The sequence below is a fragment of the Dendrobates tinctorius genome, unplaced genomic scaffold (assembly GCF_039654945.1).
Source record: "Dendrobates tinctorius isolate UK_male_01 unplaced genomic scaffold, ASM3965494v1 ptg000251l, whole genome shotgun sequence".
Taxonomy (NCBI): Eukaryota; Metazoa; Chordata; class Amphibia; order Anura; family Dendrobatidae; genus Dendrobates; species Dendrobates tinctorius.
In genome coordinates this window covers 221,958-798,673 of record NW_027361918.1, presented here as the reverse complement: position 1 = coordinate 798,673, position 576,716 = coordinate 221,958, and the positions used below count along the sequence as shown (strand labels likewise).

At 46.8% G+C, this 576,716-nt stretch overlaps 2 protein-coding genes across 5 annotated transcripts; one reads left to right on the top strand and one right to left on the bottom strand.

Annotated features, from left to right (window-relative positions):
- Positions 1-142,457: 142,457 nt before the first annotated feature.
- On the bottom strand, positions 142,458-213,248 carry LOC141065414 (uncharacterized). Its single transcript, XM_073557888.1, has 7 exons — positions 213,116-213,248; positions 193,776-193,923; positions 164,372-164,548; positions 147,957-148,148; positions 147,693-147,857; positions 146,515-146,638; positions 142,458-145,987 (listed from the first exon to the last, which is right to left on the bottom strand). Exons 2-7 carry the CDS (start codon positions 193,851-193,853, stop codon positions 143,565-143,567), a joined length of 3,159 nt encoding a protein of 1,052 aa, XP_073413989.1. The 5' UTR covers positions 193,854-193,923; positions 213,116-213,248; the 3' UTR covers positions 142,458-143,564.
- On the top strand, positions 213,230-502,399 carry LOC141065418 (uncharacterized). Of its 4 annotated transcripts, none has more exons than XM_073557896.1 (7): positions 213,230-213,354; positions 252,068-252,189; positions 301,143-301,319; positions 469,186-469,377; positions 469,477-469,641; positions 475,113-475,236; positions 500,381-502,399. In XM_073557896.1, exons 2-7 carry the CDS (start codon positions 252,112-252,114, stop codon positions 502,300-502,302), a joined length of 2,658 nt encoding a protein of 885 aa, XP_073413997.1. In that variant the 5' UTR covers positions 213,230-213,354; positions 252,068-252,111; the 3' UTR covers positions 502,303-502,399. The 4 variants fall into 4 exon arrangements, with proteins under 4 accessions (XP_073413997.1, XP_073413999.1, XP_073414000.1 ...); XM_073557897.1 differs by having other exon boundaries at positions 213,235-213,354; positions 252,073-252,189; XM_073557898.1 differs by lacking the exon at positions 301,143-301,319.
- The last annotated feature ends 74,317 nt before the right edge of the window (positions 502,400-576,716 follow it).

The following is a 576,716-nucleotide window of genomic DNA, read 5'->3' as shown; positions in this document are numbered from 1 at the left end:
TGTCGCCATATACGGCATTCTAGAATGCTGTATATATAGTACGACCACTACCTGTATACCCTCTACATACAGCATTTTATAAAGCACGTCCACTATCTGAATGCCCTTATATAGACAACATTCTAGAATGCCAATCTGCATAACTTTTTTCTTTAATTAGATTTGCCTGCGGGGCAGCCCCATCCAATGGCCTTCGCTAGTCTTAATCCGGTGCCTCCTCCTATCCTTCTTTGAGTCGACGACGCGTCCTAAGTCCATCCACACAGTGTCTTCCATCGCGCTCCGGTGCAGGCTCGCTTATCTCTGCGCTTTGCAATACTTTGCATTGTGATTGGCAGAGACGTGTTCCTGCACAGAAGCGTCATGGAGGAGGTTGTGTGGATGATGTAGGACGCATCATCCATGGGAAGGAGGACTACTGGAAGAAGAACAGTGACAAACATAATACCAGTAGGTGAGTATAAGATGACCACACGCGAGGACGGCTCCGAGACCGCGCCTCGGACCACACGCGAGGACGGCTCCGAGACCGCGCCTCGGACCACACGCGAGGACGGCTCCGAGACCGCGCCTCGGACCACACGCGAGGACGGCTCCGAGACCGCGCCTCGGACGGCTCCGAGACCGCGCCTCAAAGTGGCACAGAAAGCAGAGTAGAAAGTTGGTCATTGTATATTAACCCCTTCATGACCAAGCCTATTTTGACCTTAATGACCAGACCATTTTTTGCAATTCTGACCAGTGTCCCTTTATGAGGTAATAACTCAGGAACGCTTCCAACAGATCGTAGCAATTCTGAGATTATTTTTTTGAGATACATTGGGCTTCATGTTAGTGGTAAATGCAAAAATTATCGACCTAAATTTATTTGTGATAAAATCAGAAATTTGGTGAAAATTTTGCAATTTTCAAATTTTGAATTTTTATTCTGTTAAACCAGAGAGTTATGTGACACAAAATAGTTACTAAATAACATTTCCCACATGTTTACTTTACATCAGCACAAGTTTGGAAACAACATTTTTTTTATTAAGAAGTTATAAGGGTTAAAAGTTGACCAGAGATTTCTCATTTTTACAGCAAAATATATACCTGACAGGAGCCCGTACAGTCTATCTACAATAATATATACCTGACAGGAGCCCGTACAGTCTATCTACAATAATATATACCTGACAGGAGCCCGTACAGTCTGTATCTACAATAATATACACCTGATAGGAGCCAGTACAGTCTATATCTACAATAATATATACCTGACAGGAGCCCGTACAGTCTATATCTACAATAATATATACCTGTCAGGAGCCCATACAGTCTATCTACAATAATATACACCTGATAGGAGCCAGTACAGTCTATATCTACAATAATATATACCTGACAGGAGCCCGTACAGTCTGTATCTACAATAATATATACCTGACAGGAGCCCGTACAGTCTGTATCTACAATAATATACACCTGATAGGAGCCCGTACAGTCTATATCTACAATAATATATACCTGACAGGAGCCCATACAGTCTATCTACAATAATATACACCTGATAGGAGCCCGTACAGTCTATATCTACAATAATATATACCTGACAGGAGCCCATACAGTCTATCTACAATAATATACACCTGATAGGAGCCCATACAGTCTGTATCTACAATAATATATACCTGACAGGAGCCCGTACAGTCTATATCCACAATAATATATACCTGACAGGAGCCCGTACAGTCTGTATCTACAATAATATATACCTGACAGGAGCCCGTACAGTCTATATCCACAATAATATATACCTGACAGGAGCCCGTACAGTCTATATCTACAATAATATATACCTGACAGGACCCCGTACAGTCTATATCTACAATAATATATACCTGACAGGAGCCTGTACAGTCTATATCTACAATAATATATACCTGACAGGAGCCCGTACAGTCTATATCTACAATAATATATACCTGACAGGAGCCCATACAGTCTATATCTACAATAATATACACCTGATAGGAGCCCGTACAGTCTATATCTACAATAATATATACCTGACAGGAGCCCGTACAGTCTATATCTACAATAATATATACCTGACAGGAGACCGTACAGTCTATATCTACAATAATATATACCTGACAGGAGCCCATACAGTCTGTATCTACAATAATATATACCTGACAGGAGCCCGTACAGTCTATATCTACAATAATATATACCTGACAGGAGCCCGTACAGTCTATATCTACAATAATATATACCTGACAGGAGCCCGTACAGTCTATATCTACAATAATATATACCTGACAGGAGCCCGTACAGTCTATATCTACAATAATATATACCTGACAGGAGCCCGTACAGTCTATATCTACAATAATATATACCTGACAGGAGCCCGTACAGTCTATATCTACAATAATATATACCTGACAGGAGACCGTACAGTCTGTATCTACAATAATATATACCTGACAGGAGCCCGTACAGTCTGTATCTACAATAATATACACCTGATAGGAGCCCGTACAGTCTATATCTACAATAATATACACCTGATAGGAGCCCGTACAGTCTATATCTACAATAATATATACCTGACAGGAGCCCGTACAGTCTATATCTACAATAATATATACCTGACAGGAGCCTGTACAGTCTATATCTACAATAATATATACCTGACAGGAGACCGTACAGTCTATATCTACAATAATATATACCTGACAGGAGCCCATACAGTCTGTATCTACAATAATATATACCTGACAGGAGCCCGTACAGTCTATATCTACAATAATATATACCTGACAGGAGCCCGTACAGTCTATATCTACAATAATATATACCTGACAGGAGCCCGTACAGTCTATATCTACAATAATATATATCTGACAGGAGCCCGTACAGTCTATATCTACAATAATATATACCTGACAGGAGCCAGTACAGTCTATATCTACAATAACATATACCTGACAGGAGCCCGTACAGTCTATATCTACAATAATATATACCTGACAGGAGACCGTACAGTCTATATCTACAATAATATGTACCTGACAGGAGCCCGTACAGTCTATATCTACAATAATATATACCTGACAGGAGCCAGTACAGTCTATATCTACAATAACATATACCTGACAGGAGCCCGTACAGTCTATATCTACAATAATATATACCTGACAGGAGCCAGTACAGTCTATATCTACAATAATATATACCTGACAGGAGCCCGTACAGTCTATATCTACAATAATATATACCTGACAGGAGCCAGTACAGTCTATATCTACAATAACATATACCTGACAGGAGCCCATACAGTCTATATCTACAATAATATATACCTGACAGGAGCCAGTACAGTCTATATCTACAATAATATATACCTGACAGGAGCCCATACAGTCTATATCTACAATAATATATACCTGACAGGAGCCCGTACAGTCTATATCTACAATAATATATACCTGACAGGAGCCCGTACAGTCTATATCTACAGTAATATATACCTGACAGGAGCCCATACAGTCTATAACTACAATAATATATACCTGACAGGAGCCCATACAGTCTATCTACAATAATATACACCTGATAGGAGCCCATACAGTCTGTATCTACAATAATATATACCTGACAGGAGCCTGTACAGTCTGTATCTACAATAATATATACCTGACAGGAGCCATACAGTCTGTATCTACAATAATATATACCTGACAGGAGCCCGTACAGTCTATATCTACAATAATATATACCTGACAGGAGCCATACAGTCTGTATCTACAATAATATATACCTGACAGGAGCCCGTACAGTCTATATCTACAATAATATATACCTGACAGGAGCCATACAGTCTGTATCTACAATAATATATACCTGACAGGAGCCATACAGTCTGTATCTACAATAATATATACCTAACAGCAGCCCATACAGTCTATATCTACAGTAATATATACCTGACAGGAGCCCGTACAGTCTATATCTACAATAATATATACCTGACAGGAGCCCGTACAGTCTATATCTACAATAATATATACCTGACAGGACCCCGTACAGTCTATATCTACAATAATATATACCTGACAGGAGCCCGTACAGTCTATATCTACAATAATATATACCTGACAGGAGCCTGTACAGTCTATATCTACAATAATATACACCTGATAGGAGCCCGTACAGTCTGTATCTACAATAATATACACCTGATAGGAGCCCGTACAGTCTATATCTACAATAATATATACCTGACAGGAGCCCGTACAGTCTATATCTACAATAATATATACCTGACAGGAGCCCGTACAGTCTATATCTACAATAATATATACCTGACAGGAGCCCATACAGTCTATATCTACAATAATATATACCTGACAGGAGACCGTACAGTCTGTATCTACAATAATATATACCTGACAGGAGCCCATACAGTCTATATCTACAATAATATATACCTGACAGGAGACCGTACAGTCTGTATCTACAATAATATATACCTGACAGGAGCCCATACAGTCTATATCTACAATAATATATACCTGACAGGAGACCGTACAGTCTGTATCTACAATAATATATACCTGACAGGAGCCATACAGTCTGTATCTACAATAATATATACCTGACAGGAGCCTGTACAGTCTATATCTACAGTAATATATACCTGACAGGAGCCCATACAGTCTATATCTACAATAATATATACCTGACAGGAGCCATACAGTCTGTATCTACAATAATATATACCTGACAGGAGCCATACAGTCTGTATCTACAATAATATATACCTAACAGCAGCCCATACAGTCTATATCTACAGTAATATATACCTGACAGGAGCCCGTACAGTCTATATCTACAATAATATATACCTGACAGGAGCCCGTACAGTCTATATCTACAATAATATATACCTGACAGGACCCTGTACAGTCTATATCTACAATAATATATACCTGACAGGAGCCTGTACAGTCTATATCTACAATAATATATACCTGACAGGAGGCCGTACAGTCTATATCTACAATAATATATACCTAACAGCAGCCCATACAGTCTATATCTACAGTAATATATACCTGACAGGAGCCCGTACAGTCTATATCTACAATAATATATACCTGACAGGAGCCCGTACAGTCTATATCTACAATAATATATACCTGACAGGACCCCGTACAGTCTATATCTACAATAATATATACCTGACAGGACCCCGTACAGTCTATATCTACAATAATATATACCTGACAGGAGCCTGTACAGTCTATATCTACAATAATATACACCTGATAGGAGCCCGTACAGTCTATATCTACAATAATATATACCTGACAGGAACCCGTACAGTCTATATCTACAATAATATATACCTGATAGGAGCCCGTACAGTCTGTATCTACAATAATATACACCTGATAGGAGCCCGTACAGTCTATATCTACAATAATATACACCTGATAGGAGCCCGTACAGTCTATATCTACAATAATATATACCTGACAGGAGCCCGTACAGTCTATATCTACAATAATATATACCTGACAGGAGCCTGTACAGTCTATATCTACAATAATATATACCTGACAGGAGACCGTACAGTCTATATCTACAATAATATATACCTGACAGGAACCCGTACAGTCTATATCTACAATAATATATACCTGACAGGAGCCCGTACAGTCTATATCTACAATAATATATACCTGACAGGAGCCCGTACAGTCTATATCTACAATAATATATATCTGACAGGAGCCCGTGCAGTCTATATCTACAATAATATATACCTGACAGGAGCCAGTACAGTCTATATCTACAATAATATATATCTGACAGGAGCCCGTACAGTCTATATCTACAATAATATATACCTGACAGGAGCCCGTACAGTCTATATCTACAATAATATATACCTGACAGGAGCCATACAGTCTATATCTACAATAATATATACCTGACAGGAGCCCGTACAGTCTATATCTACAATAATATATACCTGACAGGAGCCCATACAGTCTATATCTACAATAATAAATACCTGACAGGAGCCCGTACAGTCTATATCTACAATAATATATACCTGACAGGAGCCCATACAGTCTATATCTACAATAATAAATACCTGACAGGAGCCCGTACAGTCTGTACCTACAATAATATATACCTGACAGGAGCCCGTACAGTCTGTATCTACAATAATATATACCTGACAGGAGCCCGTACAGTCTATATCTACAATAATATATACCTGACAGGAGCCCGTACAGTCTATATCTACAGTAATATATACCTGACAGGAGCCCATACAGTCTATATCTACAATAATAAATACCTGACAGGAGCCCGTACAGTCTATATCTACAATAATATATACCTGACAGGAGCCCGTACAGTCTGTACCTACAATAATATACACCTGACAGGAGCCCGTACAGTCTGTATCTACAATAATATATACCTGACAGGAGCCCGTACAGTCTGTACCTACAATAATATATACCTGACAGGAGCCCGTACAGTCTGTACCTACAATAATATATACCTGACAGGAGCCCGTACAGTCTATATCTACAATAATATATACCTGACAGGAGCCCATACAGTCTATATCTACAATAATATATACCTGACAGGAGCCCGTACAGTCTATATCTACAGTAATATATACCTGACAGGAGCCCATACAGTCTATATCTACAATAATAAATACCTGACAGGAGCCCGTACAGTCTATATCTACAATAATATATACCTGACAGGAGCCCGTACAGTCTGTACCTACAATAATATATACCTGACAGGAGCCCGTACAGTCTGTATCTACAATAATATATACCTGACAGGAGCCCGTACAGTCTGTATCTACAATAATATATACCTGACAGGGGCCCATACAGTCTATATCTACAATAATATATACCTGACAGGAGCCCGTACAGTCTATATCTACAATAATATATACCTGACAGGAGCCCGTACAGTCTATATCTACAATAATATATACCTGACAGGAGCCCATACAGTCTATATCTACAATAATATATACCTGACAGGAGCCCGTACAGTCTATATCTACAATAATATATACCTGACAGGAGCCGGTACAGTCTGTATCTACAATAATATATACCTGACAGGAGCCCATACAGTCTATATCTACAATAATATATACCTGACAGGAGCCCGTACAGTCTATATCTACAATAATATATACCTGACAGGAGCCCATACAGTCTGTACCTACAATAATATATACCTGACAGGAGCCCATACAGTCTGTATCTACAATAATATGTACCTGACAGGAGCCCGTACAGTCTATATCTACAATAATATATACCTGACAGGAGCCCATACAGTCTGTATCTACAATAATATATACCTGACAGGAGCCCGCACAGTCTATATATACAATAATATATACCTGACAGGAGCCCATACAGTCTGTATCTACAATAATATATACCTGACAGGAGCCAGTACAGTCTATATCTACAATAATATATACCTGACAGGAGCCCGTACAGTCTATATCTACAATAATATATACCTGACAGGAGCCCATACAGTCTGTACCTACAATAATATATACCTGACAGGAGCCCATACAGTCTATATCTACAATAATATATACCTGACAGGAGCCCGTACAGTCTATATCTACAATAATATATACCTGACAGGAACCCGTACAGTCTATATCTACAATAATATGTACCTGACAGGAGCCCGTACAGTCTATATCTACAATAATATATACCTGACAGGAGCCCGTACAGTCTGTATCTACAATAATATATACCTGACAGGAGCCCGTACAGTCTGTATCTACAATAATATATACCTGACAGGAGCCCGTACAGTCTATATCTACAATAATATATACCTGACAGGAGCCCATACAGTCTGTATCTACAATAATATATACCTGACAGGAGCCAGTACAGTCTATATCTACAATAATATATACCTGACAGGAGCCCGTACAGTCTGTATCTACAATAATATGTACCTGACAGGAGCCCGTACAGTCTATATCTACAATAATATATACCTGACAGGAGCCCATACAGTCTGTATCTACAATAATATATACCTGACAGGAGCCTGTACAGTCTATATCTACAATAATATATACCTGACAGGAGCCCGTACAGTCTATATCTACAATAATATATACTTGACAGGAGCCCATACAGTCTGTATCTACAATAATATATACCTGACAGGAGCCCGTACAGTCTGTATCTACAATAATATATACCTGACAGGACCCCTTACAGTCTATATCTACAATAATATATACATGACAGGAGCCCATACAGTCTATATCTACAATAATATATACCTGACAGGAACCCGTACAGTCTATATCTACAATAATATATACCTGACAGGAGCCCGTACAGTCTGTATCTACAATAATATATACCTGACAGGAGCCCGTACAGTCTATATCTACAATAATATACACCTGACAGGAGCCCATACAGTCTATATCTACAATAATATATACCTGACAGGAGCCCGTACAGTCTGTACCTACAATAATATATACCTGACAGGAGCCCGTACAGTCTGTATCTACAATAATATATACCTGACAGGAGCCCGTACAGTCTATATCTACAATAATAAACACCTGACAGGAGCCCGTACAGTCTATATCTACAATAATATATACCTGACAGGAGCCCATACAGTCTGTATCTACAATAATATATACCTGACAGGAGCCCGTACAGTCTGTATCTACAATAATATATACCTGACAGGAGCCCGTACAGTCTATATCTACAATAATATATACCTGACAGGAGCCCGTACAGTCTATATCTACAATAATATATACCTGACAGGAGCCCGTACAGTCTATATCTACAATAATATATACTTGACAGGAGCCCATACAGTCTGTATCTACAATAATATATACCTGACAGGAACCCGTATAGTCTGTATCTACAATAATATGTACCTGACAGGAGCCCGTACAGTCTGTATCTACAATAATATGTACCTGACAGGAGCCCGTACAGTCTATATCTACAATAATATATACCTGACAGGAGCCCATACAGTTTATATCTACAATAATATATACATGACAGGAGCCCATACAGTCTATATCTACAATAATATATACCTGACAGGAGCCCGTACAGTCTATATCTACAGTAATATATACCTGACAGGAGCCCATACAGTCTATATCTACAATAATATATACCTGACAGGAGCCCATACAGTCTATATCTACAATACTATATACCTGACAGGAGCCCGTACAGTCTATATCTACAATAATATATACCTGACAGGAGCCCGTACAGTCCATATCTACAATAATATATACCTGACAGGAGCCCGTACAGTCTATATCTACAATAATATATACCTGACAGGAGCCCGTACAGTCTATATCTACAATAATATATACCTGACAGGAGCCCGTACAGTCTATATCTACAATAATATATACCTGACAGGACCCCTTACAGTCTATATCTACAATAATATATACCTGACAGGAGCCTGTACAGTCTGTATCTACAATAATATATACCTGACAGGACCCCTTACAGTCTATATCTACAATAATATATACCTGACAGGAGCCGGTACAGTCTGTATCTACAATAATATATACCTGACAGGAGCCGGTACAGTCTGTATCTACAATAATATATACCTGACAGGAGCCCGTACAGTCTATATCTACAATAATATATACCTGACAGGAGCCCGTACAGTCTGTATCTACAATAATATATACCTGACAGGAACCCGTACAGTCTGTATCTACAATAATATATACCTGACAGGAGCCCGTACAGTCTATATCTACAATAATATATACCTGACAGGAGCCCGTACAGTCTGTATCTACAATAATATATACCTGACAGGAGCCTGTACAGTCTATATCTACAATAATATATACCTGACAGGAGCCCATACAGTCTGTATCTACAATAATATATACCTGACAGGAGCCCGTACAGTCTATATCTACAATAATATATACCTGACAGGAACCCGTACAGTCTGTATCTACAATAATATATACCTGACAGGAGCCCGTACAGTCTATATCTACAATAATATATACCTGACAGGAGCCCGTACAGTCTGTATCTACAATAATATATACCTGACAGGAGCCCGTACAGTCTATATCTACAATAATATATACCTGACAGGAGCCCGTACAGTCTGTATCTACAATAATATATACCTGACAGGAGCCTGTACAGTCTGTATCTACAATAATATATACCTGACAGGACCCCTTACAGTCTATATCTACAATAATATATACCTGACAGGAGCCGGTACAGTCTGTATCTACAATAATATATACCTGACAGGAGCCGGTACAGTCTGTATCTACAATAATATATACCTGACAGGAGCCCGTACAGTCTATATCTACAATAATATATACCTGACAGGAGCCCATACAGTCTGTATCTATAATAATATATACCTGACAGGACCCCTTACAGTCTATATCTACAATAATATATACATGACAGGAGCCCATACAGTCTATATCTACAATAATATATACCTGACAGGAGCCCGTACAGTCTGTACCTACAATAATATATACCTGACAGGAGCCCATACAGTCTATATCTACAATAATATATACATGACAGGAGCCCGTACAGTCTATATCTACAATAATATATACATGACAGGAGCCCATACAGTCTATATCTACAATAATATATACATGACAGGAGCCCATACAGTCTATATCTACAATAATATATACCTGACAGGAGCCCGTACAGTCTGTACCTACAATAATATATACCTGACAGGAGCCCGTACAGTCTATATCTACAATAATATATACCTGACAGGAGCCCGTACAGTCTATATCTACAATAATATATACATGACAGGAGCCCGTACAGTCTATATCTACAATAATATATACCTGACAGGAGCCCGTACATTCTATATCTACAATAATATACACCTGACAGGAGCCCGTACAGCCTATATCTACAATAATATATACCTGACAGGAGCCCGTACAGTCTATTTCTACAATAATATATACCTGACAGGAGCCCATACAGTCTATATCTACAATAATATATACCTGACAGGAGCCCGTACAGTCTGTATCTACAATAATATATACCTGACAGGAGCCCGTACAGTCTATATCTACAATAATATATACATGACAGGAGCCCATACAGTCTATATCTACAATAATATATACCTGACAGGAGCCCGTACAGTCTATATCTACAATAATATATACCTGACAGGAGCCCGTACAGTCTGTATCTACAATAATATATACCTGACAGGAACCCGTACAGTCTGTATCTACAATAATATATACCTGACAGGAGCCCGTACAGTCTATAGATTCAAGATTCAAAGAAGCTTTATTGGCAGGACTAAATACACATTAGTTTTGCCAAAGCAGGTGTACAGAAGGGAATAGGGATAGGGACTGTAGGGATGTTGGGAAGGGGCTGTAGGAAAGGTGGATGGGGCAGAGTCTATATCTACAAAAATATATACCTGACAGGAGCCCGTACAGTCTGTATCTACAATAATATGTACCTGACAGGAGCCCGTACAGTCTATATCTACAATAATATATACCTGACAGGAGCCCGTACAGTCTATATCTACAATAATATATACCTGACAGGAGCCCATACAGTCTATATCTACAATAATATATACCTGACAGGAGCCCATACAGTCTATATCTACAATAATATATACCTGACAGGAGCCCGTACAGTCTATATCTACAGTAATATATACCTGACAGGAGCCCGTACAGTCTATATCTACAATAATATATACCTGACAGGAGCCCGTACAGTCTATATCTACAGTAATATATACCTGACAGGAGCCCATACAGTCTATATCTACAGTAATATATACCTGACAGGACCCCTTACAGTCTGTATCTACAATAATATATACCTGACAGGAGCCCATACAGTCTATATATACAATAATATATACCTGACAGGAGCCCATACAGTCTATGTCTACAATAATATATACCTGACAGGAGCCCATACAGTCTGTATCTACAATAATATATACCTGACAGGAGCCCGTACAGTCTGTATCTACAATAATATATACTTGACAGGAGCCCGTACAGTCTATATCTACAATAATATATACCTGACAGGAGCCCATACAGTCTATATCTACAATAATAGATACCTGACAGGAGCCCATACAGTCTATATCTACAATAATATATACCTGACAGGAGCCCATACAGTCTATATCTACAATAATATATACCTGACAGGAGCCCGTACAGTCTATATCTACAGTAATATATACCTGACAGGAGCCCATACAGTCTATATCTACAATAATATATACCTGACAGGAGCCCATACAGTCTATATCTACAATAATATATACCTGACAGGAGCCCATACAGTCCATATCTACAATAATATATACCTGACAGGAGCCCGTACAGTCTATATCTACAATAATATATACCTGACAGGAGCCCGTACAGTCTATATCTACAATAATATATACCTGACAGGAGCCCGTACAGTCTATATCTACAGTAATATATACCTGACAGGAGCCCATACAGTCTGTATCTACAATAATATATACCTGACAGGAGCCCGTACAGTCTATAGATTCAAGATTCAAAGAAGCTTTATTGGCAGGACTAAATACACATTAGTTTTGCCAAAGCAGGTGTACAGAAGGGAATAGGGATAGGGACTGTAGGGATGTTGGGAAGGGGCTGTAGGAAAGGTGGATGGGGCAGAGTCTATATCTACAAAAATATATACCTGACAGGAGCCCGTACAGTCTGTATCTACAATAATATGTACCTGACAGGAGCCCGTACAGTCTATATCTACAATAATATATACCTGACAGGAGCCCGTACAGTCTATATCTACAATAATATATACCTGACAGGAGCCCATACAGTCTATATCTACAATAATATATACCTGACAGGAGCCCATACAGTCTATATCTACAATAATATATACCTGACAGGAGCCCGTACAGTCTATATCTACAGTAATATATACCTGACAGGAGCCCGTACAGTCTACACTCACTGGCCACTTTATTAGGTACACCTGTCCAACTGTGTGTTAAGACTTAATTTCTAATCTGCCAATCACATGGCAGCAACTCAGTGCATTTAGGCATGTAGACATGGTCAAGACAATCTCCTGCAGTTCAAACCGAGCATCAGTATGGGGAAGAAAGGTGATTTGAGTGCCTTTGAACGTGGCATGATTGTTGGTGCCAGAAGGGCTGGTCTGAGTATTTCAGAAACTGCTGATCTACTGGGATTTTCACGCACAACCATCTCTAGGGTTTACAGAGAATGGTCCGAAAAAGAAAAAAAATCCAGTGAGCGGCAGTTCTGTGGCCGGAAATGCCTTGTTGATGCCAGAGGTCAGAGGAGAATGGGCAGACTGGTTCGAGCTGATAGAAAGGCAACAGTGACTCAAATTGCCACCCGTTACAACCAAGGTAGGCAGAAGAGCATCTCTGAACGCACAGTGCGTCGAACTTTGAGGCAGATGGGCTACAGCAGCAGAAGACCACACCGGGTACCACTCCTCTCAGCTAAGAACAGGAAACTGAGGCTACAATTTGCACAAGCTCATCGAAATTGGACAGTAGAAGATTGGAAAAACGTTGCCTGGTCTGATGAGTCTCGATTTCTGCTGCGACATTCGGATGGTAGGGTCAGAATTTGGCGTAAACAACATGAAAGCATGGATCCATCCTGCCTTGTATCAACGGTTCAGGCTGGTGGTGGTGGTGTCATGGTGTGGGGAATTTTTTCTTGGCACTCTTTGGGCCCCTTGGTACCAATTGAGCATCGTTGTAACGCCACAGCCTACCTGAGTATTGTTGCTGACCATGTCCATCCCTTTATGACCACAATGTACCCAACATCTGATGGCTACTTTCAGCAGGATAATGCGCCATGTCATAAAGCTCGAATCATCTCAGATTGGTTTCTTGAACATGACAATGAGTTCACTGTACTCAAATGGCCTCCTCAGTCACCAGATCTCAATCCAATAGAGCATCTTTGGGATGTGGTGGAACGGGAGATTCGCATCAGGGATGTGCAGCCGACAAATCTGCGCCAACTGTGTGATGCCATCATGTCAATATGGTCCAAAATCTCTGAGGAATGCTTCCAGCACCTTGTTGAATCTCTGCCACGAAGAATTAAGGCAGTTCTGAAGGCAAAAGGGGGTCCAACCCGTTACCAGCATGGTGTACCTAATAAAGTGGCCAGTGAGTGTATATCTACAATAATATATACCTGACAGGAGCCCGTACAGTCTATATCTACAGTAATATATACCTGACAGGAGCCCATACAGTCTATATCTACAGTAATATATACCTGACAGGACCCCTTACAGTCTGTATCTACAATAATATATACCTGACAGGAGCCCATACAGTCTATATATACAATAATATATACCTGACAGGAGCCCATACAGTCTATGTCTACAATAATATATACCTGACAGGAGCCCATACAGTCTGTATCTACAATAATATATACCTGACAGGAGCCCGTACAGTCTGTATCTACAATAATATATACTTGACAGGAGCCCGTACAGTCTATATCTACAATAATATATACCTGACAGGAGCCCATACAGTCTATATCTACAATAATAGATACCTGACAGGAGCCCATACAGTCTATATCTACAATAATATATACCTGACAGGAGCCCATACAGTCTATATCTACAATAATATATACCTGACAGGAGCCCGTACAGTCTATATCTACAGTAATATATACCTGACAGGAGCCCATACAGTCTATATCTACAATAATATATACCTGACAGGAGCCCATACAGTCTATATCTACAATAATATATACCTGACAGGAGCCCATACAGTCCATATCTACAATAATATATACCTGACAGGAGCCCGTACAGTCTATATCTACAATAATATATACCTGACAGGAGCCCGTACAGTCTATATCTACAATAATATATACCTGACAGGAGCCCGTACAGTCTATATCTACAGTAATATATACCTGACAGGAGCCCATACAGTCTATATCTACAATAATATATACCTGACAGGAGCCCGTACAGTCTATATCTACAATAATATATACCTGACAGGAGCCCATACAGTCTATATCTACAATAATATATACCTGACAGGAGCCCGTACAGTCTGTATCTACAGTAATATATACCTGACAGGAGCCCATACAGTCTATATCTACAATAATATATACCTGACAGGAGCCCATACAGTCTATATCTACAATAATATATACCTGACAGGAGCCCATACAGTCCATATCTACAATAATATATACCTGACAGGAGCCCGTACAGTCTATATCTACAATAATATATACCTGACAGGAGCCCGTACAGTCTATATCTACAATAATATATACCTGACAGGAGCCCGTACAGTCTATATCTACAGTAATATATACCTGACAGGAGCCCGTACAGTCTGTATCTACAATAATATATACATGACAGGAGCCCGTACAGTCTATATCTACAATAATATATACCTGACAGGAACCCGTACAGTCTATATCTACAATAATATATACCTGACAGGAGCCCGTACAGTCTATATCTACAATAATATACACCTGACAGGAGCCCGTACAGTCTATATCTACAGTAATATATACCTGACAGGAGCCCGTACAGTCTATATCTACAATAATATACACCTGACAGGAGCCCGTACAGTCTATATCTACAATAATATATACATGACAGGAGCCCATACAGTCTATATCTACAATAATATATACCTGACAGGAACCCGTACAGTCTGTATCTACAATAATATATACCTGACAGGAGCCCGTACAGTCTATATCTACAATAATATACACCTGACAGGAGCCCGTACAGTCTATATCTACAGTAATATATACCTGACAGGAGCCCGTACAGTCTATATCTACAATAATATATACCTGACAGGAGCCCGTACAGTCTATATCTACAGTAATATATACCTGACAGGAGCCCGTACAGTCTGTATCTACAATAATATATACCTGACAGGACCCCTTACAGTCTATATCTACAATAATATATACATGACAGGAGCCCATACAGTCTATATCTACAATAATATATACCTGACAGGAACCCGTACAGTCTATATCTACAATAATATATACCTGACAGGAGCCCGTACAGTCTATATCTACAACAATATATACCTGACAGGAGCCCGTACAGTCTATATCTACAGTAATATATACCTGACAGGAGCCCGTACAGTCTGTATCTACAATAATATATACGTGACAGGATCCCGTACAGTCTATATCTACAATAATATACACCTGACAGGAGCCCGTACAGTCTAAATCTACAACAATATATACCTGACAGGAGCCCATACAGTCTATATCTACAGTTATATATACCTGACAGGAGGCCGTACAGTCTATATCTACAATAATATATACCTGACAGGAACCCGTACAGTCTATATCTACAATAATATATACCTGACAGGAGCCCGTACAGTCTATATCTACAATAATATACACCTGACAGGAGCCCGTACAGTCTATATCTACAGTAATATATACCTGACAGGAGCCCGTACAGTCTATATCTACAATAATATACACCTGACAGGAGCCCGTACAGTCTATATCTACAATAATATATACATGACAGGAGCCCATACAGTCTATATCTACAATAATATATACCTGACAGGAACCCGTACAGTCTGTATCTACAATAATATATACCTGACAGGAGCCCGTACAGTCTATATCTACAATAATATACACCTGACAGGAGCCCGTACAGTCTATATCTACAGTAATATATACCTGACAGGAGCCCGTACAGTCTATATCTACAATAATATATACCTGACAGGAGCCCGTACAGTCTATATCTACAGTAATATATACCTGACAGGAGCCCGTACAGTCTGTATCTACAATAATATATACCTGACAGGACCCCTTACAGTCTATATCTACAATAATATATACATGACAGGAGCCCATACAGTCTATATCTACAATAATATATACCTGACAGGAACCCGTACAGTCTATATCTACAATAATATATACCTGACAGGAGCCCGTACAGTCTATATCTACAACAATATATACCTGACAGGAGCCCGTACAGTCTATATCTACAGTAATATATACCTGACAGGAGCCCGTACAGTCTGTATCTACAATAATATATACGTGACAGGATCCCGTACAGTCTATATCTACAATAATATACACCTGACAGGAGCCCGTACAGTCTAAATCTACAACAATATATACCTGACAGGAGCCCATACAGTCTATATCTACAGTTATATATACCTGACAGGAGCCCGTACAGTCTGTATCTACAATAATATATACCTAACAGGAGCCCGTACAGTCTATAGATTCAAGATTCAAGATTCAAAGAAGCTTTATTGGCAGGACTAAATACACATTAGTTTTGCCAAAGCAGGTGTACAGAAGGGAATAGGGATAGGGACTGTAGGGATGTTGGGAAGGGGCTGTGTGATGTACAATGTCTGCAAGATATGTTTTCTGTTGCAATGTGCTAACCAACCCTCCATTTTCTTTGAGAAGCTGCCTGCCAGTGTCTCAGTTACATTGCACACTACAGCAGCTTCCCTTCCCCTGAGTGCCATAAACCAATTTCCTGTCACCCCATTTGGCTTCTCATGTGCCTCGGCTGAAAGAGAAGAAAAAAAAGTGCGGGAAAAACTTCTTTGTTTGAAACGAATAAAACTATGAGAGACTATACCATAAGAACCAAATACCCTAGAGATATGAAAATCATATTTTTGTAACCTGAGCGGTCCCAGCTTCGAGACCGCGTATGTTTCGAAGTTCTACCCTGTCCAGAACATGAGATAGGATTTGCGCCCAAATGGACGGTCATATCGCATAGATGTTTGATGTTTTCTTGATGGGCTCATTACGCTGGGAAACATGATACCACTGATGAGTCCATACCAGCTTCTCCCATAAAGTTATAGCTAATCTAAGTTTTGTAGCCAAAACATAACTTGGATAAGAGAGGTGGGATCAACCCAGAATGCACCTCTCTGTGATGTCACATAGGAAAGTCTATAAGGCATTTCCTGGGCAAAGCAGCTCAGAACAGCTGCAGAGTCCGTGCTGACAAGAACTCAGATGAGCGGAGAAGTGCAGCTCCGCCTCCACCCACCTTAAAGCCACATGGTCTGCCTAAGGAACAATATGGAACTGTGAGTGTAATCTCTTTGTTTTCTCCACTTTTATTTTATACCTGTACTGTACATATTTTATGTCTCAATTTTATAGCAACTTTTATCTGTAATCACTGTCCTCTTTCGGAAAATAAATGAAATAATTATTTAGATCTGTCTCTATGCTCTAAGACTCGAACTATACGCCTTTGTTAGATAATCGCTACTAATTCAAGGGGTTTGCCACGGACCCTCTTAATTTAACACTGTGAATTAAGTAACCGTGACTGGTGGCAGCGCGTTGTGCACGGCTATTGCGGCTTGCTGGCAGTCTAGAAGGGTCTTATATTGCTGAATAAGGGTCTGCGGCCACAGCATTGATAATTCCCTTACTGCAGAAGCCTAATTGCCGGTTCACAACAGGCAGCCCGTCCGGCGACTAATTATCCTAGGTGCAGTTCCCTGACTGACCTGAGGGTAAGGGGGGCGCCGGAGAGCTGCGAGTTCCAAAGTGGAACTGAGAAAGTGGGATATACATAAATCCCCGCAGTACTTGGAAGATTGATAGCAGTGGTGGGGCATCCAAATTAAACTCCCCCTGCGGCAAATTGTAGAGCGAGATTAGCTTGCTGGATATTTTTGTCACATGGTGCCGGTGGTGGGATAACTAAGATAAGCCCCAATGGTGCCTGTGATAGCCGTGTGCCGGCATTGTGTCACGTCCCTCCGTCCGCTGATACACCCGTGTCAGTGGTGGGATTGTGACATAGTGGTGACACAGGGTCCGCTGTCCGTCGCGTTTTGGAGGCAGCGGGACCCCCGTTAGTGTCGCCCGTAAGTAGACGAACGGCGGTGGGCTGTTCGTCACATATTGGTGGCAGAGCGGTGGGATAATCCTAGAGCATTAGTGATTTGGTTTGAGCAATCATTCCTCTCACTAAAAACCTGCACGGTTCCTGCGGGAATCCTGCATCATAGGTTTTGGAGAACAGACTCAGTGGTTACTAGTCCTGAGACATTAGTGTGTACTTGCAAGTATCCCCCTCCCGTTTCTTCGTTTTTCTTTTTCTATCTTTTATTTGGCAACCATGGCGGCAAAAGGAGAACCTTGGTACAACCGGCAGACAAAGGAAGTTCTTGCTGCGTTATGCACGTACCAAGGCCTTGACGCCACGAACAAAAACAGAGCTCAAATGATCGCGGCTCTAGTGCAGCTGGACAACGACCAGAATCCAGCGAGCGCAGAAGTTGGCCCAAGTTGCAATGGGGCTGCAGCAGAGGCTCCACTCCTGAGCGCTGGCCCCACATTCAACCAGAACGGGGTGGACCCCTATCTGCAAATGGCCTTGGACGAACTCCCCGCCGAAGACAGGGATGGGCGGGTGAGGCTGATCCAGCAATATCGGCAGGAGGCCCTTGCCGAACGTGAGCGCCAAGCTGAGGCTGAGAGGGTCAAGCGTCAAGCCCAGGCTGAGAGAGCTGAGCGCCATGCAGAAGCTCAGAGGGCCCATGAGCTGGAGATGCTCCAGCGGGGGTGGAATGCCCCCACAGCCCGAAGCCGTGAGCCCAGCAGCGTCCAGACTCCTAAACCCCGGCCAGAGCATTTTCCCGTGATGGAAAAGGATGGGGACTTGGACACGTTTCTGCGAGCCTTTGAGAAAGCCTGCAGACAGTACCGACTGCCCGAAGACCAATGGGCCAGGTACTTGACCCCAGGGCTAAAGGGCAAAGCTCTGGAGGCGTTTGCTTCTCTTCCGCAAGCGCATGATGATGACTATGACGCCATAAAGCAGGCGCTGATCGCCAAATACCGTCTGACACCTGAGGTATACCGAAAGAAGTTCCGGCACCTCCAACGTGGCCCACATGATAGCTACAGTGATGTGGTGCAAGGACTCAGGACCCACTTTGACCAGTGGATCCATGGACTGTCCGTTGAAACCTTTGAGCAGCTACGGGACCTGATGATCAAAGACCAGTTCCTGCATCTCTGCCCAGCTGAGGTCCGACAGTTCATCCTGGACCGCGAACCAACGAACTCGGACAAAGCGGCGCAGATTGCCGACAACTACGAGGCCAACCGGAAGCCAGAGACGCGGAGGCCAGTCACCACCAGCTGGAGAGGGGGTAAGCCTGCACCCAACCCCAATGCCCCAGCTAGCCGTCCCTCCGGAGGCCCTGTCCCTGTTGCCAACAACAGGCCGGCTGCTGACAGTCGCCTGTGTCACCACTGCAAGCGGCCTGGTCACTTCTCTTACACCTGTCCGGATAGGCCGAAGAACCCCCCAGCCAAGGCCCCCGGGCCCAACGCCTCTGTTCTTTTGGTGGGAGGTGTGGTTGGGAGGGCTGACGACAACGTTCAACCTGTTCAGGTGGGGGCCCGTCTTGCTACAGGCCTCAAGGACACCGGGGCTGAACGAACCCTCATCCGTCCTGGACTGGCGGCCCCTGAAGGGTTTGTTGAGGGGAAAACCCTGACTGTCACCGGGATTGGAGGCACCCGTTGTCCCTTGCCAGTGGCACGAGTTTATCTCGATTGGGGTGCTGGGAGCGGGTTGAGGGAGGTGGGAGTGTCTGAAAATTTGCCCACTGATGTTTTATTGGGGACTGACTTGGGGAGGATGGTTGCATACTATGTCCCTGACACCCTTCCCCAAACTGATAATAAGGGTAACGTTAACCCTGATGATGTTGATGATGGGAAACTGAATGTGTTACCTGCTAATGCCTTGATGAGTAATGATGCAACTAACAACCATTCTTTCCCAAGGTATGATGCTGATGCTGATGTGAATGTGCCAAAGCAAACCGATAACCATTCTTCCCCTAGGAAGGATGATGATGAGGTTGATGTATCTGTGCCGACTGAACCCGTTAACCCTTTCTTTGAAGCGGTAGATGTGTCCACAGGTACCGAAGTGCTCAGCCCCGTCACTCTGCGGAGTGAGACGGCTGAGGAACCCCTGGCAGGAGTAAGCAACGGTGCTCAAGAGAATGGGGAGGTGCATGGGGACCATGAGGAAGGTAATGCCATGCAGCTGACCAGTGCCACCGAGGAAGGTAACTGGCCCATAAGTAGCACTGCTCCTAAAGTGTTGGGGGTGGATGGGGAGGGAGAGCCCAGGGCAGCACCGGCTGGTGGGTCTGTAGAAATCCCCAGGGAGACAGCATACATAGCAGCTGTCACACGCAGTCAGAGTGCCCAGATCGCAGGTAACGCACTGTCTTCTGGACCCTCTGCTGCTACAGGAGAGACTGAACCAGAGGTGAACCCAGAGCCGGTTCCAGAGGGTCCCAGTAAAGGAGGTACCCTGACGTCACTTCTGGCAGCCTCCAGCATGGAGTTCCAGGCTGCTCTGCACTCAGATGCCAGCCTGGAGAAATTGAGAGGTCTCGCCGAGACGCCCACCTCCAAGCCTGATAAGGAGAGGGTGTTCTGGGAACGAGGAAGGTTGTACCGGGAGACAGTACCCGGAGATCCTAAAAAGGAGTGGTTGAGGGAAAGACAGCTGGTTGTCCCCTATCAGTTCAGAACCGAGTTGTTGCGGATTGCCCATGAGATTCCACTCGCTGGACACTTGGGGATCAGCAAAACAAAGGCACGGCTGTCTCAACACTTCTATTGGCCCAAGATGGGGACAGATGTAACACACTACTGCCGCTCCTGCGCCACCTGTCAAAAAGTGGGTAAGGCGGGGCCTGCTCTTAAGGCTCCCCTTATTCCTTTGCCGGTGATAGAGGAGCCTTTCCAGAGAATCGCGGTGGACATTGTAGGACCGCTGTCCGTCCCCAGCAGCTCCGGAAAGCGATACATTCTCACCGTGGTAGACTACGCTACCCGGTACCCAGAGGCAGTAGCTCTGTCTTCAACCAGGGCAGATAAGGTGGCTGACGCACTGGTGACCATCTTTTCAAGGGTGGGATTTCCCAGGGAGATGCTTACCGATCAAGGGCCCCAATTCCTGTCTCGCCTAATGGAGGCTCTCTGTGAGAAAATGCAGGTGACGCACCTGGTATCGAGTCCGTATCACCCACAGACTAATGGTTTGTGTGAACGTTTCAACGGTACCCTCAAACAGATGCTCCGCATACTGGTTGAGACCCAAGGGCGCGACTGGGAGCGGTACCTCCCACACCTGCTGTTCGCTTACAGAGAAGTTCCGCAGGCCTCGACCGGGTTCTCCCCCTTCGAGCTCCTGTATGGCAGGCGAGTCCGGGGACCCCTTGGGTTGATAAGAGAATCCTGGGAAGATGAGCCAAACCCCACAGAAGTGTCCATCGTGGATTATGTCATGCGCTTCCGTGACAAGATGCAGACCTTGACGCAGTTGGTGCATGACAACATGACGCAGGCTCAGGCTGACCAGAAGCACTGGTACGACCAGAACGCCCGGGAGCGGACCTACCAGGTGGGCCAAAAGGTGTGGGCGCTGGTCCCTGTACCAACGGATAAGCTTCAGGCAGCCTGGGAAGGCCCGTACGTCGTCCACCAACAGCTCAACCCGGTCACCTACGTGGTCACGCTTGACCATGCTCGGGGTAGGCGCAAGGCCTTTCACGTCAACATGCTGAAGGCGCACTACGAACGTGAAGCTTGCATCCTACCGGTCTGCAATCTGCCAGAGGATGGGGAGGAAGATTCCCTCCTGGACATGCTGGCCCAGGCCAAGGCCAATGGGTCCATTGAGGACATGGAGATAAGTGGTTCGCTCACCGTGTCCCAGCGGTTGCAGTTGATGGCCACCCTGGAACTCTTCCGGCCCGTGTTCACCAACCGTCCTGGGAGGACGGAGTTAGCGGTTCATGAGGTGGACACCGGGAATCATGCCCCATTACGGCGAACACCTTATCGGATCTCTGAAACGGTGCAACAAGTCATGCGCCAAGAGGTCAATGAGATGTTAAGGCTGGGAGTGATTCGACGGTCAAAAAGTGCGTGGGCTTCACCTGTAGTCCTCGTGCCTAAAAAGGATCGAACCACCCGGTTCTGCGTGGACTACAGGGGGCTCAACGCCATCACAACCTCTGATGCCCACCCAATGCCGCGCATCGAGGATCTGCTCGAGCGGTTGACAAACGCCAACTACATATCCATCATGGATTTGAGTCGGGGATACTGGCAGATTCCCCTGAGCCCTGAGGCGCAGGAGAAATCCGCCTTTATCACCCCCTTTGGACTGTACGAGTCCACGGTCATGCCCTTCGGCATGAAGAATGCCCCTGCCACTTTCCAGCGGATGGTCAACCACCTGCTTCGGGGACTGGAGGAGTACGCGGTGGCGTACTTAGACGATATTGCCGTCTTCAGTTCCACCTGGGAGGAACACCTTCAGCACCTCCAGGAGGTGCTCAAGCGTCTTCACCAGGCAGGCCTGACCATCAAGCCGGGGAAGTGCCAGATAGGCATGCGCGAGGTCCACTACCTGGGGCACCGGGTAGGCGGGGGTTCCATGAGCCCGGAGCCAGAAAAAGTGGACGCAATCGTGTCCTGGCCCACCCCCAGGACCAAGAAACAGGTGAAGTCCTTCTTGGGCACTGCAGGGTACTATAGGCGGTTCGTACAGGACTATAGCGCCCTTGCCAAACCCTTGACTGACCTCACCAAGCAGAGGCTACCCCAAACAGTCAACTGGACAGATGACTGTGAGGCGGCTTTCCAAGCTTTGAAAGCAGCCCTGTGCAACTCTCCAGTGTTGAGAGCAGTCGACAGCAGTCGCCCGTTTCTGGTACAGACCGACGCCAGCGAGTTTGGCCTCGGTGCTGTGCTTAGCCAGGTCGACTCGGGGGACCAAGAGCACCCCGTGTTGTACCTGAGCCGGAAACTTTTGCCGAGGGAAGTGGCATACTCGACCATCGAGAAGGAGTGTCTGGCCATGGTGTGGGCACTGCAGCGTTTGCAGCCCTACCTGTACGGGCGCGCCTTCACGGTGGTAACTGACCACAACCCTCTGAGCTGGTTGCACACAGTGTCCGGAACCAATGGAAGATTGCTCCGCTGGAGCCTTGCCCTTCAACAGTACGATTTTACTGTAAAACACAGGAAGGGCAGTGAAAACGGCAATGCCGATGGGTTGTCCCGCCGGGGCGAACCCGCTGAGGTGCGCATGGCCGATTACCGAGAGGTAATGCCTCGTTAGCGCCCTCTTAAGGGGGGGAAGTGTGATGTACAATGTCTGCAAGATATGTTTTCTGTTGCAATGTGCTAACCAACCCTCCATTTTCTTTGAGAAGCTGCCTGCCAGTGTCTCAGTTACATTGCACACTACAGCAGCTTCCCTTCCCCCGAGTGCCATAAACCAATTTCCTGTCACCCCATTTGGCTTCTCATGTGCCTCGGCTGAAAGAGAAGAAAAAAAAGTGCGGGAAAAACTTCTTTGTTTGAAACGAATAAAACTATGAGAGACTATACCATAAGAACCAAATACCCTAGAGATATGAAAATCATATTTTTGTAACCTGAGCGGTCCCAGCTTCGAGACCGCGTATGTTTCGAAGTTCTACCCTGTCCAGAACATGAGATAGGATTTGCGCCCAAATGGACGGTCATATCGCATAGATGTTTGATGTTTTCTTGATGGGCTCATTACGCTGGGAAACATGATACCACTGATGAGTCCATACCAGCTTCTCCCATAAAGTTATAGCTAATCTAAGTTTTGTAGCCAAAACATAACTTGGATAAGAGAGGTGGGATCAACCCAGAATGCACCTCTCTGTGATGTCACATAGGAAAGTCTATAAGGCATTTCCTGGGCAAACCAGCTCAGAACAGCTGCAGAGTCCGTGCTGACAAGAACTCAGATGAGCGGAGAAGTGCAGCTCCGCCTCCACCCACCTTAAAGCCACATGGTCTGCCTAAGGAACAATATGGAACTGTGAGTGTAATCTCTTTGTTTTCTCCACTTTTATTTTATACCTGTACTGTACATATTTTATGTCTCAATTTTATAGCAACTTTTATCTGTAATCACTGTCCTCTTTCGGAAAATAAATGAAATAATTATTTAGATCTGTCTCTATGCTCTAAGACTCGAACTATACGCCTTTGTTAGATAATCGCTACTAATTCAAGGGGTTTGCCACGGACCCTCTTAATTTAACACTGTGAATTAAGTAACCGTGACTGGTGGCAGCGCGTTGTGTACGGCTATTGCGGCTTGCTGGCAGTCTAGAAGGGTCTTATATTGCTGAATAAGGGTCTGCGGCCACAGCATTGATAATTCCCTTACTGCAGAAGCCTAATTGCCGGTTCACAACAGGCAGCCCGTCCGGCGACTAATTATCCTAGGTGCAGTTCCCTGACTGACCTGAGGGTAAGGGGGGCGCCGGAGAGCTGCGAGTTCCAAAGTGGAACTGAGAAAGTGGGATATACATAAATCCCCGCAGTACTTGGAAGATTGATAGCAGTGGTGGGGCATCCAAATTAAACTCCCCCTGCGGCAAATTGTAGAGCGAGATTAGCTTGCTGGATATTTTTGTCACATGGTGCCGGTGGTGGGATAACTAAGATAAGCCCCAACGGTGCCTGTGATAGCCGTGTGCCGGCATTGTGTCACGTCCCTCCGTCCGCTGATACACCCGTGTCAGTGGTGGGATTGTGACATAGTGGTGACACAGGGTCCGCTGTCCGTCGCGTTTTGGTGGCAGCGGGACCCCAGTGAGTGTCGCCCGTAAGTAGACGAACGGCGGTGGGCTGTTCGTCACAGGCTGTAGGAAAGGTGGATGGGGCAGAGTCTATATCTACAATAATATATACCTGACAGGAGCCCGTACAGTCTGTATCTACAATAATATATACTTGACAGGAGCCCGTACAGTCTATATCTACAATAATATATACCTGACAGGAGCCCATACAGTCTGTACCTACAATAATATATACCTGACAGGAGCCCGTACAGTCTGTACCTACAATAATATATACCTGACAGGAGCCCGTACAGTCTGTATCTACAATAATATATACCTGACAGGAGCCCGTACAGTCTGTATCTACAATAATATATACCTGACAGGAGCCCGTACAGTCTGTATCTACAATAATATATACCTGACAGGAGCTCATACAGACTATATCTACAATAATATATACCTGACAGGAGCCCGTACAGTCTATATCTACAATAATATATACCTGACAGGAGCCCGTACAGTCTATATCTGCAATAATATATACCTGACAGGATCCCGTACAGTCTGTATCTACAATAATATATACCTGACAGGAGCCCGTACAGTCTGTATCTACAATAATATATACCTGACAGGATCCCGTACAGTCTGTATCTACAATAATATATACCTGACAGGAGCCCGTACAGTCTGTATCTACAATAATATACACCTGACAGGAGCCCATACAGTCTGTATCTACAATAATATATACCTGACAGGAGCCCGTACAGTCTGTATCTACAATAATATATACCTGACAGGAGCCCGTACAGTCTATATCTACAATAATATATACCTGACAGGAGCCCGTACAGTCTATATCTACAATAATATATACCTGACAGGAGCCCGTACAGTCTATATCTACAATAATATATACCTGACAGGAGCCCGTACAGTCTATATCTACAATAATATATACCTGACAGGAGCCCGTACAGTCTGTATCTACAATAATATATACTTGACAGGAGCCCATACAGTCTATATCTACAATAATATATACCTGACAGGAGCCCGTACAGTCTATATCTACAATAATATCTACCTGACAGGAGCCCGTACAGTCTGTATATACAATAATATATACCTGACAGGAGCCATACAGTCTGTATCTACAATAATATATACCTGACAGGAGCCTGTACAGTCTATATCTACAATAATATATACCTGACAGGAGCCCCGTACAGTCTATATCTACAATAATATATACCTGACAGGAGCCCGTACAGTCTATATCTACAATAATATATACCTGACAGGATCCCGTACAGTCTGTATCTACAATAATATATACCTGACAGGAGCCCGTACAGTCTGTATCTACAATAATATATACCTGACAGGAGCCCGTACAGTCTGTATCTACAATAATATATACCTGAAAGGAGCCTGTACAGTCTATATCTACAATAATATATACCTGACAGGAGCCCGTACAGTCTATATCTACAATAATATATACCTGACAGGAGCCCGTACAGTCTATATCTGCAATAATATATACCTGACAGGATCCCGTACAGTCTGTATCTACAATAATATATACCTGACAGGAGCCCGTACAGTCTATATCTACAATAATATATACCTGACAGGAGCCCGTACAGTCTATATCTACAATAATATATACCTGACAGGAGCCCGTACAGTCTATATCTACAATAATATATACCTGATAGGATCCCGTACAGTCTATATCTACAATAATATACACCTGACAGGAGCCCATACAGTCTGTATCTACAATAATATATACCTGACAGGACCCCGTACAGTCTGTATCTACAATAATATATACCTGACAGGAGCCCGTACAGTCTGTATCTACAATAATATATACCTGACAGGAGCCCGTACAGTCTGTATCTACAATAATATATACCTGACAGGAGCCCGTACAGTCTATATCTACAATAATATATATACCTGACAGGAGCCCGTACATTCTATATCTACAATAATATATACCTGACAGGAGCCCATACAGTCTGTATCTACAATAATATATACCTGACAGGAGCCCGTACAGTCTGTATCTACAATAATATATACCCGACAGGAGCCCGTACAGTCTATATCTACAATAATATATACCCGACAGGAGCCCGTACAGTCTATATTTACAATAATATATACCTGACAGGATCCCGTACAGTCTGTATCTACAATAATATATACCTGACAGGAGCCCGTACAGTCTGTATCTACAATAATATATACCTGACAGGAGCCCGTACAGTCTGTATCTACAATAATATATACCTGACAGGAGCCCGTACAGTCTATATCTACAATAATATATACCTGACAGGAGCCCGTACAGTCTATATCTACAATAATATATACCTGACAGGAGCCCGTACAGTCTGTATCTACAATAATATATACCTGACAGGAGCCCGTACAGTCTGTATCTACAATAATATATACCTGACAGGAGCCTGTACAGTCTATATCTACAATAATATATACCTGACAGGAGCCCGTACAGTCTATATCTACAATAATATATACCTGACAGGAGCCCGTACAGTCTATATCTACAATAATATATACCTGACAGGAGCCTGTACAGTCTTTATCTACAATAATATATACCTGACAGGAGCCCGTACAGTCCATATCTACAATAATATATACCTGACAGGAGCCCGTACAGTCTATATCTACAATAATATATACCTGACAGGAGCCCGTACAGTCTATATCTACAATAATATATACCTGACAGGAGCCCATACAGTCTATATCTACAATAATATATACCTGACAGGAGCCCATACAGTCTATATCTACAATAATATATACCTGACAGGATCCCGTACAGTCTGTATCTACAATAATATATACCTGACAGGAGCCCGTACAGTCTGTATCTACAATAATATATACCTGACAGGAGCCCGTACAGTCTGTATCTACAATAATATATACCTGACAGGAGCCTGTACAGTCTATATCTACAATAATATATACCTGACAGGAGCCCGTACAGTCTATATCTACAATAATATATACCTGACAGGAGCCCGTACAGTCTATATCTGCAATAATATATACCTGACAGGATCCCGTACAGTCTGTATCTACAATAATATATCTGACAGGAGCCCGTACAGTCTGTATCTACAATAATATATACCTGACAGGAGCCCGTACAGTCTATATCTACAATAATATATACCTGACAGGAGCCCGTACAGTCTATATCTACAATAATATATACCTGACAGGAGCCCATACAGTCTGTATCTACAATAATATATACCTGACAGGAGCCCGTACAGTCTGTATCTACAATAATATATACCTGACAGGAGCCCGTACAGTCTGTATCTACAATAATATATACCTGACAGGAGCCCGTACAGTCTATATCTGCAATAATATATACCTGACAGGATCCCGTACAGTCTGTATCTACAATAATATATACCTGACAGGAGCCCGTACAGTCTATATCTACAATAATATATACCTGACAGGAGCCCGTACAGTCTATATCTACAATAATATATACCTGACAGGAGCCCATACAGTCTATATCTACAATAATATATACCTGACAGGAGCCCGTACAGTCTATATCTACAATAATATATACCTGACAGGAGCCCATACAGTCTGTATCTACAATAATATATACCTGACAGGATCCCGTACAGTCTGTATCTACAATAATATATACCTGACAGGAGCCCGTACAGTCTGTATCTACAATAATATATACCTGACAGGAGCCCGTACAGTCTATATCTACAATAATATATACCTGACAGGAGCCCGTACAGTCTATATCTACAATAATATATACCTGACAGGAGCCCATACAGTCTGTATCTACAATAATATATACCTGACAGGATCCCGTACAGTCTGTATCTACAATAATATATACCTGACAGGAGCCCGTACAGTCTGTATCTACAATAATATATACCTGACAGGAGCCCGTACAGTCTATATCTGCAATAATATATACCTGACAGGATCCCGTACAGTCTGTATCTACAATAATATATACCTGACAGGAGCCCGTACAGTCTGTATCTACAATAATATATACCTGACAGGAGCCCGTACAGTCTATATCTACAATAATATATACCTGACAGGAGCCCGTACAGTCTATATCTACAATAATATATACCTGACAGGAGCCCGTACAGTCTGTATCTACAATAATATATACCTGACAGGAGCCCGTACAGTCTGTATCTACAATAATATATACCTGACAGTAGCCCGTACAGTCTATATCTACAATAATATATATACCTGACAGGAGCCCGTACATTCTATATCTACAATAATATATACCTGACAGGAGCCCATACAGTCTGTATCTACAATAATATATACCTGACAGGAGCCCGTACAGTCTGTATCTACAATAATATATACCCGACAGGAGCCCGTACAGTCTATATCTACAATAATATATACCCGACAGGAGCCCGTACAGTCTATATTTACAATAATATATACCTGACAGGATCCCGTACAGTCAGTATCTACAATAATATATACCTGACAGGAGCCCGTACAGTCTGTATCTACAATAATATATACCTGACAGGAGCCCGTACAGTCTATATCTACAATAATATATACCTGACAGGAGCCCGTACAGTCTATATCTACAATAATATATACCTGACAGGAGCCCGTACAGTCTATATCTACAATAATATATACCTGACAGGAGCCCGTACAGTCTATATCTACAATAATATATACCTGACAGGAGCCTGTACAGTCTTTATCTACAATAATATATACCTGACAGGAGCCCGTACAGTCCATATCTACAATAATATATACCTGACAGGAGCCCATACAGTCTGTATCTACAATAATATATACCTGACAGGAGCCCATACAGTCTGTATCTACAATTATATATACCTGACAGGAGCCTGTACAGTCTTTATCTACAATAATATATACCTGACAGGAGCCCGTACAGTCTGTATCTACAATAATATATACCTGACAGGAGCCCGTACAGTCTGTATCTACAATAATATATACCTGACAGGAGCCCGTACAGTCTGTATCTACAATAATATATACCTGACAGGAGCCCGTACAGTCTATATCTACAATAATATATACCTGACAGGAGCCCGTACAGTCTATATCTACAATAATATATACCTGACAGGAGCCCGTACAGTCTATATCTACAATAATATATACCTGACAGGATCCCGTACAGTCTGTATCTACAATAATATATGCCTGACAGGAGCCCGTACAGTCTATATCTACAATAATATATACCTGACAGGAGCCCATACAGTCTATATCTACAATAATATATACCTGACAGGAGCCCGTACAGTCTGTATCTACAATAATATATACCTGATAGGAGCCCATACAGTCCATATCTACAATAATATATACCTGACAGGAGCCCGTACAGTCTATATCTACAATAATATATACCTGACAGGAGCCCGTACAGTCTGTATCTACAATAATATATACCTGACAGGAGCCCCTACAGTCTGTATCTACAATAATATATACCTGACAGGAGCCCGTACAGTCTATATCTACAATAATATATACCTGACAGGATCCCGTACAGTCTGTATCTACAATAATATATACCTGACAGGAGCCCGTACAGTCTATATCTACAATAATATATACCTGACAGGAGCCCATACAGTCTATATCTACAATAATATATACCTGACAGGAGCCCGTACAGTCTGTATCTACAATAATATATACCTGATAGGAGCTCATACAGTCTATATCTACAATAATATATACCTGATAGGAGCCCGTACAGTCAATATCCACAATAATATATACTTGACAGGAGCCCGTACAGTCTATATCCACAATAATATATACCTGACAGGAGCCCGTACAGTCTGTATCTACAATAATATATACCTGACAGGAGCCCGTACAGTCTGTATCTACAATAATATATACCTGACAGGAGCCCGTACAGTCTATATCTACAATAATATATACCTGATAGGAGCCCATACAGACTATATCCACAATAATATATACCTGACAGGAGCCCGTACAGTCTATATCCACAATAATATATACCTGACAGGAGCCCGTACAGTCTATATCCACAATAATATATACCTGACAGGAGCCCGTACAGTCTGTATCTACAATAATATATACCTGACAGGAGCCCGTACAGTCTGTATCTACAATAATATATACCTGACAGGAGCCCATACAGACTTTATCTACAATAATATATACCTGACAGGAGCCTGTACAGTCTATATCCACAATAATATATACCTGACAGATTCAAGATTCAAGATTCAAAGAAGCTTTATTGGCAGGACTAAATATACATTAGTTTTGCCAAAGCAGGTGTACAGAAGGGGATAGGGACTGTAGGGATGTTGGGAAGGGGCTGTAGGAAAGGTGGATGGGGCAGATCCAGGATGGGGCTATAGAAGTCCATGGCATAGGGTAGGTGGATGGGGGCATGGGGGCAGATCCAGGATGAGGCTATAGAAGTCCATGGCATAGTGAAGGTGGATGGGGGATTGGGGCATATCCAGGGTGGGTGCCATAGAAGTCCATGGCAGGAGCCCGTACAGTCTATATCCACAATAATATATACCTGACAGGAGCCCGTACAGTCTGTATCTACAATAATATATACCTGACAGGAGCCCGTACAGTCTGTATCTACAATAAAATATACCTGACAGGAGCCCGTACAGTCTATATCTACAATAATATATACCTGACAGGAGCCCATACAGTCTGTATCTACAATAATATATACCTGACTGGAGCCCATACAGTCTATATCCACAATAATATATACCTGACAGGAGCCCGTACAGTCTATATCCACAATAATATATACCTGACAGGAGCCCGTACAGTCTGTATCTACAATAATATATACCTGACAGGAGCCCGTACAGTCTGTATCTACAATAAAATATACCTGACAGGAGCCCGTACAGTCTATATCTACAATAATATATACCTGACAGGAGCCCGTACAGTCTGTATCTCCAATAATATATACCTGACAGGAGCCCGTACAGTCTATATCTACAATAATATATACCTGACAGGAGCCCATACAGTCTGTACCTACAATAATATATACCTGACAGGAGCCCGTACAGTCTGTACCTACAATAATATATACCTGACAGGAGCCCGTACAGTCTGTATCTACAATAATATATACCTGACAGGAGCCCGTACAGTCCATATCTACAATAATATATATCTGACAGGAGCCCATGCAGTCCGTATCTACAATAATATATACCTGACAGGAGCCCGTACAGTCTATATCTACAATAATATATACCTGACAGGAGCCCGTACAGTCTATATCTACAATAATATATACCTGACAGGAGCCCATACAGTCTGTACCTACAATAATATATACCTGACAGGAGCCCGTACAGTCTGTACCTACAATAATATATACCTGACAGGAGCCCGTACAGTCTGTATCTACAATAATATATACCTGACAGGAGCCCGTACAGTCTATATCTACAATAATATATACCTGACAGGAGCCCGTACAGTCTATATCTACAATAATATATACCTGACAGGAGCCCGTACAGTCTATATCTACAATAATATATACCTGACAGGACCCCGTACAGTCTGTATCTACAATAATATATACCTGACAGGAGCCCGTACAGTCCGTATCTATAATAATATATACCTGACAGGACCCCGTACAGTCTGTATCTACAATAATATATACCTGACAGGAGCCCGTACAGTCTATATCTACAATAATATATACCTGACAGGACCCCGTACAGTCTGTATCTACAATAATATATACCTGACAGGAGCCCGTACAGTCTGTATCTACAATAATATATACCTGACAGGAGCCCGTACAGTCTGTATCTACAATAATGTATACCTGACAGGAGCCCGTACAGTCTGTATCTACAATAATGTATACCTGACAGGAGCCCGTACAGTCTATATCTACAATAATATATACCTGACAGGAGCCCGTACAGTCTATATCTACAATAATATATACCTGACAGGAGCCCGTACAGTCCATATCTACAATAATATATACCTGACAGGAGCCCGTACAGTCCGTATCTACAATAATATATACCTGACAGGAGCCCGTAGAGTCTATATCTACAATAATATATACCTGACAGGAGCCCGTACAGTCTTTATCTACAATAATATATACCTGACAGGAGCCCGTACAGTCCGTATCTACAATAATATATACCTGACAGGAGCCCGTAGAGTCTATATCTACAATAATATATACCTGACAGGAGCCCGTACAGTCTGTATCTACAATAATATATACCTGACAGGAGCCCGTACAGTCTATATCTACAATAATATATACCTGACAGGAGCCTGTACAGTCTTTATCTACAATAATATATACCTGACAGGAGCCCGTACAGTCTATATCTACAATAATATATACCTGACAGGAGCCCGTACAGTCTATATCTACAATATTATATACCTGACAGGAGCCCGTACAGTCTGTATCTACAATAATATATACCTGACAGGAGCCCGTACAGTCTATATCTACAATAATATTGTAATGTAAAATGTCTATAAAGTATGATGTTTCTAGAACCTTTTAGAAATCTCCCATTTCACACTACTGAGGACATTGTCCACTGTCAGCTGGCAGTACTTCCCCCTCCCTTACAGCCCCCTCCTTTTGCCCCCCTTAGGCCTCTTTTACACTTCCGTTTTTTACAGTCAATCAAAATCCGCCAAGTTTTGAAGAAAACGGATCCGCAATTTTTTTTTTTGCGGATCCGTTTTTTTCCCCATTGACTTCCATTATTGGCGGATTTTGACGGATTGCGTCCGTTGCATCCATTTTTGCGAGGATCCGCCATAATGTTGCTGTCTGTTAACATCCTCAAAGATTTACAAACGGAGCTTGCTCTCTCTCTTTCTCTCATATTCCCGGCCAGCGGTTCCTTTAAATTTCCTCATTTTGCGGATCCGTCAAAAAACGGATCCTGTGGCATCCGTTCACATCAGTTAAGAACGGATCCGCTTCTCCACCTTTTTGGCGGATTGTACCTGACACAAAAAACTGAAGAGGCCTTAGCAGCTGTCTGTGTGTGTGTGTGCTTTCTGCTGGCTTCTGAAACCTGATACCGGGCATTTCCTCTCGAAGCACAGCTAGGGGGAAAAGATCTCTTTGTTCTGGCAGAGGCTGGATGCCAGTATATGGGAAGTATTAAAACAAGTCATATTGCAAAAACCATACAACTCAGAGATATAATAACCATATCACTGCGTAGGCAACGAAACCAGTTTACCAATCTCTAATTTTCATAATACTAATCCCTCCAGAAACTAAGATATGTATTGCTCCCAAATGGAGGGTCTTAATTTTGACATGCTTGGTGTCTTCGGATTCTATTCGGTAAATCACAAGCAATGATGCCCTATGTGTGTTGGTATGGGCTTTTCTTGTTTAGATATAGTTATTCTAAGTTTTGTAGCCAAATCATAACTTGGAGAAAGGGAGGTTGGACCTCTCCAGACCGCCCATTTCGTGAGGTCTCAGACCCTAGGCTATAGGTATTCCCTACCAAATTCCAGTCAGTTCAGCTGGAGTCCTCCTGCCAGAGAGACATGCCGATGAGTGGGGACGTTTGGTTAAGCGCCCCTCCCCCAGCCACATGGTCTGTCTAATACCAACTACGCACATGTGAGTGTTACTTTCTGTTCTTTCATCCAATTTGTTTTATATTTGTATTTGTACATATGTAATGTCTCAATTTATTACAACTTTTGTTTTTGTAATCACTGCCCGACTTTGGGGAATAAATCGCAAAATTATCAGTTTGACTCCATGCTCTAAGAAACAAACTATGTGCCTTTTTTAGATAATCGCTACTAATTTGGGGTTTGTGACGGATCCTCTTAATTAACTCTTTGATTAAGTAAAACATGGCTGGTGGCAGCGTGGTCTGCACGGCTGGCTAGGCTAGCTGGCAGTACGGACAGGGCTTACATGCTGAATGAGGGGCTGCGGCCACAGCATTGATAATTCCCTTACTGCAGTAGTCTAGTGGCCCATGCACAACAAGCAGCCCGTCCGGCGACTAATTATCCTAGGTGCAGTTCCCTGACTGACCTGAGGGTAAGGGGTGCGCCGGAGAGCTGCGAGTCCCAAAGTGGAACTGAGAAAGTGGGATATACATAAATGCCCGCAGTTCTTGGAAGGTTGTTAGCAGTGGTGGGGCATCCAAAATACCCCCTGCGGTAAATTGTTAGAGCAAGATTAGCTTGCTGTATTTTTGTCACGTGGTGCCGGTGGTGGGATAACTAAGATAAGCCCCCACTGTGCCTGTGATAGCTGTGTGCCGGCAGTGCGTCACGTCCCTCCGTCCGCTGACAAACCCGTGTCGGTGGTGGGATCGTGACGTTTTGGTGGCACCGGCCTCGCCGTTTGTCACAATTTGGTGGCAACGGCATGCCTCCTGCTTGTGTTCCTCACATATTGGAGGCAGAGCGGTGGGATAATCCTAGAGCATTAGTGATTTGGTTTGAGCAATCATGCCTCTCACTAAAAACCTGCACGGTTCCTGCGGGAATCCTGCATCATAGGTTTTGGAGAACAGACTCACTGGTTACTAGTCCTGAGACATTTTTGTGTACTTGCAAGTATTCCCTCCCTTTCTCTTCGTTTTTCTTTTCTATCTTTTATTTGGCAACCATGGCGGCAAAAGGAGAACACTGGTACAGACAGCAGAAAAAGGAAAACCTTGCTGCAGTATTCACGTACTGAGGCATTGACGCCACAAGCAAAACCAGAGACCAACTGATCGCGGCTCTGGTGCAACTGGACAACGACCAGAGCCCAGCGGGTGCAGAAGCTGGCCCAAGTGACAATGGTGCTGCAGCAGAGGCTCCACTCCTGAGCCTTGGCCTCACATTCAACCAGAGCGGGCTGGACTCCTACCTGCAAGCGACTTTGGATGCACTCCCCCCAAAGACAGTGAAGGACGGGTGAGGCTGATCCAGCAATATCAGCAAGAGGCCCAAGCCGAAAGAGAGGCTGAGAGAGCCGAGCGCCAGGCGCAGAGGGCCCATGAAGTGGAGGTGCTCCAGCGGGGGGTGGAATGCCCCCACAGCCCGAAGCAGTGAGCCCAGCAGCATCCAGACTCCTAAACCCCGGCCAGAGCATTTTCCCGTGATGGAAAAGGACGGGGACTTGGACATGTTTCTGCGAGCCTTTGAGAAAGCCTGCCAACAGTACCGGCTGGATAAGGTCCAATGGGCCAGGTACTTGACCCCAGGGCTAAAAGGCAAAGCTCTGGAGGCGTTTGCTTCTCTGCCGTCAGAAGACGACGATGACTATGATGCCATCAAGCAGGGTCTGATCGTCAAATAGCGGCTGAGGTATACCGAAAGAAGTTCCGGAACTTCCAACGTGGCCCACATGATAGCTACAGTGATGTGCAAGGACTCAGGACCCACTTTGACCAGTGGATCCATGGACTGTCAGTGAATACCTTTGAGCTGCTACGGGACCTGATGATTAAAGACCAGTTCCTGCATCTCTGCCCAGCCGAGGTCCGACAGTTCATCCTGGACCGCGAACCAACGAATGCGGACAAAGCGGCGCAGATCGCAGACAACTATGAGGCCAACCGGATGCCAGAGACGCGGAGGCCAGTCACCACCAGCTGGAGAGGGGGGTAAGCCTGCAACCAACCCCAGTGCCCCAGCTAGCCGTCTCTCCGGTGGCCCTGTCCCTGTTGCCAACGCCAGGCCTATTACTGACAGTCGCAAGTGTTACAACTGCAAGCGGCCTGGTCACCTCAGTTACACCTGTGCGGAAAAGCCGAAGAACCCCCCAGCCAAGGCCTCTGGGCCCAACGCCTCTGTTCTTTTGGTGGGAGGTGTGGTTGGGAGGATTGATGACAACGTTCAACCTGTCCAGGTGGGGGCCCCATCTTGCTACAGGCCTCAAGGACACTGGGGCTGAACGAACCCTCATCCGTCCTGGACTGGCGGCCCCTGAAGGGTTTGTTGAGGGGAAAACCATGACTGTCACCGGGATTGGAGGCACCCGTTGTCCCTTGCCAGTGGCCCGGGAATTTCTTGATTGGGGTGCTGGGAGCGGGGTGAGGGAAGTGGGAGTGTCTGAAAACCTTCCCACTGATGTTTTATTGGGGACTGACTTGAGGAGGATGGTTGCATACTATGTCCCTGACACCCTTCCCCAATCTGATAATAAGGGTAACGTTAACCCTGGTGTTGATGATGATGATGGGAAACTGAATGTGTTACCTGCTAATGCCTTGATGAGTAATGATGCAACTAACAACCATTCTTTCCCCAGGAATGATGCTGATGGTGATGTAACTGTATCAAAGAAATCTGATAACCATTCTTTCCCTAGTAATGATGATGTATCTGTGCCGACTGAACCTGTTAACCATTTCTTTGAAACAGTAGATGTGTCCACAGGTACCGAAGTGCTCAGCCCCATCACTCTGCGGAGTGAGACGGCTGAGGAACCCCTGGCAGGAGCAAGCAACGGTGCTCAAGGAAATGGGGAGGTGCATGGGAACCATGAGGAAGGTAATGCCATGCAATTGACCAGTGTTACCGACGAAGGTAACTGGCCCATAAGTAGCACTGCTCCTGGAGTGTTGGGATTGGATGGGGAGGTAGGGTCCATAGCAGCGCCGATTGGTGGGTCTGTAGAAATACCCCAGGGAGACAGCATACATAGCTGCTGTCACACGCAGTCAGAGTGCCCAGATCGCAGGTAGCGCCCTGCCTCCTGGACCCTCTTCTTCTACAGGAGAGACTGAACCAGAGGTGAACCCAGAGCCGGTTCCAGAGGGTCCCAGTAAGGAAGGGACCCTGACGTCACTTCTGGCAGCCTCCAGCAAGGAGTTCCAGGCTGCTCTGCACTCAGATGCCAGCCTGGGGAAATTGAGACACCTCGCCGAAATGCCCACCTCCGAGCCTGATAAGGAGAGGGTGTTCTGGGAACGAGGATGGTTGTACCGGGAGACAGTACCCGGAGATCCCCACAAGGAGTGGTTGAAGGAAAGACAGCTGGTCGTCCCCTTAGAGTTTAGAACTGAGTTGTTGCGGATTGCCCATGAGATTCCACTCGCTGGACACTTGGGGATCAGCAAAACAAAGGCACGGCTGTCTCAACACTTCTATTGGTCCAAGATGGGGACAGATGTCACGACCTACTGCTGCTCCTGTGCCACCTGTCAAAAAGTGGGTAAGGCGGGGCCTGCTCTTAAGGCTCCCCTTATTCCTTTGCCGTTGATAGAGGAGCCTTTCCAGAGAATCGCGGTGGACATTGTAGGCCCTCTGGCCGTCCCCAGCAGCTTCGGAACGCAATACATTCTCACCGTGGTAGACTACGCTACCCGGTACCCAGAGGCAGTAGCTCTGTCTTCAACCAGGGCCGATATGGTGGCTGACGCACTGGTGACCATCTTTTCAAGGGTAGGATTTCCCAGGGAGATGCTTACCGATCAAGGGACCAAATTCATGTCTCAGCTAATGGAGGCTCTCTGTGAGAAAATGCAGGTGAAGCACCTGGTATCGAGTGCGTATCACCCACAGAATAATGGTTTGTGTGAATGCTTCAACGGTACTCTCAAACAGATGCTCCGCATGCTGGTTGAGACCCAAGGGCGCGACTGGGAGCGGTACCTCCCACACCTGCTGTTCGCTTACAGAGAAGTTCCGCAGGCCTCGACCGGGTTTTCCCCCTTCGAGCTCCTGTATGGCAGGCGAGTCCGGGGACCCCTTGGGTTGATAAGAGAATCCTGGGAAGATGAGCCAAACCCCACAGAAGTGTCCATCGTGGATTATGCCATGCGCTTCCGTGACAAGATGCAGACCTTGACGCAGTTGGTGCATGACAACATGACGCAGGCTCAGGCTGACCAGAAGCACTGGTACGACCAGAACGCCTGGGAGCGGACCTACCAGGTGGGTCAAAAGGTGTGGGTGCTGGTCCCCGTACCAAAGGATAAGCTTCAGGCAGCCTGGGAAGGCCCATACGTCGTCCACCAACAGCTCAACCCAGTCACCTACGTGGTCACGCTTGACCATGCTCGGGGTAGGCGCAAGGCCTTTCACGTCAATATGCTGAAGGCGCACCACGAACGTGAAGCTTGCGTCCTACCAGTCTGCAACCTGCCCGAGGATGGGGAGGAAGATCCCCTACTGGACATGCAGGCCCAAGCCAAGGCCAATGGGTCCATTGAGGACATGGAAATAAGTGGTTTGCTAACCGTATCCCAGCGGTCGCAGTTGGTGGAAGCCCTGGAACCCTTCCGGGCTGTGTTCACCAACCGACCTGGGAGGACAGAGTTAGCGGTTCATGAGGTGGACACCGGGAATCACGCCCCACTACGGCGAACACCTTATCGGATCTCTGAGGAGGTGCAACAAGTCATGCGCCAAGAGATCAATGAGATGTTAAGGCTGGGGGTGATTCGATGGTCAAAAAGCACGTGGGCCTCACCTGTAGTCCTCGTGCCTAAAAAGGATCGAACCACCCGGTTCTGCGTGGACTACAGGGGGCTCAACGCCATCACAACCTCTGATGCTCACCCAATGCCGCGCATCAAGGATCTGCTTGAGCGGTTGGCGAAAGCAAGGTACATATCCATCATGGATTTGAGTCGGGGATACTGGCAGATTCCGCTGAGCCCTGAGGCGCAGGAGAAATCCGCCTTTATCATCCCCTTTGGACTGTACGAGTCCACGGTCATGCCCTTTGGCATGAAAAATGCCCCTGCCACTTTCCAGCGGATGGTCAACCACCTGCTTCAGGGACTGGAGGAGTACGTGGTGGCGTACTTGGACGACATTGTCATCTTCAGTTCCACCTGGGAGGAACTCCTTCAGCATCTCCAGGAGGTGCTCAAGCGTCTTCACCAGGCAGGCCTGATCATCAAGCCGGGAAAGTGCCAGATGGGCATGAGCGAGGTCCACTACCTGGGGCACCGGGTAGGCGGGGGTTCCATGAGTCCGGAGCCAGAAAAGGTGGACGCAATCGCATCCTGGCCCACCCCCTGGACCAAGAAACAGGTGAAACAGAAACAGGTCACTCCCGGTGAAAGTTTTTTCATATACTTCCCACATGGATTGAGTGTATGGGAATCCAAATGGCAACATATGTGGACCATTTTCTATACAGATAAAATCTTGAGAAAGGCTTAATAGCCGAAACGTCGATTAGATTATCTGTCTGTATTACATTGGTCTCACAACATTATATCATGCTTTTTTTGGATGAATAAACAATGAGTGAAGGTAAATCAGAGGAATAGACCTAGAATTGTGGATGTAATCTATGGTAGGATGAAAACACAGCGACCCCTGTAGTTTCTGGACTTGATGTAATACTTGCATCCTTTCCGACACCCCTGCCTTATGCAGGAACAGTAGTTTGAGACTGCAGATATTGTGGCCAACAGAATCCTCCGTGGGGTTAATCGCTGTGTCCTGTGGGTCCCCACGCCATGGACGCCCAAGGTGCCTCTGCTCCCCATGAGGAGCAGGAGTCTTCCACACTTTCTACCTCCTGGGATAGAGAATAACCTGCTGGTACATAATCGATCAATCGACAAAAGGCATAGCCAATATCATATCATTGGCCCTGGCCCCCAGTGGGCTCATCACTCTTGTTACCCAGATCCAGCACCCCTAACATTGAACATTATCATACCGCTTGGAAGAAGTGCAATAACGCGCGATCAAAAAGACGGATATGAATAACCATGGTACCGCTGAAAACGTCATCTTGTCCCACATAAAACGAGCCGCCACACAGCGTCCTAGGTGAATAAATAAAAAAGTTATAGCTCGCAGAATAAAGTGATGCAAAAATAATTATGTTTTCTATAAAAGGGTTTCAATTTTTATTGTGCATTAACACACCAGGCAGCCGCACCTCCATGTATTGATAGGCTGCGAGCGGCTGTCTCATCGGTATTCTTGCACCTGTGTAGCCGCCATCTTAATTATATGGGTCCACTGCATCCTGATAGCGCACTTGTCTGGAGGCCGGACGGGTGAACCTTTGAGCTCTTTTGCTGTTTTCTATTATTGGAGGATTTTTAAGTCCTCTTTCTGTGCTATTTCAGCATAAAAGGGTTTTAATTGTGTAAAAAACACCAAAACATAAAGAAACGCTATAAATGAGGTGTCGCTGTCATCGTAGTGACCCGAAGAACAAAGCTGCCATGCTAATTTTACCACATGCATAACGGAGGGGAAAAAAATCCTGAATTGCTGTTTTTTGTTCATTCTGCCTCCACAAAAATCAGAATAAAAAGCGATCAAAAAATGTCACGTGCCCGAACATGGTACCAATAAAAACGTCAGATCGTCCCGCAAAAAACACCTCACGTGACTCTGTGGGCATAGCGGGTGACGACGCTGTAAGGAGAATATAAGACAGGAGTTGGGGCGCTGTATGATCAGTGTCAGGATATCGGATCCGACCAGACACCAAGAGCATTAGGAGTCACTCCTGAGTCCAGTGTAACGAGCGCGGGCCGGTGCTGGGCTCAGTCCGCCAGGCCTGAGGTGCAGGAACACGGAAAAGCCTCATGTCACTTGCAAGAACTGAACAAAAAACAAAATCTGTAACCAAAGATTTCAATATAAGAGACTACTAACGACATCATATAAATGTCTAATAGGTGGAAATATTACCACAGTGCAGAGAGGGTTTTCATAAATAGCATCAATTTTATTGCACACTATTATAAAGCTATACAGGGTGTTTAGGATGAGGTAGATAGAAAATAGCAGATAAAAGATAATGGCATGATAAACAGATGACCATTATAAAGCCAGACAGAAAAAAAAGCAACTCAGGGCTGGAATCTGCAAAGAGCCAGGATAAGACTAGCAATCGCTCCAAAGCTGCTGCTGATAGGCTGAAACACAAAGGTCCAATACAATATAGAGGGTGAATAATTGTTACCGCATAGTATTATCTCAGCATGCTCGACATACTCAAATTGTATAATAGTAAAACCTATAAGAGGATAATATCTCGTCCAACCAACAGTATAATCTTAGCATGCTCAGATAGTGCAAAAATTAGAGCCCCTCTTCAGGTAAGAAACTGTCCAATCTAGTCAAATGACTATATAGATCGGATACAAGGCTAGAAAGTCAGTATATAAATGGATAGTCCGTCTGTACTAAGCAATATTAAACTTGATACGCACAAAATAAAGTTCTTATACTAAGCAGTATTATCTCAGCATGCTCAGAGAGCACAAAATGGGGCCAATGATGGAATAAGGATCTAAATTATCCAATTCAACCCGGCTTGTGACTAAATATATCTGATATAAGATAGAATATTAAATATTATCTTGGCATATTCAGAATAGATAATATAATTAAGCAGGAGTAAGTGCTATCAAAGATCTCCCAGACTAATGACTATGCATATTACAGTGCCCAACTCCAGGCAATATTGCCCGAGTGCCTGTGTTCATGGAGAGTTAGTTACCTTGTGACATAGTTCCGGATGATTGCAGAGACGCCCAGAGGAAGCAAAGAAGCCCCGACGTGCATTTCACCGTCCTCGGTTTTGTCAGGAGGTGTCATGCTACTTGGAAGCAGCCTCCTCAAGGGAAAGAGTCAGGACTGCCATTGACCAATCTGCACAAGACCAAGCACTTCTTCTGGAAACTACCCAACCAGGCAGAGTGCATCTTTTCAAGGTTTTGAGCAATAATGGAGTAATTCCAGGATATGTCCCAGAGAGTGACTAGGTCTGTGGAGTGTATTACTCAGGTGACAGGCCGTGCTACAGAACTCAGGTGAAGGCCTCAGTGTGGCAATGACCATGGTCCAATATGTGTAAGGCTGCGGCCTGAATAGGTCTGTGGAGTGTATTACTCAGGTGACAGGCCGTGCTACAGAACTCAGGTGAAGGCCTCAGTGTGGCAATGACCATGGTCCAATATGTGTAAGGCTGTGGCCTGAATAGGTCTGTGGAGTGTATTACTCAGGTGACAGGCCGTGCTACAGAGCTCAGGTAAAGGCCTCAGCGTGGCAATGACCATGGTCCATTATGTGTAAGGCTGCGGCCTGAATAGGTCTGTGGAGTGTATTACTCAGGTGACAGGCCGTGCTACAGAGCTCAGGTAAAGGCCTCAGCGTGGCAATAACCATGGTCCAATATGTGTAAGGCTGCAGCCTGAATAGGTCTGTGGAGTGTATTACTCAGGTGACAAGCCGTGCTACAGAGCTCAGGTAAAGGCCTCGGCGTGGCAATGACCATGGTCCAATATGAGTAAGGCTGCGGCCTGAATAGGTCCGTGGAGTGTATTACTCAGGTGACAGGCCGTGCTACAGAGCTCAGGTAAAGGCCTCAGAGTGGCAATGACCATGGTCCAATATGTGTAAGGCTGCGGCCTGAATAGGTCTGTGGAGTGTATTACTCAGGTGACAGGCCGTGCTACAGAGCTCAGGTAAAGGCCTCAGCGTGGCAATGACCATGGTCCAATATGAGTAAGGCTGCGGCCTGAATAGGTCCGTGGAGTGTATTACTCAGGTGACAGGCCGTGCTACAGAGCTCAGGTAAAGGCCTCAGCGTGGCAATGACCATGGTCCAATATGTGTAAGGCTGCGGCCTGAATAGGTCCGTGGAGTGTATTACTCAGGTGACAGGCCGTGCTACAGAGCTCAGGTAAAGGCCTCAGCGTGGCAATGACCATGGTCCAATATGTGTAAGGCTGCGGCCTGAATAGGTCTGTGGAGTGTTTTACTCAGGTGACAAGCCGTGCTACAGAGCTCAGGTAAAGGCCTCGGCGTGGCAATGACCATGGTCCAATATGAGTAAGGCTGCGGCCTGAATAGGTCCGTGGAGTGTATTACTCAGGTGACAGGCCGTGCTACAGAGCTCAGGTAAAGGCCTCAGCGTGGCAATGACCATGGTCCAATATGTGTAAGGCTGCGGCCTGAATAGGTCTGTGGAGTGTATTACTCAGGTGACAGGCCGTGCTACAGAGCTCAGGTAAAGGCCTCAGCGTGGCAATGACCATGGTCCAATATGAGTAAGGCTGCGGCCTGAATAGGTCCGTGGAGTGTATTACTCAGGTGACAGGCCGTGCTACAGAGCTCAGGTAAAGGCCTCAGCGTGGCAATGACCATGGTCCAATATGTGTAAGGCTGCGGCCTGAATAGGTCCGTGGAGTGTATTACTCAGGTGACAGGCCGTGCTACAGAGATCAGGTAAAGGCCTCAGCGTGGCAATGACCATGGTCCAATATGTGTAAGGCTGCGGCCTGAATAGGTCTGTGGAGTGTTTTACTCAGGTGACAGGCCGTGCTACAGAGCTCAGGTAAAGGCCTCAGCATGGCAATGACCATGGTCCAATATGTGTAAGGCTGCGGCCTGAATAGGTCTGTGGAGTGTATTACTCAGGTGACGGGCCGTGCTACAGAGATCAGGTAAAGGCCTCAGCGTGGCAATGACCATGGTCCAATATGTGTAAGGCTGCAGCCTGAATAGGTCTGTGGAGTGTATTCTCTTAGACCTGCTTGAAATATGCAGAAACTGGCCAATACCCCACCACCATTTTTTTTTTTTTTTTTTTTTTTAGTAAAGAGCCACACGTCTCATTTAGGAGCCTGGAAAAGTCAGCAATGGTCTTTATCCAGCACCGGACAATGTAAATTGTTAACAAATATGTATGTCCTATCTAACTAACAATTTGGGAAGAGACATATATGCTGACAAGAGACAACTGAACGCTGCGCTGGGACAATGAACCGGACGTGGTTACTGACTGTTGTGTCTGTGCAACTGCAGGTTGTGGGCAGGAGAACCTCAGCGCCTCCTTCGTGGACAGCAGAGTGGAAATGACATAACACAAGGGAAGGGCCAGTGGTTTCACCCTCAGGCACAGTGTCATGGTTAGGACATGGTTAATGTCCTGTTCTCACAGGGTTAACTTTTGCTGGCCTCTCTTTGGATCTGGGAGGGGAATTTATACTCACTCCAGAGTAGCATTCTCTGTCAGCTATACTGTTATTCTGGCTGTGTGTCTGACCCCCCTGGTGTGCGTGTATTCTGCATTGCTTGTTTGATTCCCGTGTATGACCCGGTCTATCCCCTCACTCTGAACTCCGTCTCTCGTTTTAGGTACTATTGTCTTCTCTGGTTCTGACCTCCTGGCTTGGCTATTGTTACTCTGCTACCGTTTGCCCCTACTGTACCGTCTATTGCCCGTTCTGGTTTTCTGATCTATTGCTACGTCCTGACTATCCACTCTGTCTAACCCTTTGCTACTGTCCTGCTATCTTGTGCATTGATCCCGGCTTGATCTGGTTTCCGCCCCTGTCTATGCCCCTTTGTAACTTGTCCCGTAGTTACCTTTCTAGGAGTTTCCCTGCAGCTCCTGGCTCTGTGGAGCTGAGGCCACGCCCCCAGCAGTCACGTGCTTCAGGTCCTGATAGTCTGAAGCACGCATCGTCACCGCTGCTGCCCGCTCCGCAGGTATCTTTGAGCACGGTTTTTGTACTCAGGACACCCGCACTGGCTCAGTGAGCAAGTGTAGTGCGGGGCTCCTGACATTATAGCTGACCATTTCAGTTCTTTTTTTTTTCTCTGAAGGGAAAAAAAAAAAAAAAGTGTGTGTTATCCTCATGGATCCCATACAAGCTTTGGCTGATCAGGTCAAGCACGTGACCCAAATGTTCCACAAACTTAATGTGGAACAGCGCACGATGGCCCATACCCAGCAATAGTTGGTGGTTACTGTGCAGGGGGCTGTCGATGCAGGGGCTTCTAGTTCTGGGGGTAGAGATGTGTCATTAGCGTCCCCCGAATCTCCAGTCAAATTGCCAGACCCTTTCTCAGGGGATAAAAAGGAGTTCAGGTCTTTCAGAGAAGGATGCAAGCTTTTTTTTTTCTCTAAGGCCCCGCTCCTCCGGGGATGAGTTCCAGAGGGTGGGGGTCGTCATTTCCCTACTTCGGGGGGGCTCCACAGGCATGGGCTTTCTCTCTCTCTTCCTCTGCTCCTGAACGCATGTCTGTGAATTTGTTCTTTGAGGCTCTGGGGCACATTTATGATGAGCCTGATAGAGTGCATCTGGCAGAGGATATGGTGATGAGTGTGACACAGGGGAGGCACTCTGCTGAATGGTTCTGCTCAGAGTTTAGACGTTGGACGTCCGAAGTATCCTGGAACGACGCCGCCCAGAGAGGGTTGTTTCGCAGGGGCCTGTCTGACCGTCTGCAGGACGCTCTGGCATTACATCCGCCTCCTGCTACCCTGGAGGACGCCATGATGCAGGCGATCCGTATGGACCGGAGACTCCGTGCTAGAGGAATGATGCAACAAGAGTCTCCCTTGTACCCCAAATTGTGTGACACTGCACCTGTATCTGAGCCCATGGAGGTTGGGTCAGTCACGGTTAAGGAGAAAGAGAGAAGGCACCGTAGAGACAACCTACTATGTTTTTACTGTGGAGTCTCAGGACATTGGAAAAGGAATTGCCCCTCCTGCCCTTCTTCAGAGAACCCATCAGAGAAACGACTGAGTCTGGGCAACATAGCAACTCGTTTTGAAGGCTGAAGGAAGACCTTATGTCCATCAAGTTCAGCCTATTTTTAGTGCAGCTGTTCTGCATTGTTGATCCTGGGGAAGTCAAAAAACCCACAGAGTAGAAGCCAAATTTCTCCATAGGGAAAAAAATTCCTTCCCCTCAGCTGGGTCAACCATCTACCTATAATATTATGTTATTCGTAACCTTCTATACTGCTACTCACAAGAAAAGCATCCATTCCTTTCTTAAATTCAATCAGTGAGTTGGCCATCACCACTTCCTCAGGAAGAGAATGGTATCCCTTAGAAACCCTTCAAAAATTTTACCCACAACAGATGTTAAGCTTACCGGCCTATAGTTTCCAGGTTCCCTTTTACACCTCTTTTTGAATATTGGTACCACATTTGCTTGCCGCCAATCAAAAGGAACAGACCCTGTTTCTATAGAGTCTTTAAATATAAGGAATAGAGGCCTGTCTATCACATTACTTAACTCCCTTAATACCCGAGGGTGAATGCCATCAGGGCCTGGTGATTTGTCCATTTTAATCTTACTAAGGCGGTTCTGCACTTCTTCCTGGGTTAGGCAGGTAATACTTAATGGGGAGTTTACATTATCACTCTGCATTTCCCCTGGCAAATCCTTTTCCTATGTGATCACTGTTGAGAAAAAAGTATTTAAAACATTTGCTTTTCCCACATCTCTCAATCGAGGAGGTTGTCCAGACTCCCAGGTACATTTTTTCTCACGTATAAAAATGGTGCTCCAGGTTGAATTGGAACTTGCTGGCGGTCCTGTTATGACCACCGCCTTTGTCGACTGTGGTTCCTCCATTAATCTGATTGATGCCCAAGTTGTGACTCTTAATAAGATAGGAACATTCAGGTTAAAAGACCCTGTTAAAATTGTGGCTGTGGATTCATGCCCTCTTACCCGGGATGGAATTTGTTTTATGTCTGAAGTTTTTTCTATGAAAGTGGGTTCCACTCATGTGGAAAATTTAAGTTGTTTCATTATGAATAATCTGTCTGCAGGACTGGTATTGGGAATGCCCTGGTTGCAACGCCACAATCCTCTTATTGATTGGGTGAAGGGGGAGATCACCCGATGGGGATGTAATGATATTGGTCTGTGTTGTAACCCAGTTCCTTTTGTCAATCCGATAAAATCTGTATCTGTGTCATCAGTCGGTCTGGAGGCTATTCCGGAGTACCTGAGAGACTTTAAAGATGTGTTTTCCGAAAGCGAGGCTGAGGTGCTCCCACCACATAGACCATATGATTGTGCTATCGATTTAGTACGTGGAGCCAAATTACCCAAGGCTCGTTTGTTTAATTTGTCCGGGCCTGAGCACCAAGCTATGAAAGAGTACATTAAAGAAAGCCTTCGCAAGGGGCATATTCGGCCCTCGGTCTCACCCGTGGCAGCGGGGTTTTTCTTTGTAAAGAAAAAAGATGGTGGGTTGCGACTGTGCCTCGACTTTCGAGAACTGAACAAAATTACTGTTAAGAACACGTACCCTCTCCCGTTGATTCCTGATCTATGCAATCAACTCACAGGGGCCAAATGGTTTTCTAAGCTTGATCTACGAGGGGCTTATAACCTTATAAAGATCCGGGAGGGGGACGAATGGAAAACAGCGTTCCTGACAACTGAGGGGCTGTTTGAAAACCTGGTTATGCCCTTCGGCCTCACTAACGCTCCTGCGGTTTTTCAGAATTTTATTAATGTTGTTTTTTCTGACTTGATTGGACGTTACGTAGTCATTTACCTGGATGACATCTTGATTTACTCTGAGGACAGTCAGTCACACTTGCACCATCTGCGTACGGTTCTTATGAGACTCCGGGAGAACCATTTGTATGCTAAGCTGGAGAAGTGCTCATTTTTTATGCAAGAACTATCTTTTCTGGGTGTAATTGTAGCCGGGGAGGGATTCCGCATGGATCCAGGGAAGGTTCAGGCCATTACAGATTGGGTGCAGCCTCATGACCTGAAAGGGTTGCAGCGATTTCTGGGCTTCGCTAATTATTATAGAAAGTTCATTAAAGGGGCAGATGTAAAAAATTGGTCCGTGGCCACAAAAAATTCCTTCCTGGCATTAAAGAATTGTTTTACTACAGCCCCTGTGTTGGTACAACCCGATCCGTCAAGACCTTTTAGCGTCGAGGTCGACGCTTTGGAGGTGGGGGTGGGGGCAGTATTGTCACAGGGCCCCTCTACCCTGACTAACCTCAAACCCTGTGCCTTTTTCTCTAAGAAGTTCTCTTCGGCCGAGAGAAACTATGATGTTGGTAACAGGGAATTGTTAGCAGTTAAATTGGCCTTCGAAGAATGGAGGCATTTTTTGGAGGGGGCCGCTCATCCCATTACAGTCATCACTGATCATAAAAACCTGGCCTATATCGAGTCTGCTAAGAGATTCACCCCCAGACAGGCTTGGTGGGCACTTTTTTTTTGTCGATTTCATTTTACCATCACGTTCCGACCAGGGTCTAAAAATGTAAAGGCGGATGCCTTATCCCGAAGTTTTGATTCTGTGTCCCCTCCAGAACCTCCTTCCTCCATTCTTCAACCGGGAGTGGTTGTAGCCGAAATCTCCTCTGAGTTACAGAGAGAGATTCTGGAAGCACAAGCTCCCAGGAATAAACCCCCAGGTAAATTGTTGGACCCGAACAATTCCGTCCCACACTCCTTCAAGAATTTCATGATTCTGTGTTAAGTGCACACCCTGGTATTGCAGCTACACGGGGGGCAGTAGCTAGGGATTTTTCGTGGCCCTCTATGGGTACTGATATAAAAAGGTTTGTGAATACTTGTGGGGTGTGCGCGCGCTCTAAAATCGCTCAGGTCCGGCTGGCCGGGGAATTGGTGCCTTTGCCAATTCCGGATAAACCATGGACACACCTGTCCATGAACTTTATCACTAATATTCTACCTTCCAAGGGCAACTCAGTGGTATGGGTAGTGGTTGATAGATTTTCTAAGCAAGCCCACTTTGTGCCATTACCTGCATTACCATCCGCTGAAACCTTGGCCCGCTTGTTTATACAGCACATTGTTCGACTGCATGGAGTTCCTGTGAATGTGGTGTCGGACAGGGGTGTGCAATTTGTGGCCAGGTTTTGGAGAGCGTTTTGTATGAAGTTGGGGGTCACGTTGTCATTCTCCTCTGCCTATCACCCGGAATCCAATGGACAAACTGAACGCACCAACCAGTCATTGGAGCAGATTCTGAGATGCCTGGCCTCCTCCAGACAGGAAGACTGGTGTGAGGTATTACCCATAGCAGAATTTGCATTCAACTGTCGGATTAATCAGTCTACCGGAAAGTCTCCCTTTCAGGTCAATTATGGTTTTGTTCCGCAGTTTGGGAAATTTTCCCGTATGGATTCGGATTGCCCCGATGCTGAGGGGATGGTACAACAATTAAAAACCCTCTGGAAGGAGGTGCAGGGGAACATCTCCAAAGCCCAGAAAAAGTTCAAACATTTTGCAGACAGGAGGAGGGGGGTGGTTCCTGCATTGACAGTGGGGGAAAAAGTCTGGTTGTCCACCCGTAACATCAAACTTAAGATACCCTCTATGAAGTTGGGCCCCAAATTTATTGGCCCATACAAGATTGTAGAGGTGATCAACCCGGTGGCATACAGATTACAGTTGCCCACCTCCTTCAAAATCTCTAACGTCTTCCACAGGTCCCTATTAAAACCTGTGGGGACAGTTAGAGAAGATCCCTCATCTGTGGCTCCACCAGTGTTGGTAGAGGGTCAACTGGAGTACGAGGTAGGGCGCATTGTTGATTCACGGTGGGTGCGCCGGAGACTTCAGTACCTTATCCATTGGAAGGGATATTCCGTTGAGGATCGGTCGTGGGTTCCGGCCAGTTCGATGCACGCTGATCAACTGGTGCGGGCTTTTCATGCCAGATACCCTGAGAAACCTGGGGGTCCAGTGGCCCCCCATTAAGAGGGGGGTACTGTCATGGTTAGGACATGGTTAATGTCCTGTTCTCACAGGGTTAACTATTGCCGGCCTATCTTTGGATCTGAGAGGGGTATTTATACTCACTCCAGACTAGCATTCTCTGTCAGCTATACTGTTATTCTGGCTGTGTGTCTGACCGACCCCCCTGGTGTGCGTGTACTGCATTGCTTGTTTGATTCCCGTGTATGACCCGGCCTGTCCCCTCACTCTGAACTCCATCTCACGTTTTAGGTACTATTGTCTTCTCTGGTTCTGACCTCCTGGCTTGGCTATTGTTACTCTGCTACCGTTTGCCCCTACTGTACCGTCTATTGCCTGTTCTGGTTTTCTGATCTATTGCTACGTCCTGACTATCCACTCTGTCTAACCCTTTGTTACTGTCCTGCTATCTTGTGCATTGATCCCGGCTTGATCTGGTTTCCGCCCCTGTCTATGCCCCTTTGTAACTTGTCCCGTAGTTACCTTTCTAGGAGTTTCCCTGCAGCTCCTAGCTCTGTGAAGCTTAGGCCACACCCCCAGCAGTCACATGCTTCAGGTCCTGATAGTTTGAAGCACGCATTGTCACCACTGCTGCCCTGCTCCACAGTTATCTTTGAGCATGGTTTTTGTACTCAGGACATGCGCACTGGCTCAGTGAGCGAGTGTAGTATGGTGTTCCTGACACACAGATTTTGTACACAGGCGTTCCACCCACCTACTGCGGTGCTACATATATAAGCAGTATATGACATATGCTAACAGAGGTATTATGTCCAATTTCCCTTCATAATGGGATGTGTAGGTAAGATTTTCGAACTAGCAGCAAATATATAGAGCATGCTTCATTACTCATATTATTATTTGGTGTAAGGCTGAAACCTGAAGAAGTGTGTGGAGCAGGGGCGGACATACCACATGTGTAGCCGGTGCAGCTGCATCCGGGACAAGAGGTGGAGGGGGGCCCCTGGAAGACGGTTAATAATGAGGGCAATCTAACCTGTTTATCCGGCCAAAAAAGGCTCCAGGGAACCCTGGCCAGATTGCCCTCATGTGCAGAGGGTAGGGAGAGATCCCTGCAGGTCCGCTGCCTGCAAGAGAAGATAGCAGTGGAACGGAGCTGCAGTGATCCGTCCTGCTCCCTGCCCACGCTTCGTGCCTCTCACACAGTCAGCAGCGCGGCTGAATGACATCATCATTAATCATTCAGCACTGCGGCTGTGCCAGAGATAGGAAGCTGCTGGCAACAGTGATGCTGCGGGAGAATGTGCGGAGAGGTGCTGTGTGTGTATGTGTTGCTGAGGAGGAACGTGCAGAGAGGAGAATGGTGCTCTGTGTGTAGGTTGAGGAGAGTGTGAGAGTGTGTTGCTGCAGGTGAATATGCAGAGAGGTGAATGGTGCTGTGTATGTAGGTGGAGGAAAGGGCAATGATGGGGTGACAGAGGACAATGATGGGGTGGTGGGGAAGTAGGCAATGATGGAGGTGGTGGGGGAGAAGGCAATGCTGGAGTGGTGGTGGAGAAGGCAATGATGGGGGTGATGGAGAGGGCAATGATGAGGGTGGTGGGGAGAAAGCAATGATGGAGGTAGTGGAATGGGCAATGAGGGGGGTGGTGGGGAAAAGGAAATGATGGTGGTGGTGGAAAGGACAATGATGGGAGCGGTGGGGGAGAAGGAAATGATGGAGGTAGTGGAATGGGCAATGATGGGGTAGTAGTGGAAAGGACAATGATGGTGGAAAGGGCAATGATGGGGTGGAGGGGGAGGAGGAAATGATGGAGGTGGTGAAGAGGGCAATGATTGGGATGGGGGAGTGGACAATAATGGGATGCAGGGGGAAGAGGAAAATGAGGGATGGGGATAGGGATGGGTGGAAAGGGGATTTATAATGGATTTAGGAACTGGGGAAGGTGGAGGAAGACATTATTATAGCTTATTATGTCTAACACAGTCCCTTAGTATATAGTGTTATAGTGTACTCGCTTATTATGTATAGCGCCATCCCTCAGTAGTGTTGTCACTTTTTATGATGCCGTCCCTTATTATATAGCTTCCTCTGCTGTTATGTACAGTGCTGTCTCTTACATAGTGTATTCTTGTTATTTTTTTTATTCACAGTGCCCTCTTTTATTACACAGTCCCCTATCTTGTTAGATGTAAAATGACTGCTGATCTAGGAGCCGGTGACCAGACTACCAGTCCATCAGCTCTTCCATTAGAAAAGAAGCTTTTCCATACTCCATCAGCAATCATTGCACTATACAGTTAACAAGACAGGACAGTATGTAATAAAAAACAGGGCTCTATATAATCCAATATGTAAGAGACAGTGCTGTATATAACAAGAGAAGGCACTGTATAATAAGGGACGGCAATCTAGATAATAAAGGAGACTATGTAATATATTGTAGTGTGAGTGTGACTAATGGTCGTATAATTAATGGGACGTATGTGTCACAAGGACGGAATATTTTGTCTTTAGTGCACATGAGCACTAAAGATGTCATTTAGTGCACCTGGGTCCGGGTTGCGGGTAGCTATGAGAGATGGGAGGGCCTGGCTACCCATATACCTCACCCCAAGGTGAGGGTGCTCACTGTACCCCTTTTTCTCTGCAGAAGCCTATGTGGTTGTGTGTTTGAGGATCTGCAGTGATATCATGGTCACGTGACCAGTGCATGTGATGTTACCTCACCTGTGGGTGTGGTTACAGGCTGCCTAATGGAGCCTGTGTGTTTGACACATGTTGTAGTGCTGGCTAATCTGAGCCAGAGGAAGGAGGTCTGTGAGATACCTTCGGAGTGGACGGTCTGACAACCGTGATTTATACTGATCGGGGTCAGTGAGAAGTGGTTATGGGATACCTCTGAAGATAAGAGGCATCCGGGAACCTGTGTGGCTGACACCAACAGGTACCGGCAGAAATCCAAGGTATGCTGACCGGGGTCAGTGAGGAACTGTGGAGACGCTGTAAACCTGATTGTTTCATGGACATTGCACTGGCGGCTGCATGTTACCAAGTTCCCGAGGAGCGGTTTATGCTGTACTTAATAAACCAAATGGACTTAACCCTAAGTGTCCCGGTATCTACCTCAAACGACCAGCCAGGTGAGTACTCCCCATCTACTCATAGTGTGCGACATTACAATTGGTGCTAGACTGCGGGCAACGGTCCAGGAACCACATGTGCAGGTGTTGCTGTGAATATGCGAGTCCATGAATTTTTTTTTTTTTTCAAATCAACTTATTGTGGCTCGGCGGGGCCACGAAGACTGAAAGCATCTGGTGGTAACTCGGCAGGGTTACTAAGGTGGTCAACATCCTCAACGCAGAGTCATCTGGAGGTCCACAAAGCCTTGCAGCAAGATGTTCTGTTGCAGCAGGAGCTGCAGTGGCAGCAGAGTTTTGTGATCGACAAGCTGTGGCAGTACCAGCAGGAGCTGGTGAAGGGTCAAAAGAGGACACCAGAGGTCCAGAGTGTTACAACTCTTAAAAGGCCAGTACAAGCCCAGAGAAACATAGGCTCCAGTTCGCACAGACACTTAAGAAGGCCGTGGAGGAGTCCACGAGGTGTACCCCAGAGAGGAGGTGGCGTCCCAAAGGGGGCGGTGACCCAAATAGGGGTGATGGCTCAAAAAGGGGTGGTGGCGAATGCGCCGATGGACTGTTGCCAGGTTCAGTGCTCGAACAGTGCATGTCCAGGATGTTGTACTGACTTTCCATCTGACAAGATGTCGCAGAGCTGTTCTGTACAAGTCAATGGAGAATGCGTGACTGGACTTCTAGACTCAGGGAGCCTGGTGAGTGCCACATTCCTTGTCTATCTGATTCCTGGAAGGAAGATGGAAGTCTACTGCGTTCATGGGGTCGCTAGGGATTATCCAGTGTCCAGGGTAATCATTGAGATGCACACTATTATTTCCTGCCATGATGTCCCTGTAATCCCAGACTTGCCATACCCTGTATTAATAGGCCAAGACTTTGAAAAGTTTTGGGATTTGTGGGAGGTAAGGGGAGTGTCTGATTGCTCAGGGGGGAGCCGATATGACCCTAAGGGAGCCCCACCACAGCAGGCGGCTGTAGTGGTTCCAGGCGGTGTTATGTATAAAAAGGAGGTAGCGACCCCTAAGGTCGATGTCCCAGAGTTAGGGGTGACCAGAAGAAAGTGTGGGTCTGACCAACTCGGGACTTAGCTGGGGTGACCAAACATGTGACCGTGGGAAACGGGGTAGCTCGAGGAAAAGGGTCCAACACATGTTTGAGTGGGGACTTGCTGTTCCAGGATGACAGGGTGAGTGGGGGTGACTCCATTTCAGATTGTGACTCGAACGCAAGGGAAAGAGAGTGCAGCAAGGTGGAGCCAAGTAAAAATGGCAGATCTTCCGCTCATTGCCAGGACCCGCAGAAAGGCGGGACAGGCTACACCCTCTCAGAAGGAGGATGAGGAAGAGACAGGTTCAGGTGTAGACCAGGTTATTGCCCTTGATAAGGAAGTCACTTTACCTCTGACAAACCCCAGAACAGAGGTAGTTGATGACGGGCTGGATTTAAAACAAACACATTTTGACGGTGGTGATCCATTAGTAAAGAACGCTGTAGGAGAAGGAATCTTCAGGAGCGCTGGTGGGCAAGAGAGCCCATCTGAAAATCTAATTAAAGGACTGATGGTGCGACACATGCTGGCCAAAAGAGAACAGGATCACGAAATAGAGCTGCTTAGGCCTGTTTCACACATCAGTTTTTTTCTTCAGTCAAAATGGCGGATAGCGGATCCGTTCCTGTACTGACCATAACGTTTGTCACCGGACCGTTATTTTAACGGATCCGTCAAAGGAAGAATTTTAAAGGAACCGCTGCCTGGGGAGGAGAGAGAGAGAGAGAGAGAAAATTTTTCAGCCGCCAGAACAGAGTTTAGGGTTAAATTTCCGGCTGGGTGAAATCTTTCAGGAATGCGCAGTGAGAAGTGCGGATCCTGCCACCCGAAAAAACATTGCATGGTCCGTTCGGGCATGTCGGCGGACTTCAAAATTTTGGCGGATCCGCAAAAAAACGGATCCAACGGATGGCCGGTAATGCAACTCAATGGGAAAAAAAACGGATCCGCCAAGAAAAATGGCAGATCCGTTTTTTTTCCAAAACGGCGGATTTTGACTGATGGACAAAAACGGTTGTGTGAAACAGGCCTTAAAGAGACAGTGAAAAAGCATGTCGAGCGAGAAAGGGTCTTGAGACAAGCGGGTTGAGCACAGAGTGGATGAGCTGGAGAAGGAAGTCCCTAAGCTCAGAGGTCACCTGTAAACATGTCAAACCATGAATAAGGCCTTATTTAAAGATATGGATGTGCTCAGAGAAGCCCAAGAGAAGCATCAGCAGGAGCTTCTCTGGAGAGAAGATCAGCGTCGTTGCCGAGCAGAGGAGCAGGATAAAGTTCTCAGAGAGCTCAAGATAGCGAAGGAGGCTTATGCCCAGCTCCAAAAACACACGAATGACCGGGAAATTGAACTGTCACGCTCTCTCGGTCTGATCACAACGAAGGAGAGTGAACTGGATAGGCTGACCAAAGAAGGAGCCTCCACGGAGGAAGAAACCCAGCAGGGAAAGTGCCACGCAAATGACCATACAAGGGAAGTCGATGTCTTGGAAAACTGCACTGACGCTCAGGAGGAGGAGGTCCAACACTATGGCCCAGACGGTGAGACTTCGGTTTTCAAGTGCATAACAGAGGTACCCGGAGACATGGAAGAAGCGTGTGCCAGTGAGGATGTGCATGAGGCCTTTAGAAAGGCAGTAGAAGCATGTAGTGTGAACTGGGCACCAGAGACACAACAGTTGGTAATACTGTCGACTAGAGAAGTCACAGTGAAGCGGGTGGCTGTCTTGAGGGATACAGTGCCTTACAAAAGTATTCGGCCCCCTGGAACTTTTCAACCTTTTCCCACATATCATGCTTCAAACATAAAGATATCAAATGTAAATTTTTGGTGAAGAATCAACAACAAGTGGGACACAATTGTGAAGTTAAACTAAATTTAATGGTTATTTTAATTATTTTTGGAAATTCAAAAACTGAAAAGTGGGGCGTGCAATATTATTCGGCCCCTTTAACTTAATACTTTGTTGCGCCACCTTTTGCTGTGATAACAGCTACAAGTCGCTTGGGGTATGTCTCTATCAGTTTTGTACATCGAGAGACTGAAATTCTTGCCAATTCTTCCTTGACAAACAGCTGGAGCTCAGTGAGGTTGGTTGGAGATCGTTTGTGAACAGCAGTTTTCAGCTCTTTCCACAGATTCTCAATTGGATTCAGGTCTGGACTGTGACTTGGCCATTCTAACATCTGGATGCGTTTATTTGTGAATCATTCCACTGTAGATTTTGCTTTATGTTTGGGATCATTGTCTTATTGGGAGACAAATCTCCGTCCCAGTCTTAGGTCTTTTGCAGACTCCAACAGGTTTTCTTCAAGAATGGTCCTGTATTTGGCTCCATCCAGGTTCCCATCAATTTTAACCATCTTCCCTGTCCCTGCTGAAGAAAAGCAAGCCCAAACCATGATGCTGCCACCACCATGTTTGACAGTGGGGATGGTGTATTCAGGGTGATGAGCTGTGTTGCCTTTACGCCAAACATATCGTTTGGCATTGTTGCCAAAAAGTTCGATTTTGGTTTCATCTGACCAGGGCAGCTTCTTTCACATGTTTGGTGTGTCTCCCAGGTGGCTTGTTGCAAACTTTAAACAACACTTTTTATGGATATCTTTGAGAAATGGCTTTCTTCTTGCCACTCTTCCATAAAGGCCAGATTTGTGCAGTGTATGACTGACTGTTGTCCTATGGACAGACTGTCCCACCTCAGCTGTAGATCTCTGCAGTTCATCCAGATTGATCGTTTGAGATGAAAGTTTAGAGAGACGGCCGGGTCTTGGTAGTGTAGGGATTCGCTCTGGTAGGTAATGGCAGGGCTGCAGTAACACACAGGCTTAAAGTCCAATTTCAGTGGCTTAATGTCACGTTGCAAACAGCTGGTTAACAGAAAGTAAGGAAAAACATAAATATACTCCAGCTTGGAGAACAACTGGTCCCAGACTCACCCCTTGACCAGGACGGGCTTATCTTAGCAGCTGCCAGGTCCTGCAGCATCTGCCAGGTGCCATTCCCAGGGTTGTAGAGAGTCTTGCTGCTATAATCCTGCAGCACGGGGATCCTGTATACAAGTTCAGGCTAAGTCCAGCCAAGTTCCTGTAACTTCCAGACACACTCACCATGTGCCAAACACCAACCTCCATTACATAGCCCATAACCCCTCCCACAAGTGAGGTAGACATCACATGGGCTGATCACGTGACCATGACATCATCGCAGGTCCTGTCTTTAGGGAAAAACCCAGCCAAACATTAATCTGCTGGGAGAAATGTATCTCCCATCCAGTAAAACAACCTTTACTGTACCACAGTAGATTTGCAGTGGTATGAAACTCCTTCCATATGATCGCTTGCACAGTGCTCCTTGGGATGTTTAAAGTTTTGGAAATCACTTTGTATCCAAATCCGGTTTTAAACTTCTCCACAACAGTATGACGGACCTGCCTGTTGTGTTCCTTGGTCTTCATGATGCTCTCTGTGCATCAAACGGAACCCTGAGACTATCACAGAGCAGGTGCATTTATACGGAGACTTGATTACACACAGGTGGATTATATTTATCATCATTAGTCATTTAGGACAACATTGGATCATTCAGGGATCCACAATGAACTTCTGGAGTGAGTTTGCTGCACGGAAAGTAAAGGGGCCGAATGATATTGCACGACCCACTTTTCAGTTTTTGAATTCCAATAAAATTTAAAATAACTAATAAATTTCATTCAACTTCACAATTGTGTCCCACTTGTTGTTGATTCTTCCCCAAAAATTTACATTTGGTATCTTTATGTTTGAAGCATGATGTGTGGGAAAAGGCTGAAAAGTTCCAGGGGGCCGAATACTTTCGCAAGGCACTGTATGCATCTACAATGCCTCCGCACGAAACAGATGATCATGTTGAGGAATAAAGAAGCTGCTCGACATCTGGAGCATGCGAGGAAAGCTCAAAGTCGATTGGGCATTGTAGAAGACATCGTTCAAGTGCTCAGAGGTCTGGTGAGGAAAGTCATCTGAAGATTTGGGAAAGTGATGCAGGAGATGGTGAAAAGATCTGGTGTGATGAGTGAGGATTCCGGCTGATGATGAAGCCCAGGTCATGGGTGAAGATGTCCATTCCTCTTGTCGGATCCATGGAGAGCCTTGGGAATATCCGTATGCTACTTGAGTATCGCGTGTCGTACGTGGCAGAGGTAGAGCAGCTAAGACTTGAGAAGGGGCAGATCAATAGAGAGCTGCAGGAAATGGGAAGAAGATGGCTGCCACCTTCAACTCGCGGTGTAGAGTGACAAAGAGGTTCTCTAAAAATTGGAAGTCCTCAAGCTGAAGCTAACAGAGGACATAGAGACAAATGGAAGGGCTGCTCTTCGGGCAATAAAGATCATAGTAGAAATGGCCAGCGGAGAGATAACAGAAGGTGGCCTGACGGAAGAGGTAGAAGTATTGACGCCTCAGTTAACTCAGGGCTGAGTAACCTAGGCGGGAGACTGTATCGGATGTGGTGACAAGGAGTCAGACCAGACAGGAGGTAAGGGTGTAAGGCAGGGGTCTCAAACTCGGCAGAGTAGATGGGCCGCACATAAAAAAAAAATTTAAGCTGGCGGGCCGCAATCCTTTCAAATTTAATACAGTCACAATTGATAGCGGTATCTAAGGGGTTAAACGGCAGCGATCGGTGCTAATACCGATCGTGGCCATTCAAATACGTTGTCAGCTGCGATGTACAGCTTACCTCAGCGGATGATAGTGTCGGCTCTGCATGTGAGCCAGCGCTATCATCTCGCTGTACACGCACAGCCACAGTCACCTGCAAAATCCAGCAATGGGGGGAAAGTCACGCCTCCGCTCTCTGCGCGCTGGCGTGATGTCATTACACAGCGCCAGAGGGATATTATTATTATTATTATTATTTATTTATATAGCGCCATTAATTCCATGGTGCTGTACATGAGACGGGGGTTACATACAAAGTTATAGATATCGTTAACAGTAAATAAGTTTCCACAACAAATTTACAATGACAAACTGGTACACAGGGGAGAGGACCCTGTCCTAGCAGATTTACATTCTACGGGATAGCGGGGAAAAGGTCGGGGGTGCAGCAGCTCTGGTGGTGATGAGGCGGCAGCTCAGGCGGTGGAGAGGTGGCAGAATGGTTATTGCAGTCTGTAAGCTTTCCTGAAAAGATGGGTTTTCAGGTTCCGTTTGAAGTATCCGAGGGTGGAGGATAATCGGACGTGTTGAGTCATGGAATTCCAGAGGATAGGGGATATTCGGGAGAAATCTTGGAGGCGGTTGTGTGAGGAACGAATAAGTGTGGAGGAGAGTAGGAGGTCTTGGGAGGATCGAAGAGTACGTGAGGGAAGATATTGTGAGATTAGTTCAGAGATATAGGGAGGGGACAGGTTGTGATGGCTTTGTAGGTCAGTGTTAGTAGTTTGAACTGGATTCGTTGGGGAATTGGGAGCCAATGGAGGGATTTGCAGAGGGGAGAGACAGGGGAGTAGCGAGGAGAGAGGTGGATTAGTTGGGCAGCAGAATTGAGGACAGACTGGAGTGGTGCAAGAGAGCTAGCAGGGAGGCCACAGAGGAGGGTGTTGCAGTAGTCAAGGTGGGAGATGATGAGGGCATGTACAAGAGTTTTAGTAGATTGAGGATTGAGGAAGGGACGGATTCTGGAAATTTTTTTGAGTTGGAGGCGACAGGAGGTGGCAGTTTGAAGGACAGGGCAGAGTCGAGAGTTACTCCAAGGCAGCGGATTTCAGGTGCGGGAGAGAGCATGATGCCATTTACCATAATAGATAGATCGGGTAGGGAAGATACGTGAGATGGAGGAAAGATAATGAGTTCAGTTTTGTCTACGTTGAGTTTTAGGAAGCGAGAGTTGAAAAAGGAGGATATGGCTGATAGACACTCCGGGATTCTGGACAGCAGAGAGGTGACATCTGGGCCAGAGAGGTAGATCTGAGTGTCATCTGCATACAGGTGGTACTGGAAGCCATGGGACTTTATGAGTTGTCCTAGGCCAAGAGTATAGATGGAAAAAAGTAGGGGCCCCAGGACAGCGCCTTGGGGGACTCCAACAGAGAGGGGGCAGGATGAGGAGGTAGTGTGGGAGTGGGAGACGCTGAATGTGCGGTCAGAAAGGTATGAGGAAATCCAGGATAGGGCAAAGTCTTTGATGCCAAGGGAAGAATCTGTAGCAGTAAGCAGTGGTCAACTGTGTCAAAGGCAGAGGACAGGTCTAGAAGGAGGAGGATGGAGAATTGTCTGTTAGCTTTGGCTGTGAATAAGTCATTAGTAATTTTGGTCAGGGCAGTTTCAGTGGAGTGGTGGGGGTGGAAGCCAGATTGCAGGATGTCAAGGAGGGAGTTACATGAGAGATGGGAGGAAAGTTGAGCATGGACATGCTGTTCAAGGAGTTTGGAAGCAAACAAGAGCAGTGATATGGGGCGATAGCTGGGCATAGCAGTTGGGTCAAGGTTAGATTTTTTGAGGATGGGTGTTATGGTGGCATGTTTGAAGGCAGAGGGGAAGGTGCCAGAAGTTAGGGATAGGTTGAAGAGATGGGTTAGGGCTGGGATGATCATGTTAGTGAGGTTGGGAGCAGGTGGGAAGGGATGGGGTTAAGTGCACAGGTGGTGAGGCGTATCATGTGTGGCCACAGCCACTACGGAGGAGCGCACTCCTCCTCTCTTCTAGCGTGAGCAGTGGCGTAACTACAAAGTTATGGGCCCTGGTGCGAACTTTAAAATGGGGCCCACCCCATGCCAATATACACACACATCTCCGCTCAGCACATCTCGTACACACGTGGCTCTGCTCCATACGCTTCATACACACACGACTCCGCTCCTTACACCTCAGTTTTTGTACACACACGACTCCGCTCCATACACCTCATACACACACGGCTCCGCACACCTTGTACACACACGGCTCCGCTCCGTACACCTTGTACACAGGCGGCTCTGCTCCGTACACCTTGTACACACGTGGCTCCGCTCCGTACACCTCATACACACACGGCTCCACTCCGTACACCTCGTACACACAGCTCTGCTACATCCACCCTGTAAACCCCTCCTGACCCCACACAGAAACTTATCCAGCACCATGACAACCAGTACAAAGACAGCAGCGTTCTGCATACACTGAGGCCCCTGATCATGTGACCCCCTGACTCCTCCCCCTCCTGTGACCTCATCACAGGTCCTGTGCACACAGAACACAGCCATGGCGTGCCTTCCCCCTTCTACCTGCCTCAGGGGGTGAGACATGTGGTGCACCGCGGGCTGCAGATGACTGCCTCAGGGGCCGCGTGTTTGAGACCTCTGGTGTAAGGGAATCGCAATATCGTACTGATCGCTGGCGATGCGGGTGGTCTGACAAGGGGGAATCCCTATCAAAGGACGTGACAGACCGTTTAACTGTCAGGGATGACTGAGAACAGTCTCTCGTGGGTTAATGGAAGGTGCCAAGCCCCACAGCTTTAGGCAGAGGGGGGGGGAAATGTTGTGTGACTAATGGTCGCATAATTAATGGGAGGTATGTGTCACAGGGATGGATGCTCCCTGCAATGCAACCCGGAGCATTTTGTCTTTTAGTGCACCTGGGCCAGGTTGCGGGTAGCTATAAGATGGGAGGGTATGTCTACCCATATACCTCACACCAAGGTGAGGGTGTGGATCGCCCGCTAGGGCCGTAGAGATACTCGGTACTGGGCCACTTCTTAAAGGGGCAGTGTCACGGCAGCAGTGACCCTGTCCGTGGCTCTGGGCATCCAATTAAAGGGATATTTACAAGGAAATAAAGTTTGTAATAAAGTGTTCGTGACGCCACCTGTGGTATTCGGTCAGGGGACTGACGCTGCTATGCAGATCCTCTGGGATGGTAACAGGGCAGCAGAGATGGTTGAGCTCTCCACAGGTAGAGCTGTATCCCAGGGCAGTTTGGACGTAGATGTTAAAGGTGAGGATGGTGAACATGGTGCAGGTCAGGTGATGCAGGAATGATCAGAGGACACAGCTGGGTGTAGTTTCCAAAGCTTTACTCATAGTTCTGGTGTACACGGATGCGGGGTCCAGCAAACTCCTAGGTAGATTGGGATGCACCTTCCCAGGACTCCTTTCTGTATGTACCTCTCCTAGCCCTCGCACTGTGCTGGCTTTTTCCCTTCCTGCCCAACACCTCAGTCAGTGTCCCGAGCCAGTAGCCGCGGACCTTGTCGACTGACGTCCTTTCTGCGTCCCCTTGCTCCTATATGGCTGCCTTTTCAGCGAAATAACTGTAGCTGAAGCACCTAGAGGTGCCCCTGCCTCCGGCTTTCTAGCTGAGTCTGGTGATTCTCCACTAGTCTCGGGGGCCGTTACCCTTACTGTGACCTGGTCCCTCCACTCTTGGATCGGGCCCCACGGATGGAATGCTATCAGTGCCCCTAGGACCCCTTCTCTCTTCTGGGAGCTTCCTTGTCTCTCCCTTTCAGCTTCCTCTCTGCAGCTCCTCCTGACAGGGAGCTGCCTCACAGCACGTCTGCTTACTTTCACTTTCTCCTGATGTCTGACTCACTCTCTCTGCACTGTTTTTTTTCCTTCTGTTAGCTCCTCCCCTTTCTTACCATCTCCACCCACTCCTCAATACCCTTTACTACCCAGCCTGGGATGAGCTCATCCTCCCTTAGGGTACGTCTAGGGTGCCCTGCTGCTATAGTCTGTGTTGGACCCAGGTGTTAGAATCCTGGGTATTGCTACCTCTTAACTGATAGTGGGGTACCACACCTCTGGATGAGGTGCAGTAACTCTGTGGAGACTGAACCCTCAGGGGCACCACAGGTGCTTACTGTACCCCTTTTTCCCTGCAGAAGACTGTGTGGTTGTGTGTTTGAGGACCTGCAGTGATGTCATGGTCACGTGACCAGTGTATGTGATGTTACCTCACCTGTGGGTGTGGTTACAGGCTGCCTAATGGAGCCTGTGTGTTTGGCACATGTTGCAGTGCTGGCCAGTCTGAGCCAGAGGAAGGAGGTCTGTGATATACCGTCGTAGTGGACGGTCTGACAACCGTGAGTGATACTGACCGGGGTCAGTGAGAACTGTTTATGGGGTCCCTCTGAGGATAAGAGGCATCCGGGAACCTGTGTGGCCGACACCAACAGGTAACGGGCAGGAATCCGTGGTATGCTGACCGGGGTCAGTGAGGGACTGTGGAGACGCTGTAGAGCTGATTGTTTTATAGACATTGTACTGGCGGCTGCATGTTACTAAGTTCCTGAGGAGCGGTTTATGCTGTACTTAATAGACTGATTTGACTTTTTTTTTAACCCTAAGTATCCCGGTATCTACCTCAAGCGACCAGCCAAGTCCGTACTCACCGTCCACTCATAGTGTGGGACACTACAATATAAACATGTATGTGGATATATATAAATATATACATCTCTGGCAAAAATTAAGAGCCCACTGCACAGCTTTATAAAAATCCGCTTCTCTCCATGTCTGACAGCCATTCCATTCCAGTGTCAGTTGAATTCCAAGCCAAGTCCACCTCATTCTACTTAATGTGCTTCTGATTAGTGATCACCTGAACCAAATTTTATTTAACGAAGGAAAGTGTAGAAACCCTGCTATGGTGTTCACAATCCTCCTGCAATAGGACAAGCTGGACGGCAAAACAAGTGCTAGTAATATCCCAAAAGTAATAGGAATGAAAAAATAACTTTTAACCATGCCAAAGAAGTTGAAAATTAAAGTCTTGAGTGAAGGGCTCAATTCTGGCTTTACTAGCAGAGGGATACAGTGAGCATCATGTTGCCTCCATCCTTAAAATTTCTAAGACGGCAGTCCATTACAACAAGGTCAAGCAGCAGACATTGGGGACAACAAAGCTACAGACCAGCAGAGAGCGAAAACGACTCTCCACTGACCGGGATGACCGCCATCTTATTCGAATGTCACTCAGCAACCGCAGCATGACAACAAATGACATACAAAAGGAATGGCAAATGGCAGCTGGGGTGAAGTGCATGGCAAGAATAGTTTGTAACAGGCTCCTAGAGGCAGGGCTCAAGTCATGTTAAGCTAGAAAAAAGCCTTTCATCAATGAGAAGCAAAGGAGAGCCAGGCTGAAGTTTGCCAAAGGCCATAAGGAATGGTGCATAGAGGGCTGGAGTAAGGTAATCTTGTCTGATGAGTCTAATTTTCAGCTTTGCCCAACACCTGGTCATCTAATGGTTAGATGGAGACCTGGAGTGGCGTACAAGCCACAGTGTCTTGCACCCACTGTGAAATTTGGTGGAGGATCGGTGATGATCTGGGGATGCTTCAGCACGGCTGGAATTGGGCAGGTTAATCTTTGTGAAGGATGTATGAATCGAGCCGCATACAAGGTTATCCTGGAGAAACAGTTGATTCCTTCTGCTCAGGCAATGTTCCCCAACTCTGAGGACAATGCGCCATGCCACACAGCTAGGTCATCAATGTGTGGATGAAGGACCACCACATCCAATCCCTGTCATGGCCGCCCAATCTCCAGACCTGAACCCCACTGAGAACCTCTGGAATGTAATCAGGAGGAAGATGGATCGTCACAAGCCATCATACAAAGAAGAACTGCTGACATGTGTGTACCAGGAGTGGGAGAAGGTCACCCAAAAGCCATGTGACAGACTGGTGGAAAGCAGCCAAGACGCAGGAAAGCTGTGATTAACAATCATGGGGATTCCACAGAATATTGATCTCTGAACTCTTCCTGAGGTAAAGCATACGGACTGTTGTGTCTAAATGATTCTGAACTTGTTTTCTTAGCATTATTTGAGTTCTGCGAGCACTCTGCATTTTTTTGTTATTTTGACCATTTCTCATTTTCTGCAAAACAATACAAAATTTATTGCTTGGAAATGCGGAGACATGATGTCAGAAGTTTATGGAATAAAAGAGCAATTTACATTTTACTCAAAAATATAAAGAGAAAAATCAGACAAACTGAACATTTTACAGTGGTCTCTTAATTTTTGTTAGAGCTGTATATACAGTTGTGCTCAATAGTTTACATACCTCAGCAGAATTTTTGCTTTCTTGGCCATTTGGCTTTCTTCTGGCGACTCAACCATGCAGCCCTTTTTTCTTCAAGTGCCTCCTTAGGCTGAGTGCAGACGTACTTTTTGGCCCTGCGGATTTTTCCGCGCAGAATTGAAGAAATCCGCAGGTCAAATGACCTGCATTTTTCCTGTGGATTTCTTCCATTTTTCCTGTGGTTTTATTGCGGTTTTTGTGCGGTTTTGGTGACAGGGGAGGTGGAAAACCGCACAAAAGTAACATGCTGCGGATTTTGTACCACGGGAAAATCCGCAGCGTCTGCACAGCGTTTTTTTTTTCCATTCATTTTAAGGCTACTGTACATCACAATGCGGATATGCAACGTTTCTGCACGGTAAAATCCGCTGCGGAACCGCTGCAAATCTGCATCGTGTGCACACAGCCTCATTGTGCATCTTGAAACAGCAACACCGCTAGTTTTCAGAGAGTCCAGTATTTCAACTGATGTTATTTTTGGGTTTTTCTTTGCATCCCCAACAATTTTCCTGGCTTTTCTCACAGGTGAGGATGTTACCTTTAGTAGTCCTTCAATCCCATTTGTGTCAACTTCTGTGCATGTTATCAGGCCAAAATCACCAGGGTATGTAAACTTTTGATCAGGGTCATTTGGATGTATTGGGCTGTCATTATGATTTAAAAATGAAAAAACACAGTAGTTTGACAATAAATGGCTTCACCCAACCACTAACCATGAGTGGAGAAAAAGTTTTGGTGTCATCACTCATATTCTCTGAAAAAAGGCCAAAACCCCCAAAATTGTGCCGGGGTATGTAAACTTTTGAGCACAACTGTATATAGCTTTGTCACCATAGAAGGATAGGGGCCTAGATACATTTCTTGCACAGGGGCCCCAAGCTGTCAGTGTCCACCCCTGGTAGGGAGCATATTAATGCATTAATTTTTGGTAAATGTAGACATACCCCATATGTGGCTGTACAGTACTACTTAGCCGTACGGTGAGTCTCGGGAGGAATGGAGCGCTATTTGCCTCCAGGAGCGCAGATTTTCCTAGACTAGTTTGCGGACTCCATAAACAGAGCCCCTAATTGCAAGAAGAGCAGAATCCGCCCTCAAGTGACCCCATTATGGAAATTATACCCCTTTGGGAATTTATCTACAGATGTAGTGACGATTTTGACTCCATGGGTGATTTCCAGAAACAAACTGAGTGAAAATTGCACACTGCCGTTGTAGTGACCAGAACATTATGCCCAGCTCACGCTTCTGGGGACACGCACCTGTAAATTAGGCGATCTCTCCTCACTACAGAAATGCCAAACATGCGGGCGCTAAATGTGGTTTAGGCACCCTGGGGCTCAGGAGGGAGGGGGGCATTTGTTGAATTACTTTTGGGGCAAGGAGCCATTTTGTTTTTACAGAGCCTTTGTACTACCAGTAACATCAGAGTACCCTATATTTGATGACAGACCTGAGCGGGGGCTTGCTTTTTTTGTGGATTGAGTTGACGCTTCTATTGGGAACATTTTACATAACGTTTGGGATCACATTTATCCGGCGCTCTACGCTGAGCACTTACATAGAATCATAGAATCGTAGAATCGTAGAGTTGGAAGGGACCTCCTGGGCCATCTGGTGGATTCGCTAAATCATCCCAGTCAGATGTCTGTCCAGCCTCTGTTTGAAGACTTCCATTGAAGGAGAACTCACCACTTCTCGTGGCAGCCTGTTCCACTCATTGATCACTCTAACTGTCAAAAAGTTTTTTCTAATATCTAATCTGTGTCTCCTCCCATTCAGTTTCATCCCATCGGGGTTTCCATCTAAATCTCTGAGTGACGTGAGAGATGAAACCCCTGAGGGATCCATTCACTATAATGAGGCAGCAGAGTTACCCCGGACTCTGTTCAGTGCTGTCCTTTTCAGAAATGCACAAAACTGTGGCCGACAGCACTTTTATGCAATCCTAAAATGTCCAGACACCGCCGGATCACAGGTCAGAAGGTGTCCATAGCACCTCCATCTGCCTCATTATAGGGAATCGTCCGCCAGAGGATCCATCTGAATCATGTGTTTCAGAGATTTACATGGAAAGGCTGGAGTCACACTAGCGATTTTAACCCCTTTACCCCCAAGCGTGGTTTGCATGTTAATGACCGGGCCAATTTTTACAATTCTGACCACTGTCCCTTTATGAGGTGATAACTCTGGAGCTTCCATGGATCCCGGTGATTCTGACAATGTTTTCTCGTGACATATTGTACTTCATGTTAGTGGTAAAATTTCTTAGCTATGACTTATATTTATTTGTGAAAAAAATGGAAATTTGGCGAAAATTTTGCAATTTTCCAAACTTGAATTTTCATGCCCTTAAATTATATAGATATGTTACACAAAATAGTTAATAACTAACATTTCCCTCATGTCTACTTTACATCAGCACACTTTTGGAACCAAAATTTTTTTTTTTATGAAGTTATAAGGGTTGAAAGTTGACCAGCGATTTCTCATTTTTACAACAAAATTTACAAAACCATTTTTTTTAGGGACCACCTCACATTTGAAGTCACTTTGAGGGGTCTATATGATAGAAAATACCCAAAAGTGACATCATTCTAAAAACTGCACCCCTCAAGGTGCTCTAGACCAGGGGTCCCCAACCGCCGGTCCGCGGCCCAGCACCGGGCCGCTGCAGTGCCCTTGCCGGTCCGCGGACACAAGGGGAGCCAGGGGCGGTCAGTGGCGTAGCGGGGGCTGGGGCGGCGTGTGTAGCGGCGGCAGGGAGCGATCCAAGCAGCTCCGCTGCCTGCAAGAGGGAATAGCAGGAGCGGAGCTGCAAGGACCCGTCCAGCTTCCTGCCCGCGCTTCCTGTCTCTGACACAGAGAGGAGCGCGGCCGCTGCTGTGTCAGAGCGAGGAAGCGCGGGCGGCGGGCAGGTGAGAGGAGAGAGGTGGTGTCTGTGTGTGTGTGTGTACGTATAATATGTGTGTGTTGGTCTGTGTTTGTGTAGCCTGGCCCTGGAGGAGATGGGGACATGAGGAGAAGGCCATGAGGGGAGTGATGGAGAGACAGCAGTGATGGGGTGAAGGCAATGATGGGGAGAGGGGAGTGATGGGGTGAAGGCAATGATGGGGAGAGGGGAGTGATGGGCTGAAGGCAATGATGGGGAGAGGGGAGTGATGGGCTGAAGGCAATGATGGGGAGAAGGGAGTGATGGGGTGAAGGCAATGATGGAGAGAAGGGAGTGATGGGGTGAAGGCAATGATGGGGAGAGGGGAGTGATGGGGTGAAGGCAATGATGGGGTGAAGGCAATGATGGGGAGAAGGGAGTGATGGGGTGAAGGCAATGATGGGGAGAGGGGAGTGATGGGGTGAAGGTAATGATGGGGAGAGGGGAGTGATGGGGTGAAGGCAATGATGGGGAGAGGGGAGTGATGGGGTGAAGGCAATGATGGGGAGAGGGGAGTGATGGGGTGAAGGCAATGATGGGGAGAGGGGAGTGATGGGGTGAAGGTAATGATGGGGAGAGGGGAGTGATGGGGTGAAGGCAATGATGGGGAGAGGGGAGTGATGGGGTGAAGGCAATGATGGGGAGAGGGGAGTGATGGGGTGAAGGCAATGATGGGGAGAGGGGAGTGATGGGGTGAAGGCAATGATGGGGAGAGGGGAGTGATGGGGTGAAGGTAATGATGGGGAGAGGGGAGTGATGGGGTGAAGGCAATGATGGGGAGAGGGGAGTGATGGGGTGAAGGCAATGATGGGAAGAGGGGAGTGATGGGGTGAAGGCAATGATGGGGAGAGGGGAGTGATGGGGAGAAGGGAGTGATGGGGTGAAGGGAGTGATGGGGTGAAGGCAATGATGGGGAGAAGGCAGTGATGGGGTGAAGGCAATGATGGAGAGAGGGGAGTGATGGGGTGAAGGCAATGATGGGGAGAGGGGAGTGATGGGGTGAAGGCAATGATGGGGAGACAGCAGTGATGGGGTGAAGGCAATGATGGGGAGAAGGGAGTGATGGGGTGAAGGGAGTGATGGGGTGAAGGGAGTGATGGGGTGAAGACAATGATGGAGAGAAGGGAGTGATGGGCTGAAGACAATGATGGGGAGAGGGGAGTGATGGGGAGAAGGGAGTGATGGGGAGAAGGGGGTGATGGGGTGAAGGCAGTGATGGGGTGAAGGCAATGATGGGGAGAGGGGAGTGATGGGGTGAAGGCAATGATGGGGAGAGGGGAGTGATGGGGTGAAGGCAATGATGGGGAGAGGGGAGTGATGGGGAGAAGGGAGTGATGGGGTGAAGGGAGTGATGGGGTGAAGGCAATGATGGGGAGAAGGGAGTGATAGGGTGAAGGCAATGATGGGGAGAAGGGAGTGATGGGGTGAAGGTAATGATGGGGAGAGGGGAGTGATGGGGAGAAGGGAGTGATGGGGAGACAGCAGTGATGGGGTGAAGGCAGTGATGGGGTGAAGGCAGTGATGGGGAGAGGGGAGTGATGGGGTGAAGGCAGTGATGGGGAGTGATGGGGTGAAGGCAATGATGGGGAGAGGGGAGTGATGGGGTGAAGGCAATGATGGGGAGAGGGGAGTGATGGGCTGAAGGCAATGATGGGGAGAAGGGAGTGATGGGGTGAAGGCAATGATGGGGAGAGGGGAGTGATGGGGTGAAGGTAATGATGGGGAGAGGGGAGTGATGGGGTGAAGGCAATGATGGGGAGAGGGGAGTGATGGGGTGAAGGCAATGATGGGGAGAGGGGAGTGATGGGGTGAAGGCAATGATGGGGAGAGGGGAGTGATGGGGTGAAGGTAATGATGGGGAGAGGGGAGTGATGGGGTGAAGGCAATGATGGGGAGAGGGGAGTGATGGGGTGAAGGCAATGATGGGGAGAGGGGAGTGATGGGGTGAAGGCAATGATGGGGAGAGGGGAGTGATGGGGTGAAGGCAATGATGGGGAGAGGGGAGTGATGGGGTGAAGGTAATGATGGGGAGAGGGGAGTGATGGGGTGAAGGCAATGATGGGGAGAGGGGAGTGATGGGGTGAAGGCAATGATGGGAAGAGGGGAGTGATGGGGTGAAGGCAATGATGGGGAGAGGGGAGTGATGGGGAGAAGGGAGTGATGGGGTGAAGGGAGTGATGGGGTGAAGGCAATGATGGGGAGAAGGCAGTGATGGGGTGAAGGCAATGATGGAGAGAGGGGAGTGATGGGGTGAAGGCAATGATGGGGAGAGGGGAGTGATGGGGTGAAGGCAATGATGGGGAGACAGCAGTGATGGGGTGAAGGCAATGATGGGGAGAAGGGAGTGATGGGGTGAAGGGAGTGATGGGGTGAAGGGAGTGATGGGGTGAAGACAATGATGGAGAGAAGGGAGTGATGGGCTGAAGACAATGATGGGGAGAGGGGAGTGATGGGGAGAAGGGAGTGATGGGGAGAAGGGGGTGATGGGGTGAAGGCAGTGATGGGGTGAAGGCAATGATGGGGAGAGGGGAGTGATGGGGTGAAGGCAATGATGGGGAGAGGGGAGTGATGGGGTGAAGGCAATGATGGGGAGAGGGGAGTGATGGGGAGAAGGGAGTGATGGGGTGAAGGGAGTGATGGGGTGAAGGCAATGATGGGGAGAAGGGAGTGATAGGGTGAAGGCAATGATGGGGAGAAGGGAGTGATGGGGTGAAGGTAATGATGGGGAGAGGGGAGTGATGGGGAGAAGGGAGTGATGGGGAGACAGCAGTGATGGGGTGAAGGCAGTGATGGGGTGAAGGCAGTGATGGGGAGAGGGGAGTGATGGGGTGAAGGCAGTGATGGGGAGTGATGGGGTGAAGGCAATGATGGGGAGAGGGGAGTGATGGGGTGAAGGCAATGATGGGGAGAGGGGAGTGATGGGGTGAAGGCAATGATGGGGAGAGGGGAGTGATGGGGTGAAGGCAATGATGGAGAGAAGGGAGTGATGGGCTGAAGACAATGATGGGGAGAAGGGAGTGATGGGGTGAAGGCAATGATGGGGAGAGGGGAGTGATGGGGTGAAGGCAATGATGGGGAGAGGGGAGTGATGGGGTGAAGGCAATGATGGAGAGAAGGGAGTGATGGGCTGAAGACAATGATGGGGAGAAGGGAGTGATGGGGTGAAGGCAATGATGGGGAGAAGGGAGTGATGGGGTGAAGGCAATGATGGGGAGAGGGGAGTGATGGGGTGAAGGCAATGATGGAGAGAAGGGAGTGATGGGCTGAAGACAATGATGGGGAGAAGGGAGTGATGGGGTGAAGGCAATGATGGGGAGAGGGGAGTGATGGGGTGAAGGCAGTGATGGGGAGAAGGGAGTGATGGGGTGAAGGCAATGATGGGGAGAGGGGAGTGATGGGGTGAAGGCAATGATGGAGAGAAGGGAGTGATGGGCTGAAGACAATGATGGGGAGAAGGGAGTGATGGGGTGAAGGCAATGATGGGGAGAAGGGAGTGATGGGGTGAAGGTAGTGATGGGGAGAAGGGAGTGATGGGGTGAAGGCAATGATGGGGAGAGGGGAGTGATGGGGTGAAGACAGTGATGGGGAGAGGGGAGTGATGGGGTGAAGGCAATGATGGGGAGAGGGGAGTGATGGGGTGAAGGCAATGATGGGGAGAGGGGAGTGATGGGGTGAAGGCAATGATGGAGAGAAGGGAGTGATGGGCTGAAGACAATGATGGGGAGAAGGGAGTGATGGGGTGAAGGCAATGATGGGGAGACGGGAGTGATGGGGTGAAGGTAGTGATGGGGAGAAGGGAGTGATGGGGTGAAGGCAATGATGGGGAGAGGGGAGTGATGGGCTGAAGGCAATGATGGGGAGAAGGGAGTGATGGGGTGAAGGCAATGATGGGGAGAGGGGAGTGATGGGCTGAAGGCAATGATGGGGAGAAGGGAGTGATGGGGTGAAGGCAATGATGGGGAGAGGGGAGTGATGGGGTGAAGGCAATGATGGGGAGAAGGGAGTGATGGGGTGAAGGCAATGATGGGGAGAAGGGAGTGATGGGGTGAAGGCAATGATGGGGAGAAGGGAGTGATGGGGTGAAGGCAATGATGGGGAGAGGGGAGTGATGGGGTGAAGGCAATGATGGGGAGAGGGGAGTGATGGGGTGAAGGCAATGATGGAGAGAAGGGAGTGATGGGCTGAAGACAATGATGGGGAGAAGGGAGTGATGGGGTGAAGGCAATGATGGGGAGAAGGGAGTGATGGGGTGAAGGCAATGATGGGGAGAGGGGAGTGATGGGGTGAAGGCAATGATGGAGAGAAGGGAGTGATGGGCTGAAGACAATGATGGGGAGAAGGGAGTGATGGGGTGAAGGCAGTGATGGGGTGAAGGCAGTGATGGGGAGAAGGGAGTGATGGGGTGAAGGCAATGATGGGGAGAGGGGAGTGATGGGGTGAAGGCAATGATGGAGAGAAGGGAGTGATGGGCTGAAGACAATGATGGGGAGAAGGGAGTGATGGGGTGAAGGCAATGATGGGGAGAGGGGAGTGATGGGGTGAAGGCAATGATGGGGAGAGGGGAGTGATGGGGTGAAGGCAATGATGGAGAGAAGGGAGTGATGGGCTGAAGACAATGATGGGGAGAAGGGAGTGATGGGGTGAAGGCAATGATGGGGAGAAGGGAGTGATGGGGTGAAGGTAGTGATGGGGAGAAGGGAGTGATGGGGTGAAGGCAATGATGGGGAGAGGGGAGTGATGGGGTGAAGACAGTGATGGGGAGAGGGGAGTGATGGGGTGAAGGCAATGATGGGGAGAGGGGAGTGATGGGGTGAAGGCAATGATGGGGAGAGGGGAGTGATGGGGTGAAGGCAATGATGGAGAGAAGGGAGTGATGGGGTGAAGGTAGTGATGGGGAGAAGGGAGTGATGGGGTGAAGGCAATGATGGGGAGAGGGGAGTGATGGGCTGAAGACAATGATGGGGAGAAGGGAGTGATGGGGTGAAGGTAGTGATGGGGAGAAGGGAGTGATGGGGTGAAGGCAATGATGGGGAGAGGGGAGTGATGGGCTGAAGGCAATGATGGGGAGAAGGGAGTGATGGGGTGAAGGCAATGATGGGGAGAAGGGAGTGATGGGGTGAAGGTAGTGATGGGGAGAAGGGAGTGATGGGGTGAAGGCAATGATGGGGAGAGGGGAGTGATGGGCTGAAGGCAATGATGGGGAGAAGGGAGTGATGGGGTGAAGGCAATGATGGGGAGAGGGGAGTGATGGGCTGAAGGCAATGATGGGGAGAAGGGAGTGATGGGGTGAAGGCAATGATGGGGAGAGGGGAGTGATGGGGTGAAGGCAATGATGGGGAGAAGGGAGTGATGGGGTGAAGGCAATGATGGGGAGAAGGGAGTGATGGGGTAAAGGCAATGATGGGGAGAGGGGAGTGATGGGGTGAAGGCAATGATGGGGAGACAGCAGTGATGGGGTGAAGGCAATGATGGGGAGAAGGGAGTGATGGGGTGAAGGGAGTGATGGGGTGAAGGGAGTGATGGGGTGAAGACAATGATGGAGAGAAGGGAGTGATGGGCTGAAGACAATGATGGGGAGAGGGGAGTGATGGGGAGAAGGGAGTGATGGGGAGAAGGGGGTGATGGGGTGAAGGCAGTGATGGGGAGACGGCAGTGATGGGGTGAAGGCAGTGATGGGGTGAAGGCAGTGATGGGGTGAAGGCAATGATGGGGAGAAGGGAGTGATAGGGTGAAGGCAATGATGGGGAGAAGGGAGTGATGGGGTGAAGGTAATGATGGGGAGAGGGGAGTGATGGGGAGAAGGGAGTGATGGGGAGACAGCAGTGATGGGGTGAAGGCAGTGATGGGGTGAAGGCAGTGATGGGGAGAGGGGAGTGATGGGGTGAAGGCAGTGATGGGGAGTGATGGGGTGAAGGCAATGATGGGGAGAGGGGAGTGATGGGGTGAAGGCAATGATGGGGAGAGGGGAGTGATGGGGTGAAGGCAATGATGGGGAGAGGGGAGTGATGGGGTGAAGGCAATGATGGAGAGAAGGGAGTGATGGGCTGAAGACAATGATGGGGAGAAGGGAGTGATGGGGTGAAGGCAATGATGGGGAGAGGGGAGTGATGGGGTGAAGGCAATGATGGGGAGAGGGGAGTGATGGGGTGAAGGCAATGATGGAGAGAAGGGAGTGATGGGCTGAAGACAATGATGGGGAGAAGGGAGTGATGGGGTGAAGGCAATGATGGGGAGAAGGGAGTGATGGGGTGAAGGTAGTGATGGGGAGAAGGGAGTGATGGGGTGAAGGCAATGATGGGGAGAGGGGAGTGATGGGGTGAAGACAGTGATGGGGAGAGGGGAGTGATGGGGTGAAGGCAATGATGGGGAGAGGGGAGTGATGGGGTGAAGGCAATGATGGGGAGAGGGGAGTGATGGGGTGAAGGCAATGATGGAGAGAAGGGAGTGATGGGCTGAAGACAATGATGGGGAGAAGGGAGTGATGGGGTGAAGGCAATGATGGGGAGAAGGGAGTGATGGGGTGAAGGTAGTGATGGGGAGAAGGGAGTGATGGGGTGAAGGCAATGATGGGGAGAGGGGAGTGATGGGCTGAAGGCAATGATGGGGAGAAGGGAGTGATGGGGTGAAGGCAATGATGGGGAGAGGGGAGTGATGGGCTGAAGGCAATGATGGGGAGAAGGGAGTGATGGGCTGAAGGCAATGATGGGGAGAGGGGAGTGATGGGGTGAAGGCAATGATGGGGAGAAGGGAGTGATGGGGTGAAGGCAATGATGGGGAGAAGGGAGTGATGGGGTGAAGGCAATGATGGGGAGAAGGGAGTGATGGGGTGAAGGCAATGATGGGGAGAGGGGAGTGATGGGGTGAAGGCAATGATGGGGAGAGGGGAGTGATGGGGTGAAGGCAATGATGGGGAGAAGGGGGTGATGGAGCACTCATTCAAAACCTATGGTGAGTTGAGTCACATTATAAATGTTATTTAATTCTAAGTATGCACTGCTACACTACAACCGTGTCCATAGCCCCGCCCCCTTATGGCCAAAGCCCCGCCCCTGCCACACCTCCATCCCCGCCCTGCCGGGCCATGGAAGAATGGTCTTGCTTGAAACCGGTCCCTGGTGCAAAAAAGGTTGGGGACCACTGCTCTAGACCACATTCAAGAAGTTTATTAACCCTTCAGGTGCTTTACAGAAATTTTTGGAATGTTTAAAAAAATTAACATTTAACTTTTTTTCACAAAAAATTACTTCAGATCCAATTTTTTTTTCTCCAAGGGTAACAGGAGAAATTTGACCCCAAAAGTTGTTGTGCAATTTGCCTGAGTACGCTGATGCCCTATATGTGGGGGTAAACCACTGTTTGGGCGCATGGCAGAGCTCGGAAGGGAAGGAGCACCTTTTGACTTTTTCAATGCAGAATTTACTGGAATTGAGATCAGACGCCATATTGCGTTTGCAGAGCCCCTGATGTGCCTAAACAGTGGAAAGACCCCAATTCTAACTCCAACGCTAACACACCCCTAACCCTAATCCCAACCCTAACCTTAATGAGAAAATGGAAATAAATACTTTTTTTATTTTATTATTTTTCCCTAACTAAGGGGGTGATAAAGAGGGTTTGATTCAGGGCTGTGGAGTCGGAGTCGTGGAGTCGGAGTCGGTGCTCATTTTGGTGGAGTCGGTATAAAATGGACCGACTCAGAGTCCTAAAGTATATAATAAATTGGGTACAGTAATTCAATGCAGAATGTGCTGAATATTTTTTCATAGGAATTTGGGAAAGTTATGAAATGTCCTATAAATGGCTGTTCTATTCCTGATCTAAGGCTACATTCACACACTGCGTTTTTGCTGCGTTTTTTGAGGACACGTTTTCAGCTGCAAAAGCAGATCAGCTTTTTAAAAAACTGCATCACCTGAAAGGTTTGAGCTCATAGATAATGTTTTCAATAGCAAAAGCAGATTAGAAAAGCGCCGCACAAACTGACATGCTCAAAACGATGTGTCTGAATGTCATATCTTGAAACCCACTGACTTTGTTGGGATGCCCAGAGTCATTGCATTTTGCTGCAAAAACGCTGTGTGTGAATCATGGCCGTAGCCAGCGAGGGGCAGGGGGGGCACCTGCCCCCCCCAGAAGCAGGGACACGCACCTGTCAAAACTCACTTGTATGCTGCAGTGCTCCCGTCCTGCACCGGCTCCAGACTGCAGGGGGCAATCTCCCCTCCTCTGTCCTGTCTTCTGCCGTCTTCACCAGAGAGAGGAGGGGGAGCCTGCCCTGCACAGGATCCGATTCCTGGGCCCCGAGCTGGAGAAAGTGAACGTACTACTGCTCCTCTCTGTCACAGGAAGGCCACTAATGCTCATATTGTAGGTGATTATTATGTGCTCTCTGTAAAAGGAAGATCTTAAAAAGACAATCAAAAGACGCTTCATGTTTCTTAACCCCTTAGCGACAGAGCCAGTTTGCAGCTTAATGCCCCGGCCAATTTATACAATTCTGACCACTGTCCCTTTATGAGGTTATAACTCTGGAACGCTTTAATGGATCCCGCTGATTCTGAGATAGCTTTTTCGTGACATATTGTACTTCATGTTAGTGATAAAATTTCTTCGATAAGTCTTGTGTTTATTTATGAAAAAACAGAAATATGGCAAAAATTTTGAAAATTTTGCAATTTTAAAACTTTAAATTTTTGTGCCCTTAAATCAGAGAGGTATATCACACAAATTTCTTAATAAATAACATTTCCCACATGTCTACTTTACATCAGCATAATTTTGGAAGCAAAAATTTTTTTTGTTAGGAAGTTATAAGGGTTAAAAGTTGGACAGCGATTTCTCATTTTTACAACAAAATTTACAAAACCATTTTTTTTAGGGAGCACATCATATTTAAAGTAATTTTGAGGGGTGTACATGACAGAAAATACCCAAAAGTGGCACCATTCTAAAAACTAGACCCCTCAAGGTGCTCAAAACCACATTCAAGAAGTTTATTAACCCTTTAAGTGCTTCACAGGAACTAAAGCACTGTGGAAGGAAAAAATTAACATTTAACTTTTTTTTTGCAAAAAATTTACTTCAGAACCAATTTTTTTATTTTCACAAGTGTTAAAAGAGAAAATCAACCACAAAATTTGTTGTACAATTTCTCCTGAATACGCTGATACCCCATATGTGGGGGTAAACCACTTTTTCAGCACATGGCAGAGCTCGCAAGGGATGGAGCGCCGTTTGACTTTTTCAATGCAGAATTGGCTGGAATTGAGATCGGACGCCATGTTGCGTTCGGAGAGCCCTTAATGTGCCTAAACAGTGGAAAACTCCAACAAGTGACCCCATTTTGGAAACTAGACCCATTAAGGAACTTATCTAGATGTGTGGTGAGCACTTTGAACCTTCAAGTGCTTCACAGAAGTTTATAACGTAGAGCCGTGAAAAGCCGGATTACTTACCGGTAATGCTCTTTTAATGAGTCCACGACAGCACCCACTGGAGGTATCGGATCCGCCCCATTTGGAACAGGAAACCCTACAGGAAAGATAAAAGGGGCGGTCCGCCTTTCCTCCTCAGTTTTGCATTTCAGAGTACCAGGAGGACCGCCAAGGATTAGGCAATGTCTTGTACTTGTAACTTTACTTATCCAACTTTAGCAGATATACTTTTAATATTGATATTTCTAGCAGGGAGGGAAGTGAGCGGGTGCTGTCGTGGACTCATTAAAAGAGCATTACCGGTAAGTAATCCGGCTTTTTACCCTTCGCCACGACAGCACCCACTGGAGAGATTCCAGAGACCATCACCTGGGTGGGACCACCGTGCTAAGGACAGTCCTGCCAAAGCTTAGGTCAGAAGTAGACGAAAGGTCAAGTCTATAGTGTCTATAGAAGGTAGAAGGGGATGACCAAATTGCCGCCTTACATATGGTTTCAATTGGAACGTCTCCCCTCTCCGCCCAGGAGGCCGCCATTGCTCTGGTGGAATGTGCTCTGATGTCTTCCGGAGGTTCTTCATTTCTTGCAGAGTAGGCTAAACGAATGGCATCCCTGATCCATCGGGAAATGGTGCTCTTTGTGACTCCATACCCTTTTTTACAGCCCTGAAAAGAAATGAAGAGAGCCCTACACTGCCTCCAGCTCTCGGACCTTTCAATATACTTTAGGACAGTTCTTCTGACGTCCAAAGTGGAGGGATCTTCAAAGAAGGTTGGGAGGAGTATCTCCTGAGACTTATGGTACCTTGTTGATACCTTAGGCAGGTATGAGGGGTCTGGCTTTAATATTAATCTATCCCGGTATACCTGCAAAAAGGGTGGATCTATGGACAGGGCCTGGATATCACCCACTCTCCTAGCGGATGTCAGTGCTACCAAGAGGGCCGTCTTAAATGATAAATATTTAAGGGATATCGTATCTATCGGTTCAAAAGGTTCTTCTGTCAGGGCGTCTAACACGAAGTTTAAGTCCCATGTAGGGATTGTGGGTATGTGAACCGGAGTTATTCTTTCACATACTGTAATGAATCGTGATATCCACTTATTCCCTGCTATATTATGGCCATACAGCGCCCCCAACGCAGACACCTGTACTTTCAGTGTGTTTACTGACAAGCCCAATTCCTTCCCCTTTTGTAGGAATTCTAAGATAGGGACTATCGGGACTTCTGCTGTATGAGATGCTGTATGAAACTGTAGGAATTTCTTCCATATTCTTTTATAAATTTGGGTTGTGGACTGCTTCCTGCTCTGTAGGAGCGTAGTAATTAATGTTTCCGAAAACCCTCTTGATCTTAATAGGTGCCTTTCAAGTTCCACGCCGTCAAGTCTAAGTTGTCCACTTGAGGGTGGAAGAAAGGGCCTTGGGAGAGTAGGTTGGGGTTTGAGGGGAGAACCCAAGGATCTGTCACTGACATAATTCGTAGCCACGAGAACCACGGTCTCTTGGGCCAGAATGGTGCTATCAGGATTACTCTCGCCTTTTCCTCTCTGATTTTCCGAATCACTTGTGGCAGGAGAATCAATGGAGGGAAGGCGTATGCCAGCTTGAATTTCCATGAGGCCTGGAGGGCATCCAGTATGTCTGGGTGATCTGCTGGAGACAGGGAAGCAAAGGTCTTTGTTTGTCTGTTTTCCCTTGTGGCGAAGAGGTCCACTTGAGGATGCCCCCATAGAGCTACTATGTTCTGGAAGATATGGCGATTGAGGCACCACTCCCCTTGCCGAAGTGTGTGTCGGCTTAAGAAATCTGCTTCTTGGTTGTCCTCTCCTCTGATATGAAGAGCTGAGAGGGACAACAAATTGCTTTCGGCAAAGCTTAAGATTCTTGCCGCAGAAGACATCAGAGTCTCTGATCGAGTACCTCCTTGTCTGTTTATGTAGGCCACTGTGGTGGTGTTGTCCGACAGGATCCTGACATGTTTCTGTTGGAGCTGTGGAAGGAAATGATGTAGAGCATAGTATACTGCTGTCAGTTCTTTTAAATTAGACGAGTATTCTCTTTCCTCTCTATTCCATTTTCCTTGACAAAAGCTATTCCCCATATGGGCTCCCCAGCCTTGGGGGCTAGCGTCGGTGGTTAGGATACCAGATGGTACTATGACCCATGGGACTCCTGAGGATAGATGGTCATCATCTAACCACCATTCCAGAGAAGTCAAGACCTCCTGAGTTAGAGTTATCTTGCTCTCGAGGTGACCACCATGTCGCCTCTCCTCCTGGAGGATCTGATGCTGAAGTGTGCGGACATGATAATGGGCCCACCGGACTGCAGGGGCACAGGAATCTAGCGACCCCAATAGCGACATTGCCCCTCTCAGAGACATGCGTGGTCTATCTATGGCTGCCTCTACTTTCTCTTTTGTTAGTGCAATCTTTACCTGAGGAAGTAGACATTTCTGGGTTATGGAGTTCAATTGGAACCCCAAAAACATCTGGAGGGATTGCGGAACGAGCCTGGACTTCTGTATATTGATGATCCAGCCTAGGTCCTGCAAAGATGAGATTGCATCAGCCACTCTTTCGGTACATTGGGTATCCGAGTTCCCGATTATTAGGAAGTCGTCTAAGTAAGGTACGATTAAAGTATCTTTTTTGACGAACATAGGCCATCACCTCTGCCATCACCTTGGTGAAGATTCTTGGCGCTGTAGAGAGGCCGAAAGGCATGGCTGTGTACTGAAAATGACGGACCTTGCCATCGAACACCACTGCGACCCTTAGATATTTTTGGTATCTATTATGGATAAGAAGATGATAATAAGCATCTTTTAAGTCAATTCCCGCCATCACTTCACTTCTTTTGCGGCCCATCTATTTGATCTTTCCGTTTGCCTCCTTCTTCCAAACGGTCGCCTCTTAAAGGTTCTCCTATAGAAAGGGATAGAAGGGTCAGGGAGGGCCGACTTCCCTTTTTTTTTTTTTTTTTTCTTCCTGCCGTCCCCCCGGAATTTGCTCCTCCTCCCTGGGATCACCGCGCGCATGCCCCGACGCGCTCTCAGCCATCCCGCCCCGGAAGTTCAACCATTACTTCCGGGGGGTCAGGAGACTCTGCGCCGGCCGGCTACCGCGCCACTTTGATGTGCGGCCCCCGCTCTCTATGCGGTCCCTCTCTCTATGCACCACCACCGTTGCTGGCGCTTTTTATTTAAAAAAAAAAAACCTCTTCTTTTTTTTTTTTCTTTGTTCTGCGCCACTGGCGCTCTTACCACTCCCAGTAGCGGTGCGTCCCGGTGCCTACCGGCGCTCTCCTGGGTGAGACGGGGTGGCCCTCCCCGGATCCCGTCATCACCCTTCGTTCACCAGACGAGGGGGGAGCCGTCTAGCGGAATCTCCCCCAACGCTGCCTCCGGACCGCAGCCCCTGCCGTTCACATGGAGACTGAACAGGCGGCATGCCTGGCCCAGGTATTCTTTCCTGAAGGATATCGTGGCTCCGTTTGGAACAGGAAACCAAAACTGAGGAGGAAAGGCGGACCGCCCCCTTTTATCTTTCCTGTAGGGTTTCTTGTTCCAAATGGGGCGGATCCGATACCTCCAGTGGGTGCTGTCGTGGCGAAGGGTAAAAATAAGAAATCCATTTTTTTTCCACAAAAATGATCTTTTCGCCCCCAAATTTTTATTTTTACAAGGGTAACAGGAGAAATCATACCCCCACAGTTGTTGTGCGATTTGTCCTGAGTACGCCGATACCCCTTATGTGGGGGGAACCACTGTTTGGGCGCATGGGAGAACTCGGAAGGGAAGGAGTGCCATTTTGGAATGCAGACTTTGATGGAATGGTTTGCGGGCATCATGTTGCGTTTGCAGAGCCCCTGATGGGCCTAAACAGTGGAAACCCCCCACAAGTGACCCCATTTTGGAAATTAGACCCCCTAAGGAACTTATCTAGATGTGTGGTGAGCACTTTGAACCCCCAAGCGCTTGACAGAAGTTTATAAACGCAGAGCTGTGAAAATAAAGTCTTTTTTATTTCCACAAAAGTGATTTTTAGACCCCAATTTTTAGACCCCCAAAGTTTGTAGATAGTGGAAACCCCTCAGTTCTTGCTCCAACCCTAACCCCAACACACCCCTAACCCTAATCCAAACCATAACCCTAATCCCAGCCCTAATCCTAATTCTAACCCTAATCCTAGTTCGCCCTAACCCTAATTCTAACCCTAGCCCTAACCCTAGCCCTAACCCTAGCCCAACCCTAACCCTAGCCCAACCCTAACCCTAACCCTAGCCCAACCCTACCCTAACCCAACCCTAACCCTAACCCTAGCCCTAACCCTAAAGGAAAACTGAAAAAAAAATATTTTCTTTATTTCATTATGTTTGCCTATATAAAGGGGTGATAAACGGGGGGTTATGTCCTATTTTTTTTATTTTGATCGCTATGATCGTTTATCATAGTGATCAAAATAATGAATGGAATCTGCCAGCCGGAGCCGGCAGGTTCCCGGCGGGCGCACTGCGCATGCGCCCGCCATTTTCACGATGGCGGCGCCCATCAGAGGACGCCGGTGGGACACGGGACCATCAGAGGAAGCCGGTGGGACACGGGACCACCGGGAGGGAAGTGAGAACCACGAAGAGGTACCGGGGGGGATCAGGGGGATCAGGGACCCTATTTCTCTCTCCTCTGATGTGCGATCACATCAGAGGAAAGAGAAATTTAATGCATAATCGGCTTTTTTTATTATTAACCCTATAACGGCGATCGCAAAAGCAGGGTCGGTAAAAACCGACCGATTCATGTTCTCTGGGGTCTCGGCTACCCCTGGCAGCCGAGACCCCGCAGAAAATCTGACACTGGGGGGCACTATGTACTTTCTCCACAGCGCCGTGAATTAACGGCGCTGTGGTTTTAGTACCCTTAATTACTGCCGTTAAAAGGCGTATCGGCGGTCGTTGAAGGGTTAAAATGGACGCCTGCCCACGTCACAGAGTGAACTATTTTGCCATCAATGTTCGATATGTTTGTGACAACAAAGAAATTGTTACCGAGACGCTGGCAGTAACAGATACTAAAGCTCATCACAGCAGCCAGTTTCTCCAGGCCTTAGTGGAAAAAGTGCTGCAAGATTACGAACTCAAAAAAGAACAGGTTCTTGCTATTGTCACGGACAATGCTTCAGACATGATAAGTACAATTACACTGATGAATGAGAGTAATGAACAACAGCTAGAGGAACATTTAGGATTCAGTGTGTTTGAGATGGAAGGCCACAGTGCTGTTCATGTAACTGAGGAACAAACAGATATTACAACAGAACAGCAAAATTATACTTTACAATTAGATGATCTTGTTGAAGCTGCTTCAAAACACTTTCATATTCATCACATGCGTTGTCTTGTGCACACGTTGCAGCTGGCAATAAGAGATAGTCTGCAAGAGGGACATGCTGGAAATCTGATTGGAAAAGTGAGGAAATTGGTTATTACCGCCAGAACCCCTAGAATTGATTCCATCTTGAAGAGACATGCTGGGAAAGGGGCAATTAACGATCAAGCCACACGGTGGGGCAGCACCTACTTAATGATTGAGCGATTGCTTGAACTAAAACTGTTTCTTATAGATATGGCGAACCCTCAGGTAACCCTAAATGAAGGTCAATGGACACAGGTGGCTGAATTGAAGGAATTGCTTAATCACCCATTTACACTGACTAAAAAATTACAAGCTGAGGATTTAACTCCTGGCATTTTCATAAGGGAATTGAAGAACTTGCTATTTTGCCTGTCCCAAAGAGGAGGTTTAATCGCAGATGGCATTTCTGCTTCAATGAAACGGAGAGAAACTCAGCAATTGGAAAATAAACATTTTCTGGCAGCTGTTTATGTGGACCCAAGTCATCGTATACTGCTTGATGATCAACAGCTTACTAAAGGAAAAGAAGCTCTGACTGAGGTAGTAGTTAGGATGAGTGGCCTACAGGAAGACTGCCAGATGCAAGAGGACTTGGGTCCTGACAGTGCTACTGCTGCCATTGTGAAGGGTTAAAACTAAAGTCTAAGCTGAAGTTTCGTTTTATCCATTCTCTGAAGGTTTCGTTTCTCCATTTTTGTTGCTGTAAGATAAATTTTTGTAATTGGCATGGGCTGTCATGAAACCAGACTGTTTCTATCAGGTGCAAGATAAGGGAACCGGCGATGTGCTACTCTGAAGAATATGCCACTATACTACTTTCTATGATGGACATATATGTAGTTTCCGGTTTTCTTGCAATATTGGCTTATAAAGTGAAATTATGTTATTGGTAGTTGAGAACTTTGCATAATTAAGCAAAATATTATAAAAGAAGTGACTACAATAAACGGGTTACCGATCTCTTTGAATCGTCCCATACAGAGACACATCTCCGTTTGGTCATTTGAGTTGCTAGCAACACTCTGTGGAATAATTTGGACATCACTGGCTCAACCGTGAAGGGTTAATTTAACTCTCTCCCTATCAGTTTGGCCGCCCAACGTGGGGCCCCCGAACAGGGACGCCTCTGCCCCCGGAGGACAACAAGACAAAGGACCCTCGGAGCGGACACAGGTGCTGGAAAATTGGGACTGATCATCCCCCATGACAACCACGGTAAGTTGGCAGTTATACTGTTCAAACTGACCGATGGTGTGGTTTTCCTGTGCTTGTTGCTGCAAAGAGGATCTGAGGCTTGTCCCCGTGGTGGGGTGATTCTTGGGTGGAATCATATAGAGGTGCAGTCCCGTTGGGGGCCCAGTGCTCGAACCGTACCTCATAAGGGACGGACACCCCGGATTGACCAGTGATTGTGACTCTCTATAGTAAAAAAATCCTGAAGTCCTAATCATTGTTAGCAATCAGGCGTGGTGAGGTGATCGAAGACTGAGTAGGATACATAACTCAGGTATATATAGAAATATATAACCAGAGGTGTCCGGAGGGATAGTCTGAGATGCCCTCCTCCTTTCACCGAGTACCGCGTTGAATTTTGGGCTTCCCGGGGGGGATTATTGACCCTGTGGAACAGACTGATACGGCCGCTGCAGATCTGTGCACAATTGAAGTAAGGATATTTAGCTCTAAAGGAGAGAATTATGTTTCTGTGGAAGAAAAAGAAAAGTTTGGAATTGTGTGAAGGATCAGATACTGTTAGTCTTATGATTCAAAGACGAGGAAAGAAATCTGTCAGGAATGCAGGAAAAATATTTTCGATTCTGGGATTTCCTAAGGGCGGGAGGCTACAGCCTACGCTATGGGACGAAGGAGTTAAAAAGAATAAAGGGAGGTTGACTGATGATGGATTTGAATGGCGCTGAGGAATTCCGTGGCTTGGCACATGAATTGTATAATGAAGGTTATGTGGAAATTGAACAGCAAGTGAATTCTGATTGTTTTTATTGCTATGTGGAAAAAGGAAAATTGTCTACCACTAAGAAAACGACTGGAAGTGTTGTGGTACAGGAAAGAAATGAGAATGTGATTAAAGAAGAAACTGATATCGAGACTAATGTGTCAGGCAGACAAATAGATAAGAATGATTTGAAACAAGAAGTTTCCCTGCTAGATGATAAGCCTCTCCTCCCAACTGTAAGCTCTGTGCCCCTTAACCCCAGGGCACCAATATATCCTGGACTACCGAAACTCAGTACGCCCCACCCTATGATCCTGCCGGGTGGATCTGTGCTGTATGCGGAGTTACTAATCCTCAGTGGAGAGAAGTCTGTTATAATTGTGGTACAAGGAGACCGGGAATAACAGCCCCCATTTTTCCTTTGTTGAACGCTGACGGTACCTATTATCATCCACCGGCAGCCTCAGTCCCCGTTATGCTTAATATTGATAGTGGTTATGAAGATCCACCCCCTCCTACTTTAGTTACCAGGTCAGAGACAGGATGCTCAGAGGAGATAGATTTCCAGGAAATGTATTCCAATATTATACCTGGACCCCAGTGTTATGATGTGCTCTTTAGGATAGGGACAGGGGATCTCACAAAGCAGCATGTTGGGGCCATAGTAAATGCCGCAAACAATCAACTTCGCCATGCTGGAGGACTGGCCGCAAAAATTTCACAGAAAGGCAGACCCATGATACAGGAAGAATCTGATTCGTATATACAAATGTATGGCCAGGTAGAAACAGGACAGGTTGCAGCAACCAGAGCAGGACAGCTGCCGTGTCAATATGTAATACATGCAGTGGGACCACGATATGACCCTATCAATATTCCTAGGTCCCAACAATTGCTTACTGAGGCTGTCCAGAACGCAATCCTGTATGCCTCCTCTGTCCCCCCCGGTACGATGCCTCAACGTACAGAGGCTATACCATTAATCTCTGCCGGTATTTTTCAATATCCCAGGAAGGATGCCGCCATGGTCATAGTATCAGCAATAGAGCGGTGTATACGGGAAAACCCCATAAAATTGGAGGAGGTCCGATTTGTCCTCGACAACCGCCTAACGGCCCATCAGGCAATACAATCTCTAACTGTAACAGAGCCTCCTGCCCCGCTCCCACAGCAGATACCTCTTGTGCCCGTACTGCCGCTACCTCCTCTCCCCGAGTTGTCAGTAATATCCAAATTTGAAGAAGATAATGTGGAAACGACTCCTGACAGGTCAAAGTATACTCCCTTCACCCATCACAAATAGACACTCTTTGCAATCAATTACCCGATCCAGAGACTTCCCCCACGGCTTTCTACAGGCAAATGGCATCAAATCGAGAGATTTATTCCACTCCCCGAAGAGATCTATTGCACATACTTCGAGTAAAAGCTGGGGAGGGGTATTTTCCAATTATTGAGGGTGGCATAATGTATAATGTGGATCTGGATGGGGGAACCTATGAGAGTGGTGTTGATTTCTGCAATGCTTTAAAGGTCTGTGCACAAGATAGATTTCCAGACCAAGCTTCCTCTCTCACAGATGTCACACAGGACAAGGGGGAGACTGCCGAGAAGTTCTATGGGCGTCTTATGGTAGTATTTAGAGATCTGGGATTCTCACTGTATAATAAAGCCCATACACATCTTTTTGTGGCAGCTTTGATGTCCGGCCTTAAACCCGAATTGCAAGAGGCGATAATCTCTGTTAGACCTGATGTTGAGAATTCCACCTCGGATGATGCTTTGAAAGTAATAAAAAGTTTTCAGAAGAATTTAACCCATTCTGCAGCAGCAGGGAAACAGAAAAATAAGCCAGCAGCTGCAGCTGTAGCAGCTCCAGTTCCTCCAATAACAGCAGCCCCCACCATTGTGCCCAGCGCGGCTGCGAGTACACAGCTGGTTCCTTATCACTGGAGCACACAGCAAACTCTGGCCTCCCCTCAGACTTCAGCTCCCTACTCCAATATCTCTCCTAATCCTATGAATAGGAACCTTCCTCCCAGATCCGCCGTGCCAATTCTCGTTTAAAATGCTGGCGCTGCGGCCGACTTGGTCACTTTCAGAGAGACTGTCACACTCCCGCTGATAGATGCTACCCTCAAGTTCTCTATTCCAATCGTAATCTAAATACTGGGAACCCTAGAGGATACCCTGGTTACGGACAGCCCCAAAATCCTGATAATTGTCCATACTGAAGGGGAGGCAAACCAGGGTCTGCCATCACAATGTCCTCCACCAAACCTGGGGCATGCTCATCCGTCACGCTCCCTGTAGGGGACACCCTTGTTAAGTTCATGGTAGACACTGGGGCGGCCAATTCTATAATCAAATCATCATACGTACCTACGGATATCCCTATTCAATTCTCAGATCAAGAGCTTGTTTTAATTGGAGTAGATGGCAGACCCAATAAACATACTCTTACAAAACCCATCCCTGTGGGACCCTTCCCCGAATTTACTGCTCAGTTCGTGATCTCTCCCACATGTCTAGTAAATTTACTGGGGGTAGATTTATTATCACAGTCCTGCTCCAGAACACAATTCCAAGATGATGGTCAGATGGTTCTTACGTTACATAACCCCTATGCAGATGAAGACAGTGAGGAAATCTGTATTTTGCATGTCCTCCCCACAGTTATGATGGCCCTGATAGGCCCAGATCCACCCCCAATATTGCCTGAGGATCAACGACTCACCCCATACCTCTCAGAGATACCATCTAAACTTTGGTCAAAAGGGCTAAATGATATAGGGAAAATGCCTGTAGAAACAGTAAAAGTGTTTCTCAAACCTGGTGCCCCTTTTCCCAAAGTCCATCAATATCCTATGAAACATGATCAGGAGCGGGGCCTTCAGGAACAAATACAAATGTTACTTGATAACGGTGCTCTGCTACCCTGTGTTTCTCCATGTAATACGCCCTTGTTTCCCGTTAAGAAAAAGACCCCACCTGGCCAGCCCTCTGTGTACCGGCTGGTACAAGATCTACGGGCAGTTAATGCAGCTAATGTTCTGGAAACTCCAGTGTTGCCTAATCCACATACTCTTTTGTCCCAAATGCCCCAGGATGTTGTTTGGTTTAGTCATCGACCTTACCAATGCCTTCTTTAGCATTCCGTTACACCCAGATTGCCAGTTTCTGTTTGCATTCACTTTTCAGGGACGACAGTTAACATGGACAGTTATGCCACAAGGGGCCCAAAACAGTCCCAACCAGTTTGCAAAAAACATGAGCGAGTGTCTCTTGCACTGGCAGTTAGATGACCCCCAGGTTACGCTGCTTCAGTATGTGGATGATCTTTTGTTGTGTGCACGGACGGAGCAGGAAGCCATTGCTGCCACTGTTAGCCTCCTCAAGCATCTGGCAGCACTGAACTGTCGGGTTTCGGCCTCGAAACTTCAGTTCTGCCTTGGTCAAGTGATATTCTTGGGTCACTGTCTCCTTCAGGGTGTCAGACACCTCGAAGAAGAAAGAAAAATAGCTGTCAGCTCCCTTCCTTTCCCAAAAGATGAAACTGAACTCCAGCGTTTTCTTGGACTGTGCATTTATTGTAGTCAGTGGATACCGGATGCATCCCGCATAATGCAACCCCTTTACAACGCCTTGAAAGACGGCATAATGAGCTACAAGGAAAGATCACCGGTTTGCATGGAAAGCCTTCATCATGCCTTCTCTGAGTTGAAGCGGCTTATTGCTTCCGCCCCTGCCTTGGGTATCCCGGACTATACTCGACCGTTCCATTTGTATGTGTCTGAGAATGAAGGACACGCAGCAGGGGTGCTTACACAGTCACATGGCAACAGGCAACGACCAGTGGGCTATTATTCGGCCCGCCTCGACCCAGTGGCCCGAGCATCACCAAGTTTCATGAGGGCAGTTCACGCCACTCACTCGTTGCTTGACAAGACTGCAGACATAATTCTTGGACATGAAACGCACATTTTTGCCCCACATGATATTGCAGCAATACTGAGCCTTCAGCAACCAAGACATTTGACTGTGCAACGACACTTACCGCTGCAATGTTCACTCCTTTTGCCTGATTATGTCAAGTTGCATCGCTGTACTACAATCAACCCCGCTACTTTACTGCCGGTCCCCAAGAAAGATGGCAGTGATGAGGATTTTCTCCAACATGGTTGTTCCCAACTTCTGACTGAAGAAACAGCTACTCCACCAAATGTCAGTGAGAATCCACTTTCAAATCCCGATCTGGTGTTGTATACGGATGGTTCAAGATATCAAGATATGCTGACGAGTTTGGTAGATTCCACACGGGATATGCTGTTACCACAGAGGACACTGTAGTGCACGCAGCTGCACTCCCGCCATCACAGTCAGCACAAGCAGAACTCCAGGCTCTGTCTACTGCATGTACTTTGGCCAAGTACAGACGGGCTAATATATACACGGACTCACGGTATGCATTTGGTATTGCTCACGATTTTGGGGCTCTATGGGCCAATCGAGGGTTTATTACTACTGCTGGAACTCCAGTAAAAAATGCTGAAGCTCTTAAAACCCTCATGGACTCGATCAAATTACCTACTCAGGTGGCCATTATCAAAGTTAAGGCGCACGGTCCTAGGAACAGTCCACAGACTGTTGGCAACGCATTTGCGGATATGCATTCAAAAGCTGCCGCTCTTTTACCCGTTGAACCAACCATACCAACTATGGTGACCACACGCTCTCAGTGTAAACAGTTACAAGAAGCATTGACCCTACAAGAACCTGATGATCTACAACAGACTGAAGTTTTCTGTCGGACCCCGCGAGACCGCTTAATGACGATGCAGAGAATGTCTCCAAAGGAAGAGGTGAAGCAATGGAAGACTGATGGGGCATGAATGGATAATGGTCTCTGGAAAAAGGACCAACTTGTGTGTCTGCCTAAGCGGATGTACCCTGCTATTGCCACATGGGCACATGGACCTACACATCGAGGAAAGAATCAGGCCCTCGCACTGGTGCAAAAATTTTACTGGGCCCTGGGAATTTCCAGTTTTGACAGCGCTCAACCGTGCCTGTAATATCTGTCAGACTTGCAATCCCGGTCAACTTCAGAGTGTACCCCCGAAGCATCTTGCTAAGCCCGACTATCCTTTCCGAAGGCTCCGGGTGGACCATATCACGTTACCTAAGTCTGGAAGGTATGAATACTGTTTGGTTGTTGTTGACATGTTCTCCAGTTGGCCGGAAGCATTCCCTGTTGCCAACATGACTGCAAAAACCACAGCGAAGAAACTGGTGATGGAAGTCATATGCAGATATGGGGTTCCAGAAGTTGTTGAAAGTGACCAAGGCCCGGCCTTTTTTTTCTCATGTGTACCAAGAAGTTCTGACAATGCTTGGATCCACTGTAGCCCTCCATACTCCGTACCACCCACAATCCAGTGGGGAAGTTGAGAGGCTGAACGGCACACTGAGGGGACAATTGACCAAAATGATGCAGGAGACTACGGCTCCATGGCCAGAGCTCCTGCCCATTGTGCTATACCACATTCGTACTACCCCTATTGTAAAATATGGCCTGTCCCCTTATGAGATATTGTTTGGTACTAGGCCCCCAGTTGCAAATTTCCAGCCTCAGCAGTTATCAGAAGAATCTGACCGTGCTGTTCAATATGTTATTCAGCTTAGTAAAAATCTTGCTAATACCTATGTTCTAGTTTTCTCTTCTTATCCAGATTCAGCAGAAACCGACACTTGTTATAACCTGATGCCTGGTGATTTGGTAGTCGTGAAAAGGCATGTCAGAAAGCACAGACTAGAACCCTTGTATGACGGTCCCTATCAAGTCCTCCTCATCACCCCTACATCAGTAAAACTAGAAGGAAGACCGACTTGGATTCACGCATCGCACTGCAAGCTGGTTAAACAAGCCAATAGCAAATAAGGGGGCATAATGTTCTGGTCTTTCGCATTTTCCATATCATTATTGGTAACCGCATGGGACAGCCTAAATTCCCCAATGTCCTTGAATAATAAGTTTATACAACATCATGAAAAATTACTGAGAGATTTGTTGGACAATTCCCAGTCTCGGGCAGACTGTTGGATCTGCACGTATTCACCAGTGTCAGACACAAGCATCCCCTTTTTGGCTATCCCTGTTCCACCTGAGGAGTTATTTGCTTGGACTGACTGTTCTGACACACTCGCTAATAATGCCACAGATAATGCAAAATTATGGAATTTAACTGTTGGTATACCTATTGTGGGATGGGTGGGATACCCCTGGTGACAAGGTAATCTTTCAGGAAGCAATACCCAACTTGAATATTTGGCCTACAAAGGAGGGGCTTGGGTCCCTAAGAATAAGACTAGTCTATCCAATCTAGGGCAAATTCCAACGTATGGTTTACAAGTCAGTTTCAATGTAACTTCAAACTCTACTGATGCCTTCAAACCAATGTTGCTAGAAAGGTTGCATGAAAATTTTCTAATTTGTTTCCCCAGGGTTCTAACGAAACCTGTGCCAGTATTCCTGGCAATATATATTGTAATGAGTCCTCTGAATATGTGCCAGGAACCCCCACTTGTGGAAATCCTGATGCAGGTGATTGTAGTCCTTTAGGACAATCTCCAGCTTGGTGTATGCTTCAGAATGCATCTGCATTCATAGACTTAGCTCATAGATTGGTACTGCAACATTCAGCCCTATGGGATTTACCTGATGATATGTTCTGGGTATGTGGAGACAATGCTTATAAATGGTTGCCAGTAGGGGTAAGAGGTACTTGTACTCTGGGTCGCTTGACCCCGGCCACCTTTGTTATTCCAAACAAACAGTTGGATACACAGGCTATACCCAAACATACATTATACAAAAGAGCTGCGGACAATTCACCCCGCCCTTCAGGGAGACCACATATAGTGCAGATGAGTGTGGCCAATAAAATTGTCAGTTCTATTTTCATTTACCCTATGATTACACAAATGTGGGATAAATTAGTTAGGGCCACAGACTAGATGATCAAATTTGGGATATATTGGATATACTTAACACTACTGTTGCTGTCCAAAATCAACTTATTATAGTCACTAATCAACATACTATAGTGCTGGACTACATAACAGCAGCACAAGGAGGTATGTGTCAGGTCATTGGACCCGCTTGCTGTCATTATATAGATCCTAACAGTACTATGAAGTTAAAGTTAGAAGATATGCAAAGACTCAGAGATCAATACGATAAAGACAATGATCGTACTAAGGACAGTTGGTGGTCAGACACCTTCTCCTTTCTCAATCCAGCCAATTGGTTTAAGGGATTTGGGGGCTGGATAGCTGGGATCTTACAGAGCTTGTTACACATTGCTGCCTGTATCCTTGTTGTATATGTGATACTAAAACTTGTTCTTTGGTGTATTTCTGTATGTATTAGGAAATTCTGCACTAAGCCAGCTAATGATGATACCAAAGGTGTCGTTGCCCCTGCTCTTCTCTACACCAATCTCAAAAGGCTACTTGATGCAGATGTTGAAGCCAAGCACATGGCTACCTACAAAAGATCCCCACCACCGTCATCAAAAATTGTTATTCGTAAATTGTAGTATAAAGGGGGACAGGTGCGCCGCGACAGCCATGACTGGTAACACGGCATCAGTCATGTGAAGACCAGTACCCCTCAAGCTGTTAGCTTGGGATAGCACCTCTGATGCTGCATGTGTGTTAAAAAAATGTATCTAGGGGGGATTGTGAAGGGTTAAAACGAAAGTCTAAGCTGAAGTTTCGTTTTATCCATTCTCTGAAGGTTTTGTTTCTCCATTTTTGTTGCTGTAAGATAAATTTTTGTAATTGGCATGGGCTGTCATGAAACCAGACTGTTTCAATCAGGTGCAAGATAAGGGAACCGGCGATGTGCTACTCTGAAGAATATGCCACTATAATACTTTCTATGATGGACATATATGTAGTTTCCGGTTTTCTTGCAATATTATTGGCTTATAAAGTAAAATGATGCTATTGGTAGTTGAGAACTTTGCATAATTAAGCGAAATATTATAAAAGAAGTGACTACAATAAACGGGTTACCAATCTCTTTGGATCGTCCCATACAGAGACACGTCTCCGTTTGGTCATTTGAGTTGCTAGCAACACTCTGTGGAATAATTTGGACATCACTGGCTCAACCGTGAAGGGTTAATTTAACTCTCTCCCTATCACCATATCTTCATCCTCATCAGATGAGGAGTTTGACTTTGAAAAGTATTTGGATGACATAGAGCAGGCAAAGCGTTGCTGCAAGGAAAAAGATTTCACTCCGTCTCCTATAGCAGCAGATTGACCAGATTTCAGTAAAATGTTTCACTTGCTCTCAAAGAAATAGAAAAATTCAACCGTTCATCAAAACTGACTGTGCATGAGGCAATTCCTTTATACCCGGAAATTGTTAGAGATGGTCCCATGTGGTTACGGCTTTGCCTCCAACCCAAGTTACTGTAGAGAGGTTGTTGTCTGGCCTTAAAATAATTAGGTCAGATGTGAGGTCATCTATGAAGGAGGATCTGATGGAGGCAATTCTATTTCTTAGAACAAATTCATAGACTGCACAAATGTTATTTAGTATGTTTTTGTTGAAAACTGTTTTTTGCCACTTTCACAGTTTATTACATAGTGTTATATATATACACTATATATTGTGATAAAACACTCCGGGATCGCGTTTGCTGGGGTCAAAGGTCACGTGCGTTCAGCGGGAAACTCAGGCGCAGAGCTGGGAGTCAAGTATAACTGACACTGGGTCAGGTTTATTAAAGGTGAAAGCAATGCAAAAAGGAAATAAAACATAAAACAAATCCTTGCCTGTCCGGCACTAACTAAACAAGGTACAACCTAACTACCAACTGGCGGGCTTCTCCCGTCCAGCCAAACCACAGTTGCAGTGGGCACTGCTTTCACTCACGTGTGTCTTTCACACAGACAGGCTCTCTGTGTTCCCAGGCTGAGACACTCACACAACCACCTGGCATCCTTTTATATTCACCTCCCATTATCCATTAGTAAGCAGGTGCGATACTGACCAGACTAGGCCACATAGGAAAGGAATCTGGGCGAGATATACCTGCCCTCATCCACTATTCCCACATGATTCTCACATATCCCCCCCTTCTGCTCAGACCACTCTGGTCGAGCAATGACACCCGCCAAACAGTGCACTCGGGACAGGGCATCTGCATTTCCCATCTGTACCCCTGGGCAGTGCTCCACCGTAAAAGTGTAGGCCTGCAGGGCAAGGAACCACCGGGTCACCCGGCTATTCCGTTCCTTGTTCAAGTGCATCCACTTGAGAGGGGCATGGTCAGTGATCATCCTGAACTTTCGGCCCACCAGGTAATATTTGAGGGCCTCTAGAGCCCACTTAATGGAGAGGCACTCTTTTTCTACGACTGCATACCTTTGCTCGTGTTTATTCAGCTTCCTGCTGAGATAGAGGACTGGGTGTTTCACTCCGTCCCTCACTTGTGAGAGTACGGCCCCGATACCGGTATCAGAGGCATCCGTTTGTACCACAAACTCGCTGCGGAAGTCCGGAGTCACCAGTACGGGCTGAGAGCAAAGTGCCCGTTTTAGGCTATGGAAGGCTTCTTCAGCCGCTAAACTCCATTTAATCATGACGGAGTCTTTCCCTTTTGTAAGATCCGTCAGGGGGGTAGCGATGGCTGCAAAATTGGGTATGAACCGGCGATAATAGCCGGCGATCCCCAGGAAGGCTTGCACCTGCTTCTTGTTGACAGGTTGTGGCCAGTCCTGAACCGCCTGAATCTTATCAACCTGGGGTTTAACAACACCCCTCCCAATTACATACCCCAAATACCGGGCTTCTTCTAGCCCGATGTGACATTTCTTGGGGTTCGCGGTTAGACCTGCCTCCCACAGGTCGTCAATCACAGCTTGTACTTTCTGGAGATGAGTCTCATAGTCCAAGCTGTAAATGACAATGTCGTCCAAATAGGCCGAAGCGTACTGCCTATGTGGCCTCAGGACTCGATCCATCAGTCTCTGGAAGGTCGCCGGTGCTCCGTGCAGTCCAAACGGCATATACACATACTGAAATAGACCTTCTGGGGTAGCAAATGCCATCTTTTCTCTGGCAGCCTCCGCCAGAGGGATCTGCCAATACCCCTTTGTTAGGTCTAGGGTCGTAATATACCGGGCTTTTCCTAACCGATCTATTAACTTGTCTACCCGGGGCATAGGGTAGGCATCAAATTTTGAGACCGCATTCAGTTTCCTGAAGTCATTGCAGAACCGGATGGTGCCGTCTGGTTTAGGAATTAGCACAATCGGGCTGGACCAAGCACTATGCGATTCCTCAATGACTTCTAACTCTAACATTGCCTTCACTTCTCGGGAAACGGCTTCACGGCGCGCTTCCGGGATTCGGTAGGGCTTTACGTGAACTGTGACACCAGGTTCCGTTATGATGTCATGTTTCATTAGCGTAGTCTGCCCGGGTTTTTCTGAGAAAAACTTTTGGTTGTGAAGTAGAAACTGCCTGACCTCAGTCTTTTGCCGCTCCGAGAGAGTCTCTGCAACCCGTACCTCCGGTACGGTATGCGAGCAGACGGGACGGGCCATCTCCGCTGACAAGGCAGACCGATCTTTCCAGGGTTTTATCAGATTTACATGATAAATCTGTTCAGGTTTCCGTTTATCTGCCTGGCATACTTTGTAGTTTACTTCACCAACTCTTTCCTTAATCTCAAAGGGGCCCTGCCACTTTGCCAGGAACTTACTGTCCACCGTGGGGACCAGGATCAACACCCTATCTCCGGGTGCAAACGTACGGATCTTGGCGCCCCATCATAGATTCTTTTTTGGGCTCCTTGAGCCTGTATCATGTGTTCTTTCACGATAGGCATAACAGCCGCAATACGGTCCTGCATTTGTGTGACGTGATCTATCACCGTTTTAAACGGAGTGACCTGACCCTCCCAGGTTTCTTTTGCAACGTCTAACAGTCCGCAAGGACGTCGGGCGTACAATAACTCGAAAGGCGAGAATCCCGTGGAAGACTGGGGTACTTCCCTGATGGCAAAAAGCAAATACGGAAGTCAATAGTCCCAGTTCTTCCCATCCTTGTCTATCACCTTTCTCAGCATCTGCTTCAGAGTTTTATTGAACCGTTCGACCAACCCATCTGTTTGAGGGTGATACACGGATGTGCGTAACGGTTCTTTTTGTAACAATCGGCAGAGCTCCTTCATTACCCTGGACATAAAGGGGGTCCCCTGGTCGGTGAGTATCTGTTTTGGTATACCGACCCGACTAAACACATGCATCAGTTCCTTGGCAATCGTCTTGGTGGCCGTGTTACGCAAAGGGATGGCCTCCGGGTAACGAGTGGCATAATCCAAGATGACCAGGATATGTTGGTGTCCACGTGCAGACCGTGGAAGGGGCCCAACTAAATCCATCCCAATCCTCTCAAACAGGACTTCAATAATAGGTAGGGGTACCAAAGGGCTACAGAACCGGGGCTTAGGTGCAGAGGCTTGGCAGTCAGGACAAGACTCACAATATACACGAATATCGTGATGCATGCCTGGCCAAACAAAACAGTGTAATATCCTTTCGGTGGTTTTCTGGACTCCCAGGTGACCTCCCATCACATGTCCGTGGGCCAGGTCCAGCACCTGCCGCCGGTAGGGTTTTGGCACGACTAATAGTTGCACCGTATCTTCCCCCTTTTTCTCTATCTGATAGAGTAAATCATTCTCCAGAACCATGTAAGGATATGCCAGCCTAGAGCCAGGTTCTACGGGTACCCCATTTATCACTTTTACATTTGTCCTAGCCTGAGAAAGGGTAGGATCCTTTATTTGCTCGCTTTGGAAGTCATCTTTCTGAACTTCTAAATCCGGCAAACAGGGAGGTGGACGGCTGTCGGCCTCCTCCTCTTCCCCGGTCTCCTCCGTATCACCCGCCATGACTGAAAACGGGAACTGCAGGTCATTTCCCGCAGACTCTTCCAGGGGTTCGGGACCCACACGCGCCCTGGGAGAAGAATCATGTACACTATTACCCGAGGGCATCAACTGATTCTCCCACAATTGCCAGAAGTGGGGAAAATCCCGGCCCAGGATAACATCATGCAATAACGCCGGGACGAGTCCCACTTTATGTTGCACAGACCCATAGGAAGTAGTAATGCATATGATCGTGGTGAGGTACAAACAGGTGTCTCCATGCACACACGTTACAGAAAATTTGTCTAATGGTCCAGTCGGGGCTGACACTAGACTGGCCTTCACCAGAGTCACCACACTTCCCGAGTCTAACAATGCTACCACATTTTTGCCATCAACAGTTAAATCACACAAGTGTTTTTCCACATCCTTTTGACCGGCATTCACTCTCACTACCCGTGCAACCATAGACATGCGGTTTTTAGAGTCTGTGACATCGCACTGTATGGGTTCAGTAGTGACCAGACAGTTTGCAGCAATATGTCCCATCTCTTGGCAGCGGAAACACCTAACGGGCCCCTTGCTTAGACCATAGTTCGTTACTCTCGGCCTCGCAGTGCGGGCAGTCCCGTTTTCCTCCCCCACTGTCTTAGGGATTTTTCCATCTCCCCTACTCCCTGGAACAGTCTTACCGGTTCCACGTGGAGATGATGAAGAACGAGGTGGGGTAGCGTCGTCTCGGAGTCCTTCCGCCACGGAGTAACGTTCAACCAGATCCACAAGTTGATCTGCCGTCGTAGGATTTCCATGGCTTACCCACTTCCTCAGGGCTGGCGGTAGAGCTCTCAGGTACTTGTCCATGACGACTCTCTGGATTATCTCTGGTGCTATCAACACCTTGGGTTGTAGCCACTTCTTCGTCACGTGGATCAGGTCGAACCTATGTGACTGCGGTGGTTTATCCGGCTGATAAGTCCATTGATGCACTCTCTGTGCACGGACAGCGGTCGTCACTCCCAGCCGGGCCAAGATCTCGGCTTTCAGTTTGTCAAAGTCCTGCGCGGCTTCAGGCTCTAAGTCATAATATGCCTTTTGGGCCTCACCGGAAAGAAACGGGGCAATCAGGCCGGCCCATCGTGCCTTCGGCCATTTTTCTCGCACCGCCGTCAGTTCAAACGTGGTCAGGTATGACTCGACGTCATCTTCGGTCGTCATCTTCTGCCAGTACCGACTCACGTGAATCACTCTCGACTCGGCTTCCAGATTAAGCTCAGGTAAGCTTGCCAAGCGCTGCGCCACCTGCTGGAGAAGCGAACGATCGGTAACTGTCATGTCCACCAACTCCTTCAGCTGGGCCATCATCACCCGATTAGCTTCTTGCTGGACGGCGGTGGACTGTACCAGCGCTTTCACCACGTCCTCCATGCTCATGCTTGCTACGTGATGCCCGCGTTCTCCACCACAATGTGATAAAACACTCCAGGACCGCCTTTGCTGGGGTCAAAGGTCACGTGCGTTCAGCGGGAAACTCAGGCGCCGAGCTGGGAGTCAAGTATAACTGACACTGGGTCAGGTTTATTAAAGGTGAAAGCAATGCAAAAAGGAAATAAAACATAAAACAAATCCTTGCCTGTCCGGCACTAACTAAACAATGGACAACCTAACTACCAACTGGCGGGCTTCTCCAGTCCAGCCAAACCACAGTTGCAGTGGGCACTGCTTCCACTCACGTGTGTGTCTCTCACACAGACAGGCTCTCTGTGTTCCCAGGCTGAGACACTCACACAACCACCTGGCATCCTTTTATATCCACCTCCCATTATTCATTAGTAAGCAGGTGCGATACTGACCAGACTAGGCCACATAGGAAAGGAATCTGGGCGAGATATACCTGCCCTCATCCACTATTCCCACATGATTCTCACAATACACAGTATATATATGCAATCGATATTACATAGTGTATTACATATTTACAATTTAATAGTTTTTTGTGTTCTAAAGTTGTATTCCAATAAATATTATGTTCTAAATATCTTGATTATTGTATCATAAAAATGATTTAATGTCTGATGTTCACATTGTACTACAATACATTTTTCACTTAAATATAAGCAATATATGAAGGCGTCGGAGTCGTGGAGTCGGAGTTGGAGTCGGTGTAAGGGAAATTGAGGAGCTGGAGTCGCAGGTTTGGCTTACCGACTCCACAGCCCTGGTTTGATTTCCTATTTATAGCGGGTCTTTATGTTTGGCAGCTGTCACACACTAAAATACGCTTTTTATTGTAAAAAATAGTTTTTGCATCACCACGTTTTGAGAGCTATAATTTTTCCATATTTTGACCAACCGAGTCATGTGAGGTCTTGTGTTTTTTTGAGGGACGAGTTGACATGTTCATTGGCACCATTTTCGGGCACATGATTTTTGGGAGTCAGAATGAACAAAAACCAGCAATTCATGATTTTTTTTTTTTGGGGGGGGGGGGGTTTATACCATTCCGCGTGTGTTAAAATTGATAAAGCAGTTTTATTCTTCGGGTAAGTACGATGACAGAGATACCTCATTTATATCTTTTTTATGTTTTGGCGCTTTTATACAATAAATTTTTTTTTTTACAGAAAAAATAATTATTTTTGCATCACTTTATTCTGAGAGCTAAAACTTTTTTATTCTGGTGATGGAGCTGTATGGTGGCTTGCTTTTTGTGGGACATGATGATTTCAGCGTGTCACGTAGACCCATCCTGTGTGACGCGACCCGCAGGCCCGTAACTAAAACAACAAGACGCGGCATGTGATACTGTCCTGTGTGACACGGCTCGCAGGCCGGTAACTAAAACAACAAGACACGGGAAAAGGCAAACGGTTACAACGGTGGGCCCTGCGATAGGGAAAGGGGACGTGGAGACCTCCTGCACTCCCCTGAGTCAGTGTCCCTAACGCTCCTAACGTTCCCTATGCCGGTTCCGCACCGGGCGCCAATCAGGAACCTGTCGCCCTAGCACACCCTACAACTATCCCTTGCTAGGGAGCTGGGTGGCGCAGGCACTGGCCCCACCGCTGTACTAATACACACTAAGGAAAAACACAAACGGGGAAACACAACTTAGCTTTACTCTGTTGCACTTGCTCCTGGCAACAGAGTCCACCACCAGAATGCAGCTCTACTCCTGAATCGCTGCCACCAAGCTCTGTCAGAGCTACAAGGAAATCCCCTATGACTCCTTCCACACCAGGGCTAAGACAGTGCTGCAAGGAACGCTCTCCAGCTCCTTCCCCCACCAAGGATGGTTGAAATGAACACTATCACCAACACTGATTGCAACACCTGTGACTCTTTTATAGCAGAGCCAGCAATCACACCTGCATTATAATCATGTGCACTTAACAATGACGCTCACCACCACCGGGGGCAAACAACACCACAGTCCAATAATCCTAAAGGCCACTGGGGGCAAAAACCAAACTTAAGCACAGCTTAGGAAAAAAAAAAAAGTTACCTGTGCTTTTTATCAGTCCTGATCCAGCATGGATCATGACAGTACCCTCCCCTTAATGAGGGGTCTCTGGACCCTCAAGACCACTCCCCATCAGGGAACCACCTACAGTGGGGATGCCCAGACCCAGTGTTCACCCCAGCAACTACCTGCATGTCAGGTTGATGAGAAATGAGACTGCTGGTATTGGCAACGTATGTTCTGGAGGTAACACACACCTCCGAAGCGCTGACCTGGGGAACAGGTTGTGTATATATGTTTGGTATGAGCTGGTAACACTCCACAACACACTTCAAATGGATGTTTTTTGGTGGCCACCCATACACGCTCGTTCACACACATGTCCGGACCTGAACATTTATCGCCACTCGTTCGTTTGTCACCACTTGGGGAACTCTTTCTGGGATTGACAACAGAGGCATCCCCCTTTGTCCCCACACTCACCCCCCCGCACCTCACCAAGGGGTACACCACCCTCCAACCCCTTCCACCACGAGGTCTGTGCCTCCCAGGGTTGACCAATGGCGAGGGTTGAGACTTGCCCCTACTCTCATGCAGCACATCTGCTGCCCTCACCGGAGAGGAAGGGGACCGTTGAAGAGAGATAGCAGAGACAGTAGTTCCTAGGCAGCAGCCCTCACACGAGTGCCCCCAGCTGACCACTTCCCTCGCCCGCCCATCTATTACCGGGTTGTGTCTCTTCAGCCAAGGGAGGCCTAAAACAATAGGTACTGGCATTCCCTCCAAGACATAGCATGACAAGGACTCCTCATGATGTCCTATACGCAGATGGGTATTCTCTACGACCTTGGTCAAACTTCCCTGGCTCAGTGGAACAGAGTTTATGGCCTGGACGCTTATAGGCTGGGCTAGCGTCCTACACCTTAGTCCATGAGTCTGGACAAAGCAAGCATCCACCAGACTGACTCTTGCTCCGCTGTCCACAAACACCGGTATCACCTCCGGTACCCCACCAGCCAAAACCTCTGCTGACATGGTACTTTGGGAGGGCAAAATGGAGGAAATGTATACTCCCTTGTTGCCTCCCTCCAAGCGACCAGGGGAATGCGGCTTCTCAGATGGCACAGATAATTTGGCGCACAATGGGCAAGCCTTCAGGACATGACTAGTCTGCCCACAGTACAAACATGCCGACACCACTCCCCGAACCGTAGGCAGCTCTGAAAACAAACTAGCTCCTCCTACTTGCATAGGTTCGACAGGAGACTTGGCATGAACTGGGCAGGCTCTCATAAAATGGCCAGGCTTTCCACAGGAAAAGCATACCCCCCACCACGATGAGCCGCAGACACCCCCTTTTTTGTATCAACAACACCGGGCTGTCTGGGTTCCTCCGTCCGCACTGGTGGGTCCCCCTCCCTAGCGAGGACATCAGGGGGCACTTTTTGTATATGTTTCCCTAAGGTGTCTATCCACCCGGATGGCAAGGGACATGGCGGCCTCCAGCGACCTGGGGGCGGCGTACTGCACCAGAGTATCCTGCAACTTTGGAGACAAACCCTGCTCAAATTGACTCCTAAGTGCAGGGTCATTCCACTGAGTATTAGTGGCCCATCTCCTAAACTCTGAGCAGTACTCCTCAGCGACCCGGGCTCCCTGTTTACACCTACGGATTTGGGATACCGCCAGGGAGATGCCATCAGGATCCCCATACACAAGTGCCAAAGCCGCAAAGAACTTGTCCACGGACTCTAAAGATGGTGAATCGTCCGGCAGGGAGAAGGCCCAGGATTGGGGATCCCCTTTAAGAAGGGACATAATGATTCCCACCAGTTGCTCTTCACTCCCTGATGAACGCGGGCACAGCCTGAAATACAATTTATAGGCTTGTTGAAAAACTAAGAATTGATCTCTCCCTCCAGAAAATCTGTCAGGGAGGGATATCTTGGGTTCTGGCTGAGCCTGTTCCTGAACCAAGCCCCCAGAGCCCACCAACAGCAGCAGCTGCTGCACCAACCCTCCGCACAGCCCCCTAATCTCATTAGTAAGGGTCTGCAGCAATTGGGCAACGGGCTGAACTGGGTCCATGGCTCAGCAGAAAAAAAAGTTGTCGGTTGGTGACAATGTCACGTAGACCCGTCCTGAGTGACACGGCTCGCAGGCCGGTAACTAAAACAACAAGACACGGGGAAAAGGGAAAACAGTTACAATGGTGGGCTCTGAGATAAGGAAAGGGGATGTGGAGACCTCCTGCACTCTGAGTCAGTGTCCCTAATGCTCCTAACGTTCCCTATGCCGGTTCCGCAACGGACGCTGATCAGGAACCTGTCGCCCTAGCACACCCTACACCTATCCCTTGCTAGGGAGCTGGATGGCGCAGGCACTGGCCCCACCGCTGTACTAATACACACTAAGGAAAAACACAAACGGGGAAACACCACTTAGCTTTACTCTGTTGCACTTGCTCCTGGCAACAAAGTACACCACCAGAATGCAGCTCTCCTCCAGAATCGCTGCCACCAAGCTCTGTCAGAGCTACAAGGAAATCCCCTATGACTCCTTCCACACCAGGGCTAAGACAGTGCTGCAAGAAATGCTCTCCAGCTCCTTCCTCCACCAAGGATGGTTGAAATGAACACTATCACCAACACTGATTGCAACACCTGTGACTCTTTTATAGCAGAGCCAGCAATCACACCTGCATTATAATCATGGCAACTTAACTAAAGAAATTAGAGTGCAATGACGCTCACCACCACCGGGGACAAACTTAGAACAAACGACACCACAGTGTAATAATCCTAATGGCCACCGGGGGCAAAAACCAAACTTAAGCACAGCTTAGGAAAAAAAAAGGTTACCTGTGCTTTTTATCATTCCTGATCCAGCATGGATCATGGCACAGCGGTACCACGCTTATTTATATCTGTCTTTTTGTTCGGTGGTATGATTATAAAGCAGTTTTTTTTTTACTTTTTTTTAATGGTGCTCACTAAAGGGGTTAAATAGAGTAACAGTTTTATAGGTCGGGTCGTTACGGATGCGGCGATACTAAATATGTGCATTTTTATAGTTTAGATTTTTTTAATTTAAATATTTATTTATTGGTGGAATAAATATTGATTTAAATATTGATCTGCATGCTATAGAAGCTGTCAGTGCTGCAGCTTCTATGCACTAACCTGAGAGACTTCCTGACCTGCACTGCGCATGACAGGAAGTCTCTCAGCTCTGGAGACCCAGATGTCATCATGATGACATAGGGTTTCCTTGGCAGTGATTAGGACCCCGTGTCATGCTGCGGGGTCTCCAATCCAAAGGCAGAGGGGTTGTCAGAGCTGGCTGCTCCCGGAACGCTGCAATCATGTTTGATCGCAGTTTTCCAGGGGTTAAAGTGCCAGGAGCGGTCCGTGACAGCTCCTGGCACTTAGTGCCGGGTGTCAGCTGTGAGAATCAGGTTAGTAATGAAGAGGTGTCAAGAAGACGCCTATCTATTACTAATCCTATATTTGTATGGTAAATAAAGACACAGCCAGAATAAAATCCTTTAATTGAAAGAAAGACTGACTCATTTAATATACTTAATTAAACCATACTTATGACCTCGCCTAATTCCCCCGATGCCCTCGATCTCCTGTAATAAAAGTGAAATAATAAAACAACAATATACCATACCTGTCCATCATTCTGTCCCACGCCATAATCCATGTCTGGGGGATAAACAGTTTTCAACCTGGATGGTGTCAATATGCGACCGTCCCGGCTGAAAACCACTGGTGAATGAGCTGCTTGCAGCGCAGCTTCAGTGACTAGCAGTGACGTCACTGAGGCTGCACTTCCAGCCGCCCTGAACTGAGGTGACCTCTGAACCGTGGAAAAATGCCAGAGATGAGGTCACCACAGTTCTGAGAGCTGATGTTTTTAACCAGGGGGGTCATTATCCATGGCCCCTTCCTAGCCTTTTAATATCAGCCCACAGATGTCTGCATAGCCTTTGCTGGTTATTAATTATAAGGCTACCCCACTGCTTTTTGGGGAGGTTCCCATTTTAATAGCCAGTAAAGGCTAAGTATACAGTTGTGAGCTGATATTAATAGCCTGGGAAGCTCCATGGGTATTACCCCCTTCCCAGGCTATAAACATCTGGCCCCAGTTGCCGGCTTTCCCTCTGCTGGTTATGAAAATTTTGCAGGAGCCCACACCATTTTTTGCCCCAAAAATAATGTTTTATTAATTAAATACATGTACAGTAACCTGCACACACTGTAAAAATTGTATTTATCACTGACATCTATATATCTACCTATTGTATTTGTATTTACTGTATGTAATCCATCTCTTCTATCCTGTTGGCTCCTACTGGGATTTTACACTACTGCGGTAGATGAATTACCGGCTTTTCTTCTGTCTATCTATCTATGTAATATAACTACATATACACTTCCATTCAAAAGTTTAGGGTCACTTAGAAATTTCCTTATTTTTGAAAGAAAAGCCCAGTTTTTTCCAATGAAGCTAACTTTAAATGATTCAGAAATACACTCTATACATTGTTAATGTGGTAAATGACTTCTAGCTGCAAACATCTGGCTTGTAATGCAATATGTTCATAGGTGTATCGAGGCCCAATTACAACAACCATTACTCCAGTGTTCTTATGGTACTTTATGTTTGCTAACTGGGTAAGAAGGCTAATGGATGGTTAGAATACCCTTGAAAACCCTTGTGCAAATACAGTATATTAGCACAGCTGAAAACAGTTTGGCTGATTACAGAAGCTATAAAGGTGACCTTCCTTTGAGCTAATTGAGAATCTGGAGCATTACATTTGTTGGTTCCATTAAACTCTCAAAATGGCCAGAAAAAAAAGAACTTTCATGTGAAACTCCACAGTCTATTCTTGTTCTTAGAAATGAAGGCTATTCCATGCGAGAAATTGCCAAGAAACTGAAGATTTCCTACAACGGTGTGTACTACTCCCTTCAGAGGAGAGCACAAACAGGCTCTAACCAGAGTAGAAAGAGAAGTGGGAGGCCCCGCTGCACAACTGAGCAACAAGACAAGTACATTAGAGTCTGTAGTTTGAGAAATCGACGCCGCACAAGTCCTCAACTGGCAGCTTCATTAAATAGTTGCATGCAAAATGCCAGTGTCAACATCTACAGTGAAGAGGCGACTCCGGGATGCTGGCCTTCAGGGCAGAGTGGCAAAGAAAAAGCCATATCTGAGACTCGCTAATAAAAGGAAAAGATTAATATGGGCAAAAGAACACAGACATTGGACAGAGGAAGATTGGAAAAAAGTGTTATGGACAGACGAATCCAAGTTTGAGGTGTCTGGATCACTCAGGAAAACATTTGTGAGACGTAGAACAACTGAAAAGATGCTGGAAAAGTCCCTGACGCCATCTGTCAAGCATGGTGGAGGTAATGTGATGGGGTAGCTTTGGTGCTGGTAAAGTAGGAGATTTGTACAAGGTAAAAGGGATTTTGAATTAGGAAGGCTAGCACTCCATTTTGCAACACCATGCCATACCCTGTGGACAGCACCTGATTGGAGCCAATTTCATCCTACAACAGGACAATGACCCAAAGCACACCTCCAAATTATGCAAGAACTATTTAGGGAAGAAGCAGGCAGCTAGTATTCTCTCTGTAATGGAGTGGCCGGCTGTTGTGAATTCTATGGATCTGACTTCTGAGTCGGGGCGCCCTCTGGTGGTTACTGTGGGTAGTGGAGCTTGCCGGGTTGACAGATGTCTGCCACCTGACTATGATGATTAGATATCAGAGGGTACTGATTGGAAGCATATAAGTGAGCAAGCTTCCCTCAGTTGTTGCCGGTGATCAGTTTCTTTCAGTGCATTTTGAGGTCTGCTGTCTCCTGCCTGATCCTGCATCTGCCAGTTAAGTTGTTCTTTTCTAATCCTTTGCATCTGATCTGGTTTTGCCTCTTTCTGCTTTGCTGTGATTGTTCAGCATGCTCCCTGCTGGGGCCATGCTGGACCCTGCTCCAAGTATTACAGCATGTGTCAGTTTGTTCAGTCCTGTTATATTAGTCTCTTTTGCTTTGCTGCCAGTTCACACCAGAATGCTGATATAGTGGCGGAGAGTGTTATGAATGGGTCACCGAGGAGGATAGCAGGCCAGGCTAAGCCACAGAAAACCAGAGAGGTTGGTAACTAAGCGTATGCAGACCCCTGATCCTGTCCACACAACTAGCAGTAGCCGTGGAGCGTACCTACGATGATCCTAGACGCCTGGGCACAGCTGGAGAGCTAACTAAGCCTAAAGCAAGAAAGGGGAAATCTAAACTGCCCTGGAGCAGACCCCCAAAAAATAGATAGCCCCCAAACAAATATTGTCAGTGAGACCAGATGAAAACACAAACGCAGGTTGAAAAATAGACTGAGCAAACGATGGGGCCCACACTGACTAGACAGGACAGGAAAGGAAAGACACTGTCTGCAATCACGCAAAAACCCTGCAAAAAGTCCAACACGTCTGATGCACAAAAACACTGAAGTTGCACGACTTCGCCCCCCACTATATCAGCACTCTGGTATATTCTGAAAGCAAAGCAAAAAGAGACCAATATAAAAGGGGACAAAACAAACTGGCACATGCAGTAACATGGGCGGTGATTCAGCACAGCCGCAGCCGGAGCTAGCTGACCCACACAAAGCAGAGATAAACAAAACCAGAGCAAATGCAAACAGAATAGCAAATGAACCACTTAGCTGAACATGCAGGGAAAGAGTAGCAGACATCAGACCTCAGGAGGCACAGGAAAAAAATCACCAGCAGAGACAGAGGGAGCCAGCCGTCCAAAATCCCAATCAGAAACCCCAGATCTCTAATCGTCTTCCTCATCACCAGGTGGCAAGCCTCCGTCAATCAGATCAGCTCCACCACCTCCAGCAACCACCAGAGGGAGCCCAGAAAGAGAACTCTCAATCTGACCAGCTCCACTATCCCCAACAACCACCAGAGGGAAGCCAGAGAGACAATTCACAACAGGAGAGGTCGTGTGACTTCAGTGTTTTTGTGTACATCAGACGTGTTGGATTTTTTTAGGGTTCTTGCGTGATCGCAGACAGTGTCTTTCCTTTCCTGTCCTATCTAGACAGTTTGGGCCCCACCATTTGCTCAGTCTATTTTCTGCCTGTGTTTGTGCCTCATCTTGTCTCACCGTCAATATATGTTTGGGGGCTATTTCTTCGGGGTTCTACTCCGGGGCAGTTTAGATTTCACCTTTCTTGCTTTAGGTTCAGTTAATTCTCCGGCTGTGCTGAGGCGTCTAGGGCAACGTAGGTATGCTCCACGGCTACTGTTAGTTGTGTTGTTAGGATTAGGGGTCTGCAATCCGCTAAGTGACCAACCTTTATGGTTTTCTGGCTGCTTGGTCTATTTTGCCATCCTCCTTGGTGACCCATTCATAACAGCCAGCGCAGTCACCAGATCTCAACCCCATTGAGCTGTTGTGGGAGCAGCTTGACCGTATGGTACGCAAAAAGTGCCCATCAAGCCAAACCAACTTGTGGGAGGGGCTTCTGGAAGCATGGGGTGAAGTTTCTCCTGATTACCTCAGTAAATTAACTGCTAAAATGCCAAATTATTGCAATGCTGGAATTGCTGCAAAGGAGCATTCTGTGACAAAAGCAAAGTTTGAAGGAGAAAATTATTATTTCAAATAAAAATCTTTTTTTTTTTAACCTTGTCAATGTCTGGACTGGATTTTAAATTAATTTGGCAACTCATTTGATTAATAAAAGTATTAGTTTTCATGGAAAACACAATATTGTCTGGGTGACCCTAAACTTTTGAACGGTATTGACACACACACACATATATATATTTATACATAGATACTGTACATGTATTCTATGTGTATATATCTTTTCTTTCCTTTCTATTATAACCTGTCAGTGTGATTTTACTGTACCCGCATATGAATTGCGGACTTTTCAAATGCGATCAGTGTGTAAAAATCAGACAACACTTGCATGGTCCGAGTGCGGTGTGACTTTTTTCTCGCACCCATTGACTTCCATTGCGGGATGAGATCCGAATTCTGATTACAATCGCAGCATGCTGCGATTTTTTTCCAGTCTGATTGTGATTCGATCCGAGCTGGAAACCCCCCCCCCCACAGGTGAACACACAATCATAGATTAACAATGGTTCAAATTCAATCTAATATTTTATCAGATTGCATTCGTCCGATTTCATTGCAAGTGGTAATGACCCCAAACCCCGGTGTAAGCGCTCACCGTAAAGTGCAGGATAAATGTGTGCCTAGCCTTACTGCGATGTTTGAGAGGCAGAATGAAAAAGTCAACAGCAGGTGAAGAATTGGTCTTATTTATTTTTAATGCCGTGCCTCGTGCTGTATAAGTGACTAGGTGACTTTATTTGGGTCGGTGCGATGACAGCGATACCAGATTTATATTGAGGTTTTATGTTTGGCTGCTGTAACACTAAAAGATGCTTTTTATTGTGAAAACTAGTTTTTGTATCACCACATTTTGAGAGCTAAAATGTTTCCATATTTCGGCCGACTGAGTCATGCTATGGCTTGTTTTTTGCGGGACGAGCTGTTTTTATTCATTCTCGGGTACATGACATTTTTGTATCACTTTCTATTTCGATTTTTCGGAGAGAGAATGAACAAAAACCAGCAATTCAGGAATTGCTTTTTGTTTGTTTTTTTATACCATTCTGTGTGTGGTAAAATTGATAAAGCGGTTTTATTCTTCGGGTCAGTACGATTACAGCGATACCTCATTTATGTCTTTTTTTATGTTTTGGCGCTTTTATACAAAACAATTCTATATAAAAATAATTCTTTTTGCATCGCTTTATTCTGAGAGCTGTAACTTTTTTATGTTTCTGCTGATGGAGCTTGTTTTTTGTTGGAAAAGATGATGTTTCAGCGGTACCATGTTTATTTATCTACTGGAACAGTTTTATAGAGCGGGTTGGTAAGGATGCAGCAATGCCAAATATAGTTGTGGCCAAAAGTATTGACACCCCTGCAATTCTGTCAGATAATACTCAGTTTCTTCCTGAAAATGATTGCAAACACAAATTCTTTGGTATTATCTTCATTTAATTTGTCTTAATTGAAAAAACACAAAAGAGAATGAAGCAAAAAGCAAAACATTGATCATTTCACACAAAACTCCAAAAATGGGCCAGACAAAAGTATAGGCACCCTCAGCCTAAAACTTGGTTGCACAACCTTTAGCCAAAATAACTGCAACCACCCGCTTCTGGTAACCATCAATAAGTTTCTTACAATGCTCTGCTGGAATTTTAGGCCATTCTTCTTTGGCAAAATGCTCTAGGTCCCTGATATTTGAAGGGTGCCTTCTCCAAACTGCCATTTTTAGATCTCTCCACAGGTGTTCTATGGGATTCAGGTCTGGACTCATTGCTGGCCACCTTAGAAGTCTCCAGTGCTTTCTCTCAAACCATTGTCGTGCTTTTTGAAGTGTGTTTTGGGTCATTGTCCTGCTGGAAGACCCATGACCTCTGAGGGAGACCCATCTTTCTCACACTGGGCCCTACATTATGCTGCAAAATTTGTTGGTAGTCTTCAGACTTCATAATGCCATGCACACGGTCAAGCAGTCCAATGCCAGAGGCAGCAAAGCAACCCCAAAACATCAGGGAACCTCCGCCATGTTTGACTGTAGGGACCGTGTTTTTTTCTTTGAATGCCTCTTTTTTCTCCTGTAAATTCTATGTTGATGCCTTTGCCCAAAAAGCTCTACTTTTGTCTTATCTGACCAGAGAACATTCTTCCAAAACGTTTTAGGCTTTTTCAGGTAAGTTTTGGCAAACTCCAGCCTGGCTTTTTTATGTCTCGGGGTAAGAAGTGGGGTCTTCCTGGGTCTCCTACCATACAGTCCCTTTTCATTCAGATGCCGACGGATAGTACGGGTTGACACTGTTGTACCCTCGGACTGCAGGGCAGCTTGAACTTGCTTGGATGTTAGTCAAGGTTCTTTATCCAACATCCGCACAATCTTGCGTTGAAATCTCTTGTCAATTTTTCTTTTCCGTCCACATCTAGGGAGGTTAGCCACAGTGCCATGGGCTTTACACTTCTTGATGACACTGCGCACGGTAGACACAGGAACATTCTGGTCTTTGGGGATGGACTTGTAGCGTTGAGATTGCTCATGCTTCCTCATAATTTGGTTTCTCAAGTCCTCAGACAGTTCTTTGGTCTTCTTTCTTTTCTCCATGCTCAATGTGGTACACACAAGGACACAGGACAGAGGTGGAGTCAACTTTAATCCATGTCAACTGGCTGCAAGTGTGATTTAGTTATTGCCAACACCTGTTAGGTGCCACAGGTAAGTTACAGGTGCTGCTAATTACACTAATTAGAGAAGCATCACATGATTTTTCGAACAGTGCCAATACTTTTGACCACCCTCTTTTTTATGTTTGGTGTGGAATTATATCCAATTTGGCTTTAGGACAATTCTTTTTGTGTTTTTTCATTTAAGACAAATTAAATGAAGATAATAATAACAAAGAATTTGTGTTTGCAATCATTTTCAGGAAGAAACTGAGTATTATCTGACAGAATTGCAGGCGTGTCAATACTTTTGGCCACAACTGTACGTGTACTTTGTTTTTTTACTTTCATAAATGTATTCATTGGAAAAATATTTTCTTCCTTTTTTTTCTTTATTTGGGGAATTTTAAAATATTTTTACTTATTAACCCCTTTTTCCCCGAGGGTGGTTTGCACGTTAATGACCGGGCCAATTTTTACAATTCTGACCACTGTCCCTTTATGAGGTAATAACTCTGGAGCTTCCATGGATCCCGGTGATTCTGACATTGTTTTCTCGTGACATATTGTACTTCATGTTAGTGGTAAAATTTCATTAATATAACTTGGGTTTATTTGTGAAAAAAAAGAAATTTGGCAAAAATTTAGAAAATTTCGCAATTTTCCAACTTTGAGTTTTCATGCCCTTAAATCACAGAGATACGGCACACAAAATAGTTAATAAATAACATTCCCCACATGTTTACTTTACATCAGTACAATTTTGGAACCAATTTTTTTTTGTTAGGAAGTTATAAGGGTTCAAAGTTGACCAGCGATTTCTCATTTTTACAACACCATTTTTCTTTTAGGGACCCCATCACATTTGAAGCCACTTTGAGGGGTCTATATGATAGAAGATACCCAAAAGTGACACCATTCTAAAAACTGCACCCCTGACGGTACTCAAAACCACATTCAAGAAGTTTATTAACCCTTCATATGCTTCACAGGAATTTTTCGAATGTGTTAAAAAAAATGAACATTTATCTTTTTTTCAGATCCAATTTGTTTTATTTTCCCAAGGGTAACAGGAGAAATTTGACCTCAAACGTTGTTGTACAATTTGTCCCGAGTACAATGATATGCCATAAATGCAGATACACCACTGGGCGCATGGCAGAGCTCGGAAGGGAAGGAGCGCCGTTTGACTTTTCATTGCAAAATTGGCTGGAATTGAGATTGACGCCATGTCGCGTTTGGAGAGCCCCTAATGTGCCTAAACAGTGGAAACCCCCCACAAGTGACCCCATTTTGGAAACTAGACCCCTAAGGAACATACCTAGATGTGTGTTGAGCACTTTTAACCCCCAAATGCTTCACAGAAGTTTATAACGTAGAGCCGTGAAAATAAAACATCATATTACTCCACAAAAATGATCTTTTTGCTCCCAATTTATTTTCCCAAGGGCAACAGGAGTAATTGGACCCCAAAAGTTGTTGTGCAATTTGTCCTGAGTAGGCTGATACCCTACATGTGTGGGGGGAACCACTGTTTGTATGGCAGAGCTTGGAAGGGAAGGAGCAACATTTGACTTTTTCAACTCAGAATTGGCTGGAATTGAGATCAGACGCCATGTTGCATTTGGAGAGCCCCTGATGTGCCCAAACAGTGGAAACCCCCAATTCTAACTCCAACCCGAACCCCAACACACCCCTAACCCTAATCTCAACCCTAACACAAACTCTAGCCCCAACCATAACTTTAGCCACAACCATAACACTGACCCTAACATTAGCCCTAACCCTAATGGGAAAATTGAAATAAATTATTTTTTTATTTTATTATTTTTCCCTAACTAAGAGGGTGATAAAGGGGGTTTGATTTACTATACTGCTCAAAGAAATAAATGGAACACAAACAGCTTGTTATTTGATTTTCTACTTTTATTTGGAGTATCATTCCAAATCCAAAACTCCATGGGATATTTATTTTGATTTACATTGATCATTTTTATGTTTTATTGTTCTCAATGCATTCCACTATGTAATGAATAGAAATTTGCAACTGGAATAGTGTTCACTTTATTTTTTTGAGCAGTATATTTATAGCGGGTTTTTATGTTTGGCAGCTGTCATACGCTAAAAGACGCCTTTTACTGCAAAAAATAGTTTTTGCATCACCACATTTTTAGAGCTATAATTTATTCATATTTTGACCCACAGAGTCAAGTGAGGTCTTATTCTTTGCGGGACGAGTTGACGTTTTTATTGGTACCACTTTTGGGAACATGACATTTTTGATCGCTTTTTATTCCGATTTTTGGGAGACAGAATGAGCAAAAACCAGCATTTCATGAATTTCTTTGGGGCGGCATTTATACTGTTCCATGTGTGGTAAAATTGATGAAGCAGTTTTATTCTTCGGGTCAGTAAGATTACAGGGATAGCTCATTTATATCATTTTTTATGTTTTGGTACTTTTATACCATAAAAACTATTTTATATAAAAAAAATTATTTTTGTATTGCTTTATTCTAAGAGCTATGGCTTTTTTTATTTTCCCATTGATGCAGCTACATGGTGGTTTGTTTTTTGCGGGATAAGATGACATTTTCAGCGGTACTATGTTTATATATTTGTTTTGATCGCGTATTATTCCACTTTTTGTTTGGCGGTATGATGATAAATAGAGTTGAGCGACTTTTGTTTTTTTTATGGTCGAGTTTCATTTCATGAAACCCGACTTTTCCAAAAGTCGGGTCGAGCAAGATCGGCCGATTATAGGGAAAAGTCGGGGTCGTCCCGAAACACGAAACCCAATGTAAGTCAATGGGGAATAAAAGTCGGCAGTGAGAGGAGGACAGGAAACACACCTACAGTGCCCATTTGAATGCCAAAAGCATCAAATTCTTCTTACTTAAGCTGGTCAACCTTAATTAACTTCATAATACAAGTTACGCACTGAAAAATGGGGGTTATTTGGCTAAAGTTGTGGGGGGGTAGGGCTGGCTCCAGGTTTTCATGTGCCCTGGGCGAAAGAGCGCCCCTTTAACACATAGTAGATGTAGATATACTGTAGATATAGTATATCTTGACTTCAGCAAAGCATTTGACAAAGTCTCTCATACAATCCTTATTGAAAAAATGACTAAGTATGGAATGGACAAGGGAACTGTTAGGTGGATTCATAACTGGCTTAGTGATCGGACCCAAAGAGTGGTCGTAAATGGCTGCACATCCAGTTGGAAGAATGTCTCAAGTGGGGTACCACAGGGCTCTGTCCTGGGCCCTGTATTGTTCAACATCTTTATCAACGATTTAGATGAAGGAATTGAGGGTAAACTGATTAAATTTGCTGATGACACAAAGCTAGGAGGGATAGCTAATACTAGAGAAGAGAGAGAGAGGATTCAAAAAGATTTAAATAAACTGGAGAAGTGGGCAGCAACTAACAGAATGGTTTTTAACAGGGAGAAATGCAAAGTACTACATCTGGGCAATAAAAATGAAAAAAGCATATATAGAATGGGAGGAATAGGGCTAAGTGACAGCACATGTGAAAAAGACTTGGGTATACTAATAGATCACAGACTGAATATGAGTCAACAGTGTGATGCAGCAGCAAAAAAGGCAAATGCAATTCTAGGATGTATTAACAGAAGCATACAGTCTAGATCACGTGAAGTCATTATTTCCCTCTACTCCTCTTTGGTCAGACCTCATCTGGAATATTGTGTCCAGTTTTGGGCACCACATTTTAAAAAAGACATCAACAAACTGGAGCAAGTTCAGAAAAGAGCGACCAGAATGGTGACCGGTCTGCAAACCCTGTCTTATGAGGAAAGGTTGCAGGATTTGGGAATGTTTAGTTTGCAAAAGAGAAGACTGAGAGGAGACTTAATAGCTGTCTACAAATATCTAAAGGGCTGTCACATTGTAGAAGGATCAACTTTATTCTCATTTGCACAAGGAAAGACGAAGCAATGGGATGAAACTGAATGGGAAGAGACACAGATTAGATATTAGAAAAAACTTTTTGACAGTTAGTGATCAATGAGTGGAACAGGCTGCCACGAGAAGTGGTGAGTTCTCCTTCAATGGAAGTCTTCAAACAGAGGCTGGACAGACATCTGACTGGGATGATTTAGCGAATCCTGCTTTGAGCAGGGGGTTGGACCAGATGGCCCAGGAGGTCCCTTCCAACTCTACGATTCTATGATTCTATTCTATGATTCTATGATTCTAGTACCACAACTCATCATGCTCCGATACGGCAGAGAAATAGCGGTATAGTACAATGAAAAATACTTCACTTTTTACATCTCATGACGAGGCCCATCTATTTCTCCATACAGAATCATTGCTCCCATATAATGTTTGAAACAGTATATGATGAGCTCCACATAATGCTACAGTATATGTTGGTCCCCATGGATGAAGCTCCACTGTCTTATGGGCCCAAATAATGCTCCAAACATAATGGGCCCCATTTCTAATGCTCTAGTGTATAATGGGCCCTGTAAATGCTGCTCCAGTGTCTGATGTCCACCTTTGGAATGTTCCAGTGTATGGTGGGCCCCATCTATCATTCTCCAGAGTATAGTGCTCCCCAAAAATTGCTGTCCCAACATTGAAAACAATCAAATAAGTCTCCTCACTAGGGAATCCCTGTACTAGTCTGGACTCCTCGTCGTCCCCATCTTCCATCTCACTGCACAGTATTTCAACCTTGCAAGTGCTGTGATCCTGAGCAAGCAGGGGTGCCCACTCGTTGGCGACGGCACTGGCACAGGGCCCCTGATAGTACGGTGGTGTGTCTGATGGCGGGTGGGCCGAACCTGCACTTTCATCTGCAGCTTCCTCTTTGTCACCGTGTAATATGGAACTGTATATGGGAAGGGTAACCTGAGTTTCATCAGGGTCAGATTCAGGCCGTGTAGCATGCGAGGGGAATGTAGTGGTCTGGGTCAATGTACCAGCAGATTCATCGAGCAGTGGCTGGGCATCAGTGCACTTGTGTCGCCCCCAGGAGTACGGTCGCCACAGTGGCATTACCTTCCTCCTAGGGAGTGTGATGTCATGCTTGGGAGCAACAAAGGATCTCTCTAGCAGGTTAACTGATTGGGCGGCGTTATTCCCACGAGTCATGACCCTCCAAACAGCGTTCATGAAGGCAAAGTGTTTGTTTTACGTGGGCAGTATGGTTGCAAAGCTGAACCTTAAAGGAATGTCCAGAAGGGCACCACCAGGAGTGGAGCCTATGGCGTAATTTGACTCAACACGGGCAACCTCAACCATGCCAGCTACAGAACAGATGCACACATTGCAAGCTTAATTCCGTTAACGAACGAGACTCCGTCATGCCCCGCGGTCCGAGTCTGGCTTACTAGAGGGACACGTGAGGCTCTGGCACATGAGATTGGCCAATAACTGGTGTGTCATGCCCTTACATGTCCGTGGCTGCATGTGCGCTACACTGAAAAGGCCAGCGTTTGTCGCTTACAGGTGCAGATAACCCGCTGAACAACGTTAGTGATGGGGATCACTGATTACAATTATTACTCGCGAACGATGATTTCCCAGTAAGTGCAGGTCAACCGCAGTTCCGGAATTACGCCTAACCGTCATTCCTGAAAAACTTACGTGTGCAAACCACAGGTGCTGTAGCTTGCTTAACAGCTCGCCAGCCGTTCTCACGCCCAGTATGGATTACACGTGATTGCACAAAGGTGAGAAAGGGTACCGTATCCCCAGATAACATGTATGGATAGCGTACACATTCAAAAGATATGTCTATACATCAGGAGGCAGGCTCAGACGGTGTTAGGCCCAGTATGGCTTGCAAGTGATTGCACAAAGGTGAGAAAGGGTACCGTATCCCCGGATAACATGTATGGATAGCGTACACATTCAAAAGATATGTCTATACATCAGGAGGCAGGCTCAGACGGTGTCAGGCACAGTATGGATTTGACGGCCCAGACTACACAGCGGAGGAGCATGGAGAGGTAAAGATTGCAAATGCCGGGGCCCTGCCCAAGCAAGGGGGGCCCACTCGTGGGCGTCGGTACTGGCACTGACCCCCTCATAGTACGGCGGTGTGTCTGCCAGTGCCCGCGCCCAAGAGTCGGCCTACCCACCTGTCCAGGGCAACGGCACTCGCATGGTGTCGTGCGCTATGTGGTGACCCCGGCCATGGGGGGGGGGAGGCAGCACAGTTAGGGAGTTTTAGAAAGTGGCATATGTTGATGTTGGACATTCAGCTGATGCAAAAGGCGAAATAGGTCAAGTCCCAGGAAGAGGTTGAGCAAAGCAAGCCATTTTTCTGTCACCCTATGTGTCATCAGGGGAAGGTGGGACAAAATCCTTGGAAACCCATGCATGGTTCATTTTAATGAAGGTTAGATCATCCACATTTTGGGTTGACAGACGGGTCCTTTTTTCTGTCAGGATTGATCCAGCTGCACTGAAGACTCTTTCCGATAGCACACTTGCTGCTGGGCAAGCGAGTTCCTGTAAGGCATATTGTGCCAATTCAGGCCAGGTGTCCAGTTTAGCGGCCCAATAGTCAAAGGGGAATGACCTGTGTGGGAGAACATCGATATGGGAGGAAAAGTAGTTTGTAACCATAGTTGACAACTGCTGTCTCCTGTCACTTTCCATCGATGCAGTATTACCAGTTGTGTGAGCGGTACTTGAAAAATCAGTCCACAACATTGTCATGAAACCCCCGTCTCCAACGCCACTTCTGCTGTGTGCACCATGAACACCTCTGCCAAGTTGCCCCCGGCCCGTACGGCTCGTGTGAGAACCATCACCGCTGCTGTGTGCTGGGAATGCCTCAAGCAACCGATTTACCAGAGTTGCTTGTTTATTAGCCAATATTAGGTCAAGGTTCTCCTGTGGCATGATGTTTTGTAATTTGCCTTTATAGCGTGGATCCAGGATGCTGGCCAACCAGTAGTCGTCATCGTTCATCATTTTGGCAATGCGGGGGTCCCTTTTTAGGATCCGCAAGGCATAATCTGACATGTGGGTCAATGTTCCCGGTGTCAATGATGCACTGCGAGTGCTGGTTGGAGGAGCACTTTCTGGCAAATCCACATCCCTCCAGTCACGCACAAACCCTGTACCAGACCTTGCCACGCCAACATTTTCACTTGCCCCACGAGATGCATCCTCCTCCCCTAAGTAATCATCCCCATCATCATCATCCTCCTCCTCCTCTTCTTCCTCCAACTCGTCCAGGAGAGGTCCCTGAGCAGACAATGGCTGAATGTCATCAAGGATTCCCTCCACCTCTTCCTCCTCGTCAACATTGGCTGCAGACGCCTGCTCCTTAAGGTGCGTCAAAGTTTGCATGAGCAGACGCATAAGTGGGATGCTCATGCTTAGGATGGCGTCGTCTGCGCTTACCAGCCGTGTGCATTCCTCAAAACACTGAAGGACTTTACAGAGGTCTTTCAGCTTCGACCACTGCACACCTGTCAACTCCATGTCTGCTCTCAAAGTGCCTGGCCGTGTATCCTCCCACAAATGCATTATGGCCTGCCTCTGCTCGCACAGCCGCTCCACCATGTGCAGGGTGGAGTTCCACCTTGTTGCAGTGTCGATAATGAGGCGGTGGTTGGGAAGGTGGAGCAATCGCTGCAGCTTCTGCATACGAACGGAGTGTACAGGCGACCGGCGGATGTGCGCGCACAGTCTTCGCACCTTATGGAGCAGGGCTGTTAACTCCGGATAATTTTTGAGGAAGCACTGCACCACCAGGTTCAAGGTGTGAGCCAAGCAAGGTATGTGGCTGAGTTTTGAAAGGGCTATGGCTGCCACAAAATTACGGCCGTTATCACTAACTACCTTGCCTGCCTCAAGATGTACACTGCCCAGCCATGACTCAGTTTGTCGCTACAAGTGCTCGGCCAGCACCTCGGCGGTGTGTCTGTCGCCCAAACACATCATCTGCAACACAGCCTGCTGACGCTTTCCACTAGCTGCTCGATAAGGGGACACCTCGTGTGCAACAGTGGCAGCTGCAGATGGAGTGCTCGTACGACTGCGCTCTGTGGACAAGCTTTCGCTTCTGGAGGAGGAGGAGGGTGGAACGCCTACAGCCAACTGTTTCCTATACCGTGGGCTAGGCAGCACTGTCCCACCACCGCTGTCCCCTGTGGACCCTGCATCCACCACATTAACCCAGTGCGCAGTGATGGACACGTAACGGCCCTGGCCATGCCGACTGTACCATGCATCAGTTGTGAGGTGCACCTTTCCACTCACTGACTGCTTGAGTGCATGGACAATGCGGTCTTTCACATGATGGTGGAGGGCTGGGATGGCTTTGCGAGAGAAGAAGTGGCGACTGGGTAGGTCATAGCGTGGTACTGCATAGGCCATGAGTTTGCGGAAAGCTGCGCTTTCCACCAACCGACAGGGCATCATCTCAAACGAGATTAGTTTGGCAATGTGGGCGTTCAAACCCAGCGTACGCGGATGAGAGACTGAGTACTTTCTTGACCTACTCTTAGTGTCTGGGAGGGTGAGCTGGACTTGAGAGCTGCATATGGTGGAAGTAGCGGTGGACAGGGCGGACTGAGAGAGGGTTGATGATGGCGATGGAGTTGGTGTTCTTTCTGATGGCCTAGATTCAGTATTTCGTTGATATAACAGTGGGATTCCCTGACTGCTGTGGCCTTGCAACGACACCTCAACATTTGCTGCTGTGCTAACCGGTGGGCTTACAGTGGGGGAAACAATGTAGCGTTGCTGACTACCTTCTTTGTGATCAGTTGCACATGTGGCACTTGAGGTTTGGTGTTGTGTCCACGCTTGCAAGTGCATGCTGGTTAAATGTCTAAGCATGCAACTGGTATTCAAATTTTTCAGATTTTTCCCTCGGCTAAAGGTCTTTGCGCACTTCTTACAGATAACCTTGGCCTGATCATGAGGATTTTGTTCAAAAAAGTGCCACACTGCACTCTTCCTACTTTGGCAGACATTTTGCGGCCTAGCACGCTGTGATGTTTTGACCCTCTGGACAAGCTGTCCAGCAACTCTTTTGATTTTTGGAACCTGTCTTTGGAGTGCTCCGGGCCTGCCAGATAACAGCTGTTGCGATGTTGATGTCTGCTGTGGATGCTCCTCATCTGAGCTATTGGAAGCAGCAACCTCTTCCCCCAATGGATGCCAATCTGGGTCAACAACTGGGTCATCCATCACCTCCTCTTCAATGTCATGTGCACCTTCCTCTGTGTCACCGTGTATGGTGGTATAGTGTGCGGGAAGGGGCACCTGAGTCTCATCAGGGTCAGAATCTGGCTCTGTACACTGCGAGGACAATGTAGTGCTCTGAGTGAATGTACCAGCAGAATCATCTATCAGCAGCTGTGCATCAGTGCACTCCATGTCAGATTCATCTTGGCCTGGGTAATTCACCATTTCACTTGATAATCCAGGCATGGTATGTGAAAACAGCTCCATGGAGTAATCAGTAGTATGGCCTGCATCATCCTTCAATCTTGGTTGTGGTGAAGGACACAAGGAAAGGTGTGGTTCATGAACATGAGCCTCCAATGACGACTCAGTGCTTTTACTTTTTACAACTTCAGAAGAGGAGGCGATAGAGCTGGAGGCTGAGTCAGCAATGTAAGACAAAACTTTTTCCTGATGCTCTGGCGTTAAAAGCAGTTTGCCAACTCCTAGAAAACTAAGCCTTCGAAGCCTTATGGAGCCAGACGATGACGCAGGCTCAACACCTCCTGCATTCGGTCCTATTTTGCTTTTGCCACTACCATCAGATCCACCACCAACACCATCATTACCAGCTGCCAACCCCCACCCAATTCCACGGCCTCTTCCACCAGCCTTCCTCATTTTTGGTAGAAATGTAGACAAATTCCTACAAACTATATAGTAATGTAAAACAAGGTACAAGGTGTCTATAGGACAGGGGAGATTTAGATTTTCTGCAGACACTTGTGGACACTGGACACTTGGATTGTGTGAGGCCCACTGAATATCACAGCGCTATGTCACAGGCTCGATGGCACAGGTGTGAAAAAAGTGACTACAGGATAAAGGAGATTTTGAATTTCTGGGAGATTCTGAATTTCTGCAGACACTTGTGGACACTGGACACTTGGATTGTGTGAGGCCCACTGAATATCACAGTGCTATGTCACAGGCTCGATGGCACAGGTGTGAAAAAAGTGACTACAGGATAAGGGAGATTTTGAATTTCTGGGAGATTTTGAATTTCTGCAGACACTTGTGGACACTGGACGCTTGGATTGTGTGAGGCCCACTGAATATCACAGCGCTATGTCACAGGCTCGATGGCACAGGTGTGAAAAAAGTGACTACAGGATAAGGGAGATTTTGAATTTCTGGGAGATTTTGAATTTCTGCAGACACTTGTGGACACTGGACACTTGGATTGTGTGAGGCCCACTGAATATCACAGCGCTATGTCACAGGCTCGATGGCACAGGTGTGAAAAAAGTGACTACAGGATAAAGGAGATTTTGAATTTCTGGGAGATTCTGAATTTCTGCAGACACTTGTGGACACTGGACACTTGGATTGTGTGAGGCCCACTGAATATCACAGTGCTATGTCACAGGCTCGATGGCACAGGTGTGAAAAAAGTGACTACAGGATAAGGGAGATTTTGAATTTCTGGGAGATTTTGAATTTCTGCAGACACTTGTGGACACTGGACGCTTGGATTGTGTGAGGCCCACTGAATATCACAGCGCTATGTCACAGGCTCGATGGCACAGGTGTGAAAAAAGTGACTACAGGATAAGGGAGATTTTGAATTTCTGCAGACACTTGTGGACACTGGACACTTGGATTGTGTGAGGCCCACTGAATATCACAGTGCTATGTCACAGGCTCGATGGCACAGGTGTGAAAAAAGTGACTACAGGATAAGGGAGATTTTGAATTTCTGGGAGATTTTGAATTTCTGCAGACACTTGTGGACACTGGACACTTGGATTGTGTGAGGCCCACTGAATATCACAGCGCTATGTCACAGGCTCGATGGCACAGGTGTGAAAACAGTGACTACAGGATAAGGGAGATTTTAAATTTCTGCAGACACTTGTGGACACTGGACACTTGGATTGTTTGAGGCCCACTGAATATCACAGCGCTATGTCACAGGCTCGATGGCACAGGTATGAAAAAAGTGACTACAGGATAAGGGAGATTTTGAATTTCTGCAGACACTTGTGGACACTGGACACTTTTGGATTGTGTGAGGCCCAATGAATATCAGAGCGCTATGTCACAGGCTCGATGCAGCAGGTGTGAAAAAAGTGACTACAGGATAAGGGAGATTTTGAATTTCTGCAGACACTGGACACTTTTGGATTGTGTGAGGCCCAATGAATATCAGAGCGTTATGTCACAGGCTCGATGCAGCAGGTGTGAAAAAAGTGACTACAGGATAAGGGAGATTTTGAATTTCTGCAGACACTGGACACTTTTGGATTGTGTGAGGCCCAATGAATATCAGAGCGCTATGTCACAGGCTCGATGCAGCAGGTGTGAAAAAAGTGACTACAGGATAAGGGAGATTTTGAATTTCTGCAGACACTGGACACTTTTGGATTGTGTGAGGCCCAATGAATATCAGAGCGTTATGTCACAGGCTCGATGCAGCAGGTGTGAAAAAAGTGACTACAGGATAAGGGAGATTTTGAATTTCTGCAGACACTGGACACTTTTGGATTGTGTGAGGCCCAATGAATATCAGAGCGCTATGTCACAGGCTCGATGCAGCAGGTGTGAAAAAAGTGACTACAGGATAAGGGAGATTTTGAATTTCTGCAGACACTGGACACTTGGATTGTGTGAGGCCCAATGAATATCACAGCGCTATGTCACAGGCTCGATGCAGCAGGTGTGAAAAAAGTGACTACAGGATAAGGGAGATTTTGAATTTCTGCAGACACTTGTGGACACTGGACACTTTTGGATTGTGTGAGGCCCACTGAATATCACAGTGCTATGTCACAGGCTCGATGGCACAGGTGTGAAAAAAGTGAATTGTAGAATTGGGCAGAATAGGAATCTCCTTAGAGTGTAGGTCTGTAAGAACGGAACAAGTCCTCCACTTATCCTTCCACAGTGACACACAGATAGCTTCACTGTGGCTGTGATAACAGCCGTTACACGGTACTGTGTGAGGAGCGTACACCGCTGTATGGTGTGAATAAATGCACACTCAGTACCTTAGCAGGACAAAAAAAAAAATTGGGATTGCTTTTAAAAAAGCAGTTTGCAGAGCAGTGGGTAAACAGCAATGCAGCTGTCAGGAAGCCTTAGAAGGCAGCCTAACAACCAACACCGCTGATCCACCACAATATAGCCTCCCCTTGCACTGCACACACAGTGACTGGTGTGTTGCACAGGCAAAATCGCTAGCAGCAGAAGCAGTTTTTTTGTCTTCTTCCCTGCCTAACGCTCTCCCTACAGAATCAGCAACCTCTCCCTATGCTAAGATCGGCAGAAGTAAGATGGCGGTGGGCGTGCACGCCCTTTTATACCCCCTGTGACGCCCACCAAAGCAAGCCAATCACTTGCATGCCCTTCTGAAAGATGGTGGCGACCCCTGCCTATGTCATCACGTTGCCCACAGTGTCCGTGGATCCTGATTGGCTGAAAAAGAGCGCTAAACAAACTTTTGAAACGCGACTTTGGCGCGTAAGTCGCCGACCTCGTGGCCGACCTCATCCTAGAGTCGGGTTTCGTTTCATGAAACCCGACTTTGCCAAAAGTCGGCGACTTTTGAAATTGTTCGACCCGTTTCGCTCAACTCTAATGATAAAGCAATGTTTTTTTTTGCTTTTTTATGGTGTTCACTAAAGGGGTTAACTAGTGGGACAGTTTTATAGGTCGGGTCTTTATGGACTTGGCGATACCAAATATGTGGACTTTAATTATTTTGATTTTTTTTAATTCAAATATTTATTTATTGATGGAATAAATATTGATTTTTTTTATTATTTTTAAAAAATATTTTTGCAATTTTAACTTTTTTTTTAATTTAGTTCTTACTTTTACACCTTGTCCCACTATGGGACCCTCATTTTGTGCAGGCTGATATTGCATGCAGATCTGCATACTACAGAAGCTGTCAGTGCTGCAGCTTCTATACACCAACCTGAGAGGCTTCCTGACCTGCACTGCGCATGACAGGAAGTCTCTCAGGCCTGGAGACCCGGATGTCATCATGACAACGTCGGGTCTCCATGGCAGCGATCGGGAACCTGCGTCATGCCGCGGGGTCTCCAATCCAAAGGCAGAGGAGCTTTCAGCCCCTCTGCTGGCTTTGGAACGCTGCGATCATGTTTGATCGCAGTGTTCCGGGGGTTAAAATGCCGGGAGCGGTCTGTGACCACTCCTGGCACTTACTGCCGGGTGTCAGCTGTGAGAACCAGCTGATACCCGGCCACGATCAGCCGTGCTCCCCCCATAAGCGTGGTTGATGGCACAATACGCACTATACTGTCCATGGGCATTAATGCGCAGGGCACATAGATGGGATAGTATTGTACGTCTAAGGTCAGAAAGGGGTTAATATATTTTTTTACATTGTCCCATCACTGTATGGTGTCAGATCACTTGTCTGATACTGTGCACAGCATAGTATCACATCAGCATCAGGGAAGGAGGCGTCTCAGGTCCTGCTCCCAGCAAACGCTCACAAGTCACATTCCCTGCAAGACCCCGCGGCCATCTTGAGGCCAGGGGTCTCCATGGAGACGATCAGGACATCCGCACCCGACGCTGAGCGTAAGTCTGCGTAATCGGTGCACCGTACATATAATGCTGTTTGTGGGAACGCAGCTCCCGCAGGGCAGTACAGGTACAGCGCATGTCGGGAAGGGTTTAACCAATGGCGGAGTATTTTTTTTTTAATATCGCCTTTATGACACACGCCAACAGCAGACTCAGGAAAATTACTGGGAAATAGTGACGTTTGCATATCTCAGCACGCTTTATGCCAGTTGCACAGCTGCTAGATAAATATACATTATTTCAGCAACAGGCGAGGAATATTAATTAGCTCTAAAAAATGGCGGTTTAGTATATGCTGATACTGAGGAATATTATTTTGCTCTAAGAAGAGCTGTTTTGTATATTATGGTAGTGGATATGATACCCTGCCTCTCTCCCTACTCCACAATCTGTTCCTGCACTATCCACAATGCAAACTAGCAGAGATCTGCAGCTTGTACTTGCAATGCGAACACCCTGCCTGCCTTTCCCTCTCCCTCCTATTAAATCTCTCCCTATGCCATCTCCACCTAGCAGAGAACTAATATTAACCCAAAAGAGAGAAGAAAGCTACTGACCAAAAAACTGGGATCACCACATAAATCACACAAAATTCATGTTATTAAATTTCAGACAGACCAAAAAACCATTTAAAAACATTAAAAAGCCACTCCATGACAATAGACCCATAGGGTTAAAAATGTAGCCCTCTAAGACTCCCCTATCACATAAATTATATAGATACATCCAACCAAATGATTATTAAGGATTGAAAAGCAAGATAACTTGGTGTCAGAAATACCATACAGATGTATTGCAATAAAACCCAAATGGGTAAGACAATCAAGCCCCAAGCCCCTGACGAAGCTACCTTGCGGTAGCGACACGCGTCGGGCATCTCCACAGGCTCCCCCTATCTGTGGTATTGTATCAGAGCGGTGCACTTAGCGCTTATGTTATGCGCTACCCTGGATGATGACTACCGGGTCTGAACCAGTTCAGCAGGGTCCTGAGGCATTGTCTCTGGTCCTTTTGCCTCATTATGTTATTTCTCTGACTATTAGGGGAAGTGGGTAATATGTGCATCTCCCTAGCACATGGCATTATACACTTGGGTCTTGATTGTCTTACCAATTTGGGTTTCATTGCAATACATCTGTACGGTATTTCTGACACCAAGTTATCTTGCTTTTCAATCCTTAATAATCATTTGGTTGGATGTATCTGTATATAATTAATGTGATAGGGGAGTCTTAGAGGGCTACATTTTTAACCCTATGGGTCTATTGTAATTGTCATGGAGTGGCTTTTTAATGTTTTTAAATGGTTTTTTGGTCTGTCTGAAATTTAATAACATGAATTTTGTGTGATTTATGTGGTGATCCCAGTTTTTAGGTCAGTAGCTTTCTTCTCTCTTTTGCATTATCTATTTATACTGACTACTGCTGTATCCCCTTATATATCTTGGTGGTGCCCTCCTTATCTTTATTATTGTAATTAGAACTAATATTAACCCTCATGAGCTCTTAAAAAAGGTTTTTGTAATCTCAAACTCTCCTTATATGCTGCTCTCACTCTCCCTCTGCTGTCACTAGGCTCTCACGCTGTTTCCGCATGTAATGTGCGCAAAATGGCACCGACAGGGCTTAAATATCCCCTATGACGCTGTAAGTCCAGCCAATCACAGTAATGTCACACCAAAGATGGCGACGGAATTCCTGTGATTGGCAAGCAAGCCCAGCATGTTTATTGGCTGCAAGTAAAGCACCAAACATGTGAGCGGGTCACTCAAATATACCTACTCACCGAGTAACAAATAGCCTGAATAGTGTACTAGTGCCGAATGTATTCGCCCATCAATAGTAAGCAACGGTTTCCTGGGGTTTACACGTAGAGGTGTTTAGGTGTCTGGCTCTGATGCAGCTTCTCAGACACTTGGAATGTGTAGGGGGATCTGTGTAGTGGATGTTATGTGACAGATTTTGAGTATATTATGGAGACAGATGACACAGTGAGGCCTGACTTCCCACAATACACACACGTCTGAACCAGACATCGGACAGGAGTAATGGCAGCTACAATCTTTATGAGAATCTGCCGTATGCACCGGCACACCGGCTCTTCATGGTGCACAGGAACAGCACCGGTACCTATAGAGCGCTCGTCTGAACGAGTCCTGGGGAAACTAGTCACGGAGCCGTCAGGAGGACGGACACTCGGCTTACTCTAACCCCTGCATTATGGCAATCACCGTAAACATACCAGTAGACCCACTAGTCAAAGGCTAAAGAAAAATGGAACAAAAAACCAAAGGAGCAAATCAAAGCTTTATTGTAAATCCCATAACGCTGCAGCGGGCGGATGTAAGACTTCCTGTGCAAGATGGGAAAGAAGGAAACAAAATCTCCCACAGACATAATTTGCACTTATTGATGCATATCTGGTCAATATCTTGAATTAGCATTTGGAAACCAACAGAAGAAATGAGACTTCAGTATAAGAACGTCTTTCATGTTTCGGATCTTCTCCCGGCTTTGGCGGCTTACAAATCATAATGCAGGATACTAAATATATTGCATGTTTCCATTTTATTTATTTTTTGTCCAATCCCATCACTTTTATCCTTAAATACATGTTGGCACCACTGACACGGCAAGGAAGGACCTACTGACAATTTGTAAGGACTTTGAAGAGTTGGGGAAGAAAGTAAAGGACCTGGATGCACAGTAGTTTTTTCTTCCATCCTTTCAGTAGACGGGCATGGCACTAGGAGATGGAAAAGGATCCTTGATGCGAACAACTGGTTAAGACGATGCTGCAGACAACAAGGATTCGGATTCCTGGACCATGGTGTGAATTACCAGTACAACGGACACCTCGCCAGAGACAGACTACACCTCAACAAACCTGGGAAATACACATTCGCCAGAAGACTCGCTACACTCCTCAGGAGAGCGTTACACTAGAAGAAGAGGGGACGGGAAGAAAAACGTTAGACGCAAACATGAAGCCAGAAAATATTCTGATGAAGGATATGAAGTGCGGCAAAGAAGATCCAAGACAACATACTCAGAAGGGAGGTAAGAAAATGTCTAAAACAATCCACAGGGAGGAGATTGGAACAAAGCAAAATCCTCTAACCTGCATGCTCGCAAACACCAGAAGCCTGACAACCAAGATGGAAGAACTAGAAGCAGAAACATCTACAGGTAACTATGACATGGTGGGAATAACCGAGACATGGTGAGATGAAAGCTATGACCGGGCAGTTACCTTACAGGGTGACAGTCTGTTTAGAAAGGATTGTAAAAATCGGAGAGGAGGAGGGGTTTGTCTTTATGTAAAGTCTTGTCTAAAGTCCACTTTAAGGGAAGATATTAGCGAAGGGAATGAGGATGTCGAGTCCATATGGGTCGAAATACATGGAGGAAAAAATAGTAACAAAATTCTCATTGGGGTCTGTTACACCCCCCAAAACAGAAATCATGGAAAGTCTACTAGTCTACTACTAAGGCAGATAGATGAAGCTGCAACCCATAATGAGGTCCTTGTTATGGGGAACTTTATCTACCCGGATATTAACTGGGAAACAGAGACCTGCGAAACCCATAAAGGCAACAGGTTTCTGCTCATAACCAAGAAGAATTATCTCTCACAATTGGTGCAGAATCCGACCAGAGGAGCAGCACTTTACACCTAATACTATCTAACAGACCGGACAGAATAACACATCTGCAGGTGGTCGGGCATTTAGGAAATAGCAACCACAATATTGTACAGTGTCACTTGTGTTTCGCTAGGGGGACTTGTCAGGGAGTCACAGAAACACTGAACTTTAGGAAGGCAAAATCTGAAAAGCTTAGATATGCCCTTAATCTGGGTGACTGGGACAATGTCCTCAGAAATAAGAATACAGATAATAAATGTTTAAGAACATCCTTAATAGGCGCTGTAAGCGGTTTATACCTTGTGGGAATAAAAGGACAAGAAATAGGAAAAACCCAATGTGGCTAAACAAAGAAGTAAGAGGGGTGATTACCAGTAACAAGAAAGCATTTACACTACTAAAGCAGGACGGCCCCGCTGAGGATCTAACAACTATAGGGAGAAAAATACTTTATCTAAAAAAATAATTAAAGCTGCCAAAAAGGAAACAGAGAAGCACAAAGGAGAGTAACACTGATCCCAAGCTGTTCTTCATCTATATCAATAGTAAAAGAATCAACAGTGAAAGTGTAGGTCCCTTAAAAAATTTTGAGTTAAGACTGGTTGTAGATGACAAGGAAAAGGCGAATATATTATACACCTTCTCCACGGTATTCACAGTGGAAAATGAGATGCCGAGAGACAAAGAAAACCCGATATTAAGGGTCACCAATCTAACCCAAGAAGAGGTGCAAATCTGGCTAAATAAGACTACAATAGATAAATCTCTGGGACCAGATGGCATACACCTATGAGTACTAAGAGAGCTGTAACAACCCTGCTGGCATCGCTGTAAAGCCTCCCATCTCCCACACACCAACTTACTCACTGCTCCAGGCCATGCTGTGATTTCTGTCTGCTGCCAGCTCCATGCTCTGTGCCGCTTGTCTCCAATCTGCTCTGTGTATGTTTTCTGGCTGTGTGCATAGGGGGCGGCGCCAGAACTCTCTGGTTCTTATGGAGTCAGGGTGCACCTGTCTAATGTGTCCCTGACCAATTACCTAGAGCCCTCTAGCATTTAGGGCAGCTCCACCCAGTGGAAAGTTTCCTGTGCAATGTGTTAACTCAGTTAGTGTCTTGCTACTGAGCTGCCAGGTCTTGCTCTGTATTCCTCCTTCTCTGGAGCCTGGTCTCTGTGTCTTTGTTCTAGCCTTGCTTTGTACCTGTGTATACTCTGGTCCCTGTGTCCTTGGCCCTGTCTTATACTGTTGCCCTGTCTGAAGTCTGTCCTACCTTTGTCTGTTTCCTCATTTTTTACTTCTTTCCCTGCAGTGTCTTTCCTTTTGTCCTCCCTGTCTGCTTGTGTTCCGCACCCTTGCGGCTCTGTTCGTGCTCCGCTCTCTTGCAACTCTGCCTGCTATGTACTCTTCAGGCTCTGCCTCTGCTCCGTACTCTTGCAGTTCTGCTTGGTTCTGGTTCTGCTGCTGAAGAACTTCTTGCTGCTCTACAACTCTTCTCTGCTGCCTTGCAGTTCTCCTGCTGTGTGAACAGGTCCAAACCTGTTCCGTCATACTCCACTCTTTCCTGTCAGTACCCGTACCTGCTCCTCCTATGTAAACAGGCCCAAACATATTGTCATACTCAACTCTTTCCTGTCAGTACCAGTACTAGCACCCACTGTGAGGTCTCTACCTGTTCCTTCATACACACCTGCCTGCCCCGTGCCTCAGCCGAGCCTGCTTATCCTGTCTCAGCTGTGCCAGCTTGCCGTCTCATCTTTGCCTACCTGCCCCAGGCCTCAGTCGTGCCTGCCCCGTGTCTCATCCTGCCAGCCTGCCCTGTGTCTCTGCCGTGCCAGCCTGCCCTGGGTCTCTGCCGTGCCAGCCTGCTCTGGGTCTCTGCCGTGCCTGCCAGTGTCTTTGCTGAGCCCGCCTGCCAGTGTCTCTGTCATGCCCGCCTGCCAGTGTCTCAGCCATGCCGTCTCCTCAAGTGGGATCAGCAGCATCAGCCAGACACCACCCTGGAGTGGCACCTGGCAGCTGCCTGTCACACAAGCCTGAGCTCACCATCAGAGGCTCCAGTGAAAAACCAAGGCAGCTCTCGTAGTCACGCCCCTTCCAGGGTAGTCTAGTTTGTGGCACAATGGGGCCATAACCCCCTGGCTCATGCCCACCAGTCAGGGCGTGAGCGTGACAGTTTGCACAGGCCATGGTCCCCACTGAGTCCCATGTCCTTGCGCTCTCTGAGCATCACAAACTTTTTTCTTGCCCGTATGAGCAGCCTGAAGTATTTATTCCACCAAGGGTGGTTCAGATTGATGAGACATCTGATCCAATCATAGCCTCTAAGGCTCTCTACGATCAACTCCTGGCTTATGAGGAGCACAACTCAGCAGACCCGCCTAGGTCCTATGGGAATCCTAATGAGTGCCAAGGTTTCCTGGAAAAGTGCTTGCACTACATCCTGCAGAATGCAGCTTGTTTCTCCTCTGACTGGGTCAAGGTGGGATACATCATGTCCTACCTAGCAGGAGATGATTTACTATGGATCTGTCCCCTCTGGGAAGCAGGGGATGCTATCGTCATGAACCTAGGGGCCTTCCTGGTGGCCTTCCGTAAAGTCTTTCACATGCCTCGTCCAGCTGCTCCTGCGAAGACTTCCGTGCCTAGATCCGAGAGGCACTCCAGATGGTCGAAACCTGTGAAGAAACTGCCACGCCAAACCACAACCATCTGTGACCCTCCAGTTTCTCTACCTGTTAAGGCAGCTACCCAAGTGAAACCTAAGAAGGTTGATGTGAGTGTGGTGTCAAAGCAGCTGCCCAAAACCCGCTGTAAGAAGGGCATACGGTGTCGCTGCGGTTGTGAGGAACACCCAGACGGCCTTTGTCCAGAGGATCTAAAGCTCCAGAACCTTGGGCCAGTAGGAGAGACTGCCCTTGGTGAGAGTACTTCCCTTCCACTAAAGTCTGTGACTGTTCCGGTGCCTTGTGGAAGCTTCGGCCCTGCAGATGTGTTAATGCTGCAAGTCAGACGGAGTCTGTGTGGGGTTCCTGTTCCACAGCTCCAAAATCCTGTGGTGTTTGGTGATGGCTGAGCCCTACTTATGAACAGTCCAATATTGAAGGGACAACTACAGCTCCAAATTGGAGCATAATATTTGGAGAAGTTTGTCTTCCACTTGTTGACTAGTGCGCCCGGTACTCTACTGACCATTCCGGTTTGAAGACCCAGTGTGGTGATGCATTGGGAACTATCAAGTCTCCAGAGGTGTCTAGTTCCTATACTACAAGGTCAATCTACAGTGATCTCCACCTGATCTGATGGCTGTGGAGTCATGGTGTGCTGACGTCACTGAAGAAAAGTAAGCAGTGGCGCCCTCTCCGCACACCTCCTGTGACAATACCAGTGAACAGGTTCATAGAAACATCCCTGTTGCTTGAAAGTTTTTCTCTGGACCATAGAAAGAAGATGGTTCCTGTGAGGATGCCTTCAGATTCCATGTGGCAGGTGGATGAAGACGTTGGACCAGAAGTCTATGTGTTTCTGTTTCTCACCAACCCAGAGGAAGAGATCAAATTTTCTTTTGACAACGGGCAGAAGATGGATCCTATGCAGCTACCCTCTGCTTCCATTTGGCCGGTTGGTGAAGATACCAAAACGGAGGTGCTTCCCTCTGATCCAAAGGAGGAAGTCCAATTTTCTTGAGATAATGACCTGAAGTTTGACCCAGAGAAAGTGTCTTCAGTTTCCAGGTGGCCGGTTGATGTTGAGGTCAAAACAGCTTCCAAGTCCTTGCTTTCTGTCAACCAGGTGAAAGAGGTCCTGGCCCTTGTATCTTCTGTGTGGGAAGCTGACCTTGCTAGATACAAAGAGACTTGGTAACCTGAGATCCCTAATGTCACACCTACCTCATCGTACCCGAGGAATGTCATGATGGCTCTGACTGTATGTCTGCCTATCCTTCTTCTACAAGTTATTCTGGCGGGCTTGAAGAATAGGGGCCGTAAAGGGCGGGTACAGTAACAACACTGCTGGCATCGCTGCATAGCCTCCCATCTCCCACACACCAACTTACTCACTGCTCCAGGCCATGCTGATTTCTGTCTGCTGCCAGCTCCATGCTCTGTGCTGCTTGTCTCCAATCTGCTCTGTGCATGTTTCCTGGCTGTTTGCATAGGGGGCAGCGCCAGAACTCTCTGGTTCTTATGGAGTCAGGGTGCACCTAATGTGTCACTGACCAATTACCTAGTATTTACAGTAGCTCCACCCAGTGGAACCTTGCCTGTGCAATGTGTTAACTCAGTTAGTGTCTTGCTCTGTGTTCCTACTTGTCTGGAGGCATTACTCCCAGCTTTGCTACTTCTGTCTGCCCTCCTGGGGGCAGAATATCCTGGTCTCTGTGTCTTTGTTATAGGCTTGCTTTGTACCTGGGTATAATCTGGTCCCTGTGTCCTTGGCCTTGTCTCATACTGTTGCCCTGTCCTACCTTTGTTTGTCTGTCTCCTTGTCTTTGACTTCTTTCCCTGCAGTGCCTTTCCTTGTGTCCTCCCTGTCTGCTTGTGTTCCGCACTCTTGCGGCTCTGTTCGTGCTCCGATCTATGGCAACTCTGCCTGCTCTGTACTCTTGCGGTTCTGCTGCTGAACCACTTGCTGCTCTACTACTCTTCTCCGCAGTCTTGCGGCTCTGCTCGTGCTCCGCTCTTTCGACTTTGCCTGTTCTGTACTCTTTAGGCTCTGCTTGTGCTCCGTACTCTCACCGGTTCTGCTTGGTTCTGGTTCCACTGCTGCAGAACCTCTTGCTACTCTACAACTCTTCTCCGCTGCCTTGCAGTTCGCCTGTGTGAACAGGTCCAAACTTGTTCCGTCATACTCTACTCTTTTCTGTCAATACCCGTACCTGCTCTTCCTGTGTAAACAGGCCCAAACCTGTTCCATCATACTCCATTTTCCTGTCAGTACCAGTACTAGCACCCACTGTGTGAACAGGTAGAGACCTGTTCATTCATACACCATACCAGCCTGCCCGTGCCTCAGCCATGCCTGCTTGCCCTGTCTCAGCCGTGCCTGCCTGCCCCAGCCGTGCCACGGTCTCAAGTGGGATCAGCAGCCACAGCCAGACACCACCCTGGAGTGGCTCTTGCCTGCAGCACAAGCCTGACCTCACCATCTGAGGCTTTAGTGAAAGCCAAGGCAGCTGTCCTAGTCACGACCCTTCCAGGGTAGTCTGGTTTGTGGCACAGTGGGGCCACCACCCCCCTGGCTCACGTCCACCAGTCAGGAACTAAGTAATGTTATAGACAAGCCATTATTTCTTATATTTAGGGACTCTACAGCAACAGGGTCTGTTCCACAGGACTGGCGCATAGCAAATGTGGTACCAATATTCAAAAAGGGCTCTAAAAGTGACCCTGGAAATTATAGGCCAGTAAGTCTAACCTCTATTGTTGTTATAATATGTGAAGGGTTTCTGAGGGATGTTATTCTGGATTATCTCAATGAGAATAAGGGCTCATACTCGCTTGCGAGAGACTCGCACAATTCTTCTGCGAGTCTCTCGCATGAAAACTTGGCACTGCTTACGGCACTCGGACCGGTGCGTGCGGCTACATGTATTTATATGCAGCCGCAAGCCGCACGTTCCGGTGCGAGTGCCGTCGGCAGAGCCAGGTTTTCATACAAGAGACTCGCACGAGAATCGTGCGAGTCTCTCGCAAGTGAGTATAAGCCCTAACTGTTTAACTCCATATCAGCATGGGTTTATGAGGAATCGCTCCTGTCGAACCAATTTAATCAGTTTTTATGGAGTTAAGCTATAGACTGGACCAAGGCGAGTCATTGGACATGGTATATTTTGATTTTTCCAAAGCGTTTAATACCATGCCACACAAGAGGTTGGTACACAAAATGAGAATGCCGGGTCTGGGGGAAAATATGGGTAAATGGGTAACTGGCTTAGTGATAGAAAGCACAGGGTTATTATAAATGGTATATTCTCTAACTGGGTCGCTGTGACCAGTGGGGACCGCAGGGGTCGGTGTTGGGACCTTGTCATGATCCCAGTGCAGGTTTTGACCTGCACGTCAGGGGTTAATGTCTTGAGCTCCGTGCAGGCTTTGACCTGCACACCTGTGGTTAATTATTGTGGCCTCTCCTTGGTTCAGGCAGAGCTTTTTATTGCCCTGAGATACTCCAATCCCTGTCAGTTATACTTTTGCCTTTGGCCGAGTGTTGTGACCCCTGTGTGCCTGTTGTCTTATAGCTTGCTTATATGGTTCTGATCCGGGTGAGTCAGTCCACCAACATGTCCCCATTCCTAATCAATTATGGGTTTAATCCTCATTTTGGGGAGTTTTCACGGGTGGATTCCGGTTGTCCAGGGGCAGAGGGGTCCGTCCAATGGTTAAAAAACCTCTGGGCTGAAGTCCAGCGCAATATCTCTCGGACCCAGGGGAGGTACAAATATTTTGCTGACAAAAAGAGGGCCCCCGAGACACGTTTCAGGTGGGGGAGGTTTGGCTTTCCACAAGTAGCATCAACTTGAAGGTACCGTCAGCTAAATTGGGACCAAAGTTCATTGGTCCATACAAGATTGTGGAGATAGTCAACCCAGTGGCATATAGGTTGCGTCTCCCCGCCTCCTTAAAGATATCCAATGTGTTCCATAAATCTCTGTTGAAACCCGTGGGGTCTGTCAAGGAGGACTCCGAGTCTGTTGTTCCTCCAGTGTTGGTGGAGGGTCACTTGGAGTATGAGGTTGGACATATTGTGGACTCTCGGCGGGTGCGCCGCTTTGCAGTACCTGGTCCACTGGAAGGGATATGGACCGGAGGATCGCTCGTGGGTCCCTGCTCACTCTGTACATGCAGATCGCCTGGTTCGGGCTTTCCATGCCAAGTACCTGGGGAAGTCTGGGGGTCCAGAGGCCCCCTGTTGAGAGGGGGTACGGTCATGATCCCAGTGCAGGTTTTGACCTGCACGTCAGGGGTTAATGTCTTGAGCTCAGTGCAGGCTTTGACCTGCACACCGGGTTAATTATTGTGGCCTCTTTTTGGTTCAGGCAGAGCTTTTTATTGCCCTGAGATACTCCAATCCCTGTCAGTTATACTTTTGCCTTTGGCCGAGTGTTGTGACCCCTGTGTGCCTGTTTGTTGTCTTATAGCTTGCTTATATGATTCTGATCCGGCTCTGTCCCCCGTTGTGAGTTTGCCTGTTGATTCTGTACTGTATATCTGCTTCTCTGGTTTCTGACTTCTTGGCTACATCTTGACTATCTGTTCTGTCTTGCCCTTTGGTAATTGTCATGCTATCTCGTGCATAACCCCGGCCTGATCTTTTTTATTTCCCTGTCTATGCCTATTAGTAACTTTGCTCCGTAGTTACCATTCTAGGAGTTTTCCTGCAGCTCCTAACTCTCGGGAGTTTAGGCCACGCCCCCAGCAGTCACATGCTTCAGGTCCTGTGGGTCTAAAGCACGCATCTTCTCTGCTGCTGCCCGCTCCACAGCTATCTCTGAGCACAGGTTGTCTTACTCAGGACACGCGCACTGGCTCAGTGAGCAAGTGCAGCGTGGTGTTCTTGACAGACCTATTCTCTTCAACATATTTATTAACGATCTGGTAGAAGGCTTACACAGTAAAATATCGATATTTGCAGATGATACAAAACTATGTAAAGCAGTCAATACAAGAGAAGATCGTATTCTACTACAGATGATCTGGATAAGTTGGGAACTTGGGCCGAAAGGTGGTAGATGCGGTCTAACAATGATAAATGTAAGGTTATACACATGGGAAGAAGAAATCAATATCACCATTGAACGGGAAACCACTGGGTAAATCTGACATGGAGGACTTGGGGATCCTAGTTAATGATAAACTTAAAACAGCGGCTGCCAAGGCAAACAGGATCATGGGGTGCATTAAAAGAGGTCTGGATACACACGATGAGAGCATTATACTGCCTCTGTACAAATCCCTGGTTACTCCGCACATGGAGTACTGTGTACAGTTTTGGGTACCGGTGCTCAGGAAGGATATAATGGAACTAGAGCGAGTACAAAGGAGAGCAACAAAATTAATAAAGGGGATGGGGGAACTACAATACCCAGAAAGATTAGCAAAATTAGATTTAGTCTAGAAAAAAGATGACTGAGGGGCGATCTAATAACCATGTATAGGTATATAAGGGGACAATGCAAATATCTCTCCGATGATCTATTTATACCAAGGAAGGTGACGGTCACAAGGGGGCATTCTCTGCGTCTGGAGGAGAGAAGGTTTCTCCACCAACATAGAAGAGGATTCTTTACTGTTAGGGCAGTGAGAATCTGGAATTCCCTGCCTGAGGAGGTGGTGATGGCGAACTCAGCTGAGGGGTTCAGGAGAGGCCTGGATGTCTTCCTGGAGCGTAACAATATTGTATCTTACAGTGATTAGGTTCTTTAGAAGGACGTAGATCTGGGGATTTATTCTGACGGAATATAGGCTGAACTGGATGGACTAATGTCTATTTGGCCTTGATAACTATGTTATGTTACAATTTGTATGAAGATCAAAACTGATACAAACATATACTTGTACAATCATTATGTTTCTGTTCTCCTTATGTCCTTAATTATTGCCCTCAAAGGATCCAGGTCACAGATGACCTCAGCTAAATGTATTTAGGTGTGTGGCAATTTTAGTGCATTCCAGAAAGAGATTGACCCCTTCACCCCCAGCCTGATTTCACCTTCCTTACCAGGCCAAATTTTACAATTCTGACCACTGTCCCTTTATGAAGTAATAACTCTGGAGCTTCCATGGATCCTGGTGATTCTGACATTGTTTTCTTGTGACATATTGTACTTCATGACAATGGTAACATTTCTTTGATGTTACTTGCGTTTATTTATGAGAAAATCAGAAATCTGGCAAAAATGTAAAATATTTAGCAATTTTTATTTTTTATGACCTTAAGTCAAAAAATCATAATCACACAAAATAGTTAATAAATAACATTTCCCACATGTTTACATCACATCAGCACAATTTTTGAAACATAATTATTTTGTTAGGAAGTTATAAGGGATAAAAAAAGCGGACCAGCGATTTCTAATTTTTACAACAAAATTTGCAAAACCATTTTTTTAGGGACCACCTCACATTTGAATTGAGTTTGAGAGTTCTATATGCCAGAAAATACCCAAAAGTGACACCATTCTAAAAACTGCACCCCTCAAGATACTCAAAACCACATTCCAGTTTATTAACCCTTCAGGTGCGTCACAGGAATTAATGGAAGGTGGAAGGAAAAAAATAAAAACATTTCCATATAAAGAGCCCAATACTAGGAAAGCAGAATCCCCCCTCAAGTGACTCCATTTTGGAAATTATACCCCTTTGGGAATTTATCTACAGATGCAATGATGATTTTGACTCCATGGGTGTTTTCTCAGAAATAAGCAGTATTGGATGTGGGGGAGTGGAAATTGTAAACTGCCGTTGAAGTGACCAGTATGTTATAGTGACCAGTACGTTATGCCCAGCCCGTGCTTCTGGAGACACGCACCTGTAAATTAGGCCTGCTACCATCACTACAGAAATGCCAAACATGGAGGCGCTAAATGTGGTTTAGGAAAACTGAGGCTCAGAAGTGAGAGGCGGAATTTGGATTTGGGAGTGGACAATATGCTGAACTTCTTTTGGGGGTCGAGGAACCATTTCGCTTTTTCAAATGCCTTTGCTCTACCAGTAACATGGAAGCCCCCTATATTTCCATTAACAGATGACAGACCTGAGCGGGGGCTTGCTTTTTTTGTGAACTGAAGCTTTTATTGGGAACATTTTACATAACGTTTAGGATCACATTTATCTGGCGCTCTACGCAGAGCACTTACTCTGGGGTCTTCATCTAAATCTCCATGTGACATGACAGATGAAACCCCTGAGGGATCCATTCACTATAGTAAGGCAGCAGTTACTTTGGACTCCGTCTGGCCTCTGTTCAGCACTGTCCTTTTCATAAGTGCGCAAAACTGTGGCTGATGGCACTTTTCTGTAATCCTAAAAACACGGACACCACTGGATCACAGGTCCTGTGGCATCCACAGTGCCTCCATCTGCCTCATTATAGGGAATCTTCCGCCAGAGGTTCCGTCTGAATCACGTAGTTCAGAGATTTACACTGAAACCCCGGTGTAAGTGCTCAGTGTAGAGTTCAGGATAAATTTGCGCCGAGACTTACTGCGATCTTTGGGAGACGGAATGAAAAAAAAAAAAAAATCAACAGCATGTGAAGATTGGTTTTATTTATTTTTTATGCCGTTCCTTGTGTGGTATAAGTGATTAGGTGACTTTATTCTTTGGGTCGGTGCGATTACAGCAATACCAGATTTATATCGAGGTTTTATATTTGGCTGCTGTCACACACTAAAAGAAGCTTTTTATTGCGATAACTAGTTTTTGCATCACCATATTGTGAGAGCCATAATGTTTCCATATTTTGGCCCACAGAGTCATGTAATGGCTGTTTTTTGCGGGACGAGCTGATGTTTTTATTGATACCATTTTTGGCCACACGACATTTTTTGATCGCTTTCTATTTTGACTTTTGGTAGAGAGAATGAACAAAAACCAGTAATTCAGGAACTTTTTTTTGTTTAACCCAATTTATATAGTTTATGTTTTGGCACTATTACACAATAAAAACTATTTTAGAGAAAAAAATATTTTTGCATTGCTTTATTCTGAGAGCTAAAACTTATTTTTCTTCTGATGGAGCTGTATGGCAGCTTGTTTTTTGCGGGACAAGATGCAGTTTTCAGCGGTACCATGTTTATTTATATCCGTCTTTTTGATCGCGTATTATTGCACTTTTTGTTCGGCAGTATGATGATAAAGCATTGCTTTTTGCCTTTAATTTTTACGGTGTTCACTGAAGGGGTTAACTAGTGGGACAGTTTTATAGATCGGGTCGTTAATGACGCGGCAATACCAAATATGTGTGCTTTTATTGTTTATTTACATAAATAAATGTATCTATTGGAATTTATTTTTTGTTCATTATTTGGGGAGTTTTTAAAACATATATTTTTACACTTTTTAATTTTTTTTTCTAACTTTTTTACATTGTCCCACTATGGGATATCATCCTTCCTGACAGATCGGTGATCTGATACTCTGCAACGCTTCTGCACTACAGAGCATCGGCGCAGTGTCTGACAGGCAGGGAAGGAGGTGTCAGGTGATGCTCTGAGCAGGAACTGCAGAGCCACCTTCCCTGAAGGACCCCGGGCCATGGGTCTCCATAGACACCATCAGGACATGATCTCATTGTGTTGTTCTGATGGAAGCGCACAACTCCCTGTGTAAAGATCCTCTTTGTCGCTGTCACTATTGACTGTGACATCAGAAGGGTTAACCGCACGCGATTGGTGCTACCACCAATTGTGGGCATTGTTGCAAGGTGTCAGTTCTCACATGTAGCTGACATCCGCACGATTGCTGCGGTGCTCAGCGTGAGGCTGCGTGATTGCGGCACCGTATATATACTACTCTTTGAGAGAAAGCAGTTCCTGCTGAGCAGTACATATACAACGCATGTTGGGAAGGGGTGAAAGGAGTTGTCCCTACTATTACAACCTCTTCTCAATCTGAATGTTTGCCCCTGTTAAATTAAACACATTTATACTCACCTCCTGTGCCAGTGCCATGTCAGCGGTGTTGGCACTCGATCTCCTGGGGCTCACGTGAGGTTGTCACATCAGCAATATTAAACAATAAAGGGCCTTATTTCAGTCTAACGGGGCACCTCCTCAGTATTACTAACACAACCAGCTTAGAGGATACTACTAAAAATTAACTGTTAATTAAACTATAGCTTAAAAATTCAGTAGAGCAGCAAGAACAAAAATGCAAACCTAACACCTACGATCAGGATGCTACAAACCACAGAAAAGCATTCCCAACCTTTAGTAATAACGCTAGCTAACGTATCGGACTAGTGATGCTAGAACTAAATGAGTAAAGTGTCAATGTGCAATAAAGTGAGTGAAAATGGAAAAAACATTGTGGATCTCACCCAACTGAAGTGCAGACTGTTCTCCGGATCACGTCCATACCTGTAGAAGCGGCCCTCACTCTGCCCTAACAAGGGCAGTACCCAAGTGGAGCCATTATCCCAAAAAGAGGTTCCATCCCAACACGTTTCTTTCTCCGTTAGGAGACATCAGGGGAGTGTACTTGCTATTGGAATGTACCAGCATGAAGACCCCGAAGTTATTGCAGTGTAGAAGAATAAAGTGTCTCTGTGCTTGAAAATATCTTAGGAAACCCACAGTGGTGGATATTCCATCAAGGCACAGAGTTCTGTCACCCTCATAAAACAGAGATCTTTGTTATCAGGGTAACAGCGCTTCAGGGTCTTCATGCTGGCGCCTTCCAATACCAAGTACACTTCCCTGATGACCTCTCCTAATGGGGAAAAAAACGCATGAGGAGGTAACCTCTTTTTGAGATAATGGCTCCACTTGGGTACTGCTCTTTTTGCATGACAGGGCGAGAGTGTGGGCCGCTTCTACCTGTATGGAAGTGACCCGGAGAACAGTCTTGCACTTCAATTGGGTGAGATCCACGATGTTTCTTTCTTTTTCATTCACTTTATTGCACGGTGACACTTTACTCATTTAGTCCTAGCATCACTTGTCAGATACGTTAGCTAGTGTTCTTACTAAAGGTTGGGAATGCTTTTCTGTGGTTTCTAGCATCCGGAGAGTAGGTGTTAAATTTGGATTTGGGCTCTTGCTGTTCTGTTGAATTTTGAAGCTATAATTTAATTAAAAGTTAATTTTTAATAGTATCCTCTAAGCTGGATGTGTGAGACTGTTACGTCACATGAGCCCTGCGCTCAATCAGCGCCGGCTTCACTGTCCTCGCCTTCAGACAGAGCTGCGGCTGGCCGCTCCCTGTCTGTTAATTATTTACGTGTCTGACTGCCTGAGGACAGTGAAGCTGACGCTGATTGAGCGCAGGGTTCATGTGATGTAACAACTTCATGTCAGCTCCGGGAGAGCGAGTGCAGACAGCGCTGAAATGGCACCGGAGGCGAGTATAAGTGTTATTATGTTAACTGGGAAAAACGTTTAGATTGAGAAGAGAATGTGCTAGTAGTGGACAAACCCTTTAACATTGACAAAAAACATTTTTTACTTTCACTACAAATAAAATTATTTATTCTTTGTAAAACTGGAAAAAAAAAAAACTTTGCAAATTCCGTATTTTGGGGAGAAAAATTCTAAGGAAAATGAAGGTGTGCATTATAATTTGAAGGAAGCTTACCGGGGGAGGGTGTGTGTGGAAGCTGCGGTGGAGCAGTCACAAAAGGCAGGGTCGCTGCATCAGGAGGCCAGTGATGCTGCGGGCTGTGTGTTCTCATTCACCATCAGCACCATTGAGCGAAGTCCCCTTCCCGTCGATTTCCCTGCAGTGATCTTTGGGAAAATGGCCACTGGTGGAGGCAGATGCACAGATTGAGATCTCTGGAAACAAGATCTTGTCTCCCGAGATCTCAATATGCGCATGTGCTGCCTCTGGCATCCATTTTTCTGAAGCGCACTGCAGGAAAATCAATGGGAATGAGACTGCTCACCGATGCCGAAATCTCAGGAGAGCCCAGGTGTCGCCTGGACGCTCCTTCCTCCAAAGCTCAGAACCAGCACCATTGCCCCACTCCTGCTGCCATTGGCCTCTAGAAGCAGCGACGCTGACTTCTGTGACCCTGCGCCACTTCCACCGCCTCCCACCGGTAAGCTACCAACCAAATGGACTATAAGAAACACATTTTGTTTAAAAAAAGGTTTATCCTATTTTCCACTCCAAAGTTTGGGGTGCATCTTATAGCTCGCAAATTAAAGTATTTGTAAAAATGTTTCATATTGAAACAGCAGAACAGCTCCCCCCTGTGTGTGACCTCTGATGACTATGAAGTTTGTCTTTGCTAATAAAGCTTTTTCCACATTCGGAGCATGAGTACGGCTTCTCTACTGTGTAACTTCTCTGATGTTTAACCTGAAAGGATTCGTTTAAAGAAACATTTTCCACGTTCTGAATATGAATTTTCTTATGTCTGAGAAGACTTGATTCATATATAAAACAGATCCCACATTCGCTACAAGTAACTGGATTCTCTCCAGTGTGATCTCTTTGATGAGAACTTAGCAGGGCCTCAGTATTAAAGCATTTCCCACATTCTGAGCATGAATACGGCTTTTCTTCTGTGTGCATTTTCACATGACTCATAAGATTTGATTTACTTATAAAGAATTTTCCACATTCTGAACAAGTATATGCATTTCCTGTGTGAATTCGCTCATGTGCAGTAAGACTTTGTTTATATTTAAAAACTTTATGACATTTTGAACATGAATACGGCTTCTCTCCTGTGTGAGTTATCTTATGCGCAACAATAGCTGATTTTTCGTTAAAACATTTCCCAGATTCTAAACATAAATCAGGCATCGATCTCGTGTGAATTTTCTCATGCGTAATAAGACTTGATTTATGTGTAAAACTTTTCTGACATACTGAACATGAATAAAACTTCTTATTTGTGTGAATTCGCTCATGTGTAACAAGACGTGTTTTCATAGTAAAACCTTTCCCACATTTCGAACATGAATACGGCTTCTCTCCTGTGTGAATTAAACTATGCGCAACAATATTTGCTTTCGTTTTATAACATTTCCCACATTCTGAACAAGAATACGGCTTCTCTCCTGTGTGAACACTCTTATGTGTATAAAGAGTTGACTTATGTACAAAACATTTCCCACATTCTGAACATGAATAAGGCTTTTGTCCTGTGTGAGTTTTCTCATGTGAAATAAGACTTGATTTATATGTATAACTTTTCTGACATACTGAACATGAATACAGCTTCTCTCCTGTGTGAATTCTCTCATGTGTAACAAGATATGATTTCATAGGAAAACATTTTCCACATTCTGAACATGAATATGGCTTCTCGCCTGTGTGACTTCTCTCATGGTTACTCAGGGATGCTTTATCTATAAAACATTTTCCACATTCTGAACATGAAAAAGGCTTCTTTCCTGTGTGAATTCTCTTATGTTTAACAAGATATGATTTACGTGTAAAACATTTTCCACATTCTGAACATGAATACGGCTTCTTTCCTGTGTGTATTATCTTATGTTTAACAAGATATGATTTAGATGTAAAACATTTTCCACATTCTGAACATGAATACGGCTTCTCTCCTGTGTGACTTCTCTGATGTCTAACAAGATCTGATTTACCTATAAAAGATTTCCCACATTCTGAACATGAAAAAGACCATTTTCCTTTGTGAATTCTAACATGATTAATAAGGTTAGATTTTTGGGAAAAACATTTCCCACATTCTGAACATGAATACGGCTTCTCTCCTTTATGTATCCTCCGATGTCTAATAAGATAATATTTGTGCGAAAAGCATTTCTTACATTCTGAACATGAATACGGTTTTTGTCCTGTGTGAGTTTTCTCATGTGAAATAAGACTTGATTTATATGTATAACTTTTATGACATACTGAACATGAATACAGATTCTCTCCTGTGTGAATTCTCTCATGTGTAACAAGATATGATTTTATAGGAAAACATTTTCCACATTCTGAACATGAATATGGCTTCTCGCCTGTGTGAGTTTTCTCATGTTTACTCAGGGCTGCTTTTTCTATGAAACATTTCCCACATTCTGAACATGAATATGGCTTCTTTCCTGTGTGAATTCTCTTATGTTTAGCAAGATATGATGTACATGTAAAACATTTTCCACATGCTGGACATGAATACGGCTTCTCTCCTGTGTGATTTCTCTGATGTTTAACTAGATCTGGTTTATCTATGAAACATTTCCCACATTCTGAACATGAATACGGCTTCTTTCCTGTGTGAATTCTCTTATGTTTAGCAAGATATGATTTACATGAAAATTTTTTTCCACATGCTGGACATGAATACGGCTTCTCTCCTGTGTGACTTCTCTGATGTCTAACAAGATCTGATTTACATATAAAACATTTCCCACATTCTGAACATGAATTCGGCTTCTCTCCTGTATGTATCCTCCGATGTCTAATAAGATGATATTTGTGTGAAAAGCATTTCTTACATTCTGAACATGAATACGGCTTCTCTCTTGTGTGACCTCTCTTATATTTGACAAGCTGTTCTCGATGTACATTAAAGGTAATGGGGTTTTCTCTTGGAGACTGATAGAGAATATTTTCATCTTTTACATTATATTTTAGCGATAACACATTTCCTCCAGAACAATCATTTGCATTTTCTGTAAGAAATAAAAAATATTACTTTTTTTTAAATTACAACTTTAAATGTAAAGGCCCAAACATGTCCCACCTTTTATCCAGGGTGGAGGATGTACAAAAAATGCAATCCAATCCAATGCAAATCCCCCGATCACAAGGGGAACAGGACGTGCAGAAAATAAGATCCTCCTATGGTTCTTGATTCCCCAATAACTATGTCTGAAATGTTATTAACAATCAGGGGTAGCACATAGGAGACCTCTGGACTCCCAGACCACAACCCAGAGAAAACCTGCTCCTCTTTCATGATTTTTAAACCAAAGATTCCTGCTCCTATCTTAAGACTGAGGCAGTCAATGTTTTAATGTAAGGATAATGTACAAACTACACATCAGTGCACAATCACACAAAGAACAATATAATAAATATACTAACTGGAAATTACAGACACGAGTATGTACAGCCTGGGACAGTAGTGAGGCTGTATTATATCTGCCAGTGCGACCACAGAAAAGGCCGGAAAAGAATGACTGAGGTCTCCTCTTACCTGGTGACACAAGAGGCCGGAGCTCCTCCTCCACAACGTCCTTATACTGATCCCAGTGTCCTTCTACATAATCCCACTCCTCCACGGAGAAATAGAGAGCGACGTCCTGACACCGGAGAGGAACCTGACAACCAACAAGAGCGACATCACCAAGAATCCTCCAGTGTATACTGTATAATCTCCCAGCAGTCTCCTCTCCTCTCATCACCCAGAATCCTCCAGTGTATACTGTATAATCTCCCAGCAGTCTCCTCTCCTCACCCAGAATCCTCCAGTGTATACTGCATAATCTCCCAGCAGTCTCCTCTCATCACCCAGAATCCTCCAGTGTATACTGTATAATCTCCCAGCAGTCTCCTCTCATCATCCAGAATCCTCCAGTGTATACTGTATAATCTCCCAGCAGTCTCCTCTCATCACCCAGAAGCCTCCAGTGTATACTGTATAATCTCCCAGCAGTCTCCTCTCCTCTCATCACCCAGAATCCTCCAGTGTATACTGTATAATCTCCCAGCAGTCTCCTCTCCTCACCCAGAATCCTCCAGTGTATACTGCATAATCTCCCAGCAGTCTCCTCTCATCACCCAGAATCCTCCAGTGTATACTGTATAATCTCCCAGCAGTCTCCTCTCATCATCCAGAATCCTCCAGTGTATACTGTATAATCTCCCAGCAGTCTCCTCTCCTCACCCAGAAGCCTCCAGTGTATACTGTATAATCTCCCAGCAGTCTCCTCTCCTCACCCAGAATCCTCCAGTGTATACTGTATAATCTCCCAGCAGTCTCCTCTCCTCTCCCAGAATCCTCTAGTGTATACTGTATAACCTCCCAGCAGTCTCCTCTCATCATCCAGAATCCTCCAGTGTACACTGTATAATCTCCCAGCAGTCTCCTCACCCAGAATCCTCCAGTGTATACTGTATAATCTCCCAGCAGTCTCCTCTCCTCTCCCAAATCCTGCAGTGTATACTGTGTAATCTCCCTGACTGCTCCTCTCCGCTCATCACCCAGAATCCCCCAGTGTAGTCTCCCAGCAGTGTCCTCTCCGCTCATCACCCAGAATCCTCCAGTGTAATCTCCCAGCAGTCTCTTCCCATCACCCGGAATCCACCAGTGTAGTCTCCCAGCAGTCTACTCTCGTCTCCCAGAATCCCCCAGTGTAGTCTCCCAGCAGTCACCTCTCCGGTCAGCAGCTCGGTGATCTTGTTGGCCAGTTCTAGGACCTTCTTCTCTGGTGTCGGGCATTGCAGGGGTTCTGTGATGGGGCTCTGGATCTTGCTCCGTCCTCCGGACATACAGGGGGTCACACGGTCCCCAGACGTCTTCTTCACCACCGTGTGCTCCTGTGTACAGTGACAGACGCTGATCACCACAGATTCTATCCATCTTTTCAGTCCTGTTATATTAATAGAGATCAGAGTGATCTCATGGGAGACTCTCACCTTTCCCTTTAACAAGTCGATTATCTCCAGGGCGAGGAGTAATATTCTTGCCGTCATGTTGCTTTTATCCTGGTCGATCCTCGTTGGGTCATTTTTCCTCCTGACGTCCTGGCACTGATCCTTCTGTACTTCTATGTACTCCCACTCCTCCATGGAGAAATAGATAGCGGCATCCTGACACCTGACAGGAACCTGACAAACATAGTTAGGTGCAGAAATCATTGGCCATTGAGAAATCCTCGTGATTTCAGCTCTGCTGGTCGCTAGTTTGCAATTTTGGATGTAAAATGAAACAAGTGAGAAGTAACTGAAGTGGAGAATTTCAAGTTTAATTAAAGGGGAGGAACAAAACTCTCCTGTAAAATGTTTAGGAATTGCAGCAGTTTTTCTATAAATCCCCATTTCAGGGTGTGATATGCTATGTGGATATCATTTTGTGTATATTTCTATTTCACTGATTTTCAGTGTTTTTCTTGTTGCCTTGTATGTATATAGCCTGACTGTGTCTCTTGATGATCCCCTGTAGTTCTTTAATCCCCAAGGCTCCATTGTCTCCTCTGGGAGGCCTGCAAACCACCCCAACCTGTCTGACTTCCCCCTGGACATAAGTAGGGGTCTGGGGAAGACAGGAGCGGGACACAAGGAGTGGGGGTGGGGAGGACAGGGGCTGGGCAAGTCAGTTCCTGTGTGGAGAGCTTCATGTGAAGACAGGACTTCTGAGAGAAAGAAGAGTAAATGGAACATGTTATCCACTGTCAGCTGGATTCTGGACTCTCATCTCCCTGGACATGTTATTCTGCTACTGAACTGCATGCAGACTCTGGACTATCTTATCCTTTGTGTGGTGGACTGAATATGGACCTTTCGTATTTTTGCCTAAATAAAGGTCTTGGAATTGTTCACTCTTCGCTTGCTCTGTTGATTGTGTGATACCAGAGAAGGACCCCGTGACAACTGGTGGCAGCAGTGGGATCAACAGAGCGTGACCCAATGGAGAACCACCCACAGAGTGAGTACAGAAATTGGACTGTATCCAGACTACAGGAGAGAGCCAGAGACCTGGGCCTGAACTACCAATGACTGACTAAAGAGGCCTTAATTAATCTACTGGTGGGCGCTAGCCCGGCCACCTCCACCCAGATGTCTGAAGGACGAGAACTAGAGACAGGTATCCCCATCCAGAAAACCCAGTGTTTGGTGTGGTATGAAGAGATGGCGGTTCTGGGCCCTGGCGTCTCTCAGGCGTACAAGGAGGAGGCTGCCCACCGGACGCAGCGGAGACAAGAAGCAATGGAGCTTGAAAGAGGGAGGAACGCAATGTGGAGTGTAAACCCCACGATCCGGGAGCCTGTACAGATCACTCGGACAGAGTTTAAGCCATTTCATGAGGCTTCTGGAGATGTGGAGGGGTTCTTCAAGGACTTTGAGCAGCAGTGTGCTGTGATGGAGGTGCCCCACTCTAGCTGGATGCGTTTGTTAGTGGGGCTCCTAAACGGAAGCATGGCGGAGGCTTACCGAACCATTGACGCACAGCGGAATCGGGCTTATAACATTGTAAAGCAGACTATCCTGGATTACCATGCTATCACCCCAGACTCATAGAGCCAAGTTCCGAGACCTCCCATGCACCACGGGGGGATCGTTTAGGATGTATGCACATAAGATGTCCCAGGCATGTCGGAGATGGCTGGAAGCAGAAAACACCTTTTCTGTGGAAGAGGTTATACAGGTGTTCCTTATAGAACAATTTCTTGCCAAGTTCCCCGAAGAGGTACGGGAATGGGTCCGGGAGCGCACGCCGTGTACCGTGGATAGAGCTGCAGCCCTGGTCGATGAAGCCCTTACTATCCGACCACAATGGAGGAGGCTTCTGGACAATGAGCCACGGCCTGCTCCCGCACGCCGTCCCCCACAGATTATATCTGCCCTTCCACCTAGTTGCAAGCCAATGACTATCACGCCTCCCAATCATGGGCCCCCAACACTTCCGACCACGACCTGGTGGTATCATAGAGAAGAGATGTTATGTGTGTGGTCAACCTGGACATTTCCAATTTGGATGTCCCTCAAGGATTCGGAGGGAGCCCCACCTCGTCCAGTGCATCTTGTGCACTCCATCCTGCCTGAGGAAGAGCTACCACCGAACACGGCACCATAGATACCCTTCCTGGAGTGTACGAACTCCGGCCTTTGTCCTTTAGCTACCCAGAGCAACGGCAACGCCACCTGCAGGATGTCTTAATTGATGGATACAAAGTGTCAGGATTTAGAGACACGGGGGCATTTCTGACTATCGCTGACCCCCGTGTGGTTCGACCCGAGGCAATTCACCAGGGTGCAGGAATTCCCATTGACTTGGCGGGGGGTGTCCGCAAATATATACAGCGAGTTTTGGTGCTTTTGGATTATGGTTTTGGAGAAAAACTGTGCTGGATTGGAGTTATGGGAGGACTTCCTGCAGATATCCTCCTTGGGAACGACATTGGGGAGTTACAGTGTCATTTTGTGGGAGCAGCCACTCAACTACAGGCCCTTCAAGCACCACGACATCCGGACCTCACTGGGAAGCAATCTGTTTGGCCAGAAGGTCCGTGGGCCTTTCCCTCTTCTGAAAGAACAATTGGAGGGAGATATCGCAGACATAGGAATGCCCATCATGCTCTACGTTCTACAGTCATGGCCAAAAGTTTTGAGAATGACACAAATATTATATTTTCACATGATCTGCTGGCCTCTGGTTTTTATGTGTGTTTGTCAGATGTTTTTATCACATACAGAAATATAATTGCAATCATATTATGAGTAGCAAAAGGTTATATTGACAGTTAGAATGAGTTAATGCAGCAAGTCAATATTTGCAGTGTTGACCCTTCTTCTTCAGGACCTCAGTAATTCTCCCTGGCATGCTCTCAATCAAATTCTGGATCAAATCCTGACTGATAGCAGTCCATTCTTGCACAATCAATGCTTTTATTTTGTCTGAATTTGAAGGTTTTTTTTTGTCCAACCGTCTCTTGATGATTGACCACAAGTTCTCAATGGGATTAAGATCTGGGGAGTTTCCAGGCCATGGTCCCAAAATCTCTATGTTTTGTTCCCTGAGCCATTTAGTTATGACCTTTGCTTTATGGCAAGGTGCTCCATCATGTTGAAAAAGGCATTGTTGATCGCCAAACTGCTCTTGGATGATTGGGAGAAGTTGCTCTTGGAGGACATTCTGGTACCATTCTTTATTCATGGCTGTGTTTTTAGGCAAGACTGAGAGAGCACCCATTCCCTTGGCTGAGAAGCAACCCCACACATGAATGGTTTCAGGATGCTTGACAGTTGGCATGAGACAAGACTGGTGGTAGCACTCACCTGGTCTTCTCCGAATAAGCCGTTTTCCAGATGTCCCAAACAATCGAAAAGGGGATTCATCAGAGAAAATGACTTTACCCCAGTCCTCAGCAGTCCACTCCCTGTACCTCTTGCAGAATATCAGTCTGTCCATGATGTTTTTCCTGGAGAGAAGTGGCTTCTTTGCTGCCCTCCTTGAGACCAGGCCTTGTACCAAGAGTCTCCGCCTCACAGTGCATGCAGATGCACTCACACCTGACTGCTGCCATTCCTGAGCAAGCTCTGCACTGCTGGTAGCCCGATCCCGCAGCTGAAACACTTTTAAGAGACGGTCCTGGCGCTTGCTGGTCTTTCTTGGGCGCCCTGGAGCCTTTTTGGCAACAAGGGAACCTCTCTCCTTGAAGTTCTTGATGATGCGATAGATTGCACCTCAGTCAACAATCTTTCTAGCTGCGATACTCTTCCCTGTTAGGCCATTTTTGTGCAGTGCAATGATGACTGCACGTGTTTCTTTAGAGATAACCATGGTTAACAGAAGAGAAACAATGATGCCAAGCACCAGCCTCCTTTTAAAGTGTCCAGTGGTGTCATTCTTACTTAATCATGACAGACTGATCTCCAGCCCTGTCCTCATCAACACCCACACCTGTGTTAGCTGGTCCTTTTAAGGCAGGGCTGCAATGATGTTGAAATGTGTTTTGGGGGATAAAGTTAATTTTCTAGGCAAACATTGACTTTGCAAGTAATTGCTGTTAAGCTGATCACTCTTTATAACATTCTGGAGTATATGCAAATTGCCATTAGAAAAAATGAAGCAGTAGACTTTGTAAAAATTAATATTTGTGTCATTCTCAAAACTTTTGGCCATGACTGTAGAGTTCAGAGACCATCTCGCCCAGCTAGCTACCTTGGCTAATGATCAACAGCAACTGGCCCAGTCCAGTCAAGAAGCCTGGTATGACCATAACGCCAGGACCCGGGAATTTATGGAAGGACAAGTGCTTATAATTATTGCAACCCCTGCCACTGTAAAGGAACTATAAATGACTGAGCAATGTGGACTAAAGTGAGCAGGCCAGAGGTCTGTGTAGACTTCATGGCGTGCTCACTTATGGAGGGGGGAGAGGTTGTGATGGTGTGATATGCTATGTGGATATCATTTTGTGTATATTTCTATTTCACCGATTTTCAGTGTTTTTCTTGTTGCCTTGTATGTCTATAGCCTGACTGTATCTGTCTCTTGATGACCCACTGTAGTTCTTTAATCCCCAAGACTCCATTGTCTCCTCTGGGAGGCCTGCAAACCGCCCCAACCTGTCTGACTCCCCCTGGACATAAGGAGGCGGCTGAGGAGTACAGGAGTGGGACACAAGGAGGGGGGTGGGGAGGACAGGGGCTGGGCAAGTCAGTTCCTGTGTGGAGAGCTTCGTGTGAAGACAGGACTTCTGAGAGAAAGAGTATATGGAACATGTTTTCCACTGTCAGCTGGATTCTGGACTCTGATCTCCCTGGACATGTTATCCTGCTACTGAACTGCATGCAGACTATGGACTATCTTATCCTTTGTGTGGTGAACTGCATATGGACCTTTCGTATTTTTGCCAAAAAAAGGTCTTGGAATTGTTCACTCTTCGCTTGCTCTGTTGATTGTGTGATACCAGAGAAGGACCCTTTGACACAGGGGCTGAGAATTGGAAAAATAAACTTTATCACAAAGAAAATGTTCTACTTTAATCCTTTGCAGAGAATCCTATGCATCAACGATGGCATGAAGTCTGGAGGCCATGGACGTCACCATCGCTGGTTTCCATCAGTGTGAGGCTTTAGAGCAGGGTCTTTGGGAATTTTATAATAGCGTTCGGGGGCCATATCAAATTATTAACTTAAACATTAGCCAACTAGATTTATTCAAATATTTAAATAACTCCCGCCTAACATGATGGTTGGAATGACTTCTCTTTGGTGAGGCGTGCGATGTTGGGAGGTACTAATGTTGCTTCTCGCAACTTGCTTTCAAAGTTTGCATCAGTCAGTCTTGAGTCAAGTCGACACTTTGCGATGGAAAGTTTTGAAAAGAACTGCTCACAGCAATAAGTTTTTCCGAACACAGTTGCATATTTCAATGCATGTCTCCTCACAGTGGGAAAATCTTCATTGTTCACATAACGTTTATAAAACTCCAGCAATGGGCGGTTATTGTCCCCAGCTTTCAGTTCATCATTTTGCAGCTGAATGATTTCGTGTTGTAGGTCATCAGGCACATCCGCTGGTTCCACATTGAATGATGGAGCAAAGATGTTTAATTCCATTTGTTTGCTTTTGATATCCTCGAATCTTTCATCAAATGCTTCAATTAGCTATCCACATTCAGCAGCATATTCAAGTGTCATGTAAGGCTATTGTCTTTCCAGAGTGGGGAGATGAACTGTGTGATTCCTTTCACGTTGCACTCTCCACAGCCTTAGTTTAGCTTCAAATGATTTCACGTTTGAAAGCAGAGAGCTATGAAGCCGATTGGGGCCTTGCAGCTTAACGTTCAGCTCCAAGTACCTACTTGGTAATGTCTACCATGAACACACGGCCACTTGCTATCATTGAGCTCACTTATAGGTTTCCCCTTCATCTCCATGAACTGCATGACTTCTTCCCGCAATTCGTAAAACCTCATGAGGATGTTCCCGCGACTCACCCACTGCACTTCACAGTGATAAACAAGATCACCATACTCAGATTCCAGATCCTTCAGTAACTCCTGAGACTGGCGACTGTTCAGTGCTCGGCTTCTGATATCGTTTGTGCAGGACACAACTGTTGACATCACATCTTTCCAGACTGCAGCATGTCAATTTATATAGCGGTTACTTACTATGCATGGGGTACTAATTTAAATAATGGTGAATCTTATGACACAGCCAGAAGTACGTGACACAGGAAGTGGAGTAAACCACATCGAGGGGGTCCCCTCCTTTTTTAATAAATAATTCCCCCCAAAAAAAATTAGCGTTGGGTCCCCCTATATTTGTTAACCAGCAAGAGTAAAGCAGACTACTGGGGCTGGTATTTCAGGCTGGTAAGGATCCAATATCTATGAATCTTACCAGCCTTGATAATAGCAAGCAGCAGCAGTGTGCTTACCTTGGATTGTTAGCAAAATTAGTGGGATCCCCTCCAAAAAAAAAACCAAAAAAAAATAAATAGCGTGGAGTCCCCCTCTTTTTGTTAACCAGACAAGGAAAAAGCAGACAGCTGCGGCCTGGTATTCTCAGGTTGGCGAAGCCCATGGATTTTGGCCCTCACCAGCCTAAAAATAGCAGCCCACAATTGGCACATCCAAAGATGCACCAATTGTGGCACTTTACCCAGCTCTTCCAACTTGCTCCGTAGCGGTGGCAAGTGGGGTTCATATTTGTGGGTTTGAGGTCATCTTTGTTTTGTCCGGTGACATCAAGCACACAGGTTAGTAATGGAGAGGTGTCTATAAGACACCTCTCCATTACTAATCCTATAGCTACATGATAAACACACAGGCACCCAGAAAAAAAGTATTTTAATTGAAACAATGACACAGACTCCTTTAACAGATCTTATTTAAACCATACTTACTGCATAGCCTATTCTACCGACACCCTTGTCTCCTGGAAGAGAATTAAAATAAAAAAGCAACAATATTCCTTACCTGTACGCCGATAAGCTATACATACTGTCACACGACGAGTCCAGCTCAGCTACATCTGGACGTTTTTGGCTAAACGGTGGCATTATGCCACCATTCAGCCAGAAATCCAGAACATAACTGAGCTTGAAGCTGATGACTGGAGATAACTCGGTCCTCGGCGGTCACGTGCACTGCAGTTCTTGCGATCAGCTGATCATGAGAACTTGGCTAGTGACCGGAGATAACCCAGTCTTTGGCGGTCATGTGCACTGCAGTTCTCGTGATCAGCTGATCGCGAGAACTGCAGTGTTCGTGTACTTCCGGCTAAAACAAGGTACACCATTACTTAAATTAGTACACTTGTAGTAAGCTGTGTTCCCACACTTAATACACATGTGACTAGGAAGATAATGCGTTTTTACTGCAGCTCAGGAAAGTATGGGTAATTTACGCAGCAGAGACTGAGCATCTCCGCTACATAAATTGACATGCTGGGTCTGGAAAATCACGCCGCATGTCCGCCTCCGCAGGTAAGCCAGAGGAGTCTGTGCACGCATAGTGGGCATGGAATTTCTTGAAATCCCTTCCACTATGCTGTAACATCTGACCGATGCGGGTTGGACGCTGCTTATGTACGCAGCGTCCAAATCGCAGAGTTTACTGACTGTGGGAATGTACCCTTAAAGGACCTGCAGCAAAAAAACAGGCAAAGTAAATGCGGGCCGCACCAGATGGTATCGAGGGCCGAATACAGCCCGCAAGCCAGACGTTCCCCACCCTTGCTTTACAGCAATGACGGCCTTTAGTCTGGAGGCCATGGACGTCACACTCGCTGGTTTTCTCCAGTGTGAAGCTTAGCAGCCTTTCCTGCAGGGACTTCAGTTGTCGCTTGTTTGTGGATCTTTCTGCCTTCATTTTTGTCTTCGGCCTGCAAAACGCAGCTCGATGGGGCTGAAATCTGGTAATGACTCGGCAACTGCAGAATATTCTACTTCTTTGCCCATCTTTCCTGTGAAGCACAGTCTAATCATCCTTGCTGCATTTGGTTGAATCTGAGCAGAACATATCGCACTGTACACACACAGAATTAGTACGGCTGTTTCTATCTTCAGTGACGTCACGATAATATGAATATGCTCATATCCTAAGTACACCTTGAGAACTTTCCACTGCACTTACTAGGACACACACACGCTTCTGATCTAGTGGGGGAGAGGTCGTGTGGCCTCAGCATTTTTGCATATCAGACGTTTTGGAATTTATCTTAGGGTTTTTTGCGTGATTGCAGACAGTATCCTTTCCTGACAGTTTGGGCCCCATCATTTGCTTACTCTATTTTCTGCCCGTGTTTTGTGCCTCATCTTGTCTCACCGGCAAAATATGTTCAGGTGCTATCTATTCTTTTGGGGTTCTACTCCGGGGCAGTTTAGCTTTCCCCTTTCTCTCTTTAGGCTTAATTCTTTGGCTGTGCCAAAGCATCTAGGGCATCGTAGGTACGTACCACGGCTAATTCTATTTGTGTTGTCAGTTTAGGGGTCTGCAATCCGCTAAGTTACCAACCTCTCTGGTTATCTGGTTGCCTAGCCTATTCCCCCTGCTATCTTCCACGGTTACCTAATCATAACAGAATCACCAGCCCAACTGTAGATGCTAAGGTACTCTAAAGAAGAAAAGAATAGTAAAAAAAAAAAAAAAAAAAAAAAAAAAAAGGGTGTGTCAGATTTTTTATATATTTTTTCTTTTTCTCTGGGGGCCGTAGGGGGATTTTTTCTGTTATGAAGACTAAGCAATTGTCCGATCGTGTTGAGCAACTCGCTGCTGAAGTTCGGGGAATTTCTGCCTAACTCACTCAATCGTCTGCTGTAGAACTAAAAGTCTCTATTCCTGATTTATTTTCTGGGGATCGGTCTAAATTTTTGAACTTTAAGAATAATTGTAAACTGTTTTTTGGCGGTGACCCTCAGGACTGGGCTTTTTCCCTGACACCTGGGGATCCTGTTCTGGCTAATGTGGATGCGTTTTTTCAGGCTCTGGGGTTGTTGTATGATGAACCTAATGCTATTGATCAAGCTTACAAAACCTTATTGGCATTGAACCAGGGTGAGGAAGCGGCAGAGTTATATTGTCAGAAATTCCGAAAGTGGGAAGGTCCTTACTAAATGGAACGATGATGCCCTAGCGACTCTTTTTCGGAAAGGTCTGGCAGAGACCGTAAAAAAGGTTATGGTGGCATTTCCTGTCCCCTCTGGTCTCAAAGACTCTATGTCACTAGCCATTCAAATTGAGCCCATACAGTGTGATAGGGTTTTTTCTAGGGCGCAACGTTAAAAATTTAGAAGGTGTAATAAGTTGTGCTTCTTTTGTGGGGACGCCTCTCATACTATTTCCACCTGCCCTAAGCGGGAAAAACGTTTTGCTCACTCATTTGTTTTGGGCAATGTACAGCCTAAATTCCTTTTGTCGGTTTCCTTGATCTGCTCCTTCCCTTCATTTTCTGCTAAGGCTTTTGTTGATTCAGGAGCAGCCCTGAACCTGATGGATTTTGACTTTGCCAAACGTTGTGGTTTTCCCATGGTACCCCTGCAGACTCCTATTCCCTTGAGGGGTATTGATGCTACCCCTTTGGCGGAGAATAAACCCCAGTTTTGGACCCAGGTGATAATGCGGATAGTCCCGGACCACCAAGAGAAATGTAAATTTTTGGTGTTGCATAATTTACATGACATTAATGTGCTGGGTTTTCCTTGGTTGCAGACCCATAATCCTGCTCTGGATTGGAAATCTGTGTATGTGGTTAGTTGGGGTTGTCAATGTGTTCTTAGTGAGACACTCCTGTTTTCTCTACCTCTCCCCAGTCTCATGATGTCCCTGACTATTTGGCTGATTTCTCTGATGTGTTTAGTGAGAGTAAGTCTGCATCCTTGCCTCCTCATAGGAGTTATGATTGTGCGATCGAGTTAGTGCCCGGTTGTAAATTTCCCAAGGGTCAGCTCTCTAATTTATCAGTACCTGAACATGATGCTATGCGATCTTATATCTTATATCAAAGAATCATTGGAGAAGGGTCATATCAGACCGTCGTCTTCATCTTTAGGTGCCGCCTTTTTCTTTGTGGCCAAAAAAGATGGCTCATTGAGGCCATGTATTGATTATCATCTCCTTAATAAAATCATTGTTAAATATCAGTATACGTTACCCCTGATATCCGATTTATTCTCCAGAGTTTAAGGTGCTAGTTGGTTTACCAAGCTTTACCTTAGGGGGGCGTATAATCTTATTCGCATCAAGCACGGTGATGAATGGAAGACGGCGTTTAATGCTCCTGAGGGGCATTTTGAGTACCTAGTGATGCCTTTTGGGCTCACTAATGCCCCTTTAGTCTTTCAATCTTTCATGAACGATATTTTCCGAGATTTTGTGGACAAGTTTTTGATCGTTTATTTGGATGATATTTTGATTTTTTCCAATGATTACGATGGGATTCTCATGTGGAACATGTTCGGATTGCATTCCAGATCTTGAGGGAAAATGCTCTGTATGTTAAGGGATCGAAATGTCTCTTTGGCGTACAAAAAATTTCATTTTTGGGATTCATTTTGTCCCCGTCTGCTATTGAAATGGATCCAGTCAAGGTGCAGGCCATTTATGATTGGGTTCAGCCCACTTCCTTGAAGTCTCTCCAGAAACTTTGGGGTTTTGCTAATTTTTACCGTAAATTCATAATTAATTTTTCTGGTATTGTTAAACCACTGACAGATTTGACCAAAAAGGGCGCTGATGTGGTCAATTGGTCGCCAGAGGCTGTCTCGGCGTTTCAGAAGCTTAAGTAGAGATTCACTTCTGCTCCTGTTCTACGGCAACCTGATGTTTCACTCCCATTTCAGGTGGAGATAGATGCTTTTGAGATTGGTGCAGGAGCCGTTTTGTCTCAAAGAGATCCGGTAACCTCTAAGATGAATCCTTGTGCCTTCTTTTCTCGAAAATTATCCCCATCTGAACGTAATTCTTTTGTGGGGAATCGGGAATTGTTGGCTATGAAGTGGACGTTTGAAGAGTGGAGACATTGGTTGGAGGGGGCCATACATCAAGTTGTAGTCCTCACCGACAACAACTTGATCTATCTCGAATCAGCCAAACGATTGAATCCTAGACAGGCTAGGTGGGCCTTGTTTTTCACGTGTTTTAATTTTGTGGTCTCCTTTCTTCCGGGCAGTAAGAATATTAAGGCGGATGCCCTCTCTAGGAGTTTCTTTGCGGATTCTCTTGATGTGACTGAGCCTACTACCATTCTAAATGAGGGTGTGGTTCTTTCCGCTATTCCACCCGATTTGAGACTTGCCCTGGAGGAATTTCAGGAGGACAAACCTGAACAATGCCCTATGGGGAAATTGTATGTCCCCGACCAGTGGAGGAGAAGAGTAATGTCTAAAATTCATTGCTCCGCGTTGGCTGGTCATCCTGGTATTTTTGGTACCAGAGACTTGGGGAGTCGGTCTTTTTGGTGGCCTGCTTTATCTCGTGATGTCAGGAGTTTTGTGCAGTCCTGTGGGACTTGTTCTCGGTCCAAACCCTGTTCTCGTTCTAGTGGATTGTTCGTGCCACTGCCGGTTCCCAGGAGGCCATGGACCCATATCTCAATGGATTTTATTTCCGACCTCCCTGTCCCTCAGAGAATGACTTATCTGGGTGATCTGTGATAGATTTTCCAAAATGGTCCATCATGTACCACTGCCGAAGATGCCATCCTCTTCTGAGTTGGTGCCCTTGTTTTTACAGCAGGTGGTTCGTTTGCACGGTATTCCGGAGAACATGGTGTCTGACAGAGGAGTCCAGTTTGTTTCCAGATTTTGGAGAGCTTTTTGTTCTAAACTGGAAATTCAGTTGTCCTTCTCTGCGTTTCACTCTCAGACCAATGGGCAGACAGAGAGAAAACCAGACCTTGGAAACCTATTTGAGATGTTTTGTGTCTGCTGATCAAGATGACTGGGTCTCTTTTTAGCCCTAGGTTGAATTTGCTCTAAATAATAGGGTTAGTTCTGCCACTTTGAGGTCTCCCTTTTTCTGCAACTTCGGGTTTCATCCTCGGTTTTCTTCAAGGCAGGTGGAGGCTTCGGCCTGTCCAGGTGTTGATTCTGTGGTAGAGAGAATGCAGCAGATTTGGGATCAAGTAGTGGATAAGTTGTCTCACTCTCAGGAGAAGGCCCAACGGTTTGCCAACCGGCATAGAACCATTGGTCCCCGATTTAAAGTGGGTGACAAGGTTTGGTTGTCCTCAAAAAATATTCCTATGAAAGTTGCGTCTCCAAAATACAAACCAAGGTTCATTGGACTTTATAAGATTTTGGAAATCCTTAATCCCGTTTCTTTCCGCTTGGCTCTTCCAGGAACGTTCAAGATTCACAACGTCTTTCATAAATCTTTGTTGAAAAGGGTTGTGGAGCCAGTAGTTCCCATGGCTGCGCCCCTTGATCCTGTATTGGTTAAGGGTAATCTGGTGTATGAAGTAGAGAAGGTATTGGATTCTTGACTGGCTAGATGGAGACTCCAGTACTTGGTCAAGTGGAAAGGTTATGGTCAAGAGGATAGTTCTTGGGTGTTTGCTTCTGACATTCATGCCGAGAGATTGATTTGCACCTTTCATCGGGCCCATACTGTTGGGCCTGGTGGCTTGGGTGAGGGTTCGGTGATCCCTCCTCAAGGAGGGGGGTACTGTTGTGAACACTTTTGATATGGCTTCTGAGTTTGGGCTCCCTCTGGTGGTTGCTGCTGGTAATGGAGCTGGTCTGGCTGACAGAAGTCAATCACCTGAGGAGGATGATTGGAGGTCAGGTGTTACAGACTGGAGAGATTTAAGTGAGCAACCTTCCCTTAGTTGTTGCCGGTGATTTGGTTTTCTTCTTGAGCATTTTGGATGTCTGCTTGCCTCCTGCGTCTTTCAGATAAGTTATTTGTCTGCTTGAATCTTTTTGCATTTGATCCATTTTTTGCTTTTCTCCAATTTCTGTCTTGCTGGTGTGAGTTCAGCCTTGTTCCCTGCAGGGACCTGTGCTGGACTCTGTTTAATTTGCCACAGCTAATGTCAGTCTTTTCAGTATTTGTAATCCCCTGTTATATCAGTATCTTTTGTTTTTTGTCCAGTTTACACCAGAGTTCTGATCTAGTGGGGGAGAGGTCGTGTGGCCTCAGTATTTTTGCATATCAGACGTGTTGGAATTTTTCTTAGGGTTTTGTGCGCGATTGCAGACAGCATCTTTCCTGTCCTGTTCTATCTAAACAGTTTGGGCCCCATCATTTGCTTACTCTATTTTCTGCCTGTGTTTTGTGCCTTATCTTGTCTCACCGCCAATATATGTTCGCGGGCTGTCTATTCCTTTGTGGTTCTTCTCCGGGGCAGTTTTGCTTTCCCCTTTCTTGCTTTAGGCTTAGTTAATTCTTTGTCTGTGCCGAGGCGTCTAGGGCATCGTAGGTACGTCCCACGGCTAATTCTAGTTGTGTTGTCAGTTTAGGGGTCTGCAATCCGCTAAGTTACCAACCTCTCTGGTTATCTGGTTGCCTAGCCTATTCCCCTGCTATCCTCCTCTCTTACCGAATCATAACAATTCCCTCTTCCGTGTCCACAGCGGTGAAGATGAGGCAGATCGTATCCGCAGATCAGAAATGCTCTTATTACTTGGCACAGGCAGTCTGGAGTGTTGCATCTCCTTAGCTGGGAGGCCAATGTCATGGAAGCCAGGACAGTCGCTCAGTTCTCTCTATTGCTGTAGTAATATCCAGTTTTGCCTCATAATTTACTTTTTGTGAATTTTTTTTGTATATTATTATTTTGTGTGCGGAAGACAAAAGAGGAAAATAGAGAGATTTGTAATTTTATCCTAGCTGTCCACTACAGATGGTGAGGCCCAGACATTATCTTGGTCTATCTGATTGGGCCCAGTAGAAAGGTTTGAGGAGCCCTGGTATAAGGCGTACAAGACTTTCTCTAATGACGATGCCATCTCTGCTTCATCCTTTACCCCGTAGATGGAACAGGTAAGGTCCTCCCTGGACATGGTGGGAGGAGGAAAACCGATGAAAACACAATTCTATTGGGGTGAAGAAATCACATCCAACATCCAAAGAACCTCGTGCTGATCAGGGCTGTGGAGTCTCTAATCCAAACTTCCAACTCCGACTCCTCAATTTCCATGACACCAACTCCACCAAAATGGGCTCTGAGTCCACAGCCCTGGTGCTGAGCTAGAGATATTTGGAGTGATGTTTTCAACATGTACAGTACATGGCACGCAGAACAACATCTCATCCTGTGCTCGAAAGCTGAGGCAGACCCCACTGCATAAAGAAAGACTGAAATTTGCCAAACGTTGTATTAAAAAAACACACTCCTTGTGGGAAAATATTCTATGGACAAATGAAAGCAAACTAGAGCTCTGTCACATGTTTACTGCAACAGAGAGGAGCTAGAGGACCGCAGCAACTGATTTTTCCTACTCCTGCACTGGTTAGACGCACTTCATCTTCCTATTAAATGGTGTAAGTTTCTTTGGGCATTTTAGGGTTAATCTGCTCAGTTGAGAACTCCTGTAAGCTTTCCTGCATTAAGGCTCTCAGCTGCGCACTGATAGCCACTCCCATCTCCTATATAATCTGGATCCTGGCTAGCACTCATTGTCAGAGTTAGCTTATGCTGCATGGCTGAAGGTTATTGGTGGTTATTATTGGAGAAGTCGTTTGGTGTATTTATCTGAGACTGTTGCTAGGTTTTGACTGTGTGATAATTCCCTTTCTTCTCCTACTTTCGTTTAACCCCATCCTCTACTTCCTGGTGCATTCCTCTGTTATATGCATGTGTATATTTGTTTGTTTGGTATTTATTGTTACCCCTGTTCGTATTACCTTGTTCGTCTGGTGTATTACGGTACACTGCTACTCCCCTCTTCCTTGGGTGGGGGAACGGTACAGACAGAGTGGTTTCAGGAGCTAAGCAAGGTAGGTGGCCCCGGTGTCTTCACCATCAGAAGTAATCGAGGGAACAGGGTGAGCTAGGGCACCTGCTAAGCATTACAGAGAAGGAGCCCCTGGTCCCTGGATACCCAACAACAGAGTCGTGACATTTGCTCTGACCAAAACCGTTTTTTTTTTAATCTATTATGGATCCTATCACTGCTCTGACAGGGCAACTGTAACTGCTCAGCCTGGAGGTGGCAGATCTAGGGACTGTCTTTTCCAGCACCCTAACACCTCAGGTGTGGTGACCATGACTCTCAGGCAACCCTTAGTGGAGCCCAAGGTCGCTTTGCCTGACAGGTTCTCTGTGTGTGTGTGGGGGGGGCGTGACAAGTTTGATGTTTTCAGGGAGGCCTGTAAATTATACTTCAGGTTACGACCCTGTTCCTCATGAACTGAGGAGCAACTGGTGGGTGTTATAATCTTGCTCCGTCAGGGTGACCCCCAAACCTATGCATTCTCTCTCCCGTCTGACTCCCGGTTGCTCCAGACAGTGTAGGAATTTTTTTCTGGCGCTGAGTAATATATATGACGACCCCGAACGTGTCCACACTACGTCCGCTTCAGCAGGGAGACCGTCCGTCGGAGGAGTATTGCTCCAGGTTTCGGAGGTGGTCCACTGGCACTAAGTGGAATGACTCCGCACTCCATAGCCAGTTCTGTGAAGAGCTATCAGTAATGGTGAAGGATGCCTTAGCCCTGTATTAGTCTCCACTTTCCCTTGCAGCGGCCATGCATCCTGCTGTCTGGGGGGGATCATCGTCTTCGTCAGAGACCTCACCACCCAGAATCCTCTAGTGTATACTGTATAATCTCACAGCAGTCTCCTCTCATCACCCAGAATCCTCCAGTGTATACTGTATAATCTCCCAGCAGTCTCCTCTCATCACCCAGAATCTTCCAGTGTATACTGTATAATCTCCCAGCAGTCTCCTCTCATCACCCAGAATCCTCCAGTGTACACTGTATAATCTCCCAGCAGTCTCCTCTCATCACCCAGAATCCTCCAGTGTATACTGTATAATCTCCCAGCAGTCTCCTCTCCTCACCCAGAATCCTCCAGTGTATACTGTATAATCTCCCAGCAGTCTCTCCTCTCATCACCCAGAATCCTCCAGTGTATACTGTATAATCTCCCAGCAGTCTCCTCTCCTCACCCAGAATCCTCCAGTGTATACTGTATAATCTCCCAGCAGTCTCCTCTCCTCTCATCACCCAGAATCCTCCAGTGTATACTGTATAATCTCCCAGCAGTCTCCTCTCATCACCCAGTATCCTCCAGTGTACACTGTATAATCTCCCAGCAGTCTCCTCTCATCACCCAGAATCCTCCAGTGTATACTGTATAACCTCCCAGCAGTCTCCTCTCCTCACCCAGAATCCCCCAGTGTACACTGTATAATCTCCCAGCAGTCACCTCTCCAGTCAGCAGCTCTGTGATCTCGGTGGTGAGATCTAGGATCTTCTTCTCAGGCATCGGGGAGTGTGGGGCTTCTGTGATGGGGCTCTCATTACTGCTCCCTCCTCCGGATACATGGAGATGGATGATGGGAGTCACACAGTCACCTGATGTCTTCTTCTCTATTGTGTTATCCTGTATAAGGAGAGATGATGATGAATATTACACATAAGGAAACATAAGACAGTTTGTGTGTTGTCTCTGCAGCTGCCCATCCATCTCAATAGTTGAGCTCATGTGGCCCTGACTACCTGGTTTACTCCTTGCTGTTTGGGAGGTCCGAGGACCCTGGTAGCTGGAGATCGAGAGTCAACACAAAGTTGCTGCCGGTGGTTTGGTGGTGGTGCTGTCTGGGCCGCTCTGTCAGCAGTGTGCTGGAGACAGCAGTGAGGGTGAAGATAGAAAGATGCAGGCAGACGGTGATACCGGAGACTCTTCTATGGAATCCACCCTGGATATAGAGGCCAAGGTGGAATCAGGACCAAAACCTGGTAACTTCTCAGAGAATAACCAGAATCCCTCTGAAAGACATCATTCTAGCTATACTAATAGGTGTCGTTTCCCATAAAGTCTTCTCCAGGTTCGTCACTGGGGGTTTATCAATAAGATCCATTAATAATAGTAAAGAGCATGAAGGGGATTGAGGAGGAATCTCTTATGTTAAAGACCAGGTTTCTTCTCTGCTAAAGGAATTTAGTTTTCTGTAGACCGACAAAGTGATCGATTTGTAAGATCAATGTACACATCTTCTTGAGGGCCCGGGAGGTCAGGACTATCTGATGTCAGGACTGTATGGGAGGAACACATTATCCCTGTCTATATGAATTACATGAAGGAGTGAGGAGGAGACATTACGTTGTTACTTGTGGTGGAGTTGGATTCTGCCGGTGGAGCACTCCGGATAGGGGGTGGATCCAGGAAAGTGATCAGTGGAGCGTTTTGTTTTATTTATGCTGAATTTAGGGGTAATAAACAGATCTTTTGGTATCCCAAATTGTTTTAACAGAAGCTAAAAAGAATGGAAATATTTTATAAACAAACAAAACCGAATTGACTACAGAAACTACTGAGGTCGCTCAGATCCTTGCAGTTTAGATGCAAAGATGCCAGCTCTGCCAGACGGTTAGAGAGGCAAGAGGCAAAATAAATCCAAGAAAATTTATATGACCCGGCGATGAAGAATCTGTTGCACCTTCACAGGTCTTCTATTTAAAACTTCAGTTTTATTGGAAACTAGCTGAAGAGCCCAACGCGGCCCGGGCATAGTAACTAACTGTGGTTAGTTATAGCAAATTATAATTATCCTCCATCCCATAGTCCCATGCTCATATACCCATCACACATCCTCCATCCCATAGTCCCATGCCCATATACCCATCACACATCCTCCATCCCATAGTCCCATGCCCATATACCCATCATACATATTCGCCATCCCATAGGCCCATGCCCATATACCCATCACACAGCATTTCATAGTCCCATGCCCATATACCCATCATACATCCTCCATCCCATAGTCCCGTGCCCATATACCCATCATACATATTCACCATCCCATAGTCGAGTGCCCATATACCCATCACACATCCTTCATCTCATAGTCCCATGCCCATATACCCATCATACATCCTCCATCCCATAGTCCCATGCCCATATACCCATCATACATCCTCCATCCCATAGTCCCGTGCCCATATACCCATCATACATATCCGCCATCCCATAGTCCCGTGCCCATATACCCATCACACATCCTCCATCCCATAGTCCCATGCCCATATACCCATCATACATATCCACCATCCCATAGGCCCGTACCCATATACCCATCATACATATCCTCCATCCCATAGTCCAGTGACCATATACCCCATCCTCCATCCCATAGGCCCGTGCCCATATAACCATCATACATATCCTCCATCCCATATACCCATCACACACCCTCCATCCCATAGTCCCATGCCCATATACCCATCACACATCCTCCATCCCATAGTCCCGTGCCCATATGCCCGTCATACATATCCTCCATTCCATAGTCCAGTGCCCATATGCCCATCACACATCCTCCATCCCATAGTCCCATGCCCGTCATACATATTCTCCATCCCATAGTCCAGTGCCCATATATCCATCACACATCCTTCGTCCGATGCCCATATACCCATCCTACATATCCTCCATCCCATAGTCAACCATTATGACATCATAATGAGCGGCGGGGCTTGATGACATCAGCGTCGCCATGGCAACCATTGTGACATCATAATGAGGGGCGGGGCTTGATGCGCACACACTTTTTCCCCAGTATGTAGATAGGGGCAAAATTGTTTGAATTGGAACGCGCGGGGTTAAAATTTCGCCTCACAACATAGCTTAGGACGCTCTCGGGGTCCAGACGTGTGACTGTGCCAAATTTTGTGGCTGTAGCTGCGACGGTGCGGATGCCTATCCCGGACATACACACTTTGAGCTTTATATATTAGATATATCAGGATAGAATGCCACCAGGAATACCATCTTCCAGAACAGCTAGTCCAACGTTATCAACGGTAGGGGCTCAAATAGTGGAAGCTTTAATCCTTTAAGGATGATATGAAGGTCCCAAGCGGACCTGGGTCAGAGTCCTTTTTTTTAACCATTCCTGCATAAAATCTAGGATCTAGGCGATATTGGCCTGTCGGGTTTCCAGCCGGTCCGGTGCTCACCATGACACAAACGTCTTCCAGGTTTTTTGGTATATGGCGTTTGTCACCGGCTTTATACTTTTCTGTAGCGTATTGGATCTCTCAGAGAGACCCTTGCCCCTCAGAATCAAAAACTCAGAAGCCAGGCCGCTAGATGCTCTATATCTGGGTGATAGACTGGCCCCTGGTGTAGGAGAGCCTTGATTGGTGTAAGGATTAGAGGCCGGTCTATACACAGACTGGTTATGGTACCGTACCAGCTTCTCTTCAGCCAGAAAGGTGCCACTAGAATGACTCTGGTCTGTTTGCATCTAATTTTCTGTAGAGTCCTTGCTAAGACCGGTATTGGAGAAAAGTCGTAAGCCAGATTGAATTGCCACTGGCGAGCGAAGGCATCTATGCCAAGACATGTGTAGTCTGGGTTTAGTGAGAAATAATGGGTCACTTTTGCATTCTGGTGTCCCGCAAATAGATAGTCCCATATGAAGAAACGGGGTCAGTGGGTGCCCTCGTCTGCTGGCCCAGCTGCTTTAGCAAGACTGCAAGGACCAGGGCTCATACCACTGAACACCCGCTATATCTCCCCGTGGGCAATACACTACACAGACAACACAGGGTTAGGGTAAACCAGTGCGGCGATACTTTATTGAACCACAACACCCAATAGCAAACAGAACAATCCCAGCAATTACCCCAAGATGGTGACGTTACAGGGTCTCACCCTTCCCTTCTGCTGACTCGCCTGGATAATGGTAGATGTTATGTCCGAGCTCTCATGGTCACTACTCCATCTGTGATACACACGCAGAGTAGGTAACGACAAGCGTAGGGATATAACTCAGAGCAGTCCTGTGTTCTTTCAGCTGGGTCCGAAGTACCCTGAGCTGAGATCATGAAGAGTGACGCCAACCAGAAGAAAAGAAGTCTCTTTTATACCCGAGGCAGTTGTCATGGGAGATTTCAACTATCCAGACCTTTGTTGGGAATCTCTCTCAGGCAAAACTAACAGGTCAAGGAAATTCTTATCCTCTCTTGCTGACAACTTTATCTTCCAAAAGGTAGGGGATAAAACAAGGGGAACTGCTACCTTGGATCTAATACTTATAAACAGGGAGGAAATGGCTGAGGAGGTAAAAGTGCCTGGGACCCTAGGATGTAGCGACTATGCTATTTTAGAATTTTGGATAACTAGAGGAGGAAGACCTGTGAAGACTCAGACGTCAAGGTTAGATTTCAGAAAGGCAGATTTTAAGGGATTCAGAAAGAGAATTGGAGGGATCCAAAGGCTGGATAGCCATAAAGACAAAAATGTCCAGGAAGGATGGGAAATCTTGAAAAATGAAATTCTCAAAGCACAATTGTTAATAATTCCGAAAAGAGGGAAGAATAGGAAGCATTTAAGGAAACCAGGATGTATGAACACAGAACTTAAGCACATGCTAAAAAGGAAGAAAGAAATGTTTATAAAATGGAAAGAGGGAGGCATATCTAAAGAAGAATATAATGCTGTCTACAGAACCTGCAGGGCACAAATCAGATTAACTAAAGCGGACAATGAATTGAGGCTTGCAAGAGATGTCAAAAGCAATAATAAAGGATTTTGGGAATATGTCAAAAGTAAAAGAAAAGTCAAAGATGCAATAGGATTTTTACAGGATGAAAATGATGAAATGGTAAGACAGGATGTTGAGAAGGCTGAACTTTTAAATTCCTATTTTGCATCTGTTTTCTCTCAGAAAGGAAATGTAACATCAACTGTTCTTCACTGTCCTATTAAGGGAATAGAAGAATCCAGGATATCTATAAACAGAAAGATAGTGAGGAAACACTTAGCTAACCTAAATGAATTCAAGTCTCCAGGTCCAGATGAATTACACCCCAGAGTACTGAAGGAGATAGCAGAAGAAATTTTTGAACCCCTCTCCATAATCTTTGAAAATTCTTGGAGAACAGAAGTCCCAGAAGACTGGAGAAGAGCAAATGTTGTTCCTATCTTCAAAAAGGGGAAGAAGGTGGACCCAGGCAACTATAGGCCGGTGAGTCTGACTTCTATACCAGGAAAGATCTTTGAACAAATTATTAAACAACATGTATGTCAGTACCTGGATAAGAATGAAGTGATTAAACAGAGTCAGCATGGGTTTGTAACTAATAAGTCATGTCAGACTAACTTAATTTCCTTCTATGACGGAATCACTGATTGGGTGGATCAAGGAAATGCTGTAGATATAGTATATCTTGACTTCAGCAAAGCATTTGACAAAGTATCTCATACAATCCTCATTGAAAAAATGACTAAGTATGGAATGGACAAGGCAACTGTTAGGTGGATTCATAACTGGCTTAGTGATCGGACCCAAAGAGTGGTCGTAAATGGCTGCACATCCAGTTCTAAGAATGTCTCAAGTGGGGTACCACAGGGCTCTGTCCTGGGCCCTGTATTGTTCAACATCTTTATCAACGATTTAGATGAAGGAATTGAGGGTAAACTGATTAAATTTGCTGATGACACAAAGCTAGGAGGGATAGCTAATACTAGAGAAGAGAGAGAGAGAGGATTCAAAAATATATAAATAAACTGGAGAAGTGGGCAGCAACTAACAGAATAGTGTTTAACAGGTAAAAATGCAAAGTACTACATCTGGGCAATAAAAATGAAAGTCTTAGTTACTCACCGGTTAACGGTATTTTTCGGAGTCCATGACAGCACCACCTGAGAGAGGGGATCCACCCCTTAGGAACAGGAAACCTACAGATACAAAAAGGGTGGCACCTCTCCCACGTATCAGTTGGATTACAGAGCACAAGAGGACTTCCAAGGTTAATGCATGATTTATGTACAGTATTCTTTACAATTATAAACTTTTACCACCAGTGAGCATATACAAGAAATAGACGTGCACACCCCAATCAACTATAAGGGAGGGAATATACGGGTGCTGTCATGGACTCCGAAAAATACCGTTAACCGGTGAGTAACTAAGACTTTATTCGGTCGTCCATGACAGCACCACCTGAGAGATTTACAGAGAGTAATATCAGCTTTAGGGAGGGACTACAGCCTGCAGCACCCTTATACCAAAAGAGAGGTCTGTGGAAGCACCCAGGTCTAGCCTATAATGACTATAAAAGGTGCTCGGAGAGGACCAAGTAGCCGCCTTACAAATCTGGTCAATGGAGACTTCTGATCTTTCGGCCCATGAGGTTGCCATGGCTCTGGTGGAATGCGCCCTCAGCTTCCCGGGTGGCGACCTGCCCTTTGAGGTGTATGCTATTGAAATCGCCTCTCTAATCCATCTGGCTAGAGTATTTTTTGATGCTCTACAACCTTTCCTGGGGCCTTGATAAGAGATAAATAGGGCATTATCTTTCTTCCAGGGATCGGTGACTGTCAGATATTCTATGAGGCTTCTCCTGACATCCAGGGTGTGTAGTTTCTTTTCCTTCTCGTTAGTTGGATTAGGGAGGAAGGATGGAAGAACTATTTCCTGTGTCCTATGGAAACTAGACACTACCTTCGGCAAGTACGCTGGGTCAGGTCTAAGTATTACCCTATCCTCTTTGAACTGTAAATAAGGAGGACACCTAGATAAAGCCTGGATATCGCTTATTCTGCGGGCTGATGTTAGAGCTACCAGGAAGGCTACCTTGAGGGACAGGTTTTTTAGGGAAGCCGACGAGATAGGTTCGAATGGGGTCTCTGTCATAGCAGTGAGGACTAGGTTTAAGTCCCACGGCATGAACCTATCCTTCATTATTGGCCTGGATCTACCTGCCGCCTTAATGAACCTGCTTATCCAATAATTACCAGTGATGTTACAGCTAAACAGAGCCCCCAAGGCTGACACTTGTACTTTAAGGGTACTGGTAGAGAGCCCCATGTCCAGACCTTTTTGTAGGAACTCTAATATCTGCATTATAGGCGCTGAATCCCCAGCGACTACTCCTGAGTTTTGAAGGAATTTCTTCCAAATTCTGACATAAATTTTTGTGGTAATGATTTTCCTACTCTTAAGTAGGGTGTTAACTAGGTCTGCGGAGAAGCCCTTCTCTTCTAATAATGACCGTTCAAACTCCACGCCGTCAGATGAAGGCCAGCTACCTGAGAATGGAAGACTGGGCCCTGGGACAGGAGATCCGGGATGTCCGGCAGAACCCAAGGATCGGATACCGACATGGTCCTGAGGCATGAGAACCATGCTCTCCTGGGCCAAAATGGAGCGATGACTATAACCCTTGCTCTGTCTTTCCTGATTTTCCTCATCACCAGGGGTAGAAGAGATAGGGGAGGGAAGGCGTAGGCTAGTTTGAAGTCCCACTTTATCAGGAAGGCATCTACCGCCAGAGGATTCTCTCTGGGATTTAGGGAGCAGAATTGTTTTAATTGTCTGTTGTCTCTGGTGGCGAAGAGGTCTACCTCTGGATATCCCCACTTTTGAACAATCAGATTGAATATGGAGGTGTTTAGGGACCATTCTCCTTGCTTTAGCTGATTGCGGCTTAAAAAGTCTGCCGTGATGTTGTCTCTTCCTTTTATATGCAACGCTGTTAACGATAGAAAGTATTGTTCTGCTAGATGGAACAACCGCTCTGCTACAATCATCAGGGGTCTGGAACGGGTCCCGCCTTGGTGATTGATATATGCCACGGTGACCTGATTGTCGGAGAACACTCGCACGTGATGGCCCTGTAGATACACAAGGAGCTTTTTAGCCGCCTGTTCTACTGCTGTCAATTCTTTTAGGTTAGATGACATTCCTAACTGATCATGTTGCCATTGGTCCTGGACTAATATTTCACCCATATGAGCTCCCCAACCGTAAGGACTAGCATCCGTGGTGACTATGCGGGTTACGTTATACTCCCAGGGCACCCCTTTAGACAAGTTATCCTTGTCTAACCACCACTCTAGGGACTCCCTTGTGTTATGGGACAAGGTTAGCTGACCCTCCAAGTAACCCCCAAGTACCTTTTGATGTAATAAGACCCCGCTCTGTAGTTTCCTTGCATGAAACTGGGCCCACTGGACTGCCGGGATACAGGCCGAAAGAGAGCCTAGAAGGGACATGGCTTTCCTGAGGGACATGGTGGGGTTATTGGAGGCATTCAGGATCTGATAACGGAGGCGAACAAGCTTCTCCGGGGGCAGACGGCATTCCTGTTTTTCAGAATCCAGGGTTAGGCCCAAGAATTGTTGGACTTTCATTGGTTGCAACCGAGACTTTTTGACATTCAGCAACCATCCTAACCGTTCTAGGGCAGACATTGCCTTTTGTAGCTGTTGTGAACAATGATTCGCCGTTTTACCTACAATAAGAAAATCGTCCAGGTAGGGGATCACCAGAATGTTCGATTCACGTAGATGGGCCATGACCTCCGCTATTACTTTAGTAAATACTCGGGGAGCGACAGCCACTCCAAAAGGGAGGGCCGCATATTGGAAATGTCGAATTGACCCATCCAACTGAACCGCCACTCTGAGAAACCGCTGATGGCCTGCATGGATGGGTATATGGTAGTATGCGTCTTTCAGATCTAACACCACCATAAAGCAGTTTTGGAACAGCAATTTTATTGCAGATTTAATTGTATCCATTTTAAAAGGACGTATGACCAAAAACTTGTTGAGGGCCTTAAGGTTTATTATTGTCCTAAAGGAGCTGTCTGGTTTGCGGACCAGGAACAGAGGGGAGTAGAATCCCTTCCCCCATTCTGTCTCTGGAACCTCTATCAGGACTTTTTTGGCGCACAGGTCATGAACCTCGGCCTCCAGGGCAGCTTGCTCTGAAGCAGACGACCTGAGTGGGGTGATTTTAAATTGATCAAGGGGTACCCTAGAAAACTCTAGTCGTAGTCCCACGGCTATTATCCCCAATATCCAGCTGCTATTAGAGATCAGAGACCAGGATGGGTAGAAGGCAGCTAGTCTCCCTCAAACCGGGGTAACTAGTCATTGGGGTGGCTTTTTCGTATCTCGAGCTGGACCTTCCTGGCGCCCCCCTCCAAACATGAATCCTGTACCTTTCCTTTTTTTCTCCTCCCATCTGCCCTGATCTCTGGACGGCCTTCTCCGGAAAAAACCTTTCCTTGTAAAAGGACGTCTGTACGAGGGGTTCGGGAGACTGGGAAATTTCTTTTTGTCATCTCCAGCTTTCTCCAACAATTCGTCCAAGACAGGGCCGTATAGGTACTCCCCCTCGCAGGGAATGGAACAGAGACGGGACCGGGCTTGAATATCTCCTGGCCAACATTTTAACCAGAGCGCTCTTCGCGCTGCATTAGATAGACCCGCGGCTTTAGCCGCCATTCTTACAGAGTCTGCAGACGCATCGGCTAAAAATGCCGCGGCATTCTGAATGATCGGCAAACTTTTCCGAATAGATGATCTTGAGGCTCCGTCTTTTAGCTGGGAATCCAGCTGATCTAGCCAGACCATCATCGATCTGGCTGTACAGGTGGCAGCTACCGCTGGTCTTAACGCGCCTGCTGACATCTCCCATGTCCCTTTAAGAAAAGAATCCGCTTTTTTATCTAGCGGATCTTTCAAGGAGGCCATATCGTCAAATGGTATGGCGGATTTTTTAGATGCTTTGGCTACTGCTGCGTCTAGTTTCGGGGCTTTATCCCATCTATTTACTACCGGGTTATCAAAGGGGTATCTCCGCTTAAAGGCTGGTGGCATGGAGCCCCTTTTTTCCGGTCTCTTCCATTCTCTGTCAATTAGGTTTTGAACCATATCGTTTAATGGAAAGGCTCTGCGTTTTTTGGGGTCTAGACCCCCGAACATTATGTCCTGTGCTGAGAGTTCCCGTTTTTTTGTCCGCTACCCCCATGGTGGACTGTATTGCTTTCACTAATCTGTCCATCTGGTCTAAGGGGAAGCAGAACCGGCTAGAGTCTTCATCCGAGGAAGACGACGAGGAGGCCGAGGAGTCCGAGGAATTGTCACCTTTCCTAGGGGCGACTTAGGTCTCCGAGCCTGAACCACTAGCCTCTCTTCTCCTAGAAGGTTCTCTTTGAGGTAAGACTTTCATTTCTGCCCTGATCATCTCTCTCAGGTTCGAAGTGAAGTCAGGTGTCTCTTCCGCTACCTGCATAAACGGGGGAGAGTATAAGGGCCTGACAATCTACCCCTGGACTCCCTGTCTTTAATAACCCCTACCGTTTGCCGAATGCATGGTTGGCATAATTTTTTAGGGTGGCCATCTGGTAGGGGGGAACTACAGAGGGCACATTCCCTGTGCTTCTGTTTTCCCATAGCCTTCTTCCCCTGAAAAAAAACATAAGGGAACACTGCATCAGGGTACATTCACGTCGATCTCTTACCCATGCAGATGAAGCAGGTACCGGATCACGGAGGGAGGCAGGGGGGTCCTTTCTGGAGGAACTTTTGCGGCTCTGGTCGCTAGTTCGTCTCTGTTTTTTCTGCTGGCCACTCGCAAGCGGTTTTGTCGTGGCCTGTTTTTGCGGGCGCTCCTGCGCCTCGTCCTGCCGGTCCAAGGGGGCTTCCGTTGAATCCATTGCTGGGGCCTTCAGAAGCACCCCAGCGGCATCCCCATCTGCCTTATATGGCCTCCTGGTGTCCGGGTCATCAGGTATCCTGCCATAGCACCACCCACCCGGCTTTCCGCACTCCCTCCCCCATGCTCCGGCCCCCTCGCCTTACCCGGGTCGACCCCGGATGGGCATGCACTCGCGGCGCGCGCCGGAGGCCGGCCGGCACCCGACTTCCGGTATCGGCGCTATCGCTCTGCCCCTTCCGCCGCGTCACTTCCGCCGCTCATCAGAGCCCTGCGGGAGCGCGCGCGAAGGAGCCGCGCAGCGCCTCCTGGCCGGAATGCCCCACTGCGCACGCCGCCATGAGCCCGCCAGGGGCCAGCACTGACCGGGAGGACCGGGCCTGGGGAAGCGCAGCCGGGGCATACGTACCAGGTGCTGGCGTTTTTTGGAGACGGCATCCACCGGACCCCTGCTCCACCTGCTCCGTCCACTGCCGTGGTGACCTACCCGGCCCCACCGTGGCGCTTCCAGGGACCCCGCACTGACCGAGGTAGGAGACCCCCTCGCTACCTGGGTCGGTCAGCCGGCCTGGGTACTCAACAACGACTCCATGACGGACGATCTGTAGAGAGTCCTGTCCTCTAGGAACAGGAAACCAACTGATGCGTGGGAGAGGTGCCACCCTTTTTGTATCTGTAGGTTTCCTGTTCCTAAGGGGTGGATCCCCTCTCTCAGGTGGTGCTGTCATGGACGACCGAATAAAAAAAGCATATACAGAATGGGAGGAATAGGGCTAAGCAACAGCACATGTGAAAAAGACTTGGGTATATTAATAGATCACAGACTGAATATGAGTCAACAGTGTGATGCAGCAGCAAAAAAGGCAAATGCAATTCTAGGATGTATTAACAGAAGCATACAGTCTAGATCACGTGAAGTCATTATTTCCCTCTACTCCTCTTTGGTCAGACGTCATCTGGAATATTGTGTCCAGTTTTGGGCACCACATTTTAAAAAAAAAACATCAACAAACTGGAGCAAGTTCAGAAAAGAGCGACCAGAATGGTGACCGGTCTGCAAACCCTGTCTTATGAGGAAAGGTTGCAGGATTTGGGAATGTTTAGCTTGCAAAAGAGAAGACTGAGAGGAGACTTAATAGCTGTCTACAAATATCTCAAGGGCTGTCACATTGTAGAAGGATCATCTTTATTCTCATTTGCATAAGGAAAGACTAGAAGCAATGGGATGAAACTGAATGGGAAAAGACACAGACTAGATATTAGAAAAAACCTTTTGACAGTTAGAGTGATCAATGAGTGGAACAGGCTACCACGAGAAGTGGTGAGTTCTCCTTCAATGGAAGTCTTCAGAGGCTGGACAGACATCTGACTGGGATGATTTAGCGAATCCTGCTTTGAGCAGGGGGTTGGACCAGATGGCCCAGGAGGTCCCTTCCAACTCTACGATTCTATGATTCTATTTTTAGATTTACCCACCCAGTGTCTTTCAGGCCACCCTCACAGCCTTTCTCTAACTTCGAAGTCAACAAACTGGTTATAGAATACAATACACAATTAGCATATCAGCACACAATAAACACAAATAAAACACACTATGTACAAGTCACTATTACAGACTTACACAGTATGTTAAATGGTATGCAAGTTGTCTTGACCCAAATTTTTTTCTTTTAAATTAGATGTGGTTTGCAATTTAATGTTTTTTTTTTGTTTATTTTTTTAACAACCTTCATAGCGTGCTCCCGATTCGTATGTTGAGGACGGTAGCCTGGACGTGGACCGCCTCATTGAAGAGGTACGAGAACAGGAGCCGCTGTGGAAAATAGCTGACTGCTGCCATGCTGATCAATATATCACCTGTCGGCTCTGGGACCTAATATATGTTATAGTTTTGGACAACTGGGAGGACCTCTAACCTCTGCAGCAGACTCAAGCACGTAAGTATTCACAGTTATGGATTTTAGGTTGCAGAACGGACTGTGTTGTAACCAATTTGTGTTTTCACTTTACAGGTGACAGAGTAATCTCAGAGATCGCTTCAAGAGGGAGTTCAACAAGGAGATGCGGGCCCCGAGTGGATCTGGAGGACGCAGAAGCCACTACAAATACTCAAGAGCCCTGTCGTTGGTGATGGTGAGCAGAAGGTAAATATTCCACAACCCATTTATGAAGTCACAATGTTTACATGTCTAACCTTATTGGGTTTCAGCCAGGGCTATGCAAGATCAATATAATTTTTTTTTTTTTTATTTCCTTTCACAGCACTGTTTGTAGCACCCGGGACCCTGCTGCAGCATTGGATCCCTCCAGAGCTATCCGATAGGCGTCCGCCACCGTGGGCCACGTCGAGCGAGCTGACCCCTCTGACCCTTTGTCTGCCCCTTCCCTCACTTCTGGTCCCTTTGCCCCATCCACCAGCGCTGGAGTATCTGGGCAGACGTTGTTACATGAAGCTGCTGGTGACGAGGTAGCTTTCCCTTTACCCCACCCCTCTGACACTGCCGCCACCTCAAGAACACCTTTGAGTTCTGGCCAGAAGCGCCTGAGGGGGTCAGGAAAGGAGCTATGCTCCCGTGTTCTTGCATCTGAATGCAGCCTTCCAGAACGCAATAAAACTTTTGGCTGAGCAAGTGACTGCTGGGTTCAACATGTTGAACACCAGCATTCTTGAACTAAGCAGTCATATGGATAGGATGCAATCAGATGCAAGTAAAGCGGCGAATCACCTATATTTTCAGTCGATCCTCGCGAGCATGGAAAATCTAACTCCTGACCAGCAGATGCATGTAATGCCGTTACCAGAATCCGTCCAGATTCCAGAGTCCGTCCCAGTATCAGATGCCTTCCCCACAGTTTCCTTCCCCGGCCCAGCATCCTGTACCATATCATTTCCCACCTACCCACCCAAGCAGTCCTCCCTGCTCAACCTCCTGTTTTCTCCCCACCTTCCACTTCTGATCAACCCCAACCCGGTCACCTTCCCCTCCCCATATCGACGTGGTCCACCCTTCCAGCCCCTCCGATACTATCTCCACCCCACAGTTTACAGATTTGTAAATTGTTTAGTTTGTGTTAGTTAAAACAAGTTTTTTGTTTAAATAAATCATTTATTGGCTGTCAATTGTATTTAATTTAACTTACAACAATTTGCATAAAAGGTACTAAACATATAACAATTTGGTAAGGCTAAAAAAAATTGTGGGTTTACAAAAAATGCCCCAACGTTGGGGAAGGAACAAAACTTGGTTTAATACAAAAAACATGTTATAATCACAAGTGTGCCTGGTACAAAACTTGGTACAATACACATGGTATAATCACAAGTGTGACTTAAGCAATAACTTTGGTACTCCCAACATACATTATCTCACAACACAAATCATACCATGTCATCCCGCCAATCAACTCTTCCTTCAGGTGACAAAGTAGTCAGCAAATTGGTCCCTCATTCTGGAAACTGCAACAGCACTCCGAAAAGTTATAGAATAATAATAATAAAATGTTATTTCTATAACGTCGACATATTCCGCAGCGCTTTACATTTCAGAGGGGACTCGTACAGACAATAGACATTACAGCATAACAATAATCACATAGATCATAACAGATACCAAGAGGAGTGAGGGCCCTGCTCGCAAGCTTACAGTCTATGAGGAAAAAGTGGAGACACGAAAGGTGGGTGGTAACACCTGCCCTGATTGTATGGACCAGCCATAATGTTAAGTGTGTAACAGTACAGACACAGAGGGCTAATGGATGCATAAAGCATGTGGGAACATGATGCGGGGAACCTGGTTATGGTAAAACTTTTGGCTGTGCCACACAGGGATAGATTAGGTTAATGTGTTGAGGCGGTAGGCCAGTCTGAATAAATGCGTTTTCAGGGCACGCTTAAAATTGTGGGGATTGGGGACTAATCGTATTGACCTGGGAAGTGCATTCCAAAGAATTGGCGCAGCACGTGTATAGTCTTGGAGACAGGAGTGGGAGGTTCTGATTATTGAGGATGCTAACCTCAGGTCATCAGCAGAACGGAGGGTGTGGGTAGGGTGGTATACTGAAACAAGGGAGGAGATGTAGGGTGGTGCTGAGCCATGGAGGGCTTTATGGGTGAGGGTAATAAGTTTATACTGAATTCTGGAGTGGATGGGTAGCCAGTGTAATGACTGGCACAAGGTAGAGGCATTGGTGTAATGATTGGTGAGGAATATGATCCTGGCTGCAGCATTCAAGACAGATTGGAGAGGGGAGAGTTTGGTAAGAGGGAGACCGATTAGAAGAGTTACAATAGTCTAGATGAGAATGAATAAGAGAAACAGTAAGTTTTTGCAGACTCAAAAGTAAGAAAAGGTCGAAGTTATATTTTCATAATCATGCAAAGTGGTTTCGGACACATTTGTGCAGGACCACACAAGCCTTCACCACCTCACCCACAGTCTCAGTTTGCAGTTTGATAGCGGTCAGCAAGACTCGCCATTTTGCTGTTAGAATCCCGAAGGTGCACTCCACCACTCTGCGTGCTCGTGTTAAACGATAGTTAAATACTCTATACTCTTTTCCTTTGGGTCAATCCACTACTTCCATATGGCTTGAGCAGGTGTGGTGAAAGTTAAAAAGCCTCATCGCCCAACACACAAAAATGGCAATGGTGGCCCAGAGATTCCAGGAAGTGGTCTGTGGAAATTCAAATGTGTCTCCGTATAAACGACGCCCCATTGGTGACATTTTAAAAACCTGCGAATCATTTGAGCGGCCATAGGCACCAATATCTACCGCAATGAATTTGCATTGGGCGCAGGCAATGGCCATCAGTACAATTGAGAAATACTTTTTATAGTTAAAATATTCTGAGCCCGATCCAACAGGTTTAACAATCCCTACGTACTTCCCATCAACTGCATCTAAGCAATTTGGAAACTGGCATGTCTCTTGAAAATTATCGCCAATCTCCAGCCACCTCTCCTTTGTTGGATGTAGGATGTACTCCTCCTGTAATCAATCCCAAAATGCCCGGCAGGTCTGTTTGACTATCCCTGAGATTGTAGAAATTCCAAGCCAGAATTGATAATGGAGGGAGGAAAAGGATTCTCCATTTGCAAGGAATCTGTTAAAAAGGCAAATACAATAATTAAAACTACCAGCAACAACATGACAGTTAGAAGTCTGCTGAATAAGAAAGCCGAAAAAAACAACAAAAAAGGCGTACCGGAGAGTCACCATCAGACGCTCCGCCAGTGATATGGAGAACCGGCAATAGGTGTCCTTTCTCCCGATTCGTTCTCCAACCCGTTCCAACAAAAATGTCAAAGTTTTCAGGTCTCATGCGTAAATATTTGAAGAACTTTTCAGGGTTTTGTCTCAACTCCATAAAGAGCTTTGAATAGACCCCACGTGTCATTCGCCTTGCATTAATCGGATAGATCCAAAGAAGTCTCTACAGCTGCTGACGCAGGATGCGCTTTCTTGCTTTCTCCTTGTCACGAACAATCACTGCCAACCGACTGGCCTCAAAAGCAAAATCTGCATATATGCCCACATTGTTCGCCAGAACTCGTTCCATCTTTGCCACTTGCTCTACAACCTTTCAAAGATGGGTTGTTCAAACAATCAAGATATGTTTCCAGTAATATCCAGTAGCCAATCACGTTTTGGGAGCCTCCCATCTGGCTTCTGAAAAAGGATCAGTCGAAAAAACGGAAGAAACGGATGAAAAAAACCGGACGAGACTGATTAAACGGATCCGTCAAAAAAACTGACCAGTTGCATCTGTTTTTCACTAATTCAACAGATTCGTCGTTCCGTCGCGACGACGGATTTTGACTGACGCTAGAAGACTGAAGTGTGAAACAGGCCTTACTTTGGCTGACCCCATCCCCTTCTGCTGGCATCTACTTCTATGGTGACTAGCGGGGTCTCGATACAAGGCACTCCATTGTTCAGTTTCCTTGGGTTGTTCCACCAAGACAATGATGTCCGTATTTGGGTAGTTATCGACACTTTCTTGTCCGGTGATCTGGGGGAACCGTCCCACTCTGCTAGCACATAACTCTGCAGGTCTCTGGTGTGCGCTTGATCCCAGGTGTAATGGTTGTGGACAGGGTTCCTTCCCTGTCCTCTCAGGGTTATTATTATTATAGCGCCATTTATTCCATGGCGCTTTACATGTGAGGAGGGGTATACATAATACATACAAGTACAGTAATCTTAAACAATACAAGTCACGACTGGTACAGGATGAGAGAGGACCCTGCCCGCGAGGGCTCACAATCTACAACGGGATGGGTGAGTATACAGTAGGCGAGGGTAGAGCTGGTCGTGCAGCGGTTTGGTGGATCGGTGGTTACTGCAAGTTGTAGGCTCGTCGGAAGAGGTAGGTCTTCAAGTTCTTTTTGAAGGTTTCCATGGTAGGCGAGAGTCTGGCGAGGCAAAAAGTACTTGAAGACCTACCTCTTCCGACAAGCCTACAACTTGCAGTAACCACCGATCCACCAAACCGCTGCACGACCAGCTCTACCCTCGCCTACTGTATCTTCACCCATCCCGTTGTAGATTGTGAGCCCTCGCGGGCAGGGTCCTGTCTCATCCTGTACCAGTCGTGACTTGTATTGTTTAAGATTACTGTACTTGTATGTATAATGTATACCCCTCCTCACATGTAAAGCGCCATCTGATATGTTGTGGTAGAGAGTTCCAGAGTAGAGGGGATGCGCGGGAGAAATCTTGTATGCGATTGTGGGAAGAGGAGATAAGAGGGGAGTACAGAAGGAGATCTTGAGAGGATCGGAGGTTTCATGCAGGTAAGTACCGGGAGACTAGGTCACAGATGTACAGAGGACTCAGGTTGTGGATGGCTTTGTATGTCATGGTTAGGGTTTTGAACTGGAGTCTTTGGGTAATGGGGAGCCAGTGCAGGGATTGACAGAGGGGAGAGGGTGGGGAATAGCGGGGGGACAGGTGGATTAGTCAGGCAGCAGAGTTAAGAATAGATTGGAGGGGTGCGAGAGTGTTGGAGGGGAGGCCACAGAGCAGGAGGTTGCAGTAGTCAAGGCGGGAGATGATGAGGGCATGGATTAGGGTTTTTGCAGATTCTTGATTGAGGAATGTACGGATCCGTGAAATATTTTTGAGTTGAAGTCGGCAGGAAACGGAAAGGTCTTGGATATGTGGTTTGAAAGAGAGATCAGTGTCAAGGATAACCCCGAGGCAGCGAGCTTGTGGGACTGGAGAGAGTTAGCAGCCGTTTACGTTAATGGATAGGTCTGTTGGGGGGGGGGGTGTCACGTGAGATGGGCGAAAGATGATTAATTCTGTTTTGTCCATATTAAGTTTTAGAAATCTAGCGGAGAAGAAGGATGAAATAGACAGACATTGAGGGATTCTGTTCAGTAGGGAGGTGATATCTGGTCCAGAGATGTAGATCTGTGTGTCATCAGCATAGAGATGATACTGAAAGCCATGAGATTCTATGAGCTGTCTGAGGCCGAAGGTGTAAACGGAGAAGAGCAGGGGCCCTAGGACTGAACCTTGCGGGACTCCGACGGATAGGGGGCGCGGTGAGGAGGTGGTGTGCGAAAGGGAGACGCTGAATGTCCGGTCTGCTAGGTATGATGCAATCCAAGATAGGGCCAAGTCTGTGATACCAAGAGATGAGAGGGTCTGTAGTAATAGGGAATAGTCCACGGTGTCAAAGGCAGAGGACAGGTCCAGGAGGAGGAGGACAGAGTAGTGTCGCTTGGCCTTGGTGGCTAGTAGGTCATTGGTGACCTTAGTTAGGGCAGTTTCAGTGGAGTGGTGTGGCCAGAAGCCGGATTGCAAGTGGTCAAGGAGGGAGCAAGAAGAGAGGTAGGAGGATAGTTCAAGATGGACGTGTTGTTCCAGTAGTTTTGAGGCATAGGGGAGAAGTGATATAGGGCGATAGCTAGATACAGAGGATGGGTCAAGAGAGGGCTTTTTGAGGATAGGTGTGATTGAGGCATGTTTAAAGCTTGAGGGAAAAACACCAGCTGTTAGTGATAGGTTGAAGAGATGGGTTAGGGTTGGGATGAAGACTGTGGTGAGGTTTGGGATGAAGTGGGATGGGATTGGGTCAAGTGCACAGGTAGTGAGATGTGATCTTGAGAGTAGAGTGGAGAGTCGATCTTCTGTAATGGTGGAGAAGTTGCTTTTGGGGGAGGAGGGCAAGGCAGGTAGGAGGAAGGTTAATTTTATATGGCCTCCTTTTGGTTTGGTGAGAGCTATATTTTCTCGCCTTCGTTTGGGGATTCTTGTCAGTGACACATCTGTCTTGGCTGTGTGTCTGACCTCCTGGTGTGCTTGCATACTGTTTAGTCCGATTGCTTTCTTGTGCATGACCTGGTCTGTTTCCTTGTTTTGTGCATGGCCTGGTCCGTTTCCTTGTTCTGTGCATGGCCTTGTGACTCGGTGCTTGTTGTCTGTTTCTGGCTCTGACCTTCAGCTTGGTATTCTCTAACTTCCCACCTGTCTGCCCCGTTTGTACTGCACCTCTATCTCTGGCTTCCCGACCTTTTTGCTACGTCCTGACCACTCTTAGCGTCTCACACTTTGGCACTTTATCGACCTCCTGGCTTGACTTCGGCATGTTCAGACTACTCTCTGACTTCGCCGGTCACTGCCGCTACTCGGCGTCTGGCTCCGCCTCCGTCCACTCCCCCGGTGGTCACGTGTCTCAGGTCCTGCACTCCGGCAGGTAAGCTCACCGCAGCGCTCCTCACACACTCTCTGCCATACTGTAATAAGTGCACAGACTCCTGCTGTAAGTCTGCAGCAGGGTTCTTGATATCACTGACCTGAACATTTAAACAAGATTTTGCACCTTTTTTTTCTCCTCTGGTCATGGATCCACTGCATGCTCTTTCTGAGCAAGTGGATAGCTTCACTCAAATGATGCAAAAACAATCTGTGGAGCAGCGAACGCTGGCTCAGTCGCATCAACAGATTCAAAGAGAGGTTGCTGGTCCGTGCGGGGTTCTTTTTCTTCTGGGGCTTGGGATGAGGGTGCCACAGATGTTTCCTTAGTTTCCCCTGAACCACCTATTAAGTTGCCTGACAACTTTTCTGGGGATAAAAAAATCATTCAGGGTGTTCACAGAGGGGTGTAAATTGTTTTTCTCTCTGCGTCCGCGCGCCTCTGGGAATGAAAGTCAGAGGGTGGGAATTATTATTTCTTTATTAAGGGGGACTCCACAGGCTTGGGCTTGTTCTCTATCTCTCTGCTCTGGAACTTATGTCTGTGGATCTGTTTTTTTGAGGCTCTTGGGCATATTTATGATGAGATGATGGGCCTGATAGAGTGCGTCTGGCTGAGGATATAGTGATGAGTGTGACACAGGGGAAGCATTCAGCTGAGTCGTTTTGTTCCAAGTTCAGATGCTGGATGGCTGAGATATCCTGGAATGATGCTGCCTTAAGAGGGCTGTTACGCAGAGGCCTGTCAAACAGTTTGTAGATGTTTGGGCCTTGCACCCTCCACGGAGTCCCTGGAGGAACCCATGACCCAGGCTGTCCGTATGGACCGTAGGCTCCGTGCCAGAGGGGTGATGCAGCAAGAAACCCCTTTATACTTCAACTCAGGGGACACCGTTTCACCTACAGAACCCATGGAGGTGGGAACCATCTCAGTCAAAGAGAGAGAGAGGAGATGTTGCAGAGATAACCAGCTGTGCTTTTACTGTGGAGCCTCAGGACACTGGTAAAAGGACTGTCCTTGTCCCTCCTCATCAAAGATATCGGGAAACGCCCAAGTCTGGAGAACAATCAAGGAGGTTGCCTAGACTTCCAGGTACAATTTTCCTCATTTGCTAAAATCCTTCTCCAGGTGGAGTTGGAGGTTGTTGGTGGCCCCGTTTTGACCAAACGCTTTTGTTGACTGTGGATCTACCATCAATTTAATAAATCACTTTAATAAATAATTATTTAATAAATCGTGTTGTGACTCTTTAAAAGATAGGGACAGTTAGGCTTGAATCCCTTGTCAAGGTGGTGGCCATTGACTCCTCTCCTCTCACCCAAGAGGGAATCTGTTTTGTGTCAGAGGTTCTCTCACTAAGAGTGGGTCCTGCTCATGTGGAAAACATAAGCTGTTTTGTCTTGAATAATTTGCCTGCGGGTCTGGTTTTAGGTATGCCTTGGCTTCAGCACCATAACACCATTTTTTGGGTTTATTTCCTGTGAAAGGTTTCGCATGGATCCCAAAAAAAAGGCCAGGCTATTATTGATTGTGTTTATCCTCATGATTTTAAGGGTTTTCTGGGCTTTGCAAACCACTATCAAAAATTCATTAAAAGGGGTTTTTGCAGGTGGTTAAGCCCCTGACTGTTCTCACATTCGAAGGGGCTGATGCGAAGAATTGGTCAACTTCTGCAAAAAATTATTTTCTGACTTTAAAAAAAGTGTTTTATTTCCGCCCCAGTGTTGGTCCAGCCAGACCCAGCTAGACCTTTTATCGTGGAGGTCGACGCTTCTGAGGTGGGAGTGGGGGCAGTGTTGTCTCAGGGTCCCGCTACTCTGACCAACCTCAAACCTTGTCCCTACTTTTCCAGAAAGTTCTCATCTGCTGAGAGAAATTGCGATGTCGGTAATAGAGAGCCTCTGGCGGTCAAATTGGCCTTTGAAGAATGGAGGCATTTTTTGGAGGGTTCTGTTCATCCAGTCACCGTGATCACCAATCACAAAAACTTAGATTATATCGAGTCTACCAAAAGACTGACCCCCAGGCAGGCCCGGTGGTCACTCACCCCCCCCCCCCCCCATTTCAATTTTCAATTTTCCATCACCTCCAGGGTCTAAAGGGGGTTTTACACATAGCGATATCGCTATAATGTCACCGATTTTGTGACGTTATAGCGATATCGCTATGTGTGATTCTTACCTCCGACCGGCTCCCCCGCTGTCCATCGCTGATCGCGCAAGATCGGCCGGCTCCACTTCTCGTCATCAGCTTCCTGCTGGGCTTCCTGTGGCGCCGACGAGCGACGTGTGGACGCGGGCGGGAGGACGTCTTCATCGCCGCGTCTGAAAGGTAAGTAACGACCGCTGCTGCGTCGCTGCATCGCTGTGAGATCTGCCTGTGTGGCAACTCACTAGCGATCATTTAGCGATGCACCAGCGATCCTGACCTCGTCATATCCCTGGTCGGGATCGCTGGTGCATCGCTAAATGTAAAAGGGCCTTAAGAATGGTAAGGCAGATGCACTGTCCCGCAGCTTTGATCCGGTGTCTCCTCCTGAACCCCCATCCTGCATTCTTCAGCCTGGAGTAGCGATGGCCGAAACCTTGTCTGAATTTTGTGACTGATTCAACGGACAACTCAAACTGCTCATTAGCCAAAATGTGGAGTCTCATGGGGGTCTGAGGGAAAAACCTGCAGCAGCTCCTCTTTGCCTACCGGAATGTGCAGCATGATTCTACCAGATTCTCAACCTTTGAATTGCTGTATGGCCGAAAAGTACAAGGGCCTTTGAAGCTGGTACGGGAGAAATGGGAGGGCACCTCCCCACAGAAGATGTTTCCATTACGAATTAAGTTCAAATGTTTGAGGGAAAAAAGAGAAGGTACCTCATGGCCCTAGCCCACAGGAATTTAGTAATACATCAGGAAAGGCAACAATGGTCTTACAACCATGCTGCCAGACTCCAAGAATCTGCCAGTGGACAGAAGGTTCTAGTACTAGTATGCAAAACAAGCTGCAAGCCACATGGGTGGATCCATTCAATAATACCAGGAAATGTGGGAGTATTGACTACACCTTGGCCCTGGATAGGTCTGTTCATGAACACCTGCTCTATCATGTCAACAAACTAAATGTTTGAGCAACATCAGGGACGAGCATCTTCTTCACGTGTCCCAGTTACTGCAGAGGGTTGCCAAAGAACAGCTCACCATCTGACCCGAAATGCGCCAGATGGGGATGGCTGAGGTGCTATACCTGCGACTAGAGTTGAGCAACTTTGGTCGGATCGGGTTTCATGAAACAATTTGTTTCAGATGAAACTGGTCCGACTAGGGCAAAAAAAAGTCAGTTTCGTCCAAAACCCGACCCCAATGCAAGTCAATGAGGAATAAAAGTCGGCATTGAGTGGATGAATGTCGTCCGCTCAACTCTACCTGCGACATCATGTGAAGAGTAGATGCATTTGTCCAGAATCTGCACAAGTGAAAGTAATTACCCAGTGGCCCCAAACAGTCAGTCAATTAAAAACAAATCCACTCATTCTTAGGGTCTGCACATTATTTTTGAAAGTTTATCCCCAATTACAGCACACTAGCAAAGTTCCTCACTAACCTCACTACCAAAAGGTACACCCGCAATCTCATCTGGACCCCAAAATGCGAGTCGACAAACCCCCCAGTAGAAAACCCAGCTATCCCAGATACCAGTCCCGACTGTTCCATATTTCTGCTGCTGGTTCATTGTTCAAATAGACATCAGATACCGGACAGGGAGCCATATTTAACCAAGTTGGGGTCGACTGCCGGAACACCCGATAGGCAAATGTCTCCTGGAAGCTGTTGGACCGGGGGAGAGCAAACGCTACAATAGAAAGAGAATGCCTGGCCATAGTCTGGGACCTGAAAATATTGCAGCCTTACCTCTACGGCAAGGGGATCATGGTCCCAACTGACAACAGTCCCTCAAGTTGGCCAAATCGGACTGCAAAGTACCAAGAACGTTTAATCAGATGGAGTTCTGGCCTTACAGCCATATAATTTTTTGGTCTCACATAACACGACCAAAGATCATAGAAATGCCAGCGGACTTTCCTGACAAGTGAAGAAGGATGATTGGAAGCCTATTACGTTTTGCAGCCCCAAAAACATCGACCAGCGACAGGATCTAGCAGTCTCAGACACTAATTAAAAAGGGGTAGGAATTTGACAACACAGCAACAATCTGGCCCCTGATTGTTGTATATTAATTTGTGGAATGCCTGCTGATTACGCATTAAATCAGTTCACTGCGGTGTGCTAGTCTTCAAAACTAATAAGCAGTCTAACTGAACAAACAAAAAATGAGGGATCACCTCCCCCCACCTTCCAATCCTGTGGGACAATGCAATGAAATGAGAGTTGTGGGATATAACATGGGCCTGCCTCCATCACCTTTTTTACAGCATGTCAGCCCAGGAACCAGGGTTCCAGCTGGTGGCAAATAGATCTGCTCCACTGCCCATGACTGAGCCCACGAAGTCATTTGGAGAACCCTGCTCCACTGCCCATCACTGAGCCCACAAAGTCATTTGGAGAACCCAGGTACGCTACGGTTTGGGCGCTCGGAAAGGAAGGAGCACCATTTCACTTTTTGAGTGTAAAATTAGCGGACTTCATGTCATGTTTGGAGAGCCCCTAATGTGCATAATCAGTGGAAACCCCCACAAGTGACACCATTTTGGAAACTAGACCCCGCTATGTGCACACGTTGCAGATTTGCTTGTGGAAATTTCTGCGTGGTTTCTGCCTCTTGTGGCAGAAAACACAATTGAAATTCTGTGCGAATTTTATGCGGATCTGTAAGATAGATAAAGCTATATTATTTAAAAAAAAAAAAAACGACTTGTGATGTAATTTCCTTGTTCAACCTCTTCTTTTCATATTCAAATATAATGTTTACACACACAAAACAAATATAAGTAATATATATCTATCTCTATATATCGGATCCAGGTTCTCTTGCTTCGTCCAAGGTGCAGACTATGCACAGAAATCTCAGAAACCGTCCAGCACAGTGGCAGGATGTAAAATGCAAGAACAGCGTATACTGAACACCACAACCAAGTAGCGGGAATTGTATATAGGAACATCTGCACAGCATATGGGCTAAGCCCCCCTAAGTCCAGGTGGGAGACCCCAGAGAAAATGGTAGAGAATGAAAGGGCTAAAATCCTGTGGGACTTCAAGATCCAGACAGATAAGCAGGTGTTGGCCGACCAACCAGACATTGTGATAGTAGACAAGGATCAGAAGACAGCAATGATGATAGATGTGGCAGTGCCAAGTGACAGCAACATCAGAAAGGAGTATGAGAAGCTGGAGAACTACCAGGGCCTCAAAAGAGAACTGGAGAAGATGTGGAAGGTGAAGGCCACAGTGATTCCAGTGGTGATAGGAGCACTTGGCGCAGTGACTCCTAAGTTGGAAGAATGGCTACAACAGATCCCAGGAGCAACATCTGAGCTCTGTCCAGAAAAGCGCAATGCTGGGAACAACCAAGATCCTGTGCAGAACCCTCAAACTCCCAGGGCTCTGGTAGAGGACCCGAGAATGAGAAAGCTAGAGACGTATTATAAGACATATCTAATATATAAAGCTCAATGTGTGTGTGTGTGTGTGTGTGTGTGTGTGTGTGTGTGTGTGTGTGTGTGTGTGTGTGTGTGTGTGTGTCCCCCCAAGATTGGCATCTGCACCGTCGTAGCTACAGCCACAAAATTTGGCACAGTCACACATCTGGACCCCGAGAGTGTCATAGGCTATGTTGTGAGGCGAAATTTTAACCCCGCGCGTTCCAATTCTCTTAACAATTTTGCCACTATCTACATAATGGGTAAAAAGTGAAAGGAAAAGTGTTGGAGGCAAATTGACAGCTGCCAGATGTGAACAAGGGGGACTGAAAGAATGAGAGCGATGGCGCCAAAGAGTATATACCGTACAGTTGCTAAGGTGGGGCCCTGACATGGGAGACTCACCACACACGGGGATATGAACACACACACAAAATGCGACACACACTACCACGTGCTCCAACACATACACCAACCTCGCCACATAAAAGTCGCCACTTAAAACGCGCCACGCCGTCCCAGAGCTGTTTACAAGATGAAAGCTGAGCTGTGATTGGCTGCTATCAGCAACAGTTTTCTTTGTAGACAGTTGTGGTAACTGAGGCCGATTATTCTTATCATTTCTATGGTGTTATCGTCCTTCTGTAAAGCTGGAAATAACACAATCTATTACCGTGCCAACACAGACCACCCTCTGACACAGACTGCAGGGGGAGCCCAGTATCACACAGGAGAGGATTAGATACACGGCTCAGCAGTCAGTATCACACAGGATAGGATTAGATACACGGCTCAGCAGTCAGTATCACAGGATAGGATTAGATACATGGCTCAGCATACAGTATCACACAGGATAGGATTAGATACACAGCTCAGCAGTCAGTATCACACAGGATAGGATTAGACACGGCTCAGCAGTCAGTATTACACAGGATAGGATTAGATACACGGCTCAGCAGTCAGTATTACACAGGATAGGATTAGATACACGGCTCAGCATACAGTATCACACAGGATAGGATTAGATACACAGCTCAGCAGACAGTATCACACAGAATAGTATTAGATACACAGCTCAGCAAACAGTATCACACAGGATAGGATTAGGTACACGGCTCAGCAGACAGTATCACACAGAATAGTATTAGATACACGGCTCAGCAGTCAGTATCACACAGGAAAGGATTAGATAAACGGTTTCTATGTGCAATATAATCATTAAAATTTGTTATAACTAACCAGTTGGTTACTATGCCCAGGCAATGCTGGGCTCTTCAGCTAATATATATTAGCACCTGAGTTCGGGTGGCAGATCGGCCCCTGACAAAGTAGATCTGGGTGCTCTGGTAGTCGCCATAGCACGTCGGCGAGCAGCTGCACTAGATCTGCGCACCACGCCCGACAAGGCCAGTCTGGGGCCAACAGAATCGCTGGCGCCCCTTCTGCCTTGATCTTCTTGATGATCCTCGGAAGTAGTGGCAGCGGGAGACATAGGTATGGGAGGCGAAACTGGTTCCATGGCAGAACCAGCGCATCCACGGCGATTGCCTGCGGGTCCCGGGATCGGGCAACAAATACGGACACCTTGGTGTTCACCCTGGAAGCCATAAGATCCACAACCGGTGTTCTCCACCATTGGCAAATCTGCTGAAAGACCTCGGGGTGTAATGACCATTCCCCGGACGCAAGCCCCTGTCGGCGGAGGAAGTCTGCCGCCCAGTTTTCTACACCCGGGATGTGGACCGCCGATATCACTGTGCGGTTCCTCTCGGCCCAGTGAAGAACGTGCCCTACCTCGCGCTTGGTTGCCCTGCTGCGGGTGCCCCCCTTGGTGATTTACGTAAGCCACCACCGTGGCGTTGTCCGACTGTGCGGCCTGCTAGAAGGTGATGAAAACATTGCAGAATAAGCTGGATCGCCCGTATCTCCAACAAGTTGATCGGGAGGAATGCCACCTGCGGCGACCACAGTCCCTGGGTAGTGTGGTGGCAAGAAACCGCTCCGCAGAAGAGGAGGCTGGCATCGGTTGTGACCACCAGCCACTGATGTGGGGGAACTGATTGTCCACCAGTCTAGTGACTGTCTGACCTGAGAGGACAACCGGCATCGGTGATCGAGCATGTACGGGTTCTTGTCCCAGGATGACAAGAGGGCGTGCTGCACGGGGCGAAGATGGAACTGGGTGAAAGGGATCGATTCCATCGCTGCCACCATTTTTCCTAGAATCCTCATGAAGAAACGGATGGTGTGAGGGACTGGTTGGCGCAGTATCCGCACTCCCTGCCGGAGGGATAGGGCCTTGTCTTGAGGGAGAATTACCAACCCTCGGAAAGTGTCGAAGATCATCCCTAAAAAAGAAATCCTCTGAGCTGGAACAAGGGATGACTTCTTTACATTTGACCAACCACCCTAAGTGGGCAAGAGTATCTAGCGTGATGCTGACACTTTCCTCGCATGCCCACCTTGAAGGGCCCTTGACCAAGAGGTCGTCTAAGTAGGGAAATACAACTATGCCCCGGGAGGGCAGGATGGCCATGGGGACTGCCATGACCTTTGTGAACACTCTGGGGGCAGTGGCTAGCCCGAAGGGCAGATCTAAAATAAGGAGTAAAATAAAATAAGCCTGAACTCAGACAGACGTGTGCCTCCAACAGACACTAAGCAAAAAACTGGTTTCCAACCGTAATCGGGGCGAGGGTGTATACGGCGGAGGAGGAGCTAACCTCTTTTTTTTCCCACTTAGTGTCAGCCTCCAGGCGGCAGTAGCATACACCCACGGTACCTGTGTCCCCCAATGAGGCGAAGGAGAAAATTATTTTTCAATCGCTTTATTCTGAGGATATAACTTTTATTTTTCTGGTGATGGTGGCTTGTTTTTTGCGGGACAAGATGACGTTTTCCGCGGTACCTTGTTTATTTCAGTCTTTTTGATCATGTTTCATTGCACTTTTGTTCGGCAGTATGATAAAGCATTGTTTCTTGCCTCGTTTTTTACTTTTTTTTACAGTGCTCACTAAAAACTAGTGGAATAGCAGTATAGAGCGGCTCGACACTAAACATGTGTACTTGAATTATTTATTTCCCTAAAGAAATATATTTATTAGAAAAACACTTTTATACTTTTACACATGCTATTTTTTTTTTTTTTACTTTTTCACATTATCCCAGTGTGGGACAATACTAAATGATGTCAGATCGCTGATCTGACACTTGACACTGCTTAGTATCAGATCAGCGATCTGACAGAATGGGAAGGAGGCATGCCAAGCCACCTCCCTGCACGACCCGGAAGGACCCCACGGTCATCTAACGTGACCGTCAGGCAATCGCATCGAATGCTAGCACTGATCATGAGCATTGCTGCGGGGTGTCAGCTGTCACATACAGATGATACCCGCACGCGATCGCCGGGGCGCTGAGCGTGAGGCAGTGCGATCAGTGTGCCAACTGCTGTTTGTGGGAGCGCACCACTCGCAGAGCAGTACCAGTACTGCCGTCAATCTCACAAACTCCAACATCTGTAAAATATTACACAGTCATGAAACTAAAACAGAACAAAGTAACAGCCATCTACATCACCTAATATACCACCATATCCAACCAGTGGGATCCAAGAGTTCACCTCTCCACTCAGCAGATAATAGAAATATAGAAGAGTTTACCTCTCCACTCAGCTGATAATAATAGAAATATAGAAGAGTTTACCTCTCCACTCAGCAGATAATAATAGAAATATAGAAGAGTTTACCTCTCCACTCAGCAGATAATAGAAATATAGAAGAGTTTACCTCTCCGCTCAGCAGATAATAGAAATATAGAAGAGTTTACCTCTCCACTCAGCAGATAATAATAGAAATATAGAAGAGTTTACCTCTCCACTCAACAGATAATAGAAATATAGAAGAGTTTACCTCTCCACTCAACAGATAATAATAGAAATATAGAAGAGTTTACCTCTCCACTCAACAGATAATAGAAATATAGAAGAGTTTACCTCTCCACTCAGCAGATAATAATAGAAATATAGAAGAGTTTACCTCTCCACTCAACAGATAATAGAAATATAGAAGAGTTTACCTCTCCACTCAGCAGATAGTGATAGAAATATAGAAGAGTTTACCTCTCCACTCAGCAGATAATAGAAATATAGAAGAGGTTACCTCTCCACTCAGCAGATAATAGAAATATAGAAGAGTTTACCTCTCCACTCAGCAGATAATAATAGAAATATAGAAGAGTTTACCTCTCCACTCAGCAGATAATAATAGAAATATAGAAGAGTTTACCTCTCCACTCAGCAGATAATAGAAATATAGAAGAGTTTACCTCCCCACTCAGCAGATAATGATAGAAATATAGAAGAGTTTACCTCTCCACTCAGCAGATAATGATAGAAATATAGAAGAGTTTACCTCTCCACTCAACAGATAATAGAAATATAGAAGAGTTTACCTCTCCGCTCAGCAGATAATAGAAATATAGAAGAGTTTACCTCTCCACTCAGCAGATAATAGAAATATAGAAGAGTTTACCTCTCCACTCAGCAGATAATAGAAATATAGAAGAGTTTACCTCTCCACTCAGCAGATAATAGAAATATAGAAGAGTTTACCTCTCCGCTCAGCAGATAATAGAAATATAGAAGAGTTTACCTCTCCACTCAGCAGATAATAGAAATATAGAAGAGTTTACCTCTCCGCTCAGCAGATAATAGAAATATAGAAGAGTTTACCTCTCCACTCAACAGATTACAGAAATATAGAAGAGTTTACCTCTCCACTCAGCAGATAATAATAGAAATATAGAAGAGTTTACCTCTCCACTCAACAGATAATAGAAATATAGAAGAGTTTACCTCTCCACTCAGAAGGGAAATGATCTCTAAGGCAAGGTTCGTGATTCTCCATGTAATTGTTTTCTTGTCCTCGTCCATTCTTGTTGGGTCACTCACTGGATGATTTTGCGGTTTAGTCCTGCTGCCGTCTTTATGATGGAGGAAGAGACTGGAGATGACAGGGTACATAATCATGCATATTCTCAGATCCCTCGTGATCAATACTTATACATGTAGTAGGTGTGCATAAGTCCTCGTTATGAATATGAAGGCAAGCTCCAGGATACACTATACACCGTCTATACAGGACCCGCACTCCTCCATTATCTGCACATACCCCACAGTCTCCTCCTGACAAGCTCCAGGATACACTATACACCGTCTATACAGGACCCGCACTCCTCCATTATCTGCACATACTCCACAGTCTCCTCCTGACAAGCTCCAGGATACACTATACACCGTCTATACAGGACCCGCACTCCTCCATTATCTGCACATACCCCACAGTCTCCTCCTGACAAGCTCCAGGATACACTATACACCGTCTATACAGGACCCGCACTCCTCCATTATCTGCACATACTCCACAGTCTCCTCCTGACAAGCTCCAGGATACACTATACACCGTCTATACAGGACCCGCACTCCTCCATTATCTGCACATACCCCACAGTCTCCTCCTGACAAGCTCCAGGATACACTATACACCGTCTATACAGGACCCGCACTCCTCCATTATCTGCACATACTCCACAGTCTCCTCCTGACAAGCTCCAGGATACACTATACACCGTCTATACAGGACCCGCACTCCTCCATTATCTGCACATACCCCACAGTCTCCTCCTGACAAGCTCCAGGATACACTATACACCGTCTATACAGGACCCGCACTCCTCCATTATCTGCACATACCCCACAGTCTCCTCCTGACAAGCTCCAGGATACACTATACACCGTCTATACAGGACCCGCACTCCTCCATTATCTGCACATACTCCACAGTCTCCTCCTGACAAGCTCCAGGATACACTATACACCGTCTATACAGGACCCGCACTCCTCCATTATCTGCACATACTCCACAGTCTCCTCCTGACAAGCTCCAGGATACACTATACACCGTCTATACAGGACCCGCACTCCTCCATTATCTGCACATACCCCACAGTCTCCTCCTGACAAGCTCCAGGATACACTATACACCGCCTATACAGGACCCGCACTCCTCCATTATCTGCACATACCCCACAGTCTCCTCCTGACAAGCTCCAGGATACACTATACACCGTCTATACAGGACCCGCACTCCTCCATTATCTGCACATACTCCACAGTCTCCTCCTGACAAGCTCCAGGATACACTATACACCGTCTATACAGGACCCGCACTCCTCCATTATCTGCACATACCCCACAGTCTCCTCCTGACAAGCTCCAGGATACACAATACACCGTCTATACAGGACCCGCACTCCTCCATTATCTGCACATACTCCACAGTCTTCTCCTGACAAGCTCCAGGATACACTATACACCGTCTATACAGGACCCGCACTCCTCCATTATCTGCACATACCCCACAGTCTTCTCCTGACAAGCTCCAGGATACACTATACACCGTCTATACAGGACCCGCACTCCCCCATTATCTGCACATACCCCACAGTCTCCTCCTGACAAGCTCCAGGATACACTATACACCGTCTATACAGGACCCGCACTCCTCCATTATCTGCACATACCCCACAGTCTCCTCCTGACAAGCTCCAGGATACACTATACACCGTCTATACAGGACCCGCACTTCTCCATTATCTGCACATACCCCACAGTCTCCTCCTGACAAGCTCCAGGATACACTATACATCGTCTATACAGGACCCGCACTCCTCCATTATCTGCACATACCCCACAGTCTCCTCCTGACAAGCTCCAGGATACACTATACACCGTCTATACAGGACCCGCACTCCCCCATTATCTGCACATACCCCACAGTCTCCTCCTGACAAGCTCCAGGATACACTATACATCGTCTATACAGGACCCGCACTCCCCCATTATCTGCACATACTCCACAGTCTCCTCCTGACAAGCTCCAGGATACACTATACATCGTCTATACAGGACCCGCACTCCTCCATTATCTGCACATACCCCACAGTCTCCTCCTGACAAGCTCCAGGATACACTATACACCGTCTATACAGGACCCGCACTCCTCCATTATCTGCACATACCCCACAGTCTCCTCCTGACAAGCTCCAGGACACACTATACACCGTCTATACAGGACCCGCACTCCCCCATTATCTGCACATACCCCACAGTCTCCTCCTGACAAGCTCCAGGATACACTATACACCGTCTATACAGGACCCGCACTCCTCCATTATCTGCACATACCCCACAGTCTCCTCCTGACAAGCTCCAGGATACACTATACACCGTCTATACAGGATCCGCACTCCTCCATTATCTGCACATACTCCACAGTCTCCTCCTGACAAGCTCCAGGATACACTATACACCGTCTATACAGGACCCGCACTCCCCCATTATCTGCACATACTCCACAGTCTCCTCCTGACAAGCTCCAGGATACACTATACACCGTCTATACAGGACCCGCACTCCTCCATTATCTGCACATACCCCACAGTCTCCTCCTGACAAGCTCCAGGATACACTATACACCGTCTATACAGGACCCGCACTCCTCCATTATCTGCACATACCCCACAGTCTCCTCCTGACAAGCTCCAGGATACACTATACACCGTCTATACAGGACCCGCACTCCTCCATTATCTGCACATACCCCACAGTCTCCTCCTGACAAGCTCCAGGATACACTATACACCGTCTATACAGGACCCGCACTCCTCCATTATCTGCACATACCCCACAGTCTCCTCCTGACAAGCTCCAGGATACACTATACACCGTCTATACAGGACCCGCACTCCTCCATTATCTGCACATACCCCACAGTCTCCTCCTGACAAGCTCCAGGATACACTATACACCGTCTATACAGGACCCGCACTCCTCCATTATCTGCACATACTCCACAGTCTCCTCCTGACAAACTCCAGGATACACTATACACCGTCTATACAGGACCCGCACTCCTCCATTATCTGCACATACCCCACAGTCTCCTCCTGACAAGCTCCAGGATACACTATACACCGTCTATACAGGACCCGCACTCCCCCATTATCTGCACATACTCCACAGTCTCCTCCTGACAAGCTCCAGGATACACTATACACCGTCTATACAGGACCCGCACTCCTCCATTATCTGCACATACTCCACAGTCTCCTCCTGACAAGCTCCAGGATACACTATACACCGTCTATACAGGACCCGCACTCCTCCATTATCTGCACATACCCCACAGTCTCCTCCTGACAAGCTCCAGGATACACTATACACCGTCTATACAGGATAGTCTATCCTTAATGCAGCAGCCAGGGTTGTCCATCTGGCTAATCGTTTCTCAGACGCGTCCGCTCTTCGCCAGTCGTTACACTGGCTGCCAATTCATTACAGGGTACAATTCAAAGTACTTGTTCTCACCCACAAAGCTCTCCACAGTGCGGCACCCCCTTACATCTCCTCCCTCATTTCTGTCTATCGGCCTAACCGACCGCTGCGCTCTGCAAATGACTTTCGACTAACCTCTGCCCTAATCCGTACCTCCCACTCCCGACTCCAAGACTTCTCCCGTGCTGCGCCAATCCTCTGGAATGCTCTACCCCAAAATATTAGGACCATCCACAATTTGCATAGTTTTAGGCGCTCGCTCAAAACACATTTGTTCAGAGCGGCCTATCACATTCAGTAATCAAAGTCATGTTTGTGTGTGTGTAGCCCATTCACTATCTCCATCTAACCCCCACCCCCTGAAGATGGCTGGACCGTCATTGTAAATACATCATTGCAAATACAAACCTGTGCTTTGTATCCCCCCCACCTCATTGTAGATTGTAAGCTCCACGAGCAGGGTCGTCTTATTTCGCTTTAATTATTGTATTGTTAACGTTGTTACTTATGACTGTTGTGTTTGAAACTGTTCAACTGTAAAGCGCTGCGGAATATGTTGGCGCTATATAAAGATTATTATTATTATTATTATTATACAGGACCCGCACTCCTCCATTATCTGCACATACTCCACAGTCTCCTCCTGACAAGCTCCAGGATACACTATACACCGTCTATACAGGACCCGCACTCCCCCATTATCTGCACATACCCCACAGTCTCCTCCTGACAAGCTCCAGGATACACTATACACCGTCTATACAGGACCCGCACTCCTCCATTATCTGCACATACTCCACAGTCTCCTCCTGACAAGCTCCAGGATACACTATACACCGTCTATACAGGACCCGCACTCCTCCATTATCTGCACATACTCCACAGTCTCCTCCTGACAAGCTCCAGGACACACTATACACCGTCTATACAGGACCCGCACTCCTCCATTAACTGCACATACTCCACAGTCTCCTCCTGACAAGCTCCAGGACACACTATACATCGTCTATACAGGACCCGCACTCCTCCATTATCTGCACATACCCCACAGTCTCCTCCTGACAAGCTCCAGGATACACTATACACCGTCTATACAGGACCCGCACTCCTCCATTATCTGCACATACACCACAGTCTCCTCCTGACAAGCTCCAGGATACACTATACACCGTCTATACAGGACCCGCACTCCTCCATTATCTGCACATACTCCACAGTCTCCTCCTGACAAGCTCCAGGACACACTATACACCGTCTATACAGGACCCGCACTCCTCCATTAACTGCACATACTCCACAGTCTCCTCCTGACAAGCTCCAGGATACACTATACACCGTCTATACAGGACCCGCACTCCCCCATTATCTGCACATACCCCACAGTCTCCTCCTGACAAGCTCCAGGATACACTATACACCGTCTATACAGGACCCGCACTCCTCCATTATCTGCACATACTCCACAGTCTCCTCCTGACAAGCTCCAGGATACACTATACACCGTCTATACAGGACCCGCACTCCTCCATTATCTGCACATACCCCACAGTCTCCTCCTGACAAGCTCCAGGATACACTATACACCGTCTATACAGGACCCGCACTCCTCCATTATCTGCACATACCCCACAGTCTCCTCCTGACAAGCTCCAGGATACACTATACACCGTCTATACAGGACCCGCACTCCTCCATTATCTGCACATACCCCACAGTCTCCTCCTGACAAGCTCCAGGATACACTATACACCGTCTATACAGGACCCGCACTCCTCCATTATCTGCACATACGCCACAGTCTCCTCCTGACAAGCTCCAGGATACACTATACACCGTCTATACAGGACCCGCACTCCTCCATTATCTGCACATACCCCACAGTCTCCTCCTGACAAGCTCCAGGATACACTATACACCGTCTATACAGGACCCGCACTCCTCCATTATCTGCACATACCCCACAGTCTCCTCCTGACAAGCTACAGGATACACTATACACCGTCTATACAGGACCCGCACTCCCCCATTATCTGCACATACTCCACAGTCTCCTCCTGACAAGCTCCAGGATACACTATACACCGTCTGTACAGGACCCGCACTCCTCCATTATCTGCACATACCCCACAGTCTCCTCCTGACAAGCTCCAGGATACACTATACACCGTCTATACAGGACCCGCACTCCCCCATTATCTGCACATACCCCACAGTCTCATCCTGACAAGCTCCAGGATACACTATACACCGTCTATACAGGACCCGCACTCCCCCATTATCTGCACATACTCCACAGTCTCCTCCTGACAAGCTCCAGGATACACTATACACCGTCTATACAGGACCCGCACTCACCCATTATCTGCACATACCCCACAGTCTCCTCCTGACAAGCTCCAGGATACACTATACACCGTCTATACAGGACCCGCACTCCCCCATTATCTGCACATACTCCACAGTCTCCTCCTGACAAGCTCCAGGATACACTATACACCGTCTATACAGGACCCGCACTCCTCCATTATCTGCACATACCCCACAGTCTCCTCCTGACAAGCTCCAGGATACACTATACACCGTCTATACAGGACCCGCACTCCCCCATTATCTGCACATACTCCACAGTCTCCTCCTGACAAGCTCCAGGATACACTATACACCGTCTATACAGGACCCGCACTCCTCCATTATCTGCACATACCCCACAGTCTCCTCCTGACAAGGTCCAGGATACACTATACACCGTCTATACAGGACCCGCACTCCTCCATTATCTGCACATACCCCACAGTCTCCTCCTGACAAGCTCCAGGATACACTATACATCGTCTATACAGGACTCGCACTCCTCCATTATCTGCACATACCCCACAGTCTCCTCCTGACAAGCTCCAGGATACACTATACACCGTCTATACAGGACTCGCACTCCTCCATTATCTGCACATACTCCACAGTCTCCTCCTGACAAGCTCCAGGATACACTATACACCGTCTATACAGGACCCGCACTCCTCCATTATCTGCACATACCCCACAGTCTCCTCCTGACAAGCTCCAGGATACACTATACACCGTCTATACAGGACCCGCACTCCTCCATTATCTGCACATACTCCACAGTCTCCTCCTGACAAGCTCCAGGATACACTATACACCGTCTATACAGGACCCGCACTCCTCCATTATCTGCACATACCCCACAGTCTCCTCCTGACAAGCTCCAGGATACACTATACACCGTCTATACAGGACCCGCACTCCTCCATTATCTGCACATACCCCACAGTCTCCTCCTGACAAGCTCCAGGATACACTATACACCGTCTATACAGGACTCGCACTCCTCCATTATCTGCACATACCCCACAGTCTCCTCCTGACAAGCTCCAGGATACACTATATACCGTCTATACAGGACCCGCACTCCTCCATTATCTGCACATACCCCACAGTCTCCTCCTGACAAGCTCCAGGATACACTATACACCGTATATACAGGACCCGCACTCCTCCATTATCTGCACATACCCCACAGTCTCCTCCTGACAAGCTCCAGGATACACTATACACCGTCTATACAGGACCCGCACTCCTCCATTATCTGCACATACCCCACAGTCTCCTCCTGACAAGCTCCAGGATACACTATACACCGTCTATACAGGACCCGCACTCCTCCATTATCTGCACATACCCCACAGTCTCCTCCTGACAAGCTCCAGGATACACTATACACCGTCTATACAGGACCCGCACTCCTCCATTATCTGCACATACCCCACAGTCTCCTCCTGACAAGCTCCAGGATACACTATACACCGTATATACAGGACCCGCACTCCTCCATTATCTGCACATACCCCACAGTCTCCTCCTGACAAGCTCCAGGATACACTATACACCGTCTATACAGGACCCGCACTCCTCCATTATCTGCACATACCCCACAGTCTCCTCCTGACAAGCTCCAGGATACACTATACACCGTCTATACAGGACCCGCACTCCTCCATTATCTGCACATACTCCACAGTCTCCTCCTGACAAGCTCCAGGATACACTATACACCGTCTATACAGGACCCGCACTCCTCCATTATCTGCACATACCCCACAGTCTCCTCCTGACAAGCTCCAGGATACACTATACACCGTCTATACAGGACCCGCACTCCCCCATTATCTGCACATACTCCACAGTCTCCTCCTGACAAGCTCCAGGATACACTATACACCGTCTATACAGGACCCGCACTCCCCCATTATCTGCACATACTCCACAGTCTCCTCCTGACAAGCTCCAGGATACACTATACACCGTCTATACAGGACCCGCACTCCTCCATTATCTGCACATACTCCACAGTCTCCTCCTGACAAGCTCCAGGATACACTATACACCGTCTATACAGGACCCGCACTCCTCCATTATCTGCACATACTCCACAGTCTCCTCCTGACAAGCTCCAGGATACACTATACACCGTCTATACAGGACCCGCACTCCCCCATTATCTGCACATACCCCACAGTCTCCTCCTGACAAGCTCCAGGATACACTATACACCGTCTATACAGGACCCGCACTCCTCCATTATCTGCACATACTCCACAGTCTCCTCCTGACAAGCTCCAGGATACACTATACACCGTCTATACAGGACCCGCACTCCTCCATTATCTGCACATACCCCACAGTCTCCTCCTGACAAGCTCCAGGATACACTATACACCGTCTATACAGGACCTGCACTCCTCCATTATCTGCACATACCCCACAGTCTCCTCCTGATAAGCTCCAGGATACACTATACACCGTCTATACAGGACCCGCACTCCTCCATTATCTGCACATACTCCACAGTCTCCTCCTGACAAGCTCCAGGATACACTATACACCGTCTATACAGGACCCGCACTCCTCCATTATCTGCACATACCCCACAGTCTCATCCTGACAAGCTCCAGGATACACTATACACCGTCTATACAGGACCCGCACTCCTCCATTATCTGCACATACCCCACAGTCTCCTCCTGACAAGCTCCAGGATACACTATACACCGTCTATACAGGATAGTCTATCCTTAATGCAGCAGCCAGGGTTGTCCATCTGGCTAATCGTTTCTCAGACGCGTCCGCTCTTCGCCAGTCGTTACACTGGCTGCCAATTCATTACAGGGTACAATTCAAAGTACTTGTTCTCACCCACAAAGCTCTCCACAGTGCGGCACCCCCTTACATCTCCTCCCTCATTTCTGTCTATCGGCCTAACCGACCGCTGCGCTCTGCAAATGACTTTGGACTAACCTCTGCCCTAATCCGTACCTCCCACTCCCGACTCCAAGACTTCTCCCGTGCTGCGCCAATCCTCTGGAATGCTCTACCCCAAAATATTAGGACCATCCACAATTTGCATAGTTTTAGGCGCTCGCTCAAAACACATTTGTTCAGAGCGGCCTATCACATTCAGTAATCAAAGTCATGTTTGTGTGTGTGTAGCCCATTCACTATCTCCATCTAACCCCCACCCCCTGAAGATGGCTGGACCGTCATTGTAAATACATCATTGTAAATACAAACCTGTGCTTTGTATCCCCCCCACCTCATTGTAGATTGTAAGCTCCACGAGCAGGGTCGTCTTATTTCGCTTTAATTATTGTATTGTTAACGTTGTTACTTATGACTGTTGTGTTTGAAACTGTTCAACTGTAAAGCGCTGCGGAATATGTTGGCGCTATATAAAGATTATTATTATTATTATTATTATTATTATTATTATTATTATTATTATTATTATACAGGACCCGCACTCCTCCATTATCTGCACATACTCCACAGTCTCCTCCTGACAAGCTCCAGGATACACTATACACCGTCTATACAGGACCCGCACTCCCCCATTATCTGCACATACCCCACAGTCTCCTCCTGACAAGCTCCAGGATACACTATACACCGTCTATACAGGACCCGCACTCCTCCATTATCTGCACATACCCCACAGTCTCCTCCTGACAAGCTCCAGGATACACTATACACCGTCTATACAGGACCCGCACTCCCCCATTATCTGCACATACCCCACAGTCTCCTCCTGACAAGCTCCAGGATAAACTATACACCGTCTATACAGGACCCGCACTCCCCCATTATCTGCACATACTCCACAGTCTCCTCCTGACAAGCTCCAGGATACACTATACACCGTCTATACAGGACCCGCACTCCCCCATTATCTGCACATACTCCACAGTCTCCTCCTGACAAGCTCCAGGACACACTATACACCGTCTATACAGGACCCGCACTCCTCCATTATCTGCACATACCCCACAGTCTCCTCCTGACAAGCTCCAGGATACACTATACACCGTCTATACAGGACCCGCACTCCTCCATTATCTGCACATACCCCACAGTCTCCTCCTGACAAGCTCCAGGTTACACTATACACCGTCTATACAGGACCCGCACTCCTCCATTATCTGCACATACTCCACAGTCTCCTCCTGACAAGCTCCAGGATACACTATACATCGTCTATACAGGACCCGCACTCCTCCATTATCTGCACATACCCCACAGTCTCCTCCTGACAAGCTCCAGGATACACTATACACCGTCTATACAGGACCCGCACTCCTCCATTATCTGCACATACCCCACAGTCTCCTCCTGACAAGCTCCAGGATACACTATACACCGTCTATACAGGACCCGCACTCCTCCATTATCTGCACATACTCCACAGTCTCCTCCTGACAAGCTCCAGGATACACTATACACCGTCTATACAGGACCCGCACTCCCCCATTATCTGCACATACTCCACAGTCTCCTCCTGACAAGCTCCAGGACACACTATACACCGTCTATACAGGACCCGCACTCCTCCATTATCTGCACATACCCCACAGTCTCCTCCTGACAAGCTCCAGGATACACTATACACCGTCTATACAGGACCCGCACTCCTCCATTATCTGCACATACCCCACAGTCTCCTCCTGACAAGCTCCAGGATACACTATACACCGTCTATACAGGACCCGCACTCCTCCATTATCTGCACATACTCCACAGTCTCCTCCTGACAAGCTCCAGGATACACTATACACAGTCTATACAGGACCCGCACTCCCCCATTATCTGCACATACTCCACAGTCTCCTCCTGACAAGCTCCAGGATACACTATACACCGTCTATACAGGACCCGCACTCCTCCATTATCTGCACATACCCCACAGTCTCCTCCTGACAAGCTCCAGGATACACTATACACCGTCTATACAGGACCCGCACTCCTCCATTATCTGCACATACCCCACAGTCTCCTCCTGACAAGCTCCAGGATACACTATACACCGTCTATACAGGACCCGCACTCCTCCATTATCTGCACATACCCCACAGTCTCCTCCTGACAAGCTCCAGGATACACTATACACCGTCTATACAGGACCCGCACTCCCCCATTATCTGCACATACCCCACAGTCTCCTCCTGACAAGCTCCAGGATACACTATACACCGTCTATACAGGACCCGCACTCCCCCATTATCTGCACATACCCCACAGTCTCCTCCTGACAAGCTCCAGGATACACTATACACCGTCTATACAGGACCCGCACTCCTCCATTATCTGCACATACCCCACAGTCTCCTCTTGACAAGCTCCAGGATACACTATACACCGTCTATACAGGACCCGCACTCCTCCATTATCTGCACATACTCCACAGTCTCCTCCTGACAAGCTCCAGGATACACTATACACCGTCTATACAGGACCCGCACTCCTCCATTATCTGCACATACCCCACAGTCTCCTCCTGACAAGCTCCAGGATACACTATACACCGTCTATACAGGACCCGCACTCCCCCATTATCTGCACATACTCCACAGTCTCCTCCTGACAAGCTCCAGGATACACTATACACCGTCTATACAGGACCCGCACTCCTCCATTATCTGCACATACTCCACAGTCTCCTCCTGACAAGCTCCAGGATACACTATACACCGTCTATACAGGACCCGCACTCCTCCATTATCTGCACATACTCCACAGTCTCCTCCTGACAAGCTCCAGGATACACTATACACCGTCTATACAGGACCCGCACTCCCCCATTATCTGCACATACCCCACAGTCTCCTCCTGACAAGCTCCAGGATACACTATACATCGTCTATACAGGACCCGCACTCCCCCATTATCTGCACATACTCCACAGTCTCCTCCTGACAAGCTCCAGGATACACTATACACCGTCTATACAGGACCCGCACTCCTCCATTATCTGCACATACTCCACAGTCTCCTCCTGACAAGCTCCAGGATACACTATACACCGTCTATACAGGACCCGCACTCCTCCATTATCTGCACATACTCCACAGTCTCCTCCTGACAAGCTCCAGGATACACTATACACCGTCTATACAGGACCCGCACTCCCCCATTATCTGCACATACCCCACAGTCTCCTCCTGACAAGCTCCAGGATACACTATACATCGTCTATACAGGACCCGCACTCCCCCATTATCTGCACATACTCCACAGTCTCCTCCTGACAAGCTCCAGGATACACTATACACCGTCTATACAGGACCCGCACTCCCCCATTATCTGCACATACCCCACAGTCTCCTCCTGACAAGCTCCAGGATACACTATACACCGTCTATACAGGACCCGCACTCCTCCATTATCTGCACATACCCCACAGTCTCCTCCTGACAAGCTCCAGGATACACTATACACCGTCTATACAGGACCCGCACTCCCCCATTATCTGCACATACTCCACAGTCTCCTCCTGACAAGCTCCAGGATACACTATACACCGTCTATACAGGACCCGCACTCCCCCATTATCTGCACATACTCCACAGTCTCCTCCTGACAAGCTCCAGGATACACTATACACCGTCTATACAGGACCCGCACTCCCCCATTATCTGCACATACTCCACAGTCTCCTCCTGACAAGCTCCAGGATACACTATACACCGTCTATACAGGACCCGCACTCCTCCATTATCTGCACATACCCCACAGTCTCCTCCTGACAAGCTCCAGGATACACTATACACCGTCTATACAGGACCCGCACTCCTCCATTATCTGCACATACCCCACAGTCTCCTCCTGACAAGCTCCAGGATACACTATACACCGTCTATACAGGACCCGCACTCCTCCATTATCTGCACATACTCCACAGTCTCCTCCTGACAAGCTCCAGGATACACTATACACAGTCTATACAGGACCCGCACTCCCCCATTATCTGCACATACTCCACAGTCTCCTCCTGACAAGCTCCAGGATACACTATACACCGTCTATACAGGACCCGCACTCCTCCATTATCTGCACATACCCCACAGTCTCCTCCTGACAAGCTCCAGGATACACTATACACCGTCTATACAGGACCCGCACTCCTCCATTATCTGCACATACCCCACAGTCTCCTCCTGACAAGCTCCAGGATACACTATACACCGTCTATACAGGACCCGCACTCCTCCATTATCTGCACATACTCCACAGTCTCCTCCTGACAAGCTCCAGGATACACTATACACCGTCTATACAGGACCCGCACTCCCCCATTATCTGCACATACCCCACAGTCTCCTCCTGACAAGCTCCAGGATACACTATACACCGTCTATACAGGACCCGCACTCCCCCATTATCTGCACATACCCCACAGTCTCCTCCTGACAAGCTCCAGGATACACTATACACCGTCTATACAGGACCCGCACTCCTCCATTATCTGCACATACTCCACAGTCTCCTCCTGACAAGCTCCAGGATACACTATACACCGTCTATACAGGACCCGCACTCCTCCATTATCTGCACATACCCCACAGTCTCCTCCTGACAAGCTCCAGGATACACTATACACCGTCTATACAGGACCCGCACTCCCCCATTATCTGCACATACTCCACAGTCTCCTCCTGACAAGCTCCAGGATACACTATACACCGTCTATACAGGACCCGCACTCCTCCATTATCTGCACATACCCCACAGTCTCCTCCTGACAAGCTCCAGGATACACTATACACCGTCTATACAGGACCCGCACTCCCCCATTATCTGCACATACCCCACAGTCTCCTCCTGACAAGCTCCAGGATACACTATACACCGTCTATACAGGACCCGCACTCCTCCATTATCTGCACATACTCCACAGTCTCCTCCTGACAAGCTCCAGGATACACTATACACCGTCTATACAGGACCCGCACTCCTCCATTATCTGCACATACCCCACAGTCTCCTCCTGACAAGCTCCAGGATACACTATACACCGTCTATACAGGACCCGCACTCCTCCATTATCTGCACATACCCCACAGTCTCCTCCTGACAAGCTCCAGGATACACTATACACCGTCTATACAGGACCCGCACTCCCCCATTATCTGCACATACCCCACAGTCTCCTCCTGACAAGCTCCAGGATACACTATACACCGTCTATACAGGACCCGCACTCCTCCATTATCTGCACATACCCCACAGTCTCCTCCTGACAAGCTCCAGGACACACTATACACCGTCTATACAGGACCCGCACTCCTCCATTATCTGCACATACCCCACAGTCTCCTCCTGACAAGCTCCAGGACACACTATACACCGTCTATACAGGACCCGCACTCCTCCATTATCTGCACATACCCCACAGTCTCCTCCTGACAAGCTCCAGGATACACTATACACCGTCTATACAGGACCCGCACTCCTCCATTATCTGCACATACCCCACAGTCTCCTCCTGACAAGCTCCAGGACACACTATACACCGTCTATACAGGACCCGCACTCCTCCATTATCTGCACATACCCCACAGTCTCCTCCTGACAAGCTCCAGGATACACTATACACCGTCTATACAGGACCCGCACTCCTCCATTATCTGCACATACCCCACAGTCTCCTCCTGACAAGCTCCAGGATACACTATACACCGTCTATACAGGACCCGCACTCCTCCATTATCTGCACATACCCCACAGTCTCCTCCTGACAAGCTCCAGGATACACTATACACCGTCTATACAGGACCCGCACTCCTCCATTATCTGCACATACCCCACAGTCTCCTCCTGACAAGCTCCAGGATACACTATACACCGTCTATACAGGACCCGCACTCCCCCATTATCTGCACATACTCCACAGTCTCCTCCTGACAAGCTCCAGGATACACTATACACCGTCTATACAGGACCCGCACTCCCCCATTATCTGCACATACTCCACAGTCTCCTCCTGACAAGCTCCAGGATACACTATACACCGTCTATACAGGACCCGCACTCCTCCATTATCTGCACATACTCCACAGTCTCCTCCTGACAAGCTCCAGGATACACTATACACCGTCTATACAGGACCCGCACTCCTCCATTATCTGCACATACTCCACAGTCTCCTCCTGACAAGCTCCAGGATACACTATACACCGTCTATACAGGACCCGCACTCCCCCATTATCTGCACATACCCCACAGTCTCCTCCTGACAAGCTCCAGGATACACTATACACCGTCTATACAGGACCCGCACTCCTCCATTATCTGCACATACTCCACAGTCTCCTCCTGACAAGCTCCAGGATACACTATACACCGTCTATACAGGACCCGCACTCCTCCATTATCTGCACATACCCCACAGTCTCCTCCTGACAAGCTCCAGGATACACTATACACCGTCTATACAGGACCCGCACTCCTCCATTATCTGCACATACCCCACAGTCTCCTCCTGACAAGCTCCAGGATACACTATACACCGTCTATACAGGACCCGCACTCCTCCATTATCTGCACATACCCCACAGTCTCCTCCTGACAAGCTCCAGGATACACTATACACCGTCTATACAGGACCCGCACTCCTCCATTATCTGCACATACCCCACAGTCTCCTCCTGACAAGCTCCAGGATACACTATACACCGTCTATACAGGACCCGCACTCCTCCATTATCTGCACATACTCCACAGTCTCCTCCTGACAAGCTCCAGGATACACTATACACCGTCTATACAGGACCCGCACTCCTCCATTATCTGCACATACTCCACAGTCTCCTCCTGACAAGCTCCAGGATACACTATACACCGTCTATACAGGACCCGCACTCCTCCATTATCTGCACATACTCCACAGTCTCCTCCTGACAAGCTCCAGGATACACTATACACCGTCTATACAGGACCCGCACTCCTCCATTATCTGCACATACTCCACAGTCTCCTCCTGACAAGCTCCAGGATACACTATACACCGTCTATACAGGACCCGCACTCCCCCATTATCTGCACATACTCCACAGTCTCCTCCTGACAAGCTCCAGGATACACTATACACCGTCTATACAGGACCCGCACTCCTCCATTATCTGCACATACCCCACAGTCTCCTCCTGACAAGCTCCAGGATACACTATACACCGTCTATACAGGACCCGCACTCCTCCATTATCTGCACATACTCCACAGTCTCCTCCTGACAAGCTCCAGGATACACTATACACCGTCTATACAGGACCCGCACTCCCCCATTATCTGCACATACTCCACAGTCTCCTCCTGACAAGCTCCAGGATACACTATACACCGTCTATACAGGACCCGCACTCCCCCATTATCTGCACATACTCCACAGTCTCCTCCTGACAAGCTCCAGGATACACTATACACCGTCTATACAGGACTCGCACTCCTCCATTATCTGCACATACTCCACAGTCTCCTCCTGACAAGCTCCAGGATACACTATACACCGTCTATACAGGACCCGCACTCCTCCATTATCTGCACATACTCCACAGTCTCCTCCTGACAAGCTCCAGGATACACTATACACCGTCTATACAGGACCCGCACTCCTCCATTATCTGCACATACTCCACAGTCTCCTCCTGACAAGCTCCAGGATACACTATACACCGTCTATACAGGACCCGCACTCCCCCATTATCTGCACATACTCCACAGTCTCCTCCTGACAAGCTCCAGGACACACTATACACCGTCTATACAGGACCCGCACTCCTCCATTATCTGCACATACCCCACAGTCTCCTCCTGACAAGCTCCAGGATACACTATACACCGTCTATACAGGACCCGCACTCCTCCATTATCTGCACATACTCCACAGTCTCCTCCTGACAAGCTCCAGGACACACTATACACCGTCTATACAGGACCCGCACTCCTCCATTATCTGCACATACCCCACAGTCTCCTCCTGACAAGCTCCAGGATACACTATACACCGTCTATACAGGACCCGCACTCCCCCATTATCTGCACATACTCCACAGTCTCCTCCTGACAAGCTCCAGGACACACTATACACCGTCTATACAGGACCCGCACTCCTCCATTATCTGCACATACCCCACAGTCTCCTCCTGACAAGCTCCAGGATACACTATACACCGTCTATACAGGACCCGCACTCCTCCATTATCTGCACATACCCCACAGTCTCCTCCTGACAAGCTCCAGGATACACTATACACCGTCTATACAGGACCCGCACTCCCCCATTATCTGCACATACTCCACAGTCTCCTCCTGACAAGCTCCAGGATACACTATACACCGTCTATACAGGACCCGCACTCCTCCATTATCTGCACATACCCCACAGTCTCCTCCTGACAAGCTCCAGGATACACTATACACCGTCTATACAGGACCCGCACTCCCCCATTATCTGCACATACTCCACAGTCTCCTCCTGACAAGCTCCAGGATACACTATACACCGTCTATACAGGACCCGCACTCCTCCATTATCTGCACATACCCCACAGTCTCCTCCTGACAAGCTCCAGGATACACTATACACCGTCTATACAGGACCCGCACTCCTCCATTATCTGCACATACTCCACAGTCTCCTCCTGACAAGCTCCAGGACACACTATACACCGTCTATACAGGACCCGCACTCCTCCATTATCTGCACATACCCCACAGTCTCCTCCTGACAAGCTCCAGGATACACTATACACCGTCTATACAGGACCCGCACTCCTCCATTATCTGCACATACTCCACAGTCTCCTCCTGACAAGCTCCAGGACACACTATACACCGTCTATACAGGACCCGCACTCCTCCATTATCTGCACATACCCCACAGTCTCCTCCTGACAAGCTCCAGGATACACTATACACCGTCTATACAGGACCCGCACTCCCCCATTATCTGCACATACTCCACAGTCTCCTCCTGACAAGCTCCAGGACACACTATACACCGTCTATACAGGACCCGCACTCCTCCATTATCTGCACATACCCCACAGTCTCCTCCTGACAAGCTCCAGGATACACTATACACCGTCTATACAGGACCCGCACTCCTCCATTATCTGCACATACCCCACAGTCTCCTCCTGACAAGCTCCAGGATACACTATACACCGTCTATACAGGACCCGCACTCCCCCATTATCTGCACATACTCCACAGTCTCCTCCTGACAAGCTCCAGGACACACTATACACCGTCTATACAGGACCCGCACTCCTCCATTATCTGCACATACCCCACAGTCTCCTCCTGACAAGCTCCAGGATACACTATACACCGTCTATACAGGACCCGCACTCCTCCATTATCTGCACATACCCCACAGTCTCCTCCTGACAAGCTCCAGGATACACTATACATCGTCTATACAGGACCTGCACTCCTCCATTATCTGCACATACTCCACAGTCTCCTCCTGACAAGCTCCAGGACACACTATACACCGTCTATACAGGACCCGCACTCCTCCATTATCTGCACATACCCCACAGTCTCCTCCTGACAAGCTCCAGGATACACTATACACCGTCTATACAGGACCCGCACTCCCCCATTATCTGCACATACCCCACAGTCTCCTCCTGACAAGCTCCAGGATACACTATACACCGTCTATACAGGACCCGCACTCCTCCATTATCTGCACATACCCCACAGTCTCCTCCTGACAAGCTCCAGGATACACTATACACCGTCTATACAGGACCCGCACTCCTCCATTATCTGCACATACCCCACAGTCTCCTCCTGACAAGCTCCAGGATACACTATACACCGTCTATACAGGACCCGCACTCCCCCATTATCTGCACATACCCCACAGTCTCCTCCTGACAAGCTCCAGGATAAACTATACACCGTCTATACAGGACCCGCACTCCCCCATTATCTGCACATACTCCACAGTCTCCTCCTGACAAGCTCCAGGATACACTATACACCGTCTATACAGGACCCGCACTCCCCCATTATCTGCACATACTCCACAGTCTCCTCCTGACAAGCTCCAGGACACACTATACACCGTCTATACAGGACCCGCACTCCTCCATTATCTGCACATACCCCACAGTCTCCTCCTGACAAGCTCCAGGATACACTATACACCGTCTATACAGGACTCGCACTCCTCCATTATCTGCACATACCCCACAGTCTCCTCCTGACAAGCTCCAGGATACACTATACACCGTCTATACAGGACCCGCACTCCTCCATTATCTGCACATACCCCACAGTCTCCTCCTGACAAGCTCCAGGATACACTATACACCGTCTATACAGGACTCGCACTCCTCCATTATCTGCACATACTCCACAGTCTCCTCCTGACAAGCTCCAGGATACACTATACACCGTCTATACAGGACCTATATCTGCCACACACACACACTCACCTCTCCGCAGCGTCTTCCCTGTCACTTCCTCACACACAGTGGGAGGCGCGGCCGGATGACGTCATCACTCAGCTCCGCTCACTCTGTGAGAAGCAGGAAGCTGCTAACCTATGAGAGAACTACAAGTCCCAGCATGCCAGAGGCTCACAGGTCCTTCACCGCTACTTCTATGCTGAGCTCCTCCCGTCCTGGGCACATGGCGCTGACGTCACCACAGGTCCTGTAGCTGCTGCAGTGCGGTAGGTGCCGGCTTTTGTCTCTGGTGTCAGCCGCTGTATGAGGAGCCGCGGCCCCCGTGTGTGATGAGGAGGAGGAGCCCCCCCCCCCGTGTGTGATGAGGAGGAGCCCCCTCCGTGTGTGTGATGAGGAGGAGGCCCCCCCGTGTGTGTGTTGGTGAGGGGGAGGCCCCCCCGTGTGTGTGATGAGGAGGAGGCCCCCCCCGTGTGTGTGATGAGGAGGAGGCCCCCCCTGTGTGTGTGTGATGAGGAGGAGGCCCCCCCGTGTGTGTGATGAGGAGGAGCCCCCTCCGTGTGTGTGATGAGGAGGAGGCCCCCCCGTGTGTGTGATGAGGAGGAGCCCCCTCCGTGTGTGTGATGAGGAGGAGGCCCCCCCGTGTGTGTGTTGGTGAGGGGGAGGCCCCCCCGTGTGTGTGATGAGGAGGAGGCCCCCCCCGTGTGTGGTGGTGAGGGGGAGGCCCCCCCCCCGTGTGTGTGTGATGAGGAGGAGGCCCCCCCGTGTGTGTGATGAGGATGGGGCCCCCCCGCGTGTGTGGTGGTGAGGGGGAGGCCCCCCCGTGTGTGTGATGAGGAGGAGGCCCCCCCCCGTGTGTGGTGGTGAGGGGGAGGCCCCCCCCCCGTGTGTGTGTGATGAGGAGGAGGCCCCCCCGTGTGTGTGATGAGGATGGGGCCCCCCCGCGTGTGTGGTGGTGAGGGGGAGGCCCCCCCGTGTGTGTGTGGTGAGGGGGAGGCCCCCCCGTGTGTGTGATGAGGAGGGGGCCCCCGTGTGTGTGATGAGGAGGGGGCCCCCCCCGTGTGTGTGTGATGAGGAGGAGGCCCCCCCGTGTGTGTGTGATGAGGAGGAGGCCCCCCCGTGTGTGTGATGAGGAGGGGGCCCCCCCATGTGTGTGGTGGTGAGGAGGAGGCCCCCCCCGTGTGTGGTGGTGAGGGGGAGGCCCCCCCCCCGTGTGTGTGTGATGAGGAGGAGGCCCCCCCGTGTGTGTGATGAGGATGGGGCCCCCCCGCGTGTGTGGTGGTGAGGGGGAGGCCCCCCCGTGTGTGTGTGGTGAGGGGGAGGCCCCCCCGTGTGTGTGTGGTGAGGGGGAGGCCCCCCCGTGTGTGTGATGAGGAGGGGGCCCCCGTGTGTGTGATGAGGAGGGGGCCCCCCCCCGTGTGTGTGTGATGAGGAGGGGGCCCCCCCGTGTGTGTGTGATGAGGAGGAGGCCCCCCCGTGTGTGTGATGAGGAGGGGGCCCCCCCATGTGTGTGGTGGTGAGGAGGAGGCCCCCCCCGTGTGTGTGATGAGCAGGGGGCCCCCCCGTGTGTGTGGTGATGAGGAGGGGGCCCCCCCGTGTGTGTGGTGATGAGGAGGAGGCCCCCCCGTGTGTGTGGTGGTGAGGAGGAGGCCCCCCCGTGTGTGTGGTGGTGAGGGGGAGGCCCCCCCGTGTGTGTGGTGGTGAGGAGGAGGCCCCCCCCGTGTGTGTGTGATGAGGAGGAGGCCCCCCCCGTGTGTGTGGTGGTGAGGGGGAGGCCCCCCCCCGTGTGTGTGTGATGAGGAGGAGGCCCCCCCCGTGTGTGTGGTGGTGAGGGGGAGGCCCCCCCGTGTGTGTGTGATGAGGAGGAGGCCCCCCCCGTGTGTGTGATGAGGAGGGGGCCCCCCCGTGTGTGTGGTGGTGAGGGGGAGGCCCCCCCGTGTGTGTGTGATGAGGAGGAGGCCCCCCCCCGTGTGTGTGATGAGGAGGGGGCCCCCCCGTGTGTGTGGTGGTGAGGAGGAGGCCCCCCCCCGTGTGTGTGATGAGGAGGGGGCCCCCCCGTGTGTGTGGTGGTGAGGAGGAGGCCCCCCCGTGTGTGTGGTGGTGAGGGGGAGGCCCCCCCGTGTGTGTGGTGGTGAGGAGGAGGCCCCCCCCGTGTGTGTGTGATGAGGAGGAGGCCCCCCCCGTGTGTGTGGTGGTGAGGAGGAGGCCCCCCCCGTGTGTGTGGTGGTGAGGAGGAGGCCCCCCCCGTGTGTGTGGTGGTGAGGAGGAGGCCCCCCCCCGTGTGTGTGGTGGTGAGGAGGAGGCCCCCCCCCGTGTGTGTGGTGGTGAGGAGGAGGCCCCCCCCCCGTGTGTGTGGTGGTGAGGAGGAGGCCCCCCCCCCGTGTGTGTGGTGGTGAGGAGGAGGCCCCCCCCCCGTGTGTGTGGTGGTGAGGAGGAGGCCCCCCCCCCCGTGTGTGTGGTGGTGAGGGGGAGGCCCCCCCGTGTGTGGTGGTGAGGAGGAGCCCCCCCCCGTGTGTGTGATGAGGAGGAGGCCCCCCCGTGTGTGTGGTGGTGAGGAGGAGGCCCCCCCCGTGTGTGTGTGATGAGGAGGAGGCCCCCCCCGTGTGTGTGTGATGAGGAGGAGGCCCCCCCCGTGTGTGTGATGAGGAGGAGGCCCCCCCCGTGTGTGTGTGTGATGAGGAGGAGGCCCCCCCGTGTGTGTGTGTGATGAGGAGGAGGCCCCCCCGTGTGTGTGTGTGATGAGGAGGAGCCCCCCCGTGTGTGTGATGAGGAGGAGGCCCCCCCGTGTGTGTGTGATGATAAGGAGGAGCCCCCCCGTGTGTGTGTGTGATGAGGAGGAGGCCCCCCCGTGTGTGTGTGTGATGAGGAGGAGGCCCCCCCGTGTGTGTGATGAGGAGGAGGCCCCCCCCGTGTGTGTGATGAGGAGGAGGCCCCCCCCGTGTGTGTGATGAGGAGGAGGCCCCCCCGTGTGTGTGTGATGATAAGGAGGAGCCCTCCCGTGTGTGTGTGTGATGAGGAGGAGGCCCCCCCCGTGTGTGTGTGTGTGATGAGGAGGAGGCCCCCCCGTGTGTGTGATGAGGAGGAGGCCCCCCCGTGTGTGTGTGTGATGAGGAGGAGGCCCCCCCCGTGTGTGTGTGATGAGGAGGAGGCCCCCCCCCCGTGTGTGTGTGATGATGAGGAGGAGGCCCCCCCCCGTGTGTGTGTGATGAGGAGGAGACCCCCCGTGTGTGTGTGATGAGGAGGAGGCCCCCCCCCGTGTGTGTGTGTGATGAGGAGGAGGCCCTCCCCGTGTGTGTGTGATGAGGAGGAGGCCCCCCCCGTGTGTGTGATGAGGAGGAGGCCCCCCCGTGTGTGTGTGTGTATGATAAGGAGGAGCCCCCCCCGTGTGTGTGTGTGTGATGAGGAGGAGGCCCCCCCGTGTGTGTGTGTGATGAGGAGGAGCCCCCCCGTGTGTGTGTGTGATGAGGAGGAGGCCCCCCCGTGTGTGTGTGATGAGGAGGAGGCCCCCCCCGTGTGTGTGTGATGAGGAGGAGGCCCCCCCCGTGTGTGTGTGTGTGTGATGATAAGGAGGAGCCCCCCCCCCGTGTGTGTGTGTGTGATGAGGAGGAGGCCCCCCCGTGTGTGTGTGATGAGGAGGAGGCCCCCCCCGTGTGTGTGTGATGATAAGGAGGAGCCCCCCCCGTGTGTGTGTGTGATGAGGAGGAGGCCCCCCGTGTGTGTGTGATGAGGAGGAGGCCCCCCCGTGTGTGTGTGATGAGGAGGAGGCCCCCCCGTGTGTGTGTGATGAGGAGGAGGCCCCCCCGTGTGTGTGTGATGAGGAGGAGGCCCCCCCGTGTGTGTGTGTGAGATGAGGAGGAGGCCCCCCCGTGTGTGTGTGTGTGTGATGAGGAGGGGGCGCCCCCCCCATGTGTGTGGTGAGGAGGAGCCCCCCGGTGTGTGTGTGTGTGTGGTGAGGAGGCTCCCCCCCCTCCCGGTGTGTGTGCGGTGAGGAGCAGGAGCCCCCCCGTGTGTGTGTGGTGCCCCCCCCGTGTGTGTGGTGAGGAGGAGACCTCCCCGTGTGTGTGGTGAGGAGGAGCCCCCCGGTGTGTGTGTGTGTGGTGAGGAGGCTCCCCCCCCCCGGTGTGTGTGCGGTGAGGAGGAGGAGACCCCCCTGTGTGTGTGTGGTGAGGAGGAGGCCCCCCCCGTGTGTGTGTGGTGAGGAGGGGCCCCCCCCGTGTGTGTCTGGTGAGGAGGAGGCCCCCCCTGTGTGTGTGGTGAGGAGGAGGCCCCCCCGTGTGTGTGGTGAGGAGGAGACCCCCCTGTGTGTGTGGTGAGGAGGAGACCCCCCCCGTGTGTGTGGTGAGGAGGAGGCCCCCCGTGTGTGTGTGGTGCCCCCCCCCCCCGTGTTTCGAGGCAAGAAATGTTATTTATTAACTGTTCTGTGCGATATGAGTCTCATTTAAGGGCATAAAAACTAACATTTGAAAAATTGTGATTTTTCACCAAATTTCCGTTTTTTTTTTCACAAAAAACGCAAATTATATCAGAAATTTTTCTGCTGTCATAAAGTACAAAAAATACAAAAACCCATCGGCAGAAAACATCCTGTCATGTAGTGGTGAGAAGATTGCCCAAACCACCAAATGGCATTAACCATAGGAAAACTCCACCAATACTTGTAAACATGAAAGTAGGAAAGCAGTCAGGACCAAACTACCAATCCTACGCGCTTCCCTCATCAGGGATCCTTGATGAAGGAAGTTTCCGAAACGCGTAGGATTGGTAGTTTGGTCCTGACCGCTTTCTTTAAGCCAATCACGTGATTAAATCACGTGACTGTGACGTGACGCAAGGTCCTGCACCTTGCCAGCTCAAGCCATATCTCCGGCGCATCTTCCGCTTTTGAGTGGTGGTGTAGCGGCTAGCAGGGCGATTGTTACCGGCCGGAACATCACCCGCTACCCTGGACTATATCAGAGGTGAACATTGTACCTGCCCCGTTTTTATTGACTCTTATCGATATCAGTGAAGGCACAACCACTGAGTGTATACAAGCGGAGCAGGAGAAGGATTATTCCTTGCTGCTCTTTGCATTACCGCGTATAGTGTGAACAGTGACTCAAACAAACTAAGGTAATTTTGGGTGGATGATTGTGACTCATCTGTATTAAAAGTCCTGCATGACTTTAAAAATCTAAGGGGGAGGTATTAATTATTTCTTTCGGCTAGTTCATAATTGGTTTTGCAGTGATTTATTTTTAGATGGGATATTATTAGCGCAAATATTTACATATTTTTAGTTTTTTTATTATTCAGACAAACAAGGTGGTGTTGTCTGTAGATTTGTGGCTGTTCTATCCTTCACGCAGCGCCACTGGTTGCATAACATTTTCATTTATGAGGTTAATCCCCTAGTGAGGAGTATCCAACAAAATAGTCCCTCGCTAATCAGTCATCAGGTCATAACCCCATACTTATTCCTTACCCATGGTTGTCAAGAGAACTGCACGTTACGCCCCGACGCGCGTTTCACGTGGGCTTCTTCTGGGGGCTGTTGCCGCGCAGCGTAGCGTGCTGTTCTCTTGACAGGCATAGATAAGGAATAAGTATGGGGTTATGACCTGATGACTGATTAGCGAGGGACTATTTTGTTGGTTACTCCTCACTAGGGGATTATTTAACCTCTGCTAATTTGTACTTTTGGGGCCTCTTGAATTTATTTGCACTGGCAATATACAGTGCCTTGCGAAAGTATTTGGCCCCCTGGAACTTTTCAGCCTTTTCCCACACATCATGCTTCAAACATAAAGATTCCAAAAGTAAATTTTTGGTGAAGAATCAACAACAAGTGGAACACAATTGTGAAGTTGAACGAAATTTATTGCTTATTTTAAATTTTTGTGGAAAGTCTAAAACTGAAAAGTGGGGCGTGCAATATTATTCATCCCCTTTACTTTCATTGCAGCAAACTCGCTCCAGGAGTTCATTGTGGATCTCTGAATGATCCAATGTTGTCCTAAATGACTAATGATGATAAATATAATCCACCTGTGTGTAATCAAGTCCCCGTATAAATGCACCTGCTCTGTGATAGTCTCAAGGTTCTGTTTGAAGCACAGACAGCATCATGAAGACCAAGGAACAAAACAGGCAGGTCCGTGATACTGTTGTGGAGAAGTTTAAAGCCGGATTTGGATACAAAATGATTTCCAAAGTAAAATCACATAGTGAGTTCTCTAGTAATAAAATAACTAATATATGAATAGACAAGATGATAATATGGCTGAGTGTCAGAAAGAGACCTAGGTGCAACAAAGGCGCAGCGCTAGTGACAGCAGGAATGAATAGTACAAATGTCATAAAGTACAATATGTCATGAGAAAACATTCTCAGAGTCACCCGGATCCCTTGAAGCGTTCCAGAGTTATTACCTCATAAAGGGACAGTAGTCAGAATTGTTAAGATTGGCCCGGTCAGGAAGGTGAAAACAGGCTGGGTCGCAAAGGGGTTAAAATATGGCACACTGTGAGAAAGAAGGGGTTCCCAGGTAGGAATACTAGCCCACTCAGAACAATGTTTTTCAGTCCATCCTTTCTCCCGGATACTGGCGTGGATCTTTTCTCGGTCGGAGGGCAGTGGAGGATACCCGCGTCTTTCAGGTGTCTTTATACAGGCTCAGATTCCAAATGAGAAAGTTAGGTGGTTTGAATACTTGCAATTACAATCCTTCTTAGTGGCACATAATTTTGATAACATTTTGATCTCAGGTTTCACCTTTTTTGAGAAATTGGTCATAGAAGAAAATAAGCCTCCACATGCTATACCAGTGATTTATGGGGGATGGAGCAGAGAGGGTGAAGCGGAGAAGTTAACATTTCAGCAGGCGTGGGAGAACGACTTGGGGATGAGCTTGTCTCCTCAGGAATGGGAAAGGGGGTTTCTCTTCACTCATAAACTTGCTAGCGCTGGGATTGCACAAGAGAAGAACTCTAAAATACTTAGGAGATGGAATCCAGGGCTGTGGAGTCAGAGGTGGAGCCCATTTTGGTGGAGTCAGAAACTGGAGTTGGTATAAAATGAACCGACTCCTAAAATATATAATAAATTGGGTACAATAGTCCAATGCAGTTTGTGGGGAATATTTTTTTCATAAGAATTTGGGAAAGTTATGAATTGTCCTCTAAATGTCTGTCCTATTCCTGATCTCAGGTGTAGACCTTTAGGGTACCGTTACACTTAACGATGCACCAGCGATCCTGACAACGATATGACGCGGTGAGGATCGCTGGTGCATCGCTAAGTGGTCGCTAGTGAGCTGCCACACAGGCAGATCTCACCAGCGACATCGCTGGGGACGGGGGTCGCTACTTACCCGTCAGACGCGGCGATCCTGACGTCCTCCTGCCCGCGTCGCTCGTCTCTCCACAGGAAGCGCCCGACGAGAAATGATCCAGGACCTTCTCGCGCGATCAGCGATAATCAGCGGGGGAGCCGGTCGGAGGTAAGTATCACATGTAGCAATATCGCTGCTACATCACAAAATCGGTGACTTTACAGCGATATTGCTAGCGATATCGCAGTGTGTAACGGGGGCTTTAGCTGAGGTGAATCTGTGCTGCAGTTTATGTTCATGATAAGTAGTGGACCTCCTCCTCTACAGATAAGGGGAAAAATAACAGAGACGGCTCCTCCAGCTTGTTGTGAAGGACGGTGTACCATTATCACTATTGGCACGACCGGCTTTTACAGCTCTTAATGGAGAAATGGCCGCAAACTTGGTGTTTCTCTGGAAAGAGAAAGTATTAGAAAATGAGTGATTGAAGAAGCCTTTAACCAAAAGGAAGATCTTAAAAAGACTCAAGAGACGCATCATGTTTCTTAAAACGGACGCCTGCACACGTCACAGAGTGAACTATTTTGCCATCAACATTCGATATGTTTGTGACAACAAAAAAGTTACTAAGAAGCTCACAGTAAAAGATACTAAAGCTCCTCACAGCAGCCAGTTTCTCCAGGCCTTAGTGGAAAAAGTCCCACAAGATTACGAACTCAAAAAAGAACAGGTTCTTGCTATTGTAACGGACAATGCTTCACACATGATAAGTGCAATTACACTGATGAATGGGAGTAAAGGGCCTGTCACACTAAGCGATATCGCTATAATGGCACTGGTTTTTGTGACGTTATAGCGATATCGCTATGTGTGACACTTACATCCGACCGCTCCCCGCTGGTTATCGTTGATCGCGCGAGAACGTCCTGGACCGTTTCTCGTCGGGCGCTTCCTGTGGAGAGACGAGAGTGGAGCCAGGCGGGAGGACGTCAGGATCGCCGCGTCTGACAGGTAAGTAGCGACCCCCGACCCCTGCTATGTCGCTGGTGAGATCTGCCTGTGTGGCAGCTCACTAGCGACCACTTAGCGATGTACCAGCGATCCTGACCGCGTCATATCGCTGGTCGGGATCGCTGGTACATCGCTAAGTGTCACAGTACCTTAATGAAGGTGAACAGCAGCTAGAAGAACATTTCACATTCGGTATGCTGGAGACGGAAGGCCACAGTCCTGTTCCCATAACGGAGGAACAACAGATATTACTACAGAAGAACAGCAAAATGATTCTTTACACTTTGATGATCTTGTTGAAGCTGCTTCACGCCTCTTTCCTATTCATCACATGGGTTGTGTTGTGCACACGCTGCAGCTGGCAATAAGAGATAGTCTGCAAGAGGGACATGCTGGAAATCTGATTAGCAAAGTGAGGAAATTAGCAATTGCTGCCAGAACCCCTAAAATTGATTCCATCTTGAAGAGACGTGCTGGAAAAGGGGCAATTGTGGATCAAGTCACTCGGTGGGGTAGCGCCAACTTAATGATTGAGAGATGGCGTGAGCTGAAACCCTTCCTTGTAGATATGGCCAACCCTCAGGTAATAGCAATAATGAATAAAGGAAGAAAGTTCCATCACCAGGCATCTATTCATTAAAATCTTCTATTGCTAATGAGTGGTATCCAGCCACTTGTTCCTGGCACCTGTGTTCATCTGGATTCCGGTGAGGCATCGCTGGTCCCCTTCCCTGCTCCTAATATGATGTTCAACCCTCTGGTAACACTACATGAAGGTTAATGGACACAGATGACTGAATTGAATGATTTGCTTCATCACCCATTTACAGTAACTAAAAAGTTACAAGCTGAGGATTTAAATCCTGGCATTTTTATAAAGGAGTCGAAGAACTTGTTTTGCTTGACCCAAAGAGGAGGTTTAATTGCAGATGGCATTGCTGCTTCAATGAAATGGAGAGAGACACAGCTATTGGAAAATAAAATTCTTCTGACAGCTGTTTATGTGGACCCGAGTCATCGTATACTGCTTGATGATCAACAGCTTACTAAAGGAAAAGAAGCTCTGACTGAGGTAGCGGTTAGGATGAGTGGCCAAGAGCAAGAGGACTCGGGTCCTGCCAGCGCTGCTACTGCTGTTCCTTCATCATCAAATGAGGAGTTTGATTTCGACAATGATCTAGAAGAGTTAATGGTTTGCCTTTATATCCCTTTAATTGCTTTAATTATTGATTTGCCTTTTGCCTTTCATTTATTCTTATGAAGCTGCAGTTTGCCTGTCTCCTCTTCATGTGGGAAAAATGCTTCTTATACAATTGTGGCCAAAAGTATTGACACCCCTGCAATTTTGTCAGATAATACTCCGTTTCTTCCTGAAAATGATTGCAAACACAAATTCTTTGGTATCATTATCTTCATTTAATTTGTCTTAATTGAAAAAGAACACAAAAGACAATGAAGCAAAAAGCAAAACATTGATCATTTCACACAAAACTCCAAAAATGGGCCAGACAAAAGTATTGGCACCATCAGCCTAATACTTGGTTGCACAACCTTTAACCAAAATAACTGCGACCACCCGCTTCCGGTAACCATCAATGAGTTTCTTACAATGCTCTGCTGGAATTTTAGACCATTCTTCTTTGGCAAACTGCTCCAGGTCCCTGATATTTGAAGGGTGCCTTCTCCAAACTGCCATTTTTAGATCTCTCCACAGGTGTTCTATGGGATTCAGGTCTGGACTCATTGCTGGCCACCTTAGAAGTCTCCAGTGCTTTCTCTCAAACCATTTTCTAGTGCTTTTTGAAGTGTGTTTTGGGTCATTGTCCTGCTGGAAGACCCATGACCTCTGAGGGAGACCCAGCTTTCTCACACTGGGCCCTACATTATGCTGCAAAATTTGTTGGTAGTCTTCTGACTTCATAATGCCATGCACACGGTCAAGCAGTCCAGTGCCAGAGGCAGCAAAGCAACCTCAAAACATCAGGGAACCTCCGCCATGTTTGACTGTAGGGACCGTGTTCTTTTCTTTGAATGCCTCTTTTTTTCTCCTGTAAACTCTGTGTTGATGCCTTTGCCCAAAAAGCTCTACTTTTGTCTCATCTGACCAGAGAACATTCTTCCAAAATGTTTTATGCTTTTTCAGGTAAGTTTTGGCAAACTCCAGCCTGGCTTTTTTATGTCTCGGGGTAAGAAGTGGGGTCTTCCTGGGTCTCCTACCATACAGTCCCTTTTCATTCAGACGCCGACAGATAGTACGGGTTGACACTGTTGTACCCTCGGACTGCAGGGCAGATTGAACTTGTTTGGATGTTAGTCGAGTTCTTTATCCAACATCCGCACAATCTTGCGTTGAAATAATTTTTCTTTTCCGTCCACATCTAGGGAGGTTAGCCACAGTGCCATGGGCTTTACACTTCTTGATGACACTGCGCACGGTAGACACAGGAACATTCAGGTCTTTGGAGATGGACTTGTAGCCTTGAGATTGCTCATGCTTCCTCACAATTTGGTTTCTCAAGTCCTCAGACAGTTCTTTGGTCTTCTTTCTTTTCTCCATGCTCAATGTGGTACACACAAGGACACAGGACAGAGGTTGAGTCAACTTTAATCCATGTCAACTGGCTGCAAGTGTGATTTAGTGATTGCCAACACCTGTTGGGTGCCACAGGTAAGTTACAGGTGCTGTTAATTACACAAATTAGAGAAGCATCACATTATTTTTCGAACAGTGCCAAAACTTTACTCCACCCTCTTTTTTATGTTTGCTGTGGAATTATATCCAATTTGGCTTTAGGACAATTCTTTTTGTGTTTTTTCATTTAAGACAAATTAAATGAAGATAATAATACCAAAGAATTTGTTTGCAATCATTTTCAGGAAGAAACTGAGTATTATCTGACAAAATTGCAGGGGTGTCAATACTTTTGGCCACAACTGTATGTTCTCAATAGTCAGCAACATGTTCTGGGTACATTGTAAACATGGTATGACCCTGAGGTGATGGTGGGTGATGGTGAGGGCCACATGAGCCCCATAGAATTACATATTGTTGTAAATGGTATAAAAGATTGCTGTTGTGAGTTCATTTTCCCCTTCACCTTTGATGTCTGATGAACTCCCTCTGCTGGTGAAGAGAGGTAGTGAAATTGATTGGGATGGGAAGAACCTGTTATCTGAACAGGCAGAGTGTGTTTGGACATCTGGAATTTCTGAGTGGATATAAGGCAGCCGACGCCCTGCAGGGTTTGCTGGTGATCCTTTCTGCTCTGAGCTCTGGCATCCAGTTTTAGTTCTTGTCTACTAAAAGCTAAGTTTTGCCCTGCTATTATTCCATGAGATTTTGTCTGGTTTCCTTAGTGTTTGTATTCAGCCAGTCCTGGTTAGGACTGGCTGAATTCCATTTTTGTCTCTGATCAGTTGATCTCTTTGCTCTGTTTTCAGAATATACCTGAGTGCTGATATAGTGATTTTGAAATCTAGCGACTTCAGGGCCTTTTTTCCTATCAGACGGTTGGGACATTTTTGTAGGGTTTTTTGCGGATTGCAGCCAGCATCTTTTCTGTCCTGTCCTATCTAGTTAGTTGGGCCCCATCGTTTGCTCAGCCTGTCTTTCTGTCTGTGTTTGTGTTTTCATCTGTTTTTCACCGACAATACATGTTGGGGGCTGTCTATTGCTTTGGGGTCTGCTCTGGGGCAGTTTAGATTTCCCCTTTCCTTCTATAGGCTTATGTAGTTCTCCGGCTGTGACGAGGGGTCTAGGGCACCATAGGAACCCCCCACGGCTACTGTTAGTTGTGGTGAATAGGAAGTTGTGGTGAATAGGATCAGGGGTCTGCAATCCGAGAGCTACCAACCTCTCCGGTTTTCTGGACTTAGCTTGTATTTTTTTTCTCCTCCGGTGACTCATTCATGACAGAAAACATCAAGTCGTGGTCCTTACTGACCACAAGAATTTGATTTACCTGGAGTCGGCCAAACGCTTGAGTCCTAGACAGGCTAGGTGGGCCTTGTTTTTCACACGTTTTGATTTTGTGGTCTCTTTTCTTCCAGGCACTAAGAATGTCAAGGCAGACGCCCTCTCTAGGAGTTTCTTTGCTGATTCTCCTATTGTGACCAAGCCTGCTACCATCTTAGGTGAGGGGGTAGTTCTTTCTGCCATGTCGCCCGATTTGAGATGTGCTCTGGAAGAGTTTCAGGAGGACAAACCTGAGCGTTGTCCCATTGGAAAATTGTATGTTCCTGATCAGTGGAGGAAGAGAGTGATGTCTGAGGTTCATTGCTCCGCATTGGCTGGTCATCCAGGTATTTTTGGTACTAGAGATTTGGTGAGTCGGTCTTTTTGGTGGCCCGCCTTGTCTCGTGATGTCAGGAATTTTGTGCAGTCCTGTGGGACTTGCTCCCGGTCTAAACCTTGTTCTCGCTATAGTGGGTTGTTGATGCCTTTGCCGGTGCCCAGGAGGCCATGGACCCATATTTCAATGGATTTTATCTCTGATATGCCTGTCTCTCAGAGAATGACTGTTATTTGGGTGATTTGTGATAGATTCTCTAAGATGGTCCATCTTGTACCACTCCCTAAGTTGCCTTCTTCCTCAGAGTTGGTGCCCTTGTTTTTGCAACAGGTGGTTCGCTTGCACGGGATTCCTGAGAACATTGTATCTGACAGAGGAGTTCAGTTTGTTTCTAGATTTTGGAGGACTTTCTGTTCCAAGCTGGGAATTCAGTTCTCCTCTGCGTTTCACCCTCAGACCAATGGGCAGACGGAGAGAACAAACCAGACTTTGGAGTCGTATTTGAGATGTTTTATTTCTGCTGATCAGGATGATTGGATTTCATTTTTGCCCTTGGCCGAATTTGCTTTAAATAATAGAGCTAGTTCTGCGACTTTGATGTCACCTTTGTTTTGTAACTTTGGGTTTCATCCTCGATTCTCTTAAGGGCAGGTGGAGTCTTCTGCCTGCCCAGGTGTTGACACTGTGGTGGAGAGAATGCACCAGATCTGGGTCTAAGTGGTGGATAAGTTGTCTCTCTCCCAGGAAAAGGCCCAGCGGTTTTCCAACCGGCATAGGACCATTGGTCCCCGGTTTAAGGTGGGTGATATGGTTTGGTTGTCATCAAAGAATATCTCTATGAAGGTGGCTTCTCCAAAGTTTAAACCTAGATTTATTGGACCTTACAAGATTTTGGAGATTCTTAATCCGGTCTCTTTTCGATTGGCTCTTCCTGTTACATTCAAGATCCATAACGTGTTTCATAAGTCTCTGTTAAAGAGGTTTGTTGAGCCAGTAGTTCCTGTGGTGGCACCTCCTGACCCTGTATTGGTTGAAGGTAATGTGGAATATGAGGTTGAGAAGATACTGGATTCTCGTCTGGTTACACTGAGACTCCAGTATTTGGTTAAATGGAAGGGTTATGGCCAGGAGGATAATTCTTGGGTCCTTGCATCCGATATTCATGCCGAAAGATTGGTTCGCGCTTTTCATCGGGCCCATCCTGATCGCCCTGGTGGCGTGGATGAGGGTTCGGTGACCCCTCCTCAAGGGCGAGGTACTGTTGTGAGTTCATTTTCCCCTTCACCTTTGATGTCTGATGAACTCCCTCTGCTGGTGAAGAGAGGTAGTGAAATTGATTGGGATGGGAAGAACCTGTTATCTGAACAGGCGGAGTGTGATTGGACATCTGGAATTTCTGAGTGGATATAAGGCAGCCGACGCCCTGCAGGGTTTGCTGGTGATCCTTTCTGCTCTGAGCTCTGGCATCCAGTTTTAGTTCTTGTCTACTAAAAGCTAAGTTTTGCCCTGGCTGCTATTCCATGAGATTTTGTCTGGTTTCCTTAGTGTTTGTATTCAGCCAGTCCTGGTTGGGACTGGCTGAATTCCATTTTTGTCTTTGATCAGTTGATCTCTGTGCACTGTTTTCAGAATATACCTGAGTGCTGATATAGTGATTTTGAAGTCTAGCGACATCAGGGCCTTTTTTTCCTATCAGACGGTTGGGACATTTTTGTAGGGTTTTTTGCGGATTGCAGCCAGCATCTTTTCTGTCCTGTCCTATCTAGTTAGTTGGGCCCCATCGTTTGCTCAGCCTGTCTTTCTGTCTGTGTTTGTGTTTTCATCTGTTTTTCACCGACAATACATGTTGGGGGCTGCCTATTGCTTTGGGGTCTGCTCTGGGGCAGTTTAGATTTCCCCTTTCCTTCTTTAGGCTTATGTAGTTCTCCGGCTGTGATGAGGGGTCTAGGGCACCGTAGGAACCCCCACGGCTACTGTTAGTTGTGGTGAATAGGATCAGGGGTCTGCAATCCGAGAGCTACCAACCTCTCCGGTTTTCTGGACTTAGCTTGTATTTTTTTCTCCTCCTCCGGTGACTCATTCATAACAGATTGCGTTGTGTTTCATTACGTCAGATAAAGTGATCTGCCCACGGCCCGTATGTGAGCAGTCTCTTTTGTCTCCAAGCGCTTGTAAATTAAGGGCGAAACTCCTAATCTGGACTCACTGGTGATCTAGCTTACCTGACTTTGGGTCAGAACGAAAAGCAACTACGACAACAAGTATTTGGATGACATGAAGCAGGCAAAGCATTGCTGCAGGGAAAAAGATTTCACTCTCATAGAAAACTGATTGACAGGATTTCAGCAACTTTTTTCACCTGCTCTTGAAGGAAAAGAAGAGTTCAATCATTCATCATGTGCCCAAGTGGCTACAGCTTTGCCACCAGCCCAAGTTACTGTAGAGAGGTTGTTCTCTGGCCTTAGAATAATGAGGTCAGAAGTGAGGTCATCTATGAAGGAGGATCTGATGGAGGCAATTCTATTTCCCAGAACAAGTTCATAGACTGCACAAATGTTAGTATAATTTAAATTCACCACACACTCATATGGATTTCATGCTAATTAGTATAAATTTTATTATACACAATTTTGTGGGAGCAAGCAAGAATATATAGGGGAAGCGATATAAACACTTGACGTTTCGGCTCTATCAGAGCCTTAATTACTTTATCGCTGCAAATATAAAAGAAATGTATCAGAAATAGAAAAACAAAGTACTGTTACAAGGAAACAAATAATCCCAATAACAAATCATAGAAAACACAGAAGTATGTACATAGCAAAAACATCCTGCATGCATGTACAGTGTTCTGGTATCTGAGCCATTCATGAGGATAGATTACCGAGATCCAAAGCCAAATTATAGATAAGGTGCAGAATCGAGGATGGAACTCCTCCCCGTAGTGCCCAGAAGCGGCTGCAAAGAACAGCAAGAAGTTGGAAAGTTTTTTCCATTTACTGCATAGTGTATAATAAATTGTAAATATACAAAAGTTTTTTGCTCTAAAGTTGTTTTCCAATAAATATATTTTATGTTCTATCTAAATGTCTTGATTATTCTATCATAATAATGATTAAAAGCCAGATGTCACCATTTTACTGCAGGAAATGTATCACTTAAGGGCCCGTTACACATAGCGATACCGCTATGGCGTCACTGATTTTGTGACGTAGCAGCGATATTGCTAGCGATACCGCTATGGCGTCACTGATTTTGTGACGTAGCAGCGATATTGCTAGCGATATCGCTATGTCTGATACTTACCTCTGACCGGCTCCCCCCGCTGGTTATCGCTGATCGCGCGAGAACGCCCTGGACCGTTTCTCGTTGGCCGCTTCCTGCTGTGGAGACGAGCGACGCGTGGACGCGGGCGGAGGACGTCAGGATCGCCGCGTCTGACAGGTAAGTAGCGACCCCCGACCGCTGCTATGTTGCTGGTGAGATCTGCCTGTGTGGCAGCTCACTAGCGACCACTTAGCGATGCACCAGCGATCCATATCGTTGTCGGGATCGCTGGTGCATCGCTTAGTGTAACGATACCCTTACACTTGATCCATGTATGAGGGAGTCGGAGCCATGGGAATTGAGGAGTCAGAGGATTGGCTTACCGACTCCACAGCCCTGATGGTATCATTACTAGTGTTGAGCGATATCGTGAAATATCGGATCGGATTGGATCGGACCGATACCAAAAAAGTATCAGGTATCGCCGATTCCGGTACCGGAAACCAATACAAGTCAATGGGACCGAAGTATCGGAATTAAAAAAAACCCTTTCTTTCCTTGTAGGTTAATTCTACATGAAGAAAAACAACTAAGAATAATGTAGAATGTATTGGGGGAGGTGGAGGAGACATTAAAGGCATAGAACTTTAGCCCAATCAAATGGAATAGCAGGAATTAATTTTTTTTTTTTTTTTTTTAAGACGTTCGGAGTTACAAAGATATTGACTGTTAACCTTTTTTATATTTTGTCAGGTATGTATGTTTCACTACTTCCATGCTCTTCACTTTTTTTTTTTTACTTCTTCCACACTTTCTCCTTCATGATCCTCAGCAGCAGCAGCATCTTTTTCATCAACTTCTTCACCTTATTCATCTTCTTCACCTTCTTCCTATTCTTTTTTTTTTTTACATTCTTCATATTCAACTATTATTCTTCATATTCTACTTCTTCATCTTCTTCCTATTCTTCATCATATTCTTATTTGTGACAGACATTCCTGTAGTTATCTATAAACGTTTGAAGATTACACCTTCCGTTCTGCCTGTCACAAAAGATTTACAACAGGATTTGTCCGCGTTCAGTTTGGCCTGCAGCAGCAGGCATTTTCCAGGGGCACCACGAGGAGGAACGGACTCACCCCCATACACTGCTTAGTCTTCTTCTGCTTATAATTTAGATATAGAATCATAGAATCGTAGAGTTGGAAGGGACCTCCTGGGCCATCTGGTCCAACCCCCTGCTCAAAGCAGGATTCGCTAAATCATCCCAGTCAGATGTCTGTCCAGCCTCTGTTTGAAGACTTCTATTGAAGGAGAACTCACCACTTCTCGTGGCAGTCTGTTCCACTCATTGATCACTCTAACTGTCAAAAAGTTTTTTCTAATATCTAATCTGTGTCTCCTCCCATTCAGTTTCATCCCATTGCTTCTAGTCTTTCCTTGTGCAAATGAGAATAAAGTTGATCCTTCTACAATGTGACAGCCCTTTAGATATTTGTAGACAGCTATTAAGTCTCCTCTCAGTCTTCTCTTTTGCAAACTAAACATTCCCAAATCCTGCAACCTTTCCTCATAAGACAGGGTTTGCAGACCGGTCACCATTCTGGTCGCTCTTTTCTGAACTTGCTCCAGTTTGTTGATGTCTTTTTTAAAATGTGGTGCCCAAAATTGGACACAATATTCCAGATGAGGTCTGACCAAAGAGGAGTAGAGGGAAATAATGACTTCACGTGATCTAGACTGTATGCTTCTGTTAATACATCCTAGAATTGCATTTGCCTTTTTTGCTGCTGCATCACACTGTTGACTCATGTTCAGTCTGTGATCTATTAGTATACCCAAGTCTTTTTCACATGTGCTGTCACTTAGCCCTATTCCTCCCATTCTATATATGCTTTTTTCATTTTTATTGCCCAGATGTAGTACTTTGCATTTCTCCCTGTTAAAAACCATTCTGTTAGTTGCTGCCCACTGCTCCAGTTTATTTAAATCTTTTTGAATCCTCTCTCTCTCTTCTCTAGTATTAGCTATCCCTCCTAGCTTTGTGTCATCAGCAAATTTAATCAGTTTACCCTCAATTCCTTCATCTAAATCGTTGATAAAGATGTTGAACAATACAGGGCCCAGGACAGAGCCCTGTGGTACCCCACTTGAGACATTCTTCCAACTGGATGTGCAGCCATTTACGACCACTCTTTGGGTCCGATCACTAAGCCAGTTATGAATCCACCTAACAGTTGCCTTGTCCATTCCATACTTAGTCATTTTTTCAATAAGGATTGTATGAGAGACTTTGTCAAATGCTTTGCTGAAGTCAAGATATACTATATCTACAGCATTTCCTTGATCCACCCAATCAGTAATACCGTCATAGAAGGAAATTAAATTAGTCTGACATGACTTATTAGTTACAAACCCATGCTGACTCTGTTTAATCACTTCATTCTTATCCAGGTATTGACATACATGTTGTTTAATAATTTGTTCAAAGATCTTTCCTGGTATAGAAGTCAGACTCACCGGCCTATAGTTGCCTGGGTCCACCTTCTTCCCCTTTTTGAAGATAGGAACAACATTTGCTCTTCTCCAGTCTTCTGGCACTTTTCCTGTTCTCCAAGAATTTTCAAAGATTATGGAGAGGGGTTCAAAAATTTCTTCTGCTATCTCCTTCAGTACTCTGGGGTGTAATTCATCTGGACCTGGAGACTTGAATTCATTTAGGTTAGCTAAGTGTTTCCTCACTATCTTTCTGTTTATAGATATCCTGGATTCTTCTATTCCCTTAATAGGACAGTGAATAACAGTTGATGTTACATTTCCTTTCTTAGAAAAAACAGATGCAAAATAGGAATTTAAAAGTTCAGCCTTCTCAACATCCTGTCTTAAAATTTCATCATTTTCATCCTGTAAAAATCCTATAGCATCTTTGACTTTTCTTTTACTTTTGACATATCCCCAAAATCCTTTATTATTGCTTTTGACATCTCTTGCAAGCCTCAATTCATTTTCAGCTTTAGATAATCTGATTTGTGCCCTGCAGGTTCTGCATTCAGCATTATATTCTTCTTTAGATATGCCTCCCTCTTTCCATTTTATAAACATTTTTTTCTTCTTTTTTAGCATGTGCTTAAGTTCTGTGTTCATCCATCCTGGTTTCCTTAAATGCTTCCTATTCTTCCCTCTTTTCGGAATTGTTAACAATTGCTCTGATTTTTAGTCTTATGCTTAATGTTCTGCTTTTTGTTCTTCTGCTTTTTGTTCTTCTGCTTTTTGTTCTTCTGCTTTTTGTTCTTCTGCTTCTTGGTCTTCTGCTTCTTGGTCTTCTGTCTCTTGTTGTTCTGTATCTTGGTGGTTGTCTTCATGTTCTTTGTCCTCTTGTTCATCTTCTTCAGGGTCATCTTTTTGGTCTTCTTCGGGTGGTCTTCCGGGTCGTTGTCTTCAGGGTCATCGTTTTCGTGGTCGTCGTCTTCTTCGGGGTGGTCTTCAGTGTCGTCGTCTTCAGGGTCGTCGTCAGGGAGATCCAGAGTGATAACCAAAAACCATTTCCAAAAGCTTGAACTTGGACATGTAGCAGGAGGTACAAGAAGGCTGAGGAACTACCGAGAACCAGCTGACGGTGCTGGAACCCGGATGGGTAGCAGAAGCTGCAAGAGCCATTGGAACTATCGAGGACCAACTGACGGTGCTGGAACCCAGAGGGGCAGCAGAAGGAACAAGAGCCAATGGCACTACCGAGGACCAGCTGACGGTGCTGGAACCCGGTTACTAAGCAGGAGGTACCTGTGCTAGAAAGCACTACCAAGGACCAGCAGACGTTGCTGGAACTCGGATACCGAGAAGGAGGCACCTAAGCCAAAGGCACTGCTGAGAACCAGCTGACGGTGCTGGAACCCGGATGGGTAGCAGAAGGTACCCATGAAAAACAAAGTTGCAAGGCCGCGAGCCGGCTGCAGTTAACGAAACCCACAGTCCTACAGGGGGTGCTTGTCCTATTGGCACTACGGAACCAGCCTTTGTTGCCAGATCCCGCAGCCCACATAGGAAGCCCATAAACTGCAGGCACCATAGACTCGGCTAACCCGATCGCAACACGACAGGACAATGTATTGGTGGCAAAGTGATGTTGACACTACCCGGAAACAGCAGGCGTGCTGGAACCAGGCTGGACAGGAGGGAGTACCCGTGCCAAAGATAATGCCGGGAAACAGCTGGCGGTGCTGGAACCCAGGGAAAAAAACACAGAGTGGAGACAGAGGCCTAATTGTAGCAAGTTTAAAATCTGTATTTGTGTGAGTGTGGACAGAGCAGGAGAAATTGCCGGACACACAGCTTGGGATCAGATGACATTTCTGAACCCCAATAACACTGGAGCATTTGTTGACTGTGCAGACGGCACTTCTGAGCAGCAACTGGCAGTGTTGGAGCCCAGGGTCAATCATGGAGCAGGCTGAGGCCTACTTGGAGCAAATTTTGTATCTGATGTTTGAATGTGGAGGCAGCAGGAGACTTTGCCGGACACACAGCAGGGGAGAAGCTGGCATTACTGAACCCCACTAACACTGGAGCATGTGTTTTTCTCTGTGCAGATGGCACTTCTGAGCAACTGGTGATGTTGGAGCCCAGGATCAATCATGGAGTAGGCTGAGGCCTATTTGGAGCAAGTTTAAAATCTGATGTAGTGTGATTCTGGAGGGAGCAGGAGATATTGCCGTGCACACAGCAGGGGAGCAGCTGGCGTTACTGAACCCCACTAACACAGGAGCTAGTGTTTTTTTCTGTGCAGATGGCACTTCTGAGCAACAACTGGCGGTGTTGAAGCCCAGGATCAATCATGCAGTAGGCTGAGGCCTATTTGGAGCAAGTTTAAAATCTGATGTAGTGTGATTTTGGAGGGAGCAGGAGATATTGCCGTGCACACAGCAGGGGAGCAGCTGGCGTTACTGAAGCCCACTAACACAGGAGCTAGTGTTTTTTTCTGTGCAGATGGCACTTCTGAGCAACAACTGGCGGTGTTGGAGCCCAGGATCAATCATGGAGTGGGCTGAGGCCTATTTGGAGCAAGTTTTATATCTGATGTAGTTTGAATGTGGAGGGAGCAGGAGATATTGCCGTGCACACAGCAGGGGAGCAGCTGGCGTTACTGAACCCCACTGGAGTTAGTTTTTTTTTCTGTGCAGACGACACTTCTGAGCAACAACTGGCGGTGTTGGAGCCCACGATCAATCATGGAGTAGGCCGAGGCCTATTTGGAGCAAGTTTAAAATCTGATGTAGTGTGATTTTGGAGGGAGCAGGAGATATTGCCATGCACACAGCAGGGGAGCAGCTGGCGTTACTGAACGCCACTAACACAGGAGCTAGTTTTTTTTTCTGTGCAGACGGCACTTCTGAGCCACAACTGGCGGTGTTGGAGCCCAGGATCAATCATGGAGTAGGCTGAGGCTTATTTGGAGCAAGTTTAAAATCTGATGTAGTGTGATTTTGGAGGGAGCAGGAGATATTGCCGTACACAAAGCAGGGGAGCAGCTGGCGTTACTGAACCCCACTAGCACAGGAGCTAGTGTTTTTTTCTGTGCAGATGGCACTTCTGAGCAACAACTGGCGGTGTTGGAGCCCAGGAATTACAGTTCAGGTGGTAGAAACATGAACACAACAGGAGACCTGGATACTATTGCCAACCAATTATTTCTTCTGGAAGAGGACTGGCATATTCCGGCGAGATCCAGGCCTTGTTCATTTTTAGAAAAGTAAGCCGGTCAACGTTATCGGAGGATAGTCGCGTGCGACGGTCTGTTAGTACACCACCTGCGGCACTAAAGATGCGTTCCGATAATACACTAGCAGCAGGGCAAGCCAGCACCTCCAATGCATACTGGCTAAGCTCTGGCCATGTATCCAGCTTAGAGACCCAAAACTTGAAGGGGGAAGAGCCGTCTGGGAGTACACTGACAGGGCAAGACATGTAGTATGTCACCATCTGACGGAAACGTTGCCTCCTGCTGACTGGAGCCGTCTGTGATGGTGTAGACATTTGTGGCGGGCACACAAAACTTTGCCACATTTGGGCCATACTGGTCTTGCCTTGTGCTGAGGTGCTGCCTCTGCTCACTCTTTTTGCAGAGCATCCTCCACTGCCTCGACGCACAGAGCTGCTTTGTAAAGCACTAGTAGCACTGCTCTCGGGTGGAATGGAGAACATGATGGAATGCACCAGTGTGTCTTAGTACTCCCGCATTTTACGCTCCCGGTTCAACGGTGTTATGAGGCTTTGTAAGTTGTCCCGGTAGCGAGGATCTAGGAGGGTGTACACTCAATAATCAGTCGTGTTGAGAACCGATGCGGCGGTCGTTTCTCAGGCACAGCAGCATGAAATCAACCATGTGCTGCAGACTCCCAACTGCCCAAGAAACGTTGTCCCCTGCTTGAGGTGTCATCTCCGCACGCTCGCTCTACATACTGACTACTAGAGCATTGTATACCTCCCTCCTCTGGAGAGATGTCTTCCTCCTCCATTGACTCCTCCTCATCCTCACAAAGTGTCCCCTTCCTAGGCCTTTGTGAGGAACCACGTTGCGCAGACTGTCCAGAAGCAGATGGCATTTGTGACTCCTCCACCTCTTCCAAAATCTCCTCCCTTAGTGCTTGCAGTGTTTTTTGAAGCAGGCAGATAAGGGGGACAGTTACGCCATCCGTGTGGAATCATCGAAGGCACGCAAAACGAGGCAGATATCCTTCATAGAGGCCCACTCAGTGGTGCTGAAGTGTGACCGGCGCACAGTGCGACTTGTTTGCGCCTGATGCAGCTGGTACTACATTACTGCTGCCTGCTGCTCACACAACTGCTCCAACAAATGTAACGTTGAATTCCACCTGGTGGGTTGGTCACATATGATGCGATGTTCCGGAAGGCGGAATCGGCGCTGCAGAGCTGCAATGCGCGATCTTGCCATGCTGGAACGCGGCAAGTGAGCACACTCTATGCGGTCCTTGTGCAGCGGTGCATCAAGATCCGGATAGTCCCTCAGAAAGCTCTGCACGACCAAGTTTAGCACATGTGCCAGACATGGGATGTGAGTGAGGTTGCCTAGGCCCCCAGCTGCCACCAGATTTCAGCCATTGTCACACACTACCAAGCCTGGCTGGAGATTTGCTGGCACAAACCACACGTAGCTCTCCTGCTTGATGGCATTCCAGAGCTCCTGCGCTATGTGGCTTCGATTCCCCAAAGAAATTAATTTCAGTACGGCCTTTTGACATGTGGCCATGGCTGTGCTCATATTGGTCGTAACAGGCTCCTGCTGCGCTGATTCTGAGGAACTTGAGTATGAGGAGGAGTCAATGTGTACAGACTGGATTCCTGCAATCCTTGGAGTTGGCAGAACATGTACAGTGCCACTCTCAAGATCGGTACCCGGCTCCACAACATTGACCCAATGGGCAGTGAGGGAAAGACATCGTCCCTGTCCATGGTTACTGGTCCACGCATCGGTGGTCAGGTGGACCTTGCTACTGACGACGTTTAGTAGCGCATGTTTAATTTTTCCCTCCACATGCTTTTGCAGGGCAGGGACGGCTTGCCTGATGAAATAAAAGCGGCTGGGCACTTTGTATTGTGGGACTGCCAATGCCATGAAGTTACGGAAGGTGTCAGTCTCCACCAGCCTGAATGAGAGCATTTCAAGGGCCAGTAGTTTGGCAATGCCAGCATTCAGAGTCTGTGCTCGGGGATGGTTTGCCGAGTATGGCCACCTTTTCTCCCATGCCTGTGCTACCGATGGCTGTAGAGTGGTCTGGGAGTGTGAGGATGACAGGGAACATGGTGCTGTGGGTGGAATTTCACTGGGTCTCTGGACAACCGTGCCAGAGGTTCTTCCATGGCGATCCTGTGAGGAAGCCGAACCAGCTGTGTGTGAGCTGGAGGAAGAGGCTACAACACAGCTGAAGAGGTGGTAGTTGGTGCTGTAGGTTGGCCTACGTCTTCAGTGTGTCTTTGTAACTCCACCACGTGCTTGGTCCGCACATGTTTCCACATATTTGTGGTATTGAGGTTGCTGACACTTTTCCCTCTTTTGACTTTCTGATTACACAGCTTGCATTTGACAAAGCAAATGTCATCTGCAACTGTGTCAAAAAAGGACCACGCACTGCAAGTCCTGGGAGCGCCCATTTGGGTTTTGGAAGAGGAATGCTCCTAACGGGTGCCGAAGTGGAGGCTACAGGCAACCAAGTCTGCCCCCTCCCTCTCCCTCCTGTTTTGGCCGTTCGGGGAATCTCTTCCTCAGAGCTGCTCCCACCACCTTCCTGTTCCTCACGCCATGATGGGTCAAGGACCTCATCATCTACACTCCCCTCTTCAAACACCTGCTTCTCCTGGGTTGTCTCGCCAGCACCGTACGCACCAGAAAGTGGCACCTGAGTCTCACCATCTGATGCGTACTGAGGTGTGCTGACCATAGGCACTGGCCCACCCGCCTCTTCAGATTCAGAGGGACTAAGCAGTTGCGCATCACTGCATACTCCCTCTTCTTCACATTCTAGAATGCTGCTTGGCTGGCCCCCTCTTTCCAAGCCAACAGATTCAGAGAACAGAAGTAGAGAATGAGATGGCTCCTGTCCAGGGCTCTGACTGCCTGGGCAATTTGGCAGGTGGTGAAGAGACAGATGGTTGCTCTTCATTGCTCTGGCCCTGAGAGGATGTGGAAGTCATTGAAGTCGATGCGTTAGCTGCCATCCATCTGACAACGGCTTCAATTTGTTCGTCCCGCAGCAGTGGGGTACAGCGAGGTCCTACAAAGCTGCGCATAAAGGACTGTGGCCTGGTAAAACTGGGGGATGCTGACTCGCTGGTGCCAGCAGCAAGCACAGAATCCCCACATCCTCTCCCTGCTGAAACTCCACGCCCACGAGCCTTACTCCCTGCCTTCTTCATCTTGGTAGACTGATAAAGATAGGCAGAAAAGTACAAAGGGGGGGCTTAGTGTGCTTATTCCTGAACAGCTGCTAACAGGTATAAGAAACACTAATTTTATGAAGTGTGTGGACTACACTTTAATATGAGCTAATGTGGCCTACACAACTGTAAAGTGGAGTGTTTGGTGAACTTTATTTACGTGGTTTTTTTTTTCAAAAAAACCAAAAAGGATGTGACCAAAGATGTGAAAGCGATAGTATCACAAACTTTCTGGAGCTATTACAATGCAGGAAGGTAACATACAATGCAATAGATGAGGCTCCAAAAAATAGGCTAATACTAATCTGGCTGCGGCTGCAGGGCACAAGCCAGCAAAAAGGCTCCTTTATCTACTCCTATATAGTGTTTGCAACCAACCAATGTAGATGGATACTGATGGATGCACACTAATAGGAGAATGAAAAATGAGCTGCTATAAAAGAAAAATGTGTGAGGCAGTGACGCACGCTGAGCGGCCTACAACCAGACATAGCTGCAGGACACCCTACTCAGCGTGAGCTGCACTCACACACAGTCAGAGACCTCTCAGACAGCCGTGAACAGTGCAGCTGAGTGGGCACTAGCACTGACAGGCTGCAGAAAGGCTCCGCTGTGTACTCCTAGAGTGTTTGCAACCACCGTATATGGATACGGATGGATGCACACTAATAGAAGGAAAAATGAGCTGCAATAAAAGAAAAATGTGTGAGGCAGTGACACGCTGAGCGGCCTACAACCAGACGTAGCTGCAGGACACACTACTCAGCGTGAGCTGCACTCACACACAGAGACCTCTCAGACAGCCGTGAACAGTGCAGATAAGTGGGCACTAGCACTGAAAGGCTGCAGAGAGGCTCCGCTGTCGACTCCTATAGTGTTTGCAACCAACGTATATGGATACGGATGGAAGCACACTAATAGGAGAAAAAAATTAGGAAAAATGAGCTGCAATAAAGCAAAAAAAGGACTATGCATGAGGCAGTGACGCACTCTGAGCGGCCTACAACCATAGGTGGTGCAGGACACACTACAGCGTGAGCTGCACTCACACAGACCTTGCAGACAGCTGTGAACAGCGCTGCAAGGCAAAAGAAAGCTACAGTGATTGATAATGTAGCCTGGGTAAAGCACAATATTGTTTTTAGAATCGCTATTTCTAACTGTCCCTCACAGTCTTCAACAGCAGCCTGTCCCTAACTGAATTCACAGCAGAGTGATCAGAAATGGCGGCGGCGGCTTTTATAGTGCATCATGACATCATTTCAGCAGCCAATCACAGCCATGCCATCAGTTAACATGCCTACATGCCTAACAGGATGTGCCCACACTTCTGAGGATTCCTCATTGGCTGAATCAAATCAAACTGGCTCATAGCATTATGGGAATTTCAGATTCCGGTATTCGATATGCAAAAAGTATCGGAACTCAGTATCGGAATTCCGATACCGCGAATATCGGCCGATACCCGATACTTGCGGTATCGGAATGCTCAACACTAATCATTACCCTTCTAAACTACACGCAATATATCCAGCAGTTTCAGGGGTTTGCTGGAGATGCGAGAGGGAGCTGGGCTCGATGAGTCACATTTGGTGGGAGTGCACGAAGGTCAAACCATTCTGGGAGAAAGTTTTTGCCAGTTATCAACGAATCATGGGAAACGGTGTAGCACGGTCCCTCAGATAGCGCTTCTGTCAATTTTACCTTCAATAGCAACTCAGAAAAGAGAGATTGTCTACCAGCAGCATGAATGGTAATGCCGCGGTTTTGGAAGCTTACAAACCCCCCTGACACATGGAGATGGACAATCTGTGTGGAATGGAGGAGCTGTCTGCAGTGGAACGGACGTGACACTTAGAAGGATTTGGAGTGGATTCATTTTATTTCAGGCCTCGCCTGATTTCCATGATTTGTTCCGCTGACTTTTACGGTTCCATAAGAATTTGCACATTAATACCTTGTTGGCGTTCGCCATATGGTTACTGTTATTGTCTACCATGGGATGTTTCACTTGCTGTTTAAAGTGGTATTCTCATTTTGAATACTAGATATTTTCTATGATTCTTTATATTATCGTTTTCATATATTTTTTTGTTTGAAAAATGTTTAATAAAATAGATTGAACATAAAATGCAATAACGGGCGATCAAAAGATAGTATCTGCACCCAAATGGTATCATTAAAAACGTCACCTCGGTGCGCAAAAAATAAGCCCTCACCCGACCCCAGATCACGAGAAATGGAGACGCTATGAATATTGCAAAATGGCACCATTTTTTTTTTTTTTTGTAGCAAAGTTTGGATTTTATTTTTTTACCTCTTAGATAAAAAGACCCTAGCCATGTCTGGTGTCTGTGAGCTCGGAATCACCTGGAGAATCACAATGGCCGGGCAGTGTTCGCATTTAATGAACATGGAGAAAAGAAAAAAAGAAGTGGATTGCACTTTTTTTCAATTTCACCGCATTTGTAATTTCCCGTTTTCAAGTACACGCCACAGTAAAGCCAATGCTGTCATTCAAAAGTACAACTCGTCCCGCAAAAACAAAAGCCCTCACATGGCCAATTTCACAAAATAAAGAAGTTATGGCTCTGGGAAGAAGGGGAGCGAAACATGAAACTGCAAAACCAAAAACAACCCTAGTCTGGTCACTGAATTTGCCATATTGGACCCCGATTTGTGCCGGATGTATGTTTGATGATGGGTTCTGAACATGTTGGCTAATTTCTACGCCCTTGGACTCTAATGACGTTCATCTGTGTTGGACGAATATTGCAAAAACAATATTCTATTCCGATCATGTTCGGAACTGAATCCAAACAAAAGTTCTCAACTCTAGTCATTAAGGGGTTAAAGAGCTGTAATTCCTGCACCCTTCCTCCAATTAGGATGTGACTACCTTCACATGAAAGCTGAGAGTGGGCTCCTATGGATTATACAACTGCATATTAAATATAGTTTGGTAAGCAGCTAAAATGCCAAAACTTGTCACTGTCCAAATATTTCTGGACCCAACCGCATGATACCTTTCACCCCAAAACTTGTTTTCACCTTCCTGATCAGGCCAAACTCTCCCATTTTGACCAGTGTCACTTTATGAGGCAATAACACTCTGACACATGTCACCGATTCTGAGGTTCTTGGAGCAATAAACACCCAGGACACCGATTCATCAGGTTCATTTTGCATTCCGCCGGTCAGTCACCGGTAGGATTCCTCCTGCTGTGTTCAGAGGGAGGCTACATTCTGCGCCCCTTGATCAGTTCAGAGGTGACTTTTCTACCTGTCTCGGAGGATTCCTCTGCTCTGGACAGGGCTCTGGAGCCAGTGTTCATTGTGGTGGAGTTGGAATTGGTATAAAATGAACCAACTCCTAAAATATAAAATAAATTGGGGCCCGTAGTACAATGCAGGAGGTGCCGTAACTGTTTTCATAAGAATTTGGGAAAGTTAGGAAATCTGTGTATCAGCCACGCCCACTTCACATTGCAACCAATCATTAAGCATCTTTCATTTCACCGGAGCTGTGACCGTTGTCTTTGTAGGCAGCTGTGGTGGCTGAGGCCGATTATCATTGCTATGGTGTTATCGTCCTTCTGGAATGCTGATGTAACGATATTGACCGTCACATCCAAGCATAAGCTAAGTGTGAACAGTCATCAGCTCATATGCAAACTTCTCCTGCAGCAATGCATATTTCACGTGGGCATGCTATGGCGCTACACGGCGCTTCCTTTTTGGTTTGAGTCTGTGTTTGAGACCACCCTCTGACACAGACTGCAGGGGGAGCCCAGTATCACACAGGAGAGGATTAGATACACGGCTCAGCAGACAGTATCACACAGGATAGGATTAGATACACGGCTCAGCAGTCAGTATCACACAGGAGAGGATTAGATGCACGGCGCAGCAGCCAGTATCACACAGGAGAAGATTAGATACACAACTCAGCAGACAGTATCACACAGGAGAGGATTAGATATACGGCTCAGCAGTCAGTATCACACAGGAGAGGATTAGATACATGGCTCAGCAGTCAGTATCACACAGGATAGGATTAAATACACGGCTCAGCAGTCAGTATCACACAGGATAGGATTAGATACACGGCTCAGCAGACAGTATCACACAGGGGAGGATTAGATACACGGCTCAGCAGTCAGTATCACACAGGAGGATTAGATACATGGCTCAGCAGTCAGTATCACACAGGATAGGATTAGATACACGGCTCAGCAGTCAGTATCACACAGGAGGATTAGATACATGGCTCAGCAGTCAGTATCACACAGGATAGGATTAGATACACAGCTCAGCAGTCAGTATCACACAGGATAGGATTAGATACACGGCTCAGCAGACAGTATCACACAGGAGAGGATTAGGTACACAGCTCAGCAGTCAGTATCACACAGGATAGGATTAGATACACAGCTCAGCAGTCAGTATCACAGGAGAGGATTAGATACACAGCTCAGCAGACAGTATCACACAGGAGAGGATTAGGTACACAGCTCAGCAGTCAGTATCACACAGGATAGGATTAGATACACGGCTCAGCAGACAGTATCACACAGGAGAGGATTAGATACACAGCTCAGCAGTCAGTATCACACAGGAGAGGATTAGATACACAGCTCAGCAGACACTATCACACAGGAGAGGATTAGGTACACAGCTCAGCAGTCAGTATCACACAGGATAGGATTAGATACACGGCTCAGCAGTCAGTATCACACAGGATAGTATTAGATACACGGCTCAGCAGACAGTATCACACAGGAGAGGATTAGATACACAGCTCAGCAGTCAGTATCACACAGGATAGGATTAGATACACTGCTCAGCAGACAGTATCACACAGGAGAGGATTAGATACACAGCTCAGCAGTCAGTATCACACAGGAGAGGATTAGATAAACATCTCAGCAACAGGATGTGAAATAAGAGAGGACATTTTCATTCCAAGAATTCCACTCATTCCATCTGATTTGTTTTTTGATTTTAAACGCCTCCTTTTCCAGTTCAACTGCTATTTGCAATGTCCATTAACAAGGCTCAGGGACAGTCCTTGAAAGTAGGAGGGATCGATTTGCAATCTCCATGCTTTTCTCATGGTCAACTTTACGTGATCTGTTCAAGAGTTGGAAGCGCCAAAAATCTGTTCATCTTTGCACCGAAAGGAAAAACCAAAAATGTTGTTTTTAAAAAGGTTCTTGAATGAGTTGAAATCCTATCAATACTCGGGTAATCGTTTAGTGAATTTGTGTTGCAGATCTGTAGTGTTGAATATATGATGTGAAATGTTTTTATGTGTAATATAATCATTATAATTAGCTATCACCCCAGTTGGTTATTAGGCCCGGGCAGCGCCGAGCTCTTCAGCTAGTGTCCTATAAAAGTCTGTTCTATTCCTGATCTCGGCTTTTAGTTGTGATGAATCTGTCCTGCACTATGTGTCCATTCTCAGTAGTGACCGGTGCTGTGGAGTCAGCGTTGTGGAGTAGAAATTGGAATCGGAAGTCAGAGAAATGGAGGAGTGGGAGGTTTGGCTTACCGACTCCACAGCCCTGGTAGACAGTCTCTCTCAGGAATCCTATTATGGTAGGACCAATTTTTCCTTCACCACATGTGAGGAAACACCCCTAATGGGATCCCTTATCAATCAGACACCATAGTCCCTTATTGGTCATTCAAAAATCATTCAGTCCCACATTCATTAATCCTCTTAGTTTGCAATAATATCGTTTCAGACGTAGCAGTCATATAGACAATGAGGACCTCATAAAACAATCTTCCCACTCTTGAAATATACAGAACTTATGAGGTTGCTGACCAAATTCGCTGCACAAGGTTGGTTACTCATCACTTCATTCAGTTGTGAGCTATACATCTAAAGACGCAATATATCATAAACACAAATTGTATCTCTCTAGTAACGCTGTTATATCAATGCTACACACAAATACAAACACGAGCAAATGTTCGATAGAAAGGCTTTTCAAGGAGCCCTATGTACAGTTGTGGCCAAAAGTATTGACACCCCTGCAATTCTGTCAGATAATGCTCAGTTTCTTCCTGAAAATGATTGCAGACACAAATTCTTTGGTATTATTATCTTCATTTAATTTGTCTTAAATGAAAAAAACACAAAAGAGAAAAAGCAAAAAGCAAAACATTGATCATTTCACACAAAACTCCAAAAATGGGCCAGACAAAAGTATTGACACCCTCAGCCTAATACTTGGTTGCACAACTTTTAGCCAAAATAACTGCGACCAACCGCTTCCGGTAACCATCAATGAGTTTCTTACAATGCTCTGCTGGAGTTTTAAACCATTCTTTTTTGGCAAACTGCTCCAGGTCCCTGATATTTGAAGGGTGCCTTCTCCAAACTGCCATTTTTAGATCTCTCCACAGGTGTTCTATGGGATTCAGGTCTGGACTCATTGCTGGCCACCTTAGAAGTCTCCAGTGCTTTCTCTCAAACCATTTTCTAGTGCTTTTTGAAGTGTGTTTTGGGTCATTGTCCTGCTGGAAGACCCATGACCTCTGAGGGAGACCCAGCTTTCTCACACTGGGCCCTACATTATGCTGCAAAATTTGTTGGTAGTCTTCAGACTTCATAATGCCCTGCACACAGTCGAGCAGTCCAGTGCCAGAGGCAGCAAAGCAACCCCAAAACATCAGGGAACCTCCGCCATGTTTGACTGTAGGGACCGTGTTCTTTTCTTTGAATGCCTCTTTTTTTCTCCTGTAAACTCTATGTTGATGCCTTTGCCCAAAAAGCTCTACTTTTGTCTCATCTGACCAGAGAACATTCTTCCAAAACGTTTTAGACTTTTTCAGGTAAGTTTTGGCAAACTCCAGCCTGGCTTTTTATGTCTCGGGGTAAGAAGTGGAGTCTTCCTGGGTCTCCTACCATACAGTCCCTTTTCATTCAGATGCCGACGGATAGTACGGGTTGACACTGTTGTACCCTCGGACTGCAGGGCAGCTTGAACTTGTTTGGATGTTAGTCGAGGTTCTTTATCCAACATCCGCACAATCTTGCGTTGAAATCTCTTGTCAATTTTTCTTTTCCGTCCACATCTAGGGAGGTTAGCCACAGTGCCATGGGCTTTACACTTCTTGATGACACTGCGCACGGTAGACACAGGAACATTCAGGTCTTTGGAGATGGACTTGTAGCCTTGAGATTGCTCATGCTTCCTCACAATTTGGTTTCTCAAGTCCTCAGACAGTTCTTTGGTCTTCTTTCTTTTCTCCATGCTTAATGTGGTACACACAAGGACACAGGACAGAGGTTGAGTCAACTTTAATCCATGTCAACTGGCTGCTGTCAGGAACACCGCACTGCACTTGCTCACTGTGCCAGTGCGGGTGTCCTGAGTACAAAGACAGTACTCACAGATACCTGTGGAGCAGGGCAGCAGCGGTGACGATGCGTGCTTCAGAGTATCAGGACCTGAAGCGCATGACTGCTGGGGGCGTGGCCTAAGCTCCACAGATCTAGGAGCTGCAGGGAAACTCCTAGAAAGGTAACTACGGGGCAATGTTACCAAGGGGCATAGACAGAGACAGAAACCAGACGAAGCCAGGGTCAAAGCACCAGATAGCAATACAGTACCACGGGGTTTAGGCAGAAAGGATAGTCAGGACGTAGCAATAGGTCAGAAAACCAGAACGGGCAATAGATGGTACAATAGGGACAAACTGTAATGGAGCAACGATAGCCAAGCCAGGAGGTCAGAACCGGAGAAGACAGTAGTACCAAAGCGAGAGATGGAGTACAGAGTGAGGGAACAGGCCGGGTCATACACGGGAAGCAAACAAGCAACGCAGCATACACGCACACCAGGGGTCAGACACACCAGAACAACAGTATAGCTGACAGAGAACCCTAGTAAAGAGTGAGTATAAATACCCCTCCCAGATCCAGAAAGAGGCCACGAACACTTAACCCTGTGAGTGCAGGGCAAGAACCCTGTTCAAACCATGACAGTACCCCCCTCTTAATGGGGGGCCACTGGACCCCCAGGCTTGTCTGGGTATCTGGCGTGGAAAGCCCGCACCAGACGATCGGCATGCACCGAACTGGCCGGAACCCATGACTGATCCTCCAGAGAGTACCCCTTCCAGTGTATCAGATACTGGAGTCTCCGGCGCACCCACCGGGAGTCAACAATGCGCCCTACTTCATACTCCAGCTGCCCCTCTACCAGCACTGGCGGAGCATTTGATGAGGGATCCTCTCTCACTGTCCCCACAGGCTTTAACAGGGACCTGTGGAAGACATTAGAAATTTTAAAGGAGGTGGGCAGCTGCAGTCGGTAGGCTACTGGGTTAACAACCTCCACAACTTTGTATGGGCCAATAAACTTGGGGCCCAGCTTTATAGAAGGTATCTTAAGCTTGATATTGCGGGTGGATAGCCACACCTCCCCTACTGCAAATGCTGGACCTGGCCCCCTCCTCCTGTCAGCAAACCGCTTATAGTTTTCCTGGGCCTTGGAAATATTCCTCTGAACCTCCCTCCAGAGAATTCTAAGACGTTGTGTCACATCCTCAGCACCAGGACAACCTGAATCCATACGGGAAAACTCTCCAAAATGTGGGTTAAAGCCATAGTTGACCTGAAAAGGAGACTTCCCAGTAGACTGACTCACACGACCGTTGAATGCAAACTCTGCCATGGGCAATACCTCACACCAGTCCTCCTGCCTGGAAGAGGCCAAGCATCTCAGAATCTGCTCCAACGATTGGTTCGTGCGCTCCGTCTGTCCATTAGACTCTGGGTGGTAGGCAGAGGAGAAGGACAACGAAATCCCCAGCTTTTTGCAAAAAGCCCTCCAGAACCTGGCTACAAACTGTACCCCTCTGTCTGATACCACATTCATAGGCACTCCATGTAACCTAATTATATGCTGCATAAAAAAGCGGGCCAGGGTTTCAGCAGATGGTAACGCGGGGAGAGGTACAAAGTGAGCTTGTTTTGAAAACCTATCCAACACCACCCATATCACCGAGTTGCCCCTGGAAGGAGGAAGATTTGTGATAAAATCCATGGACAAATGTGTCCATGGTCTATCCGGAATTGGCAAAGGCACCAATTCCCCGGCCGGCCGGACCTGAGAACTTTTGGAACGAGCGCACACCCCACATGCAGTCACAAACTTTTTAATATCTGTTACCATAGAGGGCCACCAGAAATCCCTTGCAATTGCCCCCCGGGTAGCTGCAATCCCAGGATGAGCACTCAACACAGAATCATGAAATTCCTGCATAAGTCCGAGACGGAAACGTTCCGGTACAAACAATTTACCCGGGGGTTTACCACCAGGAGCCCGAGTCTGGGCCTCCAAAATCCCTCTCTGTAACTCAGATGAGATTTCGGCCACCACTACTCCTGGCTGAAGAATGGAGGAGGGAGGTTCTGGAGGGGACACCGAATCAAAGCTTCGGGATAAGGCATCAGCCTTGATGTTTTTAGATCCCGGGCGGAATGTGATGGTAAACTGAAAACGAGAAAAAAAAAGCGCCCACCGAGCCTGTCTGGGGGTCAATCTCTTGGCAGACTCGATATAGGCCAAATTTTTGTGATCAGTGATGACTGTAATGGGATGAACAGACCCCTCCAGGAAATGCCTCCATTCTTCAAAAGCCAACTTTACCGCCAACAACTCTCTATTGCCGACATCGTAATTTCTCTCGGCAGAGGAAAATTTTTTAGAGAAGAAGGCGCAAGGCCTCAGGTTAGTAAGGGTAGGAGGGCCCTGAGACAAAACTGCCCCCACCCCCACTTCCGAGGCGTCAACCTCCACGACAAAAGGTCTTGACGGGTCGGGTTGTACCAATACAGGGGCTGAAGAAAAGCACTTTTTTAATGTCATGAAAGAGTTTTTTGAAGCTACAGACCAATTTTTTACATCAGCTCCCTTGAGAGTGAGGTCCGTTAGAGGCTTTACCACCTGCGAAAAGCCCTTAATAAATTTCCTATAAAAGTTGGCAAAGCCCAAAAATCGTTGCAACCCTTTCAAGTCATGAGGTTGCACCCACTCCGTAACAGCCTGGACTTTCTTAGGATCCATGCGGAACCCCTCCCCTGACACAATCAACCCCAGAAAGGATACTTCTTGCATGAAAAATGAGCATTTTTCCAGCTTGGCATACAAATGATTCTCCCTCAGTCTCATGAGAACCATCCGCAATTGGTGCAAGTGAGATTGACTGTCCATCGAGTACACCAGAATGTCATCCAAATAGATAACCACAAAACGACCGATTAAATCAGAGAAAATTACATTAATAAAATTCTGAAAAACAGCAGGAGCGTTGGTGAGACCAAAGAGCATGACCAAGTTTTCGAACAGCCCTTCAGTCGTCAGGAATGCTGTTTTCCATTCGTCCCCTTCACGGACTCTTATAAGGTTATATGCCCCACGTAAATCCAGTTTAGAGAACCACTTGGCCCTGGTGAGTTGGTTACATAGATCAGGAATTAGGGGGAGAGGGTATGTATTTTTCACAGTAATTTTGTTTAATTCCCGAAAGTCGAGGCACGGCCGCAAACCACCATCTTTTTTCTTAACAAAAAAGAAGCCCGCTGCCACAGGTGAAACAGAAGGCCTAATATGCCCTTTGCGGAGACTCTCAGTAATGTACTCCTTCATGGCTAGACGTTTGGGCCCGGACAAATTGAACAGGCGAGCCTTGGGTAACTTGGCTCCAGGGACTAGATTAATGGCACAATCAAAGGGTCTATGTGGTGGTAGCGCCTCAGCCTCACTTTCAGAAAATACGTCTTCAAAATCTTTCAGGCACTCCGGAATACCTTCCAGATCGACAGACGACACTGACACAGATTTTACTGGGGTGACAAGAGTTGTCAAGTTACAACATAGACCGTTAGCCATACAACCCCACTGAATGATCTCCCCTGTGACCCAGTCAATAGTAGGATTGTGACGTTGAAGCCAAGGCATACCCAGTATCAGTCCAGCCGGCAGATTATTTATGACAAAACATCTTAATTTTTCCACGTGAGTGGAACCCACTTTCAGAGAAAAGGTATCAGTCATGAAACAAATTCCCTCCTGGGTGATAGGAGAAGAATCAATTGCCACGATTTTAACAGGATCTTTTAACCTGACTGTCCCTATCTTATGAAAAGTCACAACTTTTGCATCGATCAGATTAATAGAAGAACCACAGTCAACAAAGGCGGTAGTCCCAACCGGACCGCCTGTAAGTTCCAGTTCCACCGGAAGCAGAATTTTAGTAAGCGAGTAAAAGGGTACCTGGGAGTCTGGGCAACCTCCTCGATTGTTACCCAGACTCAGTCGTTTTCCTGACGGCTTCACTGAAGAAGGGCAAGAAGGACAGTTCCTTCTCCAATGTCCAGCGGATCCACAGTAAAAGCACAATTGGTTGTTTCTTCGGTGTCGCCTCCAATGATGTGGCACCAACCTCCATGGGCTCAGGGCTACATGCAGAGTCTCTCAGATTGGAGAATAAAGGGGTCTCCTGTAGCATGACCCCTCTTGCCCGCAGCCTACGGTCCATGCGGACAGCCTGGATCATAGCGTCCTCCAAAGAATCCGGTGGAGGATGAAGGGCTAGGGCATCTTTCAAACGTTCGGACAGGCCTCTGCAGAACAAACCCCGGAGGGCAGCGTCATCCCAGGAGACCTCCGCTGCCCAGCGTCTGAACTCAGAGCAGAACCATTCAGCAGAGTTCCTTCCCTGTGTCACATTCATCACCATATCCTCTGCCAGACGCACTCTATCAGGCTCATCATAAATGTGCCCCAGAGCCTCAAAGAACAAATTCACAGACATGCGTTCAGGAGCAGAGGAAGAGAGAGAGAAAGCCCATGCCTGTGGAGCCCCCCGAAGTAGGGAAATGACGACCCCCACCCTCTGGAACTCATCCCCGGAAGAGCGGGATCTCAGAGAAAAAAAAAGCTTGCATCCTTCTCTGAACGACCTGAACTCCTTTTTATCCCCTGAGAAAAGGTCTGGCAATTTGACCGGAGATTCTGGGAATGCCAATGACACATCTCTATCCCCAGCACAAGAATCCCCTGTAGCGGCAGCCCCCTGTACCGTATCCACCAACTGTTGCTGGGTCTGGGCCATCGTGCGCTGTTCCACATTAAGTTTGTGGAACATTTGGGTCAGGTGCTTGACCTGATCAGCCAAAGCTTGTATGGGATCCATGAGGATAACACACTTTTTTTTTTTTTTTCCCTCAGAGGGGGAGAAAAAAAAACTGAAATGGTCAGCTATAATGTCAGGAACACCGCACTGCACTTGCTCACTGTGCAGTGCGGGTGTCCTGAGTACAAAGACAGTACTCACAGATACCTGTGGAGCAGGGCAGCAGCGGTGACGATGCGTGCTTCAGAGTATCAGGACCTGAAGCACATGACTGCTGGGGGCGTGGCCTAAGCTCCACAGATCTAGGAGCTGCAGGGAAACTCCTAGAAAGGTAACTACGGGGCAATGTTACCAAGGGGCATAGACAGAGACAGAAACCAGACAAAGCCAGGGTCAAAGCACCAGATAGCAATACAGTACCATGGGGTTTAGACAGAAAGGATAGTCAGGACGTAGCAATAGGTCAGAAAACCAAAACAGGCAATAGACGGTACAATAGGGACAAACTGTAATGGAGCAACGATAGCCAAGCCAGGAGGTCAGAACCGGAGAAGACAGTAGTACCAAAGCGAGAGATGGAGTACAGAGTGAGGGAACAGGCCGGGTCATACACGGGAAGCAAACAAGCAACGCAGCATACACGCACACCAGGGGTCAGACACACCAGGTCAACAGTATAGCTGACAGAGAACCCTAGTAAAGAGTGAGTATAAATACCCCTCCCAGATCCAGAAAGAGGCCACGAACACTTAACCCTGTGAGTGCAGGGCAAGAACCCTGTTCAAACCATGACAGCTGCAAGTGTGATTTAGTTATTGCCAACACCTGTTAGTTGCCATAGGTAAGTTACAGGTGCTGTTAATTACACAAATTAGAGAAGCATCACATGATTTTTCGAACAGTGCCAAAACTTTTGTCCACCCTCTTTTTTATGTTTGGTGTGGAATTATATCCAATTTGGCTTTAGAACAATTCTTTTTGTGTTTTTTCATTTAAGACAAATTAAATGAAGATAATAATAACAAAGAATTTGTGTTTGCAATCATTCTCAGGAAGAAACTGAGTATTATCTGACAGAATTGCAGGGGTGTCAATACTTTTGGCCACAACTGTACCTTTCTCAGACCTCAAGAAAAACACCGAAACTTCAGTAGCACAAGATGTTTCTCACCATGGTTTTTATTCAGTGGTTCCTGGGTAGCTCATCACTGTGGGGTCCCATTAACCATCCTGGGTTTCAGGCGACATGTACTGCCATGGAAACCCCTCTTTAAAGGGAATCTGTCACCTATTTTTCGCCTATCAGCTGCGGCCACCGCCACCAGGGGCTTATCTCCAGCATTCTCTAATGCATTCTGTAATGCTGTAGATAAGCCCCCGATGAAACCTGAAAGGTAAGAAAAACGAGTTAGATTATACTCACCGGGGGGGGCGGTGCGGTCTTGGTCCAATGGGTGTTGTGGTCCAGCGCCTCCCATCTTCTAACGGTGACGTCCTCTTTGCTGCCTGTTGTGGCTCCTGCGCAGGTGTACTTTACCTGTCCTGTTGAGGGCAGAGCAGAATACTGCAGTGCGCAGGCGCCGGACCTCTCCCGGCCAAGGGCCAAAAAATGTTTTATGGTTGAGGTTGCAGATGGTCATTATGTCTTTCTGCAGTTTATGAAAATAAATGTTTAAACAGTTTTTAGTGATAAAATCGTGGATGTGTGGTTTGTTTGGCTCTTTTCTTGCTGAAGGGAGCAAGTTTACCTTTCAAATGGTGTATCATGTGTGTGGGTGCAGTAAGAACGGGGATACAAAGGAATCACCGAAAAACAGGGTTTAGAAATAATAGAATAGATAATGATTAGAGTGATGCTCCAGGTAAATGGTGTCATGTTATGTTTCACTGTTCTCCACAACATTTCTAAGTCATCACCATAAATGTTCTGAAAATGTCAATCTCACCATGTCTAATGTACTAATAATGGTGCTCCTCTGTCACCTCCAGCCCAGATCGTCACACAGCGTTCTCTCCTGAATGGCCCAACAAAGATGGATGGAGACAAGAAAGAGATTACAAGAAGGGTAATTGACCTCACCTTACAGATCATCTCCCTGCTGAGCGGAGAGGTAAGCTCTTCTATATTATCACTATCTGCTGAGTGGAGAGGTAAACTCCTCTATATTATCACTATCTGCTGAGTGGAGAGGTAAACTCCTCTATATTATCACTATCTGCTGAGTGGAGAGGTAATCTCCTCTATATTATCACTATCTGCTGAGTGGAGAGGTAAACTCCTCTATATTATCATTATCTGCTGAGTGGAGAGGTAATCTCCTCTATATTATCACTATCTGCTGAGTGGAGAGGTAAACTCCTCTATATTATCACTATCTGCTGAGTGGAGAGGTAGACTCCTCTATATTATCACTATCTGCTGAGTGGAGAGGTAATCTCCTCTATATTATCACTATCTGCTGAGTGGAGAGGTAAACTCCTCTATATTATCATTATCTGCTGAGCGGAGAGGTAAACTCCTCTATATTATCACTATCTGCTGAGTGGAGAGGTAAACTCCTCTATATTATCATTATCTGCTGAGTGCAGAGGTAAACTCTTCTATATTATCACTATCTGCTGAGCGGAGAGGTAAACTCTTCTATATTATCACTATCTGCTGAGCGGAGAGGTAAACTCTTCTATATTATCATTATCTGCTGAGTGGAGAGGTAAACTCCTCTATATTATCACTATCTGCTGAGCGGAGAGGTAAACTCTTCTATATTATCACTATCTGCTGAGTGGAGAGGTAAACTCCTCTATATTATCACTATCTGCTGAGTGGAGAGGTAAACTCTTCTATATTATCATTATCTGCTGAGTGGAGAGGTAAACTCCTCTATATTATCACTATCTGCTGAGTGGAGAGGTAAACTCTTCTATATTATCACTATCTGCTGAGTGGAGAGGTAAACTCTTCTATATTATCACTATCTGCTGAGCGGAGAGGTAAACTCCTCTATATTTCTATCATTATCTGCTGAGTGGAGAGGTAATCTCCTCTATATTATCATTATCTGCTGAGTGGAGAGGTAAACTCTTCTATATTTCTATCATTATCTGCTGAGTGGAGAGGTAAACTCTTCTATATTTCTATTATCTGCTGAGTGGAGAGGTAAACTCTTCTATATTTCTATTATTATCTGCTGAGTGGAGAGGTAAACTCTTCTATATTTCTATCATTATCTGCTGAGCGGAGAGGTAAACTCTTCTATATTTCTATCATTATCTGCTGAGTGGAGAGGTAAACTCTTCTATATTTCTATTATCTGCTGAGTGGAGAGGTAAACTCTTCTATATTTCTATCATTATCTGCTGAGCGGAGAGGTAAACTCTTCTATATTTCTATTATCTGCTGAGTGGAGAGGTAAACTCTTCTATATTTCTATTATCTGCTGAGTGGAGAGGTAAACTCTTCTATATTTCTATCATTATCTGCTGAGCGGAGAGGTAAACTCTTCTATATTTCTATCATTATCTGCTGAGCGGAGAGGTAAACTCCTCTATATTTCTATCATTATCTGCTGAGCGGAGAGGTAAACTCTTCTATATTTCTATCATTATCTGCTGAGTGGAGAGGTAAACTCTTCTATATTTCTATCATTATCTGCTGAGCGGAGAGGTAAACTCCTCTATATTTCTATCATTATCTGCTGAGCGGAGAGGTAAACTCTTCTATATTTCTATCATTATCTGCTGAGTGGAGAGGTAAACTCTTCTATATTTCTATCATTATCTGCTGAGCGGAGAGGTAAACTCTTCTATATTTCTATTATCTGCTGAGCGGAGAGGTAAACTCTTCTATATTTCTATTATCTGCTGAGCGGAGAGGTAAACTCTTCTATATTTCTATCATTATCTGCTGAGTGGAGAGGTAAACTCTTCTATATTTCTATCATTATCTGCTGAGTGGAGAGGTAAACTCTTCTATATTTCTATCATTATCTGCTGAGCGGAGAGGTAAACTCTTCTATATTTCTATTATCTGCTGAGCGGAGAGGTAAACTCTTCTATATTTCTATTATCTGCTGAGCGGAGAGGTAAACTCCTCTATATTTCTATCATTATCTGCTGAGTGGAGAGGTAAACTCTTCTATATTTCTATCATTATCTGCTGAGCGGAGAGGTAAACTCTTCTATATTTCTATCATTATCTGCTGAGCGGAGAGGTAAACTCCTCTATATTTCTATCATTATCTGCTGAGCGGAGAGGTAAACTCTTCTATATTTCTATCATTATCTGCTGAGTGGAGAGGTAAACTCTTCTATATTTCTATCATTATCTGCTGAGCGGAGAGGTAAACTCCTCTATATTTCTATCATTATCTGCTGAGCGGAGAGGTAAACTCTTCTATATTTCTATCATTATCTGCTGAGTGGAGAGGTAAACTCTTCTATATTTCTATCATTATCTGCTGAGCGGAGAGGTAAACTCTTCTATATTTCTATTATCTGCTGAGCGGAGAGGTAAACTCTTCTATATTTCTATTATCTGCTGAGCGGAGAGGTAAACTCTTCTATATTTCTATTATCTGCTGAGCGGAGAGGTAAACTCCTCTATATTTCTATCATTATCTGCTGAGTGGAGAGGTAAACTCTTCTATATTTCTATCATTATCTGCTGAGCGGAGAGGTAAACTCTTCTATATTTCTATCATTATCTGCTGAGCGGAGAGGTAAACTCTTCTATATTTCTATCATTATCTGCTGAGCGGAGAGGTAAACTCTTCTATATTTCTATCATTATCTGCTGAGCGGAGAGGTAAACTCTTCTATATTTCTATCATTACCTGCTGAGTGGAGAGGTAAACTCTTCTATATTTCTATTATCTGCTGAGTGGAGAGGTAAACTCTTCTATATTTCTATTATCTGCTGAGCGGAGAGGTAAACTCTTCTATATTTCTATTATTATCTGCTGAGTGGAGAGGTAAACTCCTCTATATTTCTATCATTATCTGCTGAGTGGAGAGGTAAACTCTTCTATATTTCTATCATTATCTGCTGAGCGGAGAGGTAAACTCTTCTATATTTCTATCATTATCTGCTGAGCGGAGAGGTAAACTCTTCTATATTTCTATCATTATCTGCTGAGCGGAGAGGTAAACTCTTCTATATTTCTATCATTATCTGCTGAGCGGAGAGGTAAACTCTTCTATATTTCTATCATTATCTGCTGAGCGGAGAGGTAAACTCTTCTATATTTCTATCATTATCTGCTGAGTGGAGAGGTAAACTCTTCTATATTTCTATCATTATCTGCTGAGCGGAGAGGTAAACTCTTCTATATTTCTATTATTATCTGCTGAGTGGAGAGGTAAACTCCTCTATATTTCTATCATTATCTGCTGAGTGGAGAGGTAAACTCTTCTATATTTCTATCATTATCTGCTGAGTGGAGAGGTAAACTCTTCTATATTTCTATCATTATCTGCTGAGCGGAGAGGTAAACTCTTCTATATTTCTATTATTATCTGCTGAGTGGAGAGGTAAACTCTTCTATATTTCTATCATTATCTGCTGAGCGGAGAGGTAAACTCTTCTATATTTGTATCATTATCTGCTGAGTGGAGAGGTAAACTCTTCTATATTTCTATTATCTGCTGAGTGGAGAGGTAAACTCTTCTATATTTCTATCATTATCTGCTGAGTGGAGAGGTAAACTCTTCTATATTTCTATTATCTGCTGAGTGGAGAGGTAAACTCCTCTATATTTCTATCATTATCTGCTGAGTGGAGAGGTAAACTCTTCTTTATTCCTATTATTATGTGCTGAGTGGAGAGGTAAACTCTTCTATATTTCTATCATTATCTGCTGAGTGGAGAGGTAAACTCCTCTATATTTCTATCATTATCTGCTGAGCGGAGAGGTAAACTCTTCTATATTTCTATCATTATCTGCTGAGCGGAGAGGTAAACTCTTCTATATTTCTATTATTATCTGCTGAGTGGAGAGGTAAACTCTTCTATATTTCTATCATTATCTGCTGAGCGGAGAGGTAAACTCTTCTATATTTCTATCATTATCTGCTGAGTGGAGAGGTAAACTCTTCTATATTTCTATTATCTGCTGAGTGGAGAGGTAAACTCTTCTATATTTCTATCATTATCTGCTGAGTGGAGAGGTAAACTCTTCTATATTTCTATTATCTGCAGAGTGGAGAGGTAAACTCCTCTATATTTCTATCATTATCTGCTGAGTGGAGAGGTAAACTCTTCTATATTTCTATCATTATCTGCTGAGCGGAGAGGTAAACTCTTCTTTATTCCTATTATTATGTGCTGAGTGGAGAGGTAAACTCTTCTATATTTCTATCATTATCTGCTGAGCGGAGAGGTAAACTCTTCTTTATTCCTATTATTATGTGCTGAGAGGAGAGGTAAACTCTTCTATATTTCTATTATCTGCTGAGTGGAGAGGTAAACTCTTCTATATTTCTATCATTATCTGCCGAGCGGAGAGGTAAACTCTTCTATATTTCTATCATTATCTGCTGAGCGGAGAGGTAAACTCTTCTTTATTCCTATTATTATGTGCTGAGAGGAGAGGTAAACTCTTCTATATTTCTATTATCTGCTGAGTGGAGAGGTAAACTCTTCTATATTTCTATCATTATCTGCCGAGCGGAGAGGTAAACTCTTCTATATTTCTATCATTATCTGCTGAGCGGAGAGGTAAACTCTTCTTTATTCCTATTATTATGTGCTGAGTGGAGAGGTAAACTCTTCTATATTTCTATTATCTGCTGAGTGGAGAGGTAAACTCTTCTATATTTCTATCATTATCTGCCGAGCGGAGAGGTAAACTCTTCTATATTTCTATCATTATCTGCTGAGCGGAGAGGTAAACTCTTCTTTATTCCTATTATTATGTGCTGAGTGGAGAGGTAAACTCTTCTATATTTCTATCATTATCTGCTGAGCGGAGAGGTAAACTCTTCTATATTTCTATCATTATCTGCTGAGCGGAGAGGTAAACTCTTCTTTATTCCTATTATTATGTGCTGAGTGGAGAGGTAAACTCTTCTATATTTCTATCATTATCTGCCGAGCGGAGAGGTAAACTCTTCTATATTTCTATCATTATCTGCTGAGTGGAGAGGTAAACTCTTCTATATTTCTATCATTATCTGCTGAGCGGAGAGGTAAACTCTTCTTTATTCCTATTATTATGTGCTGAGTGGAGAGGTAAACTCTTCTATATTTCTATCATTATCTGCTGAGCGGAGAGGTAAACTCTTCTTTATTCCTATTATTATCAGCTGAGTGGAGAGGTAAACTCTTCTATATTTCTATTATCTGCTGAGTGGAGAGGTAAACTCTTCTATATTTCTATTATCTGCTGAGCAGAGAGGTAAACTCTTCTATATTTCTATCATTATCTGCCGAGCGGAGAGGTAAACTCTTCTATATTTCTATCATTATCTGCTGAGTGGAGAGGTAAACTCTTCTATATTTCTATCATTATCTGCTGAGCGGAGAGGTAAACTCTTCTATATTTCTATCATTATCTGCTGAGCGGAGAGGTAAACTCTTCTATATTCCTATTATTATGTGCTGAGCAGAGAGGTAAACTCTTCTATATTTCTATCATTATCTGCCGAGCGGAGAGGTAAACTCTTCTATATTTCTATCATTATCTGCTGAGTGGAGAGGTAAACTCTTCTATATTTCTATCATTATCTGCCGAGCGGAGAGGTAAACTCTTCTATATTTCTATCATTATCTGCTGAGCGGAGAGGTAAACTCTTCTTTATTCCTATTATTATGTGCTGAGTGGAGAGGTAAACTCTTCTATATTTCTATCATTATCTGCTGAGCGGAGAGGTAAACTCTTCTTTATTCCTATTATTATCAGCTGAGTGGAGAGGTAAACTCTTCTATATTTCTATTATCTGCTGAGTGGAGAGGTAAACTCTTCTATATTTCTATTATCTGCTGAGTGGAGAGGTAAACTCTTCTATATTCCTATTATTATGTGCTGAGCAGAGAGGTAAACTCTTCTATATTTCTATTATCTGCTGAGCGGAGAGGTAAACTCTTCTATATTATCACTATCTGCTGAGTGGAGAGGTAAACTCCTCTATATTATCATTATCTGCTGAGTGGAGAGGTAAACTCCTCTATATTATCATTATCTGCTGAGTGGAGAGGTAAACTCCTCTATATTATCACTATCTGCTGAGTGGAGAGGTAAACTCCTCTATATTATCACTATCTGCTGAGTGGAGAGGTAAACTCCTCTATATTATCATTATCTGCTGAGTGGAGAGGTAAACTCCTCTATATTATCATTATCTGCTGAGTGGAGAGGTAAACTCCTCTATATTATCATTATCTGCTGAGTGGAGAGGTAAACTCCTCTATATTATCACTATCTGCTGAGTGGAGAGGTAAACTCTTCTATATTTCTATTATTATCTGCTGAGTGGAGAGGTAAACTCTTCTATATTTCTATTATCTGCTGAGCGGAGAGGTAAACTCTTCTATATTTCTATTATCTGCTGAGTGGAGAGGTAAACTCTTCTATATTTCTATTATCTGCTGAGTGGAGAGGTAAACTCTTCTATATTTCTATTATCTGCTGAGTGGAGAGGTAAACTCTTCTATATTTCTATTATCTGCTGAGCGGAGAGGTAAACTCTTCTATATTTCTATTATTATCTGCTGAGTGGAGAGGTAAACTCTTCTATATTTCTATTATCTGCTGAGCGGAGAGGTAAACTCTTCTATATTTCTATTATTATCTGCTGAGTGGAGAGGTAAACTCTTCTATATTTCTATTATCTGCTGAGTGGAGAGGTAAACTCTTCTATATTTCTATTATCTGCTGAGCGGAGAGGTAAACTCTTCTATATTTCTATTATTATCTGCTGAGTGGAGAGGTAATCTCCTCTATATTATCACTATCTGCTGAGTGGAGAGGTAAACTCTTCTATATTTCTATTATCTGCTGAGCGGAGAGGTAAACTCTTCTATATTTCTATTATTATCTGCTGAGTGGAGAGGTAAACTCTTCTATATTTCTATTATCTGCTGAGCGGAGAGGTAAACTCTTCTATATTTCTATTATCTGCTGAGCGGAGAGGTAAACTCTTCTATATTTCTATTATCTGCTGAGCGGAGAGGTAAACTCTTCTATATTTCTATTATCTGCTGAGCGGAGAGGTAAACTCCTCTATATTTCTATTATCCGCTGAGTGGAGAGGTAAACTCCTCTATATTATCATTATCTGATGAGTGGAGAGGTAAACGCCTCTATATTATCATTATCTGCTGAGTGGAGAGGTAAACTCTTCTATATTTCTATTATCTGTTGAGTGGAGAGGTAAACTCTTCTATATTTCTATTATCTGCTGAGTGGAGAGGTAAACTCTTCTATATTTCTATTATCTGCTGAGTGGAGAGGTAAACTCTTCTATATTTCTATTATCTGCTGAGTGGAGAGGTAAACTCTTCTATATTTCTATTATCTGCTGAGTGAAGAGGTAAACTCTTCTATATTTCTATTATCTGCTGAGTGGAGAGGTAAACTCTTCTATATTTCTATTGTCGTAGCTGCTTTTGTTCTGACCAAGCGTCAGCTGTCCAGATCACCAGTGAGTCCGAATCGTGAGGTTTTTCCCCCTTTCTGTTCACAAGCGCTTGGAGACAAAGTGACACACACACTGATCGTGGTCAAATCACTTTATCTGACGTAATGAAATATAAGACATGTTTTTATACCATTTACAACAATATGTGACTCTGGAGCTCATTTGGCCCCCACCATCACCTCAGGGTCGTACCTTGTTTACAATATACCCAGAACACGTTGTTGAGAACAAATATGATAACAAGTATAGTTTCCTTGGAGACAGAGACTAGTAGTGTACATAAGAATAATTCTAGCAATAATAAGGCAAAAGGCAATTGAAGTCTTAAAGGTAATTAAAGGGATATAAAAGCAAACCATTAACTCTTCTATATCAATTTCCCCCTTTTGTAAATGTTATAACCTTTGCCACAGGGTCAGCTGATGTCCACAAAGGAGCTACTGTCTCATGGGTCTAGTACCCATAAGGGGGCTTCCTACCTGCTTCGCCCATCCACCCATAGTGTTGACACTCACCTTCCCCATCAGCAATGGCCACCTGGGGTCTATGATACACTACAGAAGGTTCAGCCTTAGATTCTTTTTTCACACATACATTATTCAGTAGCTTAAGTAATACATATATTAGCACTTTTACGGCTACATAACACAATAAGCAAAACAACAAAATTTGCATACAAGTCTGCAAAATGCCAAAAATCCATCCTGCTAAGCCATTAAACCAATTTGCTGGATTTAGGAAAGAGAATGTGTTACCCCACCAGGAGTCTCTGTTTGCACTGTGTTGCTTTAACCATTGGTCTCTAAGTTCACCTATTTTGTCTATACTGGCCCTGATCTGGAGATTGCCAGCAGGGTCGATATAATTACAACAGGTGGGACCAATTATCTGACACATTCCCCCTTCTTTTGCGGTCAGGTAATCTAGTACTATAGTATGCTGGTTAGTAACTACGATTAATTGTCTCTGTATTGTATTAGTTTCATTAAGAACTTCAAGAATCTGGAGAATCTGATTGTCCAGGTAGTCGGTAGCTTCCACTAATTTATCCCACATTTGGGTTATGAAGGGGTATATTAGCATACTACTGAATATTTTGTTTGTTATCCCCATTTCTACTAGATGCGGCCTACCATGTGGCTTATTGTCTGCAGCCCTTCTATACGAGGTGTGAATTGGGACTGCTGCAGTGTCTATTTTACTATGAGGATCTATGAAAGTGTCTGGTGTCAGTTTAGCAAGAGTGCAGACCCCTCTTATGTCCGGGCTCACCCACCTGTGGGCACGATGTCCGCAAACCAAGAATACTCCGTCAGGGAGAACACAAACGTGACCAGGGGTCTGTATACATTGGTATAAACTCACAAGTCCTGACATAGGCTTATGGGCACACCGAGTATTATTCATTTGTTTTCCCTTACACCAGATGTACATTTACCCCTTTCTTTCCTTATTATTTTACCCTTAGATGATTTACAGCCTTCAACACCATCTTGGTACACCGTATCATTAACCTGTGTTTGATCGCGAGTGTATATGCGGAAGCAATTATTGTCCTCACCACAGGTGTCTGCTCCAGTGTGTTGAAGACTGAACTACAGTCCATCATTGGGAATAGGGTCTGAGTGAGGGACTTCAGTCCTCCTCCTGGTGACCATATTTCCAACATCTGAGTCATATTCCCGCCACCACATTTGTACCTTTAGGCCGCGTTATATTAAACTGAAACCAGGGATTAGCGGCCCATCCGATTATAGCCAATGAGGCAGATATATCACGGGGCACACCTAGATTGAGTCCAAGTCTCATGGTGTATGCAGTGTGGGGTTAATACCTCCCATGGCTCCAGAGGTAAGGCTAAGAACGGCATAGTCCTCGCAGATACAGGGCTGTGTGTACAGATCCAACAGTCCTTCGGTTTCTGTCCTTCCATGTCCTTTATAAGAAGAGCATGATGCCGAATAAGTTTGTTGTCCCCGTCAGCATTTAAGAGTTTGTCCTGTGTCTCTGTAGAGTGCAGTAACCCTGTCACTGCCAGCAAGGTGATGAGGAGTACAGTCATTCTACTGTTGACAGGACCTTCTTGCAGTGACTGGCGTGGATCCAGGTGGGCTTTCCCTCAAGTTTTACTGAAGTGGATGTGGTCAGCTGGACTTGGAAGGGGCCGTCAAATCGTGGATCTAGGCTCCTTCTCACGTGTCTGCGTATAACCACCCAATCACCTGGATTCAGCTGATGCACATCTGCACTGGCATTAGGATGTGGAATGGATGAGAACACATGTTTATGCACCACATTAAATCTTTCCTGCAAGGCCTGGACGTAGGCTGTCATAGCACCGTGTTGCATTTGTAGCACCTGCGGGAAGTACAGACCAGTCTTTGGTGCACTACCAAGCAGGACTTCAAAGGGAGACAAGCCTGTGTTTCTATTTGGAGTGTGTCTGACTGAAAAGAGTGCAAGAGGCAAGCACTCCACCCAGCTCTTTCCTGTGTCTGCCATGGCTCCACCCAGCTCTTTCCTGTGTCTGCCATGGCCTTTTGAATTTTCAGTTTAAGTGTCCCATTTAGTCTTTCCACTTTCCACTACTTTGTGGCCTATATGGTGTATGAAACGTTTGCTGTACACCCGGGGCCTGCATGACTGCCCTCATTATTTCTCCCGTGAAGTGTGTACCCCTATCTGTTTCTGTGGCTTCTGGGACACCATACCTGCAGATCAGTTCTTTCATCAGTTTGTCTGTAGTCATTTTAGCATTTGCACATTTTACCGGATAGGCTTCCGGCCAACCAGAGAAGAGATCTACACATACTAGGACATACCCATACACTCCTACCTTGGTAGCTGTATGTCGTCAATCTGCCGTCTCTGAAGCGGGTAGAGAGGCCTAGGTGTCGCTTTCTTAGGGACTTTTACTGTTTTACCTGGGTTGTGCTGTGCACAGATGAGGCATGATTGTACAAGTTTCGTGGCTGCGTAACTGAAACCAGGAGCGATCCAGAAGGCATCTACCATGGCACACATGTGACTTTTTGAGGTGTGAGTGGGGCCATGTGCTGCTTGCGCCATGATTGGGAACAGTGACTTTGGTGGGCACATTTTATCCTTATTCTCCCATACTCCATTTGAGTTCAGCTCAGCTCCCAGTCTCCCCCGGTGTACCTTCTCTGTTTGGGCAGCCTTTTGCTGGAGGGATTTCAGGACATCTAGACCCAATGTGGCTGGAATACGCTGACTCCCCGCCACCGTCCACTGCTCTCTCTAGGCCGCCTTGTGCTATTTTAGCAGCCTCGTTCGCCCTTCTATTGCCCTCTACCTCCACGGAGTCACCTTTGTGTGTGCTTTTACCTTGACAATGCCAACCTGGACTGGTAACATCAATGCCTCCATCAATTGTTTCACCAGCTCTGCATTTTTAATGGGCTTCGAATCTGTGAAAATATTAGCGACTTTACCTGCAGCGGCTCTACACGCCTCAGTGAGTGCCTTCAACTCTGCCTCCTGCGCCGACATGTGAGGAGAGAGTGGTTCCGCTCGGATTACCTCATGTGAGGATACTACTGCATATCCAGTGTAGAATCGTCCATCCTGGTGGTATCTGGGGCCATCGACAAAAAAGAAACTCAAAGTCTGCATTAGGAACAGGTTCTTTTCATGAATGTGTGCAAACCCAACTGTCTCCTGACTCATCAGTTCTATGCAGACATGTTCATGCGTCATGTCGAGGTATCCTTCCTCACTCGCCAATACGGTCACCAATTCCCCCTTTTCTGAATCCACAGGCAGGAGGGTGGCTGGATTCAGAACGTGACATCTTTTGAGGATGACATACTCAGGAATTAGTAGGGCACACTCAAGTCGGAGCTGTCTGGCCATAGACAGATGTTTTGGTTGAACTTGTACGAGTATGGCATGGATGTCATGTGGGGAATAGATTGTCAAAAGAAACGTCAGTGTGATCTCACATGCCTTTCCTAGTAGTAGTGCAGCTGCTCCTACCGCACAGACACAGTCAATTGTATTTTGTGTGAGGTCCCGGGTCTGATGACAAGCAGTCATAAAGTGGTTGGAATATTTGTGAAGCGGACCTTATTCAAGGCCTACTGTAGGTCACTAAACCTAGGAAGGTGCATAGATGCTGACCTGGATAGAGGGAGATCTCGAATTGCCTGTTTCCTGTCAGGTGTCTGGTACCTTCGGCAATACAATGTCCCGACAAATGTCACCTTCTGTTTGTAATAGTGTAATTTGTCACGTGAGACCTTGCAACCCTTAGGGTCATCCACGTACTGTAATAGTACAATCAGCGGATGAGGTGATGGCCACTACTCAAGGATCCCTGCCATCGCTGTTGAATAGATGGCAGGGGGTTTCTTTCCCCCTTTGTGGGAGGACTGTCCAACAATATTGTTCACTCTATGAGTAAAGGAAAAAGATACTGACAGTCAGGGTGCAGGGGTACAGAGAAGAATGCACCTGCTAAATCAATGACTGTGAAACATTCTGACATTACTGGGATCTGTGACAGTATTGTGTGTTAGGGACGATTGAGGTCACACTCACTGTATCATCATTAATAGCCCTTAAGTCATGAACCTTTCTGTAAGTGTCAGCAAACCCTTGAGTCCTTTTTTTCCTAATGGGATACAAAGTGGTGTTGCAGGGGGAAGATGTTTGCAGTCCGGGGGGGGTTTCTTTGCACCAGAACCCCTGCCTTAACATACTCTCTAATATCTCTGCTCGGGGCAATTGATTTGGCTAGGCTCAAGGGGTATTGCTTAAAGCAATTCAGTCATGACAGGGGGAATGGGCAGCCGACCCACATCAGTTTTTCCCCTTGCCCAAACAGTGTCTGGCCCCTGTCCCATTTCCTCATCCTCAGGCATTTTGGTGTCAGGTGTTAGTTTCACCGCTTTTGTCATATATACCATTGCCGCAATCTTACACAAATGTTTATCTGAGAGGGGACTTGTGACGGTAATACCCTCAGGAGAGTCCTGTATGTTGGCCAGGATCGCACTCAGCACATCTGCTCCCAGTAAATTCATAGGGGTATTGTCACTAACAATAAGTTTTGTAAGTACCACAATTCCAGCACCTCACTGTTTCTAGGTCCTTAGGTCCCTTATTACGTCTCCACTTTTTTCCTTGTGCTCCAGCATACATGACAGGTCGTCTTATCGTCCTTGTTTGCTCAACTTCTTTAGCCACCTTAAGGAGGTCTTTCGGATCTACATGTCTCCATTCAGGTCTGGCTGTCTGTACGTCTTTGTTCATACCGTCAATGAATGCATTCACCAGTATTCTAACATCAAGTGGGTTTATGCAGATGTACCCCATGTCTGCCCATTCCAGCTGTAACCGTACAAAGTACATCTCTATGCTCTCTCCTTTTTGCTGTGTCACATTAGTCAGGAGTACAGACTGCTCTGATTGTTCCACTGTAGCCCATTGTCTTAGTGACTCACAGTACGTCTCCCCAGATCGTGCAGATTTATCATCCATGCCCCAAGCCTGATTCTTTGTCACATCTGTATGTGTCTTAATTATATGTCCTAGTGCGTCACCTGCCTTTAAACTCACCAACCTCTCTTGGTCTGCCCAGGTACACTTATATGTCTGCTGTACTTCCTTTATGAGTCTGTAAAACGGGAATGGTTGGTCTTCAGGGTCAGGCAGCGGCTTCAGCATAGCTAGCTGGTCAGAGGGGCTCCAGGGATAATACACCTGCATCTTTCTTATTCTAGTCGCACTTCGAGGTCCTGATGTGGTTGGTCGTCTGATGTCTACTGTCAGCTTACTCCTCAAGGGCCAATGTCCCCACTACCCACTATCCACACTATTATGTCAGCTTCTTATGATCTTGTCTGGACAGGATTTAGTGCAACTCGCTTAGGTCAGTAGCACAGGTCACACAAGTAGCTATTCAGGCTGGGTTTGTCTGAGTCTGATCACAGTGTTTACAAGTCCATCTGTTTTGTCTGGGTCTCTGGTTACACTTTGTCAATCAAACATTCATAATACACCTTCCACACTGCTGCACATTCTCAAGCATCATTTATTCACTTGCTATTTTCTTCCCTTGTCTGTGCCTTTTTGTACATCCAAACATTCACACTCTGGTATTTTTGCCTTTTTCAATATTTGTCCAACCTACCTGTTTCACTGCTTCCTTTCTGCTCTGTCTTTTACAATTTGCATAGCTGTCTTGGATCTCATTGGGGGCACCGACTGTACACAGAAAAAGTTGCCATGGCTTCAACCTTTTTCTGCCGACAGCTCACCTTTCTTCTGTAATGCCCTCCCAGTGTGCCTGGACCTCTGTCTTATAGGCCACACTTAGCAAGTCAGAGAGAGCCTGCCAAGGTGTAGCGGGAAGGCTCCTTGCCTCTCACCCGGTAGACCTACAGGATGTAACGGGAAGGCTCTCTGCCTCTCACCCGTTAGATCAGCTGGCTAGAATAGGATCAGGCCTGAATCCTTCCAGCCCAGCTCCATGGATTGTTGTGGGAAGGCTATTTCAACTTTAGACAGCTCACCTTTCTTCTGAAATGCCCTTCTGTGTGTCTGGACCTCCATATTACAGCCCACACATAGCAAGTCAGAGTGAGCCTGCCAAGGTATATCCAGAGGGCTCCTCGCCCTCGCCTCTCACCCACAACAAAAAACCCGCTGACTAAAGTAAGAAGGCCCAGGTGTGATAGGCCTCTGACCTACTTTATCAGCCGTACAGTCGGCTACCTCCTCTGTTGATACACAATTTGCTATACAAATCAATCACACAACTAGAAGCAGGTTCAAACACATTAATGACCAAACAATCACTTACAATGACCAAACAATCACTTACAATGACCAAACAATCACTTACACTTACAATTCCCTTCTAAATTAGGCACCATATTTTACTTTTAACTTCCAACTTCAATTAAGTACTGTTGCTTTAAAATGCACAAATCTTTCAGCGCGTACCTTACGGATAGAATTACAGAGAATTTTGAGCACAGCTCACACTCAGCAGAGATAAGAGCGAAGGGAGAAGAAAAACTGCGCAGCGTTATCCTTCCCCCCCCCCCATCAGAATGCAGCGTCGTCCTTCACAGAATTCTGTAGTTCTTTAGACTTATCAAAATCAATTTCTACAAAGAAACTCAAAATCATGGGATTTCACTGTAAGAGCAGATAACTGTATAATGAGATTAACCATGCCTTGCCCTTTTTCTGGCCAAATGCATTCAGGAAACTTTACAATGTAATGCCACATATAACAAGAGCTATATCATTCCTCAATTCATTCAGTCTCAGATGTAGATTTGAAATATCTATAACGCATCTGTCCGGGATTCCACCACAACTAGAAAGGTAACAAATCTCTTGACACAAAAATGATGTGTGATGATTCATTCATACGTGCTCATTCAGGGATTTTTTTATACTCAATTACTCATCTCTCATCTTATTCAGAGGTTCTCATAGACATATATACAAGGATTCACACAGCCTGACTATCATGCACTTTGGATTTGATTGACACTTTAACCTACAGCAGTGTCCACTGACACTCCGAGGACACCAAAGCCAACTTCTTACACAAGAAACATTGAAAACCAGAGCAACCAAAAACCACAGCCTTATACAAATTTACTGGCAATACAAAATAACCACTGCGCAGAGTCTATCCCAGACTTTGTGCTACACAGTACACCAGTACACAACCAGTTAGTATATTAGTATATTGCCAGAACAGTTTAACAGATAATACAGATGACAATTATTATCTTATTACTCTATTATTCAACTCTCATACAGACATACTCACCCCTCACTGGTGATGTGGGTTCTTTTGAACCGTGCTGTTACAGTCTTACCCAGAGATATGTAGACATCCTTAGAAAGGTTGCAGATGCAGAATCAATGTAAGAATAAATGTTCTCACCTGCTGCAGCCTGGATTCTGCATTTTCAACCTTCCAGGAAGCTCCCACATACGGATTCCGAATAAACTGGTTTCCACGGCACCACGTTGGGCACCAAAACTGTCGTAGCTGCTTTTGTTCTGACCAAGCGTCAGCTGTCCAGATCACCAGTGAGTCCAAATCGTGAGGTTTTTTCGCCCTTTCTGTTGCAAGCGCTTGGAGACAAAGAGACTTCAACACACAAGCCGTGGTCAAATCACTTTATCTGACGTAATGAAATATAAGACATGTTTTTATACCATTTACAACAATATGTGACTCTGGAGCTCATTTGGCCCCCACCATCACCTCAGGGTCATACCTTGTTTACAATGTACCCAGAACACGTTGTTGAGAACAAATATGATAACAAGTATAGTTTCCTTGAAGACAGAGACTACTAGTCTACATAAGAATGATTCTAGCAATAATAAGGCAAAAGGCAATTGAAGTCTTAAAGGCATTTAAAGGGATATAAAAGCAAACCATTAACTCTTCTATATCACTATTATCTGCTGAGCGGAGAGGTAAACTCTCCTATATTTCCATTATCTGCTGAGTGGAGAGGTAAACTCTTCTATATTTCCATTATCTGCTGAGTGGAGAGGTAAACTCTTCTATATTTCTATCATTATCTGCTGAGTGGAGAGGTAAACTCTTCTATATTTCCATTATCTGCTGAGCGGAGAGGTAAACTCTTCTATATTTCTATCATTATCTGCTGAGTGGAGAGGTAAACTCCTCTATATTATCACTATCTGCTGAGCGGAGAGGTAAACTCTTCTATATTATCACTATCTGCTGAGCGGAGAGGTAAACTCCTCTATATTATCACTATCTGCTGAGTGGTGAGGTAAACTCCTCTATATTATCACTATCTGCTGAGCGGAGAGGTAAACTCCTCTATATTATCACTATCTGCTGAGCGGAGAGGTAAACTCTTCTATATTTCTATTATCTGCTGAGCGGAGAGGTAAACTCCTCTATATTATCACTATCTGCTGAGTGGAGAGGTAAACTCTTCTATATTTCTATTATCTGCTGAGTGGAGAGGTAAACTCTTCTATATTTCTATTATCTGCTGAGTGGAGAGGTAAACTCTTCTATATTTCTATTATCTGCTGAGCGGAGAGGTAAACTCTTCTATATTATCATTATCTGCTGAGCGGAGAGGTAAACTCTTCTATATTTCTATCATTATCTGCTGAGTGGAGAGGTAAACTCCTCTATATTATCACTATCTGCTGAGTGAGAGGTAAACTCTTCTATATTATCACTATCTGCTGAGTGGAGAGGTAAACTCCTCTATATTATCACTATCTGCTGAGTGGAGAGGTAAACTCCTCTATATTATCATTATCTGCTGAGCGGAGAGGTAAACTCCTCTATATTATCATTATCTGCTGAGTGGAGAGGTAAACTCTTCTATATTTCTATTATCTGCTGAGTGGAGAGGTAAACTCTTCTATATTTCTATTATCTGCTGAGTGGAGAGGTAAACTCTTCTATATTTCTATTATCTGCTGAGTGGAGAGGTAAACTCTTCTATATTTCTATCATTATCTGCTGAGTGGAGAGGTAAACTCTTCTATATTTCTATTATCTGCTGAGTGGAGAGGTAAACTCTTCTATATTTCTATCATTATCTGCTGAGTGGAGAGGTAAACTCTTCTATATTTCTATTATTATCTGCTGAGTGGAGAGGTAAACTCTTCTATATTTCCATTATCTGCTGAGTGGAGAGGTAAACTCTTCTATATTTCTATTATCTGCTGAGCGGAGAGGTAAACTCTTCTATATTTCTATCATTATCTGCTGAGTGGAGAGGTAAACTCTTCTATATTTCTATCATTATCTGCTGAGTGGAGAGGTAAACTCTTCTATATTATCACTATCTGCTGAGCGGAGAGGTAAACTCTTCTATATTTCTATCATTATCTGCTGAGTGGAGAGGTAAACTCTTCTATATTTCTATCATTATCTGCTGAGTGGAGAGGTAAACTCTTCTATATTTCTATTATTATCTGCTGAGCGGAGAGGTAAACTCTTCTATATTTCTGTTATCTGCTGAGCGGAGAGGTAAACTCTTCTATATTTCTATTATCTGCTGAGCGGAGAGGTAAACTCTTCTATATTTCTGTTATCTGCTGAGTGGAGAGGTAAACTCCTCTATATTATCACTATCTGCTGAGCGGAGAGGTAAACTCTTCTATATTTCTATCATTATCTGCTGAGTGGAGAGGTAAACTCTTCTCTATTTCTATTATCTGCTGAGTGCAGAGGTAAACTCTTCTATATTATCACTATCTGCTGAGCGGAGAGGTAAACTCCTCTATATTATCATTATCTGCTGAGTGGAGAGGTAAACTCTTCTATATTTCTATTATTATCTGCTGAGCGGAGAGGTAAACTCTTCTATATTTCTGTTATCTGCTGAGCGGAGAGGTAAACTCTTCTATATTTCTATTATCTGCTGAGCGGAGAGGTAAACTCTTCTATATTTCTGTTATCTGCTGAGTGGAGAGGTAAACTCCTCTATATTATCATTATCTGCTGAGCGGAGAGGTAAACTCCTCTATATTATCATTATCTGCTGAGCGGAGAGGTAAACTCCTCTATATTATCATTATCTGCTGAGTGGAGAGGTAAACTCCTCTATATTATCATTATCTGCTGAGTGGAGAGGTAAACTCCTCTATATTATCATTATCTGCTGAGTGGAGAGGTAAACTCTTCTATATTTCTATTATCTGCTGAGTGGAGAGGTAAACTCTTCTATATTTCTATTATTATCTGCTGAGTGGAGAGGTAAACTCTTCTATATTTCTATTATTATCTGCTGAGTGGAGAGGTAAACTCTTCTATATTTCTATTATCTGCTGAGTGGAGAGGTAAACTCTTCTATATTTCTGTTATTATGTGATTAGTGGAGAGGTAAACTCTTCTATATTTCTGTTATTATGTGATTAGTGGAGAGGTAAACTCTATACTATTCTTTTCATTATCAGTAGGTGAAGTCCTGCTAAATTTTCCCCAATTGAAACCTTCTTTTCAGTTTTATCTCTTTATAATGCACAACATGGAATGTGAAGTTCAACCTACTGGGTTTTCTCTGTCCGACTGAACGTCTACCCATTGTAGTACCCATTTAACATGTACAGTTATAATAATCGCGTGTCCCCGCATCAGTCAGTGTGGATCCACGAATAAATAGCGCTCTAGTGACTCAGACAGGGATGCTGTAGCAAACCGCGTAGTGATAGCGCAGTAGTGGCCACCAGTCGGAGCATAGGGGCATGGAAAAGGCAACGCTGAAGCACGCCTATCGAGGTCTGAGTCGTCAGAATAGCTGCTGTGTGACAAGGTCCCAACGACCGCCGAGTTCGTTACTCGGATCACCGTATCGTTGCTGCGTCGCTGACTAGATCTGTGTATTGCCAACTGTTTAGCAATAAGGTTCGGATACAGCTTTAAAGAAGGCTATTACTTGGATATGACACAATTTTATTATACAATGATTAATTTAAATGATAGAACACCAAGGTAATGGAATGGCAGATATAATATTACCCTGTCTTATTAATTGTATGATTCACATGAAATTAATTAACATGAATTATAGTACATAGAGAAATAAGTATCCATACTATACATTACCAAGCATTGTAGCATCACTTCTCTACTGGAGGGACCGCAGTGTCAGTGAGAAGGAAAATACTCTGGTCTTGTCATCACAGAAACCATGCACCCACGATAGCGTCTGGAAATGTCCCTCCCTCACTGACTCAGGGTCCACCTTTTTATACACAACACTCCCACGTTACAACTGTGCAGTATGTTTAGTCTGCATCAGAATCTGTTTGTTATAGCCTCTTAGTGTGTTTGCACCAACCAGAGATTTGTTTGCCATTAGTATGTCTCTTAACAATAGCACAATGCATCAGGGTTATAGAATCATAGAATCGTAGAGTTGGAAGGGACCTCCTGGGCCATCTGGTCCAACCCCCTGCTCAAAGAAGGATTCGCTAAATCATCCCAGTCAGATGTCTGTCCAGCCTCTGTTTGAAGATGCCCATTGAAGGAGAACTCACCACTTCTCGTGGCAGCCTGTTCCACTCATTGATCACTCTAACTGTCAAAAAGTTTTTTTAATATCTAATCTGTGTCTCCTCCCATTCAGTTTCATCCCATTGCTTCTAGTCTTTCCTTGCGCAAATGAGAATAAAGTTGATCCTTCTACAATGTGACAGCCCTTTAGATATTTGTAGACAGCTATTAAGTCTCCTCTCAGTCTTCTCTTTTGCAAACTAAACAATCCCAAATCCTGCAACCTTTCCTCATAAGACAGGGTTTGCAGACCGGTCACCATTCTGGTTGCTCTTTTCTGAACTTGCTCCAGTTTGTTGATGTCTTTTTTAAAATGTGGTGCCCAAAACTGGACACAATATTCCAGATGAGGTCTGACCAAAGAGGAGTAGAAGGAAATAATGACTTCACGTGATCTAGACTGTATGCTTCTGTTAATACATCCTAGAATTGCATTTGCCGTTTTTGCTGCTGCATCACACTGTTGACTCATATTCAGTCTGTGATCTATTAGTATACCCAAATCTTTTTCACATGTGCTGTTGCTTAGGCCTATTCCTCCCATTCTGTATATGCTTTTTTCATTTTTATTGCCCAGATGTAGTACTTTGCATTTTTCCCTGTTAAAAACCATTCTGTTAGTTGCGGCCCACTTCTGCAGTTTATTTATATCTTTTTGAATCCTCTCTCTCTCTTCTCTAGTATTAGCTATCCCGCCTAGCTTTGTGTCATCAGCAAATTTTATCAGTTTACCCTCAATTCTTTCATCTAAATCGTTGATAAAGATGTTGAACAATACAGGGCCCAGGACAGAGCCCTGTGGTACCCCACTTGAGACATTCTTCCAACTGGATGTGCAGCCATTTACGACCACTCTTTGGGTCCGATCACTAAGCCAGTTATGAATCCACCTAACAGTTGCCTTGTCCATTCCATACTTAGTCATTTTTTCAATAAGGATTGACTGAGATACTTTGTCAAATGCTTTGCTGAAGTCAAGATATACTGTATCTACAGTATTTCCTTGATCCACCCAATCAGTGATTCCTTCATAGAAGGAAATTAAGTTAGTCTGACATGACTTATTAGTTACAAACCCATGCTGACTCTGTTTAATCACTTCATTCTTATCCAGGTACTGACATACATGTTGTTTAATAATTTGTTCAAAGATCTTTCCTGGTATCGAAGTCAGACTCACCGGCCTATAGTTGCTTGGGTCCACCTTCTTCCCCTTTTTGAAGATAGGAACAACATTTGCTCTTCTCCAGTCTTCTTGGACTTCTTCTGTTCTCCAAGAGTTTTCAAAGATTATGGAGAGGGGTCCAAAAATTTCTTCTGCTATCTCCTTCAGTACTCTGGGGTGTAATTCATCTGGACCTGGAGACTTGAATTCATTTAGGTTAGCTAAGTGTTTCCTCACTATCTTTCTGTTTATAGATATCCTAGATTCTTCTATTCCCTTAATAGGACAGTGAAGAACAGTTGATGTTACATTTCCTTTCTGAGAGAAAACAGATGCAAAATAGGAATTTAAAAGTTTGGCCTTCTCAACATCCTGTCTTACCATTTCATCATTTTCATCCTGTAAAAATCCTATAGCATCTTTGACTTTTCTTTTACTTTTGACACATCACCAAAATCCTTTATTATTGCTTTTGACATCTCTTGCAAGCCTCAATTCATTGTCAGCTTTAGATAATCTGATTTGTGCCATGCAGGTTCTGCAGACAGCATTATATTATTCTTTAGATATGCCTCCCTCTTTCCATTTTATAAACATTTTTTTCTTCCTTTTTAGCATGTGCTTAAGTTCTGTGTTCATCCATCCTGGCTTCCTTAAATGCTTCCTATTCTTCCCTCTATTTGGAATTGTTAACAATTGTGCTTTGAGAATTTCATTTTTCAAGATTTCCCATGCTTCCTGGACATTTTTGTCTTTAAGGAAATCCAGCCATTGGATCCCTCTGATTGTCTTTCTGAATCCCTTAAAATCTGCCTTTCTGAAATCTAACCTTGACGTCTGAGTCTTCACAGGTCTTCCTCCTCTAGTTATCCAAAATTCTAAAATAGCATGGTCGCTACCTCCTAGGGTCCCAGCCACTTTTACCTCCTCAACCATTTCCTCCCTGTTTATAAGGATTAGATCCAAGGTAGCAGTTCCCCTTGTTTTCTCCCCTACCTTTTGGAAGATAAAGTTGTCAGCAAGAGTGGATAAGAATTTTCTTGACCTGTTAGTTTTGCCTGAGAGAGATTCCCAACAAATGTCTGGATAGTTGAAATCTCCCATGACAACTATGTCATATTTTTTGGAGAACTTGGCCATTTGATGCATAAAGAATTCATCCATATCTTCAGCTTGCACAGGCGGCCTGTAGGAAATGCCTACAATGGTGTCCTTTCCATTATTCAGTCCTTGTATTCTTACCCAAACAGTTTCCTCAGAACACCCAGTCTCTTCAGCTTCCATCTCTGTTGTTTTGCTACTGATTATAACCCAGGCTCTGTTTGTCAAAATTGTCTATCAGTGTTCAAATTTCAACATATGTTGCTTATTACAAAGTTAACTCTTCATGCTCATAGCATAACGCTCTAAGATGGTAACATATGGGCAGCATGACTTCCATAATCCCCTGTTCTGAAAACTGGATACCTATCGTAACCCAGGCACACACGCACACTTGTCTTCATGTGTATCACAATCGGTCCTCGATTATGGATGTCATGCATGATCTTTGCTACATGAGACCATAACATTTCAGTCTCTCTTGTCTTCGAGAATCATACTATTGAGCACAAGACTTCCTTGTTCAAGCAGCATAAATATTCATTATCTATACAGTTGTTATTCCTATTGTCCTAGCACATATGTAAAGGATACACCACATAGAATTAGTTGGAAAGTTCCTTTCCATCATCCACCCCCCAAGTGAAAGTATTCAGTATCTATCACTGTTTGTCAACAGGGGTCACTTGCGTGCAAATCAGGATAATGAATCTTTGAAGCACAGAGCTTCAAAGACCATAGAACAATTCCTTGTCTTACGGTATTGACACAGAGCAAACACTTTGTGGCTCAGTGTCAAAGTTCAGCATTAATGATATTACACCATAGTATATTGCAATATAGTGTTTGGATTCAAACAACCATATTTCATATTTGCAATACTTTCCACCCTTGGTCTAATGACCACACTATATCAAAGCATATAAACAATCTATTACAATATGTAGGCTATAAGATATCCATATTTGTATTAGCACCACAATCCACCCTTGGATATCTTATAGCCACACATTATTTATCCAACAACAACAAACCAATGTATGCATAATACAAATTACTCCTTAAAGCTATCCTGGAGCCAACACCTGACCCACCAGTTACATTAGTTGGAATATAACAAAAAGTGATATTTCCAAAGGAAAACATCCCACCTGTAGGCAATCTTACATGTTCTGTAAATGATGGAGAGATCACTATACTGTTACACATCATATTTGCCCACCCTCATACTTTTGCACTTTTTATCTGAACTGGAGCCACATATAATATCCCTCTCCCCATCCCCAGTCTGATTCATCACATTTCAATGTTTATCACAAGTCCACTGACAGCACGGATCAGCTGGCATCATTCTTGGAATCCTTCTTCTAATCATTTCTCCCATTAGACATTTTCTTCAGTACAGTTCACACTTTGGGTCACATCTTCTTCGTCTTTGCCCTTTAAAAATGGCTCGTGTCCACTGAGCCAAGTATGTCCATAGATTCAGTTTGTTTTCAGACATCCACACTTCCCATAGCTGGCATCTGTCTGAAGATTGCTCGGCTCTTGAAAGCAGTCGCACAAGATGAAAGCAATAATACAACACTTACAGATCAGATTTTGATATAAAGGGAAAACAAAAACATTATTATCTGAGATCATTGATTGCTACTTCAGAAATGAGCTGAGCAGATTCTGGACACCTAATTGATTCCACCAAATTTTAGAGATCCACTGGCTGAGCTATTCTCGCTTCTCTCTGTATTACTGAGATGTCACTTCACTCAATATTCACACATTTCTGCTGGATAAATCTGATCTATCACATCACCTCCATTCATTGAAATATCAATCGTAACTGTTCAAGGTGAAACTTACAAACGGATTTTACAAACCTATTATGTTCCTAATTGACACTAAAGATTAAAGACATACATAAAACTAAACCACAACTTTTAGCTAAATACAGTCCGATTCATCACAGTGGGATGATTACTTATTTAATTGTTTGCAAACAATTATTTTAACCTTTACCTTTGAGCTCATTAGTCTACCCCCATGTCTTATAAATAGCTAAATACATTGAATCCGATTCCTCTGAAAAACTGGTTTGTCCAGTCTGGAAAAAAACATAAGAAAAGGTTAGAATACGTACAAGTCAAATACTGCACTTTGTCCTGATCCTATCTGTAGAAAAACAAACAACCTCACTGGACACGGTCTTAAAAGGATAACCCAGGAATGATGACTGGTGACCCATGTAAAATGATCCAGCCCCATAGACAGAGCACAGGAATGGTAGCGCCGTCTTTTTGGGGTCTACAATATGACAAGTTCGGCTCTTTCCCAGCCTCACTCTTATCCACCGTTGGGATCTGCATTTCTTGTGACTTTTGTGCAGTTGCAGCAATGTCGGCTTTTCTACAGGAGTCTGTAGATTCAGTATCGTAGATGGCAGGTCCTTCCTTATTCTCCATACTATCAATCTTCTGGTGCAATGAATGGCTCTCTGGTCTGGGATTACAGTAACGTCTAATGTGGCCCATCTTCCCACATGTAAAGCAATGCCTAGGCCTGTAAACAGCAGACACATTCTCGGATACTCCATCCTGCTCTTGTGACTTAAGACACCACTCAGTTAATAGTTTTACAAATCTTTCATATGAACTGGTATTTCTTAGAGACACTCTTGTGACATAATCTACATTACAATGATTTGCCATTGAAAATAGAAAACTAGGATCACTCTGAGACATATCGGGATGATTGCAAACATTTCTGTACAATGCCAAATAATTACTACAGAACAACACGGGATCATCAGATCGCCTGAATCTGAACCTTGCCGGGGCCTTGCCACCCCTAGTATTTCTTCTACTTAAGGTAGATTGCAGCTCAGATCTATCAGACACCCTGCAATCTTCTACCTCATTCTGGTCTTGCTTCCCTGTAGCTGTCTCTACAACCTGGATCTGGCAAATGCGATGAGCTTTTAATGGGTTAAGAAGAGGATCCATTTCCATCTCCCCACTAATATGATCATCCCCCTGTTCTGGGTTGGTGACAGTTTCGGAGTCAGTTGACTCCTGTGCATCACCAACCCTATGATCTGGGTTCCTCTCCATCTCTGCTCTGGCCATGGCCAAAGCTTCATTCCTGCTCACCTTCCCCCTCTTCTTTCTGCACTTATACTGTTTTACACATACAGCAGTCTGTCCTGCATCATGCGGAGTTCCAACACATTTGTCCATTACTAACTTATTCTGACCCTGTGCTGCCACCAATGCATTCTGGGTCTCACATAGCTTTATTTCCAATTCCTGCACTTTAGTTAACATTCTTTGCTTTTCCTCATGCTGTTTTCTACATGCAGATAGCAGGATCCAGCCACACCTACCAAGAGCACATCATTCTTTCCCTTTTTCTACTTTTAGTTTCTACAAGCATTCTGCTACATCAACAAGCTCTGCATCTTGCCAATATTTGCCCCAACGTTCACTTGAACCAACACTGTGCGACAAAATATCATATGGGGTTTCCTCCCACCCTGGAGTCTCAATAGACTCACTTACAACCACTTTTTGTTTCATTTCCGACAACTTTCTTTGCATATGGGTGTTTTACTCATACATATCTCGGTATGTACTGAGTAAAATCCACATACGCCGTCCTACAGACACTACATCACCTGCCTGAGCAGGGACACCCCTGAGTACTTCAACAACATCAGTGGGTGCTGACTGCATCATCTGCCTGAGCAGGGAAAACCTCGAGCAAATCACCAACATCGAGGGGTTAACCACATCATCTGCCTTAGCAGGGATCCCCATGAGTAAACCAACAACTTCATGGGGCTCTGAGCCCTTGAGCTTATTCTCCCAGGGTTCTGCCAAGCCACAACAACGCATTTCCTACGCTATAATATTGTATGGAGCCCTGGTCCAGCCGGGGATCTCCACACAACCATCCTCTCTTTTTCCCTTTCTTAAACATTTTGTTTTTCTGACTTTGTGCCAAAAACCCAAACATTTTGGCCTAGTGACGACAAATTTTTCAATTACTCTAAAATAAGTCATGACGTGAGAATTATTTCTTATCCCACAAAGAAAAAAAAACTTCTGAGCCTTCTGCGTATCCTGCTGACTACGCCAATTTATGTATTGCCAACTGCTCAGCAATAAGGTTCGGATACGGCTTTAAAGAAGGCTACTACTTGGATATGACACAATTTTATTATACAATGATTAATTTAAATGATAGAACACCAAGTTAATGGCCTGTCTTGTTAATTAATATCATGTGAATCATACAATTATTATGAATTATAGTACATAGAGAAATAAGTATCCATACTATACATTACCAAGCATTGTAGCATCACTTCTCTACTGGAGGGACCGTAGTATCAGTGAGAAGGAAAATACTCTGGTCTTGTCATCACAGAAACCGTGCATCCACGATAGCGTCTGGAAATGTCCCTCCCTCACTGACACAGGGTCCACCTTTTTATACACAAAACTCCCACTTTACAACTGTGCAGTATGTTTAGTCTGCATCAGAATCTTGAATCTGCACAAGACTTCAAGGTCTGTTTGTTATAGCCTCTTAGTGTGTTTGCATCAACCAGAGATTTGTGTGCCATTAGTATGTCTCTTAACAGTAGCACAATGCATCAGGGTTGTTTTGCTACTGATTATAACCCAGGCTCTGTTTGTCAAAGTTGTCCATCAGTGTTCAAAGTTCAGCATATGTTGCTTGTTACAAAGTCAACTCTTCATGCTCATAGCATAACGCTCTAAGATGGTAACATATGGGCAGCATGACTTCCATAATCCCCTATTCTGAAAACTGGATACCTATCGTAACCCAGGCACACACGCACTCTTGTCTTCATGTGTATCACAATCGGTCCTCGATTATTGATGTTATGCATGACCAGTGCTACATGAGACCATAACATTTCGGTCTCTCTTGTCTTCGAGAATCATACTATTATTGAGCACAAGACTTCCTTGTTCAAGCAGCATAAATATTCATTATCTATACAGTTGTTATTTCTATTGTCTTTGTAACTTTCCTAGCACATGTGTAAAGAATACACCACACAGAATTAGTTGGAAAGTTCCTTCCCATCAACCATCCCCCAAGTGAAAGTATTCAGTATCTATCACTGTTTGTCAGCAGGGGTCACTTGCGTGCAAATCAGGATAATGAATCTTTGAAACACAGAGCTTCAAAGACCACAGAACAATTCCTTGACTTACGGTATTGACACAGAGCAAACACTTTGTGGCTCAGTGTCAAAGTTCAGCATTAATGATATTACACCGTAGTATATTGCAATATAGAGTTTGGATTCAAACAACCATATTTCATATTTGCAATACTTTCCACCCTTGGTCTAATGACCACACTATATCAAAGCATATAAACAATATATTACAATATGTAGGCTATAAGATATCCATATTTTTATTAGCACCACAATCTGTCTGTTTGACAGCTTACTAGCGACTATGTAGCGACGTACCAGCGATCCTTACCAGGTCGTATCGTTGTTGAGATCGCTGGAGCGTCGCTATGTGTAACGGGACCCTTAGGGTCTCAGTTCCAGGGACAGTTTGAGGACCCCCTTCTTTACTGAAGACTGTCACATCATGACATTTTCTCCTTCGTCTCATTGGGGGACACAGGTACTGTGGGTGTATGCTACCGCCATCTGGAGGCTGACACTAAGAAAACAACACAAGGTTAGCTCCTCCCCCGTCGTATACACCCTCGCCCCGATTGCGGGCAGAAACCAGTTTTTTGCTTAGTGTCTTTTGGAGGCACACACGTCTAGATGTCTCCAGACTATTTTTTTTTCTTCCCATGAAGATGAGACGGGGCGACGGATCCTATTGAAAGGGTCCAATCTCCCCAAACCATCAACGGGCGAGCACGCGTTGAGTATCCTTTCCCACACCGTGGGACATATCTGGGTCTTTTTCCCCAGACTTCTATTTTTCTTTTTTATTTTACTAAGCTAAGTCAGGGGCAACGCATCCTATTGAAAGGATCCGATTTCCCCAAACCATCAACGGGCGAGCACGTGCGAGGGTTCCTCCACATATCCTCTCCCGCGACGTGGGACACGATGCTTGACTTAGCCCTGTCCACCCCTAGGTATGGAAACCATGGGCTTGTACAGAGGCACAAGACTAGTCTGTGCGGCCCCCACTGCTCCACCAACGCTAGACGGCGGTGCTGCAAGGCGGCGGACGGTCCCTCTCCTCAGCCCTAGTAGGTGACGGAGTTAGGGTGCCTGCACTGTCCGGGACATTACCCCCTTCCCTCTACCTGTTTGGAGCAGGGCATCAGTGTCCAGGGCATGGATGGTCATTCATGCACCTGGGAGGGCTCTGCGGCGACCAAGGAGTTCTGAGCAGGTGGCGGCCACGTGGAGCGCTTCATGCAGCAGGGGGTCAAGGTAGGATCCAGTGTGAGCGTGTTTCCTCAGGGGTACGTGTGATGGCGCCTGTGCTGTAAAGACTCTGCTGCTGCTGCTCACATTCGGCCCTCGTCCTCTAGGTGTCCCCCCCCCCCGGGCGTCGGGCGGACGCGGTTCCAGATGAAAGAACCGGCGCCGTCCTTGTGTTGTGGCGGCCTGTCCGCCCGCCGCCGCCGCCCCCCCGGCGTGACATCATTTCTTTCTGCCCGCCCTCCGGAGGGAGAGGCAGCGCTGGGGATAAATTGAGCCCCGGGTTGCACGGTGGGGTAGGCTGCGACCGGGAAAGGACGGTCGGCCTGCCCCACAGCATATCAGCGCACAGCCAGGATCAGAAAGGAGAGGCAGCGTCTGCGGGGGACACTGGATCGGGTAAGTGCGGCCCCGGCTGCGAGGCACGCTACAGCTGAAGGGGTGCCCCCCCCCTCAAGTCCCTGGCAGGGCAGTATTGTCACCTGGCGGATACAATATGGCTGGGAAAGGGATGACGAGTGCGTCTTTTACGCTGCATGCATTTCCTGTAGGGCTTCGTTTCCGCGGGCGCAGAGCGGCAACATGGGTAGCCAAGGCCATGATCTCATGGTCAGAGTCGTTGGACAAAATCTTGCAGGATAGAGACCTGCCTGCGGAGCTATCAGAGATCACGAGTCAGATCGCCATGGCGGGGGACTACTTAATCAATGCTTCCTTGGATGTGGCTAATTGTGCGGTACTTGCGGCCCCAAATGCAGTAGCCATCAGAAGAGCCCTATGGTTAAGAACGTGGCGGGCCGATTCTATTTCCAAGAAGTCCTTGACTTCCCTGCCTTATCAAGGAGACCGCCTGTTTGGGGAAAAGTTGGATCAGCTCATCGCCGATGCGACGGGGGGAAAAAGTAGCTTCCTCCTGCAGCGAAAGATTAAACAGCCATTTCGTCAGGCTCCGGCATGGTTCCGGGCCTTTCGCAACCCCGGATGGTCGGCAGGAGCTAGCTCTGCCGCTCCAAGTCGCGCCAATCAGGATAGGGAGCAACAGGTCTCATATAGAGCCACCCATTGGCGAGAATGCGGGCCCGCCAGCCCAGGCCGAGGGGAGCTAGGGCTCAGAGGTCCTCAGCTAAATGACTCAAAACGCCGCTTAGGCGACATCAGCAGGGTAGGCGGCCGCCTGCTCTGGTTTCGCCATGTCCGGGTCAAGCTAGCACACGACTCATGGGTGGCAGAGCTGGTGTCCTCAGGGTATAAGATAGTTTATCAAGTATCCCCCAAATCGATTTTTCTGTCCCGACTTCCCAGAGTGAAATCCTGGGCCAAAGCATTGTTAGTAGCCATCAATTTACTCCAGCACAATGGAGTCATTGTTCCCGAACCAGAGCACGAGAAGGCTCAGGGTTTTTATTCCAATCTGTTCGCAGTCCCCAAAAAGGACGGGACAGTCAGGCCGGTTTTGGATCTAAAATTCCTGAACAAGTTCATCAGGATCAAACATTTCAGAATGGAATCTCTTCGTTCAGTTATATCGGCCATGGGGCTGGGAGAGTACTTGGCCTCTGTCGACATCCAGGATGCCTACCTGCACGTCCCCATTTTTCCTCCACATCAAAAGTTTCTACGGTTTGCCATCAATGGCCAACATTTCCAGTTTGCAGCACTGCCCTTCGGGCTAGCCACCACCCCAGAGTGTTCACGAAGGTAATGGCAGTCGTGATGGCCATCTTACACTCTCGAGGCATAGTCGTCTTGCCATACTTAGACGACCTCTTGGTAAAAAGTCCCTCGTTTCGGGCATGCGAGGAGAATGTCAGCATTACGCTGGATACCCTCTCCCGCTTAGGGTGGTTGGTCAACAGGAAAAAATCATCCCTTGTCCCAGCCCAGAGGACTTCCTTCCTAGGGATGATCTTCGACACCTCCCGAGGGTTGGTAATTCTCCCTCAAGACAAGGCCCTAGTGCTCCGGCAGGGGGTCCAGAGGCTTCAGCAGCCAGTCCCTCACACCATTTGTTTTGGGATGAGGGTACTAGGGAAGATGGTGGCAGCAATGGAAGCAATTCCGTTTGCCCAATTTCATCTTCGCCCCTTACAGCTCGCCCTCTTGTCAGCCTGGGACAAGAACCCGTTCACGCTCGATCAGCAGTGCCGGCTGTCCTGTCAGGTCAGGCAGTCATTAGAGTGGTGGACAAACAAATCTTCCCTTCTTCAGGGGATACCGTTTCCCCCGGATCACTGGCTAGTGCTCACAACCGACGCCAGCCTCCTCAGCTGGGAGCAGTTTTTCGCCACCACACGACTCGGGCAATGGTCGCAACAGGAGGCATGCCTCCTGATCAATTTGTTGGAAATACGAGCGGTCCGGCTGGCGCTTCATCATTTTCATCACTTCCTAACAGGACGTCCCATTCGAATTCAGTCAGACAACGCCACGGCAGTGGCTTATGTAAATCATCAAGGGGGCACGCTCAGCAGGGCAATCATGCGTGAGGTGGCACACGTGCTTCACTGGGCCGAGAGGAACCAGTCTGTATTATCAGCAGTCCACATCCCAGGCGTGGAAAATTGGGCAGCAGACTTCTTCAGCCGGCAGGAGGTCGCAGCTGGGAAATGGTCTCTGCACCCCGAGGTCTTCCAGCAGATTTGCCAACAGTGGGGAATACCGATATGGACCTGATGGCATCCAGAATGAACTTCAAGGTGCCTGTGTTCGTTGCTCGGTCTCGAGACCCGTGGGTGTTCGCCGTGGATGCGTTGGTTCTCCCATGGAACCAGTTTCGTCTTCCATACTTTCCCCCGCTGCCACTACTTCCGAGGGTTGTCAAAAAGATCAAAACAGAAGGGGTTCCAGCAATTCTACTGGCCCCATCGGGCATGGTACGCAGACCTAGTACAGCTGCTCACCGACGTCCCATGGCGACTGCCAGAGCGTCCAGATCTACTGTCCCAAGGACCGATCTTCCACCAGAACTCAGGGGCCCTGTGTTTGACGGCATGGCCGTTGAATCTTGGATTCTAACTCAAGCGGGGTTTGGGCGCAAGGTGGTCGCTACGATGGTGAGCGCCCCCAAAAAACCTTCCTCGTCGAGAATTTACCATCACACCTGGAAGGTCTTCTTCGCTTGATGTCGAGAGCATGAGCTTTCTTCCCTGACATTCTCTATTCCCAACATCTTGGCCTTTCTCCAGTCAGGCCTAGACTCGGGTCTGACCCCGAACTCCCTTAGGAGACAGATATCGGCGTTGTCCGTCCTTTTCCAGTGAAAGATTGCTACCAATATGCAGGTGAAGACTTTCATCCAGGGAGTCTCTCATTTGGTACCACCCTATAAGGCGCCGATGGACACCTGGGACCTTAACCTGGTCCTGAGTGTTCTGCAGGAGGCCCCTTTTGAGCCACTACAAGATATTTCGCTGTCATACCTCTCCTGGAAGGTGGTATTCTTGGTAGCCATTACTTCCATTAGGCGAGTGTCGGAGTTGGCGGCCCTGTCTTGCCGAGCACCGTTTCTCACCTTCCACAAGGATAAGGTGGTGCTCAGACCAGCCCCTCCCTTTCTGCCGAAGGTCGTGTCCTCATTCCACGTTAATGAGGATATTGTCTCGCCTTCGTTTTGTCCAGCACCAGTACATCGCGTGGAAAAAGCTCTTCACACATTGGACCTGGTGAGAGCACTCAGGAGATACGTGTTGCGGACGGCACCCTTTCGTCAGACGGACACGCTGTTCGTGCTTCCTGAGGGGCGCAGCAAAGGACTCGCAGCCTCAAAAGCGACCATAGCCAGATGGATCCGTCTAACTATTCAGGAGGCCTATTGCATCAGGGGTGCGCCGGTTCCATCTGGAATCAAAGCGCACTCTACTCGGGCGGCGGGCACCTCTTGGGCGCTTCGGCACCAGGCTTCGACGGAACAGGTGGGCAAGGCAGCAACCTGGTCCAGTCTGCGCACGTTCACTAAACATTACAGTGTCCATACTCAGGCGTCGTCAGATGCGAGCCTAGGTAGAAGGATTCTCCAAGCAGCGGTGGCGCACCTTTGAACAGGAGGTGCATGTAGCTTTGGATCGGTGAGTCAATCTCCCACCCAGGGACTGCTTTAGGACGTCCCACAGTACCTGTGTCCCCCAATGAGACGAAGGAAAAACATGGATTTTTGTGAGTACTCACCGTAAAATCCTTTTCTCCGAGATGCTCATTGGGGGACACAGCACCCACCCTGATAGCCAGTGGGCTCCTTGTTTATTTAATTTATGTGCATTTGGGTTGAGGTCAGGGTGGTCCTTTTCCAGACATATTGTTTGCATTAAGGCTGATTTTTTTGTTATTCTCCTACTGCTTTTGCACTAAACTGGTTTCCTCCCGCCATCGGGACGAGGGTGTATACAGCGGGGGAGGAGCTAACCTTGTGTTGTTTACTTAGTGTCAGCCTCCAGATGGCGGTAGCATACACCCACAGTACCTGTGTTCCCCAATGAGCGTCTCGGAGAAAAGGATTTTACGGTGAGTACTCGCAAAAATCCATGTTTCACCGGACCACATTTTTTTATCTTCAAAAATGGTGGATCCGGTGCTCAAAAAAGCAAGTATTTTTTTTTTTTTTTAATTTAAAATTTCAAAAAGTTCTTTATTGAACACATATTAAAAATTTCTTGTGTGCAGACGGCCAGATCTAACATTAGTTAGCCGCATATAGCATAGACTATCCTTGGTGTTTCGGCATGGAGCCTTACTCATGGTATCCTTGAGTAATTTTTTAATATGTATTCAATAAAAAAATTTTAAAATAAAAAAATACTTGCTTTTTCGAGCGCTGGATCCACCGTTTTTGATTCCATATTCCTGCCTGGGCAGCTCCATGCGCTGGGTGTGAACCCATAGGTTTTCCTCAGAACAAGGCAAGTAATGAGCAAAGCTGGATGAAGTTGCATGGAGTCTTTCCTTACCTCTCTAGGGAATAAGGTAATCCCAGCTAAGCTACGCTGGGTTACAGTCTAATACGAAACAAGCAGCCAGGAGACCATCTCTACACTGAGGGGACAAATCCAGGATCTGCAGCATAACTGGTTTCCCTACCGCGGATTGCACAGAAGAGAGTTTTACAAGGATTAACCATGCTGTGGTGCCCATGCCTACCATCTGGCTTTCCAGCAGACTGCTCTGAGATATACAAGTTGCCATAGAGAATCCTCTGAATGGGTGAGCTGTAATTTTTCTTTTCTCTTTTACTACGTTTTTTTATCTTGGTATGGATCCTGTTGCAGTCCTTACCAAACAATTTCAGGGTCTGTTGCTTGAACTATACTATAGTTTTGTACAAAGCGCCTATAGTACCCTACAGTGCCCAAGAAGGACATCACCTGTTTCTTGATCCTGGGTTTTTTTTATGCTTTGTTAGTTTTACTAAAAACAATATTTCCAGGATGTCCCTGCTGACAGCACCATGGAGGTCGTACTCCTCCTTATAGGGACTGGAAACACACAAGAGTTTAAAAGGTCCTTCCCCATCCACCTCCCTCAGTGTGTTTTTCCTGTCCCTGCATGGAGTGACGCACAAGAGGAAGCAGGAGCATACCGGATGAGCTCAGGGGGATCGTGCTGCACAGCCAATATTTCCTCCTGCCAAGAGGCGTGGGGCCGACACTCTGTTGGGGAGTCCCTCAGCCACAGAGACCAGTCGAGTGGAGCTCCTGGGTTGAGCCGCTTCCTCCCGATGTGCGGCTCCGACGCCGGCCGGCAGGGCGCTGCACCTTCCGGAAGTCATGCGGTGTGCAAGTCCGTCGCATTTCTGGTGACATCAGAAAGGCACCGGGTCGCGAGGTCAGCGTGAGTTCCAGGGTGGAATGCAAAAGTGATGCGGAGGCAGGTAATGCTCGTATAACCATTACCTGAGTCTCGGGAGGCACTCGGCATGCACAGGGTCTCCATGGAGGAAGCGGGCAGAGGAGACTAGGACTGCGTGGTAAGTGTGCCTTGCGCAGTCCCTCCTTCCCTTTCAGTAGCCTGATTGTCCCCTCCTCGCTATACTAAATAGGATAAGGGATTCCCAGCTGTGTCCCTCTCTACACCTACGAGGTCTGGCAAGGCCTCTGGTGATGTCCTATATGCAATATAAAATTGCTGGAGACGTATGGCAGAACGCTCTGCGAGGGCTGCACCACTAAGGTCGTGAGGGAAGACCAACCATCCCTGCTGTCTGAAATGAGGTCCCTAATTTGTAAGGAGGTCCAGGCCTCTATATCTAGTCTCACCCTGCCACAACCTCCCAGTCTAGGACCAAGAGCTAAGAGATCTCGATGGGAGGTAGAGCTAAATTCGGACGAAGAGCCCCAGTTTCCGGGTTCAGACCAGGAAGAAGAAGGTGAATTAGTGATGGAAAATCCTGAATGGGGCTGAAGATATTTATTTGCCTCTGAGGATATCGACGACCTAGTCCAGGCAATCAGAAATATGATGCAGGTGGAGGAGGTCAGACAGTCCAATTATAGAGGCCAGAAGAAGTCCAGCAGAGGAACCTACCACAATGGAAGGAAAAGTAAGGGATCCCTATTTGGGTCAGGTTCAAGATCAAGGAGGCAATGACGCCAACCTAGTTGGGGGCGATTCAGGCAGTTCGTGGGAAATTGGCACCAGATTACCCAGGACCATTGGGTGTTGAGAACCATTGCGGAAGGTTCATGCAATAGAGTTTGTAGCGCTTCCTCCTGAAAGGTTTATTGCTTCCCGTACCTTGTCTGCAAATTCACTTATGGTAGCAGATATAAGAGAGCTTGTCGACATAGTTGTTGTAATTCCTGTCCCCCTGTCAGCATTATTCACCATCATAAAGCCATCAGGCGAATCTCGCACCATAATAAATCTAAAGCCCTTAAACTTCTGGGTAAAATGCAAAAGATTCAGGATGGATTCGATAAAATCTATGGTTCCCCTCATAGACAGGGGATGCATGTATGTATGTCACCTTGGATCTAAAAGTGCGTATTACAAGGTTCCAATACACCCTGCATCCCAGAAATTCTTGAGATTCGCAGTAAAGATCCAGAATCAAACCTGCCACTTTCTATTTCAGTGCCTTCCATTCGGCCTTGCCTCAGCTCCTCGGGTTTTTACCAAATTTGTGTCAAAGACTGAAGCCTATTTTAGGAACACGGGGATAATTATAGTGCCATATCTGGACGATTTCCTCCTGGTGGTGAATTCGGTGGAAGAGCTCCACAGGGAGTAGGCCATATCCACATTGGGGCACCTTGTATGGTTCCTCTATCAGCAGAAGTCGGACTTGGTGCTGAGAAACAGGAAAATTTTCCTGGGAGTGCTGTTGGATTCCAGACGCGGAACATCCTTCCTACCAAAAGGAAAACAGGAGACCGTGAGAAACAAAATCCGAGAGTTCCTGAGAAGTTGGGTTTTAATCAGGTCAGCGATGAAGATTCTAGGCCTCCTGACAGCTTGCATCCCCTGTGTCCGGTGGGCTCAGTTTCACTCGAGAGCTTTGCAGAGAGAAATTCTGTCCATGTGGGACTGGCGCCAGACATCACTCGACAGAAGAATGTCCTTGTCCCCTGTGGTGAGAAAATCGCTACTTTGGTGGACTTGGCTGGAAAATCTGCAATTGGGCATTCCTTGGATTTCCTCACCTTGCGAAGTGATCACTACGGATGCCAGCAAGGTGGGTTGGGGAGCGCACTTGGAGGAAATGATTCTTCAGGGCAGATGGCCAGCAGGAATCCAGTCCAAGTCGTCCAACGACAGGGAGCTCTACGCTGTGTGGAAAACCCTAAGGCGAAATCATTCGTGCCTAAAGGGACACCATGTCAAAATCTTTTCAGACAATGTAACAACAGTATCTTTCTTGCAGCACCAAGGAGGCCCCAGACACCGTGCTCGCCAGGATTTGGTGCACAGAATCTTTTCCTGGGCAGAGAAGACTGTCCTTTCGGTGGGAGCGGTTCATCTCGAGGGATCTGTTATGGACGTGGTTTGTGGAACCACTGTGCCACGGCTCGAGGAGAGCCTGGAGGGGCATGACTAAATGAGCACCAGATAATTCACTAGAGCCTCTGATGGTGAGGTTAGACTTGGCTCTCGATGCACGCCAGGTGCCACTCCAGGACAGACCAACGGACGCGCAGCAGCTGGAGCCAGTAGGACAGACTGGATGATACAGCAGGCAGAATTTGCACTAGACGGCAGCAGGCAGGAGCTGCACCAGAGGGCAGCAGGCACTGGTATGCAACCTTATGCAACTTAGACTGCAGAACACGATGGTCGCTCAGGCACCTCTCCAGTGGGGAGGAAGCAAAATATACATAATGCCTCTCAACCATTGGCTGGGGGGGAAATAGCAAGTGCATGCGCTGGCCCCTTAAGAGGGCGGGAGCGCGCGTGTGACCTAAGGACATGGCTGGAAGCTCTGCTGGGAGCATGCAGAGCATGGGGAAGGGGAGAACCGACCGCAGCGCGGGTGAGTGAAATGACACACCAGAGACCCTGCCTGTCAGAGCAGGGATCCGGCATGGTGCTAACAGGATCTCAAAATGTGGTATCCAATTACCTGAGCAGACAAAAGGTCTGGTCGACAGGATGGGAGCAAAACGAGGTGTTCCAACACTTCTGCCATATCTGGGGTACGCCTCAAATAGACCTATTGGCGACCAGAAAAAAACTCAAATGTCGCCAGATTCTACACCCTGAATCCCACGGACAATCCAGAAATAGTCGACTCATTGAGTCAGAGGTGGGACAGGTCTCTGTCCTATGCATTTTTCCCGATGGCTCTTATCCCAATGGTACTCAGGAAGATACAGGAGGATCAGGCGAAGGTTCTTTTGATTGCTCCGTATTGGCCAAAGAGAAGTTTATTCCCGCTGCTAAGAACTATGGCGTTAGAAGATCCTGTCATGCTTTCCTGGTGGGAAGATCTAATTCACCAGGGTCCAGTCCTCCATCAAAATCTGGAAAGACTTCACCTGTCAGACTGAATCCTGAGCGGAACATCCTAAGAGCTCATGGGCTATCGGACCAGGTTATTACCACGATGCAGGCTAGAAGGAAGCCAGTCACCCTTGGCAATATACAATAAAATCTGGAAAAGATTCTGTTTAGAAGGTGGCAGGCCCGATATTGTTCCCAGCAGGCCAGATATTCCAAGGATGGTAGATTTCCTCCAGGTGGGTTTTAATAAGGGTTTCAAGCCAAGTACTCGTAAAGTCTAGATATCAGCATTAAGTATTTTCTTTGATCATCCGTTTGCCACTCACCTGTAGGCAACAAGGTTTGTTGGAGCAATACAAAGGTTATGACCTACTATAAGGCGATTGGTGGCCCCTTGGGATTTAAATCTAGTCCTTAAAGTAATTTGTAAAGATCCTTATGTACCTGGATAAAATATGTCCATCTAAGATCGGACCATCAAAACAGCGTTTTTAGTGGCCATTACTACCGCAAAGAGGGTAAAAGATTCAGGCCCTGTACACTTGGGATCCGTATCTTCGGGGTTTTCCAAAATCTAATTTCCACCCTGCTAAGGTATTTGGTGACAGGGCTTGGAAACATTTTTATGGACATCTTTAAGGATAATCCAGTGCTGTGGTCTAAAATATTGGAGTTTTTACAAGAATGTTTAGAATTGGGGCTTTCAGTTAATACCCTTAATGTGTCAGCTCTCTGAGCTCCTTTCGACCATAAAACAGCTGATCACCCTTGTTTATCAAAACTGTAAGCAGGTCTTAGCCACTGGCTCTGCTTCGAGTCCTGCCATGGGACCTCAACTTAGTCCTGGATGCTCTGACAAGGCCCCCATTTGAGCCATTAGCATCAATTCCAATCAGGGTTCTAACTCTAAAGCTATATCCTCTTTCTAGCCTGTTATGATTGAGTCACCGAGGAGGAAAAAACAAAACACAAGCTCAGCCCAGAAAATCAGAGCGGTTGGAAACTAGCGGATTGCAGACCCCTAATCCTATCACACAACTCGCAGTAGCCGTGGAGTGTTCCTACGGTGATCCTAGACACCTCGTCACAGCCGGAGATCTACATAAGCCTAAAGAAAGAAAAGGGAAAAACTGACTGCCCCAGAGCAGACCCCAAAGCAAAAGGCAGCCCCCAACATATAATGACGGTGAAGCAAGATGAAAACACTAACACAGATAGAAAGATAGGTTGAGCAAACGATGGCTCCCAAGCTAACTAAAAAGGACAGGATAGAAAAGCTGCTGTCTGCCATCTGAGAAAACCCTGCTAAAAAATATTACCAACACAACTGATAAGCAAAAAGGACCCTGAAGTCACTAGACTTCAAACCCTATATCAGCACTCAGAATATTCTGGAAGCAGAGCAAAAGAGAACACTGATCAAGGAAAAAGAATCCAGCACACCCCCGGCCAGGGATGGCTGAACTCCAAAAAACAAGGTAAACAAAACCAAAACTAATAAGTTCAATAGCAGAGCAAAAACTTATCTTTGGGAAGCAGGAATCAGACTGGTCTCCAAGAATCCAGCAGAGAAATCACCAGCGACTCAGAAGGGCGTCGGCTGCCTTATATCCAGTCAGAAGTTCCCGTTACCCAGTCACCATCCACCTGATCAGGTGTTTGGTAATCAGCCTCACTACCTTCCTTCACCAGAAGAGGGAGATCCTCGGACACAAAAGATGAATGAACAGATGAGCTCACAACAGTACCTCCCCCTTGAGGAGGGGTCACCGAACCCTCATCCAAGCCACCAGGCCGATCAGGATGAGCTCGATGAAAAGCACGCACCAATCTTTCGGCATGAATATCAGAGGCAGAGACCCAGGAATTATCCTCCTGACCATAACCCTTCCACTTAACTAAATACTGGAGTCTCCGTCTAGCCAGACGGGAATCCAGTATCTTCTCTACCTCATATTCCATGTTACCTCCAACCAACACAGGGTCAGGAGGTGCCGCCATAGGAACCACTGGTTCAACAAATCTCTTCAACAAGGACTTATGAAACACATTATGAATCTTAAATGTGACAGGAAGAGCCAACCGAAAAGAGACCGGATTAATAATCTCCAAAATCTTGTAAGGTCCAATAAATCTAGGTTTAAACTTTGGAGAAGCCACTTTCATAGAGATATTCTTTGATGACAACCAGACCATATCACCCACCTTAAACCGGGGACCAATGGTCCTATGCCGGTTAGAAAACCACTGGGCCTTTTCCTGGGAAAGAGACAACTTATCCACCACTTGGTCCCAAATCTGCTGCATTCTTTCCACCACAGTGTCAACCCCTGGACAGGCAGAAGACTCCACCTGCCCTGAAGAAAATCGAGGATGAAACCCAAAGTTACAGAAAAAGGGTGACATCAAAGTGGCAGAACTGGCTCTATTATTTAAAGCAAATTCGGCCAAGGGCAAAAATGAGACCCAATCATCCTGATCAGCAGATATAAAACATCTCAAATAAGCCTCCAAAGTCTGGTTTGTTCTCTTTGTCTGCCCATTGGTCTGAGGGGGAAATGCAGAGGAGAAGGACAACTGAATTCCCAACTTGGAACAAAAGGTCCTCCAGAATCTAGAGACAAACTGAACTCCTCTGTCCGATACAATGTTCTCAGGAATCCCGTGCAAGCGAACCACCTGTTGCAAAAACAAGGGCACCAACTCTGAGAAAGATGGCAACTTAGGGAGTGGTACAAGATGGACCATCTTAGAGAATCTATCACAAATCACCCAGATAACAGTCATCCTCTGAGAGACAGGCAGATCAGAAATAAAATCCATTGAAATATGGGTCCATGGCCTCCTGGGTACCGGCAAAGGCATCAACAACCCACTAGAACGAGAACAAGGCTTAGATTGGGAGCAAGTCCCACAGGAGTGCACAAAATTTCTGACATCACGAGACAAGGCAGGCCACCAAAAAGACCGACTCACCAAATCTCTAGTACCAAAAATACCTGGATGACCAGCCAACGCGGAGCAATGAACCTCAGACATCACTTTCCTCCTCCACTGGTCAGGAACATACAACCTACCACTGGGACAACGCTCAGGCTTATCCTCCTGAAACTTCTCCAGAACTCGTCTCAAATCAGGCGAGATGGCAGAAAGAACCACACCCTCACCTAAGATGGTAGCAGGCTTGGACACAATAGGAGAATCGGACAAAAAACTCCTAGAGAGGGCATCAGCCTTAACGTTCTTAGTGCCCGGGAGAAAGGAGACCACAAAATCAAAACGTGTGAAAAACAAGGCCCACCTGGCCTGTCTCGGATTCAAGCATTTAGCCGACTCAAGGTAGATCAAATTCTTGTGGTCAGTGAGGACCACAACTTGATGTCTAGCTCCCTCCAACCAATGTCTCCACTCCTCAAATTCCCACTTCATGGCCAACAGTTCTCGATTCCCCACATCATAGTTGCGTTCCGAAGGAGAGAACTTTCGGGAAAAGAAGGCACGGGGGTTCATTTTAGATGTTACAGGATCTTTTTGGGACAAAACAGCTCCTGCACCAGTCTCTGAAGCATCCACCTCCACCTGAAATGGAAGTGAGACATCGGGTTGTCGCAAAACCGGAGAAGAAGTGAACCTCCGCTTCAGCTCCTGAAAAGAAGAAACAGCCTCTGGAGACCAATTCAGCAAATCAGCGCCCTTCTTTGTCAAATCAGTCAATGGTTTGGCAATAACAGAAAAATTGGCTATAAACTTACGATAAAAATTAGCAAAACCCAAAAACTTCTGGAGAGCCTTCAAAGAAGTGGGCTGCACCCAATCATAAATGGCCTGTACCTTGGCCGGGTCCATTTCAATAGTTGATGGAGACAAAATAAATCCCAAGAATGAAATCCTCTGTACACCAAAAAGACATTTCGATCCCTTAACATACAGGGAGTTTTCCCTCAAAATCCGGAACACAGTCCGAACATGTTCCACATGAGAGTCCCAATCCCTGGAAAAGATCAAAATATCATCCAAATAGATGATCAGAAACTTATCCACAAAGTCCCGGAAAATATCATTCATGAAGCACTGGAAGACAGAAGGGGCGTTAGTGAGCCCAAAAGGCATCACCAGGTACTCAAAATGTCCCTCCGGAGTATTAAACGCTGTCTTCCATTCATCCCCATGCTTAATGCGAATAAGATTATACGCCCCCCTGAGGTCAAGCTTGGTAAACCAGCAAGCACCTTCAACTCTAGAAAATAGGTCAGAAATCAGGGGTAACGGATACTGATATTTAACAGTAATTTTGTTAAGAGAGCGATAGTCAATACAGGGCCTTAATGAACCATCCTTCTTGGCCACAAAAAAAACCCAGTACCCAAGGGTGAAGAGGATGGTCTAATGTGACCCTTCTCCAACGACTCCTTAATATAAGAACACATAGCCTCATGTTCGGGTACAGATAAATTAAAAAGTCGACCCTTGGGAAATTTACACCCCGGACTCAGCTCAATTGCACAGTCATAACTCCTATGAGGAGGCAAAGATGCAGACTTACTCTCACTAAACACATCATAAAAATCAGCCAAATAGTCAGGAACCTCATGCGACTGGGGAGAGGTGGAGAAAACAGGAGTGTCACTAAGAACACACCGACAACCCCAACTCACCACAGACACAGATTTCCAATCCAAAACTTGATTATGGATTTGCAACCAGGGGAACCCCAGCACGATGGTATTATGCAACACCAAAAATCTGCAATTTTCTTGATGGTCTGGGGCGACCCGCATTACCACCTGGGTCCAAAACTGAGGTTTATTCTTCGCCAAAGGAGTAGCATCAATCCCCCTCAAAGGGATAGGCGTCCGCAGGGGTGTCATAGGGAAACCACAACGTCTAGCAAAATCTAAATCCATTAGGTTCAAGGCTGCTCCTTAATCCACATAGGCTTTAGCAGAAAATTTGGACAGGGAGCAGATCAGAGTAATTGCCAGAAGAAACTTGGGTTGTACACCACCTACAGCAAATGTGTGTGCAAAACGTTTCTCTCGTTTAGGTCAGACAGAAATAATATGAGAGGCATCTCCACAGAAAAAACACAGCTTATTACGCCTTCTGAACTCCCGATGTTGCGCCCTAGACAAAACTCTATCACATTGCATAGGTTCAGACATTTGTTCAACAGGTGGCAGCATTTCCCGTATAATTTTACGTTCACGTAAACGCCGATCAACCTGATTGGCTAATGACATAGAATCGTCAAGACCAGAGGGAACAGAAAATCCCACCATAGTATCTTTTACGGTTTCTGACAAACCCTTCCAAAAGAGAGCTCCCAAGGCACCATCATTCCAAGTGGTGAGGACCGCCCACTTTCGGAATTTTTGACAGTACAGTTCTGCAGAATCCTGACCCTGGCTCAATGCCAACAGGGTCTTTTCAGCTTGATCAATCGCATTAGGTTCATCATACAACAACCCCAAGGCCTGAAGATATGCATCCACATTAGTTAGAATAGGATCAGCTGGTACTAAAGAAAACGCCCTATCCTGGTGATCGCCGCGCAGCAAGGAGATGACAATTTTAACCTGCTGCGCAGAACTCCCCGTTGAGTTAGGCTTCAAGGCAAGAAATAATTTACAATTATGCTTAAAATTCAAAAATTTAGACCGATCCCCAAAAAACACATCAGGAGTGGGGATTTTTGGTTCAGCAGCGTGTGAACGAGCAAGATAAGCGGAAATTCCCCGCATCTCAACAGCAAGCTGCTCCACACGATCAGACAATTGCTTAAACTCCATCAGAAAAAAAAAATATTCCTCCTACGGCCTCAGAGAAAAAGAGGAAAAAATATACACAAAAAAAAAATTCTGACACTTTTTTTTTTTTTTTTTTTAAACAATTCCTTCCTGCTTTTGAGTACCCTATAATCTGCGGTATGGCTGGTGATTCTGTTATGATTGAGTCACCGAGGAGGAAAAACAAAACACAAGCTCAGCCCAGAAAATCAGAGAGGTTGGAAACTAGCGGATTGCAGACCCCTAATCCTATCACACAACTAGCAGTAGCCGTGGAGTGTTGTTACGGTGATCCTAGACACCTCATCAGAGCCTGAGATCTACATAAGCCTAAAGAGAGAAAAGGGAAAAACTGACAGCCCCAGAGCAGACCCCAAAGCAAAAGGCAGCCCCCAACATATAATGACGGTGAAGCAAGATGAAAACACTAACACAGATAGAAAGATAGGTTGAGCAAACGATGGGGCCCAAGCTAACTAAAAAGGACAGGATTGAAAAGCTGCTGTCTGCCATCTGAGAAAACCCTGCTAAAAAATATTACCAACACAACTGATAAGCAAAAAGGATCCTGAAGGTCACTAGACATCAAACCCTATATCAGCACTCAGAATATTCTGGAAGCACAGCAAAAGAGAGCACTGATCAAGGAAAAAGAATCCAGCACACCCCCGGCCAGGGATGGCTGAACTCCAAAAAACAAGGTAAACAAAACCAAAACTAATAAGTTCAATAGCAGAGCAAAAACTTATCTTTGGGAAGCAGGAGTCAGACTGGTCTCCAAGAATCCAGCAGAGAAATCACCAGCGACTCAGAAGGGCTTTGGCTGCCTTATATCCAGTCAAAAGTTCCCGTTACCCAGTCACCATCCACCTGATCAGGTGTTTGGTAATCAGCCTCACTACCTTCCTTCACCAGAAGAGGGAGATCCTCGGACACAAAAGATGAATGAACAGATAAGCTCACAACAATAGCCCTTACATTGGCTATAAGAATGCAGAAGTTACAAGCCCTATCAGTAAACCAGCTGTTGACTAAAGCTCTTCCTAATAGGCTGGGCCAGGTCTAATGATTACCCTTACTCCCTATGGTATCCTCTACCTATCATAGTTCTTAGGAGATTGTGTTGCCTACCCTTTTGTAATGACCCTAAGAATGTGAAGATTAAGCTCCGTTCTTTAGATGTTAGAAGGTGTTTAATTCATTAAATTGATTCTATGGCTAATTAGAAAAATCATACTTTTCTATTTGCTTTCTTTCAGGGTCCCTACAAAGGTCAGGCAGCAGAAAAAGGGTCTTAGCAAGAGGGGTTAAAGTGGCAATTTTATTGTCTTATACTTCAGGTGGTGATGGACCTCACGAAAATGTAAATGCTAACTCTACTAGCGCTGTATCTACCTCATGGACAGAAAGAGTCGATGCCGCTCTTGAGCAGATCTATAGAGCAACTACTTGGTTTTTACCCTTTACCTTTTTTAAAAAAAAACCCCAACTACTTACCGATACTTTGATTTTCCAGAACCCAAGACAGCATCCTTCCTTATTCCCTCCCTTTTATGGTTCTGTGGTTTTTTTCTCCTTTCATCTTATTCACTGGGTGTATCCGGAAAAAAGGAGATTAGTAGAAAAGTGTAATTAATTTTGCTTTGCTTACTTGTACATGCGTATTTTTTTTTCCACCTCATTAACTACATAGTATACCTCTCATGCCCTGTAAACCACTGAAGTGTGTGGAGATGCTCCGCCTTTTAAAGCTGTAGGTGTCCTGTCCTAGGAATGGCTGCTTGTAAGGTACTCCTGGGGTGGACCCACTAGACCGTGGCAACGAACCTCCCGAGGGCGAGCTGACCAGGTGGACCACCCCCTATACAGGGAGTGTATGGGGCAAGCCCGCGGGTAACTATCACCACGGCAGCTGGTACCCAGGGAACGTTTCAGCGGACAGACAGGTAGATCCGGATTGGAGACACAGGACAGACGGGCACGGCTTGGCGGCACAGAAGAGACGGGCACGGCTAGGAGACACAGGAGAGACGGCACGGCTTGGAGACAAAGGAGTGACGGGCAAGGCTTGGAGACACAGAAGTGGCTGGAGCGGCTTGGAGACACTGAAGTGACGGGCACGGCTTGGAGACACTGAAGTGACGGGCACGGCTTGGAGACACTGAAGTGACGGGCACGGCTTGGAGACACTGAGCCTAGGAGAGAGAACAAGGAGGAATGAGTAACGGAAGGTCAGGAGACAGGGAAGCACAAGGAGAGCGGGCCAGAGTCACTAGCAAGGTCTAGTGATAGTCAGGCATCGCCCGCAGGAGGAGGCGGCCTGAAATAGGGAAGTGGGAGGCCTTCCGGTTCGTGACCTCCAGTTGGAGGAGGAGGCGCGCGTCCTCAGGAGGAGGAGAGCGCGCGCCCGGCCATAGAGTGGACGCGCGCCCGCCGAGGAGGAGGAGCGGGGGCGCGCACCTGGCGCGATCCAGAGGGCCGGACGGAGACGGTCGCCGGCCGAGGAAGGATGGCCGGGAGAGACCGCGCCGTGGCCCGCAGCAGCCGGCGCCGAAGCGAGGAGGCCACCGGCGAGCGGGTGAGCTGGGGCCGGGGGGAGGTAAGGGAAGGAGTGCGCGGCAGCCGCCGCGTGACACTGCTCTCGCTATGGTACTGTTGTTCTGGGTTCCAGAAAAACAAATGACCAGTAAGTAATGAACATTCTGCAACAATTATTCATTGTGTGAAATAACACAATTAAATTCTAGTTTCTACTTATACATAGTAATAAGGTAATATATTATAGACAAGTAGGCCTTTTATTTTTTCTTACATTTTATTAAAACTTACTTTTTCATATATTTATTTTGTCTCCCTAGAGTACTTGAACATGGCATCTCAATTGTACAATACTTCTGTATTAAAATGGCATTAACATTTTATGTACACTTTTACAAACTTGCTCGACCCTTTCTCTGTATGGCTGCCTCTGTCGTCAGGGACCACCCTGAGTCGGCGCGGTTGTCAGTGCCTGGTGGTGCACTTGTGCTCAGTCTGTCCATCAATATGTGAGAGTTCTGTTCTGCTGGGGCCACATGGGTCGTACCTGGCATCATGCTGTATTATTAATGCTTGCTGATTGGCCAACGGCTATGGCTGGTCAGCAGACTAATTGAAGAGCTGGTGCCCTATTTAACCACTTCAAGAAAAGGCCATTTACTCCCTTGCTCACCAGGCACATTTTGTGTTTTTTTTCATGCATGTGAGTTGAAAAGCATTTATTCAAATAATTTTTTATTTTTTTTCGTGATACTTGAGGCCTAATTTTTATGTTTTCCTAAATCAGTGGGAAAATAAAGGAAATGCGTGTCTATTTCTACATTTTTATTTTATGGCCACAAAAGACCATTGGAATATATTGTTATATTTATTGTCCTGTCCGTGACAATTCTTTTTATATATTGGACACGTTTTGTTTGTTTTTCCCTCCCTGTTGGATCTGGTAACAGTGATTCGACTTTCCATTTTTTTCACACATTGTGATTCCCCCATAAAGTAATATAAGACCTTTGGGCGGCATTTCAATGCTTAAAGGACACCAGTCATGTCCGATAACGGTATTAACCTGCAGTTATAATTTTCCTGGACGACCTATAGTTTGATAAGGAAATGGCAAGTCTATAACTCGAGCAAGTGCTTATAAGGAGGCAAGTGCATTGCATGTTACCCAGCTTGTTTCCTTCAAACCCCCCTCCCTATAATAAATGGAGGATTTCCAGCTTTTCTACAAATGACATTTGCCCCTTGATGCTCCGGGTCACGGTATATAAAACGACCCAACGGGCGGTTCGGTTAGCAGGCGGCGCAACACACATACAACAGGGTTGAAAAGGGGAGAGGAAGGCCCTACCAATAGGGAAAAGAAGGAAGGTACACCCCTGAGCTCAAACCTGAGCCTGTCCCTTCACTCCCCTAATGCCTTAAGTAGGTCCTTCCCCCCCCACTGCCATCAGGAACCTCGTCCCACGCTGTCACCTCACACTGTCCTGGCTAGTGCACTGGCCGGCGAGGGGTGCTAACCTCACCACTGCAGATAGTATCACACAGGGGATAGTGACAAACAAAAAATTGGCAATGAGTAAGCACAGCACTTAGCTTCCAGACACCACTGCCCAGCTCCACACTGCAGATAGCACAGCAACAGGACTCCCAGCACCAGAAGTGGCTGACAACAGAGAGCTGCTACTGCAAGGCTGGTCTCCATAGAGAAACTATCACCAACAGTCAGCTGATGCATCAGATGACCTTTATAAAGAATGGTGGGAGAGGTCACCACCCACATCAGCTGACCAGCACCTCTGCAGATTGCCAGCGTGGGAAAACTGACATTGACCCCCGCTGGTACTGAAAGGAAAAGCAACATTAAAGACAGTGGAACCAGAGCTGCCACGATTCCAAAAATGGATCGGGACACTCCGGCTCACTAGGCCGATGTGTCAGGGATGATCCTCTGCAGTCCCACTGATGCTCTCCTTCTGAGTCCGTGATGCTCCTGAGCTGTGATAAACTTCACAGATATTCTGACCCTTTGTGCAGCGTGAAGTATGTGAATGGCAGATGAATCCTTATGTGTTTTTCGTTATATAATTTCCCTTCTGTTTTCTGATTTTCTCTTCGGTTTCGTCCTTGTGATTTTGTTCCAGCTGTATGACGATCAACGTGCCAACTCCCTGAATCTACTAGTGGCTTGTTCAGAGACCCAAGCCAGGGGCCTTCATAGCAATATAGAAATGAAAGGCTGAAAATCAAAATATTCCCTGTGGCCTGCCACGCAGTGACTAGTGCCAAGACGGCCATGTAGGCCTCACTAAGAAATGCCAGAATTCCATGTACAGCTGTAACACTGGCTGCATATTAGACCCTTCTTCAGTCTTCTGTACATGTCAGACCTAGTGGATATTGCTCGGCTCCGGTTGCCATCGCAGCTCTTTGGCACCTAATGATCATGGTTGTATTTTGCTCCATGCCTCTCTAATCATCTGGCAGAGCTGGTATCTCTGGGCCTAAACTGCAAGGATCTGAAGGACCTCAGTAGTTTCTGTAGTCACTTATGTGTTTTTATAAAATATTTCCATTCTTTTTAGTTTTTGTTGAAACCTTTTGATATCCGAAACTACCTGCTTCATGCCTCTAAATTCATGGTAAGGAAAACAAAACCCTCCAGTGATCACTTTCCTGGATCCACCCCCTATCTGGAGAGCTCAACCGGCAGAATCCAACTCCACCACAAGTAACAACGTAATGTCTCCTCCTAACTCCGTCATGTAATTCATATAGACAGGGATAATGTGTTCCTCCCATACAGTCCTGACATAAATATCATATAGTCCTGACCACCCGGACCCTCGAGAAGATCTGTACATCTAATGTTCAGTCGTGTACATTGATCTTCCTTTAGCAGAGAAAACACTTGCTCTTCTACTTTGTAGATTCCTTCTCATTGATATCCATCTTCATATTCTCTCCTGTTATTCATAGATCTTATTGATCCACAGAGATGAGCCAGGAGAAGCCTCTTATTGGCAAACTGCTTCCATTGTTGGTATATCTAACAGGATGTCTTTCAGAGGATCTGCATTTCTTCTTTGTAGTTGAACTCCATAGAATAGTCTGCCGTATCACTATTTGATTGTATCTTTCTATCTTCACCCTCACTGCTGTCTCCAGCACACTGCTGACAGAGCTGCCCAGACAGCACCACCACCAAACCACTGGCAGCAACTTTGTGTTGACTCTCGATCTCCAACTACCAGGGTCCTCGGACCTCCCAAACAGCGAGGAGTAAACCAGGTAGTCGGGGCCACATGAGCTCAACTATTGAGATGGATGGGCAGCTGCAGAGACAACACATAAACTGTCTTATGTTTCCTTATGTGTAATATTCATCATCATCTCTCCTTATACAGGATTACACAATAGAGAAGAAGACATCAGGTGACTGTGTGACTCCCATCATCCATCTCCATGTATCCGGAGGAGGGAGCAGCAATGAGAGCCCCATCACAGAAGCCCCACACTCCCCGATGCCTGAGAAGAAGATCCTAGATCTCACCACCGAGATCACAGAGCTGCTGACTGGAGAGGTGACTGCTGGGAGATTATACAGTGTACACTGGGGGATTCTGGGTGATGAGAGGAGACTGCTGGGAGATTATACAGTATACACTGGAGGATTCTGGGTGATGAGAGGAGACTGCTGGGAGATTATACAGTATACACTGGAGGATTCTGGGGGATGAGAGGAGACTGCTGGGAGATTATACAGTGTACACTGGGGGATTCTGGGTGATGAGAGGAGACTGCTGGGAGATTATACAGTATACACTGGAGGATTCTGGGTGATGAGAGGAGACTGCTGGGAGATTATACAGTATACACTGGAGGATTCTGGGTGATGAGAGGAGACTGCTGGGAGATTATACAGTGTACACTGGAGGATTCTGGGTGATGAGAGGAGACTGCTGGGAGATTATACAGTATACACTGGAGGATTCTGGGTGATGAGAGGAGACTGCTGGGAGATTATACAGTATACACTGGAGGATTCTGGGTGATGAGAGGAGACTGCTGGGAGATTATACAGTATACACTGGAGGATTCTGGGTGATGAGAGGAGACTGCTGGGAGATTATACAGTGTACACTGGAGGATTCTGGGTGATGAGAGGAGACTGCTGGGAGATTATACAGTGTACACTGGAGGATTCTGGGTGATGAGAGGAGACTGCTGGGAGATTATACAGTATACACTGGAGGATTCTGGGTGATGAGAGGAGACTGCTGGGAGATTATACAGTATACACTGGAGGATTCTGGGTGATGAGAGGAGACTGCTGGGAGATTATACAGTATACACTGGAGGATTCTGGGTGATGAGAGGAGACTGCTGGGAGATTATACAGTATACACTGGAGGATTCTGGGTGATGAGAGGAGACTGCTGGGAGATTATACAGTATACACTGGAGGATTCTGGGTGATGAGAGGAGACTGCTGGGAGATTATACAGTATACACTGGAGGATTCTGGGTGATGAGAGGAGACTGCTGGGAGATTATACAGTGTACACTGGAGGATTCTGGGTGATGAGAGGAGACTGCTGGGAGATTATACAGTATACACTGGAGGATTCTGGGTGATGAGAGGAGACTGCTGGGAGATTATACAGTGTACACTGGAGGATTCTGGGTGATGAGAGGAGACTGCTGGGAGATTATACAGTATACACTGGAGGATTCTGGGTGATGAGAGGAGACTGCTGGGAGATTATACAGTATACACTGGAGGATTCTGGGTGATGAGAGGAGACTGCTGGGAGATTATACAGTGTACACTGGAGGATTCTGGGTGATGATAGGAGACTGCTGGGAGATTATACAGTGTACACTGGAGGATTCTGGGTGATGAGAGGAGACTGCTGGGAGATTATACAGTATACACTGGAGGATTCTGGGTGATGAGAGGAGACTGCTGGGAGATTATACAGTATACACTGGAGGATTCTGGGTGATGAGAGGAGACTGCTGGGAGATTATACAGTATACACTGGAGGATTCTGGGTGATGAGAGGAGACTGCTGGGAGATTATACAGTGTACACTGGAGGATTCTGGGTGATGAGAGGAGACTGCTGGGAGATTATACAGTGTACACTGGAGGATTCTGGGTGATGAGAGGAGACTGCTGGGAGATTATACAGTGTACACTGGAGGATTCTGGGTGATGAGAGGAGACTGCTGGGAGATTATACAGTATACACTGGAGGATTCTGGGTGATGAGAGGAGACTGCTGGGAGATTATACAGTGTACACTGGAGGATTCTGGGTGATGAGAGGAGACTGCTGGGAGATTATACAGTATACACTGGAGGATTCTGGGTGATGACAGGAGACTGCTGGGAGATTATACAGTATACACTGGAGGATTCTGGGTGATGAGAGGAGACTGCTGGGAGATTATACAGTATACACTGGAGGATTCTGGGTGATGAGAGGAGACTGCTGGGAGATTATACAGTGTACACTGGAGGATTCTGGGTGAGGAGAGGAGACTGCTGGGAGATTATACAGTATACACTGGAGGATTCTGGGTGATGAGAGGAGACTGCTGGGAGATTATACAGTATACACTGGAGGATTCTGGGTTTTGAGAGGAGACTTCTGGGAGATTATACAGTACTAGATTATGGCCCGATGCAATCGCATCGGGAGGATGCGATAGCATCACACCTCTTGCCATGTTAACCCTCAGCACACACACTCCTCTCACCTTTCACCATCTCCACTCACTCTTTCACTCCACATACGACCCCTTCTCTCACTCCGTCTCTCATACTCACGCCGTCATGGCCGCTGCTCCACGATCCCCGACATCTTCTTCCGCCGGCGCCATCCTGGATCCAGACGTTGTCCACGCCGGCGACATGTTCTTGCGGCAACGCCATCTTGAGTATCGCGGGATTTCGCCGATCCAAAATAGCGTCGCCGCAGGAACACCTGTGAAATGCGCAGACGATGCACCTGTGAAATGCGCAGACGCTGCACCTGTGAAAAGCGCACCCAGCACCGGTGAAATGCGCAGACGCTGCACCTGTGAAAAGCGCAGACGCTGCACCGGTGAAAAGCGCGCCCATAGAATCATAGAATCGTAGAGTTGGAAGGGACCTCCTGGGCCATCTGGTCCAACCCCCTGCTCAAAGCAGGATTCGCTAAATCATCCCAGTCAGATGTCTGTCCAGCCTCTGTTTGAAGACTTCCATTGAAGGAGAACTCACCACTTCTCGTGGCAGCCTGTTCCACTCATTGATCACTCTAACTGTCAAAAAGTTTTTTCTAATATCTAATCTGTGTCTCTTCCCATTCAGTTTCATCCCATTGCTTCTAGTCTTTCCTTGTGCAAATGAGAATAAAGTTGATCCTTCTACAATGTGACAGCCCTTTAGATATTTGTAGACAGCTATTAAGTCTCCTCTCAGTCTTCTCTTTTGCAAACTAAACATTCCCAAATCCTGCAACCTTTCCTCATAAGACAGGGTTTGCAGACCGGTCACCATTCTGGTCGCTCTTTTCTGAACTTGCTCCAGTTTGTTGATGTCTTTTTTAAAATGTGGTGCCCAAAACTGGACACAATATTCCAGATGAGGTCTGACCAAAGAGGAGTAGAGGGAAATAATGACTTCACGTGATCTAGACTTTATGCTTCTGTTAATACATCCTAGAATTGCATTTGCCTTTTTTGCTGCTGCATCACACTGTTGACTCATATTCAGTCTGTGATCTATTAGTATACCCAAGTCTTTTTCACATGTGCTGTCACTTAGCCCTATTCCTCCCATTCTATATATGCTTTTTTCATTTTTATTGCCCAGATGTAGTACTTTGCATTTCTCCCTGTTAAAAACCATTCTGTTAGTTGCTGCCCACTTCTCCAGTTTATTTAAATCTTTTTGAATCCTCTCTCTCTCTTCTCTAGTATTAGCTATCCCTCCTAGCTTTGTGTCATCAGCAAATTTAATCAGTTTACCCTCAATTCCTTCATCTAAATCGTTGATAAAGATGTTGAACAATACAGGGCCCAGGACAGAGCCCTGTGGTACCCCACTTGAGACATTCTTCCAACTGGATGTGCAGCCATTTACGACCACTCTTTGGGTCCGATCACTAAGCCAGTTATGAATCCACCTAACAGTTGCCTTGTCCATTCCATACTTAGTCATTTTTTCAATAAGGATTGTATGAGAGACTTTGTCAAATGCTTTGCTGAAGTCAAGATATACTATATCTACAGCATTTCCTTGATCCACCCAATCAGTGATACCATCATAGAAGGAAATTAAGTTAGTCTGACATGACTTATTAGTTAGAAACCCATGCTGACTCTGTTTAATCACTTCATTCTTATCCAGGTATTGACATACATGTTGTTTAATAATTTGTTCAAAGATCTTTCCTGGTATAGAAGTCAGACTCACCGGCCTATAGTTGCCTGGGTCCACCTTCTTCCCCTTTTTGAAGATAGGAACAACATTTGCTCTTCTCCAGTCTTCTGGCACTTCTCCTGTTCTCCAAGAATTTTCAAAGATTATGGAGAGGGGTTCAAAAATTTCTTCTGCTATCTCCTTCAGTACTCTGGGGTGTAATTCATCTGGACCTGGAGACTTGAATTCATTTAGGTTAGCTAAGTGTTTCCTCACTATCTTTCTGTTTATAGATATCCTGGATTCTTCTATTCCCTTAATAGGACAGTGAATAACAGTTGATGTTGCATTTCCTTTCTGAGAGAAAACAGATGCAAAATAGGAATTTAAAAGTTCAGCCTTCTCAACATCCTGTCTTACCATTTCATCATTTTCATCCTGTAAAAATCCTATAGCATCTTTGACTTTTCTTTTACTTTTGACATATCCCCAAAATCCTTTATTATTGCTTTTGACTTCTCTTGCAAACCTCAGTTCATTTTCAGCTTTAGATAATCTGATTTGTGCCCTGCAGGTTCTGCAGACAGCATTATATTCTTCTTTAGATATGCCTCCCTCTTTCCATTTTATAAACATGTTTTTCTTCCTTTTTAGCATGTGCTTAAGTTCTGTGTTCATCCATCCTGGTTTCCTTAAATGCTTCCTATTCTTCCCTCTTTTCGGAATTGTTAACAACTGTGCTTTGAGAATTTCATTTTTCAAGATTTCCCATCCTTCCTGGACATTTTTGTCTTTAAGGATATCCAGCCATTGGATCCCTCCAATTCTCTTTCTGAATCCCTTAAAATCTGCCTTTCTGAAATCTAACCTTGACGTCTGAGTCTTCACAGGTCTTCCACCTCTAGTTATCCAAAATTCTAAAATAGCATGGTCGCTACCTCCTAGGGTCCCAGCCACTTTTACCTCCTCAACCATTTCCTCCCTGTTTATAAGGATTAGATCCAAGGTAGCAGTTCCCCTTGTTTTCTCCCCTACCTTTTGGAAGATAAAGTTGTCAGCAAGAGAGGATAAGAATTTCCTTGACCTGTTAGTTTTGCCTGAGAGAGATTCCCAACAAATGTCTGGATAGTTGAAATCTCCCATGACAACTATGTCATATTTTTTGGAGAACTTGGCCATTTGATGCATAAAGAGTTCATCCATATCTTCAGCTTGCACAGGCGGCCTGTAGTAAATGCCTACAATGGTGTCCTTTCCATTGTTCTGTCCTTGTATTCTTACCCAAACAGTTTCCACAGAACTCCCAGTCTCTGAAGCTTCAATCTCTGTGCAGATATACGCGTTTCGAACATACAATGCGACACCCCCTCCTCGTTTATCAAGTCTGTTTCTTGCAAATAAGTTGTATCCTTCTAGTCTTGTATTCCAATCATGTGTATTGGTAATGATCTCCTCAAGACTCTTCCCCTGGTTTTCCGATTTCCTCTTTTCAGCTGCAATGGCCAAAACCCAGTGATCGTTGAGCTCGCGGAGACTCTTCACTTATCCCAGAAGGCACTGGGAATATGCAAATGATCTCCTCAAGACTCTTCCCCTGGTTTTCCGATTTCCTCTTTTCAGCTGCAACGGCCAAAACCCAGTGATCGTTGAGCTCGCGGAGACTCTTCACTTATCCCAGAAGGCACTGGGAATATGCAAATGATCTCCTCAAGACTCTTCCCCTGGTTTTCCGATTTCCTCTTTTCAGCTGCAACGGCCAAAACCCAGTGATCGTTGAGCTCGCGGAGACTCTTCACTTATCCCAGAAGGCACTGGGAATATGCAAATGATCTCCTCAAGACTCTTCCCCTGGTTTTCCGATTTCCTCTTTTCAGCTGCAACGGCCAAAACCCAGTGATCGTTGAGCTCGCGGAGACTCTTCACTTATCCCAGAAGGCACTGGGAATATGCAAATGATCTCCTCAAGACTCTTCCCCTGGTTTTCCGATTTCCTCTTTTCAGCTGCAACGGCCAAAACCCAGTGATCGTTGAGCTCGCGGAGACTCTTCACTTATCCCAGAAGGCACTGGGAATATGCAAATGATCTCCTCAAGACTCTTCCCCTGGTTTTCCGATTTCCTCTTTTCAGCTGCAACGGCCAAAACCCAGTGATCGTTGAGCTCGCGGAGACTCTTCACTTATCCCAGAAGGCACTGGGAATATGCAAATGATCTCCTCAAGACTCTTCACCGGTGAAATGCGCAGACGCTGCACCTGTGAAAAGCGCAGACGCTGCACCAGTGAAATGCGCAGACGCTGCACCTGTGAAAAGCGCAGACGCTGCACCAGTGAAATGCGCAGACGCTGCACCAGTGAAATGCGCAGACGCTGCACCTGTGAAAAGCGCAGACGCTGCACCTGTGAAAAGCGCAGACGCTGCACCTGTGAAAAGCGCAGACGCTGCACCAGTGAAATGCACAGACGCTGCACCTGTGAAAAGCGCAGACGCTGCACCTGTGAAAAGCGCAGACGCTGCACCTGTTAAATGCGCAGACACTGCACCTGTGAAAAGCGCGCCCAGCACCTGTGAAATGCGCAGACGCTGCACCTGTGAAAAGCGCAGACGCTGCACCTGTGAAAAGCGCAGACGCTGCACCGGTGAAATGCGCAGACGCTGCACCTGTGAAAAGCGCAGATGCTGCACCTGTGAAAAGCGCGCCCAGCACCTGTGAAATGCGCAGACGCTGCACCTGTGAAAAGAGCAGACACTTCACCTTTTAAAAGCGAGCCCAGCACCTGTGAAATGCGCAGACGCTGCACCTGTGAAAAGCGAGCCCAGCACCTGTGAAATGCGCAGACGCTGTACCTGTGAAATGCGCAGACGCACCTGTGAAAAGCGCAGACGCTGCACCGGTGAAAAGCGCAGACTCGGCACCTGTGAAATGAGCAGACGCTGCACCTGTGAAAAGCGCGCCCAGCACCTGTGAAATGCGCAGACGCTGCACCTGTGAAATGCGCAGACGCTGCACCTGTGAAAAGCGCAGACGCTGCACCTGTGAAAAGCGAGCCCCGCACCTGTGAAATGCGCAGACGCTGCACCTGTGAAATTCGCAGACGCTGCACCTGTGAAATTCGCAGACGCTGCACCTGTGAAATGCGCAGACGCTGCACCTGTGAAAAGCGCGCCCAGCACCTGTGAAATGCGCAGACGCTGCCCCGGTGAAATGCGCAGACGCTGCACAGGTAAAATGCGCAGACGCTGCACCGGTGAAATGCGCAGATGCTGCACCGGTGAAATGCGCAGATGCTGCACCGGTGAAATGCGCAGACGCTGCACCGGTGAAATGCGCAGACGCTGCACAGGTGAAAAGCGCGCCAGCACCTCTGAAATGCGCATACGCTGCACCGGTGAAATGCGCAGACGCTGCACTGGTGAAATGCGCAGACGCTGCACCGGTGAAAAGCGCAGACGCTGCACCTGTGAAATGCGCAGACGCTGCAACGGTGAAATGCGCAGGCTCTGCACCTGTGAAATGCGCAGACGCTGCAATGGTGAAAAGCGCAGACGCTGCACCAGTGAAAAGCGCGTCCAGCACCTGTGAAAAGCGCAGACGCTGCACCTGTGAAAAGCGCAGAAGCTGCACCTGTGAAAAGCGCAGACGCTGCACCTGTGAAAAGCGCGCCCAGCACCTGTGAAATGCGCAGACGCTGCACCTGTGAAAAACGCAGACGCTGTACCTGTGAAATGCGCAGACGCACCTGTGAAAAGCGCAGACGCTGCACCGGTGAAAAGCGCAGACGCTGCACCTGTGAAATGCGCAGACGCTGCACCTGTGAAAAGCGCGCCCAGCACCGGTGAAAAGCGCAGACTCTGCACCTGTGAAATGCGCAGACGCTGCACCTGTGAAAAGCGCGCCCAGCACCTGTGAAATGCGCAGACGCTGCACCTGTGAAAAGCGCAGATGCTGCACCTGTGAAAAGCGAGCCCCGCACCTGTGAAATGCGCAGATGCTGCACCTGTGAAATGCACAGACGCTGCACCTGTGAAAAGCAAGCCCAGCACCTGTGAAATGCGCAGACGCTGTACCTGTGAAATGCGCAGACGCTGCACCTGTGAAAAGCGCGCCCTGCACCTGTGAAATGCGCAGACGCTGCACCTGTGAAAAGCACGCCCAGCACCTGTGAAATGCGCAGATGCTGCACCGGTGAAATGCGCAGGCACTGCACATGTGAAAAGCGCGCCCAGCACCTGTGAAATGGGCAGACGCTGCACTTGTGAAATGCGCAGACGCTGCACCTGTGAAATGCGCACACGCTGCACAGGTGAAATGCGCAGACGCTGCACCTGTGAACAGCGCGCCCAGCACCTGTGAAATGCGCAGACGCTGCACCTGTGAAATGCGCAGACACTGCACCTGTGAAAAGCGAGCCCAGCACCTGTGAAATGCGCAGACGCTGCACCTGTGAAAAGCGCTGACGCTGCACCTGTGAACAGCGCGCCCAGAACCTGTGAAATGCGCAGATGCTGCACCTGTGAAAAGCGCAGACGCTGCACCTGTGAAAAGCGCGCCCAGCACCTGTGAAATGCGCAGACGCTGCACCTGTGAAATTCGCAGACGCTGCACCTGTGAAAAGCGAGCCCAGCACCTGTGAAATGCGCAGACGCTGCACCTGTGAAAAGCGCGCCCAGCACCTGTGAAATGTGCAGACGCTGCACCGGTGAAATGCGCAGACGCTGCACAGGTAAAATGCGCAGACGCTGCACAGGTGAAATGCGCAGACGCTGCACCGGTGAAATGCACAGACGCTGCACCGGTGAAATGCGCAGATGCTGCACCGGTGAAATGCGCAGACGCTGCACCGGTGAAAAGCGCGCCAGCACCTCTGAAATGTGCAGACGCTGCACCGGTGAAATGCGCAGACGCTGCACAGGTAAAATGCGCAGACGCTGCACAGGTGAAATGCGCAGACGCTGCACCGGTGAAATGCACAGACGCTGCACCGGTGAAATGCGCAGATGCTGCACCTGTGAAATGTGCAGACGCTGCACCTGTGAAATGTGCAGACGCTGCACCGGTGAAATGCGCACACGCTGCACAGGTGAAATGCGCAGACGCTGCACCTGTGAACAGCGCGCCCAGCACCTGTGAAATGCGCAGACGCTGCACCTGTGAAATGCGCAGACGCTGCACCTGTGAAAAGCGAGCCCAGCACCTGTGAAATGCGCAGACGCTGCACCTGTGAAAAGCGCTGACGCTGCACCTGTGAACAGCGCGCCCAGAACCTGTGAAATGCGCAGATGCTGCACCTGTGAAAAGCGCAGACGCTGCACCTGTGAAAAGCGCGCCCAGCACCTGTGAAATGCGCAGACGCTGCACCTGTGAAATTCGCAGACGCTGCACCTGTGAAAAGCGAGCCCAGCACCTGTGAAATGCGCAGACGCTGCACCTGTGAAAAGCGCGCCCAGCACCTGTGAAATGTGCAGACGCTGCACCGGTGAAATGCGCAGACGCTGCACAGGTAAAATGCGCAGACGCTGCACAGGTGAAATGCGCAGACGCTGCACCGGTGAAATGCACAGACGCTGCACCGGTGAAATGCGCAGATGCTGCACCGGTGAAATGCGCAGACGCTGCACCGGTGAAAAGCGCGCCAGCACCTCTGAAATGTGCAGACGCTGCACCGGTGAAATGCGCAGACGCTGCACAGGTAAAATGCGCAGACGCTGCACAGGTGAAATGCGCAGACGCTGCACCGGTGAAATGCACAGACGCTGCACCGGTGAAATGCGCAGATGCTGCACCTGTGAAATGTGCAGACGCTGCACCTGTGAAATGTGCAGACGCTGCACCGGTGAAATGCGCAGACGCTGCACAGGTAAAATGCGCAGACGCTGCACAGGTGAAATGCGCAGACGCTGCACAGGTGAAATGCGCAGACGCTGCACCGGTGAAATGCGCAGACGCTGCACAGGTGAAATGCACAGACGCTGCACCTGTGAAAAGCGAGCCCAGCACCTGTGAAATGCGCAGACGCTGCACCTGTGAAAAGCGCGCCCAGCACCTGTGAAATGTGCAGACGCTGCACCGGTGAAATGCGCAGACGCTGCACAGGTAAAATGCGCAGACGCTGCACAGGTGAAATGCGCAGACGCTGCACCGGTGAAATGCACAGACGCTGCACCGGTGAAATGCGCAGATGCTGCACCTGTGAAATGTGCAGACGCTGCACCTGTGAAATGTGCAGACGCTGCACCGGTGAAATGCGCAGACGCTGCACAGGTAAAATGCGCAGACGCTGCACAGGTGAAATGCGCAGACGCTGCACCGGTGAAATGCACAGACGCTGCACCGGTGAAATGCGCAGATGCTGCACCGGTGAAATGCACAGACGCTGCACCTGTGAAAAGCGCAGACGCTGCACCTGTGAAAAGTGCGCCCAGCACTCCGTCTCTCATACTCACGCCGTCATCGCCGCTGCTCCACGATCCCCGACGTCTTCTTCCACCGGCGCCATTTTGGATCCCGACGTCGTCCTCGCCGGCGACATGTTCCTGCGGCGACGCCATCTTGACTATCGCGGGATTTCGCCGATCCAAAATGGCGTCGCCACAAGAACGTGTCGCCGGCGTGGAGGACGTCTGAATCCAGGATGGCGCCGGCGGAAAAAGATGTCGGGGATCGTGGATCAGCGGCGATGACGGCGTGAGTATGAGAGACGGAGTGAGAGAAAGGGTCGTATATGGAGTGAAAGAGTGAGTGGAGATGGTGAAAGGTGAGAGGAGTGTGTGTTGAGGGTTAACAGGGAAAGAGGTGTGCGGTGACGTCACCGGTTACAACTGGACGGAAGTTGTTACAACCGGAAGCTGCTTAGGGCATTTATTATTATAGATACACTGGGGGATTCTGGGTGATGAGAGGAGACTGCTGGGAGATTATACAGTATACAATCGGAGATTCTGAGTGATGAGAGGAGACTGCTGGGAGATTATACAGTATACACTGGAGGATTCTGGGTGATGAGAGGAGACTGCTGGGAGATTATACAGTACACACTGGAGGATTCTGGGTGATGAGAGGAGACTGCTGGGAGATTATACAGTGTACACTGGAGGATTCTGGGTGATGAGAGGAGACTGCTGGGAGATTATACATTATACACTGGAGGATTCTGGGTGATGAGAGGAGACTGCTGGGAGATTATACAGTATACACTGGAGGATTCTGGGTGATGAGAGGAGGAGACTGCTAGGAGATTATACAGTATACACTGGAGGATTCTGGGTGATGAGAGGAGGAGACTGCTGGGAGATTATACAGTATACACTGGAGGATTCTGGGTGACGAGAGGAGACTGCTGGGAGATTATACAGTATACACTGGAGGATTCTGGGTGATGAGAGGAGGAGACTGCTAGGAGATTATACAGTATACACTGGAGGATTCTGGGTGATGAGAGGAGGAGACTGCTGGGAGATTATACAGTGTACACTGGAGGATTCTGGGTGATGAGAGGAGACTGCTGGGAGATTATACAGTGTACACTGGAGGATTCTGGGTGATGAGAGGAGACTGCTGGGAGATTATACAGTACACACTGGAGGATTCTGGGTGATGAGAGGAGGAGACTGCTGGGAGATTATACAGTGTACACTGGAGGATTCCGGGTGATGAGAGGAGACTGCTGGGAGATTATACAGTGTACACTGGAGGATTCTGGGTGATGAGAGGAGACTGCTGGGAGACTATACATTATACACTGGAGGATTCTGGGTGATGAGAGGAGACTGCTGGGAGATTATACAGTATATACTGGAGGATTCTGGGAGATGAGAGGAGACTGCTGGGAGATTATACAGTATACACTGGAGGATTCTGGGTGATGAGAGGAGACTGCTGGGAGATTATACACTATACACTGGAGGATTCCGGGTGATGAGAGGAGACTGCTGGGAGATTATACAGTGTACACTGGAGGATTCTGGGTGATGAGAGGAGACTGCTGGGAGATTATACAGTGTACACTGGAGCATTCTGGGTGATGAGTGGAGAGGAGACTGCTGGGAGATTATACAGTATACACTGGAGGATTCTGGGTGATGAGAGGAGACTGCTGGGAGATTATACAGTGTACACTGGAGGATTCTGGGTGATGAGAGGAGACTGCTGGGAGATTATACAGTGTACACTGGAGGATTCTGGGTGATGAGAGGAGACTGCTGGGAGATTATACAGTATACACTGGGGGATTCTGGTTGAGGAGAGGAGACTGCTGCGAGATTATACAGTATACACTGGAGGATTCTGGGTGATGAGAGGAGACTGCTGGGAGATTATACAGTATACACTGGAGGATTCTGAGTGATGAGTGGAGAGGAGACTGCTGGGAGATTATATAGTATACACTGGAGGATTCTGGGTGATGAGAGGAGACTGCTGGGAGATTATACAGTATACACTGGAGGATTCTGGGTGTTGAGAGGAGACTGCTGGGAGATTATACAGTATACACTGGAGGATTCTGGGTGATGAGAGGAGACTGCTGGGAGATTATACAGTATACACTGGAGGATTCTGGGTGATGAGAGGAGACTGCTGGGAGATTATACAGTGTACACTGGAGGATTCTGGGTGATGAGAGGAGACTGCTGGGAGATTATACAGTATACACTGGGGGATTCTGGGTGATGAGAGGAGACTGCTGGGAGATTATACAGTATACACTGGGGGATTCTGGGTGATGAGAGGAGACTGCTGGGAGATTATACAGTGTACACAGGAGGATTCTGGGTGATGAGAGGAGACTGCTGGGAGATTATACAGTATACACTGGAGGATTCTGGGTGATGAGAGGAGACTGCTGGGAGATTATATAGTATACACTGGAGGATTCTGGGTGATGAGAGGAGACTGCTGGGAGACTATACAGTACACACTGGAGGATTCTGGGTGATGAGAGGAGGAGACTGCTAGGAGATTATACAGTATACACTGGAGGATTCTGGGTGATGAGAGGAGACTGCTGGGAGATTATATAGTATACACTGGAGGATTCTGGGTGATGAGAGGAGACTGCTGGGAGATTATACAGTACACACTGGAGGATTCTGGGTGATGAGAGGAGGAGACTGCTAGGAGATTATACAGTATACACTGGAGGATTCTGGGTGATGAGAGGAGGAGACTGCTAGGAGATTATACAGTATACACTGGAGGATTCTGGGTGATGAGAGGAGACTGCTGGGAGATTATACAGTATACACTGGAGGATTCTGGGTGAGGAGAGGAGACTGCTAGGAGATTATACAGTGTACACAGGAGGATTCTGGGTGAGAGGAGACTGCTGGGAGATTATACAGTGTACACAGGAGGATTCTGGGTGATGAGAGGAGACTGCTGGGAGATTATACAGTATACACTGGAGGATTCTGGGTGATGAGAGGAGACTGCTGGGAGATTATACAGTACACACTGGAGGATTCTGGGTGATGAGAGGAGGAGACTGCTAGGAGATTATACAGTATACACTGGAGGATTCTGGGTGATGTGATGAGATTGCTGGGAGATTATACAGTGTACACTGGAGGATTCTGGGTGAGGAGAGGAGACTGCTGGGAGATTATACAGTATACACTGGAGGATTCTGAGTGATGAGAGGAGACTGCTGGGAGATTATACAGTATACACTAGAGGATTCTGGGTGATGAGAGGAGACTGCTGGGAGATTATACAGTACACACTGGAGGATTCTGGGTGATGAGAGGAGGAGACTGCTAGGAGATTATACAGTATACAATCGGAGATTCTGAGTGATGAGAGGAGACTGCTGGGAGATTATACAGTATACACTGGAGGATTCTGGGTGACGAGAGGAGACTGCTGGGAGATTATACAGTATACACTGGAGGATTCTGGGTGATGAGAGGAGGAGACTGCTAGGAGATTATACAGTATACACTGGAGGATTCTGGGTGATGAGAGGAGGAGACTGCTGGGAGATTATACAGTGTACACTGGAGGATTCTGGGTGATGAGAGGAGACTGCTGGGAGATTATACAGTGTACACTGGAGGATTCTGGGTGATGAGAGGAGACTGCTGGGAGATTATACAGTACACACTGGAGGATTCTGGGTGATGAGAGGAGGAGACTGCTGGGAGATTATACAGTGTACACTGGAGGATTCCGGGTGATGAGAGGAGACTGCTGGGAGATTATACAGTGTACACTGGAGGATTCTGGGTGATGAGAGGAGACTGCTGGGAGACTATACATTATACACTGGAGGATTCTGGGTGATGAGAGGAGACTGCTGGGAGATTATACAGTATATACTGGAGGATTCTGGGAGATGAGAGGAGACTGCTGGGAGATTATACAGTATACACTGGAGGATTCTGGGTGATGAGAGGAGACTGCTGGGAGATTATACACTATACACTGGAGGATTCCGGGTGATGAGAGGAGACTGCTGGGAGATTATACAGTGTACACTGGAGGATTCTGGGTGATGAGAGGAGACTGCTGGGAGATTATACAGTGTACACTGGAGCATTCTGGGTGATGAGTGGAGAGGAGACTGCTGGGAGATTATACAGTATACACTGGAGGATTCTGGGTGATGAGAGGAGACTGCTGGGAGATTATACAGTGTACACTGGAGGATTCTGGGTGATGAGAGGAGACTGCTGGGAGATTATACAGTGTACACTGGAGGATTCTGGGTGATGAGAGGAGACTGCTGGGAGATTATACAGTATACACTGGGGGATTCTGGTTGAGGAGAGGAGACTGCTGCGAGATTATACAGTATACACTGGAGGATTCTGGGTGATGAGAGGAGACTGCTGGGAGATTATACAGTATACACTGGAGGATTCTGGGTGATGAGAAGAGACTGCTGGGAGATTATACAGTATACACTGGAGGATTCTGAGTGATGAGTGGAGAGGAGACTGCTGGGAGATTATATAGTATACACTGGAGGATTCTGGGTGATGAGAGGAGACTGCTGGGAGATTATACAGTATACACTGGAGGATTCTGGGTGTTGAGAGGAGACTGCTGGGAGATTATACAGTATACACTGGAGGATTCTGGGTGATGAGAGGAGACTGCTGGGAGATTATACAGTATACACTGGAGGATTCTGGGTGATGAGAGGAGACTGCTGGGAGATTATACAGTGTACACTGGAGGATTCTGGGTGATGAGAGGAGACTGCTGGGAGATTATACAGTATACACTGGAGGATTCTGGGTGAGGAGAGGAGACTGCTGGGAGATTATACAGTATACACTGGAGGATTCTGGGTGATGAGAGGAGACTGCTGGGAGATTATACAGTGTACACTGGAGGATTCTGGGTGATGAGAGGAGTCTGCTGGGAGATTATACAGTATACACTGGAGGATTCTGGTTGAGGAGAGGAGACTGCTGCGAGATTATACAGTATACACTGGAGGATTCTGGGTGATGAGAGGAGACTGCTGGGAGATTATACAGTATACACTGGAGGATTCTGGGTGATGAGAAGAGACTGCTGGGAGATTATACAGTATACACTGGAGGATTCTGAGTGATGAGTGGAGAGGAGACTGCTGGGAGATTATATAGTATACACTGGAGGATTCTGGGTGATGAGAGGAGACTGCTGGGAGATTATACAGTATACACTGGAGGATTCTGGGTGATGAGAGGAGACTGCTGGGAGATTATACAGTGTACACTGGAGGATTCTGGGTGATGAGAGGAGACTGCTGGGAGATTATACAGTATACACTGGAGGATTCTGGGTGAGGAGAGGAGACTGCTGGGAGATTATACAGTGTACACTGGAGGATTCTGGGTGATGAGAGGAGTCTGCTGGGAGATTATACAGTATACACTGGAGGATTCTGGGTGATGAGAGGAGACTGCTGGGAGTTTATACACTGGAGGATTCTGGGCGATGAGAGGAGACTGCTGGGAGATTATACAGTATACACTGGGGGATTCTGGGTAATGAGAGGAGACTGCTGGGAGATTATACAGTGTACACTGGAGGATTCTGGGTGATGAGAGGAGACTGCTGGGAGATTATACAGTATACACTGGGGGATTCTGGGTGATGAGAGGAGACTGCTGGGAGATTATACAGTATACACTGGGGGATTCTGGGTGATGAGAGGAGACTGCTGGGAGATTATACAGTGTACACAGGAGGATTCTGGGTGATGAGAGGAGACTGCTGGGAGATTATACAGTATACACTGGAGGATTCTGGGTGATGAGAGGAGACTGCTGGGAGATTATATAGTATACACTGGAGGATTCTGGGTGATGAGAGGAGACTGCTGGGAGACTATACAGTACACACTGGAGGATTCTGGGTGATGAGAGGAGGAGACTGCTAGGAGATTATACAGTATACACTGGAGGATTCTGGGTGATGAGAGGAGACTGCTGGGAGATTATATAGTATACACTGGAGGATTCTGGGTGATGAGAGGAGACTGCTGGGAGATTATACAGTACACACTGGAGGATTCTGGGTGATGAGAGGAGGAGACTGCTAGGAGATTATACAGTATACACTGGAGGATTCTGGGTGATGAGAGGAGGAGACTGCTAGGAGATTATACAGTATACACTGGAGGATTCTGGGTGATGAGAGGAGACTGCTGGGAGATTATACAGTATACACTGGAGGATTCTGGGTGAGGAGAGGAGACTGCTAGGAGATTATACAGTGTACACAGGAGGATTCTGGGTGATGAGAGGAGACTGCTGGGAGATTATACAGTGTACACAGGAGGATTCTGGGTGATGAGAGGAGACTGCTGGGAGATTATACAGTATACACTGGAGGATTCTGGGTGATGAGAGGAGACTGCTGGGAGATTATACAGTACACACTGGAGGATTCTGGGTGATGAGAGGAGGAGACTGCTAGGAGATTATACAGTATACACTGGAGGATTCTGGGTGATGTGATGAGATTGCTGGGAGATTATACAGTGTACACTGGAGGATTCTGGGTGAGGAGAGGAGACTGCTGGGAGATTATACAGTATACACTGGAGGATTCTGAGTGATGAGAGGAGACTGCTGGGAGATTATACAGTATACACTAGAGGATTCTGGGTGATGAGAGGAGACTGCTGGGAGATTATACAGTACACACTGGAGGATTCTGGGTGATGAGAGGAGGAGACTGCTAGGAGATTATACAGTATACAATCGGAGATTCTGAGTGATGAGAGGAGACTGCTGGGAGATTATACAGTATACACTGGAGGATTCTGGGTGACGAGAGGAGACTGCTGGGAGATTATACAGTATACACTGGAGGATTCTGGGTGATGAGAGGAGGAGACTGCTAGGAGATTATACAGTATACACTGGAGGATTCTGGGTGATGAGAGGAGGAGACTGCTGGGAGATTATACAGTGTACACTGGAGGATTCTGGGTGATGAGAGGAGACTGCTGGGAGATTATACAGTGTACACTGGAGGATTCTGGGTGATGAGAGGAGACTGCTGGGAGATTATACAGTACACACTGGAGGATTCTGGGTGATGAGAGGAGGAGACTGCTGGGAGATTATACAGTGTACACTGGAGGATTCCGGGTGATGAGAGGAGACTGCTGGGAGATTATACAGTGTACACTGGAGGATTCTGGGTGATGAGAGGAGACTGCTGGGAGACTATACATTATACACTGGAGGATTCTGGGTGATGAGAGGAGACTGCTGGGAGATTATACAGTATATACTGGAGGATTCTGGGAGATGAGAGGAGACTGCTGGGAGATTATACAGTATACACTGGAGGATTCTGGGTGATGAGAGGAGACTGCTGGGAGATTATACACTATACACTGGAGGATTCCGGGTGATGAGAGGAGACTGCTGGGAGATTATACAGTGTACACTGGAGGATTCTGGGTGATGAGAGGAGACTGCTGGGAGATTATACAGTGTACACTGGAGCATTCTGGGTGATGAGTGGAGAGGAGACTGCTGGGAGATTATACAGTATACACTGGAGGATTCTGGGTGATGAGAGGAGACTGCTGGGAGATTATACAGTGTACACTGGAGGATTCTGGGTGATGAGAGGAGACTGCTGGGAGATTATACAGTGTACACTGGAGGATTCTGGGTGATGAGAGGAGACTGCTGGGAGATTATACAGTATACACTGGGGGATTCTGGTTGAGGAGAGGAGACTGCTGCGAGATTATACAGTATACACTGGAGGATTCTGGGTGATGAGAGGAGACTGCTGGGAGATTATACAGTATACACTGGAGGATTCTGGGTGATGAGAAGAGACTGCTGGGAGATTATACAGTATACACTGGAGGATTCTGAGTGATGAGTGGAGAGGAGACTGCTGGGAGATTATATAGTATACACTGGAGGATTCTGGGTGATGAGAGGAGACTGCTGGGAGATTATACAGTATACACTGGAGGATTCTGGGTGTTGAGAGGAGACTGCTGGGAGATTATACAGTATACACTGGAGGATTCTGGGTGATGAGAGGAGACTGCTGGGAGATTATACAGTATACACTGGAGGATTCTGGGTGATGAGAGGAGACTGCTGGGAGATTATACAGTGTACACTGGAGGATTCTGGGTGATGAGAGGAGACTGCTGGGAGATTATACAGTATACACTGGAGGATTCTGGGTGAGGAGAGGAGACTGCTGGGAGATTATACAGTATACACTGGAGGATTCTGGGTGATGAGAGGAGACTGCTGGGAGATTATACAGTGTACACTGGAGGATTCTGGGTGATGAGAGGAGTCTGCTGGGAGATTATACAGTATACACTGGAGGATTCTGGTTGAGGAGAGGAGACTGCTGCGAGATTATACAGTATACACTGGAGGATTCTGGGTGATGAGAGGAGACTGCTGGGAGATTATACAGTATACACTGGAGGATTCTGGGTGATGAGAAGAGACTGCTGGGAGATTATACAGTATACACTGGAGGATTCTGAGTGATGAGTGGAGAGGAGACTGCTGGGAGATTATATAGTATACACTGGAGGATTCTGGGTGATGAGAGGAGACTGCTGGGAGATTATACAGTATACACTGGAGGATTCTGGGTGATGAGAGGAGACTGCTGGGAGATTATACAGTGTACACTGGAGGATTCTGGGTGATGAGAGGAGACTGCTGGGAGATTATACAGTATACACTGGAGGATTCTGGGTGAGGAGAGGAGACTGCTGGGAGATTATACAGTGTACACTGGAGGATTCTGGGTGATGAGAGGAGTCTGCTGGGAGATTATACAGTATACACTGGAGGATTCTGGGTGATGAGAGGAGACTGCTGGGAGTTTATACACTGGAGGATTCTGGGCGATGAGAGGAGACTGCTGGGAGATTATACAGTATACACTGGAGGATTCTGGGTGATGAGGAGACTGCTGGGAGATTATACAGTATATACTGGAGGATTCTGGGTGATGAGTGGAGAGGAGACTGCTGGGAGATTATATAGTATACACTGGGTTATTCTGGGTAATGAGAGGAGACTGCTGGGAGATTATACAGTATACACTGGAGGATTCTGGGTGATGAGAGGAGACTGCTGGGAGATTATACAGTATACACTGGAGGATTCTGAGTGATGAGAGGAGACTGCTGGGAGATTATACAGTATACACTGGAGGATTCTGGGTGATGAGAGGAGACTGCTGTTTGATTATACAGTATACACTGGGGGATTCTGGGTGATGAGAGGAGACTGCTGGGAGATTATTCAGTATACACTGGAGGATTCTGAGTGATGAGAGGAGACTGCTGGGAGATTATACAGTATACATTGGAGAATTCTGGGTGATGAGAGGAGACTGCTGGGAGATTATACAGTGTACACTGGAGGATTCTGGGTGATGAGAGGAGACTGCTGGGAGATTATACAGTATACACTGGAGGATTCTGGGTGATGAGAGGAGACTGCTGGGAGATTATACAGTATACACTGGAGAATTCTGGGTGATGAGAGGAGACTGCTGGGAGATTATACAGTGTACACTGGAGGATTCTGGGTGATGAGAGGAGACTGCTGGGAGATTATACAGTATACACTGGAGGATTCTGGGTGATGAGAGGAGACTGCTGGGAGATTATACAGTATACACTGGAGGATTCTGGGTGATGAGAGGAGACTGCTGGGAGATTATACAGTATACACTGGAGGATTCTGGGTGAGGAGAGGAGACTGCTGGGAGATTATACAGTATACACTGGAGGATTCTGGGTGAGGAGAGGAGACTGCTGGGAGATTATACAGTATACACTGGAGAATTCTGGGTGATGAGAGGAGACTGCTGGGAGATTATACAGTGTACACTGGAGGATTCTGGGTGATGAGAGGAGACTGCTGGGAGATTATACAGTATACACTGGAGGATTCTGGGTGATGAGAGGAGACTGCTGGGAGATTATACAGTATACACTGGAGGATTCTGGGTGATGAGAGGAGACTGCTGGGAGATTATACAGTATACACTGGAGAATTCTGGGTGATGAGAGGAGACTGCTGGGAGATTACACAGTATACACTAGAGGATTCTGGGTAATGAGAGGAGACTGCTGGGAGATTATACAGTATACACTGGAGGATTCTGGGTGATGAGAGGAGAGGAGACTGCTGGGAGATTATGCAGTATACACTGGAGGATTCTGGGTGATGAGGAGACTGCTGGGAGATTATACAGTATATTCTGGAGGATTCTGGGTGATGAGTGGAGAGGAGACTGCTGGGAGATTATACAGTATACACTGGAGTATTCTGGGTGAGGAGAGGAGACTACTGGGAGATTATACAGTATACAGTGGGAGATTCTGAGTGATGAGAGGAGACTGCTGGGAGATTATACAGTATACACTGGAGGATTCTGGGTGATGAGAGGAGACTGCTGGGAGATTATACAGTACACACTGGAGGATTCTGGGTGATGAGAGGAGGAGACTGCTAGGAGATTATACAGTGTACACTGGGGGATTCTGGGTGAGGAGAGGAGACTGCTGGGAGATTATACAGTATACACTGGAGGATTCTGGGTGATGAGAGGAGACTGCTGGGAGATTATACAGTACACACTGGAGGATTCTGGGTGATGAGAGGAGGAGACTGCTAGGAGATTATACAGTGTACACTGGAGGATTCTGGGTGAGGAGAGGAGACTGCTGGGAGATTATACAGTATACAATGGGAGATTCTGAGTGATGAGAGGAGACTGCTGGGAGATTATACAGTGTCGGGATCCCTCAGATTACTCTTTCATCTGAAGGACCGATGTTCTTAGGTGTGAAGCACCATATGTCTCTAATCAATTGCTCCGTCGAGAAGGATAACACAGACACGGCTGTATAATACCACTCGGGATGCCTCTCAAGACGCCTCTGGCTTATCAGTTAGGCTTCCGTCTTTTATAGTAAAGAATTTAAACATTTTACAGACATGCGCAGTACAAATGATTTTACAACTTGTTTTCGACAAAGAAAGTCATTTAGGCGAAAAAGCAGAGGTATTTGACCTTGGTTCACAAGGGAGATGTCTGAGACATCTCCTCGAAGAACAGATAAGGTTTTAAACAAGAGAATGCAACATAGACAGAACTCAATTTAACTCCTTCAGTTCCTATCATTCCCCCCTTTGACATCTTCATTTTCCACAATCTGGAACACTGGATCCTGCAACAACAGCGGATAGTGGCTCGTTCACCAGGTACTATCCCAGGCCGACGGGTTGCCCAAGGGAGACAGGTCTTCTACCTTCTCCATCCCCCAGATACTGAAGCCACGTCCATCATTGCAAGAGTACGCTCCTTCATGCCAGAAATGAGATGTCAATCTAGGACTCAAAGGAATAATAGTTAAATTCTTGTTGTTTACAGTCAAACTTCCTTTTCTATTTCTACATCTTTTCTTGCATACAGAGATACACCAAAAAACAAGTTTCAATAGCACATATATTACGAAGATACAGACAACAATACGTAATAGACTTAGTATAATCCCAGTTATCCAGCCTCCTATACCCTTAAACCAATTAGCTGGATTAAGAAAGGAGAATGTATCTGACCACCAACTATCCTTAGTACGATCATTGTCTTTATTGTACTGATCTCTAAGTTTTTGAACATCCTCTATTTTTGATCTTAACTTTAAACTACTGTTGGGATCTATATAATGACAGCAAGCTGGTCCGATGACTTGACACATACCTCCTTGCGCTGCAGTTAAATAATCTAATACTATGGTATGCTGATTAGTGGCTATGATGAGCTGATTTTGGACAGCAACGGTGGTGTTCAATATATCCAATATATCCCATATTTGGTCATCTAAGTAATCTGTAGCCCTGACTAATTTATCCCACATTTGAGTAATCATAGGATAAATAAAAATAGAGCTGACAATTTTATTAGCCACACTCATCTGCACTATATGTGGTCTCCCAGAGAGGCGAGGTGTATTGTCAGCAGCTCTTTTGTACAACGTGTGTTTAGGTATGCTCTGAGTATTCAACTGGTCATTCGGAATAACAAAGGTAGCTGGAGTCAAACGACCCAGAGTACAAGCACCTTTTACCCCTACTGGCAACCATTTATATGCATTGTCTCCACATACCCAGTACATGTCACTAGGTAGGTCCCATAGGGCTGAATGTTGTAATACCAGTCTATGAACTAAATCTATGAACGCAGATACATTCTGAACCATACACCAATTTGGAAGTTGTCCTAAAGGGCTACAATACCCTACATCGGGATTTCCACAGGTGGGAGTTCCTTTCTCATATCCAGATGACTCGTTGCAAGGTATATTACCTGAAATATTAAAACAAGTTTCATTATTGCCCTGGGGAAATAAATTGGAATACTCCCAGGACGTATTATGCAACCTTCTTTCTAGCAGTATTGGTTTGAAGGCATCAGTAGAGTGGGAAGTTACATTAAAACTAACTTGTAGGCCATACATTGGAATTTGCCCCAGGTAGGTTAATCGAGTTCTATTCCTGGGTACCCAAGCCCCCTCCTTTATATGCCAGATATTGAAGGTATGTATTACTTCCTGAAAGATTACCCTGCCACCAAGGGTATCCTACCCATCCCACAATAGGTATACCAACAGTTGTGTTCCATAACTTCACATTATTTGTGGCATTATTAGCAAGTGTATCAGAACCACTGGTCCAGGCAAATAATTCCTCGGGTGGCATAGGAATAACAAGGAACGGAATACTAGTGGCTGATACTGGTGAATGTGTGCAGATCCAGCAAATGATTTGACCAATCATTTAGTATTTTTTCATGATGTTGTATAAACTTATTATTCAAGGACATTGGAGAATTTAGATTGTCCCACGCAGCTACCATTATTACAGATAATGCAACAAAACCAAACCAAAACATTATGCACTCTTATGCTTTGTTAATTCCTGTGGCTAGTTTGCAATGCGATGCGTGGATCCAGGTTGGTCGTCCTTCCAACTTAACAGAAGTAGGCGTTGTTAGGAGTACTTGGTAAGGTCCTTGATATCGGGGTTCAAGGGTCTTTCTGGAGTGTTTCTTGACATATACGTAATCACCAGGTTGTAGACAGTGAGTTCCTTCCACACTATCTGGATCTCTGTCTGATTCAATTGTTTCAGGGACACCGAATCGTGGTACTAGTTCCATCACCAGTTTCTTTGCAGTAGCTCGAGCTGTAGCCGTTTTCACCGGGTAGGCCTCTGGCCATCCAGAGAAGAGATCTACACATACTAGGATATTTGCATACACTCCTACCTTGGTAGCTGTATGTCGTCAATCTGCCGTCTCTGAAACGGGTAGAGAGGCCTAGGTGTCGCTTTCTTAGGGACTTTTACTGTTTTACCTGGGTTGTGCTGTGCACAGATGAGGCATGATTGTACAAGTTTCGCGGCTGCGCAACTGAAGCCAGGAGCTATCCAGAAGGCATCTACCATGGCACATATGTGACTTTTTGAGGTGTGATTGGGGCCATGTGCTGCTTGCGCCATGATTGGGAACAGGGACTTTGGTGGGCACATTTTATCCTTATTCTCCCATACTCCATTTGAGTTCAGCTCAGCTCCCAGTCTCCCCCGGTGTACCTTCTCTGTTTGGGCAGCCTTTTGCTGGAGGGATTTCAGGACATCTAGACCCAATGTGGCTGGAATACGCTGACTCCCCGCCACCGTCCACTGCTCTCTCTAGGCCGCCTTGTGCTATTTTAGCAGCCTCGTTCGCCCTTCTATTGCCCTCTACCTCCACGGAGTCACCTTTGTGTGTGCTTTTACCTTGACAATGCCAACCTGGACTGGTAACATCAATGCCTCCATCAATTGTTTCACCAGCTCTGCATTTTTAATGGGCTTCGAATCTGTGAAAATATTAGCGACTTTACCTGCAGCGGCTCTACACGCCTCAGTGAGTGCCTTCAACTCTGCCTCCTGCGCTATTTTAGCAGCCTCGTTCGCCCTTCTATTGCCCTCTACCTCCACGGAGTCACCTTTGTGTGTGCTTTTACCTTGACAATGCCAACCTGGACTGGTAACATCAATGCCTCCATCAATTGTTTCACCAGCTCTGCATTTTTAATGGGCTTCGAATCTGTGAAAATATTAGCGACTTTACCTGCAGCGGCTCTACACGCCTCAGTGAGTGCCTTCAACTCTGCCTCCTGCGCCGACATGTGAGGAGAGAGTGGTTCCGCTCGGATTACCTCATGTGAGGATACTACTGCATATCCAGTGTAGAATCGTCCATCCTGGTGGTATCTGGGGCCATCTACAAAAAAGAAACTCAAAGTCTGCATTAGGAACAGGTTTTTCATGAATGTGTGCAAACCCAACTGTCTCCTGACTCATCAGTTCTATGCAGACATGTTCATGCGTCATGTCAAAGTATCCTTCCTCACTTGCCAATACGGTCACCAATTCCCCCTTTTCTGAATCCACAGGCAGGAGGGTGGCTGGATTCAGAACGTTACATCTTTTGAGGAGTGACATACTCAGGAATTAGTAGAGCACACTCAAGTCGGAGCTGTCTGGCCATAGACAGATGTTTTGGTTGAACTTGTAGGAGTATGGCATGGATCGTCAGTGTCATCTCACATGCCTTTCCTATTACGTCTCCACTTTTTTCCTTGTGCTCCAGCATACATGACAGGTCGTTTTATTGTCCTTGTTTGCTCAATTTCTTTAGCTACCTTAAGGAGGTCTTTCGGATCTACATGTCTCCATTCAGGTCTGGCTGTCTGTACTGCGTCTCGTAAGTCTTTGTTCATACTGTCAATGAATGCATTCACCAGTATTCTAACATCAAGTGGGTTTATGCAAATGTACCCCATGTCTGCCCATTTCAGCTGTAACCGTCCAAGGTATATCTCTACTCTCTCTCCTCTTTGCTGTGTCACATTAGTCAGGAGTACAGACTGCTCTGATTGTTCCACTGCAGCCCATTGTCTTAGTGACTCACAGTACGTCTCCCCAGATCGTGCAGATTTATCATCCATGCCCCAAGCCTGATTCTTTGTCACATCTGTGTGTCTTAATTATATGATCTAGTGCGTCACCTGCCTTTAAACTCACCAACCTCTCTAGGTCTGCCCAGGTACACTTATATGTCTGCTGTACTTCCTTTATGTGTCTGTAAAACGGGAATGGTTGGTCTTCAGGGGCAGGCAGCTGCTTCAGCAAAGCTAGCTGGTCAGAGGGGCTCCAGGGATAATACACCTGCATCTTTCTTATTCTAGTCACACTTCTAGGTCCTGATGGGGTTGGCCGTCTGATGTCTACTGTCAGCTTACTCCTCAAGGGCCAATGTCCCACTACCCACTATCCACACTATTATGTCAGCTTCTTATGATCTTGTCTGGATAGGATTTAGTGCAATTCTCTTAGGTCAGTAGCACAGGTCACACAAGTAGCTATTCAGTCTGGGTTTGTCTGAGTCTGACCACAGTGTTTACAAGTCCATCTGTTTTGTCTGGGTCTCTGGTTACACTTTGTCAATCAAACATTCATAATACACCTTCCACACTGCTGCACATTCTCAAGCATCATTTATTCACTTGCTATTTTCTTCCCTTGTCTGTGCCTTTTTGTACATCCAAACATTCACACTCTGGTATTTTTGCCTTTTTCAATGTTTGTCCCACTTGTTTTACTGCTTCCTTCCTTCTCTGTCTCTTGTAATTTGACACAATTTGCTATACAAATCAATCACACAACTAGAAGCAGGTTCAAACACATTAATGACCAAGCAATCACTTACAATTCCCTTCTAAATTAGGCACCATATCTTACTTTTAACTTCCAATCTTCAATTAAGTACTGTTGCTTTAAAATGCACAAATCTTTCAGCGTGTACCTTACCGATAGAATTACAGAGAATTTTGAGCACAGCTCACACTCAGCAGAGATAAGAGCGAAGGGAGAAGAAAAACTACGCAGCGGTATCATTCCCCCCTCCCGTCAGAATGCAGCGTCGTCCTTCACAGAATTCTGTAGTTCTTTAGACTTATCAAAATCAATTTCTACAAAGAAACTCAAAATCACGGGATTTCACTGTAAGGGCAGATAACTGTATAATGAGATTAACCATGTCTTGCCCTTTTTCTGGCCAAATGCATTCAGGAAACTTTACAATGTAATGCCACATATAACACGAACTATATCATTACTCAATTCATTCAGTCTCAGATGTAGATTTGAAATATCTATAACGCATCTGTCCGGGATTCCACCACAACTAGAAAGGTCACAAATCTCTTGACACAAAAATGATGTGTGATGATTCATTCATACGTGCTCATTCACTGATTTTTTTTTTTTTTTTACTCATCTTATTCAGAGGTTCTCATAGACATATATACAAGGATTCACACAGCCTGCCTATCTTGCACTTTGGATTTGATTAATACTTTTTCCAGGTTCTTTGCTGCACTACTTCCATATCTATCCTCAATTATATCACATAACCGATTTCCTTCTTCAGGTGTCTTTCCCTGACTGTTCCCCATCTTATCTTTTATTCTTATCCTGTCTCTCTTGTTGTCTTCCTGTTAGTCCCCTGCCTTAGGTGGTGTATTGGGTAAGCTCAAGACTAGGCTCTACTATACCTCGTTACCTTCTTCCTAAGGTGCTAACAGGCTAAATGGAGTGTCTGTTCCTCGGTGTACTACGTGTTTCGTGTACTTATATGCTATGTAGCATCCGAACAGAAATACTCCCACAACACACAGGATTGTAAATAAAGTGTCCATCTATCGGGGTTCTTCAGTCATATCCTGTCACAGGCTCATTTCACGGTCCTGTGCTCATTCGGTCACACTCTTATCTGTCACAAGGTTTATTCGTAAAGGGTGTTGATTTAAGCTTAGGCGGTGACCTCCCCGAAAGGACGCTGTCACATGACCCAGTTAGGCAATATCACCACTCTTTGAACGAATACCTACTGTGCAGCTTATTTTTCTACTTTCCACAACCTTTCAAATCAAAGTAGCCATTCAACAACCTCCTCTATTCCTAGTGCGGAACCGTCTATTGTGAAAAACTTGTCCGTCCGGGCTGCGCAGTATGAACTGTTCACCCAGCCTTATATTCCGTAATGTCAGACCTCTCCCATTTTGATTTGCATCAGCTCTTTTTCTAAAAATAGCTGTGCACACACAGAACCTACAGTAACCTCTCATTCAAGCAGAAATTACATATGCGTGTCACACCCGATTTCCTCAGAGTTCTTATATGGACCTGATTTTACGGCCCCCTCCTCTACTAGATTCCCCTTTATACGGACCTTAGTTATAATGATAGATTATGAAGAGCAGAGAAGAGAAAAATTGATCTCTTACCTGGCCAGGTGTTTAGGTCTGCTGTTCACAATTTCATCAGTAACTGGAGTGGTCTGTAGATCGGGTAGTCTTGGAGAGGTGCCTATATCAGGTCCCTGTTTCGGGCGCCAGGAAACTGTCGGGATCCCTCAGATTACTCTTTCATCTGAAGGACCGATGTTCTTAGGTGTGAAGCACCATATGTCTCTAATCAATTGCTCCGTCGAGAAGGATAACACAGACACGGCTGTATAATACCACTCGGGATGCCTCTCAAGACGCCTCTGGCTTATCAGTTAGGCTTCCGTCTTTTATAGTAAAGAATTTAAACATTTTACAGACATGCGCAGTACAAATGATTTTACAACTTGTTTTCGACAAAGAAAGTCATTTAGGCGAAAAAGCAGAGGTATTTGACCTTGGTTCACAAGGGAGATGTCTGAGACATCTCCTCGAAGAACAGATAAGGTTTTAAACAAGAGAATGCAACATAGACAGAACTCAATTTAACTCCTTCAGTTCCTATCAACAGTATACACTGAAGGATTCTGGGTGATGAGAGGAGACTGCTGGGAGATTATACAGTACACACTGGAGGATTCTGGGTGATGAGAGGAGGAGACTGCTAGGAGATTATACAGTGTACACTGGGGGATTCTGGGTGATGAGAGGAGACTGCTAGGAGATTATACAGTATACACTGGAGGATTCTGGGTGAGGAGAGGAGACTGCTGGGAGATTATACAGTATACAATCGGAGATTCTGAGTGATGAGAGGAGACTGCTGGGAGATTATACAGTATACACTGGAGGATTCTGGGTGATGAGAGGAGACTGCTGGGAGATTATACAGTACACACTGGAGGATTCTGGGTGATGAGAGGAGGAGACTGCTCGGAGATTATACAGTGTACACTGGGGGATTCTGGGTGATGAGAGGAGACTGCTGGGAGATTATACAGTATACACTGGAGGATTCTGGGTGATGAGAGGAGACTGCTGGGAGATTATACAGTGTACACTGGAGGATTCTGGGTGATGAGAGGAGACTGCTGGGAGATTATACAGTATACACTGGAGGATTCTGGGTGATGAGAGGAGGAGACTGCTAGGAGATTATACAGTATACACTGGAGGATTCTGGGTGATGAGGAGACTGCTGGGAGATTATACAGTATACACTGGAGGATTCTGGGTGACGAGAGGAGACTGCTGGGAGATTATACAGTGTACAATGGAGGATTCTGGGTGATGAGGAGACTGCTGGGAGATTATACAGTATACACTGGAGGATTCTGGGTGATGAGAGGAGACTGCTGGGAGATTATACAGTATACACTGGAGGATTCTGGGAGATGAGAGGAGACTGCTGGGAGATTATACAGTATACACTGGAGGATTCCGGGTGATGAGAGGAGACTGCTGGGAGATTATACAGTGTACACTGGAGGATTCTGGGTGATGAGAGGAGACTGCTGGGAGATTATACAGTGTACACTGGAGGATTCTGGGTGATGAGTGGAGAGGAGACTGCTGGGAGATTATACAGTATACACTGGAGGATTCTGGGTAATGAGAGGAGACTGCTGGGAGATTATACAGTGTACACTGGAGGATTCTGGGTGATGAGGAGACTGCTGGGAGATTATACAGTGTACACTGGAGGATTCTGGGTGATGAGAGGAGACTGCTGGGAGATTATACAGTATACACTGGAGGATTCTGGGTGAGGAGAGGAGACTGCTGGGAGATTATACAGTATACACTGGAGGATTCTGGGTGATGAGTGGAGAGGAGACTGCTGGGAGATTATACAGTATACACTGGAGGATTCTGGGTGATGAGAGGAGGATGCTGGGAGATTATACAGTATACACTTGGGGATTCTGGGTAATGAGAGGAGACTGCTGGGAGATTACACAGTGTACACTGGAGGATTCTGGGTGATGAGAGGAGACTGCTGGGAGATTATACAGTACACACTGGAGGATTCTGGGTGATGAGAGGAGGAGACTGCTAGGAGATTATACAGTGTACACTGGGGGATTCTGGGTGATGAGAGGAGACTGCTAGGAGATTATACAGTATACACTGGAGGATTCTGGGTGAGGAGAGGAGACTGCTGGGAGATTATACAGTATACACTGGAGGATTCTGGGTGATGAGAGGAGACTGCTGGGAGATTATACAGTACACACTGGAGGATTCTGGGTGATGAGAGGAGGAGACTGCTAGGAGATTATACAGTGTACACTGGGGGATTCTGGGTGATGAGAGGAGACTGCTGGGAGATTATACAGTATACACTGGAGGATTCTGGGTGATGAGAGGAGACTGCTGGGAGATTATACAGTGTACACTGGAGGATTCTGGGTGATGAGAGGAGACTGCTGGGAGATTATACAGTGTACACTGGAGGATTCTGGGTGATGAGGAGACTGCTGGGAGATTATACAGTATACACTGGAGGATTCTGGGTGACGAGAGGAGACTGCTGGGAGATTATACAGTGTACAATGGAGGATTCTGGGTGATGAGGAGACTGCTGGGAGATTATACAGTATACACTGGAGGATTCTGGGTGATCAGAGGAGACTGCTGGGAGATTATACAGTATACACTGGAGGATTCTGGGTGATGAGAGGAGACTGCTGGGAGATTATACAGTATACACTGGAGGATTCTGGGTGATGAGAGGAGACTGCTGGGAGATTATACAGTGTACACTGGAGGATTCTGGGTGGTGAGAGGAGACTGCTGGGAGACTATACATTATACACTGGAGGATTCTGGGTGATGAGAGGAGACTGCTGGGAGATTATACAGTATATACTGGAGGATTCTGGGAGATGAGAGGAGACTGCTGGGAGATTATACAGTATACACTGGAGGATTCTGGGTGATGAGAGGAGACTGCTGGGAGATTATACAGTATACACTGGAGGATTCTGGGTGATGAGAGGAGAAGAGACTGCTGGGAGATTATACATTGTACACTGGAGGATTCTGGGTGATGAGAGGAGACTGCTGGGAGATTATACATTATACACTGGAGGATTCTGGGTGATGAGAGGAGACTGCTGGGAGATTATACAGTATACACTGGAGGATTCTGGGAGATGAGAGGAGACTGCTGGGAGATTATACAGTATACACTGGAGGATTCCGGGTGATGAGAGGAGACTGCTGGGAGATTATACAGTGTACACTGGAGGATTCTGGGTGATGAGAGGAGACTGCTGGGAGATTATACAGTGTACACTGGAGGATTCTGGGTGATGAGTGGAGAGGAGACTGCTGGGAGATTATACAGTATACACTGGAGGATTCTGGGTGGTGAGAGGAGACTGCTGGGAGATTATACAGTGTACACTGGAGGATTCTGGGTGATGAGGAGACTGCTGGGAGATTATACAGTGTACACTGGAGGATTCTGGGTGATGAGAGGAGACTGCTGGGAGATTATACAGTATACACTGGAGGATTTTGGGTGAGGAGAGGAGACTGCTGGGAGATTATACAGTATACACTGGAGGATTCTGGGTGATGAGAGGAGACTGCTGGGAGATTATACAGTATACACTGGAGGATTCTGGGTGATGAGAGGAGGATGCTGGGAGATTATACAGTATACACTTGGGGATTCTGGGTAATGAGAGGAGACTGCTGGGAGATTATACAGTGTACACTGGAGGATTCTGGGTGATGAGAGGAGACTGCTGGGAGATTATACAGTATACACTGGAGGATTCTGAGTGATGAGAGGAGACTGCTGGGAGATTATACAGTATACACTGGAGGATTCTGGGTGATGAGAAGAGACTGCTGGGAGATTATACAGTATACACTGGAAGATTCTGAGTGATGAGTGGAGAGGAGACTGCTGGGAGATTATATAGTATACACTGGAGGATTCTGGGTGATGAGAGGAGACTACTGGGAGATTATACAGTATACACTGGAGGATTCTGGGTGATGAGAGGAGGATGCTGGGAGATTATACAGTATACACTTGGGGATTCTGGGTAATGAGAGGAGACTGCTGGGAGATTATACAGTGTACACTGGAGGATTCTGGGTGATGAGAGGAGACTGCTGGGAGATTATACAGTATACACTGGAGGATTCTGGGTGATGAGAGGAGACTGCTGGGAGATTATACAGTATACACTGGAGGATTCTGGGTGATGAGAGGAGACTGCTGGGAGATTATACAGTGTACACTGGAGGATTCTGGGTGATGAGAGGAGACTGCTGGCAAATTATACAGTATACACTGGAGGATTCTGGGTGATGAGAGGAGACTGCTGGGAGATTATACACTGGAGGATTCTGGGCGATGAGAGGAGACTGCTGGGAGATTATACAGTATACACTGGAGGATTCTGGGTGAGGAGAGGAGACTGCTGGGAGATTATACAATATACACTGGAGGATTCTGGGTGATGAGAGGAGACTGCTGGGAGATTATACAGTGTACACTGGAGGATTCTGGGTGATGAGAGGAGACTGCTGGGAGATTACACGGTATACACTGGGGGATTCTGGGTGACGAGAGGAGACTGCTGGGAGATTATACAGTATACACTGGAGGATTCTGGGTGATGAGAGGAGACTGCTGGGAGATTATACAGTGTACACTGGAGGATTCTGGGTGAGGAGAGGAGACTGCTGGGAGATTATACAATATACACTGGAGGATTCTGGGTGATGAGAGGAGACTGCTGGGAGATTATACAGTGTACACTGGAGGATTCTGGGTGATGAGAGGAGACTGCTGGGAGATTACACAGTATACACTGGGGGATTCTGGGTGACGAGAGGAGACTGCTGGGAGATTATACAGTATACACTGGAGGATTCTGGGTGATGAGAGGAGACTGCTGGGAGATTATACAGTACAGACTGGAGAATTCTGGGTGATGAGAGGAGGAGACTGCTAGGAGATTATACAGTGTACACTGGGGGATTCTGGGTGAGGAGAGGAGACTGCTGGGAGATTATACAGTATACAGTGGGAGATTCTGAGTGATGAGAGGAGACTGCTGGGAGATTATACAGTATACACTGGAGGATTCTGTGTGATGAGAGGAGACTGCTGGGAGATTATACAGTACAGACTGGAGGATTCTGGGTGATGAGAGGAGGAGACTGCTAGGAGATTATACAGTGTACACTGGGGGATTCTGGGTGAGGAGAGGAGACTGCTGGGAGATTATACAGTATACACTGGAAGATTCTGGGTGATGAGAGGAGACTGCTGGGAGATTATACAGTATACACTGGAGGATTCTGGGTAATGACAGGAGACTGCTGGGAGATTATACAGTATACACTGGAGGATTCTGGGTGATGAGAGGAGAGGAGACTGCTGGGAGATTATGCAGTATACACTGGAGGATTCTGGGTGATGAGGAGACTGCTGGGAGATTATACAGTATATTCTGGAGGATTCTGGGTGATGAGTGGAGAGGAGACTGCTGGAGGATTATACAGTATACACTGGAGTATTCTGGGTGAGGAGAGGAGACTGCTGGGAGATTATACAGTATACAGTGGGAGATTCTGAGTGATGAGAGGAGACTGCTGGGAGATTATACAGTATACACTGGAGGATTCTGTGTGATGAGAGGAGACTGCTGGGAGATTATACAGTACAGACTGGAGGATTCTGGGTGATGAGAGGAGACTGCTGGCAAATTATACAGTATACACTGGAGGATTCTGGGTGATGAGAGGAGACTGCTGGGAGATTATACACTGGAGGATTCTGGGCGATGAGAGGAGACTGCTGGGAGATTATACAGTATACACTGGAGGATTCTGGGTGAGGAGAGGAGACTGCTGGGAGATTATACAATATACACTGGAGGATTCTGGGTGATGAGAGGAGACTGCTGGGAGATTATACAGTGTACACTGGAGGATTCTGGGTGATGAGAGGAGACTGCTGGGAGATTACACGGTATACACTGGGGGATTCTGGGTGACGAGAGGAGACTGCTGGGAGATTATACAGTATACACTGGAGGATTCTGGGTGATGAGAGGAGACTGCTGGGAGATTATACAGTGTACACTGGAGGATTCTGGGTGAGGAGAGGAGACTGCTGGGAGATTATACAATATACACTGGAGGATTCTGGGTGATGAGAGGAGACTGCTGGGAGATTATACAGTGTACACTGGAGGATTCTGGGTGATGAGAGGAGACTGCTGGGAGATTACACAGTATACACTGGGGGATTCTGGGTGACGAGAGGAGACTGCTGGGAGATTATACAGTATACACTGGAGGATTCTGGGTGATGAGAGGAGACTGCTGGGAGATTATACAGTACAGACTGGAGAATTCTGGGTGATGAGAGGAGGAGACTGCTAGGAGATTATACAGTGTACACTGGGGGATTCTGGGTGAGGAGAGGAGACTGCTGGGAGATTATACAGTATACAGTGGGAGATTCTGAGTGATGAGAGGAGACTGCTGGGAGATTATACAGTATACACTGGAGGATTCTGTGTGATGAGAGGAGACTGCTGGGAGATTATACAGTACAGACTGGAGGATTCTGGGTGATGAGAGGAGGAGACTGCTAGGAGATTATACAGTGTACACTGGGGGATTCTGGGTGAGGAGAGGAGACTGCTGGGAGATTATACAGTATACACTGGAAGATTCTGGGTGATGAGAGGAGACTGCTGGGAGATTATACAGTATACACTGGAGGATTCTGGGTAATGACAGGAGACTGCTGGGAGATTATACAGTATACACTGGAGGATTCTGGGTGATGAGAGGAGAGGAGACTGCTGGGAGATTATGCAGTATACACTGGAGGATTCTGGGTGATGAGGAGACTGCTGGGAGATTATACAGTATATTCTGGAGGATTCTGGGTGATGAGTGGAGAGGAGACTGCTGGAGGATTATACAGTATACACTGGAGTATTCTGGGTGAGGAGAGGAGACTGCTGGGAGATTATACAGTATACAGTGGGAGATTCTGAGTGATGAGAGGAGACTGCTGGGAGATTATACAGTATACACTGGAGGATTCTGTGTGATGAGAGGAGACTGCTGGGAGATTATACAGTACAGACTGGAGGATTCTGGGTGATGAGAGGAGGAGACTGCTAGGAGATTATACAGTGTACACTGGGGAATTCTGGGTGAGGAGAGGAGACTGCTGGGAGATTATACAGTATACAGTGGGAGATTCTGAGTGATGAGAGGAGACTGCTGGGAGATTATACAGTACACACTGGAGGATTCTGGGTGATGAGAGGAGGAGACTGCTAGGAGATTATACAGTGTACACTGGGGGATTCTGGGTGATGAGAGGAGACTGCTAGGAGATTATACAGTATACACTGGAGGATTCTGGGTGAGGAGAGGAGACTGCTTGGAGATTATACAGTATACAATGGGAGATTCTGAGTGATGAGAGGAGACTGCTGGGAGATTATACAGTATACACTGGAGGATTCTGGGTGATGAGAGGAGACTGCTGGGAGATTATACAGTACACACTGGAGGATTCTGGGTGATAAGAGGAGGAGACTGCTAGGAGATTATACAGTGTACACTGGGGGATTCTGGATGATGAGAGGAGACTGCTAGGAGATTATACAGTATACACTGGAGGATTCTGCGTGATGAGAGGAGACTGCTGGGAGATTATACAGTATACACTGGAGGATTCTGGGTGATGAAAGGAGACTGCTAGGAGATTATACAGTATACACTGGAGGATTCTGGGTGATGAGAGGAGAGGGGACTGCTGGGAGATTATACAGTGTACACTGGGGGATTCTGGGTGATGAGAGGAGACTGCTAGGAGATTATACAGTATACACTGGAGGATTCTGGGTGATGGGAGGAGAGGAGACTGCTGGGAGATTATACAGTGTACACTGGGGGATTCTGGGTGATGAGAGGAGACTGCTAGGAGATTATACAGTGTACACTGGAGGATTCTGCGTGATGAGAGGAGACTGCTGGGAGATTATACAGTATACACTGGAGGATTCTGGGTGATGAGAGGAGACTGCTGGGAGATTATAAAGTGTACACTAGAGGATTCTGGGTGATGAGAGGAGACTGCTGGGAGATTATACAGTGTACACTGGAGGATTCTGGGTGATGAGAGGAGACTGCTGGGAGATTATACAGTATACACTGGAGGATTCTGGGTGAGGAGAGGAGACTGCTGGGAGATTATACAGTATACACTGGAGGATTCTGGGTGATGAGTGGAGAGGAGACTGCTGGGAGATTATACAGTATACACTGGGGGATTCTGGGTAATGAGAGGAGACTGCTGGGAGATTATACAGTGTACACTGGAGGATTCTGGGTGATGAGAGGAGACTGCTGGGAGATTATACAGTATACACTGGAGGATTCTGGGTGATGAGAGGAGACTTCTGGGAGATTATACAGTATACACTGGAGGATTCTGGGTGATGAGAGGAGACTGCTGGGAGATTATACAGTATACAGTGGGGGATTCTGAGTGATGAGAGGAGACTGCTGGGAGATTATACAGTATACACTGGAGGATTCTGGGTGATGAGAGGAGACTGCTGGGAGATTATACAGTCTACACTGGAGGATTCTGGGTGATGAGAGGAGTCTGCTGGGAGATTATACAGTATACACTGGAGGATTCTGGGCGATGAGAGGAGACTGCTGGGAGATTATACAGTATACACTGGAGGATTCTGGGTGAGGAGAGGAGACTGCTGGGAGATTATACAGTATACACTGGAGGATTCTGGGCGATGAGAGGAGACTGCTGGGAGATTATACAGTATACACTGGAGGATTCTGGGTGAGGAGAGGAGACTGCTGGGAGATTATACAGTGTACACTGGAGGATTCTGGGTGATGAGAGGAGACTGCTGGGAGATTATACAGTATACACTGGAGAATTCTGGGCGATGAGAGGAGACTGCTGGGAGATTATACAGTGTACACTGGAGGATTCTGGGTGATGAGAGGAGACTGCTGGGAGATTATACAGTATACACTGGAAGATTCTGGGTGATGAGAGGAGACTGCTGGGAGATTATACAGTATACACTGGAGGATTCTGGGTGATGAGAGGAGACTGCTGGGAGATTATACAGTATACACTGGAGGATTCTGGGTGACGAGAGGAGACTGCTGGGAGATTATACAGTGTACACTGGAGGATTCTGGGTGATGAGAGGAGACTGCTGTGAGATTATACAGTATACACTGGAGGATTCTGGGTGATGAGAAGAGACTGCTGGGAGATTATACAGTATACACTGGAGGATTCTGAGTGATGAGTGGAGAGGAGACTGCTGGGAGATTATACAGTATACACTGGAGGATTCTGGGTGATGAGAGGAGACTGCTGGGAGATTATACAGTGTACACTGGAGGATTCTGGGTGATGAGAGGAGACTGCTGGGAGATTATACAGTATACACTGGAGGATTCTGGGTGATGAGAGGAGTCTGCTGGGAGATTATACAGTATACACTGGAGGATTCTGGGCGATGAGAGGAGACTGCTGGGAGATTATACACTGGAGGATTCTGGGCGATGAGAGGAGACTGCTGGGAGATGATACACTATGCACTGGAGGATTCTGGGTGATGAGAGGAGACTGCTGGGAGATTATACAGTATGCACTGGAGGATTCTGGGTGAGGAGAGGAGACTGCTGGGAGATTATACAGTATACACTGGAGGATTCTGGGTGAGGAGAGGAGACTGCTGGGAGATTATACAGTGTACACTGGAGGATTCTGGGTGATGAGAGGAGTCTGCTGGGAGATTATACAGTATACACTGGAGGATTCTGGGCGATGAGAGGAGACTGCTGGGAGATTATACACTGGAGGATTCTGGGCGATGAGAGGAGACTGCTGGGAGATTATACAGTATACACTGGAGGATTCTGGGTGAGGAGAGGAGACTGCTGGGAGATTATACAATATACACTGGAGGATTCTGGGTGATGAGAGGAGACTGCTGGGAGATTATACAGTGTACACTGGAGGATTCTGGGTGATGAGAGGAGACTGCTGGGAGATTACACAGTATACACTGGAGGATTCTGGGTGATGAGAGGAGACTGCTGGGAGATTATATAGTATACACTGGAAGATTCTGGGTGATGAGAGGAGACTGCTGGGAGATTATACAGTATACACTGGAGGATTCTGGGTGATGAGAGGAGACTGCTGGGAGATTATACTGTATACACTGGAAGATTCTGGGTGATGAGAGGAGACTGCTGGGAGATTATACAGTATACACTGGAGGATTCTGCGTGATGAGAGGAGACTGCTGGGAGATTATACAGTATACACTGGAGGATTCTGGGTGATGAGAGGAGACTGCTGGGAGATTATACAGTGTACACTGGAGGATTCTGGGTGATGAGAGGTGACTGCTGGGAGATTATACAGTGTACACTGGAGGATTCTGGGTGATGAGAGGAGACTGCTGGGAGATTATACAGTATACACTGGAGGATTCTGGGTGATGAGAGGAGACTGCTGGGAGATTATACAGTGTACACTGGAGGATTCTGGGTGATGAGAGGTGACTGCTTGGAGATTATACAGTGTACACTGGAGGATTCTGGGTGATGAGAGGAGACTGCTGGGAGATTATACAGTATACACTGGAGGATTCTGGGTGATGAGAGGAGACTGCTGGGAGATTATACTGTATACACTGGAAGATTCTGGGTGATGAGAGGAGACTGCTGGGAGATTATACAGTATACACTGGAGGATTCTGGGTGATGAGAGGAGTCTGCTGGGAGATTATACAGTATACACTGGAGGATTCTGGGTGAGGAGAGGAGACTGCTGGGAGATTATACAGTATACACTGTAGGATTCTGGGTGATGAGAGGAGACTGCTGGGAGATTATACAGTATACACTGGAGGATTCTGGGTGATGAGAGGAGACTGCTGGGAGATTATACAGTATACACTGTAGGATTCTGGGTGATGAGAGGAGACTGCTGGGAGATTATACAGTATACACTGGAGGTTTCTGGGTGATGAGAGGAGTCTGCTGGGAGATTATACACTATACACTGGAGGATTCTGGGTGATGAGGAGAGGAGACTGCTGGGAGATTATACAGTATACACTGGAGGATTCTGGGTGATGAGAGGAGTCTGCTGGGAGATTATACAGTATACACTGGAGGATTCTGGGTGATGAGAGGAGACTGCTGGGAGATTATACAGTACAGACCGGAGGATTCTGGGTGATGAGAGGAGACTGCTGGGAGATTATACAGTATACACTGGAGGATTCTGGGTGATGAGAGGAGACTGCTGGGAGATTATACAGTATACACTGTAGGATTCTGGGTGATGAGAGGAGACTGCTGGGAGATTATACAGTATACACTGGAGGTTTCTGGGTGATGAGAGGAGTCTGCTGGGAGATTATACACTATACACTGGAGGATTCTGGGTGATGAGGAGAGGAGACTGCTGGGAGATTATACAGTATACACTGGAGGATTCTGGGTGATGAGAGGAGTCTGCTGGGAGATTATACAGTATACACTGGAGGATTCTGGGTGATGAGAGGAGACTGCTGGGAGATTATACAGTATACACTGGAGGATTCTGGGTGATGAGAGGAGTCTGCTGGGAGATTATACAGTATACACTGGAGGATTCTGGGTGAGGAGAGGAGACTGCTGGGAGATTATACAATATACACTGGAGGATTCTGGGTGATGAGAGGAGACTGCTGGGAGATTATACGATATACACTGGAGGATTCTGGGTGATGAGAGGAGACTGCTGGGAGATTATGCAGTGTACACTGGAGGATTCTGGGTGATGAGAGGAGACTGCTGGGAGATTATACAGTATACACTGGAAGATTCTGGGTGATGAGAGGAGACTGCTGGGAGATTATACAGTATACACTGGAGGATTCTGGGTAATGAGAGGAGACTGCTGGGAGATTATACAGTATACACTGGAGAATTCTGGGTGATGAGAGGAGAGGAGACTGCTGGGAGATTATGCAGTATACACTGGAGGATTCTGGGTTTTGAGGAGACTGCTGGGAGATTATACAGTATATTCTGGAGGATTCTGGGTGATGAGTGGAGAGGAGACTGCTGGGAGATTATACAGTATACACTGAAGTATTCTGGGTGAGGAGACTGCTGGGAGATTATACAGTATACAGTGGGAGATTCTGAGTGATGAGAGGAGACTGCTGGGAGATTATACAGTATACACTGGAGGATTCTGGGTTATGAGAGGAGACTGCTGGGAGATTATACAGTACACACTGGAGGATTCTGGGTGATTTGAGGAGGAGACTGCTAGGAGATAATACAGTGTACACTGGGGGATTCTGGGTGAGGAGAGGAGACTGCTGGGAGATTATACAGTATACAGTGGGAGATTCTGAGTGATGAGAGGAGACTGCTGGGAGATTATACAGTATACACTGGAGGATTCTGGGTGATGAGAGGAGACTGCTGGGAGATTATACAGTACACACTGGAGGATTCTGGGTGATGAGAGGAGGAGACTGCTAGGAGATTATACAGTGTACACTGGAGGATTCTGGGTGAGGAGAGGAGACTGCTGGGAGATTATACAGTATACAATGGGAGATTCTGAGTGATGAGAGGAGACTGCTGGGAGATTATACAGTATACACTGGAGGATTCTGGGTGATGAGAGGAGACTGCTGGGAGATTATACAGTACACACTGGAGGATTCTGGGTGAGGAGAGGAGACTGCTGGGAGATTATACAATATACACTGGAGGATTCTGGGTGATGAGAGGAGACTGCTGGGAGATTATACAGTGTACACTGGAGGATTCTGGGCGATGAGAGGAGACTTCTGGGAGATTATACAGTATACACTGGAGAATTCTGGGCGATGAGAGGAGACTGCTGGGAGATTATACAGTATACACTGGAGGATTCTGGGCGATGAGAGGAGACTTCTGGGAGATTATACAGTATACACTGGAGGATTCTGGGTGAGGAGAGGAGACTGCTGGGAGATTATACAATATACACTGGAGGATTCTGGGTGATGAGAGGAGACTGCTGGGAGATTATACAGTGTACACTGGAGGATTCTGGGTGATGAGAGGAGACTGCTGGGAGATTATACAGTATACACTGGAAGATTCTGGGTGATGAGAGGAGACTGCTGGGAGATTATACAGTATACACTGGAGGATTCTGGGTGATGAGAGGAGACTGCTGGGAGATTATACTCTATACACTGGAAGATTCTGGGTGATGAGAGGAGACTGCTGGGAGATTATACAGTATACACTGGAGGATTCTGGGTGATGAGAGGAGACTGCTGGGAGATTATACAGTGTACACTGGAGGATTCTGCGTGATGAGAGGAGACTGCTGGGAGATTATACAGTATACACTGGAGGATTCTGGGTGATGAGAGGAGACTGCTGGGAGATTATACAGTATACACTGGAGGATTCTGGGTGATGAGAGGAGACTGCTGGGAGATTATACAGTATACACTGGAGGATTCTGGGTGATGAGAGGAGACTGCTGGGAGATTATACAGTGTACACTGGAGGATTCTTGGTGATGAGAGGAGACTGCTGTGAGATTATACAGTATACACTGGAGGATTCTGGGTGATGAGAAGAGACTGCTGAGAGATTATACAGTATACACTGGAGGATTCTGAGTGATAAGTGGAGAGGAGACTGCTGGGAGATTATACAGTATACACTGGAGGATTCTGGGTGATGAGAGGAGACTGCTGGGAGATTATACAGTATACACTGGAGGATTCTGGGTGATGAGAGGAGACTGCTGGGAGATTATACAGTGTACACTGGAGGATTCTGGGTGATGAGAGGAGACTGCTGGGAGATTATACAGTATACACTGGAGGATTCTGGGTGATGAGAGGAGTCTGCTGGGAGATTATACATTATACACTGGAGGATTCTGGGCGATGAGAGGAGACTACTGGGAGATTATACAGTATACACTGGAGGATTCTGGGTGATGAGAGGAGTCTGCTGGGAGATTATACAGTATACACTGGAGGATTCTGGATGAGGAGAGGAGACTGCTGGGAGATTATACAATATACACTGGAGGATTCTGGGTGATGAGAGGAGACTGCTGGGAGATTATACAATATACACTGGAGGATTCTGGGTGATGAGAGGAGACTGCTGGGAGATTTTGCAGTGTACACTGGAGGATTCTGGGTGATGAGAGGAGACTGCTGGGAGATTATACAGTATACACTGGAAGATTCTGGGTAATGACAGGAGACTGCTGGGAGATTATACAGTATACACTGGAGGATTCTGGGTGATGAGAGGAGAGGAGACTGCTGGGAGATTATGCAGTATACACTGGAGGATTCTGGGTGATGAGGAGACTGCTGGGAGATTATACAGTATATTCTGGAGGATTCTGGGTGATGAGTGGAGAGGAGACTGCTGGAGGATTATACAGTATACACTGGAGTATTCTGGGTGAGGAGAGGAGACTGCTGGGAGATTATACAGTATACAGTGGGAGATTCTGAGTGATGAGAGGAGACTGCTGGGAGATTATACAGTATACACTGGAGGATTCTGTGTGATGAGAGGAGACTGCTGGGAGATTATACAGTACAGACTGGAGGATTCTGGGTGATGAGAGGAGGAGACTGCTAGGAGATTATACAGTGTACACTGGGGGATTCTGGGTGAGGAGAGGAGACTGCTGGGAGATTATACAGTATACAGTGGGAGATTCTGAGTGATGAGAGGAGACTGCTGGGAGATTATACAGTACACACTGGAGGATTCTGGGTGATGAGAGGAGGAGACTGCTAGGAGATTATACAGTGTACACTGGAGGATTCTGGGTGATGAGAGGAGACTGCTGGGAGATTATACAGTATACACTGGAATATTCTGGGTGACGAGAGGAGACTGCTGGGAGATTATACAGTATACACTGGAATATTCTGGGTGACGAGAGGAGACTGCTGGGAGATTATACAGTGTACACTGGAGGATTCTGGGTGATGAGAGGAGACTGCTGGGAGATTATACAGTATACACTGGAGGATTCTGGGTGATGAGAGGAGACTGCTGTGAGATTATACAGTATACACTGGAGGATTCTGGGTGATGAGAAGAGACTGCTGGGAGATTATACAGTATACACTGGAGGATTCTGAGTGATGAGTGGAGAGGAGACTGCTGGGAGATTATACAGTATACACTGGAGGATTCTGGGTGATGAGAGGAGACTGCTGGGAGATTATACAGTGTACACTGGAGGATTCTGGGTGATGAGAGGAGACTGCTGGGAGATTATACAGTATACACTGGAGGATTCTGGGTGATGAGAGGAGTCTGCTGGGAGATTATACAGTATACACTGGAGGATTCTGGGCGATGAGAGGAGACTGCTGGGAGATTATACACTGGAGGATTCTGGGCGATGAGAGGAGACTGCTGGGAGATTATACACTATACACTGGAGGATTCTGGGTGATGAGAGGAGACTGCTGGGAGATTATACAGTATGCACTGGAGGATTCTGGGTGAGGAGAGGAGACTGCTGGGAGATTATACAGTATACACTGGAGGATTCTGGGTGAGGAGAGGAGACTGCTGGGAGATTATACAGTGTACACTGGAGGATTCTGGGTGATGAGAGGAGTCTGCTGGGAGATTATACAGTATACACTGGAGGATTCTGGGCGATGAGAGGAGACTGCTGGGAGATTATACACTGGAGGATTCTGGGCGATGAGAGGAGACTGCTGGGAGATTATACAGTATACACTGGAGGATTCTGGGTGAGGAGAGGAGACTGCTGGGAGATTATACAATATACACTGGAGGATTCTGGGTGATGAGAGGAGACTGCTGGGAGATTATACAGTGTACACTGGAGGATTCTGGGTGATGAGAGGAGACTGCTGGGAGATTACACAGTATACACTGGAGGATTCTGGGTGATGAGAGGAGACTGCTGGGAGATTATATAGTATACACTGGAAGATTCTGGGTGATGAGAGGAGACTGCTGGGAGATTATACAGTATACACTGGAGGATTCTGGGTGATGAGAGGAGACTGCTGGGAGATTATACTGTATACACTGGAAGATTCTGGGTGATGAGAGGAGACTGCTGGGAGATTATACAGTATACACTGGAGGATTCTGCGTGATGAGAGGAGACTGCTGGGAGATTATACAGTATACACTGGAGGATTCTGGGTGATGAGAGGAGACTGCTGGGAGATTATACAGTGTACACTGGAGGATTCTGGGTGATGAGAGGTGACTGCTGGGAGATTATACAGTGTACACTGGAGGATTCTGGGTGATGAGAGGAGACTGCTGGGAGATTATACAGTATACACTGGAGGATTCTGGGTGATGAGAGGAGACTGCTGGGAGATTATACAGTGTACACTGGAGGATTCTGGGTGATGAGAGGTGACTGCTTGGAGATTATACAGTGTACACTGGAGGATTCTGGGTGATGAGAGGAGACTGCTGGGAGATTATACAGTATACACTGGAGGATTCTGGGTGATGAGAGGAGACTGCTGGGAGATTATACTGTATACACTGGAAGATTCTGGGTGATGAGAGGAGACTGCTGGGAGATTATACAGTATACACTGGAGGATTCTGGGTGATGAGAGGAGTCTGCTGGGAGATTATACAGTATACACTGGAGGATTCTGGGTGAGGAGAGGAGACTGCTGGGAGATTATACAGTATACACTGTAGGATTCTGGGTGATGAGAGGAGACTGCTGGGAGATTATACAGTATACACTGGAGGATTCTGGGTGATGAGAGGAGACTGCTGGGAGATTATACAGTATACACTGTAGGATTCTGGGTGATGAGAGGAGACTGCTGGGAGATTATACAGTATACACTGGAGGTTTCTGGGTGATGAGAGGAGTCTGCTGGGAGATTATACACTATACACTGGAGGATTCTGGGTGATGAGGAGAGGAGACTGCTGGGAGATTATACAGTATACACTGGAGGATTCTGGGTGATGAGAGGAGTCTGCTGGGAGATTATACAGTATACACTGGAGGATTCTGGGTGATGAGAGGAGACTGCTGGGAGATTATACAGTACAGACTGGAGGATTCTGGGTGATGAGAGGAGACTGCTGGGAGATTATACAGTATACACTGGAGGATTCTGGGTGATGAGAGGAGACTGCTGGGAGATTATACAGTATACACTGTAGGATTCTGGGTGATGAGAGGAGACTGCTGGGAGATTATACAGTATACACTGGAGGTTTCTGGGTGATGAGAGGAGTCTGCTGGGAGATTATACACTATACACTGGAGGATTCTGGGTGATGAGGAGAGGAGACTGCTGGGAGATTATACAGTATACACTGGAGGATTCTGGGTGATGAGAGGAGTCTGCTGGGAGATTATACACTATACACTGGAGGATTCTGGGTGATGAGAGGAGACTGCTGGGAGATTATACAGTATACACTGGAGGATTCTGGGTGATGAGAGGAGTCTGCTGGGAGATTATACAGTATACACTGGAGGATTCTGGGTGAGGAGAGGAGACTGCTGGGAGATTATACAATATACACTGGAGGATTCTGGGTGATGAGAGGAGACTGCTGGGAGATTATACGATATACACTGGAGGATTCTGGGTGATGAGAGGAGACTGCTGGGAGATTATGCAGTGTACACTGGAGGATTCTGGGTGATGAGAGGAGACTGCTGGGAGATTATACAGTATACACTGGAAGATTCAGGGTGATGAGAGGAGACTGCTGGGAGATTATACAGTATACACTGGAGGATTCTGGGTAATGAGAGGAGACTGCTGGGAGATTATACAGTATACACTGGAGGATTCTGGGTGATGAGAGGAGAGGAGACTGCTGGGAGATTATGCAGTATACACTGGAGGATTCTGGGTTTTGAGGAGACTGCTGGGAGATTATACAGTATATTCTGGAGGATTCTGGGTGATGAGTGGAGAGGAGACTGCTGGGAGATTATACAGTATACACTGAAGTATTCTGGGTGAGGAGAGGAGACTGCTGGGAGATTATACAGTATACAGTGGGAGATTCTGAGTGATGAGAGGAGACTGCTGGGAGATTATACAGTATACACTGGAGGATTCTGGGTTATGAGAGGAGACTGCTGGGAGATTATACAGTACACACTGGAGGATTCTGGGTGATGAGAGGAGGAGACTGCTAGGAGATTATACAGTGTACACTGGGGGATTCTGGGTGAGGAGAGGAGACTGCTGGGAGATTATACAGTATACAGTGGGAGATTCTGAGTGATGAGAGGAGACTGCTGGGAGATTATACAGTATACACTGGAGGATTCTGGGCGATGAGAGGAGACTGCTGGGAGATTATACAGTATACACTGGAGGATTCTGGGTGAGGAGAGGAGTCTTCTGGGAGATTATACAGTATACACTGGAGGATTCTCGGTGATGTGAGGAGACTGCTGGGAGATTATACAGTGTACACTGGAGGATTCTGGGCGATGAGAGGAGACTTCTGGGAGATTATACAGTGTACACTGGAGGATTCTGGGTGATGAGAGGAGACTGCTGGGAGATTATACAGTATACACTGGAGGATTCTGGGTGATGAGAGGAGACTGCTGGGAGATTATACAGTATAAACTGGAGGATTCTGGGCGATGAGAGGAGACTGCTGGGAGATTATACAGTATACACTGGAGGATTCTGGGTGAGGAGAGGAGTCTGCTGGGAGATTATACAGTATACACTGGAGGATTCTGGGTGATGAGAGGAGTCTGCTGGGAGATTATACAGTATACACTGGAGGATTCTGGGTGATGAGAGGAGACTGCTGGGAGATTATACAGTATACACTGGAGGATTCTGGGTGAGGAGAGGAGTCTGCTGGGAGATTATACAGTATACACTGGAGGATTCTGGGTGAGGAGAGGAGTCTGCTGGGAGATTATACAGTATACACTGGAGGATTCTGGGTGAGGAGAGGAGTCTGCTGGGAGATTATACAGTGTACACTGGAGGATTCTGGGTGATGGGAGGAGACTGCTGGGAGATTATACAGTATACACTGGAGGATTCTGGGTGATGAGAGGAGACTGCTGGGAGATTATACAGTGTACACTGGAGGATTCTGGGTGATGAGAGGAGACTGCTGGGAGATTATACAGTATACACTGGAGGATTCTGGGCGATGAGAGGAGACTGCTGGGAGATTATACAGTGTACACTGGAGGATTCTGGGTGATGAGAGGAGACTGCTGGGAGATTATACAGTGTACACTGGAGGATTCTGGGTGAGGAGAGGAGACTGCTGGGAGATTATACAGTATACACTGGAGGATTCTGGGTGAGGAGAGGAGTCTGCTGGGAGATTATACAGTATACACTGGAGGATTCTGGGTGATGATAGGAGTCTGCTGGGAGATTATACAGTATACACTGGAGGATTCTGGGCGATGAGAGGAGACTGCTGGGAGATTATACAGTATACACTGGAGGATTCTGGGTGAGGAGAGGAGTCTGCTGGGAGATTATACAGTATACACTGGAGGATTCTGGGTGATGAGAGGAGACTGCTGGGAGATTATACAGTATACACTGGAGGATTCTGGGTGATGAGAGGAGTCTCCTGGGAGATTATACAGTATACACTGGCGGATTCTGGGTGAGGAGAGGAGACTGCTGGGAGATTATACAGTATACACTGGAGGATTCTGGGTGATGAGAGGAGACTGCTGGGAGATTATAAAGTGTACACTGGAGGATTCTGGGTGATGAGAGGAGACTGCTGGGAGATTATACAGTATACACTGGAGGATTCTGGGTGATGAGGAGTCTGCTGGGAGATTATACAGTATACACTGGAGGATTCTGGGTGATGAGAGGAAACTGCTGGGAGATTATACAGTATACACTGGAGGATTCTGGGTGAGGAGATGAGACTGCTGGGAGATTATACAATATACACTGGAGGATTCTGGGTGATGAGAGGAGACTGCTGGGAGGTTATACAGTGTATACTGGAGGATTTTGGGTGATGAGAGGAGACTGCTGGGAGATTATACAGTATACACTGGAGGATTCTGAGTGATGAGAGGAGACTGCTGGGAGATTATACAATATACACTGGAGGATTCTGGGTGATGAGAGGAGACTGCTGGGAGGTTATACAGTGTACACTGGAGGATTCTGGGTGATGAGAGGAGACTGCTGGGAGATTATACAGTATACACTGGAGGATTCTGGGTGATGAGAGGAGACTGCTGGGAGATTATACAGTATGCACTGGAGGATTCTGGGTGATGAGAGGAGACTGCTGGGAGATTATACAGTGTACACTGGAGGATTCTGGGTGATGAGGGGAGACTGCTGGGAGATTATACAGTATACACTGGAGGATTCTGGGTGATGAGAGGAGACTGCTGGGAGATTATACAGTATACACTGGAGGATTCTGAGTGATGAGAGGAGACTGCTGGGAGATTATACAGTATGCACTGGAGGATTCTGGGTGATGAGAGGAGACTGCTGGGAGATTATACAGTGTACACTGGAGGATTCTGGGTGATGAGGGGAGACTGCTGGGAGATTATACAGTGTACACTGGAGGATTCTGGGTGATGAGGGGAGACTGCTGGGAGATTATACAGTATACACTGGAGGATTCTGGGTGATGAGAGGAGACTGCTGGGAGATTATACAGTATACACTGGAGGATTCTGGGTGATGAGAGGAGACTGCTGGGAGATTATACAGTATACACTGGAGGATTCTGGGTGATGAGAGGAGACTGCTGGGAGATTATACAGTATACACTGGAGGATTCTGGGTGATGAGAGGAGACTGCTGGGAGATTATACAGTATACACTGGAGGATTCTGGGTGATGAGAGGAGACTGCTGGGAGATTATACAGTATGCACTGGAGGATTCTGGGTGATGAGAGGAGACTGCTGGGAGATTATACAGTGTACACTGGAGGATTCTGGGTAATGAGAGGAGAGGAGACTGCTGGGAGATTATACAGTATACACTGGAGGATTCTGGGTGAGGAGAGGAGTCTGCTGGGAGATTATACATTATACACTGGAGGATTCTGGGTGATGAGAGGAGACTGCTGGGAGATTATACAGTATACACTGGAGGATTCTGGGTGGTGAGAGGAGACTGCTGGGAGATTATACAGTATACACTGGAGGATTCTGGGTGATGAGAGGAGACTGCTGGGAGATTATACAGTATACACTGGCGGATTCTGGGTGAGGAGAGGAGACTGCTGGGAGATTATACATTATACACTGGAGGATTCTGGGTGATGAGAGGAGACTGCTGGGAGATTATACAGTATACACTGGAGGATTCTGGGTGGTGAGAGGAGACTGCTGGGAGATTATACAGTATACACTGGAGGATTCTGGGTGATGAGAGGAGACTGCTGGGAGATTATACAGTATACACTGGAGGATTCTGGATGATGAGAGGAGACTGCTGGGAGATTATACAGTATACACTGGAGGATTCTGGGTGAGTAGATGAGACTGCTGGGAGATTATACAATATACACTGGAGGATTCTGGGTGATGAGAGGAGACTGCTGGGAGGTTATACAGTATACACTGGAGGATTCTGGGTGATGAGAGGAGACTGCTGGGAGATTATACAGTGTACACTGGAGGATTTTGGGTGATGAGAGGAGACTGCTGGGAGATTATACAGTATGCACTGGAGGATTCTGGGTGATGAGAGGAGACTGCTGGGAGATTATACAGTATACACTGGAGGATTCTGGGTGATGAGAGGAGACTGCTGGGAGATTATACAGTATACACTGGAGGATTCTGGGTGATGAGAGGAGACTGCTGGGAGATTATACAGTGTACACTGGAGGATTCTGGGTGATGAGAGGAGACTGCTGGGAGATTATACAGTATGCACTGGAGGATTCTGGGTGATGAGAGGAGACTGCTGGGAGATTATACAATATACACTGGAGGATTCTGGGTGATGAGAGGAGACTGCTGGGAGATTATACAGTATGCACTGGAGGATTCTGGGTGAGGAGATGAGACTGCTGGGAGATTATACAGTATACACTGGAGGATTCTGGGTGATGAGAGGAGACTGCTGGGAGATTATACAGTATGCACTGGAGGATTCTGGGTGATGAGAGGAGACTGCTGGGAGGTTATACAGTGTACACTGGAGGATTCTGGGTGATGAGAGGAGACTGCTGGGAGATTATACAGTATACACTGGAGGATTCTGAGTGATGAGAGGAGACTGCTGGGAGATTATACAGTATACACTGGAGGATTCTGAGTGATGAGAGGAGACTGCTGGGAGATTATACAGTATACACTGGAGGATTCTGAGTGATGAGAGGAGACTGCTGGGAGATTATACAGTATACACTGGAGGATTCTGGGTGATGAGAGGAGACTGCTGGGAGATTATACAGTATACACTGGAGGATTCTGGGTGATGAGAGGAGACTGCTGGGAGATTATACAGTATGCACTGGAGGATTCTGGGTGATGAGAGGAGACTGCTGGGACATTATACAGTGTACACTGGAGGATTCTGAGTGATGAGAGGAGACTGCTGGGAGATTATACAGTATACACTGGAGGATTCTGAGTGATGAGAGGAGACTGCTGGGAGATTATACAGTATGCACTGGAGGATTCTGGGTGATGAGAGGAGACTGCTGGGACATTATACAGTGTACACTGGAGGATTCTGGGTGATGAGAGGAGACTGCTGGGAGATTATACAGTATACACTGGAGGATTCTGGGTGATGAGAAGAGACTGCTGGGAGATTATACAGTATACACTGGAGGATTCTGGGTGATGAGAGGAGACTGCTGGGAGATTATACAGTATACACTGGAGGATTCTGGGTGATGAGAGGAGACTGCTGGGAGATTATACAGTATACACTGGAGGATTCTGAGTGATGAGAGGAGACTGCTGGGAGATTATACAGTGTACACTGGAGGATTCTGGGTGATGAGAGGAGACTGCTGGGAGATTATACAGTATGCACTGGAGGATTCTGGGTGAGGAGATGAGACTGCTGGGAGATTATACAATATACACTGGAGGATTCTGGGTGATGAGTGGAGACTGCTGGGAGATTATACAGTGTACACTGGGGGATTCTGGGTGATGAGAGGAGACTGCTGGGAGATTATACAATATACACTGGAGGATTCTGGGTGATGAGAGGAGACTGCTGGGAGATTATACAGTGTACACTGGAGGATTCTGGGTGATGAGAGGAGACTGCTGGGAGATTATACAGTATGCACTGGAGGATTCTGGGTGAGGAGATGAGACTGCTGGGAGATTATACAATATACACTGGAGGATTCTGGGTGATGAGAGGAGACTGCTGGGAGATTATACAGTGTACACTGGAGGATTCTGGGTGATGAGAGGAGACTGCTGGGATTTTATACAGTGTACACTGGAGGATTCTGGGTGATGAGAGGAGACTGCTGGGAGATTATACAGTATGCACTGGAGGATTCTGGGTGAGGAGATGAGACTGCTGGGAGATTATACAGTATACACTGGAGGATTCTGGGTGATGAGTGGAGACTGCTGGGAGATTATACAGTATGCACTGGAGGATTCTGGGTGATGAGAGGAGACTGCTGGGAGATCATACAGTATACACTGGAGGATTCTGGGTGATGAGAGGAGACTGCTGGGAGATTATACAGTATGCACTGGAGGATTCTGGGTGATGAGAGGAGACTGCTGGGAGATTATACAGTATGCACTGGAGGATTCTGGGTGATGAGAGGAGACTGCTGGGAGATCATACAGTATACACTGGAGGATTCTGGGTGATGAGAGGAGACTGCTGGGAGATTATACAGTGTACACTGGAGGATTCTGGGTGATGAGAGGAGACTGCTGGGAGATTATACAGTATGCACTGGAGGATTCTGGGTGAGGAGATGAGACTGCTGGGAGATTATACAATATACACTGGAGGATTCTGGGTGATGAGAGGAGACTGCTGGGAGGTTATACAGTGTACACTGGAGGATTCTGGGTGATGAGAGGAAACTGCTGGGAGATTATACAGTATACACTGGAGGATTCTGAGTGATGAGAGGAGACTGCTGGGAGATTATACAGTATACACTGGAGGATTCTGGGTGATGAGAGGAGACTGCTGGGAGATTATACAGTATGCACTGGAGGATTCTGGGTGATGAGAGGAGACTGCTGGGAGATTATACAGTGTACACTGGAGGATTCTGGGTAATGAGAGGAGAGGAGACTGCTGGGAGATTATACAGTGTACACTGGAGGATTCTGGGTAATGAGAGGAGAGGAGACTGCTGGGAGATTATACAGTATACACTGGAGGATTCTGGGTGATGAGAGGAGAGGAGACTGCTGGGAGATTATGCAGTATACACTGGAGGATTCTGGGTGATGAGGAGACTGCTGGTAGATTATACAGTATATACTGGAGGATTCTGGGTGATGAGAGGAGAGGAGACTGCTGGGAGATTATGCAGTATACACTGGAGGATTCTGGGTGATGAGGAGACTGCTGGGAGATTATGCAGTATACACTGGAGGATTCTGGGTGATGAGAGGAGACTGCTGGGAGATTATGCAGTATACACTGGAGGATTCTGGGTGATGAGGAGACTGCTGGGAGATTATGCAGTATACACTGGAGGATTCTGGGTGATGAGAGGAGACTGCTGGGAGATTATACAGTGTACACTGGAGGATTCTGGGTAATGAGAGGAGACTGCTGGGAGATTATGCAGCATGCACTGGAGAATTCTGGGTGATGAGAGGAGACTGCTGGGAGATTATACAGTATACAGTGGGGGATTCTGAGTGATGAGAGGAGACTGCTGGGAGATTATACAGTATGCACTGGAGGATTCTGAGTGATGAGAGGAGACTGCTGGGACATTATACAGTATACACTGGAGGATTCTGGGTGATGAGAGGAGACTGCTGGAAGATTATACAGTATCCACTGGAGGATTCTGAGTGATGAGAGGAGACTGCTGGGAGATTATACAGTATGCACTGGAGGATTCTGGGTGATGAGAGGGGACTGCTGGGAGATTATACAGTGTACACTGGAGGATTCTGGGTAATGAGAGGAGAGGAGACTGCTGGGAGATTATACAGTATACACTGGAGGATTCTGGGTGATGAGAGGAGATGAGACTGCTGGGAGATTATGCAGTATACACTGGAGGATTCTGGGTGATGAGGAGACTGCTGGTAGATTATACAGTATATACTGGAGGATTCTGGGTGATGAGAGGAGAGTAGACTGCTGGGAGATTATGCAGTATACACTGGAGGATTCTGGGTGATGAGAGGAGACTGCTGGGAGATTATACAGTATACACTGGAGGATTCTGAGTGATGAGAGGAGACTGCTGGGAGATTATACAGTATACACTGGAGGATTCTGGGTGAGGAGAGGAGACTGCTGGGAGATTATACAGTATACACTGGAGGATTCTGGGTGATGAGAGGAGACTGCTGGGAGATTATACAGTGTACACTGGAGGATTCTGGGTGATGAGAGGAGACTGCTGGGAGATTATACAGTATACACTGGAGGATTCTGGGTGATGAGAGGAGACTGCTGGGAGATTATACAGTATACACTGGAGGATTCTGGGTGATGAGAGGAGAGGAGACTGCTGGAAGATTATACAGTATACACTGGAGGATTCTGGGTGATGAAAGGAGACTGCTGGGAGATTATACAGTACACACTGGAGGATTCTGGGTGATGAGAGGAGACTGCTGGGAGATTATACAGTATACACTGGAGGATTCTGGGGGATGAGCGGAGACTGCTGGGAGATTTTACAGTATACACTGGAGGATTCTGGGTGATGAGAGGAGACTGCTGGGAGATTATACAGTATATACTGGGGGATTCTGGGTGATGAGGAGACTGCTGGGAGATTATACAGTATACACTGGAGGATTCTGGGTGATGAGAGGAGACTGCTGGGAGATTATACAGTATACACTGGAGGATTCTGGGTGAGGAGAGGAGACTGCTGGGAGATTATACAGTATACACTGGAGGATTCTGAGTGATGAGAGGAGACTGCTGGGAGATTATACAATATACACTGGAGGATTCTGGGTGATGAGAGGAGACTGCTGGGAGATTATACAGTATACACTGGAGGATTCTGGGTGATGAGAGGAGACTGCTGGGAGATTATACAGTATACACTGGAGGATTCTGGGTGATGAGAGGAGACTGCTGGGAGATTATACAGTATACACTGGAGGATTCTGAGTGATGAGAGGAGACTGCTGGGAGATTATACAGTATGCACTGGAGGATTCTGGGTGATGAGAGGAGACTGCTGGGAGATTATGCAGTATACACTGGAGGATTCTGGGTGATGAGAGGAGACTGCTGGGAGATTATACAGTATACAGTGGAGGATTCTGGGTGATGAGAGGAGACTGCTGGGAGATTATTCAGTGTACACTGGAGGATTCTGGGTGAGGAGAGGAGACTGCTGGGAGATTATACAGTATACACTGGAGGATTCTGAGTGATGAGAGGAGACTGCTGGGAGATTATACAGTATACACTGGAGGATTCTGGGTGAGGAGAGGAGACTGCTGGGAGATTATACAGTATACACTGGAGGATTCTGGGTGATGAGAGGAGACTGCTGGGAGATTATACAGTGTACACTGGAGGATTCTGGGTGATGAGAGGAGACTGCTGGGAGATTATACAGTATACACTGGAGGATTCTGGGTGATGAGAGGAGACTGCTGGGAGATTATGCAGTATACACTGGAGGATTCTGGGTGATGAGGAGACTGCTGGTAGATTATACAGTATATACTGGAGGATTCTGGGTGATGAGAGGAGAGTAGACTGCTGGGAGATTATGCAGTATACACTGGAGGATTCTGGGTGATGAGAGGAGACTGCTGGGAGATTATACAGTATACACTGGAGGATTCTGAGTGATGAGAGGAGACTGCTGGGAGATTATACAGTATACACTGGAGGATTCTGGGTGAGGAGAGGAGACTGCTGGGAGATTATACAGTATACACTGGAGGATTCTGGGTGATGAGAGGAGACTGCTGGGAGATTATACAGTGTACACTGGAGGATTCTGGGTGATGAGAGGAGACTGCTGGGAGATTATACAGTATACACTGGAGGATTCTGGGTGATGAGAGGAGACTGCTGGGAGATTATACAGTATACACTGGAGGATTCTGGGTGATGAGAGGAGAGGAGACTGCTGGAAGATTATACAGTATACACTGGAGGATTCTGGGTGATGAAAGGAGACTGCTGGGAGATTATACAGTACACACTGGAGGATTCTGGGTGATGAGAGGAGACTGCTGGGAGATTATACAGTATACACTGGAGGATTCTGGGGGATGAGCGGAGACTGCTGGGAGATTTTACAGTATACACTGGAGGATTCTGGGTGATGAGAGGAGACTGCTGGGAGATTATACAGTATATACTGGGGGATTCTGGGTGATGAGGAGACTGCTGGGAGATTATACAGTATACACTGGAGGATTCTGGGTGATGAGAGGAGACTGCTGGGAGATTATACAGTATACACTGGAGGATTCTGGGTGAGGAGAGGAGACTGCTGGGAGATTATACAGTATACACTGGAGGATTCTGAGTGATGAGAGGAGACTGCTGGGAGATTATACAATATACACTGGAGGATTCTGGGTGATGAGAGGAGACTGCTGGGAGATTATACAGTATACACTGGAGGATTCTGGGTGATGAGAGGAGACTGCTGGGAGATTATACAGTATACACTGGAGGATTCTGGGTGATGAGAGGAGACTGCTGGGAGATTATACAGTATACACTGGAGGATTCTGAGTGATGAGAGGAGACTGCTGGGAGATTATACAGTATGCACTGGAGGATTCTGGGTGATGAGAGGAGACTGCTGGGAGATTATACAGTGTACATTGGAGGATTCTGGGTGATGAGAGGAGACTGCTGGGAGATTATACAGTATGCACTGGAGGATTCTGGGTGAGGAGATGAGACTGCTGGGAGATTATACAATATACACTGGAGGATTCTGGGTGATGAGAGGAGACTGCTGGGAGGTTATACAGTGTACACTGGAGGATTCTGGGTGATGAGAGGAAACTGCTGGGAGATTATACAGTATACACTGGAGGATTCTGAGTGATGAGAGGAGACTGCTGGGAGATTATACAGTATACACTGGAGGATTCTGGGTGATGAGAGGAGACTGCTGGGAGATTATACAGTATGCACTGGAGGATTCTGGGTGATGAGAGGAGACTGCTGGGAGATTATACAGTGTACACTGGAGGATTCTGGGTAATGAGAGGAGAGGAGACTGCTGGGAGATTATACAGTATACACTGGAGGATTCTGGGTGAGGAGAGGAGACTGCTGGGAGATTATGCAGTATACACTGGAGGATTCTGGGTGATGAGGAGACTGCTGGTAGATTATACAGTATATACTGGAGGATTCTGGGTGATGAGAGGAGAGGAGACTGCTGGGAGATTATGCAGTATACACTGGAGGATTCTGGGTGATGAGGAGACTGCTGGGAGATTATGCAGTATACACTGGAGGATTCTGGGTGATGAGAGGAGACTGCTGGGAGATTATACAGTATACAGTGGGGGATTCTGAGTGATGAGAGGAGACTGCTGGAAGATTATACAGTATACACTGGAGGATTCTGAGTGATGAGAGGTGACTGCTGGGAGATTATACAGTATACACTGGAGGATTCTGAGTGATGAGAGGAGACTGCTGGGAGATTATACAGTATGCACTGGAGGATTCTGGGTGATGAGAGGAGACTGCTGGGAGATTATACAGTGTACACTGGAGGATTCTGGGTAATGAGAGGATAGGAGACTGCTGGGAGATTATGCAGCATGCACTGGAGGATTCTGGGTGATGAGAGGAGACTGCTGGGAGATTATACAGTATACAGTGGGGGATTCTGAGTGATGAGAGGAGACTGCTGGAAGATTATACAGTATACACTGGGGGATTCTGAGTGATGAGAGGAGACTGCTGGGAGATTATACAGTATACACTGGAGGATTCTGAGTGATGAGAGGAGACTGCTGGGAGATTATACAGTATGCACTGGAGGATTCTGGGTGATGAGAGGGGACTGCTGGGAGATTATACAGTGTACACTGGAGGATTCTGGGTAATGAGAGGAGAGGAGACTGCTGGGAGATTATACAGTATACACTGGAGGATTCTGGGTGATGAGAGGAGATGAGACTGCTGGGAGATTATGCAGTATACACTGGAGGATTCTGGGTGATGAGGAGACTGCTGGTAGATTATACAGTATATACTGGAGGATTCTGGGTGATGAGAGGAGAGTAGACTGCTGGGAGATTATGCAGTATACACTGGAGGATTCTGGGTGATGAGAGGAGACTGCTGGGAGATTATACAGTATACAGTGGGGGATTCTGAGTGATGAGAGGAGACTGCTGGAAGATTATACAGTATACACTGGAGGATTCTGGGTGAGGAGAGGAGACTGCTGGGAGATTATACAGTATACACTGGGAGATTCTGGGTGATGAGAGGAGACTGCTGGGAGATTATACAGTATACACTGGAGGATTCTGGGTGAGGAGAGGAGACTGCTGGGAGATTATACAGTATACACTGGAGGATTCTGAGAGATGAGAGGAGACTGCTGGGAGATTATACAGTATACACTGGAGGATTCTGGGTGAGGAGAGGAGACTGCTGGGAGATTATACAGTATACACTGGAGGATTCTGGGTGATGAGAGGAGACTGCTGGGAGATTATACAGTGTACACTGGAGGATTCTGGGTGATGAGAGGAGACTGCTGGGAGATTATACAGTATACACTGGAGGATTCTGGGTGATGAGAGGAGACTGCTGGGAGATTATACAGTATACACTGGAGGATTCTGGGTGATGAGAGGAGAGGAGACTGCTGGGAGATTATACAGTATACACTGGAGGATTCTGGGTGATGAAAGGAGACTGCTGGGAGATTATACAGTACACACTGGAGGATTCTGGGTGATGAGAGGAGACTGCTGGGAGATTATACAGTATACACTGGAGGATTCTGGGGGATGAGCGGAGACTGCTGGGAGATTTTACAGTATACACTGGAGGATTCTGGGTGATGAGAGGAGACTGCTGGGAGATTATACAGTATATACTGGGGGATTCTGGGTGATGAGGAGACTGCTGGGAGATTATACAGTATACACTGGAGGATTCTGGAGGATGAGCGGAGACTGCTGGGAGATTATACAGTATACACTGGAGGATTCTGGGTGATGAGAGGAGACTGCTGGGAGATTATACAGTATATACTGGGGGATTCTGGGTGATGAGGAGACTGCTGGGAGATTATACAGTATACACTGGAGGATTCTGGGTGATGAGTGGAGAGGAGACTGCTGGGAGATTATGCAGTATACACTGGAGGATTCTGGGTGATGAGGAGACTGCTGGGAGATTATACAGTATACACTGGAGGATTCTGGGTGATGAGAGGAGACTGCTGGGAGATTATACAGTATACACTGGAGGATTCTGAGTGATGAGAGGAGACTGCTGGGAGATTATACAATATACACTGGAGGATTCTGGGTGATGAGAGGAGACTGCTGGGAGGTTATACAGTATACACTGAAGGATTCTGAGTGCTGAGAGGAGACTGCTGGGAGATTATACAGTATGCACTGGAGGATTCTGGGTGATGAGAGGAGACTGCTGGGAGATTATACAGTGTACACTGGAGGATTCTGGGTGATGAGGGGAGACTGCTAGGAGATTATACAGTATACACTGGAGGATTCTGGGTGATGAGAGGAGAATGCTGGGAGATTGTACAGTGTACACTGGAGGATTCTGGGTGATGAGAGGAGACTGCTGGGAGATTATACAGTATACACTGGAGGATTCTGAGTGATGAGAGGAGACTGCTGGGAGATTATACAGTATGCACTGGAGGATTCTGGGTGATGAGAGGAGACTGCTGGGAGATTATACAGTGTACACTGGAGGATTCTGGGTGATGAGGGGAGACTGCTGGGAGATTATACAGTATACACTGGAGGATTCTGGGTGATGAGAGGAGACTGCTGGGAGATTATACAGTATACACTGGAGGATTCTGAGTGATGAGAGGAGACTGCTGGGAGATTATACAGTATACACTGGAGGATTCTGGGTGATGAGAGGAGACTGCTGGGAGATTATACAGTATGCACTGGAGGATTCTGGGTGATGAGAGGAGACTGCTGGGAGATTATACAGTGTACACTGGAGGATTCTGGGTAATGAGAGGAGAGGAGACTGCTGGGAGATTATACAGTATACACTGGAGGATTCTGGGCGATGAGAGGAGACTGCTGGGAGATTATACAGTATACACTGGAGGATTCTGGGTGAGGAGAGGAGTCTGCTGGGAGATTATACAGTATACACTGGAGGATTCTGGGTGATGAGAGGAGACTGCTGGGAGATTATACAGTATACACTGGAGGATTCTGGGTGATGAGAGGAGTCTCCTGGGAGATTATACAGTATACACTGGCGGATTCTGGGTGAGGAGAGGAGACTGCTGGGAGATTATACAATATACACTGGAGGATTCTGGGTGATGAGAGGAGACTGCTGGGAGATTATACAGTATACACTGGAGGATTCTGGGTGATGAGAGGAGACTGCTGGGAGATTATACAGTATACACTGGAGGATTCTGGGTGATGAGAGGAGACTGCTGGGAGATTATACAGTGTACACTGGAGGATTCTGGGTGATGAGAGGAGACTGCTGGGAGATTATACAGTATACACTGGAGGATTCTGGGTGATGAGGAGTCTGCTGGGAGATTATACAGTATACACTGGAGGATTCTGGGTGATGAGAGGAAACTGATGGGAGATTATACAGTATACACTGGAGGATTCTGGGTGAGGAGATGAGACTGCTGGGAGATTATACAATATACACTGGAGGATTCTGGGTGATGAGAGGAGACTGCTGGGAGGTTATACAGTGTACACTGGAGGATTTTGGGTGATGAGAGGAGACTGCTGGGAGATTATACAGTATACACTGGAGGATTCTGAGTGATGAGAGGAGACTGCTGGGAGATTATACAATATACACTGGAGGATTCTGGGTGATGAGAGGAGACTGCAGGGAGGTTATACAGTGTACACTGGAGGATTCTGGGTGATGAGAGGAGACTGCTGGGAGATTATACAGTATACACTGGAGGATTCTGAGTGATGAGAGGAGACTGCTGGGAGATTATACAGTATACACTAGAGGATTCTGGGTGATGAGAGGAGACTGCTGGGAGATTATACAGTATACACTGGAGGATTCTGGGTGATGAGAGGAGACTGCTGGGAGATTATACAGTGTACACTGGAGGATTCTGGGTGATGAGAGGAGACTGCTGGGAGATTATACAGTATGCACTGGAGGATTCTGGGTGATGAGAGGAGACTGCTGGGAGATTATACAGTATGCACTGGAGGATTCTGGGTGATGAGAGGAGACTGCTGGGAGGTTATACAGTGTACACTGGAGGATTCTGGGTGATGAGAGGAGACTGCTGGGAGATTATACAGTATACACTGGAGGATTCTGAGTGATGAGAGGAGACTGCTGGGAGATTATACAGTATACACTGGAGGATTCTGGGTGATGAGAGGAGACTGCTGGGAGATTATACAGTATGCACTGGAGGATTCTGGGTGATGAGAGGAGACTGCTGGGAGATTATACAGTGTACACTGGAGGATTCTGGGTAATGAGAGGAGAGGAGACTGCTGGGAGATTATACAGTATACACTGGAGGATTCTGGGTGATGAGAGGAGAGGAGACTGCTGGGAGATTATACAGTATACACTGGAGGATTCTGGGTGATGAGGAGACTGCTGGTAGATTATACAGTATATACTGGAGGATTCTGGGTGATGAGAGGAGAGGAGACTGCTGGGAGATTATGCAGTATACACTGGAGGATTCTGGGTGATGAGGAGACTGCTGGGAGATTATGCAGTATACACTGGAGGATTCTGGGTGATGAGAGGAGACTGCTGGGAGATTATACAGTATACAGTGGGGGATTCTGAGTGATGAGAGGAGACTGCTGGAAGATTATACAGTATACACTGGAGGATTCTGAGTGATGAGAGGAGACTGCTGGGAGATTATACAGTATACACTGGAGGATTCTGAGTGATGAGAGGAGACTGCTGGGAGATTATACAGTATACACTGGAGGATTCTGAGTGATGAGAGGTGACTGCTGGGAGATTATACAGTATACACTGGAGGATTCTGAGTGATGAGAGGAGACTGCTGGGAGATTATACAGTATGCACTGGAGGATTCTGGGTGATGAGAGGAGACTGCTGGGAGATTATACAGTGTACACTGGAGGATTCTGGGTGATGAGAGGAGAGGAGACTGCTGGGAGATTATGCAGTATACACTGGAGGATTCTGGGTGATGAGGAGACTGCTGGGAGATTATGCAGTATACACTGGAGGATTCTGGGTGATGAGAGGAGACTGCTGGGAGATTATACAGTATACAGTGGGGGATTCTGAGTGATGAGAGGAGACTGCTGGAAGATTATACAGTATACACTGGAGGATTCTGGGGGATGAGAGGAGACTGCTGGGAGATTATACAGTATACACTGGAGGATTCTGAGTGATGAGAGGAGACTGCTGGGAGATTATACAGTATACACTGGAGGATTCTGAGTGATGAGAGGTGACTGCTGGGAGATTATACAGTATACACTGGAGGATTCTGGGGGATGAGAGGAGACTGCTGGGAGATTATACAGTATGCACTGGAGGATTCTGGGTGATGAGAGGAGACTGCTGGGAGATTATACAGTGTACACTGGAGGATTCTGGGTAATGAGAGGATAGGAGACTGCTGGGAGATTATGCAGTATGCACTGGAGGATTCTGGGTGATGAGAGGAGACTGCTGGAAGATTATACAGTATACACTGGGGGATTCTGAGTGATGAGAGGAGACTGCTGGGAGATTATACAGTATACACTGGAGGATTCTGAGTGATGAGAGGAGACTGCTGGGAGATTATACAGTATGCACTGGAGGATTCTGGGTGATGAGAGGGGACTGCTGGGAGATTATACAGTGTACACTGGAGGATTCTGGGTAATGAGAGGAGAGGAGACTGCTGGGAGATTATATAGTATACACTGGAGGATTCTGGGTGATGAGAGGAGATGAGACTGCTGGGAGATTATGCAGTATACACTGGAGGATTCTGGGTGATGAGGAGACTGCTGGTAGATTATACAGTATATACTGGAGGATTCTGGGTGATGAGAGGAGACCGCTGGGAGATTATACAGTATACACTGGAGGATTCTGGGTGATGAGAGGAGACTGCTGGGAGATTATACAGTATACAGTGGGGGATTCTGAGTGATGAGAGGAGACTGCTGGAAGATTATACAGTATACACTGGGAGATTCTGGGTGATGAGAGGAGACTGCTGGGAGATTATTCAGTGTACACTGGAGGATTCTGGGTGAGGAGAGGAGACTGCTGGGAGATTATACAGTATACACTGGAGGATTCTGAGTGATGAGAGGAGACTGCTGGGAGATTATACAGTATACACTGGAGGATTCTGGGTGAGGAGAGGAGACTGCTGGGAGATTATACAGTATACACTGGAGGATTCTGGGTGATGAGAGGAGACTGCTGGGAGATTATACAGTGTACACTGGAGGATTCTGGGTGATGAGAGGAGACTGCTGGGAGATTATACAGTATACACTGGAGGATTCTGGGTGATGAGAGGAGACTGCTGGGAGATTATACAGTATACACTGGAGGATTCTGGGTGATGAGAGGAGACTGCTGGGAGAGTATACAGTATACACTGGAGGATTCTGGGTGATGAGAGGAGAGGAAACTGCTGGGAGATTATACAGTATACACTGGAGGATTCTGGGTGATGAAAGGAGACTGCTGGGAGATTATACAGTACACACTGGAGGATTCTGGGTGATGAGAGGAGACTGCTGGGAGATTATACAGTGTACACTGGAGGATTCTGGGTGATGAGAGGAGACTGCTGGGAGATTATACAGTATACACTGGAGGATTCTGGGGGATGAGCGGAGACTGCTGGGAGATTTTACAGTATACACTGGAGGATTCTGGGTGATGAGAGGAGACTGCTGGGAGATTATACAGTATACACTGGAGGATTCTGGGTGATGAGAGGAGACTGCTGGGAGATTATACAGTATATACTGGGGGATTCTGGGTGATGAGGAGACTGCTGGGAGATTATACAGTATACACTGGAGGATTCTGGAGGATGAGCGGAGACTGCAGGGAGATTATACAGTATACACTGGAGGATTCTGGGTGATGAGAGGAGACTGCTGGGAGATTATACAGTATATACTGGGGGATTCTGGGTGATGAGGAGACTGCTGGGAGATTATACAGTATACACTGGAGGATTCTGGGTGATGAGTGGAGAGGAGACTGCTGGGAGATTATGCAGTATACACTGGAGGATTCTGGGTGATGAGGAGACTGCTGGGAGATTATACAGTATACACTGGAGGATTCTGGGTGATGAGAGGAGACTGCTGGGAGATTATACAGTATACACTGGAGGATTCTGGGTGATGAGAGGAGACTGCTGGGAGAGTATACAGTATACACTGGAGGATTCTGGGTGATGAGAGGAGAGGAGACTGCTGGGATATTATACAGTATACACTGGAGGATTCTGGGTGATGAAATGAGACTGCTGGGAGATTATACAGTACACACTGGAGGATTCTGGGTGATGAGAGGAAACTGCTGGGAGATTATACAGTATACACTGGAGGATTCTGGGGGATGAGCGGAGACTGCTGGGAGATTTTACAGTATACACTGGAGGATTCTGGGTGATGAGAGGAGACTGCTGGGAGATTATACAGTATACACTGGAGGATTCTGGGTGATGAGGAGACTGCTGGGAGATTATACAGTATACACTGGAGGATTCTGGGTGATGAGAGGAGATGAGACTGCTGGGAGATTATGCAGTATACACTGGAGGATTCTGGGTGATGAGGAGACTGCTGGTAGATTATACAGTATACACTGGAGGATTCTGGGTGATGAGAGGAGACCGCTGGGAGATTATACAGTATACACTGGAGGATTCTGGGTGATGAGAGGAGACTGCTGGGAGATTATACAGTATACACTGGAGGATTCTGGGTGATGAGAGGAGACTGCTGGGAGATTATACAGTATACACTGGAGGATTCTGGGTGATGAGAGGAGACTGCTGGGAGATTATACAGTATACACTGGGAGATTCTGGGTGATGAGAGGAGACTGCTGGAAGATTATACAGTATACACTGGGAGATTCTGGGTGATGAGAGGAGACTGCTGGGAGATTATTCAGTGTACACTGGAGGATTCTGGGTGAGGAGAGGAGACTGCTGGGAGATTATACAGTATACACTGGGGGATTCTGGGTGATGAGAGGAGACTGCTGGGAGATTATACAGTATACACTGGAGGATTCTGGGTGAGGAGAGGAGACTGCTGGGAGATTATACAGTATACACTGGAGGATTCTGGGTGATGAGAGGAGACTGCTGGGAGATTATACAGTGTACACTGGAGGATTCTAGGTGATGAGAGGAGACTGCTGGGAGATTATACAGTATACACTGGAGGATTCTGAGTGATGAGAGGAGACTGCTGGGAGATTATACAGTATACACTGGAGGATTCTGGGTGAGGAGAGGAGACTGCTGGGAGATTATACAGTATACACTGGAGGATTCTGGGTGATGAGAGGAGACTGCTGGGAGATTATACAGTGTACACTGGAGGATTCTAGGTGATGAGAGGAGACTGCTGGGAGATTATACAGTATACACTGGAGGATTCTGGGTGATGAGAGGAGACTGCTGGGAGATTATACAGTATACACTGGAGGATTCTGGGTGATGAGAGGAGACTGCTGGGAGAGTATACAGTATACACTGGAGGATTCTGGGTGATGAGAGGAGAGGAGACTGCTGGGAGATTATACAGTATACACTGGAGGATTCTGGGTGATGAAAGGAGACTGCTGGGAGATTATACAGTACACACTGGAGGATTCTGGGTGATGAGAGGAGACTGCTGGGAGATTATACAGTGTACACTGGAGGATTCTGGGTGATGAGAGGAGACTGCTGGGAGATTATACAGTATATACTGGGGGATTCTGGGTGATGAGGAGACTGCTGGGAGATTATACAGTATACACTGGAGGATTCTGGGTGATGAGAGGAGACTGCTGGGAGATTATACAGTATACACTGGAGGATTCTGGGTGATGAGAGGAGACTGCTGGGAGATTATACAGTATATACTGGGGGATTCTGGGTGATGAGGAGACTGCTGGGAGATTATACAGTATACACTGGAGGATTCTGGGTGATGAGAGGAGACTGCTGGGAGATTATACAGTATACACTGGAGGATTCTGGGTGATGAGTGGAGAGGAGACTGCTGGGAGATTATGCAGTATACACTGGAGGATTCTGGGTGATGAGGAGACTGCTGGGAGATTATACAGTATACACTGGAGGATTCTGGGTGATGAGAGGAGACTGCTGGGAGATTATACAGTATACACTGGAGGATTCTGGGTGATGAGAGGAGACTGCTGGGAGAGTATACAGTATACACTTTAGGATTCTGGGTGATGAGAGGAGAGGAGACTGCTGGGAGATTATACAGTATACACTGGAGGATTCTGGGTGATGAAAGGAGACTGCTGGGAGATTATACAGTACACACTGGAGGATTCTGGGTGATGAGAGGAGACTGCTGGGAGATTATACAGTATACACTCTAGGATTCTGGGGGATGAGCGGAGACTGCTGGGAGATTATACAGTATACACTGGAGGATTCTGGGTGATGAGAGGAGACTGCTGGGAGATTATACAGTATATACTGGGGGATTCTGGGTGATGAGGAGACTGCTGGGAGATTATACAGTATACACTGGAGGATTCTGGGTGATGAGTGGAGAGGAGACTGCTGGGAGATTATGCAGTATACACTGGAGGATTCTGGGTGATGAGGAGACTGCTGGGAGATTATACAGTATACACTGGAGGATTCTGGGTGATGAGAGGAGACTGCTGGGAGATTATACAGTATACACTGGAGGATTCTGGGTGATGAGAGGAGACTGCTGGGAGAGTATACAGTATACACTTTAGGATTCTGGGTGATGAGAGGAGAGGAGACTGCTGGGAGATTATACAGTATACACTGGAGGATTCTGGGTGATGAAAGGAGACTGCTGGGAGATTATACAGTACACACTGGAGGATTCTGGGTGATGAGAGGAGACTGCTGGGAGATTATACAGTATACACTCTAGGATTCTGGGGGATGAGCGGAGACTGCTGGGAGATTTTACAGTATACACTGGAGGATTCTGGGTGATGAGAGGAGACTGCTGGGAGATTATACAGTATATACTGGGGGATTCTGGGTGATGAGGAGACTGCTGGGAGATTATACAGTATACACTGGAGGATTCTGGAGGATGAGCGGAGACTGCTGGGAGATTATACAGTATACACTGGAGGATTCTGGGTGATGAGAGGAGACTGCTGGGAGATTATACAGTATACACTGGAGGATTCTGGGTGATGAGAGGAGACTGCTGGGAGATTATACAGTATACACTGGAGGATTCTGGGTGATGAGAGGAGACTGCTAGGAGATTATACAGTGTACACTGGAGGATTCTGGGGGATGAGAGGATACTGCTGGGAGATTATACAGTATACACTGGAGGATTCTGGGGGATGAGAGGAGACTGCTGGGAGATTATACAGTATACACTGGAGGATTCTGGGTGATGAGAGGAGACTGCTGGGAGATTATACAGTATACACTGGAGGATTCTGGGTGATGAGAGGAGACTGCTAGGAGATTATACAGTGTACACTGGAGGATTCTGGGGGATGAGAGGAGACTGCTAGGAGATTATACAGTGTACACTGGAGGATTCTGGGGGATGAGCGGAGACTGCTGGGAGATTATACAGTATACAGTGGAGGATTCTGGGTGATGAGAGGAGACTGCTGGGAGATTATACAGTATACACTGGAGGATTCTGGGTGATGAGAGGAGACTGCTGGGAGATTATACAGTGTACACTGGAGGATTCTGGGGGATGAGAGGAGACTGCTGGGAGATTATACAGTATACACTGGAGGATTCTGGGTGATGAGAGGAGACTGCTGGGAGATTATACAGTATACATTGGAGGATTCTGGGTGATGAGAGGAGACTGCTGGGAGATTATACAGTATACACTGGTGGATTCTGGGGGATGAGAGGAGACTGCTGGGAGATTATACAGTATACACTGGAGGATTCTGGGGGATGAGAGGAGACTGCTGGGAGATTATACAGTATACACTGGAGGATTCTGGGGGATGAGAGGAGACTGATGGTTGATTATACAGTATACACTGGAGGATTCTGGGTGATGAGAGGAGACTGCTGGGAGATTATACAGTATACAGTGGAGGATTCTGGGTGATGAGAGGAGACTGCTGGGAGATTATACAGTATACAGTGGAGGATTCTGGGTGATGAGAGGAGACTGCTGGGAGATTATACAGTATACAGTGGAGGATTCTGGGTGATGAGAGGAGACTGCTGGGAGATTATACAGTATACACTGGAGGATTCTGGGTGATGAGAGGAGACTGATGGTTGATTATACAGTATACACTGGAGGATTCTGGGTGATGAGAGGAGACTGCTGGGAGATTATACAGTATACAGTGGAGGATTCTGGGTGATGAGAGGAGACTGCTGGGAGATTATACAGTATACACTGGAGGATTCTGGGTGATGAGAGGAGACTGCTGGGAGATTATACAGTATACAGTGGAGGATTCTGGGTGATGAGAGGAGACTGCTGGGAGATTATACAGTATACAGTGGAGGATTCTGGGTGATGAGAGGAGACTGCTGGGAGATTATACAGTATACACTGGAGGATTCTGGGGGATGAGAGGAGACTGATGGTTGATTATACAGTATACACTGGAGGATTCTGGGTGATGAGAGGAGACTGCTGGGAGATTATACAGTATACAGTGGAGGATTCTGGGTGATGAGAGGAGACTGCTGGGAGATTATACAGTGTACACTGGAGGATTCTGGGGGATGAGCGGAGACTGCTGGGAGATTATACAGTATACAGTGGAGGATTCTGGGTGATGAGAGGAGACTGCTGGAAGATTATACAGTATACACTGGAGGATTCTGGGTGATGAGAGGAGACTGCTGGGAGATTATACAGTATACACTGGAGGATTCTGGGTGATGAGAGGAGACTGCTGGGAGATTATACAGTATACACTGGAGGATTCTGGGTGATGAGAGGAGACTGCTGGGAGATTATACAGTATACACTGGTGGATTCTGGGGGATGAGAGGAGACTGCTGGGAGATTATACAGTATACACTGGAGGATTCTGGGGGATGAGAGGAGACTGCTGGGAGATTATACAGTATACACTGGAGGATTCTGGGTGATGAGAGGAGACTGATGGTTGATTATACAGTATATACTGGGGGATTCTGGGTGATGAGGAGACTGCTGGGAGATTATACAGTATACACTGGAGGATTCTGGAGGATGAGCGGAGACTGCAGGGAGATTATACAGTATACACTGGAGGATTCTGGGTGATGAGAGGAGACTGCTGGGAGATTATACAGTATATACTGGGGGATTCTGGGTGATGAGGAGACTGCTGGGAGATTATACAGTATACACTGGAGGATTCTGGGTGATGAGTGGAGAGGAGACTGCTGGGAGATTATGCAGTATACACTGGAGGATTCTGGGTGATGAGGAGACTGCTGGGAGATTATACAGTATACACTGGAGGATTCTGGGTGATGAGAGGAGACTGCTGGGAGATTATACAGTATACACTGGAGGATTCTGGGTGATGAGAGGAGACTGCTGGGAGAGTATACAGTATACACTGGAGGATTCTGGGTGATGAGAGGAGAGGAGACTGCTGGGATATTATACAGTATACACTGGAGGATTCTGGGTGATGAAAGGAGACTGCTGGGAGATTATACAGTACACACTGGAGGATTCTGGGTGATGAGAGGAGACTGCTGGGAGATTATACAGTATACACTGGAGGATTCTGGGGGATGAGCGGAGACTGCTGGGAGATTTTACAGTATACACTGGAGGATTCTGGGTGATGAGGAGACTGCTGGGAGATTATACAGTATACACTGGAGGATTCTGGGTGATGAGGAGACTGCTGGGAGATTATACAGTATACACTGGAGGATTCTGGGTGATGAGAGGAGATGAGACTGCTGGGAGATTATGCAGTATACACTGGAGGATTCTGGGTGATGAGGAGACTGCTGGTAGATTATACAGTATACACTGGAGGATTCTGGGTGATGAGAGGAGACCGCTGGGAGATTATACAGTATACACTGGAGGATTCTGGGTGATGAGAGGAGACTGCTGGGAGATTATACAGTATACACTGGAGGATTCTGGGTGATGAGAGGAGACTGCTGGGAGATTATACAGTATACACTGGGAGATTCTGGGTGATGAGAGGAGACTGCTGGAAGATTATACAGTATACACTGGGAGATTCTGGGTGATGAGAGGAGACTGCTGGGAGATTATTCAGTGTACACTGGAGGATTCTGGGTGAGGAGAGGAGACTGCTGGGAGATTATACAGTATACACTGGGGGATTCTGGGTGATGAGAGGAGACTGCTGGGAGATTATACAGTATACACTGGAGGATTCTGGGTGAGGAGAGGAGACTGCTGGGAGATTATACAGTATACACTGGAGGATTCTGGGTGATGAGAGGAGACTGCTGGGAGATTATACAGTGTACACTGGAGGATTCTAGGTGATGAGAGGAGACTGCTGGGAGATTATACAGTATACACTGGAGGATTCTGAGTGATGAGAGGAGACTGCTGGGAGATTATACAGTATACACTGGAGGATTCTGGGTGAGGAGAGGAGACTGCTGGGAGATTATACAGTATACACTGGAGGATTCTGGGTGATGAGAGGAGACTGCTGGGAGATTATACAGTGTACACTGGAGGATTCTAGGTGATGAGAGGAGACTGCTGGGAGATTATACAGTATACACTGGAGGATTCTGGGTGATGAGAGGAGACTGCTGGGAGATTATACAGTATACACTGGAGGATTCTGGGTGATGAGAGGAGACTGCTGGGAGAGTATACAGTATACACTGGAGGATTCTGGGTGATGAGAGGAGAGGAGACTGCTGGGAGATTATACAGTATACACTGGAGGATTCTGGGTGATGAAAGGAGACTGCTGGGAGATTATACAGTACACACTGGAGGATTCTGGGTGATGAGAGGAGACTGCTGGGAGATTATACAGTGTACACTGGAGGATTCTGGGTGATGAGAGGAGACTGCTGGGAGATTATACAGTATACACTGGAGGATTCTGGGGGATGAGCGGAGACTGCTGGGAGATTTTACAGTATACACTGGAGGATTCTGGGTGATGAGAGGAGACTGCTGGGAGATTATACAGTATATACTGGGGGATTCTGGGTGATGAGGAGACTGCTGGGAGATTATACAGTATACACTGGAGGATTCTGGAGGATGAGCGGAGACTGCAGGGAGATTATACACTGGAGGATTCTGGGTGATGAGAGGAGACTGCTGGGAGATTATACAGTATATACTGGGGGATTCTGGGTGATGAGGAGACTGCTGGGAGATTATACAGTATACACTGGAGGATTCTGGGTGATGAGTGGAGAGGAGACTGCTGGGAGATTATGCAGTATACACTGGAGGATTCTGGGTGATGAGGAGACTGCTGGGAGATTATACAGTATACACTGGAGGATTCTGGGTGATGAGAGGAGACTGCTGGGAGATTATACAGTATACACTGGAGGATTCTGGGTGATGAGAGGAGACTGCTGGGAGAGTATACAGTATACACTTTAGGATTCTGGGTGATGAGAGGAGAGGAGACTGCTGGGAGATTATACAGTATACACTGGAGGATTCTGGGTGATGAAAGGAGACTGCTGGGAGATTATACAGTACACACTGGAGGATTCTGGGTGATGAGAGGAGACTGCTGGGAGATTATACAGTATACACTCTAGGATTCTGGGGGATGAGCGGAGACTGCTGGGAGATTATACAGTATATACTGGGGGATTCTGGGTGATGAGGAGACTGCTGGGAGATTATACAGTATACACTGGAGGATTCTGGAGGATGAGCGGAGACTGCTGGGAGATTATACAGTATACACTGGAGGATTCTGGGTGATGAGAGGAGACTGCTGGGAGATTATACAGTATACTCTGGAGGATTCTGGGTGATGAGAGGAGACTGCTGGGAGATTATACAGTATACACTGGAGGATTCTGGGTGATGAGAGGAGACTGCTAGGAGATTATACAGTGTACACTGGAGGATTCTGGGGGATGAGAGGATACTGCTGGGAGATTATACAGTATACACTGGAGGATTCTGGGGGATGAGAGGAGACTGCTGGGAGATTATACAGTATACACTGGAGGATTCTGGGTGATGAGAGGAGACTGCTGGGAGATTATACAGTATACACTGGAGGATTCTGGGTGATGAGAGGAGACTGCTAGGAGATTATACAGTGTACACTGGAGGATTCTGGGGGATGAGAGGAGACTGCTAGGAGATTATACAGTGTACACTGGAGGATTCTGGGGGATGAGCGGAGACTGCTGGGAGATTATACAGTATACAGTGGAGGATTCTGGGTGATGAGAGGAGACTGCTGGGAGATTATACAGTATACACTGGAGGATTCTGGGTGATGAGAGGAGACTGCTGGGAGATTATACAGTGTACACTGGAGGATTCTGGGGGATGAGAGGAGACTGCTGGGAGATTATACAGTATACACTGGAGGATTCTGGGTGATGAGAGGAGACTGCTGGGAGATTATACAGTATACATTGGAGGATTCTGGGTGATGAGAGGAGACTGCTGGGAGATTATACAGTATACACTGGTGGATTCTGGGGGATGAGAGGAGACTGCTGGGAGATTATACAGTATACACTGGAGGATTCTGGGGGATGAGAGGAGACTGCTGGGAGATTATACAGTATACACTGGAGGATTCTGGGGGATGAGAGGAGACTGATGGTTGATTATACAGTATACACTGGAGGATTCTGGGTGATGAGAGGAGACTGCTGGGAGATTATACAGTATACAGTGGAGGATTCTGGGTGATGAGAGGAGACTGCTGGGAGATTATACAGTATACTGTGGAGGATTCTGGGTGATGAGAGGAGACTGCTGGGAGATTATACAGTATACAGTGGAGGATTCTGGGTGATGAGAGGAGACTGCTGGGAGATTATACAGTATACACTGGAGGATTCTGGGTGATGAGAGGAGACTGATGGTTGATTATACAGTATACACTGGAGGATTCTGGGTGATGAGAGGAGACTGCTGGGAGATTATACAGTATACAGTGGAGGATTCTGGGTGATGAGAGGAGACTGCTGGGAGATTATACAGTATACACTGGAGGATTCTGGGTGATGAGAGGAGACTGCTGGGAGATTATACAGTATACAGTGGAGGATTCTGGGTGATGAGAGGAGACTGCTGGGAGATTATACAGTATACAGTGAAGGATTCTGGGTGATGAGAGGAGACTGCTGGGAGATTATACAGTATACACTGGAGGATTCTGGGGGATGAGAGGAGACTGATGGTTGATTATACAGTATACACTGGAGGATTCTGGGTGATGAGAGGAGACTGCTGGGAGATTATACAGTATACAGTGGAGGATTCTGGGTGATGAGAGGAGACTGCTGGGAGATTATACAGTGTACACTGGAGGATTCTGGGGGATGAGCGGAGACTGCTGGGAGATTATACAGTATACAGTGGAGGATTCTGGGTGATGAGAGGAGACTGCTGGAAGATTATACAGTATACACTGGAGGATTCTGGGTGATGAGAGGAGACTGCTGGGAGATTATACAGTATACACTGGAGGATTCTGGGTGATGAGAGGAGACTGCTGGGAGATTATACAGTATACACTGGTGGATTCTGGGGGATGAGAGGAGACTGCTGGGAGATTATACAGTATACACTGGAGGATTCTGGGGGATGAGAGGAGACTGCTGGGAGATTATACAGTATACACTGGAGGATTCTGGGTGATGAGAGGAGACTGATGGTTGATTATACAGTATACACTGGAGGATTCTGGGTGATGAGAGGAGACTGCTGGGAGATTATACAGTATACAGTGGAGGATTCTGGGTGAGGAGAGGAGACTGCTGGGAGATTATACAGTATACACTGGAGGATTCTGGGGGATGAGAGGAGACTGCTGGGAGATTATACAGTATACACTGGAGGATTCTGGGGGATGAGAGGAGACTGCTGGGAGATTATACAGTATACACTGGAGGATTCTGGGTGATGAGAGGAGACTGCTGGGAGATTATACTATATACACTGGAGGATTCTGGGGGATGAGAGGAGACTGATGGTTGATTATACAGTATACACTGGAGGATTCTGGGTGATGAGAGGAGACTGCTGGGAGATTATACAGTATACACTGGAGGATTCTGGGGGATGAGAGGAGACTGCTGGGAGATTATACAGTATACACTGGAGGATTCTGGGTGATGAGAGGAGACTGCTGGGAGATTATACAGTATACACTGGAGGATTCTGGGTGATGAGAGGAGACTGCTGGGAGATTATACAGTGTACACTGGAGGATTCTGGGTGATGAGAGGAGACTGCTGGGAGATTATACAGTATACACTGGAGGATTCTGGGGGATGAGAGGAGACTGCTGGGAGATTATACAGTATACACTGGAGGATTCTGAGTGATGAGAGGAGGCTGCTGGGAGATTATACAGTATACACTGGAGGATTCTGCGTGATGAGAGGAGACTGCTGGGAGATTATACAGTATACACTGGAGGATTCTGGGGGATGAGAGGAGACTGCTGGGAGATTATACAGTATACACTGGAGGATTCTGGGTGATGAGAGGAGACTGCTGGGAGATTATACAGTATACACTGGAGGATTCTGGGTGATGAGTGGAGACTGCTGGGAGATTATACAGTATACACTGGAGGATTCTGCGTGATGAGAGGAGACTGCTGGGAGATTATACTGTATACACTGGAGGATTCTGGGTGATGAGAGGAGACTGCTGGGAGATTATACAGTATACACTGGAGGATTCTGGGTGATGAGTGGAGACTGCTGGGAGATTATACAGTATACACTGGAGGATTCTGGGTGATGAGAGGAGACTGCTGGGACATTATACAGTATACACTGGAGGATTCTGGGTGATGAGAGGAGACTGCTGGGAGATTATACAGTATACACTGGAGGATTCTGAGTGATGAGAGGAGACTGCTGGGAGATTATACAGTATACACTGGAGGATTCTGGGTGATGAGAGGAGACTGCTGGGAGATTATACAGTATACACTGGAGGATTCTGAGTGATGAGAGGAGACTGCTGGGAGATTATACAGTATACACTGGAGGATTCTGGGTGATGAGAGGAGACTGCTGGGAGATTATACAGTGTACACTGGGGGACTCTGGGTGATGAGAGGAGACTGCTGGGAGATTATACAGTGTACACTGGGGGACTCTGGGTGATGAGAGGAGACTGCTGGGAGATTATACAGTATACACTGGAGGATTCTGGGGGATGAGAGGAGACTGCTGGGAGATTATACAGTATACACTGGAGGATTCTGAGTGATGAGAGGAGACTGCTGTGAGATTATACAGTATACACTGGAGGATTCTGGGTGATGAGAGGAGACTGCTGGGAGATTATACAGTATACACTGGAGGATTCTGGGGGATGAGAGGACACTGCTGGGAGATTATACAGTGTACACTGGGGGACTCTGGGTGATGAGAGGAGACTGCTGGGAGATTATACAGTGTACACTGGGGGACTCTGGGTGATGAGAGGAGACTGCTGGGAGATTATACAGTATACACTGGAGGATTCTGGGTGATGAGAGAAGACTGCTGGGACATTATACAGTATACACTGGAGGATTCTGAGTGATGAGAGGAGACTGCTGGGAGATTATACAGTATACACTGGGGGACTCTGGGTGATGAGAGGAGACTGCTGGGAGATTATACAGTATACACTGGAGGATTCTGGGTGATGAGTGGAGACTGCTGGGAGATTATACAGTGTACACTGGAGGATTCTGGGTGATGAGTGGAGACTGCTGGGAGATTATACAGTGTACACTGGAGGATTCTGGGTGATGAGTGGAGACTGCTGGGAGATTATACAGTACACACTGGAGGATTCTGGGTGATGAATGGAGACTGCTGGGACATTATACAGTATACACTGGAGGATTCTGGGTGATGAGAGGAGACTGCTGGGAGATTATACAGTGTACACTGGAGGATTCTGGGTGATGAGAGAAGACTGCTGGGACATTATACAGTATACACTGGAGGATTCTGAGTGATGAGAGGAGACTGCTGGGAGATTATACAGTATACACTGGGGGACTCTGGGTGATGAGTGGAGACTGCTGGGAGATTATACAGTACACACTGGAGGATTCTGGGTGATGAGAGGAGACTGCTGGGAGATTATACAGTGTACACTGGAGGATTCTGGGTGATGAGAGAAGACTGCTGGGACATTATACAGTATACACTGGAGGATTCTGGGTGATGAGAGGAGACTGCTGGGAGATTATACAGTATACACTGGAGGATTCTGAGTGATGAGAGGAGACTGCTGGGAGATTATACAGTATACACTGGGGGACTCTGGGTGATGAGAGGAGACTGCTGGGAGATTATACAGTATACACTGGAGGATTCTGGGTGATGAGTGGAGACTGCTGGGAGATTATACAGTGTACACTGCAGGATTCTGGGTGATGAGTGGAGACTGCTGGGAGATTATACAGTGTACACTGGAGGATTCTGGGTGATGAGTGGAGACTGCTGGGAGATTATACAGTACACACTGGAGGATTCTGGGTGATGAATGGAGACTGCTGGGAGATTATACAGTGTACACTGGAGGATTCTGGGTGATGAGAGGAGACTGCTGGGCGATTATACAGTATACACTGGAGGATTCTGGGTGATGAGAGGAGACTGCTGGGAGATTATATAGTATACACTGGAGGATTCTGGGTGATGAGAGGAGACTGCTGGGCTATTATACAGTATACACTGGAGGATTCTGGGTGATGAGAGGAGACTGCTGGGAGATTATACAGTATACACTGGGGGACTCTGGGTGATGAGAGGAGACTGCTGGGAGATTATACAGTATACACTGGAGGATTCTTTGGGATGAGTGGAGACTGCTGGGAGATTATACAGTATACACTGGAGGATTCTGGGTGATGAGAGGAGACTGCTGGGAGATTATACAGTGTACACTGGGGGACTCTGGGTGATGAGAGGAGACTGCTGGGAGATTATACAGTATACACTGGAGGATTCTTTGGGATGAGAGGAGACTGCTGGGAGATTATACAGTATACACTGGAGGATTCTGGGTGATGAGAGGAGACTGCTGGGAGATTATACAGTATACACTGGAGGATTCTGAGTGATGAGAGGAGACTGCTGGGAGATTATACAGTGTACACTGGGGGACTCTGGGTGATGAGAGGAGACTGCTGGGAGATTATACAGTATACACTGGAGGATTCTTTGGGATGAGAGGAGACTGCTGGGAGATTATACAGTATACACTGGAGGATTCTGGGTGATGAGAGGAGACTGCTGGGAGATTATACAGTATACACTGGAGGATTCTGGGTGATGAGAGGAGACTGCTGGGAGATTATACAGTATACACTGGAGGATTCTGGGTGATGAGAGGAGACTGCTGGGAGATTATACAGTATACACTGGAGGGTTCTGGGGGATGAGAGGAGACTGCTGGGAGATTATACAGTGTACACTGGAGGATTCTGGGTGATGAGAGGAGACTGCTGGGAGATTATACAGTGTACACTGGAGGATTCTGGGGGATGAGAGGAGACTGCTGGGAGATTATACAATGTACACTGGAGGATTCTGGGTGATGAGAGGAGACTGCTGGGAGATTATACAGTGTACACTGGAGGATTCTGGGGGATGAGAGGAGACTGCTGGGAGATTATACAGTGTACACTGGAGGATTCTGGGTGATGAGAGGAGACTGCTGGGAGATTATACAGTATACACTGGAGGATTCTGGGTGATGAGAGGAGACTGCTGGGAGATTATACAGTATACACTGGAGGATTCTTGGTGATGGGAGGAGACTGCTGGGAGATTATACAGTATACACTGGAGGATTCTGGGTGATGAGAGGAGACTGCTGGGAGATTATACAGTGTACACTGGAGGATTCTGGGTGATGAGAGGAGACTGCTGGGAGATTATACAGTATACACTGGAGGATTCTGGGTGATGAGAGGAGACTGCTGGGAGATTATACAGTATACACTGGAGGATTCTGGGTGATGAGAGGAGACTGCTGGGAGATTACACAGTATACACTGGGGGATTCTGGGTGATGAGAGGAGACTGCTGGGCGATTATACAGTATACACTGGAGGATTCTGGGTGATGAGAGGAGACTGCTGGGAGATTATACAGTATACACTGGAGGATTCTGGGTGATGAGAGGAGACTGCTGGGAGATTATACAGTATACACTGGAGGATTCTGGGTGATGAGAGGAGACTGCTGGGAGAGTATACAGTATACACTGGAGGATTCTGGGTGATGAGAGGAGAGGAGACTGCTGGGAGATTATACAGTATACACTGGAGGATTCTGGGTGATGAAAGGAGACTGCTGGGAGATTATACAGTACACACTGGCGGATTCTGGGTGATGAGAGGAGACTGCTGGGAGATTATACAGTATACACTGGAGGATTCTGGGGGATGAGCGGAGACTGCTGGGAGATTTTACAGTATACACTGGAGGATTCTGGGTGATGAGAGGAGACTGCTGGGAGATTATACAGTATATACTGGGGGATTCTGGGTGATGAGGAGACTGCTGGGAGATTATACAGTATACACTGGAGGATTCTGGGGGATGAGCGGTGTCGGGATCCCTCAGATTACTCTTTCATCTGAAGGACCGATGTTCTTAGGTGTGAAGCATCATATGTCTCTAATTAAATCAGCTCCGTCGAGAAGAACTACACAGACACCAGCTGTATAATACCACTCGGGATGCCTGCCAAGACGCCTCTGGCTTATCAGTTAGGCTTCCGTCTTTTATAGTAAAGAATTTAAACATTTTACAGACATGCGCAGTACAAATGATTTTACAACTTGTTTTAGACAAAGAAAGTCATTTAGGCGAAAAAGCAGAGGTATTTGACCTTGGTTCACAAGGGAGATGTCTGAGACATCTCCTCGAAGAACAGATAAGGTTTTAAACAAGAGAATGCAACATAGACAGAACTCAATTTAACTCCTTCAGTTCCTATCATTCCCCCCTTTGACATCTTCATTTTCCACAATCTGGAACACTGGATCCTGCAACAACAGCGGATAGTGGCTCGTTCACCAGGTACTATCCCAGGCCGACGGGTTGCCCAAGGGAGACAGGTCTTCTACCTTCTCCATCCCCCAGATACTGAAGCCACGTCCATCATTGCAAGAGTACGCTCCTTCATGCCAGAAATGAGATGTCAATCTAGGACTCAAAGGAATAATAGTTAAATTCTTGTTGTTTACAGTCAAACTTCCTTATCTATTTCTACATCTTTTCTTGCATACAGAGATACACCAAAAAACAAGTTTCAATAGCACATATATTACGAAGATACAGACAACAATACGTAATAGACTTAGTATAATCCCAGTTATCCAGCCTCCAATACCCTTAAACCAATTAGCTGGATTAAGAAAGGAGAATGTATCTGACCACCAACTATCCTTAGTACGATCATTGTCTTTATTGTACTGATCTCTAAGTTTTTGAACATCCTCTATTTTTGATCTTAACTTTAAACTACTGTTGGGATCTATATAATGACAGCAAGCGGGTCCGATGACTTGACACATACCTCCTTGCGCTGCAGTTAAATAATCTAATGCTATGGTATGCTGATTAGTGGCTATGATGAGCTGATTTTGGACAGCAACGGTGGTGTTCAATATCTCCAATATATCCCATATTTGGTCATCTAAGTAATCTGTAGCCCTGACTAATTTATCCCACATTTGAGTAATCATTGGATAAATAAAAATAGAGCTGACAATTTTATTGGCCACACTCATCTGCACTATATGTGGTCTCCCAGAGAGGCGAGGTGTATTGTCAGCAGCTCTTTTGTACAACGTGTGTTTAGGTATGCTCTGAGTATTCAACTGGTCATTCGGAATAACAAAGGTAGCTGGAGTCAAACGACCCAGAGTACAAGCACCTTTTACCCCTACTGGCAACCATTTATATGCATTGTCTCCACATACCCAGTACATGTCACTAGGTAGGTCCCATAGGGCTGAATGTTGTAATACCAGTCTATGAACTAAATCTATGAACGCAGATACATTCTGAAGCATACACCAATTTGGAAGTTGTCCTAAAGGGCTACAATACCCTACATCGGGATTTCTACAGGTGGGAGTTCCTTTCTCATATCCAGATGACTCGTTGCAAGGTATATTACCTGAAATATTAAAACAAGTTTCATTATTGCCCTGGGGAAATAAATTGGAATACTCCCAGGACGTGTTATGCAACCTTCTTTCTAGCAGTATTGGTTTGAAGGCATCAGTAGAGTGGGAAGTTACATTAAAACTAACTTGTAGGCCATACATTGGAATTTGCCCCAGGTAGGTTAATCGAGTTCTATTCCTGGGTACCCAAGCCCCCCCCCTTTATATGCCAGATATTGAAGGTATGTGTTACTTCCTGAAAGATTACCCTGCCACCAAGGGTATCCTACCCATCCCACAATAGGTATACCAACAGTTGTGTTCCATAACTTCACATTATTTGTGGCATTATTAGCAAGTGTATCAGAACAACTGGTCCAGGCAAATAATTCCTCGGGTGGCATAGGAATAACAAGGAACGGAATACTAGTGGCTGATACTGCTGAATGTGTGCAGATCCAGCAAATGATTTGACCAATCATTTAGTATTTTTTCATGATGTTGTATAAACTTATTATTCAAGGACATTGGAGAATTTAGATTGTCCCACGCAGCTACCATTATTACAGATAATGCAACAAAACCAAACCAAAACATTATGCACTCTTATGCTTTGTTAATTCCTGTGGCTAGTTTGCAATGCGATGCGTGGATCCAGGTTGGTCGTCCTTCCAACTTAACAGAAGTAGGCGTTGTTAGGAGTACTTGGTAAGGTCCTTGATATCGGGGTTCAAGGGTCTTTCTGGAGTGTTTCTTGACATATACGTAATCACCAGGTTGTAGACAGTGAGTTCCTTCCACACTATCTGGATCTCTGTCTGATTCAATTGTTTCAGGGACACCGAATCGTGGTACTAGTTCCATCACCAGTTTCTTTGCAGTGGCTCGAGCTGTAGCCGTTTTCACCGGGTAGGCCTCTGGCCATCCAGAGAAGAGATCTACACATACTAGGATATTTGCATACACTCCTACCTTGGTAGCTGTATGTCGTCAATCTGCCGTCTCTGAAACGGGTAGAGAGGCCTAGGTGTCGCTTTCTTAGGGACTTTTACTGTTTTACCTGGGTTGTGCTGTGCACAGATGAGGCATGATTGTACAAGTTTCGCGGCTGCGCAACTGAAGCCAGGAGCGATCCAGAAGGCATCTACCATGGCACACATGTGACTTTTTGAGGTGTGATTGGGGCCATGTGCTGCTTGCGCCATGATTGGGAACAGGGACTTTGGTGGGCACATTTTATCCTTATTCTCCCATACTCCATTTGAGTTCAGCTCAGCTCCCAGTCTCCCCCGGTGTACCTTCTCTGTTTGGGCAGCCTTTTGCTGGAGGGATTTCAGGACATCTAGACCCAATGTGGCTGGAATACGCTGACTCCCCGCCACCGTCCACTGCTCTCTCTAGGCCGCCTTGTGCTATTTTAGCAGCCTCGTTCGCCCTTCTATTGCCCTCTACCTCCACGGAGTCACCTTTGTGTGTGCTTTTACCTTGACAATGCCAACCTGGACTGGTAACATCAATGCCTCCATCAATTGTTTCACCAGCTCTGCATTTTTAATGGGCTTCGAATCTGTGAAAATATTAGCGACTTTACCTGCAGCGGCTCTACACGCCTCAGTGAGTGCCTTCAACTCTGCCTCCTGCGCCGACATGTGAGGAGAGAGTGGTTCCGCTCGGATTACCTCATGTGAGGATACTACTGCATATCCAGTGTAGAATCGTCCATCCTGGTGGTATCTGGGGCCATCTACAAAAAAGAAACTCAAAGTCTGCATTAGGAACAGGTTTTTCATGAATGTGTGCAAACCCAACTGTCTCCTGACTCATCAGTTCTATGCAGACATGTTCATGCGTCATGTCAAAGTATCCTTCCTCACTTGCCAATATGGTCACCAATTCCCCCTTTTCTGAATCCACAGGCAGGAGGGTGGCTGGATTCAGAACGTTACATCTTTTGAGGAGTGACATACTCAGGAATTAGTAGAGCACACTCAAGTCGGAGCTGTCTGGCCATAGACAGATGTTTTGGTTGAACTTGTAGGAGTATGGCATGGATCGTCAGTGTCATCTCACATGCCTTTCCTATTACGTCTCCACTTTTTTCCTTGTGCTCCAGCATACATGACAGGTCGTTTTATTGTCCTTGTTTGCTCAATTTCTTTAGCTACCTTAAGGAGGTCTTTCGGATCTACATGTCTCCATTCAGGTCTGGCTGTCTGTACTGCGTCTCGTAAGTCTTTGTTCATACCGTCAATGAATGCATCCACCAGTATTCTAACATCAAGTGGGTTTATGCAAATGTACCCCATGTCTGCCCATTTCAGCTGTAACCGTCCAAGGTATATCTCTACTCTCTCTCCTCTTTGCTGTGTCACATTAGTCAGGAGTACAGACTGCTCTGATTGTTCCACTGCAGCCCATTGTCTTAGTGACTCACAGTACGTCTCCCCAGATCGTGCAGATTTATCATCCATGCCCCAAGCCTGATTCTTTGTCACATCTGTGTGTCTTAATTATATGATCTAGTGCGTCACCTGCCTTTAAACTCACCAACCTCTCTAGGTCTGCCCAGGTACACTTATATGTCTGCTGTACTTCCTTTATGTGTCTGTAAAACGGGAATGGTTGGTCTTCAGGGGCAGGCAGCTGCTTCAGCAAAGCTAGCTGGTCAGAGGGGCTCCAGGGATAATACACCTGCATCTTTCTTATTCTAGTCACACTTCTAGGTCCTGATGGGGTTGGCCGTCTGATGTCTACTGTCAGCTTACTCCTCAAGGGCCAATGTCCCACTACCCACTATCCACACTATTATGTCAGCTTCTTATGATCTTGTCTGGATAGGATTTAGTGCAATTCTCTTAGGTCAGTAGCACAGGTCACACAAGTAGCTATTCAGTCTGGGTTTGTCTGAGTCTGACCACAGTGTTTACAAGTCCATCTGTTTTGTCTGGGTCTCTGGTTACACTTTGTCAATCAAACATTCATAATACACCTTCCACACTGCTGCACATTCTCAAGCATCATTTATTCACTTGCTATTTTCTTCCCTTGTCTGTGCCTTTTTGTACATCCAAACATTCACACTCTGGTATTTTTGCCTTTTTCAATGTTTGTCCCACTTGTTTTACTGCTTCCTTCCTTCTGTCTCTTGTAATTTGACACAATTTGCTATACAAATCAATCACACAACTAGAAGCAGGTTCAAACACATTAATGACCAAGCAATCACTTACAATTCCCTTCTAAATTAGGCACCATATCTTACTTTTAACTTCCAATCTTCAATTAAGTACTGTTGCTTTAAAATGCACAAATCTTTCAGCGTGTACCTTACGGATAGAATTACAGAGAATTTTGAGCACAGCTCACACTCAGCAGAGTTAAGAGCGAAGGGAGAAGAAAAACTACGCAGCGCCATCCTTCACCCCTCCCGTCAGAATGCAGCGTCGTCCTTCACAGAATTCTGTAGTTCTTTAGACTTATCAAAATCAATTTCTACAAAGAAACTCAAAATCACGGGATTTCACTGTAAGGGCAGATAACTGTATAATGAGATTAACCATGTCTTGCCCTTTTTCTGGCCAAATGCATTCAGGAAACTTTACAATGTAATGCCACATATAACACGAACTATATCATTACTCAATTCATTCAGTCTCAGATGTAGATTTGAAATATCTATAACGCATCTGTCCGGGATTCCACCACAACTAGAAAGGTCACAAATCTCTTGACACAAAAATGATGTGTGATGATTCATTCATACGTGCTCATTCACTGATTTTTTTTTTTTTTTTACTCATCTTATTCAGAGGTTCTCATAGACATATATACAAGGATTCACACAGCCTGCCTATCTTGCACTTTGGATTTGATTAATACTTTTTCCAGGTTCTTTGCTGCACTACTTCCATATCTATCCTCAATTATATCACATAACCGATTTCCTTCTTCAGGTGTCTTTCCCTGACTGTTCCCCATCTTATCTTTTATTCTTATCCTGTCTCTCTTGTTGTCTTCCTGTTAGTCCCCTGCCTTAGGTGGTGTATTGGGTAAGCTCAAGACTAGGCTCTACTATACCTCGTTACCTTCTTCCTAAGGTGCTAACAGGCTAAATGGAGTGTCTGTTCCTCGGTGTACTACGTGTTTCGTGTACTTATATGCTATGTAGCATCCGAACAGAAATACTCCCACAACACACAGGATTGTAAATAAAGTGTCCATCTATCGGGGTTCTTCAGTCATATCCTGTCACAGGCTCATTTCACGGTCCTGTGCTCATTCGGTCACACTCTTATCTGTCACAAGGTTTATTCGTAAAGGGTGTTGATTTAAGCTTAGGCGGTGACCTCCCCGAAAGGACGCTGTCACATGACCCAGTTAGGCAATATCACCACTCTTTGAACGAATACCTACTGTGCAGCTTATTTTTCTACTTTCCACAACCTTTCAAATCAAAGTAGCCATTCAACAACCTCCTCTATTCCTAGTGCGGAACCGTCTATTGTGAAAAACTTGTCCGTCCGGGCTGCGCAGTATGAACTGTTCACCCAGCCTTATATTCCGTAATGTCAGACCTCTCCCATTTTGATTTGCATCAGCTCTTTTTCTAAAAATAGCTGTGCACACACAGAACCTACAGTAACCTCTCATTCGAGCAGAAATTACATATGCGTGTCACACCCGATTTCCTCAGAGTTCTTATATGGACCTGATTTTACGGCCCCCTCCTCTACTAGATTCCCCTTTATACGGACCTTAGTTATAATGATAGATTATGAAGAGCAGAGAAGAGAAAAATTGATCTCTTACCTGGCCAGGTGTTTAGGTCTGCTGTTCACAATTTCATCAGTAACTGGAGTGGTCTGTAGATCGGGTAGTCTTGGAGAGGTGCCTATATCAGGTCCCTGTTTCGGGCGCCAGGAAACTGTCGGGATCCCTCAGATTACTCTTTCATCTGAAGGACCGATGTTCTTAGGTGTGAAGCACCATATGTCTCTAATCAATTGCTCCGTCGAGAAGGATAACACAGACACGGCTGTATAATACCACTCGGGATGCCTCTCAAGACGCCTCTGGCTTATCAGTTAGGCTTCCGTCTTTTATAGTAAAGAATTTAAACATTTTACAGACATGCGCAGTACAAATGATTTTACAACTTGTTTTCGACAAAGAAAGTCATTTAGGCGAAAAAGCAGAGGTATTTGACCTTGGTTCACAAGGGAGATGTCTGAGACATCTCCTCGAAGAACAGATAAGGTTTTAAACAAGAGAATGCAACATAGACAGAACTCAATTTAACTCCTTCAGTTCCTATCAACAGTATACACTGAAGGATTCTGGGTGATGAGAGGAGACTGCTGGGAGATTATACAGTACACACTGGAGGATTCTGGGTGATGAGAGGAGGAGACTGCTAGGAGATTATACAGTGTACACTGGGGGATTCTGGGTGATGAGAGGAGACTGCTAGGAGATTATACAGTATACACTGGAGGATTCTGGGTGAGGAGAGGAGACTGCTGGGAGATTATACAGTATACAATCGGAGATTCTGAGTGATGAGAGGAGACTGCTGGGAGATTATACAGTATACACTGGAGGATTCTGGGTGATGAGAGGAGACTGCTGGGAGATTATACAGTACACACTGGAGGATTCTGGGTGATGAGAGGAGGAGACTGCTAGGAGATTATACAGTGTACACTGGGGGATTCTGGGTGATGAGAGGAGACTGCTGGGAGATTATACAGTATACACTGGAGGATTCTGGGTGATGAGAGGAGACTGCTGGGAGATTATACAGTGTACACTGGAGGATTCTGGGTGATGAGAGGAGACTGCTGGGAGATTATACAGTGTACACTGGAGGATTCTGGGTGATGAGGAGACTGCTGGGAGATTATACAGTATACACTGGAGGATTCTGGGTGACGAGAGGAGACTGCTGGGAGATTATACAGTGTACACTGGAGGATTCTGGGTGATGAGGAGACTGCTGGGAGATTATACAGTATACACTGGAGGATTCTGGGTGATGAGAGGAGACTGCTGGGAGATTATACAGTATACACTGGAGGATTCTGGGTGATGAGAGGAGACTGCTGGGAGATTATACAGTATACACTGGAGGATTCTGGGTGATGAGAGGAGACTGCTGGGAGATTATACAGTATACACTGGAGGATTCTGGGTGATGAGAGGAGAGGAGACTGCTGGGAGATTATACAGTGTACACTGGGGGATTCTGGGTGATGAGAGGAGACTGCTAGGAGATTATACAGTATACACTGGAGGATTCTGGGTGATGGGAGGAGAGGAGACTGCTGGGAGATTATACAGTGTACACTGGGGGATTCTGGGTGATGAGAGGAGACTGCTAGGAGATTATACAGTGTACACTGGAGGATTCTGCGTGATGAGAGGAGACTGCTGGGAGATTATACAGTATACACTGGAGGATTCTGGGTGATGAGAGGAGACTGCTGGGAGATTATACAGTATACACTGGGGGATTCTGGGTAATGAGAGGAGACTGCTGGGAGATTATACAGTGTACACTGGAGGATTCTGGGTGATGAGAGGAGACTGCTGGGAGATTATACAGTATACACTGGAGGATTCTGGGTGATGAGAGGAGACTTCTGGGAGATTATACAGTGTACACTGGAGGATTCTGGGTGATGAGAGGAGACTGCTGGGAGATTATACAGTATACACTGGAGGATTCTGGGTGATGAGAGGAGACTGCTGGGAGATTATACAGTCTACACTGGAGGATTCTGGGTGATGAGAGGAGTCTGCTGGGAGATTATACAGTCTACACTGGAGGATTCTGGGTGATGAGAGGAGACTGCTGGGAGATTATACAGTATACACTGGAGGATTCTGGGTGATGAGAGGAGACTGCTGGGAGATTATACAGTCTACACTGGAGGATTCTGGGTGATGAGAGGAGTCTGCTGGGAGATTATACAGTATACACTGGAGGATTCTGGGCGATGAGAGGAGACTGCTGGGAGATTATACAGTATACACTGGAGGATTCTGGGTGAGGAGAGGAGACTGCTGGGAGATTATACAGTATACACTGGAGGATTCTGGGCGATGAGAGGAGACTGCTGGGAGATTATACAGTATACTCTGGAGGATTCTGGGTGAGGAGAGGAGACTGCTGGGAGATTATACAGTGTACACTGGAGGATTCTGGGTGATGAGAGGAGTCTGCTGGGAGATTATACAGTATACACTGGAGAATTCTGGGCGATGAGAGGAGACTGCTGGGAGATTATACAGTATACACTGGAGGATTCTGGGCGATGAGAGGAGACTTCTGGGAGATTATACAGTATACACTGGAGGATTCTGGGTGAGGAGAGGAGACTGCTGGGAGATTATACAATATACACTGGAGGATTCTGGGTGATGAGAGGAGACTGCTGGGAGATTATACAGTGTACACTGGAGGATTCTGGGTGATGAGAGGAGACTGCTGGGAGATTATACAGTATACTCTGGAAGATTCTGGGTGATGAGAGGAGACTGCTGGGAGATTATACAGTATACACTGGAGGATTCTGGGTGATGAGAGGAGACTGCTGGGAGATTATACTCTATACACTGGAAGATTCTGGGTGATGAGAGGAGACTGCTGGGAGATTATACAGTATACACTGGAGGATTCTGGGTGATGAGAGGAGACTGCTGGGAGATTATACAGTGTACACTGGAGGATTCTGCGTGATGAGAGGAGACTGCTGGGAGATTATACAGTATACACTGGAGGATTCTGGGTGATGAGAGGAGACTGCTGGGAGATTATACAGTATACACTGGAGGTTTCTGGGTGATGAGAGGAGTCTGCTGGGAGATTATACACTATACACTGGAGGATTCTGGGTGATGAGGAGAGGAGACTGCTGGGAGATTATACAGTATACACTGTAGGATTCTGGGTGATGAGAGGAGACTGCTGGGAGATTATACAGTATACACTGGAGGTTTCTGGGTGATGAGAGGAGTCTGCTGGGAGATTATACACTATACACTGGAGGATTCTGGGTGATGAGGAGAGGAGACTGCTGGGAGATTATACAGTATACACTGGAGGATTCTGGGTGATGAGAGGAGTCTGCTGGGAGATTATACAGTATACACTGGAGGATTCTGGGTGATGAGAGGAGACTGCTGGGAGATTATACAGTACAGACTGGAGGATTCTGGGTGATGAGAGGAGACTGCTGGGAGATTATACAGTGTACACTGGAGGATTCTGGGTGATGAGAGGAGACTGCTGGGAGATTATACAGTATACACTGGAGGATTCTGGGTGATGAGAGGAGTCTGCTGGGAGATTATACAGTATACACTGGAGGATTCTGGGCGATGAGAGGAGACTACTGGGAGATTATACAGTATACACTGGAGGATTCTGGGTGATGAGAGGAGTCTGCTGGGAGATTATACAGTATACACTGGAGGATTCTGGGTGAGGAGAGGAGACTGCTGGGAGATTATACAATATACACTGGAGGATTCTGGGTGATGAGAGGAGACTGCTGGGAGATTATACAATATACACTGGAGGATTCTGGGTGATGAGAGGAGACTGCTGGGAGATTTTGCAGTGTACACTGGAGGATTCTGGGTGATGAGAGGAGACTGCTGGGAGATTATACAGTATACACTGGAAGATTCTGGGTGATGAGAGGAGACTGCTGGGAGATTATACAGTATACACTGGAGGATTCTGGGTAATGACAGGAGACTGCTGGGAGATTATACAGTATACACTGGAGGATTCTGGGTGATGAGAGGAGAGGAGACTGCTGGGAGATTATGCAGTATACACTGGAGGATTCTGGGTGATGAGGAGACTGCTGGGAGATTATACAGTATATTCTGGAGGATTCTGGGTGATGAGTGGAGAGGAGACTGCTGGGGGATTATACAGTATACACTGGAGTATTCTGGGTGAGGAGAGGAGACTGCTGGGAGATTATACAGTATACAGTGGGAGATTCTGAGTGATGAGAGGTGACTGCTGGGAGATTATACAGTATACACTGGAGGATTCTGTGTGATGAGAGGAGACTGCTGGGAGATTATACAGTACAGACTGGAGGATTCTGTGTGATGAGAGGAGAAGACTGCTAGGAGATTATACAGTGTACACTGGGGGATTCTGGGTGAGGAGAGGAGACTGCTGGGAGATTATACAGTATACAGTGGGAGATTCTGAGTGATGAGAGGAGACTGCTGGGAGATTATACAGTACACACTGGAGGATTCTGGGTGATGAGAGGAGGAGACTGCTAGGAGATTATACAGTGTACACTGGGGGATTCTGGGTGATGAGAGGAGACTGCTAGGAGATTATACAGTATACACTGGAGGATTCTGGGTGAGGAGAGGAGACTGCTTGGAGATTATACAGTATACAATGGGAGATTCTGAGTGATGAGAGGAGACTGCTGGGAGATTATACAGTATACACTGGAGGATTCTGGGTGATGAGAGGAGACTGCTGGGAGATTATACAGTACACACTGGAGGATTCTGGGTGATAAGAGGAGGAGACTGCTAGGAGATTATACAGTGTACACTGGGGGATTCTGGATGATGAGAGGAGACTGCTAGGAGATTATACAGTATACACTGGAGGATTCTGCGTGATGAGAGGAGACTGCTGGGAGATTATACAGTATACACTGGAGGATTCTGGGTGATGAAAGGAGACTGCTAGGAGATTATACAGTATACACTGGAGGATTCTGGGTGATGAGAGGAGAGGAGACTGCTGGGAGATTATACAGTGTACACTGGGGGATTCTGGGTGATGAGAGGAGACTGCTAGGAGATTATACAGTATACACTGGAGGATTCTGGGTGATGGGAGGAGAGGAGACTGCTGGGAGATTATACAGTGTACACTGGGGGATTCTGGGTGATGAGAGGAGACTGCTAGGAGATTATACAGTGTACACTGGAGGATTCTGCGTGATGAGAGGAGACTGCTGGGAGATTATACAGTATACACTGGAGGATTCTGGGTGATGAGAGGAGACTGCTGGGAGATTATAAAGTGTACACTAGAGGATTCTGGGTGATGAGAGGAGACTGCTGGGAGATTATACAGTGTACACTGGAGGATTCTGGGTGATGAGAGGAGACTGCTGGGAGATTATACAGTATACACTGGAGGATTCTGGGTGAGGAGAGGAGACTGCTGGGAGATTATACAGTATACACTGGAGGATTCTGGGTGATGAGTGGAGAGGAGACTGCTGGGAGATTATACAGTATACACTGGGGGATTCTGGGTAATGAGAGGAGACTGCTGGGAGATTATACAGTGTACACTGGAGGATTCTGGGTGATGAGAGGAGACTGCTGGGAGATTATACAGTATACACTGGAGGATTCTGGGTGATGAGAGGAGACTTCTGGGAGATTATACAGTATACACTGGAGGATTCTGGGTGATGAGAGGAGACTGCTGGTAGATTATACAGTATACACTGGAGGATTCTGAGTGATGAGTGGAGAGGAGACTGCTGGGAGATTATACAGTATACAGTGGGGGATTCTGAGTGATGAGAGGAGACTGCTGGGAGATTATACAGTATACACTGGAGGATTCTGGGTGATGAGAGGAGACTGCTGGGAGATTATACAGTCTACACTGGAGGATTCTGGGTGATGAGAGGAGTCTGCTGGGAGATTATACAGTATACACTGGAGGATTCTGGGTGATGAGAGGAGACTGCTAGGAGATTATACAGTATACACTGGAGGATTCTGGGTGATGGGAGGAGAGGAGACTGCTGGGAGATTATACAGTGTACACTGGGGGATTCTGGGTGATGAGAGGAGACTGCTAGGAGATTATACAGTGTACACTGGAGGATTCTGCGTGATGAGAGGAGACTGCTGGGAGATTATACAGTATACACTGGAGGATTCTGGGTGATGAGAGGAGACTGCTGGGAGATTATAAAGTGTACACTAGAGGATTCTGGGTGATGAGAGGAGACTGCTGGGAGATTATACAGTGTACACTGGAGGATTCTGGGTGATGAGAGGAGACTGCTGGGAGATTATACAGTATACACTGGAGGATTCTGGGTGAGGAGAGGAGACTGCTGGGAGATTATACAGTATACACTGGAGGATTCTGGGTGATGAGTGGAGAGGAGACTGCTGGGAGATTATACAGTATACACTGGGGGATTCTGGGTGAGGAGAGGAGACTGCTGGGAGATTATACAGTATTCACTGGAGGATTCTGGGCGATGAGAGGAGACTGCTGGGAGATTATACAGTATACACTGGAGGATTCTGGGTGAGGAGAGGAGACTGCTGGGAGATTATACAGTGTACACTGGAGGATTCTGGGTGATGAGAGGAGACTGCTGGGAGATTATACAGTATACACTGGAGAATTCTGGGCGATGAGAGGAGACTGCTGGGAGATTATACAGTGTACACTGGAGGATTCTGGGTGATGAGAGGAGACTGCTGGGAGATTATACAGTATACACTGGAAGATTCTGGGTGATGAGAGGAGACTGCTGGGAGATTATACAGTATACACTGGAGGATTCTGGGTGATGAGAGGAGACTGCTGGGAGATTATACAGTATACACTGGAGGATTCTGGGTGATGAGAGGAGAGGAGACTGCTGGGAGATTATACAGTGTACACTGGGGGATTCTGGGTGATGAGAGGAGACTGCTAGGAGATTATACAGTATACACTGGAGGATTCTGGGTGATGGGAGGAGAGGAGACTGCTGGGAGATTATACAGTGTACACTGGGGGATTCTGGGTGATGAGAGGAGACTGCTAGGAGATTATACAGTGTACACTGGAGGATTCTGCGTGATGAGAGGAGACTGCTGGGAGATTATACAGTATACACTGGAGGATTCTGGGTGATGAGAGGAGACTGCTGCGAGATTATACAGTATACACTGGAGAATTCTGGGCGATGAGAGGAGACTGCTGGGAGATTATACAGTGTACACTGGAGGATTCTGGGTGATGAGAGGAGACTGCTGGGAGATTATACAGTATACACTGGAAGCTTCTGGGTGATGAGAGGAGACTGCTGGGAGATTATACAGTATACACTGGAGGATTCTGGGTGATGAGAGGAGACTGCTGGGAGATTATACAGTATACACTGGAGGATTCTGGGTGATGAGAGGAGAGGAGACTGCTGGGAGATTATACAGTGTACACTGGGGGATTCTGGGTGATGAGAGGAGACTGCTAGGAGATTATACAGTATACACTGGAGGATTCTGGGTGATGGGAGGAGAGGAGACTGCTGGGAGATTATACAGTGTACACTGGGGGATTCTGGGTGATGAGAGGAGACTGCTAGGAGATTATACAGTGTACACTGGAGGATTCTGCGTGATGAGAGGAGACTGCTGGGAGATTATACAGTATACACTGGAGGATTCTGGGTGATGAGAGGAGACTGCTGCGAGATTATAAAGTGTACACTAGAGGATTCTGGGTGATGAGAGGAGACTGCTGGGAGATTATACAGTGTACACTGGAGGATTCTGGGTGATGAGAGGAGACTGCTGGGAGATTATACAGTATACACTGGAGGATTCTGGGTGAGGAGAGGAGACTGCTGGGAGATTATACAGTATACACTGGAGGATTCTGGGTGATGAGTGGAGAGGAGACTGCTGGGAGATTATACAGTATACACTGGGGGATTCTGGGTAATGAGAGGAGACTGCTGGGAGATTATACAGTGTACACTGGAGGATTCTGGGTGATGAGAGGAGACTGCTGGGAGATTATACAGTATACACTGGAGGATTCTGGGTGATGAGAGGAGACTTCTGGGAGATTATACAGTATACACTGGAGGATTCTGGGTGATGAGAGGAGACTGCTGGGAGATTATACAGTATACACTGGAGGATTCTGAGTGATGAGTGGAGAGGAGACTGCTGGGAGATTATACAGTATACAGTGGGGATTCTGAGTGATGAGAGGAGACTGCTGGGAGATTATACAGTATACACTGGAGGATTCTGGGTGATGAGAGGAGTCTGCTGGGAGATTATACAGTATACACTGGAGGATTCTGGGCGATGAGAGGAGACTGCTGGGAGATTATACAGTATACACTGGAGGATTCTGGGTGAGGAGAGGAGACTGCTGGGAGATTATACAGTATACACTGGAGGATTCTGGGCGATGAGAGGAGACTGCTGGGAGATTATACAGTATACACTGGAGGATTCTGGGTGAGGAGAGGAGACTGCTGGGAGATTATACAGTGTACACTGGAGGATTCTGGGTGATGAGAGGAGACTGCTGGGAGATTATACAGTATACACTGGAGAATTCTGGGCGATGAGAGGAGACTGCTGGGAGATTATACAGTGTACACTGGAGGATTCTGGGTGATGAGAGGAGACTGCTGGGAGATTATACAGTATACACTGGAAGATTCTGGGTGATGAGAGGAGACTGCTGGGAGATTATACAGTATACACTGGAGGATTCTGGGTGATGAGAGGAGACTGCTGGGAGATTATACAGTATACACTGGAGGATTCTGGGTGATGAGAGGAGACTGCTGGGAGATTATACAGTATACACTGGAGGATTCTGGGTGACGAGAGGAGACTGCTGGGAGATTATACAGTGTACACTGGAGGATTCTGGGTGATGAGAGGAGACTGCTGGGAGATTATACAGTATACACTGGAGGATTCTGGGTGATGAGAGGAGACTGCTGTGAGATTATACAGTATACACTGGAGGATTCTGGGTGATGAGAAGAGACTGCTGGGAGATTATACAGTATACACTGGAGGATTCTGAGTGATGAGTGGAGAGGAGACTGCTGGGAGATTATACAGTATACACTGGAGGATTCTGGGTGATGAGAGGAGACTGCTGGGAGATTATACAGTGTACACTGGAGGATTCTGGGTGATGAGAGGAGACTGCTGGGAGATTATACAGTATACACTGGAGGATTCTGGGTGATGAGAGGAGTCTGCTGGGAGATTATACAGTATACACTGGAGGATTCTGGGCGATGAGAGGAGACTGCTGGGAGATTATACACTGGAGGATTCTGGGCGATGAGAGGAGACTGCTGGGAGATTATACACTATACACTGGAGGATTCTGGGTGATGAGAGGAGACTGCTGGGAGATTATACAGTATGCACTGGAGGATTCTGGGTGAGGAGAGGAGACTGCTGGGAGATTATACAGTATACACTGGAGGATTCTGGGTGAGGAGAGGAGACTGCTGGGAGATTATACAGTGTACACTGGAGGATTCTGGGTGATGAGAGGAGTCTGCTGGGAGATTATACAGCATACACTGGAGGATTCTGGGCGATGAGAGGAGACTGCTGGGAGATTATACACTGGAGGATTCTGGGCGATGAGAGGAGACTGCTGGGAGATTATACAGTATACACTGGAGGATTCTGGGTGAGGAGAGGAGACTGCTGGGAGATTATACAATATACACTGGAGGATTCTGGGTGATGAGAGGAGACTGCTGGGAGATTATACAGTGTACACTGGAGGATTCTGGGTGATGAGAGGAGACTGCTGGGAGATTACACAGTATACACTGGAGGATTCTGGGTGATGAGAGGAGACTGCTGGGAGATTATATAGTATACACTGGAAGATTCTGGGTGATGAGAGGAGACTGCTGGGAGATTATACAGTATACACTGGAGGATTCTGGGTGATGAGAGGAGACTGCTGGGAGATTATACTGTATACACTGGAAGATTCTGGGTGATGAGAGGAGACTGCTGGGAGATTATACAGTATACACTGGAGGATTCTGCGTGATTAGAGGAGACTGCTGGGAGATTATACAGTATACACTGGAGGATTCTGTGTGATGAGAGGAGACTGCTGGGAGATTATACAGTGTACACTGGAGGATTCTGGGTGATGAGAGGTGACTGCTGGGAGATTATACAGTGTACACTGGAGGATTCTGGGTGATGAGAGGAGACTGCTGGGAGATTATACAGTATACACAGGAGGATTCTGGGTGATGAGAGGAGACTGCTGGGAGATTATACAGTATACACTGGAGGATTCTGGGTGATGAGAGGAGACTGCTGGGAGATTATACAGTGTACACTGGAGGATTCTGGGTGAGGAGAGGAGACTGCTGGGAGATTATACAATATACACTGGAGGATTCTGGGTGATGAGAGGAGACTGCTGGGAGATTATACAGTGTACACTGGAGGATTCTGGGTGATGAGAGGAGACTGCTGGGAGATTACACAGTATACACTGGAGGATTCTGGGTGATGAGAGGAGACTGCTGGGAGATTATATAGTATACACTGGAAGATTCTGGGTGATGAGAGGAGACTGCTGGGAGATTATACAGTATACACTGGAGGATTCTGGGTGATGAGAGGAGACTGCTGGGAGATTATACTGTATACACTGGAAGATTCTGGGTGATGAGAGGAGACTGCTGGGAGATTATACAGTATACACTGGAGGATTCTGCGTGATGAGAGGAGACTGCTGGGAGATTATACAGTATACACTGGAGGATTCTGGGTGATGAGAGGAGACTGCTGGGAGATTATACAGTGTACACTGGAGGATTCTGGGTGATGAGAGGTGACTGCTGGGAGATTATACAGTGTACACTGGAGGATTCTGGGTGATGAGAGGAGACTGCTGGGAGATTATACAGTATACACTGGAGGATTCTGGGTGATGAGAGGAGACTGCTGGGAGATTATACAGTATACACTGGAGGATTCTATGTGAAGAGAGGAGACTGCTGGGAGATTATACAGTGTACACTGGAGGATTCTGGGTGATGAGAGGAGACTGCTGGGAGATTATACAGTATACACTGGAGGATTCTGGGTGATGAGAGGAGTCTGCTGGGAGATTATACAGTATACACTGTAGGATTCTGGGTGATGAGAGGAGACTGCTGGGAGATTATACAGTATACACTGGAGGATTCTGGGTGATAAGAGGAGACTGCTGGGAGATTATACAGTATACACTGTAGGATTCTGGGTGATGAGAGGAGACTGCTGGGAGATTATACAGTATACACTGGAGGATTCTGGGTGATGAGAGGAGACTGCTGGGAGAGTATACAGTATACACTGGAGGATTCTGGGTGATGAGAGGAGAGGAGACTGCTGGGATATTATACAGTATACACTGGAGGATTCTGGGTGATGAAATGAGACTGCTGGGAGATTATACAGTACACACTGGAGGATTCTGGGTGATGAGAGGAGACTGCTGGGAGATTATACAGTATACACTGGAGGATTCTGGGGGATGAGCGGAGACTGCTGGGAGATTTTACAGTATACACTGGAGGATTCTGGGTGATGAGAGGAGACTGCTGGGAGATTATACAGTATACACTGGAGGATTCTGGGTGATGAGGAGACTGCTGGGAGATTATACAGTATACACTGGAGGATTCTGGGTGATGAGAGGAGATGAGACTGCTGGGAGATTATGCAGTATACACTGGAGGATTCTGGGTGATGAGGAGACTGCTGGTAGATTATACAGTATACACTGGAGGATTCTGGGTGATGAGAGGAGACCGCTGGGAGATTATACAGTATACACTGGAGGATTCTGGGTGATGAGAGGAGACTGCTGGGAGATTATACAGTATACACTGGAGGATTCTGGGTGATGAGAGGAGACTGCTGGGAGATTATACAGTATACACTGGAGGATTCTGGGTGATGAGAGGAGACTGCTGGGAGATTATACAGTATACACTGGGAGATTCTGGGTGATGAGAGGAGACTGCTGGAAGATTATACAGTATACACTGGGAGATTCTGGGTGATGAGAGGAGACTGCTGGGAGATTATTCAGTGTACACTGGAGGATTCTGGGTGAGGAGAGGAGACTGCTGGGAGATTATACAGTATACACTGGGGGATTCTGGGTGATGAGAGGAGACTGCTGGGAGATTATACAGTATACACTGGAGGATTCTGGGTGAGGAGAGGAGACTGCTGGGAGATTATACAGTATACACTGGAGGATTCTGGGTGATGAGAGGAGACTGCTGGGAGATTATACAGTGTACACTGGAGGATTCTAGGTGATGAGAGGAGACTGCTGGGAGATTATACAGTATACACTGGAGGATTCTGAGTGATGAGAGGAGACTGCTGGGAGATTATACAGTATACACTGGAGGATTCTGGGTGAGGAGAGGAGACTGCTGGGAGATTATACAGTATACACTGGAGGATTCTGGGTGATGAGAGGAGACTGCTGGGAGATTATACAGTGTACACTGGAGGATTCTAGGTGATGAGAGGAGACTGCTGGGAGATTATACAGTATACACTGGAGGATTCTGGGTGATGAGAGGAGACTGCTGGGAGATTATACAGTATACACTGGAGGATTCTGGGTGATGAGAGGAGACTGCTGGGAGAGTATACAGTATACACTGGAGGATTCTGGGTGATGAGAGGAGAGGAGACTGCTGGGAGATTATACAGTATACACTGGAGGATTCTGGGTGATGAAAGGAGACTGCTGGGAGATTATACAGTACACACTGGAGGATTCTGGGTGATGAGAGGAGACTGCTGGGAGATTATACAGTGTACACTGGAGGATTCTGGGTGATGAGAGGAGACTGCTGGGAGATTATACAGTATATACTGGGGGATTCTGGGTGATGAGGAGACTGCTGGGAGATTATACAGTATACACTGGAGGATTCTGGGTGATGAGAGGAGACTGCTGGGAGATTATACAGTATACACTGGAGGATTCTGGGTGATGAGAGGAGACTGCTGGGAGATTATACAGTATATACTGGGGGATTCTGGGTGATGAGGAGACTGCTGGGAGATTATACAGTATACACTGGAGGATTCTGGGTGATGAGAGGAGACTGCTGGGAGATTATACAGTATACACTGGAGGATTCTGGGTGATGAGTGGAGAGGAGACTGCTGGGAGATTATGCAGTATACACTGGAGGATTCTGGGTGATGAGGAGACTGCTGGGAGATTATACAGTATACACTGGAGGATTCTGGGTGATGAGAGGAGACTGCTGGGAGATTATACAGTATACACTGGAGGATTCTGGGTGATGAGAGGAGACTGCTGGGAGAGTATACAGTATACACTTTAGGATTCTGGGTGATGAGAGGAGAGGAGACTGCTGGGAGATTATACAGTATACACTGGAGGATTCTGGGTGATGAAAGGAGACTGCTGGGAGATTATACAGTACACACTGGAGGATTCTGGGTGATGAGAGGAGACTGCTGGGAGATTATACAGTATACACTCTAGGATTCTGGGGGATGAGCGGAGACTGCTGGGAGATTATACAGTATACACTGGAGGATTCTGGGTGATGAGAGGAGACTGCTGGGAGATTATACAGTATATACTGGGGGATTCTGGGTGATGAGGAGACTGCTGGGAGATTATACAGTATACACTGGAGGATTCTGGGTGATGAGTGGAGAGGAGACTGCTGGGAGATTATGCAGTATACACTGGAGGATTCTGGGTGATGAGGAGACTGCTGGGAGATTATACAGTATACACTGGAGGATTCTGGGTGATGAGAGGAGACTGCTGGGAGATTATACAGTATACACTGGAGGATTCTGGGTGATGAGAGGAGACTGCTGGGAGAGTATACAGTATACACTTTAGGATTCTGGGTGATGAGAGGAGAGGAGACTGCTGGGAGATTATACAGTATACACTGGAGGATTCTGGGTGATGAAAGGAGACTGCTGGGAGATTATACAGTACACACTGGAGGATTCTGGGTGATGAGAGGAGACTGCTGGGAGATTATACAGTATACACTCTAGGATTCTGGGGGATGAGCGGAGACTGCTGGGAGATTTTACAGTATACACTGGAGGATTCTGGGTGATGAGAGGAGACTGCTGGGAGATTATACAGTATATACTGGGGGATTCTGGGTGATGAGGAGACTGCTGGGAGATTATACAGTATACACTGGAGGATTCTGGAGGATGAGCGGAGACTGCTGGGAGATTATACAGTATACACTGGAGGATTCTGGGTGATGAGAGGAGACTGCTGGGAGATTATACAGTATACACTGGAGGATTCTGGGTGATGAGAGGAGACTGCTGGGAGATTATACAGTATACACTGGAGGATTCTGGGTGATGAGAGGAGACTGCTAGGAGATTATACAGTGTACACTGGAGGATTCTGGGGGATGAGAGGATACTGCTGGGAGATTATACAGTATACACTGGAGGATTCTGGGGGATGAGAGGAGACTGCTGGGAGATTATACAGTATACACTGGAGGATTCTGGGTGATGAGAGGAGACTGCTGGGAGATTATACAGTATACACTGGAGGATTCTGGGTGATGAGAGGAGACTGCTAGGAGATTATACAGTGTACACTGGAGGATTCTGGGGGATGAGAGGAGACTGCTAGGAGATTATACAGTGTACACTGGAGGATTCTGGGGGATGAGCGGAGACTGCTGGGAGATTATACAGTATACAGTGGAGGATTCTGGGTGATGAGAGGAGACTGCTGGGAGATTATACAGTATACACTGGAGGATTCTGGGTGATGAGAGGAGACTGCTGGGAGATTATACAGTGTACACTGGAGGATTCTGGGGGATGAGAGGAGACTGCTGGGAGATTATACAGTATACACTGGAGGATTCTGGGTGATGAGAGGAGACTGCTGGGAGATTATACAGTATACATTGGAGGATTCTGGGTGATGAGAGGAGACTGCTGGGAGATTATACAGTATACACTGGTGGATTCTGGGGGATGAGAGGAGACTGCTGGGAGATTATACAGTATACACTGGAGGATTCTGGGGGATGAGAGGAGACTGCTGGGAGATTATACAGTATACACTGGAGGATTCTGGGGGATGAGAGGAGACTGATGGTTGATTATACAGTATACACTGGAGGATTCTGGGTGATGAGAGGAGACTGCTGGGAGATTATACAGTATACAGTGGAGGATTCTGGGTGATGAGAGGAGACTGCTGGGAGATTATACAGTATACAGTGGAGGATTCTGGGTGATGAGAGGAGACTGCTGGGAGATTATACAGTATACAGTGGAGGATTCTGGGTGATGAGAGGAGACTGCTGGGAGATTATACAGTATACACTGGAGGATTCTGGGTGATGAGAGGAGACTGATGGTTGATTATACAGTATACACTGGAGGATTCTGGGTGATGAGAGGAGACTGCTGGGAGATTATACAGTATACAGTGGAGGATTCTGGGTGATGAGAGGAGACTGCTGGGAGATTATACAGTATACACTGGAGGATTCTGGGTGATGAGAGGAGACTGCTGGGAGATTATACAGTATACAGTGGAGGATTCTGGGTGATGAGAGGAGACTGCTGGGAGATTATACAGTATACAGTGGAGGATTCTGGGTGATGAGAGGAGACTGCTGGGAGATTATACAGTATACACTGGAGGATTCTGGGGGATGAGAGGAGACTGATGGTTGATTATACAGTATACACTGGAGGATTCTGGGTGATGAGAGGAGACTGCTGGGAGATTATACAGTATACAGTGGAGGATTCTGGGTGATGAGAGGAGACTGCTGGGAGATTATACAGTGTACACTGGAGGATTCTGGGGGATGAGCGGAGACTGCTGGGAGATTATACAGTATACAGTGGAGGATTCTGGGTGATGAGAGGAGACTGCTGGAAGATTATACAGTATACACTGGAGGATTCTGGGTGATGAGAGGAGACTGCTGGGAGATTATACAGTATACACTGGAGGATTCTGGGTGATGAGAGGAGACTGCTGGGAGATTATACAGTATACACTGGAGGATTCTGGGTGATGAGAGGAGACTGCTGGGAGATTATACAGTATACACTGGTGGATTCTGGGGGATGAGAGGAGACTGCTGGGAGATTATACAGTATACACTGGAGGATTCTGGGGGATGAGAGGAGACTGCTGGGAGATTATACAGTATACACTGGAGGATTCTGGGTGATGAGAGGAGACTGATGGTTGATTATACAGTATATACTGGGGGATTCTGGGTGATGAGGAGACTGCTGGGAGATTATACAGTATACACTGGAGGATTCTGGAGGATGAGCGGAGACTGCAGGGAGATTATACAGTATACACTGGAGGATTCTGGGTGATGAGAGGAGACTGCTGGGAGATTATACAGTATATACTGGGGGATTCTGGGTGATGAGGAGACTGCTGGGAGATTATACAGTATACACTGGAGGATTCTGGGTGATGAGTGGAGAGGAGACTGCTGGGAGATTATGCAGTATACACTGGAGGATTCTGGGTGATGAGGAGACTGCTGGGAGATTATACAGTATACACTGGAGGATTCTGGGTGATGAGAGGAGACTGCTGGGAGATTATACAGTATACACTGGAGGATTCTGGGTGATGAGAGGAGACTGCTGGGAGAGTATACAGTATACACTGGAGGATTCTGGGTGATGAGAGGAGAGGAGACTGCTGGGATATTATACAGTATACACTGGAGGATTCTGGGTGATGAAAGGAGACTGCTGGGAGATTATACAGTACACACTGGAGGATTCTGGGTGATGAGAGGAGACTGCTGGGAGATTATACAGTATACACTGGAGGATTCTGGGGGATGAGCGGAGACTGCTGGGAGATTTTACAGTATACACTGGAGGATTCTGGGTGATGAGGAGACTGCTGGGAGATTATACAGTATACACTGGAGGATTCTGGGTGATGAGGAGACTGCTGGGAGATTATACAGTATACACTGGAGGATTCTGGGTGATGAGAGGAGATGAGACTGCTGGGAGATTATGCAGTATACACTGGAGGATTCTGGGTGATGAGGAGACTGCTGGTAGATTATACAGTATACACTGGAGGATTCTGGGTGATGAGAGGAGACCGCTGGGAGATTATACAGTATACACTGGAGGATTCTGGGTGATGAGAGGAGACTGCTGGGAGATTATACAGTATACACTGGAGGATTCTGGGTGATGAGAGGAGACTGCTGGGAGATTATACAGTATACACTGGGAGATTCTGGGTGATGAGAGGAGACTGCTGGAAGATTATACAGTATACACTGGGAGATTCTGGGTGATGAGAGGAGACTGCTGGGAGATTATTCAGTGTACACTGGAGGATTCTGGGTGAGGAGAGGAGACTGCTGGGAGATTATACAGTATACACTGGGGGATTCTGGGTGATGAGAGGAGACTGCTGGGAGATTATACAGTATACACTGGAGGATTCTGGGTGAGGAGAGGAGACTGCTGGGAGATTATACAGTATACACTGGAGGATTCTGGGTGATGAGAGGAGACTGCTGGGAGATTATACAGTGTACACTGGAGGATTCTAGGTGATGAGAGGAGACTGCTGGGAGATTATACAGTATACACTGGAGGATTCTGAGTGATGAGAGGAGACTGCTGGGAGATTATACAGTATACACTGGAGGATTCTGGGTGAGGAGAGGAGACTGCTGGGAGATTATACAGTATACACTGGAGGATTCTGGGTGATGAGAGGAGACTGCTGGGAGATTATACAGTGTACACTGGAGGATTCTAGGTGATGAGAGGAGACTGCTGGGAGATTATACAGTATACACTGGAGGATTCTGGGTGATGAGAGGAGACTGCTGGGAGATTATACAGTATACACTGGAGGATTCTGGGTGATGAGAGGAGACTGCTGGGAGAGTATACAGTATACACTGGAGGATTCTGGGTGATGAGAGGAGAGGAGACTGCTGGGAGATTATACAGTATACACTGGAGGATTCTGGGTGATGAAAGGAGACTGCTGGGAGATTATACAGTACACACTGGAGGATTCTGGGTGATGAGAGGAGACTGCTGGGAGATTATACAGTGTACACTGGAGGATTCTGGGTGATGAGAGGAGACTGCTGGGAGATTATACAGTATACACTGGAGGATTCTGGGGGATGAGCGGAGACTGCTGGGAGATTTTACAGTATACACTGGAGGATTCTGGGTGATGAGAGGAGACTGCTGGGAGATTATACAGTATATACTGGGGGATTCTGGGTGATGAGGAGACTGCTGGGAGATTATACAGTATACACTGGAGGATTCTGGAGGATGAGCGGAGACTGCAGGGAGATTATACACTGGAGGATTCTGGGTGATGAGAGGAGACTGCTGGGAGATTATACAGTATATACTGGGGGATTCTGGGTGATGAGGAGACTGCTGGGAGATTATACAGTATACACTGGAGGATTCTGGGTGATGAGTGGAGAGGAGACTGCTGGGAGATTATGCAGTATACACTGGAGGATTCTGGGTGATGAGGAGACTGCTGGGAGATTATACAGTATACACTGGAGGATTCTGGGTGATGAGAGGAGACTGCTGGGAGATTATACAGTATACACTGGAGGATTCTGGGTGATGAGAGGAGACTGCTGGGAGAGTATACAGTATACACTTTAGGATTCTGGGTGATGAGAGGAGAGGAGACTGCTGGGAGATTATACAGTATACACTGGAGGATTCTGGGTGATGAAAGGAGACTGCTGGGAGATTATACAGTACACACTGGAGGATTCTGGGTGATGAGAGGAGACTGCTGGGAGATTATACAGTATACACTCTAGGATTCTGGGGGATGAGCGGAGACTGCTGGGAGATTATACAGTATATACTGGGGGATTCTGGGTGATGAGGAGACTGCTGGGAGATTATACAGTATACACTGGAGGATTCTGGAGGATGAGCGGAGACTGCTGGGAGATTATACAGTATACACTGGAGGATTCTGGGTGATGAGAGGAGACTGCTGGGAGATTATACAGTATACTCTGGAGGATTCTGGGTGATGAGAGGAGACTGCTGGGAGATTATACAGTATACACTGGAGGATTCTGGGTGATGAGAGGAGACTGCTAGGAGATTATACAGTGTACACTGGAGGATTCTGGGGGATGAGAGGATACTGCTGGGAGATTATACAGTATACACTGGAGGATTCTGGGGGATGAGAGGAGACTGCTGGGAGATTATACAGTATACACTGGAGGATTCTGGGTGATGAGAGGAGACTGCTGGGAGATTATACAGTATACACTGGAGGATTCTGGGTGATGAGAGGAGACTGCTAGGAGATTATACAGTGTACACTGGAGGATTCTGGGGGATGAGAGGAGACTGCTAGGAGATTATACAGTGTACACTGGAGGATTCTGGGGGATGAGCGGAGACTGCTGGGAGATTATACAGTATACAGTGGAGGATTCTGGGTGATGAGAGGAGACTGCTGGGAGATTATACAGTATACACTGGAGGATTCTGGGTGATGAGAGGAGACTGCTGGGAGATTATACAGTGTACACTGGAGGATTCTGGGGGATGAGAGGAGACTGCTGGGAGATTATACAGTATACACTGGAGGATTCTGGGTGATGAGAGGAGACTGCTGGGAGATTATACAGTATACATTGGAGGATTCTGGGTGATGAGAGGAGACTGCTGGGAGATTATACAGTATACACTGGTGGATTCTGGGGGATGAGAGGAGACTGCTGGGAGATTATACAGTATACACTGGAGGATTCTGGGGGATGAGAGGAGACTGCTGGGAGATTATACAGTATACACTGGAGGATTCTGGGGGATGAGAGGAGACTGATGGTTGATTATACAGTATACACTGGAGGATTCTGGGTGATGAGAGGAGACTGCTGGGAGATTATACAGTATACAGTGGAGGATTCTGGGTGATGAGAGGAGACTGCTGGGAGATTATACAGTATACTGTGGAGGATTCTGGGTGATGAGAGGAGACTGCTGGGAGATTATACAGTATACAGTGGAGGATTCTGGGTGATGAGAGGAGACTGCTGGGAGATTATACAGTATACACTGGAGGATTCTGGGTGATGAGAGGAGACTGATGGTTGATTATACAGTATACACTGGAGGATTCTGGGTGATGAGAGGAGACTGCTGGGAGATTATACAGTATACAGTGGAGGATTCTGGGTGATGAGAGGAGACTGCTGGGAGATTATACAGTATACACTGGAGGATTCTGGGTGATGAGAGGAGACTGCTGGGAGATTATACAGTATACAGTGGAGGATTCTGGGTGATGAGAGGAGACTGCTGGGAGATTATACAGTATACAGTGAAGGATTCTGGGTGATGAGAGGAGACTGCTGGGAGATTATACAGTATACACTGGAGGATTCTGGGGGATGAGAGGAGACTGATGGTTGATTATACAGTATACACTGGAGGATTCTGGGTGATGAGAGGAGACTGCTGGGAGATTATACAGTATACAGTGGAGGATTCTGGGTGATGAGAGGAGACTGCTGGGAGATTATACAGTGTACACTGGAGGATTCTGGGGGATGAGCGGAGACTGCTGGGAGATTATACAGTATACAGTGGAGGATTCTGGGTGATGAGAGGAGACTGCTGGAAGATTATACAGTATACACTGGAGGATTCTGGGTGATGAGAGGAGACTGCTGGGAGATTATACAGTATACACTGGAGGATTCTGGGTGATGAGAGGAGACTGCTGGGAGATTATACAGTATACACTGGTGGATTCTGGGGGATGAGAGGAGACTGCTGGGAGATTATACAGTATACACTGGAGGATTCTGGGGGATGAGAGGAGACTGCTGGGAGATTATACAGTATACACTGGAGGATTCTGGGTGATGAGAGGAGACTGATGGTTGATTATACAGTATACACTGGAGGATTCTGGGTGATGAGAGGAGACTGCTGGGAGATTATACAGTATACAGTGGAGGATTCTGGGTGAGGAGAGGAGACTGCTGGGAGATTATACAGTATACACTGGAGGATTCTGGGGGATGAGAGGAGACTGCTGGGAGATTATACAGTATACACTGGAGGATTCTGGGGGATGAGAGGAGACTGCTGGGAGATTATACAGTATACACTGGAGGATTCTGGGTGATGAGAGGAGACTGCTGGGAGATTATACTATATACACTGGAGGATTCTGGGGGATGAGAGGAGACTGATGGTTGATTATACAGTATACACTGGAGGATTCTGGGTGATGAGAGGAGACTGCTGGGAGATTATACAGTATACACTGGAGGATTCTGGGGGATGAGAGGAGACTGCTGGGAGATTATACAGTATACACTGGAGGATTCTGGGTGATGAGAGGAGACTGCTGGGAGATTATACAGTATACACTGGAGGATTCTGGGTGATGAGAGGAGACTGCTGGGAGATTATACAGTGTACACTGGAGGATTCTGGGTGATGAGAGGAGACTGCTGGGAGATTATACAGTATACACTGGAGGATTCTGGGGGATGAGAGGAGACTGCTGGGAGATTATACAGTATACACTGGAGGATTCTGAGTGATGAGAGGAGGCTGCTGGGAGATTATACAGTATACACTGGAGGATTCTGCGTGATGAGAGGAGACTGCTGGGAGATTATACAGTATACACTGGAGGATTCTGGGGGATGAGAGGAGACTGCTGGGAGATTATACAGTATACACTGGAGGATTCTGGGTGATGAGAGGAGACTGCTGGGAGATTATACAGTATATACTGGGGGATTCTGGGTGATGAGGAGACTGCTGGGAGATTATACAGTATACACTGGAGGATTCTGGAGGATGAGCGGAGACTGCTGGGAGATTATACAGTATACACTGGAGGATTCTGGGTGATGAGAGGAGACTGCTGGGAGATTATACAGTATACACTGGAGGATTCTGGGTGATGAGAGGAGACTGCTGGGAGATTATACAGTATACACTGGAGGATTCTGGGTGATGAGAGGAGACTGCTAGGAGATTATACAGTGTACACTGGAGGATTCTGGGGGATGAGAGGATACTGCTGGGAGATTATACAGTATACACTGGAGGATTCTGGGGGATGAGAGGAGACTGCTGGGAGATTATACAGTATACACTGGAGGATTCTGGGTGATGAGAGGAGACTGCTGGGAGATTATACAGTATACACTGGAGGATTCTGGGTGATGAGAGGAGACTGCTAGGAGATTATACAGTGTACACTGGAGGATTCTGGGGGATGAGAGGAGACTGCTAGGAGATTATACAGTGTACACTGGAGGATTCTGGGGGATGAGCGGAGACTGCTGGGAGATTATACAGTATACAGTGGAGGATTCTGGGTGATGAGAGGAGACTGCTGGGAGATTATACAGTATACACTGGAGGATTCTGGGTGATGAGAGGAGACTGCTGGGAGATTATACAGTGTACACTGGAGGATTCTGGGGGATGAGAGGAGACTGCTGGGAGATTATACAGTATACACTGGAGGATTCTGGGTGATGAGAGGAGACTGCTGGGAGATTATACAGTATACATTGGAGGATTCTGGGTGATGAGAGGAGACTGCTGGGAGATTATACAGTATACACTGGTGGATTCTGGGGGATGAGAGGAGACTGCTGGGAGATTATACAGTATACACTGGAGGATTCTGGGGGATGAGAGGAGACTGCTGGGAGATTATACAGTATACACTGGAGGATTCTGGGGGATGAGAGGAGACTGATGGTTGATTATACAGTATACACTGGAGGATTCTGGGTGATGAGAGGAGACTGCTGGGAGATTATACAGTATACAGTGGAGGATTCTGGGTGATGAGAGGAGACTGCTGGGAGATTATACAGTATACAGTGGAGGATTCTGGGTGATGAGAGGAGACTGCTGGGAGATTATACAGTATACAGTGGAGGATTCTGGGTGATGAGAGGAGACTGCTGGGAGATTATACAGTATACACTGGAGGATTCTGGGTGATGAGAGGAGACTGATGGTTGATTATACAGTATACACTGGAGGATTCTGGGTGATGAGAGGAGACTGCTGGGAGATTATACAGTATACAGTGGAGGATTCTGGGTGATGAGAGGAGACTGCTGGGAGATTATACAGTATACACTGGAGGATTCTGGGTGATGAGAGGAGACTGCTGGGAGATTATACAGTATACAGTGGAGGATTCTGGGTGATGAGAGGAGACTGCTGGGAGATTATACAGTATACAGTGGAGGATTCTGGGTGATGAGAGGAGACTGCTGGGAGATTATACAGTATACACTGGAGGATTCTGGGGGATGAGAGGAGACTGATGGTTGATTATACAGTATACACTGGAGGATTCTGGGTGATGAGAGGAGACTGCTGGGAGATTATACAGTATACAGTGGAGGATTCTGGGTGATGAGAGGAGACTGCTGGGAGATTATACAGTGTACACTGGAGGATTCTGGGGGATGAGCGGAGACTGCTGGGAGATTATACAGTATACAGTGGAGGATTCTGGGTGATGAGAGGAGACTGCTGGAAGATTATACAGTATACACTGGAGGATTCTGGGTGATGAGAGGAGACTGCTGGGAGATTATACAGTATACACTGGAGGATTCTGGGTGATGAGAGGAGACTGCTGGGAGATTATACAGTATACACTGGAGGATTCTGGGTGATGAGAGGAGACTGCTGGGAGATTATACAGTATACACTGGTGGATTCTGGGGGATGAGAGGAGACTGCTGGGAGATTATACAGTATACACTGGAGGATTCTGGGGGATGAGAGGAGACTGCTGGGAGATTATACAGTATACACTGGAGGATTCTGGGTGATGAGAGGAGACTGATGGTTGATTATACAGTATATACTGGGGGATTCTGGGTGATGAGGAGACTGCTGGGAGATTATACAGTATACACTGGAGGATTCTGGAGGATGAGCGGAGACTGCAGGGAGATTATACAGTATACACTGGAGGATTCTGGGTGATGAGAGGAGACTGCTGGGAGATTATACAGTATATACTGGGGGATTCTGGGTGATGAGGAGACTGCTGGGAGATTATACAGTATACACTGGAGGATTCTGGGTGATGAGTGGAGAGGAGACTGCTGGGAGATTATGCAGTATACACTGGAGGATTCTGGGTGATGAGGAGACTGCTGGGAGATTATACAGTATACACTGGAGGATTCTGGGTGATGAGAGGAGACTGCTGGGAGATTATACAGTATACACTGGAGGATTCTGGGTGATGAGAGGAGACTGCTGGGAGAGTATACAGTATACACTGGAGGATTCTGGGTGATGAGAGGAGAGGAGACTGCTGGGATATTATACAGTATACACTGGAGGATTCTGGGTGATGAAAGGAGACTGCTGGGAGATTATACAGTACACACTGGAGGATTCTGGGTGATGAGAGGAGACTGCTGGGAGATTATACAGTATACACTGGAGGATTCTGGGGGATGAGCGGAGACTGCTGGGAGATTTTACAGTATACACTGGAGGATTCTGGGTGATGAGGAGACTGCTGGGAGATTATACAGTATACACTGGAGGATTCTGGGTGATGAGGAGACTGCTGGGAGATTATACAGTATACACTGGAGGATTCTGGGTGATGAGAGGAGATGAGACTGCTGGGAGATTATGCAGTATACACTGGAGGATTCTGGGTGATGAGGAGACTGCTGGTAGATTATACAGTATACACTGGAGGATTCTGGGTGATGAGAGGAGACCGCTGGGAGATTATACAGTATACACTGGAGGATTCTGGGTGATGAGAGGAGACTGCTGGGAGATTATACAGTATACACTGGAGGATTCTGGGTGATGAGAGGAGACTGCTGGGAGATTATACAGTATACACTGGGAGATTCTGGGTGATGAGAGGAGACTGCTGGAAGATTATACAGTATACACTGGGAGATTCTGGGTGATGAGAGGAGACTGCTGGGAGATTATTCAGTGTACACTGGAGGATTCTGGGTGAGGAGAGGAGACTGCTGGGAGATTATACAGTATACACTGGGGGATTCTGGGTGATGAGAGGAGACTGCTGGGAGATTATACAGTATACACTGGAGGATTCTGGGTGAGGAGAGGAGACTGCTGGGAGATTATACAGTATACACTGGAGGATTCTGGGTGATGAGAGGAGACTGCTGGGAGATTATACAGTGTACACTGGAGGATTCTAGGTGATGAGAGGAGACTGCTGGGAGATTATACAGTATACACTGGAGGATTCTGAGTGATGAGAGGAGACTGCTGGGAGATTATACAGTATACACTGGAGGATTCTGGGTGAGGAGAGGAGACTGCTGGGAGATTATACAGTATACACTGGAGGATTCTGGGTGATGAGAGGAGACTGCTGGGAGATTATACAGTGTACACTGGAGGATTCTAGGTGATGAGAGGAGACTGCTGGGAGATTATACAGTATACACTGGAGGATTCTGGGTGATGAGAGGAGACTGCTGGGAGATTATACAGTATACACTGGAGGATTCTGGGTGATGAGAGGAGACTGCTGGGAGAGTATACAGTATACACTGGAGGATTCTGGGTGATGAGAGGAGAGGAGACTGCTGGGAGATTATACAGTATACACTGGAGGATTCTGGGTGATGAAAGGAGACTGCTGGGAGATTATACAGTACACACTGGAGGATTCTGGGTGATGAGAGGAGACTGCTGGGAGATTATACAGTGTACACTGGAGGATTCTGGGTGATGAGAGGAGACTGCTGGGAGATTATACAGTATACACTGGAGGATTCTGGGGGATGAGCGGAGACTGCTGGGAGATTTTACAGTATACACTGGAGGATTCTGGGTGATGAGAGGAGACTGCTGGGAGATTATACAGTATATACTGGGGGATTCTGGGTGATGAGGAGACTGCTGGGAGATTATACAGTATACACTGGAGGATTCTGGAGGATGAGCGGAGACTGCAGGGAGATTATACACTGGAGGATTCTGGGTGATGAGAGGAGACTGCTGGGAGATTATACAGTATATACTGGGGGATTCTGGGTGATGAGGAGACTGCTGGGAGATTATACAGTATACACTGGAGGATTCTGGGTGATGAGTGGAGAGGAGACTGCTGGGAGATTATGCAGTATACACTGGAGGATTCTGGGTGATGAGGAGACTGCTGGGAGATTATACAGTATACACTGGAGGATTCTGGGTGATGAGAGGAGACTGCTGGGAGATTATACAGTATACACTGGAGGATTCTGGGTGATGAGAGGAGACTGCTGGGAGAGTATACAGTATACACTTTAGGATTCTGGGTGATGAGAGGAGAGGAGACTGCTGGGAGATTATACAGTATACACTGGAGGATTCTGGGTGATGAAAGGAGACTGCTGGGAGATTATACAGTACACACTGGAGGATTCTGGGTGATGAGAGGAGACTGCTGGGAGATTATACAGTATACACTCTAGGATTCTGGGGGATGAGCGGAGACTGCTGGGAGATTATACAGTATATACTGGGGGATTCTGGGTGATGAGGAGACTGCTGGGAGATTATACAGTATACACTGGAGGATTCTGGAGGATGAGCGGAGACTGCTGGGAGATTATACAGTATACTCTGGAGGATTCTGGGTGATGAGAGGAGACTGCTGGGAGATTATACAGTATACACTGGAGGATTCTGGGTGATGAGAGGAGACTGCTAGGAGATTATACAGTGTACACTGGAGGATTCTGGGGGATGAGAGGATACTGCTGGGAGATTATACAGTATACACTGGAGGATTCTGGGGGATGAGAGGAGACTGCTGGGAGATTATACAGTATACACTGGAGGATTCTGGGTGATGAGAGGAGACTGCTGGGAGATTATACAGTATACACTGGAGGATTCTGGGTGATGAGAGGAGACTGCTAGGAGATTATACAGTGTACACTGGAGGATTCTGGGGGATGAGAGGAGACTGCTAGGAGATTATACAGTGTACACTGGAGGATTCTGGGGGATGAGCGGAGACTGCTGGGAGATTATACAGTATACAGTGGAGGATTCTGGGTGATGAGAGGAGACTGCTGGGAGATTATACAGTATACACTGGAGGATTCTGGGTGATGAGAGGAGACTGCTGGGAGATTATACAGTGTACACTGGAGGATTCTGGGGGATGAGAGGAGACTGCTGGGAGATTATACAGTATACACTGGAGGATTCTGGGTGATGAGAGGAGACTGCTGGGAGATTATACAGTATACATTGGAGGATTCTGGGTGATGAGAGGAGACTGCTGGGAGATTATACAGTATACACTGGTGGATTCTGGGGGATGAGAGGAGACTGCTGGGAGATTATACAGTATACACTGGAGGATTCTGGGGGATGAGAGGAGACTGCTGGGAGATTATACAGTATACACTGGAGGATTCTGGGGGATGAGAGGAGACTGATGGTTGATTATACAGTATACACTGGAGGATTCTGGGTGATGAGAGGAGACTGCTGGGAGATTATACAGTATACAGTGGAGGATTCTGGGTGATGAGAGGAGACTGCTGGGAGATTATACAGTATACTGTGGAGGATTCTGGGTGATGAGAGGAGACTGCTGGGAGATTATACAGTATACAGTGGAGGATTCTGGGTGATGAGAGGAGACTGCTGGGAGATTATACAGTATACACTGGAGGATTCTGGGTGATGAGAGGAGACTGATGGTTGATTATACAGTATACACTGGAGGATTCTGGGTGATGAGAGGAGACTGCTGGGAGATTATACAGTATACAGTGGAGGATTCTGGGTGATGAGAGGAGACTGCTGGGAGATTATACAGTATACACTGGAGGATTCTGGGTGATGAGAGGAGACTGCTGGGAGATTATACAGTATACAGTGGAGGATTCTGGGTGATGAGAGGAGACTGCTGGGAGATTATACAGTATACAGTGAAGGATTCTGGGTGATGAGAGGAGACTGCTGGGAGATTATACAGTATACACTGGAGGATTCTGGGGGATGAGAGGAGACTGATGGTTGATTATACAGTATACACTGGAGGATTCTGGGTGATGAGAGGAGACTGCTGGGAGATTATACAGTATACAGTGGAGGATTCTGGGTGATGAGAGGAGACTGCTGGGAGATTATACAGTGTACACTGGAGGATTCTGGGGGATGAGCGGAGACTGCTGGGAGATTATACAGTATACAGTGGAGGATTCTGGGTGATGAGAGGAGACTGCTGGAAGATTATACAGTATACACTGGAGGATTCTGGGTGATGAGAGGAGACTGCTGGGAGATTATACAGTATACACTGGAGGATTCTGGGTGATGAGAGGAGACTGCTGGGAGATTATACAGTATACACTGGTGGATTCTGGGGGATGAGAGGAGACTGCTGGGAGATTATACAGTATACACTGGAGGATTCTGGGGGATGAGAGGAGACTGCTGGGAGATTATACAGTATACACTGGAGGATTCTGGGTGATGAGAGGAGACTGATGGTTGATTATACAGTATACACTGGAGGATTCTGGGTGATGAGAGGAGACTGCTGGGAGATTATACAGTATACAGTGGAGGATTCTGGGTGAGGAGAGGAGACTGCTGGGAGATTATACAGTATACACTGGAGGATTCTGGGGGATGAGAGGAGACTGCTGGGAGATTATACAGTATACACTGGAGGATTCTGGGGGATGAGAGGAGACTGCTGGGAGATTATACAGTATACACTGGAGGATTCTGGGTGATGAGAGGAGACTGCTGGGAGATTATACTATATACACTGGAGGATTCTGGGGGATGAGAGGAGACTGATGGTTGATTATACAGTATACACTGGAGGATTCTGGGTGATGAGAGGAGACTGCTGGGAGATTATACAGTATACACTGGAGGATTCTGGGGGATGAGAGGAGACTGCTGGGAGATTATACAGTATACACTGGAGGATTCTGGGTGATGAGAGGAGACTGCTGGGAGATTATACAGTATACACTGGAGGATTCTGGGTGATGAGAGGAGACTGCTGGGAGATTATACAGTGTACACTGGAGGATTCTGGGTGATGAGAGGAGACTGCTGGGAGATTATACAGTATACACTGGAGGATTCTGGGGGATGAGAGGAGACTGCTGGGAGATTATACAGTATACACTGGAGGATTCTGAGTGATGAGAGGAGGCTGCTGGGAGATTATACAGTATACACTGGAGGATTCTGCGTGATGAGAGGAGACTGCTGGGAGATTATACAGTATACACTGGAGGATTCTGGGGGATGAGAGGAGACTGCTGGGAGATTATACAGTATACACTGGAGGATTCTGGGTGATGAGAGGAGACTGCTGGGAGATTATACAGTATACACTGGAGGATTCTGGGTGATGAGTGGAGACTGCTGGGAGATTATACAGTATACACTGGAGGATTCTGCGTGATGAGAGGAGACTGCTGGGAGATTATACTGTATACACTGGAGGATTCTGGGTGATGAGAGGAGACTGCTGGGAGATTATACAGTATACACTGGAGGATTCTGGGTGATGAGTGGAGACTGCTGGGAGATTATACAGTATACACTGGAGGATTCTGGGTGATGAGAGGAGACTGCTGGGACATTATACAGTATACACTGGAGGATTCTGGGTGATGAGAGGAGACTGCTGGGAGATTATACAGTATACACTGGAGGATTCTGAGTGATGAGAGGAGACTGCTGGGAGATTATACAGTATACACTGGAGGATTCTGGGTGATGAGAGGAGACTGCTGGGAGATTATACAGTATACACTGGAGGATTCTGAGTGATGAGAGGAGACTGCTGGGAGATTATACAGTATACACTGGAGGATTCTGGGTGATGAGAGGAGACTGCTGGGAGATTATACAGTGTACACTGGGGGACTCTGGGTGATGAGAGGAGACTGCTGGGAGATTATACAGTGTACACTGGGGGACTCTGGGTGATGAGAGGAGACTGCTGGGAGATTATACAGTATACACTGGAGGATTCTGGGGGATGAGAGGAGACTGCTGGGAGATTATACAGTATACACTGGAGGATTCTGAGTGATGAGAGGAGACTGCTGTGAGATTATACAGTATACACTGGAGGATTCTGGGTGATGAGAGGAGACTGCTGGGAGATTATACAGTATACACTGGAGGATTCTGGGGGATGAGAGGACACTGCTGGGAGATTATACAGTGTACACTGGGGGACTCTGGGTGATGAGAGGAGACTGCTGGGAGATTATACAGTGTACACTGGGGGACTCTGGGTGATGAGAGGAGACTGCTGGGAGATTATACAGTATACACTGGAGGATTCTGGGTGATGAGAGAAGACTGCTGGGACATTATACAGTATACACTGGAGGATTCTGAGTGATGAGAGGAGACTGCTGGGAGATTATACAGTATACACTGGGGGACTCTGGGTGATGAGAGGAGACTGCTGGGAGATTATACAGTATACACTGGAGGATTCTGGGTGATGAGTGGAGACTGCTGGGAGATTATACAGTGTACACTGGAGGATTCTGGGTGATGAGTGGAGACTGCTGGGAGATTATACAGTGTACACTGGAGGATTCTGGGTGATGAGTGGAGACTGCTGGGAGATTATACAGTACACACTGGAGGATTCTGGGTGATGAATGGAGACTGCTGGGACATTATACAGTATACACTGGAGGATTCTGGGTGATGAGAGGAGACTGCTGGGAGATTATACAGTGTACACTGGAGGATTCTGGGTGATGAGAGAAGACTGCTGGGACATTATACAGTATACACTGGAGGATTCTGAGTGATGAGAGGAGACTGCTGGGAGATTATACAGTATACACTGGGGGACTCTGGGTGATGAGTGGAGACTGCTGGGAGATTATACAGTACACACTGGAGGATTCTGGGTGATGAGAGGAGACTGCTGGGAGATTATACAGTGTACACTGGAGGATTCTGGGTGATGAGAGAAGACTGCTGGGACATTATACAGTATACACTGGAGGATTCTGGGTGATGAGAGGAGACTGCTGGGAGATTATACAGTATACACTGGAGGATTCTGAGTGATGAGAGGAGACTGCTGGGAGATTATACAGTATACACTGGGGGACTCTGGGTGATGAGAGGAGACTGCTGGGAGATTATACAGTATACACTGGAGGATTCTGGGTGATGAGTGGAGACTGCTGGGAGATTATACAGTGTACACTGCAGGATTCTGGGTGATGAGTGGAGACTGCTGGGAGATTATACAGTGTACACTGGAGGATTCTGGGTGATGAGTGGAGACTGCTGGGAGATTATACAGTACACACTGGAGGATTCTGGGTGATGAATGGAGACTGCTGGGAGATTATACAGTGTACACTGGAGGATTCTGGGTGATGAGAGGAGACTGCTGGGCGATTATACAGTATACACTGGAGGATTCTGGGTGATGAGAGGAGACTGCTGGGAGATTATATAGTATACACTGGAGGATTCTGGGTGATGAGAGGAGACTGCTGGGCTATTATACAGTATACACTGGAGGATTCTGGGTGATGAGAGGAGACTGCTGGGAGATTATACAGTATACACTGGGGGACTCTGGGTGATGAGAGGAGACTGCTGGGAGATTATACAGTATACACTGGAGGATTCTTTGGGATGAGTGGAGACTGCTGGGAGATTATACAGTATACACTGGAGGATTCTGGGTGATGAGAGGAGACTGCTGGGAGATTATACAGTGTACACTGGGGGACTCTGGGTGATGAGAGGAGACTGCTGGGAGATTATACAGTATACACTGGAGGATTCTTTGGGATGAGAGGAGACTGCTGGGAGATTATACAGTATACACTGGAGGATTCTGGGTGATGAGAGGAGACTGCTGGGAGATTATACAGTATACACTGGAGGATTCTGAGTGATGAGAGGAGACTGCTGGGAGATTATACAGTGTACACTGGGGGACTCTGGGTGATGAGAGGAGACTGCTGGGAGATTATACAGTATACACTGGAGGATTCTTTGGGATGAGAGGAGACTGCTGGGAGATTATACAGTATACACTGGAGGATTCTGGGTGATGAGAGGAGACTGCTGGGAGATTATACAGTATACACTGGAGGATTCTGGGTGATGAGAGGAGACTGCTGGGAGATTATACAGTATACACTGGAGGATTCTGGGTGATGAGAGGAGACTGCTGGGAGATTATACAGTATACACTGGAGGGTTCTGGGGGATGAGAGGAGACTGCTGGGAGATTATACAGTGTACACTGGAGGATTCTGGGTGATGAGAGGAGACTGCTGGGAGATTATACAGTGTACACTGGAGGATTCTGGGGGATGAGAGGAGACTGCTGGGAGATTATACAATGTACACTGGAGGATTCTGGGTGATGAGAGGAGACTGCTGGGAGATTATACAGTGTACACTGGAGGATTCTGGGGGATGAGAGGAGACTGCTGGGAGATTATACAGTGTACACTGGAGGATTCTGGGTGATGAGAGGAGACTGCTGGGAGATTATACAGTATACACTGGAGGATTCTGGGTGATGAGAGGAGACTGCTGGGAGATTATACAGTATACACTGGAGGATTCTTGGTGATGGGAGGAGACTGCTGGGAGATTATACAGTATACACTGGAGGATTCTGGGTGATGAGAGGAGACTGCTGGGAGATTATACAGTGTACACTGGAGGATTCTGGGTGATGAGAGGAGACTGCTGGGAGATTATACAGTATACACTGGAGGATTCTGGGTGATGAGAGGAGACTGCTGGGAGATTATACAGTATACACTGGAGGATTCTGGGTGATGAGAGGAGACTGCTGGGAGATTACACAGTATACACTGGGGGATTCTGGGTGATGAGAGGAGACTGCTGGGCGATTATACAGTATACACTGGAGGATTCTGGGTGATGAGAGGAGACTGCTGGGAGATTATACAGTATACACTGGAGGATTCTGGGTGATGAGAGGAGACTGCTGGGAGATTATACAGTATACACTGGAGGATTCTGGGTGATGAGAGGAGACTGCTGGGAGAGTATACAGTATACACTGGAGGATTCTGGGTGATGAGAGGAGAGGAGACTGCTGGGAGATTATACAGTATACACTGGAGGATTCTGGGTGATGAAAGGAGACTGCTGGGAGATTATACAGTACACACTGGCGGATTCTGGGTGATGAGAGGAGACTGCTGGGAGATTATACAGTATACACTGGAGGATTCTGGGGGATGAGCGGAGACTGCTGGGAGATTTTACAGTATACACTGGAGGATTCTGGGTGATGAGAGGAGACTGCTGGGAGATTATACAGTATATACTGGGGGATTCTGGGTGATGAGGAGACTGCTGGGAGATTATACAGTATACACTGGAGGATTCTGGGGGATGAGCGGTGTCGGGATCCCTCAGATTACTCTTTCATCTGAAGGACCGATGTTCTTAGGTGTGAAGCATCATATGTCTCTAATTAAATCAGCTCCGTCGAGAAGAACTACACAGACACCAGCTGTATAATACCACTCGGGATGCCTGCCAAGACGCCTCTGGCTTATCAGTTAGGCTTCCGTCTTTTATAGTAAAGAATTTAAACATTTTACAGACATGCGCAGTACAAATGATTTTACAACTTGTTTTAGACAAAGAAAGTCATTTAGGCGAAAAAGCAGAGGTATTTGACCTTGGTTCACAAGGGAGATGTCTGAGACATCTCCTCGAAGAACAGATAAGGTTTTAAACAAGAGAATGCAACATAGACAGAACTCAATTTAACTCCTTCAGTTCCTATCATTCCCCCCTTTGACATCTTCATTTTCCACAATCTGGAACACTGGATCCTGCAACAACAGCGGATAGTGGCTCGTTCACCAGGTACTATCCCAGGCCGACGGGTTGCCCAAGGGAGACAGGTCTTCTACCTTCTCCATCCCCCAGATACTGAAGCCACGTCCATCATTGCAAGAGTACGCTCCTTCATGCCAGAAATGAGATGTCAATCTAGGACTCAAAGGAATAATAGTTAAATTCTTGTTGTTTACAGTCAAACTTCCTTATCTATTTCTACATCTTTTCTTGCATACAGAGATACACCAAAAAACAAGTTTCAATAGCACATATATTACGAAGATACAGACAACAATACGTAATAGACTTAGTATAATCCCAGTTATCCAGCCTCCAATACCCTTAAACCAATTAGCTGGATTAAGAAAGGAGAATGTATCTGACCACCAACTATCCTTAGTACGATCATTGTCTTTATTGTACTGATCTCTAAGTTTTTGAACATCCTCTATTTTTGATCTTAACTTTAAACTACTGTTGGGATCTATATAATGACAGCAAGCGGGTCCGATGACTTGACACATACCTCCTTGCGCTGCAGTTAAATAATCTAATGCTATGGTATGCTGATTAGTGGCTATGATGAGCTGATTTTGGACAGCAACGGTGGTGTTCAATATCTCCAATATATCCCATATTTGGTCATCTAAGTAATCTGTAGCCCTGACTAATTTATCCCACATTTGAGTAATCATTGGATAAATAAAAATAGAGCTGACAATTTTATTGGCCACACTCATCTGCACTATATGTGGTCTCCCAGAGAGGCGAGGTGTATTGTCAGCAGCTCTTTTGTACAACGTGTGTTTAGGTATGCTCTGAGTATTCAACTGGTCATTCGGAATAACAAAGGTAGCTGGAGTCAAACGACCCAGAGTACAAGCACCTTTTACCCCTACTGGCAACCATTTATATGCATTGTCTCCACATACCCAGTACATGTCACTAGGTAGGTCCCATAGGGCTGAATGTTGTAATACCAGTCTATGAACTAAATCTATGAACGCAGATACATTCTGAAGCATACACCAATTTGGAAGTTGTCCTAAAGGGCTACAATACCCTACATCGGGATTTCTACAGGTGGGAGTTCCTTTCTCATATCCAGATGACTCGTTGCAAGGTATATTACCTGAAATATTAAAACAAGTTTCATTATTGCCCTGGGGAAATAAATTGGAATACTCCCAGGACGTGTTATGCAACCTTCTTTCTAGCAGTATTGGTTTGAAGGCATCAGTAGAGTGGGAAGTTACATTAAAACTAACTTGTAGGCCATACATTGGAATTTGCCCCAGGTAGGTTAATCGAGTTCTATTCCTGGGTACCCAAGCCCCCCCCCTTTATATGCCAGATATTGAAGGTATGTGTTACTTCCTGAAAGATTACCCTGCCACCAAGGGTATCCTACCCATCCCACAATAGGTATACCAACAGTTGTGTTCCATAACTTCACATTATTTGTGGCATTATTAGCAAGTGTATCAGAACAACTGGTCCAGGCAAATAATTCCTCGGGTGGCATAGGAATAACAAGGAACGGAATACTAGTGGCTGATACTGCTGAATGTGTGCAGATCCAGCAAATGATTTGACCAATCATTTAGTATTTTTTCATGATGTTGTATAAACTTATTATTCAAGGACATTGGAGAATTTAGATTGTCCCACGCAGCTACCATTATTACAGATAATGCAACAAAACCAAACCAAAACATTATGCACTCTTATGCTTTGTTAATTCCTGTGGCTAGTTTGCAATGCGATGCGTGGATCCAGGTTGGTCGTCCTTCCAACTTAACAGAAGTAGGCGTTGTTAGGAGTACTTGGTAAGGTCCTTGATATCGGGGTTCAAGGGTCTTTCTGGAGTGTTTCTTGACATATACGTAATCACCAGGTTGTAGACAGTGAGTTCCTTCCACACTATCTGGATCTCTGTCTGATTCAATTGTTTCAGGGACACCGAATCGTGGTACTAGTTCCATCACCAGTTTCTTTGCAGTGGCTCGAGCTGTAGCCGTTTTCACCGGGTAGGCCTCTGGCCATCCAGAGAAGAGATCTACACATACTAGGATATTTGCATACACTCCTACCTTGGTAGCTGTATGTCGTCAATCTGCCGTCTCTGAAACGGGTAGAGAGGCCTAGGTGTCGCTTTCTTAGGGACTTTTACTGTTTTACCTGGGTTGTGCTGTGCACAGATGAGGCATGATTGTACAAGTTTCGCGGCTGCGCAACTGAAGCCAGGAGCGATCCAGAAGGCATCTACCATGGCACACATGTGACTTTTTGAGGTGTGATTGGGGCCATGTGCTGCTTGCGCCATGATTGGGAACAGGGACTTTGGTGGGCACATTTTATCCTTATTCTCCCATACTCCATTTGAGTTCAGCTCAGCTCCCAGTCTCCCCCGGTGTACCTTCTCTGTTTGGGCAGCCTTTTGCTGGAGGGATTTCAGGACATCTAGACCCAATGTGGCTGGAATACGCTGACTCCCCGCCACCGTCCACTGCTCTCTCTAGGCCGCCTTGTGCTATTTTAGCAGCCTCGTTCGCCCTTCTATTGCCCTCTACCTCCACGGAGTCACCTTTGTGTGTGCTTTTACCTTGACAATGCCAACCTGGACTGGTAACATCAATGCCTCCATCAATTGTTTCACCAGCTCTGCATTTTTAATGGGCTTCGAATCTGTGAAAATATTAGCGACTTTACCTGCAGCGGCTCTACACGCCTCAGTGAGTGCCTTCAACTCTGCCTCCTGCGCCGACATGTGAGGAGAGAGTGGTTCCGCTCGGATTACCTCATGTGAGGATACTACTGCATATCCAGTGTAGAATCGTCCATCCTGGTGGTATCTGGGGCCATCTACAAAAAAGAAACTCAAAGTCTGCATTAGGAACAGGTTTTTCATGAATGTGTGCAAACCCAACTGTCTCCTGACTCATCAGTTCTATGCAGACATGTTCATGCGTCATGTCAAAGTATCCTTCCTCACTTGCCAATATGGTCACCAATTCCCCCTTTTCTGAATCCACAGGCAGGAGGGTGGCTGGATTCAGAACGTTACATCTTTTGAGGAGTGACATACTCAGGAATTAGTAGAGCACACTCAAGTCGGAGCTGTCTGGCCATAGACAGATGTTTTGGTTGAACTTGTAGGAGTATGGCATGGATCGTCAGTGTCATCTCACATGCCTTTCCTATTACGTCTCCACTTTTTTCCTTGTGCTCCAGCATACATGACAGGTCGTTTTATTGTCCTTGTTTGCTCAATTTCTTTAGCTACCTTAAGGAGGTCTTTCGGATCTACATGTCTCCATTCAGGTCTGGCTGTCTGTACTGCGTCTCGTAAGTCTTTGTTCATACCGTCAATGAATGCATCCACCAGTATTCTAACATCAAGTGGGTTTATGCAAATGTACCCCATGTCTGCCCATTTCAGCTGTAACCGTCCAAGGTATATCTCTACTCTCTCTCCTCTTTGCTGTGTCACATTAGTCAGGAGTACAGACTGCTCTGATTGTTCCACTGCAGCCCATTGTCTTAGTGACTCACAGTACGTCTCCCCAGATCGTGCAGATTTATCATCCATGCCCCAAGCCTGATTCTTTGTCACATCTGTGTGTCTTAATTATATGATCTAGTGCGTCACCTGCCTTTAAACTCACCAACCTCTCTAGGTCTGCCCAGGTACACTTATATGTCTGCTGTACTTCCTTTATGTGTCTGTAAAACGGGAATGGTTGGTCTTCAGGGGCAGGCAGCTGCTTCAGCAAAGCTAGCTGGTCAGAGGGGCTCCAGGGATAATACACCTGCATCTTTCTTATTCTAGTCACACTTCTAGGTCCTGATGGGGTTGGCCGTCTGATGTCTACTGTCAGCTTACTCCTCAAGGGCCAATGTCCCACTACCCACTATCCACACTATTATGTCAGCTTCTTATGATCTTGTCTGGATAGGATTTAGTGCAATTCTCTTAGGTCAGTAGCACAGGTCACACAAGTAGCTATTCAGTCTGGGTTTGTCTGAGTCTGACCACAGTGTTTACAAGTCCATCTGTTTTGTCTGGGTCTCTGGTTACACTTTGTCAATCAAACATTCATAATACACCTTCCACACTGCTGCACATTCTCAAGCATCATTTATTCACTTGCTATTTTCTTCCCTTGTCTGTGCCTTTTTGTACATCCAAACATTCACACTCTGGTATTTTTGCCTTTTTCAATGTTTGTCCCACTTGTTTTACTGCTTCCTTCCTTCTGTCTCTTGTAATTTGACACAATTTGCTATACAAATCAATCACACAACTAGAAGCAGGTTCAAACACATTAATGACCAAGCAATCACTTACAATTCCCTTCTAAATTAGGCACCATATCTTACTTTTAACTTCCAATCTTCAATTAAGTACTGTTGCTTTAAAATGCACAAATCTTTCAGCGTGTACCTTACGGATAGAATTACAGAGAATTTTGAGCACAGCTCACACTCAGCAGAGTTAAGAGCGAAGGGAGAAGAAAAACTACGCAGCGCCATCCTTCACCCCTCCCGTCAGAATGCAGCGTCGTCCTTCACAGAATTCTGTAGTTCTTTAGACTTATCAAAATCAATTTCTACAAAGAAACTCAAAATCACGGGATTTCACTGTAAGGGCAGATAACTGTATAATGAGATTAACCATGTCTTGCCCTTTTTCTGGCCAAATGCATTCAGGAAACTTTACAATGTAATGCCACATATAACACGAACTATATCATTACTCAATTCATTCAGTCTCAGATGTAGATTTGAAATATCTATAACGCATCTGTCCGGGATTCCACCACAACTAGAAAGGTCACAAATCTCTTGACACAAAAATGATGTGTGATGATTCATTCATACGTGCTCATTCACTGATTTTTTTTTTTTTTTTACTCATCTTATTCAGAGGTTCTCATAGACATATATACAAGGATTCACACAGCCTGCCTATCTTGCACTTTGGATTTGATTAATACTTTTTCCAGGTTCTTTGCTGCACTACTTCCATATCTATCCTCAATTATATCACATAACCGATTTCCTTCTTCAGGTGTCTTTCCCTGACTGTTCCCCATCTTATCTTTTATTCTTATCCTGTCTCTCTTGTTGTCTTCCTGTTAGTCCCCTGCCTTAGGTGGTGTATTGGGTAAGCTCAAGACTAGGCTCTACTATACCTCGTTACCTTCTTCCTAAGGTGCTAACAGGCTAAATGGAGTGTCTGTTCCTCGGTGTACTACGTGTTTCGTGTACTTATATGCTATGTAGCATCCGAACAGAAATACTCCCACAACACACAGGATTGTAAATAAAGTGTCCATCTATCGGGGTTCTTCAGTCATATCCTGTCACAGGCTCATTTCACGGTCCTGTGCTCATTCGGTCACACTCTTATCTGTCACAAGGTTTATTCGTAAAGGGTGTTGATTTAAGCTTAGGCGGTGACCTCCCCGAAAGGACGCTGTCACATGACCCAGTTAGGCAATATCACCACTCTTTGAACGAATACCTACTGTGCAGCTTATTTTTCTACTTTCCACAACCTTTCAAATCAAAGTAGCCATTCAACAACCTCCTCTATTCCTAGTGCGGAACCGTCTATTGTGAAAAACTTGTCCGTCCGGGCTGCGCAGTATGAACTGTTCACCCAGCCTTATATTCCGTAATGTCAGACCTCTCCCATTTTGATTTGCATCAGCTCTTTTTCTAAAAATAGCTGTGCACACACAGAACCTACAGTAACCTCTCATTCGAGCAGAAATTACATATGCGTGTCACACCCGATTTCCTCAGAGTTCTTATATGGACCTGATTTTACGGCCCCCTCCTCTACTAGATTCCCCTTTATACGGACCTTAGTTATAATGATAGATTATGAAGAGCAGAGAAGAGAAAAATTGATCTCTTACCTGGCCAGGTGTTTAGGTCTGCTGTTCACAATTTCATCAGTAACTGGAGTGGTCTGTAGATCGGGTAGTCTTGGAGAGGTGCCTATATCAGGTCCCTGTTTCGGGCGCCAGGAAACTGTCGGGATCCCTCAGATTACTCTTTCATCTGAAGGACCGATGTTCTTAGGTGTGAAGCACCATATGTCTCTAATCAATTGCTCCGTCGAGAAGGATAACACAGACACGGCTGTATAATACCACTCGGGATGCCTCTCAAGACGCCTCTGGCTTATCAGTTAGGCTTCCGTCTTTTATAGTAAAGAATTTAAACATTTTACAGACATGCGCAGTACAAATGATTTTACAACTTGTTTTCGACAAAGAAAGTCATTTAGGCGAAAAAGCAGAGGTATTTGACCTTGGTTCACAAGGGAGATGTCTGAGACATCTCCTCGAAGAACAGATAAGGTTTTAAACAAGAGAATGCAACATAGACAGAACTCAATTTAACTCCTTCAGTTCCTATCAACAGTATACACTGAAGGATTCTGGGTGATGAGAGGAGACTGCTGGGAGATTATACAGTACACACTGGAGGATTCTGGGTGATGAGAGGAGGAGACTGCTAGGAGATTATACAGTGTACACTGGGGGATTCTGGGTGATGAGAGGAGACTGCTAGGAGATTATACAGTATACACTGGAGGATTCTGGGTGAGGAGAGGAGACTGCTGGGAGATTATACAGTATACAATCGGAGATTCTGAGTGATGAGAGGAGACTGCTGGGAGATTATACAGTATACACTGGAGGATTCTGGGTGATGAGAGGAGACTGCTGGGAGATTATACAGTACACACTGGAGGATTCTGGGTGATGAGAGGAGGAGACTGCTAGGAGATTATACAGTGTACACTGGGGGATTCTGGGTGATGAGAGGAGACTGCTGGGAGATTATACAGTATACACTGGAGGATTCTGGGTGATGAGAGGAGACTGCTGGGAGATTATACAGTGTACACTGGAGGATTCTGGGTGATGAGAGGAGACTGCTGGGAGATTATACAGTGTACACTGGAGGATTCTGGGTGATGAGGAGACTGCTGGGAGATTATACAGTATACACTGGAGGATTCTGGGTGACGAGAGGAGACTGCTGGGAGATTATACAGTGTACACTGGAGGATTCTGGGTGATGAGGAGACTGCTGGGAGATTATACAGTATACACTGGAGGATTCTGGGTGATGAGAGGAGACTGCTGGGAGATTATACAGTATACACTGGAGGATTCTGGGTGATGAGAGGAGACTGCTGGGAGATTATACAGTATACACTGGAGGATTCTGGGTGATGAGAGGAGACTGCTGGGAGATTATACAGTATACACTGGAGGATTCTGGGTGATGAGAGGAGAGGAGACTGCTGGGAGATTATACAGTGTACACTGGGGGATTCTGGGTGATGAGAGGAGACTGCTAGGAGATTATACAGTATACACTGGAGGATTCTGGGTGATGGGAGGAGAGGAGACTGCTGGGAGATTATACAGTGTACACTGGGGGATTCTGGGTGATGAGAGGAGACTGCTAGGAGATTATACAGTGTACACTGGAGGATTCTGCGTGATGAGAGGAGACTGCTGGGAGATTATACAGTATACACTGGAGGATTCTGGGTGATGAGAGGAGACTGCTGGGAGATTATACAGTATACACTGGGGGATTCTGGGTAATGAGAGGAGACTGCTGGGAGATTATACAGTGTACACTGGAGGATTCTGGGTGATGAGAGGAGACTGCTGGGAGATTATACAGTATACACTGGAGGATTCTGGGTGATGAGAGGAGACTTCTGGGAGATTATACAGTGTACACTGGAGGATTCTGGGTGATGAGAGGAGACTGCTGGGAGATTATACAGTATACACTGGAGGATTCTGGGTGATGAGAGGAGACTGCTGGGAGATTATACAGTCTACACTGGAGGATTCTGGGTGATGAGAGGAGTCTGCTGGGAGATTATACAGTCTACACTGGAGGATTCTGGGTGATGAGAGGAGACTGCTGGGAGATTATACAGTATACACTGGAGGATTCTGGGTGATGAGAGGAGACTGCTGGGAGATTATACAGTCTACACTGGAGGATTCTGGGTGATGAGAGGAGTCTGCTGGGAGATTATACAGTATACACTGGAGGATTCTGGGCGATGAGAGGAGACTGCTGGGAGATTATACAGTATACACTGGAGGATTCTGGGTGAGGAGAGGAGACTGCTGGGAGATTATACAGTATACACTGGAGGATTCTGGGCGATGAGAGGAGACTGCTGGGAGATTATACAGTATACTCTGGAGGATTCTGGGTGAGGAGAGGAGACTGCTGGGAGATTATACAGTGTACACTGGAGGATTCTGGGTGATGAGAGGAGTCTGCTGGGAGATTATACAGTATACACTGGAGAATTCTGGGCGATGAGAGGAGACTGCTGGGAGATTATACAGTATACACTGGAGGATTCTGGGCGATGAGAGGAGACTTCTGGGAGATTATACAGTATACACTGGAGGATTCTGGGTGAGGAGAGGAGACTGCTGGGAGATTATACAATATACACTGGAGGATTCTGGGTGATGAGAGGAGACTGCTGGGAGATTATACAGTGTACACTGGAGGATTCTGGGTGATGAGAGGAGACTGCTGGGAGATTATACAGTATACTCTGGAAGATTCTGGGTGATGAGAGGAGACTGCTGGGAGATTATACAGTATACACTGGAGGATTCTGGGTGATGAGAGGAGACTGCTGGGAGATTATACTCTATACACTGGAAGATTCTGGGTGATGAGAGGAGACTGCTGGGAGATTATACAGTATACACTGGAGGATTCTGGGTGATGAGAGGAGACTGCTGGGAGATTATACAGTGTACACTGGAGGATTCTGCGTGATGAGAGGAGACTGCTGGGAGATTATACAGTATACACTGGAGGATTCTGGGTGATGAGAGGAGACTGCTGGGAGATTATACAGTATACACTGGAGGTTTCTGGGTGATGAGAGGAGTCTGCTGGGAGATTATACACTATACACTGGAGGATTCTGGGTGATGAGGAGAGGAGACTGCTGGGAGATTATACAGTATACACTGTAGGATTCTGGGTGATGAGAGGAGACTGCTGGGAGATTATACAGTATACACTGGAGGTTTCTGGGTGATGAGAGGAGTCTGCTGGGAGATTATACACTATACACTGGAGGATTCTGGGTGATGAGGAGAGGAGACTGCTGGGAGATTATACAGTATACACTGGAGGATTCTGGGTGATGAGAGGAGTCTGCTGGGAGATTATACAGTATACACTGGAGGATTCTGGGTGATGAGAGGAGACTGCTGGGAGATTATACAGTACAGACTGGAGGATTCTGGGTGATGAGAGGAGACTGCTGGGAGATTATACAGTGTACACTGGAGGATTCTGGGTGATGAGAGGAGACTGCTGGGAGATTATACAGTATACACTGGAGGATTCTGGGTGATGAGAGGAGTCTGCTGGGAGATTATACAGTATACACTGGAGGATTCTGGGCGATGAGAGGAGACTACTGGGAGATTATACAGTATACACTGGAGGATTCTGGGTGATGAGAGGAGTCTGCTGGGAGATTATACAGTATACACTGGAGGATTCTGGGTGAGGAGAGGAGACTGCTGGGAGATTATACAATATACACTGGAGGATTCTGGGTGATGAGAGGAGACTGCTGGGAGATTATACAATATACACTGGAGGATTCTGGGTGATGAGAGGAGACTGCTGGGAGATTTTGCAGTGTACACTGGAGGATTCTGGGTGATGAGAGGAGACTGCTGGGAGATTATACAGTATACACTGGAAGATTCTGGGTGATGAGAGGAGACTGCTGGGAGATTATACAGTATACACTGGAGGATTCTGGGTAATGACAGGAGACTGCTGGGAGATTATACAGTATACACTGGAGGATTCTGGGTGATGAGAGGAGAGGAGACTGCTGGGAGATTATGCAGTATACACTGGAGGATTCTGGGTGATGAGGAGACTGCTGGGAGATTATACAGTATATTCTGGAGGATTCTGGGTGATGAGTGGAGAGGAGACTGCTGGGGGATTATACAGTATACACTGGAGTATTCTGGGTGAGGAGAGGAGACTGCTGGGAGATTATACAGTATACAGTGGGAGATTCTGAGTGATGAGAGGTGACTGCTGGGAGATTATACAGTATACACTGGAGGATTCTGTGTGATGAGAGGAGACTGCTGGGAGATTATACAGTACAGACTGGAGGATTCTGTGTGATGAGAGGAGAAGACTGCTAGGAGATTATACAGTGTACACTGGGGGATTCTGGGTGAGGAGAGGAGACTGCTGGGAGATTATACAGTATACAGTGGGAGATTCTGAGTGATGAGAGGAGACTGCTGGGAGATTATACAGTACACACTGGAGGATTCTGGGTGATGAGAGGAGGAGACTGCTAGGAGATTATACAGTGTACACTGGGGGATTCTGGGTGATGAGAGGAGACTGCTAGGAGATTATACAGTATACACTGGAGGATTCTGGGTGAGGAGAGGAGACTGCTTGGAGATTATACAGTATACAATGGGAGATTCTGAGTGATGAGAGGAGACTGCTGGGAGATTATACAGTATACACTGGAGGATTCTGGGTGATGAGAGGAGACTGCTGGGAGATTATACAGTACACACTGGAGGATTCTGGGTGATAAGAGGAGGAGACTGCTAGGAGATTATACAGTGTACACTGGGGGATTCTGGATGATGAGAGGAGACTGCTAGGAGATTATACAGTATACACTGGAGGATTCTGCGTGATGAGAGGAGACTGCTGGGAGATTATACAGTATACACTGGAGGATTCTGGGTGATGAAAGGAGACTGCTAGGAGATTATACAGTATACACTGGAGGATTCTGGGTGATGAGAGGAGAGGAGACTGCTGGGAGATTATACAGTGTACACTGGGGGATTCTGGGTGATGAGAGGAGACTGCTAGGAGATTATACAGTATACACTGGAGGATTCTGGGTGATGGGAGGAGAGGAGACTGCTGGGAGATTATACAGTGTACACTGGGGGATTCTGGGTGATGAGAGGAGACTGCTAGGAGATTATACAGTGTACACTGGAGGATTCTGCGTGATGAGAGGAGACTGCTGGGAGATTATACAGTATACACTGGAGGATTCTGGGTGATGAGAGGAGACTGCTGGGAGATTATAAAGTGTACACTAGAGGATTCTGGGTGATGAGAGGAGACTGCTGGGAGATTATACAGTGTACACTGGAGGATTCTGGGTGATGAGAGGAGACTGCTGGGAGATTATACAGTATACACTGGAGGATTCTGGGTGAGGAGAGGAGACTGCTGGGAGATTATACAGTATACACTGGAGGATTCTGGGTGATGAGTGGAGAGGAGACTGCTGGGAGATTATACAGTATACACTGGGGGATTCTGGGTAATGAGAGGAGACTGCTGGGAGATTATACAGTGTACACTGGAGGATTCTGGGTGATGAGAGGAGACTGCTGGGAGATTATACAGTATACACTGGAGGATTCTGGGTGATGAGAGGAGACTTCTGGGAGATTATACAGTATACACTGGAGGATTCTGGGTGATGAGAGGAGACTGCTGGTAGATTATACAGTATACACTGGAGGATTCTGAGTGATGAGTGGAGAGGAGACTGCTGGGAGATTATACAGTATACAGTGGGGGATTCTGAGTGATGAGAGGAGACTGCTGGGAGATTATACAGTATACACTGGAGGATTCTGGGTGATGAGAGGAGACTGCTGGGAGATTATACAGTCTACACTGGAGGATTCTGGGTGATGAGAGGAGTCTGCTGGGAGATTATACAGTATACACTGGAGGATTCTGGGTGATGAGAGGAGACTGCTAGGAGATTATACAGTATACACTGGAGGATTCTGGGTGATGGGAGGAGAGGAGACTGCTGGGAGATTATACAGTGTACACTGGGGGATTCTGGGTGATGAGAGGAGACTGCTAGGAGATTATACAGTGTACACTGGAGGATTCTGCGTGATGAGAGGAGACTGCTGGGAGATTATACAGTATACACTGGAGGATTCTGGGTGATGAGAGGAGACTGCTGGGAGATTATAAAGTGTACACTAGAGGATTCTGGGTGATGAGAGGAGACTGCTGGGAGATTATACAGTGTACACTGGAGGATTCTGGGTGATGAGAGGAGACTGCTGGGAGATTATACAGTATACACTGGAGGATTCTGGGTGAGGAGAGGAGACTGCTGGGAGATTATACAGTATACACTGGAGGATTCTGGGTGATGAGTGGAGAGGAGACTGCTGGGAGATTATACAGTATACACTGGGGGATTCTGGGTGAGGAGAGGAGACTGCTGGGAGATTATACAGTATTCACTGGAGGATTCTGGGCGATGAGAGGAGACTGCTGGGAGATTATACAGTATACACTGGAGGATTCTGGGTGAGGAGAGGAGACTGCTGGGAGATTATACAGTGTACACTGGAGGATTCTGGGTGATGAGAGGAGACTGCTGGGAGATTATACAGTATACACTGGAGAATTCTGGGCGATGAGAGGAGACTGCTGGGAGATTATACAGTGTACACTGGAGGATTCTGGGTGATGAGAGGAGACTGCTGGGAGATTATACAGTATACACTGGAAGATTCTGGGTGATGAGAGGAGACTGCTGGGAGATTATACAGTATACACTGGAGGATTCTGGGTGATGAGAGGAGACTGCTGGGAGATTATACAGTATACACTGGAGGATTCTGGGTGATGAGAGGAGAGGAGACTGCTGGGAGATTATACAGTGTACACTGGGGGATTCTGGGTGATGAGAGGAGACTGCTAGGAGATTATACAGTATACACTGGAGGATTCTGGGTGATGGGAGGAGAGGAGACTGCTGGGAGATTATACAGTGTACACTGGGGGATTCTGGGTGATGAGAGGAGACTGCTAGGAGATTATACAGTGTACACTGGAGGATTCTGCGTGATGAGAGGAGACTGCTGGGAGATTATACAGTATACACTGGAGGATTCTGGGTGATGAGAGGAGACTGCTGCGAGATTATACAGTATACACTGGAGAATTCTGGGCGATGAGAGGAGACTGCTGGGAGATTATACAGTGTACACTGGAGGATTCTGGGTGATGAGAGGAGACTGCTGGGAGATTATACAGTATACACTGGAAGCTTCTGGGTGATGAGAGGAGACTGCTGGGAGATTATACAGTATACACTGGAGGATTCTGGGTGATGAGAGGAGACTGCTGGGAGATTATACAGTATACACTGGAGGATTCTGGGTGATGAGAGGAGAGGAGACTGCTGGGAGATTATACAGTGTACACTGGGGGATTCTGGGTGATGAGAGGAGACTGCTAGGAGATTATACAGTATACACTGGAGGATTCTGGGTGATGGGAGGAGAGGAGACTGCTGGGAGATTATACAGTGTACACTGGGGGATTCTGGGTGATGAGAGGAGACTGCTAGGAGATTATACAGTGTACACTGGAGGATTCTGCGTGATGAGAGGAGACTGCTGGGAGATTATACAGTATACACTGGAGGATTCTGGGTGATGAGAGGAGACTGCTGCGAGATTATAAAGTGTACACTAGAGGATTCTGGGTGATGAGAGGAGACTGCTGGGAGATTATACAGTGTACACTGGAGGATTCTGGGTGATGAGAGGAGACTGCTGGGAGATTATACAGTATACACTGGAGGATTCTGGGTGAGGAGAGGAGACTGCTGGGAGATTATACAGTATACACTGGAGGATTCTGGGTGATGAGTGGAGAGGAGACTGCTGGGAGATTATACAGTATACACTGGGGGATTCTGGGTAATGAGAGGAGACTGCTGGGAGATTATACAGTGTACACTGGAGGATTCTGGGTGATGAGAGGAGACTGCTGGGAGATTATACAGTATACACTGGAGGATTCTGGGTGATGAGAGGAGACTTCTGGGAGATTATACAGTATACACTGGAGGATTCTGGGTGATGAGAGGAGACTGCTGGGAGATTATACAGTATACACTGGAGGATTCTGAGTGATGAGTGGAGAGGAGACTGCTGGGAGATTATACAGTATACAGTGGGGATTCTGAGTGATGAGAGGAGACTGCTGGGAGATTATACAGTATACACTGGAGGATTCTGGGTGATGAGAGGAGTCTGCTGGGAGATTATACAGTATACACTGGAGGATTCTGGGCGATGAGAGGAGACTGCTGGGAGATTATACAGTATACACTGGAGGATTCTGGGTGAGGAGAGGAGACTGCTGGGAGATTATACAGTATACACTGGAGGATTCTGGGCGATGAGAGGAGACTGCTGGGAGATTATACAGTATACACTGGAGGATTCTGGGTGAGGAGAGGAGACTGCTGGGAGATTATACAGTGTACACTGGAGGATTCTGGGTGATGAGAGGAGACTGCTGGGAGATTATACAGTATACACTGGAGAATTCTGGGCGATGAGAGGAGACTGCTGGGAGATTATACAGTGTACACTGGAGGATTCTGGGTGATGAGAGGAGACTGCTGGGAGATTATACAGTATACACTGGAAGATTCTGGGTGATGAGAGGAGACTGCTGGGAGATTATACAGTATACACTGGAGGATTCTGGGTGATGAGAGGAGACTGCTGGGAGATTATACAGTATACACTGGAGGATTCTGGGTGATGAGAGGAGACTGCTGGGAGATTATACAGTATACACTGGAGGATTCTGGGTGACGAGAGGAGACTGCTGGGAGATTATACAGTGTACACTGGAGGATTCTGGGTGATGAGAGGAGACTGCTGGGAGATTATACAGTATACACTGGAGGATTCTGGGTGATGAGAGGAGACTGCTGTGAGATTATACAGTATACACTGGAGGATTCTGGGTGATGAGAAGAGACTGCTGGGAGATTATACAGTATACACTGGAGGATTCTGAGTGATGAGTGGAGAGGAGACTGCTGGGAGATTATACAGTATACACTGGAGGATTCTGGGTGATGAGAGGAGACTGCTGGGAGATTATACAGTGTACACTGGAGGATTCTGGGTGATGAGAGGAGACTGCTGGGAGATTATACAGTATACACTGGAGGATTCTGGGTGATGAGAGGAGTCTGCTGGGAGATTATACAGTATACACTGGAGGATTCTGGGCGATGAGAGGAGACTGCTGGGAGATTATACACTGGAGGATTCTGGGCGATGAGAGGAGACTGCTGGGAGATTATACACTATACACTGGAGGATTCTGGGTGATGAGAGGAGACTGCTGGGAGATTATACAGTATGCACTGGAGGATTCTGGGTGAGGAGAGGAGACTGCTGGGAGATTATACAGTATACACTGGAGGATTCTGGGTGAGGAGAGGAGACTGCTGGGAGATTATACAGTGTACACTGGAGGATTCTGGGTGATGAGAGGAGTCTGCTGGGAGATTATACAGCATACACTGGAGGATTCTGGGCGATGAGAGGAGACTGCTGGGAGATTATACACTGGAGGATTCTGGGCGATGAGAGGAGACTGCTGGGAGATTATACAGTATACACTGGAGGATTCTGGGTGAGGAGAGGAGACTGCTGGGAGATTATACAATATACACTGGAGGATTCTGGGTGATGAGAGGAGACTGCTGGGAGATTATACAGTGTACACTGGAGGATTCTGGGTGATGAGAGGAGACTGCTGGGAGATTACACAGTATACACTGGAGGATTCTGGGTGATGAGAGGAGACTGCTGGGAGATTATATAGTATACACTGGAAGATTCTGGGTGATGAGAGGAGACTGCTGGGAGATTATACAGTATACACTGGAGGATTCTGGGTGATGAGAGGAGACTGCTGGGAGATTATACTGTATACACTGGAAGATTCTGGGTGATGAGAGGAGACTGCTGGGAGATTATACAGTATACACTGGAGGATTCTGCGTGATTAGAGGAGACTGCTGGGAGATTATACAGTATACACTGGAGGATTCTGTGTGATGAGAGGAGACTGCTGGGAGATTATACAGTGTACACTGGAGGATTCTGGGTGATGAGAGGTGACTGCTGGGAGATTATACAGTGTACACTGGAGGATTCTGGGTGATGAGAGGAGACTGCTGGGAGATTATACAGTATACACAGGAGGATTCTGGGTGATGAGAGGAGACTGCTGGGAGATTATACAGTATACACTGGAGGATTCTGGGTGATGAGAGGAGACTGCTGGGAGATTATACAGTGTACACTGGAGGATTCTGGGTGAGGAGAGGAGACTGCTGGGAGATTATACAATATACACTGGAGGATTCTGGGTGATGAGAGGAGACTGCTGGGAGATTATACAGTGTACACTGGAGGATTCTGGGTGATGAGAGGAGACTGCTGGGAGATTACACAGTATACACTGGAGGATTCTGGGTGATGAGAGGAGACTGCTGGGAGATTATATAGTATACACTGGAAGATTCTGGGTGATGAGAGGAGACTGCTGGGAGATTATACAGTATACACTGGAGGATTCTGGGTGATGAGAGGAGACTGCTGGGAGATTATACTGTATACACTGGAAGATTCTGGGTGATGAGAGGAGACTGCTGGGAGATTATACAGTATACACTGGAGGATTCTGGGTGATGAGAGGAGACTTCTGGGAGATTATACAGTATACACTGGAGGATTCTGGGTGATGAGAGGAGACTGCTGGGAGATTATACAGTATACACTGGAGGATTCTGAGTGATGAGTGGAGAGGAGACTGCTGGGAGATTATACAGTATACAGTGGGGATTCTGAGTGATGAGAGGAGACTGCTGGGAGATTATACAGTATACACTGGAGGATTCTGGGTGATGAGAGGAGTCTGCTGGGAGATTATACAGTATACACTGGAGGATTCTGGGCGATGAGAGGAGACTGCTGGGAGATTATACAGTATACACTGGAGGATTCTGGGTGAGGAGAGGAGACTGCTGGGAGATTATACAGTATACACTGGAGGATTCTGGGCGATGAGAGGAGACTGCTGGGAGATTATACAGTATACACTGGAGGATTCTGGGTGAGGAGAGGAGACTGCTGGGAGATTATACAGTGTACACTGGAGGATTCTGGGTGATGAGAGGAGACTGCTGGGAGATTATACAGTATACACTGGAGAATTCTGGGCGATGAGAGGAGACTGCTGGGAGATTATACAGTGTACACTGGAGGATTCTGGGTGATGAGAGGAGACTGCTGGGAGATTATACAGTATACACTGGAAGATTCTGGGTGATGAGAGGAGACTGCTGGGAGATTATACAGTATACACTGGAGGATTCTGGGTGATGAGAGGAGACTGCTGGGAGATTATACAGTATACACTGGAGGATTCTGGGTGATGAGAGGAGACTGCTGGGAGATTATACAGTATACACTGGAGGATTCTGGGTGACGAGAGGAGACTGCTGGGAGATTATACAGTGTACACTGGAGGATTCTGGGTGATGAGAGGAGACTGCTGGGAGATTATACAGTATACACTGGAGGATTCTGGGTGATGAGAGGAGACTGCTGTGAGATTATACAGTATACACTGGAGGATTCTGGGTGATGAGAAGAGACTGCTGGGAGATTATACAGTATACACTGGAGGATTCTGAGTGATGAGTGGAGAGGAGACTGCTGGGAGATTATACAGTATACACTGGAGGATTCTGGGTGATGAGAGGAGACTGCTGGGAGATTATACAGTGTACACTGGAGGATTCTGGGTGATGAGAGGAGACTGCTGGGAGATTATACAGTATACACTGGAGGATTCTGGGTGATGAGAGGAGTCTGCTGGGAGATTATACAGTATACACTGGAGGATTCTGGGCGATGAGAGGAGACTGCTGGGAGATTATACACTGGAGGATTCTGGGCGATGAGAGGAGACTGCTGGGAGATTATACACTATACACTGGAGGATTCTGGGTGATGAGAGGAGACTGCTGGGAGATTATACAGTATGCACTGGAGGATTCTGGGTGAGGAGAGGAGACTGCTGGGAGATTATACAGTATACACTGGAGGATTCTGGGTGAGGAGAGGAGACTGCTGGGAGATTATACAGTGTACACTGGAGGATTCTGGGTGATGAGAGGAGTCTGCTGGGAGATTATACAGCATACACTGGAGGATTCTGGGCGATGAGAGGAGACTGCTGGGAGATTATACACTGGAGGATTCTGGGCGATGAGAGGAGACTGCTGGGAGATTATACAGTATACACTGGAGGATTCTGGGTGAGGAGAGGAGACTGCTGGGAGATTATACAATATACACTGGAGGATTCTGGGTGATGAGAGGAGACTGCTGGGAGATTATACAGTGTACACTGGAGGATTCTGGGTGATGAGAGGAGACTGCTGGGAGATTACACAGTATACACTGGAGGATTCTGGGTGATGAGAGGAGACTGCTGGGAGATTATATAGTATACACTGGAAGATTCTGGGTGATGAGAGGAGACTGCTGGGAGATTATACAGTATACACTGGAGGATTCTGGGTGATGAGAGGAGACTGCTGGGAGATTATACTGTATACACTGGAAGATTCTGGGTGATGAGAGGAGACTGCTGGGAGATTATACAGTATACACTGGAGGATTCTGCGTGATTAGAGGAGACTGCTGGGAGATTATACAGTATACACTGGAGGATTCTGTGTGATGAGAGGAGACTGCTGGGAGATTATACAGTGTACACTGGAGGATTCTGGGTGATGAGAGGTGACTGCTGGGAGATTATACAGTGTACACTGGAGGATTCTGGGTGATGAGAGGAGACTGCTGGGAGATTATACAGTATACACAGGAGGATTCTGGGTGATGAGAGGAGACTGCTGGGAGATTATACAGTATACACTGGAGGATTCTGGGTGATGAGAGGAGACTGCTGGGAGATTATACAGTGTACACTGGAGGATTCTGGGTGAGGAGAGGAGACTGCTGGGAGATTATACAATATACACTGGAGGATTCTGGGTGATGAGAGGAGACTGCTGGGAGATTATACAGTGTACACTGGAGGATTCTGGGTGATGAGAGGAGACTGCTGGGAGATTACACAGTATACACTGGAGGATTCTGGGTGATGAGAGGAGACTGCTGGGAGATTATATAGTATACACTGGAAGATTCTGGGTGATGAGAGGAGACTGCTGGGAGATTATACAGTATACACTGGAGGATTCTGGGTGATGAGAGGAGACTGCTGGGAGATTATACTGTATACACTGGAAGATTCTGGGTGATGAGAGGAGACTGCTGGGAGATTATACAGTATACACTGGAGGATTCTGCGTGATGAGAGGAGACTGCTGGGAGATTATACAGTATACACTGGAGGATTCTGGGTGATGAGAGGAGACTGCTGGGAGATTATACAGTGTACACTGGAGGATTCTGGGTGATGAGAGGTGACTGCTGGGAGATTATACAGTGTACACTGGAGGATTCTGGGTGATGAGAGGAGACTGCTGGGAGATTATACAGTATACACTGGAGGATTCTGGGTGATGAGAGGAGACTGCTGGGAGATTATACAGTATACACTGGAGGATTCTATGTGAAGAGAGGAGACTGCTGGGAGATTATACAGTGTACACTGGAGGATTCTGGGTGATGAGAGGAGACTGCTGGGAGATTATACAGTATACACTGGAGGATTCTGGGTGATGAGAGGAGTCTGCTGGGAGATTATACAGTATACACTGTAGGATTCTGGGTGATGAGAGGAGACTGCTGGGAGATTATACAGTATACACTGGAGGATTCTGGGTGATAAGAGGAGACTGCTGGGAGATTATACAGTATACACTGTAGGATTCTGGGTGATGAGAGGAGACTGCTGGGAGATTATACAGTATACACTGGAGGATTCTGGGTGATGAGAGGAGACTGCTGGGAGAGTATACAGTATACACTGGAGGATTCTGGGTGATGAGAGGAGAGGAGACTGCTGGGATATTATACAGTATACACTGGAGGATTCTGGGTGATGAAATGAGACTGCTGGGAGATTATACAGTACACACTGGAGGATTCTGGGTGATGAGAGGAGACTGCTGGGAGATTATACAGTATACACTGGAGGATTCTGGGGGATGAGCGGAGACTGCTGGGAGATTTTACAGTATACACTGGAGGATTCTGGGTGATGAGAGGAGACTGCTGGGAGATTATACAGTATACACTGGAGGATTCTGGGTGATGAGGAGACTGCTGGGAGATTATACAGTATACACTGGAGGATTCTGGGTGATGAGAGGAGATGAGACTGCTGGGAGATTATGCAGTATACACTGGAGGATTCTGGGTGATGAGGAGACTGCTGGTAGATTATACAGTATACACTGGAGGATTCTGGGTGATGAGAGGAGACTGCTGGGAGATTATACAGTATACACTGTAGGATTCTGGGTGATGAGAGGAGACTGCTGGGAGATTATACAGTATACACTGTAGGATTCTGGGTGATGAGAGGAGACTGCTGGGAGATTATACAGTATACACTGGAGGTTTCTGGGTGATGAGAGGAGTCTGCTGGGAGATTATACACTATACACTGGAGGATTCTGGGTGATGAGGAGAGGAGACTGCTGGGAGATTATACAGTATACACTGGAGGATTCTGGGTGATGAGAGGAGTCTGCTGGGAGATTATACAGTATACACTGGAGGATTCTGGGTGATGAGAGGAGACTGCTGGGAGATTATACAATATACACTGGAGGATTCTGGGTGATGAGAGGAGACTGCTGGGAGATTATACGATATACACTGGAGGATTCTGGGTGATGAGAGGAGACTGCTGGGAGATTATGCAGTGTACACTGGAGGATTCTGGGTGATGAGAGGAGACTGCTGGGAGATTATACAGTATACACTGGAAGATTCTGGGTGATGAGAGGAGACTGCTGGGAGATTATACAGTATACACTGGAGGATTCTGGGTAATGAGAGGAGACTGCTGGGAGATTATACAGTATACACTGGAGGATTCTGGGTGATGAGAGGAGAGGAGACTGCTGGGAGATTATGCAGTATACACTGGAGGATTCTGGGTTTTGAGGAGACTGCTGGGAGATTATACAGTATATTCTGGAGGATTCTGGGTGATGAGAGGAGACTGCTAGGAGATTATACAGTATACACTGGAGGATTCTGGGTGAGGAGAGGAGACTGCTGGGTGATTATACAGTATACAATGGGAGATTCTGAGTGATGAGAGGAGACTGCTTGGAGATTATACAGTATACACTGGAGGATTCTGGGTGATGAGAGGAGACTGCTGGGAGATTATACAGTACACACTGGAGGATTCTGGGTGATGAGAGGAGGAGACTGCTAGCAGATTATACAGTGTACACTGGGGGAATCTGGGTGATGAGAGGAGACTGCTAGGAGATTATACAGTATACACTGGAGGATTCTGCGTGATGAGAGGAGACTGCTGGGAGATTATACAGTATACACTGGAGGATTCTGGGTGATGAAAGGAGACTGCTAGGAGATTATACAGTATACACTGGAGGATTCTGGGTGATGAGAGGAGAGGAGACTGCTGGGAGATTATACAGTGTACACTGGGGGATTCTGGGTGATGAGAGGAGACTGCTAGGAGATTACACAGTATACACTGGAGGATTCTGGGTGATGGGAGGAGAGGAGACTGCTGGGAGATTATACAGTATACACTGGGGGATTCTGGGTGATGAGAGGAGACTGCTGGGAGATTATACAGTGTACACTGGACGATTCTGGGTGATGATAGGAGTCTGCTGGGAGATTATACAGTATACACTGGAGGATTCTGGGCGATGAGAGGAGACTGCTGGGAGATTATACAGTATACACTGGAGGATTCTGGGTGATGTGAGGAGACTGCTGGGAGATTATACAGTGTACACTGGAGGATTCTGGGCGATGAGAGGAGACTGCTGGGAGATTATACAGTATACACTGGAGGATTCTGGGTGATGAGAGGAGACTGCTGGGAGATTATACAGTGTACACTGGAGGATTCTGGGTGATGAGAGGAGACTGCTTAGAGATTATACAGTATACACTGGAGGATTCTGGGCGATGAGAGGAGACTGCTGGGAGATTATACAGTGTACACTGGAGGATTCTGGGTGATGATAGGAGTCTGCTGGGAGATTATACAGTATACACTGGAGGATTCTGGGCGATGAGAGGAGACTGCTGGGAGATTATACAGTATACACTGGAGGATTCTGGGCGATGAGAGGAGTCTGCTGGGAGATTATACAGTATACACTGGAGGATTCTCGGTGATGTGAGGAGACTGCTGGGAGATTATACAGTGTACACTGGAGGATTCTGGGCGATGAGAGGAGACTTCTGGGAGATTATACAGTGTACAATGGAGGATTCTGGGTGATGAGAGGAGACTGCTGGGAGATTATACAGTATACACTGGAGGATTCTGGGCGATGAGAGTAGACTGCTGGGAGATTATACAGTATACACTGGAGGATTCTGGGTGAGGAGAGGAGTCTGCTGGGAGATTATACAGTATACACTGGAGGATTCTGGGTGATGAGAGGAGACTGCTGGGAGATTATACAGTGTACACTGGAGGATTCTGGGTGATGAGAGGAGTCTCCTGGGAGATTATATAGTATACACTGGCGGATTCTGGGTGATGAGAGGAGACTGCTGGGAGATTATACAGTATACACTGGCGGATTCTGGGTGAGGAGAGGAGACTGCTGGGAGATTATACAGTATACACTGGAGGATTCTGGGTGATGAGAGGAGACTGCTGGGAGATTATACAGTGTACACTGGAGGATTCTGGGTGATGAGAGGAGACTGCTGGGAGATTATACAGTATACACTGGAGGATTCTGGGTGATGAGAGGAGACTGCTGGGAGATTATACAGTATACACTGGAGGATTCTGGGTGATGAGGAGTCTGCTGGGAGATTATACAGTATACACTGGAGGATTCTGGGTGATGAGAGGAAACTGCTGGGAGATTATACAGTATACACTGGAGGATTCTGGTTGAGGAGATGAGACTGCTGGGAGATTATACAATATACACTGGAGGATTCTGGGTGATGAGAGGAGACTGCTAGGAGGTTATACAGTGTACACTGGAGGATTTTGGGTGATGAGAGGAGACTGCTGGGAGATTATACAATATACACTGGAGGATTCTGGGTGATGAGAGGAGACTGCTGGGAGATTATACAGTATACACTGGAGGATTCTGGGTGATGAGGAGTCTGCTGGGAGATTATACAGTATACACTGGAGGATTCTGGGTGATGAGAGGAAACTGCTGGGAGATTATACAGTATACACTGGAGGATTCTGGGTGAGGAGATGAGACTGCTGGGAGATTATACAGTATACACTGGAGGATTCTGGGTGATGAGAGGAGACTGCTGGGAGATTATACAGTATACACTGGAGGATTCTGGGTGATGAGGAGTCTGCTGGGAGATTATACAGTATACACTGGAGGATTCTGGGTGATGAGAGGAAACTGCTGGGAGATTATACAGTATACACTGGAGGATTCTGGGTGAGGAGAGGAGACTGCTGGGAGATTATACAGTATACACTGGAGGATTCTGGGTGATGAGAGGAGACTGCTGGGAGATTATACAATATACACTGGAGGATTCTGGGTGATGAGAGGAGACTGCTGGGAGGTTATACAGTGTACACTGGAGGATTTTGGGTGATGAGAGGAGACTGCTGGGAGATTATACAGTATACACTGGAGGATTCTGAGTGATGAGAGGAGACTGCTGGGAGATTATACAGTATACACTGGAGGATTCTGGGTGATGAGAGGAGACTGCTGGGAGATTATACAGTATGCACTGGAGGATTCTGGGTGATGAGAGGAGACTGCTGGGAGATTATACAGTGTACACTGGAGGATTCTGGGTGATGAGGGGAGACTGCTGGGAGATTATACAGTATACACTGGAGGATTCTAGGTGATGAGAGGAGGCTGCTGGGAGATTATACAGTATACACTGGAGGATTCTGAGTGATGAGAGGAGACTGCTGGGAGATTATACAGTATACACTGGAGGATTCTGGGTGATGAGAGGAGACTGCTGGGAGATTATACAGTATGCACTGGAGGATTCTGGGTGATGAGAGGAGACTGCTGGGAGATTATACAGTGTACACTGGAGGATTCTGGGTAATGAGAGGAGAGGAGACTGCTGGGAGATTATACAGTATACACTGGAGGATTCTGGGCGATGAGAGGAGACTGCTGGGAGATTATACAGTATACACTGGAGGATTCTGGGTGAGGAGAGGAGTCTGCTGGGAGATTATACAGTATACACTGGAGGATTCTGGGTGATGAGAGGAGACTGCTGGGAGATTATACAGTATACACTGGAGGATTCTGGGTGATGAGAGGAGTCTCCTGGGAGATTATACAGTATACACTGGCGGATTCTGGGTGAGGAGAGGAGACTGCTGGGAGATTATACAATATACACTGGAGGATTCTGGGTGATGAGAGGAGACTGCTGGGAGATTATACAGTATACACTGGAGGATTCTGGGTGATGAGAGGAGACTGCTGGGAGATTATACAGTATACACTGGAGGATTCTGGGTGATGAGAGGAGACTGCTGGGAGATTATACAGTGTACACTGGAGGATTCTGAGTGATGAGAGGAGACTGCTGGGAGATTATACAGTGTACACTGGAGGATTCTGGGTGATGAGAGGAGACTGCTGGGAGATTATACAGTATACACTGGAGGATTCTGGGTGATGAGAGGAGACTGCTGGGAGATTATACAGTGTACACTGGAGGATTCTGAGTGATGAGAGGAGACTGCTGGGAGATTATACAGTATACACTGGAGGATTCTGGGTGATGAGAGGAGACTGCTGGGAGATTATACAGTATACACTGGAGGATTCTGGGTGATGAGGAGTCTGCTGGGAGATTATACAGTATACACTGGAGGATTCTGGGTGATGAGAGGAAACTGCTGGGAGATTATACAGTATACACTGGAGGATTCTGGGTGAGGAGATGAGACTGCTGGGAGATTATACAATATACACTGGAGGATTCTGGGTGATGAGAGGAGACTGCTGGGAGGTTATACAGTGTACACTGGAGGATTCTGGGTGATGAGAGGAGACTGCTGGGAGGTTATACAGTGTACACTGGAGGATTTTGGGTGATGAGAGGAAACTGCTGGGAGATTATACAGTATACACTGGAGGATTCTGAATGATGAGAGGAGACTGCTGGGAGATTATACAGTATACACTGGTGGATTCTGGGTGATGAGAGGAGACTGCTGGGAGGTTATACAGTGTACACTGGAGGATTCTGGGTGATGAGAGGAGACTGCTGGGAGATTATACAGTATACACTGGAGGATTCTGAGTGATGAGAGGAGACTGCTGGGAGATTATACAGTATGCACTGGAGGATTCTGGGTGATGAGAGGAGACTGCTGGGAGATTATACAGTGTACACTGGAGGATTCTGGGTGATGAGAGGAGACTGCTGGGAGATTATACAGTATGCACTGGAGGATTCTGGGTGAGGAGATGAGACTGCTGGGAGATTATACAATATACACTGGAGGATTCTGGGTGATGAGAGGAGACTGCTGGGAGGTTATACAGTGTACACTGGAGGATTCTGGGTGATGAGAGGAAACTGCTGGGAGATTATACAGTATACACTGGAGGATTCTGAGTGATGAGAGGAGAGGAGACTGCTGGGAGATTATACAGTATACACTGGAGGATTCTGGGTGATGAGAGGAGAGGAGACTGCTGGGAGATTATGCAGTATACACTGGAGGATTCTGGGTGATGAGGAGACTGCTGGTAGATTATACAGTATATACTGGAGGATTCTGGGTGATGAGAGGAGAGGAGACTGCTGGGAGATTATGCAGTATACACTGGAGGATTCTGGGTGATGAGGAGACTGCTGGGAGATTATGCAGTATACACTGGAGGATTCTGGGTGATGAGAGGAGACTGCTGGGAGATTATACAGTATACAGTGGGGGATTCTGAGTGATGAGAGGAGACTGCTGGAAGATTATACAGTATACACTGGGGGATTCTGGGTGATGAGAGGAGACTGCTGGGAGATTATACAGTATACAGTGGGGGATTCTGAGTGATGAGAGGAGACTGCTGGGAGATTATACAGTATACACTGGAGGATTCTGGGTGATGAGAGGAGACTGCTGGGAGATTATACAGTATACACTGGGGGATTCTGAGTGATGAGAGGAGACTGCTGGAAGATTATACAGTATACAGTGGGGGATTCTGGGTGATGAGAGGAGACTGCTGGGAGATTATACAGTATACACTGGAGGATTCTGGGTGATGAGAGGAGACCGCTGGGAGATTATACAGTATACAGTGGGGGATTCTGAGTGATGAGAGGAGACTGCTGGAAGATTATACAGTATACACTGGGGGATTTTGGGTGATGAGAGGAGACTGCTGGGAGATTATACAGTATACACTGGAGGATTCTGAGTAATGAGAGGAGACTGCTGGGAGATTATACAGTATACACTGGAGGATTCTGAGTGATGAGAGGAGACTGCTGGGAGATTATACAGTATGCACTGGAGGATTCTGGGTGATGAGAGGAGACTGCTGGGAGATTATACAGTGTACACTGGAGGATTCTGGGTAATGAGAGGATAGGAGACTGCTGGGAGATTATGCAGTATGCTCTGGAGGATTCTGGGTGATGAGAGGAGACTGCTGGGAGATTATACAGTATACAGTGGGGGATTCTGAGTGATTAGAGGAGACTGCTGGAAGATTATACAGTCTACACTGGGGGATTCTGAGTGATGAGAGGAGACTGCTGGGAGATTATACAGTATACACTGGAGGATTCTGAGTGATGAGAGGAGACTGCTGGGAGATTATACAGTATGCACTGGAGGATTCTGGGTGATGAGAGGGGACTGCTGGGAGATTATACAGTGTACACTGGAGGATTCTGGGTGATGAGAGGAGATGAGACTGCTGGGAGATTATGCAGTATACACTGGAGGATTCTGGGTGATGAGGAGACTGCTGGTAGATTATACAGTATATACTGGAGGATTCTGGGTGATGAGAGGAGAGTAGACTGCTGGGAGATTATGCAGTATACACTGGAGGATTCTGGGTGATGAGAGGAGACTGCTGGGAGATTATACAGTATACAGTGGGGGATTCTGAGTGATGAGAGGAGACTGCTGGAAGATTATACAGTATACACTGGGAGATTCTGGGTGATGAGAGGAGACTGCTGGGAGATTATTCAGTGTACACTGGAGGATTCTGGGTGAGGAGAGGAGACTGCTGGGAGATTATACAGTATTCACTGGAGGATTCTGAGTGATGAGAGGAGATTGCTGGGAGATTATACAGTATACACTGGAGGATTCTGGGTGAGGAGAGGAGACTGCTGGGAGATTATACAGTATACACTGGAGGATTCTGGGTGATGAGAGGAGACTGCTGGGAGATTATACAGTGTACACTGGAGGATTCTGGGTGATGAGAGGAGACTGCTGGGAGATTATACAGTATACACTGGAGGATCCTGGGTGATGAGAGGAGACTGCTGGGAGATTATACAGTATACACTGTAGGATTCTGGGTGATGAGAGGAGACTGCTGGGAGAGTATACAGTATACACTGGAGGATTCTGGGTGATGAGAGGAGAGGAGACTGCTGGGAGATTATACAGTATACACTGGAGGATTCTGGGTGATGAAAGGAGACTGCTGGGAGATTATACAGTACACACTGGAGGATTCTGGGTGATGAGAGGAGACTACTGGGAGATTATACAGTATACACTGGAGGATTCTGGGGAATGAGCGGAGACTGCTGGGAGATTTTACAGTATACACTGGAGGATTCTGGGTGATGAGAGGAGACTGCTGGGAGATTATACAGTATATACTGAGGGATTCTGGGTGATGAGGAGACTGCTGGGAGATTATACAGTATACACTGGAGGATTCTGGAGGATGAGCGGAGACTGCTGGGAGATTATACAGTATACACTGGAGGATTCTGGGTGATGAGAGGAGACTGCTGGGAGATTATACAGTATATACTGGGGGATTCTGGGTGATGAGGAGACTTCTGGGAGATTATACAGTATACACTGGAGGATTCTGGGTGATGAGTGGAGAGGAGACTGCTGGGAGATTATGCAGTATACACTGGAGGATTCTGGGTGATGAGGAGACTGCTGGGAGATTATACAGTATACACTGGAGGATTCTGGGTGATGAGAGGAGACTGCTGGGAGATTATACAGTATACACTGGAGGATTCTGAGTGATGAGAGGAGACTGCTGGGAGATTATACAGTGTACACTGGGGGATTCTGGGTGATGAGAGGAGACTGCTGGGAGATTATACAGTATACACTGGAGGATTCTGGGTGATGAGAGGAGACTGCTGGGAGATTATACAGTATACACTGGAGGATTCTGGGTGATGAGAGGAGACTGCTGGGAGGTTATACAGTGTACACTGGAGGATTCTGGGTGATGAGAGGAGACTGCTGGGAGATTATACAGTATACACTGGAGGATTCTGAGTGATGAGAGGAGACTGCTGGGAGATTATACAGTATGCACTGGAGGATTCTGGGTGATGAGAGGAGACTGCTGGGAGATTATACAGTGTACACTGGAGGATTCTGGGTGATGAGGGGAGACTGCTGGGAGATTATACAGTATACACTGGAGGATTCTGGGTGATGAGAGGAGACTGCTGGGAGATTATACAGTATACACTGGAGGATTCTGAGTGATGAGAGGAGACTGCTGGGAGATTATACAGTATACACTGGAGGATTCTGGGTGATGAGAGGAGACTGCTGGGAGATTATACAGTATGCACTGGAGGATTCTGGGTGATGAGAGGAGACTGCTGGGAGATTATACAGTGTACACTGGAGGATTCTGGGTAATGAGAGGAGAGGAGACTGCTGGGAGATTATACAGTATACACTGGAGGATTCTGGGTGAGGAGAGGAGTCTGCTGGGAGATTATACAGTATACACTGGAGGATTCTGGGTGATGAGAGGAGACTTCTGGGAGATTATACAGTATACACTGGAGGATTCTGGGTGATGAGAGGAGTCTCCTGGGAGATTATACAGTATACACTGGCGGATTCTGGGTGAGGAGAGGAGACTGCTGGGAGATTATACAATATACACTGGAGGATTCTGGGTGATGAGAGGAGACTGCTGGGAGATTATACAGTATACACTGGAGGATTCTGGGTGATGAGAGGAGACTGCTGGGAGATTATACAGTATAAACTGGAGGATTCTGGGTGATGAGAGGAGACTGCTGGGAGATTATACAGTGTACACTGGAGGATTCTGGGTGATGAGAGGAGACTGCTGGGAGATTATACAGTATACACTGGAGGATTCTGGGGGATGAGGAGTCTGCTGGGAGATTATACAGTATACACTGGAGGATTCTGGGTGATGAGAGGAGACTGCTGGGAGATTATACAGTGTACACTGGAGGATTCTGGGTGATGAGAGGAGACTGCTGGGAGATTATACAGTATACACTGGAGGATTCTGGGGGATGAGGAGTCTGCTGGGAGATTATACAGTATACACTGGGGGATTCTGGGTGATGAGAGGAGACTGCTGGGAGATTATACAGTGTACACTGGAGGATTCTGGGTGATGAGAGGAAACTGCTGGGAGATTATACAGTATACACTGGAGGATTCTGGGTGAGGAGATGAGACTGCTGGGAGATTATACAATATACACTGGAGGATTCTGGGTGATGAGAGGAGACTTCTGGGAGGTTATACAGTGTACACTGGAGGATTTTGGGTGATGAGAGGAGACTGCTGGGAGATTATACAGTATACACTGGAGGATTCTGAGTGATGAGAGGAGACTGCTGGGAGATTATACAGTATACACTGGAGGATTCTGGGTGATGAGAGGAGACTGCTGGGAGATTATACAGTGTACACTGGAGGATTCTGGGTGATGAGAGGAGACTGCTGGGAGATTATACAGTATGCACTGGAGGATTCTGGGTGAGGAGAGGAGACTGCTGGGAGGTTATACAGTGTACACTGGAGGATTCTGGGTGATGAGAGGAGACTGCTGGGAGATTATACAGTATGCACTGGAGGATTCTGGGTGATGAGAGGAGACTGCTGGGAGATTATACAGTATACACTGGAGGATTCTGGGTGATGAGAGGAGACTGCTGGGAGATTATACAGTATGCACTGGAGGATTCTGGGTGAGGAGAGGAGACTGCTGGGAGGTTATACAGTGTACACTGGAGGATTCTGGGTGATGAGAGGAGACTGCTGGGAGATTATACAGTATACACTGGAGGATTCTGAGTGATGAGAGGAGACTGCTGGGAGATTATACAGTATACACTGGAGGATTCTGGGTGATGAGAGGAGACTGCTGGGAGATTATACAGTATGCACTGGAGGATTCTGGGTGATGAGAGGAGACTGCTGGGAGATTATACAGTGTACACTGGAGGATTCTGGGTAATGAGAGGAGAGGAGACTGCTGGGAGATTATACAGTATACACTGGAGGATTCTGGGTGATGAGAGGAGAGGAGACTGCTGGGAGATTATGCAGTATACACTGGAGGATTCTGGGTGATGAGGAGACTGCTGGTAGATTATACAGTATATACTGGAGGATTCTGGGTGATGAGAGGAGAGGAGACTGCTGGGAGATTATGCAGTATACACTGGAGGATTCTGGGTGATGAGAGGAGACTGCTGGGAGATTATACAGTGTACACTGGAGGATTCTGGGTAATGAGAGGATAGGAGACTGCTGGGAGATTATGCAGTATGCACTGGAGGATTCTGGGTGATGAGAGGAGACTGCTGGGAGATTATACAGTATACAGTGGGGGATTCTGAGTGATGAAAGGAGACTGCTGGAAGATTATACAGTATACACTGGGGGATTCTGAGTGATGAGAGGAGACTGCTGGGAGATTATACAGTATACACTGGAGGATTCTGAGTGATGAGAGGAGACTGCTGGGAGATTATACAGTATGCACTGGAGGATTCTGGGTGATGAGAGGGGACTGCTGCGAGATTATACAGTGTACACTGGAGGATTCTGGGTAATGAGAGGAGAGGAGACTGCTGGGAGATTATACAGTATACACTGGAGGATTCTGGGTGATGAGAGGAGATGAGACTGCTGGGAGATTATGCAGTATACACTGGAGGATTCTGGGTGATGAGGAGACTGCTGGTAGATTATACAGTATATACTGGAGGATTCTGGGTGATGAGAGGAGAGTAGACTGCTGGGAGATTATGCAGTATACACTGGAGGATTCTGGGTGATGAGAGGAGACTGCTGGGAGATTATTCAGTGTACACTGGAGGATTCTGGGTGAGGAGAGGAGACTGCTGGGAGATTATACAGTATACACTGGAGGATTCTGAGTGATGAGAGGAGACTGCTGGGAGATTATACAGTATACACTGGAGGATTCTGGGTGAGGAGAGGAGACTGCTGGGAGATTATACAGTATACACTGGAGCATTCTGGGTGATGAGAGGAGACTGCTGGGAGATTATACAGTGTACACTGGAGGATTCTGGGTGATGAGAGGAGACTGCTGGGAGATTATACAGTATACACTGGAGGATTCTGAGTGATGAGAGGAGACTGCTGGGAGATTATACAGTATACACTGGAGGATTCTGGGTGATGAGAGGAGACTGCTGGGAGAGTATACAGTATACACTGGAGGATTCTGGGTGATGAGAGGAGAGGAGACTGCTGGGAGATTATACAGTATACACTGGAGGATTCTGGGTGATGAAAGGAGACTGCTGGGAGATTATACAGTACACACTGGAGGATTCTGGGTGATGAGAGGAGACTGCTGGGAGATTATACAGTATACACTGGAGGATTCTGGGGGATGAGCGGAGACTGCTGGGAGATTTTACAGTATACACTGGAGGATTCTGGGTGATGAGAGGAGACTGCTGGGAGATTATACAGTATATACTGGGGGATTCTGGGTGATGAGGAGACTGCTGGGAGATTATACAGTATACACTGGAGGATTCTGGAGGATGAGCGGAGACTGCTGTGAGATTATACAGTATACACTGGAGGATTCTGGGTGATGAGAGGAGACTGCTGGGAGATTATACAGTGTACACTGGAGGATTCTGGGTGATGAGGAGACTGCTGGGAGATTATACAGTATACACTGGAGGATTCTGGGTGATGAGTGGAGACTGCTGGGAGATTATACAGTATATACTGGGGGATTCTGGGTGATGAGGAGACTGCTGGGAGATTATACAGTGTACACTGGAGGATTCTGGGTGATGAGAGGAGACTGCTGGGAGATTATGCAGTATACACTGGAGGATTCTGGGTGATGAGAGGAGACTGCTGGGAGATTATACAGTATACACTGGAGGATTCTGGGTGATGAGAGGAGACTGCTGGGAGATTATACAGTATATACTGGGGGATTCTGGGTGATGAGGAGACTGCTGGGAGATTATACAGTATACACTGGAGGATTCTGGGTGATGAGAGGAGACTGCTGGGAGATTATACAGTGTACACTGGAGGATTCTGGGTGATGAGAGGAGACTGCTGGGAGATTATGCAGTATACACTGGAGGATTCTGGGTGATGAGGAGACTGCTGGGAGATTATACAGTATACACTGGAGGATTCTGGGTGATGAGAGGAGACTGCTGGGAGATTATACAGTATACACTGGAGGATTCTGGGTGATGAGAGGAGACTGCTGGGAGAGTATACAGTATACACTGGAGGATTCTGGGTGAGGAGAGGAGACTGCTGGGAGATTATACAGTATACACTGGAGGATTCTGGGTGATGAAAGGAGACTGCTGGGAGATTATACAGTACACACTGGAGGATTCTGGGTGATGAGAGGAGACTGCTGGGAGATTATACAGTATACACTGGAGGATTCTGGGTGATGAGAGGAGACTGCTGGGAGAGTATACAGTATACACTGGGGGATTCTGGGGGATGAGCGGAGACTGCTGGGAGATTTTACAGTATACACTGGAGGATTCTGGGTGATGAGAGGAGACTGCTGGGAGATTATACAGTATATACTGGGGGATTCTGGGTGATGAGGAGACTGCTGGGAGATTATACAGTATACACTGGAGGATTCTGGAGGATGAGCGGAGACTGCTGGGAGATTATACAGTATACACTGGAGGATTCTGGGTGATGAGAGGAGACTGCTGGGAGATTATACAGTATACACTGGAGGATTCTGGGTGATGAGAGGAGACTGCTGGGAGATTATACAGTATACACTGGAGGATTCTGGGTGATGAGAGGAGACTGCTAGGAGATTATACAGTATACACTGGAGGATTCTGGGGGATGAGAGGAGACTGCTGGGAGATTATACAGTATACACTGGAGGATTCTGGGTGATGAGAGGAGACTGCTGGGCTATTATACAGTATACACTGGAGGATTCTGGGGGATGAGAGGAGACTGCTGGGAGATTATACAGTATACACTGGAGGATTCTGGGTGATGAGAGGAGACTGCTGGGCTATTATACAGTATACACTGGAGGATTCTTTGGGATGAGAGGAGACTGCTGGGAGATTATACAGTATACACTGGAGGATTCTGGGTGATGAGAGGAGACTGCTGGGAGATTATACAGTGTACACTGGGGGACTCTGGGTGACGAGAGGAGACTGCTGGGAGATTATACAGTATACACTGGAGGATTCTGGGTGATGAGAGGAGACTGCTGGGAGATTATACAGTATACACTGTAGGATTCTGGGTGATGAGAGGAGACTGCTGGGAGATTATACAGTATACACTGGAGGATTCTGGGTGATGAGAGGAGAGGAGACTGCTGGGAGATTATACAGTATACACTGGAGGATTCTGGGTGATGAGAGGAGACTGCTGGGAGATTATACAGTATACACTGGAGGATTCTGGGTGATGAGAGGAGACTGCTGGGAGATTATACAGTATACACTGGAGGATTCTGGGTGATGAGAGGAGACTGCTGGGAGATTATACAGTATACACTGGAGGATTCTGGGTGATGAGAGGAGAGGAGACTGCTGGGAGATTATACAGTATACACTGGAGGATTCTGGGGGATGAGAGGAGACTGCTGGGAGATTATATAGTATACACTGGAGGATTCTGGGTGATGAGAGGAGAGGAGACTGCTGGGAGATTATACAGTATACACTGGAGGATTCTGGGTGGTGAGAGGAGACTGCTGGGAGATTTTGCAGTATACACTGGAGGATTCTGGGTGATGAGAGGAGACTGCTGGGAGATTATACAGTATACACTGGAGGATTCTGGGTGATGAGAGGAGAGGAGACTGCTGGGAGATTATACAGTATACACTGGAGGATTCTGGGTGGTGAGAGGAGACTGCTGGGAGATTTTGCAGTATACACTGGAGGATTCTGGGTGATGAGAGGAGACTGCTGGGAGATTATACAGTATACACTGGAGGATTCTGGGTGATGAGAGGAGACTGCTGGGAGATTATACAGTATACACTGGAGGATTCTGGGTGATGAGAGGAGAGGAGACTGCTGGGAGATTATACTGTATACACTGAGGATTCTGGGTGATGAGCGGAGACTGCTGGGAGATTTTACAGTATACACTGGAGGATTCTGGGTGATGAGAGGAGACTGCTGGGAGATTATACAGTATACACTGGAGGATTCTGGGTGATGAGAGGAGAGGAGACTGCTGGGAGATTATACAGTATACACTGGAGGATTCTGGGGGATGAGAGGAGACTGCTGGGAGATTATATAGTATACACTGGAGGATTCTGGGTGATGAGAGGAGAGGAGACTGCTGGGAGATTATACAGTATACACTGGAGGATTCTGGGTGGTGAGAGGAGACTGCTGGGAGATTTTGCAGTATACACTGGAGGATTCTGGGTGATGAGAGGAGACTGCTGGGAGATTATACAGTATACACTGGAGGATTCTGGGTGATGAGAGGAGAGGAGACTGCTGGGAGATTATACAGTATACACTGGAGGATTCTGGGTGGTGAGAGGAGACTGCTGGGAGATTTTGCAGTATACACTGGAGGATTCTGGGTGACGAGAGGAGACTGCTGGGAGATTATATAGTATACACTGGAGGATTCTGGGTGATGAGAGGAGACTGCTGGGAGATTATACAGTATACACTGGAGGATTCTGGGTGATGAGAGGAGACTGCTGGGAGATTATACAGTATACACTGGAGGATTCTGGGTGATGAGAGGAGACTGCTGGGAGATTATACAGTATACACTGGAGGATTCTGGGTGATGAGAGGAGAGGAGACTGCTGGGAGATTATACAGTATACACTGGAGGATTCTGGGTGATGAGAGGAGACTGCTGGGAAATTATACAGTATACACTGGAGGATTCTGGGTGATGAGAGGAGACTGCTGGGAGATTATACAGTATACACTGGAGGATTCTGGGTGATGAGAGGAGACTGCTGGGAGATTATACAGTATACACTGGAGGATTCTGGGTGATGAGAGGAGACTGCTGGGAGATTATACAGTATACACTGGAGGATTCTGGGTGATGAGAGGAGACTGCTGGGAGATTATACAGTATACACTGGAGGATTCTGGGTGATGAGAGGAGACTGCTGGGAGATTATACAGTATACACTGGAGGATTCTGGGTGATGAGAGGAGAGGAGACTGCTGGGAGATTATACAGTATACACTGGAGGATTCTGGGTGATGAGAGGAGACTGCTGGGAGATTATACAGTATACACTGGAGGATTCTGGGTGATGAGAGGAGACTGCTGGGAGATTATACAGTATACACTGGGGGATTCTGGGTGATGAGAGGAGACTGCTGGGAGATTATACAGTATACACTGGAGGATTCTGGGTGATGAGAGGAGACTGCTGGGAGATTATACAATATACACTGGAGGATTCTGGGTGATGAGAGAAGACTGCTGGGAGATTATACAATATACACTGGAGGATTCTGGGTGATGAGAGGAGACTGCTGGGAGATTATACAGTATACACTGGAGGATTCTGGGTGATGAGAGGAGACTGCTGGGAGATTATACAGTATACACTGGAGGATTCTGGGTGATGAGAGGAGACTGCTGGGAGATTATACAGTATACACTGGAGGATTCTGGGTGATCAGAGGAGACTGCTGGGAGATTATACAATATAAACTGGAGGATTCTGGGTGATGAGAGGAGACTGCTGGGAGATTATACAGTATACACTGGAGGATTCTGGGTGATGAGAGGAGACTCCTGGGAGATTATACAGTATACACTGGGGGATTCTGGGTGATGAGAGGAGACTCCTGGGAGATTATACAGTATACACTGGAGGATTCTGGGTGATGAGAGGAGACTGCTGGGAGATTATACAATATACACTGGAGGATTCTGGGTGATGAGAGGAGACTGCTGGGAGATTATACAGTATACACTGGAGGATTCTGGGTGATGAGAGGAGACTCCTGGGAGATTATACAGTATACACTGGGGGATTCTGGGTGATGAGAGGAGACTGCTGGGAGATTATACAGTATACACTGGAGGATTCTGGGTGATGAGAGGAGACTGCTGGGAGATTATACAGTATACACTGGAGGATTCTGGGTGATGAGAGGAGACTGCTGGGAGATTATACAGTATACTCTGGAGGATTCTGGGTGATGAGAGGAGACTGCTGGGAGATTATACAGTATACACTGGAGGATTCTGGGTGATGAGAGAAGACTGCTGGGAGATTATACAGTATTCACTGGAGGATTCTGGGTGATGAGAGGAGACTACTGGGAGATTATACAGTATACACTGGAGCATTCTGGGTGATGAGAGGAGACTCCTGGGAGATTATACAGTATACACTGGGGGATTCTGGGTGATGAGAGGAGACTGCTGGGAGATTATACAGTATACACTGGAGGATTCTGGGTGATGAGAGGAGACTGCTGGGAGATTATACAGTATACACTGGAGGATTCTGGGTGATGAGAGGAGACTGCTGGGAGATTATACAGTATACACTGGAGGATTCTGGGTGATGAGAGGAGACTCCTGGGAGATTATACAGTATACACTGGGGGATTCTGGGTGATGAGAGGAGACTGCTGGGAGATTATACAGTATACACTGGAGGATTCTGGGTGATGAGAGGAGACTGCTGGGAGATTATACAGTATACACTGGAGGATTCTGGGTGATGAGAGGAAACTGCTGGGAGATTATACAGTATACACTGGAGGATTCTGGGTGATGAGAGGAGACTGCTGGGAGATTATACAGTATACACTGGGGGATTCTGGGTGATGAGAGGAGACTGCTGGGAGATTATACAGTATACACTGGGGGATTCTGGGTGATGAGAGGAGACTGCTGGGAGATTATACAGTATACACTGGAGGATTCTGGGTGATGAGAGGAGACTGCTGGGAGATTATACAGTATACACTGGAGGATTCTGGGTGATGAGAGGAGACTGCTGGGAGATTATACAGTATACACTGGAGGATTCTGGGTGATGAGAGGAGACTGCTGGGAGATTATACAGTATACACTGGAGGATTCTGGGTGATGAGAGGAGACTGCTGGGAGATTATACAGTATACACTGGAGGATTCTGGGTGATGAGAGGAGAGGAGACTACTGGGAGATTATACAGTATACACTGGGGGATTCTGGGTGATGAGAGGAGACTGCTGGGAGATTATACAGTATACACTGGAGGATTCTGGGTGATGAGAGGAGACTGCTGGGAGATTATACAGTATACACTGGAGGATTCTGGGTGATGAGAGGAGAGGAGACTGCTGGGAGATTATACAGTATACACTGGGGGATTCTGGGTGATGAGAGGAGACTGCTGGGAGATTATACAGTATACACTGGAGGATTCTGGGTGATGAGAGGAAACTGCTGGGAGATTATACAGTATACACTGGAGGATTCTGGGTGATGAGAGGAGAGGAGACTGCTGGGAGATTATACAGTATACACTGGGGGATTCTGGGTGATGAGAGGAGACTGCTGGGAGATTATACAGTATACACTGGGGGATTCTGGGTGATGAGAGGAGACTGCTGGGAGATTATACAGTATACACTGGAGGATTCTGGGTGATGAGAGGAAACTGCTGGGAGATTATACAGTATACACTGGAGGATTCTGGGTGATGAGAGGAGAGGAGACTGCTGGGAGATTATACAGTATACACTGGAGGATTCTGGGTGATGAGAGGAGACTGCTGGGAGATTATACAATATACACTGGAGGATTCTGGGTGATGAGAGGAGACTGCTGGGAGATTATACAGTATACACTGGAGGATTCTGGGTGATGAGAGGAGACTCCTGGGAGATTATACAGTATACACTGGGGGATTCTGGGTGATGAGAGGAGACTGCTGGGAGATTATACAGTATACACTGGAGGATTCTGGGTGATGAGAGGAGACTGCTGGGAGATTATACAGTATACACTGGAGGATTCTGGGTGATGAGAGGAGACTGCTGGGAGATTATACAGTATACACTGGAGGATTCTGGGTGATGAGAGGAGACTCCTGGGAGATTATACAGTATACACTGGGGGATTCTGGGTGATGAGAGGAGACTGCTGGGAGATTATACAGTATACACTGGGGGATTCTGGGTGATGAGAGGAGACTGCTGGGAGATTATACAGTATACACTGGAGGATTCTGGGTGATGAGAGGAGAGGAGACTGCTGGGAGATTATACAGTATACACTGGGGGATTCTGGGTGATGAGAGGAGACTCCTGGGAGATTATACAGTATACACTGGGGGATTCTGGGTGATGAGAGGAGACTGCTGGGAGATTATACAGTATACACTGGGGGATTCTGGGTGATGAGAGGAGACTGCTGGGAGATTATACAGTATACACTGGAGGATTCTGGGTGATGAGAGGAAACTGCTGGGAGATTATACAGTATACACTGGAGGATTCTGGGTGATGAGAGGAGAGGAGACTGCTGGGAGATTATACAGTATACACTGGAGGATTCTGGGTGATGAGAGGAGACTGCTGGGAGATTATACAATATACACTGGAGGATTCTGGGTGATGAGAGGAGACTGCTGGGAGATTATACAGTATACACTGGAGGATTCTGGGTGATGAGAGGAGACTCCTGGGAGATTATACAGTATACACTGGGGGATTCTGGGTGATGAGAGGAGACTGCTGGGAGATTATACAGTATACACTGGAGGATTCTGGGTGATGAGAGGAGACTGCTGGGAGATTATACAGTATACACTGGAGGATTCTGGGTGATGAGAGGAGACTGCTGGGAGATTATACAGTATACACTGGAGGATTCTGGGTGATGAGAGGAGACTCCTGGGAGATTATACAGTATACACTGGGGGATTCTGGGTGATGAGAGGAGACTGCTGGGAGATTATACAGTATACACTGGGGGATTCTGGGTGATGAGAGGAGACTGCTGGGAGATTATACAGTATACACTGGAGGATTCTGGGTGATGAGAGGAAACTGCTGGGAGATTATACAGTATACACTGGAGGATTCTGGGTGATGAGAGGAGAGGAGACTGCTGGGAGTTTATACAGTGTACACTGGAGGATTCTGGGTGATGAGAGGAGAGGAGACTGCTGGGAGATTATACAGTATACACTGGGGGATTCTGGGTAATGAGAGGAGACTGCTGGGAGATTATACAGTATACACTGGAGGATTCTGGGTGATGAGAAGAGACTGCTGGGAGATTATACAATATGCACTGGGGGATTCTGGGTGATGAGAGGAGAGTGCTGGGAGATTATACAGTATACACTGGAGGATTCTGGTTGATGAGAGGAGACTGCTGGGAGATTATACAGTACTACATGGTGGCCCGATTCCAACGCATCGGGTATTCTAGAATATGTATGCAGTTTATTTTTGAAGATTTAATAATAATGCAATAATGCACCCCTCAAGCCTGATATGCTTGCTACCCCTCAACCCCCTATCCTGGTATGCATGGTCCCCTGACCCCCCAATCCTGTAATGCATGGTCCTGTCACCCCCCAATTCTGGTATGCATGGTCCTCTCACCTCTCTTTCCTGGAATGCATGGTCCCCTCACCCCCCAATCCTGGAATACATGGTCCTCTCACCCCCCAATCCTGGTATGCATGGTCCTCTCACACCTCTTTCCCGGTATGCATGGTCCTCTCACACCTCTTTCCTGGTATGCATGGTCCTCTTACCCCCCTTTCGGGGTGTGCATGGTCCCCTCACCCCCCAATCCTGGTATGCATGGTCCTCTCACCCCCCAATCCTGGTATGCATGCTCCTCTCACCCCCCAATCCTGGTCTGCATGGTTCTCTCACACCTCAGTCCTGTTATGTATGCTCACCGTCACCCCCCTTTCCTGGTATGCATGGTCCCCTCACCCCCCAATCCTGGTATGCGTGGTCTCCTCACCCCCCCTATCCTGATATGCATGGTCCCCTCACCCTCCTTTCCTGATATGCATGGTCCCCTCACCCCCCTATCCTGGTATGCATGGTACTCTTACCCCCCTTTCAGGGTATGCATAGTCCCCTTGTGGGGAGGAGGACTTGTGCCGGAACCAAGGGGACCGCCATCAGGGTTCCTGAAGGAACAACATCGGGGGGGCAACGAAGGGAAGAACACTACTGAAGTTGTCCAGGCAACTGGGGGCGGAGCAAGGATAAAAGGAGCAAGGGGCGCGCTCAGGAGTCAGTTAGCAGAGAGGCTGACAGGAGAGGAGAGTCCGTGTGATCTAGAGAGGGACGGTGTAACGGGCGTGGAAGAGTTGAGAGACGATCAGGAGTCTGTGAATGGTAAGCGACTTAATCTCAGACAATCTACGTGTGCCCGTCCCCTACCGAGGGCCGCCCGCCGTCCACGTACAGCCACAGCCGTGCCCGCTGTTACGCGCTCCCTCGCAGCTGGTCCGCGACCCCCAGCTACTGCTGCCGCTGTGTTTCCACACGCTGCAGCGACCTGGACACTGCCTCCCTGTCTCCGTCCACGGCTGCGGCCTTCCACCACCAACTTCAGTGGACGCCATCTCGCCATAGGCGTCAGCAGAGGCCTGCGTCCTGTCTGCAGAGGGACCTTGGGAGACACCGGCCAACCGTCACCTGAGGTACTGCGTCATAACGGCGCTCCGGGGGCGGGAGCAGCACAGATCCTTCAGGGCCTGTTGAGCCCCACCGACACAGATCCTTCAGGGCCTGTTGAGCCCCACCGACACAGATCCTTCAGGGCCTGTTGAGCCCCAGTGGCACAGATCCTTCAGGGCCTGTTGAGCCCCAGTGGCACAGATCTGTTGTGAGTTCATTTTCCCCTTCACCATTGAGGTCTGATGAACTCCCTCTTCTGGTGAAGGAAGGTAGTGAGGCTGATTGCCAAACACCTGAGCTGGTGGAGGATGACTGGGTGACGGGAGTTGCTGACTGGATATAAGGCAGCCGACGCCCTTCTGCCTCGCTGGTGATTTCTCTGAGGGATTCTAGGAGACCAGTCTGATTCCTGCTCCTCAAAAGCTAAGTTTTCTGCCTTGCTTTTTGCATTTGTGTTTTGGTTTTTTTTTGCCTTGCTTTTCTGAATTCTGCCATTCCCTGCTGGGGTGAGCTGAATTCCTTTGTGTCTTTTTGCTCTGTCTTCAGAAAATACCTGAGTACTGACATAGTCTTTTTGAAGCCTAGCGTCTCCAGGGCCTTTTTCCCTGTCAGTCTGTTGGCTCTTGGGTTGATAGGGTTTTTGGCGGATTGCAGACAGCAGCTTTTCTATCCTGTCCTATCTAGTTAGCTTGGGCTCCATCATTTGCTCAGTCTATCTTTCTATCTGTGTTAGTGTTTTTTCTTCTTGCTTCACCGTCATTATATGTTGGGGGCTGCCTATTGCTTTGGGGTCTGCTCTGGGGCAGTTTAGATTTCCCTTTCTGTCTTTAGGCTATGTAGTTCTCCGGCTGTGATCGAGGGGTCTAGGGCACCGTAGGAACCCCCCACGGCTACTGCTAGTTGTTGTTGATAGGTTCAGGGGTCTGCAATCCGATAGCTGACAACTTCTCTGATTTTCTGGACTTAGCTAGCATTTCTGTTTTTGCCTCCTACGGTGACTCGTTCATAACACAGATCCTTCAGGGCCTGTTGAGCCCCACTGGCACAGATCCTTCAGGGCCTGTTGAGCCCCACGGCACAGATCCTTCAGGGCCTGTTGAGCCCCACCGACACAGATCCTTCAGGGCCTGTTGAGCCCCACGGCACAGATCCTTCAGGGCCTGTTGAGCCCCACCGACACAGATCCTTCAGGGCCTGTTGAGCCCCAGTGGCACAGATCCCTGAGGGCCTGTTGAGCCCCACTGGCACAGATCCTTCAGGGCCTGTTGAGCCCCACAAGCACAGATTCCTCCGGACCTGTTGCGCCCCAACATCACAGATTTCTCAGGGCCTGTTGCGCCCCAACCGCACAGCTCCTTCTGGGCCTATTGTGCCCCCAGCGTCAAGGTTTCTCCAGGGCCCGTACTGCCCCCACGGCAAGGATCCTTCAGGGCCTGTCGGGTCCAATCATCCCTGGATATCGGGGCGCCAGAGCAGCCGCATCAGCGATCCCTACGCGGCCACGTCTGTGATCCTGAAAAGACGCCTGGAAGGATAAGTTGACTATAGGAAATTAGGACCCATAGTTTTGGCCGTACTTGGCCTATGACACCCGGCCTAGCCGGATTAGTCGCCTTTGCGATAAGAAAAGCCTTGTTAATGTTGTTGAGTCCCTGCGTGGACAGATTGTTGTTATCCCCTCTGTTTGCTCAGCACAGCCCCAGTGGCTCCAATTTATAAACGTTGATTTCACAAATCACACTCTGTCTCGTGTCTCGTCACTGCATCCTAAGAACCTGCTTAACCCTACACTTGGCGTAGTCGGCAGGATGCAGTCTCCGAGCACAGACAGTGCTGCCCCAGGGCAGGGCTGTGAACTCCACAAATAATGAGGGTCCCCCGTTCCAGCATTTCATTGGGGGCTATGCTGAACAACCTACCTAGATTTTCCGGCTCCAATACTATGCTATGGAGCTGGACAGAGCGGATGCGGGGGCTCTTTCGGATGCACCCAATGACCCCTGATCTGGAAGCCGAAGTGGCTCTCATGGCACTAGACGGGGAGGTGCGGAGATCAGTGATGTTGAAACCCCCGTTGCACCGCAACACTTTTGAAAAAGTTTTACAGATAGTAGAACAGACCCGTGGGGACCCAACTAATGTGGGAGAGCTAAGGACCCGTTTGTCTCCCCCCCTCCCTGCATCCGACTAAACAATCTTTCAGTATATGAATGTCCTCCAAGAATTGCATACGGCCATTGAAAGAAAGGACGGGGTAGGGGTAGGACCTGTTGACATTACCCTACGCGACCTACTGGTGACTGGTCTGCGAGATCCATTAATAAAACAGGCATTACGGGAGCAGATCAGAATGAATCCCCGAATAGACTTTTCAGAGGTGGGAAGCCAGGCCCGGGCTCGAGAGCAAGGGATGGCGATCTCCGTGGGAAAGGTCAGAGGTGTGGAGGTCCCCGCTAACACAGTCGAGGAGCCTCAGTGGGTGGAAGAGATGAAACAAGAGTTGAAGAATATAAAGGGCGAGTTGGCCGAAGTAAAGAGAAGAATCGAGACCTGGACTGGAAGACCTAGCTTTAACCTGGCCCCGGGGATCATGCTTCCCGCGGGGTGGTCAGTCTGCACAGGCCCGGTGTTATGAGTGTGGAGAATCGGGTCACTTCGTCCGAGAGTGTCCGCGGCGTGGGAGATGCCCACCCCGGCGGCCATTAAACTAGAGGGCTCCGGGCTGGGGGGACGCCGCTCGGAGCCTAAAACCACAACTAGGGGTGGTGGAAGTCCCGAAGATTTGTTAGCAAAATGTCCGGTGGTTTGGGCAGAAGTGGAGGGCTGGGCCGTCCGATGCCTGGTGGATACGAGGTCACAAGTAACCACTATGCCCGCAATGTACTTTCAACAAAACTTCCCGGAGGCAGCAAGCCCTCAGTGGGGGCCCATGATCAGACTAATAGCCGCCAACCAACTGCCGGTCCCGGTTTGCATGGGTGGTGTGGGTACAGGTGTAAATCCCTTGGTCGCAGAGGGGTGGTGCTGACTCAAGGAGAAACTGATAAACAGCACCCCGTCACCCTAGGCATGAATATTTTAAGAGAGTTCGGCAATCTACTGCTAAATGATCCTACCCAGAAGATTCTGAAGCAGTGGGGTTCTCGCACGGCTCAGGGGCAGGTGTTCCAGCAGCTGGTGCGGGGAGCACGGGTACATCAGGACTGTCAGGAGGGCGAGGCTCTAGGCAAGGTCATCGTGCCAGCGTCTCCTCTGCTTGTGCTACCTCCTGGGCAGACTGTGGTGGCCTTGCCAATTCGAGCCTCGATACCCTTGGAGGGCGTGGAGGTGCAGGTGGAGCCTTGTCACTCGGAGCTTTTACCTCCTGGCATACTGGTGGCCCGTTCCCTGGCTACCGTGCAAAGAGGGACCGTCCTGGTGCGCTGCGTCAAACTTGAAGACGGAGACACCGTTCTGAAAGCCCGGACTGAACTGGCCAAACTAGTAAGGCCTCTAGAGGAAGTACTGCCAGCTCCTGCGGTTCAATTGTGAGTACTCTCCGAGGATCCTTGGGAAGTCACGATTCGAACCCTACAGGCCACCGAAGTCTCAGCTCAGCTTGAAATATTCTAGAACAAATGCGGGCCGAGCTTTCCGTGTTGACTCCAGCCCAATTCTCACAGATAAAAACATTGCTTGGACAGTACCATGAAGTATTCGCTAGTCATGAGGAAGATTTTGGGTGTACCACCGCCATCACTCATGAAATTCCCACAGCAGGAGCGGCCCCTATCCGGGAACGATATCGACAAATCCCTCCACAACTCTACCAAGAGGTGAAAACTCTGCTGGCCCAGATGCTACGGAAAGGGGTGATACGGGAAAGCGAAAGCTTGGTTCGGAAGAAAGATGGTACATTATGATTATGTGTGGACTATCGGAAACTGAATGCTTGTACTATCAAGGACTCATACCCACTGCCCCGCATAGAAGAATCCCTCTCCGTCTTGGGGAAGGCAACATATTTTTCGACCCTGGACTTGGCCAGTGGGTATTGGCAGGTGCCCATGTCGGAAGAAGATAGAGCCAAGACGGCGTTCATATTGCCTATGGGACTATTTGAGTTCAATCGAATGCCGTTTGGGCTGGCCAACACTCCCGGGACCTTTCAGCGGTTGATGGAGCGGTGTCTAGGAGATCTCAATTTTGAAGCCACGTTGATCTACCTGGACGATATCATCGTCTATGCCACCACATTCAAGGACCACCTAAAGCGGTTGGGACAGGTACTCAGCCAGTTGCAAAAGTACGGGTTGAAGGTGAAGCCTCAGAAATGCCACCTATTTCGCTCCCAGATTGAGTATCTGGGTCATGTCGTCTCAGCAGAAGGGGTGAGGCCATCCCGGGAGAAGGTTGCTGTTATCCAGGAATGGCCTACCCCCAAGACGGTAAAAGATGTGCAGGCTTTTCTGGGGTTGGCTGGATATTACCGTCGTTTCGTAAAAAATTTTGCAAGTCGAGCTCGAGCCCTGCACGAACTGCTAAAGGGGGCTCCCGCTGGGGCCAATGGATGAAGAATCCAGTGGCAACACCCTCAGGAAAAGGCCTTCCGAGACCTCAAGGCTGCGCTCTCGGATGCCCCAGTTTTGGCTTATGCGGATTTCTCACGAGCGTAACCCTGACAATTACAGCTCCTTCAAGCTCGAGCTCCTCGCAGTGTTGTGGGCCATGACGGAGAGATTCGCAGAGTACCTAGCGGGCTCCGAGGTGATGGTGCAGACCGACAATAACCCGCTGGCCCATTTAGAAAACGCCAAATTGGGGGCTCTGGAACAGCGGTGGGTGGCCCGGATGGCGAAGTTGAATTATAAGATCATTTACAAAAGAGGGGCCGAGAATGTCCATGCTGACTCCCTCTCCAGGATCCGACATATGACTCCAGGGAAGAATCGATACGAAGAATTAGAAGGAGAAGAAATACCGTTCGCCCTCACTGCTGCCGTACTCACAACTGCCAATGAAAAAGTACCTTCCCCTGAGACCCCAAGGGGCATACTGGAACAATCGCGGGATAAGTGGATACAACAGCAACAAGAAGACGAAGAAGTTGGACTCCTCTGGACGTGGGTCGCCGCGGGTCAATTACCCACTGACTCCCAACAACAAACTTTGACTCCAGACCTGTCGCTGATGTTGCGACAATGGGAGAGGTTGGTTATACGAAAGGGACTATTGTACCGGAAGATAACATCGCAGACAACCTCAATGACGGTGTGGCAAGTGATTACGCCCGGAACCCAACATCATGACCTGGCTCGAGAGGCCCACGAAAAGGGGGCCCACTTCGGAGCTAAAAAGACCTTACAATGGTTGCAACAGAAAATTTACCACTCAAGCTTGCCGGCTGTAGTGGACGCAACTTACCGTTACAAACAGCTGTGCCTGTTGATTGGTTGCGGCCTGGCGGGGGCCTGGAGGCCACGACCAATCAGCGGCAGGCGCAACTTACCCGTTACAAACAGCTGCGCCTTTCGCTGATTGGTTGCAGCCTGGCGGCCTCGACCAGTCAACGACCCGCGATTTCGGTTACAGACAGACATAAGACGATTATATATATATAGATACAATGGAGGATTCTGGGTGATGAGTGGAGACTGCTGGGAGATTATACAGTATACACTGGAGAATTCTGGGTGATGAGAGGAGACTGCTGGGAGATTATACAGTATACACTGGAGAATTCTGAGTGATGAGAGGAGACTGCTGGGAGATTATACAGTATACACTGGATTATTCTGGGTGATGAGAGGAGATTGCTGGGAGATTATACAGTATACACTGGAGTATTCTGGGTGATGAGAGGAGACTGCTGGGAGATTATACAGTATACACTGGAGGATTCTGGGTGATGAGAGGAGATTGCTGGGAGATTATACAGTATACACTGGAGAATTCTGAGTGATGAGAGGAGATTGCTGGGAGATTATACAGTATACACTGGAGTATTCTGGGTGATGAGAGGAGATTGCTGGGAGATTATACAGTATACACTGGAGTATTCTGGGTGATGAGAGGAGACTGCTGGGAGATTATACAGTATACACTGGAGGATTCTGGGTGATGAGAGGAGACTGCTGGGAGATTATACAGTATACACTGGAGAATTCTGAGTGATGAGAGGAGACTGCTGGGAGATTATACAGTATACACTGGAGGATTCTGGGTGATGAGAGGAGACTGCTGGGAGATTATACAGTATACACTGGAGGATTCTGGGTGATGAGAGGAGACTGCTGGAGATTATACAGTATACACTGGAGGATTCTGGGTGATGAGAGGAGACTGCTGGGAGATTATACAGTGTACACTGGAGGATTCTGGGTGATGAGAGGAGACTGCTGGGAGATTATACAGTATACACTGGAGGATTCTGGGTGATGAAAGGAGACTGCTGGGAGATTATACAGTATACACTGGAGTATTCTGGGTGATGAGAGGAGACTGCTGGGAGATTATACAGTATACACTGGAGGATTCTGGGTGATGAGAGGAGACTGCTGGGAGATTATACAGTGTACACTGGAGGATTCTGGGTGATGAGAGGAGACTGCTGGGAGATTATACAGTATACACTGGAGGATTCTGGGTGATGAGAGGAGACTGCTGGAGATTATACAGTATACACTGGAGGATTCTGGGTGATGAGAGGAGACTGCTGGGAGATTATACAGTGTACACTGGAGGATTCTGGGTGATGAGAGGAGACTGCTGGGAGATTATACAGTATACACTGGAGGATTCTGGGTGATGAAAGGAGACTGCTGGGAGATTATACAGTATACACTGGAGGATTCTGGGTGATGAGAGGAGACTGCTGGGAGATTATACAGTATACACTGGAGAATTCTGAGTGATGAGAGGAGACTGCTGGGAGATTATACAGTGTACACTGGAGGATTCTGGGTGATGAGAGGAGACTGCTGGGAGATTATACAGTATACACTGGAGGATTCTGGGTGATGAGAGGAGACTGCTGGAGATTATACAGTATACACTGGAGGATTCTGGGTGATGAGAGGAGACTGCTGGGAGATTATACAGTGTACACTGGAGGATTCTGGGTGATGAGAGGAGACTGCTGGGAGATTATACAGTATACACTGGAGGATTCTGGGTGATGAAAGGAGACTGCTGGGAGATTATACAGTATACACTGGAGTATTCTGGGTGATGAGAGGAGACTGCTGGGAGATTATACAGTATACACTGGAGGATTCTGGGTGATGAGAGGAGACTGCTGGGAGATTATACAGTGTACACTGGAGGATTCTGGGTGATGAGAGGAGACTGCTGGGAGATTATACAGTATACACTGGAGGATTCTGGGTGATGAGAGGAGACTGCTGGAGATTATACAGTATACACTGGAGGATTCTGGGTGATGAGAGGAGACTGCTGGGAGATTATACAGTGTACACTGGAGGATTCTGGGTGATGAGAGGAGACTGCTGGGAGATTATACAGTATACACTGGAGGATTCTGGGTGATGAAAGGAGACTGCTGGGAGATTATACAGTATACACTGGAGGATTCTGGGTGATGAGAGGAGACTGCTGGGAGATTATACAGTATACACTGGAGAATTCTGAGTGATGAGAGGAGACTGCTGGGAGATTATACAGTGTACACTGGAGGATTCTGGGTGATGAGAGGAGACTGCTGGGAGATTATACAGTATACACTGGAGGATTCTGGGTGATGAGAGGAGACTGCTGGAGATTATACAGTATACACTGGAGGATTCTGGGTGATGAGAGGAGACTGCTGGGAGATTATACAGTGTACACTGGAGGATTCTGGGTGATGAGAGGAGACTGCTGGGAGATTATACAGTATACACTGGAGGATTCTGGGTGATGAAAGGAGACTGCTGGGAGATTATACAGTATACACTGGAGGATTCTGGGTGATGAGAGGAGACTGCTGGGAGATTATACAGTATACACTGGAGGATTTTGGGTAATACTGGTACATGTCTGTCAGGTTCCTGTCAGGTGTCAGGATGCCGCTGTCTATTTCTCCATGGAGGAGTGGGAGTACATGGAAGGACAGAAGGATCAGGATCAGGACGTCAGGATGAAAAATGACCCAAAGAGGATCGACCAGGACAAAAGCAACATGACGGCAAGAGTATTACTCCTCGCCCTGGAGATAATCGACTTGTTAAAGGGAAAGGTGAGAGTCTCCCATGAGATCACTCTGATCTCTAGTAATATAACAGGACTGAAAAGATGGATAGAATCTGTGGTGATCGGCGTCTGTCACTGTACACAGGAGCACACGGTGGTGAAGAAGACGTCCGGGGACCGTGTGACCCCCTGTATGTCCGGAGGACGGAGCAAGATCCAGAGCCCCATCACAGAACCCCTGCACTGCCCGACACCAGAGAAGAAGGTCCTAGAACTGGCCAACAAGATCACCGAGCTGCTGACCGGAGAGGTGACTGCTGGGAGACTGCACTGGGGGATTCTGGGTGATGAGAGGAGAGGAGACTGCACTGGGGGATTCTGGGTGATGAGAGGAGACTGCTGAGAGATTATACAGTATACACTGGAGGATTCTGGGTGATGAGAGGAGACTGCTGGGAGATTATACAGTGTACACTGGGGGATTCTGGGTGATGAGAGGAGACTGCTGGGAGATTATACAGTATACACTGGAGGATTCTGGGTGATGAGAGGAGACTGCTGGGAGATTATACAGTATACACTGGAGGATTCTGGGCGATGAGAGGAGACTGCTGGGAGATTATACAGTATACACTGGAGGATTCTGGGTGAGGAGAGGAGACTGCTGGGAGATTATACAGTGTACACTGGAGGATTCTGGGTGAGGAGAGGAGACTGCTGGGACATTATACAGTATACACTGGAGGATTCTGGGTGATGAGAGGAGAGGAGACTGCTGGGAGATTATACAGTATACACTGGAGGATTCTGGGTGATGAGAGGAGACTGCTGGGAGATTATACAGTATACACTGGAGGATTCTGGGTGATGAGAGGAGACTGCTGGGAGATTATACAGTATACACTGGAGGATTCTGGGTGATGAGAGGTGACTGCTGGGAGATTATACAGTATACACTGGAGGATTCTGGGTGAGGAGAGGAGACTGCTGGGAGATTATACAGTATACACTGGAGGATTCTGGGTGATGAGAGGAGACTGCTGGGAGATTATACAGTATACACTGGAGGATTCTGGGTGATGAGAGGAGACTGCTGGGAGATTATACAGTGTACACTGGAGGATTCTGGGTGATGAGAGGAGACTGCTGGGAGATTATACAGTATACACTGGAGGATTCTGGGTGATGAGAGAAGACTGCTGGGTGATTATACAGTGTACACTGGAGGATTCTGGGTGATGAGAGGAGACTGCTGGGAGATTATACAGTATACACTGGAGGATTCTGGGTGATGAGAGGAGACTGCTGGGAGATTATACAGTGTACACTGGAGGATTCTGGGTGATGAGAGGAGACTGCTGGGAGATTATACAGTATACACTGGAGGATTCTGGGTGATGAGAGAAGACTGCTGGGAGATTATACAGTGTACACTGGAGGATTCTGGGTGATGAGAGGAGACTGCTGGGAGATTATACAGTATACACTGGAGGATTCTGGGTGATGAGAGGAGACTGCTGGGAGATTATACAGTATACACTGGAGGATTCTGGGTGATGAGAGGAGACTGCTGGGAGATTATACAGTATACACTGGAGCATTCTGGGTGATGAGAGGAGACTGCTGGGAGATTATACAGTATACACTGGAGGATTCTGAGTGATGAGAGGAGACTGCTAAGAGATTATACAGTATACACTGGAGGATTCTGGGTGATGAGAGGAGACTGCTGGGAGATTATACAGTATACACTGGAGGATTCTGGGTGAGGAGAGGAGACTGCTGGGAGATTATACAGTATACACTGGAGGATTCTGGGTGATGAGAGGAGAGGAGACTGCTGGGAGATTATACAGTATACACAGGAGGATTCTGGGTGATGAGAGGAGACTGCTGGGAGATTATACAGTATACACTGGAGGATTCTGGGTGAGGAGAGGAGACTGCTGGGAGATTATACAGTGTACACTGGAGGATTCTGGGTGATGAGAGGAGAGGAGACTGCTGGGAGATTATACAGTATACACAGGAGGATTCTGGGTGATGAGAGGAGACTGCTGGGAGATTATACAGTGTACACTGGAGGATTCTGGGCGATGAGAGGAGACTGCTGGGAGATTATACAGTGTACACTGGAGGATTCTGGGTGATGAGAGGAGACTGCTGGGAGATTATACAGTGTACACTGGAGGATTCTGGGCGATGAGAGGAGACTGCTGGCAGATTATACAGTATACACTGGAGGATTCTGGGTGATGAGAGGAGACTGCTGGGAGATTATACAGTACACACTGGAGGATTCTGGGTGATGAGAGGAGACTGCTGGGAGATTATACAGTATACACTGAAGGATTCTGGGTGAGGAGAGGAGACTGCTGGGAGATTATACAGTATACACTGGAGGATTCTGGGTGATGAGAGGAGACTGCTGGGAGATTATACAGTGTACACTGGAGGATTCTGGGTGATGAGAGGAGACTGCTGGGAGATTATACAGTATACACTGGAGGATTCTGAGGGATGAGAGGAGACTGCTGGGAGATTATACAGTATACACTGGAGGATTCTGGGTGATGAGAGCAGACTGCTGGGAGATTATACAGTATACACTGGAGGATTCTGGGTGATGAGAGGAGACTGCTGGGAGATTATACAGTGTACACTGGAGGATTCTGGGTGATGAGAGGAGACTGCTGGGAGATTATACAGTATACACTGGAGGATTCTGGGTGATGAGAGGAGACTGCTGGGAGATTATACAGTGTACACTGGAGGATTCTGGGTGATGAGAGGAGACTGCTGGGAGATTATACAGTATACACTGGAGGATTCTGGGTGAGGAGAGGAGACTGCTGGGAGATTATACAGTGTACACTGGAGGATTCTGGGTGATGAGAGGAGACTGCTGGGAGATTATACAGTATACACTGGAGGATTCTGGGTGATGAGAGGAGACTGCTGGAGATTATACAGTATACACTGGAGGATTCTGGGTGATGAGAGGAGACTGCTGGGAGATTATACAGTATACACTGGAGGATTCTGGGTGATGAGAGGAGACTGCTGGGAGGTTATACAGTATACACTGGAGGATTCTGGGTGATGAGAGGAGACTGCTGGGAGATTATACAGTATACACTGGAGGATTCTGGGCGATGAGAGGAGACTGCTGGGAGATTATACAGTGTACACTGGAGGATTCTGGGTGAGGAGAGGAGACTGCTGGGACATTATACAGTATACACTGGAGGATTCTGGGTGATGAGAGGAGAGGAGACTGCTGGGAGATTATACAGTATACACTGGAGGATTCTGGGTGAGGAGAGGAGACTGCTGGGAGATTATACAGTGTACACTGGAGGATTCTGGGTGATGAGAGGAGAGGAGACTGCTGGGAGATTATACAGTATACACAGGAGGATTCTGGGTGATGAGAGGAGACTGCTGGGAGATTATACAGTGTACACTGGAGGATTCTGGGCGATGAGAGGAGACTGCTGGGAGATTATACAGTGTACACTGGAGGATTCTGGGTGATGAGAGGAGACTGCTGGGAGATTATACAGTGTACACTGGAGGATTCTGGGCGATGAGAGGAGACTGCTGGCAGATTATACAGTATACACTGGAGGATTCTGGGTGATGAGAGGAGACTGCTGGGAGATTATACAGTACACACTGGAGGATTCTGGGTGATGAGAGGAGACTGCTGGGAGATTATACAGTATACACTGGAGGATTCTGGGTGAGGAGAGGAGACTGCTGGGAGATTATACAGTATACACTGGAGGATTCTGGGTGATGAGAGGAGACTGCTGGGAGATTATACAGTGTACACTGGAGGATTCTGGGTGATGAGAGGAGACTGCTGGGAGATTATACAGTATACACTGGAGGATTCTGAGGGATGAGAGGAGACTGCTGGGAGATTATACAGTATACACTGGAGGATTCTGGGTGATGAGAGCAGACTGCTGGGAGATTATACAGTATACACTGGAGGATTCTGGGTGATGAGAGGAGACTGCTGGGAGATTATACAGTGTACACTGGAGGATTCTGGGTGATGAGAGGAGACTGCTGGGAGATTATACAGTATACACTGGAGGATTCTGGGTGATGAGAGGAGACTGCTGGGAGATTATACAGTGTACACTGGAGGATTCTGGGTGATGAGAGGAGACTGCTGGGAGATTATACAGTATACACTGGAGGATTCTGGGTGAGGAGAGGAGACTGCTGGGAGATTATACAGTGTACACTGGAGGATTCTGGGTGATGAGAGGAGACTGCTGGGAGATTATACAGTATACACTGGAGGATTCTGGGTGATGAGAGGAGACTGCTGGGAGATTATACAGTATACACTGGAGGATTCTGGGTGATGAGAGGAGACTGCTGGGAGATTATACAGTGTACACTGGAGGATTCTGGGTTAGGGGAGGAGACTGCTGGGAGATTATACAGTACACACTGGAGGATTCTGGGTGATGAGAGGAGACTGCTGGGAGATTATACAGTATGCACTGGAGGATTCTGGGTGATGAGAGGAGACTGCTGGGAGATTATACAGTATACACTGGAGGATTCTGGGTGATGAGAGGAGACTACTGGGTGATTATACAGTATACACTGGAGGATTCTGGGTGATGAGAGGAGACTGCTGGGAGATTATACAGTATACACTGGAGGATTCTGGGTGAGGAGAGGAGACTGCTGGGAGATTATACAGTGTACACTGGAGGATTCTGGGTGATGAGAGGAGACTGCTGGGAGATTATACAGTATACACTGGAGGATTCTGGGTGATGAGAGGAGACTGCTGGGAGATTATACAGTATACACTGGAGGATTCTGGGTGATGAGAGGAGACTGCTGGGAGATTATACAGTGTACACTGGATGATTCTGGGTTAGGGGAGGAGACTGCTGGGAGATTATACAGTACACACTGGAGGATTCTGGGTGATGAGAGGAGACTGCTGGGAGATTATACAGTATGCACTGGAGGATTCTGGGTGATGAGAGGAGACTGCTGGGAGATTATACAGTATACACTGGAGGATTCTGGGTGATGAGAGGAGACTGCTGGGAGATTATACAGTATACACTGGAGGATTCTGAGTGATGAGAGGAGACTGCTGGGAGATTATACAGTATACACTGGAGGATTCTGGGTGATGAGAGGAGACTGCTGGGAGATTATACAGTGTACACTGGAGGATTCTGGGTGATGAGAGGAGACTGCTGGGAGATTATACAGTATACACTGGAGGATTCTGGGTGATGAGAGGAGACTACTGGGTGATTATACAGTATACACTGGAGGATTCTGGGTGATGAGAGGAGACTGCTGGGAGATTATACAGTATACACTGGAGGATTCTGAGGGATGAGAGGAGACTGCTGGGAGATTATACAGTATACACTGGGGGATTCTGGGTGATGAGAGGAGACTACTGGGTGATTATACAGTATACACTGGAGGATTCTGGGTGATGAGAGGAGACTACTGGGTGATTATACAGTATACACTGGAGGATTCTGGGTGATGAGAGGAGACTACTGGGTGATTATACAGAATACACTGGAGGATTCTGGGTGATGAGAGGAGACTGCTGGGAGATTATACAGTATACACTGGAGGATTCTGGGTGATGAGGAGACTGCTGGGAGATTATACAGTATACACTGGAGGATTCTGGGTGATGAGGAGACTGCTGGGAGATTATACAGTGTACACTGGAGGATTCTGGGTGATGTCTCTCTCGTTGGTTGTCAGGTTCCTCTCCGGTGTCAGGACGTCGCTCTCTATTTCTCCATGGAGGAGTGGGATTATGTAGAAGGACACTGGGATCAGTATAAGGACGTTGTGGTGGAGGAGCTCCGGCCTCTTGTGTCACCAGGTAAGAGGAGACCTCAGTTATTTCTTTCTTTTCAGATATAATACAGCCTCACTTCTGTCCCAGGCCGTACATACTCGTGTCTGTAATTACCAGTTAGTATAATTATTATTTGGTTGTAACATGATTTCGCCTGTGTCTGAATGTTCACTGATGATCGTGGAAGAGGAGCAGGTTTGGGACTTGTTCTGGAAGTCCAGGCTTCTCCTTTGTGCCCCCCCGATGATTAGAATATCACAGGAAGCAAGAACCATGCGAGGATTATTATTATACATTTTTATATTGCCAGTTATTCAATGGCTTTACATGTGGTAAGGGGCAAATATAGACAAGTACAATAAACATGAGCAATACAAGACACACACAAGTACAGAAGGAGAGAGGACCCTACAGTCTACAGAAGGCTTCCCCAACTCCAATCCTCAAGGCCCACCAACAGATCATGTTTTCAGGATTTCATTAGTATTGCTCAGGTGATAATTGCATCACCTGTGCAATACAAAGGAAATCCTGAAAACATGATCTGTTGGTGAGCCTTGAGGAGTGGAGTTGGGGAACCATGGTATACAGGGATGGGTGAGGATACACTAGGAGAGGGTAGAGCTGGTCGTGCGGCGGTTCAGTAGACTGAGGATCACTGCAGGTTGTAGGCTTGCCAGAAGAGGTGGGTCTTCAGGTTCTTTTTGAATGTTTGCATGGTAGGCGAGAGTCTGATTTGTTGGGGTAGAGAGTTCCAGAGTATGGGGGAAGCACAGGAGAATGTTGTGAGTTCATTTTCCCCTTCACCATTGAGGTCTGATGAACTCCCTCTTCTGGTGAAGGAAGGTAGTGAGGCTGATTACAAAGCACCTGAGCAGAATGATGATGACTGGGTGACTGGAATTGCTGACTGATATAAGGCAGCCAACGCCCTTCTGCCTTGCGGGTGATTTCTCTGAGGGATTCTTGGAGACCAGTCTGATTCCTGCTCCTCAAAAGCTAAGTTTTTCTGCTCTGCTTTTTGCATTTGTGTTTTGGTTTTGTTTTGCCTTGTTTTTCTGGATTTCTGCCTTTCCCTGCTGGGTGAGCTGAATTCCTTTTTGCTCTGTCTTCAGAAAATACCTGAGTACTGATATAGTCTTTTTGAAGCCTAGCGTCTTCGGGGCTTTTTTCCCTATCAGTCTGTTGGCTCTTGTTTTGAGAGGGTTTTGACGGATTGCAGACAGCAGCTTTTCTATCCTGTCCTATTCAGTTAGCTTTGGCCCCATCATTTTCTCAGCCTATCTTTCTATCTGTGTGAGTGTTTTTTCATCTTGCTTCACCGTCATTATATGTTGGGGGCTGCCTATTGCTTTGGGGCCTGCTCTGGGGCAGTTTAGATTTCCATTTCTGTCTTTAGGCTATGTAGTTCTCCGGCTGTGATCGAGGGGTCTAGGGCACCGTAGGAACCCCCCACGGCTACTGCTAGTTGTTGTTGTTAGGTTCAGAGGTCTGCAATCCGATAGCTGCCAACTTCTCTGGTTTTCTGGACTTAGCTAGAATTTCTGTTTTTGCCTCCTACGGTGACTCATTCATAACAGGAGAAGTCTTGTATGTGGTTGTGAGAAGAAGAGATAAGAGGGGAGTAGAGAAGGAGATCTTGAGAGGATTGAAGGTTGCGTGTGGGTAAGTAGAATCATAGAATCGTAGATTTGGAAGGGACCTCCTGGGCCATCTGGTCCAACCCCCTGCTCAAAGCAGGATTCGCTAAATCATCCCAGACAGATGTCTGTCCAGCCTCTGTTTGAAGACTTCTATTGAAGAAGAACTCACCACCTCTCGTGGCAGCCTGTTCCACTCATTGATCACTCTAACTGTCAAAAAGTTTTTTCTAATATCTAATCTGTGTCTCCTCCCATTCAGTTTCATCCCATTGCTTCTAGTCTTTCCTTGTGCAAATGAGAATAAAGATGATCCTTCTCTAACCTGTCTCTAATCTTCCCTTCATCTCTAAACTCCTGGAACGTCTGGTCCACTCCCGTCTTATCCGCTATCTCTCAGAAAACTCTGTTCTCGACCCTCTCCAATCTGGTTTCCGCTCTTTACACTCCACCCTCACTAAAGTCTCTAATGATCTGCTAACAGCTAAATCAAATGGTCATTACTCCATGCTAATTCTCTTGGATCTCTCTGCAGCATTCGACACTGTGGATCATCATCTCCTCCTCACTATGCTCCGTTCCATTGGCCTCAAGGACACCGTTCTCTCCTGGTTCTTCTCCTATCTCTCCGACCGCTCCTTTACTGTATCTTTTGCCGGTTCCTCCTCCTCTCACCTTCCCCTTACTGTTGGGGTTCCTCAAGGATCGGTTCTAGGCCCCCTCCTCTTCTCCTTGTACACTGCCCCTATTGGTCAATCAGTAGATTTGGTTTCCAGTACCATCTCTATGCTGATGACACCCAATTATACGCTTCTTCTCCTGACATCACGCCAGCCTTTCTAGAAAACACCGGCGATTGTCTAAACGCTGTGTCTAATATCATGTCCTCACTATATCTGAAACTGAACCTGTTAAAGACTGAACTCCAGGTGTTTCCTCCCTCTACTAATGTACCTATACCCGACATTGCTATTTCTGTGTGTGGCTCCACTATTACTCCCCAGCAACAGGCCCGCTGCCTTGGGGTCATACTTGATTCCGAGCTTTCCTTTGCCCCGCACATTCAATCACTGGCTCGCTCTTGTCATCTGCACCTCAAAAACATTTCTAGAATTCGACCTTTTCTTACTTTTGACTCTGCAAAAACTCTTACTGTTTCTCTTATTCATTCTCGTCTCGACTATTGTAACTCTCTTCTAATCGGTCTCCCTCTTACCAAACTCTCCACTCTCCAATCTGTCTTGAATGCTGCAGCCAGGATCATATTCCTCACCAATCGTTACACCGATGCCTCTACCTTGTGCCAGTCATTACACTGGCTACCCATCCACTCCAGAATTCAGTATAAACTTATTACCCTCACCCACAAAGCCCTCCATGGCTCAGCACCACCCTACATCTCCTCCCTTGTTTCAGTATACCACCCTACCCTTTTTTAAAATGTGGTACCCAAAACTGGACACAATATTCCAGATGAGGTCTGACCAAAGAGGAGTAGAGGGCAATAATGACTTCACGTGATCTAGACTGTATGCTTCTGTTAATACATCCTAGAATTGTATTTGCCTTTTTTGCTGCTGCATCACACTGTTGACTCATATTCAGTCTTTGATCTATTACTATACCCCAAGTCTTTTTCACATGTGCTGTCACTTAGCCCTATTCCTCCCATTCTGTATATGCTTTTTTCATTTTTATTGCCCAGATGTAGTACTTTGCATTTTTCCCTGTTAAAAACCATTCTGTTAGTTGCTGCCCACTTCTCCAGTTTATTTATATCTTTTTGAATCCTCTCTCTCTCTTCTCTAGTATTAGCTATCCCTCCTAGCTTTGTGTCATCAGCAAATTTAATCAGTTTACCCTCAATTCCTTCATCTAAATCGTTGATAAAGATGTTGAACAATACAGGGCCCAGGACAGAGCCCTTGAGACATTCTTCCACCGTCAGTACCGGGAGACCATGTCACAGATGTATGAAGGAGACAGTATTCTGCACCTTCTGTCCTCCATTGCTTCCTTATACAGATTATGATTCTCCCATAAACACAGTATGATGTCCCCACTGCTCCCTTATATACAGTATGATGGCTCTATAGCTTGTTGTATACAGTATGATGGACACCACAGATGCTCCACACACTATTATGAACTCCACAGCAGCACCCCCACAATATGATGTCTCCACAGCCATCTACAGGGTGGGCCATTTATATGGCTATACGTAAATAAAATGGGAATGGTTGGTGACCCAAATCGGCGTGCTGAATTTGCAGAATGGGCAAAACAAAATTTGGAACAGGACCCTTAGTTTACATAGAACATTAAGTTCAGTGATGAGGCAGACTTTTTTGGGTGGGCCATTTATACGGATACACCTGAATAACATGGGAATGGTGACCGTTTTCTTGCGTAGGGTGTCTTGCATTGAATCTGCTGCAATGCCCCAGGCACTGCGATCACCAGACATCAACAAAATTTCTATCCGGTCCTCACATAATTACCTCTGCGACATGTCAATGGTTGTAAACAAAGAGAAACTTGTGAATAACTCATGAAAGAATAAAGTTACGTTAAAACCAAGCACAACATTGTTTTTCTTGTGAAGTTCTCAATACGTTTGATGTGTCACATGACCCTCTTCCCATTGGAAAAATAAAGTTGGATCCAAAATGTCTGACTTTAAAATGGCCGCCATGATCACCTCCCATCTTGAAAAGATTTCCCCCTCCCATATACTAATGTGCCACAAACAGGAAGTTGATGTCACCAACCATTCCCATTTTATTTAGGTTTATCCATATAAAAGGGCCTCCCATAATGGACCCCACAGCAATCCCACACATTATGATGGATCCTAGAGTCTCTCACACACAGTCTGATGTCCCAACAGTCCCCTGTGCACTGTATCCTAGCTCTCTTATCCACAATAGGAGGCTTCCACAGCTCCCACACAAAATGATGGATAAACCGTCCCTCATGCATGATATGATATCTTCATCATATCGCCACAGTATGATGGTCCCCAAAATACTAGATAAGGCTACTTTCAGATTTCAGTCTTTCTCTATCAGGCGCAATGCGGCGCCGTTCCGGATCCGGCTTAAAATGTGGAAAACGGATGCACCGGTTCCGGTTTTTTGCCGGATCCAGCATAATCCGGAGGCTGGATCCGGCAAAAAAACGGAACCGGTGCATCCGTTTTTCCATCTGTTTCGTCCGTTTTTTTGCTGGATCCGGTTTTTAAAACACACCCAAAAGCCACGATTGGCTACTGGTATTGAAAGGAAAACCTATATATACCTTGGTTTGTTGTTTTGGAGCAAGATGGAAGCTATTATTGGAAAGATCGCGCGCAGGCTTACATTGATTTTACTTTTGAGGCCAATTCTTTGGCAGCAGTTGTCATGGAGAAGGAGAGACAAAGGCAGTGTATCATGCGTCTGCGCCGACGTCGTTTCTGGATTCACCCTATAACCGCACAGTGGATGACACTGGGAGTCTTTGCAACATTTTCTGTCGCTGCGAGGAAATCCAGAGAAGTTTTTGCTTTATACAAGGATGAAAGTGGAAACTTTTGACTTTTTGCTGGACAGGGTTGGAGAACTGATCCGGAGACGTGACACCTACTGCCGCTTCTCCATCTCACCACCGGAGTGTTTGGTGGTCACTCTCCGGTAAGCCAATTTTTATTATTTCTCCTCCAAAGCAGACTTCAGTATACTGGAAATGTGTCTCCTCCTGTTGTTGCTGTTACTTTGCATTAATTATTGTTTTTGACTTTTCCCACAGATTCCTTGCAACAGGCGAATCCCTTTCCTCGCTCCATTACCAGTATAGGATTGGGATTTCAACATTATCAGGTATCATCAAGAACACATGCCGCGCATTGTGGGACTGTCTACATGAAGAGTTTATCCCACAGCCCACATCGGAGAGGTGGCTCGAAATAGCTGACCAATCTTACAGCATCTGTCAGTTTCCGAATTGCCTGGGTGCAGTTGATGGCAAGCACATCAGGATCACTAACCAGCTGGATCGGGATCTGAATTTTTTAATTATAAAAAATATTTCTCTATCATCCTGATGGCGATTGCAGACGCCAAGTACAAATTCATTGCGGTGGATATTGGGGCCTATGGACGCTCCAATGACTCACAAGTTTTTAAAGTTTCAGCAATGGGCCGTAATTTGTATGGAAACACATTCCAATTCCCACCTCCAAGACCGCTTCCTCAAACTTCTGGGCCACCACTGCCTGTTGTCTGCGTAGGTGATGAAGTGTTTCAACTGTCAGAACACCTGCTCAAGCCGTACGCAAGCAGAGACTTGACGCCAACTAAAAGAGTGTTCAACTATCGCCTGACACGAGCACGGCGGATGGCGGAGTGTTCTTTTGGAATTCTTACAGCAAAATGGAGAGTTCTGCTGACTTGAAAACTGAAAATGTGGATGAGGTGGTAAAAGCATGTGTTGTGCTACACAATTTGGTTATTACTAAGGAACAGATTGCCATAGAAGACAATGATGTCAAACCACATTGCATGATTATCGCACTGTTAATGTGCAAAGTACTCTAGCAGTGTCCAGAAGGACACATTGGCCGAGTTCTTTATGTCACCTGAAGGTAGAGTTGAATGGCAGGATGACGCGGTTTGAGATGTTAAAACCAATTTTGTACCTTGTTTTACTTTTCAATTTTTTTGGGTAAATCAATTTGCAATCATTTTCAGGAAAAAACTGAGTATTATCTGACAGAATTGCAGGGGTGTCAATACTTTTGGCCACAACTGTATATTATTGACCTCTTTGGCCCTTTATGAAAACAATTATTTTCTCTTTTTTTAACAATTCTTTACATAGTACCTGACCGGCACTATGCTGACCGCCATATTAAACTACCCCAGTGATGGGTATGCCAATGTGGCACCCGCTGGTGATCCGAGGACCTTCCACAGTACTGCCAACCAGCAGGCCTCCCCCCACCGCCACACACGTACGTTTACTCATACACTTGCTTGTACACACTCACCTACTCTCACGCACTCACTCACACACATTCAGTTTTATACATAGACATGTAATATTCAACAGTTAATGAGACACAATACATTTTATTGACTCCAACAAAAAAAATATTTTTTATCAACTTTAGCTGAATTATTTTTTTCAGAATATTTTTGGTAGCAAACTTTTTTTGGGAAAAAAAAACATTAAATATTTGTGTAATGTGTAGCGGAAATAGTATTGGAGGGGCTCTCAGTTTGGACCACTTCAACAGTGGCGTTAGTGTGGGAGGATGTAGTTTGTGAGGGGTCAGAGACCAAAGGACAAGGTATAGGAATGGAGAAAGAAGGTGAAGGGGTGGATAAAGCTGGTGAAGGGGTGGAGAAAACAATAGACTGGGGGGGAAACAAAACTGTGGGTGTTAAGGACGGTTGAATTTGGGATGTGGAAGGAGACTGGATGTATTGGGAAGGGAGTGTAGGTTGGGAAGGGAGTGGAGGCACGGATGCAGTAGGGAACTGTTACGGGGAAGGAGACTGGAAAGTGGCAGGAGGTTGGTACTGGGTAAAATGGTATGGTACAGGAGGGGTAGGAAGGACTGGGCCAGTTGTAGGGGCTACTGATGTCACCTGTGCTAAGGCCACCTGGCAGGCTTGCATTACATGCAGCTGCTGTTCAAGAGTCAGGTTGTCAAGGCGCTCAATTACAGCTTTGAAAAATGAATGATGCGGCGCTTTATTTGCATCTAGATGCATCCTTTCAACACGCGTGCTTAAATCTAGCACCTCTCGACTAACAAGATTGAACCCAGCAGACATTTGCTGGGTCATAGCGTGTTGATAGGATGCATGTAGATGCAAAAACTCCATAGGTTTCCTGACCCCGGTGACGCAGCTGCCCAGAACTCAAAGGTGTTCTATGGAGGGCAGCTGTTTCAGAGGGGTGAGGTAAAGGAAAGCCTACCTCGTCAACAGCAGCTTCATGTAATGAAGCCTGCACAGATGCTCCAGCAGAGGTTGATGGGGCTGAGGGATCACACACAAGGGAAGGCAGGGAGGGTGCAGAGGGGTTGGGTATGTTGTGGTCCATGGTGACGGCCTCCTGGGGGATCGCTCCAGAAGGGTGCAATGCAAGCTCCCGCATGCTGCTGAAGGTGCTGTTGAAAAAGGTAGAAAAAAATTGACATTAATATCATGATATTGATTAGCCCTGGCTCCAAAAAAAAAAGGTTACACATTTTAACATTTTTTATTTAGAAACTTCAGGTAGGAATCTTTACCTTCTTGTCACCATAGTTGACCGGAGGAACGCCAGGGCCTGGGCATATTTATAGCGGCTCCTGCGTCCTCCTGATCCGCTGGGAGCCTGCATCTCTTTGTTGATCTCTTTCTTGAAGCGATCCCGCATTGACCGCCACCGCAACTTAACTCTTTCCCCTGAAAAGTGAAAACACAAAATGGTTAGGATCAAGCCCAATACATCCGGAAACATTACTGAAATGTGAATACTTACGCTGTTCTTTCTGTGCCCGAGAATGGAGTTCCTCCCAGTTAGACACCACAGCCTGGCACACTTCCTCCCAGAGTCGTCTAGTAACACTAGCATCCGCATGGAAGCGGTCCGCCAAATTCCATAGCGGCTCACGATCTCTCACCATATCAATTAGGAGGTCCACTTCAATAGCCACATCCTCACTGTCGGAATCGTGAGCACGCTCTGAAGCCTGTCTAAAGACAAAAAAGGTAAACATAACAATCACAGCATTAATTACAAACCACAAAAGTCCATAAAAAATTACTTACTCTATGGCGACCGCCCCGACGTGGTTGCCGACGACTCTGGGAGGCACTTTGAGGAACTCTCCGACGAGCCACAGAATCAGAAGCCTTTCATGAAAAAACAAGAAAGGGAAAATTAAATGCTGTTATGTTGACCTGTTTTTTGAGTCCACTGATGTGTATGAAGATCTTTTAGTGCAATGCATGCAAAGATACTTACACTCGGGGTGCCCACTCCAGGCATTTCTCCGCTACGTCCGTCTCCTTCTGAGAGACCCTCAGGTTCAGCTTCCTATTAAACAAGAATGCATATATAGGGTTATGTGTACCAAGAATGGCCTGGCCAAAAAAAAAAAAATGTACCTCATTTCGCTGGCGATGTGAGGGAGGGCTCCCAGAAGAAGACATGTCTGGCTGAAAATCTGTAAGACACAAACCATATTTAAAGCTTTCAGGCCTTAATACTTACATTATGGGTTGCAATAGCTTCACGCAGGGTTTTGCCAGTGGTGGCCTGGGAAACTTCCTGCATGAAACAAGCACAATGTAGTTAATATTTGTGATGTGTGCAACAATGATTTTTAAAATAAAACAAAAGAACAAAAATAGTAAAAAATAAGATATTTTGAATTCCACTCTCACCACCCTATAAGATGCAGCTTGGACAACCAACCATCGCAAAAACTTCTAACAACTTAATCTGTATATACTCGTGTATAAGCTGACCCCCCCCCCTAAATTAGGCCCAAAAAAATGGTAACACTTATTGTATAAGCCGAGGGTGGAATCCAGAGACTATGGCCCCATATGCTGCTCCATTGAATATGCCCCCATATAATGCCCCCCAAAAAACAAAATTACCTCTTGTGGGTCCATCGCCGCTGTCTGCCACTTCTTGTGTCAGTGACTGTTCAGCCAGCAGAGGGGCGGCGCGCACTTATCACGTCAACGCACCCCCTGCTGACTAAACGCCACTTACAGAGGATGCAGCAGAGACCGCAGTGAGCAGAAATGGACCCAGGAGAGGTGGATATCGCTATACTCACATTGCACAGATTCAGGAATGGTAATGAGCAGAACCACGTTACCACTGAAGACAGGAAGAGAGAGTGGAGAAGCGAGCAAGGACGGCAGCAGGACTGGTATGATCTGTGACACCCCCGCTCCCCCTCCGACCCACAGGTATATGACCCGTGTATAAGCCAAGAGGGGGACTTTAAGCCCCAAAAAAGGGCTTAACATCTTGGCATATACACAAGTATATACGGTACCTCCCCCTACAGTATTTACACATAAATACACACACCCAACCATGCAAACTACATCGCACTGTCCTTCATAATTAAAATCCCTCCCCACACTGATGACCAGAGCTGTAACTTTGTAAAAACACAAGTACAATGTAAGAACAACATTAAGGTACGTACGTGTGTGTATATATACATATACATGCAGCAGCAGGTACAGCATGGGACTCCAGTGTGGTGCCCAGCAGTGACGGCAGTGTTGGGGCTTTTGCAGCGGAGGGGGTCCAGTGGCGGTTGTAGGGGTCATGGTGGCGACAAGTCAGCAGGAAAGGCCGCAAGCGGCAGGGGGGGGAGCCGTGGCAGTGGTGGGGTACCACCAAGGACCTGCTGGTGGTACTGTGGAAGGGCATGGTACCAGCAGTGGGTGCCATATTGAAATAGCCATCTCTTGGGTATTTCAATTTGGCGGTCGACATGTTTTCAATTGGTGCAGTGGATTGTGTGAATCAAGGACATGCAGACAGACAAAACGAAAACCTATGCTTGCATGAAAATGTGGAAACTCACACTCAAACTCCTGCTCGATGGATGCCCAATAGTGGATGTCTGGCTGGCAAATCCAGTAGGTTGGTGGCTATCTGGCAGATCCAGTGGCTGTGTGGATCCAGTCAGCTCTTCCTCCTCTGCATTCAGTGTGATGAATGCCCTCTACCTTTCCTATAGGGGGGTGGAGATTGGCAGGTGTTTTTCTCAAAATTTGATACTTTTTTGAGCATGCTCAGTGCAAAAGCCGGATCTGGCGCCGGAATCAGGCAAAAACCGGATGCCACCGGATCCAGCGCCCATAGACTATCATTATACAAAAAACGGATGTCACCGGATCCGGCGTCATCCGGTTTTTAGCCGCAGACAAACATTACATGCAACGTTTTTTCCAGACGCCGGACAGGCTATTTTTTCCGGATCCAGCAAAAAACGGATACGCCGCATAGGCATCCGGCGCAGTGCGGCGATAATGAAACTCTATGGGGAAAAAAACGGACCCGGTGGCAACAGGCACCGGATCCGGTTTTTACACTTTTCGCCGCATCGCGCCTGATACAAGAAAACTGAAGTCTGAACGTAGCCTTAGTCTAAAAAGTAAGACTACTCACCTAACCTTCTTCCCTCCGATGCTCTGCTCCACTTTTGTCGACTGTGGCTCGCAGCGTTACGGGAGCAGGCAGAGGAGCTGTCAGGGCTGTCAGCCCCTCTGCCTTTTGATCGGAGACTCCACGGCATGACGCGTGGTCCCGATCGCTCCCATGGTAACCCGATGTCATGACGACATCCGGGTTACCAGAGCTCAGAGACTTCCTGTCATGCGCAGTGCAGCGCTGACATCTTATATGGCATGCAGATCTGCATGCCAGAGGTGTAGCTAGGGGTTCAGCTCAGGGGGGGCAAAACATCTGAGTGGGCCCCTAACAGGAGGACATATCACTGGTGCAACCTGCGCGACCTAACATGAATGCAAGAGGTAAGGGGACCCATTTCTACATCCAAAAAAGGTGCAATTTTGCATTTTTAGGGGATCTTGGGCAGCAAAGGGATCATATATTGTTCTTGCACAGAGGCCGTTTCTGTCTGTCCGCCTGTGGCCCCTAACCAAGTAATCATGATTATAACTATTGTGGTATAGGGGAACCTCAGGAGATGACCGCATGGTTATTGAAAACAAAAGTTTATACAAAGACCAGCGCTGATATTACCGCCATATGGTGACATATAGTGGTAGATACCAGTCCTGCAGGACATACAGAGATTACTGCACAGTTATAGATGGTGACTTACAGAGGATGTTCTTTCTGGTGGAGTCGTTCACTTTTCCCATTTTTTCCATCTGGCCCAGACTGACATGTCGATTTCTCCAGCCAGGACTCATCTGCAGAGATTACAACAAAGACACATCCATCTTGTCACATTTCCAGCACCGTTCACATGTAGAATCCTGAAATCCTAGAATGTTGGAGTTGGAAGGGACCTCCAGGGTCATCGTGTCCAACCCCCTCTTAATGCAGGATTCACTAAACCATCTCAGACAGGGTCTCTCCCACTTGGTACCTCCCTATAGAGTGCCTATGGATGCCTGGGACCTTGACCTGGTCCTAAGGGTTCTGCAGGAAGCTCCATTTGGACTGCTTCAGAAGGTTTCTTTGAGGGTTCTTTTCCTGGAAAGTGGCGTTCCTAGTGGCCATCACTTTTATCAGGCGGGTTTCTGAGCTGACGGCACTATCCGGCCGAGCTCCATTCCTCACTTTCCATAAGGATAAGGGGTGCTCAGACCAACCCCTCCTTTTCTGCCGAAAGTTCGTGTCCTCTTTTCACATTAATGAAGATGTTTTGCCTTCATTTTGTCCAGCACCGGTGCACCGTGTGGAAGAGGCTCTTCACACGTTAGACTTGTTAAGAGCCCTCTGGAGGTACGGGTCGAGGACGGCTCCCTTTCGTCAGACGAACACGCTGTTCGTGCTCCCCGAAGGGCGCAGAAAGGGACTCGCTGCCTCAAAATCGACCATAGCCAGATGGTTTTTTGTTTGACTTTTTAGGAGTCCTACCGCATTAGAGGCACGCTGATTCGAGCAGAGATCAGAGCGCACTTTACTTCGGCAGTGGGCGCCTCTTGGGCGCTTCGGCATCAGGCTTCGACAGAACAGGCTTGCAAAGCAGCAACCTGGTCCAGTCTGCACACATTTGCCAGACATTGTAATAGTCATACTCAGGCCTCGGCGGATGCGAGCCTGGGTAGAAGGACTCTCCAAGCAGCGGTGGCGCACCTTTAAACAAAAGGTGCATGTAGCTTGGACCGGTGAGTCAATCTCCCACCCAGGGACTGCTTTAGGACATCCCACAGTCTCTGTGTCCCCCAATGAAGCGAAGGAGAAACATGGATTTTTGTGAGTACTCACCGTAAAATCCTTTTCTCCGAGACGCTCATTGGGGGACACAGCACCCACCCTAATAGCCAGTTGGCTGTTGTTTTGTTTAAAATTTATGTGCATTTACTAATTTGAGATAAGGGTGGTGTTTTTGGATATGTTGTACCTCTATTAAGGCTGATTTTGTTGTCCTCCTACTGCTTTGGAACCAAACGGATTTCCGCCCGCAATAGGGGCGAAGGTGTATACTGCGGAGGAGGAGCTAACCTCTTTTTTTCACTTAGTGTCAGCCTCCTAACGGCAGAAGCATACACCACAGTCTCTGTGTCCCCCCATGAGCGTCTCGGAGAAAAGGATTTTACGGTGAGTACTCACAAAAATCCATGTTTTTGTACTCAGGACATGCGCACTGGCTCAGTGAGCAAGTGCAGTGCGGTGTTCCCGACAACACCATATGATGATCCCACAGCTCCCCTATAACACTGTATGATGACAGCACAGTTCCCCTATTAGAATCATAGAATCATAGAGTTGGAAGGGACCTCCTGGGCCATCTGGTCCAACCCCCTGCTCAAAGCAGGATTCGCTAAATCATCCCAGTCAGATGTCTGTCCAGCCTCTGTTTGAAGACTTCCATTGAAGGAGAACTCACCACCTCTCGTGGCAGCCTGTTCCACTCATTGATCACTCTAACTGTCAAAAAGTTTTTTCTAATATCTAATCTGTGTCTCCTCCAATTCAGTTTCATCCCATTGCTTCTAGTCTTTCCTTGTGCAAATGAGAATAAAGATGATCCTTCTACAATGGATTACAATTATTATTATTATTATTATGCATTTATTTAGCGCCATTTATTCCAAGGCACTTTACATGTCAAAAGGGGAATTATAGACAAGTGTAATATACTGTATACAAGAATAATAAACAAGTGTAAGACAAGGGACGCACAAGTACATAAGGAGAGGGGACCCTGCCCGCGAGGGCTCACAGTCTACAGGGATGGGTGAGGATACAGTAGGAGGGGGTAGAGCAGGTCGTGGGGTGGTTCAGTAGACCGAGGATCATTGCAGGCTGTAGGCTTGTCGGAACAGGTTGGGCTTCAGGTTCTTCTTGAAGGTTTCCGTTGATGGTGAGAGTCTGATGTGTTGCAACAGGGAGTTCCAGAGTATGGGGGAAGCACAGGAGAAGTCTTGTATGCGGTTGTGGGAAGAAGAGATAAGGGGGGAGTAGGGAAGGAGAGCTTGAGATGATCGAAGGTTGCGTGCGGGTAGGTACCTAGAGACCATGTCACAGATGTATGGAGGAGACAGGTTGTGGATGGCTTTGTATGTCATGGTTAGGGTTTTGAATTGGATCCTCTGGGCGATAGGAAGCCAGTGAAGGGCCTGGCATAGGGGGGAGGCTGGGGAGTAGCGGGGAGACAGGTGGATTAGTCGGGCAGCAGAGTGTAGGATGGACTGGAGCGGTGCCAGAGAGTAGGAGGTTGCAGTAGTCGAGGCGGGAGATAAGAGCGTGCACTAGTGTTCTTGTCGTTTCGTGGTTGAGGAATGAGCGGATCCGGGAAATATTTTTGAGTGTGAGGCGGCAGGAGGAGGCGAGGGCTTGGATATGTGAAAGAGAGCGCAGAGTCGAGGATCACCCCAAGGCACCGAGCGTGCGGGACTGGGGAAAGAGAGCAGCCGTTAACATTGATGGATAGGTCTGGTGGAGGGGTAGAGTGAGATGGGGGAAAAGATGATAAATTCTGTTTTGTCCATGTTCAGTTTGATAAAGCGAGCAGAGAAGAAGGCTGAGATAGCAGACAGACATTGTGGGATTTCAGTAAGTAAGGAGGCGAGGTCGGGTCCAGATAGGTAGACCTGCGTGTCATCGGCGTAGAGGTGATACTGCAAACCGTGGGATTCTATGAGCTGTCCCAAGCCGAAGGTATAGATGGAGAATAGTAGGGGTCCTAGGACAGAGCCTTGGGGAACACCGACAGACAGGTGGCGAGGTTAGGAGGTGGTGTGTGAGAGGGAGACAGTGAATGTTCGGTCCGTTAGGTATGATGAGATGCAGGATAGGGCCAAGTCTGTGTTGCCAAGAGATGAGAGAATCTGTAGCAGGAGGGAATGGTCTACGGTGTCGAAGGCAGAGGACAGGTCCAGGAGAAGGAGGACAGAGTAGTGTCACTTGCTCTTGGTGGTTAGTAAGTCGTTAGCGACTTTAGTTAGGGCAGTTTCAGTTGAGTGATGCGGTCGGAAGCCAGATTGTAACCGGTCAAAGAGGGAACAGGAGGAGAGGTGGGAGGACAGTTCAAGATATACATGCTGTTCCAGTAGTTTTGAGGCATAAGGGAGAAGAGATATTGGGCGATAGTTAGACACAGAGGATGGGTCAAGAGAGGGCTTTTTGAGGATGGGTGTGATTGAGGCATGTTTGAAGGATGAGGGAAAGACACCATTTGTAAGTGAAAGGTTGAAAAGGTGTGTTAGAGATGGGATGAGGACTGTGGCCAAGTTAGGGATGAGGTGGGACGGGAGAGGGTCGAGGGCACAAGTGGTGAGGTGTGATCTTGACAGAAGGGTGGAGAACTGATCTTAAGTCACGGTGGAGAAGCTGGCTTTTGCAGAACAGGGCTGAGGGGCATTGGGGGCTGCGGGCCAAAGTTTTGTCTGATCGTTTCGATCTGCTTAAAGAAGGAGGCAAAGTCTTCAGCAGAGATGAGAGGAGGGGGAGGAGGTGCTGTGGGACGGAGTAGAGAATTGAAAGTGTTGAAGAGCTGTTTAGGGTTATGAGACAGGGAGGGTATGAGAGATGCGATACACAGTATGATGACCCCACAGTTCCCCTATACACAGTATGTTGATCCCATAGCTCCCCTATACACCGTATGATGATCCCACAGCTCCCCTATACACCGTATGATGATCCCACAGCTCCCCTATACACAATGTGATGATCCCACAGCTCCCCTATACACAGTATGATGATCCCACAGCTCCCCTATACACAGTATGATGATCCCACAGCTCCCCTATACACAGTATGATGATCCCACAGCTCCCCTATACACCGTATGATGATCCCACAGCTCCCCTATATACAATATGATGATCCCACAGCTCCCCTATACACCGTATGATGATCCCATAGCTCCCCTATACACCGTATGATGATCCCACAGCTCCCCTATACACCGTATGATGATCCCACAGCTCCCCTATACACAATGTGATGATCCCACAGCTCCCCTATACACAGTATGATGATCCCACAGCTCCCCTATACACAGTATGATGATCCCACAGCTCCCCTATACACAGTATGATGATCCCACAGCTCCCCTATACACCGTATGATCATCCCACAGCTCCCCTATACACCGTATGATGATCCCACAGCTCCCCTATATACAATATGATGATCCCACAGCTCCCCTATACACCGTATGATGATCCCATAGCTCCCCTATACACCGTATGATGATCCCACAGCTCCCCTATACACCGTATGATGATCCCACAGCTCCCCTATACACCGTATGATGATCCCACAGCTCCCCTATACACCGTATGATGATGCCACAGCTCCCATATACACAGTATGATGATCCCACAGCTCCCCTATACACAGTATGATGATCCCACAGCTCCTGTACACCGTATGATGATCCCACAGCTCCCCTATACTCCGTATGATGATCCCACAGCTCCCCTATACACCGTATGATGATCCCACAGCTCCCCTATACACCGTATGATGATCCCACAGCTCCCCTATATACAATATGATGATCCCACAGCTCCCATATACACCGTATGATGATCCCACAGCTCCCCTATACACCGTATGATGATCCCACAGCTCCCCTATACACCGTATGATGATCCCACAGCTCCCCTATACACAGTATGGTAGGCACACAACTCCTTTATACAGTATGATGGACCCGCAGCTTCCGTACATACAGTATGATGGCCCCCAAAGTTTCCCTATATATAGAATGATGTCCCCACTGCTTCCCTATACACCGTATGATGATCCCACAGCTCCCCTATACACCGTATGATGATCCCACAGCTCCCCTATACACAGTATGGTAGGCACACAGCTCCTTTATATACAGTATGATGGACCCGCAGCTCCTGTACATACAGTATGATGGCCCCCAAAGTTTCCCTATATATAGAATGATGTCCCCACTGCTCCTCCAACACACAGTATAATAGTTAATAGCGTTCTGACACCGTGCGGCGCCCTCACTGAGAGTCCCTTTACCGGGAGGAAATTAACTTTATTCCTCCTGGCAGCCTCGCTCTTCCAGTCATAGGGGTTGCGCCGGAACGGTTTCAGTCACCGCTCTGTTTATAGAGAGTGGCGACTGTAACCGCACCACAGCACTGACTGACAGCCGCCTAAGCACCGTCTGCCACCTGGTAGCTACCCTACTGGTGCCCCTATAAATATTAATGCTTCTTAAATGCCCACTTAATATTTAACTGAGTCGCCCTGTGTACAGTTGTAATGGCCCCAGCATCGCTGATGGGAGCAGGGGGTGGTGTGATGACTCTTTCGGCTTCTCCCAATTATCGTCTATTGAGTGAAGTCAAACTAATCTAGTTGAAAAGTGCAAATAGCAAACGTGGTCGCATGACCGCCTGATTGCACCAGTGGTCTTGGGGTCTCATGACGGTAGGCACACCCCATCATGATTTTGCGGTCTGTAGTCTGAGTGACTGCAGATAATTATCCCGAGCCTTTAATAACTTTGTAATAATAAATTGCTTATTATTAAATGGAATGCAGCTCGTGGTTACTGTATGGTTATACTTGTCAGGGGGCAGACAGACGGACGTATTTCTTGTGCGAGGATCGCATCGCAATCCTCAGACTGACCGTCGGCTCTCTTGACCTGAGTGACAGCTGCATAGTAGTCCATCATGCTCCTGTCAGGAGCGGTACCAGCCAGTCCGAGGATTGCGGTGCGATCCTCGCATGAGTTATACAGACGTCTGTCTGTGCCCTTGTTATACTAATACTAAAATATTAACAAGCTCACAAGTAAGAAAAAAAAAAAAGCCCCCTACCTCCCCCCTGTCCCCCTCCCAAACTCCAACAGCCCATCCTCTCACATTAACCCTCAGTGCTCTGTCCCCTTCCCCCACAATACCACCATCCTCTCACATTCACCCCCTGTGCCCTATCCCCCCTGCCTCACAATACCCCATCTTCTTACATTCACCATCAGTGCTCTGTCCCCCCTCAGTCACAATACCCCATCCTCTCACATGCACCCTCCGTGCCCTGTTCCCCCTCAGTCACAATACCCCCATCCTCACATTCACCCCAGTGCCCTGTCCCCCCTGCCTCACAATACCCCCATCCTCTCACATTCACCCTCCATGCCCTGTTCCCCCTCAGTCACAATACAACCCATCCTCTCACATTCACCCCCAGTGCCCTATTGCCCCTCCCCCACTTCAGCCCCTACAATACCCCATCCTCTCACATTAACCCCAAGTGCCCTAGCCCCCACAATACCCCCATCCTCTCACATTCATCCCCAGTGCTCTGTCCCCCTGCCTCACTATACCCCTATCCTCTCACATTCACCTCCAGTGCTCTGTCTCACCTGCCTCACAACACCCCCATCCTCTCACATTCACCCTCCGTGCGCTGTCCCCTCTGCCTGAATACCCCATCCTGTCACATTCACCCCCAGTGCTCTGTCCCCCCCTGCCTCACAATACCTCCATCCTCTCACATTCACCCCCAGTGCTGTCCCCCCGCCTCACAACACCCCATCCTCTCACATTCACCCCCAGTGCACTGTCCCCCCTGCCCCTGCCTCACAATACTCAATCCTCTCACATTCACCCCCAGTGGTCTGTCCTACCTGCCTCACAATACCCCATCCTCTCACATTCACCCCCAGTGCTCTGTACCCCCTCCCCCACAATACCCCCATCCTCACATTCACCCCCAGTGCGCTGTGCCCCCAGTCTCACAATACCCCCATCCTCTCACATTTACCCCCAGTGCTCTGTCCCCCCTGCATCACAATACCCCATCCTCTCATGTTCACCCCAGTGCGCTGTCCCCCTGCCTCACCATACCCCATCCTCACATTCAACCCCAGTGCACTGTCCCCCCTACCTCACAATATCCCATCCTCTCACAATAACCCCCGAGTGCCCTAGCCCCCACAATATCCCCATCTTCTCACATTCACCCCCAGTTCCCTGTCCCCCTCCCGCACAATACCCCATCCTCTCACATTCACCCCCAGTGCTTTGTCCCCCTGCCTCACAATACCCCTATCCTCACATTCATCCCTAGTGCGCTGTCCTCCCTGCCTCACAGTACCCCATCCTCTCACAATAACCCCCGAGTGCCCTAGCCCCCACAATATCCCATCTTCTCTTATTCACCCCCAGTTCCCTGTCCCCCTCCCGCACAATACCCCCATCCTCTCATTCACCCCCAGTGCGTTGTCCCCCTGCCTCACAATACCCCATCCTCTCACATTCACCCCCAGTGCGCTGTCCCCTGCCTCACAATACCCCATCCTCTCACTTTTACCCCCAGTTCCGTCCCCCTGCCTCACAATACCACCATCCTCTCACATTCACCCCCAGGGCTCTGTCCCCCCTGCCTCACAATACACCCATTCTCTCACATTCACCCCCAGTGCTCTGTCCCCCCTGCCTCACAATACACCCATTCTCTCACATTCACCCCCAGTGCCCTGTACCCCCTGCCCCACAATACCCCCATTCTCTCACATTCATCCCACAGAGACCATGACATGCCTAAGCTGAATGAATTTAATAAATTTCATCACCACTTACCATGAAGCTTGCAGGCAGTGACTGAGGCAGGACCAGGAAGTGTCCAGTGTTTTGTACACACAGGGCACTAGGACCCAGCGTGCTTGAGACAACCAGAGCCTGCACAGCAGAAAACTGTATCTGCTGCTGGCCAGAAAGGAGCTCCTCCAGTGAGACAGCAGCACCTTACACACACGCAGACAGGCTCTGCAACCTGCCACTGTGCAGAGTAGGGGGAGCCGGCATTGTGCTGCTCTCTCCCTGACACCTCAGATACTGGCCATGTCTCCCAGTGGGCCCCTGCATGTAACTGGGCCCAGGGCAACAGCTACTGCTGCATGCCATATAAGTGATCAGCCTCCACAAAATGAGTGTCCAATAGTGGGACACAGTGTAAAACATAGAATGAAATAAAAATAAATAAATAATTGTAAAAAAATAATAATAAAAAAATCAATATTCAATCAATATTTAAATAAAAAAATCTAAACAATAAAAGTACACATATTTAGTATTGCCACGTCCGTAGCGACCCGACTTATAAAACTGTCCCACTAGTTAACCCCTTTAGTGAACACCATTAAAAAAAGGCAAAAAAAACAATGCTTTATCATCATACCGCCAAGCAAAAAGTGGAATAACACACAATCAAAAAGACAGATATAAATAAACGTGGTGCTGCTGAAAACGTCATCTTGTCCCACAAAAAATGAGCTGCCATACAGCATCATCAGCGAAAAAATGAAAAAGTTATAGCTCGCAGAATAAAGCGATGCAAAAATATGGTAATTATTTTTTCTATAAAATAGTTTTAATTGTATAAAAGTGCCAAAACATAAAAAAGATATAAATGAGGTATCGCTGTAATCGTACTGACCCGTAGAATAAAACTGCTCTATCAATTTTACCACACACGGAACGGTGTAAACGCCCCCCCCCAAAAGAAATTTGTGAATTGCTTGTTTTTGTTCATTCTGCCTCCCAAAATCGGAATAAAAGGCAATTAAAAAATGTCATGTGCATGAAAATGGTACCAATAAAAGCGTCAACTCGTCCCACAAAATATAAGACATGACTCTGTGGGCCAAAATATAGAAAAATTATAGCTCTCAAAATGTGATGCAGAAACTATTCTTACAATAAAAAGCGTCTTTTAGCGTGTGACAGCTGCCAATCATAAAAACCCGATATAAATAGTAAATCAAACCCCCTTTTTATCACCCCCTTAGTTAGGGAAAAATAATAAAATAACAAAAATGTATTTCCATTTTCCCATTAGGGTTGGAGTAAAGTTAGGGTTGGGGCTAAGGTTAGGGTTGGGGTTAGGTTTGTGGTTAGGGTAATGGTTAGGGTTGAGATTAGGGTTGGAGTTAGACTTGTGGGGTTTCCACTGTTTAGGCAAATCAGGGGCTCTCAAAACGCGACATGCGTATGATCTCAATCCCAGCCAATTCTGCGTTGAAAAAGTTAAACGGTGCTCCTTCCGAACTCTGCCATGCGCCCAGTGGTTTACCCCCACATATGGGGTATCAGCATACTCAGGACAAGTTGCACAGCAACTTTTGGGGTCCACTTTCTCCTGTTACCCTTGGGAAAATAAAAATTTGAAACGAAAAATGGAGCCACTTGTGGGGGGTTTCCACTGTTTAGGCACATCAGGGGCTCTCCAAATGCGACATGGAGTCCGATCTCAATTCCAGACAATTTTGCATTGCAAAGTCAAACAGTGCTCCTTCCCTTCCGAGCTCTGCCATGCGCCCAAACAGTGGTTTTACCTGCATAAATGAGGTATCAGCGTACTCAGGACAAATTGTACAACAACTTTTGGGGTCCAATTTCTGCAGTTTCCCTTGGTAAAATAAAACAATTTGAATCTGAAAAAAAACATCCCTTGACCAAAACTGTGCCGCTAACTATAGACCTGTCTCTAATCTTCCCTTCATCTCTTAACTCCTAGAACGCCTGGTCCACTCCCGTCTGATCCGCTATCTCTCTGACAGCTCTCTTCTCCACCCTCTCCAATCCGGTTTCCGCTCTTTACTCTCTACTGAAACTGTCCTCACTAAAGTCTCTAATGATCTACTAACAGCTAAATCTAATGGTCATTACTCCATGCTAATTCTCTTGGATCTCTCTGCAGCATTCGACACTGTGGATCATCAGCTCCTCCTCACTATTGCTCCGCTCCATCGGCCTCAAGGACATCATTCTCTCGTGGTTCTCCTATCTCTCTGACCACTCCTTCACTGTATATCTTTTGCTGGCTCCTCCTCCTCTCATCTTTTTACTGATGGGGTTCCTCAAGGATGGGTTCTAGGCCCCCTCCTCATCTCTTTGTATACCGCCCCTATTGGTCAAGCAATCAGTAGATTTGGGTTCCAGTACTATCTCTATGCTGATGACACCCAATTATACACTTCTCCTGATATCACGCCTGCCTTTTTAGAAAACACCAGTGATTATCTTACCACTGTCTACAACATCATGTCCTCCCTCTACCTGAAATTGAACCTGTCAAAAACTGAACTCCTTGCGTTTCCTCCCTTTACTAACCTACCTATGCCCGACATTGCCTTTTCCATTTGTGGTTCCATTACTTTTCCTCATAGATTGTAAGCTTGCGAGCAGGGTCCTCATTCCTCTTGGTATCTGTTTTGATCCACGTGTCTATTGTTATGCTGTAATGTCTATTGTCTGTACAAGTCCCCTCTATAATGTAAAGTGCTGCGGAATATGTTGGCGCAATAGAAATAAAATTATTATTATCTCTTGAGATAGCACGACGCCCATCCCGACTTCTGAAGCATCTGTCTGGACCACAAATTCTTTACTGAAGTCTTGTGCGACCATTGCCATCGGCTTGTATATAGCCAGCTTCAGCTCTTGGAATGCCATTTCTGTTTCAGCAGTCCATTTTACCATTGTCGATTTAGTGCCTTTTAAGAAGATCTGTCAGTGGTGCGGTAATCACAGCGAAATTTGGAATAAACCGCCTGTAATATGGCTCAATTCCAAGAAATACCCTCACCTCTGTTTTGGAAAGCGGTTGCGGCCACTTCTGGATTGCCTCCATGTTGTTTACTTGTGGCTTGATTTTGTCTCACCCGACGATGTAGCCTAAGGGCTTGGTCTCTTCCTTCCCTATGGCACGTTTTTTTGGATGTACGTTAAACCCTGCCTTTCTTAGAGCATCCAGAATCTGGATGCTGCGGTAATCATTCCAAAACCGTCACTCACAGGCTTCGGCACAAAGACAATGGGACTCGACCTTCCACTTTTTGACTCCACTATCACCCAGAGGTCTAGCATTCTGATCACCTGTTTTGAGATTACCTCATGGCGTGCTTCTGGAATTCTATATGGCTTAAGATTCACCCTTATAAGAGGCTCTGTCAAACATTATGCTCCACCACCTGCGTATACCAACTTCGAAAACAAGTCATGGTTCCACTGCAGCAGTTCTCGACACTGTTGCTTCTGCACCGACAATAGTCTCTGCAATCGTGACATCCTCCACTTTGGTTTCGGGCTGGGCTCCCAGGCAAGGAGCCTTCAACGATTTCCAATCTTTCCACGGCTTGTGCAAATTCACGTGGTATACTTTGTGAGGCTTCCTTCATCCTGGCTGGAGGAACTTGTAATTAACCTCACCCAGTCTTTCCACTACCTCGTAGGGACCTTGCCACTTGGCCAGGAACTTGTGGGGATTAGTAGTAGTAGTGGTGGTAGTAGTAGTAGTATTGGTAGTAGTAGTAGCAGTAGCTTGTTCTTCTGCTGCTGCTGCTGCGTCTGGACTAGGTGTTTAAGTCCTCCATGCTGCTGGATGTTTCACGCTGGCTGAAGGACATATAACATTCTCTGTAGCAGCTACATGTGTTCCTGGAATGCTTCCCACATTCGAATCACCAACTGTGGTAGTGCCACTCACTTGTCTGCTACTGAGGTAGACACAGGTACACTTGGGGTTAAAGTCTGTCGCTGGTTTATTGCTTCATAAACCAGAAAAAAAATTAAACAATATCACAAAATGACCCTTCCTGGCAAAAGTGAAAATAAACAGCACATAGATCTTTCCACAGTGGCTCCAGCCTTGTGGGAAACAACAAACTCCAGCACACACTTGAGCACCAGACTGGAGGCTTCTTTGCTTCCAAACACAAAAAACTCCCAAATCAACTCAGTGGCTGGACATTTACCTCCCGGACGACACCCTTGGGGTGGAGATATTTTGAGTAGCTTTCGCCCTATCTCACAACTACTCACAAGAAAACTACCTTGTCATGGCCGGCTAACCCCTCAGCACATAATATGCTGGTGAGAAATTTCTGGGTTTCACGTCAACCTTTGCGACACATATCTTTCCTCAGATACATTGCCATTGACCCTGTCAAAATATATACTGTGTATATGTGTGTGTATATATATATATACTGTATGTATATAAATATACTGTGTATATGTGTGTGTGTATATATGCATATACTGTATGTGTGTATATATATATATATATATACTGTGTATATGTGTGTGTGTATGTATATATATATATATATATATATATATGCATATAGATATTTATTGTAAGGAGGCTACTGGCCGTGTAGTTGATGGTAGTATGTGTCACAGAGTTGGCTTCTCTCTGTGATGTAACCCGAAGTATTGCACTAAGAGGCGTTTGGTGCACCTGAGTCCGGGTTGCGGGTAGCTATGAGAGATGGGTGGGTCTGGCTACCCACATACCTCACCTCTGGATGTGATTACAGCCTATATAATGGAGGCTGTTGTTTGGCACACGGTCTGTGACTGGAGGAATGGAGGCCTCCATTGTGTGTTTACTAAGACACTGACCTGATCGAGTAGACCCGTAGTGCTATATGAACAATTTGCTTTTGTCTGTTTCCATTTTGTGCCACAGAAGGCTATCTTTTGTTTACTTAAACTTAAGCAGGTTTATGGAGCGAATAAACCTGATGGAACATTTTTATGATAATCGCCTCCTGTGCTTACCTCAACCCGCAGCTGAGTGAGTGAAACCTTACAATATATACATAATAAATATATATACAGTATATGTAGTGCAGCCGTGTTTACCCAGTGCGACAGAGAAGCAGTGACCAAAGAAAGCTCTACATAAAACATCTTTATATTCCAAAACTCCCAAAATAAGGTAAATGTTGTCCTCAGATCGCAGCTGGGTCATCCAATCATTTCGTAGTCTATATGAAAATGTGTTACTGTGGGCAACTGTGCCGTTGTATCCCTCCTGGTGCATCAGAGGCTTGGTTGACCTTGGCTCTGTGTTCAACCTCACACAGGCCTGGGTTGCACAGAGACTCCTTCTCTGCAGTTTCAAACAAAACACCGACATAACAAATACAAAGCTGAAAGTTTAAATGGGTTTTTTCGACATCTACACCCCCAAAACCTGAAGTGGAGGGAGAGATTCATCCCACTACCAAATCTGCAAATCCAGGTATGCTGTACCTGGATCTAGGATAGACCAATATCATACTGTTAAGTGTTTGGCTCCAACACACTGCTAAAAAGCTGATTAAGAGGAAATGCGCATGGTGAAGATCTTTTGACCCCTTACTAATATGGGACATGCATACTAGTTACATGGTGGGTGCCTGTGTTTAAATCTTACTCAGGAGCTTACTGCACCTATAATAAAATGAGAATTCCCAGTCTCAGGAATGTGTGGAAATATGTCTAAGTTGTTTAAAAAAAAATGAAAATAATAATGAAATGTATTTTTATTTCTAACAGAATATTCAAGCAAGCGTTCTGAAGGAAATGTCACATCATTGCTAAAATATAATGTAAAAGTTGAAGAAAATTTGTCTCAGTCCTCGGAAGAAAATCTTGTTACCATTAATGTACATCCAGAACATCTTGTTAAAGATAAGAGGAGTCACAAAAGAGAGAAACCATATACATGTTCAAAATGCTGGAAATGTTTTACAACTAAGTATATTCTGATTACACATCAAAGACGTCACACAGGAGAGAAACCGTATTCATGTTCAGAATGTGGGAAATGTTTTACAACTAAGTATATTCTGGATACACATAAAAGACGTCACACTGGAGAGAAAAAGTATTCATGTCAAGAATGTGGAAAATGTTTTACAACTAAGTATATTCTGGTTACACATCAAAGACATCACACAGGAGAGAAACCGTATTCATGTTCAGAATGTGGGAAATGTTTTACAACTAAGTATATTCTGGTTACACATCAAAGACGTCACACAGGAGAGAAACCGTATTCATGTTCAGAATGTGGGAAATGTTTTACAACTAAGTATATTCTGGATACACATAAAAGACGTCACACTGGAGAGAAAAAGTATTCATGTCAAGAATGTGGAAAATGTTTTGCAGAAAAATGTAATCTTGTTAGACATCTAAAAATTCACACAGGGGAGAAGCCATTTTCATGCTCAGAATGTAAAAAATATTTTTCAAACAGACATGATGTTATTAAACATCAGAGAATTCATACAAAAGAAAAGTTGTTTTCATGTTCAGAATGTAAAAAATATTTTTCAAACAAACGTCGTCTTATTAGACATCAGAGAATCCATACAAGAGAGAGGCCGTTTTCATGTTCAGAATGTGAGAAATGCTTTTCCAAAAAATCTCACCTTGTTAAACACAAGAGAACTCACATTGGAGAGAAGCCATTTACATGTCCAGAATGTGGAAAATGTTTTACAGAAAAATCAAGTCTTGTTAGACATCAGATAATTCACACACGAGTGAAGCCGTATTCATGTTCAGAATGTAAGAAATATTTTTCAAACAAATATCATTTTATTTGTCATCAGAAAATTCATGCAGGAGAGAAACCATATTCATGTTCAGAATGCTGGAAATGTTTTATAAGTATATCAAGTCTTGCTAGACATGCGAGAAGTCACACAGGAGAGAAGCCGTATTCATGTTCAGTATGTCAGAAAAGTTTTACATCTAAATCAAGTCTTATTTCACATGAGAGAATTCACACAGGAGAGACACCTTATTCATGTTCAGTATGTCCCAAAAGTTTTACCTCTAAATCAAATCTTATTGTACATGAGAGAATTCACACAGGAGAGAAGCCGTATTCATGTTCAGTATGTCACAAAAGTTTTACATCTAAATCAAGTCTTACTATTCATGAGAAAATTCACACAGGAGAGAAGCCGTATTCATGTTCAGTATGTCACAAAAGATTTACATCTAAATCAAGTCTTACTCTTCATGAGAAAATTCACACAGGAGAGAAGCCGTATTCATGTTCAGAATGTGGTAAATGTTTTCTGCGTAAATCAAATCTTATTACTCATGAGAAAATTCACACTGGAGAAAAGCCGTATTCATGTTCAGAAGGTGTGAAATGTTTTAATACTGAAGCCCTGCTAAGTGGTCATCAAAGAGATCACACTGGAGAGAATCCCTTTACTTGTAGCGAATGTGGGATCTCTTTTATATATGAATCAAGTCTTCTCAGACATAAAAGAATTCATGTTCAGAATGTGGAAAATGTTTCTTTAAACGAATCCTTTCAGGTGAAACAGCAGAGAAGTTACACAGTAGAGAAGCCGTACTCATGCTCAGAATGTGGAAAATGTTTTATTAGCAAAGACAAACTTCATAGTCATCAGAGAAGTCACACACAGAGGGGGAGCTGTTTTACTGTTTAATATGAAAAATGTTTTACAAAGAAATGATGAGACGGATTTTATTTTTGTTATACAAGCCAAAAATGTTATTTGTAAATATTAAAACTTTTTTATGGAATATTTTGGATCTGCAAAATGCCTAAATTAATTTTACCTGAGATCATCTTGGGACATGGATCCTTTGAGGAGAAGAATTGTGAACATAAAAAAGAAACATCAGTGCCTTGAATAAGTATTCATACCCTGTAAACTTTTTGACATTTTTTTCATGTTACACCCACAAACTTAAATATATTTTATTGGGATTTTATGTCTTACCAGCATTAAGTAAGACGTATTTGTGCAGTTTAAAGGAAATGATACAGGGTTTTATAAATATTTTAGAAATATAAATTGAAAGTTGAGACTTGCATTTGTATTTAGGCAATGTAGTCTGATACACCCTGTAGTGCAGCAGGGTTGGTTCAGTGTGACAGATAGTGACCACAGGAAAAGTTCACAGCAAACTTGTTTAATGTTCACGTGTTTGCTTTTCACAATGTGCAGCATATGGTATCCTCCTGATCGCCGCTGGGAAACAAAACAGTCCTTGGGAGTCTGGTTGCCGAGGGCGACGGCACCACCGTATCACATGGTGGGGTGCCAGGAGTATGCTCTTCTGGCTCTGTTAACACACAAGCTGAGCTTCTGCAGAGCCGACTGCTTTGCAAGTTGCAAAACTCCAAATTGACACACCCAACCCCTTGCTACAGGGGTTTTAAACAATCAACCTGTGGCTGTAGGCCACAAAGAAAACCTGGGGCCAGGGGAGGAAATGGACCACCCCACTAACATCCTGTAAGTCCATTTAGAAAATAAAAGCCCATTGCAGGTTTTCTAAAATCTGCCTTGGACAAATAGCTTTCCAGCCACGCCTGTGACTGCAATGCACTACCGCAGCCTCAATACGCTTCTGAACGCATCCTGGGGGACAAATAGTGACTCTTGCAAATAACACCAGGTGCTGTCTCACATACCCCCCTCTGTTCAAGCTTGTGAGGTTGAAAATTTGTCACCATACAGGGGGCACGTGACAGGGCATCTGCATTTCCCTGTGACTTCCCCGCCCGATATTCCACGGTAAAATTGAAATTTTGCAAAGACAGGAACCATCGGGTGACCTGCCCATTTTTCTCCTTGGCATTCCTCATCCAGACCAAGGGTGATTGATCTGTCACCAATCGAAACGGTTGACCGAGCAAATAGTAACATAGGGTCTACAAGGCCCACTTAATGGCCAGGCACTACTCCACTACCGTAAAATCCTTCTCGGCCGGGGTGAGTTTCCTACTTAGGTGACCGGATGCTCCTCTCCATCCACCACCTGCGACAGGACTGCTCCTAGGCCCACGTTAGTGGCATCTGTCTGCACAATAAAGGATTTCTGGAAGTTGGGGCTAATGACGATGGGCTGTCCGCACAGCGCCACCTTCATGGATTGGTACGCTTCCTCCGCCTGGGGATTCCACTGAACCGTGACCGACTTCTTTCCCTTGAGGAGATTGGTAAGGGGTGTTCTCCCCTAAAAAAAAAAATAAAGGTATAAATCTCCGGTAATACCCAGTGATTCTGAGGAACGCTGTCCCTTGTGTGGACTCGATTTTATTTATTTTAGGTTTGATAACCCTACGGCCGATCACGTAACCCTATTGCACATTTCATGGGTTTCGCTGTCAAGCCCGTGGCTATGAGCGAATCTACCACCACTTGTACCTGGGACAAGTGGATATGTCATTCAGTACTAAAGATGATGATGTCAACTAAGTACACTGATGCATGCTTCCGATGGGGTTACAGCACTATATCCATCAACCTCTGGAACGTGGCAGGGGCCCCATGTAGTCCAAAGGGCAAGACTACATAGTGGTAAATACCCTCTGGTGTTATGAAGGCTGTCTTTTCCTTTACCAACTCTGTAAGAGGCACCTGCCAATAAGCCTTGGTCAGATCGAGTGTGGAAAAGTACTGGGCCTGACCCATGCGCTTGATCATTTCATCCAACCTGGGCATTGGGTAAAGGTCGAACTGTGATGCTTCATTTAACTTACGGAAATCAATAGAGAACTGTAATGACCCGTCCGGCTTCGTGATTAGCACAATCGGGCTAGCCCAGTCACTCCGGGATTCCTCAACTACTCCCAGCTGAAGCATTTGTTTCACCTCACTCGCGATAGCTTGTCTCTGGGCCTCGGGCACACAGTACAGTTTCATTTGTACCCTTAGGTGAGGCTCGTTGACAATATCATGCTGGATAACAGAGGTACAACTGAGTAAACCTGAGAATACATCAGTATTCCCTTGTACCAATTTCTGCACTTCTCGCCGCTGCTGTTTCAAGAGGGTGTCTCCTATCTTTACTTCTCCCTTGGCCTTGTCCATGACAATATCGGAGGGTCCCCAGATATGTTGGGAGTCACCTCCGTAAGCATACACTCCGGTCCTTCCACGCTTTCAAAAGATTAACGTGATATAACTTCTGGTTTCCATTACCTGGGCTGCTAAACTCGGTAGTTTACTTCACCCACTTTTTCCTGAACTTCATACGGCCCTTGCCACTTGGCCATAAGCTTGCTTTCAGTGGTGGGCACCAAAACCAACACCCGATCTCCCTCGTTGAATGTGCCTTTTTGTTATACCTGCGGCTCGGCGCTGCCTGAGCATTCACCAAATGCTCCTTTACTACAGCCATGATCACTGCAATTTGGCTCTGCATGTTGGCCACGTGTTCAATGACACTTATGGGGTGTAGGCTACTGCTCCCACATCTCTTTGGCTATGTCGAGCAGACCCTTAGGATGCCTGCCATACAGTAGCTCAAAGGGTAAAAATCCCGTAGAAGCCTGTGGTACTGTAACATCCCTGCCGGCATCACTGCATGGCTTCCCATCACCCATCTTACCACTCCGGGCCATGCTGTGAGTTCTGTCCTCTGCCTGCTCCATGCTGTGTGCCTCATGTCCTTTTTTTTGCTGCATACTTCCTGGCTGTATGCTTAGGGGAGTGGCCCCGGCACTTACTGAATTTTATAAAGGCAGTGTGCACGCACCTAATTTGGCCCCAGCCTATTACTATGAGGCATCGGGTACTTAAGGCATCTCCACCCATAGGGAGATGCCTGAGCAAAAGACTGTCGAGTCTGTACCTCGCTGCTGAGTTGCCACGTCATGTCCTGTTTTCCGCCTATCTGGGGCCTGCATACTCAGACTCGTTTTTGTGCTCATTGTGTCTTGTGTTCTGCCTCCCTGAGGGCTGCTTACTCAGGCCTGAATCCTGTGTCCATTCTTGTCTGTGCTAAGTTCATTTCTACTGCTCTCCTCTTTGCTCCGCACCCTGCGGCTCTTTGCTCTGCACCTTACAGCTTTTTGCTCCACACCCTGCGGCTCTGCTCTTTGCTCCATACCATGCAGCTCTGCTCTTTGCTCCACACATTGTGTCTCTGCTCTTCACTCTGCACCTTTGCTCTGCACTCTGTGGCTCTGCTCTGCTATTTGCTCCGCAACCTGCAGCTCTGCTCTGCCTCCTTCTGCACATTGCGGTTCTGCTCCAGTCCCATTCCGCACATTTCAGTTCTGCTCCATTCCTTATCCACGACTTGCGGTTCAGCTCCGTTCCTTCTCCACACCTTGTGGTTATGCTCTGCTCCCGTCCTGTGTCCTATGGCTCCGGTTCCTCAAGTTTGAACTGGTTCCTACCTTTTTCTTATCCTACCCGTGCTAGCTGTGCCCTCCTGCCTGCCACAGTGCCTGCCTGCCAGAGTGCAAGCCGTGCCTGCCTGCTAGCTGTGCCTGCCAGAGTACCAGTCATGCCCGTCTGTACTTGACCGCACCTGTAATTAGTGTTCTATCCCCTAGTGGGATCAGCTGCTACAGCCAGACACCGCCCAGGAGTGGTTCCTGGCAGCTACCTGCTACACAAGTCTAACCTTACAATCAGAGTCTCTAGTGAACACCAAGGTAGCTGTTAGTCATGCCCCGCCGGGGTTGTCTGGTTTGTGGCACAGTGGGGACAAAATCCTCGCTCGCGCCACCCAGTCAGGGCGCAAGCATTATAGGTTTCCCGAATGGCGAACATCAAGTAGGGCAACAACATATCCCAATCCCTTCCATCCTTGGAGACTACTTTCTTCAACATGGATTTGAGGGTTTTGTTGAGCTCGACTAGCCAATTGGTCTGGGGGTGATACACCGATGTGCGCAGCTGTTTTATTTTTAGAAGCTTGCAAAGTTCCTTTGTCACCTTGGACATAAAAGGAGTCCCCTGATCAGTGAGGATCTCCTTCGGCAGCCCAAGGCGACAGAACATGGCAAACAACTCCCGAGAGATACGTTTGGCTGAGGTGTGCCAAAGAGGAATGGCATCCGGGTGGCGTAATCAACGACCACCAATGAGTGTTGGTGGCCCCAGCAGATTTCACTATCGGCCCCACTAGATCCATTGCAATGCGCTCAAAAGGTACCTCTATGATGGGCAGAGGTACCAAGGAACGCCGGTAGTTCGCAGAGGGTGAGGTCAGTTGACACTCCGGACACAAGTCACAGTACCTTTGGACCTGCGTATAGACCCCAGGCCAAAAAAAAGTTGCAGTAAGCATTCCTGTGTCTTTTTGGCCCCTAAGTGCCCTACCAGCATGTGGGTGTGAGCCATTTCGAGCACCGCGCGATGGTAGGATTGAGGCTCTATCATTTGTTTGACCACTTCATCTCGAATTTTGTCAACCCTATACAATAAGTCATGATTGACAGCCATGCGGGGAAAAAGCGTTTCTGCACCCGGTTCGTGACCCACTCCATTAACCTCTATCACCTTTTCACGTGCCTGAGCAAGGGTGGGATACTGGAACTGAGCTGTCCCGAACTTACCAGGGGACATTTCAAGCTCAGACCTCTGCTGCCAACACCTCTAGGGGAAACCTATTGGGGTAACAGTCTGTCCCTAATTTGGCAACCCCTACGACAGGTATCCCTGACTTGGGATCTTCGGGTTCCGCGCCCGGAAAATCATTTACCTTGGGAGGTTTACCTCTGGTCTCCCACAGGGACCAGAACAGGGGTAAGTTTCTTCCCAATACATTAAGATATGGGAAAAGTATTTACCACTCCCACCACGTTTTATCCACCCGGGGTGAAAAACGTAACCTCCGGTCGGGTACTCTCGGAGTTCCCCATGTATGCATATCACTCCCACCTTCCGTCCATTGGGGTTGTCCCCAGTAACAAGGGACCCATGAACCAGAGTTACTAAATTCCCCGAGTACAAGAGAGCATCCGTCTGGTACCCGTTAACGAGTACCTTGCATATTTGGGGTTCGGTACTGGCCGTGCTTGTAGTGGTGGTGCAGACTGGCTGGGCATACATAGACACACGGCGAGTATACCCGCAGTCCATAGGTTCAGTGGTCAGGAGGCAGTTGGCAGCTACATGTCCAGGGCCTTGGCACCGCTAGTACTTGATAGCTGCGGTGCGACTGGACCTTGGTGCCGACTTAAGGGACACAGGTCTGCTGTCACTCTCCATTCGGGATACCCCCTTGGTACGGGTTCGGCCCTGATTAGTCCCAGCAGGGGGACGTAGATTTTTTCCCAGGCTCCTGGGTTGGTGGGACCAACGTGACAGCTGTAATGGAGCCGTGTCCCATATAAAATCCTGAGTGGTTGTGTACCGCTCAATCAATCCCACCACCTGGTCCAGAGTGTGAGGAACTGAAATACTTTCCCAGCACAGATGACTAGTTACCTCAATTTATCTGGTGGGGGAATATGTGCCTTTCTCTCGGCAGGGGGGGCCACTTGGGTTCACACCACTCCAGACTGGCCGGAGACTTCACTGGCTGTGAATTCAATGTACATTGGTTAGGGGGTTGGGAGTAGAGTTGAGATACTTGATGGGGGAGTGCAGTTGTGTCTGGGGAGCTGAAGCGAAAGGAGCAGAGTTAAGGCCGCTCCTGGAACCCATGAATGGACTATCAAACTTGGAACTAAGTTTTCTCGGGCTTCGGTCGTGAGATCTATATTCCCCTAGGAATTAACCCATCGACTATTTTTACTGACTTGTTGCTGATTCCGTGGACTGGGGGCATTACATTGGGGTCATCTATCTGGACTTACTGAAATGCTTGTATGGATACAATTAAAACTTGTTGCATCGTTAACCTGCCTAGGTAATTACTAACACCCACAACTCCAGATCTTCACACAGAGAGCCCAGGTCCACTTGCCCCACCCAACGCTGTATGGCTGCTGGCAGATCTCTCACCAGCCGGTCGACCACCAGACTCTCCACCATCTGGGCCGGAGTCAGTCTTAGATTGGAGTCACCTTTTCACAAGCTGCAGCAAGTCAAACCTGAGACTGGGTGGGCTAGGCTTCCACAAAAGTCCATGAAAACACTCGTTGGGCTCTCACGTAGGTATTAACCCCCAGTTGGGCAAGGATCTCACCTTTTAGCTTGGCGTAGTCCTGGGCGTCCTCCCAAATGAGGTCAAAGTAGGCCTTTAGCGCATCACCCCTCAGGGCCTGAGCCACCACTTCGGCTCACTGGGACGTTGGCAGGTTCTCCCGCTCTGCTGTCCACTTTTAGATGAGGAAAGTTTCCACTTCGTCTTCCAGTCTGTTTCCGCAAAGGGGAGCGGAACTTGTCTCGGGCCTTGCGACATTCTGGGATCGGTGCTGGAGGTGCCTTACGCAGGGCTGCAATTTGCTGCAGCAACAGGTTATTGGTCTGTTGCTGTTTTTGCTGCATGAGGACCAGCTGCCTCAGGATTTCCTCCATTTTGTCCACAGACCTGGGTTACAGTGTGGCAGGCCTAATGACAGACAAGCAGCTGGCGTTATGGTATGCCTCAATTCTACTGCCCGCATTCTACACCAACTGTATTGCAGCGGGTTTGGTTTAGTGTGACAGACTGTGACCACAGGAAAAGTTCACAGCAAATGTGTTTAATGTTCACACTCACACAGTGTACAGCTTAAGGTATCCTTCAGATCGCCACCGGGAAACAAAACAGTCCGTGGAAGTCCGGTTGCCAAGGATAACGGCACCACTGTCTCACGCAGCAGGGTGCCAGGAGTTCACTCTCCTGGCTGTGTTAACTCACACAGGCTGAGCTTCAGCAGAGCCGACTGCTCCACAAGTTGCAAAACTCCAAACTGAAAACCCCCCACCCCTGGCTGCAGGAGCTTTTAACAATAAACCTGTGGCCATAGGCCACATGGAAAACCTATGGTCAGGGGAGGAAATGGACCACCCCACTAACATCCTGTAGCCCATTTCAAAAATAAAAGCCCATGGCAGATTATCTTAAATCTGCCCTGGGCAAGTAGCTATCCCACATAGTGACTCTTGCAAATAACACCGGTTGCTGCCTCACAACCCCTAAATATAATCCTATGTGACCAATTGCCTCCAGGAGTCACATAATTAGTATATTGTGTCCACCTGTGTGTGATTTTCTTTTCAGCATAACTACAGCTGTTCTGTGAAGGCCTTGGAAGACTTGAGAACATCAGCAATAAAAAAAATATAGAAAAGAAAGAGGGACAAATGCCAAGTCACTGAGGCATTGATGCCTCCCAGGCTCCCAATAAACTCACTAGATAAATAGTATATCAGGGCCTTATTAAATCTACATTCTCTGTATCCAATTGAGAATTCTAAGTTATGCAGATTAACCCCTAGCGTGTTCACTATTTGGCTCAATGAATGTCTCCCTACCGAGTTTGAGAAGTTATGAAGGGGCTGATATATGATATTTATAAGATTATAAACTCTCCTCAGGAGGATCATCCGAATAAACACCCCTATATGATTAAATGGGAGTCTCTCCTTGGGGATGGAGCTGTCCTCACAATGATGGCGGTGTATTTGGGGCAAGGCGTCCCAATCCTCCATTTGCACGTTATATAAAGGGGATCAGTGTAAGATTTTGATGTTTTGGTACCACATGCCAGAGCTCTTCCATACACTGAACCCCCTAGTATCTGAATATTTGCTGGCGATGTGGCTCAGCAACTGGCTCTCAATATCACATCTTCTGGTCTTGCCCACGGGTGGTCGGATTTTGAGAATTAGTGAAAGTTTTAATACAAAAGGTACTTTTCATGGATCCTGCACCCTATTTGCTAAATGTTTCTCCTAGAGGGTTGGGGAAGTACTTGTATGAATTATTATTGCATATGTTAACTGCAGCCAGGTGTTTGATCACTTTCCAATGGAAACAGCCCACTCCTCCCACTTACCAGAACTTATTAAATAGAATGGCTGATATTCACACAATGGAATCCGACAGCTTTAATGAAAACGAAGGTGGACAGATTTGATGATACCTGGGCTCACTGGGATTATTTCTAGGCTTAAAACAATAGCTAGGACCTTTTTGGACTACTGTACCCTTTTATCTCATTCCTTATCCCCCTTCTGACATTTGTTGTAATAATACGTCCCTGGGCCTATCTGACCAGGGACATATTATTACTGCATGGTGATTGCCCGTGCGCACGGGTGGTGCGTTGGAGATGACCATCGGGTGTCAGCTGATTCTGACAGCTGACACCTGGCACTAAGTACCAGGAATGGTCGCACACCAATCCTGCCACTTTAACCCCCTAAATGCTGCAATTAAATGCGATCGCAGCATTCCTGGAGTCGGCAGAGGGATGACAGCCTCTCTGCTTTTGGATCGAAGACCCCACGGCGTGACGCGGGGTTACCGATCATTGCCATGCTCATTGCTAGGAAACTTGCTGATCATGCACAGTGTAGGACTGACAGTTTCTACGTCATGGGGCTGCTGCTGCATCTGCATGCTATAGACGCGTTCAGGCTGCAAAAAAATTATAGTCCCAAAGTGGGACAAAGTAAAAAAAAAATTAAAATAATTGCAAAAATATTTTTTAAAATATCAAAAATAATAAAAAAAATCAAAAACATTTGTATGAAAAAATATAAACAGTAAAAGTACACATATTAACATGTTAGGGCAGGTTAGGATAGGATATGGGGTGAACTAGATGGACTTAAAGTCTTCCTTCAACCTTAATAACTATGTTACTATATTTGGCATCGCCGTGTCCTTAATGACCCTACCAATAATACTATCCCTCTAGTTAACCCCTTCACTGAACACCATAATAAAAGGCAATAAACAATGCTTTATCATCACCAAACTGTGGAATAAAACGTGATCAAAAAGCCTAATATAAATGAACATGGTAGCACTGAAAACGTCATCTTGTCTTTCAAAAAACAAGCCACCATACAGCTCCATCAGCGGAAAAATAAAAAAGTTATAACTCAGGATAAAGGGATGCAAAAGAGTGTGCACGTGCTGCCTGCAGTGCTTGCAGTGATGCAGTTTCCAGTGACGGGGTCTCATCTCTTCACATAGAGCTACTAGCTGGACATTTTGCTAAACACCTAAAGGACAAGAAACTCTTCAGGATCCCAGCTGAGGGTATGTCAGACCCGGATGAAATAACACAGGACTGCTCTCGGTTATCTCCCTACGCTTGTCGCGACCTCCTCTCTGTGTGTTTTCACAGGTGGAATAGCGACTTTGGGAGCTCTGATATAGCATCCACTAGCCTCCCGGTGAGTCAGCAGAGGGGTGAGACCTTGTAATGTGCACCATCTTGGGGAAATTGCTGGAATTGTTCTGTTTGCTAGTGGGTGTTATGGTTCAATAAAGCTTGGCCACACTGTTTTACCCTAACCCTGTGTTGTCTGTGTAGTGTTCTGCCCACAAGGAGATTGAGCGGGCGTTCAGTTGTATGAGCCCTGGTCCATGCAGTCTCGCTAAAGACAGTTGGGCCAGCGGACGAGAGCACCCACTGACCACGTTTCTCCACAGTACCTAAACTACGTATCGCATCCACATGTTCAGCATTTCTGAAGTGATGAGAGCACGCCTAACGTACTGGTGTATGTGTCCAGAAGCACATGCTGAGCATAACGTATTGGTCACTACCACATACTGGTCACTACAACAGCAGTTTGATGAACATACCTGGAGCAGCCAATGCCAGGCAGCAGCTGCCAAGGCAAACAGGATCATGGGGTGCATTAAAAGAGGTCTGGATACACATGATGAGAACATTATACTGCCTCTACAAATCCCTGATTAGACCGCACATGGAGTACTGTGTACAGTTTTGGGCACCGCTGTTTGATTTTTGCTAGAATAGAAGCCGGTGGACGATGGATCCTTCGCTGTCTAACAAATGATGGAATCCGGCGACGGATTCCTTTTTTTTAACTGGGTATGCGCTGACACTGTGTGCCTGTATGGTGTGTGCGGGCTGTGTGTATGCGTGTGTGGCAGGGCTATGCGGGGCTGTGCGCGGGGCTGTCGGTCTGTGCAGGGCTCTGCGTGTTTGTGTGTGTATGCAGGCATCATCCCATCGGGATATGCCTGCTACAGTGACAGTGAGTGACACATTAGCCAATGATGGAACAGTAGTAGTCCCATCATCCGGCTAATGTGATGAATGTGAAAAAAAAAAACATACACACATATATAGTTCATACTCACCATATTCTGCTAATTTCTGAAGCCATCGATCACCTGAAAAAAAATGAAAATAATAAACACAATACTCCCTGTCCGACGTAATCCAATTAATACGATTGACCCACGACGATCCCCCGTGGAAAACTGTCACATCAGCTGATGCGACCGCTCTCCAGGGGCTCCAGTGATGCAATGACGGCGATAATCCTCATTGTATCACTCCGCCGCTGACAGGTCACTTAAGTCCCCCTGTCACATTGCTGCACTACAGTGTGAGAATTTTCTCACGCTGTAGTGCCGTAAAGCAAGAGGCTTATCTCCAATGGCACACTGCTGGATATGACAGCTCTATAGGGGAGGTTGTGGGACAATCGTTATTAATGGGATTATGTCAGACAGGGAGTATATTGTTGTTGGGTTTTTTTGGGACCCCACGACATTTTTTTGGGGACTCCCCCTATTTTAATAGCCAGTAAAGGTTATGCAGACAGCTGCGGGCTGATATTCATAGCCTGGGAAGGGGCCATGGGTATTACCCCCTTCCCAGGCTACAAATATTTGCCCCTGGCCGTCGGCTTTCCCCCTCTGGCGCAGAAAATTGGGCGGGAGCACACAGCATTTTTTTCTGATTTTTTTTTTTAAATAAAAAATATTGTTCATTAATAAACATCGGCCTTGCTATTATTTATCTACTAGAAGGTGGTCGGATACTAACGCATCGGGTATACTAGAATATGTATGTGGTTTATCTATGAAGATTTAAGACGCAGGATTTCCGTTACAGACAGAATTAGATGATTATATAGTAGATATTTACGCTGACTTTTTACATTTTTTCTACAATTCTTGTTTTTGGCGACATTTTCCGGCTTATCTGTTTCCAATGGCACCTGAGCGGTTGCTATGGTTACGCTGGTCAGCTGTAATGATCTATTGCCTGTCCCTGGAGAAACTATTTTCTGAGGTATTAAAACCTCTTTTTATTGACATTTCTCAGTTTTTAGGTCATTTGTGAGAAACTCTCCTCTCACCTGAGGGTATAACGGCATGGGACATTGGTCGTCATGGTAACGCAGCTCCTACCTACAAAGAGCGCTTTTTCATCTAAGTAATTTTGCTTCAGGACGTCTACATACACCTTCTTTAGGGTTGCCCCGTGCCAACCAAGGGGTTTTTGCCCTTTTTTGTCTATGCTATCACTGGGCACATCACTGATAAAGGTCCTGTCATTGAGCGCTGTGGGCGCCATCTTTTTTCCTATTGGTGACGTCACCGCTACCTGGTGTTCGGGCGGTGTAGAAAATTGCTTTTGAAAGGCTTCTGGGATCGATTTTGGGATTGCCCCTTGCAGACCGGGGGGCTATATGACCTGGTGAAGGTTCCGTCTCTGCCTGCTACACGTGCCATCTTCCTCCTCTGTGGTGACGTCACCGCTACCCGGTGTTCGGGCGGTGTGGAGATTTCCTTCTGAACAGCATCTACGTCCTGCCTTAGGCTGGCCCCATGCCGACCGGGGGGGTTTCGCGTTCCTCTGATCAAGTTAAGGCAGGGCACATTGTTGGTGAAGTTCCTGTGGAGGACTGCAGCGGGCGCCATCTTCCTCCACCTTCACTGACGTCAGCGCTACTAGCGGTATCCGGGTCGGTGCTCAAATTATCTTGGATCTTCCTCTGTCACCTTCCTTGGGGATGCCTCTCATGGCCTGAGGGGTCTGCAATCTTTTTTGGACTTTTTTTCACCAGGCACACTGCCCTGGAAGATCTTACTGCAGACCGCTGTCTCCTCCTTTACACTGGCCTCACCACCAGGGAGCTGAGGGTGCGAGTACGTGAACATGTGCGGGACATTGGTGCAGCCAGGACCACATCTGATCCAACAGAGCTTAAAACCATTCCCCGACACTTCCGGGCACATCACAATTGCGATGCAGTATTGCTAAAAATTAGGGGTATCGATGCACTGCATATGGGTATAAGGGGGGGTGACTATAAAAAAGTTCTCGGGCAAATGGAGGTGAAATGGATTGTCCAATTGGACACCATGAGCCCGAGAGGACTCAATGAATTCCTAAGCTTCACCCCATTTTTATAAATCCCTATACAAGTTGATATTAGACCCTGTTTTTCCTCTGGGTTACTGCAATGCTTCCTTTCCCTTTATGTTTGGCTTTGACATGAAGGGATGTATATTATACACTGACGTTTTCCTGCTTTTTCCGTTTTACTGTGTCCGCATGACCTCTTATCTCCCATGCTGCTCAGCAGTGGATGTTTTTAATTCTTTTTGTTTTTATATTTTATTCATTGTTTCTTTATTTATTTCTATTTCTTTACTTATTATCCAGTGAGTCCTTGTCTGGTTTTGGACTAGCCCTGTATTGTGGATCTGATATATCACCTGCTACAATCAAGCATCTTCACGGAACCCATTATATACCTGGCCAATTGTTTTTATGCTTTATCTATGCATTATTTGTACATGTGGATATAGGCTTCTTTATTAGAGGCGCACTTCTAACAAGATGTCTTATGGAAATGATTATATGCTTACTTGATGAATGTATTGCCTTAGTGTATACCTATTGTACTATTATATGCTTATTTAGGCTGCTTATCCCTATGCCTGTGCATAGTTTAGCGTGGGGACATAGGGTTAATTTATATGCTGTTCTGGCCCTTTATAGATCTTTGATTCCGGGCCATATGTAGTTATTCTTACGATCCACTTCTCTCCCATGGCCATGCGCATCGCCATGCTGTCTGTGGCTCCGCGCTGCGGACGGCATCTATATGCACAGTGTGCTCTGCCCCGGGTTTTCCCGGCATGTGCACACTGTGTATGATGCCAGGCTGCAGTGAAGGACCTGCAGATGCCATGGCGCATGCGCCCCAGGCGCCAACACCATTGGTGGATACCGGCCACATGACCAGGTTCAAGGGCTATTTTAAGGCCCTACTTGGATACCTACAGCTATCTCCTCCTTGATAAAGCAGCGGGGGACGTAGCGAAACACGCGTCGGGGGCTTCACTGCCGGGCTCTCCTTCTCCTCCCCTCCCTGGTAAGCTACCTCACGGGTATCTGCAGTTCTGGGGCTATTCATTTTTATGGAGTACTTACGCTATGCCCCTAACGCAAGCAGCACCTGTATTTTATCTGGCCACTGATTTGCAGTGACTTGGCCTTTGGACGCTAATATGGCACCATGATATGAGATATTACATGTGTTATATTCCCCTATCTGTGTTCTTGCCGGGTTTTCTCCATCTAGGGGAGGTTGAGGGGTTGTTCCATGGGATATATTGTCCACATCTATTTATGAGCACTCTCTTGTTACTCTTTTTGTATTATTGGTATTTAATAAAATTTGGATATTTTTATATAAAATTGACTGCATGCTCTTATGTTTCTCCTGGTATTTACATATATAGTTCATACCCACCATATTCTGCTAATTTCTGAAGCCATCGATCACCTGAAAAAAAATGAAAATAATAAACAAGCACAATACTTCCTGTCTGACGTAATCCAATTAATACGATTGACCCACGACGATCTCCCGTGAAAAACTGTCACATCAGCTGATGCGACCGCTCTCCAGGGGCTTCAGTGATGCAATGACGGAGATAATCATCCTCATTGTATCACTCCGCCGCTGACAGGTCACTTAAGTCCCCCTGTCACATTGCTGCACTACAGTGTAAGAATTTTCTCACGCTGTAGTGCTGTAAAGCAAGAGGCTTATCTCCAATGACACACTGCTGGATGTGACTGCTCTATAGGGGAGGTCGTGGGACAATCGTTATTAATGGGATTATGTCGGACAGGGAGTATATTGTTGTGTTTTGGGTTTTTTTGCAGGTGATCCAGGGCTTCAACTGGATAGGCATAAAATAAAAATTTTGAAAAAATGTGTTGTTTTTTTTCTATAAAATACTTTATTCTTATATGTGTGTTTTTTTATCCCTTTATTAATATAAGATTGATAATGGATAGGCATCTTGTTGACGCCTCTCCATTATTAACCGGGCTTAATGTCACCTTACAATAGCAAGGTGACAATAACCCCTTATTACCACATATGCCACCGCTACACAGCAGTGGGAAGAGAGGGGCTAAGTGCCAGAATTGTCGCATCTTAGAGATGCGCCATTTCTGGGGTGGCTGCAGGCTGGTATTGTAGCCAGGGGGGCAATATCCATGGCCCCTTTCTAGGGTATGAATATCAGCCCACAGCTATCTGTGTAGCCTTTCTGGCTATAAAATATAGGGGGACCCCATGTCATTTTTTTGGGGACTCCCCCTATTTTAATAGCCAGTAAAGGTTATGCAGACAGCTGCGGGCTGATATTCATAGCCTGGGAAGGGGCCATGGGTATTACCCCCTTCCCAGGCTACAAATATTTGCCCCTGGCCGTCGGCTTTCCCCCTCTGGCGCAGAAAATTGGGCGGGAGCCCACAGCATTTTTTTCTAATTTTTTTTTTTAAATAAAAAATATTGTTCATTAATAAACATCGGCCTTGCTATTATTTATCTACTAGAAGGTGGCCGGATACTAACGCATCGGGTATACTAGAATATGTATGTGGTTTATCTATGAAGATTTAAGACGCAGGATTTCCGTTACAGACAGAATTAGATGATTATATAGTAGATATTTACGCTGACTTTTTACATTTTTTCTACAATTCTTGTTTTTGGCGACATTTTCCGGCTTATCTGTTTCCAATGGCACCTGAGCGGTTGCTATGGTTACGCTGGTCAGCTGTAATGATCTATTGCCTGTCCCTGGAGAAACTATTTTCTGAGGTATTAAAACCTCTTTTTATTGACATTTCTCAGTTTTTAGGTCATTTGTGAGAAACTCTCCTCTCACCTGAGGGTATAACGGCATGGGACACTGGTCGTCATGGTAACGCAGCTCCTACCTACAAAGAGCGCTTTTTCATCTAAGTAATTTTGCTTCAGGACGTCTACATACACCTTCTTTAGGGTTGCCCCGTGCCAACCAAGGGGTTTTTGCCCTTTTTTGTCTATGCTATCACTGGGCACATCACTGATAAAGGTCCTGTCATTGAGCGCTGTGGGCGCCATCTTTTTTCCTATTGGTGACGTCACCGCTACCCGGTGTTCGGGCGGTGTAGAAAATTGCTTTTGAAAGGCTTCTGGGATCGATTTTGGGATTGCCCCTTGCAGACCGGGGGGCTATATGACCTGGTGAAGGTTCCGTCTCTGCCTGCTACACGTGCCATCTTCCTCCTCTGTGGTGACGTCACCGCTACCCGGTGTTCGGGCGGTGTGGAGATTTCCTTCTGAACAGCATCTACGTCCTGCCTTAGGCTGGCCCCATGCCGACCGGGGGGGTTTCGCCTTCCTCTGATCAAGTTAAGGCAGGGCACATCGTTGGTGAAGTTCCTGTGGAGGACTGCAGTGGGCGCCATCTTCCTCCACCTTCACTGACGTCAGCGCTACTAGCGGTATCCGGGTCAGTGCTCAAATTATCTTGGATCTTCCTCTGTCACCTTCCTTGGGGATGCCTCTCATGGCCTGAGGGGTCTGCAATCTATTTTGGACTTTTTTTCACCAGGCACACTGCCCTGGAAGATCTTGCTGCAGACCGCTGTCTCCTCCCAGGCTGGTGACATCATCGCTGCGGACCAATCAGCGACGTGGGATTTCCGTTACAGACAGAATTAGACGATTATATAGTAGATCTATATCTATCCATAGATACTGTATATCCAAGGATATCTATGGACATATCTATGTATTCAATCTATTCCATATCTATAGATCTGTCTGTCTGTGGGCGTTTTTAAAAACGGATCCATCAAAAAACGGATGCAACGGATTTTTTATGGATCCGGCTAGCGGATCCAGTGATAAAATGGATCTGTCAGATCAGTTTTTCACAATCTGCAACCGATCTGTCGATCCGTCGGATTGTGACTGACGCCAAAAAACTGATATGTGAAAGCGGCCATATAATGGAACTAGCGCGAGTACAAAGGAGGACAACAAAATTAATAAAGGGGGTGGGGGAACTACAATACCCAGAGAGATTAGCAAAATTAGGATTATTTAGTCTAGAAAAAAGACGCCTGAAGGGCGATCTAATAACCATGTATAAGTACCATATATTACTCGAGTATAAGCCGAGATTTTCAGTCCATTTTTTTGGGCTGAAAGTCCCCCTCTCGGCTTATACTCAAGTCATGTACTGGGGTCAGCGGGCGAGGGGGAGCGCAGTTGTCAGAGATCATACTCACCCCCTCCAGACTCGTCTCTGCAGCCCCCCTGCTCCTTCCATGGTCTCGGTGACCCAGCTGTTCTTGCGTTCAGCGGTCACGTGGTACCACTCATTAAAGTCTTGAATATGAGCATATTCATGACTTTAATGAGCAGTACCACGTGACAGCTGAACACAGGAAGAGCTGCAGCGCCGAGACCATGGAAGGAGCAGGGGGGCTGCAGGGACGTAAGCCAGGAGGAGGTGAGTATGACGGGGGGAGCACAACAATATTCACCTGTCCCTGTTCCACCGCCACTCTGTCCTCCGCATCCTCTGACTGTGACGTTCAGGTCAGAGGGCGCGATGACATAGTCAGTGCGCGCCCTCTGCTGAACGTCACTGCAGAGGGCTCGGGAGACAGAGCTGCGCTGGAACGGGGACAGGTGAATATCGTCAGTGTCGGGGGCACATAGCGTGCTGGTGTCTCCGCCTGCTCAGGACACCGGCACCTGGCCCCCAGCGACGGAGAGGTGAGTATGTCTTTTTGTTTAATTCCAGCCGCAGCATATGGGGGGTATTTATCTATGAAGCATCTTCTTGGGCCACCATTAACCCTTGTGCAGCATTTTATGGGGGGTATTTATGTATGGAGCATCTTGTGTCACCATTAACCCTTGTGCAGCATTTTATGGGGGTATTTATGTATGGAGCATTTTCTTGGGCCACCATTAACCCTTGTGCAGCATTTTATGGGGGATATTTATGTATGGAGCATCTTCTTGGGCTACTATTAACTCTTGCGCAGCATTTTATGGGGGGTATTGCGGAAAAATGCGCAGCATGCTCATTCTTTGTGCGGAATCGCGGCGATTCCGCACACATAGGAATGCATTGTCCTGCTTACTTTCCACATGTGGCTGTGCCCACCATGCGAGAAGTAAGCAGAACATTTGCGGATGGTACCCAGGGTCCGGAGGAGAGGAGATTCTCCTCCGGGCTCTGGGAACCATATCCGTGTAAAAAATAGAATTAAAATAAAAAAATCATCATATTCTCACCTTCCGATGACCCGCGCAGCTTCACCAGGCCTCCGCGATGCTCCTGGCAGGTCCCGTTCCCAGTGATGCATTGCCATAATGACCTTTGATGATGTCACGGTCTCGCGACTCCGTGACGTCATCAAAGGTCATTGGCGCAATGCATCACTGGGAACGGGACCTGCCGGGAGCATTGCGATGATCGGTAACGCTGCGTGGGACGTCGGAAGGTGAGAAAAGCACCATTTTTTATTTTTTTATTATTTTTAACATTAGATCTTTTTACTACTGATGCCGCATAGGCGGCCTCAATAGTAAAAAGTTGGTCACACTCGTCAAACACTATGTTTGACGAGTGTGACCAACCTGTCAATCAGTTCTCCAAGCGATGTTCAGATCGCATGGAAACCGCTAGCAATCTGCAAGCTAATTACACTTGCAAATCTCTAGTTTTTCCGTGGGAAATAGGCGGGAATTAAATTGCGGTTTTCTTGCAGTTTTCCTGCGGAATGGAATTCCAGAATTCCCGCTGAAATGTCCGTGGCAATTCCGCAATGTGTGCACATAGCCTAAGGCTATGTTCACACGTAGCGGCTTTTTCGCGTTTCCATGGCGTTTAACGTGCGATTTTGCGGCGAAAACAAGCATCCCATACAATCCTATGGGATTCCGCAATGCTGTGCTAATGCTGCGGTTTCTTCCGCGGCTGAATCGCTTTGCGGAAAAAAACGCAGCATGCTCATTAATTTTGCGGAATCGCGGCGATTCCGCCCACATAGGGTTATATAGTATCGCTTGAAATCCACAATTTATAATAATTTTCGCGGATTTCAAGCAGTAAAAACCACAGCGGACAGGAAGTGACATCATGGCCCATCCCATCATGCCCCATCATGCCATGCAAGGACCATCCCATAATCCAGGAAGACGAAAATCCCAAAATCCTTTCCGTCTTCCTGGATCATGGCTGGCGCTGCAGACTTGGAGTGGTATAACCGGAAGAAACTGGATGTCCCCTTGATGATCAGTGTGGTAAGTGTGCCTGTGTGTGTGTGTCCGTTTGTGTGCGGTGTATATGGCGTGTATGGGGCGTCTGTGTCTGCTGCTGTCTGGCATAGGCCGATAGGACTACTAGTCCCATCAGGCTATGACTGTTGCCATACAATAGTGCCAGCAGGCTCAGCGCGATGGGAGCAGTATTTCCCATCAAGCTGTTCCTGCTGTGAAAAACTTTTTTTTTTTTGACCCCCCCCCCCCACCAATTCCCACCAATATATTTATTTAGGCCCCTTTTTTCCCTAAAAACACATTTTTGAAAAAAAAAAATTTCCACATATGCATTTTTCTTCCACATATGCTTTTGTCTTCATATCCATAACTTTTTTTTTTGTATTAATCCCCCAAATTTTTTTTCATTGGTGGCCAGTGGTTACTTGTGGAAAAAAATTATAAATACCTCTCCCCAACGGCGGCACCTAAAAAAAAAAAGACAATAAAAATCCCCTACTCACCTAATCTGCTAATTCCCCGAAGACCATGTTCCACCTAAATAAAAATATTAAAAAACAAACCACAAAAATACCTACCCTCCACAGTATCCCATAAAAACGATTGTCCCACGAAGATCCAGTTTAGAGCAGCCACATAACCTGTGGCCGCTCTAAACCACCGACGCCGCTACAATGAACGGGGCCGTGAAGCGCCCCGGTTCATTGTATACCGAGTTCGGGTGAACTCGGGCTGTGCGGTCTGCGCATGCGCTGACTCCCGGGCTGACCTGAGGTGAAGTTAGGAGCGTGGGAAAATTTCTCACGCTCCTGTGTTGATCTCTGGTCAGCCAGGGAGGCTGTGCAGAGTGCAGTTAACTCATTCTGCCCTGGTTACATTTTTTTTTTTTTGACAGGTCATGCTTTGGATTGGCTGTTTAATAAAATTTTGTCAAAAACTTTGTGTCTATTTCAATTAAAAAAAAAATTTAATATCATGTGTCTTCTTTTTCTTAACCCTTTAAAAATATATGACTAATAATGGATAGGCGTCTGATATTATATCTGTTATTAACCCAGCTTAATGTCACATTCCAATAGCAACGTGACATTAACCCCTTATTACCCCATATGCCACTGCACGACGGTGTGGGATGAGAGAGGGTAAGTGCCATAAAAGGCGCATCTTAGGCTGGTTTCACATTTGCGTTTCCAGCAGCAGCGTCGGACTGCGCGTGGCCGCCGCTAAGCCCCTCCCCCTGCAGCCCCTCCTACGGTAGCTCCGCCTAGGGGCGCATGACGCTGCATGCGACCTGCGTCCCCTATCTTTAGCATTGGGGATGCAGGCCGTGCGCAGATATGCATTTGCCAGTGCATGCGCCCTTTTGACGGTGTGCCGACCTTCGCCAAACGCACCGTGTTTGCATTTTGGTGCGCTCGGCACACCGTCAAAAGGGCGCATGCATCGGCACACGCACAGCCTGCGTCCCCAATGCTAAAGATAGGGGGCGCAGGTCGCATGCAGCGTCATGCACCCCTAGGCGGAGCTACCGGAGGAGGCGTGGCAGGGGCGGGGCTTAGCGGCGGCCGTGCGCAGGCCAACGCTGCTGCTGGAAACGCAAATGTGAAACCAGCCTAACAGATGTGCCTTTTATGGGGTGTCTGGGGGCAGATTTTTTTAGCCGGGGGGGGAAAAAACAATGGTCCGTCTTTAGGCTATTAAACTCTGCCCTCACTCACCTGCTTTCCCTTTCTGGTGGCTAAAATTGCGCAGAAGCCCACGCCATTTTTTTTCAAGATTATATACTTAAATTGACCCCCTAAATTTAAAAAATATACATACCCAAAAAATACATTAAATAAACTCATAAAATGTAAAAACAGTTTTGATATAACATGGTTTACTTTATGTAAACTTTATGTTTTATCATTCCATGTCCTGTATTGTTTTTTTTCACAAAGGTTAGGGTCAGGCCTAGGGTTAAGCTGTTTTCACACTAGCGTTTTCTAGCGCTGCGCTTCGTGCGCGTCAATGCGCATGCGTCCTGCGGCCCTATCTTTAAAATGGGGCGCATGGTCTAGCGTATGCACGCGTTCGTATGCGTTTTTGTGCGCATGCGTTTATTTTGTAGTGTGCGCCTAGGTGTGTCGGATGCAACCTGTTGAATTTTTTGTCCGTGTGACCTGTCTCACAAAAAACGCATGCACACGGAATGCGCAGAAAACAGTCTGTGGGAATGCAGGCCTATGGACATGCGCACATCTGCATTTAAAATCGCATGCGTTTTGATAGTTACATTGGCTCGAAAATGGTTGAAACGCATGCGTTTAAAAAAATCCAACGCATACAAAACACATGATGCGTTTTTTGCATGCAATTCTATTGCGCACGAACCGCAGCGCTAAAAGGCGCTAGTGTGAAAGTAGCCTTAGACATGTGCCTATGGTTACGTCTAGTGGTAGCGCTAGGGTTAGTCCTATTATAATGTTGAGGGTTATGCTTAGGCCTAGGGTTAGGTATAGTGTAAGCGTTAGGCCACGGTTTATCCTTAGGCCTAGGGTTATGCATGGGCATTGTGGTAGGTATATTGTTAGGCCAGGGATCAGTCAGAGGGTTTGGGTTTGGCATTGGGTTAGGCATAGGGAGATGTCGAGGGTTAGGCTTTAGCCTAGGGATATGTGTAGGGAAGGTGACCTGACGGACGGACTTATTTGTAAAAGAAAGGAGGGTTTGCACAGTTTAGGCAGATAGCAGTTATGACAGTGGGGAAACAGCTAGGAATGTGTAGATGACGTGCAGTACCTTGGGTTGACCACTAGATGGCAGGGAGGAGTGTAAGTTCAGGACTTAACAGCAACTTAGGGCTTTAGAAACCGTTGGTCATGGGGGGCGGAGTTACAGGGAACCGGAAAAGTTATAAATTTGACAGGAGGGTTCCAGAAAGTTCCAGTCCCTGGGAGGTGCTCAAGAGACAAGGAGTCTGTGACAGTTTGTGTGCTGTGTGGAAACCAGGGGACTGAGGAGAGAGGAAGTCAGCGGGGTGGTCATGACAGGGAGTACCGCAGTACAGACGAGGCCCCGGAGAAAAGCGTATCGTATTGAAGACGATAACTGACCAGTAAAAGTGCTGATGGTGAACGTGCCAAAGGCGGCCACAGTGACGGCGCTGACAGGATCGTCACTAAGTGAAAAAGGGACGGTACGTGTAATTACGTCCCTGGTGGAAAAGTACGGTGTGTGAGTGTGTAACGGGGCCTGGACACGGAGGGCCGTGAAGAGAATTGCGGTGTATCGTGAGTGCTCTCAGTCGGACGGCGGAAAATAAACTTGGACCTGTTGCACCTGCCATCTGCCTCCATCTTTTGTCTGTACGTCACTGCGCGGTATACAGAGGGACCACCCCCCAGCCCGGCCCACGACCCTACACATGCATCAGGTATAGTGACGTCAAAGGCTCTACAACTGCAACATGGTGCCTGATCTCAATACCAGCTAATTGTGCGTTCAAATAGTGAAAGAGTGGTCAAGTAGTGACGGAGATGGTGTTGAAATAGGTGTGTAGGGTTGCCTGTGGGTGTCTGATTACAGGCCGACCTGGATTCCCACATTTCTACATTGGTTTGGTGGCTGTGTTTCAGTGTGGATATATATATATATATATATATATATATATATATATATATATACACACATTACTTTTTTCTGGCCATTTTTTTAAAAAACATTTATTAACATGGATTATTCACATTCTAGATAGAGAAACATCCTGAAGTATGGGACCGCGCCAGTGACGAATAGAAGGGTTCGTACAATAAAAGGGATGCGTGGCCAGCAATTGTGACCGAAATCTATCCGCAGTGGCCGCAGCTGTCGAAAGGGGGCAAAAACTGATTTGTAAGTAATTATTCTGTTTAATATTTTACATTTTTCTACTGTATTTTTTTTTAATCATGACTTTTTTGATTTGCTTTCATTGCAGTGGATGATGTCAAAAAGCGCTGGCGCTCCATCAAGGACAGGCTGGTCAAGTCACTGAAGCCCACAAGTGGTAGCTCACCTCCCAGAAAGAAGGTTCCCTATGCAGACCAGCTGCAGTTTATTTTAAGCAGCAGGAATTTGCGGAGGTAAATCGAGGATGGATTATTGCGGTGGGTCTGGCTGACGTCACGATATGGGATATTATTGTTAGTTGTCCGCTGGCTCGGGCTGACTGGACATTGTGTGATATTAGGGGTAGTATGCCGGTATCTCTGTCTGATGGGACGATGTGGTATATTGAAGGGTTGTAGTAGGGCGGTGTCTCTCTCTGATGGGGCGATGTGGGATATTTGGGGTAATAGGCCGGTATCTGTGGCTGATGGGATGATGTGTGATATTATAGTGAATTGTGGCTATGCGGAGGTCTACACTCAGCAAAATATATATAGATCTAATAATTATAATTGAAAAAAAATTTTTTTACTGTGCTCATGCAGCGCAGGCCTCTTTATCCATTTCAATATACCGTATATACTCGTGTATAAGCCGCCCTCCCTAAATTTGCGACCGAAATGGTGGAAAAATTATTAGCCTAGGGTGGAAAATGATGCAGCTACTGATTAAATTCAAAGATAAAAATAAAAGTAAAATTATTTGAGACATCAGTTGGTGAAATGTTTTTGAATATCCATATTGAATCAGGAGCCCCATATAATGCTCCACACAGTTCATGATGGCCCCATAAGATGCTCCATACAAAATACACCCCATATAATGCTGCACAAAGGTTAATAATGCCCCCATAAGATGCTCCATAGAATAATATGCCCCATCTGATATGCAATTAAGGTTATTGCTCCCTAACATTCTCCATAGATTATGCCCCCATATACTGCTGCTGGAAAAAAAAAAAAAACATTAACACCTCTCCTGCTCAGGACCTTAGTGTCATGGTTAGGACATGGTTAATGTCCTATTCTCACAGGGTTAACTTTTGTCGGCCTCTCTTTGGATCTGGGAGGGGTATTTATACTAACTCCAGACTAGGAGTCCCTGTCAGCTATACTGTTATCCTGGCTGTGTGTCTGACACCCCTGGTGTGCGTGTGCACTGCATTGCTTATTTGATTCCCGTGTATGACCCGGCTTGTTCCCTCACTCTGGACTCCGTCTCTCATTTTGGTACTATTGTCTTCTCCGGTTCTGACCTCCTGGCTTGGCTATTGTTACTCTGTTAGTTTGTCCCTATTGTACCGTCCATTGCCCGTTCTGGTTTTCTGATCTATTGCTACGTCCTGACTATTCGCTCTGTCTAACCCTTTGGTACTGTCCTGCTATCTCGTGCTTTGACTCTGGCTTGATCTGGTTTCCGCCCCCGTCTATGCCCCTTGGTAACTTGTCCCGTAGTTACCTTTCTAGGAGTTTCCCTGCAGCTCCTAGCTCTGTGGAGTTTAGGTCACGCCCCCAGCAGTCACGTACTTCAGGTCGTGTGAGCCTGGAGCACGCATCGTCACCGCTGCTGCCCGTCTCTACAGGTATCTTTGAGCACTGTTTTTGTACTAAGGACACGCGCACTGGCTCAGTGAGCGAGTGTAGTGCGGTGTTCCTGACACTCAGCTGTCTGGGGGCCATCGCTGCTCAGCGCTGTTTGCCATGTCGTCTGTCAGTGACGTTCAGGCAGCAGAGGGCACGGCGCGAAATAACCTCGTCACCGCGCCCCCTGCTGCCTTCACAGACAGAGGATACAGCAGACAGCGGTGAGCAGCGATGGACACCCCGGACAGGTGAATATTGCAATACTTACCTCCCCTGTCACGGTCTCTGCAGCGGCACCACCGCTTCTCCACGGTCTCCCTTTCTGCCTTCAGTGGTCACGTGGTACCGCTCATTACACTCATGAATATGCGCATATTCATGAGTTTACTGAGCGGCAACATGTGACCGCTGAAGGCAGGAAGGCTGACCGTGGTGAAGCAGGGGGGCTGCAGAGACCGCGACAGGGAAGGTAAGTATGGTCACGATATATCTATATATATATTTTTTTGTTTTCAAATTTGTCAAATTGTCTTTTTTAACAGTAATTTGTTATTCCTTCTACAGAACGGATGGAAATGTAAGGGCCGCCACACCAACGGCACCTGAACAGAACAGCCCGGAGCATGGTCTGGCAGAGGAGGTCCAGGACTTTGAAATGTGCTCATCTCCAGCTCCTCCGGACGCCAGGCCTTCGTCAGCGATGTCATCAATAGCATCAGAAGCTGCTTCGTCATCTTCCTTTTTGGATACCAGTCTGTCCTCTGCCGTGGTATTGGTGTCTGGCTCCTGTTCTGCTGCTCCTGCCGTTGCCTGTAGCTCTGCTGGTGGCGTGTCAAGGCGCACTGGGATGCGGGCTGATTCTGGCCGTTCCGTGGCATCGACAAGGGCTGCACAAAAAAAAGGGACAATGACTGAGACTTCGACTAGTGCAATTGAAAACCTCACTAGTCAAACCCTCAGTCTTATTGATAATACCAGACATCAGGATGAACTCGACACTTTCGGGTCAAGTATGGCTGGCCACCTGAGGTCCATGCCATGGGACCGTTAGAATGTAATTATGTCAGCAGTAAATGTTATTATAATGTCTGTTGACATCCCATCCAATATTCCACCATCAAATGAAATAACGGGGATTATGAACATTTTTAATCCCCGAAGTGTGCCTCCACCACCACCAGCAGCAGCTGCATCACAGCGGTTGGGTCAGGCGGCGTCATAACGTCACGACCATGCTGATGCTTTGCTTTATGGCCGCCAAAATTCATTGCAAACTGGTTTTCAACATGGAAGCTCCCAAATGAGCCAGGATTTGTCCCAAAACCTATTTCCTTCCTATAACTATGATCTGGAGTACCATAATTTTTGAGTGTTTTCTCACCTACAAACCCCCCTGACCCACCACACCCGTTCCCTGTCCTGTTGACAGGGTGCAATTTATTCCGACAATGTTTGTCGTTCAGTTTAAAGTATTTTGCATACTTTGGTGTTATGTGGTTTTACCATTTATACTGTTTATATAAAAAATAAGCTTTTCAAGAAACAGTGTGTGTGTGTGTGTGTGTGTGTCAATATATTTCAAAACTATTATTTTTACAATTGATAAATGTAGTCCCAAGACTACCACACTGCACTCAACCGACCATCACTTGCATTGAAATCTGCCATCTCCTCTGCTAAACAGCACTACTTTACATACCTTGTATCTTCCTTATCCCACAACCACAAACAGAGGTTCCATACTTTTTACTCCCTCCTACACCCACCATGACCCACGCCAACTTCCCTAATCTCTGCTGAGGACTTCGCCACGCAATTCCCAAAACACATAGACCAAACACAGCACGTCTTTATTATTCAACAACCACAAGCCCTTGGTATACCATAACAATGGCCAAACCCCCTAACCTCCTTATCCAACATCCAGGCCCAACTCAAAGTCCCACGGATTACAGTATCACCGTTATGCCGATTATACTCAGATGTACCTCTCTGGCCCAGACGTCAACTCTCTGCTATCCTTAATCCAGGAGCATCTATCAGCCATATCCGCCTTATCCTCTCGCTTCCTTAAACTGAATGTAGTGAAATATGAAATAATCATCTTTCATCCATCTGACAGATCTTCCTTCCACGATTCATGTAATTTCCGACTTCACATTTTCCCCCAGAGTAACCATTGACTCTGCCTTGTCCTTCGCAACGCACATCTAAGCTTTCGCCACTTCCTGTATCCTCCAGCTCAAAAATATTTGCAGAATCCGTCACTTCCTCTAACCTTTTTCTACCAAAATGCTTGTGAAAGCCCTCTTCAACTACCGCCTACACTATTGCAACATCTTTTTCTGTGGACTCCCTGCTGAAACCCTTGCACCTCTCCACTCATCCTTAAAAACTGTGCCGCCCGAGTATTCATCTCTCTCCAAGCTACTCCTCCGCTTCTCCCCTCTGCAAATGTTTTCACTGGCTCCCATTCCATCAACATATCAAATTCAATTTACTACTACTAACCTACAAGGCCATTTACAACCTGTCTCCCCCCTATGTGTCGGGAAAAAACTCACGATACCTTCGCTCACACGTAATTTCCGGTCCTCTCAAGACCTCCTTCTCTCCTACACACCGCCTCCAAGACTTATCCTGAATATCCCACATCCTCTGGAATTCTGTGCACCATCACGTTCGACTATCAACCACAATCGGATCCTTCAGACGGAACCTGAAATACAATTTCTTCCGGAAAGCTGACAGCCTGCAATGATCCCTGCTGCCTCATCAACACTCTTGGAGCTACCACCTCAACCAACACCAGAGCTGCTGCGACACCCCAACCTACTGTCTCCTTTGTTTACGGTAAGTGATATCTGTAATTTGTATGTTACCCCTTCTCATGTACAGCACCATGTAATCTATGGATCAATTTAAAAAAATATTAGTAATAATACAAATGTATTAAAAATGTCTTACACTGTGTAGATCATAATAATCGATGTTCACCAAATAATTGAGACCAGATTTTTAATTTTGAAAAACGACATTTTTATTAATAAGTTTTTTACGGTTGTCAAAATGGTTATATCAACACAGAACTTGGTTGCTTGGGATTATTCATCATTTCTTCTCTGCTGTCCAGGCTGCTCAACACCAACACAGGAGTATTGCCAGTGCAGGGCACCTTCAGGACTCATGAAGTAGTCAGTGAAGGTTTCTCTAACACGCAGACCCGAATTTGAAAGCCTTCCTTGATCCTTTTCAACTGCAATTAATTCAGACACCTGTGACTCCTCATCTACGTCTGGGCCGTATTCTCGAGCGTAGTTGTGGAGTACACAGCACGCCTTAATTACAGTGTCAAGAGTCTCCGTCTCTAACTGGATGGCAGTGTGAAAGATCCTCCACTGACTACACAGGATCCCAAAGGTGCATTCCACATATCTTCGTGCACAGCTCAGCCGATAATTAAAAACCCTCCGCCGGTCATCCAGTGCCCTTCGTGGGTATGGGCGCAGCAGGTTGGACTTTAAGAGAAATGCCTCATCCGATACCATCACAAAGGGCACTGGAAGTGTGGAACCCATCAAAGGTCTTGGGGCTGGGAGCGTTCCGCCATCTCGAAGAATTTGCAGTCCGATCTGAGATGATTGCAACACCCTAGAATCCCCAGTACTACCATAGGCACCAACGTCGATGGCAACAAATTTGTAATGTGCATCAGCCACCGCCATCAGGACCACAGAAAAATACTTCTTATAATTAAAGAAGCGGGATCCTGATCGTGGTGGCTTCTGCACTCTTACATGTTTACCATCAACTGCGCCTATGCAGTTTGGGAAATTGGCCACAGACTAAAAGCCTGCTGTGACCTGCAGCCAAGTCTCCTTGGTTGGTGATGGCATCACGATGGGCTGCAACTTCTGCCAGATGATGGTACATGTGCACCTCACAATTTGAGAGATGGTGGATTTACCAACCCTAAATTGGAGGTGCAGTGATGTGTAGCTCTCTCCTGTGGCCAAAAACCTGAAAAAAAAAATTAGAAAAGCAAATTAATAAAAAATAAAGGCAATGCTAGGCTAACATTCAATAAAAGACGCACCAGCGATCACGACAAAGATACGACCTGGTAAGGATCGATGTTGAGTAGCTACATGATCGATACTAAGCTGTGGAACTGGAAAATCTGCTCAAAGACAAAGCTACGATGCGGCAATACGTATAATGACATTGCCGGTCTTTGGGACGTTGTCACACAGCATCAATTCTGCCGACTCAAACATGGATAATCATGATGTCAGAGTTGCTAACGAGGTAGCTCGTTGATTAAAAACAAAGCGATGCACGCTGGGCAGCGGGACACAACCAATCAAAAAATGGACAAGGACATTGTAGTACGATCAGAAAAATCACATGGGTGGGACGTTCAATGGTATGTGTCACACATAGCGAGATCGTTGGCGAGTTTGCTTCAGCGTCAATCGGTGACGTTTCAGCGATGTCGCTTACTATCTGGTTATGTGAGACAGAGGGATTTAGAACGGGACATTTCACAATTCAAAATAAAATAATGATATTTTGGATTAGAAATACAAATAAATTTAATAATTTTTTTGGGCTATGTTTGAAATCTATTTATGGGCCACTTGAGGACAGTATTGTGGCACTGTGTCTGGCATCATTATAGGGGTAATTCAATGTGAAATGAAAAAAGAAGAAATATGTATGCAGGCCGTTAGAGGAACAGCCGTTTCGCGATTACTCGCTTGTACGGGTCCTGGACCCGTAGAGGCAAGTAGCATCGAGTAATCACGAAACGGCCGTTGTCCGGCACCTCCCTCCCCTAGCATTCCTCTAACGTCCTGCATGTCCACATATCTATTGATGGAATTCATGTCAAATAAAGACGCACAGTTTTTCAGCTATATTGGTGAGTGCTTCATATTTCTTCTTTATGCATTTCACCTTGAAGTATTCATGTTTTGTCATGCAAGCACCTCCGTTTTTTGAATCAAATATAAACCACAATACTTCAGATAAGTAGCTCTGTCTCTAATGTGGTGATTTGTGGGCCCTAGTTTGCCGTTCATCTGTTTGCTCTTTGCTGGGATCATTATGGGGGTCAAATGTATAAAAAAAAAAAAAAAAATTACCGCAAGGTGAGGAGCAGCCTTTCCTCAGCAGAGATGGCTCTGCGCATGACTGTGTTGTCATAATATAAATCTGGTGACAGAATGTCGAGTAGCCGATCAAATGCTTCTCTTGTGAGCCGGCAGAACTGTGGAAATTTCTCCGGATAGCTGTTCAAAAAAAAAAATTGTATTAACACACAGATAAGTATTGCACATGCTAACAACAAACAAGAAAACAACTAAAAAATATTTTTGGTGCACACGGAGGAAAAAAAAATCCCTTTTTTTCCCTACTATATCTTACTTCCTTAAATCCTGGTAAAGAAGATTGCAGTGGCCCTTGTCCGCCCGCTCTTGAACAAATGGGTGCACCCACATTCTTTTTGCAGCTGTTATCCTCCTCCTCCTCGTACAAGAGCGCTCCTATGGGAGAATGTAATATCAGTCCCAAATACATCCAAAGAGTCAACCGATAACAAATCTACGGACAGTATGTAACGGTAACTTCACATTAGCATTTTTTTTAAAGGCGTATCGTGTGGCAAAAAAACACATTTTAACATAAAAAACATGCATTGTTGCATGCGATTGTGTTTTTTCTGCGCCTTAGTTCTCTATTGGTTAAATAAAGTATCTACTAATCTTACGCCAAAACCGCATGCGCACTATAATGCAAACAACGGCAGGTCCATGCGCACGCTGCATTTCCAGAGACCATTGTGCTTTATTTTGTCGCATTCCATAAAAAAGCGTGCTCATGATTTTTTTAAAGCCTTTTGTCGGACACAAAAATGAAAATGATGTGCATTGCACGCCTAAGGCTAGGTTTACATTGCGTTACAGCAACCATCTTACGGATACAATAAATGGATGCGGTAAAGCAGATGTCATTACTGACATCTCTAGTGCCCTAGCACTAAGCGTTTGCGATAACACATGGTAGCACACAGGTAACATGCGCCACCTAGCGTTAGCCCCTACAGTTCTATGCACAGCAAACGGGTGTGTTCGCTGTGTGTTTACTGCCAGCGCACCAATAAAAGCTGCAAGCAGCGTTCAAGGGAGCATCATCACCTAACGCCTACTTGATAACACATGGCGATTTTGAAATGCATTGCGGGCAATGGCAGAGATAACGGATCCGTTACAGTGCCGCTATGTATCGGATCCGTCAGCGCATTGCCCCCTAACGCTATGTGAACCCAGCCACCGCACACGTCGAGAATACGCTTGTGCGTAAATCCACATATAAACACACGAAAACCCAAGACCATGTGCACGCCATGCACGCGCATAGACGAGCACGATGCAATGCTCCAAAAAACGATAGATGCAGTGCGGGGAAAAAAGCTAATGTGAATCCAGCCTTACTGCTCACTAAGGTGGTGGTGCAGCAAAATCTGCATCATTTCTGGGCTCAAACACTTGCTTTGCACTGGAGGCATCTTCACTGTAGTGCAATACCAAAAAAACACGGAATCTAGGGGTTGGACTAGGAAATGACCTCACAACTTTTCTTTTTTCATTCAACTTTGTTAGTTGTTGAAAACGCTTAAAAAAACCGCAAAGAAAAAACGCATAAAAAACGCTTAAAAAACCGCATTAAAAACTGCAAAAAAAACGCATGCATTTTCCTTGAAGGAGGATGTGTTTTTTTTTCAGGAAAATTCTGCTTTCAATCTGCAACGTGTGCACGTAGCCTAAGAGTTGTGCCTGGGGAAAAGTATAATCTCTCACCAAACCATGTGTGTATCTCCATACATCATGAAGACAAACTTCTTTAATAATGGATCCCATGAGATCCAAGATGGCCGCCGACATGAACAGACGCACATAGAGGCGCTCCAAGACTGGGCTTATCAATCCACTCCACCCAGCTCAATCAGGACCCCCACAAACAACAATTGGAACACACCTAAACTCAGGATCCCTGAAAGCCCATTATATTGGGATCTGGACTGTAAATTCTTGCCCAGGGGAATCAAAGGCATCATAGCAGATGTGAGGCCTGTGGCCTGCACCGACAGATGAGAACCTGACCAACAGTGATTGCTGACCCACAGCAGAATCCCTGCAGCCACCACAGAAGCCGGACAGTAGAAAGGAGCCCCCGGGGTGAGCTCACACAGACCCACCACTGGATGCACAAAGCCTGGACAATGATCCCACCAGATGAACCCTACAGCAGATGGGACTAGAAGCATCCTCCTCTCCACCTCTCCTGAGGGAATCTGACTCCCCCAGCCTGGCAGTGGATCCACAGCAGCCCTTGACTGGTAGGTACAGGCACTAGGGAGAGAGAGTGCAGTGCAGAACCAGTGAGGCCATAAAGGCTGAGGGGTGAGAGGCAGGAGGCCAGGGAGTGCTGGCAGGCACACATAGGCTGGAAAGTCCCCAGCACAAGCTGGAACTTTGGCGGCATCTTATAGCCAAGAGAGGAAAACACACTATAAATTTATATTTGGTGTTTGTACACTACATAGCCTCTTGATCATAACACCGAGGGATGAAAACTGAAAATTTGACTACAACTACATAGCCAGTTGTTGAGATAAACTTCCGGAGGTCAGCGCTGAGCAGCGACTACTGCTTTTTTTATAACGGCGCCTGCTTACACCTACACGTGTTTGGATAACTAACGGATAAAGCCCCCTTTTGTCATGGCTCGCCTTCCGTATTGCGGTTGACCCCGGCCCAATTTGGGATATACCTTCGATAACAGGACTATGTAAGCTTCTTTAGCCATATCTTGGCTGTGGTATCCCCCCCTCTCTCTCTGTGTATACCTCATGGCTGCATACTCTGCTCCACCATCCATGGATACATTCGTGAATCAGGGTAGCTCCAAACCGGTCAAGATCAGAGCTCAGGTTGCCAAATCTCCTCCTAAAACATCTGACTCTAACACCACCATGTCTGAGGAATCCCTGCAAGCAATTGCGGCTTCTATTACAATGAGCTCATGCCGGTGATTGACGCCAGACTTCAATCTTTTCAATCATCACTGGAATCAATCACATCACAGCTAACTGAACAAACCAATAAAATTTCAGTGGCAGAACAGCGGATTTCTGACTTGGAGGACACGGTACAATCCTTTGTTACCCAGATAAAGGACAGAGACCACGAGATAGAGCAGCTTCGGGAGAAATATGATGACCTGGAAAACCGGAGTCGTCGTAACAATCTACGGATCATCGGCGTTCCTGAATCTGGACCTACACCACCTTACTTCCTCATGGCTCCCACGAGCACTCAATTTGCCTGACATGCCTGGCTCTATGGTGGTGGAGCGAGCGCACAGAATTGGACCTGGGCAAACTGATCCGAAAGCTCGTCCACACCCGGTAATTTCAAGTTAGGCCGGGGTCACACTACCCGACGCAAAATACGGTCCATAGTTTACAGGCGTAATACGGATTAATGACCCCTAAATAGTGCTCCGTATGTCATCCGTAAGCAAGGTGTGGTCGCGTATTTTGCGCATGTCAGCATCCGTATGTAATCCGTATGGCATCCGTATGCTGAGATTTTCTCCCCGGCTTGCAAAATGGACATATAATGGAGCCCTATGACAGGTTTTATAACACAAACGAAAGAATAGATATAGACACATAGAATACATATATACATATATACATATATATATATACACACACATGTCATTTAGACACACACATATATATATATATATATACACTCACTGGCCACTTTATTAGGTACACCATGCTAGTAAGGGGTTGGACCCCCTTTTGCCTTCAGAACTGCCTCAATTCTTCATGGCAGAGATTCAACAAGGTGCTGGAAGCATTCCTCAGAGATTTTGGACCATATTGACATGATGGCATCACACAGTTGGCGCAGATTTGTCGGCTGCACATCCCTGATGCGAATCTCCCGTTCCACCACATCCCAAAGATGCTCTATTGGATTGAGATCTGGTGACTGAGGAGGCCATTTGAGTACAGTAAACTCATTGTCATGTTCAAGAAACCAATCTGAGATGATTCGAGCTTTATGACATGGCGCATTATCCTGCTGAAAGTAGCCATCAGATGTTGGGTACATTGTGGTCATAAAGGGATGGACATGGTCAGCAACAATACTCAGGTAGGCTGTGGCGTTGCAACGATGCTCAATTGGTACCAAGGGGCCCAAAGAGTGCCCAGAAAAAATTCCCCACACCATGACACCACCACCACCAGCCTGAACCGTTGATACAAGGCAGGATGGATCCATGCTTTCATGTTGTTTACGCCAAATTCTGACCCTACCATCCGAATGTCGCAGCAGAAATCGAGACTCATCAGACCAGGCAACGTTTTTCCAATCTTCTACTGTCCAATTTCGATGAGCTTGTGCAAATTGTAGCCTCAGTTTCCTGTTCTTAGCTGAGAGGAGTGGTACCCAGTGTGGTCTTCTGCTGCTGTAGCCCATCTGCCTCAAAGTTCGACGCACTGTGCGTTCAGAGATGCTCTTCTGCCTACCTTGGTTGTAACGGGTGGCAATTTGAGTCACTGTTGCCTTTCTATCAGCTCGAACCAGTCTGCCCATTCTCCTCTGACCTCTGGCATCAACATGGCATTTCCGGCCACAGAACTGCCGCTCACTGGATTTTTTTTCTTTTTCGGACCATTCTCTTTAAACCCTAGAGATGGTTGTGCGTGAAAATCCCAGTAGATCAGCAGTTTCTGAAATTCTCAGACCAGCCCTTCTGGCACCAACAATCATGCCACGTTCAAAGGCACTCAAATCACCTTTCTTCCCCATACTGATGCTCGGTTTGAACTGCAGGAGATTGTCTTGACCATGTCTACATGCCTAAATGCACTGAGTTGCCGCCATGTGATTGGCTGATTAGAAATTAAGTCTTAACACACAGTTGGACAGGTGTACCTAATAAAGTGGCCAGTGAGTGTATATTTCACAGAGTTCTAACATAGCAGAATTGCCGCTAATTCAATTGCCGGCTTTTGTCAAATCATTCCCCAACCCGACATGAAGTGACACATGGTTACATACAGTAAACCATTTCATTTCATGTTTTTTTTTGTATGTCTTTCATTAGTAATTAGATGAGGATTGATGTGTAAAATTTGGGAGGTGTAGGTGTTAATTTAAAGGGTTAATTCGTTGTTAAAAAATGTGTGGGCTCCCGCGGTAATTTGTCAATGCGGGAGCCCACACATTTTTTAACAATGAATTAACCCCTTAAATTAACACCTACACCTCCCAAATTTTACACATCAACCCTCATTTAATTACTAATGAAAGACATACAAAAAAAAACATGAAATGAAATGGTTTACTGTATGTAACCATGTGTCACTTCATGTCGGGTTGGGGAATGATTTGACAAAAGCCGGCAATTGAATTAGCGGCTATTCTGCTATGTCAGAACTCTGTGAAATATATATATATATATATATATATATATATATATATGTGTGTGTCTCAATGACATGTGTATATATATATATATGTGTGTATTCTATGTGTCTATATCTATTCTTTCGTTTGTGTTATAAAACCTGTCAGTGTGATTTTACTGTATCGTGCACTGAATTGCCGGCTTTTCAAAAGGACACCGGGTGCGTATTTCTCGCAAGTCACACATCTGGTCCGTGTGTAATGCGTATTTTTAGCGCACCCATAGACTTGCATTGGCGTACTACGGGCGTAGTACGCTGACAATCGCAGCATGCTACGATTGGCACGGACCGTAGAATACGGACGAGAAATATACGGCTGATGGGAGCAAACCCATAGAGAATCATTGGTCCGTGTGTAATGCTTGCTTTTAACGCCTCTCACTCGTCCGTATTCTTCTCTAGTGTGACCCCGGCCTTACTCAATTACCAGGACAAACTTCAGTTGCTCCGGGCGTACCGAGCCACCTCCTCATTGAAATACGAGGGCCATTCCCTCCTTATGTTTCAAGATTTCTCCTCCTTGGTGGTGACCAAGCACCGTGCTTTTTCTTCAGTATGTAAACTATTACATGACAAAGGCAATCGTTTTGGTCTTCTCTACCCTGCACGCCTTCGGGTGGTGCTTGAAGGAAAACCGTTATTTTTTGATGACCCAGATAAAGCATTAGAGGAAGTTGAGCACTCTTTCCGGGCTTCCTCTCCGGTCACTTGACTCTGATTTGTAGCCATGTGTTATTTTGCCTTTAAGATTTGATTTTGAGCTTATGGCTTGATCTATATTGAACTTTTGTTCTTATCTCATGTTTTTCCTTCTATGGGATACCATTAGTTAAGATAACTTAACCCGATGTTTAACTTTTTGGTTTATATGTTGTTTCTCAGTTCAGTTGGGGTTTGGGGGTGGGTTCCCTCTCCTTGGGCACGCTCTATGTCCGGTCTTTTTGGCTAACTTGGGCTGGTAGGTTTGCTCGCTGGGACAGACCTTTGTCCAACTACTTTTTTTCTCATTTCTACGTTCTGGCCCCAATGTGGCATAGGTTAACATGGCCGCCCCTAATAACATAGCTTCTCACATTAATATACGCTCCATCGAACTTTTATCATGGAATGTGGCTGGCCTCAATTCACCGGTAAAGCGCAGAAAAGTACTAGATCACATTACTCGTCTACGCCACCATATTGTCTTTTTACAAGAATCCCACTGGCTATGCAGGGGTCGCCCAGCACTCCGTAATAGATATTATGCGGAGTGTTTGGAGGCTTCCTTTACACAGAAAAAACGTGGTGTGGAAATTTTGTTTCATAAGGATCTCGATTATTCTATACAGGATGTGGTGAGGGACCAGGCAGGGCGATATATTAGTCAAAGCTATTATTGAACAGCGGGAATATTGCCTTATAAATGTGTATGCACCCAATACTACTAGCCCCTCCTTCTTTGCAAAACTTGAAGAGATGGTTCACGGCTGGCATCCTACCAGTATATTATTGGGTGGAGATTTAAACACCCTTCATGATGCTTTTTTGGACAGATCTTCCCCCCTGCCCGCATCTCACCCTCCATCCAGAGCGATTTCTACCTTGTTAAACAGGCTTGACTTGGTTGATGCCTGGAGGTGCTGCCACCCTACGGAAAGAGAATATGCCTTCTATTCTAGGGTACATGATGTTCACACTCGAATTGATTATTGGCTAACTTCTGCCTCTCTTCTTTCCCTTCTAAAAACAGTTGACATTCACTCTTCAATTATCTCAGACCCCTCCCCGGCCTTACTTACTCTGGAACTCCCCACTAATAGATCTGTATCTTTGCGCTGGCGCTTCCCCTCTTATCTCTATACTTCAGATGATTTCAAGCGCTATATGACAGGCTGGTGGGAGACTTTTGTGGAGGACAACTTGGAACACTTGGACGATATCAATCTATTTTGGGCCACTGCTAAAACAGTACTTAGGGGACATGTTATCTCTTGTGTCCCAGAAAAAAAGGAAGTTGTTGTCCTCCTTGCAGCCTCACCTAGACCAGCTCACTCAGTCGTATAGAGACTTTAAATTACATAATACTCCCTCCTCCAGAGAGGCTGTTACACTCTGGATCACGGAAGCGAGAGTGGACCCACTGGACCGTGACGCCGAACCCTCCCCGAGCGAGTGCACCAAGTGGACCGACCCCTATACAGGGACCGTTAGGGAACAGACTCGGGGAGTTCAAGTGCCACGGCAGCCAGGAACAGGGGTCGACTCAAGAGGGGGACCAGATGATGAGGAGTGGTGGGAGGTCCGGAGAGGAGACGGGATAACCAGGGTCCAGAGGCGGAGGGAGTTGGAGACGGAGGGTGGACAGCGGGAACCAGCAGGAGGCAGGGATGGAGGCGAACTAAAAAGGGAAGGAGACACAGAGGTTTAACAGAAGGCACAGGCAGGAGACACAGAAGGTTAACAGGAGGCACAGGCAGGAGACACAGAGGGTTAACAGGAGGCACTGGCAGGAAACACAGAGAGTAAACTGAGAGCAAGCTGCAAGCAGCAGCGAGCACGGCCTAGACAAACGAACAAATAACTCAATAGTCAGGCGCCTCCACTGAGGGAGGGCGGCCTGAAATACCTGGTGGTAGGCTCTGATAGGTTAGGAGAAGGGTCCGGGTCAGGTCATGCAGGCAGGTGGCTGATGGCAGAGGCGTGCGATCTAACCCTCCGGCGTGTGCGCAGAGGTACCATGCGCACGGCCGAGGGAAGTGGAGGAGCGCGTCGGGAAGCCGGCTGCCGGAAAGCGAGAGGAGCGGGGGCGCGCGTCAAGGCAGTGTCAGAGGAGGAAGCCGGGCTGGGAGCGGAGGCGGTGAGTACAGCAGCGGGAACTGTGGAACGGGGAGCGGTGCTAACAGTACCCCCTCTCTTACACTCCCCTCCACTGCGTCTGGCTAAAAACTTCTTGAGAATGCGTGGAGCATTGATGTTCTCCCGCGGCTCCCAAGATCTCTCCTCGGGACCGAAACCCTTCCAATCGATTAGAAAAAATGTTTTACCCCTAACCCGTTTCGAGGCCAAAATGTCTCTCACTTCAAAGACATCATCAGAAGTGAGGAGGTAGAGGAGAAGGGTTTGGGGCCGGGTGGAACCGATTCAAGACAACAGGCTTAAGCGAGACAGGTAACTCCAGTTTGTAAGACACGTTGTTAATGCGTTTGAGAATCTTGAAAGGTCCAATGTAGCGAGGTCCCAGTTTGTAAGAAGGGAGTTTTAGCCTAATGTACTTGGCCGAAAGCCAAACTTCTTGACCCGGGAGGTAAGTCGGAGAATCCAAGCGTCTCTTGTCAGCGTGCCTCTTCATGCGCTCCCCAGACTTCCTGAGAGCCTCCTTAGTCTCGGACCAGATCTTAGAGAATTCCAGGGTCAGGGAATCTGCTGCAGGCACACCGGAGGTAGCAGATATAGGTAGAGGAATACCAGGATGCATCCCAAACACCACGAAGAATGGAGACTTAGCCGAAGACTCGCTGGGATGATTATTGTAGGAGAATTCTGCCCAGGGGAGAAGATGGGCCCAGTTATCTTGATGAGCGTTAGAGAATTGCCGTAAATATGCCGCTAGCACCTGATTAATGCGTTCCACTTGACCATTGGACTGAGGATGGTACGCGGAGGAAAAGTCCAATCTTACCTCCAGAAGCTTACATAAGGCTCTCCAGAATCGAGAGGTGAATTGTACGCCTCGATCAGAAACAATATGCTGCGGAAAGCCGTGGAGGCGGAAGACGTGCTGGATAAAAGTCTTCGCCAACTCTGGAGCGGAAGGCAACGCTGGAAGAGGAATAAAATGGGCCATCTTGGAGAAGCGGTCGACCACTACCAGGATAGTTTTATATCCGGAAGTGTTAGGCAGATCCGTAATGAAATCCAAAGCTATATGTTGCCATGGAACTGAGGGAATCGGCAGAGGAAGCAGAAGGCCGGAGGGTGGCCGCCTAGGAACCTTGACCTTGGCACAAGAGGGACAGGAAGCCGTGAAGTCAGTCACATCCTGGCAGAGTGAAGGCCACCAATAAAAACGAGCGATGAGCTCCATCGTCTTTTTGACTCCGACATGTCCAGAAACTTTAGAGGAATGTCCCCAGTGCAGTACCTCTTTTCTGCCTGCCTCAGGAACGTAGGTCTTGCCTGGAGGAGGAGTAATCAGCCTCACAGGGGCCACTGTGATGATCTTAGCTGGATCGATGATGTGAGTCGGTTCCTCCACCAAATCAGGAGACTGCAGAGACCGGGACAATGCATCCGCCTTGAAGTTCTTTGACCCGGGACGGAAATGCAGCTCAAAATCGAACCGACCAAAGAAGAGAGACGATCTGGCTTGCAGGGGGTTAAGTCTCTGGGCCGACTGGAGATATGCCAGGTGTCAGGAACACCGCACTGCACTTGCTCACTGAGCCAGGGTGCGTGTCCTGAGTACAAAGACTGTGCACAAAGATACCTGCGGAGCGAGCAGCAGTGATCACAATGCATGCTCCAGGACCTGAATCACGTGACTGCTGGGGGCGTGGCCTAAGCTCCACAGAGCTAGGAGCTGCAGGGAAACTCCTAGAAGGGTAACTACAGGACAATGTTACCAAGGGGCATAGACAGAGACAGACACCAGATCAAGCCGGGTCAAAGCACGAGATAGCAGTTCAGTACCAAAGGGCTTAGACAGAAAGAATAGTCAGGACGTAGCAATAGATCAGAAAACCAGAACAGGTATTAGACAGTACAATAGGGGTAAACTGTAACGGAGTAACGATAGCCAAGCCAGGAGGTCAGAACCAGAAAAGACAATGGTACCAAAAACGAGAGATGGAGTACAGAGTGAAGGAACAAGCCGGGTCATACACGGGAAGCAAACGAACAATGCAGAGTACACGCACACCAGGGGAATGCCAGTATGGTGTGAGCATAAATACCCCTCCCAGATCCAAAGAGAGGCCGGCAATGTTAACCCTGTCAGAACAGGACATTAACCATGTCCTAACCATGACACCAGGTTTTTGTGGTCGGTAAAGATGGTAAACGGGTGGACCGACCCCTCAAGAAGGTAGCGCCACTCCTCCAGTGCCAATTTTATGGCCAGCAGCTCGCGATCCCCGATGGAGTAGTTACACTCTGCTGGAGAGAAGGCTTTAGAAAAGAACCCACAGGTAACCAGTCGGACGGGATCTCTGAGAAAGCACTGCACCTGTTCCTGTGGAAGAGGCATCTACCTCCAGAATGAATGGCTTGTTAGCCTCGGGTCGGTGTAGAACAGGTGCTGTCACAAAGGCTTGTTTCAGACAGGAAAAGGCCTCTTCAGCCTCTGGAGGCCAGGACAAGGAGTTGACGCCTTTGCGAGTGAGGCTGGAGATGGGTTTGATGACGGATGAAAAATGTGGCACAAATTGACGATAATAATTGGCGAAGCCGAGGAACCTTTGAATCGCCTTGACCCCCACCGGGCGGGGCCATTGAAGAATTGCCGACAGTTTTTCAGGATCCATTTCCAGCCCAGAATCAGAAACGATGTAGCCCAAGAAGGGCAAGGAAGACTGCTCAAACAGACACTTTTCAAGCTTCGTGTAGAGGCGATTCTCCCGCCGACGTTGTAGGACCAGACGAACACTCCTCCTGTGAGACGCCAGATCCGGGGAAAAAATAAGGATGTCGTCCAGATACACCACCACGCAGGAGTACAATAGGTCTCGGAAGATATCATTGATGAATTCCTGAAACACAGCGGGAGTGTTGCAGAGACCGAAGAGCATAACCAGATATTCGTAATGTCCGTCCTGGGTGTTAAAGGCAGTCTTCCATTCGTCACCAGGGCGAATGCAGACGAGATTGTAGGCTCCGCGTAAATCCAACTTCGAGAAGATGCGGGCTCCACGTAGCCGGTCAAAGAGTTCAGGGATGAGAGGCAAGGGATACTTGTTTTTTACAGTAATGTCGTTCAGACCCCGGAAATCAATGCAAGGACGCAGAGAACTGTCTTTCTTTTTCACAAAGAAAAACCCGGCTCCGGCAGGAGAAGAAGACTTCCGTATGAAACCTCTGGCCAAATTCTCACGAATGTACTCGGACATAGACGTAGTCTCAGCTGGAGACAAGGGATAAATTCGCCCACGGGGCGGAGTGGTCCCGGGTCGCAGATCAATAGGGCAGTCATACCGGCGATGCGGGGGAAGGGTCTCTGCCTCCTTCTTATCAAACACGTCAGAGAACGACCAGTATGCGGCTGGTAAGCCCCCAGGGCCCAAGGAGACTGGAGGAGGATTGGCCGGGCGCACAGACCCCAGGCACCTCTCTTGGCAAGGATGTCCCCAGCAGAGGACCTCACCGGAATGCCAATTCAGGACGGGTTCATGTGTCCTAAGCCAGGGAAGACCAAGCAGCAAAGCATGGAATAGGTTGGGGAGAACGTAGAATGCGATCCACTCCTGGTGCAAGGCCCCGATTTGCAGACACACCTCCTCCGTAACCACGGACACGGATTCTTGTAGGGGTCTTCCATCTACAGAGGCGATAACATGTGGAGTCTTCAGGGTAATCACGGGAATCCGGTACTTCTTCACCTCCTACAATCTTATGAAGTTCCCCGCCGCGCCCGATTCCACATAGGCCACCTCCGAACCACGTCTCTGACCAAAAACCAGCTAAACCGAAAGGGTAAGGGGGTGAGAGGAGTGAGACACACCTAGGAAGGCCTCTCTTACCTGCCCTAGGTGGAGGAGTTTCCCGGCCTCTCAGGGCAGGAACGCAGGAAGTGGGACGCTTCCACAATACAGGCACAAACCCACCATCAGTCTCTCCTTACGGCGCTGTTCTGCCAACTTGACTCGATCCACCTGCATCGGCTCTGGCGCCGGACTGGAGGACGGCCCAGGAGGATGTGGACTGGACGGCCTGTGAAAAGAAGCAGATGGTCTGAGCGGTCTCCTCTCTCTAGCAGCCTCTCGAGCGCGTTCCTGGAACCAGAGGTCAATTCGTGTGGCCAGAGAAATAAGATTCTCCAAGGTGGTCAGGGTATCTCGCCCTGCCAATTCGTCTTTGGTTTTGCTAGAGAGACCACACCAGAAGGCCCCAACCAAAGCCTCTTTATTCCACCCCAACTCAGAGGCCAAGGTACGGAACCGGATGGCATATTGTCCGACCGTAAGGGTACCCTGAGTGAGGCAGAAAAGGGACTCCGTAGCGGAAGCCAACCGTCCGGGCTTGTCAAAGACTTTACAGAAAGTGTCTGTGAAGGTCTGGACACTAGAGACTACGGGATCGTCCCGCTCCCATAGAGGATTCACCCAGGAGAGTGCCTCTCCCTCCAGATGGGACACAATGAAGGCAATCTTGGCCCGGTCAGTGGGTTACTGTTGGGGCAAGAGTTCGAAATGCAACCTGCACTGATTTAGGAAGCCTCTACACAACTTTGGGTCGCCGCCGTACCGAGGCGGTTTACCAAGCCTGGGTGACGGGGCAGGTACAGGATCTGAACTGCGGGACGGATCGCGTCCGGCAGCCGACTGAAGGGAAAGCAACCGATCGTCGACCGAAGCCATATAAGAGAGAATATGGGCTTGGGTGTCCCGTTGTTGAACCAGCTCCTGCAGGAGGCTGGCCAGTTGGGAGGCGTTGCCAGGGTCGGCGGCCTGCAAGGCCGACAAGCGGGAATCCATGGTCTTCATAAAAGACATTATACATACGGGTCTGGTTCTCCCTTAGGAACACCAACTCTTTTTGAGCGGCGGCCCCGGCGGGGTCCATGGCCTGACTATTCTGTTACCCTCCGGATCACGGAAGCAAGAGTGGACCCACTGGACCGTGACGCCGAACCCTCCCCGAGCGAGCGCACCAAGTGGACCGACCCCTATACAGGGACCGTTAGGCACCAGACTCGGGGAGTTCAAGCACCACAGCAGCCAGGACCAGGGGTCGGCTCAAGAGGGGGAGCAGATGATGAAGAGTGGTGGGAGGTCCGGAGAGGAGGCGGGATAACCAGGGTCCAGAGGCGGAGGGAGTTGTAGACGGAGGGTGGACAGCGGGAACCAGCAGGAGGCAGGGATGGAGGCGAACTAAAAAGGGAAGGAGACACAGAGGTTTAACAGAAGGCACAGGCAGGAGACACAGAAGGTTAACAGGAGGCACAGGCAGGAGACACAGAGGGTTAACAGGAGGCACTGGCAGGAAACACAGAGAGTAAACAGAGAGCAAGCTGCAAGCAGCAGCGAGCACGGCCTAGACAAACGAGCAAATAACTCAATAGTCAGGCGCCTCCACTGAGGGAGGGCGGCCTGAAATACCTGGTGGTAGGCTCTGATAGGTTAGGAGAAGGGTCCGGGTCAGGTCATGCAGGCAGGTGGCTAATGGCAGAGGCGCGCGATCTAACCCTCCGGCGCGTGCGCAGAGGTACCATGCGCGCGGCCGAGGGAAGTGGAGGAGCGCGTCGGGAAGCCGGCTGCCGGAAAGCGAGAGGAGCGGGGGCGCGCGTCAAGGCAGTGTCAGAGGAGGAAGCCGGGCCGGGAGCGGAGGCGGTGAGTACAGCAGCGGGAACCATGGAACGGGGAGCGGTGCTAAAAGAGTCTTACCTGACAGCTAAACAAAATTTAAATACCCTATTGCATGAGCAGTCACACAACCAATTAGCTCATCAACGTAACCGTTATTTTCATTGGGGTAACAAACCAGGCCTTCTCCTGGCATCTTTAACGAAGCCATTCAAAGAGGCTACTAGGGTTCCCAATATGGTCTTACCCGATGGCTCTATCACTCGTGACCCAACCCAAATTTGTGCGGTTTTTAGAGACTTTTATGCAGATCTTTATGGCCCATCTCTGGACTCTCGGGAGGATGGATATGCATTCCTACGCAAGGCTTGTCCACCAAGGCTTTCTTACTCTCAGCAGAAGATCCTAAACCAACCAATTTCTTCTGAGGAGGTAAGATCAGTCATTAAATCTTCAAAACTGCATAAAGCCCCTGGCCCGGATGGGTTCTCGGTAGAGTTTTATAAACTGTTACAACCCTTAATTACTCCACACCTCACCTCTCTTTTTAACCATATTTTGGACTTGGGTTCTCTGCCGGATCGATTTAATGAAGCCTGTTTGTCATTACTACTAAAGCCGGGCAAAGATCCACTTCTCCCTGCCTCATACCGCCCGATTTCCCTTTTAAATGTTGATTTTAAATTGCTCACCAAAATCATGGCTAATAGATTACAGTCTATGCTTCCTGATATTCTTACCTCATCTCAAACGGACTTTGTCCATGGTCGGTATATCACTTACAATATCAGGACGATGTTAGCGGCCATCACACATAGTTATCAGGCTAAGGCCAAGCAGAATATACTGGTCAGCCTCGACGCTGATAAGGCTTTTGACTGTGTCCTGGTCTCATCTTATCAGAACTCTGAAGTATAGACTGTTTGGCTTTACCTTTTTTAAATTTTTACGCACAATTTACACTAACTCCCAATCTTCAATTTGGCTTAATGGTGTCCAGTGAACCCCTTTTTCCATCTTCAGAGGGACGAGGTAGTGCTGTCCTCTGTCACCTTCGTTGTTTAATATTGCCCTTGATCCCTTACTAAGATATCTGGAGATGATCCCTTCCTTTGGGGGCATAGGGGTCGGTCACCAAACACTTAAATCGTTGGCATTTGCTGATGATATCTTACTCATGATATCCAATCCTAAGGAATCCATTTCCTCTATAATGGATGCCTTTAATGAATTTGGAGCAGTTTCGGGATTTCGTATAAACTTTAATAAATCTCATGCTTTAGCTATTTTTAAAATTGCACAGAAACGGTGGCCGTTCCCTTTTCCCTTTCAGTGGAGGAGAAATTCTTTACCTTATCTTGGCTTTGACCTACCAACAAATCCTCATGATATCTATAAATTAAATGTTCAGCCTCTTATTTCTGTAGTTATACAAGAAATTCAATCCTGGAAATCCCTTAAATTATCCTTTGCAGGTAAAGCCCATCTAATTAAAATGATTTCTTTCCCTAAAATTCTCTTTCCTTTACAGACACTCCCGGTTCTACTTTCTAAAGCTGATGATAGGCTACTGACACAAGCCTTCCGCCAATTTATTTGGGGCTCAGAAGGGGGCTCTAGAATTACTGTTTTTAAGCTACAGCAAACTAAATCTATGGGTGGACTTAATCTCCCAAATTTACGCCTCTACAGTATAGCGGCTGCTTTTCGCCATTCCCTTGATTGGATATACGCCTTAATCACTTCACTAATACCCCAATAGATGAGGCCATGTGTAGACCCTTCAGCCTCCCAGCATTGCTTCACCTACGAAATGCTGAAATTCCAGTGGAGGTTAGAGATAATCCTCTATTATGGTCGGTAATCTTGGAATGGCGTCAAGGTAGACGAGTTAGCGGTCTTGACCCCCACATCTCGATGTTTCTTCCCTTTCAAGGTAACCCCTCTTTTCTACAAGGCAAGTCACCTCCCATTTACAAGGTGCTTGGAAACAATGGGTGTAGACTGGTCCGAGATACGTTAACAAACAATCAATGCCTTCTTACCTTAGAGGACATGGTTTTCAAACACCCAATCCTTACAGAAGACAATTTTACTATCTCTCAAATTAGACATTACGTAAGCTCAATAGTGATAATATATATGAATCTAATGAAAATGTAGAGTCCCTGTGGGTAGAGATAAGGGAGGGGGGAAAAATAATAAATTACTGATAGGGGTTTGTTATAAGTCTCCAAAAATAATGGAAGCAACAGAGAATATCCTCATAAAGCAAATAGATGAAGCAGCGACTCAAGGACAAGTCATTATTATGGGGGACTCCAGCTACCCTGAAATACATTGGGGAACCGAAACCTGCAGTTCAGCAAAGGTGATAGGCGTCTGACAACTATGAGAGACAATTACCTTTCACCACTGGTTCAGGACCCACCAAGAGGGGGGCACTGCTAGACCTAATATTACCCCACAGGCCAGACCGCAGATCAGATATAAGGGTTGGGGGTCACTGGGGGGATAGTGGTCACAGGATAATAAGTGTTCATGTATCCTGTAATAAGATGTGTAGTAGAGGGGTTACAAGGACACGAAACTTCAGGAAAGCAAATTTCCCACGGATGAGAGATGATCTTGGTGCAATTAACTGGGACGATATCCTGAGACATAAAAATACACAAAGACAATGGGAGACATTTATTATCCTCCTGAATAGGAGCTGTGCACAATATATACCGTATGGGAATAAACCTGCTAGAAATAGGAGGAGACCACTATGGCTAAATAGAGCTGTAAGGGGCGCAATAAGAGATAAAAATAAAGCATTTAGAGAATTAAAGCAAGTAGGTAGTGATGAGGCATTAAATAAATACAGAAGATTAAATAAATTCTGTAAAAAGCAAATCAAGACAGCAAAGATTGAGACAGAGAGACTCATTGCCAGAGAAAGTAAAAATAATCCCAAAATATTCTATACTACATAAATAGTAAGAAACTAAAAAATGAAAGTGTTGGGCCCCTTAAAAATAGTCTGGGTGAAATGGTGGATGAGGAAAAAGCCAATATGCTAAATGACTTTTTATCAACAGTATTTACACAAGAAAATCCCATGACGGATAACACGATCAGGGATAAAATTCTCCATTAAATGTCACCTGCTTAACCCAGCAGGAAGTACGGCGGCGTCTAAAAATCACTAAAATTGACAAATCCCCGGGCCCGGATGGGATACACTCCCAAGGACTGCAGGAATTAAGCACAGTCATAGATAGACCATTATTTTTAATCTTTAAAGATTCCATAATAACAGGGTCTGTACCACAGGACTTGCGTATTAGCAAATGTGGTGCCAATATTTAAAAAGGGGACAAAAACTGAACTTGGAAATTATAGGCCAGTAAGTTTAAACCTCAACTGTGGGTAAAATCCTGGAGGGTTTTCTAAGAGATACTATACTGGAGTATCTAGAGAAGAATAACCTCATGACCCAATATCAACATGGGTTTACAAGGGACCGTTCCTGTCAGACTAATCTGATAAGCTTTTATGAAGAGTAAGTTCCGGACTGGACCAAGGGAATGCAGTGGACGTGGTGTACATGGACTTTTCAAAAGCTTTTTTATACGGTGCCACACAAAAGGTTGATACATAAAATGAGAACAATGGGGATAGGGGAAAATATGTGTTAGTGGGTTAAGAGCTGGCTCAGGGATAGGAAACAAAGGGTGGTTATTAATGGAGCACACTCGGACTGGGTCACGGTTAGCAGTGGGGTACCACAGGGGTCAGTTTTGGGCCCGCTTCTTTTTAACATATTTATTAATGACCTTGTAGGGTCATAAAGAGTAGAATTTCAATATTTTCAGATGACACTAAACTCTTCAGGGTAATCAATACAGAGGAGGACAATTTTATATTACAGGAGGATTTATTTAAACTAGAAGCTTGGGCTGATAAATGGCAAATGAGCCTTAATGGGGATAAATGTAAGGTCATGCACTTGGGTAGAACGAATAAGATGTATAATTATGTGCTTAATTGTAAAACACTGGGCAAAACTGTCACTTAAAAAGACCTGGGTGTATGGGTGGACGACAAACTCACATTTAGCGGCCAGTGTCAGGCAGCTGCTGCAAAGGCAAATAAAATAATGGGAGGCATTAAAAGAGGCATAGATGCTCATGAGGAGAACATAATGTTACCTCTATATAAGTCACTAGTGCGACCACACTTAGAATACTGTGTACAGTTCTGGTCTCCGGTGTATAAGAAAGACATCGCTGAACTGGAGCGGGTGCAGAGAAGAGCGACCAAGGTTATTAGGGAACTGGGGGGTCTGCAATACCAAGACAGGTTATTATACTTGGGGTTATTTAGTTTGGAGAATCGAAGGCTTAGGGGTGATCTTATTACAATGTATAAATATATGCGGGGACAATGCCAAGACCTTTCTAATGATCTTTTTACTCTTAGACCTGTGACGGGGACAAGGGGGCATCCTCTACGTCTGGAGGAAAGAAGGTTTAAGCATACTCACAGGCGCGGATTCTTTACTGTAAGAGCAGTGAGACTATGGAACTCTCTGCCATATGATGTTGTATTGAGTGATTCCCTACTAAAATGTAAGAAGGGACTGGATGCCTTTCTTGCAAAGTATAATATTGCAGGGTATATACACTAGTTTCCTTAACCCCTTAATGTCCAATGACGGACACAGTCCGTCATCAGACATTTCCCCTGCTTTGATGAGGGCTCCGGCGCTGAGCCCGCATCAAAGCCGGGACATGTGCCCGCTGTTATGAACAGCTGACATGTGCCCGCAATAGGCGCGAGCGGAATCGCCGTCCGCCCGCGCCTATTAACTAGTTAAATGCCGCTGTCAAAGCTGACAGCGGGCATTTAAACAGCATTTCCGGCCGCCGGGCCGGAAATGACGTCATCGCCGACCCACGTCACGTGATCGGGGGTCGGCATCATATTGACTGGACAACAAGAGGTCTCTATGAGACCTCTATGGTTGTTCCAGGCATATGGCTTTCAGCGCCACCCGGTGGTCGGCGCTGAAAGCACAGCAGTAAATCTGCTACATATGGGCGATCTGCTCATCGCCCATATGTAGCAGAGCCGATCGGGTTGTGCAAGCTTCTAGCCTCCTATGGAGGCTATTGAAGCATGCCAAAAGTAAAAAAAAAAATGTTTAAAAATAAAAAAAAATTAAAAAAACCTAAAAGTTCAAATCACCCCCCTTTCGCCCCAATCAAAATAAAACAGTAAAAAAAAAATCCCACATACACATATTAGGTATCGCCGCGTTCAGAATCGCCCGATCTATAAATAAAAAAAAAGCATTAACCCGATCGCTAAACGGCGTAGCGAGAAAAAAATTCAAAACGCCAGAATTACGTTTTTTTGGTCACCAAGACATTGCATTAAAATGCAATAACGGGCGATCAAAAGAACGTATCTGCACAAAAGTGGTATCATTAAAAACGTCAGTCCGGCACAGAAAAAATAAGCCCTCACCCGACCCCAGATCATGAAAAATGGAGACGCTACGGGTCTCGGAAAATACTATACTATTACTGGTGGTTCAGTCCCTCTGTCCTTGTTCACATTTACGTCACTTGACAAGTGGAAAGGTTTTAAATACAAGAGTTAGGACTGTCCCACAAGGGTTGCCGTGACGTGGCGGGATGGCTTCTACATTATTTTGATCAAAATTATGTTAACTAAATACCCTTATTATTACTATTATTACTACCTTCATGCAATTTTTGCAATATATTTTTTTACTTTTCTATTCCAGGATATTTGTTTTGTGTTTTGCTTTTGGTTTTCTCTGTGTAAAGGTCATGTGTTCATATGCAATTACATTTTGCATGCACATTAATTTACTTTTTCTGCTCAGACCCAGTTTCTCATTTGTTTCATTGTGCATTCTGTGCATATAAGGGTGTGACCGCCCTGTTTCTGAGTTGGAAAATCCATCCTGTCTGGCCTATACTATTACTGGTGGTTCAGTCCCTCTGTCCTTGTTCACATTTACGTCACTTGACAAGTGGAAAGGTTTTAAATACAAGAGTTAGGACTGTCCCACAAGGGTTGCCGTGACGTGGCGGGATGGCTTCTACATTATTTTGATCAAAATTATGTTAACTAAATACCCTTATTCTTACTATTATTACTACCTTCATGCAGTTTTTGCAATATTTTTTTTACTTTTTTATTCCAGGATATTTGTTTTGTGTTTTGCTTTGGGTCTCGGAAAATTGCGGATTTTTTTTTTTTTTTTTTTTAGCAAACTTTGGAATTTTTTTCACCACTTAGATAAAAGAGGACATAGACATGTTTGGTGTCTATGAACTCGTAATGACCTGGAGAATCATAATGGCAGGGCAGATTTAGCATCTAGTGAACCTAACAAAAAGCCAAGCAAAAAACAAGTGTGGGATTGCACTTTTTTTGCAATTTCACCGCACTTGGAACTTTTTTCCCGTTTTCGAGTACACGATATGGTAAAACCAATGATGTCATTTAAAAGTACAACACGTCCCGCAAAAAATAAGCCCTCACATGGCCATATAAACTGAAAAATAAAAAAGTTATGGCTCTGGAAAGAAGGGGAGGGAAAAATGAAAATGTAAAACCAAAAATACCCCTGGTTGTTAAGGGGTTAATATTGCTTTGATCCAGGGAACTGTAATATCCACACGTTATGAAGAATTCAAGGTATTAAACTTTAGATATGTTTTATTCTTCGTCCTCCAGCACACAGCATAACAGTTGCATTCCCATGCTACACAGAAGTGAAACTGAAACTTCCCTTCTCATCCCTCTTGTCTCCACCCCCCAAGTCCCATAAGTCTGGCTTGCTTAAAGAGACAGATCTAATTATTATACATTACATCATCCCCTGTTTTTTTTTTTTTTTTCTATAAATAACCCATATTACTGATAAATGCAACAACATGAAAACGTCCAAAGAAATCATATGTCCGTTTTGTCTTATTTGTTCAATTTCAAAACCAGAGAAACAAACAAAAAAAAAACAAAACAAAACTGTAATTACACTTCTTCAATAAGCCTCGATGGAGCTCTTCTCTCTCGTGTAGGATAACGTCTGGGCTCATTGAGAGAGTTCATTGTTGATGGACCAGCTACCTCTTGTTGGTCCTCTCCACCATCGGATACCAAATCTTCCACCAAAGAGAGTTCATTGTCATCATTCTGCGGTATGACTTTAAAATATGAAGAATTTCGCGTTATGGAGTGTCCATCTCGTTCAGCTGTGATCATGCTGCCTTTCCTTTTGGTAACATAATATTTTGCAGGACCATATACAGGTGAGGTCTTGTTAGTTGGTCTTTGACGTACCACCACGACATCCCCTCTTTCGATGGCACTTGACTGTGTCCTTCGCCTTCTGTCTGCATAACGTTTCATGGCTTGTTTGTTGGAGAAATCTGTGGATCTCACTGAGTCACTCGGTCGGGGATGGCTGGTCACATCAGGGAGATGTATACGCAGGGTTCTGCTGAACATTAAATGAGCTGGAGCAGCATTAGTAGTGGAGTGTGGCGTATTGCGGTAATTACGCATGAATTTGTATAATGACTTTCAGTGGGATGTGCTCCAGACTCGCTGCCTTGATACGTTTCCCCAGAGTGTGCATAAAACGTTCCACAATTCCATTGGCTTGCGGCCAGCAAGGTGTGATTTTCCTGTGATTGAATCCCAAGTATTCAGAAAATTGTGTAAACACATGTCCATTGAATGGAGGTCCATTGTCTGTTTTGACCACTCTTGGAATACCATATGCCGAGAAAATGTCGTCCAGCTCTGGTATGACATTATTAGCAGATGTTGAAGAGATAAATGAAATGACAGGGTATCGAGAATATTCATCAATTGTTACGAGAATGTATTGGCCATTTGGCAATGGTCCATATACACTCACTGGCCACTTTATTAGGTACACCTGTCCAACTGTGTGTTAAGACTTAATTTCTAATCAGCCAATCACATGGCGGCAACTCAGTGCATTTAGGCATGTAGACATGGTCAAGACAATCTCCTGCAGTTCAAACCGAGCATCAGTATGGGGAAGAAAGGTGATTTGAGTGCCTTTGAACGTGGCATGATTGTTGGTGCCAGAAGGGCTGGTCTGAGTATTTCAGAAACTGCTGATCTACTGGGATTTTCACGCACAACCATCTCTAGGGTTTACAGAGAATGGTCCGAAAAAGAAAAAAAATCCAGTGAGCGGCAGTTCTGTGGCCGGAAATGCCTTGTTGATGCCAGAGGTCAGAGGAGAATGGGCAGACTGGTTCGAGCTGATAGAAAGGCAACAGTGACTCAAATTGCCACCCGTTACAACCAAGGTAGGCAGAAGAGCATCTCTGAACGCACAGTGCGTCGAACTTTGAGGCAGATGGGCTACAGCAGCAGAAGACCACACCGGGTACCACTCCTCTCAGCTAAGAACAGGAAACTGAGGCTACAATTTGCACAAGCTCATCGAAATTGGACAGTAGAAGATTGGAAAAACGTTGCCTGGTCTGATGAGTCTCGATTTCTGCTGCGACATTCGGATGGTAGGGTCAGAATTTGGCGTAAACAACATGAAAGCATGGATCCATCCTGCCTTGTATCAACGGTTCAGGCTGGTGGTGGTGGTGTCATGGTGTGGGGAATTTTTTCTTGGCACTCTTTGGGCCCCTTGGTACCAATTGAGCATCGTTGCAACGCCACAGCCTACCTGAGTATTGTTGCTGACCATGTCCATCCCTTTATGACCACAATGTACCCAACATCTGATGGCTACTTTCAGCAGGATAATGCGCCATGTCATAAAGCTCGAATCATCTCAGATTGGTTTCTTGAACATGACAATGAGTTCACTGTACTCAAATGGCCTCCTCAGTCACCAGATCTCAATCCAATAGAGCATCTTTGGGATGTGGTGGAACGGGAGATTCGCATCAGGGATGTGCAGCCGACAAATCTGCGCCAACTGTGTGATGCCATCATGTCAATATGGTCCAAAATCTCTGAGGAATGCTTCCAGCACCTTGTTGAATCTCTGCCACGAAGAATTGAGGCAGTTCTGAAGGCAAAAGGGGGTCCAACCCGTTACTAGCATGGTGTACCTAATAAAGTGGCCAGTGAGTGTATATCGACTGCCACTTCCTCCCAGACAGCAGTGGGTAACGGAGACATTTGTAATGGCTCTAAGTTTGATGATGGAGTGATTAATTGACAAGTAGAACAGCGTCTAATCTTTTCTTCCACCAAGTGATCCATGTTTGGGAACCACACTTTTTCTCTGAGTAACTTCTTTGTGCCAACAATTCCTAAATGACCTTCATGTGCTATCTGTATGACTAAGTTACGCAAAGTCTTAGGTACAACTAGTTTGGTACCTCGAAGAATGAGGTGTTCTTCAGTGACTGATAATTCCTCACGTACGTTTGAGAATAGTTTTAACTCTTTCAGATCAATCTCAGAATCAGGAAATTTTTCCTTTTGAATTTCATGCCACCTTCGATTTTGGATGATTTGTATTAGGGCACAGAGTGTCTTGTCTTTTGTTGTTTCATTTATAAATTGATCAAGAGAAAGTGCTTTTGGCATGGCATGATCTGTAACAAAACGTAGGTATTCTTCAATGGAGGAATGCACAGGTATATCATCATTAGTAGGATGTCTTGAAAGATAATCAGCCGGATTGCTGTATTTTCCAGGTTTGTGAACAATTTTATAGTTGTAGTCCTGTAGACGTAGGCCCCATCGTTCAATTCGTGCAGGCATTTTAGCTCTGGGATTTCCAAAAATTGTAAGAAGTGCTTGATGATCTGTGACAATGGTGAAGGGAGCTCCATAGAGAAATAAGTGAAAGTGTTCACATCCCCAGACAACTGCCAAGCTTTCTTTTTCAGGTTGAGAATATTTTCTTTCAGTGTTTGTTAAGCTCTTACTTGCATAAGAAATGATGTGAGGATTTTGATTGTTATCCTTGTACTGCGCTAGAATAGCACCCAGTCCCACGGGACTGGCGTCCACAATCAGTTCAGTTCGAAGAGCTGGATCAAAATAAGCCATAGTGGTTGTCGAGCAGAGTTCATTTTTAATTGTTTCAAAAGAGGTCTGACAGTCTTGAGACCATTGAAAAATACAACTTTGTTTTGTAAGTTCCCGTAGTGGATTGCTGATTGTTGAAAAATTCGGAATATATCTAGCACAGTAACTTGCCATTCCAAGGAAAGAACGCACTTCCCTGGCATCCTGTGGAATTGAGGCTGTTCTGATAGCTTCCACTTTCTTGGGGTCTGGTTGTACTCCTTTTGCCGAGAAGATGTGACCATAGAATTCTAATGAACCCTTGTCAAACTCGCACTTCTCTTTGTTTAAACTGAGTCCAGCAGAAAGCAGACATTCGAAGATAGCATATAGAGCACGATTATGCTCAGCTTGAGTTTTACCAAAAACCAATATGTCATCACTGTAATTAAAGGCATTTGGGATATGTTGAATGACACTCCTTATTGCATCCTGAAAAATTTCTGCTTCTGAGCAGACTCCAAAAGTCAATCTTTTGTATCTTCTGAGGCCCACATGGGTGGAAAATGTGGTCAAGTATCGGGACTCTGGACTCAGTTCTAATTGATGATATCCCTTATTGAGGTCGAGCTTTGAAAAGACGGTGGCTCCATTTAATAAATGAATAATGTCATCAATCGTAGGTGAGATATGTCTTTCCCTCTGGATAGCGGTGTTGGGCAGGCGCATGTCAACACACAGTCTCACTTGATCAGGAGTCTTTGGTTTTGGAACTACCACAAGTGGAGAGACCCACGGAGTGGGAACAGTAACAGTTTCAATAACGTCCTCATCCATGAGCAATTGGAGTTCCTTTTCTACCTTCTGTCTCAGGTGAAATGGAATACGCCTGTGAGGCTGGGCTACTGGACGAACATTGTCATCCACATGAAGGTGTACTTGAGAGTCCTTTAGTTTTCCCAAACCACTAAATAAGGAGGGAAAGCTGTTCACCATAGTTTGTACATCCATATCCGCAGGGTCAGTTATGGTATGAATAATCTGGATGAGCCCTAGCTCCAAGGCAGTGTGATAGCTGAGAAGACAGCCTCCCGATCCTTGTAATGTGTGGAAAGTGGTTTTCTGCCTGTTTTCTTTATATCTAATTTCAGCATCAAATTGTCCCATTATAGCTAGAGGTGTTTTAGATCCATAAGGAAAGATTTTAGTCTGCACTTGTTGTAAGACTGGCCTTGTTTTCAATTGTTCATATGTAGTGCCATCTATGATATCCACTGAAGCTCCTGTATCTATTGTAAAGGTAATGTCAGTGTTGCAGATTGAGAGTGTAACACAGGGAGACTGTACTGAACCAGTGACAGAGGTAGTGAACACATAGTTCTCAGTCGCAGACATTTCTTCTGTGTCCTGATTTATCACTTTTACATCTGCAGATTTTGTCATAGGCAGCGGAGGCTTGTAGTGCGCTGATTTGCAAACAGCTGCAAAATGATTCCCTTTTCCACATTTACTGCAGGTTTGTCCCATAGCTGGACATTTGTTCTGGTGGTGAGGGAAATCCTGTCCACATCTATAACATTTCTTCTGTTTCTGGGCTTGTTTGTCTGGTAAATTTTTCTGTTTGAGATTATGCACATGTAATTTATCCCCATTCTCCATTACGGTAGCCTGATGATCTGCTATTTCTATAGCACGGGCCATTTTGAGCAAATCATGTAGAGAGATATCCTGCTGCAGAGCCTTACGCCTTAGGTTATTGGACGAGCAGGTGACAATTATTTGAGTTAGGATTTCATCATCTACATCTGTAAAGGCACATCCATGTGCTAACTCTTTCAGCCGTGTGACATAAGTGTCTATGGATTCTTCTGGAAGCTGCTTGGCAATCCTGAATTTATATCTTTCATATCTGATGTTCTGTTTGGGGTTGAAGTAGCCAGTGAGAGCTTTAGTGCAGTTGTTGTATGTGTCTGTTTCTGCTGCAGGTAACGTGCTGTATATGTCATAGACTCCTGTGCCTGCACAATGCAGGAGCAAAGCTTTCTTTCTTTTCTCCTCCTTTATGTCCATGGCTTCTAGGAAATTCTCAAATCTGTTTAGCCATTTTCTCCAGTTATGGGAGAGATTAATGACATCAGTCATATCAAACTGTGGGAATGTGTGCAAGTAGTCAGCCATGATAGAGTCTCTCAGTGGTGCTGGCGTGTGAAGCGGTAAAATAGAGTCCGTACTCACAGCAGTAGGTGATTATATCCCATCCTCGTCGCCAGTTGTAATATCCACACGTTATGAAGAATTCAAGGTATTAACTTTAGATATGTTTTATTCTTCGTCCTCCAGCACACAGCATAACAGTTACATTCCCATGCTACACAGAAGTGAAACTGAAACTTCCCTTCTCATCCCTCTTGTCTCCACCCCCCAAGTCCCATAAGTCTGGCTTGCTTAAAGAGACAGATCTAATTATTATACATTACAGGAACTAGTCTGATTGCCGTATGTGGAGTCGGGAAGGAATTTTTTTCCCCAATGTGAAGCTTACTGTTTGCCACATGGGGCTTTTTTTGCCTTCCTCTGGATCAACATGTTAGGGCAGGATAGGATAGGATATGGGGTGAACTAGATGGACTTAACCCCTTAAGCCCCAAGGGTGGTTTGCACGTTCATGACCGGGCCAATTTTTACAATTCTGACCACTGTCCCTTTATGAGGTAATAACTCTGAATCGCTTCCATGGATCCCGGAGATTCTGACATTGTTTTCTCGTGACATATTGTACTTCATGTTAATGGTAAAATTTCATTCCTATAACTTGAGTTTATTTGTGAAAAAAATGGAAATTTGGCAAAAATGTTGAAAATTTCGCAATTTTCCAACTTTGAATTTTTATGCCCTTAAATCACAGAGATACGGCACACAAAAAACTGAATAAGTAACATTTACCACATGTTTACTTTACATCAGCACAATTTTGGAACCAAAATTTTTTTTTGTTAGGAAGTTATAAGGGTTAAAAATTGACCAGTGATTTCTCATTTTTACAACACCATTTTATTTTTACGGACCACATCACATTTGAAGCCACTTTGAGGGGTCTATATGATAGAAAATACCCAAAAGTGACACCATTCTAAAAACTGCACCCCTCAAGGTGCTCAAAACCACATTCAAGAAGTTTATTAACCCTTTAGGTGTGTCACAGGAATTTTTTTGAATATTTTAAAAAAAATGAACATTTAACTTTTTTCACCAAAAAAATACTTTCAGGTTCAATTTTTTTTATTTTTCCAAGGGTAACAGGAGAAATTGGACTGCAAGAGTTATTGTGCAATTTGTCCTGAGTACGGTGATACCTGATATGTGGGGGAGAACCACTGTTTCGGCGCATGGCTGAGCTCAGAAGGGAATGAGCGCCGTTTGACTTTTTCAATGCAAAATTGGCTGGAATTCAGTTCGGACGCCATGTCACGCTTGGAGACCCCCTGATGTACCTAAACAGTGGAAACCCCCCAAAAAGTGACCCCATTTTGGAAACTAGACCCCCCAAGGAACTTATCTAGATATGTGGTGAGAACTTTGAACCCACAAGGGCTTCACAGAAGTTTATAACGTACAGCGGTACAATTAAAAAATCATATTTTTTCCACAAAAATGATCTTTTCACCCCCAATTTTTATTTTCCCAAGGGTAACAGGACCTAAATGTTATTGTGCAATTTGTCCTGAGTACGCTGATACCCCACATGTGGGGGTAAACCACTATTTGGGCGCATGGCAGAGCTCGGAAGGGAAGCACCGCCATTTGACGTTTTTGGCTGGAATTGAGATCGGACACCATGTCACGTTTGGAGAGCCCCTGATGTACCAAAACAGTGGAAACCCCCCCACAAATGACACCATTTTGGAAACTAGACCCCCAAGGAACTTATCTAGATGTGTGGTGAGCACTTTGACCCCTCCAGTGCTTCATAGAAGTTTATAACGCCCGGGCGTGAAAATAAAAAAAATGTGTTTTTTCCACAAACATGATCTTTTAGTCACCAATTTTTTTATTTTCCCAGTAGAAATTGGACCCCAAAAGTTGTTGTCCAATTTGTCCTGAGTACGCTGACACCCCATATGTGGGAGAAACCTACTGTATGGACACACGTCGGGGCTCGGAAGGGAAGCAGTGACGTTTTGGAATGCAGACTTTGATGGAATGGTCTGCGGGTGTCATGTGCGTTTGGAGAGCCCCTAATGTACCTAAACAGTGGAAACCCCCCACAAATCACCCCATTTTGGAAACTAGACCCCCTAAGGAACTTATCTAGATGTGTGGTGAGCACTTTGAACCCCCAAGGGCTTCACAGAAGTTTATAATGCCGGGGCATGAAAATAAAAAAATCATTTTTTTCCACAAAAATGATATTTTTGCCCCCAATTTTTTATTTTCCTAAGGGTAACAGGAGATATTGGACCCCAAAAGTTGTTTTGCAATTTGTCCTGAGTAGGCTGATACCCCATATGTGGGGGTAAACCACTGTATGGGCGCATGGCAGAGCTTGGAAGGGAAGGAGCACCATTTGACTTTTTCAACTCAGAATTGGCTGGAATTGAGATCAGACGCCATGTTGCATTTGGAGAGCCCCTGATGTGCCCAAACAGTGGAAACCCCCAATTCTAACTCCAACCCGAACCCCAACACACCCCTAACCCTAATCTCAGCCCTAACCCTAACCCTAATGGGAAAATGGAAATACATACATTTTCTTTTAATTTTATTATTTTTCCCTCACTAAGGGGGTGACAACGGGGGGTTTGATTTACTATTTATGGCGGTTTTTATGTTTGGCGGCTGTCGCACGCTAAAAGACGCTTTTTATTGTAAAAATAGTTTTTGCATCACCACATATTGAGAGCTATAATTTTTCCATATTTTGACCCACCGAGTCATGTGAGGTCTTATTTTTTGCGGGACGAGTTGACGTTTTTATTGGTACCATTTTCGGGCACGTGACTTTTTTGATTGCTTTTTATTCCGATTTTTGGGACGCAGAATGCACAAAAACCAGCATTTCATGAATTTCTTTTGGGGGGTGCGCTTACACCGTTCCGCGTGCAGTAAAATTGATAAGGCGGTTTTATTCTTCGGGTCAGTGCGGTTACAGCGATACCTCATTTATGTCTTTTTTTATGTTTTGTCGGTTTTATGCAATGAAAACAATTTTATATAAAAAATAATTATTTTTGCATCGCTTTATTCTGCGAGCTATAACTTTTATTTTTTCTCTGATGATGCTGTGTGGCAGCTCGTTTTTTGCGGGACAAGATGACGTTTTTAGCGGTACCATGGATATTTATATGCGTCTTTTTGATCGCACGTTATTACACTTTTTGTTCGGCGGTATGATAATAAATCATTATTTTTTGCTTTGTTTTTTATTATTTTTTTAAGGGGTTCACTAAAGGGGTTAACTAATGGGACAGTTTTATAGGGCAGGTCGTTACGGATGCGGCGATTCCTAATATGTGTACTTTTATTGTTTTTTTTTATTTCCAAAAAATGAATTTATTGGCTGAATATATATATTTTTTTCTAATTTGGCGATTTTTAAAAAAATTATTTTAACTTTTGTTTTTACTTTATTACATTGTCCCAGGTGGGACATCACTGTCCTGTGACAGATCGCTGATCTGTCACATCACAGATCACTGTGACAGATCAGCGATCTGTCACAGGCAGTGCAGCAGGCTTCCTCGTGCCTGCGCTTTGCAGGCACTGAGGAAGCCAGCTCCCTGCAGGCCCCCGTCGCCATCTTGGATTCGAGGGCCTGCAGTAAAGGAGCCCCCCGCAGCAGCGCTGCACATTGCGCTGCCGTGGGGGGTCAGGGAAGCACGGAGGGAGCCACCTCCCTGCCGATGCTTCCCTTTAACCCCCGGTACACCGCGATCGTGTTTGATCGCGATGTGCAAGGGGTTAACGTGTCGGGGGCGGTCCGTGACCGCCCCTGACACATTGTGCCGGGTGTAAGCTGTGATAATCAGCTGATACCCGGCCGCGATCAGTGGCGCTCACCACGTGGGCGCCGCTGATCCCATTAGACGTACTATCCCGTCCTTGGGAATTAAGTCCCAGGGCACATGGATGGGATAGTACGTCATATGGGATTAAGGGGTTAAAGTCTCCCTTCAACCTTAATAACTATGTTACTATGTAATATTGCGAGACATACCGGATGATGCTAGAACACGCCCTCTAAATTTATTATCCATTAAAGCCCAAATGGGAACTTATTCTATGAGTCTCATATATAAATCATTAAAGCCTTCTATACATTGGTCAGACTCACCAGGCCCTGGAAAATGGGTTGCTCAATTAACGAACTGTTGGGTCAATGACCTTTTGAAAGCCACTCTGCGTGTTAACTCTATATTACCATAAGACAGTTACATAACCACGTCTCTTGTGATATTTCATAGAGCATACATCTCCCAGGAGGTCAAGTCTAAAATGTCCCCCTCAGGGGACTATCCCTGCCCTAAATGCTTACACTGTCCAGCTGATATTTTCCATTGCCTTTGGGACTGTCCAAAAATAAGGGAGGTGTGGGAGACACTTCTGCAACATCTCATCAACACTTGCGGCATATCTCTCTCTCCCCGGAGTGGGCCATATGTAATATTCTCGCACAGGACCAGTTGGTGAGGCTTTCTGTCCAGCAGCGCCGCATCTTGTTCATATGGGCGGCAGCCACATGTAAAAGCATTCTCCATTTGTGGGCACAGGGTGTAACACCTTCATTAAGCTGAATTACTACAAAAGTAACATATCTCTTCAAAATGGATTGGATAGAGGCCTGACTTAATAAAGAAAAAGACACGGAACGCTTTTTTGTCACATGGTCCTCTTTTATCAATACTCAGACATCTTCCACACGCCAGGCGACACATAGTTGTTTCCAGCTCACCGACTGGTATATGAGAGAGCAGCTTGCCGGTAATATCCCTGGTAGACTGGATAGAAATTGTGTTACGAAGTTATGGAGTTTGCCCGGGGGAGGGGCGGGGAGGGTTATAGTTGAAAAAATGCCGACTAATGTTAATAATATTGCATAAATGTTTTTCTGTTATATTATTGGACATTATATGTATACTTTGTATTACACTCAATAAAGACGGTTAAAAAAATAAATAAATGGATCCCATTTTCTTCCTATTTCGCGCTGACTGGGAGCAGTCTAGTGATCTATTCATCGGAAGATTAAATTCCCCCTATTAGTTGCAGATCTTTAGCAAAGTCTTTACATTTTTAAAGAAAGGATCTAAGTAACCCAATCTGGATAGAATTAGGTGCATAAACAGGGGCTATCGTAAATTGGACACGATTTAGGAAGCAGTAGAGGATAATAAATCTACCCTCTGGGACTTCTATTTTGTTAGTCCCGATTTCTGTTCATGAGTTTTTAATCAGTATACCCACATCAGCTCGCTTGTTATTGTGACAAGCAAAAATTCTGTGTGGGAATCTGTTTAATCTACAGTTAGGTCCATATATATTTGGACAGAGACAACCTTTTTCTAATTTTGGTTCTAGACATTACCACAATGAATTTTAAACAAAACAATTCAGATGCAGTTGAAGTTTAGACTTTCAGCTTTCATTTGAGGGTCTCCACATTAACATTGGATGAAGGGTTTAGGAGTTTCAGCTCCTTAACATATGCCACCCTGTTTTTAAAGGGACCAAAAGTAATTGGACAATTGACTCCAAGGCTATTTCATGGACAGGTGTGGGCAATCCCTTCATTATGTCATTCACAATTAAGCAGATAAAAGGCCTGGAGTTGATTGGAGGTGTGGTGCTTGCATTTGGAAGGTTTTACGGTGAAGGGAACATGCGGTCAAAGGAGCTCTCCATGCAGGTGAAACAAGCCATCCTTAAGCTGCAAAAACAGAAAAAACCCATCTGAGAAATTGCTACACATTAGGAGTGGCAAAATCTACAGTTTGGTACATCCTGAGAAAGAAAGAAAGCACTGGTGAACTCATCAATGCAAAAAGACCTGGGCGCCCACGGAAGACAACAGTGGTGGATGATCGCAGAATAGTCTCCATGGTGAAGAGAAACTCCTTCACAACAGCCAACCAAGTGACCAACACTCTCCAGGAGGCAGGCGTATCAATATTAAAATCTACCATAAAAAAAAAAAGACTGTATGAAAGTAAATACAGAGGGCTCACTGCACGGTGCAAACCACTCATAAGCATCAAGAGTCAAAAGGCTAGACTGGACTTTGCTAAAAAACATCTAAAAAAGCCAGCACAGTTCTGGGAGAACATTCTTTGGACAGAAGAAACCAAGATCAACCTCTACCAGAATGATGGAAAGAGAAAAGTATGGCGAAGGCGAGGTACAGCTCATGATCCAAAGCATACCATACCACCTGTAAAACACGGCGGAGGCAGTGTGATGGCTTGGGCATGCATGGCTGCCAGTGGCACTGGGTCACCAGTGTTTATTGATGATGTGACACAGGACAGGAGCAGCCGAATGAATTCTGAGGTGTTCAGAGCCATACTGTGTGCTCAGATCCAGCCAAATGCAGCCAAACTGATTGGTCGTCGTTTCATACTACAGATGGACAATGACCCAAAGCAACCCAGGAGTTTATTAAAGCAAAGAAATGGAATATTCTTGAATGGCCAAGTCAGTCTCCTGATCTCAACCCAAATGAGCATGCATTTCACTTGTTAAAGACTAAACTTCAGACAGAAAGGCCCACAACCAAACAGCAACTGAAAACCACCGCAGTGAAGGCCTGGCAGAGCATCAAAAAGGAGGAAACACAGCGTCTGGTGATGGCCATGAGTCCAAGGACTTCAGGCAGTCATTGCCAACAAAGGGTTTTCAACCAAGTACTAGAAATGAACATATTATTTAATCTGTCCAATTACTTTTGGTCCCTTTAAAAACAGGGTGGCACATGTTAAGGAGCTGAAACTCCTAAACCCTTCATCCAATTTTAATGTGGATACCCTCAAATGAAAGCTGAAAGTCTGAACTTCAACTGCATCTGAATTGTTTTGTTTAAAATTCATTGCGGTAATGTCTAGAACCAAAATTAGAAGAATGTTGTCTCTGTCCAAATACATATGGACCTAACTGTATGTGTCTCTGTTTCCAGTAGGTTTCTTGGATACAGATCACATCTGCTGCCATTTTGTGTATCTCTTTCCACAGGTAGGATCGCTTACCCAGGGAATTCAATCCCTTCACATTAAGAGACATTATTCTTAGTTATATATATATAGAAGAATTCAGTTGACCAGGGTATGCATAATATAACTATTAGCGGCGTCATTAAGAACAATAAACTGTAGTGGAGGAAAGCCCTGCAATAAAAAAGGTAAACTCATTCTATGACCATGAGAGGGCAGTATGGTACATCCTTAGGCTTGTGTAGGAAAGGAGAATAAGAAAAAAAAAAAAAAAAAAAAAAAAAAGATAAAAGTGCAAAAAGAGCTACATATGACAAGCAAAAAGAAAGGTGCAAGCACACAAATGCCATTCTAGTGAGTGGGTAATAGAGTCAGAACCTGTTCCATTCTGGGTTTAGCTTCTTCTGTGGATGGTTGATATTTGGGGATCGCCGATGCACCTGATCCTTCACAGGGGTAATTCCCCATGAGATTAGCAATTTCTCTGCCTGGAGTGGGCATAAGAAGATGTGGGGGTATTTTCTCCTCTATGGATTATCAGCTTTACTGGGAAGCCACATCTGTATCTTATGCCCTCCTTCGTTAGAGCCGAAGTACAGGGTGTAAATTCCCTTCTTTTGGCAAGTGTCCCGGCTGATAGGTAAAAGAAAACAGAGAGACGTTGGAACTTCTGGAATAGCAGGCCTTTTCCTTAGACCTTGCTTAAAAGCTTCTTTGGTGCCTGCAAAGTGTATTCTTGCCAAAACATCTCTTGGGAGACTGGGGATTAAGGCTTTTGGTTTGGGTGCCCTGTGAATGCGATCAATTATTAGTTCATGTGGCTCTTTTTTCGATAGCACTTCCCCCAGGAAATTATCAAAAAACTTAGGCAGATCCCGGTCTGAGATGGACTCTGGGATTCCCCGAACCTTAACATAGGTCCCGTAGGAACAATCTTCCCGATCCCAGTTCTTATTCTGGACTACAGTCATCTCCTTTTTAGGGCTTCATGCTCATCATCAATCAGGTTGTTATGTGATTTAGTGAGCTCAGCCATTTTGGATTCAAGGTGGTCTGTGCATTCACCCAGAGATGATAATTCTCCTTTCAGATCTTCCACCATCAACCTCAAGTCATCCTGCAGAGCTTCCTCAGAAAGGCCAGTGAGAGAGAGAGAGGCAGACGGGGGCATAAAGCGTGTGAGAGAGAGAGGCCGACAGGAGGCATAAAGTGTGTGAAGAGAGACAGAGGCCGACAGGGGGCATAAAGTGTGTGAAGAGAGACAGAGGCCGACAGGGGGCATAAAGTGTGTGAAGAGAGACAGAGGCCGACAGGGGGCATAAAGTGTGTGAAGAGAGACAGAGGCCGACAGGGGGCATAAAGTGTGTGAGGAGAGAGAGAGGCCGACAGGAGGCATATAGTGTGTGAGAGAGAGACAGAGGCCGACAGGAGGCATAAAGTGTGTGAAGAGAGACAGAGGCCGACAGGGGGCATAAAGTGAGTGAAGAGAGACAGAGGCCGACAGGGGGCATAAAGTGTGTGAAGAGAGACAGAGGCCGACAGGGGGCATAAAGTGTGTGAAGAGAGACAGAGGCTGACAGGGGGCATAAAGTGTGTGAAGAGAGACAGAGGCCGACAGGGGGCATAAAGTGTGTGAAGAGAGACAGAGGCCGACAGGGGGCATAAAGTGAGTGAAGAGAGACAGAGGCCGACAGGGGGCATAAAGTGTGTGAAGAGAGACAGAGGCCGACAGGGGGCATAAAGTGTGTGAAGAGAGACAGAGGCCGACAGGGGGCCTAAAGTGTGTGAAGAGAGACAGAGGCCGACAGGGGGCATAAAGTGAGTGAAGAGAGACAGAGGCCGACAGGGGGCATAAAGTGTGTGAAGAGAGACAGAGGCCGACAGGGGGCATAAAGTGTGTGAAGAGAGACAGAGGCCGACAGGGGGCATAAAGTGAGTGAAGAGAGACAGAGGCCGACAGGGGGCATAAAGTGTGTGAAGAGAGACAGAGGCCGACAGGGGGCATAAAGTGAGTGAAGAGAGACAGAGGCCGACAGGGGGCATAAAGTGAGTGAAGAGAGACAGAGGCCGACAGGGGGCATAAAGTGTGTGAAGAGAGACAGAGGCCGACAGGGGGCATAAAGTGTGTGAAGAGAGACAGAGGCCGACAGGGGGCATAAAGTGTGTGAGAGAGAGACAGAGGCCGACAGGAGGCATAAAGTGTGTGAGGAGAGAGAGAGGCCGACAGGAGGCATATAGTGTGTGAGAGAGAGAGACAGAGGCCGACAGGAGGCATAAAGTGTGTGAGGAGAGACAGAGGCCGACAGGGGGCCTAAAGTGTGTGAGAGAGGCTGACAGGAGGCATAAAGTGTGTGAGAGAGAGAGAGGCCGACAGGAGGCATATAGTGTGTGAGAGAGAGAGACAGAGGCCGACAGGAGGCATAAAGTGTGTGAAGAGAGACAGAGGCCGACAGGGGGCATAAAGTGAGTGAAGAGAGACAGAGGCCGACAGGGGGCATAAAGTGTGTGAAGAGAGACAGAGGCCGACAGGGGGCATAAAGTGTGTGAGGAGAGACAGAGGCCGACAGGGGGCCTAAAGTGTGTGAAGAGAGACAGAGGCCGACAGGGGGCATAAAGTGAGTGAAGAGAGACAGAGGCCGACAGGGGGCATAAAGTGTGTGAAGAGAGACAGAGGCCGACAGGGGGCATAAAGTGTGTGAAGAGAGACAGAGGCCGACAGGGGGCATAAAGTGAGTGAAGAGAGACAGAGGCCGACAGGGGGCATAAAGTGAGTGAAGAGAGACAGAGGCCGACAGGGGGCATAAAGTGTGTGAAGAGAGACAGAGGCCGACAGGGGGCATAAAGTGTGTGAAGAGAGACAGAGGCCGACAGGGGGCATAAAGTGTGTGAGAGAGAGACAGAGGCCGACAGGAGGCATAAAGTGTGTGAGGAGAGAGAGAGGCCGACAGGAGGCATATAGTGTGTGAGAGAGAGAGACAGAGGCCGACAGGAGGCATAAAGTGTGTGAGGAGAGACAGAGGCCGACAGGGGGCCTAAAGTGTGTGAGAGAGGCTGACAGGAGGCATAAAGTGTGTGAGAGGCTGACAGGGGGGCATAAAGTGTGTGAGAGGCTGACAGGGGGGCATAAAGTGTGTGAGAGGCTGACAGGGGGGCATAAAGTGTGTGAGAGGCTGACAGGGGGGCATAAAGTGTGTGAGAGGCTGACAGGGGGGCATAAAGTGTGTGAGAGGCTGACAGGGGGGCATAAAGTGTGTGAGAGGCTGACAGGGGGGCATAAAGTGTGTGAGAGGCTGACAGGGGGCATAAAGTGTGTGAGAGGCTGACAGGGGGCATAAAGTGTGTGAGAGGCTGACAGGGGGCATAAAGTGTGTGAGAGGGAGAGGCCGACAGGAGGCATAAAGTGTGTGAGAGAGAGAGGCCGACAGGAGGCATAAAGTGTGTGAGAGAGAGAGGCCGACAGGAGGCATAAAGTGTGTGAGAGAGAGAGGCCGACAGGAGGCATAAAGTGTGTGAGAGAGAGAGGCCGACAGGAGGCATAAAGTGTGTGAGAGAGGCCGACGGGGCATAAAGTGTGAGAGGAGAGAGAGAGGCTGACAGGAGGCATAAAGTGTGTGAGGAGAGAGCGAGGCCGACAGGGGGCATAAAGTGTGTGAGAGAGAGGCCGACAGGGGGCATAAAGTGTGTGAGAGAGAGGCCGACAGGGGGCATAAAGTGTGTGAGAGAGAGGCCGACAGGGGGCATAAAGTGTGTGAGAGAGAGGCCGACAGGGGGCATAAAGTGTGTGAGAGAGAGGCCGACAGGGGGCATAAAGTGTGTGAGAGAGAGGCCGACAGGGGGCATAAAGTGTGTGAGAGAGAGGCCGACAGGGGGCATAAAGTGTGTGAGAGAGAGGCCGACAGGGGGCATAAAGTGTGTGAGAGAGAGGCCGACAGGGGGCATAAAGTGTGTGAGAACTTTTCCTGTTCTCCATAATCTTTGAAAATTCTTGGAGAACAGGAGAAGTCCCAGAAGACTGGAGAAGAGCAAATGTTGTTCCTATCTTCAAAAAGGGGAAGAAGGTGGACCCAGGCAACTATAGGCCGGTGAGTCTGACTTCTATACCAGGAAAGATCTTTGAACAAATTATTAAACAACATGTATGTCAGTACCTGGATAAGAATGAAGTGATTAAACAGAGTCAGCATGGGTTTGTAACTAATAAGTCATGTCAGACTAACTTAATTTCCTTCTATGATGGAATCACTGATTGGGTGGATCAAGGAAATGCTGTAGATATAGTATATCTTGACTTCAGCAAAGCATTTGACAAAGTCTCTCATACAATCCTTATTGAAAAAATGACTAAGTATGGAATGGACAAGGCAACTGTTAGGTGGATTCATAACTGGCTTAGTGATCGAACCCAAAGAGTGGTCGTAAATGGCTGCACATCCAGTTGGAAGAATGTCTCAAGTGGGGTACCACAGGGCTCTGTCCTGGGCCCTGTATTGTTCAACATCTTTATCAATGATTTAGATGAAGGAATTGAAGGTAAACTGATTAAATTTGCTGATGACACAAAGCTAGGAGGGATAGCTAATACTAAAGAGAGAGGATTCAAAAAGATATAAATAAACTGGAGAAGTGGGCAGCAACTAACAGAATGGTTTTTAACAGGGAAAAATGCAAAGTACTACATCTGGGCAATAAAAATGAAAAAAGCATATACAGAATGGGAGGAATAGGGCTAAGTGACAGCACATGTGAAAAAGACTTGGGTATACTAATAGATCACAGACTGAATATGAGTCAACAGTGTGATGCAGCAGCAAAAAAGGCAAATGCAATTCTAGGATGTATTAACAGAAGCATACAGCCTAGATCACGTGAAGTCATTATTGCCCTCTACTCCTCTTTGGTCAGACCTCATCTGGAATATTGTGTCCAGTTTTGGGCACCACATTTTAAAAAAGACATCAACAAACTGGAGCAAGTTCAGAAAAGAGTGACCAGAATGGTGACCGGTCTGCAAACCCTGTCTTATGAGGAAAGGTTGCAGGATTTGGGAATGTTTAGTTTGCAAAACAGGAGACTTAATAGCTGTCTACAAATATCTCAAGGGCTGTCACATTGTATAAGGATCAACTTTATTCTCATTTGCACAAGGAAAGACTAGAAGCAATGGGATGAAACTGAATGGGAGGAGACACAGATTAGATATTAGAAAACACTTCTCGACAGTTAGAGTGATCAATGAGTGGAACAGGCTGCCATGAGAAGTGGAGAGTTCTCCTTCAATGGAAGTCTTCAAACAGAGGCTGGACAGACATCTGACAGGGATGATTTAGCGAATCCTGCTTTGAGCAGGGGGTTGGACCAGATGGCCCAGGAGGTCCCTTCCAAATCTACGATTCTATGAGAGAGAGGCCGGCAGGGGGCAGCTAGCCTAGTGAGGACCACCCCCTATACAGGGAGTGTCAGGAGCAAGCCCCAGGGGATACGATACCACGACTGCTGGCACCAGGCGGCCGGCTCACAGGAGATACGAGACTGTGTGACTGGAGGGTGCAGGATACTAGGGAACACAGGAGAGTACACGGGAGTGCGTTGAGTACAGGGTAGTGCTAGACGGGTACACGTGGGCACATAAGGCGTGTAGCAAGTAACAGAACACAGGAATAGAGTGAATGCCAGGAGGCACGGCGGAGCAAGAAACAAGGGACAGGATACGAGAGGATGTGCCAGGAGGCACAACTGAGCATGAAGCAACAAGGGTTCAGAGCAAGTGCTAGGAGCACCACAGAATAGCAGACAGAGCAGAGGACCTGAGTACAGCGCACAGCCAGGCTGGGACACAGCTGACCCAGCCAGGAAGCACAACAATAATCAGGCACCTCCCCTAGTGGGAGGTCGTCTGATATAGCACATGACTACTACTGGTTCCGGGTCAGGACCTAGCCAGAAAGCACATGACCACTAGTGGTTCCGGGTCAGGTCCTCCAATACCATAGAGAGGACCGAGCCCTATACAGCACTGACAGGAGCGCGCAAGCGCAAACGTGGCATGGAGGAGACCCGGGGACGAGAGTTGCGCGTGCGCACCCGACGGGGACCCCTGAGGGACCGCCGTACCGGAGGGAGTGACGTCGGGGCCGAAGCCCCGCCTCCTGGTGAGCGCGGCATAACAGTACCCCCTCCTTTAAGCCCCCTCTCTCTAGAATTGGAAAATAGCACCTTGACACTAGGAGCGGGATCCAGACACTTCCTAACTGCATGAGGACCAATGAGATCCAGAGTCTCAATACGAGAAAATTCGGTCTCCTGCCATACCCTGGAGAACTCCACGGACAGAGAGTCGGAGGCAGGTATCCCCGAGACAGGTCGAACCGGCAGAGGCACACAGACATGCTTGGAGGCCGAAGTGGTGGTGCAGTCATTGGAAGTCAATTCATCCTTAGGAGGCGAGCTGTCGGAGGATGGTTGCTTGGGAAGTCTCTTCTTGGCACACGATGGGCAAGCAGCCACGAAGTCTTTGACGTCCTGAGCAATAGATGGCCACCAGTAATCGTGGGATAAACGGGAGAGTGTCCTCTTGGCACCAACATGACCGGCAGCCGGAGAAGAGTGTCCCCAGGATAACACACCTTTATGGTTACCTTTAGACACAAATGTCTCCCCTGGACGCTGGGGCGTCAACTTGACGGAAGCCACGGTAATTACCTTGGGACGGTCACTTGACGGAGGTGGAGACTGACTCTCAGCCCCCCTGTTGATAATGTCACAAGTCACAGACCGGTTGCTTGAAGGATGTGGAGACTGACTCTCAGCCTCCTTCTCGACAAAGTCACAAGTCACAGACGGGATGCTTGACAGATGTGGAGACTGACTCTCAGCCTCCTTCTCGACAATGTCACAAGTCACAGACGGGATGGTGGACGGCGGACCTATAACCGTCGAAGACGAGCAAGCAGGGTTCTTCGGATGAATGAACAGCAGGCAACTCTTTTGACAGGACGGTCCCCAACGGAGTATATCACCAGATTGCCAGTCCAGGGTCGGCCCATGAATACGTAACCAAGGAAGGCCAAGAAGAAGGGTATGAGGCGAAGTCGGCAATACGTAGAAGGAGATCCGCTCCCGATGACATGTGCCAATCTGCAACTCAACTTCCTCAATGACCTGGTTAACGGTGTCCTGCAAGGGCTTATCGTCGACCGGAACTACTGACCTAGGAGACTCCAGGGATCTGACAGGGATGCGAAACTTCTTAACTGCCTCGAGACTAATAAAGTTAACCACTGCGCCAGAGTCCACAATAGCTTTCACAGTAAAAGTCTCAAAACCAAAATTCAGGGAGACAGGCACGGTCAGGGGTAGAGAGGAATCACATACACTTGGGGAGACCTCACTTAACAGTCCCAGGCGGAGAGACTTCCCCGGTCTCTTGGGACATGAGCGTAGAAAGTGGGAGGCATCCCCACAATAGAAAGAGAGCCCTTGTGCCTGCCTTTTCACACGACGCCGTTGAGCTATCTGGAGGCGATCCACCTGCATAGGCTCAGGTACCGGATCTGCCGCAGATAACTCGGGTAACGGATGAGAAAAACTGCGAGTGGACGAAGAGAGGCGAGAGGACCCTCTCTCTCTGGCTGACTCGCGGGTGCGCTCCTGGAAGCGCAAATCAATGCGTGTCGCGAGAGAGATAAGATCCTCCAAATTGGTAGGGGTATCTCGGCCCGCCAGTTCGTCTTTGATCCGACTGGACAGACCACGCCAAAAGGCCCCTACGAGGGCATCATTATTCCAACCTAGCTCAGAGGACAAAGTGCAAAAACATATCGCGTATTGTCCAACCGATAGAGAACCTTGACGAAGATTAAAGAGGGACTCGGTGGTGAAAGCAAGGCGACCCGGCTCGTCAAACACCTTACGGAAAGTGTCCAAAAAGATGGAAAGCTGAGCGACGAGTGGGTCATCACGCTCCCAAAGGGGATTCACCCACGCAAGCGCCTTACCCTCTAAGTGAGAAACAATAAATGCTATTTTAGCACGATCGGTGGGGTAATGCTGCGGCAAAAACTCAAAATGCAAACGACACTGGTTCAAGAATCCGCGACACAACACAGGGTCACCACTATACCGGGGTGGCTTGCATAGGCGCGGAAGCGAGTGTGGAAGCATGGCCTGGGCAGATTGTATGGAAAGGAGCCGATTATCTACCGACGCTATATAGTTGAGAATCTGAGCCTGGGAGTCGCGTTGCTGCGCAAGTTCCTGCTGGAGACTAGCCAACAGGCAAGCATTCCCAGGCTCAGCGGACTGAGGCAGATAAACCGGACTCCATGGATTTGAGAAATGCCATAATCCTAATCTGGTTTTCCCGGAGGAAAGTCAGCTCCTTTTGGACGGAAGCCGCAGTACCAGCGGGGTCCATGGCCTGATTATACTGTTAGAGTGTTAGCGACTCCTGGAGTGGACCCTCTGGGTCGCGGCACCAACCCTCCCAGGGCGAGCTAGCCTAGTGAGGACCACCCCCTATACAGGGAGTGTCAGGAGCAAGCCCCAGGGGATACGATACCACGACTGCTGGCACCAGGCGGCCGGCTCACAGGAGATACGAGACTGTGTGACTGGAGGGTGCAGGATACTAGGGAACACAGGAGAGTACACGGGAGTGCGTTGAGTACAGGGTAGTGCTAGACGGGTACACGTGGGCACATAAGGCGTGTAGCAAGTAACAGAACACAGGAATAGAGTGAATGCCAGGAGGCACGGCGGAGCAAGAAACAAGGGACAGGATACGAGAGGATGTGCCAGGAGGCACAACTGAGCATGAAGCAACAAGGGTTCAGAGCAAGTGCTATGAGCACCACAGAATAGCAGACAGAGCAGAGGACCTGAGAACAGCGCACAGCCAGGCTGGGACACAGCTGACCCAGCCAGGAAGCACAACAATAATCAGGCACCTCCCCTAGGGGGAGGTCGTCTGATATAGCACATGACTACTACTGGTTCCGGGTCAGGACCTAGCCAGAAAGCACATGACCACTAGTGGTTCCGGGTCAGGTCCTCCAATACCATAGAGAGGACCGAGCCCTATACAGCACTGACAGGAGCGCGCAAGCGTGGCATGGAGGAGACCCGGGGACGAGAGTTGCGCGTGCGCACCCGACGGGGACCCCTGAGGGACCGCCGTACCGGAGGGAGTGACGTCGGGGCCGAAGCCCCGCCTCCTGGTGAGCGCGGCATAACAGTGTGAGAGAGAGAGGCCGACAGGAGGCATAAAGTGTGTGAGAGAGAGAGGCCGACAGGAGGCATAAAGTGTGTGAGAGAGAGAGGCCGACAGGAGGCATAAAGTGTGTGAGAGAGGCCGACAGGAGGCATAAAGTGTGTGAGAGAGAGAGGCCGACAGGAGGCATAAAGTGTGTGAGAGAGAGAGGCCGACAGGAGGCATAAAGTGTGTGAGAGAGAGAGGCCGACAGGAGGCATAAAGTGTGTGAGAGAGAGAGGCCGAAAGGAGGCATAAAGTGTGTGAGGAGAGAGAGGCCGACAGGAGGCATAAAGTGTGTGAGGAGAGAGAGGCCGACAGGAGGCATAAAGTGTGTGAGAGAGAGAGGCCGACAGGAGGCATAAAGTGTGTGAGAAAGAGAGGCCGACAGGAGGCATAAAGTGTGTGAGAGAGAGAGGCCGACAGGAGGCATAAAGTGTGTGAGAGAGAGAGGCCGACAGGAGGCATAAAGTGTGTGAGAGAGGCCGACAGGAGGCATAAAGTGTGTGAGAGAGAGAGGCCGACAGGAGGCATAAAGTGTGTGAGAGAGAGAGGCCGACAGGAGGCATAAAGTGTGTGAGAGAGAGAGGCCGACAGGAGGCATAAAGTGTGTGAGAGAGAGAGGCCGACAGGAGGCATAAAGTGTGTGAGGAGAGAGAGGCCGACAGGAGGCATAAAGTGTGTGAGAGAGAGAGGCCGACAGGAGGCATAAAGTGTGTGAGAAAGAGAGGCCGACAGGAGGTATAAAGTGTGTGAGAGAGAGGCCGACAGGAGGCATAAAGTGTGTGAGAGAGACAGAGGCCGACAGGAGGCATAAAGTGTGTGAGAGAGAGGCCGACAGGGGGCATAAAGTGTGTGAGAGAGAGAGGCCGACAGGAGGCATAAAGTGTGTGAGAGAGAGAGGCCGACAGGGGGCATAAAGTGTGTGAGAGAGAGAGGCCGACAGGAGGCATAAAGTGTGTGAGAGAGAGAGGCCGACAGGGGGCATAAAGTGTGTGAGGAGAGAGAGGCCGACAGGAGGCATAAAGTGTGTGAGGAGAGAGAGGCCGACAGGGGGCATAAAGTGTGTGAGAAAGAGAGGCCGACAGGAGGCATAAAGTGTGTGAGAGAGAGAGGCCGACAGGAGGCATAAAGTGTGTGAGAGAGAGAGGCCGACAGGAGGCATAAAGTGTGTGAGAGAGGCCGACAGGAGGCATAAAGTGTGTGAGAGAGAGAGGCCGACAGGAGGCATAAAGTGTGTGAGGAGAGAGAGGCCGACAGGGGGCATAAAGTGTGTGAGAGAGAGAGGCCGACAGGAGGCATAAAGTGTGTGAGAAAGAGAGGCCGACAGGAGGTATAAAGTGTGTGAGAAAGAGAGGCCGACAGGAGGCATAAAGTGTGTGAGGAGAGAGAGGCCGACAGGAGGCATAAAGTGTGTGAGAGAGAGAGGCCGACAGGAGGCATAAAGTGTGTGAGAAAGAGAGGCCGACAGGAGGTATAAAGTGTGTGAGAGAGAGAGGCCGACAGGAGGCATAAAGTGTGTGAGAGAGAGAGGCCGACAGGAGGCATAAAGTGTGTGAGAGAGACAGAGGCCGACAGGAGGCATAAAGTGTGTGAGAGAGAGGCCGACAGGGGGCATAAAGTGTGTGAGAGAGAGAGGCCGACAGGAGGCATAAAGTGTGTGAGAGAGAGAGGCCGACAGGGGGCATAAAGTGTGTGAGAGAGAGAGGCCGACAGGAGGCATAAAGTGTGTGAGAGAGAGAGGCCGACAGGGGGCATAAAGTGTGTGAGGAGAGAGAGGCCGACAGGGGGCATAAAGTGTGTGAGGAGAGAGAGGCCGACAGGAGGCATAAAGTGTGTGAGGAGAGAGAGGCCGACAGGGGGCATAAAGTGTGTGAGGAGAGAGAGGCCGACAGGGGGCATAAAGTGTGTGAGAGAGAGAGGCCGACAGGGGGCATAAAGTGTGTGAGAGAGAGAGGTCGACAGGAGGCATAAAGTGTGTGAGAGAGAGAGGCCGACAGGGGGCATAAAGTGTGTGAGAGAGAGAGGCCGACAGGGGGCATAAAGTGTGTGAGAGAGAGAGGCCGACAGGGGGCATAAAGTGTGTGAGAGAGAGAGGCCGACAGGGGGCATAAAGTGTGTGAGGAGAGAGAGGCCGACAGGAGGCATAAAGTGTGTGAGGAGAGAGAGGCCGACAGGGGGCATAAAGTGTGTGAGAGAGAGAGGCCGACAGGGGGCATAAAGTGTGTGAGAGAGAGAGGCCGACAGGAGGCATAAAGTGTGTGAGAGAGAGAGGCCGACAGGGGGCATAAAGTGTGTGAGGAGAGAGAGGCCGACAGGAGGCATAAAGTGTGTGAGGAGAGAGAGGCCGACAGGGGGCATAAAGTGTGTGAGGAGAGAGAGGCCGACAGGGGGCATAAAGTGTGTGAGAGAGAGAGGCCGACAGGGGGCATAAAGTGTGTGAGAGAGAGAGGCCGACAGGAGGCATAAAGTGTGTGAGAGAGAGAGGCCGACAGGGGGCATAAAGTGTGTGAGGAGAGAGAGGCCGACAGGGGGCATAAAGTGTGTGAGGAGAGAGAGGCCGACAGGGGG

Coding starts and splice junctions, on each gene's coding strand:
- LOC141065414 (XM_073557888.1), bottom strand. CDS start 193,853: ATGGACGAGGACAAGAAAACAATTACATGGAGAATCACGAACCTTGCC. Junction 148,149..164,371: donor CAGAGCTGCTGACTGGAGAG/GTGACTGCTGGG, acceptor TATGTTTGTCAG/GTTCCTGTCAGGTGTCAGGA. Junction 147,858..147,956: donor TCGACTTGTTAAAGGGAAAG/GTGAGAGTCTCC, acceptor CACTGTACACAG/GAGCACACGGTGGTGAAGAA.
- LOC141065418 (XM_073557896.1), top strand. CDS start 252,112: ATGGATGGAGACAAGAAAGAGATTACAAGAAGGGTAATTGACCTCACC. Junction 469,642..475,112: donor CCGAGCTGCTGACCGGAGAG/GTGACTGCTGGG, acceptor GTTGGTTGTCAG/GTTCCTCTCCGGTGTCAGGA. Junction 475,237..500,380: donor CCGGCCTCTTGTGTCACCAG/GTAAGAGGAGAC, acceptor TATTTCTAACAG/AATATTCAAGCAAGCGTTCT.